Source organism: Bactrocera dorsalis, chromosome 3 (genome assembly GCF_023373825.1).
Source record: "Bactrocera dorsalis isolate Fly_Bdor chromosome 3, ASM2337382v1, whole genome shotgun sequence".
Lineage (NCBI taxonomy): Eukaryota > Metazoa > Arthropoda > Insecta > Diptera > Tephritidae > Bactrocera > Bactrocera dorsalis.
Window position 1 is genome coordinate 46,772,053 of NC_064305.1, and position 576,716 is coordinate 47,348,768.

At 37.6% G+C, this 576,716-nt stretch overlaps 7 protein-coding genes, 6 long non-coding RNA genes and 1 pseudogene across 27 annotated transcripts; 5 read left to right on the forward strand and 9 right to left on the reverse strand.

The window, feature by feature from the left end:
* Positions 1–1,151: 1,151 nt before the first annotated feature.
* On the forward strand, positions 1,152–163,954 carry LOC105226367 (UDP-N-acetylglucosamine--peptide N-acetylglucosaminyltransferase 110 kDa subunit). 3 transcript variants are annotated; one of them, XM_049451231.1, is made up of 10 exons: positions 1,152–1,291; positions 1,439–1,606; positions 35,561–35,771; positions 50,263–50,446; positions 50,503–50,571; positions 91,893–92,089; positions 128,414–128,609; positions 145,194–146,922; positions 155,146–155,326; positions 163,572–163,954. In XM_049451231.1, the coding sequence occupies exons 2-10, from the start codon at positions 1,456–1,458 to the stop codon at positions 163,837–163,839; spliced, it is 3,186 nt and encodes a 1,061-aa protein (XP_049307188.1). In that variant the 5' UTR covers positions 1,152–1,291; positions 1,439–1,455; the 3' UTR covers positions 163,840–163,954. The 3 variants fall into 3 exon arrangements, with proteins under 3 accessions (XP_049307188.1, XP_049307186.1, XP_049307187.1); XM_049451229.1 differs by having other exon boundaries at positions 1,215–1,372; XM_049451230.1 differs by having other exon boundaries at positions 1,242–1,372; positions 1,442–1,606.
* On the reverse strand, positions 140,488–141,115 carry LOC125777233 (uncharacterized). Its single transcript, XR_007422193.1, has 2 exons — positions 140,742–141,115; positions 140,488–140,682 (listed from the first exon to the last, which is right to left on the reverse strand). It is a non-coding gene; the product is annotated as an uncharacterized LOC125777233 (long non-coding RNA).
* Positions 163,955–182,407: 18,453 nt separating the features above from the next.
* On the reverse strand, positions 182,408–188,151 carry LOC125777226 (uncharacterized). Its single transcript, XR_007422186.1, has 2 exons — positions 182,891–188,151; positions 182,408–182,826 (listed from the first exon to the last, which is right to left on the reverse strand). It is a non-coding gene; the product is annotated as an uncharacterized LOC125777226 (long non-coding RNA).
* A 16,569-nt stretch (positions 188,152–204,720) lies between these two features.
* LOC105223935 (CCR4-NOT transcription complex subunit 11) lies at positions 204,721–300,819 on the reverse strand. Of its 5 annotated transcripts, XR_007422140.1 has the most exons (6): positions 300,661–300,816; positions 262,025–262,468; positions 259,560–259,699; positions 209,648–209,813; positions 205,817–205,906; positions 204,721–205,751 (listed from the first exon to the last, which is right to left on the reverse strand). XR_007422140.1 is itself a non-coding variant. In XM_049451379.1 (5 exons), exons 2-5 carry the CDS (start codon positions 262,433–262,435, stop codon positions 207,898–207,900), a joined length of 888 nt encoding a protein of 295 aa, XP_049307336.1. In that variant the 5' UTR covers positions 262,436–262,448; positions 300,661–300,819; the 3' UTR covers positions 207,547–207,897. The 5 variants fall into 5 exon arrangements, 2 of the variants coding, with proteins under 2 accessions (XP_049307336.1, XP_049307335.1); XR_007422139.1 differs by lacking the exons at positions 259,560–259,699; positions 262,025–262,468; positions 300,661–300,816 and adding an exon at positions 224,256–225,795 and having other exon boundaries at positions 204,721–205,395; positions 205,448–205,751; XM_049451379.1 differs by lacking the exons at positions 204,721–205,751; positions 205,817–205,906 and adding an exon at positions 207,547–208,068 and having other exon boundaries at positions 262,025–262,448; positions 300,661–300,819.
* Positions 300,820–306,233: 5,414 nt separating this feature from the next.
* Positions 306,234–311,233, reverse strand: LOC125777145 (putative nuclease HARBI1). Its single transcript, XM_049451393.1, has 3 exons — positions 309,784–311,233; positions 309,304–309,730; positions 306,234–309,239 (listed from the first exon to the last, which is right to left on the reverse strand). Exons 1-3 carry the CDS (start codon positions 309,891–309,893, stop codon positions 308,721–308,723), a joined length of 1,056 nt encoding a protein of 351 aa, XP_049307350.1. The 5' UTR covers positions 309,894–311,233; the 3' UTR covers positions 306,234–308,720.
* A 3,599-nt stretch (positions 311,234–314,832) lies between these two features.
* LOC125777170 (uncharacterized) lies at positions 314,833–315,492 on the reverse strand. Its single transcript, XM_049451436.1, has one exon. It carries the CDS (start codon positions 315,482–315,484, stop codon positions 314,846–314,848), a length of 639 nt encoding a protein of 212 aa, XP_049307393.1. The 5' UTR covers positions 315,485–315,492; the 3' UTR covers positions 314,833–314,845.
* A 33,130-nt stretch (positions 315,493–348,622) lies between these two features.
* Positions 348,623–349,282, reverse strand: LOC125777169 (uncharacterized; annotated as a pseudogene).
* Positions 349,283–350,679: 1,397 nt separating this feature from the next.
* Positions 350,680–378,060, reverse strand: LOC105224604 (uncharacterized). 6 transcript variants are annotated; one of them, XR_007422148.1, is made up of 4 exons: positions 363,460–364,135; positions 362,967–363,148; positions 356,768–362,853; positions 350,680–352,984 (listed from the first exon to the last, which is right to left on the reverse strand). XR_007422148.1 is itself a non-coding variant. In XM_049451474.1 (2 exons), exons 1-2 carry the CDS (start codon positions 377,974–377,976, stop codon positions 355,349–355,351), a joined length of 336 nt encoding a protein of 111 aa, XP_049307431.1. In that variant the 5' UTR covers positions 377,977–378,060; the 3' UTR covers positions 355,222–355,348. The 6 variants fall into 6 exon arrangements, 1 of the variants encoding a protein (XP_049307431.1); XR_007422149.1 differs by lacking the exons at positions 350,680–352,984; positions 356,768–362,853 and adding an exon at positions 355,420–355,491 and having other exon boundaries at positions 363,460–364,116; XR_007422150.1 differs by lacking the exons at positions 350,680–352,984; positions 356,768–362,853; positions 362,967–363,148 and adding an exon at positions 355,222–355,491.
* Positions 378,061–424,695: 46,635 nt separating this feature from the next.
* LOC125777205 (uncharacterized) lies at positions 424,696–426,544 on the reverse strand. The gene is made up of 2 exons (XR_007422159.1): positions 425,251–426,544; positions 424,696–425,071 (listed from the first exon to the last, which is right to left on the reverse strand). It is a non-coding gene; the product is annotated as an uncharacterized LOC125777205 (long non-coding RNA).
* Positions 426,545–436,725: 10,181 nt separating this feature from the next.
* On the forward strand, positions 436,726–443,498 carry LOC125777603 (piggyBac transposable element-derived protein 4-like). Its single transcript, XM_049452689.1, has 2 exons — positions 436,726–437,025; positions 441,975–443,498. The coding sequence occupies exons 1-2, from the start codon at positions 436,726–436,728 to the stop codon at positions 443,496–443,498; spliced, it is 1,824 nt and encodes a 607-aa protein (XP_049308646.1).
* A 43,039-nt stretch (positions 443,499–486,537) lies between these two features.
* Positions 486,538–509,970, forward strand: LOC115066032 (probable protein BRICK1-B). Of its 4 annotated transcripts, none has more exons than XM_049451478.1 (4): positions 486,538–486,556; positions 487,773–487,933; positions 507,431–507,559; positions 509,812–509,970. In XM_049451478.1, the coding sequence occupies exons 2-3, from the start codon at positions 487,813–487,815 to the stop codon at positions 507,538–507,540; spliced, it is 231 nt and encodes a 76-aa protein (XP_049307435.1). In that variant the 5' UTR covers positions 486,538–486,556; positions 487,773–487,812; the 3' UTR covers positions 507,541–507,559; positions 509,812–509,970. The 4 variants fall into 4 exon arrangements, with proteins under 4 accessions (XP_049307435.1, XP_049307436.1, XP_049307434.1 ...); XM_049451479.1 differs by having other exon boundaries at positions 509,817–509,970; XM_049451477.1 differs by having other exon boundaries at positions 507,431–507,549.
* LOC125777236 (uncharacterized) lies at positions 487,940–495,262 on the forward strand. Its single transcript, XR_007422196.1, has 2 exons — positions 487,940–492,577; positions 492,635–495,262. It is a non-coding gene; the product is annotated as an uncharacterized LOC125777236 (long non-coding RNA).
* Positions 509,971–522,751: 12,781 nt separating the features above from the next.
* On the reverse strand, positions 522,752–524,264 carry LOC125777235 (uncharacterized). Its single transcript, XR_007422195.1, has 2 exons — positions 524,127–524,264; positions 522,752–524,026 (listed from the first exon to the last, which is right to left on the reverse strand). It is a non-coding gene; the product is annotated as an uncharacterized LOC125777235 (long non-coding RNA).
* A 45,235-nt stretch (positions 524,265–569,499) lies between these two features.
* LOC115065920 (uncharacterized) lies at positions 569,500–574,299 on the forward strand. Its single transcript, XR_007422183.1, has 3 exons — positions 569,500–573,540; positions 573,627–573,969; positions 574,043–574,299. It is a non-coding gene; the product is annotated as an uncharacterized LOC115065920 (long non-coding RNA).
* Positions 574,300–576,716: the final 2,417 nt, after the last annotated feature.

A 576,716-nucleotide genomic window follows, 5' to 3' on the forward strand; every position in this document is an offset into this window, starting at 1 on the left:
TGGCAGTCATTTAATTGAAAATTATGTGAAGCAGATCACATTTATTACTGGTAAGTACTTAAAATTGATGTACAGAGGAGCAGGAGAGCAGCTGATGTGATATTACCGAGTAACGAAACAATTATCAAGCTTGCTAGATGGATAGTTCGTTACTCGGTAGAACGATAGTCTGTTAATTTTACAAAGACAAAATGCATGTAAGAAAACTACCAAATAACGACTAACGAATTAACAATGCTGGTCTGAATACTAATATGTTTAGAATGTCGATAGTTTTTCTCTATCTTACTTACGTATTATCCCATTTAATTGAAAATTCCAGAAAATGTAACAGTGTTAGTGAACAGCTGAAAATGTTTCAATGTGCTTGTGCAATCTATTACCTCTTTCTTGCAGGGTGCTAATTGCACTTATCATGCCATACAACCACAGAACGCTATAGTGAACGGGGCTTTTGTTGCCGCATCAATCAAATTCATGGTCGAAAAAAGTACGCTAATCTCATTTCAGTTCTAGTTATTACTTTACACATATCGAATTTAAATAAAACATTTAAAAAAAATTAAATAAAATCGACCGAAAATTTAAAAGTATAGATTACATTTAAGCATTTTATAAGCCAACAGTGTTCTCACTGCCGTTAGAAAGATCAAAAAACTGCTGTTATTGTCATTCAAGAATTCACATCGCTTAATATTTATCAACGATTGTCATATAGTATTTTGAAATAAAAGCCGTCTTTTTTCAAATATTTTCCATATAATAGAAATAGTTGATGCATTTTTTCATTTGTTAAGTCGATTTTCAGGTGAAATGAGATTCGTTGCTTTAAAAAAAAATTGTTTGTTTACATTTTTTTCCTTTGTAGTGTCTAAATCAGCCGTGACAATGTAACAGATTTCCAAGGCTGTCAAGTTGATGGCGCGAAATCAGAGTCGCACAGAGAGATCTAGCGTGGATCAGTTTCAAACCATTTCAATGAAGTGATTTGGAACTGTCATATATGTATGGCGAAATCTTGATAAATTTTTAAGATTTGTGGGATAATCCATTTAACAGCCGAAATCGTGTGATCAAGTGTCAGTCTGAACATGGCATTAACCGACTCTCTCCCAACGGTTTTCGTTTTTCTATGAAGAGTCCATTATTGGGCTAAAAATTTTATTTCCGTGTGCCGTATTGAAGATCTAGAGACGGAACTGGGTTTCCCTTTTTGCGATAACTTATTCCAATTTCTAGATGTGTTATCGTTCTATTGTACTAATTCGGCAACCTTATTCAATATAAATAGGTTTGTTGGAAGTGAAATGTTAAATATTTGTATTTGATGATTGAAATTTCGTTAAAGGCTTCTTTTATTTGAAAGTGTTATGTGCGTGAAATTATTTCTGGTTCAGTAATATTTTTTTTACTTGCGCTGTGGTTTATTTGTTTTCAGAAGACTATTTGTCTTTAATGGTTATGATGCTTAATCAGCAACCTCAAGGCCAGGGTCAGCAAACGCTTTCGCAGGTTTCCTCCCAATTAATGCAGCAACCAACAATTTCGCAAAATATCAACTCCAGTGTAGGAAAGATAAGTGATACCCACGGGCTATCGTCTATTGGTAAGTCAACTATTTCCTTCATTAAGTAATCCTTCCTGCACTTGTCATTCTAACTTTATTGAAGAATCGATTATGTGTTTGCAATATAAGTAATTATAATTTTCATTCATTATATCGGTTTCTTTAGAAAATATGTTAATTGGATGATAGTGTAATATCTCAATTTAATCCATAAAATTTCCATAAAACTTTAAAAATTGTGCCAAATTCGAAAAACTACGCAGGCGCCTTGAAAAAAATGCATTTTGCAGTGCACATTATAATAATACTATATAATTTTGAACATTGTATTTTTGATGGCACGATTCCGATTACTTTGGTGGAGGGGTAAAAAAAAACGAATTTCCCTATAAATATGCGGATATGGAAGCTTCTCCAGAGGAGGAATATCCAAAAATAATATAAAAATAACTTATACTTTTTAAAATACTCACGATTAAAAGTTCAAAATTTTCCACTAAAAACACATGATATTTCTCTATGTTTCACTAATTTTTTTTTACATTTTTCACTTGGTATATTTAAATATACACTCTAAACATTGAAATAAGTTCACATTTCACTTTTATTTTGTAATATTTTACCTAAATTTAAAAATCACTTAGCACACCCATCGTTGCAAAGGTTAGATTATTTACAATTAGATAGATAAGTAATTGAGGAATGGAGTCGCAACCGAGTTGTCAAACCGTACGGTCGCATTTTTCTTTTTCTCTCGCGGTCATTCTAGCGGTGTCTGTGTTATAACGCTACTTTACAGTTGTGCACAAATAACTTTTTTACTGTTAATTTCTCGTTGTGTTTATTTCTTATTATTAACTTGTGCTACATTCATACATTTTTGCACACATAAGAAGTAATATTTTCACAATGCCCCCTGGGGCTAACAATCTGGGTGATAATAGGTTTGCCCTATTATCCTCAGCCCAGAAGACTAAAAGAAAAAAGCCTGAACAAACAACGTTGGACCCATTTCCGGAACTCCCCATAACAAAGAAGGATGACCCCAAATACCTCGTCATTAAGTCGCGGGATGCCAGTAAACCTATTACTTCCATCTCCTGCTTCGCGATTTATAAAGGTATTCAATCTATCAGTAAAGATATTAACAACGTCTCGTCACTTCGCGATGGCAGCCTACTCCTCCTTGTAAAAAATCAAAAAATTGCTGATAAATTCCTTTTCACTAAGAATCTACCCGGTGCAGGTGCTGTTGAAGTTGCTCTTCACAGCACCCTTAACTCAGTCAAGGGCACAATTTATGCCCCCTTTATTTGCCAACTTAGCGACGATGAAATAATTGAAGGTCTCAAGGAACAAGGTGTCTCTGCAGTCCACAAGTTTAACAAAATAGTTAAAGGCGTTCGTGTACCTCCTAGTGCCGTATTATTAACATTCAATAAATATACACTTCCTAACAGAATTGATGTAGCCTGGAGAACCCTAGATGTCCGTCCGTTCTACCCTAATCCTATGCGCTGCAAAACTTGTCAGCTATTAGGACACATCGCTAAACACTGCGAAAAAACTCCTTCCTGTGTCATTTGCAACCTTCCTCCTAGCCACTCTCCTCCTTCTGATTGCACCAGAGTTTACTGCGCTAACTGCGCAGTTGAACACCCCTCGTCCTCAAATGCTTGCCCTAAATTTATTCAATCAAAAGAAATATTAAAAATTAAAACTATACACAAATGCACCATGCGTGACGCCATTACCATGTATAAAAATCAACTTCCTTCCACCCCATCCCCCTCCTCCTTCGCCAACGTGGCAAAAATGCAAACTAACAGTGATATAAATACAAATTCAAAAAATCCTAATAACAAAGATAATTCTTCAATATCAAAAAACTCTAACCTCAATAATAACGCAACAACAACAAAAACTAACAACGATTCATCCTCCACCAACAATCCATTGCATCACATAGAACTTCCAGAAACTTCAAAGAACTCCCCTCTTCTATACCCTCCATCCTTGGATTCTTCCCCCTCCCCATCTTTCTCTCCACTTTCCCACATCTCATCGCCCTCCTCACACACCTTATCTCCCCTGGCATCTTTTGCCATCTCCCCTCTTGCTCATAACACCTATCCAACTTCCTCCTCCCTTTCATCTCCCTCACCCTCCTTGATGGAACAATACGAGGGCTGTCCGATAAATAACCGACCTCAACGTGAAGCTAGCGGCACATCTGAAAAAAGAGTTTCTACTTCAAATTGTGCATATTATAATAGCTACTCGCCAAAATTTCAGAAATTTATCTTGCGCAATTATCTGTTGACAGTCGTTTTTGTGAGTCTATTTCGGTGATTTCCCCAAAATGGAAAAAATTGAATATCGAGCTGTAATTAAATTTTTATTTTTGAAAGGCAATACGCCTTCACAAATCAAAGATGAGTTGGACTCTGTGTATGGTGACTGCACCATCGTTTACCACCGTAAAATTTTGGGCAGCTGAATTTAAACGTGGTTGCAGGAGCTTGGAAGATGATGAACGTCCTGGGCGTCCAAAAACTGTAACCACTAACGATAACATCGCTAAAGTGCATCAATTGGTACTAGACGACCGCCGGATTAAAGTTAGGGAAATAGCTGAGATTATGAAGATGTCAAAAGAAACTGTTTGTCACATATTAAACCAAGATTTGGGCATGAGAAAGCTGTCCGCGCGTTGGGTGCCGCGTTTGCTTACGCTAGACCACAAACGTGCGCGCATGAACATTTCCAGCGCTCTGTTGGCTCAGTTTAGAGGCAATAAGACCGACTTTTGGCGCCGATTGATAACTGTAGACGAAACTTGGATTCATCATTATACGCCCGAAACAAAAATCCAATCTAAACAGTGGATTGAAAAGGGGGAACCAGCCCCAAAAAAACCTAAAGCTGTGTATTCGGCTGGGAAAGTGATGGCGAGTGTTTTTTGGGACAGCCATGGAATTATTTTTATCGACTATCTTGAAAAAGGAAAAACTATAACAGGAGCATACTACGCCTCATTATTGGACAAGCTAAAGGAAGAAATTTCGAAAAATCTGCCACATTTGTAAAAAAGAAAATCTTGTTCCACCAAGACAACGCACCATCTCACATCTCAACAGTCGCCATGGCGAAAATCCACGAATTGCGGTTCGAACTGCTTGACCATCCACCTTATTCACCGGATCTAGCACCAAGCGACTTTTTTTTGTTTCCTTAACTTAAAACTGCGCTCGGCGGCCAGAGATTTTCGTCAAATGAGGAGGCAATCTCTTTCGTGAACTCGTATTTTGCAGACAAAGACGCCAAGTACTATTTGGAAGGGTTGCAGAGATGGGTGCATCGCTGGGAGAAGTGTGTGGAGTTACAAGGAGACTATCTAGAAAATTAAAAAAAAAAGTTTTGGAAAAGTCGCGTGAATCATGGTTAGGTCGGTTATTTTTCGGACAGCCCTCGTAAATTCCCATAACCTCACATTATTATTTTTTCTTTATTTTTCTATCCGTGTTATCCATCCTTCAGTGGAATATCAACGGATACTTAAATAATTACATCGAACTCGAACTTTTATAAACTCATCACTATTTGTGCCTATTCCCTTACTACTGAATCTTTCACTTTAAGTTATTTCAAAAGTTCACTAGTTTAACCTCCTTTTTTCCGATTTCTCTCCTCAATTCTCCTCGTGGCAATCTACTATATCCGCAAGATATAGCCTTAGAATTTGCGCTTCAAAATCAGTAAAATTTTATCAGACTTCCCTAATTCCATTGGTCCGGTTCTTCGGGCACGTCAATTTCTTCCTCTAAATCTAAGTTATTACATATTTGTAGGAAACATCATTGTAATACACCCACACTTACCGTTAATAAGATAAATTTAATCTGTATAGATAGTTTTGAGTTCCTAGGCTTAATATTAGACTCTAAGTATTCATTTAAGCAACATTGTCAATATGTAAGAAAAAGACTATTTGTTACCAACATCTCCGATAAAAAAACATATTGTCTTTTTAAAAAGGCAATATGGAAGACAGCTTATATAATCTCTATCAACAATGATGATCCTGCTCAGCTTTTAATGAACCCAACTATTATCCCACCAGTCAGCCGAAAGCCTTTGATGCTAGTGCTGCGTACTATAGTTTATATAATAATTTGTTTATTATGTAAGCTTTAATAAAATAAAAAAAAATTGAGGAATGCACCGCGACCTTAGGTCTATTGTGCCCTCTCCCTAATCACACAATGTTTACAATTATGAGGAAAACGAGCGTTGCCACATCATAAACACCAAGCTTGAAGGATTCTTAACGATTTTTTTTGTTTGTTTTTTTGCGTGATTCTTTTTTCTATATTAATTATAATAAAAAATACACAAATAAGTGAAAATTTATGATAATATTGTAAAATATATATCATATTCGGCCCCGCTTTAAAGAAATAACCCCGGTCCAGCGAATACCCGCGGTGACAGAAGTACTTTCGTGTAGTACTCCTCTCTGCATTAGCGCCCTTCGGCCGCGCTTTAAAAAAAACCCCGGTCGAGCGAATACCCGGGGTGACCGAAGTCCTGCGTTGGCGCCCTTCGGCCGCGCTTTGAAAAATAACCCTGGTCGAGCGAATACTCGGGGTAAACGAAGTACTTTTGCGTAGTACTCCTCTCTGTGTTGGCGGCCTTGGGCGCGCTCTAAAAAATTTTCCTGGTCGAGCCCATACCCGGGGTGACTGAAGTACTTTCTCGTAGTACTCCTTTAAAAAGATAATCCTGATCCAGCCAATACCCGGGGTAACCTAAATATTTTGTTATATATTTAATACTATTATGTAATATTATCTAGTTGTTTATTAAATTTATAGACACACTTGTTTTTATTAGAACTAAAGGCATAATTCCGATTTCTTTGGCGCCGCGATTTGAAGGTAACCATACCGTTGGAAAGAGGAAGTCCTCCTGATTAAAAAATACATGGGGTTATAGGTATCGCAAACGCTTAGTTTACGAGATATTCGACTTCAAAGTTCAAAAATTCCCAAAATTCGAACATTTTAGCAAGCTATTTCACCACATTAAACACTGTTTTCGCACATTTTTCAATTTTTACCTAAGAAATCTTTATTTTAAAAACTATTTTTCACACACGTAGTGAGCATCATTTATGTGTTAACAATTATGAGGAAATGGAGCGCTGTCATATGATAATAAGCAAATATGAGCAATTCGCTAAATTTCTCTATTTCGATATAATTCCGTTTTCTTATTTAGTAATCTTAGTTGTAAAAAAAACAAGTGTGCCTATAAATTATATTTCAAATTAAAATGAGTATAAAGAATCTTTCCATGCATATGGATATTTTATTTTTTCTTATTTAAATTTAATATACAACTAAGTAATATTAAATAATAATTTTACGTAATAAAATACATACTTAGATTTGTTAGGATTGTGTTTTTTGAAGCGCTCCGAAGGCCGCCAACGCAGAAAGGAGTACTTCACTCACTCTGGGTATTGGCTCGACCAATTTTATTTTTTTAAAGCACAGAAAGGATTAATGCTCCTCATAATTATAAGCGATCTAACATTTTCAACGATGAGTGCGCTAAAATATAACAAAATAAAACAGAAATATGAAAATGTAAAAAAATTTTGTGAAACATTGTGAAAAACTAGGTAAAAATTTTTTGAATTTACGGGAATATATGTGTTAGCAACATTATTTTTTTTGCATATCCCTCCTCGGGAGAAGCTCTCCTATCCGTATATACCCCTTTTATACCGAAATTCGTGTTTTTACCGACCGCCAAAGTAACCGGAGTCATGCCTCAAATTAACAGTGCAAACTGCCCTGTGTTTATTTATTGCATTACCAAAAAAGCTCATACAAGTATTAATAAATTTTTGCCGCTTCTAAATTTTGATAAGCTCTATCGGCCTTGTTATATCAACTTACACCTTGTCAAATCATTGATTATTTTAATAGCAAAAAAGTATTTCCTAAACTATTGGTCAAAATCAAAGTCGCAAATATGGGAATTTTTAAGAACCAATGTAGGGAGATAGCAGATAGTTTTAAATTTAAAAACTGCAAGAAAAAACCTACAATGTTTTTCGTACGTAATTGCGAATATCTGAGTGCTAAATTTTAATGTTTTGTTGCGGATAAATTTACCGTAAATATTTAAATTATGTTCAGAAAATAAACTTTTACCATAGCCGGTATTGTTTTATGGTATGAAATTGAGACCGACTTTAGTATACCATCCCACGATTCTAGGGGTAAGAATATATATAATCATTGCCGCCGCAAACTTATAGTTTTCGTGATATAGTATTTGCATTTAAAGTTGAAAATTTTGCAAATTCTATCTTGCAATTTCTCTATTTCTAGTAATTATTTCTTTCATATTATGCACTTTTTATACACTTACACTTCACTGCAATATTTGTACATATTTATTAAATATTTATTACTTAGATATTTGCTTCCAAACGGTTGAAAACAATAAATATAAATAAAAAAAACTCAAATGCAGGAAAAAAATAAACCTGACCGATTCAACACCGGGGTGTGCCAGGTTTTTTTTTTGAGATAAAACTCCTCTTTGCGTAGCATTAGCCTGGAGCATCAGCCCTATCCAACCATACCATTTTTAACCCTGAAATCGTGGGATGGTATACTAAAGTTCCCCCTGAACTTGTGCACAAAATACACGGAATACTTGAAAATAATATTAAAATTAATACAGTACTAAAATTTGTTGGACGCACTCATTCCATGTTATAATATTTGGGTCGGCTTTAGTATACCATCCCACGATTTCAGTGTTAAAAGTGGTATGGTTGAATAGAGCTAATGCTCCAGATTAAGAAAATATATAATTGTTGCCGCCGCAAACTTATAGTTTTCGAGATATTTGCATTTAAAGTTGAAAATTTTGCAAATTTTATCTTGCAATTTCTCGATTTCTAGTAATTATTTATTTCATATTATGCACTTTTTATGCACTTATACTTCATTACATTGTTTCTACATATTTATTTTTTTAGTAATTATTTAGTTATTTGCTTAAAATAAGCATTTTATATTTTGCAAAAATTTCATTCCATGCACAATAACAAAAGTATTCCGTGTTGACAGATAATAAGTGTTGCCATAAATACACATTTATAAAACGAATAAAAAGGAATAAAAAATAAGATTATACCCCAAATACATAAATCATTGCCCCTTTTCTTCATACATCATGATTTTTGATCGGACAGGCCGCCAACGCCAAAAAGGAGTTTTACTCAAAAAAATACCTGACACACCCCGGTGTTGGATCGTCCAGGGTTATTTTTTTTGAAGCGCGGCCGAAGGCCGCCAACGCAAAAAGGAGTTTTACTCAAAAAAAAAAAAATCCGACACATCCCGGTGTTGGATCGGCCAGGGTTATTTTTTTTTGAAGCGCGGCCGAAGGCCGCCAACGCAAAAAGGACTTTTACTCAAAAAAAACATGACGCACCCCGGTGTTGGATCGGCCAGGGTTATTTTTTTCGAAGCGCGGCCGAAGGCCGCCAATGCACAGTTCCCACGACAGCCGGTTCTACGCACCGGAATTGACTCGGATTTCATCCGACCAAGGGCTGTTCTTTCGGCGATCTGACCCCGTTTGGATCGGTAAGCACTAATTTGTGTGTGTCGTCATTGAAGCAACGCCTTGCAGCAGGGTTGCTCCGCATCCTCCTGACTCGTGCTGGCATTGAGTCCAACCCGGGCCCGGAGGAATTTTTCTGCTGCGTCTGCGCAAAAAGGCTCCATCCAAACTCCACCTCGGTCAGGTGTAACACATACAATGGATGGAGCCATCTTAAGACCTGTTCAGGCCTTAAGACCCACAGGGAGTGGACCACGCGTTACGTGGCCCCATGTTGCCCGCGCAATACTGCGATGCAAGCCTCTACGGCTGTGCAATCTGCACATAGTTCGCGCGCCGCACCGCCACTCAATCAGAGTGGCCGACCGAGGACCTCTACGGTCAGGAGCTCAACCAGGCAACATAGCTCCCACTCTGCCTGTCAAATGATCGTAGGGGGATGGAGCTGGCGGAACAGATTGACGACTCGACATTCTGCACAATGAATGACGAAGCCCCCACCAGAGTTATGGGCACTTGTATCAGCTCGCCCGATATTACCATTGCTAGTGGTGGTCTGATAAATGGCATAACCTGACGACCTATGCTAACTCTCGCATCAGACCATCTGCCCATAATTATCTCGATCGAGAAGCCTCCTGATTTCGTTTCTGTGGACAACCGTACCTTCATTAACTTTAACTTTCGGCTTCACAGAATTTACCGAGAGCACCTTCAACGCTCTACCCATTCCTACGTACGTATGCGTTGGCGAGCGTCAATTCCGCAAGGTGATCACAGCAGCTACCGCTCGCTTCATCCCGGCTGGAAGAATAGCGGAAATCCGCCCCAATTTCCCAGCCGAAGCAGCCGTTCTAGCTAACGAGCGCGACACCTTACGCCATGCCGATCCCGGGGATCCCCGAATAAGGGATCTCAATTTGGAGATTCGGCGTATGGTAAATCAACATAAGCGGACGAAATGGATAGAGCACCTGAAGTCCGGCAACCTCTCCACCGGTGTGAGTAAGCTTTGGGCTACTGTCAAAGCTTTGTCTAATCCGAAGAGACACGAGGACCGAGTTGAAGTTCAATTCAATGGTCATGCCTCTTCTGACCCGAAGAAGTGCGCGAGCTATTTTAGCCGGCAGTTTACACTGCACCCTTCGGTAGACAAGGCCGAGAGATGTGTTAACCGACGGCTGCGCAAAATGCCAAACAACTGCGCGCCACCTACTTTCACCGATGAGGAGGTTCAGGGTGTCATCAACAAGGCAAAATCATCCAGATCCATCGGCCCTGATGAAATCAACATGCTAATGTTAAAGCATCTAGGCTCGACGGGAGTAAAATATCTCATCAAGGTCCTCAATCTGTCGCTCACCACTCTTCAAATCCCCGATGTGTGGAAAGTCGGAAGAGTGGTCCCACTACTGAAACCTGGGAAACCCGCCAACAAAGGGGAATATTATCGTCCGATAACTCATTAACTAACTAGTATCGAAGACACTTGAGGCCTTGTTACTCCCGACCTTCACTCACCACCTGAGCCTAGCCAGCCACCAGCATGGATTCCGCAAAGTGCACAGCACCACCACAGCACTTAGCGTCATAAACGCCCAGATAGTTCGTGGCCTCAACCAGAAACCACCCTGCGAAAAAACGATCCTCGTAGCGTTGGACCTGTCAAAAGCTTTTGACACGGTCAATCTAACAACGCTACTGCAGGACATCGAAAAGACCACTCTCCCTCCAGGGCTAAAGAGGTGGACCATGAACTATTTGAACGGTCGTCAGTCATCCGTACTATTTCGAGGTAAAACATCCAAACTAAGAAGAATTAAACAGGGGGTTCCGCTGGGTGGTGTCCTCTCCCCGTTACTGTTTAATTTCTATATCTCGAAACTTCCCCAACCACCAGAGGGAGTTTCCATAACCTCGTACGCAGATGACTGCACGATATTGACGTCGGGCAATGGAATCGATGGCATATGTTCGAAAGTAAACGGCTACCTCTCAGACCTTTCTCGTTTCCTCACTGCACGAAACCTCCAACTTTCACCCACCAAATCCACAGCGACGATATTCACAAACTGGACGAAAGAGTATAGACTTGAACTTAACATTGCAGTCGATGGCGTCAAAATTCCGACTGTCAATAACCCTAAGATTTTAGGCGTAACCCTCGATAGTCTATGCTCCTTCTCTCCCCATACGACCGCGATTATCGCCAAGGTACAGAGCCGCAACAAGATCCTCAAGTCGCTAGCCGGCAGCACATGGGGAAAAGACAAAGAAACGTTGTTGGCAACTTACAAGGCAATCGGCCGGCCGGTCCTCAACTACGCAGCACCGATATGGTCGCCTGGATGCAGTGGCACGCAGATGAGGAAACTACAGACCTGCCAGAACACAGCACTCCGGACTACGACGGGATGTCTCTTGATGTCTCCTATTGAACACCTCCACAGTGAGACGCGCATGCTACCCGTAAAGGAGCATAATCTACTCCTCTCCAGGCAGTTCCTGCTGGGTTGTTTCCGTAGGAATCACCCCTGCAGCCATATGCTTGAAGCGGAACCGCCTCCCAGGAGCATCAAGAGGTCATTCCTCGACTATGTCGACGACATCAAACAATACGCCGACCAGACTTCGGACGCAACAAACTTTCGCCAGGCACTGACCGCCATTCACAGTGGAGCCATCAACACCTTCGCCGACTCCCTTCCCGTGAATGGCGTTCTTGGAGTCAAACCACCTATTGCAGACGAAGAGCTCCAGTTGCCGCGAGAAAAGCGAGTGACCCTAACGCAACTTCGTTCTGGATACTGTAGCAGGTTAAACTCCTACTTATCCAGAATCGACCCCGACATACGTAATGTATGTCCTGCATGCAACGAGTCCCCGCATGACACTGGCCACCTCTTTGCATGCCCCACAAACCCTACCCATCTAACACCTTCCTCCCTTTGGTCCGACCCCGTCGAAACAGCACGTTTCTTGGGCCTACCGTTAGATGACCTCGACGACAACACAAACAACCCTTACCATCCTAACGGGGATTAGCTAACCGCTAACAACAACAACAACAGCCGCCAATGCAGAAAGAAGTGGGAAGCGAATGGACTAATGTTTACCCTGTTTTACCTTTGTTGTATTGCAAATAATTATTATGATCCTTTTATTAAATTGTTAGATTAAACATACTTATAAACCTTAAAACTTTTTTTATTACAATGGAAAATTTATTTCAGATCGTATTTGTTTTCTGCGTTTGAGTTTTTATATCCATTCTTATTCGTTTTATAAATGTGTAATTATGGCAACACTTAATATCTGTCAACACGGAATACCTTTGTTATTGTGCATGGAATGAAATTTTTGCAAAATATAAAATGCTTATTTTAAGCAAATAACTAAATAATTACTAAAAAAAATAAATATGTAGAAACAATGTAATGAAGTATAAGTGCATAAAAAGTGCATAATATGAAATAAATAATTACTAGAAATCGAGAAATTGCAAGATAAAATTTGCAAAATTTTCAACTTTAAATGCAAATATCTCGAAAACTATAAGTTTGCGGCGGCAACAATTATATATTTTCTTAATCTGGAGCATTAGCTCCATCCAACCATACCACTTTTAACCCTGAAATCGTGGGATGGTATACTAAAGTTTCCCCTAATATTTTATTTTTTATTATATTAACTTTTACAATAAGGTTTGATTTTTAACTAAATTAACTTTTGTTCCGTAAGTCTAACTTGTTGTAAGTCATAAAAGTCAAGAGTACTCCTAGAGTTCCTAATAAAGTTCGCAAATGCGAAGTGTCTATTATTATTGGCTTTTATTGCAATTTTTCCACTTGTCAATTTGATGTACTGTGTTGCGGTGACGAATATACTATTTTAATTTTGAATTTTGATTTCTGCAAAAGCATCCCAGCAGGAACTGCCTGCAGAGAAGTTCATTATGCTCCTTAACTGCGAGACCAACAACGTTTCTTTGCCCTTTCTCCATGTGCTGCCGGGCAGCGGCTGGAGGATTTTGTTGCGGCTCTGTTCTTTGGAAATTGGAAATAATCGCGGTCGTATGGGTTATCGACAGTCGGAATCTTAACGCCATCGACTGCAATATTAAGGTTAAGGAGGTAATAAGGCCTCACGTGTCTTCACTACTGGAAGCTATCCGACGATCTATTCCGTTTTCCGATCTGTTTGGAACGGTGAGTAATAAGTGGAGCGTGTCATTCGTTGCCTCTTGGTACCAGAGTCTGCACCCGCAACATCCTTCAATGGTGTCGCCAAACCACTCCCATGTGCGACAACCGCCTCTGCGGGTATTTCTGCTGCAACAACCACCCGTATACAACTCCTTCGCTCCCAAGATCACTACTTACTACAATTGAACTGCAGCGGGATAGCAAGCAAGATGAAAAAGGTGGTTGAGTTTATGAGCTGGAAATGCATATCGATAGCTGCTGTCCGCTCAGATCCTATGAGGTGTGCAAGTTTCAACAAAAAGATCGCGAGCGAGATAGTGGCGATGGCCTAGCCTTGATTTTGCACCACACCTTGCAGTATTTTCTTATCGATAGCGACTTCGACCGCAGGGTTAATACTCTCGAATATCCGGGCATATCTATCCGATCATGCGATGACGAGCTCGAAATATGTAATATACAGTTATGTGAAAAATAATAGAGCACAGTGGCCTGCAGTTAATGAAGTTAATATTCATACAGAAATGTGGGGAAATTAACAGCAAATAACTAATCAAATTTATTGCAAATAAATTAAAAATAAGTTTTATTTTCAGTTTTACCCATATTTTGCTAAGTTTTGTACTTTATTTGTTTTTGTTTTCCAATACACGATATTAACATGTGAAAAATACGGTGCCCTCTCCTAACTCACAGAAACTCACTTAGCTCCAGCATATTGATAAAGTCTAATATGCTGCTGGGTGCTAGTGAGGCGATGTGATCCCTATCCGGAAACATGAATAGGCCCATGTTAAATAAAAGTCTATTCAACTTGCAGTAGCCGATGTAAAATGCGACCAGTAGCCTGAGTTTATCCCTTGGGAGGTTAATTTTCGATTTAAACCTGTTCTGGTTGTACCCCCCAATTAGCAACTTGGCATATCGCATACCACGCACTCGTTGCCAATGCCTTTCCCTGCCCACTCCTTCCTCCTTGCGGAGCAGCTCCTTTAAGGTATGGGGACCCGGTGAATGGTTCGGGCCCTACCATATTGGTGGAGGCTGCGGAGCGGGCTCATTGCCGGCTATACCTCTATGACCAGGCACCCAGAAGGTGCACCTGGTTCCGTTCAGCTAGGCTGTTCAACCGTTCTCCGCTTGACTATTGCTAAGTGTGGTTATTCGCTCATTGCGATAGTTGCGATGGAGGTTTATCTCTATACACCGACTTATGGCAAAGACTTCTGCCTGAAAAATGCTCGGAAAGCTACCCATCGGTATGGAGAGCTTGGTGCGTGGACTCGCGATCCCTGCACCAATTCCCTCTGACGTTTTCGAGCCGTTGGTGTACCACTTCAACGTGCTATCCCTCAGCATTAGCTCAAGTGTGGAGTCGTTCCACTCATTCTTGCTGCCGAGGGTAATCTTAAACTTCTTTGTAAATTTAATTGTTTTGGTAATGCTGTCCTTCGGGAGAAGGGCAATTGGAATATTGCCATTTATCAACTCCATCCTCTGGAACGAGATTATCTTGCCTTTGCCACATCCCTCTGTTGTTATTTGTAGAGGTGAGTGCTTGGCTACTTCACCGAATGAAGCGGTGTGAGTTCCAGCAGGATCTCCAGAGCTGCCGTTGGGCAGGTTCGCATTGCGCCCGTCATGCAGACACATGCTAGCCGCTGCAGCTTCGATAATTGGGTTCCTAACGATAATTGTTTAGCGATTACCCAATCAGATCGGGATGGCCTGTGTTCAATTACGGGTAGGCACTGGTCTACCGATATAGTCTCCGGGAAGTGTGCACGCAGAAGCTCAGTAGCTCTGTAGTAGCTGGTCGTAAATGTCCCGGCGCTTCTTTTTATTGCTAGTACTGTCTCAGTCTTACCTTTAGCCAGCGCCTTGTGCAGCCGTGCCGCTTCTGGTGTGGAGGTGACATTTTCACAGAATCTCCTAAAGCTATATAGGATGAGGTTGCTCCTGTATTCTTCCCAGACCCCGCTTGTACGTTTTGTTCTATTAAATAGACTACGTACCTTCTTCCTGAAGTCTGTAAGCTTCCTTGACGACCAGGGACAGTTGCGCCTGTCTGTGGGCACCTTTAGTGGGCAACTGCCATTGTACGCGTTAACAATAGACCCGTTCAGAGCAGATAACCGACTCTGCATTCCCGGGCCCGTAACGCTTTTGTTAGTCTGCCCTCCCTACTCAATTCCTCACTTATCCTCTCGCTGAAGGCACTCCAATTTGCCCTCTGTGGGTTGTGTCTAGGTGGGAGTTGTCTGACCTCTACCTTCAGCGCGAACCTTACTATTCTGTGGTCTAACAAGGAGGTGTCCGTTGAGACCCTCCATCGTGACCCAACCGTTTGCAGGCTCGTTGCTGAAAGTGATGTCAAGCACTTCGCTCCTGCTTATCGTTATGAAGGTGCGTTCCCATCCCATATTTTCTATTGCTAAGTTATTTCCTAGTACATATTCTAATAGAGACTCACCTCTTGAGTTGCAGTCCGTACTGCCCCATTTCACATGGTGGGCGTTCGCCTCGCAGCCGATAATAAGGGGCAGCCTGTACCTCTTGCAGTACTCCACCAGCCTTTCCGCCACTTCAGGGGGTGCTATTGATGCCTCCCCTGGGAAGTAGGCTGATGTCAGGACGAAGTCCTTGCCTTCAAAGTCCCTAGCTTGTACCGCCACCAGATCCTGCGACAGGAACTCTGAAATACAGAAAAATTCAATATTATTCCTGACGACTATACAAGTTCTAGGTCGCTCGCTAGAGAGATCCCAGATTACCTTGTTGTACTCTGTCTTGAGGCCTTTGACCTCTCCTTGGTAAACCCAAGGCTTTTGCACCAGCAGGATGCCCAGTTTTTCCGTTGTGAACCTGCTCGTTATGACAGCCGAAGCTGCCGCCGCGTGATACAGGTTCAGCTGGGCGACTTTCATGTCGACGGCCACTATAATAATAGTTCGAGGGAGGGCAAGTCCTCATCCCCTCCGTCGTTCGCGCTGCTTTCCACGTGGTCTCTTACTCTCTCGAGGAGTTCCTGAGTGAAGGGTAGCTCTGCTCCTTGGACAACTGGGACGTCAAAGGTCGCGGCAGGGGTAGCCTATTCGGCCCTGCTCACGCTGGGTTGTTTCGCAACCTCATCCACATGCATCCTCTCCACCTCCGAGGCCGCCACAGTCGTAGCCTGTTTCACACTACTCCCAATTGGCTGTACCGCTTACCCGCTTCCTTGCTCCCGGTGGTCGCGGGTTTGTGTGGCCTCATGACCACCGTGCTAAACCTGTAATACAGGCGGAAGCTCGCTGTACGGAAGTACCTATACGAGTCGTCGTCAATGTATAGGTACAGTCACCATCTTCTCAGGTTTCCTTTTTCCTCAACTTTGCTGCTGACGACACGCCAGGCCGAGATGCTGAGGCCCCTGTTCTGGTTCTTAACTAGACCTAGAGCGAACTCATAAATCTTGTCTCCGCACCGGGGGAGGAACATCGTCATGCTGTGCATGACCGGCAGGTCCTCCGTACTTTTTGCACAGAGGACGGGACTCGTCCAACCTTCCAGCTTTGGGGCGAACACCCGCAGCCAGTTGGCGGACGTCTCGTCCATGCAGTCCACCTGCAACATGCCACCTGTGAATTCCACCCCAAGGAAGGACGCCGCGTATTCATTCCCCTTCCATGAGGAGGTCCTGGAGCACGGTAAGCTGCTCCGACTCCAACGACTCCGCCGGGTAGTTTAGAGGCAGTACAGCCATACGGATTCCGTTAACAGCATTCGAATATCTGCGCCGCCCCTCCACCCGGGGGGATGCTGATGGTTGGCCACCGGCTACTCTCGTGCTGCCGCCGCTCATCCTTTTGGAGCTGGGGGGTACCTGCGGCTTGATCTGCCCGCTCTTCCGCTTCTTTTGTGCATAAGTGACTGCCCTTCCATCACCTCGCATTGCAGTCAGTGTTGCACTGAGCTGGCCACGGTCACTTGCCCGGCTGCCTAGCGTACGATCAGACGCGGTCCTGCCACGCTCCTTTGTAGGGGAAGCACTGCTCCTTTTGTTCCAACCCTAAGCTGCAGTTGCTCCGATTACCTTCTCCTTGTCATGTTCCGTAGCCGTAGTCCTTTGTTGCTGCTTAGTCGATTCGTTTGCATATGCGATGGGCATAACACCCTGGATTAGGAGATTGTAGCTCTTGGTTGCCGCCCGCATGCGGTACCCGTCATCCTGCCTGGGCAGTGCTTATTAACACCACCCACTCCGGTTCGGGTATGCCAAGTATGCCTTGCGACTAAGCCCCTGCACCACGACAAAGTGCCTACCTTTCGTAGAGGGTGATTTAAAAAAAAAAAAAAATAAAAAATACAATTTTAAATTAAAAAAAGTAACTAGTTTACATTCAGAAGTAATGATATTAACTCTTTATTAGTTTTATATTTTATTGATAATTCCTCGTTATTTAAAATTGATAAACACCGCTTTGGCATAGAATCAACTAGATTTTGACAGACGGAAACTGGAATAGCATTCCATAAATTTTGAATAAGTTGAAAAAGCTCTTCATTATTACTTGAGCACTTTTTTTTGGATTTTCAATGGATTTTAGATCCGGGGACTGTTGTGGCCACTCCCTTATTAACCCTACACCACTCTTTGGAACACTTAACCGTACTTTTAGGGTCGTTGTATCTGCATATCCACCTAAGTGGCATATTGTCTTCAGCGTACTGTAGCATAAATTCTTGTAGTACGTAGGCTGCTATATATACATATCTCTGACGTAGGCAACACTAAGTGTTGCCAGGTGCAATCTGACATTTCCATTGGAAAGTTTGTCATTTTTTAGCATAACGTCACTCAACGTTTTGTCATTTAATCGTGAATTGTTTTATTTACAGGGAATTAAAAAATTCATCTCGGCCAAAAAATGGAATTAACTCGTGAACATTTTCGTGCGATCATTTTTCACAACTTTCGACGTGAATTATCACGACAAGAGTGCATCGATGAACTAAAATCTTTGTACGGCTATGAAGCACCATCCTATAGCACTGTGAAAAACTGGTACAACAAATTCAATCGTGGCCGACGCTCGCTCAAAGACGAATTCCGTGAAGGTCGTCCAAAAACAGCCGTTGTGCCAGAAAACATCGATGCTGTACGTGAACTGATAATGCAAGACCGTCATGTAACACACCTTCAGATAGAGGCATGCCTATGCATTTCTTCCACCAGCATACATTCGATATTGCATGAACACCTGAGTGGTATACCACCATTTGTTTGCCTGAAGTCTTCGGAGAAATTCGAAAAACGAACAAGAGAAGACGAATCATTGTGCACCATGACAATGCGAGCTCTCACACATCGGCTCAAACCAGCGCCTTTTTGACCGGCCAAAACGTCGAATTGATGAGTCATCCGCCGTACAGCCCTGACTTGGCACCCAATGACTTCTTTTTATTCCCACACATCAAGAAAATAATGCGTGGCCAACGATTTTCGTCGCCAGAAGATGCTGTTGAAGCATTCAAAAACCATGTTTTGGAGGTGTCTCAATCGGAGTGGAAAAAGTGCTTCGAAAATTGGTTTGAGCGCATGCAAACGTGTATAAATCTTGATGGAGAATATTTTAAAAAACAATAAAACCATTTTCGTTGATAAATATTCCTATTTTCATTATTAGGCCAGAAATATATATAGCAACCCTCGTAGTACCATAAAATCGGTTGGCTTCATTGCTATGCAGCGGCCCCAGACCATTGTATGAAAATGACTCCCAAACCATAATGTTCCCGCCAACATGTTTACGGTCTTTATCGTATACTAAGGGTTATAAGTCTTCTTTCATAATGAATACCTCGATCAGAATTAAATAAGTTGACTTTTGTTTCGTCAAACCCGATAATGTTACGTCATTGTTCTTTAGGTCAATGCACATGTTCTTCAGCAAACTTAAGCCTTCGTTGCCCGTTCAACAAAGGTACTTTTCTCGGGCTTCGTCTCTTCAGATTTTCCTTTATAAGTACTTTGCGAATAGTTGATGAGTCAACATCAATATTCAAATCACATTTTATAATACCCGAGACAGACATGTAGTAACAATACCATATATGGTACAAATACCATATGTGTGTCACCAAATACTAGCAATAATACCATATGAGCAATGTAGTATTTTGCTGCTAACAATACTATGATGTTTCATTGTGGTATTTGTATAAACGCAGATAAAAAACAGGTAATAAACTTTGCTAAAAGCTTTTGCGGCTCTTCTAAGTCTTTTGTCAAAATGATTTAAAAAACTAATTAATGAAATGGCAAACCAGACATTTTCACTATTTTTCTTCCGGAAAAGCAAAAAAACCAAATCGATGTTTTGCGATGAAAATAGATTAACTTTAGAGTATTTTAAATAATTGAACTTATTTTCTCCATAACACACAACAACATATTTATTGTTTAACATTTTTTTGACATATTTAATGCCTATGAAACAAAGCTAGTATTTGAGTTTACTACATTGCCATGTTTGTCACCAACGTAGTAAAGAGAATACCATTATACCTTTACTATGGTATTATTACTACATGTTTCAGGTAGCAATGGATTTTTCTTAACACAGAAACTATATTTTTTTTACAAACAATGCTATTTTTGACTTCCTGCCGCGTGTTTCAATCTGGGAAACCCATTTTACTGCTTGTTCAACCAGTGTTTTGGAAATATTCAGTACATTAAGAAGAAAAAACAGGTTTAAATTGATTGATATTAAAACTAAAAGTATTATTCTTGCCTTATCTCTGCAAAAACACATGTTTTAGTAAAACTATTTTCGTTATTGTTTTTAAAGAGCACACTGTCATTATTAAATCGCACAACAGTTTGCATCCCTGTCCTTATTATTTTTAACATAATCTATCTCCAGTTATTTGTTATTTCTGTAGACAACCATACTTACTACGGTGTTTCAAAAAAAAAAATTTTTTTTCTTTTGGTACTCGGAAAAATAGGTTCTTAGACACCTTTAAGAAAACCTCTCCAAATATGAGTTTTTAATTGTAACGGAAAGGTCCTCCTACATACAGTTTTCAATTTTTTCTTATTATCAGATAGAAAAAATTATATCTCGCTTAGCGGCTAAAGTATTTTACCTAGGTGGGTCAAATAAATTGCACCGGATAGGTATTTTGAAGACCTTTCAGGATCTGTATAATTTCCCCCCAAGCCCCCAACGGGGGGCATTACTAGAAGCGAAAAAGAGGTTGCGAGAATATAGGTAAATTTGTATGTACTTTTGGCGGCCATTTGCAAAAAACGTAAATCAAATAATAACGGTAACTATGTGATTCATGTAGCGGCACGTGTGTAGATTAATTAGAGGTATAAATCACTGATAAGGAGTGAACAGGTGCTGAGTTATCACAAAAACAGAGGTAAGTACCTTTTTCACTATGTCCAGTTTGGTGTGCAGAATGCCTGTGTGCCTTCGCTTGCAAGTTGTGGGTATTTAAATGTGTGTATATACTCTTATATATTTGTATAAACCTCTAAGAAACCCTCTCCAAAAACCTATGAGTTTCGTCATTCATAATGATTTTTTTTCATTGAGTTATAAAATTAATAAGAAATAAAAAATTTTCCCAAAAATAATAAAACTTTAACTGTTAATATCTTTTAAACGGTTTGGTTTACGAAAAAATCATAGGAGACCTTTTTTTAGAGCATTCAATTTCCTACAAACTCTAAGAATCTAAGGAACAGGATATTTTTTCAAGGAGTTGGAAGCGAGATATAAATTTTTCTATCTGATAATAAGAAAAAGAGAAAACTGTATGTAGGAGGACCTTCCCGTTACAATTAAGAACTCATGCTTGGAGAGGCTTTCTTAGAGGTGTCTAGGAACCTATTTTTTCGATTGTCAAACGAAATAAATTTTTTTTTTTGAATCACCCTAATACTTACGTTATCCTTAACAAAGCTAAATGAATCGGCTTTACAAAATTCACCGAGAGCATCTTTTCCGCACTACGTGGACGTGTTCGTTCGCGAACGTTCCGCAAGGTGATCGCTGCTGCAACTGCTCGCTTCATTCACGCTGGTAGAATTCAATATGTAAGCGTGACTCTTTACGCTTGATCAGTCTCTGTGCTCCGCATAAGAGATCTCAATTTGGTGATTCGACAACTGGTAGATCAATATATGAAGATGAAATGGATGGAGCACCTTATTAAAAGTTTAGACCCTTAAGAACATTTCAGTTACTTTAGTGACGCAGTAGGTAGGTAGACTCGCTTTTTTAAACGCGTTTTTGTCGAAACTACTTTTTTCCACACGGTACCGGCATTGTCTCAAGTTCTATACAACCGATTTACTTGAAATTTTGTGTGAACCTTCTTTATACGATAAAGAATAATCCTTTATCTTTATATAATCCTTAATCCTTTGTTTTTATACTCTCGCAACAAAGTTGCTAAGGAGAGTATTATAGTTTTGTTCACATAACGGTTGTTTGTAAGTCCTAAAACTAAAAGAGTCAGATATAGGGTTATATATACCAAAGTGATCAGGGTGACGAGTAGAGTTGAAATCCGGATGTCTGTCTGTCCGTCCGTCCGTCTGTCCGTCCGTGCAAGCTGTAACTTGAGTAAAAATAGAGATATCATGATGAAACTTGGTACACGTATTTCTTGGCTCCATAAGAAGCTTAAGTTCGAAGATGGGCAAAATCGGCCCACTGCCACGCCCACAAAATGGCGGAAAACGAAAACCTATAAAGTGTCATAACTAAGCCATAAATAAAGATATTAAAGTGAAATTTGGCAAAAAGGATCGCATTAGGGAGGGGCATATTTGGACGTAATTTTTTTGGAAAAGTGGGCGTGGCACCGCCCCCGACTAAGTTTTTTGTACATATCTCGGAAACTACTATAGCTATGTCAACCAAACTCTATAGAGTCGTTTCCTTTAAGCATTTCCATATACAGTTCAAAAATGGAAGAAATCGGATAATAACCTCGCCCACCTCCCATATAAAGGTTATGTTGAAAATCACTAAAAGTGCGTTAACCGACTAACAAAAAACGTCAGAAACACTAAATTTTACGGAAGTAATGGCAGAAGGAAGCTGCACCCAGGTTTTTTTTTAAAAAATTGAAAATGGGCGTGGCGTCGCCCACTTATGGACCAAAAACCATACCTCAGGAACTACTCGACCGATTTCAATGAAATTCGGTATATAATATTTTCTTAATACCTTGATGACATGTACGAAATATGGGCGAAATCGGTTCACAACCACACCATTTTCCAATATAACGCTATTTTGAATTCCATCTGATGCCTTCTCTGTATAATATATACATTAGGAACCAATGATGATAGCGGAATAAAACTTTACACAAATACGGTATTTGAGCTGAGGTATCCCTTGTGGAAAAATTGTCGTGATCGGACTATAACTTTTCAAGGTCCCTGATATCGAACACGAAGAACTCAGTGCCTAACCTAACCTAACCTAATTTTTCACCGAAAATGTCGGTAAATCTCTCAGAAATTAATTCTAAGTAATTTTACAGCAAAATAAAAAAATGTCGGTAAATCTCTCAGAAATTAATTCTAATTAATTTTACAGCAAAATAAAAAAATTTGTGAATGACGGATAATGAAATCTCGATTATCACTTTATCATCTTCTTCTTCTTAATTGGCGTAGACACCGCTTACGCGATTATAGCCGAGTTAACAACCGCGCGCCAGTCGTTTCTTCTTTTCGCTACGTGGCGCCAATTGGATATTCCAAGCGAAGCCAGGTCCTTCTCCACTTGGTCCTTCCAACGGAGTGGAGGTCTTCCTCTTCCTCTGCTTCCCCCGGCGGGTACTGCGTCGAATACTTTCAGAGCTGGAGTGTTTTCATCCATCCGGACAACATGACCTAGCCAGCGTAGCCGCTGTCTTTTAATTCGCTGAACTATGTCAATGTCGTCGTATATCTCGTACAGCTCATCGTTCCATCGAATGCGATATTCGCCGTGGCCAACGCGCAAAGGACCATAAATCTTTCGCAGAATTTTTCTCTCGAAAACTCGCAACGTCGACTCATCCGCTGTTGACATCGTCCAAGCCTCTGCACCATATAGCAGGACGGGGATTATGAGAGACTTATAGAGTTTGGTTTTTGTCTGTCGAGAGAGGACTTTGCTTCTCAATTGCCTACTCAGTCCGAAGTAGCACCTGTTGGCAAGAGTTATCCTGCGTTGGATTTCTAGGCTGACATTGTTGGTGGTGTTTACGCTGGTTCCAAGATAGACGAAATTATCTACAACTTCAAAGTTATGACTGTCAACAGTGACGTGAGTGCCAAGTCGCGAGTGCGACGACTGTTTGTTTGATGACAGGAGATATTTCGTCTTGCCCTCGTTCACTGCCAGACCCATTCGTTTTGCTTCCTTGTCCAGTCTGGAGAAAGCAGAACTAACGGCGCGGGTGTTGAGGCCGATGATATCAATATCATCGGCATACGCCAGCAGCTGTACACTCTTATAGAAGATTGTACCCGCTCGATTAAGTTCTGCAGCTCGAACTATTTTCTCCAGCAGCAGATTGAAAAAGTCGCACGATAGGGAGTCGCCTTGTCTGAAACCTCGTTTGGTATCGAACGGCTCGGAGAGGTTCATCCCGATTCTGACGGAGCTTCTGGTGTTGCTCAACGTCAGTTTACACAGCCGTATCAGTTTTGCGGGGATACCAAATTCAGACATCGCGGCATAAAGGCAGCCCCTTTTCGTGCTGTCGAAAGCAGCTTTGAAATCGACGAAGAGGTGGTGTGTGTCGATTCTCCTTTCACGGGTCTTTTCCAAGATTTGGCGCATGGTGAATATCTGGTCAGTTGTTGATTTGCCAGGTCTAAAGCCACACTGATAAGGTCCAATCAGTTCGTTGACGGTGGGCTTTAATCTTTCACACAATACGCTCGATAGAACCTTATATGCGATGTTGAGGAGGCTAATCCCACGGTAGTTGGCGCAGATTGTGGGGTCTCCTTTTTTATGAATTGGGCATAGCACACTTAAATTCCAGTCGTTGGGCATGCTTTCGTCCGACCATATTTTACAAAGAAGCTGATGCATGCTCCTTATCAGTTCTTCGCCGCCGTGTTTGAATAGCTCGGCCGGCAATCCATCGGCCCCTGCCGCTTTGTTGTTCTTCAGGCGGGTGATTGCTATTCGAACTTCTTCATGGTCGGGTAATGGAACGTCTGCTCCATCGTCATCGATTGGGGAATCGGGTTCGCCTTCTCCCGGTGTTGTGCTTTCACTGCCATTCAGCAGGCTAGAGAAGTGTTCCCTCCATAATTTAAGTATGCTCTGGGCATCGGTAACTAGATCACCTTTGGGGGTTCTACAAGAGTATGCTCCGGTCTTGAAACCTTCTGTAAGCCGCCGCATCTTTTCGTAGAATTTTCGAGCATTACCCCTGTCGGCCAGCTTATCGAGCTGTTCATACTCACGCATTTCGGCCTCTTTCTTCTTCTGTCTGCAAATGCGTCTCGCTTCCCTCTTCAACTCTCGGTATCTATCCCATCCCGCACGTGTTGTGGTCGATCGTAACGTTGCGAGGTAGGCAGCCTGTTTTCTCTCCGCTGCGACACGGCACTCCTCGTCGTACCAGCTGTTCTTTTGCACTTTCCGAAAACCAATGGTTTCGGTTGCAGCTGTACGTAAGGAGTTTGAAATGCCGTCCCACAGTTCCCTTATACCGAATTGTTGATGAGTGCTCTCAGAGAGCAGGAGTGCAAGCCGAGTAGAAAAACGTTCGGCTGTCTGTTGTGATTGCAGCTTCTCGACGTCGAACCTTCCTTGTGTTTGTTGGCGTGCGTTTTTTGCTGCACAGAGGCGGGTGCGAATTTTGGCTGCAACAATATAGTGGTCCGAGTCGATGTTAGGACCTCGGAGCGCACGCACATCTAAAACACTGGAGACGTGTCTTCCGTCTATCACAACATGATCGATCTGGTTGGTGGTTTTTCGATCCGGAGACAGCCAGGTAGCTTGATGTATCTTCTTATGCTGGAATCTAGTACTACAGATAACCATATTTCGGGCCCCGGCGAAGTCGATCAGCCTCAACCCATTTGGGGATGTTTCGTCGTGGAGGCTGAATTTACCGACCGTAGTGCCAAAGATACCTTCTTTGCCCACCCTGGCGTTAAAGTCGCCAAGCACGATTTTGACATCGTGGCGGGGGCATCTCTCATAAGTGCGCTCCAAGCACTCATAAAAGGCATCTTTGGTCACATCGTCCTTCTCTTCCGTCGGGGCGTGGGCGCAAATCAGCGATATGTTGAAGAACCTCGCTTTGATGCGGATTGTGGCTAGACGTTCATTCACCGCAGTGAATGATAGTACTCGGCGACGGAGTCTCTCTCCCACCACGAATCCAACACCAAACTTGCGCTCCTTTATATGGCCACTGTAGTAAATGTCACAAGGACCTACTCGTCTCTGTCCTTGTCCCGTCCATCGCATTTCTTGGACGGCGGTGATGTCAGCCTTTATTTTCACGAGGACATCAACCAGCTGGGCAGCGGCACCTTCCCAATTAAGGGACCGGACATTCCAGGTGCATGCCCTCAATTCGTAGTCCTTATTTCGTTTGCCATGGTCGTCATCAAAAGGGGGGTCACTCATCCGAGGCTTGTTGTTAATATTCGCTGGGGGTGTTTTTTTACGTGGCGGGTCCCAAACCCAGCGCACAACCCTATGCAGGGGATGTTTCGCCTTCTCACGTTAGCTCGCCTTCAAACGGATGTTCTTAGGCTACCCAGAGGATACTTGGTCAAAGACCGGAAGTCGTGAGCTGCTTGAGTCATATGCAAAAGAATCGTTTCTGGCCACTCCCAAGTGAATGGCGATCAGAGAACTTTCCTCACTTGCGTGAACTTCTACACATGACTCCATCCTCCATCATCACTTTATCATGCGAGAGTATAAAATGTTCGGCGACACCCGAACTTAGCCCTTCCTTACTTGTTAATATTAATATTAAAAAAAAATTCAGGAATTTCAAAAAAAAAGCATAAAAAATGATTTTATTTTCAGGCAGTCGCCATTTTTCAAAAAAAAAAAAAATTCGTGTTCCTTGAGGAAGGGACTATAACAGCATCCTGACTGATTAAGAATTTCTTTTGATATATTTTTCAGACCACCAGGAGAGTCAGGATCAATGTCACGAGGATGCGCCATTTTTTTTACACCTGTCTCTCCCCCCCTCTAATTATTTTAATTTTTAATATATTTTTTGTAAAATTTTTTGTCTGTATTCTTAAGATATCAATAAAAACACCATTAAAAATGGATAGTAAAAATATTTTTTGTTTTTTTTTTTTAATTTTTTTTAATAAAATTCAAAAAACTGCCCAAAATTTGATTTCTAGAGTAGAATACCCCCTTAAGTCATGTAATCTCTTGCTCGAAGCGTGTATGTGTGTTCAATCCCAGGAGAAAGGACGATGATCGTGCCAAAATTCAATTCGACGGTCATGCACCCTGGGACCCTAAGGAGTGCTCGTGTTAGTTTATCCAACAAATTATACTGCACCTTTCGGTTGATACGGCCAACAGAGGTTTTCCGACTAAAAGTTAAGGGAATGTGTTTTATACTGCTATTTCAAGACTTTTCAGCTACTTGTTTATAAATTTCGCAGTGGGCAAAAGAAATTTAGTTTTGGCAGAGTTTAGAACTTTGTCTCTGCCGCTTGTTGCTGGGATTGCTTTTTGTTATCAGTATACTAGTTAGAAAAGCGAAGTAATAGCTTAATTATAAGATGGCCAAAAAATCTTTAAGGAGTTAGGCGTAGTCAGAGGCACTAAAAAATGAGAGTTTTTGTTTGCTACTAAATCATGTTATTTTACAAAAGTAGTAATATGACATTATTATAGGATGTGTTGACTTGAAGTCACGAAAATTTCAAAAAAAAAAAATTTATTTCCAAAGTTATAGTTTTTTGTGTTGACCCTGTTCCAAAAAAGGTACTTGCGGTGACAACCATAAGTCCTTGGAGATTCATCTAAAAACAATCGGACAAAAAAAATTAGTTTTATAAATAGATAATCCCGGGCCTGATCGGAGGATTTTATTTTTATTTTTTAAATTAACAAAATGGCGGCATCAGGAATTTTTTTTTCTAAATCCTTCGATCAGTCCCGAGTTTATTATGTATTCTAAAAGCGGTATAAATTTCATTAAAATGTACTGAGCGGTTTTCGAGTTACAGTTGTCACCGATTCAAAAAACATAGTTTTGAGAAAAACGCATTTAAAGTTTCACACTAGCGCTTTGAAGTGCCCGAGCTCTCTTTCTAATTTCTCAAATAACTCAAAAACTAATTATTGGATTTTCAGGGAATATTTTTAAGATATAACCCCTTAATATCTAGGGATATCCTCGTAATCGAATAACATCTTTTAGTCGGTGAAGCATGGAGTGAATAATTTTTATTGTCATCTGAACTGATATTTTGGCATTCCACTTTTAGCATGATTTTCAGTTGATTTTTATACCCTGAACCGGGTATTTCAGTTTGTCACGAAGCTTGTAACACCCAGAAGGAAGCGTCGGAGACCAATAAAGTATTGTATATAAATGATCAATATGTCGAGCTGAGTCGATTTAGCCATGTCCATCTGTCTGTCTGTATATATACGAACTAGTCCCTCAGTTTTTAAGATATCGTTTTGAAATTTTGCAAACGTCATTTTCTCTTCAAAAAGCTACGCATTTGTCGTAACTGCCGACACTATAACATATAGCTGCCCTATAAACTGAACGATCGGAATCAAGTTCTTGTATGGAAAACTTTCACATTTGGCAAGATATATTCACGAAATTTGGTATAGATATTTTCTAAGGTAACCATGTAATCTCCGAAGAAATTGTTCAGATCGGTTAACTATAGCATATAGCTGCCATACAAACTGAACGATCGGAACCAAGTTCTTGTATGGGAAACTGCCTCATTTGACGATATAACTTCACGAAATTTGTTATGAGTTATTGTTTATAGAAATAATGTAATATCAGAAGAAATTGTGCAGATCGGCTCAATATAGCATATAGCTGCCATACAAACCGAACGATCGGAATCAAGGGCTTGTATGGAAAACTTTCGCATTTGACGTGGTATCTTCACGAAATTTGGCATGGATTACTGCTAAAGGTAACAATATAATCTCCAAAAAATTGTTCAGAACGGATTACTATAGCATATAGCTTCCATACAAACTGAACACATAGTTACTAACAGAAATGCACCTGTGAAGGGTATTTAGCTTCGGTGCAACCGAAGTTAACGTTTTTTCTTGTTTTAAGTAATATGGTTTTTCCTTACGAGTTTATGCAAATGATGTCATAAATGCTCGATGGGATTGATATACATCCATATGTGCTCTATGGAAGTGTTAATAACAAATTGGTTACTTTTTTCTATTAACATTATTACCGCACTTTGTAACAATTTTTTTCATTATTTCTACGACAAAAACAAAGTTGCAAACCAGGGACAGAAAATAACAATTATTGCATAATTTTTGTCTAAAAAAATCATCATGAAGGAAGGTTCGGATATACACACCCCTATCATGCATTTCGATTACGTTCCCCCTCTACGCTCCGCCGGAGTCGAAATTAGGTATCATGCGTTGCAATTGGATTGAAAGAAGAAGAGGAAGAGCTATAACTCTTTCGAAATCAGCTGTTTGCCTTGAAATATGTGAACTAGAACATAACAAACCAAAAATGCACAAATTATTGCTGTTCAAAGAAAATAAATAAAAGTAAAATTTTTATTTTGTTATTATTTTTATTAAACGTAAGTATGGAATCTTTATCCGCGGCGATATTACTGGTTGAGGAGGAGAGCAGCGCATCTCAGAATGCTTGGGTGAGAATTGAAAGGAGAAGATTACGAGATATGTGCGATCCCTTCCAGATGAATGACGGGCTGTAAGTAATTGCACGTGAAGGTAGACAATTTTCTTACAATTTGTTTACTTATTTAGATTCAAAAAAACTTTCGTCTGAATAAGGACGCATTCAAGTATGTCCTAGATACGTTTGCGGAAGAAACGACGGCAAGTAAATTTGATGCTACCTCTTTCCAAAAAGCCTGCACATCTTCTTTAGGACGCTGGTGAAAACCGTTGGCTATATCTAGCTTACTCTCCATCATATCTGCAAATTTTCCATATTGCTCTGGTGTTGTTGTTTTTGACCTGAAAGCATATCAAAAACATCATTAGAGCGCAAAAACTGGAAATATCGTGTGTTTTACAACTTTTAAATACAAGTTTTACTTACATTTTTAGAAAATTAAAACAAAAAATCACGCAAATAATAAAATTTTCGCAGCAAAATAAAAACACGAAAAGTTCTCCGCCAACAAAATTGCAAGTTAGCAGAACGGAGCTACGATCGAAATGCTTGATAGCCAGAATTGTAAATTTCGAAGTTGAACTGAACGGGAACGGAACGCATGATACCAAAGTTGCCAAACGGAGAAAATGTCAATCCAAGTCGAAATGCATCAATTTATTGAACGATTGTACAAAACGTTTAAATATTTCTTTGCTGATGTTAAATAAAATGTTGGACTGTATTAAATGTACTCTTAATAGTCCCTCATATATTTCCATTTTTGTAACTAACGTTGCACTGAACTCACTTACTTCGATGAGTTTATTGCGTATACCTGTACGCGAAAACTCATTCGATCAATTGTTTCGAGTACAGAAGCGAATGTTGGATGTGCACATATTTTGTGGGTAAAAACAAAAGAAATTTATTACATTACATAAATTTGGTGGCTATTCGTTGATGCTATGGGGTTGTATGAATTGGATTGGGGTCGAAAAATGTCACAGGATTCTAGGACGAATGACCGCATCCGATTATATTCATATTTTGGATCAAAACCTCTTAGGAAGCTTCAGTCAATGGGATCTCTCGGTTGAAAATTCTACTTTTCAACAGGATAATGACCCCAAGTATACCGCAAGACTTACGAAAAGTTGGTTCCAAGATAAACAAATTACAGTTCTCGATTGCCACCAGCAATCAGCGGACCTCAATCCTATAGGACACCTTTGGGGAGAGTTCAAAAGGTCCTATGCAAGTAGTGATTCAGTTCCCCGAGACCTCGGCAAACTTTGCCAACAAGTTACAGCGCACTGCTAATAATAGAATCCTGCCGGAAACTAATAAGCTGCATACCTACCAGAATAGAAGCCGTTCTGCAAGCAAAGGGTGGCTATACGAAACATTGAGGTTTTTTTTATTATTTTACAATTTTATCTAGCATATAAAAATAAAATACTAACAACAATTCTAGTCTAATTAATTAGGAGAAATACTGAAATGCTAAATGTTAAGAAACACATTTGCTGCTACTTTTGTCTTACTAGGTCGGAAGGCTTCTTGCGTTTCAACCGGATTTCTCTCCCAGCAGTTTCGATGAGTCTCAAGGCTTTCATTAACGTGCTTTCTAAGCCTCAGTGCGTGAGACTTTGAAATTTTGGAGATTTCATTTACCACTGAATTCACGCCTAGATTACGCTGGAGTATTAACTAAAGTCCTTAGTACCTTACTTTGAAAGCGCTGAATGCTGGCAATACAGCTTTGACTTAAGCAACCCCAAAGTTGGGCTTCGTAAGCCCAAACTAGCTTTAGAACTTGATTTTATACCAAATGCTAAATGTTAAGAAACACACTTGCTGCTACTTTTGTCTTACTAGGTCGGAAGGCTTCTTGCGTTTCAACCGGATTTCTCTCCCAGCAGTTTCGATGAGTCTCAAGGCTTTCATTAACGTGCTTTCTAAGCCTCAGTGCTTGAGACTTTGCAATTTTGGAGATATCATTTACCACTAAATTCACGCCTAGATTATGCTGCAGGTTAGCAGATCTAACGTACCAAGGAGTATTAACTAAAGTCCTTGTCCTTAGTACTTTACTTTGAAAGCGCTGAATGCTGGCAATACAGCTTTGACTTGAGCAACCCCAAAGTTGGGCTTCGTAAGCCCAAACTTGCCTTAGAACTTGATTTTATACCAACAGTTTGTTTTGAATCGGTCGAGTGGATTTCCTGCCAACTAGGTGGTAAAGTTTAGCAAATTGCATATCAAGCTCGTTTTACTTGATGCGCCACTTAGATGCCCACTTCGTAATTGCTGTCTGCACTCGTCGAGTAAATACTGAAGTTGACTCTCCAGCTGCTAACAAAGCTTTGTCATGCGCAAATGTCACTGTCATATAATTAGAGTCATGAGGGAAGGTCACTGGCCCCAACACTCTTCTCTGGAGAACACCCGCTTCTATCGGTTACAAGTTTGAGTATAACTTTGTCAAAAGCTTGAGACACTTCCAAGAAGGCCGCCGTACACACGTTCTTTTTATCAATTGTATTTTCAACGAAATTAACGATTCGGAGTACCTGATCAATTGTTGAATGGTGGTCACGTAAGCCAAATTAATGTGTTGGTATGAGGTGTTTATGAACGATAATTGGTTTGAACCTATTTATGAGTACATTCCCAAAGATTTTGGATAAAGCTGGCAGCAGCGAAATTGGTCTTTATGATGTAACAAACGTCTATTGGCTCACCCGGCTTAGGTATCATTATGCCTTCAGATACTTTCTAAAGCGATGGAACGTATCTTAGGCATAATGCACTGTTTATAATGTTTACAATTTTTTTTTATACAATTCTTTGGTAATTTACATAGTATTTCTCCGGTTATTAAAGCGTACTCAAGTACTTTTTTGAATCTTGTGTTCCCGATAAGATTTTTAATTTCTTTAATAGTAGCAGAAAAACACACATCAGTGGATTCAACCAACTATTGAGACGATTTATCTCATATCCATCGTTAGGAGTACATATGTTTCTCAAACGATTTGCAAATACGGCAGCTTTCTGTTCATTCGTTTTGGCTCATGTGCATTTGTAGTTTCGTTTAGTTTTAATGATGCTACATATTTTATTTGTTTATTCGTATTTCTTGCAGCTTACCAGGGTGAATAGTTAGTGGATTTATCAGCTGTAAATTTAGCCTGATACGTTTTAAAAGAAAAAATTTTAAACTGTTAAATTTGTTTCTTAGTTTCGCTGTACATTTATTAAGCTCAGTTTTGAGAGCAGATGACCTAGTTTGCTGCCATCTCCGTCGAAGCTTGCGCCTTTTATGGATATGTTTTGGGTACCAAATACACTTAGATTCACGCGGGTATTTAGTGTGATCTTCCACGCAGCTTTTTGAATAATTTTTGCGAAATCTTAAACCTCACAGTCCAACTCAATACCAGTCGATATGTGCTTATTCTTTGGATCGGCTTTATTCAGTATACTTTTATATTTACGTCAATTCGTGTGTTTATTACATGACGTTGACTTGGCGGCCTATGCCCCCTAATATGTTTAATCTGCATATCTCCAGCATGAGTATTACAAGAGCTCCTACCGACAGTATGAAAATTGATGAAATCGAAGGATAACTCCGCTCACTCCCCTTATAACGGCACTGTTAAAAACTACTAAAAGCGCGATAAATCAATAACTAAATATGCCAGAGATATTAAATTTTACCACCGAGATGATACACGAAAGCTTTATGAGAGCCGGTGTGAAAATTGGACGATGGGCGTGGCACTGCCCACATTTTGGTGAAATCCCATATCTCGGGTTCCGACCAACCGATTTCGACAAAATTTGGTACGTGGCATTATTTTCATATTTCTATATCACGTTGTGAAAATGAGCGAAATCGGACAACAACCTATATAGCACAATTTTAAATTCCACTTGACTCGTTTATTTTCCAGCACACAAATCATGAAGAAATGAATATAATATAATATAACGATAACATTAAGCTTGTAGGCGCCGTTGCTCAAAAACTTTATTAAAAGGTTGTTATTTATTGGAGCTGTAATATTAAAATGAAAGTTATTAAAATCATTTACATCGTTTATTATAATAGGAAGTGGGCGGTGGGTTTTAGTATCATTGTTGGCCGCCTGTTTTTAATTTTTATTTTTCGAAGGGCTAATAATTGTTGGAGAAGTATCAGCTTTGCGTTTTTTATTTTTTTTGAAGAGCGCTTCTTTTAGAATATCCACTCAGTTTCTTTAGATAGCTCATCTTCATCGGTTTCGTATATGTATTTGATTAACATTCTTCGTTCGACATCGATGTCTCCTACGGCGTACACACCCACGAGTTACCAAAGATTTGATTTTGGTTTTATTTTTTCTTTTATCCTTGAATAAGTTAACACACCGCAATGAATTGATCAATTATTTGAGGAACTGTACATTTATGATATGGAAGTAGAAATTTTTTATTTTTGTTTTGAGGAGTACACAAATATGTATGTCAAAAACTTTTATATATTGATTTTTATTTTTCGCTTACAAAATAAAAGTTATGAAGTAACTTATGAAGTCACTTTTATTTATTGGTCCCAGAATTATAGTTCTGTGGTAAGTTTTAAATAATCCTTATGCATTAAGAGTTGAAGTGTTAACTTTTGGTTTTGTCTTTGCGATTTGAAAGTACGAGGGCTGTCCGATAAATAACCGACCTCAACGTGAAGCTAGCGGCACATCTGAAAAAAGAGTTTCTACTTCAAATTGTGCATATTATAATAGCTACTCGCCGAAATTTCAGAAATTTATCTTGCGCAATTATCTGTTGACAGTCGTTTTTGTGAGTCTATTTCGGTGATTTCCCCAAAATGGAAAAAATTGAATATCGAGCTGTAATTAAATTTTTATTTTTGAAAGGCAATACGCCTTCACAAATCTAAGATGAGTTGGACTCTGTGTATGGTGACTCTGCACCATCGTTTACCACCGTAAAATTTTGGGCAGCTGAATTTAAACGTGATCGCAGGAGCTTGGAAGATGATGAACGTCCTGGGCGTCCAAAAACTATAACCACTAACGATAACATCGCTAAAGTTCATCAATTGGTACTAGACGACCGCCTGATTAAAGTTAGGGAAATAGCTGAGATTATGAAGATGTGAAAAGAAACTGTTTGTCACATATTAAACCAAGATTTGGGCATGAGAAAGCTGTCCGCGCGTTGGGTGCCGCGTTTGCTTACGCTAGACCACAAACGTGCGCGCATGAAAATTTCCAGCGCTCTGTTGGCTCAGTTTAGAGGCAATAAGACCGAGTTTTGGCGCCGATTGATAACTGTAGACGAAACTTGGATTCATCATTATACGCCCGAAACAAAAAACCAATCTAAACAGTGGATTGAAAAGGGGGAACCAGCCCCAAAAAAACCTAAAGCTGTGTATTCGGCTGGGAAAGTGATGGCGAGTGTTTTTTGGGACAGCCATGGAATTATTTTTATCGACTATCTTGAAAAAGGAAAAACTATACCAGGAGCATACTACGCATCATTATTTATAAGCTAATGGAAGAAATTTCGAAAAATCGGCCACATTTGCAAAAAAAGAAAGTCTTGTTCCACCAAGACAACGCACCATCTCACACCTCAACAGTCGCCATGGCGAAAATCCACGAATTGCGGTTCGAACTGCTTGACCATCCACCTTATTCACCGGATAGCACCAAGCGACTTTTTTTTGTTTCCTCAACTTAAAACTGCGCTCGGCGGCCAGAGATTTTCGTCAAATGAGGAGGCAATCTCTTTCGTGAACTCGTATTTTGCAGACAAAGACGCCAAGTGCTATTTGGAAGGGTTGCAGAGATGGGTGCATCGCTGGGAGAAATGTGTGGAGTTACAAGGAGACTATGTAGAAAAATAAAAAAAAAAAATTTGAAAAAGTCGCGTGCATCATGGTTAGGTCGGTTATTTATCGGACAGCCCTCGTAATAACGTGAGAGTTACTACTTCGAGCGTATTAACAATTTTGCTATATTAATTTATTATTTCTAGCAGCCAAATTTTACTATTTTATTTCGATTACGAGCAATGTGGACTATTATATTATTATCATTTCCAATTGTGTGAAATATCTTAATAATAAACTATAAAATGGAAGGGTTTTAAGACTTATGCCACCAAAATAAACTGTTTATTGAATTAAAAAAAAAAACACATTAAATTTAATTTATTTTAGGGTTGCTAGAGTTAGCACATCGAGAATACCAGGCCGTGGATTATGAAAACGCAGAAAAGCACTGTATGCAATTGTGGAGACAGGATAGTACAAATACAGGTGTTCTATTGCTTCTTTCGTCAATTCATTTTCAGTGCCGACGTTTAGATAAATCTGCTCAGTTTTCAACTCTTGCAATAAAACAAAATCCTCTATTGGCCGAAGCTTACAGGTAAGTGGTATATGCTTTGTAAAAATAATAATGACAAGCAAGGTTGATATTATACCATATATGTATATCGGGAAATGTGTAAGATGTTTAGCCAAATTAGTAGAACGTGTTATATTAGAAAAAGTGGGGAATACTACAGTCAACGTCATATTTGTCATATGACAATAGAAAATCAAGTTTGACGGTTGTCATTCACTCAAATACAAAAGGTTCTTCCACCAATAAAAAAGTATAATTCATATGCAAATTGATTGAATATATTATAAAATAAAAATTTTAAATAATGCTATTTGTCAATAAATAAATAAATGATAAACTAAAAAAGTATAAAGTTAGTAAAATTTTTGCGTCATATTTCGGCATACGCTTCATATTTATGTAATCAATATCGATTATTATTATATTATATACTACTAGCAACCCGCCCCGGCTTCGCACGGAAATAAAATATAAGGCCTATGTCACTCACTGAAAAAATGATTAAAATCGATCCCGCAGTTTTGATTTATTCATTACTGTCCGTGGCCCGCACGCGTTACATTTGGAGTAAAACAATTCCCCTTTCTTTATACCATGAAGATTTGCTTGCTATTTTTGGAATATCTAAATTCATACCCTACATTTTTTTTGCATTTTTACATATTTATTTTATTTTTACAACTTGTTGTCTATTGGATGCATTATAACTTGAGTTTATAAATATTTTGTTGCTCTGACGATGAGGAAGACAAATCTACATTCACCCCTGCAATTGTAATATTTAAATTTTCATTGACGGGTTGGGTGCCAAGAGTAACACCTGGTATGCCTTCTATAGTTTGAGAAATAACACACAGACGCACAATAGTTTCTTCGTTTGGAGTGAGCTGATATTTAGCCCTTTCAGACCTGAGAAATTAAAGTTTACAGATTTTAACGCCGCTTCGCATAGTTGCTACTATGACCATCACTTTAAAACTTTGCAAATTGTGACAAAAATATAAGAATGTATATATGTAAGAACCGTTAGAAATAAATCGCACAATCATTGCTCTTGGGTCTTAACACGTAGTAAAGTCTAAAGTCTTTTAGTCTTACCCGCACAATTGTGTATTGAAGGTCTGAAAGGGTTAGAAAATGGCCCACCTCCTGTTGCTCGACTCTCAATTTTGTTGTGAGCTAATTTTCTTTTGATTTCGCTCTTTCACTCAGTTATAACCTATAGAAATAAGTTTGTTTTAATTGCAGTTTAATTTTGACTGAAATTTACTTACCTTTTTCCACCCGTTTACATCTTTGTGTGGACGACCTGCAGCATTAAGCGATTCAGTTAATTCCTGCCATAACGATTCTATTGTCGGTTTATTGCGTTTCGTAAACCCTCTTAAGATATCTGGATTTTTTTCCATAAATTCAATTATGATCGTATTTTGCGTTCTATTCTTATGTTTTCCCCTACAAAAATAAAGTTAATTACTTGGTAAGAATATAATAAATAAATTCCTGAACTTACATTTTCTCAACCGTCTAACAACACACAAAAATATAAACTGAATATTCAAATCTGTTGGCGATTATCTTCTTGTTTTATTTCTGATAGCAAAACCGATAAAATTGGTTTCGATGACACCCAAAACCGATACAAATTCTGTTTCGAACATCAAACCAATAATATCTGAATTCATGACACCTACTGCTTTTTTTGATCGGTTTCAATTCCGATTCCGACAACTATCAGATTCCACAACACCCCCGAATTACATGGAATTCAGTACGGTAATAACGACATGAATTGAAAATACATACATACATATTTACGCCAGAAATTTAATGATGCAAGAGATTCGTACATATGTATGTACTTACATACATGTGTACGTACCGAGTTCTTTCACCACACGATCTAATTCAACACGAATGAGGTGGGGTGAGATTCCCACATAACTTCTGGAGTTTCATTCGGTTGACAGCGAACAAACACACAAACAGTTTTTTTTGGAAAAAGTGCTGCTCTTATTTAAACAATTTTGGTTAAATAAGAAATGAATCAACTATTTTTTTGATGCAGAACGAAAGTAAATATTTGAAAGTTTAACTTCAAGTAAGTTTCATTAATCGGTGGATTCTTTTATGATGTATGGCTGTGTAAACAAAAAATATATGGTTTTTTACCACATTTTGTCCGAGTGCCACGCCCCCTTTATATATTTCTTCAAATTATAATGACATAAACCTTCCTCTTCAAGCAATCTATCTATTAAAAAAAACCGCATCAAAATCAGTTGCTTAGTTTTCAAGATTTAAACATTTAAGGGGACAAAAGGACAGAAAAAGTGACTTTGTTTTACATTACATTTAGTAATTTGTGGGTCCATCATTTAGAGCTACTTTTTTATACCAAAGGGGGAATCTTCTAGATGATGCACAATTCTTACCATACACTCAGTGCACTTCCTTCAGGTCAACGCATTCATATTTCTCAAAACGTCGAACTTGCGCAGCGGTACTTTTACGTACTAAACCCTTAAACTCCGCAAGCTTTGGATTTACCCTGCGGGACTGCCGTTGCTGATATAATGTCTAAGTCTGAACAGGGAAACATCATCTTGGCATATATTTTATGGGTTAACGCTTGCGCCAATACCGGTGCAACATACAATATTAATGATTGAGTATCAGAATGTTGGAAAAGGCCTTTGGTGATAATTGTTTGTCGTGAGCAAGTGGTTTTGATGTTCTCAAATTATTCAAAGAGGGTAGAGAACGCGTTGACCACAAAACTCCTCCAGGAAGGCCATCAATACTGATGATAGCCACATTAATAACAACAAAGAAATTGGTGGTTGAGAATAAACTATTAAAAGTCAGAGATCTTACTGGCATCGTTGGAATATCGGAAGAAGCAGTGAAACCCATTTGGAATGGTCATTTGCGCCTACGAAAAGTGAAAACATGATTGGTTCACAAATATCTACTTGCTTTCGGAAAACAGAGCGACGTTTACGTCTGTTAAACAATGCTTACCAACAACCAGGATGTCATGAAACATATTATTACTGGCGAAGAATCTTTGATCTATGCTTACGACCCGGAAACCGACAATCAATTTCGAACATCGTGGCAAAGGTGAGCCAAGCCAAAAATAGTTTCGTCACAGCAGGTCAAAAATCAAGATTATCAGAAGATTATTGTCAGTTAATTTCGATTATCGTGGTGTGATGCACTGCGAATTTTTTTCGACCGGCCAAACTATCAATAAGGAATTGTCTTTCAGTGTTATACGTCATTATGGAGCGACAAATCTTGGTTTTTACACCGCGGTAATGCATCGTCGCATACTGTATTTAATTCTTCGCCAAATTTTTAACCGCAACTACCGTAATCGCCTGATTTAGCTCCGTGTGACTTCTGGAAATTCACCAAACACAAACCACCGCTCCGGGGAAACCGTTTTGAGTCAATTGAAAACATTAAACGTCAATCGCTTCGAGCATTGAGGGCTGTTCCAGAAATTGATTTTAACAATTGTTTTGAGGATCGGAAAAGACGATGGAACAACAAATTAAAATACGTCTAAATGCTCCCACAAGTACACTACGTCAGGGATGGCAAATTTTTAGCCCGCAAATTTAGCAAAGAGCGAACGAGGGCTAGATGAGGTTACCTATCAGGAAAGGAAAGGCATAAAAAGTTGCGAAAAAATCAATTGCATCCCCCTGAAACTTGATGTTCATCGAAGAACGGCTGCGGCAATACTGACATATTTAGTACACAAATGTAAGAGCAGTCATATCGGAACTTTACAGTTGTGTGAACAAAAAGAGGTAAAAATACTTTGCAGGTTTTAGAGTTTCGCATTAATATTTATTTTTATTTATCTTTGTATGGTGGGAAATTCTAATCACTGTTAGGAAAAAATTATACAAGTTATACTTGTATCTAAAAACAATTATATTTAATAAGAAAACAGCAAATATACATATACATATACATTTGTGATAAAACTGTAATGGTGTTGATGCCACTTGTAAAAATTCAGTTTAATTACAATTGGGAATTCTTTTCTCAAGTTGTGTGCTTTTATACGTACATATGCAAGGCAGTTCTAGATATCTACATACTTATATAAAAAAGAAAAGATACTTGTGACCATAATATATATTTTCCTTAAACATATTGCAGTTCCATTTTATGAAAATGCTGATATACTCTTCTTCTTAATTGGCGTAGACACCGCTTACGCGATTATCTTTTGCACTTTCCGAAAACCAATGGTTTCGGTTGCAGCTGTACGTAAGGAGTTTGAAATGCCGTCCCACAGTTCCCTTATACCGAGTTGTTGACGAGTGCTCCCAGAGAGCAGGAGTGCAAGCCGAGTAGAGAATCGTTCGGCTGTCTGTTGCGATTGCAGCTTCTCGACGTCGAACCTTCCTTGTGTTTGTTGGCGTGCGTTATTTGTTGCACAGAGGCGGGTGCGAATTTTGGCTGCAACAATATAGTGGTCCGAGCCGATGTTAGGACCTCAGAGCGCACGCATATCTAAAATATTGGAGACGTGTCTTCCGTCTATCACAACATGATCGATCTGGTTGGTAGTTTTTCGATCCGGAGACAGCCAGGTAGCTTGATGAATCTTCTTAAGTGCCCTGGAGACGATCAAATAATTGCGTCAAACACTTTAATTGTGTTGGTGTCGTCGGCTCTCGTCGGCTACACGTACGCTACACCGACTTGTTGTCGGCTCTGTTTGATGAAAATCAAAAATTTTTGATATTTCTATTTGACGGACGATAATTTGATCGTCTCCACTCATGTTTGACAAGCATGACTCATTTGCAGTGAAGACTTCAAGCGAAGAGGACATACATACTTGCGGAAAAGTGAAGTGAAGCGAAAAAGAGTGAAGTGAAGAAGAAAAAAGTTAAGTGAAATAAGCGTAAAATTTTAAAATAAATAAAATCAAATCAAATAAATTAAAATAATTAAAGTAAAATCAAATAAAATAAAATAAAATATAATAAAATCAAATCAAATAAATTACAATAATAAAATAATTAAAGTAAAATCAAATAAAATAAAATAAATAAAATAAAATAAATAAAATAAAATAAAATAAAATAAAATAAAATAAAATCAAAACAAATCAAATAAATTAAAATAATAAAATTTTTCTTTTTTTTTTCATAAGAATTGCAGCACATGCCAATAAAAGATAATCATCATCCGACGATGACATGACGACCGTTCGCTACAAGATCAAAAATAAACTGATGTTTGACGTGTTAATTTGAACGTTTGCGGGCAACACACGATTGAACATCACTAACACATATGCACTGTTTGACGCAATTATTTGATCGTCTCCAGGGCACTTTATGCTGGAATCTAGATCAGCCTCAACCCATTTGGGGATGTTTCCTCGTGGAGGCTCAATTTACCGACCGTAGTGCCAAAGATACCTTCTTTGCCCACCCTGGCGTTGAAGTCGCCAATCACGATTTTTATATCGTGGCGGGGGCATCTCACATACTGTTGTGTTCATGGAAATAGTAGTGCAATCGATCCTAACATTTAAAACGCTGTTCTGACATGTAAGAAGTTGCAAGTTGAAAAAGTGTGAAGTATTTTTGTAGAATGCACTTCTAAGAAACGGTAAACCAGGAAATCCCGTTAACTTTGCGTTACTCGTCTTGTTTGTGACGATATTTTGAACGTTGGTCAAAAATATTATGTTCATTGAAATAGTAGTGCTTGATGCGAATGGTTGATAAGTACAAATAAAAATAAAAATCAGCAAACAGTAAGTGTATTTAAGTAAATTCAACATTTTTTGATTAAATTTATTGACATTGCGGTACTACTTCTATTTTAGTGGGTAGAGCAAAACATTGCTCCGTAGAAAAACGCCAAATAATAATTAAGTTAAGAAATGAGGGAAAGACGTACAAGGAAATCGAAGAAATTATAGGATGCACTGCCACAATGATATATAACGCCATAAATTATGAACACAAAGCTGAAAATCGTAGTGGTAAAAGGAAGACTACAGCCTTAGAGGACAAACGCATTATTCGCTACTCTAAGGCCAAGCCCACAGCGTCCGCAAAAGTAATAAAAAATGAATTAAATTTGTCAATCAGTGCTCTGACAGTTCGCAGACGTTTAATAGAAAATAATTTAAAAGCAAGGAGTCCCAGGAAGGTACCGCTCTTAACTAAAAAACATGTCGCTGCAAGAATTCAATTTGCAAATGAGCACTTAAATTGGCCGCCCGCAAAATGGCGCAACGTGTTATGGACCGATGAAAGCAAAATAGTCTTGTTTGGTGGGACAGGATCCAGAAAATATGTCCGTCGCCCACCAAACACAGAATACCACCCCAGGTACACTACTAAAACGGTTAAGCATGGTGGCCTTAGCATTATGGTGTGGGCGTGCTTTTCGTATAGTGGTGTTGGTCCTATCCATTTGATTGATGGCATCATGGACCGAGTAGTATACGTAAATATACTAAGAGACGTTATGTTACCATTTGCTAGCTGGGAAATGCCGATAAAATGGACGTTTCAACAGGACAACGACCCAAAACATACTCTCATCCGAGGCTGTTTACGCTTTTGATATACTATATATATAAATTTTTCAGTTTGGTTATTTTACCAAAATATTCAAAGAATTGTGGTTTTTTTCTATAATTGTTTTATTGAATTTTAAACATCTAAGTTGCCTCTCGAAATGTATTAAAATAATAATACACACATATATTCAAAAAAAAAAAATCACCTAGTAAAAATATATTTTTGCGGTATGGCATTATTAAGGGGGTATTCTCATGTAATCACTTCGAAAAATCGTTTTTTTTATATTTTGACAGTAGAACCTATTGAAAACATGCTGTGAAAAATTCAGACCGAAATTCATAGCATTTGATAAGTTACAGCTCATAGTCGCCGACGTGTCGTAAGCGACTGTCTACCAGGCGCCATGACAAGTCTGCAGCTGCTACGTTTCTCAACGCATTTTTCTCGAATCACTATTTTCTGAAATTGTCATGGTCCTAAAAAAAAAGTATTCAACCGATTGCTTTAAAATTTACATATTCTACTTCTACTCATTTATAGTTATCGTCCCTACCAGAATTGTTTATTTTCGAAAATATTTTCACATTTTTTTTAACGATTTTTAACGAAAAAAACGACGATAGCCGCTATCACCATGACCAGTGAACTACTTTTTTTTGTTGGGGACTACTTTGATTTAAAAAATATATATATTAAAAATGTAAAAAATGAAAAAAAAAAAAATTTTTGTACATTTCAAAATACAAATAAAAATATATTAAAAAATTAAAATGATTGAATTTTGTTGTCGCATAAAAATTGGTAAAATGTATGCGTTCACATGAGAGTACCCCCTTAATTGAGAGTGGCTAAGCACACAAATAGAATACAAGCGCTAATATGTATGTAGGTGTGTGCTGAGCGCTCATTTGTGCATATGTGTTTGAAAACCAGTGGTTCATAAACTGAAGTTATTATAATTTAAATATACAGAAATGTGATCAGCGCGTGAAAACATTATCCAAAATTTAAAAAGAAAAATTAATTCATTAATTTGGAAATAGCTGGAACTTTAACCAAAGAACGTCTTCCGAAATATTTATTATACTTTGTATTGTTTGTCTTTTTATAAATGTATGATAGTTATTACGAAACTTAAAGTTTTAAGGCAATTTTACGATTGTTACCCACAGTGCAACTTTCCATATATGCACGCGTTCTTATTTGTAAACATGGAGTGGTAAAATACGTTGCTCTCACTTCCCTCTTCATGTTTGCTCGGGATGACCCCTCATCCAGCCCTCAAAATGTGCACGCGTCCCCGAACGGTGTAAGATGCCACTGAAGGCTAATATGCCCACCTCTGCACTACGTGACCAAAACTTAAACAAGTAAGGAAGGGCTAAGTTCGAGTGTCATCGAACACTTAACACTCTTTCAACTTGCAAAGATTAAAACTGGGAACTGGGAATACCTTCAGGTACATAATGTTGGTTAGTTAGTTGCCTAGGGGAAATTTTCAACTGACTTTACCCATTTTAGGCTCAAAAATGTATTGTTAGAAGTAAAACACGCTCTCAAAGTTTCATCAATATTACTCACACATTGGCCGATATAAGCACATAAAGTCATCGGAAATCTTTGAATTAGGTATATGGGGGGAAGTATTTGCGGCATTCAAGTCTCTTTTTATACACACACATACTCTGATCACGTAAATTTCAATTATATATCTCACACTCTGACTGATATTTTCGGTAAACTCTCACACCATCTGGGTGGTGAAATTTAATCTTTTGAGGTATTTGTTATTGATTTGTTGCGCTTTTATGTAGTAGTTTTAAACAGTACCATTATATTGGGAGTGGGCGGGGTTATCATCCAATTTGAGCTCGTATCATATTTGCCTTACCCGAATTTGGTGGTTGTATCTTTAGTGGTTTAAGAGAAATAAACATTAAATCTATTAAAGGAGGGCCACGGCCACATTTTCAAGATGTTTAGCCCAAAAGAATATTTTGCTACTGCGATTCTCTGTGCAAAATTACAGTTCTATATCTTAATTTAGTGCTTAGTTATGGCACGTTATAGGTTTTCGTTTAATGGCGTTTTGTGGGTGTAGCAGTATTAAGCCCATCTACGAACTCGTTTTGCCAAGGAACACGTGTGCCAAGTTTTATTATAATATCTCAATTATTACTCAAGTTACATCTTGAACAGACAGATAGACAGGCAGACATCCAGATTTCAATTCGTCTCGTCATCATGATTATTAATATGTATAGAACTCTATATCTATGTCGATTAGCTTTAGGTGATTCAAACAATCGTTATAACGGGTGATTTTTTTGAGGTTAGGATTTTCATGCATTAGTATTTGACAGATCACGTGGGATTTCAGACATGGTGTCAAAGAGAAAGATGCTCAGTATGCTTTGACATTTCATCATGAATAGACTTACTAACGAGCAACGCTTGCAAATCATTGAATTTTATTACCAAAATCAGTGTTCGGTTCGAAATGTGTTTCGCGCGCGTGTTTTGTTCAGCGATGAGGCTCATTTCTGGTTGAATGGCTACGTAAATAGGCAAAATTGCCGCATTTGGGGTGAAGAGCAACCAGAAGCCGTTCAAGAACTGCCCATGCATCCCGAAAAATGCACTGTTTGGTGTGGTTTGTACGCTGGTGGAATCATTGGACCGTATTTTTTCAAAGATGCTGTTGGACGCAACGTTACGGTGAATGGCGATCGCTATCGTTCGATGCTAACAAACTTTTTGTTGCCAAAAATGGAAGAACTGAACTTGGTTGACATGTGGTTTCAACAAGATGGCGCTACATGCCACACAGCTCGCGATTCTATGGCCATTTTGAGGGAAAACTTCGGACAACAATTCATCTCAAGAAATGGACCCGTAAGTTGGCCACCAAGATCATGCGATTTAACGCCTTTAGACTATTTTTTGTGGGGCTACGTCAAGTCTAAAGTCTACAGAAATAAGCCAGCAACTATTCCAGCTTTGGAAGACAACATTTCCGAAGAAATTCGGGCTATTCCGGCCGAAATGCTCGAAAAAGTTGCCCAAAATTGGACTTTCCGAATGGACCACCTAAGACGCAGCCGCGGTCAACATTTAAATGAAATTATCTTCAAAAAGTAAATGTCATGAACCAATCTAACGTTTCAAATAAAGAACCGATGAGATTTTGCAAATTTTATGCGTTTTTTTTTAAAAAAAAGTTATCAAGCTCTTAAAAAATCACCCTATATTAACAAAACTATTGCTATAATTGAGAAATATCAAGTGCCACTACAATCGGGTCTACGTAATCGGAGCGGTCACGGATCTTTATCCGTCAAAGCACTGTCAAACCGGTATAATTTCTGTAAATTACTTCAGGAATATTTTCTGTCGCAAAAAAAAACATCAACAAAATATTCCACTTTTAAATTTTTCCAGACTAAGTTTCGGATATTTTCTACAAATGTACAATATCATATGTGCATCCGCGTCCAATGCTGTGACAAATTGGTTTATCATTCCTAACTAAAAATTATACATTATACATTTTCTTAGCGAAATCATCCTTTCTTACGAATTACTTTTGAAATGAAAGCGAAATTGTCATTGAGTAAAACAAGAAATTAGTATTTTTCTTTTTGATTTATTTCGACGCTTGAGATCTGTTAAAGCCTTAAAATCTTCCGTATAGATTCAGTAAGAAGCTTCCGTTAGATTATATACTCAAGAATAACTCCTTACAAATATTCAAAATATTTTTAAGATCATAGTCATTATAGTGTCGGGGTAACTCTACTGATTTAGTCTTAACCTTAAACATTAAACGCCTTTTCTGGTATGCATTTTTTTGATATTATTGTTTGTCATGAAATTCTACTTACTGAAATTGGCTCTAGTTTTTTGTTTCTAAAAAATAATTAATGTTTTTTCATTAGAAAAACCGAAATTTAAAAAGAATATTTTTAAATACAAACCAGAAAATCATTTTCCCTCCACTTCATCATCAATACATAGTATAAAAGAAAGTCGCTTTTTCTGTCCCTACGTCCCTTTGTATGCTTAAATTTTTAAAACTACGCAACGGATTTTGATGCGGTTTTTTAATAGATAAAGCGATTGAAGAGGAAAGTTTATATGTATAATAAAATCCATTAATTAGTGGAGAGATACTGTTATTTTTGAGTTATTTATCAAAATAATGTACAACACCGGCCCGTGTTGGTGGTGCGTGCCTATAAATAGCGCACCGGAAGCCGCGGTTCTTCCTATAGCACTTTGAATTTAGCAGCTATCGGACGCGTTTTTTATCGGAGCTCTCTTGCGAGGAATATTTGAAGGGAAACGATGAAGTATATGCATACTATTTCAAACTGATCCTTTCAAAAAATTATACAATTGCTAAATATTTGGAATAGTATAATAGAACTGCGACCAAATACAAAATGCAATGGATTATAACTGCCTCAGTAATCAGTCTATGAATATTATACCCAAAAGACTGATGTCATAACATTGCCAGCCGACTTTTTCGTGCTTCCGCGCTTGAAGACCGGTTCATCATGTGCAGTCCACTATAACGTCTGTCGATTGGACTCCAGTGTGAAATGATGGAGGCGTATTTCTATTGTCACACACTAACGTAAAAATTCGGGTTTCTCTAGTTAATAAATTATTTTAAAACAATTAATCGTAAAAGTATTCAATCCAAAATATTCAAAAACTGACCGAATTTCGGGGTGTTTAAATTAGTTAAGCTTCCCCCCACTCTACCCGGGGAAAAACTGGCGCACCCTAACACGTCACACCGCACTTGAGAACATCACCACACCCAGCAAGCGGTCACCACACGACGACATCGCATGCAACTAAATCAATAAAAAGGAATTGGATAATCGCTTACCGCAGAATTCGCACGTTAACCCATCTTTACCCATCGTTGCGCAAGCGCAACATTTCGAATTTGTTTTTTTTTTTATTTCTAAAATAAGGAAATAAATCTATGAAATGTAAGCCAGTCTCAAAAAGAAGAACTAACAGATAGACAACATTTTTTTTTATGGCTTTTCAAATACAAATGCATTTTATTTTTATCATTCAAAAACTGCTAATTGAGTCATCTCGGGATCGATATATTCATCCAATCATAAAAAATATTAATTTAAATAAACCTTTACTTTTTACACTGTACAAAGCTTTAACAATATCTTCTTTGTGATATAAACCCTTTTGGTGGACAAAACTACCTACACGTGTTGTTTATCTTACATTTCTAGGAAACGTTGCGTTTACGCAACCTTGGGAATAACAATAGTCTGTTGTTATTGTTACTCAGCATGCCATTCGTGTTAGAAATGTATTGTCAATAATGGGTTCTCGCTATTCAAGGAGTAGTTCTGTTTTGTTTTTATTATTCAGTTGGTTCTAGAACGTTGAGCTAATAACATAGATAACTTGATACGAGACTCTTTGGTTCGAGAGAGAGCTGTCAAAACTATGCTAATAGTATCACATAGTAATTTCTAAAAAACGTTAAGTGAGTGTATACAAATCAGTAAATAATAAGGCGAAATATTATGGCTTGGCAGCGATTACTATCTTCTCAAGAAATTCTGAGTACCTTAGAAGAGGAAGAGGATTTACAAGATGCCACTCAAATCGATGCCGTGTACATCCCCCCGACGGTTGACAATCTTACAGACGAGGAAGGCCTAGATGTTGACGCGCTAGGTGATTTTGACAATATTGTGTCCACTGATATCGCTGGAACATATGAAATACACACCGATTTACCCTTAGAGCCTGAAAACACGCAAGGTGAGCTCGGTCCTTCAACATCGAAGAAGCCAAGACTGTCAAAGAAGTCCCCAAAATGTGTTCCAGACTGGAAAAAAAAAAACATCCGACCTATATGAATTGTCCTACAAGTGATGAAACAGTAATGACACAAAATATTGAAGAACGTGTAGGTGGAAAAACACCTTTGGAAGTATTTTCACTATTTTTTAGTGATGAAATTTGGGAACAGATTGTATGTTTCTCGGAAAAATATGCTCGTGACCATAACCGTCATTTATTTATCCTCACGGTAGCAGAACTCAAAAGATTTTTTGGTATATTATTATTGTCTGGCTATCATTCTTTACCAGCAACGAAATTGTACTGGTCAAAAGATGAAGACAAAAATGTATCAATTGTAAGAAATTGTATGAGTCGGAACAAATTTTACTCTATAAAGGAAAACATTCATCTATGTGATAATGCGGATCTGGATAAAAATGATAAATTCGCTAAATTGCGTCCTATTTTCGATGTAATGAATCAAAAGAATATGCAGTTTGGGATATTCTCACACAACTTGTCAATTGACGAAGAAATGGTGCCGTATTTTGGACGTCATAGTTGCAAGATGTTCATCAAAGGAAAGCCTGTAAGATTTGGTTTCAAGATATGGTGCTTGTGTAGTTCAAATGGTTATCTGTATCGGTTTATTCCATATGGCGGAAAGGATAGTAACGACAATAGAAATGATTTAGGTCTAGGAGAAAAAACTGTTCTGGACCTATTGTCTGTCATTGAAGATCCTCGCAAACATCGCATTTTTTTTGATAATTTCTTTTCTTCGCACAAATTATTTTGCATTCTGAAAGAGAAAGGCTATTTTGCCACTGGTACTATTCGAGAAAATAGAACAATGAATAAAACCATGATAAATACGAAAACTCTTCAGCTTTGACCAAAAACATGAAGTATTATTAGTTCGATGGAATGACAATTCTGTGGTGACTGTGGCTACTAACAACGCAAAAATCGAACCATTGGTTACGGCAAAACGTTACGATAGAAAAATAAAAAAAATGGTGAATGTGCCACAGCCCCAGGTTATAGCAGATTATAATAAAAATATGGGAGGCGTCGATCTGCATGATAATGGAATTGCCAATTATAGGATTCGAGTAAGAGGGAAAAAGTGGTGGTGGCCACTGTTCATCAATTTGATAGATAGTGTTTTAGTAAACTCGTGGAAGATTTACAATCTGGCAAATGAGCGATCTATGACTCAATTAGAATTTAAATCTTACGTTGCTGTTAGTTTGATGAAAACCGAAGAAGCCCAACTTACAGATAATTCTCACTTTTTGGGTAATTCAAATAGAAATTTAGGAAGACCATCCAAAAACGCATTACCTTCCAATATTCGCTTCGATAATATTGGTCATGTCATAGAAGAGCACGAAAATAAACGTCGAAGAAGATGCAGACAGTGTAAAAGTACAACAATTTATATGTGTAAAAAATGTCAAATACATCTTCATGCTGATTGTTTTAAAATATTTCACTCACGCTATTCGCTATAGTATTAGCGTAAGTGAAATATTTTAAATGTATTTTTATGACTTGCTTGTATAATATAAGTTCAGTAATCCCAACGTTGCGTAGGTGCAACATTTCACGGAATGAAAAATAATTAACCAATATTTTTTTTTTTAATAATTTTCTCTTTTTTTATGTATTTTTAAACGTAAGAAACAATAAAACCATAAAATATGCATTTATTTTTACCCTTGGGAAATAATCGGTTAACATCCGTCTACAAGACATTCGATCCTAACCGGCGCCACGTCAATATCTTCTACAATCACTCAACGGTCCGGTTTGCGAATTATATTCACCCGCTCCGTACACTCTTCTTTCAAATATAACGTTATATTTTTTATACGCATTAAATAAACAATAGTGCTAAAATTATTGTACATTTAAAATATATGAGCATTTTTATTTAACGATCGTGAAAGTGGTATGTTCGTTTGTTTGGGCAGCAAAGTAAACACCGGGCTTAGTTATAATAACTTGGTGTAAAAATACTTAGTTTTATTCTTTGCCGACTAAATGTATAACATTTTAATTTATAAACTCTAACTTTTTTTTAGCAACTTAGGAAATGTGTATAAAGAGCGCGGTCAGCTACCCGAAGCGTTAGAAAATTATAGACGAGCCGTTAGGTTAAAGCCTGATTTTATTGATGGATATATAAACTTAGCAGCTGCGTTGGTTGCGGCACGTGACATGGAATCTGCAGTTCAGGCTTACATTACAGCATTGCAATACAATCCAGTAAGTGAAATAATACATTCAAATTATAAATATAATAAATATAATGTTTTTTTAAGGATCTTTATTGTGTACGCAGCGATTTAGGAAATTTGCTGAAAGCACTGGGCAGATTGGAGGAAGCCAAGGTAAATTTAGCTAAATGTTAACTTAAATTAAAGATTTTAGCTATATACACTTCGTTTTATAGAGCTCATTCTGACATAGTCACTTTGCACTATTTCTTTCTCCCAATAACGTGCCGACCATTGGTTTCAAACAGGTTTGGCAGAATTGTTTTATCGCTTTAGACAAGTGACGTGATACACGAAATAAAAAGTGATTTTTTTATTATTCGATCACCCAGGTTACTGAGTGCGTTCGTAAACAAAAAACAGTAACATCTAAAATACTCGACATAGCTGCAGAGTCATATATCTTCTTCTTCTTTACTGGCGTAGACACCGCTTACGCGATTATAGCCTAGTCAACAACAGCGCGCCAGTCGTTTCTTCTCTTCGCTACGTGGCGCCAATTGGATATTCCAAGCGAAGCCAGGTCCTTCTCCACTTGGTCCATCCAACGGAGTGGAGGTCTTCCTCTGCTTCCCGCGGCGGGTACTGCGTTGAATACTTTCAGAGCTGGAGTGTTTTCATCCATCCGGACAACATGACCTAGCCAGCGTAGCCGCTGTCTTTTAATTCGCTGAACTATGTCAATGTCGTCGTATATCTCGTACAGCTCATCGTTCCATCGAATGCGATATTCGCCGTGGCCAATGCGCAAAGGACCATAAATCTTTCGCAGAACTTTTCTCTCGAAAACTCGCAACGTCGACTCATCGGTTGTTGCCATCGTCCAAGCCTCTGCACCATATAGCAGGACGGGAATTATGAGCGTCTTGTAGAGTTGGCAAGAGTAATCCTGCGTTGGATTTCTAGGCTGACATTGTTGGTGGTGTTAATGCTGGTTCCTAAATAGACGAAATTATCTACAACTTCAAAGTTATGACTGTCAACAGTGACGTGAGAGCTAAGTCGCGGGTGCGACGACTGTTTGTTTGATGACAGGAGATATTTCGTCTTGCCCTCGTTCACTGCCAGACCCATTTGCGTTGCTTCCTTGTTCAGTCTGGTGAAAGCAGAACTAACAGCGCGGTGTTGAGGCCAATGATATCAATATCATCGGCATACGCCAGCAGCTGTACACTCTTATAAAAGATTGTACCTGCTCGATTAAGTTCTGCAGCTCGAATAATTTTCTCCAGCAGCAGATTGAAGAAGTCGCACGATAGGGAATCGCCTTGTCTGAAACCTCGTTTGGTATCGAACGGCTCGGAGAGGTCCTTCCCGATCCTGAGGGAGCTTTTGGTGCTGCTCAACGTCAGTTTATACAGCCGTATTAGTTTTGCGGGGATACCAAATTCAGACATCGCGTCATAAAGGCAGCTCCTTTTCGTGCTGTCGAAAGCAGCTTTGAAATCGACGAAGAGGTGGTGCTTGTCGATTTTCCTTCCACGGGTCTTTTCCAAGATTTGGCGCATGGTGAATATCTGGTCGGTTGTTGATTTACCAGGTCTGAAGCCACACTGATAAGGTCCAATCAGTTTGTTGACGGTGGGCTTTAATCTTTCACACAATACGCTCGACAGAACCTTATATGCGATGTTGAGGAGGCTCATCCCACGGTAGTTGGCGCAGATTGTGGGGTCTCCTTTTTTATGGATTGGGCAGAGCACACTTAGATTCCAATTGTCCGACCATGCGCATGCTTTCGTCCGACCATATTTTACAAAGAAGTTGATGCATGCTCCTTATCAGTTCTTCGCCGCCGTGTTTGAATAGCTCGGCCGGCAATCCATCGGCCCCTGCCGCTTTGTTGTTTTTCAGGCGGGCAATTGCTATTCGAACTTCTTCATGATCGGGCAATGGAACGTCTGCTCCATCGTCATCGATTGGGGAATCGGGTTCGCCTTCTCCCGGTGTTGTGCTATCACTGCCATTCAGCAGGTTGGAGAAGTGTTTCCTCCATAATTTAAGTATGCTCTGGGCATCTTCAACTCTCGGTATCTATCCCATCCCGCACGTGTTGTGGTCGATCGTAACGTTGCGAGGTAGGCAGCCTGTTTTCTCTCCGCTGCGACACGGCACTCCTCGTCGTACCAGCTGTTCTTTTGCACTCTCCGAAAACCAATGGTTTCGGTTGCAGCTGTACGTAAGGAGTTTGAAATGCCGTCCCACAGTTCCCTTATACCGAGTTGGTGACGAGTGCTCTCAGAGAGCAGGAGTGCAAGCCGAGTAGAGAATCGTTCGGCTGTCTGTTGTGATTGCAGCTTCTCGACGTCGAACCTTCCTTGTGTTTGTTGGCGTGCGTTTTTTGGTAGCTTGATGTATCTTCTTATGCTGGAATCTAGTACTACAGAGAGTCATATATATGGGTCTATAAATAATCAGCCGAGTGGAATTCTGGGTGACTGTTCATCCGACCGTCCGTCTGTCTGCGAAAGGAATAACTTAAGTATAAATTACTATAACTTAGCTCAAAATTAAAAAGTGTAATTTGCCCTGTGCCAAATTTTAGTAACGAGACGTAGATGCGGATAAAAATTTTTCAAAAAGTGAGTATAATTCTATCTATAATAGGTTTAACGTACATGCCTTACTAGAGCTAAGTATATCGACTAAATTTACTGAGAATGAATTTTTTACCACCACGCTGTAAAACCAGTTAAATCTTCGACAACCAAGTCCATTCTTTATAAAACGGTTAGTAATGTAGAAAACTACTAAAATACTGATAACTAGGTCGCATTTATTATTCGTCGGAGATAATTAATTTTACGGCTCACAGATGGATTTTAAGTAATTAAACGAAGCGATGTAAAGGCGTATATCGCGGATATATTATATACAATATTATATATTTTATAGAGGTCGAATTTATGCCGTATGTTGGACGATATGTGAGTTTGTATCTCTGTATTAAAAATGTGTTAACAAAACAAAGAACTATATTTCTAATGATGTATTTTCAAAACAAATTAGATCAAAATAATTAATGATAGTGGTTTCATCGCCCTATCTTCTTTTCTATACCACGTGTGCCTTTTTTTTTAATTACAGCCTCACAGTGCTCGGGTATTGATTCCACTTTTTCCAATCCAAGTCCAATGAAATATTGCTCCACTGTCACTTTGTTTCAGATGAGCAATTTTTGATGATTTTTACTTTGCAACTTGCAATAATATGCTCAATAGATTTAAGTCCGGGGATCGCTGAAAACCTTGATTTGGTTTTGCTAAAGCTTTGTGAGATAGTGATTTCGCTGTATATTTCGGATCTTCGTCATGTTTAAACATTTAAAATATTCATATATTTTTTGTTAAAAGTCTTCTTCTTTACTCGCGTAGAAACCGCTTACGCGGTTATAGCCAAGTTAGCAACAGCGCACCAGTCGTTTCTTCTTTTTGCAAGATTCCTTCTCCACCTGGTCTTTCTAACGGAGTGGAGGTCTTCCTCGAATACTTTCAGAGCTGGAGTGTTTTCGTCCATTCGGTCTACATAACCTAGCCAGCGTAGCCGCTGTCTTTTAATTCGAATCGAATGCGGCATTCGCTGTGGCCAACGCGCAAAGGACCATAAATCTTTCGCAGAACCTTTCTCTCCAAAACTCGTAACGTCGACTCATCAGATGTTGTCGTTGACAATAGAAGTCTAAATCGTTGACAAAAAAACGTTCTTATCTTAATTCATATTTTCGCTTAAAACCGAAGGGTGTTGGCAATGCGGGAGGGAACAGTCACTTGATATTCAATTTTTTTCAAAATGTCTGATATGGAGAAAAGGTTAGTATGAATTCTTCAATTTGTAAAGGGGATATTAAATTACTATATAAATATATTTATTGTGTTCATTTGATGATATTAGTACAAAAAATTATAACAGATGTTGTCTGAAATTGATGTCCTTTTGTTGGACAGCGAGGAGTGTACGGGCAACTGCAATGCAAAAACACATTTAATCTAATATTTTCTTTTTCGAGAGTCCTTTATTAATGTAATCTCTTTTGAACTCCATATATAAGACACAAATCTTCAAAATTCACAATACTTGTCCGCTAGTATAGGATCATTTAATCCAATAAATCCACATCGCCCATACACACATTATACATTCTTACAACTTGGGATATGTAGTATCTATAACTCCAAAATTCTTGTTTTCTTTATCCCATCACTGAGGTTTGTCTTTATCAATTGGGAAACGTAGATTGAAAATATTTTTCTGCAATTGGTATATTGGGAAGCAGCTGTCTGGTCCAATTTCGATATCTGGAATACATTTGGCGTACAGAACGACTGCGAAGCCAAGCCATTTTTGATTTAAGAGATCTTAAGATCTGTCTTAAACAATTGGTATGTTGAAAAGCAGGTGTCGAATAATTAATAATATTCAATTTTGATATTTGGAATACATTTGGCGTGCAGAACCGCGGCCTACTGTTTTGACCCATTGTTGATCTAAGGGTGTCGTGGATCCTTGATACATAAGGCCATTTCCACATTTTTCACATAGAAAAACACGTCAATATCCCAAGGGCATGGTTTTTCTTTAACGTTCCTCATAAAAAACTCATCAGTAATATACATATTTGCTAAAAGGAGTGGACATTTTCAACCTCACTTATTTCTGTTTGCTTATATGCTATGCCTCTAAAAATTTCCTGCTGAAAACATTTCCGTCTCTTTGCTGTATAAGAAATTCCACCTTTTTTTCGGTTGTGCCTCACTTGCGTCTGGTGTTGGAGAATTGAGAACATTGCGGTTTCGTGCTCCTCTGAAATAGCCTCGTGTTCAACCACATCAACACTTTTAAATTACACTTGGGGTTAATCATCTCATTTTCATCCAAAGCTTCCTCATCAACGTCAGAATCTTGTTCAAACATTGTAAAAATTTTCATCTACAGTAAGAGCTGTCATATTTTTGAAGAGAAGAAGGATATAACTTCGTTATGCTCAGAAGTTGCCAAGCAATTTTTTCATATAACATTTTGAAAAAAAAAGATGAAAATTTTTAATCGGTCCAATACCGGGGTATTGGAAAAATCGCGAAAACCTCGTTTTGTTTATCGTTCTTTCTATTGTACTTTTGTTAGTTTAAAAAATATTGGTTAGTCGAAAAGGTCTTTTCGTATTTTGTCAACAGATTTCGTTGCAGTCGTATATCTCCAGTGCTACCAGTCACATTGCGTGTTATGTGTGTTAGTGTTGGATGGGTAAGATTTTAAGCTTCATTTAACCAAAAGAATTAAATTCGGGGAAGTTGAAAAAAAGTTACAGCTGTTCCAAAATGAGTAAAAATAATGAAAAAATTCGCTATATTTTGAAAATTTTGTATGAAAAACGGAAGAATGCCACGCAAGCCACCAATGAATGTATCAATTCGTGTAGCAAAACAATGGTTCGCTCGCTTCCGTACTGAAAATTTCGAAATTTCGGTTTACACTGGTGGAATAATATCTCTAGCGCAAAAATGGCAAAAAGTGGTCGACCAAAATGATACATATTTGTTTCTTTATTTATTAGTATAAATATAAAAAAATAAGGTGAAGTTTCGTTATTTTTAAGTAAATAGATTTAAATAATAAGTTAAATATTGAATTAAAACTACTAAAATAAATGTGAACAAACGAATTAGTGAAGTGCTAGTGGATATAAAAGTGTAATATTAGTTTTAAATCGAAAAAATACATACTTGAAATACTTTAAACGCAAATAACTCGAAAACTAATGGATTCCTGCGGCTTTCACTATATGTATTCTTGATCTGGAAAGCTCTATCCGACCATACCCATTTTATTCCCGAAATCCCAGGACGGTATTCTAAAGCCCGGTGGAAGGTCGTCCAGAACGTGGCATGTCTTCAACGATCTCTCGATTGTCTTTGAGGGCTTTGTACCACTCGTCAGTTCAATTACAATTTCCGTTTTTGTCACAATGTATGCATCTCTAAATAACGACATGTGTCAGCCATTTAGATCTGTTTGTCTTTAACATTTCTGTTTTTTATAATTACTTATAAATGCTCATTATTAAATTTCATTTGTTGTTGTGTATTAGGTATACATAGATGTGGAGTAATGTATAAATAAGTGATCAGAATGACGAGACAAATCCGTGTTGATATTGCAGATGGACGGAATCGGATCATTGCACAATGAACGAAATCAATCTGGCACGGATTTATTATTAACTTTACAACGATTGGAACAATCCCCAATTTATTTTTTCCTTTTTGTTTAGTTAAAAAAATAAGGGGAGATTTTTGTTGGACAATACGAAAATATTAAAACAAAAATAATAAAATATTTTTTTTTTGGTTTTCAATTTTATACTTTTTATATCTTGATTAATAATTTATGTTTAATAAGGAAATTAAAATTTCGTTTTGCAAACTTTGATGATATTATGGAAAAGCTACTTCAGTATCATATACGGAGTTTTTTTTTTAATTTTGATGCCACTTTTGGATTAGAACCAACAATCGAAACATTGCAAAGTATTGCTTTTCTCACTGTTGTATTATATATGTAGATTTACCTGGCGGCCACCATTAATTTTTTCCATCTTACAGTGTTTTATTGATGTTATCGGCATCATATATTCGCCAATAAACATACATCACCAAATATAATTGAAATAAGACCATAAATAAAAGCAATTTATTTATAATATTAGAATTTAGGGCTATTTTTATTTGTTTGGCCACCTCAGTGTAAATTACTTATTCACAAATATTTTTCCCGAAAAGGTTTTTGTATAGAATAGAGCCAATTAACTAAAACAAATTAAGAAAATATACATACATTCCATGACATTCACGATTAAATAAAATAAAAAAATGTCAAGTTAGTTTGAAGCAATGAAATCATTTTCACAACTAAGGGGAAATATATACACTTCGCATTACGCTATCCCAATAACGAGCCTCCTTACTTGTTGGGATGTCAGGATAATATTACGTATCGAATTTGGTTGAAATTTAAATTATAATTTCCCCATACTTATTTTTCAAAATTTATATGTAACCCTATATGTAACTTGATTATTTTGGGGTGATACAAGCAACCGTTATGAGAATGAGAACAAATCTGAAAATAAAAGCTAACTTTATATTTGGGAGATTAAAAATGTTAATATTTGCTCCAAAAATTTCAGAGCATTTACATACAAACGCAGGTACATAGATAGGTGGGAGTACAGCCCTGCAGTTGAGCCATTTTGATGCACTAGTCGTAGACCTTTTTGTTTTTGCTATCACGTTTCACCTTCTCGTTGTAACCATTTTGTGGTTTCAATGAAGCTACGATCCGATATGCTTTTTGTAGACATTCATTCAAGGTTTAGTACTTAATGGATTCCAAGTGTTTTTTGTCGGATCTGTGATAGACATTCACAGAGAAAGTGGAAAATTGTTTCCATATTCCCTACTTGTTCGCAGCATCGGCAGATGTTGTTGTAGGGCATACCCATTTTGGACGCATGTTCTCCAAATGGTCGACGCCATGTAGCAGTTAGTCTTAGTTTAGTTATATTGCATTTTGTTGTATTTTCCATATGTTATTTGTTAATTGTTGAAATTGTATATTGAGCTCTTTCCTGATCGATCTTAGTGGACTTGGTATTAACTCTGTCTCGGATTCGTTTAGGAAAGCTGCTGCCTTTGCCAACTCGTCTGCTTTTTCGTTACCGAAAATGTTCCTGTGACCGGGAACCCAGATCAAGTCTGGTTGGAGCTTAGTGCTTTCTTGCAGTTGTGGACTATACTGGAATTTGTCATGGGCGAAGACAAGGCCAGAAGCGCCGCGTGGCTATCCGTAAATATAATTGCTTTATGTATATTCTCGTGGTTTTTCAATAGAACTTCGCAGGCTTTTTCTATGCCCAGTACTTCCGCTTGGAAGATGCTAGCCGAGTTCAGTAGAGGTATAGAGAGAGATATGCCTAGATCAGTGGAGAATACCCCCGTGCCTACTTCGCAATCTATTTTGGACCCGCCGGTATAGACTGAGATGGTATCCTCCTCCTCTATTGAGCCGCTTCTCCATTCTCGTCTAGATGGTATTCTCACCTGGAAGTGTCTATTGAAATCAAGCTTTGGGAGAATGTAGTCTGATTTATTAATGGTGAGCTTGTTTAGGATTACACTATGTCCGTAGTTCGGCTGATTCCAATCACCCACCGCAAATGCTGCTGTTTTGTGAATAAAGATGTCCATGGGTAGTTGATGCAGGACCACGTTGAGCGCGTCAGTCGGACATGACCTGATTGCACCAGTAACACCCGCACATGCTGCTCTTTGTATTCCATTTAATTTTTTAATGTTGTATTGTTTGTTTAGCTCTGACCACCATACCATAGCTCCATATGTAATTATAGGTCTTATGACAACCGTATACATCCACATAATTATACTAGGTTTGAGGCCCCAATTCTTGCTGACGATTCTCCTGCAAGTATAGTAGGCTATATATGCTTTGTTTATTCTTTTATCTATATTTATTTTCGAGGACAGTTTGGTGTCAATCTCCACCCCCAAGTATTTAGGTGTGGGGGATAGAGTGAGTGTTGTACAGTTTAGTACCGGAAGTTGAAACTGAGGGATTTTGGTTCTGCTTGTGAATAGCATCAGTTCTGTTTTGTTCGGGTTAACTCCTAGTCCATTGTTCTTAGCCCGTATGTTTAACCTTCGTAGTGATCTTTCCATAATCTCACTGACTGTTGAAACAAACATGCCTGATACCAACAACACTATATCGTCTGCATATACAACTGCTTTCACTCCTTCACCGTTTAGTTAGAGTAGTATTTCGTTCAGCACTACAACTCATAGAAGCGAGGAGAGGACCCTTCCTTGAGGCGTCCCTCTACTCACATAACTTGTTTGTGTTGCAGCGCCGTTTGATGTTATAATACAAGGTCTGTCGCAAAAGAAACAGAACTTTTTAAATATAACTGTTTCTGGTGGCGCCACCTATTGGTGGGTATATGAAATAAAAAGTTTGATCTCTTGTTGACATTTCGTAAAAATTTTAAGACAATTGGATAACTATAATCAGCTTTTGGTCATCGGTCGTAAAATGCATTTTGAACAAAAGCAAATATTAAATTTTTTTTAACTTGGGAAAACGTTTACTGAAACATTTCAAATGATCCCGTAGTAATGTGCATCAGTGGTATAAGCGATTCCATGAAGGTCGTGAGGACCTCTCTGAAACCGAAAAAAGTCGTCTTCAGAAGTCAAAAATAAAGACAATGCTGATTTGTTTTTACGATTCCGAGGGTATTGTACACCGAGAGTTCGTATCGCCTGGCCAAAAGATTAATGCTGTGTTTTGCCTTGGTGTTATGAAGCGTCTTTTGTCACCCATTCGTCGTGCTCGACCACAATACCGTGAGGCAGGGTCCTGGCGCCGGTGTCACCGGTCGACGCTTGTCACTTATTTAAAAAAAAAAAAAAAACTCCATATTAACCATTAATCACTCACCCTACTCACTTGATCTGGCACCCTGTGATTTTTACCTATTTGGAAAACTTCATTTGCCCATGAAAGGACACTGGTTTCAGGGCATTTCAGCTATCCAAAAGGCGACGACCGATATTCTCAAGAGCGAAAAATGGCCTTACACACTCATTTGAAATGCTAATTGACCGGGCTAAACGCTGTATCGAAGCACAAGGAAACTAATTTGAATAAAAAAGTATAACTTTTGAAAAATATTAATTTTTTGTAGTTTTTTTTTTAACAGTCGTGTTTCTTTTGGGACAGACCTTGAATTTCTATTCTCAAGCATCGATAGTATCCATCTGCGCACAGTGTCACCTTATAATTATATGTAGAATTTACTTTTATATTATTAAAGGCTACCTCTATATCAAGAAATGCAGTCATGGTGTATTGTTTGTAATGTAATGATTTTTCAATTACACTTACCACATCGTGAAGGGTAGTTTCGGTTGATCGGTCCTTAAGGGCGGAGGTAGGGTTTTCAAGGTAAAAAAAAAACTTTTTCTTGTGAATTTGTTTCTCACATCTGGATTGAGTAATTTTATTCGGACCTTTTGTACATTATAGAGCACACTTTTGACATTGCAAGGAATTTTTTTCATGCAGAAATATTGAGGCATAAGCCGGTAACAGTGCCCCCAGTTCCCCAGAACGTCTTGAGAAAAAATACTTTGCGGTGTTCACCATAACTCGGCTGGAAATTATCCAAAAATAAAAAATCAAGAAAAATTAGTTAAACTATAATCAAATCTTCCCCTCAACGTTCTCTGATATTTTTTTTTTGCATTCAAAAATTTTTGGCGGCATCTAAAGTGTAAACTGTTATTTTGTGGGTGGAAAACACCCTTAATGAAACAAAAAAATTATTTAATAAACGTTGGGGCCGGTATTTCATATGTTAAAAATGTGTTCAAAGTTTGAAATGAATCGATCAAGTAGTTTTGAAATGACAGTGAACACGGACTTTGAAAAAGTAGTTTTGAGAAAAACGCGTCGGCAGCTGCACTTCTATCCCGACCGCCCTCAGCTGTTAGAGTTAGAGTGTTAAAGGCCAGGAGACTAATAAGACGATAACTCTAAGAATATTACTTCTATCGACTTAAAATTTGAAGGACATATTCTTAAAATGTAAAACAATAAGATAAGAAAAAAAAATCGATTTTTCGAAAGTAAAAACCCTATCCCCCCCCCTTAATGTATGCATGTTGGGATTTCGATAACATATCCGCCATGGTTGTTCTTACATGTGAGTCCATTAGCTTTTCTAGTACCTTCAGCGCAAAGGGTGTGAGGCTTATATGTCTAAAATCCTTAGCGTTATGGTGTGTTCTTCTGCCTGGTTTTGGTAGGAGCACCACTTTAATTATTTTCCAACTTCTTGGGATGTAAGATAGTTGAATGCTTGCTTTGTATATATTTTCACACTTTTGAATCATTGGTTCTTCCAACTTTTGCAGCATTATAAGCATAATCCCGTCTGGACATGCCGCTTTAAAATGTTTAAAACTATTTATGGCATATTTAATTTTCCTTTAGGCCCCTATTATGAGTTGCATTCGATCTTCGACAACGATCGAAAATGCTGGTCGAACGAATTTGCATTTGGTATTACGACGCTCATTCGATGAAGATTGGCGTTATTGTGAATTGCAATCATTTTGAATGTTCACGATAGTATACATCTGTCAGATAAAACTAACAAATATTTTATAAATAAAGAAAATATAAATATAAGTTAAAATAAAATATGACTAGGACTGAGTTGTGGTTTGGCGATTCTTCAGAGGAGGATGAAAGCTTACTGGAATTGGCTAGAAATAGAAAGAAGCTAAGGGACACTTCCAACCCTTTGGAATTGGATTCCGCTACGTAAGTACAATGCTATTTGTTAGAGGTTTCTACATGTTCAACATTTAGGAAATTTTATTTGTAGATTTATAAAAAACTTCCGTTTGTCGAAAGGGGCGTTTGTTGATTTGCTGTCCGCTACAGAGGAGATGCTGCAGCGATGCACACCAGCGAAATCTATTCCCAATATACTAAAATTGGCAACAGCTTTACGATTTTGTGTTCAGGGATCGTATCAACTTAGTATAGGGAATGAAAACATGCTTGGACTTGCACAGCCCACGGTGTCTGTGGTACTATCTGAGGTACTCGATGCCCTGGAGAATTTCATTTGCCAAAGATGGATAAAATTCAATTATACCGAGGCTGAAATGCAACAAGCAAAATCACATTTTTATAGTAATACCAGATTTCCTGGGGACTTTCGGCCTGCATAAAATTAACAAAAATAGTATAAATTAATTATTTGTTACCATAAAGTAATAAATAAACGCAAAAAACCTACATTTTCACAAATTTCCATTCACTACGCTACGCTGTCGATAGGTAAATTCTGTTCGACAGCCATTTCGATGCTCAACGAAAATTTCCACAGGGTTGCATGGCTCATAATACGAATTTGACATTCGGTTTTCGATTTTCGATAGCCAGCGAATAGCGAAGATCGAATGCAACTCATAATAGGGGCCTTAGTCTACCATCAGGCTTAGGTAGTCAGCTGCGTTTGCCAGTGGTTCTAGGTGAACCTCCGTTGTCGCCGTTTGCTGACTCTCAGGGAAATGCGTTTTAATAAGTACCTCCAGAGACTCTTCTGCAGATCTAGGCATTTCATTTCTCCTTTATGTAAGCCATATTGGTGTGATCTTTGGATACAATTTTACTAAGCCTAGCAGATTCTTTGCAACTTTCTACCGATGTGCAGAAAGATCGCCATGAGTCAGTTTTGGCTTTCCTGACTGCTTTTTTTTTGTATATTTTCATGATATGTATCTGCTGTACTGTAATTTGGACAAAGGATTGCATTTATGTATATTTATTTTTTTTATAAGAAGCATCTTGATTTACCTTTGTTATGCGTGTAAAAAATATTTGGGTTACAGCTGTTTAGCCCCTTCGCCACGTCAAGGCGACTAACTTAAAGGAGACACAAATGCAGAGTGTAGTGCTCCTTTTGTATTCGTATTTAACTTTCAATACACGAACAAAACAGTGCAAAAGGCTGTATCTATTTTAAATGGAAAATACCTCTTTGGATTAATATCGATAATAATATTTGAAATGATAAGGTTGGCGTATTGTTAATTTATTCCATAGCGAATCTGATAAAATGTGATAGTCAATTTGAGATCAATGGAACTATAAAACAGCTTAGGATTATCGATTATTTTCAAACTGCTGTCAACCAACATTTAATACTTTGATAGTTTCTGATTCACCTTATGAAAATTAGCTCTTCATAATTGGAACTGAGTATGCAATGTACCATAGGATAAATTATCACAGCTTATCCTGATAGATAAGGGTAAATTAAAATCATAAGAAAAAACATGTAGTCAAAATTTTTTACCATTGTAATAATTTTCTTTTACCTCCCATGTCTGAATTAAAATCGGAGTTGCTAAAAATATTTAAACACAGATTTGTGTTAGTCATGGCACAGTTCGTCAGTCATACTAATTACTATATTGTTGCCCTTTTCAATAAAATTATTAAATTTTTCTCGAAAGTATTTTGAAAATTTTTTGTTATGTTCTACTCTTGTTTTTCGTTTTCTCATCCGCAGAATCAGCCCAGCAAAATCAACTGAATTTGATTTTTATTAATTTTTCTTTGTTAGTCCTCTTATGCCCGATATATAAAAAGTAAGGAAAGTTCGGGTGCAACCAAAAATTGTATACTCCTACAACTTGCGTAAATCAGAGCCAAGGAAATACTTTAAGGTGTAATACGGCAGCCAGAGGATCGAAATTCAAGCAATTTTATATATACAAATATAGTATATGAAAAAGTCTTTTCGTATTTGGTCAACAGATGTCGTTGCAGTCGTATATCTCCGTATAATTGAAAAAGTTTGAGCTGCAAAATTATTAAAAAAATGTCGAAAGAGCGAGAAAAAATATGACATCGTTAGTTGTCCCTATCGGTCTATTTTTGTAGCGTCATTTTTAAAAAATCCACTTATATGTATAATGCAAAAAACCGCCTGTAAAAAAGAGAACGGGTATTATAAGCAAAAAATAGTAAAATTTTTTAATTAAATTTCGCGCGAAAACCCATTCGCCGAAATATTTTTTTTCCAGGTTAGCATGACTATCAGTTACTTCTGCGCCAAATGTCACGTTAAAATACTCATTAGTGTTTGTATATGCTTGTCTTTCTGAAGTTCATAAAATGCATTCGGCAGGAGGTGTGGTGCACTACGAATTTCTTCCGACCGACTAAACTATCAATAAGGAATACTATTTGGGTGTTATGTGTCGTTTGCCCCCGTTTGCCCCCGTTTTGCACCACGATAATGCACCGTCGCATACAGAATTGATTTTTAATGAGTTTTTCGCCAAATTTTGAACCATACCGTGCCTCAACTACCGTATTTGCCTGATTATCTTCGGTTGAATTCTAAAGACGCTAAACGTGAATTTCTACGCTTATTGAGGGCTATTCCGAAAATTGACTTTAACAACTGTTTCGAGGATTAGGGAAAATATTGGCACACGTGTTTTGAGGCCAAGGGACTTTGAGAAGGACAACATAGATTTTGAAAATAAATTAAAATTTTTAAAATTATGAACATAGTCTTACTATTTTTTTAATAGACGTGTTGTATATAAAGTAACGTTCAAAGAATCTCATTTTTAAAATGTGACGAAAATGTTTATTAAACTATAATATGGTTCCTACTCCAAGAAATTCACCCTGTGCTTCCAATTATTTGATTTAATTTCTGTTTTAAAGGAACATTTTTAAATGGTGAACTTAATCAAAAAAACGGTCAATATTGAGTACAAAGCTATTGATCTCTATTAAGATTAGATATATCTCTATATACAAGCTATAATATGGAGAGCATTGTATACTCAATATTCTTGGCCAGTACACCAAGCAAAAATATCCCAACAGTGGCTTAAAATCAATATTTCTGGTTTCATTATTGGACTACAGTCGAATACCCCACAGAGATTCGTAGTCTCTCAAACATTTCTTGTTCGAGGAGTGTCATCCCTACCAAAAAAAACTTTGCGTGCTGCAATTGATCAATGGCCAAATCATTTGAATACCTTGTGTGAGGGCAAAAGGTGATCATTCTGCATACAATTTTGTACGTCGCCCACATAATATATTCATTATTAAATAATATTAAATTTATTAAAAAATGTATTATATTGCAGTTTTGTTTTTAAAACGCCCTGAACTTCTAACAGAACTTAAGATAAAGCTTGAAGAGTTACACATACATGCATACATGGTTTTCGTATACGTTTCACTACATCCCGGCTTCGCAGCAGCATAGTTGTATGACCAAACCACATTCCATATGCTCCATATCCCCCTGACTCGAGCTGGTGTTTGCGCCAAAAGGCCCCATCCAAACTCCACCTCGGTCGGGTGTAATACATGCAATAGATGGTGCCATAAGATACACTACTGCGTCCTTAGCCAATACGGGTGTCCAACCTGCACCTAGTTCGCGCACTGCGCCGCCACTCGACCCGAGTGGCCAACAGAGGACTTCCACAGTCCAAAGGATCTCAAACAGGCAACATGATGAGAGTCATCTGATCTGTCCTCCTCCCCAACCTTCATCCTCGCACAGTCTGATCCGTGTGGCATAAGCAGCATAGCGCGGTTTAATCGCGTAAATCGAATGATAAAATCTGCACATGAAAATACTAAATTTGCGACTTCGTAAGTGCTTGAGCGTGTGTGTGTTTTGATGCGCAAGCGCGCGAACTTTCTACTCATCTCGCGGTGCGTGTTGTCGACTTTTCCCCAACGCAAATGATACACAATAAATTATATTTAGTTTCACGTTTAGTGTTTGCTGGTGACAATTTAATGTACGCACAACAACAATGCTGTGCGACCTTCATGCAATTCTATGCGTGGAAAGTTTATGGCTTGCAACATTCGATTTGTCATTAATTCATTAATATATTTCAAAGTTTATTTTGCTGCAGTTTCGCTTCACTATTTCATCAAGCGGAATTATCGGGTTATCAGAAATGTTTTTTCTCAATGTTTAAATATATTTTTTTGCGTGATACTTAAGTTTCTTCACAGTTCTTGCACAGGCTAGTGTCATTTCTCGGAGTGTTCCGGCCTGCGCACGACGCGTGAGTGGAGTGTGTCATATGTTGCTCCGTGCTGCAGAAGTCTGCCCCCGCAACACTCAACAGTGGCGTCGCCAACCAACAGCACAGTGCGACAATCGCCTTCGAGTTCTACAGCTGCAACAAACACCACCCCCACGCCACTCCCTCAGTCCCAGGATCATCCACGGACACCCGCGACAAATCCGCATCTTGCAATTTAATTGCAACGGACTCCAGAGCAAGATCGAAGAGATAGTTGCACTCATGAACCGAGAACGCGTAACCGGTATAGCTATCCGGCCAGGCGATGTCGAGCTCGAAATATTTATTATATACATCCTCTCAGTTACATGTTACCCTACAGGATATCACCCGAATATAAGTGTAGATCACCTGCCCATAATAATCTCGATCGAGAAACCTCCCAATTTTGTTCCTGTGGGCAGCCGTACCTTCGTTAACTTTAACAAAGTTAACTATGTCGGCTTCACAGAATTTACTAAAAACACCTTCACCGCTTTAACCATTCCTACAGCCGTCACCGTTGGCGTACATCGATTTCGCAAGGTAATCGCAGCAGCTACCGCTCGCTTCATCCCGGCTGGAAGAATTACGGAACTCTGCCCTAATTTACCAGCCGAAGAAGCTGGTTTAGCTAACGAGCACGACACCTTAGGCCGTGCCGATCCACGTGATCCCCGAATAAGGAATCTGGTTCGTTAAGTTTAAAATTTGTTCTACAAGATTTTAATAGTAAGGATCTAAACTACCTCGAAATGCGAATTGTCATATTAAAATTAACTTCAAAGAGGAGAAAAGAACTGCTAACTGCTCCATTCAGGGCTTTAACCAAGAACATTACACCAAGCAATTACGATTCGTAAGTGTAGGTAGATTTATAAGTTCTAAACGCCTAGTGTATGGAAAGAGACTTAACCTAAAATCCCAACGGAAATGCCCTAAGGAGCTTGTCAGAATTTATTTAGTAACTAGGGTTCCATACAACAGAGCCATACTTCAATATAAGTCTAACCAAAGTTCTAAAAAGTAATTTAGTAACATATCTCGCAATTCTTTAGACCAACGTTTAACAAAACTGAGAACACCTTTTGCTTTCAAGACTATGGTATTATTTCAAAGTCTAAAACTTGCTCTTGTTAATAGTATTTTATTACACCCAGATTTAGGAGAAAAGCACATTGTTTTCCATTTTTTGATATTCAAAGGCAAATAATTTCTATCACACCAAGTAGCCAAAATTTTTAAGTTTGTATGCAACAGACACTTTTCATTAATTGAAGAACAATGAAACCTCTGCTGGCAGACACCTTTAACAAGCGGACATTTCCCATAACCTGACAAAAATTCAGGAACCATGTTTTATTTTGCTTAATTTTTTTCATAACTTTTTATTTTCATTACCTTTCTATACCGGACAAGAAAAAAATGAAATGCCGAACGAATGTCTAAAGAAAACAGTAAAAACATCTGATAAGCGGACGCGACACACTTATTTGTGGACAATGAAGATGTAGGATAACTAAACGGAAAAGCCGAAATCTATATACGAGTTATATGTGTACATACTCGGACGCACTCCATATGTATGTAAAACTGTGAGGACAAGCATTAACGTGTTAAGATGAAACGGGATCTACAAGGTGCGTTCCAAAGTAAACAGGAGTTTTTGAATCTAGCGCCCCCTGGTGGCTTTCATGACATTTCATCTATTGGAAGTGAAGTTATTGCATTTCAAGTGTCAGTATGTTTGTGTTATCGGTGCGGAAATGAGCTTCAAAAAAAGAGCCAACATGAAATATTGTTTTAAAATTGGTAAAACTTTTACCGAAACGTTTCAATTGATGAAACAAGTTTATGGCGATGATTGCCTATCCCGTAGCAAAGTGCACGAGTGATTTCAACGTTTTCAAAGTGGTCGTGAGGATATAAATGACGATCAACATAGGGCCAATCAAAATCCGTGATCACCGGATATTCCATCGAAACTGTGCGTGGATTCATCAAAAATCAGCCGAAATTATCATTGAAATAAATGGAAATGGAATTGAACATCTCTAAAACATCGATATATCGCATTTTGGCCGAACATTTGGGCTTACGAAAGGCGTATGCACCGTTTGTTCCGCACAAATTGACTGACGACCAAAAATTGCTCAGAATCCAGCATTCGATTGACGCTTGTGACCACTTATTTGATCAAAAATCACATTTTAACCATTAACCACTCCCCGTATTCACCTGATATGGCATCGTTCGACTTCTTCTGCTTCTTCTTAATTGGCGTAGATACCGCTTACGCGATTATAGCCGAGTTAACAACAGCGCGCCACTTGTTTCTTCTTTTCGCTACGTGGCGTCAATTGGATATTCTAAGTGTAGCTAGGTCCTTCTCCACGTGGAGGTCTTCCTCTTCCTCTGCCGCCCCCGCCGTTACTGCGTCGAATACTTTCAGAGCTGGAGTGTTTTCGTCCATTCGACCAACATGACCTAGCCAGCGTAGCCGCTGCCTTTTAATTCGCTGAACTATGTCAATGTCATCATATACTTCATACAGCTCATCGTTCCATCGAATGCGATATTCGCCCTGGCCAACGCGCAAAGAACCATACATCTTTCGCAAAACTTTTATCTCGAAAACTCGCAACGACGACTAATCAGTTGTTGTTATCGTCCAAGCCTCTGCACTATATAGCAGGACGGAAATTATGAGTGACTTATAGAGTTTGGTTTTTGTTCGTCGAGAGAGGATTTTACTTTTCAATTGCCTACTCAGTCCGAAGTAGCACCTTTTTGCAAGAGTTATCCTACGTTGGATTTCTAGGCTGACATTGTTGGTGGTGTTTACGCTGGTTCCAAGATAGACGAAATTATCTACGAATTCAAAGTTATGACTGTCAACAGTGACGTGAGAGCCAAGTCGCGAGTGCAACAACTGCTTGTTTGATGGCAGGAGATATTTCGCCTTGCCCTCGTTCACTGCCAGACCCATTTGGTTTGCTTGCTTGTCCAGTCTGGAGAAAGCAGAACTAACGGCGCGGGTGTTGAGGCCGATGATATCAATATTTATGTATATACGCCAGCACCTGTACACTCTTATAAAAGATTGTACCTGCTCGATTAAGTTCTGCGGCTCGGATTATTTAAGCAAGCTGCCAGACAGGTTATTGGGCTACAGACCAGAAGATATTTATTTAAGCGCAAATGGAACTGGACTGTTTTCCGTGCTTTGTCAAATAAGACTCTTGCCTTGAAGATCGAAAAATGCGAAAGAAAGATTGACAGTGCTATTGTGTACCAATATGGCTGAAAATGAAGAAAAACCGTTAGTGATCAGAAAAGCAGCATGCCCACACGCGTTTAAAAAATGCGATCTGAGAAGCCTGCCAGTTGGATAGAAGTCAAATCCGAAAGCTTGGACGTCTCGTGAAATTATTTGTGAGTGGCTAGTAACTTTTGATAAAAAATGGCCTCTCAAAAGAGAAGTTTTATTATTTTTGGACAAGCCAAAACTCATCCTCGAGATACTTATATATATATGTAATATATTTTTTTTGCAATATCTTTTTATTTTATTGAGTCTGCTTTTTGTTTTAAAAGCCTAACAGTAATTTATAAAATCTTAAATCTATTTAAAAACTAGACAAGCTCAAGCAGGTGATTGAGCTGTTTTGGTTACCAAGGTCTTATGGATATTTTCATTACGCATGTACCATGGTAAACACGTGATTGTTCTAAGCATTTTTGATTGGAACCTTTGTATTATATCAATATTAGTTGCACAGGTCGTACTCCACACATTTTATGACCGCATTATATAAAAACAGTTTGTTGTCTAGGCTAAGTATGGAGTTTTTTATTTAAAAGCCAAATTAAATTTGCAGCTCTAATCTTCTTACATGTTATTTTACTAGAGATGTGTTTTCTCCACGTGAGCCTTCTATCTAGATGAATACCAAGATATGTTACTTCGTTCGCTTGGAGTACTAAAATATTGTTTATTTTATCTGCCGGACACATTTTTGGTCTTAGCGAAAGCGTAACATGCTTACGCGTTTGTTCATTCACATTTATACGCCAGTTAGCTAGCCATTCTTCGACAGACGTTAAGTGCTTGGCTAATATTCTTGATGATATTATGTAGCATTTGTTACGGCTCACTAAAGCTGTGTCATCCGCAAAATTATATTATTAGCTGTTGGAAGATCTGCTGTATATATGATGTACTCGTATAGAGCCTAAAACACTGCCCTGTGATACATCAAATATGAAATCTCCCACTTTTACCATGTTTTATGCAATTCTAAAGGCAGAATATTTTTAATCTTATATAAAGTCCCTCATGCCACACCTTATCTAACGCCTGAGCCACGTCTAGAAATATGGCTGAACAGTACTCTCTGTGCTCAAATGCTTTTCTTATTTCGTTAGTAATTCTATTTACTTGCTCTATTGTGCCATGTTTCGCCGGAATCCGAATTCATGTGTTGGTATTGTATTATTTTCGTATTATCTCCACCTACTAGAAATCTATGGCCTAGTGTTCCAAAAAAGCCTTTAAATTGGATGTCTAATTTTAAACCGAGGTGGGCAGTATAAGGCCGTCAGTTTAAGTCCCCGCAGCGATTTTTTATGGTTATTGTTGTAGCTTGTAATTGCGCTGTGGCATAGGATTCTAATGCGTGGTGATTTAACCGTTTTCTAACCAATACCTTATGCTGTTCCTCCATGTGCCTTTCCATCTGGGTGGTTTGTTACACGCAACTTAAATCCCGGTATAAAGAAATAGTTTTTGTTCGTAAGATGAGTTTCTGACAATAGCATTATATCAATATTATTTTCTTCCAGACATCTAATAAGTTCCAATTTATGTTGGTTAACACCGTTAGCATTCCATATACAGATATTTAATAAGCTCATATTTTACTTAATAAATTTTTCAGCATTTGATTTTGTGATTTTATAAAATTTTGGATCATGTTTTGCATGGTAGACATAAATTGTATTACAACTTACACACTGTGTAAGATTTTTCATCATAGTTTCAATACCTCCATTTGAAGGATTTTGCGGCAGTTGCATTTGCGCAGTGTTGCCTTTCACCACATATGCATAGCTTTCCTTGCATATTAAGTATTATTGTTAGAAGTAATAGGATTCGAATTTTTATCTGAGGTTGCTATAATTTCCTTACAGGGTTGGAACGTGCGCCCTATGACAACTTCGATTTCAAATTTTTATATACAGGACAACATCTGAAGTTACCAGTGTGATAACCTCCACAATTGCTGCAATTCCTATTTAATTCGTCTTTTCTAAGGGTGTATTTTGAAGTGGGAGGTAAATCACCACATACCACACAAACACTGCGTAGAATGCAATATGATTTGGTATGCCCATATTATTGGCAGTTAGTACATTGCACTGAACCATTTCTCTTATGTGGGTCTTCAAGAGTTACTCTACGATGCAGCAAATATTTGAGATTATATATAGGATTTTTTTTTTTATTGAAACGTAAGAAGGATGTGGTTTTACATTTCATTCAAATTGCAACTAGTGACTAACTTAAACTAACAAGCAATATTTTTCATAATTTATAAGGTACAACATAAAAGCTCTATTAAAAACTTTATTCAAAAACTAAACTTTGTGTTAAAAACTAAATATTATAATATTTGTATTATATTTGTTACTTGCTTAAAAGGTCACGAAACGTTGTCCTTTTCAGTCTGCGCCTGCTATTTCGAGTTTCTCCCAGTTGTCGGGCTTCAGCGTTTACGTGATTTTGTAACCTTGTAGCATGTTTCGATGCCGTTTCGTGAATGACTTCCCGAACCATTTTTATGCGGAGATCATGATGTAGATCTGAATTGCGTATGTACCACGGGGCATTTACAATTTTCCGCAGGACTTTGTTTTGGAATCTTTGCACCGCTTCGATGTATAACGGTGCAGCGCATCCCCATAGCTGGATACCGTATGTCCAAATAGGCTTTAACGTTTGGTTGTAGACTAGGATTTTATTTGAGGTAGTCAATGGTGATTTCCTGCCGATTAACCAGTTTTTTTTGTTATATTTTAGTTTTAGTTCTGCAACTTTCCTTTGTATATGCTCCCTCCACTTTAATTTTGCATCCAACGTCAAACCAAGATATTTCGCTGAGGTGGAGTACGGGATTACCTCATTACCAATATGTACCTAGCACTTTTGTTAGTGAAGTTTATATGTACAGACTTCAACTCGTTTAGAGTAATGTTCCATTTTTGTGTCCATTCTACAATCTGGTTGATTGAAGACTGCATTCTGTTCGACGACTCGGATTGATTTTTACCGGTAGTAATTATGCACGTATCATCTGTAAATGTGGCGATTGTGCAGTTTGGCGGCGTAGGCATATCGCTGGTAAATAGAATGTATAGAAGGGGTCCCAAGACACTTCCTTGGGGAACGGTTGCTCAGGTAAGAGGCAAGTAGCGCAGTTAGTTGCTGTGGAAAAAGACGTCTTAATTTATAAAGTAAGCTCTGGTGCCATACTCTATCGAACGCCTGAGATACATCAAGAAAAACAGCTGTGCAATTTTCTTTTTTTTCCATCGCATTTTCTATTACATCTGTTATTCGATGAACTTGATCGATTGTGGAATGTTGCGATCTAAATCCAAATTGATGAGTTGGTATGAGGCCATTCTCTTCGATTATGTTATGAAGTCTTCCTACAATTTCGGCTTCAAGTATTTTGGACAAAATAGGCAACAGTGAGATTGGACGATATGACGAGGCCTCCTGGGTGCTTTTTCAGGGTTTTTGTACCATAATGATTTCAGATACCTTCCATTACAATGGGACGTATCTGAGATCTAAGCAAGCGTTTATTATTGATGTAAGTTTTTCTAATGCTTTTCGCGTTTGATTTTTTATTACATCAGCAGTCAACAAGTCGAAGCCGGGAGCTTTTTTGGCTTAAATCTAGTTTTAATGATATTTTCCACTTCTTTAATTGATGCTCGTTGGATTTCTCCTACGTATTGTGATCCTACCAGTTGCGGTAAAGTTCCATGGGTCACAGAGGGACTAAAAGTTTTCGTTAGTTTCTCTGAAAAAACTTCCGATTTTTCTTCGTCAGTTTTGGCCCAGGATCCATTTGGCTTTCTGGGGGTGTATTAGACAATATTGGTTTTCTTGCATTTTTTACTGCATTCCAAAGGGAATAATCGGAATTTTTGTTTGGCGTTAATTTCTTAATATAATTAGAAATATTTTGATTCGTGAATAGCTTTATTTTGGTACTGAGAACCTTGGTTAAATTGTTCAATTCTGTTTTGTATTGAGGAAAACGCGTTATTTGCCATTTTTTACGTAATTTTCTCTTTTTCTTTATGAGATCTAAAATGTCTGATGGATATTTAGTATAAACACTTTTTTGTTTCGGAACAGGAGTACTTTTCCATGCTGATTCTTGTATCGTTTTCGTAAATATATGAACTTCATCTTCTAAAATATCTTGAGTTGTTAGATTTACTTTAACATCAATATTTTTGTCGAGCATTACTTTGAAATACTCCCAATCCGTAAGTCTATTAGAAAAATAAGGCGGTATGTCGATTTCTTTTAGATGGCCATTTAGGGTTAGATATACTGACGGGTGGTCCGAATTTAAGTCCAATCCATTTTCCATGGTAATGCAGGTCTTGGATATTTGTCGAGTGATGAAAAAGTCGATCAAGTCAGGTAATTTTCTTGTGTCGGAAGGCCAGTAAGTCGGCTTGCCAGTAGACATGAAGTCGCATCCAGTGGACATAGCAGCTTTATATAGCTCTCTCCCCTTCGGTGTCGTAACTCTTTAACCCCATTGGGAGTGTTTTGCGTTAAAATCACCTCCCATGATGAACTTCCCATGGTGTTTTAGTATAAGTTCTTTGTACATATCCATTTTAATATTGTGTCTAGATGGGCTATATATTGCGGTAATACTTATTTTTCCGAAACTGGTTTCAACCGAAATGGTCGTGGTTTGAAATTCTGGGATACTTATATTAATTTCTTCGTTGTGGGGAATATTATCTCTGATAATTATGGCACTCCCCCCTCTCGCATTGTTATTTGGGTGGTTCGAGCAATACGTCTTGTAGTTTTTGAATTTGACGAAAATCTCATTTGTAAGATGCGTTTCTGATATAAGACAAATATCAATTTTTTCTACATGGAGTAATGTCTCTAGTTCTTTGCTACGAGTGTAAGCCATTTGCATTCCATGTCATAATTTTTAACGGTTTCATTTTTGCGTAATCCTTTCTTTTTGCTGTCGCTCTAGTAGAGTAAGTCGTTCATGGCTAAGTTTATTTTGCTCTTCTAGCTTATTAAGCTTGTTGAGAATTATCGATAGATTATTGGGAATATCACTAATAGCATTAGAATTGGTTTGGTTTGCAGACATATGTGGTTGTACGCAATTACTACCTTTAGTTATGCTGGCAAATGAGGGTTTTCCAGCTTGCGGACTTACATTAGTAACTTCCTTCTGAGGAGCAGTAGAAGCTGTTGTACTTAGACGTTTTGATTGTTGGTATGCTCTTTATTTTTTTCGGTCACGTTTCTAATTTTTTGAAGTTGTTTTGCCACTTCACATCCCCTATAGTTCGCAGGGTGACTTTGATTGCAGTTACAGCATTTTGGCGGTAGATCAGCAGGTTTTGTGCAATTTAGAGTAGGATGATTTCCGGCGCACTTCACACACCTTGGTGGTTTACAACAACAATTTCTAGTGTGACCGAACGCCTGACAGGACTTACATTGCGGCACTAGATTCGATGGCTTGATGGGCTCGAGTTTGACGACAGAATTTAAAATATGTTTAATTTCGTAAATTTTTTGGATGTTCTCTGTTTTTTCGAAGCATACAATAAACATATTTAACGGATTTTTTGTTTTATATTGTAGTTTGTTTATGACCTTCGTAACTTAAAAACCCTGCTTCTGAAGATCTGTGACAATGCTTTCAGGCTCACATGAGTGATGTAGGTCTTTTATCATTACGCGTATATCACGCGATTGCTTGTCTTCGTACGAGTACCAAGAAATTTGCGATTCATTTAATTTCTTTGTGAGTATTCTGTAGTCTGAACTATCTGAAAGGTTTATTTTGCATGAACTTGGGCCAGTGAGCTTAAGTGTGTGAGTGTTTTTAACTTCCGCGTTTATCAAGGAACGCATCAAAGGTTGATTAAAATTCTCTGATATAATAATTGGCGGAGGGCGACGACTTATTTTTATAGCTTTTTTACCTTCTGCTGTGTTTTCCGGACTCGGAGACTTCAGCGTTACATCCGGTGATGAATCTGCTGTACGTTTTTTACTTTCCCTCTTTTTTTTCTTTTTTAATAACCAATTTGTTTCGTTTTCCAACTCATCTTCGTCTGTTTCTCCGACAAAGGTAGATTTTAATGGAGAAGAAGACGTTTCGTTGGTATATTTGTTTAACGATTTCCTCAAGTTTTCATTTTGGAGTTGTAAGTTTTGCATTTTCATTTTTTAATTCATTGTTTAATGTCTCTATTTTCGTAATGCGTTCGAGCAGCATACCTATTTGGTTACATTGTGTTCCCCCACCAGGAGGCTGAGTTTGTATGTTCATAGCGATCTTGTTAAATTGTGGTTACGTTACGTACAAAAAACTGCCTTACCAACTGCTTTACCGACTGTACGTGCAGATAATGTAGTGTCCCTGGCCACCTACAACTCTGCGTAGACAGCTGGTTTGTCGTGCGACAGAAACAGCTGATAACCACTATATTTGTGAGGAGGAGAATTTTTTTTGCGCAAAAATTAATAAGTGTTTTTTAATTTGGTATTTTTTTTTTTTGTTATTGTTTTAATATTTAAGCGATAAATTAATTATGGTTTTTATATACTTATATAAACAATTTCTATCAAATTGATGTGCCACGGGTTGTCAGCGATGTAAGGACCTCCGGTGAATCTGCCAGCAAATTTCCACAGCCTGGATTGCAGGTAAATTAAGATAATTGAGGAACAAACTTCGCTGCGACCTTTCACTTTGCACTTGACTTGATATACATATATAGGATGCGTCTCATTTTTTAAGTTGATTAGAATTCGGCAACAATTCAATTTAAAACATTGGCTGTGTACTTTGTTAATATTAAATATATTTACAACAGTTTTAATATTAAAACCGCATTCTTCCAATGGTTCTTTGACTTCACTAGAGTCTACGGCGGACTTTATACACTCAATTACAACAACTTGGCCCTTAGAGCTCTTCAGCTGATACGAATAATAGTTATTGTTTTTATTTGACAAGAAATTAACGATTTGTATAAAACTTTTTTCAGTGTAAGACTGAATTTTTGTTTCATCTATATTGCCTTTTTTCAAAGGCACTATATGAAAATTGTTACGCAATTACAATTTCACTTAATTTCGCAAAAAGAGTATTACTGCTACGCTGGCGTAAATATATTGGGTGTGGTTTGACAATAAAGACTATGGTGGTAACCTTCGCTTCGTCGTCTGAACCATTGCTTAGTATCGCAAATCTGTTGCCATTTAAAACTTCCGTTTTATTTTTATTTGGTGTGCCGCCTTGACATTTTTTAGGATTGGCCGCTGACTGAAGGACGTAATTTTCTTTTTATATAAAATTAACGTAGCGGTCAATGCCAGTTTGTACACACGAGCCTTTTTTTATTGGTACATTCTCACCTTGCGGTATGATTTTCTTCGTTGCCCGCAGACTGGTCAGCGCAGACTGGTCAGCGCATTTGTTGTAGCCCGATGGTTGTTTTCTGCTGCTTCTTCTGACTTCGTCCTTTGCCTCGCTTCTTTTTCAGCTGATCCCCGCGATGACTCATCATCGCCGTTACACTTTTTATTGCCAGTAATTGTTATTGTTGTTGTGTCGACAAACCTGAAGTAGGCATTTAAGGAATGCCTACTTCCTTTCTGGTGAGGCTGCGAAGCACTGTTTTTTATCTATTTGGGTTGTGCACTATTTGTTAATATTATTATTAACAATTTGCGTGCACTAATTTTTATTCGATTGTTCGTTTTTTTCTTATTATTTTGATTGTTTAATTTTGCAAAATCTGAATACACGGAGCGAATTACAAAACACGTCCGTACACCTTGAACGCTTGCGGTGGATATTAACTTAATAACATAAGGTTGATCTTTTTACTTGCTAATACAACATTCATTTGTCAGACCCTTGATCAATGCATTATACAGAATTTCAAATGTCACTACAGATGTAATATTATAAAATATTATTTTATTTATTATTTATTTTATTAATACTGCATGGGACAACGTAACGATGGAAACAATTAAAAACTGATTTTCAAAAAGTTTGAACGCAATTTTTGGCTTCGAAGCATGGGATGATATTCCCATATCGACATTACCGACTTTGATAAAGTTTTTAAATGAAAATGACATTGTTATTGTTCAAAATGATACTGAGGAATTATCTGGTAACGCAACCGAAGATCTACGTAAATGAAGTATGCACCCATGATGCGGGTCAAATTATATCATACACTGAAGCACTATCGGCGCATTAAAAAATTCGTTAGTGATGACGTCACTGAATTTTAGTTTCAAAAATGTGGAAAGTCATCTTGAAAACTATTTTATGAAACAGAAACAAGGAAAGTAATGAAAGATGAAAACTCAAACATAAATAAATATGTACAATTTATTATAACTGTGTCAATAAAAATGAAATACGCAAATAAAATGGCCAATCTAATTTATTTAAGAAGTAGTGTGTGTATCAATTTTAGTAAAGTTTTGATCCGTCTACTCCTATAAGTGGACACTCCCCATAAGCGGACAAAAAAATCTTACGTCGCCGGCATATAATAAAATATTTTAGAATTCTATGACAGAAGAGATATCGTTAATAAATAATAAAAACAGAGTCGGGCCAAGATGACTGTGATGGAATTCCTGAAGAGACTTTAATTGAATCTGAAGAAGTATGTTCTATTATTAAACTCATTACTCATTAAAGAAATCTTCGTTGAAAGCCCAGAAAATCGAGTTTATGTACGAGAGTCAAGAGGTTTACTTTATCGAAAGGTTTGCTGAAGTCAGAGTACAAAGTATCCATGTGCCAATGATACATGGTTTACAAATTCAATTAAATTTTTTTGAGTAGATTTGCCTTTACGAAATTCATGCTGAGAAGAAGAAATTAACGGAGACATCGAAAAAGTTATATTGTTGGCAATGATATTGAAAAAGTTTAGGTATAACTGATAGTTTTACACTACTCCAATAGTAGTAGGGGAGCCCGGAGTGCTAAATTTGCAGTTACTGGAGCGTCATGGAGACTTACTAGATTGTCAAGATAACGTTTAAAAAAAAAGATAGTCTAGGTGAAGTTTTCCATTATTTTAGTGGGGAGAAGAGCGGGAAATTGGTGTCAAAAATTAAAAAAAAAACAGTCACATGAAAATACTCAAGCGCGTCAGTCATTTATGGTATATACGCGCATTGTATTTCTGATAGTCGATATATATTAATCTGACAATCAAGTCAGGGTTGAAGGCCGTAATGACAGGTTAAAAAAAAAATAATAAGTTACTCGAGCGCGTCAGATTTTCTAAGCGAATGTTAATGAACCTCTAAAAAGTGTACCATTTAATATTCTGACAATTTCGACGTGAACAAAAGTCTTTTATTGATTTTATAACTTGTAAAAAAAAAGGTGACCTTGAGATACTCGAGCGCGTCAGATTTTTATACAGTGGGATGAACTTGATGTCAGAGTCTTCCCAAAAGATAATCTGACAATTATATAGAGGCATATCGTTAATCTGACAATTTAAAAGTGGAAGAATTCTGTTTACGTATATATGTATAGAAAATTTAATAATTTATTAATATGAAAATAGAAAAAATAAAATACAAAAAAAATATGTCAATTTTCGTCATTCGAGTCATCGTCGAAGTTGGTTTCCACTTTTTGAGCATCCTCGTCATTTTGCATTTCTCTAACCAAGAAAAAATTTGAATTTACAATTTTTTACTTCTTTTATGACAGTATAGTCTTCAAAAAAGTCTTACCAGCATCAGAAGTATCTCCTAAAATATTAGGTGTTATGACAATGTCCTCGTACGCTTCAGGAAGTTGGTTTCCAACAAACCAAGTCGGCTCCAACTTTCCATCCACGTTTTTCCATCCGTAATCTGTTGGCAACAACTCCGTGAGAATACGATTGTGCGCGTTCCTCCACAAACACGCAATATATTTCGTTCGAAAAAAACAAAAACAAAAAAATTGAATAAAAACATTTGTATGGAAAAAATTAACTTTTTGGAATTGTTAAATTTTCCGACTTTTCCTCATGAAAGACATACAGATTCTTTATTTCTAAACCTAAATCCACAACGAACAACCTCTTAAAATTTCATCAATATTGGTTCAGTCGTATGAAAGTTATGAGCGTACATACATTTTGGCGATTCATTGTTATTTATATAGATAGATTGAAAGGAATAATTTTTTTTCAACATCACAATTTAATACAATATAATAAATAATCTATTACATTAACACTTACTCGTCTATTGTATCAACAGCCCTTATTATGAAAGTGCTAGGAGTAGATATCTCGAGACTCTCTCCAGAAAGTTCTGGTACATTAACACGTGCCTGCTCACTTTCTGTACCAATTTGAATTTGTCTTCCAAAATCAGATGGTATTTTAAGCGCTGTAAAAAGCTTATAACACTGGGTATGATAGCCATCGTTCAATGAGGTTTCTTCTGACAGTTCAACAGTAGCATAAACGTTGCTCGATTTCCTGGCAACCGGCTTCGCTTTGCGATACTCCAAAACAGTTATACATTTATTTAAAGTTTGTGGAGTAAACTTTTTGAATTTTCCACAAATTTCTTCGCCACAGAAAACACATTTTACACTAACGTCACTCATTTTTACAATGGATGTTAGAAAGATTGATTATAAAAAAAAAAATAGCGGCACGCTTTGGCGACGACTTTGTTAGCAAAAAAAAAAAAAAAAACGAATTAAAAGCGGACCTTTTGTCGACGATTTTACCTGTATCGCCCCACGGAAATTGTCAGATTATATGATTTTCGTGATTCTGACAGAATTACCTTTAAAATGAAAAAAAATCTATCGCGCTCGAGTATTTCAAGGTGACGTTTTTTTTTTTTACAGATTTGTCACCCTGCTATTTCTCTAAGCCACCCTCAAACTGTCAGAATATTGAAATATACACTCGTCTTCATGCATTTAACATACCATCTCTTAATCTGACGCGCTCGAGTTTCCCGAAGGATCGACTTTTTTTCTCTAATCTGACGATCCCCCCGCAACGCACGCCTCCATATTAAGGGCTCATATTTGGTAGGGGTACATAAAAAGGTGCAATGTTTCTCCCCATATAGTTTTCTGACACGCTTAAGTAACTGCAAAAATCCCCTCTTGGGCTCCCCTACTATAGGTTTCAATGTATGACCTGAATCTACTTTTATGCATTATAAGTAAGACGTATTCTTCTGTGTCGTTTTGTCATAACATCTTAAGTCTAAAAATCGTGTTTGGAGATATTAACGATTTTGTATAAAATCATGTGTGCTGCAGTTTAAAAAAAATGTTTGGCCCAATAAAAAGTTTAACTATTATTAAATTAAAATTAGGCAAGTTTTGAAAAATAGCTTGTTTGAAAGTGTTGTTTTTTGTTGTTTTGTACTTAAGATGTTTTGTAAAACGAAAATAAGTAAGAAACGATGTCTTAATTAGGCTTAAGATTTTGTTACGGAAGAAAGGCTACAGTTTTTAAAATTAAAAAGTGAACATAAGAGCTTCTGTTAAAATTGAAACAAGTAAGTAAAAGGGTGTAGGATGTTTGTTTAATTTTTTTATTCCTTTTCAAAACGATTTAAATTTAAAATTTACAGTCTTCAGTTCTTATATTTTTATTTAAATCGAAAAAAATCCAATAAATAAAAAGCAATGTTTAAGTTTTTCAGTCAAGCTTGTAAATATTTGATTGTACTATATTTAATCGTTTCTTTCATCGTTTTCGGTTAGATCTGGATGACAGTCTAACATATCTTCTGAAGATAAGTTCATATAGAAGCCTTTATAAATTTCATCCACTAGTGGCAGCATATTTATATGATCATTTTTCTTTTTAGTGCTAATTTTTATTGGTGCGACATAACAATTTTTTAAATCTTTTATTTTGACGGAATTGATTCCTCGCTTTGTTATATTAATGCACTTGAAAGGACTTCACTTAATGATGTTTTAAAATATATTTTACCGTATTCCTTAGTAAATCTGAATCATTTAATGCCATGCCAATTGAATTTATCACTGTTGTCCACTTTACGCCAAGTAAATACACTTTTTGATGCAAAGGCAAAATCATATATATTTGATTGATCCATTTCGTTAACTACAAATTTTTTCTTCACTCCCACTGTTCTTATAAATTGGTACCAACAACGGGGATGATGGATTTTTATTGAAGATTTATTTTTCTCTTTCTCTATAGCAGTGTTATCACTACCGCACTTCATGTGTGTGTGTCCAGGGACTATAAATTTATGATTTATAATGCTTAAATTGTTTTCTAGTTGCATGAAAATAGCAAACATAGTTGCAACGAATGAGTTTTTGTTTTGGCCGGGGCAACAATCACTGTAGGAAACAATATGATTTACTTTTGCATTTAATTGCAGTAAATGAGTAAACACGCATGAAGCTATTTCGTTTCCACCTCTTTTATCTATTGCTTCATGCCACATGTAGCATATTGATTGATTTGTTGCACAGTCATGTATGGTAAGGTTAAATGTCCATAAAGGCCTTTTGTAGAATGACAGTGAAGTTCTCAACAGAGGTGTGGGAAGGCACTGTTGAAGATCGAAACAAAACACTTTTAGTTTATTATCATTTAGAGATTTTCCTTTATCGGGTTTTTTAGCATCATAAGCTTATATTGAGATGTTCAGTTTGCTCTATTTTTAGAGATTCAAGTTTCTCAGACTTGGCAACTTGTATTTTACATTGAACCAAATCACATTTGTGGTAAGTGTCAATATTAGGTTTTTTAAATTTTAAATCGAGTGTGCCAAAGAGTTGCGCAAATTTTGAAAGCAACACTGAATGGTTGTATTTATCTTTATAAAGGCGATACAATTCAGCTACCGACAAATCACTCGGTAGATAAGGCTTGGAAGTATCACGGCAAGTGTAGTGCGACTCATATGATGGAAAGCTTTTTATGAAGTCTAAAATTTCTTGCTCTCTTCCCGAAGAAAGCTTTTTAGAGCACGAATGTTTTCCACGCAAATCTCCACTGGAAGTATCACGGCGAGTGTAGTGCGACTCATATGATGGAAAGCTTTTTATGAAGTCTAAAATTTCTTGCTCTCTTCCCGAAGAAAGCTTTTTAGAGCACGAATGTTTTCCACACAAATCTCCACTAACTCCTCCTTCAAGTTTTGACTTCACAACTGTTTTTATGAACTGCTCGGTCTCGGACAATGTGAATCTGAAGCATTTTTTGGAAACAGAAATTCTATAACCATTAACCTCCAAAAAATAGTAGTAGCAATTGGGTCTACTTCGAGAATTTCTTTCGTGTTTTACTCGTTTTACAGTGTTAGTTTCCTGAATTTCAATTAAGCCAGCGACATATGCCTTACGTAAGTTATAGGAGCCTTGTTCCCAGTATTGTTTGTGAATGATTTGCTGTCCCTCGTATGTAATTCTATCAGCGCATCTTTTTCTGCAACACTCCCGCGGGCGCACAATATGAGCAGGAATAATTTTTCCAGATGCTGAAGTATAACTTTCCCCGAGATTCCTTGTTCCTTTTCCCGAGGTTTTCTTTGGAACCACTTTATTTGCAACACTCTGAATTTTCCTAAATTTAAATTTTTATTATTACTATCCAATAAATGAGTTTAGTACTTACAACTTCGCTCTCTAAATCTGAGCTTGGAGCAGTGCAATTACTTACATACATATATCAAAATTTGGATCAAGAACCGAATCAAAAAATTAACATTACTCACATTGCTTATGCCTAATAAGCTAACTAAATTTTCACTTTCCATTTTAATAAGCAAATACTCTTAAGAGCTCGACAATATTTCACCAACTGAACAGCTTAAGTAGGAAAAGAAACGGAATGAATACACACAAAAATAACCTTATGTTGATTTAAAATGCCGTTATCGGTATACTTAAGATGTTTTTTAATACGATGTATTTCGCCTCCTTTATCATAAGCACTTACATATATCAATTTAAGTTATGAAAATCTGAAAATCTATTTTTAACATAACGGTTTAAGTAAACATACCATTTCTTATTATATTAAATTTGTTGAATATTTTCTAGTAAATAATTAGTTTATGTTGACAAAAAATAAAAAAATTCTTAACAACCGCTACGGCATCTCAAAAACTATGTTTTACGTAAGATATTATCGAGCCTTTACCGCCATTTTAGCGTAAGCGACAAAAACCAAACTTTACAGGAGAAGGTTTTTTTTTAAATACTTTTAACCATTAATGTGGTAGTAATTTAAAATTTCTCATACATTAATGCTTTTCAGACATTTACATATATAATTGAAAAAAAAAATAAAATTAATAAGTATTTATGCTATTTATGGCGCTTACATTATTTTTGCTGTTCCAATCTAAGGTTATTTTGGCGTTTACGATAAAAATATCTATTAAAGTAACTATGTCTAAGGAACTGTATTTGGTAAATAAATACGTATTTTTGAAGGTTTTTAATGAAATAGTCATAATTATAACTGAAAAATATATTTATTTATATTAAATATTTGAAATATTTGTTAAACTTATGCTGTGTATATACAAAATAAAGTTTTTCTTTAACTTAACACCGCGTATTATTCCATCATAGTTGTTAAACAAAATATTATGTGTAAATGAAACATATTTATATTAAAAACTCGTAATCAGATGTACTAGGTACATATATAAAATGAAGTAATTTGTTTTTAATGCTCCTTATCAGAATCATCATCATCCGTTTCAGCTAAAGCATTGCGTATGGTTCCATCATGCCTCATATTTAAATATTCTTGATGGTATCTGCTTGGTATTATATTTTTATTGCATAGCTCTTTTAAATCTTTGTATTTAGCAGCTGAAATTTTGAGCTCTTCAACGTATAAAGATGTGGGTCCTTTTTGGACAGTAGCTCTGTTTGCTCTCGATCTGATGATGGAATCCATATTAATTTCGTAATTGTCACTATCTTCAAAAAACCCGTATTTAAATCTAACAATAGGATTGTTTTTATTAAATTGAACAACCCTTAATAATTTAAAATTAATTTTTAATTTAGCTGGTAATAAAGCATGTGAATAGGACTTCCAATCCATGAAGTCTTCATACTTTAAAACATTTACAATGTAGCTTTTAAGATTATATCTAGCATTAGTAATAATAGTTGCCCACTCAGAAGGAGTGTGAATAGAGTCCACAGGCATCATGGTGTGCCCAGGTAAAAGATAAGTTATCTTTACTTGTGTGATTTTTATTGCGGTTTTCAAGAAATGAATTAACATTGATATCATCGCATGGTTTCGATTTTGCCCAGCACAGCTATCAGAATATAAATTAACAACGCTATGGGTACCGTTTTGCTCTAACATATTCAAATACTTAAAAAGATGAATTTCTCACAAAAAGCACATTTATCTTTCTTAGGCAAGTGGAATCCAATATTAAAATTTGTTTTGAAAATATTACTAAATACTCTTTTTGATAATACTGATGACAAAAACGATATGTTTTGAAATTCTTCAGGTAAATATACTTTAGTGCTTTTAGTGCGGCAATTGTGGGATGGAACAGCAGGCAACATCTCAATGAACAATTTTAACTGTGCCACTTTTACTTCGTCAGATTTATTATGAGGACGAAGATTTTCCTGCCTGCGCGAGTGGTATTCAGAGTATTATTGGCATTTTCGATGGTATATCTTAAAGACATTTGGGGTCTTCAGCAAAAATTGTTGGCATACTTTAATATTCTGTCTATTGTAGCTTATAAAATATTCGTATGATCTTTTGCGAACATTACTACTAGCTCTTTTTCTACCAATCGGTCTTTCTTTCACACATGAAAGCAGGAAATCTTTTTGCCTTTTATCACAACCTAATCCCCAATAATTTTCTAAAATATTAATCCGATCATCTTCAGTAAATTTATTTGCACATGAGTTACCACATCTTTTACTCATACAAGGATTAGGTTGCACAGATTTCCTCACAGCAGCATTATGATTTTTTTTTGATAAAAGGCGTTTCGGTAAAGGTTTTATTTTCCTGTATCTTCTTTTACCAACACTCGTTTCTTCTTCCATTTTTTTGAGCTGACACAATTTCATCTGAATCACTGGAAGATGTTATGTCTACATATGACACTTTGTTTTGGTTATCTGAATCCATTAAAGTATAAGAATTATCAGTATCAGAATCACTGTAATCAACAAGTTTGTTTAGAGGTAATGGTACATGTTGGTTGGTGTTTTGTTCAAAATTTAAATCGGTATTACAAAACAAATCAATCAAAGATGCTGATGTATCAGTTAATATTGGATCAATGTCAATATCGTTGATGCTGTCTGTTAGTAAGAATTGATTTATTACTAACGTATTTTGCTGTATGTTCTCGGGAAAGGCACTTTCAGCATTACTCTCTTCTGTTAAGAGGAGTGGTGATATTAACTGCATAGTTTCCTTTATTCGGGAGTATAAAAAACAATAACATACAAAAACAAATATCGCATAAATAATGTAAATGAGAGAATATTATATGCAATAAAATTTCAATAACCAAAATTAAAATATAAAACATACCTTAGCTGCTGGAGTCGACATTGTTGATTTATTTGATAACTGTCGTGTTTACTATCTACAGTACGATTATAACTCAATTAACACAAAATTTGATTAGGCGTCAAACTATTTTGAAACAATAATCCAATGAGAACGATGTTTGTTTCATCAAACCTTTCATGGAAATTAACATGTGACGACAGGTACAAGAATGGTTTGCATATACGAGTAGTAAACACCGTTAGGTCAAGCACTCATGTCGGTTGCGATAACAAGTATTGTCGCTTGCACGACATGAAATTGTGCGCAAGGCACTTAAGATAAAAACGCTAGGTGTCGCTTACGTTAAGGTTTTAAAAATGTATGTATTTAACGAAATTACAAAACAATTTTGGATTACGTACAATATTAATTTTTACATTATTTAAGTAAATTTAGTAACATTTTTTGTTTTGGTCCGAATACTGTAGACGCAGTGCATAATATTTAGAATAGGCGACAAATGAACCAGTTCTTTTAAAATGTTTAAAAGCTCTATGATTTCTGTTTTTTAATTTAAATAAATCTTTCGAGAATTTTTGTAATTTTACTTTTATTAGTTATGGGAACATACTTCAGACACTCAATTCAATACCTCCATAATAATCAGAGCAATTTACAGTAGAAAGTTCACTATTCAACTTTTCATTCCGAATTAAATTAATTTGGTTCATACCCAACTCGGACATTTTTTCCAAAAATTCGTTAAATTATGACCGATTGCAAATCAGAACACATAAACATCAAAACCTTTCCATTTCCATGAGGCACATGGTAAATTGAAGTCACCCAAAAGGATTATCAAATCTGAATTATATGCCATTGAGATAGCACTTTCGATTAAAGATGTGTTGAATATATACGGATAAGTCCGATGGGGAGGTATAAAAGACAGGTTTAATTAATCAAATATAAACATAAACAGGAACTTACGAAATCTTCACAAAGAATCGAAGAATGTACGGCAAATAGAACATCTCCCAGAAAAATTTGCGATTTTAACCATGTTTCTTTAAATCCAACTATATGAAAATTACAATGAGTACTGTTTAAGTGGAAATCAGTTAATTTGGTATATAGACCTCTAACATTGTGATAATAAATATTCAGCGAATTTTTAGTACTGTTTTTTTTTATTTCCGTGGATACTTTTTTCTAAGTTTCGGCACAAATTCATGTGGCCAGAATGAACTATCTTAACTATTTTTTTCTAGAGAAACGTTTTTGCTTTAAACGATTATATACTTTTGTCGTAATTGAAGTTAAACTTACGAATATGGATATCATCAATTGTTAAATGCGACAAAAAATAAGATTTGTCTACAATCGAGGTATCTTTGGCAAATCTATATATAAATATGGATTTTTTTGGTGGTATTACCACCGAATTTCTAACATCTCTTACATTTTTTGGGGGAGCGTCTTGTTCTTGTTGAGATGCATTTTACGGTTAGATAGAGTTGCCCAAAAAACTGAATTCTTTGGAAGTTGACGGTTCATCACCTTGAAGGAAAGGTGAAAAAATATTTATAAGGTCAATTGTAGGAGAAGTACTCTTCTGTACAAAAGAACTATGTATTACTTCATCAGAAGGACGTTTACACTTAGGGGCGGGCTTGGAGGAATCATTAGAATCCTTTAGACACTTAAAAGATTTGAACAATTGTTCACTAGGCTTTGTTCATTGTACCTAAATTTTTCTGTGGGAGTTACAAGATCCCGTCCGATTTCATTAAAGCCATTGCGTGTCTGCTTATAAACTTTAAATAGATCAATTTCAATCGATCTACAATTTAAACAGGACCAATCCAATCCCTTGCCGTCAATAATAGAATATAAATGTAAGAGACACGATACTTATTTCTTCTGCGCAATCAAATCATTTAATAAATAATTAATTAAACGTATTAAAATTGAAAAATCGCACAAAACTTCACAGTAAAAAAAAATCACAGTTTGAAGTTTTGACCCCGATTTATCAGGTTATATGTCCTTCGTGAAATGAGTCCCCGCACTGTCTGAGCACCTTTTTGAATGCCCAATGAGTCCCACTCTTTTAACACTTCTCAATACTTCGACTCAGCCGAAATATCACGAAATATCCTAGATCATCAAGTGACTTCGATGACAATCTGCGTGAACCCTACCACCTAAATGGGGGTCAGATACCCCTTACAACAACAATAAAATTTTGCAGTTGTTAATTGACATGTCGCAAAAGTTTTTATTTACCTGACGTCAATATCATTTTGTTCGGTTACAGCGTGAATTTTAGGTATTTATTATTATGCCTAAAAACTGTTGAAATTATAATATAAAATGTTATTTAAAGTAAAACTGAAGAGTTTACTTGCCTTTGAATTTCTTTTTCTTTATTTTGTTACATAAAATTAAAAAGAATGTGCGAATATATCAAATTCTTGCCGCTCTCAATTTTTATTTCACAGTTTCAATTATACATACATATGTACGTAGTTAGATTTACGCTCATTTATCAGATTCCCATTCAGGCTTATTTTTGGTTAGTATGGAAAGCAAACAAGAAATTATGAAATTCTAACCGAACAAATCTTAAAATTAACGTTGGTTCCAACCAAACTATCAAAGGCAAATGAACCTACCAACTTTGGTTCAATCAGGTCGAAATGGCAACTCTTGTCAGGACTATACGGATGACTCATGAAATAGATGTTTGGAGTGCCCAATAATTAACTTATTTCAGTCGATGATTGAAAGCTCGCATTGTCGTGATAAAGAGTAATCCGTCTTGCGCAGTTGGTCTTTCTGATTTCTTTCTTGAAAGACAAATTGCAAAAGATGGTTGCGCACCTTCCAAAATCTACTGTTCTACGTTTTTCTAGTGGCATGATAGCGACAATTTCAGTGTTTCTACATTAAAAAATAACAATTTGTTTCGAAGTGCTTTGTGCGCAAACAGCTTTTGTGGAAACACTCAAATAGTCGACTGTTTCTTTTCGGGCTTATACGTTTTTTTAACATTTCTCTCGACCAATCGACACGAGGCTTTTTTTTAAGTAATCGGCAAATTGTGTTGAATCCAACGTGAAAACTAAATGTAAATCAAGTGTTCATGCAATATTAAATATAAATATGTTTGCCTCTCAATCTTCCGATAGGCCACTTGACGATCTTGCACCATCAGTTTGAGCACAGCATCAATAGTTTCCGGAACAACAACTGAACTGATCAAAAATGTCAAACTTTAAGATAAAGTTGTAAGTTGCCAGATTGCAACACTAGGGTTGCCAAATCTCGAGTACTAATGTATAGATGTAATTTTGTACTCACAAAATGTTGCACAAAATATGAAATTTTTGTTCAGTTATCGTTTGTCAGATCCGTAGGTAATTGCAAAGCTGATGAGCGAGCAAGAAAAGGCACCTTAGAGTCACTATCGGTAGAATGGGAGCGGGTCGGTGTTCCCGTATCCTCTTGTATTCTACTACTGGATAGCTGGGTTTCGCGGAAGCTTTGCAAGTGCTGTGCCACCATCGGTAATTGCGCAGTCATAAAAGCCTTCTGACCCAAGATTGATCGCATGAGATCTAGTGATCTCTTTGCACCTCAGTAACGCTAGCCTCTCTCTAGTTGTGGCGCTTTTAACAGGCCATTGTCCAATTGGCGTCCATGCTGTATGGTTGGGAATCTCACCAGACGCCGTTTGCAGAAGCTATTTGGAAGAAGATGAGGTAAAAATAACTCAAAACTTATTTTATGACTGTCCCGCGGTTGGGAGATCAAGTCTTTAACACTTAGTAGCGCATATCTTCAGACATCCCATCGAACTGGTGGGAGTAGAAATTAAGCGTCTTTGCAAATTTGTATTGGCTACTAAGCGTTTTGCCAATTTGTATGTCCAAACACCGGAGTTCTTATTTTCTATGGCTACATATACCAGTCCACGTGCGATCATCGATCAGCCCTCTACCCTAACCTAACTTATCGTTTGTCTGTAAAACGTTTATATTTTCGAGATGGATAAAGAGTAATAAAGATCCGACTGTCATGATAAATTGAATTTCGTATGTTGGTCCGTCTATCCTCGCAGGCAGGAACTTGTTTACCTTTGCAAAAATAGAAGTATTATCTCACATATAAAGCGACTCAATTAACAAAAACAATATGGAATAAAATAACTGAGTAAGATATTATGCTGCAAAACTTGTATACAAAGGATCATAGCAGGGAGAATAATTTTTGGTTTTCTGAAAAAGGAATGTGGGTGTCAAAAAGTTTAACGTTAATATCACAAAAAAAAAATAATGAAGCTACATTGATGGTCTTATAATTAAAAACGATATGCTAGAAAAAATCAAATCACTGTATACTTTTTTTAAGAAGTGCACTGTAAATTATAAGCCCCATTATTCGTAGTGCAGACTATGAACGTTATTGTTAAATAAACACGTGACTATTTGCTGATTGGTTATTGAAAACATTAAAATTATTTCCTGGTTTGAGTAATAATTGGGAATAATTGGGAACGCGCAGTTCTTTATTTTGATTCTCGTATTTTTTTGAACTTAGCGATGAAGTAAGTATACATCAATTAAAAACGTTTTAATTGTTAGAATGGGCAAAAAACAGTCATGTACTCCCAAAACGAAAGAGTTAATTGTAAGGTACTGTCAAAAGGAGGAATTGTCAATGTCAGCTATCGCACAAAGGTTTGTTTGCTCCAAAAACATGGTATTAAGAGCTATTCATTTGTATAATAAAACAAAGAAATTTGAAACCCCTACCAGGAAGAGCAGACCTCAAAAGACCACTCCAGCAGAAGACCGAATAATTTGTAGGACGAGCAAACACAACCCATCCTGACTTAGCGTGGAAGTTGGACAAGAAATTAATGTAGAAATCTTAGCTCGGACGATAACAAGGCGTTTACAGGAGTCGGGACTTTATGGGTGCATTTCGGAAAAAAATTAGTTTGTATCAAAAAAATATTAAGAAGCGATTGCGATTTGCAAGGGAAATGCTGAAGAAAAATACCCAATACTGGAATAGAGTTCTCTGGATTGACGAAAAAAATTGCGAAAAATTTACGAGTTGTTTCAAATGGTTCAACGAAGTTGGAACAGCATATCAGTGCAAACATGCCAACAATTAATCCAAACTTTACCACGATGGCTAGCCAATGTTGTTAAAATTTGGGGGATCCAACTAAATACTCAAAAAATTTAATAAATTTTTTTAATTTTATATAAATATTTTTAAGTTGTTACTGTCGTTTGTAATTATATGACCAAACTGATTTTGGTATTCTTTGTGTTTACCTCATTTTCATAAAAATAGAATTACGTTTTTGATTTTTTTTATGTAAAACTCAAATAAAATGTGATACTTTGTTGATTCCATGTATAGTATAGTTTTTATGAGGCAATCTAAATTTTTAAAATATGCAGCAAAGTCGTTTCTAATTATAAGACCACCACCGTATATGAATCAATCCTAGCTGCAACATTTCTCACCAACAGTTGTGCTTAGTTGTACCCAAACTAAATCATTCCTTACTTCTTTTATTTATTTATAACTGATATATCGTGCATCAATAAAAATATACTACAACTCGCATCTTAAAACTGTCGATTCATGATTATTAAAATAGAGCTGATGCTCTTTTGGAACCACTTTTTTTCAATGTTTTTGATAACTTATACTGGATTATCTTAACTTATGATAACTTATATTACATTATCTGAATTATAATGTTTAAACTTTGGTTGAAAAATATTTACAAAACTGATATTAAAATATTTTCAGGCTTGCTATTTGAAAGCGATTGAGACATGTCCGGGTTTTGCTGTAGCTTGGAGCAATTTAGGTTGTGTTTTCAACGCTCAAGGAGAAATTTGGTTGGCAATTCATCATTTTGAAAAAGCTGTAACTCTGGATCCGAACTTTCTGGATGCGTACATAAATTTGGGAAACGTTTTGAAGGAGGCAAGAATTTTTGACAGGTAGGTTTCATTTTTTCTTTGGAAAACATTGATAAATAACTAAAATAAACAGTCAGCCAGCATCCCAATCAACGTCATACCATATAATAAAAGATCATCTTTCTCTGGTAATAATATGTTGTGATGTCAAAAATTGATAAAATGGTGATAGTACTAACTCTAACCGAAAATTTTAAACTTCCGGTTGGCTTTGCATATATCGGTTATGTGTGAGATGACTCAGCAGAATTAAGGGAACTTTTTATTCTGGATATACTATAGTTTACGACCCGGAAAATTATGAAATCGGTTCACGAATTACCCCTGCTCCCATATACTACGGTGAAACATGTTTTCGAGTATACTTGAATAATACTCAGCAAACTTCCATCAACGCTAATATACCCTTTATAGGGATTTCGTACTTTCCACCTGACCCTAAACTGTTTATGTCGGTCAATATGTTTTATATTTTGATGAAATTAAGTGGACAAGTCGTTTTTCTTTTATTAATAAATATCACATACATATCGTCACCTGAAATGCAAAATAACGTATCATCAAAAAAAAATCGAAATTGAGTGTCTTATTGATTACGCTGTACTACTTCAAATTATATACTTACATAATATTACATATGTTCAACATTTTCTGGTCCTGCGGTCATATATAAACCAGTCTTATTCAATATTAATATTTTGTTTCACTCATGTTCGATTTTATTTCGTGTTTCATTCATGCCACTGTAAATTTCTGAAAATGTTGGTACGTTATTTTGCATTTCAGGTGACGATATACTCATTTAAGTTAATTTGCTTGATCATTATATATGTGACCTGGTCTACGAAAAGGGAGCTAACGTGCGAAAACTAGTTTTCTGGGAAACAGCTGTTAAAAATAAACAACTCGTTTCGTCAGTTTCTCGTTATCTCATTTGATTTTTTGACACCTAAGCCCCTTTTTCGTAGACCAGGTCACATATAGTAAATATCTCAGACATAATTCAAAATATAAAAATTAAGCTAAGTGAGTTTACGACCTAAAGTACACTATAAGTTAATAAAATACAAAATATGATAGTAACAAAATTCATGCATAAATTCGCAGAATAGCGAAAATGAAATATTTCGTAAAGTCTTGTTTGATTTTTGCCAGTACTTGAAAATATGCCTAGGACTTTAGCCTTTGAAAATTGCGAGAATATAAAATCTTCGGTTATACCCGCAATTAGTTGTCATTTAAAAGATAGCTAAAAAATCGATTTGCCATTCATTGTTAAATGTACAGTATCGTCATCATGTATACTGCGTACTAGTTGGTGCTCGCATGTGGTCTAATTAACGATAGCGGAACGATGTCTTGTGTACCTATAATAATGTACTATTTTTTGTTCAGGTAGTATATCAACGACATTTAATAAAATCACATTAATTTCGGTTGCACCGAAGTTATAATGCCTTTCACAAGTAAAAACAAGTTATCATACAGGAAATTGGCGTTACACAACTATCCCCGCCAGCTTTAGGGGAGATATCCAATAAAATGAAAACTAAGAACTTGACTTTGATCGCTCAATTTGTATGGCAGCTGTCAGGTATATAAATCAAGAATAATATGAATTAATATAACAAGATAAAACTTTACACGAATCCTGCCTTATGACTACCGCAGATTTCGACCAATATGTGACTTTCCTTAATAAAATTGAGAGAGCGTGTTTTTCTAACAACGGTGCATTTTTGTGCTTGGAATGAAAACAATCGCGCGAAAACTTGCCGTAGTCCTTATATTAGGTTGTCAAAAAAGTCTTGCGGTATTTTCGCTAGTTGGCGCTGAAAGCGCGTAGTTCTAGTTTTATTCGTCGCATCGGGTCATGCTATACCTTTTTCGAAAGCTCATTTCACGCGCTAACACGTGTTTGATTGATTGTCGTTTCTTTTAAGTCGTTCGTGAGTTATAACGTCGCAAACATGGAGCAAAATAAAGAGAAAATACGGCATATTTTACAGTACTACTACGATAAAGGCAAAAATGCATCTCAAGCCGCCAATACAATTTGTGCAGTTTATGGACCCGATACAGTTTCCATTTCCACCGCACAACGATGGTTTCAACGTTTTCGTTCTGGTGTAGAGGTGGTCGAAGATGCGCCACGCTCCGGAAGGCCTGTCGTCGAAAATTGCGATAAAATCGCTGAATTGGTCGAAAGAGACCGGCATAGAGCAGCCGTAGCATCGGTCAAGAGCTGGGCATGAGTCATCAAAAATTCATTTCAATTTCAATAAAAATACCGCAAGACTTTTTTGACAACCAATATAACTAACAAGCCTTATGTATCTGAAGGTATTTCCCCTGCTTTATTACGTGCAAATTGCAAGAGTGTGAAATGTTCGATTATACCCGAACTTAGCCCTTCCTTACTTTTTTTTTAATCATTCATTGGTCTGCATTAATGCTGTCGTGTTCAAAAAATCCCTCATTTGTTCTGTGCATATGCCAGCGTTTTGACAAATCGTTGATACACTTTTCAAACTCGGTTCTCATACTCTTACAACATGTTTATAAAGATTATAATAGTTTTTTTCACATAGTGGTATTACATTTATATATAATATAAACTATAGTTACTGTCCACGTTTCATTGTTAGTCCAGTCATTATAGTAAGTTCTCCTCGGAATTCGAAATACCCAGCTGTAAGTCTGTAAATACTTGTATATTGACACCCTAAAAGTTGTCTCAACACCTACATATGGTAGGGTGTACGCAACTATTAAATTTCAAGGTCAAAGGTCACAAAAATCGGGTTTTTGCGTTTTTCTGTAAATATCAATATTGTAGAATACAAAATTCTCTACAAATTTTGTTTGAAAAAATTTTTCATACGGTCAACCGTTTTCGAGATAGAGGGCGGAGAGCGCGCGGTCACAGCATCACTTCAAGTCGACCGGTGCCTCCGGTCAAAACGCGCCATATATAGTTGATGAACTATCGATAAATCAATGATTATAAATATTTGTCAATTTTTATTAACTATTATATTATATTTTATCATTTTTTCCTAACCTACCCACTTTATTCAGTATTAATTTAATTGTTAATGAAAATATAGGAATTATATTTGTATTTAAACCTAATTAATATTAATAACTTCTTACATGATAAAAAAAAAACAAATAAATTATGAATTTATCTTTTTATTAAAAAATATCATTCAATAAATTTATTTTTATTAAAAGTAAAAAAAGGAAATAAAGGGTACAAAAACTACAATTTATAATTTTAATTATCTTCTTCCTCTTCATCGTCGTATGGGAGCCATAATTGCATGGCTCATTGAAGTACATTATGTTTTTAAATGATCAATTTGTCTTCCTGTTTTTGACGATGACTTCTTCTAAGAAGTGCAATAAAGTTTTTGGAATTTCTTGACTAACATTATCCAACATTTTACTAGGAGGTGGATAAGATATAGTTTCAACTATGGATGTTCGGATATCTTCTCTAATAATTGCTGCTGCAGCTTCTACAATTCTTAGCCTTTCTGCTTCAGGATCTATTTTTTTACTTTCGTACCAAGCTTTTGATAGAATATTAGCTTGTGCATCACGGAAAGAAATGATTGTGAAAGCTCCAACTTTCTTTGTAATTACGATATCGGTTAAGTACTTCTGTTGTAGTCTTGTAGTGATAGTTTTATCATCTGGCATATACCCTGTCAAGATATCTTTAAGCTCTTTTAGTGTGAATTGAGAATCATTATTATTTTCGATGTAATTGAAAATCTCTAACATAGCTTCTGTAACTTGATTATCTTGACGAGGTTTCTCAAGAGGCGATGATGATGAAAATTTATTTGAAAAGCAGCATGGTACTTCGTTTCAGCAGCGATCAAATCATACCGTAAAATTATTCGACTTTTCACCAATTCTCCGAAATCATTCCCACGTTCTTCTGCTTTTTTGATAACAGTTTTTTTTATCTTCCGCCTGTATTTTTCTCTTTTCTTTTTCTCTGCAGCCTCATCAGCAATATAAACATTGATTCTTAATATCAAACACTTCACCTCGTTTTTTACGGAGTACTAACGGAGAAGTTATAGTTTCTCCTTCTTCTTGTTCCCGTTTTGCTGTTTGGATACAGTTTTTACTAATGTAAACTCTTCGGCACTTTTCATGCACTTTAACAAAGATTACTGATTTTAAATTATCAATTTTTCCGTAGTTTCGTTCGACACTTGCAGTTCGTAGAGATTTCATACCGCGCACTACTTCAGTAAGCGATTCACTTCCCGAAACTGACTTATTACACAAATCAGCCAAAGTTTTTGAAATTGTACGTCCGTAGTTTACCAAGATACGATTCAAACTGAAACAAAGAGAAGACGGTCGTAGCTGTACATCTTGAACATATGTCCCTACTGGCTATAGAAAAGTCCGTAGTGTATAACAGGGGCCCGTATAATTCCCAGGTAGAATTTTTGACGTAGTGGAAGGATTTTAAAATTTACAGATTTTAAAGACGATGCACTTAATTATTTTCTATTTAAAATGTCATTAGTGTTAATGGGAATATTATATTATGATTTAAGTTTTTCCCTTAGTTATTTTTTAATTTTAGGAAACGGTGATCAGTATTATTGAATAGATATAGATTTAAGGCTTAAAGAAAATGATAAAATATAATATAATAGTTAATAAAAATTTACAAATATTTATAATCATTGATTTATCGATAGTTCATCAACTATATATGGCGCGTTTTTGACCGGAGGCACCGGTTGACCTGAAGTGATGCTGTGACCGCGCAGTGCACGCCCTCTATCTCGAAAACGGTTCACCGTATGAAAAAATTTTTTCAAACAAAATTTGTAGATAATAAATACAAATAGCAAAAAACCCATAGGAAATGAGATATTTACAAAAAAGCGCAAAAAACCGATTATTGTGACCTTTGACCTTGAAATTTAATAGTTGCGTATACCTTACCATATATAGGTTTTGAGACAACTTTTAGGGTGTCAATATACAAGTATTTACAGACTTACAGCAGGGTATTTTGAATTCGGAAATTCTTACCTAATTTAAGCTTAAATGACTGGACAATGTGGCTGATACATACATAGGTAGTACTACTAATACCATCTATATGATTTCTATTAGTTAGATTATAACTATTAGTTAAGGTGATGTAGCATTTTTGGTGAAGCAACTTGTGTTAGTTTATAAAAAAATTAATCTAAAAGCATTTCGTGTGTTAATAAAGCATGGCTTTTTGGATCTTTTGAGATGCACGTGGTATGTTATTCATCGAATGACTACAGAGCCAGTTTTAATTCATTGCACTGCGTATTTGGTTGCAGTTCTATTCTACCATTCCCAATATTTACCAATTTTATTATATTTTAGAAAGCATCAGTTTGAAATTGTACGCATATAATTCATCGTTCTCGTTTAAGTATTGCACTGCTCTGTGCAATGCTTTGAAAAGATTTCTGTATAACTTAAATTATAATAGACCTTTTTACCTACACCAGTTATTCCGTTATATTTTTATGCTAGATATCGCGTTTAGTTTATTATGAATGCATTTGCGTCCTTCGCCCAAAATCTGACAAAGTATCCGCGATAATAAAGTAAGAAAAAACCGTTAACTTCGGCTGCACCGAAGCTAATATACCCTTCACAGGTGCATTTCTTTTAGTAACTATGTGTTCAGTTTGTACGGAGCTATATGCTATAGTAATCCGATCTTTTCGGACATTATATTATTACCTTAAGCAGTAATCCATGTAAATTTCGTGAAGATACCACGTCAAATGCGAAAGTTTCCCTTGATTCCGACCGTATGGTTTGTATCGCAGCTATATGCTGTAGTGAGCCGATCTGAACAATTTCTTTCGATATTACATTATTTCTATGAACAATAACTCATACCAAATTTCGAGAAAATATATCGTCAAATGAGGAAGTTTCTCATGCAAGCATTTGATTCCGATCATTCAGTGTGTATGGCAGCTATATATTATGTATATGTAATTAACTGATCTCAACAATTTATTCGGAGATTACATTGCCTTAGGAAATAATCTATACCAAATTTAGTGAATATATCTTGTCAAATGCAAAAGTTTTCCATACCAGCAAAAAATTCCGATTGTTCAGTTTGAAGGCAGCTATATGCTATAGTAAGCCGATCTGAACAATTTCTTCGTATATTACATTATTATCTTAAAAAATAACCTGTGCCAACTTTTGTGAAGATGCATTGTCAAATGTGAAAGTTTTCCATACAAGAACTTGATTCCGATCGTTCGGTTTGTATGACAGCTATTGCCTTGTTCAGGGGCAAAATCAGTATAACCCATATACTAAGCATGTATGAATATGAAAATTTTTACTTATTTCTTTCTATTTTTGAATTATAATACTAAAATTTCCAGATGATTATTGCATGATTTTGAACAATGCTTGTGATTTGAAATATAATTTTTGCATTTAAGAATTGTATTGACTTTTAACATAAAGATATAAAAAGTATCCTACGTCCTTACCCTCCAAATCGGTTCTGTCGTTCTTGATATATAAGTGGTGTAACTAACACAACTTTTTTATGTATAGGATGACGAAACTGGTTGAAATCCGGCCCCCTCCTCCAATAGGTTTAGTGTACATATTTTCTAAACCACTAAAGCTACAACATTCATAATCGCCTATATATACGAGCTTATACCGACAGTGTGAAAATGGATTGAATTGGATGGCAACCCGACTTACTCCCCATATAACTGTACGACTAAAAGCGCGATAAATCACTACATATTATAAAACAAAGTCACTTTTTCTGTCCTCATGTCCCCTTAAATGTTTAAATCTTGAAAACTAAGCAACTGATTTTGATGCGGTTTTTTTTAATAGATAGATTGTCTGAAGAGGAAGGTTTATGTCATTATAATGTGAAGAAATATATAAAGGGGGCGTGGCACTCGGACAAAATGTGGTAAAAAACCATACATTTTTTGTTTACACAGCCATACATCATAAAAGAATCCGCCGATTAAAATGAAACTTACTTGAAGTTAAACTATGAAATATTTACTTTCGTTCTGCATCAAAAAAAATAGTTGATTCATTTCTTATTTAACCAAAATTGTTTAAACAAGAGCAGCACTTTTTCCAAAAAAAACTGTTTGTGTGTTTGTTCGCTGTCAACCGAATGAAACATTTGAAGTTATGTGGGAAGCTCACCCCACCTCATTCGTGTTGAATTAGATTGTATGGTGAAAGAACTCGGTACATATGTACGAATCTCTCGCATCATTAAATTTCGGACGTATGTATGTATTTTCAATTCATGTCGTTATTACCGTACTGAATTCCATGTAATTCGGGGGTGTTGTGTTTGAACTCATTTCAAATTTTATTCAAATTGCATTCACAATATTGGTCACATTAGTAAACAGCTGATTCGAATATTGGTTTTGTATATGTTCGAAAAGACGAAAATCCAATCAGATTCTGTGACACCATTTAAAATCGGAATTGGTTTTCAATTCTGACAGCTAGGCAATTCTGTCTTGAATTTCACAACACCCCTGATTATATGTACATTAAATTTTTTCAGCGAAATAAACCGCTCTGTTCACGTTCAATAATTAAAATACAGTTTTTGAATAGTTTTAAATTTTCTATCGATTCCAACGACTACACCCACAATAACATTTTTTGTCATTTACTTTTTACGACAACTAATAGCTTATTTTCGAAGCCTTAAATACATTGTTGATTTAATATGAATATTTGTGAAGATATTAATCAGAAATTTTCTTATGTTTCTAAATGGTAAGTATTTACATATTTTTTACTGCGGCGCATAATAATATGGCAATTTGAGTATAGTTAATAATACATATAGAACTGAGTAAATTTTGTACTGAAATTATAAAGTCATGTCTGGAAGACGTCGTCGTTCGGACATACATAGGTCGAAGTACAGTGAACGCCAGAAGACTACGTTCAGCAAGAGATGAAGAATCGTCAACGGAACGTGAGGCTCGCCTTAGTCAGGCTCGGGATAGATATAGAGCTGAGATAGAGAGAGAATCTTCAGTAGAGCGTGAGGTTCGCCACAGCCGGGATAGGGATAGACATCGAATACAGAGAGCCAGAGAATCATCAGCACGAGTTACGAATCATCACAAAATGGTGTTGAAAGTAGGTTGTCCTGTTATTTTATTAAGAAACCTGAATCCACCTAAACTTTGCAATGGCACGCGTTTGCTGGTAAAATTACTGAAAACTTTCATAATAGAGTGCACAATACTCACAGGATGTGGTACCGGAGAAGATGTATTGATTCCCCGAATCTCTATGATACCATCGGATTTACCATTCCAATTTAAACGTTTACAATTTCCGGTAAAGACATCTTTTGTAATGACCATTAATAAATCGCAGGGTTAAACCTTCAACGTTGCAGGCTTAGATTTGAGCGTTGACTGTTTTTCACATGGCCAACTGTATGTCGCTCTTTCAAGAGTTATCTCAAGAGAAAACATGTTTGTATTGTCTAATGACAAGAAAGCTGTAAACGTTGTATATAAAGACATTCTGTAATATATTAATTGTTGTTGTAAAAATAAAATAAATATGTAAAAATGCAAAAAAAATGTAGGGTATGAATTTAGATATTCCAAAGATAGCAAGAAAATCTTCATGGTATAAAGAAAGGGGAATTGTTTTACTCCAAATGTAACGCGTGCGGGCCACGGGCAGTAATGAATAGATCAAAACTATGGCATCGATTTTAATCATTTTTTCAGTGAGTGACATAGGCCTTATATTTTATTTCCGTGCGAAGCCGGGCGGGTTGCTAGTTATAACTAAATACGCCAGAGATGTTAAAGTTTACCCGCGTTTGTATGAGAGCGCTTTGTAGGACCAGGTGTCAAAATTGGGCAATGAGTGCGCCACCGCATCCTTTTAGGTGAAATGGCATATCTTGGGACATCCTCTACCGATTTAAACCCAATTCGGTACGTCACATTATTTCACATTCCTATGTTACAGTGTGAAAGCGAGCGAAATCTTTCCATATAACACAATTTTAAATATTATTTGATTCTTTCCATTTTCAGTATACAAATCTATAAACAAGGAATATATAAAGTTTTGCACGAATAGTGCCTTTGAAGTATGCCACCTTATAGTTAACTTTTTACAGAAAATATCAGTCAGAGTGTGAGAATCTTTACCTGATAAGAGTATGTCTGTGTGTCAAATCTGACTTCAATCATCTTTTAGTCCCCATATGCCCCATTTAAAGATTTTTGAACTTTCGGGTGACTATACATACATATATCAATGAAAATGAGAGAGTAGGGTTCACTCTTAGCAGTATATTCTTGGGCGTAAAATGGATAAAATCGGGTTAAAATTTCCCCTAGACAACTAACTAACAAACATTATGTACCTAAAGGTATTACCCCGGCTTAAGCCTTGGTAAGTTGCAAGAGTATGAAATGTTCAATTATACCTGAACTTAATCCTTCCTTTCTTTTTTATATTAGTATGAGAACCCATTTGCTTCAATTTTTATAGCTCATGGGTGGAGTGCACCAATTACATTAGTACTAATTGCAGAAAAAATGTAAACAACTTCAAATGAATAACTTATTTGTAATTTGGACCAGATAACCCACTTTCATATGGCTCCTCCATATTCCCCTTTGAGGGAAGAGAAAGTTCCCACTTGACATTTGCAAACATGGAAACTAACTCGATGTATTATTGTTGCTTTTACAGAAGCCTAAAAAAGTTGTAGAATCGAATCGAAAATGTTGAATTGAGGTAAAATTCTGTATGCACAATATAAAAGAATTATGATATTGCCACCAAAAGTTGATTTCACGGTTTTCTGTGTTGAAATTAAGTGAGAACATAACATTTATTTTACATATTATAGGGGTTTTACATATACGAGGTGTGTTCAAAAAGTATCGCGAATTTTGTGTTTTTTTCAAAAATTATTTATTTATTCATGAATATCTATTTTGTCCCCTTCAAAGTAATCCCCATGAGATATTATACACTTGTGCCAACGGTTTTTCCAATCTTCGAAGCACTTCAAAAAATCATTTTTTTTGTATCGTCTTCGTCGTCCTTTCATGGGCCTCTTCAGTTTAGGGAACAAGAAAAGGTCGCAGGAGGCCAGATCTGGGGAATACGGTGGCTGCGGCATCATTAGTGTGTTGTTTTTGGCCAAAAAGTCGCGCACAAGCAACGATGTGTGGGCAGGGCGTTATCGTGGTGCAAAAGCCAATTTTTGTTCTTCCACAAATCCGGGCGTTTCTGGCGGATTGCTTCGCGCAAATTGCGCATAACTTGCAGGTAATATTCCTTATTGACCGTTCTTCCCTGTGGCAAGAACTCATGATGCACCACGCCCCTGCAATCGAAGAAAACTGTCAGTTACGATTCGCGATACTTTTTGAGCACACCTCGTAGGTTAGGTTAGGTTAGATGACTGATCAGAAATCGCTAATGGACTGATAAATCTAGTCCTATGTGAAGCCATTGAAAATAAAAAATTCTGTGTTCGGACTTACAGATTGGAAAAACGCTTACTAGCTAATACACATTTTCAAAGACGCTTAATTTCAACAACTTCTACAGACGGTGTCTGCTAAGATTCCCAATCTTACAGCATGTACGCCAATTGTTCAATGGCAGGTTAAAAGCCCCACAACTAGGGAGATGCTAGCCTTACTGAAAAAATCACTAGATCTCCTGCGATCAATTTAGGATCTAAAGTCTTTTGCGAATGCGCAAGTATCGATAGTGACCCTGCGTTGGCCAAGAATCCGCGAGGCCCAGCTATCCATTTATAGAGGATACTGGAGCAGCGACACGTTCCCGTACCCCTGACTCGTCTCCAGGCCCCCGGGATGTAACCTAGTCTGATGCAGTTCGTATAGGTACCAACCAGTCGCATGACACCTTAACAGTCTGCTTCAGCTGGGCTGGTATGTTGCCGTCTGGCCACGGGAACTTAAACGGTTTGAACGAATTGATCGCCCATGTCAAGTGTCGCTCATTCAGATGGTCGACAAAAACCGTGTAGTCATCATGCAACATTCTGGGAGATACCCCCATAGAGGACGTGTTGCTCGGGATGTGAGCATCAAGGAGCAACTGAAGAGTTTCTTCACTGCTCAGGGTCCACTTCCCATTTGCATCCTTGAGATAACCTTCGTGAAACCTAGAGGACTCATGACAGCCTTCCACTTTTTCGCAACAGCTTTTCTATGAGGTCCTCTTTGCCTCTCTTACCTCGGACTTGTATATTGCAAGTTCCGTTTTATACAATGCCCACTCCTGAGCGCACTGTTAAATAAACTTCTGTGTCCAATGTGTCCACCGCCAGTCCGCGTTGGAGAGTATGTCAAAGTGTCCTGTGGTACGCTTCCCAGGATTTCTAAACGACTTTCTAGGCGGACCTTCTCCGACTATACTAACCCCGATATACCTGTGATCAGATAAGGAGTGATCATCGAGGATCCTCCAGTTTGAGATCAGCGTGGCAATCCCCTGTAAGACTAGGGTGAAGTCAAGAACCTCCTCCCTGCCTGCAGTTACAAAGGTAGGAGGGTTTCCCCTAATACAGGTGCAAAGATTTTCGCTAACAATAAAATCAAAAAGCGACTCACCTCTATTATTGGTGTTCGAGCTACCCCAGATTGCGTGTTGCGAGTTGGTGTCGGGACCGATGATGACGCCGGTACCTTTCCGTGACGCTTCAATCAAGGTCTTCCTCAACAGTAAGGCAGGTGACTCCACCTCATCGTCGTGTGGCATATACGCGGAAATTAGCTAGACATCTCCGGCGTCACACCTTAGTTTTGCTGTCACAACGTCTGCGCTGCTGAAATTAGGTAAAAGAAATACCGTTAATTCATTTCTGACCAACATACAGCCTATTTCTACCTGCATCCTTGGTCGCCAGCAGCTTATGGCTCTTCGTCCTCAATCCAGAGGTCCCGTTACTAGTCAGCCACGGTTCCTGGATCAGAAAGACATCGTCTTGTTTCAGGTGAAGCAGTAAATTGGCGGAGGCCGCCTTTGCGTATTGGATGTTGATCTGGAGAAATTTCCATCAACCTGCACCTCCTCAATCCTCCTCACAATTGTTCGAGGCTGAATACAGAGTCGCCGATTGATGAGCCGCCCCCAGAACTCGCTGCGTCCGAGAGATTCGGGTCGTTATCCATGGTCGTTTGCCCATCACCAAGGCCATCTGCCATATCCACCGCAACCGCAACATGGGTGCCATCAGCTCTGGCATCCGTAAAGAGTACTTTAAGCATGACTATTTTGAACACAGCGCTTATGGCTCTCTTGATTTTGCTGAGAGGACCGACGGACTTCGCAATTATCTTTTATCGGCACATCTTGTTAACTTATGCAGCCTATGGTGCCATCTGGCACTCACACATTTTGGCGATGGCCCAAGGTTTCTTTTGACCACCTTATGGAAGACTGAAGAGATGGCCGCCGCTACTCTCTTCCATTCTGCGTGGAAGATGGCACCATCCTTCTTACTGCGATCAAGCACACCAAGTTCTATCACGCCAACGTTTTTATCTATTTCATTAAAGGTTGGCGCAGCCCTCGTTCGCGGTTTTTTACCCCAGGGAGATTCCCCCTCTATCCGCTGGTTCTGGTCTGTTCGCGTCCGGTCCTGCGCTATTGCTCTCGCTCAGCACCTTCTTGGTCGACTCGAGTGTATTAGCATCCTGCTCAGATACCTGACCAGCATGCTTATTACCGTAGCTTTCCACGATTTTGACCGCCAATCGGCAGTCTCACTTCAGCTTCCTCGATAGAGCTGCTTTGCTTCTGCCCCCTATAGGTCTCTTCATAATTCAAGCAGAGGATCCTCTGGTAGTGGGAGCGATTCCGCCGCATATGAAGCCTCCAACATTCGTCACGCCTCCTGCCGGTGGGTTTGCACCGCCTTCCCCCATCCCACAGCCTAATGAGGAGACTTCTATTGGGGTCTAGGTCTTGTTTCTGCAGTTGCCTAGCGACGGGTACTGGTTCGTCCCCTTTCCCTCGATGTTTGTATTTTTGTTGTTCTTGCTCTTGTCCATGTAAAAAGGATCCCCACGCAGAGCCGCTATCCGTCCTCCGGAAAGATAGTCGCCTTTTATGGCCCCAAGGTTATCTCAGTGACGAGGCCACGGTGAGGGTTGACGTACGGCTTTATGAGGTAGTACATTCAGAGCCGACTAGCGTAAAAAAGGAGTCGTCTCAGCTTATACCTACCACGCCAATTTATAGACGACGGGATGAAGTACTCTGAGGTCTGCCAGGGTTTTAACGGGGCGGGTGCGGTTTCGACATTAACCCGTCAGCCATTTTTGATGAGTATCACCTCATCATACTCAGGTGCCAGAATGCCAAGGGTTCTACCAAATCCTAATAGTTTCTTTTACTCAAAAAACCAGTTCCAAAGCCAAAAGTCGTTCAGGAGTTGTAAAGCCGTGAAACGCCGCAGGCCATTTAGCGATTCCCAAGATGCACCAGCTTGGAGGCGACCTGCACTACATCACGGTTTTACGTGTGAAATTGCAAATTTTTTTCAATAACGATAATAAACATAAAAAAATTGAAAATTTGTTCTTCGAAAAACAAAAAATTAATGCATTTTACATCTTGTTGCTCAAAAATATGTAAATCCAAAAACAATGTACTATAACTATAATTTATTCCACAAACTATATCTATTTAGTTATGAAAGAACATTTTTTTAATTCACTTGACGTAATACAAAAAAGGTGTGTCATCTTCTGGAATAAAGAATAAGGATTACATATGATATAATAACCGCATGAGTGTATTTAGACATTCTGAACTATCACAGAGTGACTGTTTTGGAAAAATAAATTTAAATCCAAGCCGACTTGAAGCAATCCCTCTGAAGACAAGCAACAATCCCTAATGCCATTGTTGGTGCTATGCTTAGTGCACCACAGAAATCAATCTTTGAACCCGTTCCATATTTTTAGCGAGGGTGGTTTTCCCCGAACGCTCTTCACCAAGCAATCCCATTAAGGACTATTGTTTTACGGGTTAGCTGTGTCTAAGAGGTTTAAAACAAGGTATTTGTACGATTTCTTTAGTATAAACAAGTAAATATTTCAAAAATATAATATGGCATATCAAAGGTACATATTTGAATAATTGTTCAATTCACAACCTGTCGTAAAGCATCGTAAAATCGTAAAATTATAAATTTTTACACTTGTTTTTTTAACACTTAATCGTATATATAAAAATTTCAGGAGACATTTGTTCAATTCACAAACTATCGTAAAGCATCGTAAAATTATAAATTTTTACACTTGTTTTTTTATAATTTTACGATTTTACGATGCTTTACGATAGGTTGTGAATTGAACAAATGTCTCTTGAAATTTTTATATACACGATTAAGTGTTGAAAATTCAGCCGTTGCGATCTCATCTCCCTGTTTCTTACACAAATACAGTGTTCTCGTCGTGGACGGCATAACTTATTATTGGTTTATCTAAAATTAAAAAAACAAAAAATATTCCGTTAGTATATATAATATCGTGCTTGAACGAAAGAAAAAAAATTAAATTTTCATTTACTCTCAGACTTTGAATAAACAATCTAATTTTTTGGTCAAATTTTCGCCATATATTAGCTTTAAAAATGTGGTGGTTATGGTGTGATGCGCACGGGGTGGCTGTCAGCAGGAGAAGAGAGCTGCTCATATGATGCGTAGTCCTATATAGTAATAACCGCGGGCGTCCTCAAGCCTAACGGTTAACTATGTATTCCTTGTTTCGTTTTGTGTCGTATTCGTTTCAGCGTTGCTTGTAAGCCAGGCGCAGCTGACTTGCTGACATGATGTTGCCATGTTGTATTAAACGTTGACATGTAATATTATAATATATTGTGGCTCGTCCTACAAGTACTCCCCTTCTTGGAGAACGTTATCAAAATTATTGATAATTTAGGAAGATGATTAAAAGTTCAGCGGAATCTAACGCGTCTCTTGGGTGACGATGTAGATAAGTTGGAATCGGATTCAGATGGGCGGTATGATGGCGACGAAAATCGAGATGTCCCAGGTCCAGATGACTCTGGTGAAGTTAATGTAGTAAGCGTGGTATTGTTGTCATCGTCGTTGTGCTGCTCATTCTCGTTGAGCTTATCGTCGGGAAGTACATAAACAGGCTTTAGTCGGTCGATCGAAACTGTAGTGTTTTCGCCTTTGACGTTTACGATGAAATATTTCTCATGCTTTGAAATGACTCGGTGAGGTCCTTCTTAAGGTGAAGTGAATGCGTGGTGTGGAGCGTCGCGACGAATAAAAACATGTGAACATGTAGATAGTTCTTTGAAAATAAATGTTTTCCTCTGACCATGTCGGACGATGGGTTGTGGTGCAACGTCTGCGAAGTAATTTCTCAAGCGTAATGCCAAATTGGATGGTGGTAAACCAGATCGTGACGAAGGCGCTAGGAATTCACCTGGTAAACGAATTGGCTCTCCGTAAACAAGATCGGCAGGAGTTGCGCCAAGATCTTCCTTCCAAGCGGCGCGAATTCCAAGGAGAACGATGGGTAGCATGTCGACCCATGAGCTGTTTTCGTGACAACGAATGGCATCCTTCAAGTGACGGTGAAGACGTTCCACCATTCCATTCGACTGCGGATGGAAAGTGGTGGTATTTATATGTTTACTGCCGAGGAGACGAGCGAAAGCGTTAAAGAGTTGGCTCTTAAACTGTGTTCCTTGGTCGGTTGTGATTTGTAATGGTACACCGTAGCGGCATATCCATCCAGCAAAAAGTGTGCGGGCAACACATTCGGCGTCGATACTTTCGATGGGAAATGCCTCTAGAAACCTGGTGAAGCGATCGATGATTGTCAAGCAGTAGCGATACCCTTTTGAAGGTACGTATGGACCAATGATGTCCACATGGATATGTTCGAAACGTCTTGTGCGACTGGGAAAGTTTTGGATTGGTGATAAAACGTGGCGAGATACTTTATTTCGTTGGCAAGCTAGGCATGTTCGGGCCCACAAACGGCAGTCGCGGTTAATCCTGGGCCAAACGTATCGTTGCGTTAACAATTTGGCGGAAGCTCGTGCTCCGGGATGACTAATGCTGTGAAGAGCGTCGAATATTTTCTTCCTCAGTGCGATGGGAACGTATGGACGAATAATATCGGTCGAAGCGTCGCAGTATATCGGTTTATTGCAGCCTGGAATGTTGACAGGTCGCAAGTTAAGTGAATCGTGTTGTTCCCTTTGTATTCTTTGCTGAAGTTCCTCGTCCTCAGCTTGTGCTTGTGCAAGTTCGTTTGAAGATACTGCCATTGAAATTTCTTCGATGCGGGAAAGAGCATCTGCGACGATGTTGTCTTGTCCGGCTATATGTTGGATATCGGTTGTAAACTGGCTGATGAAATCTAGGCGGTGGAATTGCCAGGGTGTCGCTCGATCGGGGTCCTGAGAAAAAGCATGTAACGATCCATGAATATCGTGATGTGTCGTGCTTCGAAAATATAACGAAATTTTCGTAAAGCTGCGGAGATAGCGTGAAGTTCACGGTCGTACGGACAGTGTTTTCTAAGAGCAGGTTGAAGCTTTTGGCTGAAGAAGGCCAATGGTTCCCAGTGTTGTCCTCGCGGTTGTTGGAGGACGGCGCCGATAGCATATTCTGAGGCATCAGTAAATATTGCCCAAGGGAGCGTTGTATCAGGGTATGCTAATATTGTTGCTTTACGAAGCTCTTCTTTGCATTGAACGAACGCTGCATCTCCTTCTGGTGTCCAGGGGACCGGATGAGAACCTTTTATTGAAGTTCCTTGAATGTACTCGTGCAGGGGTGTCTGTAACTTAGCAGCGTTTTTAAGAAATTTACGATAAAAATGCCAAGAAACTCACGCAGTTTTCGGATCGTTTTTGGTCGTGGAAAGTTAACTATCGCGTCTACTTTACCAGAAAGAGGTAAGATTCCTTTCGCTGAAATACGGTGTCCCAAAAAGTCCACTTCGGACTGACCAAAACGGAACTTAGCGGTGTTAATTACAACACCATACTTAGTGAGTCGTTCGAAAAGTAAGCGAAGATGAGTGCGGTGTTGCGTAACATCCTTGGAAGCGATTAGGATGTCGTCTATGTATGGAAATAAGAAGTCGTCTAGTCCCCGTGTTACCTCGTCGATAAATCGTTGAAATGTTTGTGCGGCATTCCGAAGTCCGAACGTCATGAACGGAAATTCGAAAAGACCAAACGGCGTTATAATAGCAGTTTTGTCGACATCTTCTTTGGAAACAGGTATTTGATTAAAAACGCGTACTAAATCAATTGTTGAAAATACTGTTTTGCCGGTTAGATTGGCAGTAAAGTCTTCGAGAACACGAACAGGATATCGGTCTGGCAATGTACGGGCGTTAAGTCGTCGATAATCTCCACAAGGTCGCCATTCGCCAGACTTCTTTGGAACCAGGTAGAGCGGAGATGACCAGGAGCTCTTCGAACGTTGAGCGATTCCTAGTTGTAACATTTTCTCGAACTCTGCCTTGGCAATTTTAAGTTTGTCGGGAACAAGTCTTCAAGCTTTACAGGAAACTGGAGGGCCTGGTGTAGTAGATATGTGGTGCTGCGTCGTATGTTTTGTTGGCTGACAGATTCCTTCGGGCTTTGTCAGGTTAGGAAACTCCTTTAGTGCATCTGCCCATATAGGATCGACGGGCTGTACTTTAATTTCCGAAATGATTTTTGATGGAGATAACTTACGTGCGGCTTTTAGTCCAGTTATCGAGTCGATAAGGCAGCTATTCTTGAGGTCGGGTAAGATGCCGAAATGAGCTAAAAAATCTGCGCCAATAATAGGTTTCGTTATGTCTGCCACCACGAAGCGCCATGTAAAATTTCGTCTCAGGCCAAGGTTTAGTGTGAGAGTTATGCAACCGTAGGTATTAATCGTAGGTCCATTTGCTGCTGGAAAATTATAGTTGATTCCTTCGGACGGCCACTGTGCGAGAGATTTAGGAAAAGTGCAGTGATCGGCGCCAGTAACCACCAGGAATTGGATTTTGGTTGCGCGATCTGTTATGAAAAGGCGGTTTGATTCGCGTGAGGAGCCGTTAACCGCCACTAACGGTCCGACGGTAGGTTTCCCTGAAATGAGCACGGCGATCGGCAACGTTTTGCTTTATTGCCGAAATTTTGGTGGTACCAGCATGTGTCGTTGTTCAATGCTGGTGAAGATGTGCGCGAACGTAAGCGCTGGCGAAAGCGGGTACGAGATATGCTCTGCCGCTTAAAACTGGAAGCTAGCTCGTTAATCGAAGCTTCGAGACGGGAAATGCGTGATTCGACTGTTGATGTTGTTGTTGATTCTTAGAGCGAATTAATTTCTGCTGGTAGTGCGATGTCGTGTATTTTGTCTGCCAGAGACGCGAGTTTCTCAAGATTCATGTCCGCTGGGGATGCAAGTATAGATTGCGTTGACATCGGAAGTCTGCTTAGCCACTTAGTTCGAAGAATGTTGTCCGGAGCGGTGTTGTCGAGGCTTCTGAGATGGCGTAGAAATTGCGACGGTTTTCTATCACCCAAGGTCTCTCGATCGAGAAGTTGTTGTAGCCATGCTTCTCGAGAGAGCGTAAGGCGTTCGATCAGTGTCCCTTTTAGGCGAGTGTAGGGCGTTTCTGTGGGAACGTTCAAAAGAAGGTCTTCCACTTCTGCGCGGGCTTGGCGTCAAGGTGTGAGGAAGCGTAGTGGTATTGCGTAATTTCATCGAAAATCTGGCGAGATGAAATTGTCCCTCGAGTTGGGCGAACCACAAGGCTGGTCGTTCGGAATTGAAGAGCGGACATCGTATAGAAACTCGTTGGAGTGGCGTTATACTGTCTGCCACTTGCACGTTTGCGCTATCTGGCATAGCGATTTAGCGAAAAAATGATGAGTTGAAAAGTTGTATGTGCTGCTCTCGAGGTTGCACTAATCAGCACTGCGGGAAAACTCCAGTTGTCTTCCAATCGGTCGTATGCGTGAGCAGCCACGTGCGCAGATGAGCACAAAAACCACTACACAAAGTGCACTGTAGTCGAAAAGTGTTTGCATAGTTTTAATTAATAAACGAGATGTACTGCAGCCGAAATAGTTATCGAATTTAAAAAATACAATATATTAATGAATCGCGGTATAACTATCGATTACGTCGGGCTATCAATCACGTCGGGGTCACCAGTTGTGGTGGTTATGGTGTGATGCGCACGCGGTGGCTGTCAGCAGGAGAAGGGAGCTGCTCGTATGATGCGTAGTCCTATATAGTAATAACCGCGGGCGTCCTCAAGCCTAACGGTTAACTATGTATTCCTTGTTTCGTTTTGTGTCGTATTCGTTTCAGCGTTGCTTGTAAGCCAGGCGCAGCTGACTTGCTGACATGATGTTGCCATGTTGTATTAAACGTTGACATGTAATATTATAATATATTGTGGCTCGTCCCACAAAAAAATAATTTATAATGAAAAAATCCTTCGTTCAATAACTAGATAGTGTTATTTTAAAGATGTGGCACAATTCGAACTAAATCGGTCCACAACTTTTCGAGAAATCGTGTCCACCGACTTCAAAAATGAAGTTTTGAGATAAACGCGTTTAAGTGCGAAGCACTGTACTGACTGATATTGCGATTTTTCGATATCTGTGATTTCAGTGATTGCTATTTTTAAATCACTATGATTTTATAAGTATTGCTATTGCGATCGCAACTAAGTCGACGATCAAACGGAGACCTTTTGTTGTTGTTGTAGCGGCAGATTCTACCAATTTGACAGTGCTTGGCCGAATAAAAGTCCGGGTTCGTTCGGCTTACGTAGATCCGACTGTTCTCTTTTGGCTCCTGTAACTCGAATCAAGTTTTTCCGCCTTTCCTTTCACAAGATTTTCGCAAATGTTGGAGTGGTTCGTCTACCTGACACTTCAAGACCAAATTAATAACGGGAGTTTCCTAATTTTTGGGAAAATATTAAAAACCCGTAATTTTTTTATTCCATAATTTTTTCTGAAATTAAATTAAATTATATTCGGTTAAACAAAATAATTATAAGAGCTTCTTAATAAAAGAATAAATAAATATACAACAGTAAAAGTAACTCCATCTTTATTAAAATTCATATAATTTATTACTAAGTTTTATTAAAAACTTAAATTAAATATTTATGAATATTGCAACCATGAAAAGAGTTTCAATTTGTACTCTAAACTAATTTTTTAAATTCATCACAAAAGCTTTGAAATTTGGCTTTAACAATAAGTAAAATTAAAAATTTAATTAAATTATTATAAATTAAAATATTCCATAAGCAGTTGAAACTTCTGGTTGTTTCTAAAAATGACTAAAGATATATAATTACGACATGTTTTTAACATTCGTATTTAAAAATATTAGCATTTTAGCCTTTTCATCGTCTAAACGCGTTCGCCTTTCACTTATTATCATTCCAGCTGTAGAAAATAACCTTTAACAAGGCACTGATGATGCTAAGCATCCTAATTTTTCCAATTGGTGACAGATATGGGTACTTGTAACTGTTTGTTTTCCACCATTGTAACGAATTTTCTGTTCGGCCGATGACTTCGTCTTCCAAATACCTCTGAATTTCTATAATAGCTCTCGAGGTACTAGTACCTTTAGGTCTGTTTGTGGCAATATTTGTATCCAATTTACTCCATACTGAGAGTTTCGAGACAGAAGGTACAGGGATTGTAAATTGCTCATTTTGCTGGTTTTGGATTTCTCGACTTACCTGGGCAGTAATGCGGTTTTTTACAATATCTGCTACTGTACACTCAGAAAAGGCAAATGTTTTAAATTTCGGATTCAAAAACGTAGCCATTGTTAGCGTATTGTTCTTTTCCGTGTTTCCCAGTCGTTCGGTTAAGCTTCTTAACAACGCAGATATAACCGTTTTTATAAAATCCGGATATTTATCATCATTCGATAAATCAGTCAAAACTTGCAAAAGCCCATTTACTATGGGAACCACCATAGAAGCAGTGCAATATTTGTGACCGCTTATTTCAATTGTTGCAGATTCGAACTTTAGGATAGTGACCAGATGTTTCAGGAGTAATTAGTAGCAAGTCTTTTTCAATAAGTGCAATTGTACTTTTAACAGCATCTTCGACTCGCACGAAACACTCAATTATATTAAGAATAGAATTCCATTTGGTTTCCACACTTTGAATAAGTTTCATTGGCTGTTCTGCAGCATTGCGTTGAAATGTTAAAAATTTCTCATTTGCAACTACACTTTTCTTAAAGTAGCCAACGATTTTTTTTACTTTTGTTATACACACTTACTCGTTACTTAACGCATTTTTTACTATCAGATTGAGCGTATGTGTAAAACATCCAAGATACTGCCACTTTAAATCGTTCTGAATCGCATTTTTAATATTGGAGGCATTGTCAGAGACCGCTAGCAAAATTTTACTAGTAATCCCCCATTCCTCAGTAACTCTCATTAATTCAGCTGCCAAATTTTTTGAAGTATGCGATTCAGTTATTGGACAGCATTCCAATAGTATACTGCACATATCATATTTTGCATTGAGAAAATGAGCTGTGATGGAGTGCGTCATCGATTGCCTTTTTTGTATTCGTAGACATTTTGTCCTGTCAAAACCCGCCGTTATTTTTCTTTGTCTTAAACAAGTTGTAGCTAAAAATATAAGAGATTATTAGTAATTTTTAAACTTATAACGAGCTCAAACTTACTTTCAACTATTCACTCTGCCACCGTAACAATTTGTCTCGAAGTTCCTGGCTCATTATCAATATCTATTGGAGCTTCCGAGTTACAGTAGTTGTAATATGATTTGCTTGTTTCTATTAGTAAAGCAAAAGTTAATAATGTTATATTAAAAAATGTTAAATTATAATATTACATATATACCTTTTGAGCTGGTAGTTCCACTGTTATTCTGGACATGTTTTCTTAAATTTTTTAAAGATGTTTTATAAGAATTTTTTTATTTGCAAATATTGCATTTTGCATATACATATTTCATCAAACACTTCAAACATCTGCCATAATTCACTTCTTCTCCTTGATAAATTACCTGCCATTATTACAAATTATAAGAACGTTACACTTAAAACTTCAAACCGCTATGACGGAAAATAGCATATACGAATATATGTATATATACTTACCCTGAAGAAAGTTGTTACTTTTCTGCTATTTGCTGTTGTGATCGCATGTGCTGTACTATTAAAAAATCACAGTTTCACAAGTTTATTGTGAACTGCTATCGCAATTCACAGGTTCGAACAGCTATCGCAAATCACAGTTTCGAACAGCGATCGCAAATCACAGTTTCGAACTAGTATCGCAATTCACAGGTTCGAACTGCGATCGCAATTCAGAGGGTCGAACTGCGATCGCAAATCACAGTTTCGAACTGCTATCGCAATCGCAATTCATAGAAGCGAACTGCTATTTATAAAATGTGATGGCAGTTGCGATTTTTCAATCACAGTGAAAAAATCACTGTTAGTGAAATATCGCTCATCACTACTTGATATGAGGAACTTCCGAAGGGTTTAAGTCTTGAAATTTTAATCGAATCGATTTAAAATTTTAGTATAATATTTTAAACATATTGTACTATTTAATAAAATAAAAAAAAGAAATCGTTTTTTTGAAAGTTTCAAACCCTCCTATCCCCTTAACTCATGTGTGCTTCAGGTTTGATATCGGCAGCACTTAATAGCTTTTGTTTTGACATATGTATGTGTCATTTGTAGACTTGTGAGCCACCTATTCCAACTCCAAACCCCTGCAATGTGGTCGTGTTATCCATTCATCACATCATTTCATGAGAAATACAACCAGACTCTTCCTTAAACTCATTCGTACAAGTTCTGATGAATGGTCAAGCTTCAGAGTAATTAAAAGTTTATACTTTCAGTTTTTTTTTTTATTATACCTCCTTACTTTGGCTCAAGTCTTCCCTCATTTCCCACGCATTTCAGGACATTATACATTCCGTGTTACAGAAAACATTGCTCACAACTCCCTGCATTTATTTACCTAATTTATTATTTTAGTGCAGTGTGGCATTTTAAAAATTTAGGTTATGTGTATTGCGTCGCTGCTGAAGGAACAGATGAAATGTAAGCGAAAAGTAATATCCAATATTTGAGGTGGTAAATCACTTGGAACTACATATGATTTTAGTTTTTTTTTTTCAGAATATAGGAGTTTCAACACAGTGTTGGCACATACCTTTGTCAGAAATAGGTGCGATTTCAGAACACCGGGTCAAAAATAGTTTAACTTAACTTAAAACTTACCGATTTAACAGGGTTAGATCGCTGAAATAACAGCCCTTGGCCGAATAAAATCCGGGTCAATTCCGGTAAGGTCGAACTGGTTGTCGTGGATTAATTGAGTTTTTACGACAAGGTTCCACATATTACAACATTAATATGTTGCACTTATAAGGTATGCTTTCTACTGTTTTTTTATACTTTTGCAACATGTTGCTACAGAGTAACTGTAAGGGTTTTGTTCTCCTAACGGTTACACGTATGTATCTCCTAAAACTAGACGAGATAGAAAAGGTGAGAAGAGTAAAAATCCTGACTGTCTTTCTGTCCGTCCGTGAGTTTAATTTTACATAAAGTAAAAAATTAATCAAAGGATATATTTTTGAGATGCACCGAGATGTCCCCTCTTTATTAATACTCTTAAGACTAACTTGTTACATGCATCTTAATGCTATTTATACTAACTATTATGTTTACTTATTACTAGTTGATAGTTTGTTTACATATTATATGTATATTGATTGCTTCTACGGATATTCCTATGTTACAGTGTGACTGTGAGTTTAATCGGACCCCAGCCACGCCTACTTCCCACATAACACAATTTAAAGTTTTTACCGAAGATATCCGTCAATGTATGAGATATGTATATAATTAAAATTCAGAGATAATCCTTTCCTGATAGTAGTATACTAGACTGTGGCTGATACATAGATAATACTACTACTACTACCATAATTATTAGTTAATGAGATATAGCATTTCTGTGAAGCAACTTGTGTTTGTTTACAAAAAAATGGATCATAGAGTATTTCGTGTGTTAATAAATCATTGCTTTTTGGAGGAAAATACTGTCGATTTTGGGCTCAGGGAAATCCACCGATGAAAAGATATTTGCTAAGCTTAAAGAGTCGAAAGCTCTGTGCAAAGTGGGTGCCTCGCAAGTTCATAATCCAACAAAAACAGCGAATAACTGATTCTGAGAAGTGTTTGAGTGCTCTTTAGTCGTAATAAAACCGAATTTTTGCGTCGGTGTGTGACAGTAGAAACATAGCTTCATCATTTCTCACTGAAGTCCAATCGAGAGTCATTCTAGTGGACTGCACATGATAAACCGGTTCCTAGGCGTGGAAAGACAAAAAGGTCGGCTACAAAAGTTATGACATCAGTAATTTGGGATGCACGTGGTATAATACATATTCAATGACTGAATACCGAGCCAGTTATAATCTATTTCACTGCATTTTTCTACTATTCCAAATACTTAGCAATTTCATTATTTTTGACGAAAAATATGTTTAAAATTTACGCATATATTCAAATGATTCCTACAAACATAAATTTTGAAATTATTATTTTTTTAGCCAAATCGGTTTAGCCGTTCTTGAGTTATAAATGGTGTAACTAACAACAACTTTCTTTTATATATGTATACTAGAGAACCCGTCCACGCTTCACTGTGGCTGATACATAGATAATACTACTACCATCTATATGATTTCTATTAGTTGGATTATAACTATTAGTTAATGAGATATAATATTTTGTGAAGCAACTTGTGTTAGTTTACAAAAAAATGGATTATAAATCATTTCGTGTGTTAATAAAGCATTTGGCTTTTTGGGGAAAATACTGTTGAATTTGGGCTCAGGGAAATCCACCGTTGAAAAGATATTTGCTAACCTGGAAACAGGCGAAATGAGCAAAGTAGGTGCCTCGCAAGTTCATAATCCAACAAAAACGACGAATAACTGATTCTGAGAAGTGTTTAAGTGCTCTCTAAAGAATAAAGCCGAAATTTTTCGTCAGTGATAGAAACATAGCCCCATCATTTCCCACTGGAGTCCAATCGACAGTCATTGTAGTGGACTGCACATGATGAACCGGTTCTCAGGCGAGCAAAAACGAAAAAGACGGCGGGAAAGGTTATGACATCAGCCCTTTGGGAAGCACGTGCTATAATACATACTTAACGACTGATTACTGAGCCAGTTATAATCTATTATACTGCGTATTTGGTTGCAGTTCTTTTCTTCTATTCCAAATATTTAGCAATTGTATTATTTTTGAGAAGACTGTTTAAAATTGTACGATAAATTTAAATGATTCCTACAAACATAAATTTTGAACAAATGCTTATGATTTAAAATATAATTTTTGTATTTATGAGTTGTATTAAATTTTGACATAAAGAGATAAAAGGTATCCTATGTCCTTACCCTGATTCTAAGCTACCTCTCCACCAATTTTGAGCCAAATCGGTTCAGCCGTTCTTGAGTTATAAATGGTGTAACTAACATCAACTTTCTTTTATATATATAGATAGATGTGAGGTTGTTTTTATTATTAATATTTTTTTTTTTTTGAAGAAATGAAATATTCAAATGATTCCTACAAACGTGAATTTTGAACAAATGCTTATGATTTGAAATATAATTTTTGTATTTATGAGCTGTATTAAATTTTAACATAAAGAGATAAAATGTATCCTATGTCCTTACCCTGGTTCTATGCTACCTCCCCACCAATTTTCAGCCAAATCGGTTCAGCCGTTCTTGAATTATAAATGGTGTAACTAACAACAGCTTTCTTTTATATACATATGTATATAGAATATAGATATGTGTGCTACAAATCGTTTGAATCGGGTTAACATGGAAATGTGTTTGATTGTTTGTTTGCATTTAATAGGCTCCGAAACTACTTGACCGATTTGTTGGGTAGCTACACTATCTGTGGTGAAGCGGCTTGATGAACAAAATATTAGAAATATACAAGCTCTCAGTAGGGAGTCGAGCTCTGAGTGTTCCCAACGCCTTCATGATCAGAGAGAAAGACAATGGACATCAAGAGCTAGAGGTCATAATCAATTTTTAGCTAATAGTAACAGATTGGATCTACAGATTGATTATGCTCAACAGCAAAAAAATGGGCCGATGAACCAAATAGTATGTGCTGTGCTTCTAAAAAAGTCAATCTCCCCAATATGCAGGAACCACTACAGCCAATCAAAAATTTATTTACAAATAATCACACACATTCTGTACATTTTTAAACAACATACGTAGGTACAATAACCTTTTTCAAATGACGCCGTTTAGCGCAAAGAAATAAGGGAATATAATTTTATGCCTACACTTGTATCATCTAATAGGTAGCCCTCTACCATCATAAGGCCAAAGTCTGCAATTCTTGCAAATCTATTTTATTTCAGACGCAGCTCAGCTAACGTTAGGGTCAAACATAGCTCCAATGCTAAAAATTTATTTAATTAACGAACTGAAAACCGCACTGAATAGCAACAATATATACAGTCAGAGTCATAAGTCTACAAGCAGTCAATATAAAAATGTTTGTTTCAAAATATTTACAAAATTTATTTATTTTTTGAATTCAAGTTATATTTTTCTTATACTGAACTGAATGTAGAATGCTGGCGCCAAGTTTCTTTGCACGTGTTCGCAAGACAGACGAGTTAACGGCACTTTTCTCTTCCGAGGTAACAATACAAGCGATCAAAAGTCTACAAGCACTAAATATATGAAGGCGTTACATTGTAAAATTAAAATTTTTTTTTGTTTTTTAATAACGAGTTGGGTATCCACGTCGCTTTAGGACCTCTGCTAACCGTTTTTTCATCGAACCTACAAGTTTGCTGGTCTCCTGAGGTGTTATTTTAGACCACTCTTCTAATATAACGTTTTTGAGCTGATGTATGCTTGATATTGAGTGATTACGTATCTTTCTTTCCAAAAGTGCCCATAAATTCTCGATTGGGTTTAAGTCTGGTGACTGTGGAGGTGTGCATAGTTGTTTAGGGGCGTTGTAGAGCAGCCAAAGCCGTACGATTTCTGCAGTGTGCTTGGGATCATTATCTTGTTGGAAGTAAAACCGGTTTGTCAATCCTAATTTTTCAGCACTCGATCGCATATTACGCTTTAAAATGTCTAAATAAATAAACCTATTCATTGTAGTCTCCACAAATTCCAGGTTGCCGGGGCCGCTGGCTGACATACAACCCCAGAGCATCACCCCACCACCTCCATGTTTCACAGTGGGATAAAGATTGCATTGGTTGAAAGCTTCACCTCGCTTACGCCACACTAATTTGCGTCCTTTTATACCGAATACACAATACTTCGTTTCGTCGAGGAAAAGCACATTGTTCCAGAACTCATCTGGCATGTTTATATATTTGTTTGCGAAAGCAATTCGCTTTATTCTATTAATCCGTGAAACAAAAGGTTTTTTTCGTGCTACCCTACTATGAATCTCAGCCCGTCTCAAAATTCTTCGCGCAGTAACGACCGAAATATTTTTTGCGAATCTTTCCTGCACATCACATGCAATTGTTGATGCAGTTATTCTCGGATTTTTCTTCACCACATTCAGGATTGAGCGACATTCACGGACCGAGAGTTTCGGTGGGCGACCAGATCTAGGCTTTGACGTGATGATTCCCGTACTTTTGAAGTTTTTTATTACAGTATAGACCGAACAGTGCGATCTTCCAACCAAATGTCCAATTTCCCTATTTGATTTTCCTTCCTTCCACAACTTAATGATAACAGTTCTTTCGCCGGTACTGATTTCTTTTCGATTAGACACCATCGTTAATATTTAAATCGAGTTTATAAAAACAAAAGATTTTACTTCACTTTTCTGATAAATGAACTCAAACACAATAAAATGTAATTAAAATTTACGCAAATTAACATGTAACACGCACTAATGCCCCGATATTATTAAGTGCTTGTAGACTTTTGATCGCTTGTATTGTTACCTAGAAAGAGAAAAGTGCCGTTAACTCGTCTGTTTTGCGAACACGTGCAAAGAAACTTGGCGCCAGCATTCTACATTCAATTCAGTGTAAGAAAAATACAACTTGAATTGAAAAAATAAATAAATTTTGTAAATATTTTGAAACAAACATTTTTATATTGACTGCTTGTAGACTTATGACTCTGACTGTATGTACATAAGATGTTTTAAACAAAACTTAGATCATAATTCTCCAGACAATTTAAGGTTAACCAAATAAATTTGATGTCATCGTTTACAAGAAAGATCTGACTCAATAAATTATTTTTCAGGAACAGAGAAAGTAAAATATATAGTAAAAGCCTTTTCACGAAAATTAAAAAAATAATAATACAAAAAAAAAATACTTTTATGTTCGAATTTCATTCATTCTACTCAATTTAATGACCCCACGCGAAAACGAGTAAGCATGCGTGAGGAGTGTGTACAAAATTATAACTTTAGAAATGATTGTTGAATACCCGTGCAAAGCCGGGCGGGCTGCTAGTACTTAATATAAAGATTTTCGAACTTCTAGGTGACTTTATACCGCATACATATATCGGTCAATATCTGTTATATACAGTTAGAAGGCCGAATAAAGCAAATCTAGAATTTTTTCTGAGAAAACTTTTACTGGTATTCCTTTACTGTAATATTGTATAAGACTTAGTAATAGTAAAAATGTTTATTTGGAAAGGAACTACAGCTGATCTCCGAGAGCTCCTCTCAAAAGAGACCACTTCATCTCTGAACTGAAACCTTTGTAATTAAACAAGTAAGAAAGAACTAAGTTCGGGAGCAACCGAACATTCTCTCTTGCAACTTGCAGGAATAAAAGCCAGGCAAATACCGTAAGGGGCCATCCATGAATTACGTCACACCTTGAAGGGGGGGGAGGGTATCATTCAGAAGTGACATTGTGTGACAAGGGGCAGGGAGGGGTCAAAAGCTTTGTGACATCACATTTCAAAATTTAGAGCAATATTGTTCCCCGCTCAGCTGCGCTCCTGGGTGCTAGACGACTGGCTGCTCTGTTCTGCCGGCGGTGACGTGCTTGTTGTTGTTTGGTCTGCTTGTCTGATTTCTTCGTATCCGTGCATACACAGCGGTAAAACCACGCCACACAAACTCTGTTGTAATGTTTGTGTGGCGTGGTTTTACCGCTGTGTATGCACGGATGCTTGTTGTTGTTTGGTCTGCTTGTCTGATTTCTTCGTATCCGTGCATACACAGCGGTAAAACCACGCCACACAAACTCTGTTGTAATGTTTGTGTGGCGTGGTTTTACCGCTGTGTATGCACGGATGCTTGTTGTTGTTTGGTCTGCTTGTCTGATTTCTTCGTATCCGTGAATACACAGCGGTAAAACCACGCCACACAAACATTACAACAGAGTTTGTGTGGCGTGGTTTTACCGCTGCGTATGCATGCTTGTTGTTGGTTGCAAGACTGACAAGTGCCATCGCACATGCTTCGCGACGCTTCTATTCGTTTCCATTGTTTACTTGACAATTGTCTTCTGCCGTATAACAGCCGCTGCGTATGCATGCTTGTTGTTGTTTCGTCTGCTTGTCTGATTTCTTCGTATCCGTGGTTATCCCGTTGTATTGTTTGTGTGGCGTGGTTTTACTGCTGCGTATGCATGCTTGTTGTTGGTTGCAAGACTGACAAGTGCACATGCTCCGCGACGCTTCTATTCGTTTCCATTGTTTACTTGACAATTGTCTTCTGCCGTGTAACAATCATAAATTTCGAAGTCATAGTATTCTGTAGTATTTTCAATTGGTTAAGTGCTTACAAAATGAACAAAAAAATTGATTTAGGTAACCTGTACCGAAGATTATTTGATGCCTACAGTGCAGCTTATGCTGATAAGAAAAAAACAAATTATAGAAGACGAGGTTAACATCTTATGGAAAAATTTAAAAAGTGGTGATAATATTGAAGATGAAACGGAAACAAAAATCAAAGAACTGCAAATAAAATTGACGAAAAAAAAGCGACTCTCTTGAGTTTTTTTTTCAAAAAATTCTTCGTCAAAATCATTGGCAGTAGTAAAGCCACAGGAAAGTAAAGTAAGTTTAAAATTTATTATTAAAATAACTAAACTCAATCAGTGTGACATGTACATATAACTTAGTTAGTTATAAATTAAACGATTACCACATCTTTTGTGTTTGTTTTTTCGAGGTCTTGTTCTTGGTTAATTTTTATGTATTGAGTAAAAACACGTCAAGGGGACCATTTTCCACCCACTTGGTCATCGAAAAAATCAATGTTTATTGCAAAATACTGAAAAAAAAATTTATGTTTTGAGGGAGAAGTCATTAAAATGTTCATTTGTTAATTTAAAAGTTAATAAAAATAATTAAAATTCATGCATATTTTCTGAAAATACAAGTATTGAACTATAACTCCTGAAAATTGTATCAAAAAATCATCAATAGTTTTTTAATTGTTAATTTTTTAACTAAAAGCAGTAAAAATTTTCAAAAAAAAAAAATTGTTGTTAAAATTAAAATTAAAAAAAAACTGGACGGGGGATTATTTGTTCATGGTGATTACTTTATGAAAAAATAATCACATTCAAATTCGATGACCAAATGGAAAATGGGGGGTCCACTTGACGTGTTTTTACTCATTATATGTTAACTTTTAATTTTAGGAGGTTATCGAAGAGAGTGAATCAGAAAAATCTAAATATGTTATGGTTGAATTAAAAGGATGTCAATCTCTTCAAACAGTTTCTAAACCTACACAGAGTCAATACGCTTCTAAGAATATGATTATTGTACTTGAATCTGAGCTTAATAGTTTAGTACTTGCACGCGATGCCGGTATAGGAACAGATGATGCTACGAAAAAAATAATGTCATTAAAAAAAGATATTGAAGCAGAAAAAACTGCATTGAAGAGAAAAATTGGTGCAGCGGAACGCCAAAAAAAAAGCCGTGATTCTAGAAAAGAAAAACTTTTAGAATTGAGTAAATGTAATCCTGAATTAGGAACTGCTTTAAAACTTCGAAATACTGTTGGTCGGCCTAGAGTAGAAGAAAATCAATCCGGTTTACTTGACGTAATAAAATCAATTGCACTCTTTGGTGGTGCAGCTGATGATCGACGTCGCACTGAAGTTATAAGATGTTGTAAAACACTAGATGACTTACAAGCTGAACTATCTAAGCAAGGTTATACTATTAGTCGGTCAGGATTATATTTGAGACTTCTTCCCAAGAGAGCTAATACAGAGGAAGATAAAAGACACGTCGTCACGATTCCAGTCAAGTTGTGTAAGCCAGACTCTACACTGCACTCAAAGTATAAGGATGGAAAATTTTGTACAGCTACTATACGAAATCTCGAATCTGTGGCTTCAATTTTAGGTCCAGACCAAGTATTTTTTTTATCAATGGATGATAAGGCACGTGTACCTTTAGGCATTACAGCAGCAAATGCTCAAGCGCCAATATTAATGCACCTTGATTACCGTGTTCAATTGCCAGATCATGATTTTGTCGTCGCTGAAAAACATAAGCTTATTCCATCGGTGTATGCGGGAATTCTAATTAAAAAAGATGGTGAAGGGTCACCTGAAGCTGTAACATACTCGGGGCCTACATATGTAGCTATTCGTAGTGGAAAACATTCATCTTCCAATGCAGAGACTCATGCCACTGACGTTCACAAGCTTACTGAATTACCGATCTTTGAAAACATGATCCGAACTAGAGAAGGTTTTGTAAAACCGGTTTTTATTTTTACATGCGATGGTGGACCGGATGAAAATCCACGGTACGAGCGGGTTATATGTAGTTTCAGCTTTACAACATTTTAAAGATTTTCATTTAGATGCAATTTATATAGCTACAAATGCCCCAGGAAGGAGTGCATTTAACAGAGTTGAACGACGCATGGCACCTCTCAGTCGCGAACTTACTGGTGTATTATTAAAACATGATGCTTTTGGGTCACATCTTGATTCAATTAATCGAACTACTGATTTAGATCTAGAAAAACGAAACTTCGAAAGTGCGGGCAATGTGTTGGCTGAGATTTGGAGCAAGTTAGTCATTGATAATTTTCCAGTCGTTGCTGAATATGTTGCACCAACTGTTCAAAATGTGACAACTTGTGACAAGGAGGGGGGGAGGGGTTAAAAAGTCCTTAAATTCGTGTGACGTAATTTATGGATGGCCCCTAAGTTGTAAAATGTCAACCAGAGGATCGGAATCAAAGCAATTTTATATACAAATACTTATATAGGGTGATTTTTTAAGAGCTTGATAACTTTATTAAAAAAAAAAAACGCATAAAATTTGCAAAATCTCATCGGTTCTTTATTTGAAACGTTAGATTGGTTCATGACATTTACTTTTTGAAGATAATTTCATTTAAATGTTGACCGCGGCTGCGTCTTAGGTGGTCCATTCGGAAAGTCCAATTTTGGGCAACTTTTTCGAGCATTTCGGCCGGAATAGCCCGAATTTCTTCGGAAATGTTGTCTTCCAAAGCTGGAATAGTTGCTGGCTTATTTCTGTAGACTTTAGACTTGACGTAGCCCCACAAAAAATAGTCTAAAGGCGTTAAATCGCATGATCTTGGTGGCCAACTTACGGGTCCATTTCTTGAGATGAATTGTTGTCCGAAGTTTTCCCTCAAAATGGCCATAGAATCGCGAGCTGTGTGGCATGTAGCGCCATCTTGTTGAAACCACATGTCAACCAAGTTCAGTTCTTCCATTTTTGGCAACAAAAAGTTTGTTAGCATCGAACGATAGCGATCGCCATTCACCGTAACGTTGCGTCCAACAGCATCTTTGAAAAAATACGGTCCAATGATTCCACCAGCGTACAAACCACACCAAACAGTGCATTTTTCGGGATGCATGGGCAGTTCTTGAACGGCTTCTGGTTGCTCTTCACCCCAAATGCGGCAATTTTGCTTATTTACGTAGCCATTCAACCCGAAATGAGCCTCATCGCTGAACAAAATTTGTCGGACGTAAAGCGCGAAACACATTTCGAACCGAACACTGATTTTGGTAATAAAATTCAATGATTTGCAAGCGTTGCTCGTTAGTAAGTCTATTCATGATGAAATGTCAAAGCATACTGAGCATCTTTCTCTTTGACACCATGTCTGAAATCCCACGTGATCTGTCAAATACTAATGCATGAAAATCCTAACCTCAAAAAAATCACCCGTTAATATACAGTGGACCAAAAAAGTTTACATACACCTATTTCTATTAAATTACGACACGTTTATTTGTTTTAAAATGAATAAATTTTGTGGTTTTTTAACATTAAATATAGCATACCAAAATATTTTTTTTACACAAATAAAAAAAATAATTCTAAAGCTTAAAATGCGCCTAATTTATATCAAAAAAGTTTACGTACACCAATGATTATTTATATAAATCAAAAGTAATTACAATAGTTCTAGCGGTTTTTGTCGTACATTTTGTTGCTATTATTGTCCCTAGATGTCGACGCATGCTCCCCACTCGAATTCTAGTATTATTTCCGGATATTTTGACCCACTTATTCCATGATCCAGTTCTTTGGCCTTATTTTGATGAAATTCGATGTCTTCGAATACGATTTGCCAAATAGTTCCAGATATTTTGAATAGGATTAATGTCTAGTAATTGCGGGACCTATGGAGTTATTTTTATTTCCATAATAACCCTGCACGTATACGTACTAATCCAAAAAATCTGTAATTTTGGTTTGTTTACATTTTCATCTGTCAATATGAGGTTTCTCGCTATTGCCAATTACATTTTTTGGTAAAAACCTCGCTATTGTGAATGAAAAAAAGAGGATGAACAGGCAATGCCTCTAGTTGAATATACAAGCTATGATAGCTTATGACAAGCCAACATAATTATGTTGGCTAAGTCTTCAATACAAAATAAGCTAATAGCTTAAGGGGTTAGGGGTAGTCAGAGGCACGAAAAAATGAGTATGAGTTCATTAACCTTAGAACCGTGACATAGCTATACAACTTGATCTCGTGACTTGGGCACTCAGTGCCCAGTAATGTATTTTGTATGGAAATTTAGGCTTTTAAGACATATTTTTCATATAATCGACAATATTACGCTTGTTAATACAAATAATTTAAAGAAACTTGTGTTTATTGTTAGAAACCAAGGTAGCTTTATTTATGAATATGAAAATCAAATAAATTTTTAATTAGGAAGTGCTCAAATTGGTGAAATTCTTCACTGCCTTTTTGATTGGGTGTAGACTTTGTTGGAGTATTGTCCGATCTTCATCAATGTCTGAGTCCGTATTAACCACCGGCACTATATTTTGCAAAATAGCACTTTTCACACGTCCTTATATAGTTTTTGGAGCACGTCCGAATAAGGCAATGATCACAAACTGATCTATTATCGATCTTAGCAGTTTTGCAGGTTTCACATGGCCGTTTCAAAATGTTGATCTGTGGCAAAAAAAGAAAATGGTGAAAAATATTTGAAAATGAACTAGTTTTGAAAGAAATTGAATTTTGAAAACCTACCTGTATTGCTGGACGTGATTTAGCTACTGCATGAAACCGTTTGAAATTTATTAAGTCCATTGCAATTTAAGCTGTCGAATTAATTTTTGCTTTGCATCGGTGTTCTAATTAATTTTGCGCTAGCTCCATAGAGATATCTTTCAAAAATATTCTTCGATTTTCAAACGTATTGGTGTTCCACATAGGGTGACTACGATCAAACATGCTAAACGCAAGTTCAACAATATCCAGGATATTATAAAGTAATGCTATAAGCCAGCGGTTTGTTTTTGTTTTACCACAGAATCCACCTAGTATTTTGTCAAAAGTATCAACACCACCTTTATGAGTATTATAAGCATGTATGACCTGTTTTTTTGTTACAGGATTTACATCTTCCCTGTCATGAGTAATTGAAAGCACTAGCACGTTTTGCTTCGAATGTGTTGTTAATTTCTTCACAGGATGTAAATAGTTTTGGCAGTTGTGTCTTGCCAATATCTTATTTTTTGGAACTGTTTGATGCATATTTGCCTATATTATTCTTTTAGCTTTCCTATTCGTCTCAAGAGCAATATCTTCAACAATAGACGCTGGGAAGACGGGTATGAAGGTATTGCTTTTAGATCCAAAGCTTTCCATGAATGATGACGTTGATTTTCTACGCATTACCAATGTCAATTCAGATCGCCGTTTTTCACTTTGCCTTGGCTTTGACCACCATACAGTGTGATTGTTTCCTTCCCAAACCGCAATACTTTTCTCCACAATTACCTTCAATAACCGTATTTGACAAATCAAATCTGTTTTCGTCAGGGTCCAGTTCTACAACAGCCTCTACGCTGATATTGGGTTGTCAAAAAAGTCTTGCGGTATTTTTATTCAATCAATTCGTGTGGCACCCATACATCGAGCTTCTTAGTGACTCCAAGCTTCTTCAAATGGTTTATAACGGTTTGATGACTACTATGCCGGTCTCTTTCGACCAATTCAGCGATTTTATCGCAATTTTCGACGACAGACCTTCCGGAGCGTGGCGCATCTTCGACCACCTCTACACCAGAACGAAAACGTTGAAACCATCGTTGTGCGGTGGAAATGGAAACTGTATCGTGTCCATAAACTGCACAAATTGTATTGGCGGCTTGAGATGCATTTTTGCCTTTATCGTAGTAGTACTGTAAAATATGCCGTATTTTCTCTTTATTTTGCTCCATGTTTGCGACGCTATAACTCACGAACGACTTAAAAGAAACGACAATCAATCAAACACGTGTTAACGCGTGAAATGAGCTTTCCAAAAAGGTATAGCATGACCCGATGCGACGAGAACTAGAACTACGCGCTTTCAGCGCCAACTAGCGAAAATACCGCAAGACTTTTTTGACAACCCAATATATAGATTTGGGTGATACAAACAACCGTTAGGTGAAAAACACTATTATACTCTGTAGAAACATGTTGCAAGAAAATAAAAATTGCCAAATTATACTTTTGCTCTGAAACAGAGGTCGTTTAATGTGTATTTTTAAGTTCCCTTGTACAAACATAGCTTAGAACTGCACTGTAGACTTTATTTGGCGTCTGTAAATTAATTAATCATATCATAAATCTATACATTATATCTCGCCTTTTATTTTTAGAGCAGTAGCAGCATATCTTCGTGCGCTGAGTTTGTCGCCTAATAATGCGGTCGTTCATGGGAACTTAGCGTGTGTCTATTATGAACAGGGGTTAATTGATTTGGCTATAGACACTTACAAACGAGCAATTGAGCTTCAGCCCAACTTTCCAGATGCATATTGCAATTTGGCTAATGCACTTAAGGAAAAAGGCCAGGTAATTCTTATTATATTACATTATTCTAAATGCTTGATATTTTTCTAATAGTACTTTTTTAACTGTAATATCTATATTAATAAAAGTACCTAATATTATTTGTAGAATAGGTTGGCTTAACGAGGATTTATTTATTATTGAGTTTTATTCCAGCAGTTAAGTGTATAAATTAGCTTAATAATATACAAGTATGTTATTATGAGAGGATAAATGTCCACCCATTCTTCTTCTTCTTTTTAACTGGCGTAGACACCGCTTACGCGATTATAGCAGAGTTAACAACCGTGCACCAGTCGTTTCTTCTTTTTGCTACCTGGCGCCAATTGGATATTCCAAGCGAAGCCAGGTCCTTTTCCACTTGGTCCTTCCAACGGAGTGGAGGTCTTGCTCTTCCTCTGCTTCCCCCGGCGGCTACTGCGACGAATACTTTCAGGGCTGGAGTGTTTTCGTCCATCCGGACAACATGACCTAGGCAGCGTAGCCGCTGTCTTTTAATTCGCTGAACTATGTCAATGTCGTCGTAGATCTCGTACAGCTCATCGTTTCATCGAATACGATATTCGCCGTGGCCAACGCGCAAAGGACCATAAATCTTTTGCAGAACTTTTCTCTCGAAAACTCGCAACGCCGACTAATCCGTTGTTGACATCGTCCAAGCCTCTACACCATATAGCAGGACGGGAATTATGAGCGACTTATAGAGAGTTTGTCGAGAGAGGACTTTACTTCACAATTGCCTACTCAGTCCGAAGTAGCACCTGTTGGCAAGAGTTATCCTACATTGGATTTCCAGGCTGACACTGTTGGTGGTGTTTACGCTGGTTCCAAGATAGACGAAATTATCTACGACTTCAAAGTTATGGTCAACAGTGACGTGAGAGCCAAGTCGCGAGTGCAACGACTGCTTGTTTGATGGCAGGAGATATTTCGCCTTGCCCTCGTTCACCGCCAGACCATTTGTTTTCTTGCTTGTCCAGCCTGGAGAAAGCAGAACTAACGGCGCGGGTGTTGAGGCCGATGATATCGATATCATGGGCATACGCCAGCAGCTGTACACTCTTATAGAAGATGGTACCTTCTCTATTTAGTCTGCAGCTCGAACTATTTTCACCAGAAGCAGGTTGAAAAAGTCGCACGATAGGGAATCGCCTTGTCTGAAACCTCGTTTGGTATCGAACAGCTCGGAGAGGTCCTTCCCAATCCTGACGGAGCTTTTTGTGCTGCTCAACGTCAGTTTACACAGCCGTATTAGGTTTGCGGGGATATCAAATTCAGACATCGCGGCAGCTCCTTTTCGTGCTGTCGAAAGCAGCTTTGAAATCGACGAAGAGGTGGTGTGTGCCGATTCTCCTTTCACGGATCTTTTTCCAATTGTTTGAATAGCTCGGCCGGCAATCCGTCGGCCCCTGCCGCTCTGTTGTTCTTCAGGCGAGCAATTGCTATTCGAACTTCTTCATGGTCGGGTTATGGAACGTCTGCTCCATCGTCATCAATTGGGGAATCGGGTTCGCCTTCTCCTTGCGTTGTGCATTCACTGTCATTCAACAGGCTGGAGAAGTGTTCCCTCCATAATTTAAGTATGCTCTGGGCATCGGTGACTAGATCACCTTTGGGGGTTCTACAAGAGTATGCTCCGGTCTTGAAACCTTCTGTAAGCCGCCGCATGTAGAATTTTCGAGCTTTACCGGCGAAGCGCTTTCAGCAATACTATAAAAGTACAAAGTTTATATATTAATAAGTATAAAGGGTGCATTCTTTTAGAAAATTACATATACGAGTACTAACAATATTTGCGTAAGATTGTGCATTTAGCAATGTTTGGTATTTATTGAACAGAATGGGCATGATGGTGTAACATATTTTTTCATGTATTTATTTGAAGTTTGAGTATTTTTGATTTTTTACAGTCTGCAACTTCCATTTCATAATTGTGTCGGCTAAAAATTATTTGAAAACATTTTGGTCTTGAGCCTCGTTAAGGGGTTAGGGGTAGTCAGAGGCACGAAAATTTGAGAATTGTCAGTATTTGGTCAGTTTTCAGTTAATTGGTCTTAAAAAATCAAAATTTTTGATAAACAAAAAATCCTTCGATCATGCCCGAGTTTATTATGTACTCTAAAAGCTGTATAAATTTCATTAAAATCTACTGAGCGGTTTTCGAGTTACAGTTGTCACCAGTTCAAAAAACATACATAGTCTTGAGAAAAACGCTTTAACACTTTAAAACTTAAGTTTCACACTAGCGCTTTGAAGTGCCCGGGCTCTCTTTGTTATTTGTCGAATAACTCAGAAACTAATTATCGGATCAACGTTTTCAGAGAATATTTTTAAGATATTACACTTAACGAAAATGCAAAAAAATAGACTTTTTTCTAGAATGGTATGACTGTCAGTGACATCATGTCAAATATAACATCAAAATAGTGTTTAGTTTCCGCTTGTCTCTCTGAAATACATGAAGTGCATTCGACGATTTTTACGATGAGTGTAATTATTCAATACAGAAGTTTTATAAAATTTTGTGTGCGAAATAAAATTTCTGGTGCCGAATCGTTCAGAATGTTGGAAAAGGCTGATAATTGTTTATCGCGAGCAAGTGGTTCTGATGGTCACAAATTATTCAAAGCGAGTCAAGAACGTGTTGACGACGAACCATGTCCAGGACGCCCATCAACGCTGATGATCAACACGTTAACAAAATAAAGGAATTGGTGCTTGAAAAACCACGATTAGCAGTCAGAGACCTTACCGGCGTTAACGTCTGCGAAGCAATGCTTTCCAACTGACAGGATGTCATGAAATCGGCCGAATATCGTTGCAAAAGTGAAAGAAAGCCGAAAAAACTTCGTTTCCTTCGATTGTCGAGTTGTGGTACACTCCGAATCCTTCCGACTGGCCAAATTATCAACAAGGAATACTATTTGAGCGTTATGCGTCGTTTGCGCGAAACTATTCATAAAAAGAAGTCGCAATTATGGACCGACAACTATTCAGTTTTTGCACCATGATAATGCACCGACCCATATTGCATTGATTCTTCTTGAGTTTTTCGCCAAATTTTCAACCATATCGTGCCGCAACCACCGTATTCGCCTGGTTTAGCTCCGTGTGAATTCTGGCTAATCAGCAAACTGAAACGACCGCTCCGAGGAAACTCAAAAACACTAAACCTGAATCGCTACGTTTATTGAAGTCTATTCCGAAAATTAACTTTAACAACTGTTTTGAGGATTGGAAAAAACGTTGGCACACGTGTATTGGGGTCAGGTGGGAACACATAGATTTCGAACAATAAATTAAGAATTTTAAAATTATTAAAGACTTTCATTTTTTCATTACCATTCATGTAACGGAGAGGGAAAGAGCGGAAAGTAAGAATATGTATTCATGCGCATAGCAGGGTGGAAGACCTGGAAATGTCAGGGAATTTGAAATTTCTGGAATAGTCAGTGAAAAGTCAGGGAACTTTAACTAGGGTCAGGAAATGTATAATTTATTTTTTTATTATGTCTACAGCATTTTAAAAATTTTTCAATTCGAAAATGAGATGACGTTTTAAATTCTCGCGTTATTTAAACCACTGCTGCCAAACAGCTGACTAGGAACTAAAAACACGACGCTCTCATGAAAATTCGTTGAAAACCGGGTATTATTTGTATGTATACATACTTCGTAAATGTATGCAAAGTAAATAGACAGATTGAAGTGGTTATATTAGATAGTTTAATTTAATTGTTTTCTTTTGATTATTTTATTTATTAAACTATCTTTATTCGTCGATTTAGTAATAATTTTTTATGTAGAGGTAAAATATACTTTATTGCTAGTCAATCGTAGCGTAGACAATGCTTAATATTATTTGATGTTATTTAATTTCTTAATTTATGTTTCTTCTTTTTTGTGATCAATAATATGGAAAAAACTGACCGTATGGAAAATTAATAATAAAAAAGAAGTTTAACTTCTAACTAATTGATAATAATAGTAATTATTGGATTTTCAAAAGTTATAAACATTTGATCGAAACTGATCTTTTATGGATAGTTGGAAATCTGGGAAAAAGTACCAAATAATTGATAGTTCTAAATTCTTACTCAATTCCGGGTATTAGGTGTAAATTACAGCAAACAAAAATTATTTTTAAAATAAATAATTTACAATTATAACGAATTTTTTAACATTTCGTTTTCTGATGTTATGGTTGGTATTTATTGTGGATGGGATGTTGTTTTTACTGCTGTATAAGATTTACTTAGGAGGACCCAGGTGAGTTTGATCGTTTGCAAGGAGAGAAAAAATGGAAAAGATCTATGTTGACAATATTCGATTGTGTTTTTTAAGTTACTATTACTGATATTATTATTGTTTTCATCATTTGTTGCGTTTGGGTTTGGGAAACTGGGCATCGCAAGCTGGTCTGAAGTTGAACCTGGAGAAAACGGATCTGCTGGTGTTTAAAAGGAAATACAAAATTTCTTTATGGACGTTCCCTTTTGCAAATGGTTCACAATGCTCTCTCAAGAACCGCACCAAGTAGCTTTTGGGGTAGGCTTGGATAGCACGCTGTCGTGGAACCACAACGTGAAAGAAAGAGTGAGGAAAGCCAGCAATGCTTTATATGCGTGTAGGCAGATGCTCGGCACAACCTGGGGGCTCCCTCATGCACTAGCGCTACACAGCTATTGTTAGACCTATTCTGCTCTACGGTGCAGTAGCATAGTAGCACAAATTCACCTTCTTCTTCCTTACTGGCGTAGAAATAGCTTATGCGGTTATAGCCGCGTTAACAACAGCGCACCAGTCGTTTCTTCTTTTCGCAGGGGGCGCCAATTGGAGATTCCAAGCGAATCAAGGTCCTTCACTTGGTCTTTCCAACGAAGTGGAGATCTTCCTCTACTTTCCTCGGCGAGTACTGCGTCGAATACCTTCAGAGCTGGAGTGTTTTCGTCCATCCGGACAACACGACCTAGCCAGCGTAGCCGCTGTCTTTTAATTCACTGAACTATGTCATGTCGTCGCATATCTCTTACAACTCATCGTCCCATCTAATGTGATATTCACCGTGGCCATCGCGCAAAAGACCATAAATCTTTCGCTGAACTCTTGTCTCGAAAACTCGCAACGTCGACTCATTAGATGTTGGCATCGTCCATGCTTCTGCATTATATAGGAATAAAGAGTGGCTTATAGAGTTTAGTTTTTGTTCGTCGAGAGAGAACTTTATTTCTAAATTGTCTACTTCGTCCGAAGTAGCACCTGTTGGTAAAAGATATTCTGCGTTGGATTTCGGGGCTGACGTTGTTGTGGATGTTGATTCTGGTTCCAAAATAGGCGTCTGTCTGTTTGATGACAGGAGATATTTCGTCTTTGTCCAACCTGGAGAATGCAGAACTAACGTCGCGGGTGTTGAGGTCAATGAAGCCAACAGCTGTACACTCTTAAAAAAAATTGTATCTGCTCGATAAGTTCTGCAGCTCAATTTATTTTCTCCAGAAGTAGGTTAAAAAAGTCACACGAAAGGGAGTCGCCTTATCTGAAATTTATTTTTGTAATCCAACGGCTCGGAGAGGTCCTTCCCGATCCTAACGGAGCTTTTGGTGTTGCTCACCGTCAGTTTACACAGCCGTATTAGTTTTGCTGGGATACCAAATTCAGACATCACCGCATAAAGACAGCTTCTTTTCGTGGCGTCAAAAGCAGCTTTGAAATCGATATTTTCCTATACTTGGCGCATGGTGAATTTCTGGTCAATTGCTGACTTGCCAGGTTTAAAGCCACACTGATAAGGCCCAATCAGTTTGTTGACGGTGGGCTTTAATCTTTCACACAATACGTTCTATAGAACCTTATGCGCTATATTGAGGACTCTTATCCCACGGTAGTTGGCGCAGATAGTGGAGTCACACTTAAATTTCAATCGTCGGGCATGCTTTCGACGGATTAGATTCTACAAAGATGCTGATGCATGCTCCTAATCAGTTCTTCGCCGCCGTGTTTGAATAGCTCGGCTAGTAATCCATCCACCGCTTTGTTGTTCTTCAGGCGGGTAATTGCTACTCGAACTTCTTCATGGTCGATTCGATTAAGGAATCGGGTTCAACATCTTCTGGTGTTATGCCTTCACTGCCATTCAGCTGGCTGGTGTTGGTATGGATTTAGTATGCTCTTTGAATCGATTATTAGATTACCTTTAGGTGTTCTACAAGGGTAGAGAATTTTCCAGAATTATCCCTGTCGGCCAGCTTGATTCGGTTACGAGTGCGAATCTTGGCTGCAGAAAGATAGTTGTCCTCGTTGATGTTGGGACCTCGAACCGTACGCCGTCTAAAACACAAGAGACGTGTCTTCCGTCTACCACAACATGATCGATCTGATTGGTAGTGTTTCGATCCGGAGTAGCTTGATGAATTTACTATGCTGGAATCTAGTACTATAGATAACCATATTTCGGGCCCCGGCGAAGTCGATCAGCTTCAAACCATTTGGGGATGTTTCCTCGAGGAGGCTGAATTTGGTGACTGTTGTGCCATAGATACCTTCCTTTCCCACCCTGGCATTAAATTCGCCAAGCTCGATTTTTGACATCGTGACAGGGGCAACTCTATAGGTGGGCCCAAATCAGCGATATGTTGAAAAACTTCGTTTTGATGCGGATTGTGGCTAGACGTTCATCCACCGGGGTGAATGACAGTACTCGGTGACGGAGTCTCTCTCCCACCACGAATCCCACACCAAATTTGCGCTCCTTTATATGGCCACTGTAGTAAATGTAACAAGTACCTTCGCGCCTCAGTCCTTATCCCGAACATCGCATTTCTTGCATGTGGTGATGTCAGCCTTCACTCTAACGAGGACATCAACGAACTGGGCAGCGACACCTTCCCAATAAAGCGACCGGACATTCCAGGTGCATGCCGATACGATTTGCGTAATCCATAATTCGTTTGCCATGGTCGTCCTCAAATCCGTGGCTGATTAATATTTTTCATTGGGTGCGTTTTTTTTACTTGGCGGGTCCCAAACCCAGCCCACAACCCTGCGGATGAGATGTTTCATCTTCTCACTTTAGCTCGCTTTCAAACGGATGGCGACCGAGAGGATACTTCGGCTAGGACCGGAAGTCGCGAGATGCATGAGTCATATGTAAAAGAATCAATCCTGGCCATTCACGAGTGAACGGCGATCAGAGAACTTTCCTCACGTGTGTGAACTTCTACACATGACTCCATCCTCCAATTAAGTTTCCCATCAGTATATATATTTTTTTTTTAATTTATATACTTAGACCACTCTATTTCGTGGGTGAGCATGCGGGTGCCTTTCACTTAGTTGAGTGATGTATGTAGCATGGCTGATATGGGACGCCATCTTACCAATTGTTTAAATTTTAGGAATTTATGTTTTGTTATTTTTCACAAGAAATAAAAATTATCGTCTCGTATCAAGTATGGCGAAGCGATTCTCTATGATATTGAATGCTCTCGGAGCTATCGTACATATGTACATATGTATATAATTACTTTAGTAACAGAAGTAATCAGGAAAACACTCAGTTAATGAAAAACAAAACAAGAGATAGTCGATGAATGCGTCGTCTAAGATTATAGATGGTATTTAGGTTTTTTCTTTTACCAAATGCCCACGTACTCCGCTTCGGAAATCCCTCGACAGCCGCATTCTTTCAATTCTTTGAAAACTTATTCTCCATCAGGTTCTAGAAAAAAGGAGATAGCACCACGGGGGGAATGTGGCTTAATCTAACACAATTTCTGCAGTTGAGCCAATAAACGAAAGTCTCGTTTACTACTCCCTGAAGCTGTACAGATACATTTGATACCGTTTGTTCTCGTGACCTATAAGCTATAAATAAAATCACAAGCAATGTGGGACGGCGGTCCTCCAGGAAGTCTCCAGGAATGCTGTGCAGCCTTCCCAAACTCACCAAGGGATGCCTGTTCTGTACATTAGTTTCGTGTAAAGTAAGCGCTCATGAATAACTTTTGCCACTCTGATGAAGTGAAAAACTTCTTCGCCTCCTGCAATGACAACAAACAAACTCTAATTTTACCTGCACTGCTGACCTTTATAAGATTTTGTGCTTTATCTGGATGTACTGTTCAGCCACGGCTCTTGGATTAGAACTTCGGTTTCGTCTCTTTCCCGACGAATTAGGAGATTGGCGGACGTGCTGGAGATAATTCTATAGAATTTTTATCCTCCAATACTTAAGGATGTAAAGCAAATGTTACTCTTATTTTCAATTAACTACTTTTCATAGGCACATTAATGAATATACTCTCTCTTTCTAATGTTAAGTTTGACAAGTATTCACCTTCGGTCTTGCGGAACTTAATTACAGTTTTTTCAGATTTTTTTCGTTATAATGTTATTTCTTCCAAAGTAAACAACATTGTATTGCCTTATTATAATTATATTCTATAATTCTTTTGGTTTAGAGAATAAAATACACAATATACAGTGTCGGTGTTCGTCAAACTGCCCTCCATCTAAATCTGACTGGCCCAATTAGACATATTTGCAGTACGAAACACAACATTTATGTCTCTTATCTCGTTTTTGAGTATGCTGTTAACTTCCTTAGCCGTCCTTCTCTCCACACATGAACTGTTCTGCAACTATTTTACTACTCGTCGTACATTTGTTCACCTCCACTTCATACGTTAGACCTTGCAAAACTGGATTTTCTTGGAAAGGCTCATCCACTTCATCTTTAACTTTATTTTGCTTAACCGATTTTGAGGACCCTTATACTCGTATATGCGCTTTATGTTCAGCCGATAGTAAAAGCCCTTGTACTCGTATATACGCTTCCTGCTCTTGCAACTATGGAGACTGTGTACAATAGGGTGATTCAAAAAAAAAAATTTTTGTTTTTTTTTATTGGTACTCAGAAAAATGGGTTCCTAGACACCTCTAAGAAATCCTCTCCAAATATGAGTTTTTAATTGTAACGGGAAGGTCCTCCGCCTAACGGTTTTCTATTTTTTCTTATTATCAGATAGAAAAATTTATATCTCGCTTCCAACTACTTGAAAAAATATCTTGTTAATTAGGTTTTGTAGGAAATTGAATGCTCTAGAATATGGTCTCTTATGATTTTTTCGTAAACCCAACCGTTTAAAAGATATTAACGGTTGAAATTTGACTATTTTTGGAAAAATTCTTTATTTCTTATTAATTTTATAACTCAATGAAAAAAAATTATTATGAATAGGTTTTTGGAGAGGATTTCTTAGAGGTGTCTAGGAACCTATTTTTCACAGAACCAAACGAAAAGAAAAAATTTTTTTTTGATCCACCCTAATATGCATTGATGTTTGACGATGAATATCTCGTAAACGCTTAACTTAATCGAAAAATCATAGTAGACCATTTTTATAGAGCAGTAAATTTCCTACAAAACTATGTGTTTCATCATTCATAATAATTTTTTTTCATTGAGTTATAAAATTAATAAGAAATAAAGAATTTTTCCAAAAATAGTCAAATTTCAACCGTTAATATCTTTTAAACGGTTGGGTTTACGAAAAAATCATAAGAGACTATATTTTAGAGCATTCAATTTCCTACAAAACCTAATTAACAAGATATTTTTTCAAGTAGTTGGAAGCGAGATATAAATTTTTCTATCTGATAATAAGAAAAAATAGAAAACCGTTAGGCGGAGGACCTTCCCGTTACAATTAAAAACTCATATTTGGAGATGATTTCTTAGAGGTGTCTAGGAACCCATTTTTCCGAGTACCAATAAAAAAAAACAAAAAATTTTTTTTTTGAATCACCCTAGTGTACAAGCTTCTTGTTTTTCTGATCGATCTTCCTGGATTGATATTTAAGCCTCATACGCCTCCAACTGAGCTGATATGTTTTAAACTGTGCTAACAGACGCTCCAAATGCGCTTCCAACTCTGCTTACACATGTTCACAGAGACAGGTGTAAAAAAAAAATGGCGCATCCTGCTGACATTGATCCTGAATCTCCTGGTGGTCTGAAAAAAAAAATCAACAGAAATTCTTAATCAGTAAGGATGCTGCTGTTATAGTCCCTACCTCAGGGAACACGAATTTTTTTTTTTTTGGAAAATGGCGACTGCTTGAAAATAAAATCATTTTTCATGCTTTTTCCTTTTGAAATTCCTGAATTTTTTAAAATATTAAAAACAAAGGATTAAAGATTATGTAAAGATAAAGGATAAAGGATTATATAAAGAAGGTTCACATAAAATTTCAAGTAAATCGGTTGTATAGAACTTGAGATAATGCCGGTACCGTGTGGAAAAAAGTAGTTTCGAGAAAAACGCGTTTAAAAAAGTGAGTCTACCTACCTACCGGCCTAGGTACTGCGCCACTAAAGTAATTGTAGCTCTTAAAATAATTTTAATTTTTAAAAATTTTGATGATATGTTCTTAAGGGTCTAAACTTTAAATATATGAAAAAAAATCGAATTTTTCAAAAATCTAGAGTAGAATACCCCCTTAAGGGCTATGCACTTATCATTTCTTATTCAAACAACTTAACGCTTTCTATTACTCGTAATTCGAGTTTACAACTTTTTTATTATAGCTCTTTACTTAGCAACACTCTAACTAGTATTGTGCCTGCTGCACAATCTGGCAGCTCTTATATACAAGACTGTTAAGAAAACTTGAGCATTCTGACAACTACGAATACCGCTGACTACTTAATTCTGTCCATTTATTCTCTATTTTGCTCTAACAGTAAATAGGTGGCTTCGATTCGTCAAACGCTGCTCTCCAGGGAACCGAGCAATCTTTACCAGATGCTTAAACAAACGAACAGCACTTATGGTGCAAACCTATATTACTGTTTTCTATATATATGTATAATAATTTTCCGTAGTAGAAAAAGTATAAATTTATTTTAAATTCAGCTAAATTATATTTTTATTATTTACTTCATGTCAAGTGCATACGATTCATAAATATTACAAAAGCAAAGGTAAAATATATATTATATTTAATTAGGCTTCGAAAAGTGTTCTGTAGAACAGAGTTCCAAGCCTTCTCTACTTTTTCAGTTAAACGGGCCCAATATTTTCCTTAGCAAGTTTTCCATAAGTTTTCGATTAGATTCAGATCTGATGATTGTGCTGGGAAAGGCACCACCTTAACACCATGATCTTAAAAACCATTTGTTTGCAAAATCCGAAGTATGTTTCGGGCCGCTATTTTGTTGGAATTGTCAAAATGCAAGGCTGAATTCTATTCAGCATAGCGGAGTATGACCCTATACAAAATTTTAACGTATATAAACCACTTCAATGAGGTATCCGCGTACTCTCCAGTATGTATTCAACTTAATCAGGGGTGTTGTGGAATCCAAGACAGAATTGCTTAGCTGTCAGAATTGCAAACCAATTCTGATTTTCAATGGTGTCACAGAATCTGATTGGATTTTGTCTTTTCGAACATACGCAAAACCAATATTCGAATCAGCTGTCTACTAATGTGACGAAACTAGTAAATGAATACATTTGGAAGCAATCATACTAAAGTTTGTAATGAGTTCCGAATTAAAGAAAGATTTTAATAGATAACATTTATCAAATGAATAAAAACGAATTTGGGTGTTAAATTACGTTTTGTAAATCTTCTTTAAGGGGGAGCCTGCTTTAAAAGCAGATATATGTATGAGCGCAGGATAGACGTCGTATGGAATTGGGGCAAAGTTTATTATCTTAACCAAAAAAAACTAAGAAAAGTTAAGTTTGAACCTATGTTTAAACAACATAATGTTAAATTTGTTTGGTCAAAAACCATTTTTTTTCAAATTTTAAATTTTTTTAGAATAATACACTTTTTTTTGGAAATTTTCTTAGTTTAACTACATAAAACATAAGTTATTAACAAAAAGTAATCTTTTTGAATTTTTTTCCAATAGAAATTGTGTTCTGCATACTGCCCGTCGTCCGACAAATGCCCCAAAAAATCGATTTCAAGCCTCTAATGCAGGCTCCCCACTTAAATATCTGCATTTTTTTTCAAAAATTCAATAATTGAGACATTCTGTGTTTTATGCTTATGTTTTCCCCTATAGAAGTAAAGATAAATTAATTCCAAATAATAAAATAATTTGATTTCTTAACTTACATTTCAAATCTGTGTGCGACTATCTTCTTGATTTGTTTCTGACAGCAAAACCGATAAATTTGGTTTCCGTGACACCCAAAACCGATACAAATTCTGTTTCGAATATCAAACCAATAATATCTGAATTCATGACACCTACTGCTTTTTTTGATCGGTTTCAATTCTGATTCCGACAACTATCAGATTCCACAACACCCCTGAATAATATATATTATTTTAGACTGGTGAGTAAAAGCGAGCAGAGAAATTACAAATCGATCTTGTTCAATTGTAATAAATATAATATTATATATCAGAAAAAGTGGAGTGAAATATGTACTTTAGAGCCAAACTGAATTTTGTTGAAGGAAGTATGTAAGTCAAGGTGTGTTCCAAAGTAAACAGGACTTAAAAAAACAAGCAGAACAAATGTTTTTTCCGGCAAAATCAATTTATTGTATTCAAAATAGTCTCCTGCTTCAATGCAACTTTTTGTACGGTCCAAAAGCATGTCGAACGAGTGCTTTAGCTCGTTGGCCGGTATGGCCGCCAGTATGTCGGTGCAAGCCTTTTGAATGGCCTCTACGTCTGCATAACGCTTTCCTTTCATAGGCAAATGTATTTCTCCGAAAAGGAAGAATAATCGGTTACAAGCGTCGATCGATGAGATGGCGCATTATCGAGTAACAAACTCCAACGTCAATTTGTGCGGAACAAACCGTGCACACACCTTTCGTAAACCCAAATGTTCGGTCAAAATTCGATGAATTGATGTTTTGGAGATGTTCAATTCCATTTCCATGAATTTCAATGATGATTTCGGATGATTTTTGAATTCCGGTGTTCACGGATTTTGATTGACCCACATGTTGATCGTCATTTATGTCCTCACGACCACTATGAAAACGTTGAAACGACTCGTGCAGTCTGCTACAGGATAGGCAATCATCGCCATAAACTTGTTTCATCAACTGAAACGTTTCGGTAAAACTTTTACCAATTTTAAAACAAAATTTAATATTGGTTCTTTGTTGGACTCTCATTTTCGCACCGATAACACAAATACACTGACACTTAAAACGCAATAACTTCACTTCCAATCTATGAAATGTCATGAAATTGTCACTGGACAATCGATAAAGATAGCAGATTCTAACGCACCAGTCGACATATAGATGGCGCCACCAGGGGCGCTAGAAAAACTCCTGTTTACTTTGGAACCAACCTTATATTTCGTCACCAGCACCAACCTTGAATTCATTCAATATCACGTTTAAAAGTGAGTAGGTGGTCGAATTTTCAGAACACAATACATTATGTGCTTCTTATGATGTTTGGGAGGATCCTAGTTTTGTGATTAATCTAAAATGTAAATAAATTTATTAATTAACTTTTGAAAGTATATGTTTGCTTATAGATGTATCTTCTTCTTCTTCTGAGTTTAAAACAGCGTGCCGATCGTTCTTCCTTTTCGATGTTTTACACCAGTTGGATATTCCAAGTGTAGCCACGTCCTTCTCCACCCGGTCGTTCTAACAGAGTTGAGGATTTTTTTTCTGAGAGACTTGTAGAGTTTGGTCTTTGTTAGCTCTCAATTACCTACTAGACAAAATTATCTACAACTTCAAAGTTATGACTGTCAACAGTGACGTGGGAGGCAGACCCACTGGCTTCGACTCCTTATACAGTCTGGAGAAAGCGGAACTAACGGCGCGATTGTTGAGGTCATTGATATCAATATCATCGGCGTACGCCAGCAATTGTGCACTCTTATAGAAGATTGTACCTTGTTTTTTTCTCCAGGAGTAGATTGAAAAAGTCGTTCGATAGGGGTTGCCTTGTCCGAAACCTCGTTTGGTATTGAGCGGCTCGGAGAGGTCCTTCCTGATCCCGACTTAGCTCCTTTTCGTGCTGTCAAAAACAGCTTTGAAATCAACGAAGAGATGGTGTATGTAGATCCTCTTTTCAAAGGTCTTTCCCAAGATTTAGTGCTTGGTGAATAACTGGTCAGTTGTTGATTTTCCAGGCCTAAAGCCACATTTACGAGGGCTGTCCGATAAATAGCCGACCTAACCATGATGCACGCGACTTTTTCCAATTTTTTTTATTTTTTATTTTTCTACATAGTCTCCTTGTAACTCCACACACTTCTCCCAGCGATGCTCTCATCTCTGCAACCCTTCCAAATAGTACTTGGCGTCTTTGTCTGCAAAATACGAGTTCACGAAAGAGATTGCCTCCTCATTTGACGAAAATCTCTGGCCGCCGAGCGCAGTTTTAAGTTGAGTAAACAAAAAAAAGTCGCTTGGTGCTAGATCCGGTGAATATGGTGGATGGTCAAGCAGTTCGAACCGCAATTCGTGGATTTTCGCCATGGCGACTGTTGAGGTATGAGATGGTGCGTTGTCTTGGTGGAACAAGACTTTCTTTTTTTGCAAATGTGGCCGATTTTTCGAAATTTCTTCCTTTAGCTTGTCCAATAATGATGCGTAGTATGCTCCTGTTATAGTTTTTCCTTTTTCAAGATAGTCGATAAAAATAATTCCATGGCTGTCCCAAAAAACACTCGCCATCACTTTCCCAGCCGAATACACAGCTTTAGGTTTTTTTGGGGCTGGTTCCCCCTTTTCAATCCTCTGTTTTTTTGTTTCGGGCGTATAATGATGAATCCAAGTTTCGTCTACAGTTATCAATCGGCGCCAAAACTCGGTCTTATTGCCTCTAAACTGAGCCAACAGAGCGCTGGAAATGTTCATGCGCACACGTTTGTGGTCTAGCGTAAGCAAACGCGGCACCCAACGCGCGGACAGCTTTCTCATGCCCAAATCTTGGTTTAATATGTGACAAACAGTTTCTTTTGACATCTTCATAATCTCAGCTATTTCCCTAACTTTAATCCGGCGGTCGTCTAGTACCAATTGATAAACTTTAGCGATGTTATCGTTAGTGGTTACAGTTTTTGGACGCCCAGGACGTTCATCATCTTCCAAGCTCCTGCGACCACGTTTAAATTCAGCTGCCCAAAATTTTACGGTGGTAAACGATGGTGCAGAGTCACCATACACAGAGTCCAACTCATCTTTGATTTGTGAAGGCGTATTGCCTTTCAAAAATAAAAATTTAATTACAGCTCGATATTCAATTTTTTCCATTTTGGGGAAATCACCGAATAGACTCACAAAAACGACTGTCAACAGATAATTGCGCAAGATAAATTTCTGAAATTTCGGCGAGTAGCTATTATAATATGCACAATTTGAAGTAGAAACTTTTTTTTCAGATGTGCCGCTAGCTTCACGTTGAGGTCGGTTATTTATCGGACAGCCCTCGTATAAGGTCCAATCAGTTTGTTGATGGTGGTCTTTTATCTTTCAATCAATACGCTCGATAGAATCATATATGCGATGTTGAGGAGGCTTATCCCACGGTAGTTGACGCAGATTGTGGGGTCTCCCGTTTTGTGGAGCGGTCAGAGCACTTGTCACTTAAATTACGATCGTGGGTATGCTCTCGTCCGACCATATTCTATAAAGCCGATGCATGCCCTTTATTAGTTATTCACCGCCGTATTTGAATAGCTCGGCCGACAATCCATCGGCCCCGGTGAAGAAGCTGAAGGCCATCCCGAAAAGTGTTTCGAGGACTAGAAAAATCGTTGGCATAAATAAATTTTATAATTAAATTTTAAATTATGTAGGGACTAGCGACAAAATTAATATTGATGAATAATTAAATATTTTGCGTTTTCTTTACAACTTTTGGGTACATAGTCACAAAACAAAAACTGAATCAAAATAAACATGTCGATAATAATGATTAAACCTTTTATAATTGAGGCATAGTAAAAGAGAGTGTGGAGTGTAGGTTTATATCCTGTACGAAATATGTACTAAGCAAGAGATGCCTACCGGTGCGATTGTTGCTCCATTTGCTCACTCCAGACAACAAAAGTTCTGTTGGGGATAGTTAAGCAAATTTCGAAGTGTCTGTGTAGTTTCTATTATACAAGTATGTTCGTTACTACTTTAGTGACGAGTTCATCGAACTTGCACTGGGGTGACTAAAGCAGCAGCATCAATCAAAAAACTACATACTATTAAATAATTTCCGTTAATATGGTATTGAAAAGGAAACTAATTAAAATTTAACTTTGGCGCATTTATCTGACTCGAAGCAATTTATTTGATTATTATTATTTTTTTTTATTTTGCTTTTACTTCGTTGAAACTAATCTTTGTGTAGTATAAAATTTTCTTAGCATTGTTTGAAGAAACGAATAAATGTCATATAGTCGTAGGAAGTCCAAACATTTTACAAGATAGCAATAATTTCAAAATAATATATTGTTATGTTGTAATTTATTCCCCACACTATTTCCATTTTCTATTTCTATTTAGAACTTATTATACTTAACTATAATATGAAAAATTTGTATTGTTTCTCAAGTTTAAAAAAAAATTATTATTTTTGCAGGTTAAGGATGCCGAAGATTGTTACAATACTGCTTTACGCTTGTGCCCAAATCATGCTGATTCCCTTAATAATTTAGCGAATATCAAGCGAGAGCAAGGATATATTGAAGAAGCCACTCGCTTGTATCTTAAAGCGCTTGAAGTATTTCCAGACTTTGCCGCTGCTCACTCCAATTTGGCTTCGGTATTGCAGCAACAAGGAAAATTAAAAGAGGCTCTAATGCATTATAAAGAAGCTATTCGTATCCAGCCAACTTTTGCGGATGCTTATTCTAATATGGGTAACACACTAAAAGAGCTGCAGGATATTAATGGGGCGCTTCAATGTTATACACGTGCGATTCAAATAAATCCCGCATTTGCTGATGCTCATAGCAACCTTGCAAGTATACACAAAGATTCAGGCAATATTCCTGATGCTATACAGTCATATAGAACCGCCTTGAAATTAAAACCAGATTTTCCCGACGCCTATTGCAATTTAGCTCATTGTTTACAAATTGTATGTGACTGGACGGATTATGACGCTCGAATGAAGAAACTTATCAGCATTGTAGCAGATCAATTAGAAAAAAATCGTTTACCTTCTGTACATCCACATCATTCAATGTTATATCCATTGTCACACGATTTCCGCAAGGCTATAGCAACGCGACATGCAAACCTTTGCTTAGAAAAGATTCATGTCCTCCACAAACCCGCATACAAATTTTCACGGGAGTTGCCCACTGATGGTAGATTGCGCATTGGATATGTAAGCTCAGATTTCGGCAACCATCCTACCTCTCATTTAATGCAATCAATCCCAGGACTTCATGATAAATCCTGTGTTGAGATTTTCTGTTATGCTTTAAGTTCAGATGATGGAACAACGTTTAGATATAAGATCATACGCGAGGCTGAACATTTCGTAGATTTGTCTCAAATTCAATGCAATGGTAAAGCTGCTGACCGCATTTATTCGGATGGAATTCATATATTAGTTAATATGAATGGATATACTAAAGGAGCTCGCAACGAAATATTTGCGTTACGCCCCGCTCCAGTACAAGTTATGTGGCTAGGATACCCGGGTACTAGTGGTGCAAGTTTTATGGATTATATCATTACCGATTGTGTTACCAGTCCTCCGGAACTTGCTTCACAATACAGTGAAAAGCTGGCATATATGCCTAATACATATTTCATAGGTGATCATAAGCAAATGTTTCCCCATCTCAAAGAACGTATTATAGTTTGCGATAAACAACAAACATGTGTAGCTGATAATATTGCCGTCATAAATGCAGCAGATTTATCACCGTTAGTAGAAAGTACCGACGTCAAAGAAGTGCGAGAGATAGTAAATGCCCAGAAACCTTTAGAAATTACACATAAAGTTGCAGAATTACCAAGTACTACCCAAATTGTATCTATGATTGCCTCCGGTCAAGTTCAAACGTCTCTTAATGGGATTCTTGTTCAGAATGGGTTAGCTACTACCCAAACAAATAACAAAGCTGCTACTGGGGAAGAAGTACCACAAAACATTGTCATTACAACTCGCCGACAATATTTATTACCTGACGAAGCAATAGTATATTGCAATTTCAATCAGTTGTACAAGATAGACCCACAAACTTTACAATCTTGGGTATCGATTTTGAAAAATGTGCCAAATTCAGTGCTATGGCTGTTGAGATTCCCTGCAGTTGGAGAACAGAATATTAAAAAATCTGTCGAAGCATATGGTGAGTTGGAAACATACATGCAGTTATTTTATTGATGTTATGAAAAAATGTTTTACCCAGCGACCGTAACTGTTATGAGGAAATGGGTAAAAAAGTTTAAAATTATTTATACAAGTATATTTTCCTCAGAAAATAATCGTTATAAATCGAGATTTATTTTTTGCTTACAGAACAAGAGTTATTTAATAACAGCTATTTATTGCTTTTATAATAATAATAATTCACCGCATAACTGTTATTCTGTTAGCAATAACTAACTGTTGTCAAATTACTATTATTTTCTAAGCGAAAAATAAAAATTATAATTAAACGATTATTTTGTGAAGAAAGAATAAAACTCAAATTTTAAACGGTTTCTGTTTCTTCATCATATATATATCCGACCTTTCCTTCATAATGATTTTTATTAGTCAAAATATCTTATTTTATGCCCCTGGTTTTATTAGTAAATTTCAATAGGTGTTTAAATTATTGGATTTTTAAATAAGAGTTTAGATTGTGCTTAACATTAGAAACAAATTAAATTCCAAACCAAAACAACCGCACCAAAGCCGCTCAAAAATCAAGGTGATGCTACTTGTTTATATCCGTTCTTCATAGTTTGGTGCATCATTAATTTGTTTCGGAGGGACAGACGGTCAACATTTGCATTATGGTTTGCATTATTAAATATTTTGCGTTTTATTTAAAATTTCCGGGTACCTTTTTATACACAATGTATAACCATACACTAACCAGAAATAGTTGACATTTCCTAATTTTGCAAAGTAATTCATTAATAGATTAATACTAATAATTTCCTTAGGCTTCGGAAACGAACCAAATATTAATTTATTAACAACTAATTTAAATCGACACAAAATAAAATTCTTAGTTTATTACATTAATTCTTAATCGAATTCAACTCGGGTAGAAACTGAAATGCAACTCTGGGGGTTATTGTCCGCGCTGTAAATTTGGCTCTATTTATTTATAAAATAGCCATCAGCTGCTGTCTTCGGTACGGTTAAACGAGTAATCGGCTGTGTGAAAGGTAACAACTGGTTTCTCAATTATAATGTACTAATTAAATTTTTCTGTATGAAATGGCTATTAGACTCAATAACAATTTATTTAACGCGAAAATGGCAAGCCAAGTGGAAGTTCAGGAAAACCTTACTAAAATTTTTCAAAAACAATCGCAATGGTATCTTAAGAAAATTGCCAAACAGGTACGTAACCCTAAAATCACTTCTCGCGTTATTAACCGCTTTAAGGAAGATGTGCGTATTGTTAGCAAGAACGGTTCTGGTAAAAAGAATAGGCCACATAATGTGAGAAGGCGAAGAACGTTGTGACCATTCTCAAGAAAGCCCCAAGCATTTCGGGCGAGGAAGGCTGGCTCCTCAGAATCTTTCGTACACATGACGAAGAAGAAAGCTGGGCTAACGACATACAAGGTACTGAAAGTTCCGGATAGAAACGACGTAACGAAACCGCAAAACAACGAGCTAAGAAGCCAGCGGATGATTTGGTAAGAAATTCGATTGATGCATAATGGACGACAATAATTACGTTTTAACTGACTTAACTCAGCTAACTGGACACAAATTCCATAGGAAATATTATTGAATCAAATTTAAGAAGTTACAAAATGCAAAAAAATTCTTGTGTGGCAGGCAATTTGCAATTGTGTCAAGAGGAGCAGCTCATTCGTTATATCGGGTACAATCAGCAGCGAAATATATGTGGAGGAATATTTACAAAACAGATTGCTCACATTTTTAAGGCAACAGGAAGTACCCATGTTTCTTGGCCCAACTTCGCTTCTTGTCACTGTAGCAAAACAATCTCAGAACGGTTCCAACAAAATGGAGAAATTTTAGGTAGTACCTAAAAAAGCGAATCCACATAACTCTCTAGTACTAAGGCCGATTCAGAGATACTGAGCTTTAGTAAAAAGAGAGATGAAAGGGACCAATGACCTTCAAGACTTTAAAAGAAAGTGGTATTTAGCAACTATGAAAATATCGGGCACTACCTTGAAAAGGCTAGTTGACGCGGTTCCGGAAAATTTAAAACATTTTATTCTTCATCTTAATTTGCGTAGACACCGCTTACGTGATTATAGCCGAGTTAACAACCGCGCGCCAGTGGTTTCTTCTTTTCGCTACGTGGCGCCAATTGGATATTCCAAGCGAAGCCAAGTCCTTCTCTACTTGGTCCTTCCAACGGAGTAAAGGTCTTGCTCTTCCTCTGCTTCCCCCGGCGGGTACTGCGTCGAATACTTTCAGAGCTGGAGTGTTTTCGTCCATCCGGACAACATGACCTATCCAGCGTAGTCGCTGTCTTTTAATTCGCTGAAATATGTCAATGTCATCGTATATCTCGTACAGCTCATCGTTCCATCGAATACGATATTCGCCGTGGCCAACGCTCAAAGGACCATAAATCTTTCGCAAAAATTTTCTCTCGAAAACTCGCAACGTCGGCTCATCCGTTATTAACATCGTCCAAGCCCCTGGACCATATAGCAGGACGGGAATTATGAGTGACTTATAGAGTTTTGTTTTTGTTTGTCGAGAGAGGACTTTGCTTCTCAATGTCCGAAGTAGCACCTGTTTGCAAGAGTTATCCTACGTTGGATTTCCATGCTGACACTGTTGGTGGTGTTTACGCTGGTTCCAAGATAGATGAAATTATCTACGACTTCAAAGTGATGACTGTCAACGGTGACGTGAGAGCCAAGTCGTGAGTACGACGACTGTTTGTTCGATGACAGGAGATATTTCGTCTTGCCCTCGTTCACTGCCAGACACTCGCTACTCGTTCCTTCGTCGCTACTCGTTGTCTGTTACAGTCAGTGTTGCATGTCACCGTCCGTACGCTCGTTGTCTATTGTAGTCAGTGTTGCATGTCACCGTCCATACGCTCGCCCACTTCTGGGCTGTCTGTTATGCGTTCCCACATACATAGGTCCTTGTGGCATTTACTACAGTGGCCATATAAAGGAGCGCCAATTCGGTGTGTCATTCACCCCGGTGGATGAACGTCTAGCCACAATCCGCATCAAAGTGAAGTTCTTCAACATATCGCTGATTTGCGTCCACGCCCTGACGAAAGAAAAGGACCATGAGACCAAAAATGCCTTATATGAGCGCCTGGAGCGCACCTGTGAGATCTGCCCCCTCCACGATGTCAAAATCGAGCTTGGCGACTTTAACGCCAAGGTGGGCAAGGAAGGTATCTTTCGCACAACAGTCAGTAAATTCAGCCTCCTCGAGAAACATTCCCAAATAGGTTGCGGCTGATCGACGTCGCCGGGACCCGAAATATTGTTATCTATAGTACTAGATTCCCCCATAAGAAGATTCATCAAACTACCTTGCTATCTCCGGATCGAAAAGCCACCAACCAGATTCATCATGTTGTGATAGACGGAAGACACATCTCCAGTGTCTTAGACGTGTGAAGGCTCCGAGGTCGTAATATCGACTAGGACCACTACCTTGTCGCAGCCAAGATACGCACCCGACTCTGTGCAACAAAAAAGCGCACATCAACAAACACAAGGGAGGTTTGATGTCGAGAAGCTGCAATCAGAATAGACAGCCGAATGATTTTGTACAAGACTTGCACACGTGCTCTCTGAGAGCACTCACTCTAAGGTAACTGTGGGACGGCATTTGAAGTTCCTTACGTACAGCAGCAACTGAAACCATTGGTTTTCGGAAAAGGCAAAAGAACAGTTGGTATGGCAAGGAGTGCCGCGTCGCAGCGGAGAGAAAACGGACCGCCTACCTGGCAACGTTTCAATCGACCACAACACGTGCGGGATGGAATAGATACCGAGAGTTGAAGAGGGAAGCGAGACGCATTTATAGACAAAAAAAGAGAGAGCCCGAAATTCGTGAGTGTAAAGATCTTGACAAGCTGGCCGACAGAGGTAATTCTCAAAAATTCTACGAAAAGATGCGTCGACTAACAGAATCTTATACAGTTTTTTAAAACTAATATAAAATTTTCAAATAAAATATTTTACTTTACAATTATAATCGAAATACTAATTTTTGCATTTTTCCCTGTGGCACTCCAGCATTCATGCATCTAATGTCAGATGTCATATATCTTTACATAAAGTCACCGATTTGTTGCATTGAACTTAAAAATTAGATATATTTGAGAGGAGTCTATTATTTTTATTTATACGAGGTTTGTTTAAAAAGTGTCACGAATTTATTTATTTATGAATTTATATATCCTTACGAAAGGTGTGTGTACGGTTTATTCCGCACAAGTTGACTTACGACCAAAAATTGCTCAGAATCCAACATTCGAAGGTCGATTATTTGATCAAAAATCACATTTTAACCATTAACCACTCCCCGTATTCACCTGATATGGCACCGTGTGACTTCTTGCTTTTCGAAAAAATGCAATTGCCCACGAAAGGAAAGCGTTATGCAGACGTAGAGGCCATCCAAAGCGCTTGCGCCGGCATACTGGCGGCCATACCAGCCAACGAGCTAAAACACTCTTTCGCCATGCTTTTGGACCGTGCAAAAACCTGTATGGAAGCAGAAGGAGACTATTTTGAATAAAATAAATTGATTTTGCTGAAAAAACCATTTGTTCTGCTTTTTTAAGTCCTGCTTACTTTGGAACGCACCTTGTATTTTTCAAATAATATTTATCTTCATAATTTTTGTTGTGAAATATTGTTGTAAAAACTTACAATGTTCATGCATATATTAATATTAATACTAGCCGTTGTCCTGCGTGAAATTATGTGCTTTGAAATGAAAAGAAATTTGAAATGAAATTTCATATTGTGTTGATAATCATTTAATTGAGATTTTTCTACATTTTTTTCAATGTAACGCAGCTTGATAAACAACATTTTTTGGTTTCTGTCCCGGTGCGTTAATGTACAGAGAAGATGGTTTTCCAAATCGTGTGCACGCCACTTATATCTGGCCGTGTGAAAAACATAGCATTTCCAAATTTATGCCACCCACTATGCGACTATCCTGTTGATCGTCATCTCAAATTCAATTTTCACTGGAAACGGAATACATTTGAGCTGAAATGGCAAATCGTTAGAACTCAAAGGAATTCGTACAATCAAGCATTCTGTGCCCTTGTTTTCGATGGGTGCTTCACAATCAGTCGGGTTTCATTACACAGTTTCGGTGCATGAAGATTGCGAAACATAATAATGACAGGTCCAACTTTGAGACGAACAGGATGCGGTGGCATACCAAGCCTCTTCAAAGAATTTAGAAATTTCACTGGATAATTGACGGCGTCGTCGTCATTGTCAAGATGATCGATCGATTTGTATGAACGCAAGTCTCCCGGAATTTGACTTTGAATCTTCCAGTTTAAGTCATCAACATCGGTATTTTTGGCAGCTAACATTGCGCGTGCACTTAAGGAATCGTAGTTACGATAATTTGGCCAATGTCCGAACATTCGTGATGAGTTCATCTTTCGTGAATTGATAAGCGGCGAATGGAATTGATATCAAACCATCGGAAGTATCAACCAGAATTGACCCATTTCTAATTTGTAGGGAAGACGATGTAAAACGTCTTCAGCAATGTCGATGTTTATATCGAAAAGTGTGCGAACTTCATTTTCATTCCAGTGATTAATATGTTCCAGCAATTGTTATTGCTGGCTTACTTCTCCAAAACTTGCACACACCGAACCATTCACAGTACGCAATGACTCAAATGAAGTTGAACCGCGTACATTTATCAATAGCAACCGAAGGTAGAAACAATCGTCGTTTTTCGGGTGGATTATGTAAATTCGTCCTAATGCATTAGTTAATAAGACACCTGGATGTCAATCTACTGGTTGGCCTTGCTTTCTGCGTAACTATTTCTTCGACGATGCATTCCATGTATAATATCAAAGTATTTCCGAATGTCCTTGCAAATGGATCATTGACGAAAGTTGTGCTTCCTTTTTTCACGTACTCCCAAACGTATTTTATCGATTTCACCAAACTGCAATACTAAACACTGATATGAGTTTTGAATGTGAATTAGACAATAATGGTGAATTCAGTACGATCCATGTGTCAACTTCGATATTCACTCTTCTAAGTTGAATGCTGAACGTTCTGTTATCGGGTGGGCGACGCCGATAGAGTTGATATCCACCATTTCTAGTTTGTGCTTCCGAAAGAGAAGCACGTGGATAGTGTTTCGTGCATTTATTGTCAGACATACAAACCGAAGTGGGATTGTAATGTCCGCAAGGTCCATGAATCATATTGGTTTCCTCTACTTCCTATAATACTGGATCTTTATCTACATCAGGAATTTCCGCAGAAATTTTTTCATCAATTTGATCTGGTGTAACCATCATCCAAAGAAGGATGTGTGCATGCAAAATAGAGGTTTTTGCCACTCAACAAAGTACATCTCATCCAACAGCACCACATATACGTTGCTTAAAGATAAAGACAATCAAACATCGTAACTGTTGTAGGAAAAGTCGTGCTGTAACATCGTGACGATCACTTGCTGATTGACCGCGAATTATAATTCCGAACGTATGTCTCCGCATCCTGGGAGTACTTCTTGCCTTGCCTTGCCTTGGCCTGCCATACTTTGTTGGCAAAAAGAACACCTACCGATATTAGGTCGACCTCTTGGTGGCTTCGTAACAAATTTCAATCTGCAATTGACCTCTTTGTGTGAAACACATGTAAAGTTTTCACTGAATAATTTTCAATAATTTTTCTTTTGAATAGACGAAATAAAAAAGCAAGCGACTGAAATTGAACGAATCAAATAATTTACAAATCAAAATATTGAAAAACAAAACAAACAAAAATTGAAAAAAATGTGTATGGAAAAAATTTACTTTTTAGAATTGTCCAATTTTTCGACTTTTCCTCATAATGATATACATATATCCACAGATATCGCCTTTTACTTTGGCATCGTTTTGTTTCATACGTTTATGTCAATTTAAGGTTTGTTTATTGGATACTGCGATGGTAGCGCCATCTATCGATCAAACATTCCAAAATTAAAAATTGATTAAAAATGAAAAAATAATTTAAAAAACATTTTCCAGTGGACCAAATTGTAAATATAAACCTTTCCCGAATCTCCTTGAACGTACACACAAAATTTCTTCAAAATCGGCCCATCCGTTTAGGAGCAGTTCCTAGGCAAACACACGGTCAGAAGATTTATATATATAAAGATTGTATGATTAAACAGTATACAATTTAAATAATTCTGCATTAAATATTAGGGGTATTCTCTTGCTCTTGCAAAACCCGGTGCACGGTGCAAGCATTGCAAATTTACAACGGCACAACAACAAACACACGCAGAAAAATATTTGCAAGGGCTGTGAAATATGTCAGACCAAAACCCATGTATATTAGCGTGCAATGTCACGCAAAAATAAAATTGCAACCCTGTTGTAGTTGCCATTTTACATAAAGACATATTATGTCGTTAAACTGTTGAGAAAGGTAAATTTTAATTAGATTTTATAATTTCTATTTAAATTATAAAGTTTTGTTACAGTTTTTTTGTTAAAACTGCATGCAGAAGGTGCGCCAATTCACAATAGCCATGCACAATAGTCATTTACAATAAATTGACTGAATCAGTCGCTCATATGTATATCACTAGATTCTGCAATGGGTGCTCGTGCCCTTGTATATTTCGGTGTAGTATTTTTGCAATCTGCAATCTTGCAAGAGCAAGAGAATACCCCTATTATAAATTCCTATACGCTAAGCTAGACATATTAAAGAGTTGTTTCATGCAGATACGGCAGTAAAGTATTAATAACATCGGCTGCTAAAATTTTATATGTTTACATGTGTAAATCAGAGGCTACATCAGGGCCGCTGAAATTTTGAAAAATTATCACAAATACAAGGCGGAATAGTTACATCTTACATCTCAACGTTCTATTTATTAAAATAATCTATAAGGATATTTGTATGAGTAAGATATTATTGACGAAAATAATGATGAAAATAATTTATTTGAACTGATTTTCCAATTATGCTAGGCCCACTAATAATTTACATTGACAAAGTGAAATAATTATTAGTACTTATTATGAGCCTTAGTCCTGATTGAGATAAAATAAAAATTTATTTAAGAGATACTTAAAAAAGCTGGAGGTAGAAATAAGTATTACCCATATTTTTGTTTGTTTTGTTAAAAGTATCTATATATTTTTTCTATTTTCTAGGGTTGTCTGGTGATCGCGTAATTTTTTCAAACGTAGCAGCGAAAGAGGAACATGTCCGTCGGGGCCAATTAGCAGATATCTGTCTTGATACACCGCTTTGTAATGGGCATACTACTTCTATGGACGTTTTATGGACGGGAACGCCTGTGGTGACTTTACCAGGAGAGACATTAGCTTCAAGGTATATGTTTTATAGTGGTCGGTAAATTAAAGGCATGCTTGTTGTTCTAGATTTTGTATAATATGTTGGAACATATGTCTGTATAAAATATTTATTCTACGCATGTACTTGTGTACATAGTAGATAACGGCCAACGTTAATAGAAAACAAGATTATTGCAACATGTTGCTACAAATTATAATAGTTCTAATCGAAAACCTTTAAAAGGCTCCACAGTAAAGTGCAAGACTATTATTTAGCCCAACGAACTGTATTAAGAATCGGCATCGACTGATCGATAATTTTTCAAAAAGGGTGCGCGCCCTTGCCCTTGAATAACTTTATTGTACATACTATGCACTTAGCAGCAAACCAGTGCATACAGACGTAATTCAGTAGCATAAAAATTCGATAAAAATGTCATCCTTGTGTTTATTTAAGCCTTATATTATATTTCCGCGCTAAATTAAATTATTGTACTCCAAATTATCTATAATTATCGGTAAATGTCTCGTTTGTTGAGCAATTGGTATAACTCCGAATTATTTTGATGTTCCGTTAAGTAGATTTTTTAGTTTTCAGAATTATAATACAGGGTAGGCCATTTAAAGTTGACCCATCTGGCAACGCTGTAACTTTTAACAGCGCTGACAAATCGGCTAATGTCATACCGCGTTAGAAGCGTCATTCGAAGACAATTTATACCATGGAACAGTACACTCCAAAAGAACGCGCTGAAATTGTTCAGCTTTATATTCAAAATAACTTTTCAATTGTGTTAACTCAACGTGCGTTTCGCAAAAAAAATAAAGTGAAAAGTGCTCCAGTTAAGAACACAATTAAGTCTTTATACGCAAAATTTGTGAACACCGGTAATCTCAGTAATGCCAGTCATGCATCCAGACAACGCACAAGACGTTCTGATGAAAATATCGAAGCTGTACGAGCCAGTATTGAGGAGACTCCATCGACATCGAGTTATCGCCGCTCTCAGGAATTAGACATCTCTCGCACCACTCTCCGACGCATAATTCATAAAGATTTGAAGATGTTTCCATATAAAATTCAAATGGCACAAAAACTAAACCCAGCTGATTATCCGCGACGCCTTAATTTTGGCAAATGGGCCATCGAAATGGCTGAGGCGATTGATATCGAAAAATGGTGATGTTGACTGGCCACCGAGATCACCAGATTTGACGCCACCAGACTTTTATTTGTGGGGTTATTTGAAATCCAAGGTATACGCTAATAAGCCAAAGACCTTAGCTCAACTGAAAGCCAACATTCGACGTGAAACAGCCGCCATATCATCCGAAACATTGGCCAAAGTCATGGAAAATGTCGAAAAAAGAGTGCATTTAGCTGTCAAAGCTAAAGGTGCCCATTTACGCGATCTAATTTTTAAATATTAGCTGAAACAAATCCCCTTGGACCAAAATAAATTATTTTTGAAATGAACAAAAAACATTGTTTTCTTTTGTTCTTTTTTTTTAGAAACAAATGGGTCAACTTTAAATGGCCTACCCTATATATGATAATGCATGCAAAGGGGCAAAAAATTGACATTAGATAGAGAAAAATTATTATAAAGAAGGAAAAACTTTCTGAGAAATAAGAGCGTCTGTTGGCTTAACACATTCCTCAGTACAACGAGTAATTTCAAACTTAAAGGAAAAAAAAGTTTACCGGCCGACCATTTTTACTCACATGTGGCGATGTTTTGCAGTAAGTTCAATGAAATCTTAAGCTGACAACTAGACAGTTTTCGGAAAATATTAAGCAATTGTTTTCTGTCTGTTTAGCACTACTGTTCAATGAAGTTTAAAATAATCGAATTTCCTCAGCCGTGTTACACGAAGAAAACCTTTGATATCATTGGTTAATCGACAGAAGCGCCTTACCTATGCAAAGGAATATCTAAATAATTCCATTGAATTCTGGAAAAAGTACTTTTTACGAACAAAAGTAAGCCCTGCAACTGTAAAACATCGTGCAGGTGGAGCTATGGTTTGGGATTGTACACATTTAGTCGAAAACAAATTTTTTGGCACCTACTCGACTTATTTTAACCAAATTCAGTAAAAAACACGCTTACTTCTCATACTACTGTGTTCAAATTTGAAGATGACTTTTTAATTTATGCTTCGCGTGTTTTTCGAATCGGTAAATTTTTTTCTGTAAGTTGGTAGTACTGTTAGTGACATTATGCTAAATTTCACCTCAAAATATTCATTGGTATTTGAGATACACATTGTTTTGTGAGGCTCTAAAAGGGAATTTTTCAATTTTTACTATGTCTGAATTTTTTGTACAAAGAAGTGCGATAATTCACCATCTCATACTGCATTGGTTATTCGTGGTCGTTTCGCCACATTTTCAACTAATAATGTGCCGCAACCACCGCATTCGCTGATTTACATGTGTGTAACTCCTGCCTATTCAGAAATTTCACACAACCACTCCAAGGACTCAGTTAGTACTAAATTGAGGATATAAAAGGCGAAGGTTGTGAATCGAAGAAGGCTCTGATGGCCATCACGACGGAGGATTTTTCCAAGATAAGATATTTATAATATACCTAGGTAATTTCAAAAACTTGTGCAATAGGGCTCCGCCCAGCTCTCAATATATCTTAGATAGCGACTTCCCACCTGCCTTTTTACCGTGTAGGTTGGTCAACATGTGTGATAAGGACTGCGTCGAATAAAATTGTCCGTTACATTTTTTTCCATATCGTGCAATTAAAAATTTTAAATAAACATTTTTTTATCTTAGTAGCTCTGAAATAAATGCCAAAAAATATTATGCATCCGTTAGAGTCAATAAAAATTTATTTAACGCGAAAACGGCGAGCGAAGTGAAAGTGCGTGAAAAAATTGTTAAATTTTTTCAAAAGAAACCGCAGTGCTCGTTTAAGAAAATTGCCAAAGTGGTAGGGACTAACCCTAAAACCATTTCTCGCGTTATTAAACGCTTTAAGGAAGATGTCCGTATTACAAGAAGAAAGGCTCTGGTAAAAAGACGGGGTCACATGATCGGGAGAAGGCGAAGAACGTTGTTACCATTCTCAAGAAAGTCCCAAGCATTTCGGGCAGGAAATTGGCGAAATTGGCGAAGGCTGGCTGCTTAGAATCTTTCGTACGCAGGACGAAGAAAGAAGCTGGGCTGAAGACGTACAAGGTACAGAAAGTTCCGGATAGAAACGCCTTCAAGAACGAAACCGCAAAACAACGAGCTAAGAAGCTGAGGAAAGATTTTGTCAATAAATTCGAATGCTGCATAATGGATGACGAGACCTACGTTTTAGCGGACTTTTCTCAGCTACCTGGACACGAATTTTATTCAGCCGATTTTCGAGGAAATGTTGCTGAAAAATTCAAAGCCAAAAAGGTGACAAAATTTCCAAAGAAATTTCTTGTGTGGCACGCAATTTGCAGTTGTGGCAAAAGGAGCAGCTCATTCGTTACATCGGGTACAATCAACAGCGAAATATATGTGAAGGAATGTTTACAAAAGAGATTGCTCTCGTTTTTAAGCCAACATAAAGTGTCCACGTCTTTTTGGTCTGACCTCGCTTCATGTCACTATAGCAAAACAGCCTTAGAGTGGTTCCAACGGAATGGAGTGATTTATGTACCGAGAAAAGCAAATCCACCTAACTGTCCAGAACTAAGGCCGATTGAGGGATACTGGGCTTTAGTAAAAAGGGAGATGAAGGCAACTAAAAAAGTGACCAAAGACCTTCAAATTTTTAAAAGAAAGTGGTCTTCAGCAGCTATGAGAGTATCGGACACTACCATAAAATCACTAATGAACGGGGTTCCGGAGAAAATAAAAATATTTATAAATAACACATAATTCTTGGTTTATTCTCTAGTTTTTCAAATTTAAAATAAATGTTTTTAATATTATAAAATATTTTAGTTTATAAAAATCGGACAACTGGTTTAACAAATTTTTTCATTTTTGTAACGGACAATTTTATTCGACGCAGTCCTTATTTTAATGTAATTAAGGGGAGAAACTTTGTTATGTGGTTTAGCGCTTAATAAGAATGGAATTAGTTTAGCTCTTAATATGAATGAAATTGAGTTAGACCTTAAACTAAGCTTCATATCCCTAATGTAATAAATTCAGATCCTTTGGTAGACGTTTTGTACATCTTCTCAGTATATTAAATTAAGCCACTTTGATTGAGTTTAGGTCAAATATGTCTTATTTGAGGATGGTTCTAATATAATGAAATATTATGAGACTAATTTAGTCTAAGAACTACATATAAGACACATTAAGATAGACTTCAACAGAAATACATATGTATGTATGTGAACCCCACCCAATATGAATTGGATGTTTTTTTCGAATTCATATACCTTAAAATGATTAGAGCAGATTCTGGAATTTTTGCTAAACTCTTCATCACAAGAGATGTAGCATATATGCTTTAAATCCTCATTTTTTAAGAATCTCAAACGTATATAACCTACATATCGTTACCTGAAATGCAAAATAACGTATCATCAAAAAATTCGAAATTGAGTGTCTTATTGATTACGCTTCACTACGAGGGCTGTCCGATAAATAACCGACCTAACCATGATGCACGCGACTTTTTCAAAATTTTTTTTTTTTATTTTTCTACATAGCCTCCTTGTAACTCCACACACTTCTCCCAGCGATGCTCCCATCTCTGCAACCCTTCCAAATAGTACTTGGCGTCTTTGTCTGCAAAATACGAGTTCACGAAAGAGATTGCCTCCTCATTTGACGAAAATCTCTGGCCGCCGAGCGCAGTTTTAAGTTGAAACAAAAAAAAAGTCGCTTGGTGCTAGATCCGGTGAATAAGGTGGATGGTCAAGCAGTTCGAACCGCAATTCGTGGATTTTCGCCATGGCGACTGTTGAGGTGTGAGATGGTGCGTTGTCTTGGTGGAACAAGACTTTCTTTTTTTGCAAATGTGGCCGATTTTTCGAAATTTCTTCCATTAGCTTATAAATAATGATGCGTAGTATGCTCCTGGTATAGTTTTTCCTTTTTCAAGATAGTCGATAAAAATAATTCCATGGCTGTCCCAAAAAACACTCGCCATCACTTTCCCAGCCGAATACACAGCTTTAGGTTTTTTTGGGGCTGGTTCCCCCTTTTCAATCCACTGTTTAGATTGGATTTTTGTTTCGGGCGTATAATGATGAATCCAAGTTTCGTCTACAGTTATCAATCGGCGCCAAAACTCGGTCTTATTGCCTCTAAACTGAGCCAACAGAGCGCTGGAAATGTTCATGCGCGCACGTTTGTGGTCTAGCGTAAGCAAACGCGGCACCCAACCCGCGGACAGCTTTCTCATGCCCAAATCTTGGTTTAATATGTGACAAACAGTTTCTTTTGACATCTTCATAATCTCAGCTATTTCCCTAACTTTAATCCATTTTATTTCGTGTTTCATTCATGCCACTGTAAATTTCTAGAAATGTTGTTACGTTATTTTGCATTTGTGGTGACGATATATCGCTCATTTGCTGCAAGACCGGCATAAGTCAAAAAAATCGATTCTCCAGAAAACTGACTACAACCTTACACGGTGACTCCAACCTTACACATCTTTTCAAGCGGAGCATATAAGAGGTATTCATATGAATTTTTCACTCAACATGAAGTATCATATAACGAACAATTCTGCAGCATTAACTCAAAAATCACGTTTTTTGATTTATGCCGGTCTTGCAGCAAATGAGCGATATGTATACACTAAGACGGAAATTTGTGTTCTATAAAATCGCGTTTGCGGGAAATGTTCTACGGTTCATTATGGACAACTTTGCTTAAGTCTAAAACCTGTTTCGAGCCAGCGGTTTTTAAGTCAAGTTTAATTTTTCGAGATTATAAAAATTTTTTGTTCGTTTGTTTTTGGATATATGAATGAAATTTAATACATCGGTGAAGGTTGTGATTATTTCGATCATTTGTTGGATTGGAGAAAATCAGAGAACTATAACATATATCTTCGAGTTTAATTTACGAATGCGGGATCAACTTTAAAAATGTTTAATAAAATACACTTAAAACCTATTTAATGTTGTTCATAGTTGTCCAATTTTCTTTACGTTAGTTGACGACAAAAGTGAAGATTCACTTTTACATTATATGTATATGTATATATGTATGTGGAAGTCGCAAATGTTTTTCTTCGTGTTTTGTTAGTAACGCTGAATATTTGAACCAAACATTCATCATTTGAACATCATATTAAAAGTGCATCTACAGTTTTCTGGACTTAACAACAAATATATGCGACTTGAATCTTCAAATAGTCACTCCGTTTTTGTGTCCAGAAATTATAGATATTAATTTGGAAATATCTAGCAGAGAGGCCATCATTAGAGGAATACCTATCAAAAGTGTTGTTCTGCAATGTACCAATCTATGCTTAAAAGTTTCTGCTTTGTGTTCATAATAAACTCAAACCAAATTCACCTTTTGTTGGAAACAATCTATGGCGAGATCATAGTCCGTTCTGCTATTTTGAACCTACTGCGCGATTTTCATGTATGTCACAAAGTACTATCTACTTGTGTGTAAATTAGTTACTTAATGATGATATAATGTGCGGTGCGTCCCATAGCCTTGGTGTAGGCGACTAAATAAGGACTTACTAGCAATGCATACTTTACATTTTATTACGTAATATTAATATAAAATATAACTTTTTAATTAAGTTTAAGTAAGAAAATATGCATATGCATGGATTGAGAAACCTGCAAGTTTCTGCTAGTGCAATTAACAGCATATTATATTATATATTTCAATCATTTGCTTTGATTTTGTTTATTTTCACTGTTTAATTTTCGAGTGTTGATATGAAATGATTGTTAAAAATAACGTTTCCATTTTTTCTTGCTGGTTTCAGCCAGTTTTTTTTTTTGTTTATTTTTCGTTATTTGCTCTTTGTGAGAGTAACTTCAGTTATGTGCTGAGCACATAGAGAGCGACACGACAGTAAACTGTAAATGGCGGCGTGAAGCCTGCTACAAGAACATTTGTAGGACGGCATATCAAACACAACCACAACACGAAACAACACAGCTGTCCATTTTGTATGTACACAATTTCGTTGTTGCCATACTAATACCTTTCATTTCAATGATAATTTAATACATATTTTGTTCAACGTGAAATTTTGTATGCTAAAAACACGTAAATAGATAAATTTATTTGTTTTATTATAAATTATCAATTGTTATTACAAATGAGATAATAGAGCTATTTTATGCTTCTCTTTGTAAAATAACGTTAGGTTTGTTAGAGCTTTGAATAATTTTACACATAAGTGGCATCACTCCTCTCTACTGTCGTTGGCAAAATTAGAAATAATTTTAATTTAGAGAGAGCGATAACCGAAAGCCTGCTGTCGTGTAGTCGGTCAGTTGTCTATATAACTGTGTCCATAATAACGTGTGTATTTTAATACTTGGCCGATGTGGTTTGCAGTCTCGAGTAATCCACTTCTTCATTAGCTTTTGGGTGCTCATGAGTCATTTGCATTATTTCTATTTTATACAAGTACGTTATATACGTATGTATAATATACTCGTATGTGTATATTCCTAAAGAAGCAAGAAGTTATAAGCTTAGTACGCAGCTCTCAAGAAACGTAAAAACTTCATATAAAAAAACGCTTAAGAAACGGTCCAGAAACGTTCCTGCGATAAAGTTACTTGTGCTAGTACGCAGCTCTCAAGAAATCTAGTACTAATTTTTAATACTTTTTTTCAATAAAATGTGAATATGGCAAACCTGGTTTTGCGAAGAAACATCAAATCAACAATTGTTTCTTGAAGGAAATTCGAAATAATCGTCAAATTCATCCTAAATTAGTTGAAATCATTATTATAAAGTATATTCCATTTTGAAATGTTGTATAAACCAACCAATCATCAACAACATTCCTTAAATCTCAATGAAAATATTTGTGTTACCATACACATACATACATACATACGCACAAAGTTTGTTTACTTTGTTTATTCTCTCTTGCTCTTCTAATGTGGATCATTCACAATGCGTAACGAGCTGTCAAAATTACTTGAGAAATAATGTATTTTTGTTCTTGAGCAATTACTTGAGAGCTGCGTACCAACCTATACATACGAATACATATGTACTTTAATACATGTCTATACACTATACACTTCTGTATGAGAAATTAATTTGAAGATTTTGTTTATTATAAGAAGCGTACTATTTTATAATATTATTTTATTTACAGAGTTGCTGCATCGCAATTAGCTACATTGGGATGTCCGGAACTTATAGCACACACAAGACAAGAATACGAAGACATTGCGATTCGTTTGGGTACTGATAGGGAGTATCTGAAAGGGATGCGAGCAAAAGTGTGGAAAGCACGAGTGGAAAGTCCTTTGTTTGATTGCGCCCAATATGCTAGGGGTTTAGAAATGGTTTTTAAGCTAATGTGGGATCGGTTTGCAGCCAATGAACTCCCAGACCATATTTCTGCTGTTTCGGACAAGTGAATTTTCTATACACTTATTTTAAATATTTATTATTTCACTTATATGAAATTAGAAACTGAATGTTGTTTATAGAGCGGCTTAAGGTTATTAAATAGAGTCACTTGTATATTTTGAATTTTTGTTAATATTCTAATGAGTACTATCCACGCATTTTCAATACCGAGCACAATGTGCAGAATAATGTAGATTTGTTAATCTTGCGGTTATTAGATATAGCACTAAAAATCTTACAAATATTACGGCTGTAATTTCGGCTATAATTAAGAAAAATTAAAACATACCATTATTATAATTATCCGTTTTGATGTTCGGATCTTTCGGTAATCCTTCTAGGTGCATATCTGTATCCTTTTATTCTAATTATCGGAGGCGCTATTGAACTTATTTATTATTGAGTCTATATTCGTGCGGATTGCAAGGACATGGCGTAACTTGACCATTAATTTTTTAAGAAAACCACTCTCGAAGGACACGATGTTTTGGTGGAAGTATACACATAGTGAACATGCTCTAATGATTTAAAAGCGGTGATTTTGGCTTGGAAAACGAAGAACCCAATTAAAAGCTTTGAATGTGAGGAACTGGAAGTATTCCATAATGATTGTTGAAGAAATTTTGGAAGTCACTCAAGCAGACATTTCAAAACGTTTAAACGCAACTGGAATGAACGACAATTCCGAAGGACTATTTCGAAAACTGTGGCTGTGCAGTTTTAGCATCACTCGCTTCATTTTCCACACATTGCCCCTTCTTACCACAATTTGTACTGATCAATGCAACGGGTATCAAAAACAAGGCTTAATTCGTTCTTGGCCGCCAAAACGGCGCAGTTCTTACAGATGAAAGTTAAGTTTCGACATTTTTCGTGGTCCATCCCAATGTCAGAATTTTACCCACCTTAAGGGCTAAACAAATTTTAACAACTTAAACAGATATACATAGAATTATAATAATACATAAACTATAGTGCACAACTAAGTTCCCGTTGTTTGTCAACAGATGGCTCCAGCATTTAGGGGTGTAAACACATTTCTCCTTGTTAAATCAATTAACTACCACATGCACTGATTTTTTTATAACAATTCATTTTTAATTTTACTTTAATTACATTCGTAAAAAATAAGCAATTTCTACGACACAAAAGTATTTTCACACCCGATTTGTTAATTAAATATTCAATCTGGCCACTCATTTATTAACAGTTATTCAAATTGTGAATCATTTTGGCCTTGTGAAATTCATTTTTGTGTTCAATAACGTGAAAAACTAATTTTTCTTATAAAAATGTCTTCCAAACAAAAGGAAACCACTAAATCTTAGCAAGTTGTTTGCTGAAATAGGTGAAATGATTGGCAGAAGCCAGTTCACAATTCGCAACATCATTAATTTGGAAATGTTATTCATGTCATGACCGTTACAAATGTACTACATGCGGCTGGCTATGATTCGCCGAAAACATCCGTTGATATCTTCACGTAACCAGAAGAGCGCCTTAACTACGCATACGAGTATATCAAAAAACCAAACTCATTCTGGGACCAAGTACTTTTCTCAGCTGAGTGTAAGTACAATAGCTTTCTCGGCGATGGTCGTACTATGTCGTGGAAAAAGCCAAACAATGAATTTGAAAAACAAAATCTTGCTCCAACAGCTAAATACGGCGGTGGTCGTGTAATGGTGTGGATATGCATGGCTGCTGCGAGTGTGGGTGAGCTGGTATTTGTCCATCAGACAAAACGATTTATTTAAATATTTTGAAGGATAATTTGAAAAACGTGCCCAAAAACTAAATTTACCAATCCGGGTCATTATCTTGCTGAAATATGCATGATCAGCAAGGCAATGCCCCGAGACATGCGTCGAATTGTAAGAATGTGGTTTACCTATAACACCGCATACGCTTTGTCCCATTCTTCACAATCTCCTGACATCAACCCAATATTTGTGTGTAATAGTTGGAAAGGCGGATGAGAAAGCGGACCGTTTGCTATCAAACGAGAGTTTGTGGAATGGCACAAATAACCCAGCAAACGACTCAAAAATTAGTTTATTCCATGCCAAGGAGTCTGGAAGCTGTCATCAATGGTCTTCTTCTTCTTTACTGGCGTAGACACCGCACCGACACCGATTATAGCCGAGTTAAGAACAGCGCGCAAGTCGTTTCTTCTCTTCGCTACGTGGCGTCAATTGGATATTCCAAGAGAAGTCAGGTCCTTCTCCACTTGGTCCTTTCAACGGAGTGGAGGTCTTGCTCTTTCTCTGCTTCCCCCGGCGGGTACTGCGTCGAATACTTTCAGAGCTGCAGTGTTTTCGTCCATCCGGACAACATGACCTAGCCAGCGTAGCCGCTGTCTTTTAATTCGCTGAACTTTGTCAATGTTGTCGTATATCTCGTACAGCTCATCGTTTCATCGAATGCGATATTCGCCGTGGCCAACGCGCAAAGGACCACAAATCTTTTGCAGAACTTTTCTCTCGAAAACTCTCAACGCCGACTAATCAGTTGTTGTTATCGTCCTAGCCTCTGCATCATAGAGTTATCCGGAGCTTCATTTCCAGGCTGACATTGTTGGTGGTTTTTACGCTGGTTCCAAGATAGACGAAATTATCTACGACTTCAAAGATATGACTCTCAACAGTGACGTGGGACCCAGGTCGCAAGTACGACGACTGTTTGTTTGATGACAGGAGATATTTCGTCTTGCCCTTGTTCACTGCCAGACCCATTTGCTTTGCTTCCTTCTCCAGTCTGAAAAAAACAGAACTAACAGCGAGGGTGTTGAGGCTAATGATATAAATATCATCGGCGTACGCCAGCAGCTGTACACTCTTATAAAAGATTGTACCTGCTCGATAAAGTTCTGCAGCTCGAATTATTTTTCCAGCAGCAGATTGAAGAAGTCGCACGATAGGGAGTCGCCTTGTCTGAAACCTCGTTTGGTATCGAACCGCTCGGAGAGGTCCTTCCCGATCCTAGCGGAGGTTTTCGTTTGCTCAACGTCAGTTTACACAGCCGTATTAGTTTTGCGGGGATACCAAACTCAGACATCGCGGCGTAAAGGCAGCTCCTTTTCTTGCTGTCGAAAGCAGCTTTGAAATCGACGAAGAGGTGGTGTGTGTCGACTCTCCTTTCACGGGTCTTTTGCAATATTTGGCGCATGGGGAATATATGGTCGGTTGTTGATTTGCCAGGTCTAAAGCCACACTGATAAGGTCCAATCAGTTTATTGATGGTGGGCTTTAATCTTTCACACAATACGCCCGATAGAACCTTATACGCGATGTAGATGATGCTTATCCCACGGTAGTTGGCGCAGATTATGGTGTCTCCCTTTAAATTCCAATTGTTGGACATGCTTTCGTCCAACCATATTTTACATGCTTCTTATCAGTTCTTCGCCGCCGTAGCTCGGCCGGCAATCCATCGGCTGCTTTGTTGTTCTTCAGGAGGGTAATTGCCATTCGAACTCCTTCATGGTCGGACAATGAAACGTCTGCTCCATCGTCATCGATTGGGGAATCGGGTTCGCCTTATCCTGGCGTTGTACGTTCACTGCCATTCAGCAGGCTGGAGAAATGATCCGTCCATAATTTAAGTATGCTCAGGGCATCGGTGACAAGATAACCTTTGGGGGTTCTACAAGAGTACGCTCCGGTCTTGAAGTCTTCTGTAAGCCGCCGCATTTTTTTTTTTTGTAGAATTTTCGAGCGTTACCCCTGTCGGCCAGCTTATCAAGCTCTTCATACTCACGCATTTCGGCCTCTTTCTTTTTCTGTCTGCAAATGCGTCTCGCTTCCCTCTTCACCTCTCGGTATCTATCCCATCCCGCACGTGTTGTGGTCGATCGTGACATACCGTAACGAATGAGCATAGACTATCAAAGGTTACACCTAAAATCTTAGGGTTATTGACAGTCGGAGTTTTGACGCCACGACTGCAATATTAAGTTCAAGTCTATACTCCTTCGTCCAGTTCGCAAAAATCGTCGCTGTGGATTTGGTGTGGGAAAGTGTGAGGTTCCGTGCAGTGAGGAAACGAGAAAGGTCGGAGAGGCAGTGTTTACTTTCAAACACATGTCATCGATTCCATTTCCCGACGTCAATATCGTGCAATCGTGCGCGTACGAGGTTATGGAAACCCCCTTCGGTGGCTGCGAGTGTTTCGAGATGTAAAAGTTAATCAGTAACGGGGAGAGGGCACCACCCTGCGGAACAACCCCCTGTTTAATTCTTCTCAGTTTCACCTTGAAATAGTACGGATGATTGACGACCGCCCAGGTAGTTCATGGTCTACCTCTCCAGTCCTGGAGGAAACGTAGTTTTCTCAATGTCCTGCAGTAGCGTTGTATGGTTGACTGTGTCGAAATAAATCCAACGCTACTAGGATCGCTCTCTCACAGGGTGGTTTCTGGTTGAGGCCACGAATTATCTAAGCATTTATGACGCTAAGTGCTGTGGTGGTGCTGTGCACTTTTCGGAATCCATGCTGGTGGCTGGCTAGACTAAGGTTGTGAGTGAAGGTCGGGAGTAGCAAGGCCTCAGGCTATGTTGCCTGTTTGAGCTCCTGGGGACCGTGGAAGTCCTCTGTCGGCACTTGATTGCAAAACCGTAGAAGCTAGTGTCGCAGTATTGCGTAGACAACATGGTGTTACGTAACTCGTTCTAATAAAGATCTCCCTGGTCAGATACCAGTGGAGGCGTGACAATAATATAAAATCAACATTGTGTATAGCAAAATGTATTAAAATTGCTGGACTCCCAGGTCGGATACCAGTGGAGGTTGTACGGATAAAATTATACAGAGGCACACTCGGAATTAATGGTGATGATCTCCAGATGTTGGAACAATGGTTGAGCTGCGTGCTGAAGTTAACAGATGTTGAAAACGGTGTGGCGAAATATATCAAGAAATGAACGTCCGCCGATGTTTACTGCTCGAAGTTCGTGGTCGAAAGGAGACGTTCACTTCCAGGACGAAGCTTTTTGCTCGTTGGGCGGTGGTGGATTAGTAGCTGGGTGTATTGGTGTGTGTGTGGTATTTTCTGCTGCTTCCAATGGTTGTGTGGTGTGTGGGGAAACTCACTCGTCAATAATTCGGTATAAGTAACTGTGGGACGGTATTTCAATCTCCTTACCTACAGCAGCAACCGAAACCATTGGTTTTCGAGAAATGCAAATGCAACAGCTGGTACGACGAGAAGTGCCGTGTCGCAGCCGAGAGACAACAGACTGCCAACGCATTTCCAGACAGAAAAGGAGAGGCCGAAAAGTGTGAGTATGAACAGCTTGACAAACTGGCCGACAGAGTAATGCTTGAAAATTCTACGAAAAAATGAGGCAATCCATTGCCCTACCATGAAGATGTTCGAATAGCATTTACCCGTCTGAAGAACAACAAAGCTGCGGGGGCCGATGAATTGCCTGCCGAGCCATTCAAACTCGGCGGCGAAGATGATAAGGGGCATGCATCGACTTCTTTATAAAATATAGTCAGACGAAAGCATGCCCACTATTGGAATTTAAGTGTGGTTTGCACAATCTACAAAAAGGGAGACCCTACAATCTCCACCAACTACCGTGGGATAAGCCTCCTCAACATCGCAAATAAGGTTCTATCCGAGCGTATTGTGTGAAAGACTAAAGCCTACCGTCAGCAAACTGCTTAAGGCCCGGCAACTCAACAACTGAACAGATATTCACCATGCGTCAAATCTTGGAAAAGGTCCGTGAAAAGAAGGTCTCTCTCTTTATCACTTTTTAAAACTGAGCCCGCATCGCGGCACACGTTAACGAGCGAAATTCAAATATTTTTTTGTTTTCGGATCCTTGTACTCGCTATCGAATACGCTCTTTCGAAATTTGAAATTTCCTCGATCGATAACGTGTTCTCGTTTGTACGAAAGAATCGAGATCTCGCTCGTTAGCTATTTGAGAAACGTTATAGTACAAATTAAAAAAAGAGTTTTGAATATATCAGTTAAAAATAATCGGAGGTAAAATGTTAGTCATTTTTCTTTTATTGAGTTTATTTAACATGTATTATAATTATAACTAATGATTTAAGAACAAATGTAAGCAAAATAAATATGCGTCAAAAAATGTGATGAGTAATTTTATGCTACAGCATCAGAACTTAGCAAAAAATATTTTGCCTAATTGTGGGCAAGGCAAAGTTGCATTAAATAAGCTATGGGATGCATTGACGCTAAAACTTAGCTCTGCCGCGCCGATGAAAGGTGCTAAATTTTGACGAAAAGTAAGATCAATACAAGTAAATAATATTAGATAAATAAATAAAATAATAGATGACTAAAATAATAATAAAATACAAAAGTAGGTATTTACTGATCAAAAGCACAATATAAAAAAGAAAAGTTCTTTCAACAAAGCCTCGAAACAATAGACTGGTGATGGTCAGTACGAGGAAAAGCTTTTAACTGTAGCAGAAGAGCAACTCCTCCAAGCTACGGGGATAGATGTTGCAGTAGAAGAAAAATCTTGAGAAACTAATTGCTTTAAAGAAGAGATCGCTGCAAATAAAAGAAGAGGTACATAAAGCAGATATGCAAAGCAAAGCTGTAGAGTTGCAGATTAACAATATATACGACATGTTGATTCCAAGTTCCTGTTTTTATTGAAAATATATTTATTAAAAGAAAATATGAATTCAAATGTTGTTTGAACGTTTAACTCAATTATTATCTAAGTACAGCATAATATGATATTTAATTTTATGATCAATTTAGTTAATTAAGTCTCATTTCCCGTATCTATTTCTGTATTATTGTTTTCATTTACAAAATATTTGAAATATGTTGGATTTTTAAACTGTATGCAGATGTTATGCAACGCTACACATACATTGCCGAACTTTGCCACCTTTTCAGGACTATACAGACTTCTTTTATCATTACTAAAAATTTTCCACTGGCCCACCGGCTGATTGAAGCATTGGTGGTACTGCGGTTGATAAATGCCCTTTAAATTTTATTTCCGATGCGATGAAAGTAAATGCGTCTTTAGTCAGTCTAAACCGCTTCCTGAATCTGCAAATGATTTAAAATAATAAGATCTATACTAAGTTAAACGGTATAATTAAAAATTTTCTTAGGATTCAGGTAAAGCCATGGGATTACTTTTATTACGAATCCTGAACCTTAAGGTCATTTGGTGATATTTTTCATCTGAATCGGATGAACTTGTATAAAAAACACGTTAGGGTTCATTTTATTGAATGCAAAAAAAAATTTAGTAAATTTATATACACTTTATTACACATATTGTAATATAAACGTATGTATATTGAATATTTACGTTCAATTCCAATTCAAATACTTTTTTATTTTGTTTTGTTTCGTATTTCAATATATTTGAAAATCTCATTTAAAGCTACACCAGGGGAGTTATTTCATAAAATTTCTATTCATTTCGTATCGTGTGCGGATCACTCGACACGTTACGAAATTTTACTCGATACGATTACTTGCTCGCTCACGACTGCCGCGATTCGGGCCCTGGTTTTAACAGCACGAAAAGGATCTGTTTAATGCCGCGATGTCTGAATTTGCAATCCCCGCAAAATTAATACTTCTGTGTAAACTTACGTTGATCTGATGAGTGGACGCTATTAGTTTTCAAGAGAAAAGTTCTGCGAAAGATTTATGCTCCTATGCGCATTGGCGACGGCGAATATCGCATTAGATGGAACGATTCGAGTTATAAGACTACATTGACATAGCGCACCAAATTTAGAAACAGCAGCTGCCCTGGCTAGGTTATGCCGTATGGATGAAAAGACTCCTGCTCTGAAAGTGTTCGACGCAGTACCTGCAGGTGGAAGCAGAGGAAGACCTCCATTCCTTTGAAGAGATCAGGTGGAGAAGGCTGCACTTGGGGCCTCGAATTGGCGCCAAATTGCTAAAGATAGAAACGATTGGCGACCTGTTGTTAACGCGGCTATAACCGCGTAAACAGTGTCTGCGCCATTAAAGCTTAGAATCTAGCTCTCAAGAAATGTAAAAACTTCATATAAAAAAAACGCTTAAGAAATGGTAAAGAAAATTTTCCGCAGGAAATTTTCTTGTGCTACATAAAGTATGTAGCTCTAAAGTATAGTATGCAGCTCTAAAGAAATCTAGTACCAATTTTTAATACTTTTTTTTCAATAAAATGCGTGTTTGCCAGTGCTGGTTTTGCAAAGAAACAATTAATCACCAATTGTTTATTGAGAGAAATTCGAAGTTAAATTCATCCTAAATTAGTTAAAATAATTATTATGAAGTTTAGTTAATTTTGAAATGTTGAACAAAACTTACCAATCATCAACAACATTCCTTATACAATGTTCAGACCGATAATTTTAAGGGATTAGATTACATATAAGCCCTTCAGTAATCAGCCCGTTCTCACCGCCGTTAGAAAGATAAAAAAACAGCTGTTTTTTCAATTAAGAATTCACATCGCTTAATAAAGTTTTTTGAAATAAAAGCCGTGTTCTTTTAAATATTTTCCATATAATGGATATTATGGACGCATTTCTTTATTTGGGAAGTCGATTTTCAGATGAAATTAGATTCATCGCTTGTTTGTTTACATTTTTTTCTGTTTGTAGTGTCTAAATCAGCTGTGATAATGTAATAGATTTACAATGCTGACGAATAGATGGCGCAAAATCGGAGTCGCATGGAGAGATTTAGAGTGGATCAGTTTCAAATCACTACTATGAACTGTCATTTCAACAATTGCTTCTTGAAGGAAATTCAAAGTAATCTTTAAATTTATCCTAAATTAGTTAAAATCGTTATTATGAAGTATATTTCATTTTGAAATGTTGTATAAAACTTACCTATCGTCAACAACATTCCTTAAAACGCAATGAAAATATTTATGTTACTACACACATATTACGTACAAAGTTTTGTGGCGAATGAGACACCACAATTATATATATATTTAAAACTATTTATTGTATGAATACTTGTAACCTCGTTGGCGTCTGGATAAAGAGTGACGCTTCTTAAGACTAAAAATTAAGAATTCAGTTTAAGCTGAAATTCCAAGAATGTACGGAGAATTTATAACTGACAAAAATAGCGTTGCCATATGTGAGTGCCCACAATACTCCCCCAAATAAAGACTTGCTGGACTTTTTGAGGTTGAGTTTAAATATCAGATCCTAGCGCGGGTGCAAATGTTTCAGGTCCTTTGGTACATAGGTGAGAATACGACTATGTGGCGTGCTGTCGAATACTTCATCATTGGCCAAATGAGCTGGTTTTAGGCGCTCGATACTTACATTTATAACCTTGCCGTTAACCTCGATGGCAAAAACACGTTCATCAAGTCTTTTGATCACTTTGTGTGGGCCTGAATATGGCTGATCAAGTGGTCGTTTATGGGTGCATGTTGACAGTTCTTTGAAACAGAACGTTTTCTGACGGCAATGGTGGGTTGAAGGAACTGGGCCCTATTCCACAAAACAGCTTATCAACTTTTCACTTTGTACTTTGCAAATTTTTCGTCAATTTGCAAAGCTTTCTGTTCCACGGAACTATGAAATTTGACTCTATTTTTGCAAAGCAAAATTTGATAAGTTTTTCAAAAATTTGCTTTGCAAATTCATATTATCATAACTACTAGTCAAGCTTTCAAAATGTTAAGACGTGAGTTTTTGTTCGACACTAGTTAAGACGCGGTTAAAGCAAGAAATTATAGAGATCGATAGATTCGGGACCACAAAATTTCAATTTTAAGGAGTGCTTCCGTTTAAATCCAATCCAGGTGGATTTTCTTTTAAATAATGTTGAACAAAAATTAGAGCACAATACACAGCGCAATCATGCTTTGTCGGCTGAAAATCAACTGCTACTGTGCCTACATTGGCTCGGAAATGGTTGCCAGTACCATGGAGTTGCAGCTTTGCATGGTGTTGCAAAATCCACAGTTTGCAGAACCATCCATAGAGTTGTCGACATTATAATAGACGTTTTATTTCAAAAAACAGTGCGATAGCCCGATGATGTCAGTGATTCCCTTCTGTGTGTGGTTGCGTTGATTGCACAATCATTAAAATTGATAATCCTGCTGAAGAAGTTTTCAATCGTTGCCACAAAAAAACACGCCTTATAATTGAAAATAGTTTTGGCATTCTTAAAGAAAGATTACCGTGTCTAAATTATTTGCGACTGAGGCCTGAGTTTGCAGGAAAGACAGTCATAGTTTGTTCCATCTTACTCAATATTGCCTGTAGCATCGGAAGGAGTAGTGAAAATATGCAACCCAGTGAAGACACTGACAATGAAAGCGAGGAATTGGATGAAAATGCTGAAGAAGAAAATGATGCCCTTAATAATATAGATCAAGAGAGTGGAATGGAAAGGGTTACTTCCCTGCTACAATACTTTACCTAATGCCAACTATTATAGTATTGTTTTAAAATAAAAGTGGTGTTTTGGCGATGACCTTTTTCCACTGCAAAAGCATTGTATCTTTTTGGGGCATTTTTTGGGTTTGAGATTAAGGTCTCAGAGAATAAATAATAAAGGAAGTATTTTTGTACTTATTTACATCATTTTATTAATTTCAGAGCTTTTTGCTTTTATCACAAATCATTTCAAAATAAAATGTTTAGAAATCAAATATGCACAAATGAAAAATTAGCCTTTGGTAATCAAACCTCCTCAAATAACAGACGCGATACATTTTCTGTTTCTGACGTTGCAATTCCCAGTGTGATAGCAGAGGGTGGAAGTAGCAGCTCCCTCTGCAGTTTTAGGCATTGAAGTTTCCGGTAGTAAACCTCAACCTCAAGGAGCTCCATCCGGCATTTTTTCTCTCTATCCAAAGTTTCACTTGGATACTTGGTAGAGCGCTTCCTCTTTCTTGGGTTTAGAGGTGGATTGGCAATTGTTTCTTCTGAAATAGATATTCTGGAATCATTCTCAGCTGACGGTAGATTTTCTGATTTCCCATAACTTTCTGGCAAATTCAAACCATCTACCACAGCTCAGTCTGATTCCAGACTATCGATGATGGCCAAGTCAGCTTCATCCATTACCTTGTCCTTCCCACCTCCTTATCCAGTATTTCGGGCGTTATCCCTTTTACTCTGCAAATTAACAAAATTAAATTCACAAAAATACAAAAAGTTTCTCGTTAAAAACCGGAAGCTCGATTTTGATTTTAAAGCCATGGTTTCTTGGGCAAATTTTCTTAGAATTCATCGTAGCTTACGATTTTGATAATCGCTTCGTCGAAAAAAAAATTGACCCACTCTAGTACACATAGCAATGAGTAATATTTTGGTTAAACCGATTGTTATCAGCAAGAGTTGTTGATTGAGTGCACTGTTAACTCACAACAACAATATCTATGATGACGTTTTGTTTTGTTGTTGTCAACAACATGCTTGTTAGTTATTAGCAATGCACAATATAAGAATTCCAACAACAACAAATGATGCAAATATAATTATTTGCTATGTGTAATCAATAAATTGTTGTACTTACCATTGTCCGGCTCTTCCAGAGCCCAAACAAACTGTCCCTTGCATAGGTCCATGTTTTTTGTCCTGACGCCAGTTGTAGGGATTGGGCTTTTTTTAACACATCCTCCCATGCTGCCTGTTTATCTAATTTGTTAACCTTCACAAAGAAATGTATACTTAAATATGCTTGAAATTTACAATTATTTATTTAAAAAATACTTACTCTGTTGTTTTGATAACTAGCAAATAAAATGCTTTTTTTTCTTTTATTACATTTAAAACAGCAAGTTTTTTTTTCAATTTGTATTTTGAGGCTCATTTTAACAACTCATATGTGACAAAGTGAAAATGCAAACTTGATAAAACGCTTTGTGGAACACTTTGCACACTCACTTTGCAAGAGAGTGCAAAGACTTTGCCAATAAAGCGCAAAGACTTTGCCAATAAAGCGCAAAGACTTTGCACTGAGCGGAAAGAGCGTAAAGTCTTTGCCAAAATATGCTCAACGCAAAGTGAGATTTGCAAAGAATATTTTGGAACAGAAACGCTTTTCACTTTGCAGTACAATATCAATTGATAAGTGCAAAGTGAAAAGTTGATAAGTTGTTTTGTGGAATAGGGCCCTGGTCTGATTTTCCTCATATATGAGCGAAAACCTTCAAGGAAAAATTGGGAATCTCCCGGTGGATGTCCATCTGAGAAAAATTCGCCAGGAACCCGGAGTGTTGTCCCATACAAATATTCTGCGGGAAATGCCTTTAAGTCTTCCTTGTAGCAAGTTCTCAATCCCAATAATACTGTTGGTAGAACCTAAGTCCACTGAGAGATTTGATGACACATGATGGCGGCTTTGAGCGTGCGGTGCCACCTTTCTACCAGACCGTTGGCTGCTGGGTGGTATGCCGTAGTGCGAATACGTTTGCCGCCGATTAACCGTGCTAGAGCTGTAAAAAGCGCTTTTTCGAATTGGGTACCTTGATCGGTAGTGAGCAACTTGAGGCATCCGTAGCGGGCGATCCAATGGGAGTAGAACGTGTTGGCAACCGTGCTTGCCATTTCGTAAATCGGTCGACCATAGTACTTGAATCCGTGAGAGTCCGGCAATGATCAGACTAGGTCCAAATGGACATGATCGAATCTCTCGTCCGGAATATGGCGGGTGCTGTGTGTACATGGCGACCTATTTTGGAACGTTGACATGGGACACATTCTCGAGCCCATTGCGTAACATCTTTGTTCATTGATGGCCACACGTATCTTTGAGTGATGAGTTTCACTGTCACTCTGCCGCTGGGATGTGCGAGGTTGTGTAAAGTTTGGAAGATTTTCTGACGTAGCGGTGCTGGTACGAATGGTCTGATGTTATTTGTTGAAACGTCACAATAAATAGTCTGCCCGTTGGGATCAAATGTAAGCGTTTGGAACCTTGATGAGGTTTCGTTATTTGCAAGAAGTTGTTGCAGCTCATCGTCCGAGGCCTGCGCTCGGGACAGCGTCAATAACAACTGCTGGTAGATGCGTCGTTTCAACGCGTGAAAAGGTGTCAGCGACGTTGTTGTCTGAACCGGAGATGTATTCAATGTTAGTCGTAAATTGGCTGATGAATCCTAGCTGTCTGATCTGGCGAGGTGAAGATTTATCCGATTGTTGATGGAACGCAAAAGTCAATGGCTTGTGATCTGTCCTGACAACAAACTCACGACCTTCAACCCAGTGCCTAAAGTACTTGATGGCTTCGTATACGGCTGTCAATTCCCTATCATTTGTGCTGTAGTTAATCTTTGCGGGTGACAACTTTTTCGAGAAAAATCCAAGTGGCCTCCAAACGTTTTTATGTTTCTGCTCTAGCACCGCTCCCAGCGCAGTACAAGATTCGTCACACGTAATCCGAAGTTCGGCGGCTGGTAATGGATGAGCTAGGAGGGTTGCGGCTGCTAGTTGTTCCTTGATGTAGATGAAAGCTTGTTCTAATTCTGCTGTCCAAGGTACTTGTCTGCGATCGTTTTTCTTCTTTGAATCTTTTAAGAACTTGTTGAGAGGTGCTTGGGCAGCGGCAGCGTTTCTGATGTGTCGTCGGTAGAAGTTTATTGTGCCGAGGAATCTTCTTAGCTCTAAAATTGTTTTAGGTTTTGGGAAACTCCGTAGCGCCTGGACTCGGCTTGGAAGTGGTGCGGAACCGAGTTTCGAAATTCTATATCCCAAGAAGTCGACTTCAGAAGCACCCAAAATACATTTTTCCGCGTTAATGCACAGGCCGTATTGGCCAAGTCGCTGGAATACTAATCGTAGGTGTTGTATGTGTTGTTGTTCACTGGAAGATGCTATCAGCAGTTCGTCGATGTAAGCATAAACGCAATCGAGGCCCGTGAGTGCTTCGTTGATAAAGCGCTGAAAAGACTGTGCCGCGTTTCGGAGCCCGAATAGCATGCTGATGAACTCGAATAACCTGAACGGGGTTATTGTGGCGTTTTTTGGTATGTCTTCCTCGGCCACCGGAATATGATAAAACGCACGCTTGAGGTCGAATGTAGAAAATATGTTCTTTCCTGCTAATATTGTGGCATAATCATGAAGAAGCGAGATTGGGTACCGGTCGGGAGTGGTTCTTTAGTTGAGTCTACGATAGTCTCCGCATGGTCGCTAGTCTCCATTTTTCTTCTTGGCCATGTGTAAGGGACTAGCCCAGGGGCTATTTGACGGTCTGGCATGACCCAAATCGATTAGGAGCTCAAACTCCTTTTTGGCCACTTTGAGGCGTTCAGGACATAGCGGTCGAACACGTTGCATGCACGGTGGTCCGGTAGTAGGGATGAAATGTTTGACCGAGTGTTTGATGGCTGTGCGGTTCGAGGGGTTTCCCAATAGTTCTGGAAAATCTTTGAGGATAGCCGTAAATTTGTTGCTCTCGGTTAGGGCCGTGACCGCTGTAATGGGGGCGGTTGCATAATGGCCTACACTGTGCGAGTCTGAATTAGGGTCTACCAAGCGACCACGTTTGAGGTCCACAACTAATCCAAATTTATGGATGAGATCTGCGCCGATGATTGGATACGGTACGTTAGCTATGCAGAATATCCAATGGATCGGATGCCGTAACCCTATGTTGAGGGTGAGTGCCTTATCCCCTTAGGTTTCGATTTCGCTACCGTTTGCAGCTTGCAGTCGAAAAGATGTTGGCATTTTTTTGTTTTTACCGGAAAGTGGAGTTACCGAAATATCCGCGCCAGTGTCGACGAGGAATTTCGTACCTGATATGCGGTCGTAAATGAATAGTCGGCGATGTGTTATGTTGCCACCAGCATACGCCGTGTCTACTGGGGGCCGTTTGTGTTTCCCTGAAACGTGCAGGGCTGTGTGCACTTTTTGGCACGTTGACCAAATTGAGCTTGTAGCATTGTCCTGTGACGTGTATTTTTATTGCGATTGCTTTCGTTGAATGATGCTTTGTCGAGCCTCTGAGCCAGCTTTTCGACTTGCCGTGCCAACTCGTCAAGCTGTTTTTTGATGTCACTGCCAGCAGCGAATTTGTGGGTCACAACCATTATACCGGGATTTTCATGTCCTCGCTGAACTTCCATGAGGCGATCTCCTGTTTGCGCTTGAATAGTGTTGTTTTCTTTACCAGTGGCAGCAAGTGTTAGTTGTATTTGTAGAAGAAGACGGTCAAACCAAATGGTGCGCACAAATGCTACGTCTAAACGATTTCCTCCCAGGCGGTGGATTTCTGCCAGCAGTTCAGACGGCCGTCGATCACGTAGTTCGACGCCGGATAGCAACATTTTGAATCGGCGTTCCTGAGGAATGGCATAATGATTAAGCAGTGCATCCTTAAGTGTGATATACTTATCTGTTTCGGGCGGATTAGAAATAATGTTTTCAACCACGATAAGTGTTTCTTGATCCAAGCGAGCTGTTACTGCATAATATTTCGTGCGTCCGTTGTTATTTTTCTGAGTTGGAACTGTGCTTCGACGGCAGCAAACCACAATTGAACCTGCTGGTTCCAAAACGGCGGTAGTTCGATTCGTTCGAATCGGTCGATGTGCATAGCTTGTAGTGGTGGGAGCTGGGAAGTTGTGTTTGTATCAAAAAATTCCTCGGTGGGGTTCTCGTCTTGCGAATCTGGACACCAATCGCTCGATTTGGTTGCACAATTTTGTTGTTGGTTCATTTAACGTGTACTGTTCAATTGTAGGGGTCACCAATTATGTGGCGAATGAAACACCACAATTATATATTACAAAAAGTAGTATTAAGTTGTATTTGTATTGCTATATGCATCCCTTATTATGAACAATAGCTGTAGGTATATGGAATAGCATTTGTCTTGTTGTAGACATCTGGCGCCGCGGCGGTCTGCTTGTCGAAACAATAGACATCTGGCGCCGCACTGTCTGCTTGTCTACTTAAACAATTGCTGAGTCTGGCGCCGCGGCTGTCTGCTTGCGTCTGGCGCCGTATAGCATTATGTTCTGGTAATTTCCAGACGCAATATTCTAGAAGGACACGTCGGCATCAGCGAGAAGTGCGTGGCAGTGCCAACGTAATCAATCAGTGCTAAGAGTAAACTGCTATAGTGTAGACGAGTTGTGAAATAAAGAGTTGTTGAATTAAATTAAACAGTTTTGGTTTTATTTGTCAATCCAGAGATACGAACCTAACAAAGTGAACTAGCAAGCAGTAAATTCGTAGCAATATATTTAAAACTATTTATTGTATGAATACTTGTAACCTCGTTGGCGTCTGGATAAAGAGTGAGGCTTCTTAAGACTAAAAATTAAGAATTCAGTTTAAGCTGAAATTCCAAGAATGTACGGAGAATTACTAACTGACAAAAATAGTGTTGTCATATGTGAGTGCCCACAGTTTATTTTCTTTGTTTATTCTCTCTTGTTCTTCTAGTGTAGATCATTCACAATGCGTAACCAGCTGTCAAAATTACTTGAAGGAATAATGTATTTTTTATTCTTGAGCAATTACTTGAGAGTTGGATACGGAAGAAGAAAAAGAAGTTTTTAAAAGTTTTTTGTAATTTCTCTTTAAATTATAAAGCTGCGCTAATTCACAATAGTCACAATAAATTGACCGAATCAGCTATCCATATATCACTAGATTCTGCAATTGGTGTTGTTTTTCTTTTTTCTTATTGAATACATTACCAAAATTAACCTAAATAAAAACGTTCGTCCTTAAAAAGTTTTTGAATTTTTGAATATTTGTTTTTGCATTTTTTTGTTGCGAAATATGTTTTAAAATTTAACAAGGACTGTCCATGCAAGCACACATGATTAGTGTAACAATTTTGCTTAAACATTGTATTCTTTTAGATTGATAGCTAGTAAATAAATTTTAAAATTCTAAAAAAATGTTAATATTTAACTTGAAAAGTCAAAGCACAAAATTTAGTAATTTCACGACAAATAAACAAACAACACCAAAACCAGCTGTGTAAGTTTTTAATGTTTGTTGTTTAATTATATTATGAGTTTTTTTGTAATTTAAGGGGCTATACCAGGTGTGACGCATGAAAAGTTAGACGATTTTCATGAATTGTTTTAAGAGAAAGTACGCTGTTGAATATTTCGAACTTCTTTGAACGTAATAAGGTATATTTTAAGATTTTTTTTACAAAAATGTTGAGAAATAACGGAGTTAGGGGCTGTCTTCGGAGGTGCCAAAAAAAAAGTGCCCCAACTGCTGACATGAAAGTTTATTAAACTTAAAGTTATTTTCTATACAATGAACTACGATCTTTGAAAAATATCAAAAATTAAGAAAATTGCGTATTTTTGAAAAAAAAAAAATCGTTTTTTTTTTTGGAAAAAAATTGTCGTTTTTTTAATGCGAAATTGACAATTTTCAACCAATTAAAAAGATCGTAATGTATTCAACTATACCCAGTTTTAATTTGAAGTCGATCGGTCAATTTCTGGTTGAGTTATGATGCCAGCAATTTTGAAAAATGTCGTTTCGAGAAAAAAGGCGTTTAAAGTTTCTCTTATATATGTATGTTTTCACCTCCGAGCGGTCGCTCTTTAGAACGCTGCCATCCAAAAACTGTTCAAGAAACGACCTTCCCGATTTCACAGCATATTTACGGAAATATATTCTATCGGAAAAGCTAATAAAAAAAAATTTTTTTTTGAAAGTGTCACACTGGTGTAGCCCCTTAATAGGATTAGCAGAAAGACATTTGACTATAAAACTATTCACAATTAAGAAATTGGGGTTTTTCGGTAATGTATTAAGGGTTATATACACTTGTGTGGTTTGGAAATATCGATATTTTTTATTGCATTTTCTTAAGGTATATCCTTTTAATATTATTTCTTCCAAATTTCATAGAGATCTGAGCACTAAAACTAAAGTTACAGCTGTCAACAACGCGCTTCCAAGTACGTGACGTACTTTGAACGCGATTATATCAAAACCGATGATTTTTAAAAAGGACAGTTGCGGTGAGCAAGATTTCTCAAGAACTATGTCACCTGTCGATCTAATTATCTAATTTTTATCTCATACTCAAACGAAGGATTTTTTATTTGAAACAAGTGTGAAAACTGAATTTTTTTACCCGCAAAAATAATCATCGCCACATTTCGCCAAATCCTTTCCTCAAGTACGGTGTTATGATATATGTAAACTAAAGAAAACTGTTGTTTTTGTAGATGAACCATCGTGCTCCCGCAAAGCGTGTAAGAAAAAAAATGTATCAGCACAACTGCTGCAGTGCTATAATTATAATTCACAAAAATTGTTAAAATCAAGTAAATTGTTAAAAACGTATGCATTACATGCATTGATTGTTTGATAGTCGATTCCTACTAACACATTTCCAGGATTCTCATGAAAAAATTAAATCTACGAGTATGGAAAGCTTTCGAATATAAAAGACTTAGGCCCCTATTATGAGTTGCATTCGATCTTCGCTATTCGCTGGCTATCGAAAATCGAAAATCGAATGTCAAATTCGTATTATGAGCTATGCAACCCTGTCGAAATTTTCGTTGAGCATCGAAATGGCTGTCGAACAGAATTTACCTATCGACAGCGTAGCGTAGTGAATGGAAATTTGTGAAAATGTAGGTTTTTTGCGTTTATTTATTGCTTTATGGTAACAAATAATTAATTTATACTATTTTTGTTAATTTTATGCAGGCCGAAAGTCCCCAGAAAATCTGGTATTACTATAAAAATGTGATTTTGCTTCTTGCATTTCAGCCTCGGTATAATTGAATTTTATCCATCTTTGGCAAATGAAATTCTCCAGGGCATCGAGTACCTCAGATAGTACCACAGACACCGTGGGCTGTGCAAGTCCAAGCATGTTTTCATTCCCTATACTAAGTTGATACGATCCCTGAGCACAAAATCGTAAAGCTGTTGCCAATTTTAGTATATTGGGAATAGATTTCGCTCGTGTGCATCGCTGCAGCATCTCCTCTGTAGCGGACAGCAAATCAACAAACGCCTCTTTCGACAAACGGAAGTTTTTTATAAATCTACAAATTAAATTTCCTAAATGTTGAACATGTAGAAACCTCTAACAAATAGCATTGTACTTACGTAGCGGAATCCAATTCCAAAGGATTGGAAGTGTCCCTTAGCTTCTTTCTATTTCTAGCCAATTCCAGTAAGCTTTCATCCTCCTCTGAAGAATCGGCAAACCACAACTCAGACCTAGTCATATTTTATTTTAACTTATATTTATATTTTCTTTATTTATAAAATATTTGTTAGTTTTATCTGACAGATGTATGCTATCGTGAACATTCAAAATGATTGCAATTCACAATAACGCTAATCTTCAACGAATGAGCGTCGTAATACCAAATGCAAATTCGTTCGACCAGCATTTTCGATCGTTGTCGAAGGTCGAATGCAACTCATAATAGGGCCCTTACTTTAAGCCCGATGTGTAGATTTCCGACTTTAGATCTTGTTTTATTATGTTGGTTCTTATTCGGTAAAGTCCAATGTTGATATTTTATTTAATAAGCAAGTCTTCGATAAGTTTTTAATTTTTTTAGTAAAAGAACTAATTCAACACTTTAAAATTTATTGTTGTTTTATTTTATATATTAACTAAATTTGTTTCATTTATATATATCTGGTTAGGGTCTAGCCCTAAACTGCTAAAGTACTTATGTACATATGTGTAGTGAGCCAAAAACCAACTTGTACGGAGAGATGTTTTAATTTTGAATTAACAGTTCTCTTAAAATATTTCCATTACTTAAGTCTGTTATTATTTCTAAAGAAAATATGGTGAACAAATATATCAATAATATCTCAAGATTTGCAAGGTCTAGTAGCCAATAATGGCAAGAAAATAAAATTACTCGTGAGATAGGCAATATTGAGAAATACACCACACTCTACTGTGCAGTGCATTATTGCTGCTTGAGATCATTTACTGCAGTTTTTAGTTAATTTTCTAATAATGTTAAGTTTAACCTGGTAATACTGTTTTACTTCAGCTTTCTATTTTTAATTTAGTTATCTTTGTCTATTCATATTTTAAAGTTATGGTATTTTACATTTTCTTGTACTCCTATAAATATCGGAGGACATGTAGTAAGTCCCTCTTCACTGATTATCAGTAGATTGTATTCATTTCTGGTTTGGTTTCAAACAAACCATTCACAATCGTATAAACCCAATAAAGCATTGAGAACTCTATCCACCGGTAAATTAATTATTAAACACTTTGGTGCCTTTTGTGAGGACAATTTTTTTTTAATTTCTTTTCTAATTGTGGACGAATTTATTTCATGGCGGAGCTCAATTGGCACTCATCGGCGGTGAAAGCGATAAAGTGCATACATGCACGTGTTTCGGAAGGTGTCATGCAGAGAGCTGCAACGAGTACGATTAAATCAGAACAAACAATCACGCTAAAAACACAATCAAATCAATTCAGTTCATCATAGACAACATTGTTGATCAAATCGAGTACCCGCCAGCGTCAACTGATTTGATGCAGCACGGACAATCTGTTCCTCGGCAATCACGATCGAGTAAACGGTATGGCTGGCTTCGGTTCAAATCGTATCATGTCAGTTCATAGCGTTGCAACGGTCGTTTGAATCGATGTGAAACTACGAGTTTTTCTGCTGGATTGATTTGAATCATGTGGCAAAAAATTTATCAGCGTTGAACATCTGCGTATGTTACAAATTTTCGATGAGTAAACAATGGAAATTCCACCGAGTACGTACAAATTAATTTTTTGTTTTGAGTCTCGTGGGCAACTGTGGGCAACTGCCTCGTTTTCTTTATTACGTTTTCTTAAATACAATATTTTGCTTAAGCCTAGATACAAATATTAATCTTACATTCTAGGAAATATATCTACAATTCACTTGAGACAGACGATATGTTACAAGTGGAAAGATTCATCTTATTATCTATGAATTACATTTTGGGACCACTTAAGGCGGACCATGTTAGCAAAGTACAATGTTTTCATATGGACCATATGGGTCGTTAGCGTCATGTTACATACATATTTATGACAAATAAAAGATATGTTCATGTAATATGAACTGGTGGTATTAACTTACATACACATATACATACGTTTTTTGTATATATGTACTCGATGGAATTCCCATTATACATATAATATATGCGTACACATACATAAGTATGTATTTGAAATAGAACAGAAGAAGAATCTGCCTTTTTTTAAGCCTAACAATAAAATCTTAAATCTATTTAAAAACTTGACAGGCTCAAGCAAGTGATTGAGCTGTTTTGGTGATACCTTGCTCTTTAATACGCAGGCATGTCTCTTCTTTAACCTTCCTATACCCGCGCACATGTCTGTGAGACCGACGAAACAGTTTTTCGTACATATTTTTTTTTGGAAAGTTTTGGAAAGACTGATAGTCATTAAAGTAATACATAATTTACGCTAACAACTGATATTTTTTGTTTTTTTACATCATTTAGTTCCTATAAAATAAAAAAAATATAAACGGTTTTATAGAAAAATAAAAAGGTAAGAGGAGTCAAAGTCTCGGTCTGTCACACCGTGCGCGGGTATAGGTGTTAAAACATTTGGCGCGGGTATAGGAAGGTTAAAGGCGTGTTTAATCGCAGGAATGCACCAAAGCATTAGCCAAAAGGTTTGGGTGATCTCGGAGTTTAGGTCTTTATGGCTATTTTCGTTACGCATGTACCACGGTGAACACGTAATTGTTCTAAGCATTTTCGATTGGAACCTTTGTAATATATCAATATTAGTTGCACTGGTCGTACCCCACAGTTGAACGCCATACATCCAAATCGGCTTTATGATCGCATTATATAAAAGCACTTTATTGTCTAGGCTAAGTTAAGAGTTTTCATTTAAAAGCCAATTTAAATTTGCAGCTCTAATCTTCATACATGTTATTTTACTAGAGATGTGTTTTCTCCACGTAAGCCTTCTATCTTAGTGAATACCAAGATATGTTACTTCGTTCACTTGGGGTACTAAAATATTGTTTATTTTTACTGCCGGGCACATTTTTAGTCTAAGCGAAAATGTAACATGTTTACACTTCTGTTCATTCACATTTATTCGCCAGTTAGCTAGCCATTCTTCGACAGAACTTGAATGCTCCGCTAATATTCTTGATGCTAAAATGTGGCATTTGTTACGGCTCACTAAAGCTGTGCCGTCCGCAAAAGTTGAAGTTAATACATTGTTAGCTGTTGGAAGATCTGCTGTATATATGATGTATAGTGTTGGACCTAGAACACTGCCCTGGGGTACACCAGCCCTTATCTATCTTTCATCCGATATGAAATCTCCTACTTTCACCATAAATTGTCTATTGCTTAAATAAAACTCCAATGTTTTATGCAATTCTAAAGGTAAGATTTTTTTAATCTTATATAAAAGACCTTAGTGCAACACCTTATCAAACGCCTGAGCTACATCTAAAAATATTGCTGAACAGTACTCCCTGTGCTCAAATGCTTTCCTTATTTCGTTAGAAATTCTATTTACTTGCTCTATTGTGCCATGTTTCGCACGAAATCCAAATTGATGCATTGGTATTGTATTATTTTCGTGGAGGAAAGGAGACATCTTTGATAGTAATACGTTTTCAAATACTTTAGAAAGACAAGGTAGAAGACTGATTGGTCTGTATGAAGACGCCTGTCTTAAGTCTTTCTCCGGTTTATCTATCAAGATAATCTGCTACTATTTCCATGAAATTGGATAGTATCCGAAACTAAGAATGGCACTGAAGAGCAAAGAGAGCACCTCTACAGCAATAATTGGTAACTCAATTAGCATTTTTTGGATTAAATTCTTTGATGATTCCAATAACTTCAGAAGGTGAAGTCTTAAAAGACTCGAGAAACTCTTTAGCTGTGTTAGGTAAGATTGACAGCTTAAAGGTGTTCTTTGACAAATTGGGTTGAAATACCTTTTCTAGGTGATTTGCAAAACAATTTGCCTTTTCCTCGTCACTTCGAGCCCAATTTCCACCCAAGTCTCGTATAGGCATGTTGGAGTCAGTTGGTGGCTTCATGGACTTTTGGGCTTTCCAAAGGGAGTTTTACTTGTTGGAATTTGGACACAGCTTCTTTATATACATTTCGCTGTTCAATTCTTCCTCACGTTTAAGCGCTCATTTTAATGTACTTGCAGCAGATTTCAATTGAAGCTGAGTGGAAGGTGAGCTATTTATCTGCCATTCACGTCTTGCACGCCTTTTTTCATTTACAAGCCTTTTTATTTCCATATTTGTGAGTTTTCTAGGCCCAAGCGGCTTATAGTTTTTGTTTGGTGTTTCTAAGACAGCTGCGCTGGTTATTATATAATTGACTTCTCTTATGATTTCGTCAATATCTCTTCCTGTATATATTTTTTCTCAATAAAATGTGGCTACTGACGTATTTTTTATATTTTAGCCAATTCGTTTTATTAGAAGTTAGACTCACTCTTGGATTAACGAATATGGGTTGTTCACATAACTTTATTAGTACAGGAGAGTGATCAGAAGATAAATCAGTACATGTATCAGCTGCTATGTGCGATTTATCTATATTTTTGATTACAGCAAAGTTAATTAAATCTGGTATTTTCTTACAATTGCTAAGCCAATATGTCGGCTTACCAGGAGATATTATTTCAAGGTTGTTGTGCCTATTTATAACAGTTTGATACAGCTGTCGTCCTTTCGGACTAATTAGTCGTGAGCCTCAATATGTGTGTTTTGCATTGTAATCTCCACCTGCTAGATATCTATGGCCTAGTGTTCCAAAAAAGTCTTTAAATTAGATGTCTGTAATTTTAAATCGAGGTTGGCAGTATATGGCTGTCAGGTTTAAGTCCCCGCAGCAATTTTTTATAGTTATTGTTGTAGCTTGTAATTGCCCTGTGGCATAAGATTCTAATGTGTGGTGATTTAACCGTTTTCTAACTAACACTGCTGTTCCTCCATGTGGCTTTCCATCTGGGTGGGTTGTAACATAGAGCCTAAATCCCGATATGAAGAAATTGTTTTTGTTCGTAAGATGAGTTTTTGACAATAGCATAACATCAATATTATTTTCATCCAGAAATCTAATAAGTTCCAGTTTATGTTGGTTAACACCGCTAGCATTCCATAAAGAAATGTTCAATACACTCATTTTTTACTTAAAAAAGTTTGCAACATTTGGTTTTGTGATTTGATTATCTCTTGAATCATATTTTGCATTAAAGCCATAAATTGTGTCATACATTGGATAAGGTTGAAAATCATTGTTTCAACGCTTCCATTTGGTTGGTTTTGGGGCAATTGCATTTGTGCAGTATTGCCTTTCACCACGTTTGCATAGCTCCATTGTGTAGCGTTGTCTTTAGGATTAACTGGTTTTGAAATATGGACGGGGATTTAAATATTTTCATTAGGAGGAATATTCAACATTTGGTTACGACGTTCTTGAATGTCCTGTGACAACTTCCATTTCCAATCTTTATATACAGGGCAACTCTTGTAGTTACCAGTGTGATTTCCGCCACAATTGCTGAATTTTTTATTTAAATCCTTCTTTTAAAGGGTACATTTTGAAGTAGGATGTAGATCAATACACACCACACAGACACTGCATAGAGTGCAATATGCTTTCGTGTGTCCATACTCTTGGCAGTTTGTACATTGTACTGGACCATTTCTCTTATGTCGTTCCTCAACGGTGATTCAGCGATGGAGCAGATATTTTATATTGTAAATCGGGTGTATTTCATTTTTCTTTAGTTGGTTACAATTTGGCATCAGTTCTATTTTGAACATTGGTTGTGGGACTTTTTTCCTGTTAAAAATATTTACTACTGATTTAATGCTAAAACCCCCTTCTTCCAGTGCTTCTTTCACATCGTTAGAGTCTACCGAAGACTCTATACCTTTTATGACAGTAACTAGGCCTTTTGAGCTCTTCAGTTGGTATGAATAGTAATTCTTGTTTTATTTGACAAAAATTTAACGATTTCGATGAAACTTTTTCAGTGTAGGACTGAATTTTTGTTTCATCTATATTGCCTTTTTTCAAAGACACTAAATGGAAATTGTTAGTATCAACAATTCCACTTAATTTCGCAACAAGAGTGTTACTGCTACGCTCGCGCAGATATATTGGAGGTGGTTTGGCATTAACGACTGTGGTGGTACCCTTCGCATCGTCGTCTGAACCATAGTATGGCAAATCTGTTGCCATTTATGATTTCTGGCTTTTTACCATTTGGCGTGCCTGATTGCAATTTTTTGGTATTGACCGCTGATTTAACTGGACTTTTACGTTAATATAGCGATCAATACCTATCTGAACAGACGGCCCTTTTTTGCTTGGTACATTCTCACCTTGCATTTTGTTTTCCTTCGCTCTCCGCGTGCTTGCTGGTACCTGCATACTGGTTGCTGTCAGCGCATTTGTTGTTGCGCTTTTGCTGTTCTCTGCTGCTTCTGCTGGCTGCGCTTGCTTACTTGCTCTTTCAGCTGATCGCTGCGATGATGAGTCATCGCCGTTAATTTTGTTTTTGTCAGGAGTTACTGTTGTTGGCTCGACAAAGCTAAAGTAGGCATTTAAAGAATGCCTACGGCCTTGATGTTGAGGCTGAGTAGCACTCATTTTTGTTTGTGATTATTTTTTCTTTTTTTATTTTTACTTTTTATTTTGTGTACAATTTATATTTAATTATAACAACTGGTGTGCATTGTTTGCTATTTATTTATTTTCCATTTAATCACTTTTTGTTTTGTTAATTTTTGCTGGTTTGCGTTTTAATCACAGAATTCACGGAGCGAATTAAAAACACGTCCGTACACATTGAACACTGTAGTGTTTCTACCTACCAGCACTGGAGTCCCACTGAAAGATGTTCAACTGGTAGGTCTAATAGCACAGCCAGTGAAAACGTAAAATCGTGGACCGAGTCAGCTGGCACGACCTGTCTTGTATTTTTAATAGTTTGTTTTCAGTTTTGATATTTTATATTGTAAAAAATTGTTATAGAAAACAAATATGTGCTCAAAACTATATATGCGCATTGAGCAATGGCAACAATGTTCAAATGAAAATAAACAAAGATGGCTGATTTGTGCGTTTCTACCACGTTTTTTCACTGTTCACACATTTTGCCGATGAGGAAGGAAGGCAGTAGCATTTTTCACTGGTTGTGCTATAACGGTTCAGGATTCGTTGACTAGTATACTAGTTAACACAACACTTGTTACTCAAGCATCAACTTACAACTTCCGGCACGTGTGACCGAAATGCACCAGAAAGTGCATGGTCAGCGGCTGCACTACCTGTTGTGCAGCATAAGATTCGTGGAAGCGAATCACGCCACTTATAATTATTTAAGTTAGAATTAAGTATAAATATTTTAATTTTGGTTAAGCAATTTTCAGTTCTAATTACTCAATAAAGCTACGCGGTAACGCTGCCCCAATGCAGCGCTGCGAAAAAAATATTTTTTTTAGTTATTCAATAGCTAAAAACCTTAACTGGCGCCCGAGCTAAAAAGCTATAAACAATAGAGGAAGAAAGGCCCCCTAGTAGCGAAAAGCAAACGGGAAGCACTAGTTGCTAGCCAACTCTATTCGCGAGTGTTTAAATCACTGAAAAACCACTATTCTATGGTGAAAAAAAAGAAAAGTTAAATTAAAAAAATAAAATAAAAACAAATACAACTTGCTTATGTTAAAGTTTATTGTGCCATAGCGTTAAAAGCGAAAAGCAAAAGACACACAAAGTGTTATCTGTTAATTAAGAAATCTATGACAATACCCCAAATGTGTATAAAAAACGTGGAGATATATGAATAAAATTTGAAGCAAAACTAAAAACGACAAGTGTAACAAATACCAAAAACAAGTGAAGAAAAGCGTGCTCAAGTGAAAGAATGAACAAAGCAATAATACAAACCTAACGATGTGTGAAAACTAAAAAAAAATCGAAAAGATTTTATAAGAAACTAAATCTGCAAGCAGAATTAAGAAAAAAAACGCTACAGAAAGCAAATAAACATGTGGAAAAAGCATTAAACAATAGGAAAATTATTTTTTAACTAATGCAGTGTAGTGAAAAGACAAGCAAGAATTTTGCGGAAAACAAGAGAAAGGCAAAAAACGCCACAGAAAGCAAGTTGATAATTTGAAAAAATAAAATAAAAAGCAAAGGCTACAACAACAATAGGAGTAGCAGCAACAACAAGCATTAATACAACAACAACGCCCCCAGCAATAAACACATACAGCTCAGCAAGTGGATGACGATTCTATATCCAGCTAATAGAAATGCTATCAGAAGTGCAGCAAAGACAACAGAATAACCAGCAATCCTGTAAGTGGAAGCAGACTACAATAACTATACTTAGACATTATATCCATTTAAGAATTATATTGTATTAAGAATATTAATATATTATTAATAATATTGTACTGAGAATATTAAAAAATATACAAATAGCGAACCCCAATAATTTAATCCGTCCTCCAATCCTTCCTCCTAATTCGGCACCTAATACCCCTCAGACATCTCCAAATACACAATTAAGCATCGACGACCTGTCCAGGCTCATAGCTAGTATAGCTTCAGACATAGTAAAGACACAGGGACCGCAAGTGGTACATGCGGCATTACACCCAAATGCAATTGCAACCGACATTACGGACCAAACAATAGACATAGAACATAGAAACAACTTAGGCGAATTGGATAGGATACCTGACTTCGTCAAATATCTAAAGGAATTCTCTGGCAATCCAGGAGAATTCAACTCATGGAAAAAAAGTGTAGATCGGGTTTTATCTATATATGAACCTCAAAACGGGACACCGAAGTATTACGGAATTTTAAGCGTAATACGGAACAAGATAATAGGCAATGCCGATGCGGCATTAGAAGCATACAATACGCCACTTGATTGGCCATCAATTTCCAAATGTTTAATTATGCACTACGGTGACAAGCGCGACTTGTCAACATTAGAATATCAAATGACCACATTGGTCCAAGCAAATAGAACAGTTTCAGATTTCTATCAACAGGTGTATAGCCACCTCTCATTGATACTAAATAAACTAGGTTGTCTCGATATGGGCAACGAATCTCTTCGCATGCTGACTCAAGCATATAGAGACAAAGCATTAGATACTTTTATAAGAGGGCTTAACGGGGATTTACCTAGACTATTAGGAATACGAGAGCCGGCAGACCTGCCGCAGGCTCTTCATCTCTGTTTAAAACTGCAGAACCAAAACTTTCGTATGAACCATGCGTACAATGCAAAACCAGTACAGCCTCCAGCCTTACCTCCAAGAAGGAATTTCCACAGCCACAAAGGAATTTTCCGCAGCCACATAGGCACCAATTTTACCCCCAGCTAGCGCATTTACCCCAACCACAGCGGACAACTTGGCAACCAAGGCAACAACAATATAACAATTTTCACCACGATAATAATCCCACAAGGCCTCCGAAACCGCAGCCACATCCAGAGCCCATGGACGTCGCGTTAACTATATGAACAGACCCCAAGGAAGTGAGCACTTTGGCAAGAGACCGCAACAATTTCCGAATCAACAACGAGGGAAGGAGCAACGAACATTTCACATTGACACAGCTCCACAGGAATACGAACAATTTGGTGAACCAAGCGAAATCCATTTTTTAGGATAATGAGCTCTTCGCTCCCCTTCTTCGAAGTAAAGGCGGAGAGCGGCAGAATTTTAAAATTTTTAGTGGATACAGGTTCCAGTAAAAATAATTATGTTAAGCCAGAGCTGGCAAAAAAAAAGAATCAAAAATGACAATCCCTTTTTTGCAAAATCTATTGCGGGAAATTTAAAAATCAGCGAACACACTTATGTTCAACTTTTTAACTTTAAGGATAAAATTAAATTCTATCTAATGCCACTTCTCAAAACATTTGACGGTATTTTAGGGAATGATACCCTTCGGCAATTTAAAGCCATTATATACACTGGTGAAAGTTACATGACTTTAAGTAACGGCTTTAAAGTTCTCCTCAAACAGCTCCCCTCACAGCGAGTGAATGCAATTAATATAGATGAGGGAAGCCTCTCAAAAAATCAAATGAACACGGTGGAAAATATCGTAAATAAATACCCAAATCTTTTTTCCGAACCCGACGAAAAGCTAACGTATACAACAAAAGTTGTCGGACAAATTCGGACAACATCCGATTCCCCCGTTTACACGAAATTTTATCCATATCCTGCAGCATTGAAACAGGAGGTGGAATCTCAGGTAGAAAAGCTTTTTAGTGATGGTATAATTAGACCATCTAGATCACCGTACAACTCCCCAGTGTGGATTGCACCAAAGAAGCCAGACGAGGCAGGAAATAAACAATACCGTATGGTCATTGATTATAGGAAATTAAATAAAGTAACGATCGGTGATAGATACCCCATTCCGGAAATCACAGAAGTAATTTCTCAACTAGGTAATAGCAATTTCTTCTCAGTTCTCGACCTTAAAAGTGGTTTTCCCAGATTCCACTAAAAAAATCTGATATAGAGAAAACTGCTTTCTCTATCAACAATGGGAAGTACGAGTTTACTCGACTACCATTTGGTCTAAAAAGTGCGCCAGCTATTTTCCAACGCGCATTAGATGATATATTAAGAGAACACATAGGGAAATGTTGCTACGTGTATATTGATGTTATAATCGTTTTTAGCAAAACAGAAGAGGAACACTTCGAACATTAGAAAACGCTAATATGAAAGTTCACTTAGGAAAATGTAAATTTTTAAAAAAAGAAGTAGAGTTCTTAGGATATGTAATCACACCGGTGGGCATAAGAACCAACTCAAAAAAAGTTGAAGCCATTTCAAACTTTCCACAACCACAAAATTTAAAACAACTTCGCAGCTTCCTCGGTATGTCAGGGTACTACCGGCGTTTTATAAGAGACTACGCTAAACTTGCAAAACCCCTAACAACTCTTTCAAGAGGGGAAGACGGGCGTACGTCAAAAAATAAATCCACTCATATAAAAATAAATTTAAATAAGGAAGCAATAGAAGCTTTCAGGAAAATAAAAAAACTCCCTCACCTCAGAGGATATCATCCTCACGTATCCCGATTACAGCAAAGAGTTTGAGCTGACCGCGGATGCGTCCAACTTCGCTATAGGCGCAGTATTGTCTCAGTCAGATAGACCAATAGCATTTTTATCTAGGACATTAAGCAAAGCGGAAGAGCACTATGCCGCAAATGAAAAAGAAATGCTAGCCATCATTTGGGCATTGAATTCATTTCGAAATTATCTGTATGGATCGGCCAAAGTAAAAATATTCACCGATCACCAACCATTAACTTATGCGTTAAGCAACAAGAATGCTAATAGCAAGATGAAACGCTGGAAAGCAATATTAGAAGAATATAGTTATGAAATGCACTATAAGCTAGGTAGAACAAACGTCGTGGCCGACGCACTGTCAAGAATTCCACACCAAGAATCAGATTTGCATACGCTATCAATAGCGACAAATTCGGATGATAGCTCATCCCACAATTTAATATACTGCGTAGAAGCACCGATTAACGCGTTTAAAAATCAAATATTTTTAAATAGGGATGTAACATCGACATATCAATTTAAAATCATATTTCCCACCTACCACCGTCATATAACTAGTAACCGAACCTGATTACTGCGAACAAAATTTGATTTCTATTTTAAAAAGATATTTAAATCCGTCCGTAATAAATTGCATCAAAACGGAGGAGCACATTATGGGAAAGATTCAAGAAATCTACCCCTTACACTTTGACAAATATAAGATTAGGTTTTCGTAATTCCAAGTGGAAGACATAACAAACGAAGAAGAGCAAGAAAATATTATTATAAATGAACATAAGAGGGCGCATAGAAATTGCAAAGAGAATAAGATACAAATTTTAGAAAAATTCTATTTTCCAAGTATGGCGAATAAAATAAAGAAGATAATAAAAAAATGCGTTACTTGTAAGGAGAACAAGTACGATCGCCACCCATCAAAGCCGCAGCTACAAGCCACACCCATACCTAATTTCCCTGGACAAATAATCCACGTAGATATATTATTGATTGGCAAAAAACTAGTTCTGACAGCAATGGACAAATTCTCAAAATATGCTATAGCAAAACCCATTAAATCCAAGGCAACAGAGGGTATCAGGCAACCTTTAAGGGACATTCTTTTCTTCCTTGTACCGGAAACGTTGGTAATAGATAATGAAAGATCCTTTAACTCCGAGTCCATTAACTTTATGATAGAAAACGAATTTGGCACCAAAATATATCGCACCCCCCCTTACACAAGCTGCTCGAACGGTCAGGTTGAGCGCTTCCATTCTACTCTACAGGAGATTATGCGTTGTCTGCAAACAGAGAAAACCCACCGATCGTTCCAAGAACTTTTGGAACAATCAACCAAAGAATATAACTACACTATTCATTCAACAACGGGGAAAAAACCAATTGAAATCTTCTTCGAAAGACGTGTCAGTAGCGACCATAGGCTAATAGAAGAGAAAAGAGAAGAAACGAAAAAAAGGCTTCAGGATAAGCAATTGGCAGATCTTTCCTACCACAATAAAAACCGAACCCCACCCAAACAATATTTTGAAGGAGATGAAATTTTTGTTAAGATAGATAAAAGATTAGGAACTAAGTTATCACCTAGATTTAGGAAAGAAATTGTCGCGCAGAATTACAATACCACCGTTAAAACTAAAACTGGCAGGATTGTTCACAAAAACAACATAAAACAATGTTAAGAAGAAAAATTACTTGCAGGTGGAAAAACCTTAAAATGGAGAACCTACAAATTCACCTCATACCCCAATATTCCAAAAGCACCCTATCCCAATTCCAAATTGAATCCCTTCCCAATATAAACAATAAATCATTAGTTTTAGACAAATACAATGTATTAGTAGATGAAGATAATAATATGTACAATGTAGAAATTAAGGAAAATTTGGAAAAAAATTTAATTAAAGAGAAGAATCAATGTTTAACAAATACATATATTAAAATTTAAGGCAGCAGCTTGTAAGCTCAGTATTTGTAATGAGCAATCTGTGAAAGAAGTGTTACCAGGCACACTAATATTTAAAAATTTCCAATCAAAAATTACACAAAATTGTAATAAACAAAATATAAAACAAAGAAGAACTTTTTTAATAAAATTTAAAAATTGTGAAATTAATGTATTTAACAGATCATATACTAATATAAAAAAGGAAGTATATGAATCTTATATATCTTATATTACCAAATGTCATAACTAAAATTAAAGAAAATATAAGTTTTGCTATCAAAGAATTAAGACTGGAAACGTTGTATGTGAAACAACTCCAGCATGAAAACAATATTGAATTTTTGATAAATAAAAGCGACAGGTCCTCAATAATTAGCTTAAGTTCCGATATAATAATAATTGTAATAGTTGTAATCGTTATAGCATTTTTGTATAAAAATCGTCAAAAGGTATATTTGTCTCCCGAACCTAGTGCAGAGGACGTACTAAAGGTGCGAAAAGGTCCTTTTCTGCAAATAACAACGACTCACCCTACGTACGATCAACACCGATTGGGGACAATCGATTTAAGAGGGGAAGAGTTAACACAACACTTGTTACTCAAGCATCAACTTACAACTTCCGGCACGTGTGACCGAAATGCACCAGAAAGTGCATGGTCAGCGGCTGCACTACCTGTTGTGCAGCATAAGATTCGTGGAAGCGAATCACTCCACTTATAATTATTTAAGTTAGAATTAAGTATAAATATTGTAATTTTGGTTAAGCAATTTTCAGTTCTAATTACTCAATAAAGCTGCGCGGTTACGCTGCCCCAATGCAGCGCTGCGAAAAAAATATTTTTTTTAGTTGTTTAATAGCTAAAAACTTTAACTTACTCTTAGATTTGCTTCCCCACTGAGTGGCGATAATTGCTGACGTAGAGAAAATGTTCAGGCAAGCACCTGAGCATCCCGACAATCAACAAATTATATGGCGTGAGTCGCCTGCAGACGATATTAGAGTGCATTGCCTGAAGACCATCACATATGGTATGGCATGCAGTCCTTACAAGTTCGTACGAACCCTACAACAATATGCTTATGAGAATTCCGTTGTGATTCCTGACAACAAGCGTCTTTTTAACAAGTTATCAAAGCGTTACCGTTGCAGTGGATCTGAACCGTTTCTTTCTAGTTATATTTTCCATTCTGGTGACTCTTCCGAATTGAGCTTAAGATGGGACGCACTGTCGAATCAGTTATTCTTTTGCTTCGATCTATATCAAAGCGGAGATATACCCACAAAGCACCATATACTCAGCGAGGTAGCAAAACTCTATGATCCTACTTTATTGTTATCGTAACTTGACTGCGACTGTGGTCTGCCGATCTATATTGGGACTCACCATTACCTGACGATCTTTTTTATATTAACTTTACTATTATTTATTGAATTTGAAACCTAACAATAAGTTTGTGCATCTTAAATTACTCACTTAATTTTCACCCTACATAGGTGATTATTTTTTAAACTGGGCTTAAAATATATTACGTCTGGGCTGGTAAGTCGTTTCTACGTATTCTTGAACTCCTGTGCACACGCAATAACGGTCTTGCTAGTTGTTTGGGTGAATCGAAGTTTCAATGCATATTTCGCGCTTCGTTGCTCCAGTTCAATTCGTACGTCTGGAATTCTTAAGTTACGTTGGATGTTCTCATTTCGGATATACCATGGTGCTCCGGTGATTGTACGAAGAATTTTTGATTGCGCACGGCGAAGAATTTCGATATTGCTACTACACGTTGCCCCACAGCTGACATCCATAGGTCCAGATTGGTTTTAAAACTGTGTTGTATATAATGACTTTATACTCCAGAGTCAGGGCTGACCGAGAGTTAATAAGCCAGCGCAAAGAACCTGCCTTTAACTTAAGGTAAGCCCTTTAGCCTCTATATGGTTTCGCCAAGTAAGTCGCCTATCCAGATGGACCCCTAGGTAAGTAACATGATTGCTTTGTGGTATTTCTACGTTGTTCAGTGTCAAAGGCGAACAGCTGCCCTTGTTTATGGTAAATGTAACGTGCTTACATTTTTGCTCGTTAACCTTTATCCTCCAGTTTTCGAGCCAGTTGGCCACAGCTTCAATATGATTTCCTAGAAGCGCATTTGCATGAATTGGGCACTTGGAGCGGATGATTATTGCAGTGTCATCGGCAAAAGTAGACATAGTCAGGCGGCCGTTTACTAGGATATCTGAAGTGAATAAAACATATAACATTGGGCCAAGAATATTACCTTGTGGTACACCAGCTTCAATCGTTTGGGCTTCAAATGTAGTGGTGTTACATCGAACTAAAAAATTTCGATCATAAAGGTAGAACTTAAACAGTTCGTGGGTGTATTGTGGGAGTAGCGTTTTTATTTTGTACGTAAGACCATCTTACCATACTCGATCAAAAGCCTGCGCAACATCAAGAAATATTGCAGAGCAATATTCCCGCTTTTCAAAAGCTGTTCGAATTTCAGATGTGATCCTATCTACTTACCCGATCGATCCATGCTTTTCCCTGAAGCCAAATTGGTGAGATGGTATTATGTTGTGGGTTAACTTAAGTGTAGTTAACTTTTCCCATTGTTGAGGAAAGTGAGCTTGTTTTGTGATTGCATTGAAAAACATACAGATGCAGATTATAGCACAGTTTGGTTGCTCAATAATCATTTTTAGAGTAATTAAGTCGTGCCCAGGAGCTTTTCTTGGTTTCCATTTCTCCATAATTATCTTTGATATCTTTTCAGGTACAAATTCCCTCAAATAGGGTACGGTTGGAAGTGTAAAGTCATTTGTTTCTGGGTTTGGCTGGAAGACATTTTTTAGATGAGCAGCGAACGTTGCTGGTTTTTCCGCATCACTCCTAGCCCATTTGCCATTATTGTCACGTATCGGCATTTCACACTCTATTGGTTCACTTAGAGTTTGATGTGCTTTCCACAACGGGTGCTTTGTGCTAGTCGGGCTCTCGTCAGTCCATGTGTGGCCGCTTTCAACAGCTGTTTCAATACTGGTGATCTATGAACTTGCCACTCCCTTCGCAGGCGTCGTTTTTGTAATACAAGTATTTCAATTTCCCTAATAGTTAAGCTATGCTTTTTGTTTTCTATATAACATTTTGAGGAGTTGAAATTTTGGCGGTTGTTGTGATGGTTGATTCGAATGCTGCGATGGTATTTTCAATATCGACCGGTGTATCTAAATTTGGTTCGAGTTCTACGTGTGTGCTGATAAATTTTTTGTACTTTGACCAGTTTGTAGCTTTTGAGGGCTATAGGGATATAGGGTAACTCTCTATAGTGTGACTGATGCCGCAAAGTGAAGAGAACTGGTGAGTGGTCTGATGAGAGGATTATAAGACTGTTGTTTCTGCAGTAATAAGGCTGTGAGGAATTTTCCTAGTTACTGCGAAGTCAGTTAAATCTGGCAGGGTCTACCGGCCAATATGTAGGCTTCCCAGGAGACACGTAGTCCAGTTTGATTCTTTTACAAATAAGGGTGTTATATAATTGCTTGACTTTAGGATTACATAACCGGGAGCCCCAGTGAGGGTGTTTCGCAATAAAATCACCTGCAGCGCTATAAATTGCTTTTCTGTAATCGTGAAACGTGGGGGACAATAAATGGCGGACAAAGTAATGTCACCTTGCTTCGTCTGTACGCATATTGATGTTGCTTGCAGATAATTCTCAGCAGTTTCAGATAAAGAATGGTGTTTAATGCGACTCCTGATTAAAATTCCAGTTCCACCATGCGCCTTTCCATCAGGATGATTCATACAATAGAATGTATATTCCGATACACTAAAGTTGTATTTATTAGTTAGGTGAGTTTCTGCAAGAAGCATTATATCAATTTCCTTGTCGTTAAGAAATTTTGACAGCTCTAGTTTATGACAAGGTATATCATTTGCATTTCATAAAACAATTCTAAGCCGGCTCATTATTTTGAACTTTGGTTAGCAAGCAGTTACAGCAGTGTGTTTTGATTTCGCATGAGTTCTTGCATTGTGTTCTGCATGAATGTTATGAAGTTCCTCATGCTATGTTGCATTGACGCTATCATTGCTTCGATATTCGATTGACTACCGGATTGAACGTGGGGCTCAATAAGACTCGCCGTTTCTGTAATTGTGGGGTTTCCTCGGCCTGATTTTAGGTCGTTTGCAAACGATACGCCCTTGACGGTTTTTGATGGAGCTATCAGCGGACTCATATTGGAGGATACAACGTTCGGTACATTATGATTGCGTTAGGAGACTACACGTTGGTTGATCCGATTTTTTATATCTCTGTAGACTGGACAACCTCTGTAGTTTGCTATGTGGTTTCCACCGCAGTTTCCACACTATTTTGCATTTGGGTCTTTTTTATTTGACGTGCAAGTGGTAGAATCATGCAACTCTCCACAAGCTACACACACTGCGTGAAGCAATTGGTGCATTATACAGAGACATTTCTTTTATGCGGTTCCTCCACAGTGATCCTACGATGTAGCAAATATTGAAATTTGTAAATGGGGTGCACACAATTTTTCCAAGTTGTTTGTTTTCTGGTTCAAGCTCAACTTTGAACATAGGCTGTGGGATTTTGTTTTTATCGAAAATATTTGCAACATTTTGTGACTTTAAGTGCTTCGCGGATTTCCATGGGTTCAACACTTGGCTCAATACCTTTAATAGCAACTTGCAGTCCTCTCGCACTTTTAAGTTGATAAGTACAGAATTTAATCTTTTTCTCATTTATGTATTTGGACCATGTACGAAAGTTCTGTTCGGAGTATATTTGCACTTTCGTTTCTCGAAGGTTTCCCTTCGACAGCGGAACTATATGAAATTTGTATTTCCGATAAGTTGATTTTTTTTTTGTATTTTAACGAGAGCGCCAGAGTTTTCCTCTTTTACGTATATTGGCCGTGGTTTGGTGTTAGTGACTTTTGTAAGACTTTCAGGAGTTTTGTTACTCTCATCGTCAACGTTGACACTTAAAAGCGCAAATCGATTTGTGCTTAATGGCTCAGTTGCGTTTCGTCGGTTTATTTTTTGCTTAGCGTTTGTTGAGTTTTGCGGACTAAGCTTACACTTGATGGTAATGTACCGATCCATTCCGGTCTGTATAGCCACTTTTTGAGGTGTTTGGGTTTTCTTACCTTGCTCTTTGCTTTTGTTCCCGGTATCAGAGCAAGCACCGACCTCAACTTGTACAACATGAGGCATAACGAGCTCTGCCGTTGGAATCGTTAACATTGAACAAGATCGGACTTTTAAATTTTGAGGGGTTTGAAGGATGGACGATGAGTTTGACTTTACCCTTTCACTGTCACTCTGGGACCTGACCGAAAAGTATTCATTGTTGCGCTGGACGGAGAGCCGGCGTACATCTTGTTCGCGTTGTCTCTGGGCACGGATATCGCTTTGGCTCATAGTTTTATTTTGTTTATTTTATTTTTTTATTTCATTTTTATTTTATTTTATTTAATTTTTTATTTTTATATACAAGGTCTGTCGCAAAAGAAACAGGACTGTTAAAAAGAACAACAAAAAATTAATATTTTTCAAAAGTTATATGTTTTTATTCAAAGTAGTTTCCTTGAGAATATCGGTCGTCGCCTTTTGGATAGCTGAAATGTCCTGAAACCAGTGTCTTTCATGGGCAAATGAAGTTTTCCAAATAGGTAAAAATTACAGGGTACCTGATCAGGTGAGTGATTAATATCGAGTTTTTTGTCAAAAAATCAGTGACAAACGTCGACCGATGACACGGCGCATTATCGTGCAACAGGCGCTAGGACCCTGACTCACGGTATTGTGATCGAGCACGACGAATACGTGACAAAAGACGCTTCATAACACCAAGGTAAAACACAGCATTAATCGTTTGACCAGGTGACACGAACTCTCGGTGTACAATACCCTCGGAATCGTAAAAACAAATCAGCATTGTCTTTATTTTTGACTTCTGAAGACGACTTTTTTCTGTTTCACAGAGGTTCTCACGACCTTCTAGGAATCGCTTAAACCACTCATGCACATTACTACGGGATAGGCACTGATCACCATAAACTTTTTTCATCATTTGAAATGTTTCAGTAAACGTTTTAACAAGTTTAAAACAAAATTTAATATTTGCTCTTTGTTCAAAATGCATTTTACGACGTATGACCAAAAGCTGCTGTCACCTTTTGATCGATAACATCGATTGTAGTTATCCAATTGTCTTAAAATTTTTACGAAATATCAACAGGAGATCAAACTTTTTATTTCATATACCCACTAATAGGTGGCGCCACCAGAAACAGTTATATTTAAAAAGTTCTTTTTCTTTTGCGACAGACCTTGTATTTTTTTTATATTTTTATTTTAAGAAACACTTACGTACAGTGTTCACAGGTTACGTTAAGTTATATGAACTGCCTTAACAACTGCTTTACCGACTGTAAGTGTAAATAATGAAATGATCCTGACTTCTTACAACTCTGCGTAGACGGATGGTTTGCCGTGTGGCAGAAACAGCTGATAACCACTTCAGATATGCGAAGGAGATTTTTTCCGCGAAAATTAATTGAGTGTTTTTTATTAAATTTTTTTGTTTTATAATTTTATGTTTTTATAATCAACTATTTATGGATTTTAAACACAGGCTGTTATGTATTTCATTCTTCTAACGGAACGTACCAGGGTGCCACCGCGCCTGCAGCTTCCAGAACGTTCGGGATTTTTTGGCTCCAGTTGACGTTCCCTACGGACAGACTCAGCGATCATATTGTGTTGGCAGAGGAAGGATCCGTTCTTATTAAATTGGGCTCGTAGAATAATGAACTGACATCTCTTGCGCGATGGCATCGCATTCGTACTTCTCATAACCCAGCTAATTGTGCCAGTAGAGGCAGCTGGCGAGCTATTTGTACATCGACCTTGGTGGCATGGACCTAAGAAGGCAGAGATGATCTATTTTCGATTCAGTAGAATCACTCGATTTTTGCAAACGTTGGCTATTATCCTACCTTGGTTAAGGAAGCTTTGACACCTTCGCCAATCGGTGATTGGTACTCAAGAACTGGACGACGGCCTATGTTCTATAATTTGTTTAGAGCAAGAGGAACATTTTGTAGATGAAATCCGACAATTGAAGTCTAGTTCGGGTTTAGCATCACCCAGTCGAATAATGCCATTAAATCTATTTATAGGCAAGAACCGAACAAGGCCTAACTAGGACATTATCAATGATTTCCTATTATTTAGCCGAAATCAACGCCGTTGGTCAAGCTCTTACTATTATATATCAAGCACTTGAAGTTACACTGCATGGAAGAGCGCAACATATGCTGCGCACTCTTCGTCGCCGCTTCTGGGCCCGAATCGCAGCACACGTTAACGAACGAAATTCATGTATTTTTTTTTTGTTTTCGGATCGTTGTACTCGCTATCGAATACGCACTTTCGAAATTTGAAATTTCCTCATTCGATACCGTGTTCTCGTTAGCTATTTGAGAAACGTCATTAAATTAAAAAAAAATTTAATATATCAGATAAAAATAATCCGAGGGACAAAATGTAAGTTATTTTTCATTTATTATATAATTATAACTAATGATTTAAGGATAAATGTAAACAAAATAAATATGCGTCAAAAAAATTTGATGAGTGATTTTATGCTACAGCATCAAGACTTGGCAAAAAATATTTTGCCTAATTGTGGGCAAGGCAAAGTTGCAGCAAAAAAGCAATGGGAGACATTGACGTTAAAACTTAACGCTGCCGGGCCACCGATGAAAGATTCTAAATCTTGGCGAAAAGAAAGATAAAGAAAATAATCAACAAAGCCTCGAAACAGAGGACTGGTGGTGGTCCGTACGAGGAAAAGCTATTAACTGTAGCAGAAGAGCAACTCTTCCAAGCTACGGGGATAGCTGTTGCTGTAGAAGGGTTGACCGTAGTTAAATCTTTTGGAAATGTAGAGCCCGATGAAGGATTAAATTAGTGGGTAGAGATGATTGCTAATAACGAGGAAGATCCGGCACCATCCACCAGTCGCAATGCGACAAAATCATCTAAAGCAAAGCTGTCGAAAGCGAAAAGCTTTCTCTTTTAAAATACAATTTACGCGCGTTTGAAGTAACGCAAGCGCAAATCAATAAAAATCTTGAGAAACTAATTGCTCTAAAGGTGAGATCTCTCCAAATAAAACAAGAGGCACATACGGGTACAGCAGATATAAAAATAAAAGTTGCAGATTAAAACTCATGAGCTTGATATTTTAAAGAGAAAAATTCTGAAATAAATACCAATATATACGATATGTTAATTCCAAAATATATTTATTAAAACAAACTATGAATTCAAATGTTATTGGAACGTTTAATTCAATTATTATCTGAAGACAACATAATATGATCTCTAATTTTATTACTAATTTTAGTTATTATAATTGAGTCTAATTTCCCGTATCTATTTTTGTATCACTGTTTTCATTTAGAAAATATCTGCAATATGTTGAATTTTTAAATTATATACAGATGTTATGCAACGCTGCACATACACTGCCGAACTTTGACATCTTTTCAGGACTATACCGACTTCTTTTATCATTACTATGAATTTTCCACCGGCCTTTCAGTATACCAATGGTTCGTTCAACAATACAGCGTGCTTTTGCATGAATTGCATTAAACCGTGCTTGGCACGAGCCAAGTTCGGGGTTTTTAAATGGTGTCTGAAAAATCTCAAGCTTTTTTGAGAAAACTGATTAATTGGGAATGCGTGAACCGAATATATAAAATTGCCTGTGCCGAGAAAATAAAATAGCGACCGCTCGCGAATGTTCTTCTTACACAATTGAATTCTTTATTTCAGGAATTTTATGACTTAGCCTAAACCTTAACCTAACGGCTTAAACTAACGGGACGCGTAAATATGTATTTATAAAAAAGGGGTAAGTAGAATTCAATTCGTTACATTATGGTAGAAAATTATGGTGAGTATATAAACAGTATTATTAGGGTGAGTATAATATAATATAAATTTTAACATTTTAATTTAAATATTTAATATAAAATTAATTCATATACATTCGTTTAGTATTATGTTTAAAAATAGTATTTATTTTTAAAGGATGTCGCTTGACGCAACAGTGTCAAACACCATGGTTCTAAAGGATATCCAGAATCTTCTGTTACTTGAGAAAATACGTAGATATGTATTTCTGTAAATATATTTTGCAGCTGTATAAGTGCATATATTACCCAAAAGCCACACATTTCTCATATTGTTTTGATTATATGCTTCCTCCAAAAACATCCTCTCCGCAGAATGCTTCCATACAAATCCAAATATATATGTAAATGCATATGCTATGTATTTATGAGTACATCCATGCGTATATGCGACTTACTATCATTGAATGATAACTGTGGTATCATTTTTATTGAAAAACTTATGTTCATTCACAGTTGGTTTTTGAAGACCAAAATGTGTACCATCAATACATCCGATAACTATACATTTGTATATTTATTTTTAGCATCTATATTTAGTCGACAAACATACCTCCTGGAACTTTATATTTCTCAACAAAGTATTCTGTGCCCTTAGATAAACGGTTTGGCGAAAACTTAATGAAATGTGGACAAGGTTTTGTTTCCATTTCATTAACTACGTCCCCTACAATTTTACATACTGTGCTTGGATACATTCCAATTAAAAAGTCGTTTCCAACTGAGTGTTGATAGCCTCCACTCGCCAAAAGGGACAAAGTCGCTGCTAATTGCAGAATTGGTGGTACAGCCCGTTAAATTCTATTTCCGATAGGATGAAAGTAAATGCTTCTTTGGTCAGTCTAAACTTTCCGAATCTGTAAATGATTTAAAATAATAAGATCTATACCAAGTTAAATGGTATAATTAAAAATCTTCTTACGCTGCTTCAGGTAAAGCCATGGGATTACTTTAAGCACGAATCCTGGACCTTGTTGCTATTTGGTGATGTTTTTCATCTGAATCAGATGAACTTGAATAAAAAAGCACGTTAGGGTTCATTTTACTGCCGGCAAAAACTAAATTTAGTAAATTTATATATAAACGTATAATAAATTTGAATATTTATGTTCAATTTCAATTCAAATACTCTTTCTTTTGTTTTGTTTCGTTATTCGAAAATGTCATTTAGAGCTACACCAGGGAAGTTATTTCATAAAATTTCTATTCGTTTCGCATCGAGAGCGACGATCCGCACACTCGACACGTAATGAAATTTCAATCGATTCGATTACTTGCTCGCTCACTGCCGCGATTCAGGCCCTGGAACTGTGTCAAACTGTGTTGACTAACAACGTCATGAGGGAAAGTCCTGAGGCAGAAAATGGCTTCCGTACCCGTGCAGAGGAGTAGTGCCACTAGGCCTTTTATCTCATCTAGTGTCGATTACTGTGAATATTTCGCACTACGATTCGAAACGAAACGCTCTCGAACGTATCTTGCAATTTTCTTTTGTATGGTCACCAAGGCTAAGTACTATTTGGCATGCCGCGTAGGTGCGCAGGTCATGACGTAATTAATTCCCGTTTTATTACACCACTTTACGACGATCCTGAGGAAAAACTTGCATTAGCATCTGGGGATTTTCTCATTGGGTTGCCACTACTGGCGGTCCCTTAAGCAGATATCAAACATATTCCTAGCAACCGACGAAAGCAAATGCAATGGATACGTCTAATACAAGGATTTTGGGAGCGATAGAGTGAGGAGTATATTATCATTCTGCAGAGTAAAACAAATGCCTTCGGAGCACGAGGAATACAAGGGTGGATGATATTGTCCTAGTCAAACAAGAGAACCTGCCTTCAACCCACTGGTGCTGGGGTCAAGTGAAAATAGTACGTTCTAGAGGATACATGAAACTAGCTTTCCTGAAACTATGTCTATTGCTAGAGAAAAGGGATTTCCTGAAACTATGCCTATTGCTAGAGAAAAGGGATTTCGAGTCTATGTTAGGTTTAAGTTCCGGGTAGGATGTTTAAGATTATTTATTTTAGTTTTAAGTTCATTTTCTAATAATGTGAAGTCTTATCTTCTGTTTTATCTCAGCTTTCTATTTTTAATCTCTCTTTTAGAATACATTTCATTTCCGTTTGTTATTATTTTTGTTCATTCTTACTTTAAAGTTACGGTACTTTAGATTCCATTGTACTCCTATATACTTATATCGGGGGACATGTATGTGCAAGCCTCTTCTCTAATTATAACCCAGTGCTGATTGTACTCATCTCTGATTTGGTGTTAAACAAACTGTTCACAATCGTACAACCCCAATAGAGCATTGAGAACTATACCTGCTCTTAAATTGGTTATGTAACTATTGCTAAATTCAAAAAGACTGTTAAGGATGAAAGACTAGATGAAGTAGAGTAGAGGCCCAAAAAAATGTTGCGGGCCCTAAGCTAAAATTAAAGACACTTATCGATGAGACATATTGTAAAACCTTTACTACATTCCAAAGAGTAATATTTTTTACAGATGATTCCAAATTTAATTTAATGTGATGGTCGTCGATGTATTTGACGTAAAGAAGCCTAACCGCTGACCGATAAATAACAATTCAATTTCAATAGTGTCTACTGCACATACAAAGGAGCCATTTTCCTGAAAGAATTTCGTTTTATGAAAACTGTACAAGTTTATTTGGTCTTTGAAAATGGAATTAAATGTTATGGATTTTTTTTTTAATTTTTCAAACACACTGGATTTTCAATAATAAATTTCAATTAAATTACAAAAATAAATGAAGCGACTTTTACACACTCTTCAATGAAACTAAAAAGTTCTTATAGTTTAGGAGATAAGTCAGTTCAAAGTCAAACCATCTTCCTGTAGAAGTTTTGTTTTTGTTTTGTACACTGTATACTATATAAGTACCATATGTACTTATATGCAAAGAAACCCCTTTTTTTACTTCTATAGCATCTCAAAACAATTTACTTTACTCGTAAAATATTAATAAAATTATTTTGGAGATATAGTTTCATTTTTGTTCGTAGAATACGCTAAAGTTCCGTTGTTGGTACTAGAGCCATGTTCTCCAAGTTCCAAATTCTTTAGAAGCCTGTATAAACCTACAGCTTCTTTTATTCGGCTGAAGCCTACGCAGAAAGCTTCGATTTCAATTAATAATTCCTGCAAATAGAATAAAAAAATATATTGGACGTATTTGAAATTAATGTATTTGTCGGAGCGGTAGTACTTGCATTTTGTATGTCAGTGTACATGCGTATGTCGGAGTGCTATAGTTTGTAGGTAACTGTATGTGGCACAGCGTCGTTTGAACTAGGCGACGCATTGGCGGCGTATATTACGGTATAATAGAATGTAAATGCGAACAGAGTGAAAAGAGGCAGGCAGCTACTTTTAGAGCAATGAAGGGGTGTGTATATAATTAGGCGCTATGTCCTCGCAGAATCAGTTCAAGAAGTGATCTGATAGGAGCAGAACTTGCTGTGCTCGTGTAGTGAAAATAAAAAGTGAAGTTATTGAGTAATAGTAAAGTGTGAAGTGCATGTTGGAAATGTTGGATTAATAATCAAGTTACGCCATCCTTGGCAAACCGCAACGACTAATTAAGACTTATAAAGATTAGTAGTATAGAAATAAATTCTTCCTTCCACAAAAAACATAAAGGAATTTTTAAGATCTTAACTTATGTATATCGGGCCTAATCCAAACTGTAAGTGTGATAAACGCTTTTGTGCAGTTAACTTAACATAAGTGGCCAATTTTTAAATAACCTAAGTATTATAAGATTGCATACTGCTACAGAGGTGAGATGAATTATACAGCCATCGATTCTATAATTTTAAATAGGTATTTTTACACTTCATTAAAGTATAGCTCCATCAGTTCAATCGACTCATTCATCTAATGTTGATTGCCACACCTAAACTTACATGATCACAATAACGATTGAAATCCGGATGACCTTGTGTCTATCTTTACGTCTGGGCAACTGAGATATTTTGATAAAACTTGGATGTGTACCATAAGAAGGTAGGTATTGCAGATGGGTAGAATTGAACCATTCACACGATAAGAAAACGCCAATAATTTAAAACATATTAAATGCTATAACTAAGCTCTACAATAATGTACGAGACTGTTATTTGATACAACGACTCGAGTTAGAGAGGGGCATCTGCTGTTTGAGATACTCTTAAAGAAGGGAGTATCGCCGCCACTTAATATGTTTAACCACTTAAATCAAACTATCATGCTTAGGACAAATCTTTTTGTGAAATCAGACTATAACCCCGGATCATTCCCCATATGACGGTTATTTTGAAAATTGGTAAAAGTGCGATAAAAGTTCGAACGACAACCACGCCTACTTCCTGTATAATATAACTTTAAATTCCATTTTTCCGACTTTCATCTTGCAGTATATGAATCATGAACTAATGAATATATCATAATATAACTTGGGGTAAATAGTGCTTTTAAGGAGCTCTTTCTTATGACCAAAACTTGTAAAACTCAAGTACCTAGATACCGACTACGTGAACCCATAACTATTGTTAATTTTTCCCATAAATAATAATGTCATGTCTGTGAGTCAAAAATTCGTTCTGTCAATGATTTTTAGACAAAACTGGACGCACTTATATTCTAGACCACTTTTTCGTCAGATTTATCAATATACATAAATATATAGATATAATGAGAATTTATGAAATTTAAAAGAAATATATTTGCGGCAACTTACCTTGACATTAATTATTTTGTTCCTTATAAGTGACTGCAAAAAAACACAAACTAAACGCACCAGACGTGACTGCATATATTTGTCCTTAACCGTTTCACATGTAGAAATGCAATTGCTGATATATAAATGTATAAACTCTGTAGGTAGATTCACTGAAGTAGTAAGCCTGAAAATTTAAAAATAAGCAAAAAGGTAATATATACATATGTATGAATACATACATATATACTCCACCAAGAGATTCAACATTACTAAACCGATAAGAATTAACTACAAAACAATATACATATCTACAAATAATCATCTCGTAATATAAATCATACATTTTATGTATAAGGCGTCTAATTTCGTCCCCTGGCCCTAATATTTAGTTATAACCCTGTTAAACCTACTCATGATATTTAATTTTTTTTTTACGCATTTTCAGGTGTTGCAAATTTTTTATTTTAAAAACTGTTAGGAAAGAATTTAACCTTTATTATTCAAAGAAGTAGTGAAGTGATCACAATGATGTTTAGAATTCATAAACTTATATTTTTTGTCGTAGCCTTTTTACTATATTTATATACATACCAGCTGACCCCGCAGCCGTTGTCCTGCGTGAATTTATGTATTTTGAAATGAAAAGAAAGTTAAATTTATCATTTCATTTATGTTTTTTTTTTATGTAACGCAGCTTTATAAACAACATTTTTTGGTTTCTGTTCCGGTGTACAGAAAAGATGGGTTTCCAACGAAAAACATAGCATTTCCAAATTTATGCCTCACTCTATGCGGCTATCTTTAGGTCCTTTCGATTGGCATCTCAAATGCAATTTTCACTGGAAACGGAATACGTTTGAACTGAAATGAGAAATCGTTAGAACTCAAAGGAATTCGTAGAATCAAGCATTCTCTCCCTTGTATTCGATAGGTGCGTCACAGTCGGATTCCATTACACAGTTTCGGCGCATGAAGATTGCGAAACATAATAACGACGGATCCTACTTTAAGACGCAAATGAAGCGGTAGCATACCAAGCCCCTCCAAAGACTTTAGAAATTCTACTTGATAATTCACGGCGTCGTCTTCATTGTCAAGACGATCGATCCATTTGTATGAGCGCAAGTCTCCCGAAATTTGACTTTGAATCTTCCAGTTAAAGTCAACAACATCGGTATTTTTGGCAGCTAACATTTCGCGTGCGCTTAAGGTATGGTAGTTGCGATAATTTGGCAAATGCCCGAACATTTGTGATGAGTTCATCTTTCGTGAATTGATAAAGGGAAGATGGAATTGATATCGAACCACCGGAAGCATCAACCGAAATTGTACCATTTCTAATTTTTAGCGAAGACGATGTAAAATGTCTTTGGCAATGTCGATGGTTATATCATTTTCATTCCAGTGATTAACGTGTTTCAGCAATTGTAATTGCTGGCTTACTATACTTCTCCAAAACTTGCACATATCGAACCATTCACAGTACGCAATGAATCAAATAAAGTTGAACCGCGTACATTAATCAATAGCAACCGAAGGTAGAAACAATCGTCGTTTTTCGGGTGGATTGTGTAAATTCGTCCTAATGCATTAGTTGATAAGACACCTGGATGTCAATCTACTGGTTGGCCTTGCTTGCTGCGTAACTATTTCGTCGACGATGCATTCCATGTATAATATCAAGGTATTTCCGAATAAAGCAATGTTCTCACAAACGGATCACTGACGAAAGTTGAGAAAAAACTCGTCAATGTTAATTTTGTTGCTGGCGATGTTTCCACTGGCTGTACTGTATTTCCTGGGTCGAAATACACTCTTCGCTCATTCTCCAAATTAACTGCGAGACGCGCAATAGTCGGCAAACGTTCATGAATTGCAAAAGTAAATATCATTCAAGACCAATAATCGCCATGTTGCTTCCTTTGGTCACGTACTTACAAACGTATTTTATCGATTTCACCAAACTGCAATATTAAACACTGATATGAGTTTTGAATGTGAATTAGACAATAATGATGAATACAGTACGATCCATGTGTTGTCAACTTCGATATTCACTCTTCTAAGTTGAATGCTGAATGTTCTGTTATCTGGTGAGCGACGCCGATAGAGTTGATATCCACCATTTCTAGTTTGTGTTTCCGAAAGAAAAGCACGTGATTAGTGTTTCGTGCATTTATTGTCAGACATACAAAGCAAAAAGGGATTGTAATGTCCGCAAGGTCCATGAATCATATTGGTTTCCACCACTTCCTATAATACTGGATCTTTCTTTGCATCAGGAATTGCCGAATGATTGAATGATTTCATCAATTAGATCTGGTGTAACCACCTTCCACCATCCAAAGAAGAATGTGTGCGTGCGGCAAACCTCTCTTTTGCCACTCAACAGAGTACATCTAGCATCTAACAGCACCATATATGCGTTGCTTCAAGATAATGTCCATCGAAGCTGTTGCTTGAAACGTCTTGCTGTGACATCGTGACGATCGACCCATAATACCGCACATATGTGAGTACTCGTTCATGTGCCTTGGGCTGCTAATGTATGTTGATGCCAAAAAGAACGCCGACCGATATTAGCGCGACCTCTTCATGGCATCGTGACAAATTTCAATCTGTAATTGATCACTTTGTTTGAAAAACACATTCCATTTGCACTGAATAATTTTCAAAAAATTTTGAAGCAAACGCCAAATTTAAAAGATTTAAATAATTGGAAACCAAAACAAAAAAATTGAATACAAAAATTTGTATGGAAAAAATTTATTTTTTGGAATTGTTCAATTTTCCGACTTTTCCTCATGAAGGACATACAGGTTTTTTATTTCTAAACCTTTCCCGATCCACAACAAACAACCTCTTAAAATTTCATCAGTATTGGTTCAGCCGTTCTCTTAGCCTTACTAACGAACAAACATTCATTCGTTTGTATGAGAAAAAGAAAAGCGCTGTCTTTAGGGGGTTTCCGGCAATTATTCGAATTTTTTTCTCCGCATAAACCATCCTCAACGAACCTTTTAGAAAAAGAATTAGCAAATTTGGATCTGTCGTATGAAAGTTATGAGCGTACATACATTTTGGCGATTCATTTTTATTTATATAGATTTATATCCGCGATATTTACAAGTGGTGGCGCCATCTATATGTCGACTGGTCCGATAGAATCTATCTTTATCGATTGTCCAGTGAGTCCATGACATTTCATAGATTGGAAGTGAAGTTATTGCGTTTTAGGTGTCAGTATGTTTGTGTTAATGGGTGCGAAAATGAGCTTCGAACAAAGTACCAACATTAAATTTAGTTTTAGAATTGGTAAAACTTTTACCGAAACGTTTTAATTAATGAAACAAGTTTATGGCGATGATTGCCTATTCCGTAGCAGATTGCACAGATGGTTTAACGTTTTCAAAGCGGTCGTGATGACATAAATGACGATCAATTAAAACCCGTGATCACTGGAAATTCCATCGAAACTGTGCAGGTATTTATCAAAAATCAGCATAAATCATCATTGAAATTCGTGGAAATGGAATTGAGCATCTCCAAAACATCGATTTATCGCATTTTTACCGAGCATTTGGCCTTACAAAAGATGTGTGCACGGTTTGTTCCGCACAAATTGACTAATTTTTGGTCGTCAAAATTGCTCAGAATCCAACATTCGAAGGACGATTATTTGACCAAAAATCACATTTTAACCATTAACCACCCCCCTAAAACATCTGATATGGCACCGTGCGACTTCTTCCTTTTCGGAAAATGCATTTGCCCATGAAGGGAAAGCGTTATGCATACGTAGAGGCCATTCAAAAGGCTTGCACCGCCATACTGGCCAACGAGCTAAAACACTCGTTCGACATGCTTTTGGACCGTGCGAAAAGCTGCATTGAAGCAGAAGTAGACTATTTTGAATTGATTTTGCCGAAAAAACCATTTGTTCTGTTTGTTTTTTTAAGTCTTGTTTACTTTGGAACACCCCTTGTATATTAAAATCAACCTAGTTAACTCAAATGCTATGTATGTTATATAAACTCAACCAAATTTAATATATTATGTGCAGACAAATAAGAGAAAAATCAACCAGTGAAATTGAATTCATTATATTATGGATAAGGTATTTAGGCCAATCTTCAGTCCGATTTTTTTTCATACTCAGCGCTAAACCACATGTTTATGAAAACATACCCACATATTTACATATGTATTTCATTAAAATAAAACATACTTAATCATATTGTAATATATTACAATGCATATTGCAAGGCTAGATCCGTAAACAAACGTGTCGTTATTTTTATACTCTACAGAGTATACTTAGTCTGTTCACCTGAAACTTTTCAAGATACATATAAAGTTATGGATATATAAACGATCAGGGTGATTAGATGATTTTAATTTACTGTCTGTACGTCCTTCCACCTATTTGTGCAAACGATGATTCGAGTAAATATTTAGATATATCGGTAAAACTAGCTTACTTATGTTTCTTGCCACCCAAAAAAGGTTGGCACTGCAGATGTAATCGGACCACTGACACACCCATCAAACGCCTTTAAACGAATTCTTATTAATAACACTAAATTTAGACACAAAACTGTAATTTTGTACAGTGGGTCGCAGTAGGGAGGAACATTTCCATATTGCGAAAACGGCATCAACCAAACGTGCAGAGAAGCCTCTTAGCATGGGTAACATCATATAATCCATTTGTAGTATCAAAATTTACAACCAAGATGGCAATGTGCTCTATGTTCGAGTGCAAAAAAGAAACTACTTGAACGTGTGAAGTTTCAGACAGAATTCTATTTAACACTTTGTCAATTTGCGAAATCGGATTATAACCATATAAAAAATTTTTAAACACAATTCCTGCTTTGATTTTAAACATAAAAATCAAACGACAGTGATATTATCAGAACAAAACAAACACAAATATGTAGGTATTTCAGCTCATGTCCCAAAATTGTCGAAACCGACCAGTACAAAAAGATGACTTTTACTGCAAATATCGGTCGATCTGTGAGGTTTAGTATTGAAATCCGGGGAGAATATTTTTGATTTTTTTGATCGGGTCAATACTTCCCTTATGCTATGTTCGGACCGATATCACAACCTGTTTTCGTAGGACAAATTGGGTTTCGCCCTAAAACTTACTTACACATCCGTGTAAAATATGTCGAAATCACATTGAAAACCACTTGAAAACTAACTGATAATTCGGGTGGTGGAGCACGGTGCTCGCTCGTTCCGTTGATGTGGTTGGCCGTGGGGAAACGGTCGGCGCAAATGTATCCACAAATATTAAATTAAAAACCAAAAGTTTCATATAATAAATATGTTTAATTTTAAACAAATTGGACAAACACTTACCACGTCTGTATCGCTAGAATGTCGCAAAAGAAGAGAGCGCGCAAGTTTTTAGTTAGAGTTTAGTTGCGCGCGAATTAAACTTCGAGAAACTTCGAAAAAGAAGAAAAGAAAAGATTGCTCTGTCGATACAGACGTGGCAAAAGAAATTAGGCGGGGGCGACGTCAACATTCTCCCCGCCTCGCAGTATTAATGCAAATGCAGTTTACAATAAATTACTTAAAACTAACTTAACTAACTGGCTCCTGCATTTCCTCTTCCATGTCTTCTTTGCAGATGGGGTGGCCGACGAGACGAATCGAGTCTGGTTCGGTCCGGGAAACGCCGCTGAGATGAATCGAGTCTCAGTCGGTCATTGCCATGCCGCCAATTTGCATAGAAGTCACCACCTTCCGAGGTCGGCGAGACGACTCGAGTCTAACTCGATCCTGGGTAGGTGGTAAATGTGAGAGGCGTTGGCAGCCAGTGCACTTTATTGTGCCGATTTCATACGACGCTTCAAGTCTTTGCTGCCAAGATAGTGTTGCGTGTCTTTCCTTGATTATACGGCATCTTCTTGAGGTCGAGCGTCTCGTCCACGCCTTCGCTTCGGATGGGGGTGGCCGTCGAGACGAATCGAGTCTGGTTCGGTGACGTCCGTTGACACGGTTGTTGATGTTGCTGTGTGACGTGTGTCAACGCGTGCGCCATTGCTGCAGGTTGCTGCTGCTGTGTTGTTGTTGCTGCTTGTGATGTGTATGTTGCGTGGTGGTGGCTGTCGACTGCGTTGCTTGTCTGTTGCTGCGCGCTGCATGTTGATTTACTGTTGTTGTTGTGGCCGCCGCATGTTGGTATTGTGTAGACGGCTGTTGGTCTTCTTGCTGCGATTGCGACGGCGGCGCCTGCTGTTGCTGGTGATAATAGGCGGTGTGCAGTTGATAACGCTGCTCGTATTGTTGTTGTAGCTGTAGCTGCATCTGCTGGTGGTGAAAGGCATCCGACAATGGCGCCACTGCGTTGCTCGTGGCATAGTTTTGCTGGTGTGGTGGTGAAAAGTACGCTGTTGCTGATGAGGCCGCCACAGCTGATGATGGCGGCAACGTTTGTGATGGGGGTTGTAGTGGTGCCGTTGCTGCGACAGCATGTCGGCGGCGCCCGTGTAATAATCGAAATTGTTGGTATTTGTCGCTTCAGCGCTGCTCGGCGGTGTGCTGCCTACGGATGTTGCTGACAGAAATAACGCTGCTGCAGGCAGTGTCGGCCCACCGATGCCACAATGCGTATCGGTGTGATTCGATGAGCCGGGCGCATCATTTGTTTCGCCATCATCGTTAGTTTGATCCTGTTGTAGCTGGTGCTGCTGTTGATGCTTCTGATGTTGTTTCTGTTGTATAAATATATAGCTAGTATCTATTTTACTACAAAAATTGGTTTGTGTTTGTTGTTGAATTATTGTTGAATTTTGTTTGTCGCCTTTGCCATTTACCTTCCTTTCTTCGGAGGGAACGGAACCTGTTATAATCCAACCGAACACTGTACGTTGTGCAGCGAGGGATCCGGAAATTTTCGATTTTACCCCATTTAGTATAATTTTCGGGTAAAGATCTTTTTGACTCGTATAGAAATTATTATCCGCTAAGGGGATGTTGGGTAACCTTTTTACAATCGAAGAGTTAATTGACCTGGATGGAAGCAGTCCAGTCAATTTTGGCAGTACCAACGCTTCCGCTTCTAGTCTTAAGCTTTTGTTACGGGCCGAGCCAATTGTGATCGAGCATACCGATTGAACTCGTCCTGATACGGTATTATTCAATCCTGAAACTCGCGCGCTGACCTTTTTGCTTGTCAGATTTAAGCGTTTCTGAAGACTGTTGCTTACGAAGGTTGCTTCAGATCCCGAATCAATCAGGGCTCTGACAGTGAAGGTGCTCTCGTTGTAACATATGGTTACTAGTTAAATTGTTGCAAATTCAAAAGGAATTACCGACCACTTTCCCAATTATTAAATAAAAAATACTTTATTTAAAATGTATAGCAACTTTATTTTAAGGTTCATTTCGCGCAAGTATTAAATACAAAGTTATGTATGTTGGAAGCTCAATTTTACGGAGCGGGGTAGATATATGTAGTTCCCAAACCAAGCGATAGCAGGAGATATCGACGTGGCGTCGCGTACGATAGATACGTTGTAGCGCGGGAGATCAGTCGAGGACGAATTAAAAAAGGCTAATGTTGATGTGTCGATGGTCGAACTGCAAGTTTCGAATTATGTAAACGAATGTGTGAGCTTCCCCTGTGTCCATTCCTTTTGTTGGTTGGGTTGGTATAGGTGTAGGGAGTTATTGGTGTTGCGTTGCAGTAGCATCCTGTGGTGCATTGCGCTGTTTTATTAGGATGCACCAGTTTTACCGGGTAGAGGGGGTAGATGCTTAACTCATTTAAACAGTTACCATGGCTGTACCTAAGAGCATGCTTTGACTGGTAGGCACAGCTTGTATATTTAAGTTTAAAGTCGTCAATTGAGCTTGTGTCAGAAGGATCCACTTTTGGCAAACACAACTCGTATTCTGACTTTACCTCTGCCCACAGAGATTTCAGTTCAGCTTGTTGTACTTCAAGAGAGTAGGCACTTTGGTTGTTTGCTGTTGGAGTAAAAGACTCCTCAAACTCCAGTAGAGCGTCTGCAGCTGTGATAAAGGCTCTGATGGATTCCATTGTTTTCAAAAATTGAACCGGCACTGCAAAAATGTTGCACAAAATCGGATCTGTTATCCGGCTCGAAGGACCAATGATAATTCCGGTGGTGGAGCACGGAGCTCGCTCCTTCCGTTGATGTGGTTGGCCGTGGAGAAACGATCGGTGCAAATGATTCCACAAAATGTTAAATAAAACAAAATGTTTCTTATAATACTTATATTTAATTAAAATTTGGAAATGCACTTACCACGTCTGTATCGCTAGGATGTCGCAAAAGGAGAGAGTCTTTAGTTAGAGTTTAATTGCGCGCGAATTAAACTTCGAAAAAACTTCGAAAAAGGAGAAAAGAAAAGATCGCTCTGTCGATACAGACGTGGCAAAAGAAATTGGGCGGGGGTGACGTCAACACTAACATTCCGTTAATTCTAATCTGTGCCTACTCTGCTTTAGTCCACATGATTGGGAGACATATTTTGCCATATCTAAGTTATCACTTGTTATTTGTTTACATTCCGTATACAAACACAGTACCTCCAAATATGACCCTAGTTAATTGATTTCCCCTGCTTAATTTAATAACTTGACGCTGAACTGAAGCCGGTTAATTGGGTTCCCCACATATCTATATACTTATATAAAAATGAAACCCGTTTTCCGTTGTCACGGCATCACGTGTGAATGGCTGGACCGATTTCACTAATTCTTTTTTTGTTGTATTTGTTATTATTAGGAGAAGGTTCTTATGTAAAAAAAAAACCTTTTATTTTGTATAACATATGTATGTACGTAAGTAAAAATTAATGTTTGTTTGTTAGTAACGCTAAGGCTTGAGAACGGCGAAACCAATCTTCATGAAATTTTCAGAAGTTGTTCGCTGTGGATCTGGAAAGGTTCAGAAATAAAAAAAAAAACTTTTCATAAGAAAAAGTCGAAAAATTGGAAATTTCCAAAAATTGACATTTTTCATACAATTATTTTTTTCTTTTGTTTTTCAATATTTTGATTTATAAATTATTTGAATCGTTCAATTTCGTCGCTTGCTCTTTTATTCCGCCTATTTAAAAAAAAATTTGAAAATTATTCAGTGAAAATTACAGATTGAAATTTGTTACGAAGCCACGAAGAGGTCCCGCTAATATCGGTCAGTGTTCTTTTTGCCATCAACGCCAAGGCACATGACCGAGTACTCCCAGGATGCGATGACATACGTGTGGAATTACGGATAGGGGTCAATCAGCAAGCGATCGTCACGTTGTCACAGCACGACTTTTCAAACAACAGTTACGATGTTCTTCTTTGGATGGTGGATAGTGGTTCCATCAGATCAAATTGATGAAATTTCTACGGAAATTCCTGGTGCAGAGAAAGATCCAGTATTAAACGAAGTTATGAAAACCAATATTATTCATGGACCTTGCGGATACCACAATCCCACTTCGGTTTGTATGTCTAACAATAAATGCACGAAACAGTATCCACTTGCTTTTCTTTCGGAATTGCAAACTGGAAATGATGGATATCCACTCTATCGTTGTAGCTCATCAGACGACCATACAACTTAGAGTAGTGAATATCGAAGTTGACAACATATGGATCGTACTATATTCTCCACTGTTGTCTAATTCACATTCAAAACTCATACCAACGTTTAGTATTGCAGTTTGGTGCAATTATAAAATACGTTTGTAAGTACGTCACCAAAGGAACCAATATGGCGGTTATTGGTCTTGAACGATACGGTCGATACGTGAACTGCAATAAAGAGCTTTGTAGGGTATTTACTTTTGCAATTCATGAACGTTTTTCGACTGTTGTGCGTCTCGCAGTTCATTTGGAGAATGGCTAAAGAGTGTTTTTCAACCCAGAGAATACAGTACAGCCAGCGGAAACACTTCCAACAACATTGACATTGACATTGACGAATTTTTTCTCAACTTGCGTCAGTTATTCGTTTGCGTAAACATTGCTCTATTCGGAAATGCCTTGATATTATATATGGAATGCATCGTCGAAGAAATAGTTACGCAGAAAGCAAGGCCAACCAGTAGATTGACATCCAGGTGTGTTCTCAACTAATTCCTTAGGACGAATTTACATAATCCACCCGAAAAACGACGATTGCTAATACCTTCGGTTGCTATTAATAAATGTACGTGGTTCAATTTCATTTGCGTCATTCGCACTGTGAATGGTAGTGTGTGTAACATTTTGAGAAGCATGCAAGCAATTACAATTGCTGGAACGTGATAATAAATGTAATCAAACGATGGACGATTCGATAGCTACTTCGCATGCCACTGAAGTTCGCACGCTTTTCGCGATGGTTATTTGGACATATCAGCCTTCAAATCCGCGTCAATTTTGGAATACGAACAAAATTACATTGCCGAAGACATTTTACATCCTATTCGATAAGAATTGGAAATAGGCAAATTTCGGTTCCAGTGGTTTGATATCAATTCCACCAGCCTTTTGTTAATTCACTTCAACGAAATATGAACTCATCACGAATGTTTATGCCAAATTTGCCAAATTATCGTAACTACGATTGCATGAGTGCGTGCTAGTTATACGTGGCGTGTTCCCGAGTTGGAAAACCATCTTCTCTGTACATTTACGCTCCGGAATAGAAACCAAAAAAAGTTTTTTATCAAACTACGTTACATTGAAAAAAATTTAGAAAAATCGAAAATAAAAGATTTTTTACACAACGCTAATTCAACTTTCTTTTAATTTCAAAACACATTATTTCACGAAGGACAACGTATGCGGGGTCAGCTAGTTTAGTTGTAAATATATTTGTTAATAAAAAAATACCTTTAATTCCCCCCGGTTAATTGGAGAAGCTAAAAAAATAATTTCTGGCATAATCATTTGAAACATATGTATGTTCATATGTCTATTGATGAATATATTTTGGAAGAAGCTGATGTTCAGGAGCAATAGAAAAAAAAATTATCCGGAAAAACTTTAGAATACCGTCCCATAATTTTCAAGATAAAATAGGTATAGGCAGATAGAGGAGGTTCTCCAGATCCAGAATATAAATGTAAAATGTATTTGCCTTTTATATACTCTAACATTTCAGAATTCGTTTGTATACATTTAACTCACATTACATAGTACAAAAATAGCTACTATTCGATATTTAATTGTTTTCTTCATTTCTATTTCTTTCTACCATAACAAAACGGTTGAAAACTGCAACCTTCTTTTGCAAATGAACTGAAGAAAATAAAGACATCAGATTATACCCCAATGACAGGAAATAAATAAAACGTATTTTTTTCGTGTGGAAATCCTTTGGCGGATAACCTTGGTTGGACCAACAGAGAGGTGTTCGCAATTTTTTTTTCGGGTAGAACTCTTTTTTGCGTTGACGGCAACAGGACGGAATTAAAAAAATTTGCCTTTGTCGGACCAAAACCAGAGTGTTCTCACTTTTTTACATAAGTAGGACGCCTTTTTGCTTTGGCGGACTTTGGCCGCGCTACAAAAACAAAAAGCTAACCTTAGTCGGATCAACAACGGTATATCGCAAAAGAATGGAAATAGTTATTTTTTTATTGTCCATCACCGATTATGGTTCCTTTTTTCTTTTTGGTCGTTTTCAAAATTAGTAATGGTAACACTGGTTATTTGTCAGTTTGCAACCGTTTGTGTGAATAAATATAATTGAAGAATAAGTTATATATTGAATTAAAGTTATTTGTGCACTATATTACATGAAATCGATTGTATAAAAGGAAACAATCTAAATTCGTATCTTGAATAGTTTTTGAATGGCAGCGTTCTAAACAGCGATCGCTCAGAGGTGAAAACATATATAAGTGAAACTTTAAACACATTTGTCTCAAAACGACATTTTTCAAAATTGCTGACATCGTAACTCAACGAGAAACTGACAGATCGACTTCAAATTAAAACTGGGTATAGTTGAATATATATGCTATACAATGAACCACGATCTTTTTGATTGGTTGAAAATTGTCAATTTCGCATTAAAAAAACTACCATTTTTTCGGAAAAAAAAACGATTTTTTTCCAAAATTACGCAATTTTCTTAATTTTTGATATTTTTCAAAGATCGTAGTTCATTGTATAGAAAATATATTTAAGTTTAATAAACATTTTGAATTTTTTTGTTTCAGCTACTCATTTGATCGGAATCATGCCAGCAGTTGAGGCACTTTTTTTTCGGCACTTCCGAAGACAGCACATAACTCCGTTATTTTTCAATATTTTTGTAAAAAAAAAATTTTAATATACACAGCTAAAAATATACTTTATTACGTCCATAGAACGTCGAAACATTCAATTTAGTACTTTCTTTAAAAAAAAAATCACGAAAATTGCCTAATTTTTCATGCATCACACTGGTATTTAGTAAAATTTCTGTAATTGAAGGCATTGTTCAATTAAACAAGTTTATCGTTACTCTAAATGTAAACAAACAAAAAAAATGTGATTCCTTATCGAAAACGGATCTAAAACATATAATGTCGGTCAGAACAACTTTGATTACATAGTTCACAAATTCTTGTTTCAAGATCGGTCCGAACTTAGCATAAGCCCCCACACACTTAATATAATTAAAGGACATCCATTTCGAGGTTCCTTACTTTTTTCAAAGAAAAAACACAGAAACTTCAAATTTAAGGGCAATGTTTAATATTATTCAAAAGAACATTCTTTGTCATTTATTTGTTGAATATATCCCTTTCAAATGTTGGTCACGACTGCGTTTCAGATGGTCCTTTCACTGAGTCCTATTTTCGATAACTCGTTCGAGCAATTTGACTGGTAACTAGCGAATGACTATATAATTTTGTACAATTTTTTCTTCGCGGAGTGTCACTTATGATGGAAATAATTTATAACTGTTAAATTTTGGGGGGGAACTTTATACCGCAACTGAATGAAATTGAGAAATAATATCTTTCTAATAACTGTGAAAGGGATAAATGCCAAACAACATAGAACAAAAATTATATGACACCTTGACACGACTCACGTGTGATCTGTAAAAAGGCTATTGAAAAAATCACCTCTATTTGGATCATCAGTTATTTTCGAACTTTCGGTAAAATGCGGTATATCTTAATGAAATTGATCAAAGCCGAACCTTATTTGCGCGATTGAAGCAAATTAGACGCAACAGATGCAATCAGCTTCTTTAGTAGCGCGTGATTATGAAAAAAAATTCACTGTTGAAGAAATTTTTAATAAGCAAAACGATAAAATTGACGTAAAAATCTCCAAAGACTTCAAAACTGTTATATCAAGAGTTCAATGTGCGGTCACCATCCAGCTGATGGTTTGCGAGGCTAAAACTGTCCAAACGAATATCAGCAGGTTGTTTTAGAAGGAATGGTAAAGCAGTTCTCTTCGATAAAGAGCATTGTATTTTCTAGTAAGATTCCGATCCAGCACGCAAAAGGAAAAAATTAAGGTAGTAAGCGGGAAATCATTATATCTGGTGTATAAGTGCTAGACAAAGGTCTGGACTGATAACGTTAGCGTGTGACATTACTCAAGTACATTCGAAAACGATATGTTTCCACCCATTTTTAGAAGATAGCACTGAGGAACGCATGCGGCTTAAAGTCTGCTAGAATAATGAAAATCGGTGTATTTATTACGAGTATATGGATAGCGAGTGTAAGGCATACCTTAAAGGTACTATTTGGGCAAAGTTGTACTGTACATCAGTATCATAAATTGACACTTGGTTACTTGATTTGCCTGCCTATTTGAACAACCTAATCCGTCAAAAATAAGTTGTGTACAAAATAAGTGTATTTTTTTTTTTAATTGAACCAGGTTAATTGGTTGAAAATATGTGTTATTGAAAAAATATACCTTTAATATGCCCGTTTAATTGCACAAAAAACTCTAGTTAAGGAAATTAATCTTTGGCATTAATTAGTTTATTTGTGAAGAATTTTAGATAGTGCTGATATTGAGGAGCAGTTCTCGAAGTTTTAAAATACATACCAGAACTTATTTTTATTTATAAATGAAGTTTTCGCGAGAATTAGAATTATGGAATCGCATGTTACCTCACATACGAGTATATTAAACAATAAACAAGAAATTTACAAAATTTTTTAATTAGCGTTTTAAAATGTAAACAATACGAATTTTTTTAATCCTTTTTTCTGTTAAAGTTAAACATATTAATTAATAACATTCCAAACAATGACTAATATTCGCTGCAAGCTCCTAGATTCAGACCTAGCATCTGTCACTTTTTTGAGCAATAAAGTTCAATTATTTTAGACCAATTTTTTTCCAACGCGTGACATGCATCATATCGACGAGTTTCAGAAAAACTTTCAAGTGATTTGTAACTTGTATGCTGCACTAATATGAATACTACGCATAAGATGTCTTCATATATTAACAGAATTATTAAGTTTCTGCAAAGTAGAAAAAAGTCAACTTGTTGCGTCAAGTGACTTATGTCCACAGCTAAGACATTTTAATTAAGTTAAATTTAAGTATGTAATAATATTATATTTGAATTAAAAAGTTTTCTTTTCATTTACTTACTCTAATAATATGAAACATGCTTACCTTAATCTATTCTTCTTCTTAATTGGCGTAGACACCGCTTACGCGATTATAGCCGAGTTAACAACCCCGTGCCGGGGGAAACAGAGGAAGAGGAAGACCTCCACTCCGTTGGAAGGACCAAGTGGAGAAGGACCTGGCTTCGCTTGGAATATCCTTAATCTATTACTATAAAAAATTAATTACTCACCTCTTTTTGTACATACCTGTATACTTCCATTCCAACTGTTTTATTCCGTTAGTTTTAAGATTTAGGCTAAGCAACTAGATGAACTAGAATAAAGAAATAATTGTAATTAGGCCGCATTCGAATCCGCACGCGTTTTCCTTTCTCGCTAATCTCGCCGTCGCAATTTTCCGCAAATCAAGTGTCCGGTACAAGCAATTGGTAAAAGTTCATCAAGTGAACATTTTAAAAATATTGAATAACACGCATCCCGGAACAATTTTAATTCTCAAAAACGCTTGAGAAATTTCATGGCGCGCGAGCAGGGAACTCTGTTGTACCGGAAGCGCCTCGAAAGTGGGGCAGACAGTTAAAGGATGCTCCTTTGACTTGCATTTTTGACAAGTTGGCTGCTTTGCCTCTGCAGCAACTAAAGCTGATTTTGTCCTGTCCATGTGTGGCTGCTTCATGTGGCTCATGCTGGTTGTGGCTCCGGATTTCGTCCTCGAACAAGATGCTCCTTCCGCTGCTAACTGCTGAAATCTTCTATTTAAAGTTGCTTCGCAATCCTTCCATAATGGTAAGTGATCGTAGTCAAGTTGCTCTTCCCACTTGGATCGGGTGGCAGAGTCAACTTTTGTCATAACTATATGTATTATAATGGCGTTTGTTATTTGCTTCTCATCGCCCAGAGATAGCAAAGAGTCATAACCAGCAGACACTTCATCAATCATTGATCGCAATGAAGGCGCGGATGGCTTTGGAATGGTTGGCAGCTCAAAAAGTTTAGATATTGTATTGAAAAATATCAAGCACTTATTATCGTAAACTTTTTTGAGACTTGCCAACGCTTTCGGATAATTTTCATCCGACATCTGAAACGCTTTAACTGTTCCCAGAGCCTCTCCAGATAGACAATTTACCAAATGGTTAAAATTTTCTATATCTGGGATATTTGGATCATTATGAACCAAGCTCTCAAACAAACTCATAAAGTTATAAAATTCTGAATATTCTCCCTTGAATTTCGTCAAATTCATTTTAGGGAGTCTTGAGCTGTAAGAAGCTACGAAAGATGTTTCGGCAATTGACGTTCTATTTTTGGCTAAAATATTTGTAATTATTGATTTCGTTTCAACAATTATGTCCTCTAACTCCCCTCGGGCCATGTCGTCTTCATCAATCTCTTCAATTTTAGATTGGCATTTCATTAGCTTTTCGCTATGTGAATTTAATATGTCGAGCCGACATTCCAATTCAATTGGATCTAACGACATGGTTTTTTCTAAAAGGCCCGTCTTTATTCGCAAAATACTATTTTTTGCCACCGTCCTTTGACGCTTTAATGACTTTAAGTCGATTAACTCCTTACTTGGAGAGAGGTTGGCGATAGTTGGCTTTGGCTTGCTCATTTTGCGTGTTTAAATTGAATTTCCGAAAAAAAGACTACAAAGGTTGGCAACAGATATATTAAGAATCGATAAGGAAAACGAAAAAAATATATATATGGGCCATTCCATCAATTGGCGACATGGTTTTGTACCCGTGGTTCTCCGATTTTGACGAAACTTTAGAATATCATAATATAGACTAAAATAAGAATATCTGTAAACTTTTTAGTGGCCAAAGTTGCTCCATTGATTTTTGGCGCGCACTTCAAATTGAGATCAAACAAAAAAATGACTTTTTCTTTTATTTTTTAACGACCTCAAAATTGAGTGAAAAAAATTTTGAAGTTATCCATTTTTATGTAAAAAAATCTCAGCTTTCTGATAAAAATATTTTCAGAATCCAAAAAAAATTTCAAAATCCAAAAAAACCATGTTTTTTCCAAAAATCCCGCTTTTTGTGCTCTTCCCCCACTTTTTTTTCAAAATTGACATTTTTATTCGATTCCTCGTTAAATTTTACATAAGAATCAGTGTTCAAAAATATGGGACTCTGATCGCATCAACAGCAAAAAAAAATTCAAAGTTGACGCTCAAAATCCAAAAAAAAAACATTATTTTCCAAAAAATCCGGTTTTTTGTGCTTTTCCACCAACTTTTTTTCAAAATTGACTTTTTTATTCGATTCCTCGTTAAATTTTACATAAGAATCAGTGTTCAAAAATATGGGACTCTGATCCCATCAACAGCAAAAGAAATGCAAAGTTGTCGCTATACGGCGTAGTCTGTTCGCTTAGAAGGTTGTGTGAAGGAGGTAAATTGTATTCTTAGAATTTAGTTAATAAAGAAATCAGTATTCTCATTCATAAAAATATGATGTTAGTTTATATTGATATAATTTATGTCTTCATTCATTTTTTGTGCTTGGTACGATTTGTTATTTCAATGAACGGTGTGCTCTTAAATTTTACCACTACTCTAAAAGCTGTATTGTTATTTCTTATGTTAAGACTCGGAATACATCTAATTTAACGATACTTAAGGGAGGTTGGCTTTTTGAACGGATTACAACAAATTTTCTTTTTGGTATGTGGTAAATTCATGTTCCCTATACAAGCGTCAAACAAATTTCACAATACCTCAAATAATACAGATGCAATTATGCGATCGATTTTTGAGATCACAATAGTGCTTATTCTATTCACATAATGGTAAGACCGGCAAAGTGTTGTATATTAAATAGCAAACAATAACAAATCTTCAATACTTGCACAATGCAGGAATAAAAGTGGCAGGCAGTATATACAAGACTGTCTATTTCGCTCTGAACGCCATCTGTACGTATCTCATTCCACTAAACAGCTTTTAGAGTAGCGGTAAAATTTAAGAGCACCGTTCATTGAAATAACAAATCGTACCAAGCACAAAGAATGAATGAAGACATAAATTATATCAGTATAAACTAACATCATATTTTTATGAATGAGAATACTGATTTCTTTATTAACTAAATTCTAAGAATACAATTTACACATTTACCTCCTTCACACAACCTTCTAAGCGAACAGACTACGCCGTATAGCGACAACTTTGCATTTCTTTTGCTGTTGATGGGATCAGAGTCCCATATTTTTGAACACTGATTCTTATGTAAAATTTAACGAGGAATCGAATAAAAATGTCAATTTTGAAAAAAAAAGTGGGGGAAGAGCACAAAAAGCGGGATTTTTGGAAAAAACATGGTTCTTTTGGATTTTAAATTTTTTTTGGATTCTGAAAATATTTTTATCAGAAAACTGAGATTTTTTTACATAAAAATGGATAACTTCAAAATTTTTTTCACTCAACTTTGAGGTCGTTAAAAAATAAAAGAAAAAGTCATTTTTTTGTTTGATCTCAATTTGAAGTGCGCGCCAAAAATCAATGGAGCAACTTTGGCCACTAAAAAGTTTACAGATATTCTTATTTTAGTCTTATTTTAGTCTATATTCTAAAGTTTCGTCAAAATCGGAGAACCACGGGTACAAAACCATGTCGCCAATTGATGGAATAGCCCATATATATCGTATCCCAAATATGGGAAAGCCAAACCAATAGCAATAAAGGTTGGCAACAAATATATTTGGAATCGGTTACGAAAACGAGAAAAAATAATATCGATTTCCAAGTATACGTAAACCGATAAGTTATGCATATGAGCAATAGCAAGCACAATTGAAAATGTAACGCGAAAATATTGTCCACGAATTAAATTTGCGAAAACACGAAATAATATGCGAAAAAACTGACCGAATTAAAATTTTAAAATTATGCGATTTACAAAAAGGTCGCACCTTAATGTAGGCAAATCCGCAATCCCAAAATCCCTTCACATTCACTTCAATATGGAATATGTATACGAGAGCTGTCTAATAAATAACCGACCTAACCATGATGCACGCGACTTTTTCAAATTTTTTTTTTTTATTTTTCTACATACTCTCCTTGTAACTCCACACACTTCTCCCAGCGATGCTCCCATCTCTGCAACCCTTCCAAACAGAGCGCTGGAAATGTTCATGCGCGTACGTTTGTGGTCTAGCGTAAGCAAAGCGGCACCCAACGCGCGGACAGCTTTCTCATGCCCAAATCTTGGTTTAATATGTGACAAACACGTTCTTTTGACATCTTCATAATCTCAGCTATTTCCCTAACTTTAATCCGGCGGTCGTCTAGTACCAATTGATGAAATTTAGCGATGTTATCGTTAGTGGTTACAGTTTTTGGACGCCCAGGACGTTCATCATCTTCTAAGCTCCTGCGACCACGTCGTTTCCATTTTGGGGAAATCACCGAATAGACTCACAAAAACGACTGTCAACAGATAATTGCGCAAGATAAATTTCTGAAATTTTGGCGAGTAGAGTAATATGCACAATTTGAAGTAGAAACTTTTTTTTTAGATGTGCCGCTAGCTTCACGTTGAGGTCGGTTATTTATCAGACAGCCCTCGTATATACAAGTGTGTATAACCATATGTAATACGAGTATAAGTATGTATAAATAAGCGTATAATGTGAAAAGGGAGAGCCAAAACCTGAAAGTGTGCGTTTGCAATTTTATTATTATTTTTTTTGTTTGCAATACTTTCAATAATTCGCACTCGTTACCTGGTGCGTCGGCTGTTGCCGGCGCTTACGTCCCTCTGGCACAGGATGCAGCGGCAGCTTATTCCCACGACGACTTAAGCAGCAGCGGATAGACGGCAGCGAAGTGATGGCAGTAGTACTGGAGTGATGGCAGCAGCAAGTGATGGTAGCAGCGACTGATGGCAGCAGCAAGTGATGGCAGCAGCGAATGATGGCAGCAGCGACTTGATGGCAGCAGCGTATTGATAGCAGCAGCGGCTTGATGGTAGCGACGTTGTGTCAGCAGCGTATTGATGGCAGCGGCGATTACCAACAGCGACGGTAGTTAGTGACTATAGCAGCGCCTTCATACCAGCAGCGACGGGATGGCAGCAGCGGTATGATGATAGCAACGATGTGATGGCAGCAGCAGCGGAGTGATAACAGCAGCGGCGATACCAACAGCGATGGGGTGGCAGCAGCGCTGTGACGATAGCAGCGGCTTAATACCAGCAGCAACGGATGGCAGCAACGGTGATGACAGCAACGGTTTTAAGGACAACGGTTTTGAGCTTACCGGTTTCTTCACTGTGCGGCACTTTAGACAGTTTATAAAACTGTTTTTTTTCTTTAATTGCAACGTAATTATTCTTATTAATTTTTGCTTGAGCTTTTATTTGCGCCCACCACTGTACCGCATAAATAATTCACCTTGCACTGTACCACCTTTTATTTTAATTCGTTATTCTTCGCTTTGGTGAATTTTTCACTTTTCACTATGCACACACTCCACAATTTTTCTCCGTTTTTTTTCTTTTGATTTTTTGTTATAGGCTGATAGTAGGAGACCGTCACCCATCGTATTACGGGATGAAAATAGTTCTTATATACAATTTATTACATTAAAATATTAATTTCGAGGAGGTTGACTGGAAATTGTGATGCTAAGTGTAATTAATTAATAATTAAAAAAATATTTTTTTTTTAACATTACACCCACTCTCTTACGCAATAAGCTGTAGACTAATCGAAAGTATAGCTTATAGAATATGCAAACACTGGGTTGTCTTCTTTTTCCCGGTGCAATTATTAGGTAGGCAGCTACATACAGGTAACTTAGAAATAGTGACTTGCACCTATCCAATTACGCGATAAACCTTATACCAAAATAAAGATAATTTTATTGCGAGTATAATGATATAAGGTTGGCTGCGAAAAATTGGTGCTGAATCCCGGTTGTCGCGCTTCCCTCCCAGTGCAAACATATGTACATATAATCATTTATATAGTATCCGCCAATATCTTACTCTACACTGGGTACTGGCAATTATTAAAAAAAAATTATTTATTAATGATCTTAAAATTCTGAGTCACTTACACAAAACAGCGGTAAAGTGAAATAAAAAGATATGTATATCTATATAGAAAATACTTTAAATTAATATTGCGGTTTGAAAACAAAGCATATAAAATAAAATTTAAATAAAAACTAAATAAATTAAAACAAATAACCCGTAAAAAAAAAACAAAAAAAACGTTTATATACTTAAAATTAGTATTCAGTTCATGCTGAGAAACCTTTATTTCATTTTAAAAATAATTCTACATACATACAACCAAAATAATGAATAATAAAAAAAATCAAAGTACACCTGGAGCTACCCGCTCAAAACAGGTTGCTAGATTCATTTCACACAATGACAGTACATTAAGATACTGCTCTAGATTTGCCTCGTCACCGATTCACGAAAACTCGGAATCGTTATTAGAAATAAAAAGCCAAAATCTTAAAAATTTTTGGACTCGTCTCCAAGCGACTCATGACGCCATATTAGAATCTGACGATTCAGATTTGCCATGTAATTTTATCCTCGGCTTACGCAATATAAGAAAACTGCTTAGACCAGTACGAAGAAACAAAAGCGATGATCTCCGATCAACTGAAGCTAATTAAAGCAATTGCATCTACTCCCCACAGTAGAGTAGAGCTGCCACAAATAGACAGTCAAAAGGGAAGATCAGGCATCCACCTCGAGGTGCCCGCATGTGATACAGAAACGCTTTACGGAGGTTATGAAGAATGACCGTCCTTCCGGACATGTTCACGGCCGTGTACATAAACCATCCTCAATTATCACAAGCGCAAAAATTGTATCACCTCAGATACAAAACGAAAGGTCAAGCAGGCATAATAGTGAAACAGTTCGCTCTTAATGACGATAATTTCAATTTGGATTGGGAAGCTCTAAAAGCTAGATATGAAAACGAAAGAATACTGGTCGATAAGCAAGTAACGACACTATTAAACTTGCCTAAATTAAAGAAAGAAACAAGTGAAGAATTTGTAAGACTACAATCCACTGTTTCTAATTGTTTGTCGGTTCTATCGACACTAAATATCCCCACAGACAGCTGGGACCCAATTCTGGTAAACATTTGCACCGCCCATTACCAGGAAAATCGTTATTTTTTTGGGAGCAATCGCTTTCATCACGAAAGAAGTGCCCAACGTGGTAACAAATGAAAGATTTTCTGACTACGCAATATGAAATTACGGAAAGGGTCGAAGAAAAAATAGTCAAAAGTCGCTGTACAGCGAAACGCAAAGTGGACTAGTTACAGAACTAGTTACCATACCAACTCAAGTTGAGAAAAAATCAAATCAATACCTTAATTCACCATTAAGGAAATTTCAAGAAATAGGGAAACTTCCCCGAATTAAACAAAACTCTAGAAGATCAGTATTGTAAGGGCTACTCGAAAGCCACAACTACTCAATCAAATAATGGCCGGTACGTCGTACGACTACCATTAGAGGCACAATTTTCCAATACTCCACAAATTGGTATAAAAAACAAAGTCAGAGTTTCCTCTGACAGTCCAAGTTATTAATTAAAGTACGAAATATTTCGTTTTTCAAAAATCGACAACCGGGATTCAGCACCAATTTTTCGCAGCCAACCTTATATCATTATACTCGCAATAAAAGTATCTTTATTTTGGTATAAGGTTTATAGCGTAATTGGATAGGTGCAAGTCACTATTTCTAAGTTACCTGTATGTAGCTGCCTACCTAATAATTGCACCGGGAAAAAGAAGACAACCCAGTGTTTGCATATTCTATAAGCTATACACTTTCGATTAGTCTACAGCTTATTGCGTAAGAGAGTGGGTGTAATGTTAAAAAAAAAATATTTTTTTTATTATTAATTACACTTAGCATCACAATTTTCAGTCAACCTCCTCGAAATTAATATGTTAATGTAATAAATTTTATATAAAAATTATTTTCATCCCGTAATACGATGGGTGATAGTCGTACTATGGTGGGATCTTAGACTATGAGGTAAGTATATGAGTAAGTATTTCCGCACTCGATTTTACACTGTATGTACATATGTATATATATATATTTTTTTTTCACAGATTTCCGCTTCACGTACATTATATATGTATGTAAATGTATACTTTGTTATTTTTTTTATAGGTTCCATTGCACGCACTATATATGTATGTGTATGTTTCCACTGCACGCACTTTGCATATATGTATATATATATATATTTGGATTTTTAATCCCCCTTTTTTTTAAACTTAGTTTTCTTAACTAGTTTTTTCTTTCGATCACTTTCACGTAACCGTGCAAACCGAAAATCCGAAAATGATAACCTTGGCAATTGGTTGAGACAGAAATTTTGTGCACTTCTTTATACACCTTTTGGTATGTACACTTTTGTAAGTTAAGTACTAAAAATTTTTTGATCACGCATTTGTCCCTGCTCGGGCGCCATGAAATTTCTCAAGCGTTTTTGAGAATTAGAATTGTTCCGGGATGCGTGTTGTTCAATAATTTTAAAATGTTCACTTGATGAACATTTACCAATTGCCTTGGCGACCGTGACAGGAAATATTATATTTGAATTAAAAAGTTTTCTTTTTATTTACTTACTCTAATAATATGAAACATACTTAACTTAATCTATTACTATATAAAAAGAGGTGAGTAATTCATTTTGTATAGTAATGGATTAAGGTAAGTACAGGTAAGCCGCCTTGACAGGATCAGGATCCTTCAACTTCCATGGGCAGTAATGCGAGTTTGTGAAACCGGTGCCCTTATGCATAAATTGCTTGCGTAAGGGGCATACGGTATCTAAGTGCAGAGCGGATCGATGTCGTGCATGCAATCGATCGCATCACACACTGTTGCACCAATATCCAGTCTCTTTCCCCGCTGCCCCTCATCCGCAACCATCCACCACACATGCCATGCATACAGCCAGTATGCCGGATCGGGTAATGTTGGCGACAGCTGTTATTCAAGTGAGGACCAGTTAGGGTGAATACCTGCCTGCGAGAGCGTTACTGGACTCAGGCTCCTAAGTCAACTTTATGACGGAGGACTTGGCACAAAAGTTGCGGATTCGTCGCCAACACAAAGCGTTGAACATAATAGGAATTGGAAATTCCAACACGGAAGTGGGGACAAAACTAACCTCGTTTGTAAAGTCGCGGGTAAATAATTACGAATTTTCGGCGGAATTCTGGATAATGCATTGCATTTCGGAAAACCATCTAGACCATAACATAAATGTTAATGGCTGGAAAATTCCGCACAATATTAAATTGGCAAATCCAGAATTTCATAAATCAAAAAAGATCGATATCTTATTGGGTGCAGAAACCTTTTTCGATTTGTTAGCGGTTAGTCAAATTAAAAGTGGCCCTAATCAACCAACGCTACAGAAAACCCTTTTAGGGTGGGTTCTGTCTGGCAAATATGCCAGCAATCTAAATCCTCCTCCCTGTGCAAGTAGCACATTATGCCAATCTGAAGATGACTTAACGTCAATTAATTCGGTGGTCCAAAAGTTCTGGGATTTAGAAGAATTACCTTCAGAAAGAAATGGCATCAAATTCACACAAGAGCAAAAAGAGTGTGAAAAATTTTTCGTGAAAACAACTCAAGTATTGCCTTCAAGACGGCTTCAAGTCAGAATGCCATTGAAAGCTGACCGTAAGTTACTCGGTCACTCTTATGAAACCGCAGTTCGGCGGTTTCAGGCCCTGGAGAGAAGGACATTAAAAGATCCAGAACTTCGCAAAATGTATCTGGACTTTATGAATGAATATAAAGCGTTGGGTCACATGAGCCCAACGAACAATAAGATCCCGAGTGAGCCACACTATTTCATTCAATGCGTTTTAAGACCCAAAAGCACAACAACCAAATTACGTGTTGTTTTTGACGCTTCGAGTCGTACTTCATCTCAAATTTCATTGAACGAACTTTTGATGGTAGGCCCAACCATCCAAGAAGAATTGTACTCAAGTTTTCTTCGTTTTCGTCTACACAAGTACGCTTTAATTGCAGACATTACTAAAATGTACCGCCAAATAATGGTGCACGAAGAAGACAGAAATTGTCAGCTTATAGTGTGGAGAGAGCATCCCTCAGAGCATACTCAAATTTTTCGACTTAACACCGTCACTTACGGCACTGCGCCTGCACCATTTCTCGCAACACGGTGTTTACAAATGCTCAGCGATGCTAATGCAACTAAATACCCACTCGGTTCATTGGCCATTAAAAGAAACTTTTATGTCGATGAATTATTGACAGGATCTGAAAATTTTGAGTCTCTAGATCTTATAAGAAGTGAAGTAATTAAAATATTAAACTCGGCAGGATTCACTTTAACAAAGTGGTTTTCGAACCACCCTAAATTTTTCGACAGTGATTGCACGAGTCATTAAGCTTCAATTACAAAAGTTCCACTAAAAGTTAGGAATCCATTGGTTGCCGAAAGAGGATTTGTTTCGATTTGTTTTGGATGCCAACTTTAGTGATCTGCGAGCCACTAAACGGAACATATTGTCAGTCTCCGCACGCCTTTTCGATCCTCTTGGATTATTAGCCCCACTAGATACCAAAGCAAAAATCTTATTGCAAGAGCTTTGGATTCAAAAACTAGATTGGGATGAGTCGATTCCATTGCGCTTCAACACTAGCTGGCAGAATTTCAAAGCCAACCTACTGCAGCACTCGTCAATTAGCATTCCTCTGTATGTAAACCTAGACTCGACTGCTACATGCCAAATCCATGGCTTCTCTGACGCTTCAATAAGAGCGTACGGATGCTGCATATACATACGAAGCCAATCTGCTAGTGGCGTCAAATGTATGCTGCTTCCTGCAAAGTCTAGAGTGGCTCCGCTGAATACCAAGTCTCTTCCGCGTCTCGAGCTCTTGGCAGCACATCTTCTTGCCAAATTATGGTCACGAGTTGCAACAATGTTGAATCGACGATTCGAGAAAATTACATTTTGGACAGACTCTGAAATTGTATTGCACTGGGTAAAAACGCATCCATCTTCATTACAAACCTTTGTCGCAAATAGAGTGTCCGAAATCCAAGAATTGACTGACAATGTACATTGGCGACATCTGCTAACAAAAACAAATCCTGGGGATCAAGTGTCTCGGGGTTGTAACGTGGACGAATTGAATAATTCTATATGGTTTGGCGGTCCACAGTTCCTCCTAGAAGACCCTGCTTTATGGACAATTAACGCTCACTTCCAACTCTCCCCAGAAAACGAAGCCTTAGAGAAGAAGAAAAACACTGTCACATTTTCTGCAAATGTGAAGGATAACACTATAATGAAACAGATTGAAAAATTCTCTTCTCATCAAAAGTTGCTTCGTGTGGTCGCATATTTATTACGATGGATCAGACGACCAAAAATGCCTACTGTCGGAAGAGCTCTGACTGCAGACGAATTAAACTTGAGTTTTTTGAAAATTGTCCAGGTGATTCAACATTCTGAGTTTGCGAGCGAAATTCAAAAACTGACTAAAGGCACGACGCAACCCGCCAACTTGCAAAAACTCAACCCGTTCTTGCATGAGTACTCGGATACGTCGCTTTCTTTTAAATTAATCCGAGTAGGAGGTCGCCTATTAAATGCACCTCTCCCATACGATGCCACATTCCCATAATTACTGAATAAAAATTCGCATTTCGTTATCACTTACTTACGGTTCCTGCACTTTGGAAATCACCACGCTGGGGCAAAAGCGTTGGTTGCGCTTCTTTGACAACGCATATGGCTAATTAATGCCAGAGAAGCTTGCAGTAGAACCGTAAGAAATTGTACACACTGCTTTCATTACAAGCCGAAGTTGAAAACCCAAATAATGGGAAATTTGCCAGTTGAAGGACTTCGAGCTTTACGACCCTTTCTGATATGTGGCGTAGATTTTTGTGGTCCCATATATACAACGTTAAAAATACGTGGTCGACCACCCGTAAAGACTTATATAGCAGTTTTCTTTTGCTTCACTTCAAAAGCAGTACATTTAAAACTCGTCTCGGACCTATCTACTAATTCTTTTATTTTCGCCCTCAAAAGGTTTATTGGTCGCCGAGGGATGCCACAGAAAGTATTCAGCGACAACGCAACCAACTTTGTCGGCGCCGACCGCAAGCTGCGCGAGCTGAAGGAGGCGTTCTTAGTGCAAGCCCCAGAACTAATGGGGTTCGCGGCCAAAGAAGGATTCAGCTTCGGCTTTATACCACCCAGGGCGCCGCACTTCGGCGGATTATGGGAGGCGGCCGTGAAGTCCGCCAAGCATCTGATCGTTCGCGCATTCGGCAACGCTCTACTCACGACGGAGGAGCTCTCAGCACTACTAGCCGAAGTGGAGGCCATTTTGAACTCGCGTCCCCTAACACCGTTGAGCCAGGACCCCAACGACGGAGAAGCACTAACTCCAGCGCACCTTCTAATCGGTTGCCCTCTGCGAGCACTGCCACCAGCACAAGTGCCAACGGACACAATTCGCGAGAGATGGCAACTTGTTGACGGGCCTTCAGGAACGCAACAATTGGCTGCTCCCCACACGCAATCTACAGCTCAACGACCTCGCCCTCGTCCACGAGGACAACGTGCCGCCACAGCAGTAGGTACTCGGACGCGTCGTCGCAACCGTCGAAGGCCAAGACGGCAAGGTACGAGTGGCAGACGTGGCAACCAAGGCGGGCACCATTAAGCGCCCAATTCACAAACTCGCAATTGGTAAAAGTTCATCAAGTGAACATTTTAAAAATATTGAACAACACGCATCCCGGAACAATTTTAATTCTCAAAAACGCTTGAGAAATTTCACAACTGTTTCGGTTACAAATTGAGTTGCACAGGTTCCTGGAATGGGCAGCACAAGGAAAATAATCTACCACTGTATTAATCAGTTTGATTCCTGACTGCACTCCTGAATATAAGTCTGACATATTGCATGCCTTATGATAACAGTGAATACGACAGGTTATTATAGTATATCTAAACCATGGGCTTCAAGGGATTTTTTTATTATCTAGCAAGGGTGAGAAGCCGGTGATAATGCCAGAAATCACTCAACATTTTCACCGTTATCACGTACATATTTTATAATTATCGTAAGTTAATCGACGCGCAATGTCAGAGGAAGGGGTGTTATGGAATCCAACAATCTTAGCTGTCAGAATTGCAAAACAAATCCTGATTTTCATTGGTGTCACAGAATCTATTCAGATTTTCGTCTTTTCGAACATACGAAAAACCAATATTTGAATCAGTTGTTTACTAATGTGATAAAACTTGCAAATGAATAGATTAAAGTTTTTAATGAGTTCCGATTTAAAAAAAGATTTTAAGAATGGGATGTAGTTCAGGTCGCCTCCACGCTGGTGCATCCTGGGTAACGCTAAAATGCCATCGAACTGGTTTTTAGAATAGGAAAACTTATTTGGATCTGATAGAACCCTTGGCTGGTGGTGGCGTCATTCTGGCATCTGAGTATGATGGGGTGACACCCATCAGAAATGGTTGTCGGGCTAATGTCGAAACTGCCTCCGGCCCGTTAAAACCCTGGCAGGCCTCAGAGTACGTTCCCCCCATCGTCGTTAAGTTGGCGTGGTAAGTGTAAGTGTAGACGACTCCTTCTTTACGCTGGTCGGCTCTGAACGTACTGCTTCATAAGGGCGTACGTCAACCCTCGTCTTGGCCTCATCACTGAGATAACCTTGGGACCATAAAAGGCGACTAACTTTCCGAGGGACGGATAGCGGCTCTGAGTGGGGACCCTTATAGCATGGACGCATCTACAAATACGGGCGAGAAGGTGACGAAAGGAGGTGAAAGGGCGTCGAAATCGATACCCAGATCTGTCTCGGGCGGGGCTACTGCTCCCGGGGCGACGAAACCGTCGCTAGGTAGCTGCAGCATCAGAACTAAGACCCTGGTAGGAGTCTCCGCATCAGGCGCCAGGATGGGGAAACCGGCGCAAACTCACCGGCAAAAGACGTAGTGAAGGGTGGAGCCTTCATACACGGCGGAGTCGCCAGCGCAAGCAGAGGAACTTCTGCTAGAATTATGAACGGGTCCACAGGGGGCATTAGCAAGGGGGCTTTAGCTAGGAAGCTGAAGTCGAACCATGGATTAGCGGCAAAGATAGTGGAACGCTACGGTGGTGAGCCAAGAAGGTAATAATTGAGAGCGAGACCGATAGGTCACGACTCGAAGCAAAGAGACCTGAACCAGCGGTTAAGCGGCAGAGGTCGCACGAGGTAGAAATCTCCCTTGGCAAAAAACAGCGAACGGAGGCTGCGCCAACCTTCAGCGAAATCGCTAAAGGTGCTGGTGCAAGAGTACTTGGTGTGCCAAGTACCGCAGCAGGGAGGACGGGGCTACCTCCCATGAGGAGTGGAAGAGAGTAGCGGCAGCTTTTTCTTCGGTATTCCTCAAGGTGGTCAAGGAAAACCCTGGGGCCACCCCCAAAATGTGTTAGTGCCGGCTGGCACCATGGGCTGCACAAACTGACTAGATGTACCGATGAAAGATCGGCCATCTTATATAAGAAGGCAGTCTCTCTGGTAGGGGAGGTTTGGAAGGGGGCCAGACTGGAGGCCGTGGACAAAGAGGATCTTCCTTTTCGCCCTAGGGCTCGCGTCTGGTTGCCGACCGAACCGTCCACAGCGAAGGAGATAGAGGAAATCCTCAGGTACCGCAACTCCTCACTCCCCGCGCATGACTGGAGGGTTATAAGGCTGGAGAGAACCGATGAACCATATCGGCAAGCGCTGATAATGCTTAACGCGGAGTCCATCGGTCCTTTCAGCAAAACCAAGGGAGCCATCAGCCTCGAACAATTGTTTGAGGAGGTGAGGCTCAATCATGACTTAAGCGCTGAACTGGCACTCCTAGAGGATAGTCCGAAGGATGAGATTCCTCCAGATTAACTTCCATCACGAAAAGGCGGCCTCCGCCAATCTACTGCTTTGTCTGGAACAAGACAAAGCCGATGTGGTCCTGATCCAGTAACCGTGGCTAACTGGCAACGGAATATCTGGACTAAGGACGAAGAGCCACAAGCTGCTGGCGACCAAGGATGCAGGTAGAAATAGAGGCTGTATGCTGGTCTTCTTTTACCTAATTTCAGCAACGCTGACGTAGTTACAGCAAAACTAGAATACTCCCGGTGTCGCACTCTAGTTTTGCTGGCTAGTCGCTGCGTATATGCCTCACAACGATGAGGTGGAGCCACCTCCCGCATTACTAAGGAGGGCCTTGGATGAAGCGTCCCGGAATGGTGCTGATGTCATCATCGGTTCGGACGCCAACTCGCGACATTTGATCTGGGGGAGCTCGGATACCAACACTAGAGGTGAGTCGCTTTTTGATTTTATTGTTAGCGAAAATCTTTGCATCTGCAATAGGGGAAATTCTCCTACTTTTGCGACCGCAGGCAGGGAGGAGGTTCTCGACCTCACCCTAGCCTCACACAGGATTGCCCCGCTGATCTCGAACTGGAGGGTTCTCGATGACCACTCCTTTTCTGATCATAGACATATCGGGTTTAGTCTTGACGGAGAAGGTCCTCCTAGGAAATCTTTCAGAAATCCCCGAAACACGGACTGGGAAGGTTACCGCAGAAGGCTTCGGAAAACTCGCCCACGCGCACTAGGGGTGGGCGCGCTGGCCACCGCCGATGTGGTGGATGGGTGGGTCGAAGCCTTCAGCTCGGCGTGCAACACTGCACTGGATAGCTCCTGTCCACTGAAAACACCGAATGGCAGAGGTAAACCTCAATGGTGGACTTTGGAGCTCTCGGAAATTAGGGCGTCCTGTAGACGTTTATTCAACAAGGCCCGTAGTAGTGGGCTACCCGATGATTGGGTCCTGTATAAAACAGGACTTTCGATATACAAGTCCGAGCTAAGAAAAACTAAGAGGATCTCGTGGAAGAGCTTCTGCGAAAAAGTGGAGGGCTTTCGCGAGTGCTCTAGATTCAGGTGAATTCTCGCGAAAAACCCTGTGTCCCTGGGGTATCTCAAGGATGTAAATGGGAAGTGGGCGCTGAGCAGTGAAGAGACACTTCAGATGCTCCTTGATGCTCACTTCCCTAGTAACACGGAGGTATCTCTCCGAGCGTTGAATGCTGATCGCACGGCCTTTGTCGACCTTCTGGATGAGCGTCACTTGACTTGGGCGATTAATTCGTTCAAACCATTCAAGTCCCCGGGACCGGACGGCATCATACCAGCGCAGCTGCAGCAGGCTGTTAAGGTATCATGCGGCTGGTTGGCACCGATCTATGTGAACTGAATCAGATTGGGTTACATCCTGAGGGCCTGGAGACGTGTCAGAGTTACGTTCATCCCGAAGGCTGACAGGGGCTCCCACGTCACGGCCAAGGATTTCCGGCCCATCAGTCGCGGCGGAGTGGAGTAGGGGAGCCCCTTGGGGGGATGGGGGTTAGGCTGTGGTTCTTTCTCCTCTTCTATGGATCCTAGTCGTTAACGACCTTCTAAAAAAACTAGAGGATCTTGGCTGTCAGGTGATTGCCTATGCAGACGATGTAGCACTTATGGTGAAAGGAAAGTTTCTAAGCACCGTGTATGAGTTGACACAGGGATATCTCAGCGTTGTAACAAAATGGACGGTCGGACACCATAGTCAAGCCCATAATGTTCTATGGAGTCTTCACGACTATTGCAGTGTTTTCCAGGCTGAGGTTGCAGCCATCAAGGTAGCAGCAGATATGCTGCTCAAGGGAGTGTCTACCTTCAGAGAAGTGACCATTCACTCACATAGCAGACCGGCGATACTAGCCTTGAACTCATTCACAGTGCGTTCATGGCTGGTCGAAGAGTGTCTGGCGTCACTGTCTCTTGCGGCGAGAGCTTTTATTATAAGACTTGTGTGGGTGCCGGGCCACAGCGGAATCGCAGGTAACTGCAAAGCTGATGAGCTGGCAAGGAAGGGCACCCTAGAATCGCTCCTGCATCCTCTTGTGTTCTATTACTGGATAGGTGGGCCTCGCGGATGCTTGGTCAGCGATGGACCCTATTGGCATACATGCTGTAAGACTGGGAATCTTACCGGACGCCGCATGCAGAAGCTGCTTGGAGGAAGATGCAGTAGAAACTAGCCAGGACTTCCATCTTGACTGCCCTGCTTTTGGGAGATCAAGACTTAGGCACTTGGGAGCATATACCTTCAGACATCCCACCGATCTGGCGGGCATAGAAATTAAGCGCCTTTGCAAATTTGTATTGGCTACTAAGCGGTTTCCCGATCTCTAAGTCCGATTACGGGAGTTCGATTTTCGAAGGCTTTACAAAGGACTACATCTATTGGTCCATGTGGTATCTCTGATCAGCCATCTAACCTAACCTAACCCTATAGATGGGAATTCGAAATATTGTCGAAGTTAGAAGGGAAATAGGGACCGAGCGTATAGCAGATAGTACAATATATATGTATGAGCGCTTGGGCAGAAAGCAAAAACTTTGACGCGCGATTTCTCAGTTTTTCATTTTTACGATTTTTTTTAATTGGCGGGCAGGATAGAAAAAAAGACTAACCGTCCTATGGAATTGGCGCAAAGTTTATTATCTTTGGCATTAAATTATCTTCTATTCAAATTAAAAAAACTAAGAAAAGTTAAGTTTGAACATATGTTTAAACATAAAATATGCATACTGCCCGCTTTCCAACAAATGTATATGCGAGGTACATCGGGCAATTGCTTCCCAAAGGCAGAATATCAAAGATTTTGTATCCAGAAAAATTTCAGATGATGTTTAAATATATAACTATAAACCTTACAAATTTCGCTTTAATTAATTATTTCTTTTCCACACAAAAAAACTCAAAAAAATCGATTTTTTGAAGCCTATAAAGCAGGCTCACCCCTAAAATATCCGCATTTTTTTTCAAAGCTCAGCAATGATTTCGTGTTTTATTTTTATGTTTTCTCCAAAAGAAATAAAGATGAATTAATTCGTAACAAAAAATAAATTGATTTCTCAATTTACATTTCAAATCTGTCAGCGACTATATTCTTGCTTTGTTTTTGATAGAAAACCCGGCAGAATTGGTTACCGTGACACCCAAAACCGATACATATTCTGTTTCGAACATCAATCCAATAATATCTGTATTCATGTCACCTACTACTTTTTTTATCGGTTTCAATTCCGATTCCGACAACTATCAGATTCCACAACACCACTGACTAATGTGATTTCTTCATAGATTGTTTCAGATTAGTTCGCCTTTATTTAACGTAAACATGTTTAACACACCCACTCTCTCCACAACTTATTCTCAATCGTAATCGTGCACAATACTCTCACTCCGATTAAGTTGCTGAGATGACGTTCACACAATTAAAACAAATGTTGTGATCTAATGAACATAATATTTTTGTTTTGGCATTTTTCCGTTTTACAAAAATTGAATTGGGATCGATAGGATGTGCATGCAGAACGTTCCAACTACAGTACGGACGCATAAAAATTATTTCTGCCGAAGGTCATAACTGAGGCCTTGTTTACAAAATCACTGTGGCTTTTATAATTATATTTTATGATCATCTTTACTGGCGTAGACACCGCTTACGCGGTTGTAGCCGAGTTAACAGCGCACCAGTAGTTTCTTCTTTTTGCCAGGTCCTTCTCTACCTAGTCTTTCCAACGGAGTTGAGGTCTTCCTCTTCCTCTGCTTCCCCGGCGGGTACTGCGCCGAATACTTTCAAAGCTGGAGTGTTTTCGTCCATTCGGACGATATGGCCTAGTCAGCGTAGCCGCTGTCTTTTAATTCGCTTAACTATGTCATGGCCAATGCGCAAAGAACCTTAAACTTTCACAGAGAAGATGGTGTGTGTCGATTCTCTTGTCACGGGTCTTTTCCAAAATTTGACACATGGTGAATATCTGGTCGGTTGTTGATTTTTCAGGTCTAAAGCCACACTGATAAGGTTCAATCAGTTGGGCTTGACGAGGCTAATCCCAAGGTATTTTGCGGAGATGGTGGGGTCTCGCTTTTTGTGGCTTGGGCAGAGCACACTTAAATTCCAATCGTTAGGCTGCTTTCCTCCGACTATATTCTACAAAGAAGCTGATGCACGCTCCTTATCAGTCCTTTGCCGCCATCGGTCCCCGCCGCTTTGTTGCTCTTCAGACGGGTAATTACTATTTGAACTTCTGCTCCATCGTTATCGATTAGGGAATCGGGTTCGCATTCTTCTGGCGTTATACTTTCACTGTCATTCAGCAGGCCGGAGAAGTTCCTTCCATAATTTTAGTATGCTCTGGTCATCAGTCACTAGATCACCTCTGAGGTTTCTGCAAGAGTTCAATGTTTTGGACTGATATTTTTCTGCTAATTTCTGCTGGTTTACAGTTTATTTACTTTTTCGCTATTTCAGTTTTAATTTCTAAAAAAAATGCATCAAAAAGTTCCTAATACTACGTAAACCAATATTTCACTGACAATTAAATGACTTTTATGAGAGGGGTTAGGGTTTCAAGGTAAAAAAAAATCTTTTTTTGCGAATTTGTTTCTTAAATATGGGTTGAGTAATTTTATTCGGACCTTTTGTACATTATTGAACACACTTTGACAATATTCATAAAATTTAGACGCGTTTTTCTTAAAACTATTTTTTCAAATTCCATGCTCACTGTCATTTCAAAACGTCTTGACCAATTCATTTTAAACCTTGTACACATTTTTGACATATAAAATACCGCTCCCCAACGTTTAGTACTTTTTTACATTAAGGGTTTCCACCCAAAAAATGGCGTAATTTTTAGTGAAAATAACAGTTTACTATTTAAATGGCCGCCAAAAAAATAAGAAATTTTAAATAAGAAAAATGATCACAGAACGTTGGGGGGAAAATTTTATTATAATTTGACTAATTTTTCTTGGTTTTCTACTTTCAGATAATTTTCGGCGGAGTTATGGTGAACACCGCAAATTGCTTTGTTTTAAGACGTTCGGAGGAAGCTTTGTTAGCTAATGCTTCAATATTTCTGCAATCCTTATTTAAGAAATAAAGTCGCAAAAGTCTTTTTTACCTTCAAACCCTAACCCCTCCTTTAAATAATGTTTGTTGCAGATTCATCAAAAATGTAGTTTAAATAATTTTAGTGTTGGGTTGGCGAAGACTACGATATCTATGGTTGTTTGAGAAATTATTATGAACACCGTGCTTGTGCACAGAGAATTAAAACACAAAAAAATGCAATAATTTTATTTTACTCAAAAATAAGAATAAACAAGTAAGGAAGGGCTAAGTTCGGGTGTCACCGAACATTTTATACTCTCGCATGATAAAGTGATAATCGAGATTTCATTATCCGTCATTTACATATTTTTTTAAACGTGATACCTCAGCTCAAATACCGTATTTGTGTAAAGTTTTATTCCGCTATCATCATTGGTTCCTTATGTATATATTATACAGAGAAGACATCAGATGGAATTCAAAATAGCGTTTTATTGGAAGAAGGCATGGTTGTGAACCGATTTCACCCATATTTCGTACATGTCATCAGGGTGCTAAGAAAATATTATATACCAAATTTCATTGAAATCGGTGGAGTAGTTCCTGAGATATGGTTTTTGGTCCATAAGTGGGCGACGCCACGCCCATTTTCAATTTTTATTAAAAGCCTGAGTGCAGCTTCTTTCTCCCATTTCTTCCGTAAAATTTTGTGTTTCTGACGTTTTTTGTTAGTCGGTTAACGCACTTTTAGTGATTTTTAACATAACCTTTGTATGGGAGGTGGGCGTGGTTATTATCCGATTTCTTCAATTTTTGAACTGTATATGGAAATGTCTGAAGGAAACGACTCTATAGAGTTTGGTTGACATAGCTATAGTAGTTTCCGAGATATGTACAAAAAACTTAGTAGGGGACGGGGCCACGCCCACTTTTCCAAAAAAGCTAGTTCCAAATATGCCCCTCCCTAATGCGATCCTTTGTGCCAAATTTCACTTTAATATCTTTATTTATGGCTTAGTTATGACACTTTATAGGATTTCGGTTTCCGCCATTTTGTGGGCGTGGCAGTGGGCCGATTTTGCCCATCTTCGAGCTTAACCTTCGTATGGGGCCAGGAAATACGTGTACCAAGTTTCATCATGATATCTCAATTTTTACTCAAGTTACAGCTTGCACGGACAGACGGACGGACGGACAGACGGACGGACGGACAGACATCCGGATTTCAACTCTACTCCTCACCCTGATCACTTTGGTATATATAACCCTATATCTGACTCTTTTAGTTTTAGGACTTACAAACAACCGTTATGTGAACAAAACTATAATACTCTCTTTAGCAACTTTGTTGCGAGAGTATAAAAATATTGTACCCAGTTTTTATGTTTGTAACAATTCCCATGGTTCCTTAATTTAATTTTTACTGTTTCTTAATTGTAGTAACCGACATCAAGATTCTTCTAGAGAGACTCAAATATTTCACCTTTCGATGTATTTGTAGAAAATAACTTTTTATTAATATATTTCCTAAATAAATCCATTAATACATTATGCTTGGAAACTTTTGCAAAGTAATATTAGACGATTATAATTAATTAATGTTAAAATGGAGTAGTGTTTTCGGCGATGGTAATGTTAAATACTAAGAACACTCAAAACGGCGTCTTAAAAGTAATTTATGTTTTTAATTTTTAAACAAATTGAATCGAAACATTAATCGTCGAAAGAGTAAGAAAGTATACATCTCTATGTAATCTTCAGCTCTTTATTAAGTATCTTACTACCAATACAGAATGAAAAAATCAGAGCAGGTGGAATGATTGAATTTTTTTAGTACATCCACAATTATTTTATTATTTCTTAATCTTTTGGATGTTATCATATTTAACAGAGGATGATGCACAATTTGCATGAGTAATGCTTTGTACTTGTACTTCTGCAACACCCATCCTCAACGATTTCGAAGCCGTAATTTCATTGGAAACATAAAACTTCGAAGAAAAACCTATTTGTTAAATTTTTGTTTCCCTGGTATAAATCACTACACCAAATCACAAATGCCAATGAAATAGATAAGGAAACGGAAATCGCGGATTTACACAAAAATTATTTATTACAAACGACAAATAGCTCATGAAAGGAGCATAATTGATTGGAGTTTACATAGATTAAAAAAAGTTTTAATTAATTAGCACGGAAAAGGGGCATCGGAAAATAAAATAATATAAAAGCATGCGAATTGCGACAAACTAAATGGACAGCATGCCGGACGTATAAAATCTACATTTTCCAAAGATACTGTACTAGCCGTACCATGCAAAATTTACTAAGTAATTTATTTACTAAATAATTTATAATTATTAATTCTTTGGATCCGTCGGAAATATCACAGTATGAAGTAGAAAAGGAGATATTTTAAACTGTGCTTATTTCCACCCAAAACATTCCTCCTATTTAATGGTGTAGGGGCTATAACCATGTTTGGTGTAAGACAGCTTATTATTAAAGAAGAATCTGTGAACGCGCGTAAAAAATCTTTTTTTTTTTGAGGATGAGTCAGTATACTAATAATGTACACAGTGCTTGATTTCTCCTAGACTCATTGTTTTAATATAAAAGAACTGTTCAAGACTCACGCTGCTTAGCGTGTTGAAACAAATTGTTTTTTAGTATTAGTATCATCATTTTTAGCAGTCCACTATAAGTTCTCTTTGTTTAGCTAAGTATTCGTTTCCACCAGACACCTCCCATACTAGTCTACAACAACTACTATATTTTAAAAGTCAGTATATTTTCTGTCATACTGGTCTGTCGTTGTCCTGGTGGAACACTACACCCTTGCTGCTGGTCAATTCTGGACGCTTTTAGTCGATCGCCTGGCCATATTGGAGCAGCTCATAGTGGATGATTCCCTTCTAATTCCTCCAAATACACAGAAAAACCTTCCTGGACGTCAATCCCGGCTTGGCCACTGTTTGGGAGGATTCACCGGCCTTCGTTTGTGATCCATTTTTCGTCGCCAGTCACCATCCGCTTCAAAAATGGGTCGAGTTTCGTTCATTTTAGTTGCGTTTCAGCAGCATATCGCAGGTGTTGATTCGGTCCAGAAGGCTTTTTGCGTCAAATCATGCGGCACCTAAACATCAAGCTTTTTTGTGTATCCAGCCTTCTGCAGATGGTTTAAAATGGTTTGGTAACTAACTCCCATCTTTTAGCCGAAGTCACGAGATGTCACATGCCGGTCTAACTAGATGTTTTCCATGATTTGATCGGTATTTGTCGTCACACGTCTTCCACCGGCTGGCTTATCGGTGGTGTCGTTTTCACCCGCTCTAGAAGTACCATCCCCAAAAACACCATTAATCTCACGGAACATTTCTCTAGCGGATTTGCCTTTAACGAAGGAAAACTTTAAAATAGCGCGAATTTCGGCGTTAGTGAACTCCATGTTTACACGTCTATAACTGTTAAACGCAATATCCAAAATAATCATGCATAGCGTTTTGTAGGTTATGTCAAGAGCTCTGTAGCGCTTTATAAGCCACGAAATTTAAAAGACAAAATGAGGGAAGGGAGATATTTGACAACCTAATATAATATTGGATGTTTCCATATTGTGCCTTGCCTCGTCCAGCTTCGGGATTTTTCTCTAGAGGTTCAACAAATTCGCACCTTTCTATGTATTTGTGCAAAAAAATTATTAAAATTAAAATAGTTTAAAATTATAAATATTTTTTGTTTTAACCATTTCCATTAATATTTCTATTAATATTCTACCAAAATAAATAAAGTAATGTTTAACAACCACTGCTTTGTAGTAGTTGAAATTTGTTTATACTCCAGTCAATCCCATTGGCATAGAGTTGAAACCCGTACCACCATGAAAAATTCAAGTTTGACAAGACTTTAACCGAACCTTTTTTTATGGGTTGAGTTGATATCGATAATACCGAATTTCAAAATTTATTAAATAGGGGCCATAATTATTAAACAACTAGCTGGCCCGCAGCCGTTTTCCTGCGTGAAATTATGTGTTTTGAAATGAAAGGAAAGTTAAATTTTTCATTTCTTTTCTTTCAATGTAACGCAGCTTGATAATTTAATTTCTGTTCTGGTGCGTAAATGTACAGAGGAGGTAGTTTTCGAACTCGTGAGCACGCCACGTATTTTTGGCCGTGTGAAAAACATAGCCGTTCCAAATTTATGCCACAAATTTCTAGCGACTATCCTTGTGTCTTGATGATGTTCTTCTCAAATGCAATTTTTACTGGAAACGGAATCCGTTTGAACTGAAATGGCAAATCGATAGAAGTCAAAGGAACTTGAAAAATCAAGCATTCTGCCCCCTTTTATTAGATAGGTGCGTCACAATCAGTCGGGTTCCATTACACAGTTTCGGCGCATGAAGATTGCGAAACATAATAACAACAGATCCAATTTTGAGACGCAAATGATGTGGTGGCATACCAAGCCTCTCCAAAGAATTTAGAAATTCCACTGGATAATTCACGGCGTCGTCTTCATTGTCAAGACGATCGATCGATTTATATGAGCGCAAGTCTTTCGGAATTTAACTTTGAATCTTCCAGTTTAAATCATCAACGTCGATATTTTTGGAAGCTATCATTGCACGTGCACTCAAGGAATCATAGTTACAATAATTTGGCCAATGTTCGGATAAACATTCGTGATGAGTTCATCTTTCGTGAATTGATAAACAACAGATGGAATTGATATCGAACCACCGAAAGCATCAACCGGTCATTTCCAATTTTTTGCGAAGACGATGTAAAATGTCTTCGGCAATGTCATTTTTGTTCGAATCTCATAATAGACGCGGATTTGAAGTCCGATATGTCGAAATGATTAACGCGAAAAGTGTGCGAACTTCATTTGCATTCCAGTGATTAGCATTTTCTAGCAATTGTAACTGCTGGCTTGTTTCTCAAAAATTTGCACGCACCGTATCATTCACAGTACGCAATGACTCAAATGAAGTTGAACCGCGTACATTTATCAATAGCAACCGAAGGTAGAAACAATCGTCGTTTTTCGGGTGAATTGTGTAAATTTGTCCTAATGCATTAGTTGATAATACACCTGGATGCCCATCTACTGGTTGGCCTTGCTTTCTGCGTAATTATTTCTTCGACGATGCATTCCATGTATACGAGTAATATCAAGGTATTTCCGAATGTTCTCGCAAACGCATCACTGACGAAAGTTGAGCAAAAACTCGTAAATGTTAATTTTGTTGCTGGCGGTGTTTCCACTGGCTGTACTGTATTCCCTGGGTTGAAATACACTCTTTGGCCATTCTCCAAATTAACTTCAGGTCACACAACAGTCGGAAAACGTTCATGAATTGCAAAAGTAAATGTCCTATAAAGCGCTTTAGTTCACGTATCGACCGTATCGTTCAAGACCAATAACCGCCATGTTGCTTCCTTTCGTGACGTACTTAGAAACGTATTTTATCGATTACACCAAACTGCAATACTCAACATTGATATGAGTTTTGAATGTGAATTAGACAATAATGGTGAATATAGTACGATCCATGTGTTGTCAACTTCGATATTCACTCTTCTAAATTGAATGCTGGAATGGAATAATCCACTGCGACAACCACCTCCGCATCTCAACAATAACACACAAGCGATAACAGATATCGAATTACAACAAATAAGTTGCAAGCAGATAACAACAGCCGCATTCCACAAGTAGTATAAATAGCACTAAGATTATAAAATGTAGTTAGTAAGAAATTATGAATAAAAAAGGCAACACGATAGTAAGTGTACTGCCCAAATAAATATAATTTCTTTTACTCACGACAAACAACAGTTTGTTAACTCGCGCAATGGATGGATGAATTACTTACGCCTCCTTTACACTACTCGCGAAGTTAAACGTATTTCTCAAAGCAAAACAATGTCGGAAGTAAAAAAGAAAAGACGGCAATACTGTGCGGAATACATTCAATTCGGATTCATTGCAAATCCCACAAACCCATCCTTGCCTTTGTGTCTTCTATGTCTAAAAACATTTTCGAATGAAGCAATGAAGCCTTCAAGACTGCAAGATCATTTGAATAAAATGCATCCAGATAAGAGAGACAAGAATGTAGCATATTTCCAAGACCTAGAGAAGAAGCATAATACTCAGCCAAGTGTAGCAAAACTATTTTCGGCGGCTGCTAAGCAAGATGACGACGGACTTCGAGCTTCGTACAATATCTCTTTGTTAATTACTCAAAAAGGCAAACCACATAACATTGGAGAAGAGTTAATATTGCCAGCAATAAATGAAGTAATAACTACCGTGCTTCATAAACCGGCCGCAGATATTATCCGAAAAATTCCTTTGAGTAATAATTCTGTGCAAAAAAGAATTGATGAAATGGCTGAAAACATTGAAGAGCGCGATGAGTCCACTTTACCAACTAATGAAGCATTGTTGTTGTCTTACGTGAGGTTTATTAAAGATGAGAAAATATGTGAAGAACTATTATTTGCAAGAAATTTAGAGACCGATACAAAAGGCGAAACCATTTTCAATATATTGGAAAAGTTTTGCGATGAGAAAGAGATTCCTTTGAAAAATATTATTTCAATTACTACGGATGGCGCTCCGACTATGATAGGGTGTCATAAAGGTTTAATAGCGCACTTAAAAAATAAAACTCTAGATGTCCTTGGTGTATTGCGTTATTCATAGACAGCATTTAGTTGCTAGAAACTTAAGTGAAAAACTATTTCAATCACTGTAATATGCCATCAAAGCAGTCAATAAAATCCGCAACAGCTCTTTGAATGATAGATTATTTCATCAGCTTTGTGTTACTAATGACGAGGATTTCAATCGTTTGTTGTTTCATACTGAAGTTCGTTGGCTATCAAGAAGCAATTGTCTGACTCGATTCTATAACCTGTTTGACTCTGTTATAGAGTTCTTGGAAACTAAAGATACAGAATTTCAAGACAAGCTCATAACATCAAAGAATGATATAGCTTACATGACAGTAAGCTGTATAAATTGTTCAACGACATGAATCTCCAACTGCAAGGCGATAAACTAAATTTAATTAAAACTGATTAATTTACTGCCAAATTTGCAAATAAAAGTACTAATCACTTTCACGATGATTAAATAAAAACGCTTACGTATTTAAAGTGTAAAATAATTTAACTCTTATTTAGAACCGAAAAATACAATGTTTTATTTGAAATCCGAACACACGTAAGTATACGGAGCGGGGAGGATGTCAACCGGACCGCTGAGTGATCGGAGGAGCTGATGCATTCAACAATTCCAGTGCGCAATAGTTGTAGAAAAACGTTGAGTTTTAGCGAATTTGGACACTGGACGAAAGCTGTTCAAAGAGCGGAAATGTGCATATACATATGTAGAACGAACGTTGACGGTCGAATCTGCGTAACGAATTTTAATGCGCGAAAGCTGATGTGCGGCTCGAATTGTTTAGTACGAATAGTAGATGACGAATGTGGTCAAAATAAAAGCGAAGATCCAATCCTTTTGACATCTGAGGTGGTGAAATCCAATGTGTTCCCAGGTGTGGTGTATTGGTGGTGTAGTGTGCTGATGTTGTGTCTAGCTAGGGTGCGCCAGTTTTTCCCGGGTAGAGTGGGTCGAGGCTTAATTCATTTAAACAAAAACAAAAAACGTCGTTGCTACTTTCGCAGCCAAACTGCTTCTACACAAAAAGAATCTGAGCAGACGTGAGTTTCACAATTTTCCGAATTCATCAGTATCATGCAGCAACGCCGAATTGTTTGCCTACTGCCAACATTTGGAAAACCTCCACATTGACTTCACCGAACGATACCAGGACATTTTGAACTTGGAAATACCAGACTGGGTGTTGGATCTGTTTTCAAATGTCAACACAGCAATTTCACCTCAGCTGGAGGAAGAACTTATAGAATTGACAACAAACGAGGAAATAAAAATCAAGTTCAAAAATGGTTACCAAAAATTTTGGCTACAAAAACCGATCTCGCAATTGAACCCTGGATTGTGGTCAATCGTTCAACGATTCTTGATAGCATTCACATCGTCATATTTGTATGAACGCGGATTTAGTGCTGTGACAACACTGCTTACTAAAAATAGAAATGGTTTGCTTGTTACCGAACGTGGCGACTTGCGACTGTTCTTGAGTAAATTGGAACCTGATATTAACAAACTTATTAAACAGCATCAGATTCATCCTTCACATTAGTTTTTATATATGAATCGATTATTTTAGTTTTATTTTTAATAAAAGATTCTCTGTTTTAATACTATAAAGTTGTGTTTCAATAATCATTCTTATTGGAAGGGGCTCCACCTAAGAGTTAACTTGAGACCTAAGCGCCGTTGTATGTTACCTACTGCGCTCAGGTTTCAAGTTGCTGGTTATAGTAAAAGTTTCGTATAGAATTCTCTGTTAATATACTTGTGACAAAGCGACTCGCTTGGGCACAGAAGAATATTGATAGAAATTTTGAAAATGTCATTTTTACTGATGAATGTTCTATACGGGCACGTTCTGTCATCATGCGAATTATATGTTTTATGAAAGGAAAGATCATAAGTTTTTTATTTTTAAAAATAATTTTTTTTTTTAAATAAAATTGTATGTCTTTATTCTTTCAGGTTGGTCTTAAGATTAATTTTACAATAATTTCATTCTTAAAATGAAACCTTCAATATTGATTAAAATAAGTAAATGTAAACAAAATTATATATGTAATCTTATAATACTTTCCCTAGTATTAAATTCGGTGCATTGACATTTAAGTATGTGGCTTAAGTAATTTTTTAAGTGGACGTACAAATAATTCCTACTTAATTGGTTATTACTTTGACTTTTGCTTATGAAAGTAAAAGTAATAACGTTTCATGCACTTTGTATTTACCTCTTTACTGACAACGTAAATGCCAAGAAAATTATAACAATCTACTGCTATCTGCCAAACGATGGTTCATCAGAAAAATGAAGATTGGATTCTGCAGGAGGACAACGATCCTAAACACCGCAGCAAGCTCTGTACTCAGTAGAAAACTCAATCTGGCATCGTTACATTGGATTAGCCGTCGCAGTCGCCCGATGCAAACCCTATATTAAACAGAAGCTTCGTGGAAGACGCACATACACTTTGGAGCAGTTGTCTTACGAAATTCGTCGGATCTGGAGATCCTTGCCACTAGAATACGCCGTCAAATTAGCATGCGTTGGAGATGCCAGGCAATTATCGACGCCGGAGGTGACTGGACATTAGGGCGATTAAAAAAAAAAAATGTTTTCTTTTGTATTCGGAAAAATAGGTCCTAGACACCTCTAAGAAAGCCTCTTCAAATATGAGTTCTTAATTGTAACGGGAATCACCCTACTGGACAAATTGCATCATTATTTGTAATGTGTGCAATGTATATATAAATATAAAAGTTTCATAAAATATTTTTTTTTATAAATTTACACGACCGCGCTCTTACTTGATATACTGTAGTATTTGGTTTGGTGATTTGGTAATTTCCAGCTATTTTTTATTGGAATTTTAATTCTACAATAAAACTTTTTTCACATATCATGAGGTATATCGTGGAGTGTATAAGCAAATTTATTCGGAATTTTTTTATGACATCTGTCGGAGAAATGGCTGGGTGAATGAGATGCGCTTTTTCACTGGCGGACACGATTTCTCATGTTTGGATCATCTGACACACAAAAACCCAATTTATTCTTAAGAAGTACGTGAATGGTTATCGCCCCTACTAAAGTCTTGAAAAAATACTGATAAAAAAAATTAATTAACGTTTTTTGTTTTTCTTTTTTAATTTTTCCCCATCTGTTTTTACACAAATTTTGTCATAACATTGTCAATAAATTATAATTATAATAAATTATATTAGTTTTAGGCCTTTTTCGAAACCTTACAATGGCAAAAAGGGTTTCTACATTAATTCTAACGGTATAAAGGAACATAAAATGCAAAAAAAAAAAAATATAAAAGATTTCCCTACTGACCCCTTAAGTGCGTATGCATTAATTTGGCAAGTATGAGCGCACCATATAGCTCAAGATTTGTTCAGATTATGTTTTGTTTCATTATTGGTGAAAGCCATGTTATTAAATTGTTTATGTATGTTTTATTTTTACGTTAATACAGGTATTATTATAATATACATATTGCCTTAACATACCAAAAAAACTTAATATATTACAATACTAATTTATATATGGTAAATACTGTCTTTTTATATTTAAATCTTATTTAATAAATTACTATTATCTCATTAGTTTCTGTTGAGTTTTAATGAACCAGACAGCACCGCAAGAGAATTTGTTCACTGTGGCCATAATACGTTCTAAAAAACAAACGTTTATCAGACATATTATAAAGATAATGTTCGTATCGGGTGACTGGAACGTTCTTATGCCCGGATATAGGAATTGGTTTTGTCTGAAAATATTTAGAGTGTTGTGGAATCTAATACTCGTAGTTGTCGAAATCAGAATTGAAACCGATCACAAAAAGTAGTAGGTGTCATGAAATCAGATATTATAGGTTTGATATTCGAAATAGAATTTGTATCGGTTTTGAGTTTCACGGAAACCAATTTTATTGGTTTTGCTATAAGAAACAAAGCAAGAAGATAGTCACTCACAGATTTGAAATGTAAGTTAAGAAATTAAGTTGTTTTATTATTTCGAATTAATTTATCTTTATTTCTATAGCGGAAAACATAAGTAAAAAAACGCAATGTCTTAATTATTGAGTTTTTGGAAAAAAAATACGGATACATATTTAAAGATATTAGATTTACAAAACTTAATCAACGTAATTTAACACAGAAACGCGTCTTTATTCATTCGATAAATGTTATCTCTTATAATCTTTTTTTAAATCGGAACTCATTAAAATCCTTAATCTATTAATTTGCAAGTTTTGTCACATTAGTACACAGTTGATTCGATTATTGGTTTTACGTTCAGGTTCGAAAAGATGAAAATCCGAACAGATTCTGTGACACCAATGAAAATCAGAATTGGTTTGCAATTCTGTCTTGGATTCCACAACACCAGATTAGCTGTGCTTTATTTAAACATCATCAGCTAATAGCTAAATCATGGACAAATAAAACGCACTTAGCTTATTTCATATATTTGCTTAAAACTTAATTGTGTTGGCAATGCGGACAATGATATTCTGATGTATATTCATTTTGCACTCCACGCAGTGTTTGTGTGGTATGTGGAGATTTACTTCCCACTTCTAAATGCACCCAGAGAAAAGTCGAATTAAATAAGAAATGCAGCAATTGTGAAGGTATTCACACTGCTAACTACAGGAATTTTCCTGTATATAAAGATTTGAAATCGAAGTTGTCACAGTGCATTTAAGCACGTCATAACCAAATGTTACAAACACCCCGTAATGAAATTATAGCAACCTCAGATAAAGTTCGAAAGTACTTCTAACAATAATAATATGCAAGGAAGCTATGTAAATGTGGGGAAAGGCAACACTGTGCAAATGCAACTGCCGCAAAATCCTCCAAATGGAGGTATTGATTATAAATCTTACACAGTGTATGACACAATTTATAACTACCATGCAAAACATGATCCAAAATTTAATAAAATCACGAAATCAAATGCTGCAAAATTTATTAAGTAAAGAATGAGCTTACTAAATATCTGCATATTGTATATGGAATATTTAAAATTACCGATAACGAATTTAAAGACATTTTTGGAACATTAGGTCAAAAATTTCTAGCAGGTGGAGATTACAACGCAAAACACACGTACTGGAGCTCACGCCTTATTAATCTGAAAGAACGGCAGCTGTACTACACTATTATGAATAAGCATAATAAGCTGGATTTAATATCTCCTGGTAAGCCGACATATTGGCCTAGTGATCGCAACAAAATACCAGATTTAATAGATTTTGCTGTACTCAAAAATATAAATAAATCGAACATAAAACAGTAGATACATGTACTGATTTATCTTCTGATCACAAAAAAAATTACAGGAAGAGATATTGACGAAAGCTTACTAGAACTCAATGATATAATAACTAACGCAGCTGTCTTAGCAACACCAAACAAAAGCTATAAGCCCCGCTTGGTTACAGAAAAATATCTAATAGAGAAGTAGAAAAGCTTCTAAATGAAAAAAGGCGTGCACGACGAGAATGACAGCTTCAATTAAAATCAGCTGTACGTAAATTAAAAAAGCGCTACAACATAAGAAAGAATTCAATACTGAAATGTATATAAAGAAGCTGCATCCAAATTCAGTAAGCAAAATTCAATTTGGAAAGCCCGAAAGTCCCCGAACCCATCAACTGACTCCAATATGCCTATACGATACATGGGTGGGAATTGGGTTCGAAGTGTCGAGGAAAAGGCTAATTGTTTTGCAAATCACCTAGAAAAGGTATTTCAACCTAATTCTCCAAAGAACAACTTTGGCTGTCTAGCTTACTCAACATAGTTAACAGTAACTCGAATCTTTTAAGACTTCACCTTATGAAATTATTAAAATAATAAAAGAATTTAACCCAAAAAAGTCAGCAGGACATGATAATATTACTCCAAAAATGTAATTCAATTAGTTACCAAAAATTGAAGTAGAAGTACTCTCTTTGCTGTGCAATGCAATTCTTTATATCGGATACTATCCTAATTCATGGAAAAAGTCGCAGATTATCTTGATAGATAAACCTGGGAAGGACTTAACACAACCGTCTTCATACAGACCAATAAGTCTTCTGCCTTGTCTTTCTAAAATATTTGGAAAAGTGTTACTATCAAAGATAACTCCTTTCCTCCACGAAAATAATATTCATGAATTCCACCAATTCGGGTTTCGTGAAAAACATAGCACGATAGAGCAAGTAAATAGAATTACTACCGAGATAAGAAAAGCATTTGAGCACAGAAAGTACTGTTCAGCTATATTTCTAGACGTGGCTCAGGCGTTTGATAAGGTGTGGCATGAGGGCCTTTTATATAAGATTAAAAATATTCTACCTTTAGATTTGTATAAAACATTGGAGTCTTATTTAAAAAAATAAACAATTTATGGTAAAAGTGGGAGATTTCATATCTGATGTACGACAGATAAGGGCTGGTGTATCGCAGGGCAGTGTTTTAGACCCTACTCTATACATAATATATACTACATCGAATTTTTCAGATGACACAGCTTTAGTGAGTTGTAACAAATGCCACATAATAGCATCAAGAATATTAGGCAAGTACTTAAGAAGAATGGCTAGCAAACTGGCGTATAAATGTGAATGAACAGAAGTGTAAGCATGTTGCATTTTCGCTAAGACCAAAAAAATGTGCCCGGCAGTAAAAATAAACAATATTTTAGTGCCTTAAGCGAACGAAGTAACATATCTTGGTATTCACTTAGATAGAAGGCTTACGTGGAGAAAACGCATCTCTAGTAAAATAACATGTATGAATATTAGAGCTGGAAATTTAAATTGGCTTTTAAATAAAAACTCCAAAATTAGCCTAGACAACAAAGTGCTTTTATATAATGCGATCATAAAGCCGATTTGGATGTATGGCATTCAACTGTGTGGTATGACCTGTGCAACTAATATTGATATAATACAAATGTTCTAATCAAAAATGCTTAGAACAACGTGTTCACCATGGTACTTGCGTAATGAAAATATCCATAAGACCTTGGTGTTCCTATGGTAAAGAAAGAAGTAGAAGATAGCAGAATTAAATATATATCTAAACTCCGAGATCACCCAAACCCTTTGGCTAATGCGTTGGTACATTCCGGCGATCTAGCACGCTTTAAAAGAAGAGATATGCTTGCGTGTTAAAAAGCAACGTATCACCAAAACAGCTCAATCACTTTCTTGAGCTTGTTTAGTTTTTAAATAGATTTAAGATTTTATAACTTAAAATAAAGCAGATCCAATAAATAAAATAATAAAAAAAAAACAAAATTTGCCATAGTGATTAAGGACGATGCAACCAATTTGGCAAATAACATTTTTTTAATTATCATTAACCCGGAGAATTTAATTACAATTTTTCGGTCCCTTTTTGTCTTAAATTATATATGCGTATGACATTATCATGCAAATGAAGCATACGAAAGCCTCCATACTTGTATGCGACATACGATATCGATGCAGATCCAAAGGCTACGTAGTGATAGTTGGGGAACCGTAGGGCACAGTTCGGATTTTCTACCAACAACAAACACAATGTTGTGATGCTTTGTCGTCGCGTCAGTCCTTCGACAGATTTTTTGGTTGTCCGTTGTCCGCATGGTCTTTTCAGATGTTAACAAAAATATTTAAATATTTTATTTATGAAACCTATTTAATTAAATAATTAGGTAATAAACGAATATGTAAGTATACATTGGAATTAGCATTATTTTTCTCATTTAACAATGAAACTCGGCTATAATCGCGTAAGCGGTGTCTACGCCAATTAAGAAGAAGAAGAACAACGAAAATGCTCAATTATGTTATTCTCCCGTCGACTGATTTTAACGCTCATTCAAAACAGTACTCCTCCGAAAAATTAAATATTTTGATAATGATTCCATTGTGAACCCTCTCTAGGATATACGTTCTCTGACATAATGTTTTGTGTGAATTTCTGACAGCACTTGTGCGCGCAATTTACACATATAATCGGACAACACTAATTTTTTGTCTGCACATCAGTAGAGTATCAGTATCATAGAAGCGTCAAGTGCTACTGTACTGCCCGGACGCACTCATATTATATTTTACATAAACCTTTATATCTCTCTAATGTACATACTTGTATGTATGTATGGTTAACTCTACATCTTTCTCGATAAGTTTTACTGTAAGAATTACTGCATGCAATTTAGGAAAGCCATAATACCCCCAATTTTAACCTATACATGAGACACGTACATATATCTTTTTACCTGAATAATTTTCCGAAGCAATTAGGTCCCTTTTCGTAGAAGAGACTGATAAAAAACATTAGGTAAAATAATTTATAGGTTGCTAATTAATCGTGTTCAGTTAGCGCTCTTAGCGCTCGCAGTCAGCTCAGATAAACTCGAATTTGATTAAATAATATTTCAGAATGTGACGCAGTTTCCTATTACAATACACATCTTTCATTGTGTTCGTAAATAGTTGTTTACTATGCTTGATATTCTATATTTTTTTAATATTCAAAATTTAATAAACAAACAACAATATGTTTTATATATCAGTATTATACAACCAAAAGTGGTTCAGTTGAAATATTTTTTACCTGTTAACAACCTCCATTGAATGTAGTGTTATGTCCATTTGTACCAAAACATTAAAATATTCCGTTATTTCGACCGTTTTCATAAGCCTCAGCAAAATTTCTATTGATATAAGTGGATTATTTTCTACTAATTGGGGCAACTGAAAAATAAAGCAATAGTGTACATTAGAGTGGGTCAATTTGTATGGAGCAAAAAAAATGCACCAAGCGGTTATCAAAATCGTAAACTACGATGAATTCTAAGAAAATTTGCCCAAGAAACCATGGCTCTAAAATCAAAACGGAGCCTCCGGTTATTAACGAGAAACTTTTCATTTTGTTTTTTTTTTTTTCAATAAATGAAATGGAAAATAGTAACAACTACTGGAGCCGAAAACATCAAGCTGTGACCGTACAGGTGCTGCTACACCTTCTAAGCAGCGTTCTTTTTGTGATGCATATCAAGTTGATCTTAAGATCTCTATATACTTGCAATTTTGAGAAAGTGCTCTACACAAATTTAAAACATTCAAAAATGTTATTGAATCTTTTAAGAAAACTAACAGTAGTGGTTATGTCTGGATTTGTTCGAAATGAAATTCCAACAGCTTTAGAAGCTGTATAGATAACGGTCTAATTTTGATGCTTAGCTTAATGTTAAAAAAGTTTTTTATGAAATTGGCCATTAAATCATCAATACACAAGAAATGTAAAAGCTCATGGGTTTTGTAATTTTAAGAAATAAAACGTTGTGACCCTTAAAAATAAATTAGATATTTATAAAATAATAGTATTTAGATCGGGTTTTAAAAAGCTTCGGTGATCGGACGAGAACCGATGTATTCAGCGTGGTATGGTCGTTGGCCGCCGTGGTCGGTGTGTGTATATGTTACCTATCCACCCATAAAAATTAAAATAATAATAAATAAAATTCAAACTTTAATAGCTTTCATCTTCCGCGAAATCGTATTGCAGTTAACAATATCATTTTTTTTTATCATTTCTGGCTGCAATACAACACCGAATACCAAACTCAAGATGTTTCCCTTCAACAGTTATTAAAATTTCCGATCTTTAGTGTTTTCAAAAATTACCGTTATATGGTAGGTGGGCGTGGTTATTATCCGATTTCGATCATTTTCCAGATATCACTTAAGTAGGCATTGTGTAATATGTATACCAAATTTGAACGAAATCGGTAGGGTGGTTCCAGAGATATGCATATGAACTCATAAGTGGGCAGTGCCACGCCCCCTATAAAAAATTTCTGTACTGTCGAATTTTCTGCTTAAATACAACATCACATACCAAATTTGAGCAAATTAGCTTCGATAGCTACAAAACAAGCAAACAATCGACAGTGGAATAGGAATTAGATTTTTTTTTTTACAAAATACAATATACGAAATTTTCTCGCTAAAAACCGGAGGCTCGATTTTCATTTTAGACCCATGGTTTCTTGGGCAAATTTTCTTATAATTCATCGTAGTTTACGATTTTGATAACCGCTTTGTCAAGAAAAAAATTGACCAACTCTAGTGTACATATTTATTGAATATCATTTTTAAGAACTCTTACTAAATTTTTGTTAAAATTTACTCCCTTTAGTTTTTTTATATAGTTTCTTAAGCCTATGAACATTTATTTAGACTATTAGAAAATTAATAAATTAGAATAATAAAATTACAATTAAAAAAAAAATAGATAACTAAAAAACAGAATTAAGGGTGTTAATGAAGGAAACAGGAAATGTCGTTGATAAACAGCACTAAGAGAAGAGGACCTTAAACGTTTCCTTGTAGCACCCCCGATGACGCAATGAATGAATCGAATGGCACCCCATCTACAATAACAACACAACGACTATTGTGCAAATATGACTTAATCCACTGCAAAAGGTAGAGCGAAAACCAAAAGAGAATAATTTTTTAATTAGAATACCAGGGCTACTATATATATTTCTGGCCTAGGCAACACTAAGTGTTGCCAGGTGCAATCTGACATTTCGATTGGAAAGTTTGACATTTTTTAGCATAACATCACTCAGAACGTTTTGTCATTTAATCGGAGTGGAAAAAGTGCTTCGAAAATTGGTTTGAGCGCATGCAAAAGTGTATAAATCTTGATGGAGAATATTTCGAAAAACAATAAAACCATTTTCGTTGATAAATATTCCTATTTTCATTATTAGGCCTGAAATATATATAGCAGCCTTCGTATTGGGCGAAACTTTATCAAAGACTTAACTCAAAAAATTTGGAAATAGTAGGAGTAATTGTATTGGAGACTACATCCTTTCTAAAACCTTTAAGGATATATTCAATTTCCAGCTTTTTCAATCCCAGGGAAAAAATCATCGGTAGTGAAATATCGCTCATCAATATAAAGAAGACGATGCAAAAGTATTAATCTGCTGATTCTAAGTCACTTAATGTGTAATTTTTGTAATATTTCATTAATTATATAATAATGCAAACACACAATACCTTAGATGGAGTTAATCCTATTTGATAAATAAAGTTTGTATGCTTCATAACATCTTCCAATAATGTTTTTTGTTCATGAGGTGTTAAAGGCTGGCAAAAAGCAAGAGTTAAAAGGTGTTTAGAGTATGCATCAATGCAGTTCGAGTTATCATATGACACAATCTCGTTACTGTCCCCTCTATTTTCAAACCAAATAAGTTCATCTTCGAAATCCATAAGCGGTGGAGCCAAAGACAAAACTTCAGGAGTAATTGTTTTTTTACTGCACAGAGTTCGACCAATTATTGTGGATAAATTATCTGTTCTTGCCGGTAGCCAATGAAAATTAGTTGATGGTGTTACACAGCTTATAACACTCGATATTACGTTAATAGGAAGTTCGTTGGTATCATCGAAGTCTACTCTTTTCATGGTGGTTAAGAGCCTAAAAATAAACCGCAATAACTATATAAGAAAATTACCATTTTAAGCTATATATATATTTAGTAAGTAAAACAAAAGTATATAATCTAAGTTTATAGGAACAGATTAGGTTTCTTTGGATACATAATCAACTTATAGTAGTAGTAGTGGGGTGTAATAGGGTATAGTCATGCCACAGAGTAAGCAGTTACAGTCGTAACTCCTACTCTTGTGTCCTTGTTGTTGTAAAGAGTACCTAATCCCTGTTAGGATGGTAAGGTGCTAAGATGTCGTTGATGTCATCCAACTCATCCAACGGTAGGCTCAATAAACGTGCAGTTTCGATGGGGCCGACCAAGGGAGAGGGGTGTCAGAAGGGTGGGGTTAGTGGGGCATGCAAAGAGGTGGCCACTGTCATGCGGAGACTCATTGCACGTAGAATATATATTAGATATGTAGGGGTTTATTCTAGATAGTTAGGAGTTTAATCTGCTAGAGTATCCTTCGTATCTCTTCGTGGGTAGTGGTTTGACTCCAAGTACGCCATTTACTGAAAGAGAATCACTGTAAATGGCGGTCAGTGCTTGTCGAAAGTGATTAGTGATTTTTGGAAAGCGCTGCTTAGAGAGTAGTTCATTATGCTCCTTAACTGAGAGCATAAGGGCTTCAGTATGCAGGTGTTTGAATGGAGTCATCAAGTGGCATTCTGTCGTAGTCCGGAGTGCAGTGTTCTGACAAGTCTGGAGCTTCCCCGTCTGCGTTTCACTGCATCCCGGCGACCATATTAGTGCGGCGTAGTTAAGGACCGGCCGCACAGTGAATCGTATGGATCATAATAGGCGGACAAAAGTTAATGTAAACAATCAAATAATTGACAGTACTCTGATTATAACAACCCCTGATATGTCACAATTTTAAGTAGGAATTGCGCAAAATATTCTAATACCGTAAACTACAACAAGTTAAATCGAAGTGATATGGTGTTATCATTTTCATATCTCCAATTTGAATAATAAATACAATATAAGTAAATAGTAATTTAACAAGGTTGGCAGAGAAAAACACGACTGTTGATGAAATGGACTTTACTTTAGAAGGTATGTATGTATATTTTATGCAATTTAATACTTGGTTTGTGTTTAGCTAATACGTTGTACGGGGTTTTGAAAACACATATACAAATTTTTTTATTCTTTTTATTTTCAAATTTTTAACATATGCAACTCAATGTAGACGTTGCTACTTCGATTAGAGAAAGTTTGAAATCTACAGAAAATAATAAGTCTGGTAATACTACATGCGATGGTAGGCTATTGACAAGTGATGAGGCATTAGCTATTATAAACAGACGCGAAAATGGCCTTTATAGGCGGGACATAAAATTTTTCCATCCTATATTAGTTTACGTAAGTCTAAAAATTTGTATTATTCTGCAGATAAGCATATCTTGGTAACTTCAAGTCATTTTGGATAAAGCCGCTAAACGTTTAATTGAAGCGCAAAGTGAAGTCTTCAAAGAAAATATATCTTCTGATTCGTCATTCACACTATGGGGATGTGACGGGAGCCCCGGCCATAGCGCTTATAAACAGAAATTTGAGATCTGCGATGCTACTGATGAATAGCTGTAGGTTTTTGATATTGTTCCATTGAGGTTGAGTGACGATGCCAGCCAAAATATTTTATGGCAAATGTAATGGACTTACAAACAGATTTCTATGCATTCCAACCAATGAAAAACGCGATGATTAGTAAGGGATTTTCTACGAACACACCTATTATTGTTATTGTAATTTTCTCTATTTTATACGTTCAAGTAAAAGTTATTGTATGTTCTGAAATTTAAAAAAAAAAAATAATTAAATATATTTCTTTCACAATTTTTTGTTTTATATTCGTAAATCTAAGAAAATATATTAATTTATTATATGAAATAATTAATCAACACGACCAAAACAATTAAATTTTAAACTAAAATATTTTTGTCCCCCTAGCTGGTATTAAACTGTGGGCCGGCCTGTTGCCTTGTAAGTTGCCAACAACGTTTCTTTATCCTTTCCCCATGTGCTGCCGACTAGCGACGTGAGGATTTTATTGCGATTTCGCCTTATTAAAGACACTCTGAACCTCCCCATCGATGAAAGTGATGCGCAGTTTTTTGGCATTTTGCGCAGCCGTCGGGTAACACATCGTTTGGCTTTGTCTAATGGTGTAGTGTAAATTGCCAGCTTAAATAGCTCGCGCACTTCTACGGGTCCGAAGAGGCATGGCGATTGAATTGAATTTCAACTGGGTCATCATATATTTTTGGATTAGACAAAACCTTAACAGTTTTTCCAAAGCTTACTTACACCGGTGGAGAGGTTACAGGATTTCAAGTGCTCTATCCATTTCATCCGCTTTATTGGCTTACCATTTACCCAATCTGCAAATTTAGATTCCTTCTCCGGGGATCACAGGGATTGGAATGGCGTAAGGTGTCGCGCTTGCTACATAAAACAGCTTCTTCCGCTAGGAAATTACTGCGGAGTTCCGCGATTCTTCCAGCCGGGATGAAGCGAGCGGCTGCTGCTGCGATTACCTTGCGGAATTGACGTTCGCTTACGATTACGTCTGTAGTAGTGGATAAAGCGGTGATGGCGCTCTGAGTAAATTATGTGGAGCCGACCCAGTTAGCTTTGTCAAAGTTAACAAATGTTCAGTTGTCCACAGAAGTGGGAGGGAGGTTTCCTGATTGAGATAATCATTGGCAGATGGTCTGTTGCGAGAGTTAGTATAGGGAGCTATGATAACCTATTTATCACATCACCGGTAGCAATAGTAATCTCGGTCGAGCTATTACTGGTGCCCACAACTCTATCATAACTCGTCATTCATTGTGCAGAATGTCGATTCGTCAATTTGCTCCGCCAGCTCCATCTCCCTACGATCATTTGACAGGCAGGAATGCCAAAGATCGTGGTGCGTGTTAAAGTCGCCTAGTACCAAACGGTTTTCACCACGAAGTAGCGCACTTATAATCGGGTGATATCATGTAAGGCAATATGTAACTGGGGAATGTATATATTGAATATTTAGAGCCCGACATTACTTGGCCGGATAGCTATACCCTGACATTTTGATCAGAATGGGAATCATGTTGTCTATTAGATCTCTTATGGACCGTGGAGATCCTCTGTTGGCCACTCAGGTAGAGTGGCGGCGCAGTCCGCGAACTAGGCGCAGGTTGCACAGCCATAGACGCTAAGCTTTTGACAATTACTACAGCGGTCATATAAAAGAGCGCAAATTCGACGTGGGATTCGTAGTGGGAGAAAGATTCTGTCGTTGAATCCTGGCATTCACTCCGGTGGTTGAGCCACAACCTGCCTCAGAGCAAAATTTTTCAACATAATACTGATTTACGCCACCGCTCCGGCGAAAGAGAAGGCCGATATGACCAAAGATGCCTTTTTCTAAACGGCTAGAACGTCATAAGCTGCCCCCGCCACGTTGTAAAAATTGTGCTTGGCGATTTGACCTCAAGGATGTCATCTTTTGCTCAACTGTCGGAACATTCAGCCTACAAGGCGAAACCTCTCTAGATGGGTTGAAACTGATCGACCTCACAGGGGCCTGAAATATAGTTGTCTGTAGTACTAAATTCAAGAACCAGAAAATTCATCAAGCTACTTGGCTACCTCTTGAAATGTTCGTAACCAAATCGATCATGTTGTGATAGATGAACGACACTCTTCCAGTGTTCTTGGCGTGGGTACGCTCCGAGGACCTAACATTGACTGGGACCACTATCTTGTTGTAGCGAAGATAAAAACACAGGGAAGGTACGATGTCGAGAAGCTAATAATAACTGTCAGCGAAACGATTTTCTGCTCCACTTGCACTTCTGCTTTGTGAGAGCACTTATCAGCAATTCGGTATAAGGGAACTGTGATACGACATTTCAAGCTCCTTACGTACAGCTGCAAATGAAACCATTGGTTTTCGTAAAGGTCGAAAGAACAGATGGTAGGATGAGAACTCTCGTGTCGCAGTGGCAATGTTGCGGTGACCACAACATGAGGATAGATATCGAGATTTAAAGAGGGAAGCGAGATTCATATGTAGATAAAAAAAGAGGCCTAAATACGTAAGTATAAGCTTGAGATTCTCGCCGACCGGGGTACTGCTCGAAAATTTCTACGAAAAGATGCGGTGACTAACGGAAGGTTTCAAGACTGCAGCATACTCTTGTAGGACCCAAAGTGGTGATCTAGTGGCTGATGTTCAGCGCATGCTAAAGCAAGGAAATATTTCTGCAGATTGCTGAACGGCAGTGAATATGTAACATCTGGAAATGGCGAACCCGATCGCCCAATCGATAACAATGGAATAGAAGTTACATTGCCAGACTATGATTAGGCAATTAACCGCCTGACCGACCAGGTTTTTTTTTGTTTCTTTGAAGCGCGGTGAATGGTAAATTAAGTACCCATCACAACAACAACCAACGCAAAAAGAAATGTTATTTATTTCTTACTTAACCGCCTGACCGCCCAGGTTTTTTTTTGTTTCTTTGAGGCGCGGTGAATGGTGAAATTAGGTACCCATCACAACAACAAACAACGCAAAAAGAAATGTTATTTATTTCTTGACTACGACGTGTAATTTTTATCCATTTTAAGCACAAAGGTACACTGTTATGAGTAAAACAAACGTATCAAATTTTCTTGAAGATAACTGACATATTGGCCGATATATGCGGCATAAAATCACCTGGTAGTTCGACGAGAAAATCTTTATATTAGATACACATATGGGGGCTCAAGGAAGCATTGACCTGACCCATTTTCAATTTCGATCCAAGTCAATTATAGATACTGGGGTCACATATTCAGTACTTAGGCGCTTGAACAGTTTGGGTTGGAGTTGAACAATTTTAAGTCACAAGGCGGCAAGGTTTTATCTCGTTATATTCATAGCTTCTTGATTTGTTTACTGGAAAGTGAAAGATACAAACGGAATTTAAAATTGTTCTATATGGGAAGTAGCATCTTGGCACACCCCAGTGGCGGGAAATATAAAGATTTTTTGCGAGAGACAACTGCAAAAGCTCTCTCTTTTTGGTATAATCTATTTCCTTTATTTCTTTTATTTCATTTGCAAAGGATGTCGATAAGGTAGCACTGATTATTTGAGAGATTGCAGCACTTTAGTTGTTGTTAAATAAATGGAATTGAGCAATAAGTTTAATATTGATATAAAACTCTTGTTGCACTATATAATGTAAAATAAATGAGTACAAATGAATTAGTGAAGCGTTAGTAGATATAAAAGTGCAAAATATAAGTGCAAAATTACAATAAGCTAGTACTCCTATCTCCGTTGTTGGCATTCGTCAGCGCTCTAAACAAATAACACTGACCGAGCCAATACCCTGGGTAACTGAAGTACTTTCGGGTAGTACTTATTTCTGAGGTTGGAGCCCTTCGGCCGCGCTCTAACAGAAAATATACCCCTGCTCGAGCCAACACTCGAAATGACTGGGGTACATTTGCGTAGTATTCCTTTACAAAATATAATCCTGATCGAACCAATATTGGGTAACCTAAGTATTTTATTATTTCATTAAGTAACATTATATAATAATAATATATTAAATAATAATGCCCGGTTTCACAGTCCATACTTAAGTTGTGCAGACTGAGTAGTCGTTTGCATTTCACAGTCAATGCTTAATTTCTATAAAATTTTATTGTGATAGGAGGTATGACAATTAAGTAATGAGACTGATTCCATAAAAACCGTATATTTGAAAATTATTCTACAACTCTGCCATCCCCTTCAAAGTAGTCCCCTTGGGCAGCTATACAGCGATTCCAGCGCGTTTTCCATGCTTCGTAACATTTCTGGAATGCTTCGACTGGGATGTCCGCGAGTACCCTCGTCCCACGGCCGCCTGGATGTCCGTAATCGACTCAAAATGGGTTCCTTTGACCACCGATTTTGTTTTAGGAAACAAAAAAAACGTCACAGGGTGACATGTCGGGCGAATAAGGCGTCTGTTGCAACACGGCGATCCCTTTGGAGGCCAAATACTGCGACACGCTGGAGGCGCTGTGGCACGGCGCGTTGTCGTGATGAAGGATCCATTTACGAGCGCAATCTTTCGAGTACTTGGCAATAGTAGACTTGATTCACAGTTGAGGAAGGTGGTACGAATTCTTTGTGGACGATTCCACGGCTATCAAAAAAAACAACAATCATCGTTTTCACTTTCGATTTGCTCATGCGAGCTTTTTTCGGGCGGGGGGCGCGCGGAGGCAACCATTGTGAGCTTTGGCGTTTGGTTTCCGGGTTTAAGAACACTATCACCATACACTCTTACAATTTTAGCGTACGTTTCCGAAGTGTTTCGCCCAATCTGCCGCAAAATTTTATCTCGACGCATTGCTCTTGATTTCGTTTTTCCCATTTTCGTGACAAGCACTAAAAACACACGTCTACTCAACTTGACGCAACAGGCGAACTAAACAAGCTAGAGCGATGGTAGATATATCAATGGAGAGGGGAACGATGCCGGAAAAAGAGAAAAGGAATTTCAGGTCACAGGTTTACCACAAGCGCGGCAATAAAATCAGTCTCATTACTTAATTGTCAAACCTCGTATATGGCAACGTTATGGGCAACATATGTTTTACAAATGTCACCCATAAAAATACGTTTGAAATATTTAATTTATAACAGACAATACATAAATTTGCGAGGAAAATTGTATCGAAAATTATTGAAACCAACAAAATAGCCCCGAATTTCCGATCCCCGATTTCATATTTTTTTACAAAAAGTAATTTCTTATACTTTTGACAAATAACTGAAAATTCAAAACAAAAATCAGCTGTTACTTAAGCGCTGCTTAAGTATCCCATTTTCAATACTTAAGCATAACTTAAGTATATACAAAATTTGTGCAGTGAATATATCACTGAAAATAAAAGGATAAAGTAGCGAATATAAACTTAAGTAGTCTTAAAGTAATTCGCGTACATAATTACATATATATAGAACACATTTTAATTTACAGCAAAATTGCCGAAAACTCTCATGTTAAAAAAAAGCATTGTGGGCTACAGCGAGTGAAATACGATTTTTAGATTTCCAAACGGGGAACGGATCTCGAACGGCAAATAATTTAAATAGACTAAAAGTAGTGCAAAAAGTGAGTAAATAAGAAATAATAAAAATTCGGTGTTAAAATTTTTTTAAGAAACAGGAAGGTGTAAAAAAATATCGATACATTTCGATATTTTGAAAATAAATTTCTTAAATATATAAATGTAGCATTAAGACGGGTTCATTTAAATATTTTCAATGTGAAATTGATAGTAATATTTAAATAATATTTAATTGTGTAATTTAAATAATTAAACTCAACTAAGGTGGATAAAAAAGAATAAAAAAAATTGATAAATTTAGATATTTTGAAATTTAATATATATTTAATTTAATATTTAAATGCAACGAATACAGGGGTTAATTTGAATAGATAAGTTTATAGTGTGTTTGGGTATTTTTGCACTATATACATATTGTTACAAAAGTAGTATTAAGTTGTATTTGTATTACTATATGCATCCCTGATTATGAACAATAGCTGTAGGTATATGGAATAGCATTTGTCTTGTTGTAGACATCTGGCGCCACGGCTGTCTGCTTGTCGAAACAATAGACATCTGGCGCCGCACTGTCTGCTTGTCTAGGTAAACAATTGCTGAGTCTGGCGCCGCGACTGTCTGCTTGCGTCTGGCGCCGTATAGCCGTATGTTCTGGTAATTTCCAGACGCGATATTCTAGAAGGACACGTCGGCATCAGCGAGAAGTGCGTGGCTATATAAGCCGTGGCAGCGCCAACGTAATCAATCAGTGTTAAGAGTAAACTCCTATAGTGTAGACGAGTTGTGAAATAAAGAGTTGTTGAATTAAATTAAACAGTGTTGATTTTATTTGTCAATCCAGAGATACGAACCTAACAAAGTAAACTAGCAAGAGTAAATTCATAACAATTGGTGTCAGAAGTGGGATTGTCAAATAATCCAAAATCAAGATGGTTAAATTCGGAGAATTGAGAATTCAGCAATTAAAAAAGGAACTGGAGGAGCGTAATTTGCCGATAAGCGGGCAAAAGGCGGATCTGCAGGCACGATTACGTGAAGCCATGGAAGCGGATGGAATTAATGTGGACGAGTTCGAATTTGTTGGGCCAGAAACTTCTACAAAGGTAGAAGAAAAAGTAGAAGAACAACGAACATCATCGAGTGTGGACATGAACATGCTGTTAGTGGCTATACAGAAAATAGCTGAAAATACAGAAAATGCAGTGCAAACAGGAAATCGTCTGGCACAGCAAATAGCTGAAAATGCAGAAAAGGCAGTGCAAACAGAAAATCGTCTGGCACAGCAAATAGCTGAAAATACATCACAAATAGCAGACAATGCAGTGCAAACCGAAAATCGTCTGGCACAGCAAATAGCTGAAAATACATCACAGTTAGAGTCTCGCCTTACACAACAACATCGTTTGGTACAACAGATTACGGAAAATACTACACAACTACAAAAACAAGTGCAAGAGAAATTTTCAAAATTTGAAGACGAATTAAGCACTTTAAAAAATGACGAAGAAAATTTAAAAGCAGAAGTTCTTCAATTAAGTAATCGTGTGCGAGAACTGCAATTGCATGGCCCTGCACCATCGACAAATAATCAAAGATTGAAGGCACCCACATTCGATGGAAGTATTCCATTTCAAATTTTCAAACTTCAGTTTGAAAAGACAGCAATGGCCAATAACTGGAATGCAGCGGACAAAGTAGCGTCCTTGTTTGTATCATTGAAAGGACCTGCGGCAGAAATCCTTCAGACTATTCCAGACTGTGAACGGGACAACTATGAGGCATTGATGAGTGCGATAGAAAGACGATATGGTAGTGAGCACCGGAAACAAATATACCAGATCGAACTGCAAAATAGGGGTCAGAAGATGAACGAGTCATTGCAAGAGTTCGCAACTGAAATAGAACGGCTGGCTCATTTGGCAAATGCAGATGCACCTGTGGATTACATTGAGAGGGTAAAAATTCAAAGCTTCATAAATGGAATTCGTGATGTGGACACCAAACGCGCCACATATGCATTGCCAAAAAGAACGTTTGCTGAAACGGTTTCGCACGCCCTCACACAGGAAACAGCTTCTCTACTAAGTAAACCAGCACACAAAGTACAAAGGGTTGAAATGGAACAACCGGCGCTGATGGAAGAAATATTGAAGACTCTGAAGCCAATTGCTGCACCGCGAGTAAATACAACAGGAAGATGTTTCAACTGTGGAAAAGCGGGTCACTTTGCCCGAAATTGCAATATAAAAGTAAACCCATCAAAACGGAAACAACCAACTGATAACGAGGACGGAGCATCCACATCTCACAAGTCGTTAAACTAAAACGGAACAGTTCAAAGGGGCGTGAGCTGGTTCCCACAACTATTTGCCCCGCCATCTCGATATCACAAATAGGTCGCCATGACAACAATCTTACTATCAACGGCATCGTAAATGGACGACTGTCAACGCTTACTTTGGATACTGGTGCCACACATTCAATTATCCGACCGGATGTAGTAAGAGGAACGGTTGAACCATTAGTCGGTTGCAAGCTTCGAACGGCCACCGGAGAGGAAGCAGCTGTCGCGGGAAAAGTGTTTTGCGAAGTAATGATTGGTACCCTGGAAGTTAATCACACCTTCATCGTAGCAGAAATCACGGATGAAATTATAATGGGAGTAGATTTCATGATTGATCACGGGGTTACTTTGGATTTAAACAAGCAAATGCTGTTTTGCCAGAACATGGAGATGCCTATAAACACCGGATATGTGACCAACGTTGAAAGTAAGAGGGTGATTGTTGATGATAATCAGAGTATTCCACCAAAATCTGAGGCGATTGTATGGGCTAAAGTGAATGGAGGAGGTGGGACTGAAGAATTGTGGATTGTGGAACCAACAAAAATAGATACACCCATATTGGTAGGAAGAACGCTTGTGAAAATTAGAGAAGACGCCACCATTCCGGTCAGAGTAGTGAATGAATTCAACACGCCTATAAGGCTGAAGAAAGGAGCAGTAATTGGACAGTGCCAGAATATAAGTGCAATAGCACGATGCGAACGGTCAGAACAGAAGCCTACTATTGAGCCACAGCAGATAAGTCCTACACTCCTAAACAATTTGCTGAATGAGGTGCATGGAAATGAAAAATTTAAAGCAGAAAAACTATTAGAAAAATACGCATCCATATTTGCAAACGCAGGAAACAACACAGGAAGAACGAGCATTGTCAAACATCGCATAAATACCGGAGACGCTAAACCAATCCGGCAAGCTCCGCGTAGGGTTCCACTAGCAAAACGTGAAGATGCTAACAAAATTATTGAAGACATGCACAAAAACGGCGTAATCGAACCTTCAATAAGTCCATGGAGCTCACCTATCGTCTTAGTTAAAAAGAAAGATGGTAGCACCCGTTTCTGCGTAGATTATAGGAAGTTGAATGATGTCACAAAGAAAGACAGTTATCCTCTACCGAGAATCGACGATACATTAGACACCTTGTCTGGAGCGAAATGGTTTTCTACATTAGATCTACAAAGTGGATATTGGCAAGTCGAGATTGATGAACGTGACCGTGAAAAGACCGCTTTCAGTATGGGCGACGGGTTATGGGAATTCTCTGTGATGCCATTTGGGTTATGTAATGCGCCTGCAACGTTCGAGCGACTGATGGAACATGTGTTAAAAGGACTCAACTGGAAGACATGTTTGGTGTATCTTGATGACATTATCATCATGGGAAAAAGTTTTGATGATCATCTGAAAAATCTAGAGGAAGTCTTTCAGCGAATAGCATCAGCCGGATTACGCTTGAATCCCAAAAAGTGTTCATTATGGAAGAAGCAGGTCACATATCTCGGACATAAAGTGTCAACTGAGGGATTGACACCGAGGAGGGAAAAATAAAAGCAGTTAAAGATTGGCCTCAACCCACCAACATACATGAACTCCGCAGCTTCCTCGGCTTATGCACGTATTACCGCCGTTTTGTACCTGGATTTGCGAACGTGGCTAGAAGTTTACATGATTTAACAAAGAAGAATCGCCCGTTTGTATGGCAGTTGGAACAAGAAAAAGCGTTTGAGCAGCTGAAAGAACTACTTTGTACGGCACCGATGTTAGCTTATCCAATACCTGGAAAGAAATTCATCCTGGATACAGATGCGAGCGCTTATGGAATTGGAGGTGTCCTGTCTCAGCTCATCGACGGACAAGAAAGAGTAATTGGGTATTACAGCAGAGTACTCGGGAAACCAGAGAAAAACTACTGTGTGACGCGAAAAGAACTACTAGCTGTGGTGGAATGTGTAAAACATTTCCACAAGTATTTGTATGGACAACGATTCTTGCTGAGGACTGATCATGCAGCATTAAAATGGTTATTACAGTTTAAGAATCCGGAAGGCCAAATTGCACGATGGATCGAAAGATTACAGAATTACGACTTCGAAACGGAACATCGAAAGGGGATTCACCACAAAAATGCGGATGCATTATCACGTCGCCCTTGTCCACTGGAATGTAAACATTGCTCCAAATCAGAAGGAAAAGAAGGTATAATCGACGTGCGATTACTGAATATAGAACCGGAAGATGATTGGACTCCTCACCGCATCAGAATCAATCAGCTGAAGGACCCTGATCTTGCAAAGCTGGTAATGGCCAAAGAAAATGGGGTACGACCACCAAAGGAACAAATAAGTAGCGAGAGTCCAATTGCAAAAGCATATTGGGCCCAATGGAACAGCATAAACCTCGTTAACGGATACCTTCATCGTACCTGGGAAAGCGAAGATGGCAAACAGTCTCGTCTGCTGATCATAGTACCGAAGTCCATGATCCCGAAAGTATTGAAAGAATATCACAATGGACCTAGTGGAGGGCACCTTGGAATTACAAAAACTATATAGAAGATTAAACAACGGTTCTACTGGATCGGTTGTCGAGATTCCATAGCAGAATGGATAAGTAATTGCGTAGAGTGCATGGCAGCTAAAGGTCCTAAAGCCAAAAGTCGCGGTAGGCTACAACAGTACAACGTGGGATCACCATTTGAACGAGTCGCAATGGATGTTGCAGGTCCGTTCCCAACCAGTACGGCCGGAAACAAATATCTACTGGTTGTCATGGATTATTTCAGTAAATGGCCAGAAGTATATGCCTTACCAAACCAAGAAGCAAAGACAGTAGCCGAAGCGTTTGTAGAAAATTGGATAACAAGGTTCGGAGTGCCCGTCGAATTACACTCAGATCAAGGCAGGAATTTCGAATCTTCCATTTTCCAAGAAGTCTGTACATTATTGGGCATCCACAAGACACGGACAACAGCGTTACACCCACAATCAGATGGGATGGTAGAGAGATTCAACCGAACGCTCGAAGAACATCTGCGGAAAATCGTTGATAAAGATCAACGGAATTGGGACAAGTGCATCCAGATGTTCCTGCTGGCGTATCGTTCAGCGAAGCACGAGACAACTGGTTACACGCCAGCAAAGATTATTTTCGGATCTGATCTGCGACTCCCTGCTGATCTTAAGTTTGGAACGAATCCTACAGCTGTAAGAAATGATGGAGATTATTGTTCTGCCTTAAAGGAAGAAATGAATGAATTGCATCTAATGGTAAGACAGCATACGCATCTGATGAGCAATAAGATGAAGGACCGGTTCGATCAAGCGGCAAATTCAAAAGGTTTTGAAGAAGGTGATCTGGTCCTGTTGTACAATCCACTTCGAAAGAAAGGCTTGTCCCCGAAACTGCAGACAGCCTGGGAAGGACCCTATATGGTGATGAAACGACTTAATGACGTGGTATACCGCATACAAAGAAATGGAAAAGCACGATGTAAAATGAAAGTAGTACATTTGGAGAGGCTCGCCCCATTTGGTTCAAGAGGATTTGTGCCTAATCGGGACGATTAGGCTTTAGTGGAGGGCAGTGTTACAAAAGTAGTATTAAGTTGTATTTGTATTACTATATGCATCCCTGATTATGAACAATAGCTGTAGGTATATGGAATAGCATTTGTCTTGTTGTAGACATCTGGCGCCACGGCTGTCTGCTTGTCGAAACAATAGACATCTGGCGCCGCACTGTCTGCTTGTCTAGGTAAACAATTGCTGAGTCTGGCGCCGCGACTGTCTGCTTGCGTCTGGCGCCGTATAGCCGTATGTTCTGGTAATTTCCAGACGCGATATTCTAGAAGGACACGTCGGCATCAGCGAGAAGTGCGTGGCTATATAAGCCGTGGCAGCGCCAACGTAATCAATCAGTGTTAAGAGTAAACTCCTATAGTGTAGACGAGTTGTGAAATAAAGAGTTGTTGAATTAAATTAAACAGTGTTGATTTTATTTGTCAATCCAGAGATACGAACCTAACAAAGTAAACTAGCAAGAGTAAATTCATAACAATATAATACATGTGGCTATTTTTGCTGGTATTGTTACTGACGTAACGAAGATAATTATGTTGAAAGGACAACAACCAAGTTACTTAGGCAGCGACGGTTCATCAGGGATCACTCCAATCTCATGGAACTTTCTTCAGTATTGTAAGTATCTATTGCTATAAAAGTGAATAAACAAATATCACGTCACATAAGTTTTTATAAACAGATTTAAAGAAAACTTTCGGTCAAGCAAGGATGCATTTATGTATGTGCTAGACAGCGTAAAGGAAAAATGTCCGATTAACCTATCGTCGTCAATGTCGTCGATGTTAAAATTGTGCTGCGTCCTCAGATTTTTGGCTCATGGGAGCTATCAGCAAACAGTGGGAAATGATTTTCAACTAGGTATTGCGCAGCCCACTGTTTCGTTGATTTTTTAGGAAATTCTCCTAATATTGGAATCCACTCTTTGCAGATTCTTGATCAAAACGGACATAACTGAAGAGCAAAAACGAATAACAAGAAGGAAATTTTTCACCAGATCAGGAATTTCAAATGTAGTTGGTTGCGTTGATGGAACCCACGTTGCAATTATTGCTCCATGTGAAAACAAACACGTATATCTAAATCGAAAACGATTTTACAGCATAAATGCGATGATTGTAAGTAGCAACTAAATAAATAAATTATTACTTATATTATTTCGTCTTAAAACAAATTTTTATCAGGCGTGCGATCAGGATATGGTAATACGGTGTGTTGATGCAAGATATGGAGGATCTAGCCACGACTCATTTGTATGGAATAATAGCTTATTAAAAACATATCAGGAGCAAACATACCAAAGAGGAGATCATAATTAGGTTTAGTTAGGTAACTACAATTTAGAAGTATGTGTATGTACATTAGAGTGTGCCATTCTGAGGCAACCTTTTTTTTCAACTGAAAAACAGGCTCAAATCTTTCGAAAATGTGTAAAAAAAAGTCACTCAAAAGATGAGCTCTTAATATTAATATTAAGAGGTGCCTATTTCAAATTTTCTGTTTTCCATATAAATTACATGGAAAAAAAATATTTTTTTTTTGTGGTGGTTATTTTGCGGAGGTTTTATATGTGCCCCGATGGCTGCCAGTAGGGATGGTAAACTCGATCCCGATTCTACTCGAGAATCGAGTTTTCTCGTAAAATAATCGATTTTTCGAATGTCAAGAACCGATTCTTAATCCACTTCGACTACTGAAAATCGATTCCAAAAAATCGATTATTTTACGAGAAAACTCGATTTTCGAGTATAATCCGAATCGAGTTTACCATCCCTACTGGCAGCTATCGGGGCACATATAAAACCTCCGCACAATAACCACCACAAAAAAAAATGATTTTTTTTCCATGTAATTTATATGGAAAACAGAAAATTTGAAATAGGCACCTCTTAATATTAATATTAAGAGCTCATCTTTTGAGTGACTTTTTTTTTACACATTTTCGAAAGTTTTGAGCCTGTTTTTCAGTTGAAAAAAAGGTTGCCTCAGAATGGCACACCCTAATGTACATAGATAAATACTATAATTAAATATCTTTTAGGTGATTCTGGTTGTCCACTACACGAGTATCTATGGACGCCTTTCCGAAACGCTTTAGCAGGAACAGCGAAATCAAATTTTAATAAAACAAATAAGGAAGGGCTAAGTTCGGGTGTCACCGAACATTTTATCCTCTCGCATAATAAAGTGATAATCGAGATTTCATGATCCGTCATTTACATATTTTTTTTATTTTGCTGGAAAATTAATTAGATTAGTAGTTCCTGAGATATGGTTTTTGGTCCATAGGTGGGCGACGCCACGCCCATTTTCAATTTTTTAAAAAAGCCTGGGTGCAGCTTCCTTCTGCCATTTCTTCCGTAAAATTTAGTGTTCCTTACGTTTTTTGTTAGTCGGTTAACGCACTTTTAGTGATTTTCAACATAACTTTTGTATGGGAGGTGGGTTATTATCCTACTTCTTCCATTTTTGAACTGTATATGGAAATGCCTGAAGGAAACGAAGGAAACGAGATATGTTCAAAAAAACTTAGTAGGGGGCGGGTCCACGCCCACTTTTCCAAAAAAATTACGTCCAAATATGCCCCTGCCTAATGCGATCCTTTGTGCCAAATTTCACTTTAATATCTTTATTTATGGCTTAGTTAAGACACTTTATAGGTTTTCGGTTTGGTTTTCGCCATTTTGTGGGCGTGGCAGTGGGCCGATTTTGGCCATCTTCGCACTTAACCTTCTTATGGAGCCAAGAAATACGTGTACCAAGTTTCATCATGATATCTCAATTTTTACTCAAGTTACAGCTTGCACGGACGGACGGACAGACAGACGACCGGATTTCAACTCTACTCGTCACCCTGACGCTATGTTAACAAAACTATAATACTCTCCTTAGCAATTTTGTTGCGAAAGTATAAAAACATGCAAAGGCAAGGAACGTAGTTGAAAGGAAAATTGGAGTGCTGAAATGAAGTTTTCGTTGTATACTAGGTGAACGTAAACTACGATATTCTCCTAGTAAAGCAACTGTGATATCATTATACGAGTCACTATAATTGCGTGCGGTCAACATCCAAGTGTCCTCCGCAATTGCGACAATTTGCTAATAAACCAATCTGTGGTAATTCGTGGGTGTGTGCGCCGTAGGAGGCATCGATGTTGTCATCACGTTTCACATCGGTTTCCTTGGATTAGTGGTAGCAATTGATAAAACTCATTCAAAACAAATCAAATATTAAATCGAAGTTTTTTTTTTAACAATAACAAATCAAATAAACACTCAAATAATTAATTTTCGCGGGGGAAAAAAAGTGCACATCAGCTGTTTCTTTTACATGTTATTTCTGCGTATATTAAATCAGCCGTTCTGTTCTAACAATTTCCAATTGCAATCAGCGCTGCCATACTGGCCAAATAAAAACAAAAAAAAAACTTTTGATTCAAACTGCATTATCGACCAAACGACAGGTTTCTAATGCCCAGTAGAGAAATAAAGAGAATATAAAAATGGCTGAACCTCTTCATGAGGTGACGATGAAAAACAGTCTCAGCTCATTTAGAGTAAATAAAATAAGATAATTAGAAAAAACTAACCCACTTATAAATGAGAAGCTTAGAACTTTGGAAGCGATGTGCAATCAGTTATAAAAAGATAACATAGAATTAGAAAGAGAAAACGTAGAACTAAAATGTAGTAAAAGCAAGCATGTGAGTGTTGAAGCGAAACCTTCTAGTATGAATGTATATCAAATATACGAAACCGATGAAGATGAGCTAGCTAAAGAAACTGAGTGGATACTCAAACAGAAGCGCTCTTCAAAAAAACGCAAAGCTGATACTTCTCCAACAATTGTCAGCCCTTCGAAAAATGAAAATAAAGAGCAGGCGGCCAACAATGATACTAAAACACACCGCCCACCTTCTATTATATTAAACGACGTAAAGGATTTTAATAAATTACATTCTAATATTGCAGATCTATTAAATAACAACTTTTTAATAAAGCTTTTGAGCTACGACGTCTACAAACTTAAGGGGATATACCAGTGTGACACTTTCAAGAAAATTTTTTTTGTTTTGCTTCGATAGTATATATGTATATTCAAAAATATTCTGTGAAATCGGCAAGGTCGTATCTTGAATAATTTTTGAATGGCAGCGTTCTAAACAGCGACCGCTCAGAGGTGCAAGCATATATAAGTGAAACTTTAAACGCGTTTTTCTCAAAACGAAATTTGTCAAAATTGCTGACATCATAACTCAACAAGAATATGACCGATCGACTTCAAATTAAAACTGGGTATAGTTGAATACATTTTCTATACAATGAACTACGATGTTTTTGATTGGTTGAACATTGTCAATTTCGCATTCGCATTAAAAAAAAGCCCTTTTTTTTCTAAATTTCAAAATTACGACATTTTCTTAATTTTTGATATCTTTCAAAGATCTACTTCTTTGTATAGAAAATATATTTAAGTTTAATAAACATTTTGAATTTTTTTGTTTCATCTACTCATTCCACCGGAATCATGCCAGCAGTTGAGGCACTTTTTTTCGGCACTTCCGCAGATAGCACATAACTTCAATATTTTTGTAAGAAAAAAATTTTTTAGTATAGCTAAAAATTTACTTAATTACGTCCATAGAACGTCGAAACATTCAATCAAATACTTTCTTTTAAAAAAATTCACGAAAATCGCCTAATTTCTCATGCGTCACACTGGTATAGCCCCTTAGTCTTCGATGCAAACAATTATCGCACAATAACAAAATACTTACATATCTAATGAAAATATATGTATCTTGGTTTAGCTACGAGAATAAACATAACAGGCCAATAAAGGTAATGATAAAAAAATTTACACCACTCATGCGAAACACAATCCATTTTAAATGATCTAAAATCTCAATGTTTTAAGGTCATAAATGCAATTAATAAGCTTAAATGGAAGACTAAGGAACCGCTAGATATGGTTTTAGTAGTATTTGATGCTACCGAAGGCATTAAGAAAATTCACCAGATCAAAACCATTCTTAGTACCGTTGTCAAAGTTGAGCCTATTAAAGCATCTAAACTAATTCCACAGTGCAAAAACTGTCAAGCTTTTGGACATACAAAAAACGTCTGTGGCAAACCATCGAGGTGTGTGAAATGTGGAGCCAAACATCCTACTATTGAATGCAGAAAAGCTGAAAAAGACCCTGCTAAATGTTGCAACTCCAACGATTCTCAGCCTGCAAGCTACCGTGGTTATGTCGTCGCAAAAGAACTGCGCAAATAGCTAACAAGGCCATACAAATACAATTCAAAAAAGTGTCCGTTATGCCAAATCTTGGATAAACTAAATGATCAAGAGAAACTATTGAAGTCCTTTAATCAGCGGCTCAACGCTCTTGAGTACCATCTACAATTTATTGATGAACAGTAACTCTTTGAGAATAATGCTATGGAACGCTAATGGTCTTTCCAAAAGTAAAAATGAATTAGAAGTTAATCTACACTACAGAAATATTGATATACTTATGTCTATTATCTGGAACACATTTTACGAACCAATCATTTCTAAAATTTAAAAATTATGAATTATATCACACACCGCACCGGGCAAACTCAACACGAGGAGGGAGCGCTATATGTATCAAAAGCAATATTGAAAACTGCGACAGCCGGTTCAACGCACCGGAATTGACTCGGATTTTATCCGACCAAGGGCTGTTCTTTCGGCGATCTAACCCCGTTTGGATCGGTGAGTATTAATCTGTGTTTGTCGTCCTTAGAGCAACGCCTTGCAGCAGGGTTGCTCCGTATCCTCCTGACTCGTGCTGGCATTGAGTCCAACCCGGGACCGGAGGAATTTTTCTGCTGCGTCTGCGCTAAAAGGCTCCATCCAAACTCCACCTCGGTCAGGTGCAATACATGCAATGGATGGAGCCATCTTAAGACCTGCTCAGGCCTTAAGACCCACAGGGAGTGGACCACGCGTTACATGGCCCCGTGTTGTCTGCGCAATACTGCGATACAAGCCTCTACGTCTGTGCAACCTGCACACTGTTCGCGCGCCGCACCGCCACTCAATCAGAGTGGCCAACAAAGGACCTCTACGGTCAGGAGCTCAAACAGGCAACACAGCTCCCACTCTGACTTGTCCCCCCCCAACCTTCATCCCGCTCCAATCCTCGTGCGAGAACCAATCAGCAACTCTTGGTTCCTCGCACAGTCTGTTCCGTGTGTCAGACCGTCATACGTCGGAACGTCGCATCAGTTAAGTGCAATTCCTGCACTGGCTGGTGCCACTTCCCGACGTGTTCCGGCCTGCGCACTACACGTGAGTGGAGTGTCACCTACGTTGCCCCATGCTGCAGGAGTCTGCCCTCGCAACTCACAACAGTGGCGTCGCCAACCAACACCCCAGTGCGACAACCGCCCCCGCGGGTTCTGCAGCTGCAACAACCACCACCAACACGTCACTCCCTCACCCCCAGGATCATTCACGGACACCCGCGACAAACGAGACTACTTCAATTCAACTGCAACGGACTCCAGAGCAAGATCGAGGAGATAGTTGCACTCATGAATCGGGAACGTATATCGATAGCTGCGGTCCAAGAAACCAAGCTCAACAGCCGCTCAGACCTTCTGAGTTGTGCAGGTTTCAACATCATTCGTAAAGATCGCGAGCGAGATAATGGTGGTGGCCTAGCCTTCATATTGCACAACACCGTGCAGTATCGTCAAATCGATGAAGACATCGACCCCAGGGATACTACCCTAGAATGTCAGGGCATAGCTATCCGGTCAGGCGATGTCGAGCTCGAAATATTCAATATATACATTCCCCCAGTTACATGTTGCCCTACAGGATATCACCCGAATATAGGCGCGCTACTTCGTGGTGAAAACCGTTTGGTACTAGGCGACTTTAACGCGCACCACGATCTTTGGCATTCCTGCCTGTCAAACGATCGTAGGGGAATGGAGCTGGCGGAACAGATTGACGATTCGACATTCTGCACAATGAATGACGAAGCCCCCTCCAGAGTTATGGGCACCTGTAATAGCTCGCCGGATATTACCATTGCTAGCGGTGGCCTGATAAACAGCATAACCTGGCGACCTATGCTAACTCTTGCATCAGACCATCTGCCCATAATTATCTCGATCGAGAAGCCTCCCGATTTCGTTTCTGTGGACAACCGTACCTTCATTAACTGCAAAAAAGCTAATTGGGTCGGCTTCACAGAATTCACTGAGAGCACCTTCAACGCTCTACCCATTCCTACGGACGTATGCGTTGGCGAACGTCAATTCCGCAAGGTGATCGCAGCAGCTACTGCTCGCTTCATCCCGGCTGGAAGAATAGCGGAAATCCGCCCCAATTTCCCAGCCGAAGCAGCTGTCTTAGCTAATGAGCGCGACACCTTACGCCATGCCGATCCCGGGGATCCCCGAATAAGGGATCTCAATTTGGAGATTCGGCGAATGGTAAATCAACATAAGCGGACGAAATGGATAGAGCACCTGAAGTCCTGCAACCTCTCCACCGGTGTGAGTAAGCTTTGGGCTACTGTCAAAGCTTTGTCTAATCCGAAGAGACACGACGACCGAGTTGAAGTTCAATTCAATGGTCATGCCTCTTCGGACCCGAAGAAGTGCGCGAGCTATTTTAGCCGGCAGTTTACACTGCACCCTTCGGTAGACAAGGCCGAGAGATGTGTTTGGCTGCGCAAAATGCCAAACAACTGCGCGCCACTTACTTTCACCGATGAGGAGGTTCAGGGTGTCATCAACAAGGCAAAATCCTCCAGATCCATCGGCCCAGACGGAAACAACATGCTAATGTTAAAGCATCTAGGCTCGACGGGAGTAAAATATCTCACCAAGGTCCTCAACCTGTCGCTCACCACTCTTCAAATACCCGATGTGTGGAAAGTCGGAAGAGTGGTCCCACTACTGAAACCTGGGAAACCCGCCAACAAAGGGGAATCTTATCGACCGATAACTCTCCTCTCCCCAGTAGTGAAGACACTAGAGGCCTTGTTACTCCCGATCTTCATTCACCACTTGAGCCTAGCCAGCCACCAGCATGGTTTCCGCAAAGTGCACAGCACCACCACAGCACTTAGCGTCATAAACGCCCAGATAGTTCGTAGCCTCAACCAGAAACCACCCTGCGAAAGACCGATCCTCGTAGCGTTGGACCTGTCAAAAGCTTTTGACACGGTCAACCACACAACGCTACTGCAGGACATTGAAAAAACCACTCTCCCTCGAGGGCTTAAGAGGTGGACCATGAACTATCTGAACGGTCGTCAGTCATCCGTACTATTTCGAGGTAAAACATCCAAACTAAGAAGAATTAAACAGGGGGTTCCGCTGGGTGGTGTCCTCTCCCCGTTACTGTTTAATTTCTATATCTCGAAACTTCCCCAACCACCAGAGGGAGTTTCCATAACATCGTACGCAGATGACTGCACGATATTGACGTCGGGCAATGGAATCGATGGCATATGTTCGAAAGTAAACGGCTACCTCTCAGACCTTTCTCGTTTCCTCACTGCACGAAACCTCCAACTTTTCCACAGCGACGATATTCACAAACTGGAAGAAAGAGTATAGACTTGAACTTAATATTGCAGTCGATGGCGTCAAAATTCCGACTGTCAATAACCCTAAGATTTTAGGCGTAACCCTCGATAGTCTATGCTCCTTCTCTCCCCATACGACCGCGATTATCGCCAAGGTACAGAGCCGCAACAAGATCCTCAAGTCGCTAGCCGGCAGCACATGGGGAAAAGACAAAGAAACGTTGTTGGCAACTTACAAGGCAATCGGCCGGCCGGTCCTCAACTACGCAGCACCGATATGGTCGCCTGGATGCAGTGGCACGCAGATGAGGAAACTACAGACCTGCCAGAACACAGCACTCCGGACTACGACGGGATGTCTCTTGATGTCTCCTATTGAACACTTCCATAGTGAGACGCGCATGCTTCCTGTAAAGGAGCATAATGAACTCCTCTCCAGGCAGTTCCTGCTGGGATGTTTCCTAGGAACCACCCTTGCAGCCATCTGCTTGGAGCGGAGCCGCCTCCTAGGAGCATCAAGAGGTCATTCCTCGACTACGTCGACGACATCGTACAGTACGCTGACCGCCATTCACAGTGGAGCCATTAACACCTTCACCGACACCCTTCCCGTGAATGGCGTTCTTGGAGTCAAAGCACCACCTATTGCAGATGAAGAGCTCCAGTTGCCGCGAGAAACGCGAGTGACCCTAACGCAACTTCGTTCTGGGTACTGTAGCAGGTTAAACTTCTACTTATCCAGAATTGACCCCGACATATCCAATATATGTCCTGCGTGCAACGAGTCTCCGCATGACACTGGCCACCTCTTTGCATGCCCCACAAACCCAACCCATCTAACACCTTCCTCCCTTTGGTCCGACCCCGTCGAAACAGCGCGTTTCCTGGGCCTACCGTTAGATGACCTCGACGACAACACAGATAACCCTTACCATCCTAACGGAGATTAGCATATCCGTTAAAACAACAACAACAACTGCGAGGAAGATCCAATTAAGACGGAAGAAATTCAAGCTACAACAATTTCAGTTAAATTGCACAATCACCCATTTTATCTTATTGCTCTGTATAGTCCACATAGACATAATATAAAAATAGATATGAATTTATTAAAAAGTTATGACGGAAAGTACATCATTGGTTGCGATTTAACGCAAAACACACTCATTGGGGATCTCGTTTAACTACAACCAAAGGTCGAGAACTTCTCAAAGCTATACAAGCAGTTGGATGCAATTTTGTTTCTACAGGAAGACCCACTTATTGGTTTACAGATAGTCAGAAATTGCCACACCTTCTGGACTTCTTTATAATCAATAAAATACCGAAACTCAATTTATGTATAAAATATTGCTCAGACCTAAGATCTGACCATTCTCCCGTGCTATTACCTCTGTATGAAAAGCCGATTATTTCGGCCGCCAAGCCAACGTTATGTAATAAACACACTAATTGGTATAAATTTAAAAATATATTGAATAAAGTCGACCCAAAGCTTAAGCACATACCGACTAGTATTGAGTTGGATTGTGAGGTTGAAGATTTCACAAAAATAATTCAAAACGCTGCGTGGAAGAGTACACCATATACCCGCGTGAATCTAAGTGGTACCAAATACACAAAACACATCTTAGAAAGTATCCATAAAACGCGCAAGCTTCGACGGGGATGGCAGCATACTAGGTGCTCTCAAAACTGAGCTTAATAAATGTAAGGCGAAATTAAGAGCACAAATTAAAAAGTTTAAAAATTTTTCATTCAAAACTTATCTGGCTAAACTCACAGCTGATAAATCCATCGACTATTCACTCTGGAAAGCTGCAAGAAATAATAATAAACAAATAAAAGTGTAGCACCATTAAAACTAAACGAAACTGCATGGGCCAAACCAAATGAACAGAAAGCTGCCGTATTTGCAAATCATTTGAGGAACACATTTACGCCTAACGATGGGTATGAGATAAACTGTGAAAATAGTTGGATGGATCCACACATTAGCATTTCTCCTGTTACTATTAAAGAAATTAAAAATCTTATCGGGAACGCAAGACTCAAAAAAGCACCTGGGTACGATTTAATAACTGGAGAAATAATACGGAATTTACCAAAGAATTGTATAAAAAAAACTTGTAAACATTATAAACAGTGCTTTATGCCTGTTTGATTTGCTTTATCAAACATGGACCTCAAAAAAGAATTTGTCATTCCTTACCACTGGTGGGGGAAATGAAAAGTCTTATATCGAGGGAGAATATATTCATTCTGTTTTTATTTTGTATTTTCCTTGCTTATATATAAATTTTAAAACTATCTTAAATAACTAAATATATTTATGTGTGTGTGTGTGTCTTTTATGTTATCTGATCTGTAACATGACTTGTGTCCCCATGCATTTTTATTATTATTAGATGTGCATTGCATGCAAATTCATTATGTATATATGTATGTATATAAATATATTAATATATATTTATATTTAGTAGAATTTCGGCTTTGCTGATAAGTAAGCATGTTCAATGATATTTGAACAATGCCTAAGATACGTGCCATGGCTTTGGAAAGTATCTGAAGTTATAATGATACCCAAGCCAGGTAAGCCAGTACACACTGTTACATCATATAGACCAATTTCGCTGCTGCCAGCCTGATCTAAAATCTTTGAGAATGTACTCATAAATAGGCTCAAACTAATAATCGCTCATCAAAATCTAATACCAACACATCAATTTGGCTACCGTGACCACCATACAACAATTGACCAGGTATACCGAATCGTTAATTTCGTTGAAAATACAATCGATGAAAAGAACGTTTGTACGACGGTCTTTTTGGACGTGTCTCAAGCTTTTGACAAAGTTTGCCATACGGGTCTACTGCTCAAATTGAAATACATGCTACCCAAACAATTTTGTGAAATAATTGCTTCGTACTTAAAAGATAGATACTTCTACATTAAACAAGGGGATGCATATTCAAACTTGCAACCGATAGAAGCCGGTGTTCCCCAGGGAAGCGTGTTGGGGCCAATGCTTTATTTGCTTTTTACCATTGCGAATGCATTGTCATAGTGTAGTTGCATCCCTAAAATATATGTAACATACAATAAAATAACTGAAATTAATTTTGAATTGCAGGAAATACGTTTTTTTATTTTGAGTATTTAAGTTTTTTTAATTCCAATTCCTTTAATTTTATTTCAATTTTTTCTTTATGTCGCCTATTTTTTTCAATATTTTCTTCCTTCTTTCTTTCTTCTTACATTTACATAAATAGCGCCAATTTTTCTTTTTTTAATTCGTAAATTTTTCTGTTATATCTTGAAATTTCATTGCACAATATTATTTTTCATTATACCGACAAGGCTTTCTTGCATTTCTGCTTGCTTCTCCAAAGCCATCATACGCAAGTTTCTGCGCTCCTCCACCCTGTTTGTAGGTGCCTGCCTAGACGTAATGCTAACGTTTCCAATTTCTTCCGCCTGTTCAGGCTGAACCTCGACATCTTCCAGATGTGTGCTGATTTCTTCCCCTAAATATGCTGGTGCAGGTGCCGTGATTCCAAATGCGGGTCCGCTTGGATTCACTGCCTGCAGCAAGCTGAGCAACTCGTCCACGACCTGCTCTAAAGGCGTTAAGCTGCGTTGGGTGTAAGATCCTCCACATGTGGTTCCGATTTTCTGAAATTTTTCTTTTTAATTTCAATTTGTAGTCCAACCAAACCTAATACAAATACAAATACACAAATTAATACAAATATGCAATCAAAATTGTTTATTCTTACCTTATTCCATTCGCTGCCACTACGTATTGGAGGGCCGATATTTTTTTAACTCAGCCGCAATACCTTCCCACAACTCTATCCTATTTTTTTTGTGGAGCCAAATGGCGCCATTTCTCTGGCTAACTCAGGATTTCTTTCCAGTAAGTTCACCTTTACCTCAATTGGTTCTGAGTAGTTCGTTTTATTCTAAAAATAATTAAATTTGTAATAAATTAAATACAATAAATAAATTTTCAAAATTTTACTAACGCTTCCTGCATTTTAAATTACGAATAAACGTTCGCCAATTTTTGGCGAAACGAATTTTATAAATTCGCAAGTGGCAATACCAAATATTAATTTTCGCTAGTTCTTTCGCCGCCAGAGGATTTTGTTGCATTTGTGAAAATTTTTGGAAGAATTCGATTGATAGATAGGAATACGATTCATGAGATAGGAACAAGAGAAATTCTTTTTAATAAATTCAAAATTGTTATAACTCTTTTTATTGGTATAAGAATATTTTTAGAGGATGTTCTTCAGATCAGGAATATATATAGTTATAGCCGCATAAACCAATAGTTGGGTCGGCTTTAGTATACCATCCCACGATTTCAGGGATAAAAGTGGTATGGTTGGATAGGGATAGAGCTGATGCTCCAGATTAAGAATATATATAATTATTGCCGCCGCAAACTTATAGTTTTCGAGATATTTACATTTAAAGCTGAAAATTTTGCAACTTTTATCTTGCAATTTTTCGATTTCTAGTAATCATTTCTTTCATATTATGCGTTCATTAAAAAAAAAACTTGACACACCCCGGTGTTGGATCGGCCAGAGTTATTTTTTTTTTTTGAAGCGCGGCCGAAGGCCGCCATCGCGAAAACGAGTTTTACTCGAAAAAACCTGACACACCCTGGTGTTGGATCCAGAGTTATTTTGTTTGAAGCGCGGTCAAAGGCCGCCAATGCAAAAAGGAGTTTTACTCAAAAAAAAAAAAAAAGAAAACCTGAGACCATGGTTTGAGTTTTTTTTTTAATTTTTATTGTTTTCAATCGTTTGGGATATGGTAACACTTATTATTTGGCAACACGGAATACTTATGTTATTGTGCATGTAGTGAAATTTGTGTAAAAAATAAAATGCTTGTGCAAATATCTAAGTAATAAATATAAAATAAATATGTACAAATATTGCAGTGAAGTGTAAGTGTATAAAATGTGCATAATATGAAAAAAAAGTTACCATAAATCGAGAAATTGCGGAATTAAATTTGCGATATTTTCAACTTTAAATGCAAATACCTCGAAAACTATAAGTTTGCGGCGGCAATAATTATATATTTTCTTAATCTGGAGCATCAGTCCTATCCAACCATACCACCTGAAATTGTGGGATGGTATACTAAAGCCGACCCTTAATTAATCATAATTCAACAATAATTTAAATGTATATTAAAAGCTATTTTTGCACTATATTATATAAAATAAATGTGTACAAATGAATAAGTGATGTGTTAATGCATATAAAATTGAAAAATATAAGTGCAAAATTAATTTTATATATAGAAAATACGTAATTAAAATATTGCAAATTTTCAACTTTAAACCCGAATATCTCGAAAACTATAAGCAGTGGCTATAACCATTTTTTTATTTATTTATAAAAGCTTATACAATGTTAATAACATATGTACAACCTAAAAAAAAAGCAGCACTAGCTACAGAGGCTATCGGCTGTCAGTTGAATAAATGTGTTGGCTTAAATTCTCCTTAATAGATCACATTCTTTAAGGTACTTAACAATATTTGAGTTTTTAGTAATTCTATATCTAATAAAGGGTGATTTTTTAAGAGCTTGATAACTTTTTTTAAAAAAAAAAACGCATAAAATTTGCAAAATCTCATCGGTTCTTTATTTGAAACGTTAGATTGGTTCATGACATTTACTTTTTGAAGATAATTTCATTTAAATGTTGACCGCGGCTGCGTCTTAGGTGGTCCATTCGGAAAGTCCAATTTTGGGCAACTTTTTCGAGCATTTCGGCCGGAATAGCCCGAATTTCTTCGGAAATGTTGTCTTCCAAAGCTGGAATAGTTGCTGGCTTATTTCTGTAGACTTTAGACTTGACGTAGCCCCACAAAAAATAGTCTAAAGGCGTTAAATCGCATGATCTTGGTGGCCAACTTACGGGTCCATTTCTTGAGATGAATTGTTGTCCGAAGTTTTCCCTCAAAATGGCCATAGAATCGCGAGCTGTGTGGCATGTAGCGCCATCTTGTTGAAACCACATGTCAACCAAGTTCAGTTCTTCCATTTTTGGCAACAAAAAGTTTGTTAGCATCGAACGATAGCGATCGCCATTCACCGTAACGTTGCGTCCAACAGCATCTTTGAAAAAATACGGTCCAATGATTCCACCAGCGTACAAACCACACCAAACAGTGCATTTTTCGGGTTGCATGGGCAGTTCTTGAACGGCTTCTGGTTGCTCTTCACCCCAAATGCGGCAATTTTGCTTATTTACGTAGCCATTCAACCAGAAATGAGCCTCATCGCTGAACAAAATTTGTCGATAAAAAAGCGGATTTTCACATTTCGAACCGAACACTGATTTTGGTAATAAAATTCAATGATTTGCAAGCGTTGCTCGTTAGTAAGTCTATTCATGATGAAATGTCAAAGCATACTGAGCATCTTTCTCTTTGACACCATGTCTGAAATCCCACGTGATCTGTCAAATACTAATGCATGAAAATCCTAACCTCAAAAAAATCACCCGTTATATTGACAATGTTGTTTGAATGCATATTTACTATCTAGAATTAATCCAAGAAACTTAAGTGTAGGAGAACATGAAATATTTACATTGTTGAATGAAAATCGGTGGAAAATGGCAATTATGTTTATTACAAATGTGGAGTAAACCGGATTTTAAGTGCGATATTGATGCGCCTGCGGAAAGGGACCATAGGGATAGTTGAGAAAGGATTTAACTAAGAAAGGATAGAACTAAGGTCAGAAGATTTTGAAAATAGAAGGAGATCATCAGCATATAATTGATGCTGAATATTAGGGAAGGAAGAAAGGATAGAACTGAATACATCAAATGCTATGGTGAACAGAATAACTGATAGCGGTGATCCCTGAGGAGTGCCGTTATCCAAAGGAAGAGTCGGTGAAGATGTGCCGGAAATAAGAACTTTGATTTTACGTTTAGAGAGAAAGGATTTAACAAAACTAAATATACGGGGCCCAACCTCCATTTGATTAAATGTCTTAAAGCTACATGTAAAAATTTGGCGAATTCTAAAGCTATATCCTGTGGATATAGTAGATTGCCTTGAGAGGAGTTGAGTGAGTATGCGGTATACTTCTCTTAATCAGGATTGCAATACCTTGTTTGCTTGGTGTGACGGAAGGAAGGATATACAAATGACCAGTATAGGCTTTTGGAGTATGAGCTGATATATTGTTTGCAATATGTGTTTCGTTTAATAATATTCAAAGTAGATATTAATGTATTTGTTAATATTCCATTGAAGAAAAGTTAACATAGAAAAAATAAAGAAAATTAAAGTATATATGTATGAAAAATGTAAGTTTTAATTGGAATTAATATCTAGAATTATGTATCTATGGGTACTTGGGTATGTGATTGTGGATGGGAAGAGGGTACAGGTGAAGTTGTGGAACGGGTTGTAGTGGTAGGAAAAGTAGTTGTGGAAAGGTGAGAAGAGTGGAGAAGGAGAATTGTATAGGGAAGAAACGGAGGGAGAAGGGGTTTCGGGGCAATCATTATGGATTGAATGTATGTTGGTAGGAGATGAAGCATTATTTTTTGAAGTTGTAGGTTTAATGTTGTCATTAGAATCATTAGTGTTTGAAGTTTTTTTCGATGTTGATGTATTTTTTGAGTAGGTATTGTTGTTGGAAGCTGTTACATTAGCATAAGAGAATGGTGAGGGAGTAAAGGCATTTGAGATTTGTATAAATTGATGGCTTCACGCATCGAACACTTGTGGATAGTTTTAATTTTAAGTATCTCTTTAGACTGGACATATTTTGAACAGGCGTTAAAGGAAGAAGGGTGTTCACCATCGCAGTTAGCACATTTACTCTAGAGCATGCAGTGGAAGGGGTATGATTTGGGGGTAGGTTGCAGATAGCACAAGATGGGGTCTTATTACATCGCTTAGCAGTATGAAACTGACAATTCTTGCAGTGCATGGGATTAGGATAGTACGGACGGACATCCAGGGTACACCAGGCAACTTCAATTCGACTAGGTAAAGTATATTTATCAAAAGTTAATAATAAAGCACCAGTAGGTACACGATCACCATTGTTTATCTTGGTAAATTTATAAACATCAGATACTTCTTGATCTTTTAGACCATCAATTATTTCGTCATCAGCAAGCTGGCAGATAAATGGAGCGTAAATAGTACCCTTTACTGAGTTCAGAGAGTTGTGAAGAGATATCTCAACAGCACGAGCTCCGGGAAGATGTTTGGTTTGTAAAAATTTATCAGCGATTTTTTGGTTCTTGACCAAAAGTAGTAGGCTGCCGTCACGAAGCGATGTGATTTCGTTAATGTCTTTGCTTATAGCCTGGATACCTTTATGAACTGCAAAGCAAGAAGTGGATGCGATAGGTTTTCTGGCGTCCTGTGATTTGATTACGAGGTACTTGGCATCATCCTTCTTAGTAATATGTAATTCCGGGAAGAATTCCAGCGTTGAATTTTCTGGCTTTTTTCTCTTGTTTTTTGGACCCGGGGATAATAGTGCAAACCTATTATCCCCCTGCCTTTTGGCCCCAGGGGGCATTGCGAAAAGAATTTACGTTCTTACCCGATTAAATTGTAGATTTAACTTTATAACTTTATAATGAAAAGTATAAAACACGCGGAAAGTATAACGAGTTGAAGCTCAAAATGTCAAAGCTAGGTTAAATTACGCGTACACCAAGTAACGAGAAGTTATGCAGCGAGTACGTACAGTGGCGGACAAAAGTCTACATACACCCCCTGTTTTCTTCGATGTGAGAGTACAAAAACTTTTTAGAAAAATGTGTTGATACAGTTTTATTCTAATCTTCTTTCTAATAACAACAAACTCAAAAAATCCGTTAATTAATATAAAACTACAAATTTATGGAATAAAAACTCAAATATTGTGTTGACAAAAGTCTACATACAGTACAAAAATACCTTAGTTCAGTGCGAAAAACTTTACAAAATGCTAGTTATTAAGACGTTTTAGTATTTAGTTGGCATCTATAACTGCTTGAAGATGCCGTGGCATTGATTCTGCTAAATTTGTCAACGCTGCAGATGTAATGCTGTTCCAAGGTCCCAATATGCGCTCTTAGAGTATAGAAGAGCTAGAAACTTGGTGCTTTCTAATTCTACGCACCAAAATCTCCTGGACATGTTCAATAATATTCATATTTAGACTTTGAGGTGGTGTATTTAATTGCCTTGGAGTATAATAAAGCAACCAGTCCTTACCAATTTGCGCCGCATGCATCGGATCGTTATCTTGTTGAAATATCCAACTGGAACCGTGCCCTGAATTATCCACCAAAGGCTTCAAATTATGTTCCAACAGAGACTTATACTTATAATCGTCCATTTCACCTTCAATAAAGTTCGAATTTCTAACTCCAGAGGCCGCAACAGCTCCCCAAACCATTACGCTGCCGCCACCGAGCTTCACAATTGATACTACGTTCTTCGGTTCAAGCGTGGCGTTAGTTTTCCTTCAAATTTTAGCCCTTTCTTCACTACCAAAAAGGGTGAATTTAGAATCATCTGTAAATGAAACTTTTTTCCAAAAATCCATTTCCTTTTCTTTGTGTTTCTTGGCGAACTTTAAACGAAGTTTTCGATTTTTTCAGAAATAAAAGGTTTCTTCCATTGTGTTCTACTGTGGAATCCGTTATCGTTTAGAGTTTTTTTATTGTTCTTGGTTGGATACTTATTTGTGACGTACTTACTATGCGTTCGGCTATATTTGGAGCATTTACTTTTGGATTTTGGTCTACTTCGTTGAGAATCAGGCTGACGTCTCTACGAGATTGTTTTTTTGGGCGTCCACTGCGCGGTTTATTTTCGTTGGAACCATTATTTTTAAAGTTATTTAGAATTGTCTGTACTGTTGCTCGACTCAAGTTTAAAATTTTAGAAATTACTTTTATCACCAAATTTCTTACATCAATTGATATTTCATTTCGCGGAGCCATTATAGCTATTGAAGAGCTTAAACCACAACTAAATTCAATAAATATCAAACAATAAACATATTGAAATAAAAGAAAAAGGCTAACGTTACCTTACTGTTAATATAACAATGTACAAAGTATGAGATTTGAACTGTATGTAGACTTTTGTCAAAGCAATTTTTGAGTTTTTCTTGCATAAATTTGTTGTTTTATGTTAAATAATGAATTTTTTTAGTTAACTGTTATTATAATAAATATTAGAATAAAACTGTATAAATACATTTTTCTAAAAACTTTTTGTACTCTCATATCAATGGAAATAGGGGGTGTATGTAGACTTTTGTCCGCCACTGTATATGTGCGCACGATATGAATAAAATCAACCTACACAGCCACGAACGACGAACGAATGTGGGCTATAACCATATATATTCGTGATCTGGAGAATCTCCTCTATTCGACCATACCCATTTTATTCCCGAAATCCGGGGCGGGCACGATTCCGATTACTTTGGCGGAGGGGTAAAAAAACCGAATTTCCGTATAAATGGGGTATGTAAGGATAGGGGAGCTTCTCCAGAGGAGGTATATCCAAAAATAATGTAAAAATAACTAATATTTTTTAAAATATTCACGTTTAAAAATTCAAAAATTTGCTTTAGGAAGACATGATATTTCTCTATGTTTCACTAATTTTTTTTTCACGTTTTTTACTATGTATATTCAAATATACACTCTTAAGCATTGAAATAAGCTAACATTTCACATTTATTTTGTAATTTTTCAACTAAATTTAGTAATTTAAAAATCACTTGTCAAATGGCTGAAAAGTTTAGAGTGCTTATATTTACGAGGAAAACCAGCATTGCCACACCTTAAAAACCATGAGTGAAGGATTTTTCAGGATTTCACAGCATTTGCTTTGTTTGTACCTTCCAGTAAAATTGAATACACTTTTCCATATACATATTATATGTACATATGTATATGAATATATGAATAATATGTGATTTATATTTAATAAACACAGATAAGTAAAATCGTATTATAATATTACGAACCGATACCCGGGGTGACTGAAGTACTTTTGCGTAGTACTCCTTTCTGCGTTGGCGGCCTTCTGCCGCGCTCTAAAAAAATAACCCTGGCCGAACAAATACCCGTGGTGACTGAAGTACTTTTGCGTAGTACTCCTTTCTGCGTTAAAAATAAAAAAATATATTGACTTTTTGTTATAAAGTGGTTATAATTTTTGATTATTATGCACTCATATTGAAACAAAATTTAAGTTTTCGTTATAAAATGGATACATTTTGGTTATTATATCTTTCAGTGATTTCCATTTATTTTTGATGACACATTGGTTTGTATTTTAGTTGACGATACATATATTATTATATTTAAAATTTGAGTTTTGGATATAAAATAGTTATCATATCAGTTTTGGTTACCATGTACTCATATTGAAACAAAATATGAGTTTTCGGGCACGATTACGATTTTTCCGACGCCGCGATTTGATGGTACTAATGGATAGAGGAGGTCCTCAGGATTAAATAATGTATACACATATACCGTCCTCAGACTCATAGTTTCCGAGATATTTCACTTTAAAGTTCCACAATTTTACATGCAATTTAGCCCTATTTTGTTTTGTTTTATTTTTCTTCACACGTCATTACAAGTACCAGTGTTGCCACATAATGTGTTTTAAAGAAACTATGAAAAATCTTTCTATTTAACATTTATAAAGAAAATGGTACAAATGGTTTTTGTATCTTATGTTAATTGATAAATAAAGATAAAAAATAACATTCCTTTGTGTCGAACTACTTTCTGCACTGGCGGCCTTTGGCCGCGCTTCAAAAAAAAATAACCCTCATCGATCGAACACCGGGGTATTCATAGTTCCTTTGTGTCGAACTACTTTCTGCACTGGCGGCCTTCGGCCGCGCTTCAAAAAAAATAACCCTCATCGATCGAACACCGGGGTATTGATAGTTCCTTTGTGTCGAACTACTTTCTGCACTGGCGGCCTTCGGCCGCGCTTCAAAAAAATAACCCTCATCGATCGAACACCGGGGTATTCATAGTTCCTTTGTGTCGAACTACTTTCTGCACTGGCGGCCTTCGGCCGCGCTTCAAAAAAAATAACCCTCATCGATCGAACACCTATTTTAATCAAAAAGAGAGAAAAACTGAAAAACTTTCCATTCTATAATACGTTTTTTCTATTTAATATATAATATACACATTTTTGATTATATTTTCAGGACACAAAGTATGGCAACACTGCTATTTGTCATAAATGTAAGCACGCAAATCACTTGAAACTTTGAACAGGAATAAAGGGATGTCCAACTTATTCCAGTGTGAGAGCGCTTCAAAATAAGCGTTTTTTATAACATTTTCCATTATGGCCAGACTGGACAAAATACAAATATTTGGACATTTAAATTAAAACACCCAACATTTAGTAAGAATAAAAATTACTATTTAGTGGTTATTTAATACATAGAGAATCTATTTAAACCTTTGTATGGCATGTTAAAACAACTGACTTTTGAGTTTTCAATACCCAATAAAAGGTTTTAAGCTTTTTAGCTCTTAATCAATAAATGTTTTTAATAATTTGCCATTGACAATAATACTATGATGCTTGACATTACAAAATGTTTCATCAAATACATTTAGATTTCATAAATTTATTTAATTTTCATTGTTTTACATATTTTGTAAGTGCAACCAATCTCTCCGTTTACACATTTTTTTGGTAAGATTTCAATCTGGCCATCGCTCGTTTCCAATTGCTAAACGTCAAAACCTACTGAACTCGATTAGCTGTCAAAGTTCAGTAGGTTTTGACGTTTAGCAATTGCTCGCTCACTTCCAGTGAGAGAGGAGTTGGACATCTCTTTATCTCTGCTTTGAATGTGCAAAATAATTTTCAAAGTATATTTATTTTCTTAAAAAATATACAATTAGTGTAAATTTTTGATAAATACGAATGTGTACAGTGTAATTAAATATTTATTAATTAAAAAATATGTGAAACGTGGGTTAAACATAGTGAAATAACGAGCATTGTTTTTACAAATATTTGAACTTTAAAGTGAAATATCTCGAAAACTATGGGTCTGAGGACCGTATATGTGTATACATTTTTTAATGCTGAGGACCTCCTCTATCCATCCGTACCATCAAATCGCGGCGCCGGAAAAATCGTAATATTGCCAGTTTTCGTACTGTACTTGTATACTTTACACTTTATTACGTAATATTATTATATATTATACTAGCTGACCCGGCGAACTTCGCCCCGCCCAATTTTTATTTTTTTTTGGAAGTCATAGACTCGTATAACTTTACCACAAATAATATAAACTTCAAACAACGCATTTTCATTTAATGTTTTTAATGTTTGTAGCGCCATCACAATGTGACACGTGATTTTTATATATTACTAGCTGACCCGGCGAACTTCGCCCCGCCCAATTTTTATTTTTTTTTTTGGACGTCATAGACTCGTATAACTTTACCACAAATAATATAAACTTCAAACAACGCATTTTCATTTAATGTTTTTAATGTTTGTAGCGCCATCTACTGTAACATACCGCACTCAATACCGCTCTTAGCGCCACCAACTGGTGGATAACTCTTTGCTAATAATAAACAAATAATTTGCAATAAATAAATAATGCGACTATACGGAGAGTTATAAACTATCCTATCTTTCAAGTAGGACCAAACTGCACACAGTGTTAAAAATTTCATTAAAATCGGTTCAGTAGTTTAAGAGTCCATCGCAAACAAACAATGTGACACGTGATTTTTATATATTAAGATTATTATATGTATATGTAATATTGTTATATAATATTACTAATACATGTATATAATATTACTTATTTGCTTAATAAATTTAAAAAAGAAAATATGCATATGCATTAAGAGGAATATTTGCGAAAAAGAGGAATTTCAGCGAATGCCTTACCACCACATGGCAGCGCTCCATTTCGTCGTAATTTTTGGTAAACAAATGAGGTTCAAACGATTGTAAAATGTAATTTTTAAAATAAAGATTTTTTAGGTAAAAAACCAGCTAAAAGTGTAAAATGTGGATTTATTTAAAAGATTATAGTGTAATTTAATTAATTTGAAGAAAAAAATGTGAATAAAGCGTGTTTATCGTGGTGAAATAGCTTCTTGAAATGTTCACATTTTGCGAATTTTTGATCTTTAAGGTTGAGTATCTCGTAAACTAAGCGTTTGCGGACCCTATAACCTTATGTTTTTTAATCAGGAGGACTTCCTCTTTCCAACGGTACCTTCAAATCGCGGCGCCAAAGAAATCGGAATTGTGCCCACTTTAACCCCGAAATGCGGGGATGCTATTCTAAAATTTACCCCCAGGGTAAAATTTAGAATAGCATCCCCGGATTTCGGGCATAAAATAGGTATCACTGGAAAGGTGACGTTCTCCAGATCACGAAAATATATATATATAGTTGCCGCTGACTTATAGTTTTCGAGATATTCGCATTTAAAGTTGAAAAATTGACAACTTTTACATTGATAATTTGTGTATTGTGAGTAGCTTTTTCTCTTATATTATGCACTTTTCACTTACTAACACTTCACTATAACGTTTCTGCATATTCATTTTTTTAATATTTGTTGTAAATAAAGCTTTATTTTAATTATTTTATTTTAGTTTTAATTCTCTGCATTTGCACAATGAGAAAAGTGCTGCCATGGTTATTTTTTTTTTCCGCGACGCGCTTCTGAATTTGGTATCCCCGCAAAACTAATACGGCTCTGTAAACTGACGTTGAGCAACACGAAAAGCTCCGTCAGGATCGGGAAGGACCTCTCCGAGCCGTTCGATACCAAACGAGGTTTCAGACAAGGCGATTCCCTATCGTGCGACTTTTTCAACCTGCTTCTGGAGAAAATAGTTCGATCTGCAGAACTCAACAGAGAAGGTACCATCTTCTACAAGAGTGTACAACTACTGGCGTATGCCGATGATATTGATATCATCGGCCTCAACACCCGCGCCGTTAGTTCTGCTTTCTCCAGACTGGACAAGGAAGCAAAAGAAATGGGTCTGGCAGTGAACGAGGGCAACACGAAATATCTCCTGTCATCAAACAAACAGTCGTCGCACTCGCGACTTGGCACTCACGTCACTGTTGACAGTCATAACTTTGAAGTTGTAGATAATTTCGTCTATATTGGAACCAGCGTAAACACCACCAACAATGTCAGCCTAGAAATCCAACGCAGGATAACTCTTGCCAACAGGTGCTACTTCGGACTAAGTAGGCAATTGAGAAGCAAAGTCCTCTCTCGACAAACAAAAACCAAACTCTATAAGTCACTCATAATTCCCGTCCTGCTGTATGGTGCAGAGGCTTGGACGATGTCAACAACGGATGAGTCGACGTTGAGAGTTTTCGAGAGAAAAGTTCTGCGAAAGATTTATGGTCCTTTGCGTGTTGGCCACGGCGAAAATCGCATTCGATGGAACGATGAGCTGTACGAGATATACGACGACAATGACATAGTTCAGCGAATTAAAAGACAGCGGCTACGCTGGCTAGGTCATGTTGTCCGGATGGATGAAAACACTCCAGCTCTGAAAGTATTCGACGCAGTACCCGCCGGGGGAAGCAGAGGAAGAGAAAGACCTCCACTCCCTTGGAAGGACCAAGTGGAGAAGGACCTGGCTTCGCTTGGAATATCCAATTGGCGCCACGTAGCGAAAAGAAGAAACGACTGGCGCGCGGCGCGGAAAAAAAAACCATGGCAGCACTTTTCTCATTGTGCAAATGCACATAAAATAATGTGCAAATGCTAAAATAAAATAATTAAAATAAAGCTTTATTTACAACAAATATTAAAAAAAATGAATATGCAGAAACGTTATAGTGAAGTGTTAGTAAGTGAAAAGTGCATAATATAAGAGAAAAAGCTACTCACAATACACAAATTATCAATGTAAAAGTTGTCAATTTTTCAACTTTAAATGCGAATAACTCGGAAACTATAAGTCAGCGGCAACTATATATATATATTTTCGTGATCTGGAGAACGTCACCTTTCCATTGATACCCATTTTATTCCCGAAATCCGGGGATGCTATTCTAAATCCCAGCCTACCCCCATATTTTTGTATATTCCACCTCTAGAGAAGCTTCCCTATCCGCACATACCCCGTTTATACGGAAACCCGTTTTTTTTTACCCCTCCGACAAAGTAATTGGAATCGTGCCAATGCTGGGTCCGATGTCGGCGAATCCGAGAAATGAGCAATGTTTGGTGAACAATTGTCGTATGGAAAATTTCTGGTCGATATCTTAAAAATTGAGGGACTAGTTTGCATATATTCAGCCGGGCAGACTCAGATCATCACGATGACCAATTATATACAATATATGTATACTCAGTATGATCTCTGTTTCTTTTACGTGTTATAAATTTCGTAGTAAACTAATGCACTCCCTTAGAGTATAATAACTTGGTACTGAAAATTTATTGAAATACAATTATAAACTAAACTAAACTTACGAAGCAACTCGACTGGCAACAGATGTTGACTAAAAATACTTTATATTTGTTAATAATAACGAAGCTGACTGCAAAATGTTTACTTAGAATTATTTCCCTAAAAAATTGTTGAAGTAACGTAGCATCTGGACAGGCAATTAAAGTTGTCCAGAAAAAAGAATTTCTGAAAAGATTGTCAATCGTGACTGAATGGTGCATATGTTTAGAAATATTTGACTAAATAATTATGTTTACAACTATTGCTGGCAATAAATTGACGTATTGCGGGCAAGTACACACATAGTTAAAATAATAAGTACAAGCGCCCTTGTAACATTCAATGACTAATAAGTTCTCTTTTATTCATGTTTAAACCGAAATAATATCATATTTCGTTTCATATGTGGCTTAAATTACAAAAATTAAGATATTTGTAATAATATTTGAAATAGCTGCTTAAATTTCTAACAACTAATAAAAATACTAAAAAAATCATTGGACAAAATAATAAGTAAATAAGGTATCTGTGAATAAAAAAATGTATTGGTTTGAGTTTTCCTATTTTATTTTTACTTACTTCTTTCATCAGTATCTAGTATTTCCACCATTATTTTCAATTCCTTTTGAGATTCGATTCGGCATACTGGATATAAGTTTGTGGCACGTATCAACTGGAATCTCATACCAGGTTTTTTCAACAAAATTCTATAACTGATCCTTATTTTGGAACGATTGCTTCCCAATCCGTTACTTAAGCTCCCTTCAAAGGATTTCAATTTGATTCAAGTCGGGAGGTTGATATGGTCATTTAACAGATCTCACAATATTGTCCTGAAACCAATATTTTATCAACCTTCGAGTATGCTTAGGATCATTATTCTGCTGAAATTTCCATGTTAGTGGCATACTTTCCTCAGCATATGGCAGCAACTTGTTTTTCAAGATATCTTTTTGTTAGAACCTATTTATGGTGGCTGAAATACGAAGTATTGGTCCTACACCATATCACGAAAAGCAGTCCTATACCATTATGTTGCCGCCACCGCGTTTAACGGTCATTTTTGTAGACTGTGAATGCAATTCTTTAACTTTGGGATGACGAAGATTCCGTCAAACATCATTTCCAAACTCATTAATTTTTGTTTCGTCGCTCCACAAGATATTGCTTGGGCGGGACCAATTTGCACAATTTTCGCGTAATGTAATCTTATCTTAAATTTTTTTTGGAATTATGGTATTTTACTGCCTATCCGTCGGGCCATTCGGGAAGATGTTATGCTACCAATATCGGCTGATATTATCCTTGAAAATATAAATGGGTCCTTTTTACCAAGAGTGACGATACAGTTATCCGTTGCTGTTGATGTCTTTTTTGGACGACCGCGAGTTTCAACATTCTTTTTAAACCTTAGGCCATTCTGCTCGAAATACAATGAAGCGATATTCCTCAGACTTCGGCTTTTATTTCTGAAGCTTAAGACGATTTGCATTCCTTCCCCTTCAATGCTATTTTTTACCCAACTATAAGATGTTTTAGTTCTTAATGCGTTTTAAACGTGCAGCTATATTTATTAGTAGCATTTTGATCACCCAGAAAACAAACATCAACAATCAATTGCCATGCCCACTACTAAAGTGGGGATTCAGCATTTTCTTCGTGAACTTCACCAAACATTCAAAATTCAATCATGCCTGCAGCCTAAAGGAATGTTCATAATATTTTGACCATATGTGTAGTTACCTTTCTCTCACACAATTTGGAGAGCCATTGTACCATTGCTTACCGCTGGAAAATATTATATACCAATAAAAGTGGCCATACACGACACACATGTGCGTTTGATTTGTATGAAATCGTTTCGCCATACACGACATACAAATTCATGTTGCGTTCGTTCTTCAAACAGTGAATATGTGCGGCAAGCAAGCGGAAAATTGTTCGTCCCAGTAAATCCCAATTGAACACATACCGATCGAACGTACATGTGTGTCGTGTATGGCAACTAAAACAGGGTTGCAGTTTTATTTTTGCGTGACATTGCACGCAAATATACATGGGTTTTGGTCTGACATATTTTACAGCCATTGCAAATAATTTTCTGCGTATGTTTGTTGTTGTGCCGTTGTAAATCTGCAATTCTTGCACCGTGCACCTGGTTTTGCAAGAGCAAGAGAATACCCCTATTTTAAATATTGTTACAAAAAGTAGTATTAAGTTGTATTTGTATTACTATATGCATCCCTGATTATGAACAATAGCTGTAGGTATATGGAATAGCATTTGTCTTGTTGTAGACATCTGGCGCCGCACTGTCTGCTTGTCTAGTTAAACAATTGCTGAGTCTGGCGCCGCGACTGTCTGCTTGCGTCTGGCGCCGTATAGCCGTATGTTCTGGTAATTTCCAGACGCGATATTCTAGAAGGACACGTCGGCATCAGCGAGAAGTGCGTGGCTATAGCCGTATGTTCTGGTAATTTCCAGACGCGATATTCTAAAAGGACACGTCGGCATCAGCGAGAAGTGCGTGGCTATATAAGCCGTGGCAGCGCCAACGTAATCAATCAGTGCTAAGAATAAACTGCCATAGTTTAGACGAGTTGTGAAATAAAGAGTTGTTGAATTAAATGAAACAGTGTTGATTTTATTTGTCAATCCAGAGATACGAACCAAACAAAGTAAACTAGCAAGCAGTAAATTCGTAACAATTGGTGTCAGAAGTGGGATTGTCAAATAATCCAAATTCAAGATGGTTAAATTCGGAGAATTGAGAATTCAGCAATTAAAAAAGGAACTGGAGGAGCGTAATTTGCCGATAAGCGGGCAAAAGGCGGATCTGCAGGCACGATTACGTGAAGCAATGGAAGCGGATGGAATTAATGTGGACGAGTTCGAATTTGTTGGGCCAGAAACTTCTACAAAGGTAGAAGAAAAAGTAGAAGAACAACGAACATCATCGAGTGTGGACATGAACATGCTGTTAGTGGCTATACAGAAAATAGCTGAAAATACAGAAAATGCAGTGCAAACAGGAAATCGTCTGGCACAGCAAATAGCTGAAAATGCAGAAAAGGCAGTGCAAACAGAAAATCGTCTGGCACAGCAAATAGCCGAGAATGTAGTGCAAACAGAAAATCGTCTGGCACAGCAAATAACGCAAATAGTTGAAAATACATCACAGTTAGAGTCTCGCCTTACACAACAAATTACTGAAAATAATACGCAGTTAGAAAAGCGTTTGGTACAACAGATTACAGAAAATAATACACAAGTGCAAGAGAAATTTTCAAAATTTGAAGACGAATTAAGCACAATAAAAAATGACGAAGAAAATTTAAGATCAGAATTTCTTCAACTGAGTAATCGTATGCGAGAACTGCAACTGCATGGCCCTGCACCATCAACAAATAATCCAAGACTGAAGGCACCCACATTCGATGGAAGTATTCCGTTTCAAATTTTCAAACTTCAGTTTGAAAAGACAGCAGTGGCCAATAACTGGAATGCAGTGGACAAAGTGGCGTCCTTGTTTGTATCATTGAAAGGACCTGCGGCAGAAATCCTTCAGACTATTCCAGACTGTGAACGGGACAACTATGAGGCATTGATGAGTGCGATAGAAAGACGTTATGGTAGTGAGCACCGGAAACAAATATACCAGATCGAACTGCAAAATAGGGGTCAGAAGATGAACGAGTCATTGCAAGAGTTCGCAACTGAAATCGAACGACTGGCTCATTTGGCAAATGCAGATGCACCTGTGGATTACATTGAGAGGGTAAAAATTCAATGTTTCATAAATGGAATTCGTGATGTGGACACCAAACGCGCCACATATGCATTGCCAAAAAGAACGTTTGCTGAAACGGTTTCGCACGCCCTCACACAGGAAACAGCTTCCCAACTAAGTAAACCAGCACACAAAGTACAAAGAGTCGAAATGAAACAACCGGCGCTGATGGAAGAAATATTGAAGACTCTGAAGACAATTGCTGCACAGCGAGTAAATACAACAGGCAGATGTTTCAACTGTAGAAAAGCGGGTCACTTTGCCCGAAATTGCAAGATAAAAGTAAACCCATCAAAATGGAAACAACCAACAGAACACCGAAAGAGGATTCACCACAAAAATGCGGATGCATTATCACATCGCCCTTGTCCACTGGAATTTAAACATTGCTCCAAATCAGAAGGAAAAGAAGGTATAATCGACGTGCGATCACTGAATATAGAACCTGAAGATGATTGGACTCCTCACCGCATCAGAATTAATCAGCTGGAGGACCCTGATCTTGCAAAGCTGATAATAGCCAAAGAAAATGGGGTACGACCACCAAAGGAACAAATAAGTAGCGAGAGTCCAACTGCAAAAGCATATTGGGCCCAATGGAACAGCATAAACCTCGTTAATGGATACCTTCATCGTACCTGGGAAAGCGAAGATGGCAAACATTCTCGTCTGCTGATCATAGTACCGAAGTCCATGATCCCAAAAGTATTGAAAGAATATCACAATGGACCTAGTGGAGGGCACCTTGGAATAACAAAAACTATAGAGAAGATTAAACAACGGTTCTACTGGATCGGTTGTCGAGATTCCATAGCAGAATGGATAAGTAATTGCGTAGAGTGCATGGCAGCTAAAGGTCCTAAAGCCAAAAGTCGCGGTAGGCTACAACAGTACAACGTGGGATCACCATTTGAACGAGTCGCAATGGATATTGCAGGTCCGTTCCCAACCAGTACGGCCGGAAACAAATATCTACTGGTTGTCATGGACTATTTCAGTAAATGGCCAGAAGTATATGCCTTACCAAACCAGGAAGCGAAGACAGTAGCCGAAGCGTTTGTAGAAAATTGGATAACAAGATTCGGAGTGCCCGTCGAATTACACTCAGATCAAGGCAGGAATTTCGAATCTTCCATTTTCCAAGAAGTCTGTACATTATTGGGCATCCACAAGACACGGACAACAGCGTTACACCCACAATCAGATGGGATGGTAGAGAGATTCAACCGAACGCTCGAAGAACATCTGCGGAAAATCGTTGATAAAGACCAACGGAATTGGGACAAGTGCATCCAGATGTTCCTGCTGGCGTATCGTTCAGCGAAGCACGAGACAACTGGTTACACGCCAGCAAAGATTATTTTCGGATCTGATCTGCGACTCCCTGCTGATCTTAAGTTTGGTACGAATCCTACAGCTGTAAGAAATGATGGAGATTATTGTTCTGCCTTAAAGGAAGAAATGAATGAATTGCATCTAATGGTAAGACAGCATACGCATCTGATGAGCAATAAGATGAAGGACCGGTTCGATCAAGCGGCAAATTCAAAAGGTTTTGAAGAAGGTGATCTGGTCCTGTTGTACAATCCACTTCGAAAGAAAGGCTTGTCCCCGAAATTGCAGACAGCCTGGGAAGGACCCTATATGGTGATGAAACGACTTAATGACGTGGTATACCGCATACAAAGAAATGGGAAAGCACGATGTAAAATGAAAGTAGTACATTTGGAGAGGCTCGCCCCATTTGGTTCAAGAGGATTTGTGCCTAATCGGGACGATTAGGCTTTAGTGGAGGGCAGTGTTACAAAAAGTAGTATTAAGTTGTATTTGTATTACTATATGCATCCCTGATTATGAACAATAGCTGTAGGTATATGGAATAGCATTTGTCTTGTTGTAGACATCTGGCGCCGCACTGTCTGCTTGTCTAGTTAAACAATTGCTGAGTCTGGCGCCGCGACTGTCTGCTTGCGTCTGGCGCCGTATAGCCGTATGTTCTGGTAATTTCCAGACGCGATATTCTAAAAGAACACGTCGGCATCAGCGAGAAGTGCGTGGCTATATAAGCCGTGGCAGCGCCAACGTAATCAATCAGTGCTAAGAATAAACTGCCATAGTGTAGACGAGTTGTGAAATAAAGAGTTGTTGAATTAAATGAAACAGTGTTGATTTTATTTGTCAATCCAGAGATACGAACCTAACAAAGTAAACTAGCAAGCAGTAAATTCGTAACAATATTTTTCCTTCGTTTTTATAGAAATTATTTTAGATTAGCTATTCAATATTCAGATTTATACATAAGTATATAGATTAAAGAATATTTTTTTTTCTTTTTAAAATAGTTTTTGGCTAACATTTATATATACTGTATACTATATTTTCAATATTTTATTTTAAGCTTAAAATACATGGTTTAAAGATAGGGTTAGTTCGTAAACGCAGTAATTTTGTGCAACCCTGCTGCATTCTTGCCGGCTGTGGTTGCTACTGCACAATCATTGCGATTCTACTGCATTGCCATTGCGATTGTGCTGCGAAGAATTTTTTCGCATTTACGAACGCCAGAGAAATGGAATTTTTAATTAACGTAATTATTGATAACCAGGGAACTCAGAGTGAGAATATTTTATTGAATTACAATAAAAAAAGGATTAAACAAGTAAAGAGAAGAAATCTTTTACTAAAAAGTGATTTAAAAAATTCGTGGGATCTAAATGTAAATAAGGCCTATTATTATTATATAATCATATTAATAATTAAAGACATATGTAGAATTAGAAATCATTTTACTCACTCTTCCATTTCGCCTTTGGTTCTACGCAGTTTCAAAAAAAATTACTGCAATGGCTGCGACAATTTGCCGAAGTGCTGCAAACTGCATGCATTAAAAAACTTTTGACGAAGAGCAGTATTGCCGCAGGTTTTTTTGACGAACGCGTTGCCCCTGCAAATATGCAGTGCAACCAAGTTACTGCGTTTACGAACTAACCCATAATTAATATTATTTGTAAAACTTTTAAAAATTTACACTAGTCGTACTAATTCTTAATATTCGGACATTCGGCCCTGTCGTAAAATCCGATTTTCTCGGTATCGCATTTCAATCCGACAGTTTTTTTCGAAGGGTGTCGCACAATCCGATCTTATAGATTTTCATGTTCGAAACGCATTTTTATAGGTTTAAGGTGTCGCAAATTCCGGGTTTGTAGGTTTTCTTATCAGAAACAAAACGGTCAGACGATCGCTAACGTTTTTATTTTATGTGCCATATTTACACGATGTAGCTACTATTTTTTATAAAATGTAAGTACATACATATATTTTGTCCAAAGTGTAAAATGTAATTCACATTTGAATATTAACATACCGTTGATACTATTTCAACATTTCCAGGGGAAAACATAAAAATAGAGGACAAAATGATGTACTGTTGCAGTTTATGGAGAAGTATCCCGACATCGCCAGAGGGTTTATCAAACGAGAAAAGGCGCTTGTGGACTCCTTTGGCAACAATTAGCAGAGTCGCTTAACAGCGCAGGCCCGCCAATAAAGGATGTGAACGGTTGGAAGAAGGTAATCAACAATGCTTTCATACTCATGCTAGTGGAAATCCTGTTCCATTTTCTAATTCTTTTCTCATATTTTTAGATATGGACGGACTGGAAAAGCGAAGTGAAAAAGAAGTTGGCGCAGAATAAAATCGAAGCTCGAGCCTCTGGTGGAGGACCATTTTCTAAGTATACATTGAACCAAACGGAGGAAACCATTGTACGCATTTGTGGAATGGCTCAGAGTGTTGGAGGGGTTTCGGGACTATCATTTGGTCTCCAGGAAGAATATTTAATATCAAGCGATGACGATATCCCTTCAACCTCTGCGAAACGTCCTCGTCTTGACACCTCTATCGCCCAAAAACCTACGCCATAAGAAACAACAAATGAGCGGCTAAAAAAGTTTCTTGAGTACGACAAAGAATGGAAGCAGGACATATCTAACAAAATGGATGCTATCCTCGAATTTCAAAAAATTAGGAGGGAGACAGACAAGGTTTTAGTCAGCGCGGTTAATAACCTAACACAGGAATTCAAAAAATCCAGCAAAAAAATGCTTGAAGTATTACGCAAACATGAGGAGGAGGAGTATGATCCCTTGGAAGAGTATGACTGATTTAAAATACGTTAAAATAAAACTATTTACATATGTACAATGAATTCTATAATTTAATTAATTTAAGGATTTACGTATTTAAATAAACCATTTCATGTTGTAAGCCTTAACAAAAGAATAATAGATTTAAAGAGCGTTTGCTATTTCGTTTCGGATCCGTTGGCCCTCATTTTGCATTCTATTATGTGATAAAATTTCAGAATTTTCCTCGTAAACTTCTATGGAAACGGTGATAGTTTCTATATTGGGGCATTCAATGTTATAGCACCGACAGATGTTGTGCAGTGCGCAACAAACATTGACAATTTTAACCACCTTTTGTGGGCTATATTGCAATGTACCTTGTAAGCTTCGAAAGCGACTTTTTAAAAGGCCTATCGTTCTTTCAATCACATTGCGTGCCGAAGAATGAGCCCTGTTAAAAGTATTATGCAGTGAGCCGTACTCAGGATCTCTGTATGGAGTTAACAAGAACGGTTCAATACCATATCTACTGTCTCCTAGTAACCTGGAAGTTCGATCGCCAATTTCGAACTCCCTAGGAAAGTGCTGTCGAACGGTGCTTATGCTCCAAACAAACGCATCATGCCTGGATCCAGGATACCTTGCATCTACTGCACGAATCGTCATATTACTGTCGCAAACCTTTGAAAGTAAACACATATACATTTAATAGTAATTTGGTGCATAAACTTGTTCTATTTCTTACAATCATAGCGTTCATACTGAAGAATCCTTTTCTATTAAAGTAGAGGTCTTCATCAGTGGAAGGCTTTATAACTTTAATATGTGTTCCATCGATGCAGCCAATGATGCCAGGAATTCTATATTTGTTATAAAAATAGTCTTTGGAGTGTTGTTTTTCACTGGCTCCCATTGCAAGTTGTATCCATTGATGACATATAGAATGCTTTAATGTTTTTATCACTCGTGTTAGCACTTCAGATATAGTGCTTCTTGCCATACTTATGTTTGCATCATTTCCCACTGATCGCTGATATGGGCCTTCGGCCACAAAACGAAGCGTTGCAGCAAGTTGAAGCACTGCGGGAATCGTCGATGAACGTAAGCGTGGCTGAATTTTGTCCAATACCATAACAAAAGCTTCTTTGTTTAAGCGATATTGAGCAATAAATCTGCAAATAAGTGAGTTATAAACACATAGCCATTGAAGTAAAGTTTTGTATACGTTGACTCCGGCAGCTCGAGAGGGTTGCTCTTATCTCGTAATATTCGCCGCTTTAAACTGTGTTGCTGCTCCTCCTCCATCATAAGTAATATGGCAATATCAGCTGCCATAATATATTTCAGTTATTTTCTTTGAATTTTCTCAAAACAGTTCAAATATTATAAAAATGCTCTATTGTTTACAAATAAGCGTAAATTTAATTTAACACATCAATGGAACAACTGATTCGAATATCGGTTTTGCTCATGTCCGAAAAAAGCTTATTCCGATAGAATTTTGCGACACCAAATGAAACCGATATCGGTTTTCATTTCCGGTAAAAACCAATTCCAAGTCGGATTCTACGACAGGGCCGATTATGTATACATATGTATGTAAGCTAACTAAACAATATTATCTTAAATTAATTAATTTTGTACTAACAAGTAACTTAAATTTTATAATTTGAGACTTAAAGTGGTGATATTGAATTCCAGCTTTAGAACTTTCCTTCGAAAATTGCAAATATCTTAAATGAAGAAGAATTAACAATTATTTTTTTATATTTTTTAAAGTAATCTTGTAGCGGGATTCTGTAACCAGTCTCTAGTCTCTATTTGAGACATTTTGAGGCAAAGTCTCAATTTGAGACTAGTTACTATTCACTAAACACTCTCTAGCGTTAGTCTCAAAATATTGAGACCTGGTAGTTAGCCGGTCACAAAACTAAAAAGAGCTCTTGTCTGCCATTTTGAATATACAGAATAGAGATCATCATAGATATTAATCGATTGTCGTATTTTTATAATTTGTAAGCAACTCAGGTTGGAGGATGGAGTCATGTGTAGAAGTTCACGCAAGTAAGGAAAGTTCTCTGATTGCCATTCACTTGGGAGTGGCTAGAAACGATTCCTTTACATGTGACTCAAGCAGCTCACGACTTCCGGTCTTTGACCAAGTATCCTCTGGGTAGCCTAAGAACATCCGTTTGAAGGCGAGCTAAAGTGAGAAGGCGAAACATCCCCTGCATAGGGTTGTGCGCCGGGTTTGGGATCCGCCACGTAAAAAAACACCCCCAATGAAAAAGTGTAAACAGCCTCGGATGAGAGACCAGCCTTTTGATGACGACCACGCCAACAAACACAAGGAAGGTTCGACGTCGAGAAGCTGCAATCACAACAGACAGCCGAACGATTTTCTACTCGGCTTGCACTCCTGCTCTCTGAGAGCACTCGTCAACATCTCAGTATAAGGGAACTGTTGGACGGCATTTCCAACTCCTTACGTACAGCTGCAACCGAAACCATTGGTTTTCCGAAAGTGCAAAAGCACAGCTGGTACGACGAGGAGTGTCGCAGCGAAGAGAAAACAGGCTGCCTACCTCGCAACGTTACGATCGACCACAACACGTGCGGGATGGGATAGATACCGAGAGTTGAAGAGGGAAGCGAGACGCATTTGCAGACAGAAGAAGAAAGAGGTACGAACAGCTTGATAAGCTGGCCGACAGGGGTAACGCTCGAAAATTCTACGAAAAAATGCGGCGGCTTACAGAAGGTTTCAAGACCGGAGCATACTCCTGTAGAACCCCCAAAGGTGATCTAGCCACCGATGCCCAGAGCATACTTAGATTATGGAGGGAACACTTCTCCAGCCTGCTGAATGGCAGTGAACGCATAACACCAGAAAAAGGCGAACCCGATTCCCCAATCGATGACGATGAAGCAGACGTTCCATTACCCGGCCAAGAAGAAGTTCGAATAGCAATTGCCCGCCTGAAGAACAACAAAGCGGCAGGGGCCGACGGATTGCCGGCCGAGCTATTCAAACACGGCGGCGAAGAACTGATAAGGAGCATGCATCAGCTTCTTTCTAAAATATGGTCGGACGAAAGCATGCCCAACGATTGGAATCTAAGTGTGCTCTGCCCAATCCATAAAAAAGGAGACCCCACAATCTGCGCCAACTACCGTGGGATAAGCCTCCTCAACATCGCGTATAAGGTTCTATCGAGCGTATTGTGTGAAAGATTAAAGCCCACCGTCAACAAACTGATTGCACCTTATCAGTTTGGGTTCAGACCTGGTAAATCAACAACCGACCAGATATTCACCATGCGTCAAATCTTGGAAAAGACCCGTGAAAGAAGAATCGACACTCACCACCTATTCGTCGATTTGAAAGCTGCTTTCGACAGCACGAAAAGGAGCTGCCTTTATGCCGCGATGTCTGAATTTGGTATCCCCGCAAAACTAATACGGCTCTGTAAACTGACGTTGAGCAACACGAAAAGCTCCGTCAGGATCGGGAAGGACCTCTCCGAGCCGTTCGATACCAAACGAGGTTTCAGACAAGGCGATTCCCTATCGTGCGACTTTTTCAACCTGCTTCTGGAGAAAATAGTTCGATCTGCAGAACTCAACAGAGAAGGTACCATCTTCTACAAGAGTGTACAACTACTGGCGTATGCCGATGATATTGATATCATCGGCCTCAACACCCGCGCCGTTAGTTCTGCTTTCTCCAGACTGGACAAGGAAGCAAAAGAAATGGGTCTGGCAGTGAACGAGGGCAACACGAAATATCTCCTGTCATCAAACAAACAGTCGTCGCACTCGCGACTTGGCACTCACGTCACTGTTGACAGTCATAACTTTGAAGTTGTAGATAATTTCGTCTATCTTGGAACCAGCGTAAACACCACCAACAATGTCAGCCTAGAAATCCAACGCAGGATAACTCTTGCCAACAGGTGCTACTTCGGACTAAGTAGGCAATTGAGAAGCAAAGTCCTCTCTCGACAAACAAAAACCAAACTCTATAAGTCACTCATAATTCCCGTCCTGCTGTATGGTGCAGAGGCTTGGACGATGTCAACAACGGATGAGTCGACGTTGAGAGTTTTCGAGAGAAAAGTTCTGTGAAAGATTTATGGTCCTTTGCGTGTTGGCCACGGCGAATATCGCATTCGATGGAACGATGAGCTGTACGAGATATACGACGACAATGACATAGTTCAGCGAATTAAAAGACAGCGGCTACGCTGGCTAGGTCATGTTGTCCGGATGGATGAAAACACTCCAGCTCTGAAAGTATTCGACGCAGTACCCGCCGGGGGAAGCAGAGGAAGAGAAAGACCTCCACTCCCTTGGAAGGACCAAGTGGAGAAGGACCTGGCTTCGCTTGGAATATCCAATTGGCGCCACGTAGCGAAAAGAAGAAACGACTGGCGCGCGGTTGTTAACTCGGCTATAATCGCGTAAGCGGTGTCTACGCCAATTAAGAAGAAGAAGAAGCAACTCAAACACGAAAAAGTTAAAAATAAATAAATTTGACATAAATTTCGTAAATATTATGAAACAAAGTCAACATATATTTTCATTTTTATTGATAACTATGTTTTCTGACGATGTTATAGAAAATTTAATATTTGTTATCGACATATTTATTTCCATTCAAGTGTAAAAACATCTCTGAATGATGAAATGTAATAGATTTTGTGACTGTCACTCATGTCTCAAAAATTGTCCCTAACTTAAAATCTCAAATTTAGAGACTTGAGACTGTCTCACGTTACAAAATTGCACGGTTAATATATGTATATATTTTAAATATAAATGAATGCAAGTTTGTAACATACATCTTAATATATAAAAATCACGTGTCACATTGTTTGTTTGCGATGGACTCTTAAACTACTGAACCGATTTTAATGAAATTTTTAACACTGTGTGCAGTTTGGTCCAACTTGAAAGATAGGATAGTTTATAACTCTCTAAAGAAACGTAAAACCGAAACCGCAATAATAAATCAATAAATCGTTAAAACATATAACCGCTTACCAAATCGAAACCTCGAATAACATTAATGACACAAAGACTTAACATAAATGTCTGATAAAAAAAGACATCCTATTCATGCCACATATCGTGGCACAAACGTCCATATTATTGTAAATTTCACAATACATTTCTAATATCATAATTTCTCTCACAGAGTAACATGGACGTGGATATGGCATCATCGTCAACGCCAACCATGCGTTCGGCAATTTCCGCCCCTCGCGCTGAAGCTGCCCCAATAGCAGCACCCCGGACCAACACTGCACCGGCAGCGCCTCGAACAACAACAGGCTCCACCGCGACAACGGCTCCGCGTCAAAGCACGCCAGCATTACCAGCGGATTTGCAACTAATTCGCTGCCCATTATGCCGCCGCCCTCATCGGCTATCGCACTGCGGTATCTTCAAAGGCATGCCGCCGATGCAACGCCAGCAGGTGGCACAGGCGCACGGGTATTGCCTGAATTGTCTGGCAACTTCCCACGCAACTCAGGAGTGCCCATCACCTAACCGTTGCCAAATCTGTGTGCGGGCTCATCATACGATGCTGCACCGCATTCCCAGACGCGACTCCCGGCGCCCACCGGCTCCTCGCACCAGTGGTAACGTCAGGCGTTCCCAAAGGACTCCTGTGACGGCATACCGCCGCCGCGGACCCTCTGCAGCAGAATCCCGTCCTTGGCGCCATAACCGGGCAACATCAACAAGACGCCATCAGCTTAGGCCGCAATCCCGGTCCTTCGAGCCGCATGTACCAAACCTCACCTTATAGGCCACTCACACTTTTAGTTAAAAGGAAATGCACTAATTTCAAAGATCGTTACAAGTTTTATTTTCTGCGAATTTCACTTCACAATTATTGGGTTTAATTGAATTGAAGTATGGATAGTTAAATATATATACAAATGTAAAAAATGTAAACTGAACAACTATATATTGGAACCAGTAGGTATTAGGTTACATATATATTAGATATATACACTCGGGTAAGCGGATCGAAACCGGGATGCTGCGGAAAGCGTAGATGTTGGCTATTCGACGTCGTATCAACGAAAGGTGCGCGAGCTGCTTTCTCTATTCCTTTTGTTATAATTAGACTGCAGAATGTCATCGCGTTTGGGTGCATGTGCGTGTATGTGTGTTAATGAGTGGTGTTCGCTCGCGTGATGAGGTGATTAGTCGATTCGATGTGATGTGACGTCGCTACTCATTTAGCCATCCCGGCCCCCCTAGGCGAGTATTTAGCCTAGAAGCCGCTGTAGCTGCTGGAGCGTTGCTACCACGCTGCTGAGACCTGTTGACCGGCGGGATTGCGGCCTAAGCTGATGGCGTCTTGTTGATGTTGCCCGGTTATGGCGCCAAGGACGGGATTCTGCTGCAGAGGGTCCGCGGCGGCGGTATGCCGTCACAGGAGTCCTTTGGGAACGCCTGACGTTACCACTGGTGCGAGGAGCCGGTGGGCGCCGGGAGTCGCGTCTGGGAATGCGGTGCAGCATCGTATGATGAGCCCGCACACAGATTTGGCAACGGTTAGGTGATGGGCACTCCTGAGTTGCGTGGGAAGTTGCCAGACAATTCAGGCAATACCCGTGCGCCTGTGCCACCTGCTGGCGTTGCATCGGCGGCATGCCTTTGAAGATACCGCAGTGCGATAGCCGATGAGGGCGGCGGCATAATGGGCAGCGAATTAGTTGCAAATCCGCTGGTAATGCTGGCGTGCTTTGACGCGGAGCCGTTGTCGCGGTGGAGCCTGTTGTTGTTCGAGGCGCTGCCGGTGCAGTGTTGGTCCGGGGTGCTGCTATTGGGGCAGCTTCAGCGCGAGGGGCGGAAATTGCCGAACGCATGGTTGGCGTTGACGATGATGCCATATCCACGTCCATGTTACTCTGTGAGAGAAATTATGATATTAGAAATGTATTGTGAAATTTACAATAATATGGACGTTTGTGCCACGATATGTGGCATGAATAGGATGTCTTTTTTTATCAGACATTTATGTTAAGTCTTTGTGTCATTAATGTTATTCGAGGTTTCGATTTGGTAAGCGGTTATATGTTTTAACGATTTATTGATTTATTATTGCGGTTTCGGTTTTACGTTTCTTTATCTTCGGCGGTTGGTAGAAAGCATAATTTTACGAGCGGTCTGGTTAGTGTTCCGGTTTGAGTGCGGAGATCAACTACTCGAACATGACCGTCGGAACCGTAATGAAGTTGTTTTATGCGGCCGAGTCGCCATTCCGTAGGAGGGAGACAATCATCTTGTATAAGGACGCAGTCTCCAAGCTTTGGTGCCTTTTCTTGAGTTTTCCACCGGTATCTCTTGTGAAGGTCCTTTATGTAGTCTTCCTTCCATCGGCGGCTGAAATCATGATGGAGGATTTTAATTCGCTCCCATCTGTTCGATAAGGATAGCGACTCCACGCCTGGCTCAGGTATGGCCAGAATGGGTGCTCCTTTGAGAAAATGCCCTGGGGTTAAGGCTGTGAAGTCGGAGGGATCTTGCGAGAGTGGTGAGATAGGTCTAGAGTTTAGTACGGCTTCGATACGAGTGAGTAATGTAGTAAACTCCTCATAATTGAATTTATGGTCACCAGCCGTTTTCTTTAAATGGGACTTGAAGCTCTTTACTGCTGATTCCCAGAGTCCGCCCATGTGTGGAGAACATGGGGGTATGAATTGCCAATCGATTCCTTGGGGTGCATATTTTCTGACAATTTCGGGGGATACTTCTTTCATGAAGTGTAAAAACTCCTTTTCCGTGGCTCTTTGAGCTCCGACAAAGTTTTTTCCATTGTCGCTCATAATTTTTAAAGGAAATCCGCGCCGTCCGACAAAGCGGGCAAATGCTGCAAGAAAAGCCGCAGTAGTCAGATCCGAACATAGCTCGAGGTGTACTGCCTTTGTTGTAAAACATACAAAGACAGCCACATACCCTTTTCTAAATGAGGAAGACCTTAGCATTGAGGCCTTTATCTGGAAAGGTCCAGCAAAATCAACCCCAGTGATGGTAAAGGGTAAAGCGTAGTTGCAGCGTTCAGGTGGTAGGGCTGCCATGATCTGCGTACGCATCTTGTGCTTGTACATAGTACACTGTTTACACATGAAAATGGTTCTCTTTATTTGTGGCTTTAGTCGCGGTACATAAAACTCTTGCCGGACCATTTGTTGCATCAAGCGATGCTCACCATGCATTGTAAGCTGGTGGAGATATATTAGAAATAAGTAGGCAAAACGGGATTTCTCTGGGATAATGATGGGATGTCGTTCATTGTAACTAAGGCTGGAGTTGGCTAGTCTTCCATTTGCCCGTAGTAATCCCTTAGCGTCCAGGAATGGGTTTAACACGAGAAGTGAGCTTCCCTTTTCGAGAGGTCGCTTTTCAAGCAACTTTGATTTCTCTTTGCTGAAATAGCGAGTTTGTGTATACAAGATTAGACTGACCTTGGCATGTTGCAAGTCGGAATATGTTAGTTGTATGTCAGGATCGTTTAATATCCTTTTCACCTTTTGTTTAAGTTTATGGATGAATTTGTGCATATAAGCGACTACCCTTAGTGCTCGAGGAAATGAGGAAAATCTTTGGAGAATATCATCCTCTTCTGGAGTGATATGAAAATTTTCTATTTTCCGACTTTCCGGAGGTATGATATTCCGAGCTGGAGACTTTGGCCAGAATTCTTGTGATTCTGTCAGCCATGTGGGACCGTTCCACCAGAGTGTAGTGCTGGTGAGGTGAAGTGGTTTGCAACCTCTTGTCCCCAGATCCGCCGGGTTATCTGCACTTGCAACATGTTGCCATTTTGCTGAGCCAACTAAGTCTAAGATTTGTGATATGCGATTCGATACATATGTCTTCCAAGTATAGGGTGGTTTTTCCAACCATGCTAGAACTATTTCTGAGTCTGACCAGAGATACATTTTGTGATCGTTTAATTTTAGATGGGTTTGAACTATTGAAATTAATTTTGCTAACAGAAGAGCACCATTTAGTTCAAGCCGTGGCAGGCTTAGTGTCTTCAAAGGTGCAACTTTGGCTTTGGCTACCAAAAGATGTGAAGTTATTTTGCTATCATACTGAGTGCGTATGTAGACTGTTGCGCAATAAGCCTTTTCAGAGGCATCACAGAAACCGTGTAATTCTGTGTTAATGTTAGGGGTGAAATTTACCCATCGAGGGATTCGAATTTCTGATATAGTATGTAGATTATTAGCAAATTGAACCCATTTTGTTAAACGTAAAGGTTTTACCTGTTCATCCCATTCAGTGCCATCTTGCCACAATTCTTGAATGAGAATTTTAGCTTGAATCATTATTGGCGAAAGCCATCCTGCGGGGTCGAACAGTTTTGCCACCGAGGAAAGGATTTGTCGTTTTGTAATGGCGGACATTGCAGATATTGACTCAATTGTATATGAGAATTGATCTGTTATCGCATTCCATTGAATCCCTAGTGTTTTTGTTGTACTAGCTTTTTCGAATTTGAGGAAGTCAGTATCTAATAAGTCTTCCTTTCTTATATCTTTGATTATTTCGGGATGATTTGAGGTTATTTTCTTTAGGGGAAAACCTGCTGAATTTAGTGCTTTGATCACTTGAGATAATGATTCGCACGCTATTGGTATACTGTGGCTACCTGATAAAATGTCATCCACATATGTTTGAGTTTGCAACACAGAAGTTGCTAAAGGTAAATTTGTTTCACAAGTTTTTGCAACTTCATGTAACGTCCTAATGGCTAAATAGGGTGCGCAGTTGATGCCAAAGGTAACTGTTTTAAGTTTGTAGTCGCTAATTGGACTATTAATTGAATTGCGGAAGACTATGCGTTGGAAATCCTGGTCATCTTCATGCACCAGAATTTGCCTATACATTTTCTCAACATCCCCGTTAAAAACGTATTTAGACATGCGCCAATTTAGTATTAGCAACATGAGATCAGGTTGTAATGTTGGCCCTGTGTATAATACATCATTGAGTGATTTGCCTGAGCTCGTACACTTTGATGCATTGAACACCACTCGAACTTTTGTTGTGATTTTTTCCGGTCTTATTACCCCATGATGTGGAAGGTAAAAAGATAAATATCTACCTTTGGATATCTTTTCATATGGTACGGTTTCTTCCATATGATTGAGGTCAAGATATTCCTCCATCACATTATCATATGCTGATTTTAGCTCATTTTTCTTCGTCAGGCTTTTTTCCATGCTTAGGAATTGCTGGACTGCTGAGATTCTAGAGTGGCCTAGAGCTATAGTTTCTGGAAAGGTGGATTTGAATGGCAGTCGCACAACATAACGACCATGTTCGTTTCTTGTTGTTGTGGACTGGTAATAGGCTTCGCATGCCTGGTCTTCTTCTGAAAGTTTGGTAATCTGGGGTACTTCTTCCACTTCCCAGAATTTTTTAAGTTCATTATTTAAGTATTCGTTTGTTATATCTTCCACTTGTGTTGTGAAAGAATTTATTTTTTCAGTGACTTGGCCACTTATAATCCACCCAAAGATTGTATTTTGGGCTAACAATTTATTGGAGATTTTCTCTATACCTTCAAGAATTATTTGAGGTATTAAGTCACTGCCTAATAAGATGTCGATTTGTGATGGGGTATGACAGTTGGGATCTGCTAACTTGAGATGTGAGCATTTTTCCCAATGTATTTTATTTACTTCATAGCTTGGAAGCAAATTTGTAAGTTGCGGTAGAACGATGGCTTGTGCATCTATTCGTATATCCGCATTTGGAGAAACTATGGTGATTGGGCATATTTTATTAGAATTTTGAATAATTCTTCCGCCCATTCCCGAAATTTGAAAATTGGAATGTTTTATTGGCAATTTTAGCCGATTTTGAACCTTTGATGATATGAAGGATCTTTGAGAGCCTTGATCTATTAACGCTCTTAGTTTGAATAAATCACCTTTATGTTCAATGGTGATGACCGCAGTGGGTAAAAGAATTTTGCTTTCATTTTCTGAATGAAGCGCTTGAATTTTTGCTGCTTTAGAGCAACATGGTTGTTCTTCCCTTTTTTCGGGATTTGAGGTTTCGTGATTACTTGATGTAGTTGTAGCGACTAACCCCGTGGTTTTTTGAAATGGATTTTTCTTCGCATTTTGAAAATTGGTAACATGAAGCAATGAGTGATGTCTTCGTTGACAGTATACACAATTGAATTTGCTTTCACAGTCTTTTGTCATATGAGAATTCGACAGACAGTTTATGCAAAGTTTGTGTTGACGGACCAGATTGTTTCTATCTGAAACGGATAGTTTTTTGAATCTCTCGCAAGATCTTAATTTATGACCTCCCTTACAGAGTTCACACAATGATTGCCATTGACTACTTTGATTTGACACGAATGTGTGACTTTTATTGACGTGTCTATTATATTGTATGTTATTACTGGCTTGGGGTTTGAACACGTTTTTATTTGAGTCATTTTGATGACTTTTTGGCTTTATAGTTTTTTTGTCTATTCGCTCAGCTATCTCGTATTGAGCAGTGAGGAATGTTTTCATCTGTTGCCAGGTGGGCATTATTTTTCTTTCCACTAGTGATTGTTCCCATCGTAGTAGAGCAGCATCAGGCAGTGTTTCTGCGCAAATGGTTACTATAATAGGGTCCCACGATTCTGTGGAGACATTTTGTGTTTTTAACACTGATAGACAATTTGTCACTGTGGAGTGTAAGTTTTGAAATTCCTGGCTAGTTTCTTGTTGGATTTTTGGCAAATGCAATAAAGTTTTTATTGGGTTTTCTATCATAACCCTTTCATTTTCGTACCTTTCAACAAGTGCTTCCCAAGCCAGTTTAAAATTTTCGTCATTTAAAGCGAATTGCTTGACGATACTGCCTGCTTCCCCTTTTGTTTTATACCTGAGATGGTATAGCTTTTGTGCTTGTGAAAGTTTAGGATGGTTTATATAAACAGCAGTGAACATGTCCCGGAAGGACGGCCACTGGTCATAACATCCATTGAAAACTTCAGTATCACAAGCTGGTACCTTTAGGTACATGCCTTTATCTAGGTCTTCTTTTTGTGTTGTAACTACTCTGGGAGGGGGAGTAGTGGCTCTACTTGGCCTTACTAAACTTATTTGTTCAGTTATCATTCCCTTTGTCAACTCGTACTGATCTCGGCAGTTATCACACTTGGCTGTCGCCGAAGCTTTTGTGTTTTCTGGGAGTTCTGCGTCGTCAGTATCTAGTACTGTATCGTACGCTGCCAGAAGGCGTGCCCATAGACTGTTAACACTTTCTAATTTTATATTTAAAACTGATTCCGTAATGTCAGTAATAGGGGAAGCTTGAAACCGTGTGCAATATCTTATAAAGCTATCACTTTCAGTGATAAATTTCGATATTATATGATCTTTTGATCTCTTTTGCTTCGCACCGTGCTTAGAGCGTGTAGCTTCTGCAGGTGTGCTTTGTTTATCGTCGTCAGCCATTTTTGGAATGGTAAGAAACTGACCTGATTTAGATTCTTTTGAATCTGTGCTCATTTAGAATAAATAAGAATTTAGAATTAAAATTTGATGAGATATTTCTGATAAATACCGAAAACCGAAAACTCTTTTAAGTAAATAAGAGTTGTTATTCCCGTAAATTTACTAAAATACGCGTAAATTGTTTTTGTTAACCGCACTATTGTATTTAAATTGTATTTAAATAGTTGCGATTTTATATTTATTTTTATATATTTTATATTACGGATTTATCCGTATGTCCTTGTATATAAGTACTCGTACAGACGGTATACGAGGTCAATAACCTTTGTACATATATGTGCCCGCTATGTGCGTATTGACGTGCATATGCTGTACTAAATTTCAATAAATATTTAATCCCGCTTGTTTTTGTAATACAAAGAACAAGGAGATATTGTTAAATTATATTTGCCTATACGGGCTTAGAGTACGTACTATATAAGTATGTACTAATTTATTTGTCGTTAATAAGACTTTATTATTTATTATTTTTTTTGTTAAAATTCCGCACCGCTTATTTTTTGTAATTAGCTATTATCGCAGCTTCTAATAATTTAAGATTTGTTATAGTTTTTTTTTGTTTCGGATATACCCCCTAAATCAGGGTATGTAGCGTATGCAAAATGAATACCAATTATATGTATACAGTACGTATATCATATAAGTATATACATATGTGCTTATATTTGCGCGATCAGAATTTAGCGCGAAAAGAAAATGAACAATGTGCAGGTCATTAACCTCTGCACTTGCGGATTAGCAGGTATATGCTTCAATATATTAATGTTAATATATATTAATATTAATATTAATTTGTTTGTATGAGTTTGTAAGTACAGATTTATGTTTGTTGCATTTATGTATTTTAAGTATGCTTTGGGTAAGTGCATATGTAAATATGTATGTTTGTATTTATTCTCGCATTGGAAATTTTGCTTTTATGCCTTTCGCTTACCTATTTTATGCAATCCTGTTTACTGTTTGAAGAAACAGAAGGGGTATTGCTAGGAAGATTTGCAAGTAAATGCTTGAATATAATATGTTTGTTTTGTTGTAGTGGGTGTGTTTGTATACACAAGGGTAAGCTCCGAAGGCAGTAAATGATTTCCTTTGTATTTATAAAAATATATGGATGATATATTTTTTCAACTGTATTTTGTTTCCGTTTAGAAATTGATCAAACGGATTATATACATAGGTTTTATATTTGATATATGGGCATAAAAAATGGAACGACTTACTTTGTCTCGCCTCAAGGGGGTTTTGGGGAGAATATAGTACATATATGTATGTATTTCTTAATTTTAGGAATGTTATCCGCTTTCGGTTTCCGCCTGTGTTTAGTGTTCTCCTATTTCCTCCTGTGTTTAATGTTCCTTTCCTAGTTTCCTCCTTTGTTTAGTGTCCTCTTGCTCCCGTTTCCTCCTTTGTTGAGTATGTATGCATGTAGGTATGCGTTCGTTGTTATGTTGGTTTTTTTTTTTTTTTTTTATTATATCGCGCCCGATCTGAGTTATAATTTTGCTTTTTTTTTTTTTTGTTAGACCGCGCCCGATTTGTTTTATAATTATTAGTATTTTTATAGTTAGAGCGCGCCCGATTTATGGTTTTTATGAATTTTTAATATTTATATTTATTATTATTAAAATTTTGTTTTTCTCAGCACTGTATGTAAATGTTAGTTTAGTTAGGTCTTTTTTTTTTTTTGTTTTATATGTGTGCACTATTCCCACATTAAGTATATTTGTTTTGTTTTATATGTGATGGCCTAGAAGCAATTTATGTTTGTGAATTTTTTATTTTGTAATTATATATGTATATGTACGTATGTTTTTTGCACAGCACTTTTATTTATTTATATTTTTATCTTTTTTTTTTTTTTTTTATGTTTTGGAATATATATACACTTTTGTACCACAGTAATCGTAAATATAATATAGTTACATATACATATCTGTATATGTATAAACTATATTTTAGTTTATTTATTCACTGCACTTGCTGTATCCAAAACCGGTTTTTGGTACATATGTTCTTTGTTGTTTTTTTATTTATTACCTTTTCGGTTTTTATAGCTGCACTTTCTCACACGGTAAGATTTTTAGTAACTTTTTTTTTTTTTCAAATCTTAATTTTATTGACTTTATTTAGCCACAGTGCCTTTCTTTACGGCTCGAAGGACCATGTACCAAACCTCACCTTATAGGCCACTCACACTTTTAGTTAAAAGGAAATGCACTAATTTCAAAGATCGTTACAAGTTTTATTTTCTGCGAATTTCACTTCACAATTATTGGGTTTAATTGAATTGAAGTATGGATAGTTAAATATATATACAAATGTAAAAAATGTAAACTGAACAACTATATATTGGAACCAGTAGGTATTAGGTTACATATATATTAGATATATACACTCGGGTAAGCGGATCGAAACCGGGATGCTGCGGAAAGCGTAGATGTTGGCTATTCGACGTCGTATCAACGAAAGGGGCGCGAGCTGCTTTCTCTATTCCTTTTGTTATAATTAGACTGCAGAATGTCATCGCGTTTGGGTGCATGTGCGTGTATGTGTGTTAATGAGTGGTGTTCGCTCGCGTGATGAGGTGATTAGTCGATTCGATGTGATGTGACGTCGCTACTCATTTAGCCACTCTCCTTATAGTCGCATTATTTATTTATTGCAAATTATTTCTTTATTATTAGCAAAGAGCTATCCACCAGTTGGTGGCGCTAAGAGCGGTATTGAGTGCGGTATGTTACAGTAGATGACGCTACAAACATTAAAAACATTAAATGAAAATGCGTTGTTTGAAGTTTATATTATTTGTGGTAAAGTTATACGAGTCTATGACTTCCAAAAAAAAATAAAAATTGGGCGGGGCGAAGTTCGCCGGGTCAGCTAGTCTCATATAAAAATTTGAGGGCTACAATATTTAAAAAGTCTTCCAGTTTCAATTCTTAATAACAATTCCAATGAATATATATGTAAGTAAGCATATATTTTTCGCATAGAAATATACAATACTGGCCAGTTATCATTAAAATATTTATAATTACAGTAGAATCCCGATTATCCGGATTAAATAAAACCAAGGGTATTCCGTAAAATCGAAAATCCGGATAATCGATTTCAAAGCAAATCAAACAGTATTTAAATTACATATAATAAAATTTTATTATGTAATAAGTTTTACAAGTGCAGTTTAGATAATATGTACGATATATAAGAACCGAGCTATAACGACAAATAATGTATGACATAATGCCTATGTAATTTAAAATTTTGGTTGGAAATAACTTTTTATTGGTCGTTAACGTAAAGAATCACATTGTTTCATTGCCGCCAAGCCCCTGATGCGTTTCAGTTGTAACAACTGAATGGGATTCGATTGACGATTAGAGCCGAGACGAATGGGTCCGGATAATCGGATATTCGGATAATCGATGTTCGGATAATCGGGATTCTACTGTATTTAATATTTGATCTTAATTATATATAATGACTGCAAGAGATATGTAATGTATATACATATGTAATTTACTTACTTGTACTCAGTATGCTGTCATTAAGTCACAGCAATGACGGTAGCTGAGGTATATTAATTTTCTTCTCAACCGATTTACGCACAGCCCCTATGCTCAACACTTGGAATATGTCATAAATATTGTTCGACGATATACGAACTGACTCCAAACCGCATTCGGAGAGTACTTTAATCATTGAAGTACCGTTAGACGCGGCACCCCCATTCCTTCGTTATTTGACGACTAAAATTAAATGAATAAGTAGTTAATTTAAGCATTGTGAAGCCATGCTTACCTCTGTAGCAGGTTTACCAAAATTCTGCAAAGACAGAATGCCTACCATTTCGCCAAGGTTTCCTAATGTCTGGTGAAAACGCGTATCACCAATAAAGTATTCGAACGCCTTGGCCAAGAGAAGGAACTTTCCCCTTACATTTCGTGCAAAGCGTGGAGACTACGAAACACTGAAACTGAAGATGGGCATTCTCTTAGCCTCTTTCGAAAGATTTTCGTTTTCCACCATGATGAAGCTGCAAGGTATAGCGTACGCCGTTAATTACACGCAAACAGATCTGTGAGAATGCGCTTGCAAACTGCAAAGTAATACAACAGTGTGGCAATACAATATGAGCAAGTCGAAGGTGAAAACGATGATTATTGCCTTTTTTGATAGTCGTGGAATCGTCCACAAACAATTCGTTCCACCGGGGAAAACTGTGAATGAAGTCTACTATTGCCGAGTACTCGAAAGATTGCGAAAACGAGTCAACAGGGTGCGCCCAGGCATCGCTCTTAACTGGATTCTTCATCACGACAACGCGCCGTGTCACACCGCCCTCAGCGTGTCCCAGTATTTGGCCTCTAAAGGGATCGCGACATGTCATCCTGTGACTTTTTTTGTTTCCTAAAACAAAATCGGTGGTCAAAAGAACCCATTTTGGACATCCAGGCGGCCGTGACGAGGGTACTCGCGGACATCCCAGTCGAAGCGTTCCAGAAATGTTAAGAAGCATACAAAATGCGCTGGAATCGCTGTATAACTGCCATAGGGGACTATTTTGAAGGGGATGGCAGAATTGTAGAATAATTTTCAAATATACGGTATAACAATAAAGAAACATTAATCTTAAAAACAACGTTAATTTTAAGTACTTACCTTCGTTAAACGTAGAAACGCTTTTTGATCTTATAAAACAAAATAAATTAATATTATATGCCAAGTACTTATTTTCTTTATGAACGTCTTTTTATCATAAATGGTGATACATCCTGATGTTTCCTACTTTTTTAAAGAAAAAACCCAGAAAAGTAAACTTTAATGGGAACTTTTATTGTCATTTCAAAGCACATTCTTAGGAATTTATTTTTTAAAGATTATGTCTTTCAAATGTTGGCCGCGGCTACGTCTCAGATGGTCCCTCTGTTGAGCCCAAGTTTCGATCACCCATTCAAGCATTTCGACTAGTACTTAACTGGCGGATGACACGCATGAGATTTTAATCCATGGCCTGAATCGAAACGTTATTGTCCGCCTAGACTTTAGGTTTTACATATCCCCACAGAAAAAAAATTTCGCGATTTCAGGAATAAAATAGTCGGTTATCATGGCGCTATAGCGGTCATTGGCGGATATGTTCGCTTCGGCATCATTTTTGAAGAAACCACCAATGTTGAATAAAATTTGACTCGAAATCGTTGAATCTTCCTGGAATTTTCAAGAGCCCACAAAGCAAAGCGATGTTGCTGGTAAAGCTCGAGCGGCTTCAGTTCTGGCAAAAGTTGTATTTTGTACGCTTTTAATTTAAGATCTCGACTTAAAATGCGCCAAGTCGTCCCATACGTCAGCCCATGTTGTAGCGAACGTCGCCGAATCGACTCTGCACGGGTTCGTGTACACTCTAAGCTACGGATGCTATATCTTCTTCACTGCGTGCTGGACGTAGTCTATTTGGTCGAATATTAATCCAATATCGTTATGCCAATTAATTTGAGCGAAGCTTGCGATACACATTCTTTACAGAACGTGAATTTTTGTAAGAACGTTGAACGATTTGTAAACGTCGTTCAGGCGTAAGTCTTTTCATTACGAAATGGATTCAGTTGAAGAAATATTTAAGAAGATAAAAGCTTGTCGCTGTGACCCTTCAATGGATATACTAGTAAGTACGATTAAAATCAACCAAATTTTCAATTTGGCGCTCAAAGAATGTGCCCTATATAATCATAAATACGAAATTGAAAATATCTAATATTTATTTTAGGTACTGATGCTGCTAATAAGCTCTAGGCTTTGTGATCTAAAATGGAGAACATGTCCCTACTTTCAACATTAAACTCCTAAACGGAAATGTCTGAATATACGGTATAGCGCACCACTTTTTAAAGAGCTTCGGAAAGAAAATAAATTTGTCGACTTCGTTGAATTACCATTTACTTGCAAGAATCAAAGCCAGGGATATAATTTAAGGTGTAAAACCAATCATACAGAGTAAAGTCAGCCGGATGTTCGAAAATCCTGATACCGGTTATATAGAAGCTAGGCAAAGCTTTGGCTAAAATTTATTTATTTTAGGCACAAAGAGACACTGTTATGAATAAAATACGCTCTCTTATTTCCATTGTGATAACTCACATATTGGCCGATATACATGGAACAAAGTCACCCAAGTTCGAAAATCTCTATATTAAGTATATGGGCGCTAAGTGAAGTATTGGTCCGATTCAGTATTATTTTTGACATACCATTATGAGAGAAGGATTATCCCTTAATTTCGGTTATACATATACAAGTATAATATACGAGTATCATACATTGACCGAGATTTTCGAACAAAAGTCAACAATAGGTACAGGAGTTTAAATATTCGGTAACTAGGGACTTGAACAGTTTTTATTGGATTTAAAAAATTGTTGATCATAACGTGGCACACATTCAAGACATTATTCGTAGAAAGTTTTATCCCATTACAATAATTTCTTCTTGATTTGTGTACTGGAAACTAAGCGAATTAAGTGAATTTGAAAATTCCGTTCTATGGGAAGTAGGCGGGGTTGTTGTTCGATTTCGTTATTTATGTGACAAAAGAATGTAAGGAGAATAACATGTACAGGGTGGCTGATGAATTTTGCTACATTAAGAAACTCAAATAATTTTTTTTCAGTGTATGGAATTCATTTTTCTTTTATTCATGTTAAAGCTCATTCAATTTTATTACATATAGCTCAATTAGTTTTAAAAATAATGGAATTTAAATGCATCTTACCAAAAAGTTGTTCATTACTGCTTGGAGAGTTGAGACAGGAATATCCGCAATTTGTTTCTCGAATGGATTGCCTTAGTTCATTCAAATTTGTTGGTTTTGCCACTTTGTAGACTTCCTGTTTGCAATAACCCCACAAGAAACAGTCAGGTGAAGTCAGGCGACCTGGGTGGCCAACGGAATGTGGAGTTTCTGGATATCAGTTTATTGGGAAATTTTCGTCACAATTCTGTCATAACAGGTTGGGCTATGTGAGGAGCTGCACCATCGTGCTGAAACCACACAGAGTTGAAAGAAATTCTCATTCGGCGTAATTCTGGATAGAAAAACTCTCTCAGCATGCTCAAGTAACGGTCTCCAGTAACCGTAACGGTGTGACCGTTTTCTTCGAAGAAGTAGGGCCCGACAATGCAGCGTGATGAAACTGCACACCACACTGTGACACGAAGTGGATGCAATTCCGTCTCATGGAGTATCTGTGGGTTGGAAGTACTCCATATTCGACAATTTTGTTTGTTTATGTTGCCGTTTAAATCAACATGTTTCCATCCTCTTCCACCATTTGAAGCATCTTCTGGCAAAATTCCAAGCGAATCGGCAAGTCTGCAGCGTTCAGTTTGTTGGCTATTTGAACTTTATATGGGAATAAGTCCAAATCTTTGTCAATATTTGTATGTAATGACTGTCTGCTTACACCCATTTGAGCATATAAGCTTATTGTCGAAACACGTGGATTGTTTTGTATGGCAGCAGCTACAGCAGCGATTGTTTCCTCCGTTCGAACTGAAGGGCTTCGATGGTAAGGTCTTCTGTTGACTGTCCCATGCTCGGCAAAATTGTTTACAAGTCTTATTATGGTCCATCTGCTTGGAGGATTGCCGCCAAACGTGCGTCTATACTCTCTTTGAACCGAAACTACGGACTCCAGTGCGTGATAGCGGCGGACAATCCAAATTCTTGTTTCAGTGTCCCAGTTATCCGTTTTTGTTAAATGTAAAAATCAATCTGCAAAATAAAAAAAAAATTAACCAGATTCATTAAATAGAAAAAAAGTTATTTAATTTTTCTTTGGTAGCGGCTTTCATCAGCCACCCTGTACTACAATTTATAGAAATCGGTTGGTCGGACGGATCGGTTGGGGTTTTAGCAAAAAATGGGCGGTGCAACGCACACGCGCAGTGAAAACGGGATATTTTGCAGTGCATAAGGTAACTTAAAAAGCATTTTTTTACAGAAAACATAATCGAGATCGAAGATAAAAGTAATAGAAATTACGGAGAAAAATTAAATTTTATTTACTAAATACAATAGAAAACGACAGTTGGTAAAATAGCAAAACAAGACAGAAATCCAGTTAAATAATCTTATCAAATAGCATGAACCTCAAAGTATTTTAATGGCGGAGTTCATATATAAGCGTATATTTGGTTTCCACACAAAAACGTTAAGTATCTCACAACAAAAGATAAATTTTAAACTTAACGACACCTAGCCAGAGTAGCCGCTGTTTTCTAATTCGCTGAACTATTTCAATGTCTTCGTATATCTCATACAGCTCATCGTTCCATCGAATGCGATATTCGCCGTGGCCAATGCGCAAAAGGCTATAAATCTTTCGCAGACTCTCGAAAACTCGCAACTTCGACTCATCAGTTGTTGTCATCGTCCAAGCCTCTGCACAATATAGCAGGACGGGTGTTATGAGCGACTTATAGAGTTTGCTGGTTCCCATACATATATAGGAAACTATCTGAAACTTTAAAGTTATGACTGTCAACAGTGATGTGAGAGCCAAGTCGCGAGTGCGGCGACTGCTTGTTTGATGACAGTCTTGCCCTCGGTTAGTGCCAGACCCACTTTCTTTGCTTCCCTGTACAGTCTAGAGAAAGCAGAACTAACGAGCGGGTGTTGATGCCGATGATATCAATACCATCAGTTGTACACTCTTTTAACAGATTGTACCTGTTCGATTAAGTTCTGGAGCTCGAATTATTTTCTCCAACAGCAGATTGAAGAAGTCGCACGATACCTCGTTTGGTATCGAAAGGCTCGGAAAGGTCCTTCCCGATCCTGACGGAGCGTTTCGTGTTGCTTAACGTCAGTTTGCTCAGTCGCATTCTTTCACAGGTCTTTTCTAAGATGTGGTGCATTGTGAATATCTGGTATCAGAGCAAACTTAATTCTAATCGTTGGGCATACTTTCGTCCGACCATATTTTACAAAGAAACTGATATATGCTCCTTATCAGTTTTTCACCGCCGTGTTTGAATAGCTCGGCCGGCAATCCATCGGCTCCTCCGGTTTATTGTTGTCAGGTGGGTAATTGCTATTTGAACTTCTTCATGGTCGGGCAATGAAACGTCTGCTCCGTCGTCATCGGTTGGGGAATCGGGTTCGGGCTCTCCTAGCGTTATACTTTCACTGCCATTCAGCAGGCTGGAGAAGTGTTCCCTCCATAATTTTAGTATTCTCTGGCCACTAGATCAGCTTTGGGGGTTCTACAGGAGTATGCTCCGGTCTTGAAACCTTGTGTTAGCAGCCGCATTTTTTCGTAGAATTTTCGAGCATTACGTCTGTTGGCCTCTCTCTTTTTTTTCGACCTCTCTCTTTTTCTGTTTGTAAATGCCTTTCGCTTCCCTCTTCAACTTTCGGTATTCATCCCATTCCTCACGTGTTGTGGTCGATTTTAACTTGAGAGGTAGGCAGCCTGCTTTCTTTCCTCTGCGACACGGCACTCCTCATCGTATCAGTTCTTCATTTGGATCAGAAACAGGAGTGGAAGTCGAGTAGAAAATCGTTCGGCAGTATGTTGTGACTGCCGCTTCTCGGCGTCGAAGTTTCCTTGTGTCTGTTGACGTTCGTTTATTGCTGCAGGGTGCGTATCTTGGCAGGCTAGCTGGTAGTGGTCCGAGTCTATATTAGGATTTCGGAACATATGCACGTCTAAAACACTGGAGACGCGTCTTCCGTCTATCACAACATGATCGATGGGGTTGATGGCTTTCCGATTCGGAGACAGTCAGGTAGCTATGCTGGAATCTAGTACTACAGATAACCATATTTCGGGCCCCGGCGAAGTCGATCAGCCTCAACCCAGTTTCCTCGTGGAGGCTAAATTTACCGACTGTTGCGCCAAAGGTACCTTCCTTGCCCACCATGGCTTTGAAGTCGCCAAGCACGATTTTGACATCGTGACGGGTCAGTTCTCATAGGTGCGCTTTAAGCGCTCATAGAAGACATCTTTAGGCACATCGTCCTTCTTTTTCGTCGAAGCGTGGGCGCAAATAAGCGATATGTTGAAGAACCTCGCTTTGATGCGGATTGTGGGTAAACGTTCATCCACCGGGGTGAGTGCCAGGATTCGGCGACGGAGTCTCTCTCTCACCACGAATCCCACACAAAACTTGCGCTTCTTTATATGGCCACTGTAATAAATGTCACAAGGACCTACTCGCCTCTGTCCTTGTCACGTCCATCGCATTTCTTGGACGACGGTGATGTCAGCCTTTGTTTTCACGAGGACATCAACCAGCTGGGCAGTGGCACCTTCCCAAATAAGGGACCGCACATTCCAGGTGCATGCCCTCAATTCGTAGTCTTTATTTCGTTTGCCATGGTCGTCATCAAAAGGGGGGTCTCTCATCCGAGGCTGTTTACGCTTTTGATATACTATATATATAAATTTTTCAGTTTTGTTATTTTACCAAAATTTCCAAAGAATTGAGGTTTTTTTCTAGAATTGTTTTATTGAATTTTAAACATCTAAGTTACCTCTCGAAATGTATTAAAAAAATATATAATATATATATATATAAATATATTCAAAAAAATAAAAAATCATCTAAAAGAATCGTTTCTGGCCACTCCCAAGTGAATGGCAATCAGAGAACTTTCTTCACTTGCGTGTCCACCAGTATCAACGACAGGAATTTGACAGTTTAAGAGTAACGTATAAAACTTTAGGCAACGCTGTAATTGCACTGCGCAAAAAGATTTGGAAGAGGAAAAGAGTGCGACATATATAATCAACTTATGGCACAAAACGGAAAACTCTGATAAAAAACGTCAACGTGAGAATTATAAAACCAGATATAAGCAATAAGACAGATAATTTAAGCTTTTCAAAAAATTGAGCAGATAGAATGACGGAATCCATTCAACAAAAAGAACGTGGCCCATTGCCTCTATAATTATAAAAATTATGACAACGAATCGATTCAGATTTTATCTAGAAAATACGAAGAAGAAAAAGTTAAAAAATTACTCGTCTGAAGAACAACAAAGCGGAGGTGGCTGATGGATTGCCGGCCGAGCTATTCAAACACGGCTGCGAGGAACTGATAAGCAGCATGCTTCAGATTCTTTGTATAATATGGTCGGACGAAAGCATGCCCAACGATTGAAATTTAAGTGTGCTCTGCCTAATCCACAAAAAGCGGACCCCACAGTCTGCGCCAACCTCGTAGGATAAGTTTTCTGAACATCGCGTATAAGGTTCTATCGAGCGTATTATGTGAAAAATTAAAGCCCACCGTTAAAAAACTGATTGGACCTTATCAGTGTGGCCTTAAGCAAGAAAAATCCACAACTGACCAGATTTTTACTATGCACCAGATCTTGGAAAAGACTTGCGAAAAGAGAATCGGCATTCACACCTCTTAGTTGATTTCAAAGCTGTCTTTGATAGCACGAAAAGGAGTTGCCTTTATGCCGCGATGTCTGAATTTGGTATCCTCGCAAACGGGGTTTCAGAAAATGCGTCTCCCTATCGTGCGACTTCTTCAATCTGCTGCTGGAAAAAATAATTCGATCTGTAGAACTAAACCGAGAAGGTAGAATCGTTTATATGAATGTACAGCTGCTGCCCCGATGATATTGATATCATTGGCCTCAACCTCGCATCGTTAGTTCTGCTTTCTCCAGAATGGATAAGCGAAGCAAGTGACTCTGGTAGTGAACGAGGGCAAGACATCAAACAAACTAGTCGCCACTTTGCTCCCACGTTACTGTTGACAGTCATAACATTGAAGTCATAGATAATTTTGTTTCTCTTGGAACCAGTATCAACATCAACAATAACATCAGCCTGGAAATCCAACGCAGAATAGCTCTTGCCAACAGGTCATTACTCATTACTCATTATTCCCGTCCTGCTAAAAAAAATTTCATCGATTTATCTCCAGTTTATGAGAAAATAATTTTACAATTCAATATTCACTTCTTACACTTCAATATTTGGAGATGTATTTACACTTGAATGAAAATAAATATGTCGATAACAAATATTAAATTTTCTATAACATAGTCAAAAAGCATACTTACCAATTGTTCACGGGTGACACTAGTATACTTTCTCGATAATAAAAAAGCGCTGATTACGACGCAAACACTCTGTATAAACCTTTTATTGAATTAATATAAAATAACTTAACTTTGTTGCGTAACACACTGCGCGACACTGCTGTCAAATTTTGGGATTATGTTACTCCGCCACTTGAACCTCCTGGTTCGTAAAAAGCAAATATAAAAACAGCCTTTGCGATTTACTAAACGGTATTCGATGGTTATTGCGGTCGAACTTCTTAGTTCACGGATGAAACTATAAGAAGAAGGATCCCGTTCTGATCTATCCCTTTTGATAGTTAGGGTGGTGAATTTTAGACGATTAGGTGTGGTTGTTGCGGTGTTAAGTGCTGTGTTTGATGCGTGTATGATGAGGTGTTGTGACGTGACGTGATGTGATGCTATGTGGGATGTTGTGGAACGCTCACATGTCATGTGAATACCAATAAAAATAAAAATTTATGTTGTCTTAGTTTCAGAATATTTACGAAATTCATATGAAATTGACTTTAACTTTTTATTGTTTGAGTTGCTTACAAAATATAAAAAAATGGCAATCAATTGTCAGTACGAGTATATTCAAAATGGCAAACAAGAGTTCTTTTTAGTATTTTGACCTGCTTACTATGAGGTGACAAATCTGAGATAATATTTTGCGACTAAAGACTACAGACTGTGTTGTGAATAGTAACTTGTCACAAATTGAGACTTTATTTCAAACTGTCTCACTAGAGAATGCTTACTGAATTGCGCTATAAGTATTAACATAACGTAACAAAAAAATCGAAAAACAAATACACGCAACAAACCTCGTAACTATGTACAATAATTTATCATTTAAGAGTTAGAGCATTATTGTTAGTGTTTAAGTAGAACTGTAGAAGTAGAGCTGTTAGAAAAGGGAGAAGAGCATTGCTGGAGTTACACAATTTCCACCTAAAACAGATGATAACATTGCAAGTTCAGAGGGGGAATGAAATAACAAACGAGAATATTAAGAGTAAGAGTCCTTTGATCTATAGCTTTTCTTTTGAATTGATTATTTTAACACCAAATTGCCTAAGCAAGTCATTTTGACTGGTTTCAAATTTCAATAAAAAAATAGTGATTTAAATGTATGTTTAATTTATATAAAAAAGTTTACAATAATAAATAAAAATCAATGACAATAAAAGCAGTTGTTCTATTTAGTTACCTTTCACTAGTATGGTCCAATAATAACCAAACGAAATTTGGTTGGTGGTGCATTGTATCAAAGGTGGTACATGACCTAAGACATCGGCAGACAATGTAACTATGTTTCCCATTCCATCTTTCTATTAAATTTATTAAGACGTGCGAAATTGTTAACAATTGTACAAACAATCCGTTCATAATTTTACTATGCGCTGGGCATCGATTACTAGATCGCCTCTGGAGGTTCTACGTAATATGCTACGGTCTTGAAACCTTCTGTTAGTCGCAGCGTTTTTCATAAAAAAATACTCACGCATTTCGGCCTCTCTCTTTTTCTGTCTGCAAATGCGTTTCGCTTCCCTTGTCAACTCTCGGTATCTATCCCATCCCGCACGTGTTGCGAGGTAGGCAGCCTGTTTTCGCTCCTCTGCGCCACGGCACTCCCCATCGTACCAGTTCTGCTTTTGCAACAGAAGACAGGAATGCAAGTCGAGTAGAAAATCGTACGGCAGTATGTTGTGATTGCCCCTTCTCGGGCCTTCCTTGTGTCTGCTGACTTTCATTTTTTGCTGCAGGGTGCGTTTCTTGGCAGGCTGGCTGATAGTGGTCCGAGTCGATATTAGGATCTCGGAGCGTATGCACGTCTAAACCACGACGTGTCTTCCGTCTATCACAACATGATCGATGTGGTGGGTGGCCTTTCGATTCGGAGACAGCCTGGTATGTAGCTTGATGAATTTTTCTATGCTGGAATCTAGTGCTACATATAACCATATTTTGAGCCCCGGTGAAGTCAATCAGCCTCAACCCATTTGAGGATGTTTCCTCGAAGGGTCTAAATTTACTGATTGTTGCACCAAAGATACCTTCCTTGCTTACCATGGTGTTAAAGTCCCCAAGCACGACAGTCCGCGTGTTTCTATTGCCTCACTTCTCTCGCTTTTCGTAGCGTATATCGCGGCAGCTCCTTTTCGTGCTGTTAAAATCAGCATATATCTGGTCGGTTGTTGATTTGCCAGGTTCGTTGGCGGTGGGCTTTAATCCTTCACACAATACGCTCGATAGAACCTTATACGCGATGTTAAGGAGGCTTATCCCACGGCAGTTGGCGCAGATTGTGGGGTCTCCATGCATGGTGGTGGTGCATGCTTTCGTTTGACCATATTACAAAGAAGCTGATGCATGCTGCTTATCAGTTCTTTCTCGCCGTGTTTGAATAGCTCGGCCGGCCCCGCTGCTTTATTCTTCTTCAGGCGGGTAATTGCTATTCGAACTTCCTCATGGTTGGGCAATTGAATGTCTGCTCCATCGTCATCTATTGGGGAACCGGAGGGAACTGGAGAAGTGTTCCCTCCATAATTTTAGCATGCTCTGGGCATCGGTAACCAGATCACCTTTGGGCACCGCAGTTTTTCGTAGAATTTTCGAGCTGTCGGCCAGCTTGTGAAGCTCTTCATACTAACGCATTTCGGCCTCTTTCTTTTTCTGTATGCAAATGCGTCTCGTTTCCCCCTTCAACTCTCGGTATCTATCCCATCCCGCACGTGTTGTGGTCGATCGTAACGTTGCGAGGCAATCTGTTTTCTCTCCGTTGCGACACGGCACTCCATGTCGTACCAGCTGTTCTTTTTTATTTTCCGAAAACCAATGGTTTCGGTTGCAGCTGTACGCAAGGTGCTTGAAAATGTATTTACCGTTAGTTTATTGTTTTTTTAAGAAATAGCTTTGATACAAACAGTGGTTTATTTCAAACTTTTATTTTTTTATTTATGGCCTATGAAATCGACAAGTGTGCGAGGGGTTGCAAACCGCTGCAAAAATCGACGCAGTTCAGTTTAGTGATTCGAACCACTGAGAAAAAAATTGGACCTGTTCAAGAACCGGTTTATGAGTACCCCTGAACCGCGGTTCCGTTCGGTGAAATGTTTAAATTTTTTTATGCTAATTGATATTAAAATCCCATACCCCGAAAATCCCGAAAATAAAATGCTTATTCAGAGCAAATTCATGTTTAATATTTATTAAAATTTGCGCCGTTAATTACTAAAATGAACATCATTAACATCTAGTGTGAAATATACCAATGGTTTTTAAAATATTTGCATATGTAGCATGTTAGTTTTAAAGGTGGAAATGCTCTTTCTACCGACATTTGAGATGCAGGAGCCGGTAGGACAATTTTAGCTCAACTCTTTAACTCTAACTCAGGATAATTTTGGCATTATTTTGCCATTCGAGTTCAGCATCTGAGCTTAAATTAGATTGTGGGGACTCCACCGAAGTCTCTAAACAATGGATTTTAGTTTTGAATTCGAAAGTTTTAATCTAATGTTTTTTTACTGAATCTTTCTCTGAGTTTCTGAAAATCTGATACCTGGGATCTAAATAAATGACAGCTAAACTCGTTAATTATAATATTAAATTATATCTTACCGATTAACAGCCGGTTTCACGAAACTGATTTAAGTGAAAATTAATTTATTTCAGTTTCACCATTTGACTTAATTTGTATTTAAATGGTCACCCTTTGCCATTTAAATATTAATTAAATACTGTCATATGCAACTGTGTTAACGTTTTCCAATCAGCTGATTTGCAAGTAGCAGAAGATAAATACTTATATTGTAAAAAATGGAATCTGACGACGAAAGTGATATGGAGTGCGAGGTTTTAATAAATATATTTATAAATCGTCGCTCTCGTATAATGAGGGAAAGAAAAAATGCACTAGGCTTAGCAAAGTAGAAATATCACTTGATGAAAAATTCTTGCTTCGAGCTACACTCTCCATTTTTATTAATCAGTACAATTTATTTGTTTACATAAATCAGCTGTTATTCTTACTAACATCCCTGCTTTGTCATTTTTGGGTTGCCAATTATGAATAATGGTGAAACGCTGCAAACTTAAGTGCAAAGTTAAATAAAAATCAAAATTAAAATTAAATGAAACTTAATTTTCAATTAGAAAATTTCGTGAAACCGGCTGTAAGAAGCTTCGTTTTATGCCAAATTTAAAATGGAAAATATAAAAAAAATATATTATTATGTTATATAATACTCTGGTATGGTGACGTATACATATACATACTTGTACATATATTTATCCGCGAAATGTTTGCCTTGTGACGATTCATCCTGATCTCTGAAGAGATTAGTTCCCTTCGGATAGTAGGCTACACCTTAGAGCTCAGTCCTTCTAAAATATACGTTTGTATCTCCTCACAGAGACTTTTTCTTATCTGGTTCTTCTCCTTTGCAGTTGGGCTTTAGGACCTTCCCCGAGATTCGATAAACATTTTTGGCGGAACACTACATATACAAGGTTCCATAGTAAACAGTACAAGCCCCTTCGATATTCTATCGAATCTGTGCGTGAATTCATCAAAAATCAGCCGAAATCATCATTAAAATTAATGGAAATGGAGTTAAACATCTCCAAAACATCGCTTTATTGCATTTTGACTGAACATTTGGGCTTACGAAAGTTGTGTACACCGTTTGTTCCACACAAATTGACTGACGACCACAAAATGCTCAGAATCCAACATTCGAAAGACATTAAAGAGGTCAAAAAGGACAAAACGAAACGTGGTGTTTCCAATATGATCCCGAAACGAATCGCCAGAGTGCTGAATGGAAGGTACCAGACGAAACTCAAAAAAACGCGCATGGAGAAGTCAAAAGTGAAGACAATGCTGTTTTGTTTTTATGATTCCAAGGGTATTATCCACAAAGAATTTGTTCCACCTAGCCAAAACGTTAATGCGGTATTCTACTTTGGAATTTTGAAGCGTTTGGTGTGCCGTATTCGACGTGTTCAGCCCGAATATTGCGAAGATGAAAGCTGGCGTTTATTGCACGATAATGCGCCGTCTCATCGATCGACCCTTGTGACCTATTATTTGCCCAAAATCACATTTTAACCATTAAGCACTCCTCGTATTCACCCGATATGGCACCGTGCTACTTCTTCCTTTTCGGAAAAATGCATTTGTCCATGAAAGGAAAGCATTATACAGACGCAGAAGCCATTCAAAAGGCTTGCGCCGTCATACTGGTGGCCATACCGGTCAACGAACTAAAACACTCGTTGGACATGCTTTTGGACCATGCAAAAAGCTGTATTGAAGCAGAAGGAGACTATTTTGTTATTTGTTTCTTACTGCATCCTTTTGCGGCATGCCCCTTTTCTCCACTTCGATAGCAATGGCCGGTGAGCTCTTTGCTGTTTTTACAGTTCCGCGTTATATGGATAAACTCAACGCATTTGAAACATCGCACAGGTCTTGTAAGTTCCCGGACCATACAATAACCCATCCTATTATTATCTTATTTGCACCGAAGAGTTTGGTTGAGATTGGCAAAAGGAACTAATAAAGGCATTTGTTTATTTATTTTTTTTTTTATTTTTAAGAAATTTGTACAATAATAAATTATTTAACAAATAAATATTTAGCAGCGCTAGCAACAAGGGCCTTCGGGTGTCCGTGATCTAATATAACGTTAATTGTTAAGGTGTTAGTAGAGCTAACTACGATTTATTCTTAATATTAAATATGCTTTAACAAGTCAGTCTCTTTCAACAATTTGTACATCTTTAGAACGTTTGTGATGTTAGCCTCTCTCAAAAGGTCGAAGGGATCCGTTGTACTCAGGATCTCTTTTCGGGTTGAGTCGATAATTGGACAATGTAGTAAATGCCGAATTGATGCCGGCTCTTCACAAAATGGACACTTACTGGGTGGGGTACGTTGTAGAAGATGTGCGTGCGTGATAATTGTGTGCCCCAGGCGTAGGCGAATAAATGGCTTAATTGTTGAGAGAGCTAAGTCGGCAGCTATAGTTCCTTTCTTTCTGCTAGGATTGATAGCGGAGAAGTGATGAGCATAGGTGTTCCAATCGCTGATTTGAGTCTGGCGTCTTTCGTTTGCGACTTCAGTCAAAATGTCTTTTTTAGACATATAGTTAAACATTATGGATGGTGTTTTTGCAACGTTTTTTGCAGCGGCGTCAGCGTTTTCGTTGCCAATGATTCCTGTGTGGCCTGGTATCCACATTAGTTTGATTTTTCGAGGTGTGGCTATTAAAGTGTTGCGTATCGCGACTACCTCATTTTGACCATTGGAGGGGCATTCGATGGCGTCAAGGCATGAGTTACTGTCGGTGCAAATAATGAACTTGCCTCGGTGAAGCTTAGCATATGTGATGGCTTCGAGAATAGCGGAGACTTCAGCGGTAAACACGGAGCAAATTGGGTGGAGTAGGCCGTGCCGAATAATTTCTCCATTTTCTTTTGTTACTGCAAATGATGTGTTGTCGCGGGATTTAGAGCCATCCGTAAATAAGAAGCTCCATCCATTTTGGCTGTAAAAGTGCTTTTCTTTCGCATAAATTGCTCTGTATTTCTCTTGTGGTGTATTTGTTTTTGGAAATTGGAGCGTTTTAATTGTGTGAGGAATGTTGTTAATCAACCACTGTGGGCGGATAGTGGATACTCTAGGCCTTGAAGTATGCGGTATCTGAAGGTGTTTAAGGAATTTCAGTGATCGACTGATTGCTGGCAAGAATCTTGGCTCCCGTTTTCTTGACATCGCGTTTTTTACGTCTCTTTTTAAAAGATTGTTTGGGGTAAATAGCAGTTTAGGGAATAAACGACGGCAGCTATCGATTGTTCTTTCAGCGATTGTAGGCAAGCCAGTTTCAGCAAAGAGGTTTTTTAGGGGTGTCGTAGGGAATGCTCTTATGCTTCTCCGTATTGCTACGTGATAAGGCGTGGATATTTTGTTGATTGCAGATGCTGGACAGTTTCCATAGAGTGGTAGTGCGTATTCAACCTTGGAGAGTATTAAGGCTCTGGTAGCGTTGACAAGAGTGGCCGGGTGAATATGGCTTTTCTTAGATGTTAGATATTTTATTATATTTAATCTTGTCACAAGACAGTCTCTAACATATTTACAATGTGATTTAAAGCTATATTTAGAGTCTATTATTAATCCTAAAACTTTAAGCTCATTAACAATGCTAATATTAAGGTTAGTACAGAAGTTAGTTAGATTAGAGCAGTTCACTTTTTTGCAAACGTGTAAAATTTTTGTTTTTTCTATTGATATTGTGGTACCAGCAGTCAGGGACCATGAAGTTAACTCTGCTAGGACATTTTCGAAAATTTGAGTGACTTGAGCTAGATTGTTACACTTTGTGTAGAAGACTACATCATCGGCGTAGAGCTGACATTGGATGCCGCGGATATTTGTTGTTCGTAGAACAATTTCATCAAACGCGATTATGAAAAGAAATGCAGATAAGGGTGAACCTTGCGGGGTGCCATTATCTAAAGGAACACTGTTGGACAGAAATCCGTTTATTTTGACTCTACACTTTCTATGCTGGAGAAAATTTTTAACAAATTTTTTGATTTTTTGGCCTACTTTCCAAGCGTCAAGTTGTTTCAAAACTATGTGTATGCCGATTCTATCGAATGCTTTTTGAAAGTCTATCGCTAATAAAGACACGTGGTTTTTGGAGGATAAAGCGTGTGAAATAAAGTAGTCTAGATGTAGGAGTGCATCCATGGAGCCAAATCCCTTTCTGTATGCAACTTGATTAGGGCTTATAAGGTTTTTCACTTCAGCATACCACGCTAAGCGATTGACAATAATTTTTTCTAATAATTTTCCAAGACATGATAGGAGCGAAATTGGTCTATAACTGTTTACATCTGAAGGGGGTTTGTGGGGTTTTAGTATTGGAACAATACATGCAGTTTTCCAAAATTGTGGGTAGGGTCCACTATCAAAAATGCAATTGTAAAGCTGGAGTAGTCTACTCCTGACTGAGTTTGGCAGGTTTTGAATTATGGGATATGTAATCTTGTCCAGGCCTGGTGAACTTCCTTTGGCTGAGGAGAGGGCAAATTCGAGTTCTGATGGGAGGATTTTGGACTCAAGTTGCTTGGCTGCGATTGATAAAGGGTAAGAGATTGGTGGTTCCTGGTTTAGTCGTCTTGCTTTTAAGTTGCGGAAAGTGTTTGAAAAGGATGTATCGGAGGAGGAAAGGGAGAACTGAGAAGCAAAATTTTTGGCAATAGCATGTGGGTCAGAGAGTGGTCCATTAGCGGAATTAATGTACGTAAAGGACATTTGTCTTGAGGAGCGAGTAAGTATTCGTATGTCATTCCATATTTTTTTAGGTTTTGTTGATGGGTTTATGCTGGAGGTGAGTTCTTCAAATGCTTTGCGCTTTGCTAATTTGGCGTTTCGCTTAAATTGTGCGTTTGCTTTTTTGTATCTCAATAGATTTTCTGTTGAGCGAACGGTTTTGTATTGGTGCCACAAGTTCTGCTTGGAAACTTGGAGTGTGGATAGTTCGGAGCTCCACCAAGGAACGGTTTTATTGGATCTATTTAGTTTAGTTTGTGGTATGGTGAGGTGAGCTGCTGATCGTATAACTCTTAAGATTTTGGCTGCTTCTTGGTTTGTGTTATTAGCAATTGGAGAGGCTGCACTGATTTCTTCGCACATTTGACCGAATTTCTTCCAGTCGGCTTGGTTAGTTTTAAATCTGGGTGTGAATTTTACTAAGGATTGATTGCAGACTAAGGTTATTTGGGTAAGGATAGGGAAGTGGTCGCTTCCATGCAATGAGTCAAGGACTTTCCACTGGCAGTTTGAGGCTAGAGTTGCGGAGCAAAGTGTAATGTCAACTGTAGAAAAGGTGTGGTGAGTCGAAAAGTGGGTGGGAGCACCATTATTTAGTGATATAAAACTGGATGAGATTAACGCGCATTGCGTACTGAATTGGTTCAGAAGTAGTGAAATATCAAATGTAGAAAAAGTATCTTTGGGAGGAATGTACATGCAAACAGCCACTATCTTGGTTGTTGTATTGATGTCGATCGCTAGTGCTGAGAAACTTGTTTGAATAGGTGATAGCTTGTGTTGAATATTACTTTTGACTAATATTGCAATTCCTTGCTTTTTACTAGTGATCTGAGGTAGATTGTAGAAATGCCCTATGTAATTTTTGGGAGTGTAGGCAGTTTGGTTTTGGGGTAAGTGAGTTTTGGTTAAAAGAATGATGGATGGGGAATAGTATTTAATCAGAATTTCAAGTTCGTGATAATTATTGAGGTAACCATTCATGTTCCATTGCAAAATTGATAACATGATGAATAGCAAATGATATGGAGGTAAACCGAAAAGTTGTGGGAGAACGAATATATGCATACACACACGCATGTAACTGCTTTTGACACTCTGCGAGCAGAGCGCCGGTAGCCACATGCAGTGAGAGATGCATTACATTTCGAAGTCACTGTTATGATCAGCAACGCTCTTTGGCTCAGCTTGTACTGAGTCGGAGAGCATTAGACCATCACAGTCGTTATTTCTGGGCGAGGGGAAGATATAATTTTTACTTGAGGTGGGGTTGATTGTTGAAGAATTGGTGTGAGAGAAGGGTTTGGTCAAAGTAGAATTAAAAGGTGAATTGGTGATTGAAGTTTTGTTGTTTGTTGGCGTGGTCGTGCTAGAAGCCCATGAATGGGCGATAGATTTGTTGGAGTTTGATAAGCTAGTGTTATTTGAAGAGGTGGAAATTTTTTTTGAAGCATGAGGTGAATTTTTTGTTTTGTCGTTTTCGGAAGGTTTTGATGTTGTGGAGGCTGAAGTGGGAATGTTTGGAGTGGTTATTTGTGCAGGTAGAGAAATTATTGTTGAAAAGGGTGTAAAAGAAGAGGTGGAGGAGTGCTGAGATCTGTATTTAGTTGCTGCTTCACGCATGCTGCATTTGTCGATGGTTTTTATTTTTAAAATTTCTTTAGCCTGTATAAACTTGGGACAAGTGTTTGCGGAGGAAGGGTGTTCGCCTGAGCAATTCACACACATGGTTCTTGAGCATTCGCTGTCATTGTGAGGGGGGAGACTGCAGTTGACGCATGTAGGAAGGCCTTTGCATTTTTTTATTGTGTGTCCGAGCTTTTGACAGGTTTTGCAGCGCATCGGATTGGGATAGTAGGGACGGACCGACATTTTTCGCCAGGCTACATCAATTTCCTCAGGTAGCTTGTAGGCATCAAAAGTGAGGAGCATTGCACCTGTTGGGACTATGATACCTTCAAGCTTCTTCTGGAATTTATACACTGCACTAACTCCATAATCTTCAAGGCCTTCAATAATTTCTTTTTCAGGCAAATGGTTAAGAAATGGCGCGAAAATCGTGCCTTTTACGGAGTTAAGGTGTTCATGGTAATTGGCTGAAATTTTGCGGATGTTCGAAAGTGTTGTCGTGTTTGTGGATTTTTCAGCAGTTTTTTTATTTTCCACTAGCAAGAGAAGACTTCCGTCGCGCAATTCAGAAATGGATTTAACATCTTTGCTTATGCCTAAAATGGGTTTATGCACCGCAAAGCATGAAAAACGTGACAGTGGTTTATTGTCTTCTAATGATTTAAGAACTATGTATTTTGGGTCGTCGTTTTTAGAGATGTTAATGGGGGGGAGCTCAGGGAAAGTCTCTTGAGATTTGTTGGCTTTTTTTCGTTTTGTATGAGGACTAGAGGAAAGTAGGGCGAACCTATTTTCCCCTGGATTGTAGGCCCCAGGGGGCATTATGAACACACCTTACACAACCACTTATAACTATTTATGCACTTTTTTTTTTCTAAAGAGATCAATTGATACGCAGAGAGCGTCACAGAGTAACGAAACGGTATACCGAAAACAGACAAATAAGCGAATACTGATAACACACGAAAAGAGTGAACGTCCGCACGCGTCAGAGGTTAGTCGGTGACTGCTAATAAGGGCAATTTGTGTTTCGTCATTCAATCGTCGCATAGAATTGATAGCACTACGTTCTATAGTGTGGTGGTGCATACTTCTTCGGCTGTCGTTTCCTTGGCTAGGTCTCTAAATTTAAGCGTAACTGCTTGCGCTAGGACTTTGACTTGTGACATATCTTTTCAGAATTTTATTGCGCGTTCTTTGAGTTTTAGCAGAAGTGATGATTTTATTTTCTTCAGTATATTTGGCGTAAGTATCAGGCGAAACAAACTATTTGTTTTGTTGGCCCACGCTAATGCATATGATAAGAATTTCCCTAACGTTTAAATTAGATCAGAATGCATACAGTGTGGTAAATTTTATTGAAATCGGTTCAATAACGTATGAGAACACGTAACTTATATATGTACATATGTATATGTTGCAGCAAGATTGTCGTTTCGAGACATCGTAGTAACGCAGCGAGTTTCGGCTTTTCAGTTTGTTTACTTTGTTCACTTTGTACACTGCGCTCACTAAGTTCTAAAACACAACTGAAGAAGGAATCTTTCTGTGCTTGCCACCGAACCACACTCGGCGACAGCGTCACCACGCTGGCGCCCCGCTAAAACGGTACTTCCCAAAGCGACAACATGCAGACAACAAATCGCAGCACAATCAACGGCTGATGCAATAATAAAGAACTTAGTCTTCTAATGAAGTTCCCTAAACTGCATACACATACACTCACACACGCATACCAACATCCACACACTATTAGGGTGCGCCGACACGGCCATCCTGACCAATACACGACCTCTTGCAATTTTACCAAAGATGCTTTGTTACCAATTAACCAACTTATAAAGTTTATTCAAAAATAACTTCTAATTTTCCATCTAAAAACTTATCATTTCCATTACAACTTACTATACATTTACATTTCCATTTCCTTTTTTATTTATTTTTTTTTTTTACTAATACAAATTGTTTTCTTTGACACAGCTCATTTTTACATTCTCGTTAACCATTCAGGTTTCACATTTTGTTATCTAATGCGCCACACGCCATTATCAAAACAATTGTTTTGCACTCGTGCTTACATTATAATTACAGATTTCATTATTATTACAAATTTCATTATTAGCCCTTAAGGCACCTGTGCTGTCTCTTTCAACAGTTTCTTTTTACATGCTTTCATTACTGTCTCTTTCAACAGTTTCATTTTACATGCTTTCATTACTGTCTGTTTCAACAGTGTCTTTTTCAACTATTTCATTACTCAAATCCTTATCACAACTTTGAAAGTCAACTGGTATTTGTCTATTTGGCATTTTTCTTTTGTCCTCATGAGCATATTTATATTTTCTATTATTTGTCAAAGACCTGAGCATATATCTATTCCCCTCTAACAATTCGGTTATTTGAAACGACCCTTTAAACTTGGGACTTAATTTTGTTTGATGCCTCTCTTCATTTCTTAATAATACGAAATCTCCAACCCTGCAATTTTAGCCTTGTTTTTATTAATTTGCTCCTTGTTTTATGCTGCTGCAGCTGAAATATTTTGCCCTACTCGTGCTCTCACCTCTGCCAAGTCGATCTCTTCTACTATATCGCAGGGTGGAAGCAACCCTAACGGGCGGGCAACTTTGCCGATAAACAATTCTAAGGGGCTTGTCTTTTTCACTCGACTAGCCGTACAGTTCAAAGCTAATTGGACTTCTCCTAATGCATCTTGCCAAGATCGATTGCAAGTTTCAACGGCAGTTAATAAGTTCTTTAAGGTGCTCATAACGCGTTCAACCGTTAGCCCGTTTGCTCTACTTGCACCTGTCGCATCAAATGCAAATTAATTTTTTGTTATGAACAAAACTCACTAAATCTAGTGTTGGCGAAACATCTGCCCTGATCCGCTATCACGCGATCCGGTACTCCAAACAGAGAAATAGCAAACGTGACAGCATTTATGCAATTTTCAGCATCAATTTTAAGCGTATGGGTTAAATAAACAAATTTGGTAAAGGCGTCCATCTGAGCAATGATATACTCCTTCTGATCAGACTTGCCACTCAGCTTTTCAGTTATGTCGATGTGAATGGTGTGCCAAGGTGTATTTACTTTTGGTATTGGATGAAGACTTACTTGAACTTTACCCGAAGAAGACTTTGACATTTTACACGTAATGCAGTTCTCAACAAACTTTCGAATATACTTGGACATGTTATCAAACTAGTAATAGTCGTAGGCCTTATCTAAGGTCTTCTCCCATCCCAAATGCATGATGGACTCATGGATCCGATTTATTACGGACCATCTAAATGGTCGATGAACAATGGTAAAGATCGAGGAGTTCTACCATTTCGCTGAATTTTTCGATATAATATTCCTGCTCTCAGCTCGTAAGTTTTAGCAATATCCTCAGCAAGAGAATTTTCTTTTACTTTATTTTTCAATATTAACTATTTCAGAATCTTGACGCTGTTCGACCAAAAGTCAATTGTCAGATATTTCTGCCAAATTAACTCGTTTTTCTGGAATTTTGCAAGTCAACTCTGCTGAAGGCAGATTCCTTGAAAATAAGTCAACATGAGACATTCGTTTACCTTCTTTATATTGTATGTCAAATGTAAAAGACTGTAAATACGCCCACCATCTTTGTACCCTGGGACATAGATCCTGTTTAGTTCTTGATGCTTTAAGTGAGTTACAATCAGTGAAGACAACAAAATTGCTACCTAATAAATAATGGCGAAAATGTTTTATAGACAAAACAACAGCAAGAGTTTCCAACTCATAAGAATGATACCGTGATTCAGCAGGAGAAGCTGCTTTACTAAAATATTCGATGACATGCGACTTGTTGTTGATTTTGTGTAACAAAATGACACCGTATCCCCGAGAACTTGCATCGGTATGCAACTCAATAGGGTGGTTCGGATCAAAAATTACTAAGACTAGTTTTTGCGTAAGGATAGAAATAACTTTTTGTCTAATTTCTTCATGTTCCGATCTCCGACCGAAATCATTCTTCTCCGAGGTTAAAAGATATAACGGTTTCATAAAACAGGAGAATCCTTTCATAAATTGCCTGAAATAAGACGGCAATCCAATAAATTGGCGTAAAGCAGAGACTGACTGAGGAGGTGGGAAAGTAGTTGACGCAGTAACTTTACGCGAATTCGGGCGGATTTCACCTGCACTCACTTCTTATCCTAGATATTGAACTGTTGACTTGAGAAAAGAACATTTTTCTATATTGAATGAGAATCCAGCATTCGTGAGACAATCAAGAGTGATTTGTATCCTTTCCAAAGCCTCACTTTTTGTTGCAGCAGCCACCATTACATCATCCATATAAACGACAACAAACGTATTTGCAAGACCTCCAAGTGTCGGCATAACTGTGCGTTGAAATATTGAAGGGGAATTCCTGAGCCCAAAAGGCATTGCCAAAAATTCATATTGCCCATCTGGAGTGACAAATGCTGTACACTCTACCGATTCTTCGTGCATGGGAATTTGATAATACCCACTTGCCATATCTAAACATGTAAAATATTTCGCTCCATAAAGTCTGGCTATCTGGTTTAATATAAGGGACAGGGGATATCTATCTGCGACTGTATTAGAATTTAACTCACGGTAATCAACACACAAACGATGAGGGTCGTCTTTTTTATTAACCAAGGTGAGCAACTTGGCCTTATAATTTTACATTGCAATAATTCATTAATCTTGTCTCTTTCATTTGGGCTAAGCCTACATGGTCTTCTTTGAACAGTTTTTCTTGGGTCTACTAATTTAATTTTCATTTCACCCGAAATAACTCTACTCGAAGGTATTCCCTTAATAAAAGATTTTGAATATTTTTCCAATAAATTTTGTAATTTAACTCTATCTTCCCCAACAAGATCAGTATTTAATTCACAAAATTTCTCATCATTTGAACAAAAAATTAAAGTTTTTGATCTAATAATTTCGAATTTGTCTGGTGATATTAAACATTAAATCCAAGGGACAGTACTTCTTGACCAATAACAATATAATTTTTCAAATATTCATTGTCCACAACATGAAACAAAACTTCAATATAGTGTTGACTAATATTTACGTTGCTAAGTATCTGTAATGTGCTACATATGCCGTCACCACCAATACCCTTTAACATTGTTAATTCTCTTACCAACTAATTTGATACTTATCTTTTGTTTTATTAATGAACATTCCGCTTCAGAGTCGAATGTTGTTATAAACGTCTGACCATGATGAATCATCTCTCCTTTGGGCTCAACAACTTCGCATAGCTCCACTCTTTTCGTCTGGCGTGTATCCTTGACCTTACCCATTTTGAACTTACTGCAATGTGTTGAAATATGACCAAGTTCACCAGACTTAAAGCAGGTTACATTCTCTTTTTGCTGGTGGCCAAATGCACTCCTTCCGCTACTATTCATAACACGAGACGAGGACATTCCATCATCTTGTGGCCTAATTTTCCACAGAAATGACATTTGATTGTTGAAAGTTTCGGACGCCTTATTTCAGGTGAAGCCATTTCTTCTTGCTGATTTTTCTTTCTTTTGTTGAACGTGAATGCTTTAAGCTCGGTTTGTAATTCACTTCTGGTGCGCATATTTGAAGTAAAGGTTAGGCGCTGCAATCTGTTATCAACATGCGCCATCTTCGCAAGCATCACAGAAACTGCAATTTCCTCCACGTCCATGTCGCGCCATTTCATGATAAGTGACGTCATCATACGACTAGCATAATTGGAGAGGCACTCGCCATCGGTCAGACAATTAGCTAACATTGACAGAAACATAGCCCCTGGCGTCTCTACACTACCACAACGCTGCATGAAAAGCTCTTTAAATTCGTCTCAAGTTATGTCAGGATAACATATTTGAGAAAGCCACTGCTACGCACTGCCTTCCAACGATGCACTCAAGGCCATCACCAACGCGCTGCCTTTTACGGTATTTTCCGTCAAAATTATACTTGCTGTGGAACACCACGCCGACACGTCGCCGCCATCAAGATCTGCGTTAAATTTTGGTAGCGTAATTGTTTTTTTTATTCGTTGTTTCGGGTGTCGATGATTGAACGACATCGTAGTAACGCAGCGAGTTTCGTCTTTTCAGTTTGTTTACATTGTTCACTTTGTACACTTCGCTCACTAAGTTCTAAAACACAACTGAAGAAGGAATCTTTCTGTGCTTGCCACCGAACCACACTCGGCGACAGCGTCACCACGCTGGCGCCCCGCTAAAACGGTACTTCCCAAAGCGACAACATGCAGACAACCAATCGCAGCACAATCAACGGCTGATGCAATAATAAAGAACTTAGTCTTCTAATGAAATTCCCTAAACTGTATACACATACATTCACACACGCATACCAACATCCACACACTATTAGGGTGCGCCGACATGTATCTTTAAATAGATAAGATGAATGTTTAAATAGTTAAGTATTATTCGTATGTACGTACCTTACGTTTATTTGTTATGATTTCATACATGTTTTTAAAATATGTTTTCAAGTGAAAAATTAAACAAAGAATTTATTCTTATTTAGCATGATAATTTATTTTGTGTGGGTTTTAAATAGCTATAACGGCAAAAATACAGCTACATCAAAAAAGGTTTTTTATACCATAAATGTAATATTTGATTTTAACAATTATGCTTTAAATATTTTGATATTTCTTTACAAGCATTGCCCGAACATCTGGATATCTAGCTTGTAAAAAAATTGTTAATTTTTTAGCATTTTGAGCCTGTTGTGGCGAACAATTACGACAGTTTTGTAAAATACAATGGCGGACAAAAGTCTACAAACACCCCCTGTTTTCACCGATGTGAGAGTACCAAAACTTTTTAGAAAAATGTGTTGATACAGTTTTATTCTAATCTTCTTTCTAATAACAACAAACTTAGAAAATCCGTTAATTAATATAAAACAACAAATTTGTGGAATAAAAACTCAAATATTGTGTTGACAAAAGTCTACATACAGTACAAAAATATCTTAGTTCAGTGCGAAAAACTTTACAAAATGCTAGTTAATAAGACGTTTTAGTATTTAGTTGGGTCCCCATTGGCATCTATAACTGCTTGAAGACGCCGTGGCATTGATTCTGCTAAATTTGTCAACGCTGCAGATGTAATGCTGTTCCAAGGTCCCAATATGCGCTCTTAGAGTATAGCAGAGCAAGAAACTTGGTGCTTTCTAATTCTACGCACCAAAATCTCCTAGACATGTTCAATAATATTCATATTTAGACTTTGAGGTGGTGTATTTAATTGCCTTGGAGTATAATAAAGCAACCAGTCCTTACCAATTTGCGCCGCATGCATCGGATCGTTATCTTGTTGAAATATCCAACTGAGCCCTGAATTATCCACCAAAGGCTTCAAATTATGTTCCAACAGAGACTTATACTTATAACCGTCCATTTCACCTTCAATAAAGTCCGAATTTCTAACTCCAGAGGCCCCGCAACAGCTCCCCAAACCATTACGCTGCCGCCACCGAGCTTCACAATTGATACTACGTTCTTCGGTTCAAGCGTGGCGTTAGTTTTCCTTCAAATTTTAGCCCTTTCTTCACTACCAAAAAGGGTGAATTTAGAATCATCTGTAAATGAAACTTTTTTCCAAAAATCCATTTCCTTTTCTTTGTGTTTCTTGGCGAACTTTAAACGAAGTTTCCGATTTTTTCAGAAATAAAAGGTTTCTTCCGTGGTGTTCTACTGTGGAATCCGTTATCGTTTGGAGTTTTTTTTTATTGTTCTTGGTTGGATACTTATTTGTGACGTACTTACTATGCGTTCGGCTATATTTGGAGCATTTACTTTTGGATTTTGGTCTACTTCGTTGAGAATCAGGCTGACGTCTCTACGAGATTGTTTTTTTGGGCGTCCACTGCGCGGTTTATTTTCGTTGGAACCAGTTTTTTAGAATTGTCTGTACTGTTGCTCGACTCAAGTTTAAAATTTTAGAAATTACTTTTATCACCAAATTTCTTACATCAATTGATATTTCATTTCGCGGAGCCATTATAGCTATTGAAATGTTTAAACCACAACTAAATTCAATAAATATCAAACAATAAACACACTGAAATAAAAAAAGGCTAACGTTACCAGTAAGTTAATATTACAATGTACATAGAATGAGATTTGAACTGTATGTAGACTTTTGTCAAAGCAATTTTTGAGTGTTTCTTCCATAAATTTGTTGTTTTATGTTAAATAAAGAATTTTTTTAGTTAATTGTTATTATAATAAATATTAGAATAAAACTGTATAAATACATTTTTCTAAAAACTTTTTGTGCACTCATATCAATGGAAATAGGGGGTGTATGTAGATTTTTGTTCGCCACTGTAAATTCCGGGAAAGCAGCTGAAATGAAAAATGTGTTTCTTTTATAGATATTTTTAAACAAAATTGGAATATATATAGCTACTTTTTTATATATGAAAAACTCAAGACGTTTTTATACTTTCGGTTAATTTAGAAAAAGTATAACAAATATAATATATGTATATAAACTGGTCCATAACGACAATGCAAATTTTCATTATTCATGCCCTTGCCAAAAGCTCAAGCTTACTACCATATCAAAAATTTGTGTATCACTCTTACAAGGTGCGTTCCAAAGTAAACAGGACTTTTTAAATCTACCGCTCCCTGGTGTCTCTGCTATCTTTATCGATTGTCAGCGAGAGTTTCATGACGTTTGATTGATTGGAAATGAAGATATTGTGTTTCAAGGGACAGTATATTTGTGTTATCGGTGCGAAAATGATCTTCGAACAAAGATCTAAAATTAAAATATGTTTTAAAATTGGTAAAACTTTTTTCGAAACGTTTCAATTGATGAAACAGTATATTTGGGTTATCGGTGCGAAAATGATCTTCGACCAAAGAGCTAACATTAAAATATGTTTTAAAATTGGTAAAACTTTTACCGGAACGTTTCAATTGATGAAATAAGTTTATGGCGATGATTGCCTTTCCCATAGCAGAGTGCACGAGTGGTTTCAACGTTTTCAAAGTGGTCGTGGGGACATAAATGAAGATCAACATGTGAGCCAATCAAAATCCGTGATCACCGGAAATTCCATTGAAACTGTGCGTGAATTCATCAAAAATTAGCCGAAATCATTATTGAAATTAATGGAAATGGAATTGAACATATCCAAAACATCGCTTTATTGCATTTTGACCGAACATTTAGGCTTACGAAAGGTGTTAGCACCGTTTGTTCTACACAAATTGACCGACGACCAAAAAATGCTCAGAATACAACATTCGAAAGACATCTTCAAAGCGGTCAAAATGGACAAAAACTTCCTTTACAATATTGTGACCGGCGACGAAACGTGGTGTTTCCAATATGATCCCGAAACGTATCGCCAGAGTGTTGAATAGAGAGTGAGAAGTAAAAAGTGAAGACAATGCTGATTTGTTTTTATGATTCCAAGGGTATTGTCCACAAAGAATTTGTTCCACCCGGTCAAAACGTTAATGCGGTATTCTACCTTGGAATTTTGAAGCGTTTGGTGTGCCGTATTCGACATGTTCGGCCCGAATATTGCGAAGAGGAAAGTTGGCGTTTATTGCACGATAATGCGCCGTCTCATCGATCGACACTTGTGGCCGATTATTTGACCAAAAATCACATTTTAACCATTAAACACTCCCCATATTCAGCTGATTGCACCGTGCGACTTCTTCCTATTCGGAAAAATGCATTTGTTTATGAAAGGAAAGCGTTATGCAGATTACTTTGTAAAGCACCTTGTATAATATCGAAGTTGTTTAAGTCTATGTATTTTGATTTTAAATGTTGATTTAAACATATCAATCATAAAGAAAATTCTGAAGTAAATAATATCTAAACACAAAGACTCCTTTAATGAATATTTTCATTGATTAATATGAAAAATATATGTTTTTTTGACATTAGCTGCTATTTTATACTCATGTACATATGTATTTATCTATTTTTTTTAGCAAACTTTACTTTTATTCAAACTGATTTTAATACTTACAGCCGGTTTCACGAAACTGATTTAAGTGAAAATTAATTTATTTCAGTTTCACCATTTGACTTAATTTGTATTTAAATGGTCACCCTTTGCCATTTAAATATTAATTAAATACTGTCATATGCAACTATGTTAACGTTTTCCAATCAGCTGATTTGCAAGTAGCAGAAGATAAATACTTATATTGTAAAAAATGGAATCTGACGACGAAAGTGATATGGAGTGCGAGGTTTTAATAAATATATTTATAAATCGTCGCTCTCGTATAATGAGGGAAAGAAAAAATGCACTAGGCTTAGCAAAGTAGAAATGTCACTTGATGAAAAATTCTTGCTTCGAGCTACACTCTCCATTTTTATTAATCAGTACAATTTATTTGTTTACATAAATCAGCTGTTATTCTTACTAACATCCCTGCTTTGTCATTTTTGGGTTGCCAATTATGAATAATGGTGAAACGCTGCAAACTTAAGTGCAAAGTTAAATAAAAATCAAAATTAAAATTAAATGAAACTTAATTTTCAATTAGAAAATTTCGTGAAACCGGCTGTTAGTGTTTTATCTAAAACAACACAGAGTTTCTGAACATACCCTCTACAAGATTCCGTCCTCTAGACCCACATATACGGATGCGGTTCCACATTTCGTCGTTGCAATTTTTGACGTGTAATCAGAAATTCTTCGGTGTTGAAATACATATAACGTCCCAAAGTTCTTTCCTCATAAATTTAAGTTACCTTTTAATTCGACTTCCAAATATTACCAACACCTTCCAGGGTCATGCGACTTTAAATCACATTTGATGTGAGCGTTATGTTCCCTTTTCGTCACTCATGAATATATGACTTTGCTCCAATCAGTCATAGTACAATTTTGATTTTTTTTTGTCAAAGTTAAAACACAAAACTTTATATTTGTTTTTCCCCCTGTTTTAATTCATGTATTGACGTATATTTAATACTTTGCTAAATGAAAAGCATAGGTTTTGTGCAAATTACCAATGAGGCACCCTAAGCCGCTATGTTTCTGAAACAATAAATTTTGATATACCCGACAATTATGGCCGATTGGGAACCCTCAATATATATGTAATTATATAAGCTTAGTATCGAAATTGGGTATTCCGTTCAGGCGAGTTGCTTCACTAATCTTATATCTTATATATAGGTGGGCTTCTTGATCTATCTCTTTTTTTCATTAAAATTCGGTAAGCTTTTCCCCAAGGGTATTTTTCTATCTCTGAAACAAGGTGGTTTATAGCAGTTTTTGCTGTTGTCTATGGCTTTATGTTTCTTACTGCATCCTTTTGCGGCATGCCCCTTTTCTCCACATCGATAGCAAGGGCCGGTGAGATCTCTGCTGTTTTTACAGTTCCGCGTTATATGGACAAACTCAACGCATTTGAAACATCGTCCCATCCTATTATTATCTTATTTGCACCGAAGAGTTTGGTTGCCGAAAGGAAACTAATAAGGGCAATTTATGTTTCGTCATTCAATCGTCGCATAGAATTGATAGCACTACATTCTATAGTGTGGTGGTGCATACTTCTTCGGCTGTCGTTTCCTTGGCTAGGTCTCTAAATTTAAGCGTAACTGCTTGCGCTAGGACTTTGACTTGTGACATATCTTTTCAGAATTTTATTGCGCGTTCTTTGAGTTTTAGCAGAAGTGATGATTTTATTTTCTTCAGTATATTTGGCGTAAGTATCAGGCGAAACAAACTATTTGTTTTGTTGGCCCACCCTAATGCATATGATAAGAATTTCTCTAACGTTTAAATTAGATCAGAATACATACAGTGTGGTAAATTTTACTGAAATCGGTTCAATAATGTATGGGAACACGTAATTTATATATTTATTTAAATAGATAAGATGAATATTTAAATAGTTATGTATTATTTGTATGTACGTACCTTACGTTTTTTTTATGATTTCATACATGTTTTTAAAACATGTTTTCAAGTGAAAAATTAAACAAAGAATTTATTCTTATTTAGCATGATAATTTATTTTGTATGGGTTTTAAATAGCTATAACGGCAAAAATACAGCTACATCAAAAAAGGTTTTTTATACCATAAATGTAATATTCGATTTTAACAATTATGCTTTAAATATTTTGATATTTCTTTAGAAGCATTGCCCAAACATCTGGATATCTAGCTTGTAAAAAATTTGTTAATTTTTGAGCATTTTGAGCTTGTTGTGGCGAACAATTACGACAGTTTCGTAAAATAACTTCCGGGAGAGCAGCTGAAATGAAAAATATGTGTTTCTTTTATAGATATTTTTAAACAAAATTGGAATATATATAGCTACTTTTTTATATATGAAAAACTCCAGACGTTTTCATACTTTCGGTTAATTTAGAATAAATATAACAGGTATAATATATGTATATAAACTGGTCCATAATGACAATGCAAATTTTCATTATTCATGCCCTTGCCAAAGCTCAAGTTCAAAGTAAACAGAACTTTATAAATCTACCGCTCCCTGGTGCCTCTGCTATCTTTATCGATTGTCAGCGAGAGTTTCATGACGTTTGATTGATTGGAAGTGAAGTTATTGTGTTTTAAGGGACAGTATATTTTGTTATCGGTGCGAAAATGATCTTCGAACAAAGAGCTAACATTAAAATATGTTTTCAAATTGGTATAACTTTTACCGAAACGTTTCAATTGATGAAATAAGTTTATGGCGATGATTGCCTTTCCCATAGCAGAGTGCACGAGTGGTTTCAACGTTTTCAAAGTGGTCGTGAGGACATAAATGACGATCAACATGTGAGCCAATCAAAATCCGTGATCACCGGAAATTCCATTGAAACTGTGCGTGAATTCATCAAAAATCAGCCCAAATCATTATTGAAATTAATGGAAATGGAATTGAACATATCCAAAACATCGCTTTATTGCATTTTGACCGAACATTTAGGCTTACGAAAGGTGTTAGCACCGTTTGTTCTGCACAAATTGACCGACGACCAAAAAATGCTCAGAATACAACATTCGAAAGATATCTTCAAAGCGGTCAAAATAGACAAAAACTTCCTTTACAATATTGTGACCGGCGACGAAACGTGGTGTTTCCAATATGATCCCGAAACGTATCGCCAGAGTGCTGAATGGAAGGCACCAGACGAAACCCAAAATAACGCGCATGGAGAAGTAAAAAGTGAAGACAATGCTGATTTGTTTTTATGATTCCAAGGGTATTGTCCACAAAGAATTTGTTCCACCCGGTCAAAACGTTAATGCGGTATTCTACCTTGGAATTTTGAAGCGTTTGGTGTGCCGTATTCGACATGTTCGGCCCGAATATTGCGAAGAGGAAAGTTGGCGTTTATTGCACGATAATGCGCCGTCTCATCGATCGACACTTGTGGCCGATTATTTGACCAAAAATCACATTTTAACCATTAAACACTCCCCATATTCAGCTGATTGCACCGTGCGACTTCTTCCTATTCGGAAAAATGCATTTGTTTATGAAAGGAAAGCGGTATGCAGATTACTTTGTAAAGCACCTTGTATAATATCGAAGTTGTTTAAGTCTATATATTTTGATTTTAAATGTTGATTTAAATATATCAATCATAAAGAAAATTCTGAAGTAAATAATATCTAAACACAAAGACTCCTTTAATGAATATTTTCATTGATTAATATGAAAAATACATGTTTTTTTGACATTAGCTGCTATTTTATACTCATGTACATATGTATTTATCTATTTTTTTAGCAAACTTTACTTTTATTCAAACTGATTTTAATACTTAGTGTTTTATCTAAAACAACAGAGAGTTTCTGAACATACCCTCCACAAGATTCCGTCCTCTAGACCCACATATACGGATGCGGTTCCACATTTCGTCGTTGCAATTTTTGACGTGTAATCAGAAATTCTTCGGTGTTGAAATACATATAACGTCCCAAAGTTCTTTCCTCATAAATTTAAGTTACCTTTTAATTCGACTTCCAAATATTTACCAACACCTTCCAGGGTCATGCGACTTTAAATCACATTTAATGTGAGCGTTATGTTCCCTTTTCGTCACTCATGAATATATGACTTTGCTCCAATCAGTCATAGTACAATTTTGATTTTTTTTGTCAAAGTTAAAACGTAAAATTTTATATTTGACGCAATGTTTCTTAAACAATAAATTTTGATATATCCGTCAATTATGACCAACGTTTATTTACTCAATACAATATTCGAAATTAATTAGAACAGATTAATTTCTGTGAGTAGCAAAAAGTTTACAAATAAAACGCGAAAGTGACACGGATGTCTACTAATTTATCAATTGAGTGAAAGCGAAAGGCGAAACAAAACTGAAGCCATAATAGTTGAAACGAGGAAATTTCAGTGTAAACGATGGATACCTACTCAAAGTTCTCCATTTTGAAAGGTTTAACATTTTTGTTAAAAAAAGGTATACATTCAACTATCCACCATAGGAATATAAAAAGTGAATCTAACACCTAGAACTATGACAATATATACACAAATTGTACAACTACACAAAAATGTTAATATCGACATTTGACCATACCTTAAAAAATTGAAACCGGCCTTTCAAAGCAATTGCCCGCAAGTGAGGAAAGTCTCTGATCGCCCTGATCGTCATTCACTTGAGAGTGGCCAGAAATGATTATTTTAAATATGGCTTAAGCCCGCTCACGACATCCGGTCTTTGACCAAGTATCCTCTGGGTAGCCCAAGAACATCCGTTTAAAGGCGAGCTAAAGTAAGAAGGCGAAACATCCCCTACATAGGGTTGTGCGCTGGGTTCGGGACACGCCACGTAAAAAAAACACCCCCAATGAAAAATATTAATCTGCCTCGGATAAGAGATCCCCCTTTTGAGGACGACCATGGCAAACGAGTTATGAATTACGATTTGAGGGCATGCACCTGGAATGTCCGGACCCTTAATTGGGAAGGTGCCGCTCCCCAGCTGGTTGATGTCCTCACGAAAATAAAGGCTGAGATCACTGCAGTCCAAGAAATGCGATGAATGGGACAAGAACTGAGACAAGTAGTCCTTGCGGCATTTACTACAGTGGCGAATATCGCATTCGATGGAACGATGAGCTGTATGAGATGTATGACGACATTGACATAGTTCAGGGAATTAAAATACAGCGGCTACGCTGGCTAGGTCATGTTGTCCGAATGGACGAAAACACTCCAGCTCTGAAAGTATTCGACACAGTATCCGCCAGGGGGAAGCAGAGGAAGAGAAAGACCTCCACTCCGTTGGAACGACCAAGTGGAGAAGGACCTGGCTTCGCTTGGAATATCCAATTGACGCCACGTAGCGAAAAGAAGAAACGAATGGCGGGCTGTTGTTAACTCGGCTATAATCGCGTAGAAGAAGACGAAAGTAAGGATCAAAATGAGCAGAATCCAACAAAAGTTGTTCGCGCGCAAACACTTTCAAGCAAATGTTTTCTTGTTTTTTATTTATTTTTTTTAAACTGAACATATCGCACCCATGAAAAAACTGTATTTTATATGTAATCTACCGTAAAGTCTTGACTTGGCATCAAATGATATCTTAGTTAGAGTAGCAAAAGTGTGTCAAAAAGTTCAAATGCAAGTTAAGGGTTTTTCAATAAGAGCGTTAGAAAAGATTTTTTTGTTTCATAAAATAAGAACGGTTTGGAATATCAATGAAATTTTTTCTTCGTATGAAAGTACATTCGATGCCATTATGTATGAAGTTCGATTCTTTTGCGTGGTCACCATGGGCGCGCTTGCAGAAATGCAGACGATCAATCCAATTTTCGACGGTTTTTAAGCATAAATCGGCCGATAATGCTGAGATTTCACGTTTGAAATTCTTACGAAGTTCATCAATCGTCGCTGGTTTGTTGGCATAGACCATAGATTTGACGAAGCCCCACAAGAAATAATCTAACGGCGTCAAAATGCACGACCCTGGCGGCCAACTAGACCATTTTGGGATTCGCCGCGGGAGAGAGACTCCGTCGCCGAATACTATCATTCACTCCGGTGAATGAACGTCTAGCCGCAGTCTGCATCAAAGCGAGGTTCTTCAACATATTGCTGATTTGCGTCCACGGCCCGACGGAAGAGAAGGATGATGGGACCAAAGATGCCTTCTATGAGCGCTTAGAGCGAAACTATGAGAGCTGCCCCTGTCACGATGTCAAAATCGTGCTATTTAAAGCTCCTCACGTACAGCTGCAACCGAAACCATTGGTTTTCGGAAAATGGAAACAGCTGGTACGACGAGGAATGCCGTGTTGCAGCGGAGAGAAAAGAGATTGTTTACCTCGCAACGTTACGATCGACCACAACACGTGCAGGATGGGAGAGAGAGAGAGAGCTTAAAGCTGGCCGACAAGGATAATGCTCGAAAATTTTACAAAAGGATGTGGCGACCAACAGCAGGTGAATTGGTAACGGATGCTGAGAGCATACTAAAATTATGGAGGAAACACTTCTCCAGCCTGCTGAATGGCACTGAAAGTACAACACGAGAAGAAAGCGAGCCCGATTCCCCAATCGATGAGGATGGAGCAGGCGTTTCATTGCCCGACCATGAAGAAGCAATTACCTGTCTGAAGAAGAACAAAGCAGGGGGGGCCGATGGATTGCCGGCCGAGCTTTACAAGCACGGCGGCAAAGAACTGATAAGGAGTATGCATCAGCTTCTTTGTAAAATATGGTTGGACGAAAGTTGGAATTTGAGTTATCTCTGCTCAATCCACATAAAGGACGACCCAACAATCTACGCCAACTACACTGAGAAAAGCCTCGTCAACATCGCAAATAGGAAAGATCTCTGCGAACTGTTCGACACTAAACAAGGTGCATACTATATGCACGATAATGGTAAAAATACGAGGTATGACAATTAAGTAATGAGACTGATTCCATAAAAATCGCGTATTTGAAAATTATTCTACAACTCTGTCATCCTCTTCAAAGTAGTCCCCTTGGGCAGCTAAACAGCGATTCCAGCGCGTTTACCATGCTTCATAACATTTCTAGAACGCTTCGACTGGGATGTTCGCGAGTACACTCGTCACGACCGCCTGGATGACATGTCGGGCGAATAAGGCGGCTGTTGCAACACGGCGATCCCTTTAGAAGCCAAACACGCTGAGGGCGGTGTGGCATGGCGCGTTGTCGTGATGAAGAGTTAAGTTAAGAGCGATGTCTAGTCGCACCCTGTTGACTCATTTTCGCAATATTTCGAGTATTTGGCAATAGTAGACTTGATTCACAGTTGAGGAAGGTGGTACGAATTCTTTGTGGACTATTCCACCATTATTAAAAAAGACAATAATCATCGTTTTCACCTTCGACTAGCTCATGCGAACTTTTTCCGGGCGGGGGGCGCGCGACAACCATTGTGAGCTTTGGCGATTAGTTTTCGTTTCTAAGAGAACTATCAAACTAATCAAACTACAAACACACGTCTACTCAACTTGAAGCAGCAGACGAACTAAACAAGCTAGAGCGATGGTGCATATATCAATGGAGAGGGGAGGGATGTCGAAAAAAGAGAAAGGGAATTTCAGGTCACAGGTTTACCACAAGCGCGGCAATAAAATCAGTCTCATTACTTAATTGTCAAAAGAGCATTGTTAAAATGCGTACAATTTTATAATTTGTTATAAGCTCTTGGAATTTGTCTATTAGTTAACTTCTTTTATTTCTCTTCTCAAAGTTGACTCACTAATTTTTATACTCTTGGATCAAGTTGCTACAGAGTGTTATAGTTTTGTTCACCTTACGGTTGTACGTATCACCTAAACCTAAAAGATAGATATAGGGTTATATTTATAAGTGTAACTTGAGTAAAAATTGAGATATCTCGATGAAACTTGGTAATGTGGACACCTTAGTACAAAAAAAATCGAGTACGTAGATGGGCGTAATCGGATCACTGCCACGCCCACAAATCGTCTTTAACCGAAAGTATATAAAGCGTCATAACTAAGCATTAAATTAAGATATGAAACTGTAATTAGGTACAGAGGATTGCATTGGCTAAGCGCACATGAGAAAGATTTTTTTAAAAAGTGGGAGTGGCCTCGCCAACCACCACCAAACCACTTAAGCTACAATAATCAAATTTGGTGGGTACTAATCTTATAAGAACTTCTACCGACAGTCTTAAAACGGATGAAATCGGAGGATGACCCTGCTCTCTCCTCATAAAACGGTACTGTTAAAAACCACAAAAAGCGATAATTTAATATGCCAGAAACATTGAATTTTTCCACCGAGATGAAAGTTTTACTGGAGCCGGTTTGAAAAATGGACGATGGGGGTGGCACCGCCCAATTTTTGGTGAAATCCAATATATCGAGACCCGACCAATCGATTTTGACATAATTTAGTATGTAGTATTCTGTTGACATTTCTATGTCACATTGTGAAAATGCTACGCCTACTTCCCATATAGCAGAATTTTAAATTTCACTTGATTCGTTTACTTTCCAGTACACAAATCAAGAAGAAATTAACACAACGAGATAAAACTTTGCACAATTAAAATCTTTACTGTGTGCAACCTTATGATCAAAAATTATAAACTTAAAGTAAGGTACTATATACTTTATGTACAAATTTTCGAACTTCGGGGTGACTTTGTACCGCATGTATCGGCCAATATGTGAGTTATCCCAGTGCAGTTACAGTGCATCTTTGTGCCTAATATCAGAATTTTAGAACATTCAACTGAGTTTACTATATTTCATTGGTTTTACACCTTAAAGTATTTTCCTGGCTTTGATTCTTGCAAGTTGCAAGAGTATAAAATGTTCAGTTGCACCCGAATTTAGCCCTTCCTTACTTGTTTATATTGTACATGTGCTGCCATACTGTACAATACAATATCGTATGCTTTAACTCGCAAATACAAATTTTACCATGAAAAAAAAAATTGTGCAGAGAAGTGTTTAGACATTTATGCTTTTCTCTTATAGCCCTGACAGACGACAGCGCTAATATGCATTAGCGGGCTTAATATACATTTACTTGCGCATTTGACCCATGTTACTGAAAATTTGTAATGCACAAGAATTTCGTGCATTTAGCTGAATTTACCAAATTTGAGTAGGCCACACCGTTCAAAAATTGCCGATTTTTGCTATTTTTTGACAGATGTCGGTTGAAATCTGTCGCCTCCTTTGTGTTTACAGCATCAGAGGTAAGCAGTTTTGTATTACTAACTAAATTATATGTAAGTATATCATCGAAAACAAATTTTAATATTTTTAGATGGCAGAAAATAAACAACGCAGTTTACTACCCATTTTTCCAATATTCTTAACTTTTTCGCACACTTATTCCGCATTACAATTAATTCTTGCTTTTAATTTCACTCTATTATCTTTGAACGTTGTTAATAATAAACCTTAAATTTATATTGACTTACCAAAAATACCAAAATTTCTATTAGTAATTTCTCTTATTTATTTTTATTTCACTTTTTTTTAATAAATAAAAAAAATTCACAATCAGCTGTCTAAATGCACAAGCCTGCCGTCTGTCACCATAAAATTTCAATGCGTATTAATTTTGCTCGTCTGTCAGGGCTATCAAGCTATTTCAGCTTTCAAGCTGCAACCAAGAGTAATAATATGAGAATCTTATATATTTTTTGTATTTCCATAAAATTTTGTTAAATAATAAAATATCTCGTTTATGATCAGCAAAAAAACGTGAACACTTACCTTGGCAACAATATTTAAAATTTAATTTAGTTTTAAATGCAGTTATAAAGTAAGTACCGCAGTTTTTGTCCGGTATTAGTTGTTTATGGCCATCTTTATATATAAAAATTACGTTTCACGTTGTGTGAACCAATTTTAGTAAAATTTAGCACCCTGTGTCCAGTTCGAACCCACTTAGAATCCTATGGTTTAAACAATTCATAAATAAAAATATACAGTGGAAGCTCTATTATATGGACGCTCTATTAAGCGGACAACTCTATTAATTAGACAGAAAGGTTGGTAACCAGAGATTGAGAAAGCATCCTTAAATTCGTTATTTTTTCTAATGAAATTTATTTGTACGAACACATTCAAAATTAAACCAATTTCTTTTGTGCGGTTGTCGTTATTGAACAAAAAATGGTGAATAAACCAACATTTCTGGTAGTCAAATATTGGCAAGAGAGCACAGTACTTTCGAACTAGAATATATTTGCAAGAAAACACTTACTATTGTTCAGTACATTTTAACAAGCTATTTAACACATGACTCACTTCAAATTCATTTAATTAAACTATAAGCATTTAAACAAATTCACAATTTACACTTTTGCAGGTTTTATAAGTTCTATTTTAAAAATCACTTTTTACACTCGTAATGAGCATCATTTATGTGCTAACAATTATGAGGGAGAGGAGCGCTGCCATATGATTATAAGCAAATATGAGCAATTCGGTGAAATTTCTCTTTGTCGCTATAATTTCTTTATTTAGCAATCTTAGTTCTAATAAAAACAAGCGTGTCTATAAATTATATTTCAAATTAAAATGAATACAAACAATCTTTCCATGCATAAGGATTTTTTCTTATATAAATTTAATAAGCAACTAAGTAATATTATATAATAATATTACATAATAAAATAATAATTACTTACCCCGGATTTTGTCTCGCCCGGGGTTATTTTTTTAAAGAGTGGGGGAAGGCCGTTAGCGATGAAATGACTACTTACATACTTAATTTAGCTTAAAAAATGTTGAAAAGAGTTAATAAAGAATAATCACACGAAAATACAAACAAAGAAAACGCTATCGTTAAACAATCCTTCGTATTTGGAGTTTAAGATGTGGCACCGCTAGTTCTCCTCATAATTGTAAACAATTTAACCTTTTCAACAATGAGTGTGGTAAGTGGATTTTAAATTCATAAATTTAGCTGAAAACACTGGCAAAAAAAAGTGAAATGTGAACTTATTTTAATGTTTAGAGTGAAAAAGTGAAAAATGTGAAAAAGCTTAGTGAAACATTGAGAAATACTTTGTGCTATTGAAACAAATTTTTGAATTTTTAATCGGGAATATTTTAAAAAATATGAGTGGTAACAGAATTATTTTGCATATTCCTACTCTGGAGAAGCATCCCTATCAGCACATACATTACATGCACCCTTTATACCGAAATTCGTGTTTTTTACCCGACCGCCAAAGCAATCGGAATCGTACCGAATTGGAAGACTTGGTGATAGTGAAACGCCCAAAAATATATCTATGCCCCGGCTAAAAGTAAAGGAGCTTGTAGTATTAAGGAACACCCAAAAATTCACGTTGTCGTTAAAACCAAAGAGTTTCGAAGAAGCTGGCAATGCAAAACTCCACATAAATTTGTTCTGAACTTCTTGTTTTCAGTCGATTTTTTATCGATGAGTAAATTTACTCAGATTTGATGGGCGTCAATTTGCATGGCGTAAGGAGCGCCAAACGCTAAAAACATACAAATTTAAACGCGACTGTCAGCATGGAGGAAACAGGATTGTCTGGTATGTGGTGCAATGGAAGCGACATGGCTGCAGTGGGAGCAAATGGCTTCGATAACCTTCTTTGATAATCACCCAAAGCATTCTGGAGACGATGTCACGAGAGCATAATACGAGGTGTGTTCAAAAAGTATCACGAATTTTGTGTTTTTTCAAAAATTATTTATTTATTCATGAATATCTATTTTGTCCCCTTCAAAGTAATCCCCATGAGATATTATACACTTGTGCCAACGGTTTTTCCAATCTTCAAAGCACTTCAAAAAATCATTTTTTTATCTTCTTCAGCTCCTCCTTCGATGCCGTCTTTATCTCGTCAAGAGAAACGTAATGTCGTCCTTTCATAGGCCTCTTCAGTTTAGGGAACAAGAAAAAGTCACAGGGGGCCAGATCTGGGGAATACGGTGGCTGCGGCATCATTAGTGTGTTGTTTTTGGCCAAAAATGAATGATGTGTGAGCAGGGGCGTTATCGTGGTGCAAAAGCCAATTTTTGTTCTTCCACAAATCCGGGCGTTTCTGGAGGATTGCTTCGCGCAAATTGCGCATAACTTGCAGGTAATATTCCTTATTGACCGTTCTTCCCTGTGGCAAGAACTCATGATGCACCACGCCCCTGCAATCGAAGAAAACTGTCAGCAAAACTTTCGCGATACTTTTTGAACACACCTCGTACTTTACGCTTTACTTTAAATATGGAATTAAAGTTAGCAACTAGTTCTGGATTAACTAAATATTCTATACTCTTCCATGAAACAAGTCTACCAAGTTTTATTCATATATTAATTTTTACTGAATAATACAGTCACTTAGATTTCAACTCTTCGGGTCATCCTGATCTTTTAAATATATAAAACCCTATATCTAATTCGATTATTTTTAGGTGAAAAATGTTATAATTTGTAAGAAACCTTGTCTATTTCATATCATTAATATTGGGTAAATTTTAGAATAACATCCCCCGATTTCGGGGTTAAAGTGGGTATTACGGATAGAGAAGGTCCTCCAGATCAAGAATATATGTATATATATATAAATGCCGCTTACTTAGGGTTTTAGAGGTTTTTGCAATTAAAGTTCAAAAATGCAGCTATTTTACACCCAAATTTTTAAATTTATATCCACTAAGACTTCACAAATTCGCTTCTAACCATTTATTATTATATTGCAAAAATAACTTGTATTCAATATTTAACTTTTGTTCAATTATTTTCGTTCAAACAATAACAAAGGGTTGCATTCTAACTAATAACACTGTGATAGCTTTTTTCAAAAAAACAAAAAGACAAGACCAAATTCGACGGTTTCCCTCTATTTCGGGTCCCATGAATCGAACTGCATCATTACTTTTTTGAGTTACAATCATGGTTTCATACAAAAAATTTTGTTGAAGTTTTTCATCAAAGTGGCCCATTGTAAGAGAAAGGCACATTTTTCTTCGGTCTCTAACTTTTTTAATGTTGACTTTTTTGGTAAACTTTCTTTGGCAAAGCTTCTCAGAATAAGTCCGTCCCCCCAAACCAATGTTTTTTGTGTCCTTATAGCCAATATGTGGAAAAAAACTGAAATTTAATCCATTATTTAATGTTTTTTCCTCCCGTTTCGTCAATATTTTAATTTAGCCTTTGATACTTATACATTAAGTGACATCTTGTAATAGTAAGAAACTTAAGCAAAGACAACGGTTTGAGCAAACTTAACAAAATTTGTATTTTTTAAAAAAGCTACACTAACTATGTTTGTGTGCTGTTTTATTTTTTTTTTTATCTTATAAGTGTTATCAATAAGTATCATAAATTTGTACACAATATTTAAAGTAAATTTAATAAGACTCATCTATCAATGTGCAACATCGTAGGACCCGAAATAGGGGGAAACCGTCGAATTTGGTCTTGTCTTTTTTTTTGACTATCACGGTGTAATCAATGTTACCTTATGTACATACAAATTATACCTCAAAGACAGTTCTTTCGCGTTGAACTCCTTTTTGCGTTGTTGCCCTGCCGATCCAACAAAGATAATGAAAATTCTGAAAGATTTAAGATTACTCATCACCCGATAATGAATTTTATATATATGTATAAATGAGCATCCTCCCCCGACCTCAACGCACACACCTCATTAGCACACCACATATGTACACTCAAACTCATACCACTGACACGCAACCTTCGTCACGCTCACCACATTACGCTTACAACCCACATTCTACACGAGAGCAGCACACCGACACCTACACACATGTACATCAATCACAGTCACACCATCCTATTCCGCGCCAACGGGGATAAAGAAGGACCTATGATCAGATTCAGTTCAGTTCGTTCTACGATACTATCAGCGATCGGACATACGTTTGCTCATCCCGCAACTATCCGCCACCATCCCTTTGCGTTCTTTAATAGTTGGAGTTGAGATCCAAAAACCGTTATTTAATATTTTTCTATTCAATATTTTAAATAAAACATCTGTTTGAGACAAACCCTGTTTTCGGTATTGCACTTTTTTGATTTGTGGTGAAGTGGGAAAAATATATAAAAGTTGAGTGCACTTTTCTAAAAATGGAAATAAAGTTATTTTTGCTCTATTTAATATAAAATAAATGGTTATAAACGAAAATTTAAAAATATTACTGTAAAATTCATTATAAAACAGAGACACACGCATTTTAAATAGTTTAATTTTTGAACTTTAAATACAAATATTTCAAAAACCATAAGTAAGCGGCAACTGTATGTATATATTTTCTTGATCTGGAGGATCTCCTCTATCCGTACATACCCATTTTAATCACAAAATCGGGGGATGCTATTCTAAATCCCAGCCTTAGTATTACATATTGTGAGTAACCTATGTGGTTTAAAGTCAGTTGGAAAGGGAAATCGCTATACATTGTGTATCCATGCTAGTCACATAAGGCTATGAAAACATAATTTCAAGAAGATTTAATAAACATTACTCACATACTGACCGACATATTCGACATATAAGTAGTTTGTTAGAATAACGAAAATAATTATATATAGTATAACCAATTTCAGATATTTTTGGCATTAAGCTATAATACATATGTATATATTTAATAATATACGATCTATTATTTTTTTTAAGATATCTGTTCAAAGAGATTCGAGAATGGTTTAGATTTACAATTTGGTCCACTGGAAAATGTTTTTTAAATTATTTTTTCATTTTTAATCAATTGTTAATTTTGGAATGTTTGACCGATAGATGGCGCTACCATCCAATATTCAAACCTTAAATTGGCGTAAAAGTGCATTAAACAAAAGAATGCCAAAGTGAAAGGCGACATCTGTGGATCAAGTTTTTATATTGTGAACAGAGTTCGTTCTTAAGTAATAAATTGGGTGATTCAATACATCATGGGTAGCTATAACATTTTTTTCTGCTAACTATTGGAGGGGATATCTTGACAGGCAATTTAAAATTGCAAAAGGTTTGGCATAAAAAAATAGCGGCATAACTGAAGTGTTGATAAAAAATTTGAGATATACGGAGATCTTTTCGAAGCATTGCACAGAGCAATACAATATTTAAACAGGAACGATGAATACAAATGTATATGCGTACAATTTCAAACTGATCCTTCCTGAAAAATAATAAAAATGCTAAATATTGGGAATGGTAGAATAGAATTGGAATCAAATACACAATGCAATGAATTACAACTGGCTCATTTATCATTCGATGAATAATATACCACGGGCATCCCAAAAGACTGATGCCATAACCTTGCCAGCCGATTTTTTTGCCTTTCCACGCTTGAGAACCGTTTCTTAATATGCAGTCCACCAGGCTGACAATCGATTGGACTCGATTGATTTCACTGACGCACAGCCCAAATTCAATAGTATTTTTACCCCAAAAACCAATTCTTTCTTAACGCACGAAATGCTTTTTGATTCATTTTTGTTGCTTCATCAAAAATACGATTATTCCTTAACTAATAGAAATCATATAGATGGTATTAGTAGTACTACCTATGTATCAGCCACAGTAGAATATAGGCGGGTCCTCTAGTATTGATCTATTATACGAGATTGTTGTATTCTTGGCATGATTTCCAACATCCAAATTTATCCAGCTCAAAAATAATATGAATAACCTCGCTCCCTTCCCATATAACGAAATGGTTAAAAACTACTAAAAGCACGATAAATCAATAACTAAATACGCGAAAGACGTTAAAATTTGCCTCCGAGATGGTATAAAAAGGGTTTATGGAAGTGGGAGTAAAAATTAGACGATGAAGATAACACATACAACATTTATCGATATACAAGTAGTATGCGGCAAGAGATCATCTGGTACCTCGAAAATTTACCAATATTTTACCATTATATTCATTGGAAACATCAGATGGAATTTAAAACTGTGTTACACGTTAAGTAGGCGTGGCTGTAGTTTGACTTCGCACATTTTCATATTTTGGCCGGAGTGAATTTGGTTAATATAGCATTGACGGTTTAGGAGATATGCGAATTAGAATGCAGGGCCACGCCTACTTTTTCAAGATTTTTAAAACAGCAGAATTCTCTCCCTAATGCAATTCCCTATACTAAATAGCGGCACAAGTTACAGCTTGCATAGGAGGACAGACTGATGGATAGACAATGACCCAGATTTCACTCGTCTCTTTATTCTGATAATTTATAGATATAAAACCCTATATCACGATCGGTTAGTTTTAGGTGATAGAAAAGCTATTATACTCTCTAGCAACATGTTGCAAGAGTTAGAAATAATGTTATGGCTGCTTTTCAGGAAATATGGCCAAATATACCTATTGAACTTGTCGAAAATTTGGTGTATTCTATAAATAAATATAGTTTAAAAAAACTAAAAAACATGCTTTTAAAGCATATCAAACTAAAAAGTGAAAAATATTTCTTTGTAGAAACTAACAATAATAATGAAGGAAAAATTGCTGCATTATTGTGAAAATAGCGTGGAATGCTCGATATATGAAAAATGTTTATTTATTTATTATTACTCACGCCAATCGGCTGTATACAAGGAAGCAAAACAAAAACAAAAAAGAAGACATATCCATGACTATCTTTAATCACAAATCACACATTAATGATACTGTTACAAAAGTAGTACTAAGTTTGGTATTTGTATTGCTGTATGCATCCCTTATTATAAACATTGGGCGCCGCGTTTGTCTACTTAAACAATAGCTGCATTTGGCGACGTATAGCATTATTTTCATATAAGTGCCAGACGCAATATTCTAGAAGGACACTTCGGCATCAGCAAGGAGTGCGTGGCTATATAAGCCGTGGCAGCGCCAACGTAATCATCCAGTGCTAAGAGTAAATTGTTATAGTGAAGAGAAATTGCAAAATAAAGAGTTGTTGAATTGAATTAAACAGTTTTTGGTTTCATTTGTCAATCCAGAAATACGAACCTAGCAAAGTAAACTAGCAAGTAGTAAAACCGCTACAATTGGTGTCAGAAGTGGAATTCAGCAGTTAAAAAAGGAACTGGAGGAGCGTAATTTGCCGATAAGCGGGCAAAAGGCGGATCTGCAGGCACGACTACGTGAAGCAATGGAAGCGGATGGAATTAATGTGGACGAGTTCGAATTTGATGGGCCAGGAACTTCTACAAAGGTAGAAGAAAAAGTAGAAGAACAACGAACATCATCAAGTGTAGACACGAACATGCTGTTAGTGGCTATTAAGCAAATAGCAGAAAATGCAGTGCAAACAGAAAATCGTCTGGCACAGCAAATAGCTGAAAATACATCACAGTTAAAGTCTTGCCATACACAACAAATGACTGAAAATAATACGCAGTAAGAAAAGCGTTTGGTACAACAGATTACAGAAAATACTACATAAGTACAAAAACAAGTGCAAGAGAAATTTTCAAAATTTGAAGAGGAATTAAGCACGTTAAAAAATGAAGAAGAAAATTTAAAATCAGAAGTTCTTCAATTGAGTAATCGTATGCGAGAACTGCAACTGCATGGCCCTGCACCATCAACAAATAACCCAAGATTGAAGGCACCCACATTCGATGGAAGTATTCCATTTCAAATTTTCAAACTTCAGTTTGAAAAGACAGCAATGGCCAATAACTTGAATGCAGCGGACAAAGTAGCGTCCTTGTTTGTATCATTGAAAGGACCTGCGGCAGAAATCCTTCAGACTTTTCCAGATTGTGAACGAGACAACTATGAGGCATTGATGAGTGCGATAGAAAGACGATATGGTAGTGAGCACCGGAAACAAATATACCAGATCGAACTGCAAAATAGGGGTCAGAAGATGAACGAGTCATTGCAAGAGTTCGCAACTGAAATAGAACGACTCGTTCATTTGCCAAATGCAGATGAATCTGTGGATTACATTGAGAGGGTAAAAATTTAAAGTTTCATAAATGGAATTCGTGATGTGGACACCAAACTCGCCACATATGCATTGCCAAAAAGAACGTTTGCTGAAACGGTTTCGCACGCCCTCACTCAGGAAACAGCTTCTCTTTTAAGTAAACCAGCACACAAAGTACAAAGAGTTGAAATGGAACAACCGGCGCTGATGGAAGAAATATTGAAGACTCTGAAGACGATTGCTGCACCGCGAGTAAATACAACAGGCAGATGTTTCGACTGTGGAAAAGCGGGTCACTTTGCCCGAAATTGCAATATAAAAGTAAACCCATCAAAACGGAAACAACCAACAGATAACGAGGACAGAGTATCCACATCTCACAAGTCGTTAAACTAAAACGGAACAGATCAAAGGGGCGTGAACTGGTTCCCACAACTATTTGCCCCGTCATCTCGATATCACAAATAGGTCGCCGTGACAACAATCTTACTATCAACGGTATCGTAAATGGACGACTGTCAACGCTTACTTTGGATACTGGTGCCACACATTCAATTATCCGACCGGATGTGGTAAGAGGAACGGTTGAACCATTAGTCGGTTACAAGCTTCGAACGGCCACCGGAGAGGAAGCAGCGGTTGCGGGAAAAGTGTTTTGCGAAGTGATGATTGGTACCCTGATAGTTAATCACACCTTCATCGTAGCAGAAATCACGGATGAAATTATAATGGGAGTAGATTTCATGATTAATCACGGGGTTACTTTGGATTTAAACAAGCAAATGCTGTTTTGTCAGAACATGGAGATGCCTATAAACACCGGATATATGACCAACGTTGAAAGTAAGAGGGGCTGAGGCGATTGTATGGGCTAAAGTGAATGGAGGAGGTGAAGAATTGTGGATTGTGGAACCAACAAAAATAGACACACCCATATTTGTAGGAAGAACGCTTGTGAAAACTAGAGAAGGCGCTACCATTCCGGTCAGAGTAGTGAATGAATTCGACACGCCTATAAGTCTGAAGAAAGGAGCAGTAATTGGACAGTGCCAGAATATAAGTGCAATAGCACGATGCGAACGGTCACAACAGAAGCCTACTATTGAGCCACAGCAGAAACACAAAGAAAGATAGTTATCCTCTACCGAGAATCGACGATACATTAGACACCTTGTCTGGAGCGAAATGGTTTTCTACATTACATCTACAAAGTGGATATTGGCAAGTCGAGATTGATGAAAATGACCGTGAAAAGACCGCTTTCAGTATGGGCAACGGGTTATGGGAATTCTCTGTGATGCCATTTGGGTTATGTAATGCGCCTGCAACATTCGAGCGACAATGTTCATTATGGAAGGAGCAGGTCACATATCTCGGACATAAAGTGTCAACTGAGGGGATTCACACCGAGGAGGGAAAAATAAAAGCAGTTAAAGATTGGCCTCGACCCACCAACATACATGAACTCCGCAGCTTTCTCGGCTTATGCACGTATTACCGCCGTTTTGTACCTGGACTTGCGAACGTGGCTAGAAGTTTATATGATTTAACAAAGAAGTCGCCCGTTTGTATGGCAGTTGGAACAAGAAAAAGCGTTTGAGCAGCTTAAAGAACTACTTTGTACGGCGCCGATGTTAGCTTATCCAATATCTGGAAAGAAATTCATTCTGGATACAGATGCGAGCGCTTATGGAATTGGAGGTGTCCTGTCTCAGCTCATCGACGGGCAAGAAAGAGTAATTGGGTATTACAGCAGAGTGCTCGGGAAACCAGAGAAAAACTACTGTGTGACGCGAAAAGAACTACTAGCTGTGGTGGAATGTGTAAAACATTTCCACTAGTATTTGTATGGACAGCGACTCTTGCTGAGGACTGATCATGCAGCATTAAAATGGTTATTACAGTTTAAGAATCCGGAAGGCCAAATTGCACGATGGATCGAAAGATTACAGAATTACGACTTCGAAACAGAACACCGAAAGGGGATTCACCACAAAAATGCGGATGCATTATCACGTCGCCCTTGTCCACTGGAATGTAAACCTTGCTCCAAATCAGAAGGAAAAGAAGGTATAATCGACGTGTGATTACTGAATATAGAACCTGAAGATGATTGGACTCCTCACCGCATCAGAATCAATCAGCTGGAGGGCCCTGATCTTGCAAAGCTGATAATAGCCAAAGAAAATGGGGTACGACCACGACCACAAGGAACAAATAAGTAGCGAGAGTCCAACCGCAAAAGCATATTGGGCCCAATGGAACAGCATAAACCTCATTAATGGATACCTTCATCGTACCTGGGAAAGCGAAGATGGCAAACAGTCTCGTCTGCTGATCATAGTACCAAAGTCCATGATCCCGAAAGTATTGAAAGAATATCACAATGGACCTAGTGGAGGGCCCCTTTGAATTACAAAAACTATAGAGAAGATTAAACAACGGTTCTGCTGGATTGCTTGTCGAGATTCTTTAGCAGAATGGATAAGTAACTGTGTAAAGTGCATGGCAGCTAAAGATCCTAAAGTCAAAAGCCGCGGTAGGCTGCAACAGTACAACTTGGGATCACCATTTGAATCAGTCGCAATGGATGTTGCAGGTCCGTTCCCAACCAGTACGGCCGGAAACAAATATCTACTGGTTGTCATGGACTATTTCAGTAAATGGCCAGAAGTGTATCCCTTACCAAACCAAGAAGCGAAGACAGTAGCCGAAGCGTTTGTAGAAAATTGGATAACGAGGTTCGGAGTGCCCGTCGAATTACACTCAGATCAAGTCAGGAATTTCGAATCTTCCATTTTCCAAGAAGTCTGTACATTATTGGGCATCCACAAGACACGGACAGCAGCGTTACATCCACAATCAGATGGGATGGTAGAGAGATTCAACCGAACGCTCGAAGAACATCTGCGGAAAATCGTTGATAAAGATCAACGGAATTGGGACAAGTGCATCCAGATGTTCCTGCTGGCATATCGTTCAGCGAAGCACGAGACAACTGGTTACACGCCAGCGAAGATTATTTTCGGATCTGATCTGCGACTCCCTGCTGATCTTAAGTTTGGAACGAATCCTGCAGCTGTAAGAAATGATGAAGATTATTGCTCTGCCTTAAAGGAAAAAATGAATGAATTGCATCTAATGGTAAGGCAGCACACGCATCTGATGAGCAATAAGATGAAGGATCGGTTTGATCAAGCGGCAAATTCAAAAGGTTTTGAAGAAGGTGATCTGGTCCTGCTGTACAATCCACTTCGAAAGAAAGGCTTGTCCCCGAAATTGCAGACAGCCTGGGAAGGGCCCTATATGGTGATGAAACGACTTAATGACGTGGTATACCGCATACAAAGAAATGGAAAAGCACGATGTAAAATGAAAGTAGTACATTTGGAGAGGCTCGCCCCATTTGGTTCAAGAGGATTTGTGCCTAATCGGGACGATTAGGCTTAAGTGGAGGGCAGTGTTACAAAAGCAGTACTAAGTTTGGTATTTGTATTGTTGTATGCCTCCCTTATTATAAACATTGGGCGCCGCGTTTGTCTACTTAAACAATAGCTGCATTTGGCGCCGCGGGTCTCCGCTTGTTCAAACAATAGCCGCATTTGGCGCCGTATAGCATTATGTTCTTATAATTTCCAGACGCAATATTCTAGAAGGACACTTCGGCATCAGCAAGGAGTGCGTGGCTTAATAAGCCGTGGCAGCGCCAACGTAATCATCCAGTGCTAAGAGTAAACTGTTATAGTGAAGACAAATTGCGAAATTCATTTCATTTGTCAATCCAGAGATACGAACCTAGCAAAGTAAACTAGCAAGTAGTACAATACATTATTAATACATTAGTAGCAACAATACATTGTTAACCCTGGTTAGCAGGTCACAAAACTAAAAAGAACTCTTGTCTGCCATTTTGAATATACTGAATAGAGATCATCATAGATATTAATGGATTATCGTTTCTTTATATTTTGTAAGCAACTCAAACACGAAAAGGTTAAAAATAAATCAATTTTACATGATTTGATAATTATGTTTTTTGACTATGTTATAGGAAATTTAATATTTGCTATCGACATATTTATTCTCACTCAAGTGCAAAAACATCTCTGAATAATGAAATGTAATCGATTTTGTGACTGTCACTTACAGAATAGCAAAATCGTCTCAAATCTCAAAAATTGTCTCTAACTTAAAATTTCAAATTTAGAGAATTGAGACTGTATCATAGTACAGAATCGCACGGTAAGGCAAGATTTAAGTGGTATGAAACCTAGAATATTTGAGCGACACTGTAGGAAGGCGATAGTAAGTTTAAGCAGCTCACCAAAAAGATGCGCTTAAAAGTATATTTTATATGGATATATGTATATTTAACCGCGCACTAGAAGAAATAATATCAAATAAAGCAAAACATGTGACTTTTAGGTAATAAAAAAATTAATACTTATAATAGAATTTTTGTTGTAAAAAAATTCAGATATTAGTTTTCTAGAGTTTTCAAAACGCCTCCGAGAAGCAACTGTTATAGAAAACACCTTTTTTTTAAACTTTGTGTCACGTCGATGTGAGCTTTTCAAAAATTGTCACCGAATCTAATGGCGGAGAATACGATTTAAGTTATATTTGTTTATATTTCACAATATTGGTAAATCTCGTATTAGAAAAAATTGATCATTTCAATATAAAATAAGAATTCGTAAAAATTTAAAACAAATATTTATTCTACCTACCTAATATTTGAACCACTCTATCTGAAAAATGCAAAATGAGACAACTCACCTACCTAGTTTACCTAGTTTCCGGGTCGACCACTTCAATTATAAGTGTTAGTCAAGAACAATAGATATGGATTAATAGCGGGATTCTGTAACCAGTCTCTGGTCTCTATTTGAGACATTTTGAGGTAAGGTCTTAATTTGTGACTAGTTACTATTCACTAAACAGTCTCTAGCGTTAGTCTCAAAATATTGACTCAAATACAGAATAGAAAAATCGTCTAAAGACTCAAAAATTGTCTCTGTAAATGTAAAATCTCAAATTAAGAGGCTTGAGACTGTATCACAGTACAGATTCGCATGGTGAGCCAAGTTACGTTTTTCGTTCCCGCGGGACATCATAAATGTCATTATCGTTTAATTATCGATTTACTTAATCAATACTACATGTCATAGTTCATATTTTAACAAATTTGGGATTTCTCACATCAAACTAAAAAATTAAATATAAATATAGTTTAAAATAACGCTTTTAAAGCATATCAAACTGAAAAGCGAAAAATAATTCTTTGTATAAACTACTGCATTATTGTGATTAATTATTCGAGAGATTGCTGAAAGATTAAATTTGTCTATGGCGACCGTTCAAGGCTATGTTGTCTGTTTGGTAGAATTTTAAAGGGATCGTTTATTTTGAGCTTTTGACCGACAATGCCACGATTAATTCAAACAGTAGAAGCGAACCACTGAACAATAGAAAAGGTGTAGTGTTCCATCAAGATAATGCGAGTCCTCATACAACTTTGATGCTTCGCCAAAAGCTTTTTCAAATTAAATGGAATGTATTAACTTGGCACCTTCGGACTATTACGTGTGCCAGTTTCAGCAAATTTTTTTGGGTGGAAGAAAAACTGATGTTCAAAATTTTTTTGTTGCAGGAATTTTTTTGTGTTCCTTGAGGCAAAATATTATAGACGTATTTATTTTTTATTTCCTTTCAATATGAAAAACGAATTTAAACAAGTAAGGAGGGGCTAATTTTGAATGCAACGGCACGTTTTAAAATCTTTCAACTTTGAGGAACCAATGCCAGGAAAATGTCTTAAGGCTTAAACAGTTAATTGTACAAGAATCAAGTTGAATTTAAAATTGTCTTATATGGGCGGTAGGCGTGGTTGTCGTTCGATTTCACACTATAACATAAAAATACGAGAAGAATGCTACATACTAAATTTTGTCGATACCAATCAGTCCTGAGATGTGTGATTTCAACAAAAAATGGGTGGTGCCACTACCATCGTCCAAATGGATTGACCTTTTTTATATTTCGTAGGGTCTGCGGCGTTTTCGGGTGTGAGTTACACACTTCGTTGCCACCGTAATATACCCTGTTCAGGGTATGAATGTGCGAATGACCTCAGTGCCTTTGGGTAACTTAATTAGGATAATATCATTCAATATGTAAAATATTTTAAAACAATAAAGTTTAAAACAATAAACTTACTAAATTTATTACAATACCATTATTTAGAATGAAAGGGAGAAAATATATGTAACTACCTGATACTAACGAAGAATCTACTAACCTTTGACAACATCAATAAAACAATTTAGTTGCAGAAATAAAATGGAAACAACTCAGTTGTTAATATTTAATATTATTTGAATAAAATTAATGAACATAACTATCTTTCCCCTTAAAAAGAAATTAACACGCTTTAAAAGCTTAAATTTCTGACGCAGTATATTTTATATCTTAGCAGTCTTTTCTTTTCTTAATCTCTGGGATATATTCTCACTTCTTATGTTAACTGAAACTTATTTTACCTATGCATATATTATAACATATATATATATGTATATATATATATGTATTAATCAATATATATAGAACATTTTAATAATTCAAATATCTATCGTATTGACCGAACTTTGAAGTAAACTCACCTTTCAACTGCCTACCGAGTTGGTCACAAGGGCTTTTTTCCAAAACACACATGATTTGTCTGCTCACAATAACTTGATTATTAAGAAGTTTGTTTATATTTTTGTCATCTGAGTCAGTTTCACAAGTACATATAACCAATAGCAAAAATATACATTTAAATCCAATATCTTTTGTCACGTTAGTAATTTTCATTGCAAAATAAAATTTTTCAATAATGAAGAGCTATTCTTTATTCTATACAGTATACAGTATACACAATTACATGCATATGAGGAAGTATATAACCCTGTTTGGTCTTACATACCTGTGCGCATGTGTTTCCTTCAGATATATTGAATAATTCCCAGGTATTCGGTACTTAGTAAGCAAAATTGTTTTCACTTCAACGTGACTTAATTTGTTCGTTGTTCTCACAGTTTATTCTTCATGTGTCGGAATTTGGGCAATTCGGTCCATGTGCATTTTTATAATGTTATATCATACAATATTTTTTCATTTAAAAATATACATAATATAATGTTAAAACTAATCCCCCATGTAGTTCAATCATCCTCGTTTGAACTTGAATCCCTAATTTGATTTAGTCAATGGATTGCTGATTACTACTGTTTGTTTTCCCACTTTATTTATTTTTCTATCAACATTACTTCTTTTGTCTTATTAAAGAAAGAATTTGTTTAATAATGTGTGGTCCGGATAAACGTTGCAGAATCTCTAGTAATGGTTTGCTTAATTTCTTTTCTTCGTTGTAAAATGTTTTTTATTTACCAATATTAATTTTCTAAATTAAATCTTAAAAAAAGTCCTCCTTGAATTTATTAAGAAACATTATTTTTAACTTCAATATTAATTCCTGTAATATTTATGTATTTTTCTTTAATTATTTATCAATTTCGTTTTAAGAATCACTACACTTCTAAATTTTTTTTTTTAATTTTCATAGTTCTAATTACATCATTTCTTTATTTTTAGGTTATTAACTATGCTTCTTTATGTTACATTATTGCAAAACATTATGTATGTATGTTATTTGAAAATATTGTAGAATATTGAATAAAGTAGTTGTTGGATTATGTCAACGAATGTGACCGATTCCGTTTTAAAGGGAGAAGTTTTTTGCTGCTCAAACCACGTTGCTAATTGTTTTATTTTATGGGTCTAATTTAAAGTTTAGTTTACTTATAAATATAGTAACCTGTTGTGGTTTTATATTATTCATTATATCAGGTATTAATGTTGAGTGCATCCATTTATCAATGTTGTTTTTCTTTCGTGTTTTATTGTGTTATGTATTTTTACCTTTTATCAGTTTCTATACTTTTATTTTTTGTGTTCTTTGCTTTCCCAAGAACTACCCAGTAAATTGAGCTCTTTGTTGTTGTTGTTTATACTATTTAGTTGTGTTTTTATTTGTGTTACTAAAGGAAAAAAAGAAGTGTTAGTTTGTATATGGTCAAGCGTTTCGAAAGGTGAATTTTGTTTATTTCATCTCCTTCAAAGTATTCCCCTCCCGCTCTGTTGCGAAAAATCCTCCATCGTGATGGCCATCAGAGCTTTCTTCGATTCAGCTTTTGTATCCTCAATTGAGTCAAAACGGTGTTCTCGGAGTGTGAATTTGCTGTTTGCAGTCTCTTTGATTGTCTTGTTATGTTATGTGTTGGAAAAGTCAAGTATTTATACTTTCACCAAGAAAAGCGGTAGCAAGAATCTGGTAAAAATGTCAATAGTTAATTAATACAATATCCGTTTGTGAATTATTTTCGTTTGAAAGTTAAAACAGTACAATTGATATTTTCATAAATTATCTTTTTACTGTATGGCTTACTTTACATAGTTCTTAATTTCTTCTTTTTCTTATGCCGATATATATGTTTCTATTGCTTAATCTTATCGTAGTATTCGACATTATTGTTTTGTTTCTATGCAAATTTTTCAATTTAGATAAAAAATATACTTTCCACTTCCCTATAAGTTTGTCTTTATATTAGTGTAAACATCTATTTCTAACCTATCTGTTGTGTCAAGCGACTTTATAAATCTGAAAATATTTTTTTAGAAATAAATTTGTAAAATTAATTAAATAATTTTTATATATCTATCTATATAAATAAAAATGAATCGCCAAACTGTATGTACGCTCATAACTTTCATACGACTGAACGAAATTTGATAATTCTTTTTTAATGTGTTCGTTATTGTCAGGACAAGGTTTGCATGTTTGAAAATTATAAAAAAAAATCAAACAGTGAAGTATTAAAAAACGCGTTCAGGACAAATTAATGTGTAAATGAGACAGAAGATAGTGTGGGAGGACTCCTTAATATATTGACAGATTGACCATTCACAGTAGAAACCTACCTCCCAAAGTGTACGTTCACAATAAAACCATCATGGCCGCCTCTGGTGAATCATGGTGAGTCAGGGTGACGAGAGGTCGAAACGGGTTGCAAAAAGCATAAAATGCTGTAATAATTATTTAAAACAATTTTCAATTTTGGCTATGGAATGTTGTTTAATGCTGTTAATAAAAAATTATGTTATACCATTTTGATATGAATAAATATGCGGTATATTTTTACGCGTTTTAATTAACTTATTCATGGACAAACTCGAAAGTTCAATTTTACTAAGAGGGTACTGGAAGAAATATATATTATAACATAATTTGATATTATAGGTTATAATAATTCGTTTGAAATATAAACAAAATTTAACATTGTAAGATGGAGTCATGTCTAGAGGTTCACGCAAGTGAGGAAAGTTCTCTGATCGCCATTCACTTGGGAGTGGCCAGAAACGATTCTTTTACATATGACTCAAGCAGCTCACGACTTCCGGTCTTTGACCAAGTATCCTCTGGGTAGCCTAAGAACATCCGTTTGAAGGCGAGCTAAAGTGAGAAGGCGAAACATCCCCTGCATAGGGTTGTGCGCTGGGTTTGGGACCCGCTACGTAAAAAAACACCCCCAATGAAAAGTAAAAAAACAGCCTCGGATGAGAGACCCCCCTTTTGATGACGACCATGGCAAACGAAATAAGGACTATGATTTGAGAGCATGCACCTGGAATGTCCGATCGCTTAATTGGGAAGGTGCCGCTGCCCAGCTGGTAGATGTCCTCGTAAAGATAAAGGCTGACATCACCGCCGTCCAAGAAATGCGATGGACGGGACAAGGACAGAGACGAGTAGGTCCTTGTGACATTTACTACAGTGGCCATATGAAGGAGCACAAGTTTGGTGTTGGATTCGTGGTGGGAGAGAGACTCCGTGGTCGAGTACTATCATTCACTCCGGAGAATGAACGTCTAGCCACAATCCGCATCAAAGGGAGGTTCTTCAACATATCGCTGATTTGCGCCCACGCCCCGACAGAAGAGAAGGACGATGCCACCAAAGATGTCTTTTATGAGTGCTTGGAGTGCACTTATGGGAGATGACCCCGCCACGATGTCAAAATCGTGCTTGGCGACTTCAACGCCAGGGTGGGCAAAGAAGGTATCTTTGGCACTACGGTCGGTAAATTCTGCCTCCACGAGGAAACATCCCCAAATGGGTTGAGGCTGATCGACTTCGACGGGGCCCGAAATATGGTTATTTGTAGTACTAGATTCCAGCATAAGAAGATACATCAAGCTACCTGGCTGTCTCCGGATCGAAAAACCACCAACCAGATCGATCATGTTGCGGTAGACGGAAGACACGTCTCCAGTGTTTTAGATGTGCGTGCGCTCCGGTATAAGGGAACTGTGGGACGGCATTTCAAACTCCTTACGTACAGCTGCAACCAAAACCATTGGTGTTCGGAAAGTGCAAAAGAACAGTTGGTACGACGAGGAGTGCCGTGTCGCAGCGGAGAGAAAACAGGCTGCCTACCTCGCAACGTTACGATCGACCACAACACGTGCGGGATAGGATAGATACCGAGAGTTGAAAGGGGAAGCGAGACGCATTTGTAGACAGAAAAAGAAAGAGGCCGAAAGGCGTGAGTACGAAGAGCTTGATAAGCTGGCCGACAGGGGTAATGCTCGAAAATTCTACGAAAATATGCGGCGGCTTACAGAAGGTTTCAAGACCGGAGCATACTCTTATAGAACCCCCCCAAGGTGATCTAGCCACCAATGCCCAGAGCATACTTAAATTATGGAGGGAACACTTCTCCAGCCTGCTGAATGGCAGTGTACGCACAACACCAGGACAAGGCGAACCCGATACCCCAATCGATGACGATGGAGCAGACGTTCCATTGCCCGACCATGAAGAAGTTTGAATAGAAATTGCCCGCCTGAAAAACAACAAAGCGGCAGGGGCCGATGGATTGCCGGCCGAGCTATTCAAACACGGCGGCGAAGAGCGGATAAGGTGCATGCATTAGCTTCTTTGCAAAATATGGTCGGACGAAAGTATGCCCAACAATTGGAAGTGTGCTATGCTCAATCCATAAAAAAGGAGACCCCACAATCTGCGCCCACTACCGTGGGATTAGTCTCCTCAACATCGCATATAAGGTTCTGTCGAGCGTATTGTGTGAAAGATTAAAGGCCACCGTCAACAACCGTCAACTTTAGACCTGGTAAATCAACAACCGACCAGATATTCACCATGCGCCAAATCTTGGAAAAGACCCGTCAAAGGAGAATCGACACACACCACCTCTTCGTCGATTTCAAAGCTGCTTTCGACAGCACAAAAGGAACTGCCTCTATGCCGCGATGTTTGAATTTGGGATCCCCGCAAAACTAATACGGCTGTGTAAACTGATGTTGAGCAGCACAACAAGCTCCGTCAGGATCGGGAAGGACCTCTCCGAGCCGTTTGATACCGAACGAGGTTTCAGACAAGGCGACTCCCTATCGTGCGACTTCTTCAATCTGCTGCTGGAGAAAATTATTTGAGCTGCAGAACTTAATCGAGCAGGTACAATCTTTTATAAGAGTGTACAGCTGCTGGCGTATGCGGATGATATTGATATCATTGGCCTCAACACCCGCGCCGTTAGTTCTGCTTTCTCCAGACTGAACAAGGAAGCAACGCAAATGGGTCTGGCAGTGAACAAGGGCAAGACAAAATATCTCCTGTCATCAAACAAACAGTCGTCGCACTCGCGACTTTGCCCTTACGTCACTGTTAAAAGTCATAACTTTGAAGTTGTAGATAATTTCGTCTATCTTGGAACCAGCATTAACACCTCCAACAATGTCAGCCTGGAAATCCAACGCAGGATTACTCTTGCCAACGGGTGCTGCCTTGAATTGAAAAGTAAAGTCCTTTCTCGACGAATAAAAGCCAAACTCTATAAGTCGCTCATAATTCCCGTCTTGCTATATGGTGCAGAGGCTTGGACGATGACAACAACCGATGAGTCGGCGTTGCGAGTTTTCGAGAGAAAACTTCTGCGAAAGATTTATGGTCCTTTGCGCGTTGGCCACGGCGAATATCGCATTCGATGGAACGATGAGCTGTACGAGATATACGACGACATTGACATAGTTCAGCGAATTAAAAGACAGCGGCTACGCTGGATAGGTCATGTTGTCCGGATGGATGAAAACACTCCAGCTCTGAAAGTATTCGACGCAGTACCCGCCGCGGGAAGCAGAGGAAGAGGAAGACCTCCACTCTGTTGGAAGGACCAAGTGGAAAAGGACCTGGCTTCGCTTGGAATATCCAATTGGCGCCACGTAGCGAAGAGAAGAAACAACTGGGGCGCTCGGCTTTAATCGCGTAAGCGGTGTCTACGCCAGTAAAGAAGAAGAAGAAGATATATTAAGAGAAAATTTTAGAGCCGATGTTTCCTATAATTTATGTACATATACATTTTTTTAATCAGAAATATTCTTTACGTTTTATATTTCAGCGTCAACGTAAATATTTACAATATATCATTAACAACTCTTTTCATAAAATAAATTACCAGATTATATTATTATATACATATGTAGTTCTAGGGTTCGTTTTTAAATATAGACGGTATACTTCTAAAACAAAATATTTGTTGAATATTCATAGGTCTAACCGTTTTATACGGTAGCAGTCTCAATATTTCAGCATTTAGCGATGCAAATATGCACAATATTTTATTTACAACTCTTTACATAGAAAAATTACTATATTATTATATAGTTTTAGGTTTAGATTTTAAATATGTAGACTTCTTAAATAAAGTATTTGGTTAATTTGCCATATCTTTATATATAGACTAGCTGACCCGGCGAACTTCGCCCCGCCCAATTTTTATTTTTTTTTGGAAGTCATAGACTCGTATAACTTTACCACAAATAATATAAACTTCAAACAACGCATTTTCATTTAATGTTTTTAATGTTTGTAGCGCCATCTACTGTAACATACCGCACTCAATACCGCTCTTAGCGCCACCAACTGGTGGATAGCTCTTTGCTAATAATAAACAAATAATTTGCAATAAATAAATAATGCGACTAGTTATAGTTTAAGAGTCCATCGCAAACAAACAATGTGACACGTGATTTTTATATATTAAGATATATTTTTTTCCTAATAAGTGGTTTAAAATTAGCGTCGACAACACTGTTACGCAATACGCAATAGCAATATTTTGAAACGGACAGACGCATGAATTTTTGTTATTTATTATTACTTTATACACTCTACTCATTGATTTAATTTAAATTCAGGTTTTTGCAGTTTTCTCACGAGCACATTTATAACTTTGTCTCCCGTTTCGTTGAATAAGCACTTTCTGGATCCCGTTATTTGGCACACTTACTTATTTCTGTGGTGAACATTTATTAATTTACCACAGTTAAAAACTTAAAATTTAATTATTTTTATATTTTCTAATAACACTCGCGCCTTTAATAATATGTATCAATAAAGAATGATTTTATTTTGAAAAAATATTAAAGTTTTACATATAATCAATATTTTTGGGACAACTTTCCCAAAAGTTTTAAGAAAATAACACAATGCAATCATTTTCCGGTCAAGAGTCGGCCATCTTGGATGCCAATAGAAACTCAACCCCAGACTCCCCTTGACAGTTCTCCATGGGTACCTCTCAGCTGTTGCTTTGTTTACATCCAATCAGCTGATACTCTCCTTACTCCTTCTCTACGATGGTCTTGACATTCATCATTTACTTATCGTTATTTTTCGTAACAGTAAAGTGTGTTTTATGTGAATTACCCCCTTAATGTGTGTTTAGAGGTTTATCGTGGTGTTATTTATAAGAAAACTATTTACATTATTTACTTACAGTTTTTTTGCAACAGCAAAATAGTGTACTTTGTGTTTTGGAGGTTAATTGTCGTGTTATTTATTTAAAAGAAAATGCCACAAGTAAAGCGTCACAATATCGGTTGGCGTACGCGTAATGCAAGTCGAGTGCATAATCTTCGGAACAATGAGACCGATGAACAGCGTAGGCAGCGTTTGGAGGCAAACAGAGTGCGAATTTCAGAAGTGAGATCTACAGCAACTACGGAAGAACCTATACCATCGACTTCAGGCAGGAGGCTACAAAGCAGACGATCAACCGATACAATTAATTATGAACGTTTGGAGTTTAGATATGAACCAAAAGTCGATTACTTCTATTTGTCAATATTCCAATGCATTAAGCTTCCACTAGAACCGTCAGGATTATGTTGTGCGAATGGAAAGGTCAAATTACCACAACTAACAACACTACCTGAACCACTGAATTCATTACATTTAGGACACGAACCTTTATTCAAGCATATCTTGCAAAATATTCAAAAGTATACGAGTAACAGTGTGTTTAAAATGACATCATTTGGTGCGAACATAATTGAGGAAAGGGGATTTAATCCAACTTTTAAGGTATTTATTTTCTTCTGTCACACACATCACATACAAACCTACATAACCATAGATGGGCAAAATCTATTGAGGCTTAAGCATACAATTTAAAAGATTTATTTCATTTGCAGTACACCTATGTATAAGTAGATATGTATGTAGAATAATGCTGTTAGTTTGAGTCATATCTTGCACGTTAAATTTGATCTACTTTCCGTTATCCAAACAACCTATAAGTTGGCATACATATACATATGTATGAGAGTCAGGTAATAATACTGTATTATTGCACCAACGCGCTGGTTTGATTACGGCGATTGAAAGTAGAGCACTCTTAAACTGCACAATATGTTAAATAAACTACTACTACTAATAAAACTTATTTTAAAAATGTTCAATATTAGAGATTCAAGGACAAATTCACCACCGTGCAGGAGTATTGTTGCCATCAGTTGATGGCGAATATAAATATCTTCCGATTTATTTCCTTGGAAATTCTGAAACTGAAGTAAATCAGCGCTGTGGCATTAATCGAGCAACTAGGCGAGAGATCATTGTGCAACTGCAACAACTATTACATGAACATAACCTATTGATTCAATTATTTAAAACAGCCTTAGAAATGATGCCATCAGATGATCATAAAATAGTAATCAGAGCAGACAAAAGACCTGCAGGTGAACATGAAAGACGCTTCAATGCACCTGTGTTAAACGAAGTTGCTATTGTGGTGGTTGGAGAGAATATGGACTCTCGAGACATTGTAATTCAATGGCGTGATGGTGGCAACCTTCAGCGCATTAGTGAAAGACATCGTTCATATGATACATTACAATACCTTCTATTATTTTGTAGAAGAGAGGATGGATATCATTTTTTAATCAATATGACTTAATTGAGCGACTGGTATGTATCAACGCAATAACAAATATCAAATAGATACCTGCAAGTTTACTAAAAAAAATCCCTCATGTTAATAACTGAATGAATGTTTCAACACATGGTAGCTCATGGCAGAAATAACCCTCAATATGCATACCGTTTCATGATTCGTCTGAACGAGGATAACCACATTTTGAAGTGCTGCTGATTATTTCATCAGTTTGCTGTTGATATGTACCAGAGAGCTGCAACGGGTATATCATTTTCGTGCACACTCGAATGTCCATTCTGATTTTGTTTGATCAAACTTTTCAGTATGAATACATGTATTGATCGCTAGGAGATATGTTCAAAACGAACGAGCCTTTCGCGACACTCGAACCACAAGCATATCTGTTTGTTTTAATAGAGTGCCGAGTTGACACTCGTTTGTGAACGAGCTGAAACTCTAACCCGATCGTATTGAATGTGATCGAGTTACACACGAGTGTGCACAAAATTTGACAATATGTATGTGTGTAATAGGCAGTCATGCTATTATTGCGTAGTGATTGTCAACGGTTAGTGGTTTTGTTTGTTTTGTTTACTTTTTATAATTCATAATGACAACAATAGAAAATTCGGTTTGTGAGAACATTTCCAATGGCACCTACACCTTGCCTAGTAGGCGCAAAGGCCGAAGTTTCGTCTGGAACGTTCAGTCGGAAATATTAAAGCCAGATGAAACTGTAGTAGAAGGTTTCGTGTACTGTCGCTCTTGTTTAAAAGTGTTAAAATATTGCAAAGGTCAGACATCTAATCTGGTTCGTCACCCATGCTGTAAAAAAATAAAAGAGGGTCAACAGTTAAAAACTGTCACAGCGTCAGATAAAAACGAGGCCATTGAGAGATGTACATCGTGGATTATTGAAGACTGCCGGCCATTTTCGGCAGTGCAAGGTTCTGGCTTCTCGAAACTGGTAAAATTCTTTATTAAGATCGGTGCAACTTATGGCGAGAACGTTGATGTAGATAATTTGCTACCTAACGCAACAACAATTTCCCGCAAAGTGCAAAAGTACGCAAGTGAAAAAAAAGAACTTAAAGATGAAATAAATAGCATTGTGACCAGCGGTGGAGCTTCAGCTACAATCGACATGTGGACGGACAACTACGTAAAGCGGAACTTCTTAGGCGTCACCTTCCACTACCAAAAAGACCTAAAATTTTATGATATGGTGCTGGGTATGAAGTCCATGGATTTTCAGAGATCTACGGGTGATTATATCTTTAAGAAGCTTGATGATTTGTTTAAGGAATATGGAGTTCAGAATATGGACACAGTTAAATTTACTACTGACAGGGGAAGTAATATGTTAAAAGCATTGCAAAAAAAATATACGCATAAACTGCAGCAGTCATCTATTTTCCAATGTTTTGGATAAGTCGTTCGCGGACACAAAAGAGCTGACATATGTCTGAGAGTCTTGCAAAAAAATTGTAAAATATTTTAAAAAAGCAAATTTACAGCATTTACTACCCACTTCATTGAAAGCCCAATGTCCAACTCGGTGGAATTCCCACTACGGAATGATTAAATCCATAATTGACAATTGGTTTGAAATTAACAACGTTCTAATTGATAACGGAGAAAGCCAACGATTGCTACACGTTAGTATACCGATTTTAAAAGTCTTGTTTGAATTGTGCAAGGATTTTGAAACTGTGTTCAAGAAATTACAACTTTGTAGTTCTCCAACGCTGTGTTATGTTTTTCCTATTTTTTTTTAAATAAAAAATATTTTCGAACCGAATAGTGATGACATAGCTGCAATATCGATGTTAAAAGCGAATATTAAACAAAAAATTGAGGAAGTATGGGTCGCCAATTTAAGTATATGGCATAAAGCTGCATGCTTTTTGTACCCGCCTGCTATAAACATGCAGCCAGATGACTTACATTGTATAAAGAATTTTTGCATTTCTCAAATTCAATATAATACACCAACTTCTACACAATCATCGTCTGTGTTATTGACGGAAAACGACTCCGTAAGCCCAACCACTCCCGTTTCTGCTTCGACATCACGTTTTTCTTTTAATGAAAGTGACTTAGAACAAAGTCATTCAAGTTTCCCAGCTACGAATTCCAATAAAAGCAATGATGCATTCTTTTTCTCAAATTTGCTTGAGCCATCTGTCTCAAATACCACAGAAAACCCTGAAGACGAAGTAGAAAGATATAGCAAGAAAGTAGTTGAGATGACTAAAGCTTTCAATTTGATGGAGTGGTGGCAAATAAATCAGAAGAAATACCCTCATTTATCAAAACTTGCATGTCAGATTCATTCAATGCCAGCTAGCAGTGCAGCGGCCGAGAGATCTTTTTCTTTAGCTGGCAACATAATATCAGAAAAAAGAAATAGACTGGGACCCGGATCGGTAGACAGCTTGTTGTTCTTAAATTCGTACTATAAAAACTATACTGATTAAAAATTATAAAACTTAACATGATCTCATATGTTTTTTAACTAATAATATAATGTATTTCTATTATTTATTATTTTTTTCTTGAAATTTATGTTTTAAAAAAATCAAAATATTTAAGTGCAATGAAATGTTTGTTTTTTATTTAAAATGTGTTAATTAATAAATGAAATAAGTTTTGAGTGAATTCTATTCTTTAATTGAATTATTATTATTTAATATGTAATATGTACATACATACGTCTAATTCAACAAACGAAGCTAAGACAGAACGCGACATCCCGACGCCAACAAACATACATATGTGTGTACGTATGTTTATCTATTATTCTTTGGTCTTCGAGTGCCACTCGAGTGTGTTGATCACAATCAACACGTGCACGACACACCCGAAAATATAATATACACAAAATCCGAGTTTGCTGCTTGAACCCGAAGCTGCTCTCTGGTGGACACTCGCTTGTGATCGTTTTGAAGAGAGTATGATCAAACAGACTCGAACACACAGAAAGCAGCTGCCGGGTGTGCCACTCGATCGAACCCATTGCTGCCGAGTGTGGCGCTCGCTCGTGATCGATTTTTAATGAGGGTGATCGAACAGGTTCGAACACACCCAATGCAGCTCTCTGATATGTACATATGTTAAAGTTGAAACGGAACGTCAGACATATACGAGTATACGATTAAACCAAACAAAATTACGTTCAGAAGAATAAGAATTTGCGTGACGCCATGAACAGAGATGGAACTGGAAATAATATCGGTCGACTTACGATTTTACCAGCAACGTATACGCGAGTTATAGACAGTTACACATGTATTTGGTTATATGTACATGTTTACAGATACATTGTTTACAACCTAAGTGCAGCTGAGAAAACATAAATATTTATATATAGTTATACGAGTAAGTACTATGTCGGTATTCTGCGCAAATAGAGTATACTACTTTACAGTATACTACTATACTGTAACTGCCAGAATACCAAAATGAGACTCCTGACTAACAGAATCACTAAATTACTATAGTCACTATTAGAGACATGAGACAATCGTCTCACGCAGAATACCGATACTAGTTATAGATAGTCACACATGTGTACAAATACTTATGATTATCAGTAAAAATCAGAACAATAGAATGTAAATACAAATAGCAGAGAACGTATATTTATAGAGAAGGTCCAACAACGGACAAGCGTGTGAACTGTCACAAGCTAACAAAATGCGATGAGTGCATTTCAGCACAGCTAGCTAAGAAGGAGAAACTTTAACAGTGGCGCGTGAACAGAGCAGAGCATTCAATGAAAATTATGCTCGGAAATATACATTCCTATTGCAGACGTATGTTGGCTCTTTTGGCTTATATTTTTATACGTTTACATGCCATCATATTAATTGATATGATTATCATTTTGCGAATTTTTATGAATACATGCAAAACTGATAACATTTTAAGTAAATTATGCTATTTTCAAAACTATATTTGTAGTTAATGTGCGAATAAGAGTTATTTATTAAATATTTATAATGTTTGACAATATTATATAATTTCGTATAAATATGTATGAATATGGTTGTATATACATATGTATATATGTATATGAGATACCCTAAAGCACTTAATATTATATAATACAACAATATTATATGTAAATCACATTTCATCATTTAAATTTTCATATGCATCAAGATATTAGCACATAGTTACATAAAAACATACTTATGTAGGTAGAATTCAAATTCAAATCGTAATATGTGACCTGGTCTACGGAAATGGGGCTTAGGTGTCAAAATCAATTTTCAATTTTTAGTAAAAAGTGTTCGCGCACTGCCCTATATGTATGTATTTACATAAATTTTTTTTTTTTTTTTTTTTTTTTTTTTTTTAGTAGGAGGAAGCATCGAAAGCCGGAGTGCGGGACTTTAATCCGCTAAACCTAACCTACTCCCACCTTATGTCTCTTATGTCTCTCCCACGGGACCACTGGACAAAGTATTACTTCATGGGAGAGAAGAAGACGTTTAAGTCTCCTCTATTGCACGGACTGACTGACGCCTAATCTGTTCTAATTGTCTCAATTTTGTCATAATTTGATTTGCCGCTTCACTGACAGCTTTCCACTTTACAGAGGACTCGCACATAAGTGCTGTCAAATTTTCCACCGTGATACTACCTCCAAGGGTGGTTTTCAGCTTTTCCCTTATGCTTGAAAACCGAGGGCAATAAAAGAACACGTGTTCAGAGTCTTCTCTACACTCTGAACACGTCGGACAGTATGGACTAAAGTCATGACTATATTTGAAAAGGTAGCTTCTGAAGCAACCATGCCCACTGAGTATTTGGGTAAGATGGAAATCCAGATCCCCATGTTGTCTACCTATCCACGAGTGTATGTCCGAAATCAGTCGGTAGGTCCACCGTCCTTTGCATGAAGTTTGCCACCGTTGCTGCCACATTGCAATGCTTTTATTTCTCTCTTCTCTTTTTGCTGTGGTAGACGTGTCTGATAAAATATATATTCGCGCGAATTCGTCTCCCTGGATGTCAATCGGTGCCATACTGGCTAATACCTCGGCGGCGTCACTTGAAATAGTTCGGAAAGCACTTATGACTCGTATTGCTGAAAGCCTATGCACTGTGTTAATTTGTCTACCATATGATTTTGTTTCTAGCGCCTGTATCCATATTGGAGCCGCATACAGGATCACTGAACTTATTGCCTTAGCTATTAAACATCGTCGGCTGGAACGCACACAGCCTTTATTAGCCATCATTCTAGATAACGCATTATATATTTTATTCCCCTTACGTGTCGCATTCTCCAAGTGTTCCTTGAACTTGAGCCTTGAGTCCACTATTACCCCAAGATACTTCAGCTGTGGCTGTGAAGTAATCTCACATTCTCCTATGGTTAACGATATGTTCTCTTCAATTTTCCTAGAGCTTATGAGCAAGACTTCTGTTTTCTGCTCAGCCAGCTCTAGACTCATGGTAGGAAACCATCGGCGCAAGCCATTTATGCTATCATTGCATTTGACCCGGAGGTCATCCAGATGTTTGGCTACAGCTACCACTATGAGGTCATCCGCATATGCGATTGTTTTCACATTTTTTGGTTGCGGTATTCTTAACACCCCGTCGTACATCAGGTTCCATAGCAGCGGGCCTAAAACCGAGCCTTGCGGTACTCCACTGGAGATAGTGTAGCTCTGAGTGCCCTCGTCCGTCTCGAATAGCAATCTCCTATTTTGAAAGTAACTCATTATGATATTTATCAGATAATGAGGAGCATGTATATCGTGCAGAGCTGTTATTATATTTGCCCATTTTGCGGAGTTGAACGCATTCTTCACATCCAGGGTTATTAGCGCGCAGTATTTTTTTGTGCCACCTTTCCATCTTTTTCCACTTATTGCACATTTCGCAGTATCAACTACTTCCCTTAGTGCGTCAATAGTGGACCTCTTTTTAATAAAGCCGTATTGTCTCTCTGATAATCCGCCGGCTTTTTGGATTGCTAACTCCAAGCGGTTTCTTACAATGCTTTCGTACACTTTTCCAATTGTGTCGAGCATGCAAAGAGGTCGATAAGATGAAGGTTCTTCTGGTGGCTTTTTTGGCTTTGGCAGTAGAACCAGACGCTGTATCTTCCACGGATCGGGGAATACCTCTTCTAATATACACGCATTGTACATGTTAACAAATAAACTGGGCCTTAGGGTTATGGCTTCTTTAAGGGCTCTATTTGGTATACCATCTATTCCTGGCGCTTTGGAGTTTTTGATCTTTTTCGCAATAGCCAATAGTTCGTCTTCTGTGACTAGTAGGGGTGGCTCCGTAGCTTCGTTTCGTCTAATATAGGAAATGGGGGCATGTGTCGGGAATAACGCTTCGACAACGTTTTTCATAAATAATGCATTCTTGGGTTGCTGCGACTTATTTTTGAACTTTGACATACAAATTTTGTATGCCGTTCCCCAGGGGTCTATGTTGGCTTCTTCGCAGAGCTTTTCGAAACAGGATCTCTTACTACGGATAATGGCTGACTTCAGGAGCTTTTTTTTGGCATTTAAATGCTTCTCTAAGGCTGAATTCGTTATCACTTCCCAGGTTACGCTGTAGGCGGCGTCTAGCTGAGTGACAGAGCTTCCTCAGCTTGGCAATTTCGTCGTTCCACCAGTATACCGGCTTTCGATTGTTATAGTATCTCGTCCTGCGCATAGTTGCATCGCAAGCTGCAACTAGTTCTTTCCGCACAGCGGATACTAAGTGGGCTGCGTTTTCGCCTGATGCATTTGCCGTACTCCAGACGCTCTGGAAAACGTCGGTCTCAAATTCCTTTTGACGCCAACTTCGTTTTCGAGAGGTATTTCTCGGACAGCGTTCCGTTTCCTGGGAGAACGAAACTTCAGCAATTATCGCCATATGGTCACTATTTGTGTACATATCTGACACCTTCCACTTAGTATGCCTGCTAAGTGCGTCGTTAGCAAACATTAAGTCTATTATTGAACCTTTATTTCCCTTTTGAAAGGTATTTTGTGTGCCACTGTTTAAAATTGTAAGGTTTGTTTGACTCAAAAATTCTAAAATGAGGCGACCACGATGATTAGTAATTCTGCTACCCCAAGCAGTAGACCATGCGTTAAAATCTCCCGCTATTATTATTGGCGATTTGCTTCTGATTTCTAGAGATAACTCTAGGAGAAAATCTTCAAACTCGCTAATTGTTGCGCTAGGACGAGCATAACAGCTTACAAAATAAATTCCTTCTATATTCGCCCATGTAAAGCCATTATGGGATTCGTTGGAACGTGATGTGAAGGCTTGACCTTTGCATGCCCATATTGCCGCCTTGCCACTTATATCTTTACTCCAAGTGCTTTCCGAACGTTGAGAGTATTGTTCGCTTAATAGGGCGACATCTATGTTTTCATCCAGCACCGTCTGTTTTAGAAGGTCTTGTGCTGCAGCGCAATGGTTCAGATTTAGTTGCAATATCTTCATTTTTTCGTTGTCTTCAACATATCTGCGTATTTAGGACAGACCGTACTTAAAACGGAGTGCTCTCCTTTGCATAGCATACAACATGGGGAATTTGTGCATGTCTTTGCCACGTGACCTGGGGTTCCGCAACGTGTACAAAGGGAAGACCTATCAATGGGGCTGCAATATTTGTGCGCTATATGTCCTAGTTGGAAGCACCTAAAACAACGAGTAATAGGTGAAAATTCTCGGAGGCGGCATATAGACCACCCGATCTTTACTTTGCCACACTTGAGTAAAATTTTGGCATCCTCAGCTCGTAGGCATATAAGAGCTATTTGTGTGCCACTTCGAGTTTTCCGCAAACTTTTTATATTTTGCTTCCCCAGGTTTTGGATTCCACACTCCTTTTGTAATGCCCCACAGATTTCTTCAGGGGTGGTTATCTCATCCAAGTCTTTGCACATAATGGTAATATTTATTATGAGTTTTTGGCTGTATTACGGCCATCTCACCAATAACTCCTTCTAGGGCGCTTTCGAATATGTATGTACATACATATGCATATGTATGTGTATGACATTGCCGAACAAATAATGTATATACACACCAACATACAAATATGCGTACACATGTAAATATGTGCGTATGGCATTCCCACACAAATAATGCATACACAACATACATACTTATAAGCGTTCACATGTAGATATGTCACCCGTAAAAAGTACAAATATTATTCTACAAAAACAACAATCGTCTATTATAGCATCAGCAGCGTCACCAGTCAATATGGCAGCCAAATAGTCGATGCTCAAATTTGTAGAAAAACACACAACAACAATATTTTCATTCAAGAACGCAAGCGCACTTTCATTAGGCAAACTCGCTTCATTCATAAAAGTAGACACCATTACATCTCTCCGAGCACGCCTGAGCCAAAAAGCGTCTCTTCGCGACGATGGCAAAAGCTAAAAATCATAAATTTAACAATTTCTGATATTTGTATGAGAAAAAAAAACGACAACCCCGCAAATATAACTACTCAAATAGATTAGAATAAAATTGACAGCATAGTTCATTTGTCGATTTTCAAGTCAATTCGGATTTCGTTACTTGAATGTTTATTGCAAAATACTGAAAAAAATAATTTTTTTTTGAGGGAGAAGTCATTAAAACGTTCATTTGTTAACTTAAAAGTGCTTAAACAATATGAAAAAATAAAAATAATTAAAATTCATGCATATTTTCTGAAAGTAAAAGTATTGAACTATAACTCCTAAAATTTTATCAAAAAAACACCAATAGTTTTTTAATTATTAATTTAAAAAAAAGTAGTAAAAAATCTCAATTAAAAAAAATTTTTGTTATAATTAAAATTTAAAAAAAGTGGGCGGGGGATTATTTGTTCATGGTGACTACTTTATGAAAAAATGCTCACATTCAAATTCGATGATCAAGTGGAAAATAACATATTTCATAACATTTTCCATTATAGCCAGGTCGAACAAAATAATAATTTTTGGAAATTTAAATTAAAACACACAACATTTATTACGATTGCAAATTGTTATATATTGGACTTTTAATATATGGCAAAACTACTTATATAAATACTTTTTATGATTTTATGGTATATTAAAACAAGTAACTTTTGATCTTTCAATACTTAATAAGGTGAACTAAGCCTATTAGTTCTCAATTAATAAATGTTTTTAACGACATGACCTAGCCAGCGATATTCTGCGTTGGATTTCGAGGTTGACGTTGTTGTTGGTGTTGGCTGTTTCCAAGATAGACGAAATTATCTACAACTTCGAAGTTATGACTGTCAACAGTGACGTGGGTGCCTAGTGGCGAGTGCGATGACTGTTTGTTTGATGACAGGAGATATTTCGTCTTTCCCTCGTTCACCACCAGACCTTTTGCTTCGCTGCCTTATCCATTCTGGAGAAAGCGGAACTAACGGCGCAGTTGTTTAGGTCAATGATATCAATAACAACAGCATACGCCAGCAGCTGTACACTCTTATAAAAGATTGTACCTTCACGGTTTAGTTCTGCAGCTCGAATTATTTTCTCCTGAAGAAGGTTGAAGGAGCCACACGAAAGAGAGTCGCCTTGTCTAGACCTCCTTTGGTATCAAACGGCTCGGAGAAGTCCTTCCCGATCCTGACGGTGGTTTGATGTTACTCATCGTTAGCTTTCATAGCCGTATTAGTTCGCCGGGGATACCAAATTCAGACATCGCGGCATAAAGGCAGCTCCTTTTCTTGCTGTCGAAAGCAGCTTTGAAATCGACGAAGAGGGGGTGTGTGTCGATTCTCTTTTTACGGGTCTTTTCTAAAATTTGGCGCATGGTGAATATCTGGTGGGTTGTTGGCGCAGATTATGGGCGTCTTCCTTTTTGTGGATTTGGCAGAGCACACTTAAATTCCAATTGTTGGTCGTCGGACGAAAGCGTGCCCGACCATATTTTACAAAGAAGCTGATGCATGCTCCTTATTAGTTCTTTGAACCGTATTTGAATACTTCGGCCGGTAATCCACCGGCCCCCGCCGCTTTGTTGTTCTTAAGACGGGCAATTCGAACTTTTTCATGGTCGGGCAATGGACCGTCTGCTCTATCGTCATCGATTTTGGAAGCAGGCTGGAGAAGTGTTCCCTGCATAGTTTTAGTATGATCTGGGCATTGGTTACCAGATCACCTCCTTGGGTGCTACAAGGGTATGCTCCGGTCTTGAAACCTTATTTTAGTCGCCGCATGTTTCCGTAAATTTATTATTATTATTTGTTTAAATTAAAAGGAAAAGGTGAAAGTTTGGCAAGTAGTAAGTGGCGAAAAGGTGAAGTAAACAGAGAACTAAACATTTGTGGAAACCCTTTTCCACATGCGGAAGAACGAACAACCCGTGGCAACAATATATCTACGGTAATAGATGCACCATCGGTCATGGGCGAGGAAGTGATAAATGCAGCCGAAGGTTTCGAAGTTAAAAACACCGGGTTTAGAAGGAATCCGCAACCTTAAAAGAGCTCTTTCCCGCGACTGGAGAAGTATGTGGAGCAATAATGTCCAGGAGTCGCCGAAAATCAGTTGTGTTTTCGAAAGCACAGATCAAGCAAGGCTATCAGAACCACGAGATGTGTGGTACATTTAAATACTTCGCAGTCTTTTGAAGAAACTAACCGTTCGCTCTGCATACTGAACACGATGGGAAAAATTCTGGAACGAATAATATGTGTACGACTGGAGAAGTATCTGGAGCAATAACGTCCAGAAGTCGCCGAAAATCAGTTGTGTTTTCAAAAGCACAGATCAAGCCAGGCAAAAAACACGAGATGTGTGGTACAATTAAATACTTCGCAGTCTTAACGTTTGACGTTAAAAAAATCGTTCAAGTCTGCTTATTGGCCATATATAAAGAGCGCTCTCGAATGCAAAAAAACAACAAAGTATTCATTGAGAATTATGTCCAAATACCTGTTGAATAGGCTGTTACTTTCTGATACCGACGAGGTACCTAAAGAGTACAGGGTGACAGGAGAGGTACCATAAGGCTCAGTTCTGGGTCCATCGCTTTGGAACGTGCTATATGACGGAGTGCTACGAATCCCATTAAAAAGGGGGTCCAAATTGTCGGGTACGCTAATGATATTGCGGTAACGGTCGTAGGAAAGGAAATCAGTCAGGTAGAAAGCCTATGTGAAGACACCGCTTTAAGGATAAAGGGCTAGGTGCTAATTGCAAGCAGGAAAAAATTATAAAGTGCTATATTTATTTATATACTACTCAGCAAGCGTTGAAATACGTAGGCGTTATTTAGGTATAAGATAAGCGGCTCAACTATACAGGGTTTGCCAGGAAAGTAATAGGACACAATATATAGGTCATAATGTCATGAACCACATATTTTGATAAATTTAACATCTGGACAATTAAACGAATACTTAGTCGACGGTCTGAGTTCAAAACTTTGCGCACACGAGTCACATTATCGCTGTTTCTCGAAGTCAGGTCTCCCAGCTCGGTCTCCCAGCACGGTCGTAAGATCAAGAATATATATTGTTATAGCCGCAGGAAGCTTATAGTTTTCGAGATATTCGCGTTTAAAGTTGAAAATTACCACTATTTTAAGTACGTATTTTCTCTATATAAAATTAATTTTGCACTACTAGCACTTCACTAATTCGTTTTTACACATTTATTTTATATAATATAGTGCAAAAATAGCTTTTATTATACATTTAACTTATTGTTGAATTCTGATTATTTAAGAATAACAAATGAGTTACAAACTGTCAAATAATGAGTGTTACCAAACTAATAAAGGGTGATTTTTTAAGAGCTTGATAACTTTTTTAAAAAAAAAAACGCATAAAATTTGCAAAATCTCATCGGTTCTTTATTTGAAACGTTAGATTGGTTCATGACATTTACTTTTTGAAGATAATTTCATTTAAATGTTGACCGCGGCTGCGTCTTAGGTGGTCCATTCGGAAAGTCCAATTTTGGGCAACTTTTTCGAGCATTTCGGCCGGAATAGCCCGAATTTCTTCGGAAATGTTGTCTTCCAAAGCTGGAATAGTTGCTGGCTTATTTCTGTAGACTTTAGACTTGACGTAGCCCCACAAAAAATAGTCTAAAGGCGTTAAATCGCATGATCTTGGTGGCCAACTTACGGGTCCATTTCTTGAGATGAATTGTTGTCCGAAGTTTTCCCTCAAAATGGCCATAGAATCGCGAGCTGTGTGGCATGTAGCGCCATCTTGTTGAAACCACATGTCAACCAAGTTCAGTTCTTCCATTTTTGGCAACAAAAAGTTTGTTAGCATCGAACGATAGCGATCGCCATTCACCGTAACGTTGCGTCCAACAGCATCTTTGAAAAAATACGGTCCAATGATTCCACCAGCGTACAAACCACACCAAACAGTGCATTTTTCGGGATGCATGGGCAGTTCTTGAACGGCTTCTGGTTGCTCTTCACCCCAAATGCGGCAATTTTGCTTATTTACGTAGCCATTCAACCAGAAATGAGCCTCATCGCTGAACAAAATTTGTCGATAAAAAATTTTCGAACCGAACACTGATTTTGGTAATAAAATTCAATGATTTGCAAGCGTTGCTCGTTAGTAAGTCTATTCATGATGAAATGTCAAAGCATACTGAGCATCTTTCTCTTTGACACCATGTCTGAAATCCCACGTGATCTGTCAAATACTAATGCATGAAAATCCTAACCTCAAAAAAATCACCCGTTATAAGCAAAAATAAGTTTAACGTGCAAAGGCCGAAGGCTGCCCACGCAAAAAGGAGTTCTACGCGAAATACCTAAGATTAGGTCGAAACTAATTGCAATAAATCGCTCCATATTCTAAATTATAAGTAGATTGATATTTCAGTACTTTTTGAATGCAAATCAAATGTTACAATTAACTACAACCCTAAGGCCGCCCACGCTCACGAGTTGGAGAATTATCTTTTCTGTACACCGGAACAGAAACCAAAAAATGTTGTTTATCAAGCTGCGTTACATTGAAAAAAAATTAAATGGTAAATTTAACTTTCTCTTCATTTCAAAACACATAATTTCGCGCAGGACAAGGGCGGCGGGGTCAGCTAGTGTTAAATAAATGTGTACAAACGAATTAGGGAAGTCCTGGTGGATATAAAAGTGTAAAACTAAAGCATGTGAAAAAGCGACAGGAATAATAGTGATCCCATCTGGGATGATGGCTAAAATTGGAGGACCAAGCCAGGTGAAACATGGTACAAAAAGGAAGGTGGACCACAAACTAGTCGAAAAGGTGCAAGCATGGGTGGAGAGAAAGCACGTCGAGACTGATTACTACCTGACGTAATTCTTGACCGGACACGAATGCTTCTTACAATCTTTATATATAAAAAGTACGTGTCACGTTGTTTGTCCACGATGGACTCCTAAACTACTGAACCAGTTTTATTAAAATTAAGCACACTGTGTCCAGTTCGAACCAACTTAGATAGACAGGATAGCAAAAACAATTCATAAATAAAGAATATAGTGAAAGCTCTATTTAATAGACGCCCTATTAACGGGACATTCCATTAATCATGCACATTGTTGATGTTTATTAAGCTCAACCTATTAAGCGGACAAGTCTATTAACTGGACAGAAAGACTGGTAACCAAAAATTGAGAATGCAGCCTTAAATTCGTTATTTTTTTCCAATGATATTTAAATCTCAAGTACAATCCCAAAGGACGGACAACAACATTATATTTAAATCTTTTATATATTTGACAATGTTAACTATAGTAAAATCATACAGTCCACTACTATTAGATATCTACAGTGGCGTGCAAAATTGAGTGCATGTTCAGACGCAGACTTTCGTCACCCATAAAATTATAATCACACAAGCAAATTCAAAAATCTTTTTTGTATTACTTTTATTATTTAATTCTTAATGAATTCTAAGCAAAAACAATGATGATAGAAATGAATTCGAAGAGACTTAAAGTAAAAACGAAAAATAACCGCATAAACTCAATTTTGCACGTTTCAAAAAGTATATATAATTAATATTTCGTCCAAAGACCTTTATTTGAAATGACTTCCTGTACGCGGTCTGGCATGCTCTCTGCCAAATTTTCAATTATGTCCTTAGGAATACGATTCCATTCTGCTTCAACACGCTCCCAAAGGTTGCCCATGTTTGATGAAGCTGCTTCGTACTGCCCGAGCCGTCTTTTCACGATTGACCAAAGATTTTCAATCGGATTGAGGTCGGGACTTTGTGCTGGCCACTCCATCAATTTAAAATTTTGCTTTCCAATCCATTCTTTAAGAATTTTGGCAGTGTGCTTCGGATCCCCATCTTGTTGAAAAACAATTTCTGTTTCCGGGTAAGCACATTTTTCAATAAAATTGGGAAGATTGGTTTGCAAAATTTGGAGGTAGTCCTCATAATACCGTCTATTAAGTGCAGAGGGCCAACATGCCACCATGTGAAGCATCCCCAAACCATTATATTTCCACCACCATGTCTGACAGTTTGTTTTACGTGGTGTCTCTGGATTCGTTCTCCGGGTCTACGCCAGCAGTATTGTTTTCCGTCAGACTGAAAACGGTTAAATTTTGACTCGTCAGACCAGACAACACGTTTCCAATCGCCAACAGTCCAATTTTTGTGTGCCCTTGCAAATTTCAATCACGCTTTAACATTTTTGTCGGATAATGCAGGTTTGTTTTTTTTTTACACTTGAAATATATCCGATGTCTCGCAGCGCTCTTCTGGCAGTCCATTCGCTAACATTCTTGTTAATAGCCAAAGATGCACCTTTTGGTGTTAGAAGCTTGTTCCTTCTCATCTCAGACATCATTAGTCGAGCATCTGACTCCTTCAATAATTTTTTACGGCCTGCGACTTGCGCTTTGGGAGTTACATTCCGTCTCTTTTGAACTGCGATTACCGCCGATTGGCTTATACCAAGCCTCTTGGAAATTGCACGTGAAGTACAACCATTCTCGGTCAAGTTTACAACATTATTTTCAATTGCTTCAGATATTTTTTTCATTTTTATGCTCGCAAATTTTAAAAAAAAATATTTATAATTACAAAAACACTTTGCTTAGTCCGAAATACGTGTTAATCTGCGCTACGAATATCAAAAATAATGCAAAAACAAATATAACGGTGAATCTTGCCGATTTATGCTGAGAAGAGAAGTAAGAAAGCGAAAATAGGTGGAAAAGTGCCAACGTGCAAAATTGAGTTTATGCGGTTATTTTTCGTTTTTACTTTAAGTCTCTTCGAATTCATCTCTATCATCATTGTTTTTGCTTAGAATTCATTAAGAATTAAATAATAAAAGTAATACAAAAAAGATTTTTGAATTTGCTTGTGTGATTATAATTTTATGGGTGACGAAAGTCTGCATCGTGAACATGCACTCAATTTTGCTCGCCACTGTATGTTCAAATATATTGAACATACGTACACATAAAAATATATGCATTGATATGCAGCATACAAACATATATGAGGCACGTATGCATTAATATGTGATACGCATGCACTCAAGAAATACATTATAAACATATTTACTTAGGTTTGGGCAATTGATTACAAATGCACATGTGCACTTGAAAACAACTCAAACCAAGCAACATAAATTACACTGCAAGAAACTGCTGATCGTTTCACTAATACACGCACATTTTTTATGTCAGAGCTGACGTAAAATGACACTCAAATGACTGTCAATGCTTATGTTAAAAAGAGAAACCTATGAATGATATTGCTTATATATGTAAGAATGAAATAGCTTAATTATTCAACACTGTAATCATTGACAGTAAAATGAAATTTAAAACGACTGTCAATGTTGATTTTTTTTTTAAATAAACACTTTTCAACACTAAACATCGTTTATCAACACTGATCTGTTTGCAGAAAAGCAACCCTGTAAAAAGAGATACATACAATTCCATATACATATGTACGTTTATAAAATGTTGCGCAAAAAAATGTTTACTGTTATTCTTGCCACAAACGAGAAGTGTTGCGCGTTAATTCAGTTAATTCTAAATCGAATTACAGTGGTACTCCAATATAACGAATGATATAATGTTGGGACCGTTCGTTAAACTGAAATATTCGTTATATCGAAAAAGGAAAACTATATTAATGTTGGTACATCTTATATATAAAAATGAATCGCAAAATGTGTTGGTAAGCGCATAACTCAAAAACGCCTGGACCAATTTTGCCAATTCTTTTTTTAAAATGTTCGTTGAGGTTCAAGGATGGTTTTTACGGCAAGAAAAGTTCGAATAATTGCCGGAAAACCCCTAAAACCAGCCCTCTTCTTTTTCCCATACAAACGAATGAAATGCTGAGAAAACGACTGAACCAATCTTGATGAAATTTTCAGGTACTGTTCTGTGGGAATCGGGGAAGGTTAAGAAATAAAAAAACCTGTATGCCTTTCATGAGGAAAAGTCGGAAAATTGGACAATTCCAAAAAGTTAATTTTTTTCAATACAATTTTTTTTTTCAATTTTTTTTGTATTGTTTTTCAATTATTTGAATCGTTCAAAATTGTCGTTTGCTTCAAAAATTTTTGAAAATTATTCACTGAAAATGTTATATGTGTTGCACACAAAGTGATCAATTACAGATTGTAAACGATGCCACGAAGAGGTCGCGCTAATATCGGTCGACTTTCTTTTTGGCATCAACATACATTAGCAGCCCAAGGCACATGACCGAGTACTCCCAGGATGCGATGACATACGTGCGGTATTATGGATCGCGGTCAATCAACAAGCGATCGTCACGATGACACAGCAAGACTTTTCAAGCAACAGCTTCGATGGACCTTATCTTGAAGCAACGTACATATGTATGTGCTGTTAGATGCTAGATGTACTCTGTTGAGTGGCAAAAGAAAGATTTGCGCACGCACACATTCCTTTCTGGATTGTGGATGGTGGTCACACCAGATCAAATTGATGAAATCATTCAATCATGCGGAAATTCCTGATGCAAAGAAAGATCCAGTATTATACGAAGTGATAAAAACCAATAAGGTTGATGGACCTTGCGGACACCACAATCCCACTTCGGTTTGCGTGTCTGACAATAAATGCGAGAAACAGTATACACGTGCTTTTCTTTCGGAAACACAAACTAGAAATGATGGATGTCCACTCTAGCGGCGTCGCTCACCAGACGACAATAACACAACATTCAGCATTCAATTTAGAAGAGTGAATATCGAAGTTGACAACACATGGATCGTACTATATTCACCATTATTGTCTAATTCACATTGAAAACTCATATCAATGTTTAGGATTGTAGTTTGGTAGAATCGATAAAATACGTTTGTAAGTACGTCACCAAAGCAAGCAACATGGCGGTTACTGGTCTTGAACGATACGGTCGATACGTGAACTGCCATAAAGCGCTTCGTAGGATATTTAGTTTTGCAATTCATGAACGTTTTCGGACTGTTGTGCGTCTCGCAGTTAATTTGGAGAATGGCCAAAGAGTGTAATTCAACCCAGGGAATACAGTACAGCTAGTGGAAACACCGCCAGCAGCAAAATTGTTCAACTTTCGTCAATGATCCGTTTTCGAGGACATTTGGAAATACCTTCATATTATACATAGATTGCATCGTCAAAGAAATGTTTACACTGAAAGCAAGGCCAACCAGTAGGTGAACATCCAGGTGTGTTATCAACTAATGCATTAGGACGAATTTACACAATCCTACCGAAAAACGACGATTGTTTTTACCTATTGCTATTGATAAATGTACACGGTTCAATTTCATTTCCAAATATGCGCTGCAAATGAAGTTCGCACACTTTTCGCGATAATCATTTCGACACCTCAGCCTTCAAATCCGCGTCTATTATGCCATACGAACACACATGAAATTGCCGAAGACATTTTACATCGTCTTCGCTAAAAATTGGAAATGGATCAATTCCGGGTGATACTTCCGGTAGTTTGATATCAATTACATCTGCCGTTTATCAACTCACGAAAGATAACTCATCACAAATGTTCGGACATTGGCCAAATTATCGTAACTACGATTCCTTAAGTGTACGCGCAATGTTAGCTGCCAAAAATGCCGATATTGTTGACTTAAACTGGAAGATTCAAATTCCGGGAGACTTGCGCTCATACAAATCGATGGTTCGTCTTGACAATGAAGACGACGCCGTGAATTATCCAGTGGTATTTCTAAATTCTTTGGAGAGGCTTGGTATGCCACCGCATAATTTGCGTCTCAAAATTGGATCTGTCGTTATTATGTTTCACAATCTTCATGCGCCGAAACTGTGTAATGGAACCTGACTGATTGTGACGCACCTATCGAATACAAGGGGCAGAATACTTTATTCTAATAATTCCTTTGAGTTCTAACGATTTGCCATTTCAGTTCAAACGTATTCCGTTTACAGTGAAAATTGCATTTGAGATGACAATCAACAGGAAACAAGGATAGTCGCATAATGTGTAGCATAAATTTGGAAATGCTCTGTTTTTAACACGGTCAGATATACGTGGCGTACTCACGAGTTGGAAAACCATCTTTTCTGTATACCGGAACAAAAACCAAAAAATTTAGTTTATCAAGCTACGTTACATTGAAAAAAAAATGCAACGGTAAATTTAACTTTCTTTTCATTTCAAAACACATAATTTCACGCAGGACAACGGCTGCGGGGTCAGCTAGTATATGTTTAAAAATAACTACTATTTATTCATGAATTCATAAGCATTGGTTGAAATAAACACATATATAATGGAAAATGCATACAATAAAATTAATAAAAGTTGAATTTCATAACAAAAATATGAGCATTATTCAACTGAAAAGAAATTTGTTATGCTCATTTGCTCTTGTGGGCGACAAATTTTGAGATCCTGTGCCTTTTGATGTAGGCTTATCAATAAAAATATTTTTCATGTTCCACGTTGTTTTCTTCATACCATTTGATACACTTCTCAAATCAGTCGATGGCACCAGGATGCTTTATTGGCGGCACAGCTACAACTGCAGCGGTATCACCTTCCTCCTCCTCCGAAATTTCTATAGCTAGTTGATTTTCAGCACTGGGCTCTCTTCTACAAGTACATTGTCTAGTTGGATAAGAGAAAGTATGCTCTCCATAACAGAAAGGTCTTCTCTGAATCGCAGATCTTTTTTTTTTTTTTTTTTGTTTTGATTTTGGAGGGGGAATCTTCGAAAGATACCGTCATTTTTCCGGACGGTATGCACGATTCGTATTGGACGCTAATGCAGATACCAATACGCCTACGTACTAAACCCTTAACTCCATTGTCTTTGCTTGTTTATTTGCCCCACGGAACTGCCGTTAAGCATTGCATCGTGGGGCCAAGCTTAGCCATTCGGCTCGTCCGTCACGTCAATTAAGACCTACCCCTCATTCATCCTTCTGATTTCACTGCGTTGCCACTCTTTCATTCTTAGTTCTTTCAGAACTATAGCACACCATGCTCTCACACTATCCCACACTTGTTTTGACTCAATCATAAACCGCACTATATTATCCGGTGTCACTTGTTCCGTTGTCAGTTTCTCTAGATCGGCTTTCTCCTTTTCATATCGTCGGCAGAAAAAGAAGATGTGCCGCGCGTTTTCCCCGCTGCTGTCGCAGAAGGACATATTTATATATTTATATAAATATTTATAGAGATACTCTCTAAAACACCCGTGTCCCGTCAAAAATTGCGTCAGGTAAAAATCTGTTTCCCCGTGTTTCCTTTCTACCCATGCTTGTACATTTCTAATTAGCATGTGGGTCCATCTCCCCGTCGTAGCTGCATCCCACCGTCCTTGCCACTCATTGAGGCTTGTTTGCCTCTCTTCCTTACGCTCTTCAGCTGTTAGTCGCCTACCCAGTCTTGTAGACCTGTCATATACTCTTTTGAGCTCCATGGCCAGTATCTCAGGCGGCATGATGCCTGCTAAAACCCCAACCGCTTCGTGGGATACGGTGCGAAATGCACACGTGACCCTTATGGAACTGAGCCGCATTGAAAATTTCGCTTTTTTAGCATATGTCTTTTGTTGTAGTGCTGGTCCCCATATGGGCGCCGCGTACATCATAACTGATTGGCTCACCTTGGCCAATAGCGCTCGCCTCTTTTGGCTTGGTCCACCAATGTTGGCCATTATTCTTGATAGGGCGGCCGTTACACGTGCTGCTTTCTCACATACCTTTTCGATGTGCGTCTTGTAGCTAAGTCTATTGTCAATAAGCACTCCTAGGTACTTTAGTGCCTTCTGGGTCATTATGCTGTGGCCGTCAATATTCAATCTTATGTCTTCGATCTTTTTCCTACTTGTGATCAGGACAGCTTTTTTGTCCAGCGAGTTGAAGTTTTGTTGCCGTGAGCCACTCTTTGATCGTTAACGCCGCTCGATTGCAGAGGTACTCAAGTTGTCCCAGTTCTTTTGCTACTACTGTTATGGCAATATCATCCGCGTACCCGATTATCTGTACCTGCTTCGGGAGAGGGAGACGCAGCACCCCGTCGTACAAAACGTTCCACAACAATGGGCCAAGCACGGAACCTTGTGGAACTCCGCCCGTTACCCTATATGTTTTTTGTCCATCATCCGTATCGTACAGTAACAACCGGTCAGACAAGTAGCTGGATATGATCCTAACTAAGTAAGCCGGAGTTTTGTTACGTTCTAATGCACTTATAATATGTGGCCAGTATGCCGAGTTGAACGCGTTTTTAACGTCAAACGTGACGACTGCGCAGTATTCCTTAGTACCATACAGCCATCTTTTACCCTCTATTGCCTTCTTAGCTATGTCGGTAAGCTTTTTAATCGCGTCAGTGGTGGATCTTTTTTTGCGGAATCCATATTGGTTGTCAGACAGACCTTTTTCTCCTTCCTTTTCTAGATGCAGCTCTAGTCGAGCGCAGATTATCCGCTCTAGTATCTTGCCGGTCGTATCCAGCATACAGAGCGGTCGATATGAATTGGGCTCTCCTGCTGGTTTATTTGGCTTCTGCAATAATACCAGTCTTTGCTTTTTCCAGATTTTCGGGAAGACACCTTTTTGTAAGCACCGCGTAAACAATTCAGCAAAGGGTTTCGCATTGTGCTTAATAGCAATCTTTAAAGCCTTATTTGGGATACCATCCACACCTGGTGCCTTGGCATTGCCAAATCTCTCTGCCCTTTCTATTAACTCCACATCAGTGACTATTGTCCATTCCGTATTAGCAGGTTCTTGCACTCGCGCCGTTCGATTCTCCAGAGGCTGTGTGGGGAATAGAGTTTCCACTACGGCTTTCAGTAGCGCTGGGCACGTCGGTGCTTGTCCTTTGTCACCTCTGATCTTCGTCATTACTAGCTTGTAGGCATCACCCCATGGGTTTTCGTCGATTTTTCCGCAGAGTTCTTTAAAGCAGTAGGATTTACTTTTTTTGATTGCTTTTTTGAGATCGCTACGTTTTCTCTTAAAGTATTCGCGTAATTGCGTAATCTCTGCAAGTCCGCGACTCCTTTGACACCTCCTCCTCGCTTTGTGGCATTCCTTCCTTAATGTGTCGATCTGCTCATTCCACCAGTAAACAGGTTTTCTATGAGCGCCGTTTTTCTTCCTACTCATAGAAGCGTCGCATGCTTTAATGACGTGCCGCACTAGGGTCTCCGCCTGTCGATTTATGTCTTCCTCAAATGTTATATGACCATCTAACATGAGTTTGAAGAGTTCAACGTCCATGGTTTCCATTTTCCATCCTTTTCTCTGTATTTTCTTAGTGGACATATTCCTTCGATTGTGCACCGAGTGTTCGATTTCGAACATAATAGCATTATGGTCACTGTGTGTATATATGTCACACACCTGCCACCTTGTTTTCCGTGCTAGAGAACTGCTAGCGAAGGTAATGTCAATAACCGATCCCCGACCGTTCTTCTCGAACGTATTTTTATTTCCGGTATTTAGTAACACCATATCTAACGACGAGAAGGCCTTTAGCAGAGCATCTCCACGCCTGTTTGTGCAGATGCTACCCCACTCCACCGCCCATGCATTAAAGTCGCCTGCTATTACGTTTCTTGTAGTAGACAGAATTTCTCTCACTAGTTCGTCCAGGATTTTCTCAAAATCAATTTGAGATATGCTTGGCGGTATGTAGCAGCTATAAAAATTGATCCCACAGATTTCCGCTCGTGTGTAAAAAGATTTCCCTGATAGCGGTTTGTCCTGAAACATTTCCCCTCCGCATGCCCATATGGCAGCTTTGTTTGTGTTGTCAGAGATCCATGTCGCTCCGCTTATACTTTTGTACTGTTCACAAAGTATAGCCACATCGACCTTTTCCTCGTAAACCGTCTGCTTAAGAAGCTCTTGTGCGGCCTCACAGTGGTTTAGATTGAGTTGCATGACTCTCATTTTTTGATGTTCTTACACGCCTCTTGATAGAGAGGACACTTTTTGCTTCCTATTTGATGGTCGATGTTTTCCCTGCCCTTTTTCCTACATGCACTGCATGACGGGTTTTTATTACATGACTTCGCAAAGTGTCCAGTTTCTCCACACTTGACACAGCACTCACTCCTGTCATCTGGATTGTTGCATGCTTTCGCCAGATGTCCGTATTCAAGGCATCTGAGCACCTCCTGAGGTTTTGCTTCGCCCTTATTCTGCACACTACCCAGCCTATTTTTAACTTGTGTGCATCAAGAAGTACTCTTGCTTCCAACGCGGGTAGACTTACCACGGCAGTTTGGGTCCCAAGGTATGCCGTTCTGATGCTCTTAATCGAGTTTATATCAAAATCGCTCAGCTCGTTTACTTGCAGGCGTATTGCCTCAGTAATGTCCTCTTTCGTTGTGATTTCATCAAGATCACGTATTTCTACCAGAACCTCGTGTGTTAGAGCTTTTATTTGCGCATTTTCTCCTAATAATTTACTTATTTCGGTCTTAAAGACCCCCGTGCTCTTCATCTGGGCCTCTTTCAGCTCTAACAGAATCTGGCCTTTTGCCGTCTTTCTTATCTTGGTCACATTTTCCCCAAGTTTTTGCAACGTATCATTATTCCTGACAGTCCTGAGGATTTCGCTATATGACATATCCCCGGTTTTTTCTATTACTATTGCATCGGGTCGGGGTGGCGGCTTATGTGGTGTCTTCCTTGGTTGTTTATGTTTAACCGTGATCCAGCCATCTTGTTTTCCCATTACTGTCTCCTTGCTTCCGACTGGGTTGTCGAATTTTGCTTCCTTGCTCAGGGGAACTTCCATTTTGTTTGTCCATTCCTTATGGAAAGTTTTATTTTTCTTAGGCGGTGTTCTTCTCTTTGGCTGTATTTCGTCTCGAGGCCTTTTGGGTGTATTCTCTGTGGTGGTTGTCTTTACTAGAAAACTACAACGTGCTTCTTTATTTGCCATGTGCTCCTCCTGAGCACTTGCGTGCAGCTTAGCTATCACACTGAGAAGGTCTCTCATGGTGTTATTGATAGACCGGTGTGGTGGGTGCATTGCTTTGGTCAACTTCTTAATCGCTTCCCCTAGTTCATCCATACAATCTCCACTAGGTTGCATCGCTTTTGCCAAGGGAGTGGTGTCACCCAACGCTGGTGGTGATGCACTCGCTCTTAAAGGTTTGTCAACACCAAGGTTTTTAATCGGGGACCTACCCAATTTTGGTGCCCTCTTAAAGGGATCTGCTTCCGTAATAGTCGTACTTCTGGGGGAGTTTTGCACTTTATTTCCGTCCTCGCTCAGGCTTCCAGTGCTGCTGCCTCCTATAATCCCAAAAATGTTGCTGCTGTTGTTGTTAGTGTTTTTGTTTCTTGTATTATTCTCCATATATTTCATATACCAGCGCATCGTGTGCAGGGGGGACACTGCCCCTACCCCAGTTCCCTGAGGCCTGTCCTTCGCTTTACCAGTCCCGGAAAAAACGGACGGACCGGCGCTCGCCCGGGGCAACGTAGGCTACTACTCCTGCGTCCAATGCACACTCCTTGACCAGGGCCCGAAGGGGCTGGTTCCTGATACACACCACAGCAGACACATCGGCAGAGCATGCTCACATCACCCTCTCCATCCCACCAGCTAAGAAATCGCTGTTGACACTTTGAGGGACTCCCAGTGCGCCGCGGTGTGTACCGGTCGCAGATCTGCTAGAGATATATTGTCCTCATCATCTTCATCGTCAGGTGTGGTTTTATTAATTAAAATGTTTTTCCAATACTTCTGAAGAACAACTTCTGAAATCCCAAGCTGCAGCAATAAGTTGAACTGCATTGAAAAGGGTGAGGTCCTTTAACGTTGTGTTTATATTTTCTTTTTGGTGAGGCGAATCGCGTTGTGGTCCATCGGTTGAATTAGAGCCGTTACATTCGGTGGCATAAACACTGTCCATATTTTTCCATCTGGAGTCACCAAATCTTCTTGTGGTGGATGACTAGGAGCGTTATCCAGGAGTAATATTGCTCGTTGCTCGCTTTGGTAGATTTAGACTTTCAAGAAAATCTTCAACCTATAATTAAAAGTATTATTAAGGAGTTTTGAAGTGAAAATTGTTGTAATATACAAACCTGAAGCACGAATTTACTAAAAAAACAGTTTTTAAAAATTTCGATATTCATCCACGCGGATTTTGAGTGCGCATAGTCCACGGCAAGTGTTTTGTTTTTAAAGGAACGAGGGTTTTTTGATTTTCCTATTACAAGAGACTTTAATTTCATTGTTCCCGTTGCATTTGAGCAGGCAAGAGTTGTAACTCGTTCCTTGGATATCTTTCGGCCAGGTGCTCTGTCTTCATTAGCGTGAACTAGAGTTTAGTGGTTCGGCAACATCTTCCAGTAAAGTCCAGTTTCATAAACGTTGAAAACTGCATCAAGACTTATGTCATTTTTTACGATAATTTCATTTAATTTTTCTTTGAACGGTGCCACTAAATCAGCTTGGGAGGACAGCTTTTCGCCAGATTCTTTTAAAATTCGGATCCCAAACCGTTTTTCACAACTGATATTTCGCGCAATGAAGCGTGAATAAAATAATAAATAGAATTCTTTAAAAAAAAAATAGCTCAATATTAACAAGAACTAACGGGTATTTAACCGCCTGCATGGTTTTTTGTTGTAATACAACTAAAACCAAATACAAACGCCATACATTCGTAATATCGAGTTCATCGAATTTCCAGCTTTCGTTATATAAAGTCATCAATGTATTGAAAAACAGCGTTCGTTATATTGAACATTCGTTATATCGGCGTTCGTTATACTGGAGCACCACTGTATTATATTTCGTGCGTTGCTTAAGTGATTTATGTTTTGTGATTAAATCTACAGTTTACTATATTATCAAGAAAATATAAGTAAAAATGAAAAAACGACATTTCAAAATCATTTAAGTAAAGAAAAAAGGATTTTCAAATCCAAAATAATAAAATATAAAAATTTGGTGGAATGTGCGGGGAAGTTAAATAGTGCGCAGAATAGTGAACTCATAAATACGATGAAATAAAATGACGAAAATAGTGATGTTGTGAATTGCGAAAATGAAACTTTTAGACATTTAGCAATAGATACTTCAGTTTCCTTAAGAGATTCTTTGTCCCAAGATAGCAAGTTAGAAATTGAGAAGAAAGCAAATGAGATTAGATTGTGGGCTATTAGAAATAATATCTCTCAAAAGTCTTTAGAGGACTTATTAAAAACTTTGCGTAAGATAGGAGTTAATGATTTACCCCTTTCTGCAAAAACCCTTTTGAACACAGGCAGGCAAAGAGCTAACATTAAAACTATGTCTAATGGAGAATTCTTCTATATTGGCATACAAAACTTTTTTCTTTCTAACACCGCAAATATTTTTGAGAATTTGGAAGAAATATTAATTGATATAGGTATTGATGGTTTAAAACTTTTTAAAAGTTCTAACCGAGTTTTATGCCCCATAATTGGTGCTATTTCAAACTTACCAAATGTGACACCATTTCTGATTGCTTGCTTTTCTGGTTTTAAAAACCTGATAATATCAATTCGTTTACGGCAGATTTTTGTTCAGAAGTAAAGCTGTTAAGGGAAAAGGGAATGAAAGTTGGTCAAAACTGCACTTTAAAAAAATTTAATGTTCGCTTATTTTCATGTGATACACCAGCTAGGGCTTTTGTTACAAGTGTTATTTCACATAATGGTAAAAATGGTTGCCCAAAATGTTGTCAGAAGGGTATATACAAAGACAGACGAGTATGTTTCTCAAAAAAAGTTGGTTCACCTCGGACAGATTTAACTTATGCCTTAAGAACTAGTCCATCTAATCATCTCGATGAATTTAAAACAAAAAAAAGTATTGTGGAGGAATCGGGGTTCGGAATGGTGTCACAATTTCCTTTAGACTCCATGCATTTAGTTGATCTATGAGTCACTAAAAAACTTTTAAAGTTACTATTAAAAAAAAGTGATACAAAAAGGATTAATGAAAAAATTAACTATATCACTCAATTTATCCCCTCGGAATTTGGCGTATAGTTGGAAGCTTAGACGGAATTACTCATTGGAAATCAACTGAGTTTCGGCAATTTTTATTATACACTGGAATTTATCTCCTAAAAGATTGTGTTGATGGCGATTCATACTATCATTTTTTACTGTTGCATGGTGCCATAAGACTCCTCTCAAGTGAAAAATCTAATAGAGTTGAAGCAGATGTAGCTCAAGAAGTATTAAATGATTTTGTAAATTATTTTGAGACCATTTGTCTGAGTGTGTAAAACAGTTTGGTCCATTAGATTCCTTTTCAGCATATAAGTTTGAAAATTATATGCAATTTCTTAAAAGAATAGTTAATAAGCTAAACAAAATTTTGCAACAAATATTCTTACGCCTCAATGAAAGGCATATATTCAGCGGGGATTTTAATATGGGCTCAGAAGTAAGATCATTTGAAATTAATCCAAATAAAGGAAAGGATTCTTTTTGTTTTAGCAAAAAATTTGGACCAATGAAAGTAATAAACATTAAAACGTCATCCAATGTAAATAAATATATATGTAACGCTTTTAAGAAGTTAGAAAACTATTTTGAGACTCCTTTTGAGTCTGCCAATAGTCTTGGAATTGTTTTGGCTAGTCAGTTAAGTGCTGACGTTATTGAAATTTCAAGAGAAAATATTGATTATAAATATTTTTGCATTCCTCACGTCGAACAGTTTCTTCTCATTCCTCTTTTGCATCATCTCTTTCACGATTTTTCGCAACAACCCGCACATTCTGCTTAAATGATTTTAATAACATAAATTTAATAAAAATTTTAATTTTACATGAGCTCTACAAGCAATATGTTTGGCGAATCAATCTTTGAAAGCCAAGAAGAAAATGGTAAGAAAACAGAAATACATATAAGGCAGTCGTATTCCATTAATCTATATAAATAAAAATGAATCGCCAAAATGTATGTACACTCATAACTTTCATACGACAGAACCAAAATTGATAATTCTTTTTTTAAAATGTTCGTTGAGGTTCAGGGATGGTTTCTGCGGAGAAAAAAATTCGAATAATTGCCGAAAAACCCCTAAAAACAGCCCTTTTCTTTTTCTCATACAAACGAATGAATGTTTGTTCGTTAGTAACGCTAAGAGAACGGCTGAACCAATATTGATGATATTTTCAAGAGAATGTTCTGTGTGAATCGGGGAAGGTTTAGAAATAAAAAAAATCTGTATGCTTTTCGTGAGGAAAAGTCGAAAAATTGGATTATTCCAAAAAGTTAATTTTTTCAATACACATTTTTTTTTCAATTTTTTGTTTTGTTTTTCAATTATTTGAATCGTTCAAATTTGTCGTTTGCTTCAAAATTTTTTGAAAATTATTCAGTGAAAATGTTATGTGTGTTGCATATAAAGTGATCAATTACAAATTGAAATTTGTTACGATGCCAAGAAGAGGTCGCGCTAATATCGGTCGGCGTTCTTTTTGGCAGCTCAAGGCACTTGACCGAGTACTCCCAGGATGCGATGACATACGTGCGGTATTATGGATCGCGGTCAATCAGCAAGCGATCGTCACGATGTCACAGCAAGACTTTTCAAGCAACAGTTTCGATGGACTTTATCTTGAAGCAACGTACATATATATGGTGCTGTTAGATGCTAGATGTACTCTGTTGAGTGGCAAAAGAAAGGTTTGCGCACGCACACATTCTTCTTTGGATTGTGGATGGTGGATGGTGGTTACACCAGATCAAATTGATGAAATCATTCAATCATGCGGAAATTCCTGATGCAAAGAAAGATGCAGTATTATACGAAGTGATAAAAACCAATAAGGTTGATGGACCTTGCGGACACCACAATCCCATTTCGGTTTGTATATCTCACAATAAATGCAAACAGTATCGTGCTTTTCTTTCGGAAACACAAACTACAAATGATGGATATCCACTCTACCGGCGTTGCTCACCAGACGACAATGGCAGAGCATTCAGCATCCAATTTAGAAGAGTGAATTTCGAAGTTGACAACACATGGATTGTACTACATTCACAATTAATGTCTAATTCACATTCTAAACTCATATCAATGTTGAGTATTGCAGTTTGGTGTAATCCAGGGATGGGCACATTAGCCCTCAGTGGCATTTTGCCCGTTCGGGCACGAGTGCACATTTTGAGGGCTAGGTGAGGGGATCATCGCGGGCAAACATGAAGAGGGAATTGAGAGCAACGTTTTACCACTCCACATTTACAAATGAGAGCAACGTATTTTCCACCACCATTGACTGATCTATCACATGTACAGTGGTGTGAACAAAATGGAAACAACCATAAGGTGTTGTGAAGTTTTAAAATATGCTGTTTTCTTATTAAATAAAATTGTTTTTAGATATATAACATAACATATATATATTTTTTCCTAACAGTGATTAAAATTTCCCACCATGCAAAGGTAAATAAAAACAAATTTTAATGCGAAACTCTAAACCCTGCAAATTATGTTTACCCCTTTTTGTTCACACAACTGTACAATTCCGATATGAAGTAAACTTCCACCCTTAAATTTGTGTACAATGTGAGTATTGCCGCAACCACTCTGCGATGAACATCAAGTTACGGAGGAATGTAATTCATTTTTTTCGCAATTTTTCTCAACTTGTTATGCCCTTCTCTCCGTAAACTGATATTCCCCTCATCTAGCCCCCGTGCGCACTTTGCTAACTTTGCGGGCTAAAAATGTGCCCATCCCTGGTGTAATCGATAAAATACGTTTGTAAATACGTCACCAAAAGAAGGTACATGGCGGTTATTGGTCTTGAACGATACCGTCGATAAGTGAACTGCAATAAAGCGCTTTGTAATTTTGCAATTCATGAACGTTTTCCGACTGTTGTGCGTATCGCAGTTAATTTGGAGAATGGCCAAAGAGTGTATTTTAACCCAATTAACATTTATGAGTTATTGCTCAACTTTCGTCAGTGATCCGTTTGCGAGGACACTCGGAAATACCTTGATATTATACATAGAATGAAGAAATAATTACGCAAAAAGCAAGGGCAAGCAGCAGGTTTGTTACCAATTATTGCATTAGGACGAATTTACACAATCCAACATTGTCATACTGTGAATGATACGGTGTGTGCAACTTTTTGAGAAGCAAGCCAGCAATTACAATTGCTGGAAAATGATAATCACTGTATCGAATACAAAGGGGCAGAATGCTTGATTCTACGAGTTCCTTTGAGTTCCAACGATTTGCCATTTCAGTCAAACATATTCAGTTTCCAGGGAAAATTTTATTTGCATTACAATCAACAGGACAGGATAGTCGCTAGAGGTGTATGGCATAAATATGGAAATGCTATGTTTTTCACACGGCCAAAAATACGTGGCGTGCTCACGAATAGGAAAATTATCTTCTCTGTACATTTAAGCATCGGAACAGAAACCAAAAAATGTTGTTTATATAGCTGCGTTACTTTGGAAAAAAAAGCTGACTCCGCAGCCGTTGTCCTGCGCGAAATTATGTGTTTTGAAATGAAAAGAAAGTTAAATTTATCATTTCATTTTTGTTTATTTTTTTTTCAATGTAACGCAGCTTGATAAGCAACATTTTTTGATTTCTGTTCCGGTGAGTAAATGTACAGAGAAGATGGTTTTCCAACCCGTGAGCACGCAACGTATATCTGGCCGCGTGAAACACAAATTTATGCCACCCACTATGCGACTATCGTGTTTATCGTCATCTCAAATTCTGGGGATGTTCGAGTCTCAATCACTGCGGCAGTATCGCAATATAAGTTTAAGCTAAGTATCTGCAGAAAAACAACACTGTCACAATATTGCTGCAGTTATTTGCTTGCTCGAACATCCCCTCTGTTTTCACTGTCAAGCATTCTGCCCCTTTTATTTGATAGGTGCGTTACAATTAGATTGCGAAACATCATAACGACAGATCCAACTTTGAGACGCAAATGATGCGGTGGCATACCAAGCCACTCCAAAGAATTAAGAAACTCCACTGGATAATTCACGGCGTCGTCTTCATTGTCAAGACGATCGATCGATTTGTATGAGCGCAAGTCTCCCGGAATTTGAATCTTCCAGTTTAAGTCAACAACATCGGTATTTTTGGCAGCTAACAATACGGGTGTACTCAAGGAAACGTAGTTACGATAATTTGGCTAATGTTCGTATAAACATCCGTTATGAGTCCATCTTTCGTGAATTGATAAACGGCATATGGAATTAATATTAAACCACCGGAAGTATCAACCGGTATTGACCCATTTCCAATTCTTAACGTATACGATGTAAAATGTCTTCGGCAATGTTATTTTTGTTCGTATCCCATAATAGACGCGGATTTGAAGGTTGATATGTCGAAATGATCTTCCCGAAAAGTGTACGAACTTCATTTGCATTACAGTGATTGACATTTTCCAGCAATTGTAATTGCTGGCTTGTTTCTCAAAAAGTTGCACACACCGTACTATTCACAGTACGCAATGACTTAAATGAAGTTGAACATTTATCAATAGCAACAGAAGGTAGAAACAATCGTCGTTTTTTCGTCGGGTGGATTGTGTATATTCGTGCTAATGCATTAGTTGAGAACACTCCTGGATGTGCTGGATCTACTGGTTGGCCTTGTTTTCTGCGTAACCATTTCTTCGACGATGCATTCCAAGTCTAAAATCAAGGCATTTCCGAATAGAGCAATGTTCTCGCAAATGGATCATGAATTGCAAAATTAAATATCCTACAAAGCGCTTTATTGCAGTTCACGTATCGACCGTATCGTTTAAGACCAATAACCGCCGTGTTGCTTCCTTTGGTGACTTATTTACAAATGTATTTTATCGATTACACCAAATTGAAATACTCAACATTAATATGAGTTTGAATGTGAATTAGACAATAATGGTGAATATAGTACGATCCACGTGTTGTCAACTTCTATATTCACTCTTCTAAATTGGATGCTGAATGTTATGCCATTGTCATCTGGTGAGCAACGCCGATAGAGTGAATATCCATCATTTCTAATTTGTGTTTCCGAAAGAAAATCACGCGGAAAGTGTTTCGTGCATTTATTGTTAGCCGAAGTGGGATTGTGGTGTTCGCAAGGTCCATTAACCTTATTAGTTTTTATAATACTGGGTCTTTCTTTGCATCAGGAGTTTCCGCATGATTAAATGATTTCATCAATTTGATCTGGGGTAACCACCATCCAGAAAGAAGAATGTGTACGTGTGGGAAACTTCTCTTTTACCACTTAACAGAGTACATCTAGCATCTAACAGCACCATATATATGTACGTTACTTCAAGATAAAGTCCATCGAAGATATTGCTTGAAAAGTCTTGCTGTGACATCGTGACGATCGCTTGCTGATTGACCGCGATCCATAATACCGCACGTATGCCTCGGGCTGCTAATGTATGTTGATGCCAAAAAGAACGCCGACCGATATTAGCGCGACATCTTCGTGGCATCGTAACAAATTTCAATCTGTAATTGATCACTTTGTGTGCAACACACATAACATTTTCACTGAACAATTTTCAAACATTTTTGAAGCAAACGACAAATTTGAACTATTCAAATAACTGAAAAACAAAACAAAAAAATTTAAAAGAAAAATTGTATTGAAAAATTTAACTTTTTGGAATAATCCAATTTTCCGACTTTTCCTCACAAAAAGCATACAGTTTTTTTGTTTCTAAACCTTCCCCGATTCACACAGAACATTCTCTGAAAATTTCATTAAGATTGGTTCAGTCGTTCCCTTAGCGTTACTAATAAACAAACTTTCATTCGTTTGTATGAGAAATAGAAAAGGGCTATTTTTAAGGGTTTTCCGGCAATTATTCGAATTTTTCTTCCCGTAAAAACCATCCTTGAGCCTCAGCAAACATTTAAAAAAAAGAATTAGCAAAATTGGTCCAGGTGTTTTTGAGTTATGCGCTTACCAACACATTTTGCGATTCATTTTTATATATAAGATAAAGATATAATTACAAATAAAATAATTTATTTGTATTTTCAGAGTCTATAGATAGATCGGAAATGCTAGCACAGAGTTCCCTGATTAGGGAATGTAAGGTGCATTTAAAAAAAATTGAGCGATCGGTGTGCCTCATGACCGGAGAGGAAAAAAACGAGGCTCTCGACCAGGTAGCAAGCCTTTTACCTATTCAAAACTTTGAGGGATGTTTGGAAGTGGAAGAAATTTTAGAGAAACCTGAGTTCGTACAATCTATGGTAAAAAACATTATATCAACATCCTAAAAATTACTATTTACATTTATATATTATTACAGTCACCGACTGATACTCATCGCGTGCGGTTGTCGAACAGCGTATTATAGTGATAACAGCGTGATACAGTGATAGTGATTTGCTTTTTTCTCTTTCTTTTCTCTCTTCTTTATTGAGACATAAATAAAACAATTTCTATATTTAATAAAAAAAAAATCAAAATGCCCCTTGAGGGACCCACGCTTGGAGATAACAGGTTTGCCCTGTTATCCACAAGCCTAAAACCCAAGGGTAAAAAACCTCAAAACGTAACCAAAGATTATTTTCCGGCATTGCCAACTATCAAAAAAGACAATCCCAAATACCTCGTGGTCAGTGCGACTAATTCAAATAAACACCTAACCCAATATTCGTGCTTTGCAGTACATAAGGGATTAAAAAATATTTCATCTGAAAAAATGGAAATTTCAAATTTAAAAGACGGCAGCCTGCTGCTTTTAGTTAAAAACAATCACATAGCAAAAAAATTTTTGTCTACAATATATTTAATCGGCGTGTGTGATGTAAAAATAGAGCTACACCATAACCTTAACCATTCAAGGGGCACTATTTTCGCACCGTGCCTTAATGATATACCTGAGACAGAAATAATTGAAAATTTGGCTGACCAGGGCGTCGTCTCTGTTTATAAATTTATCAAACACATCGACGGAAAGGCTATCCCTAGTGGCGTAGTACTCCTCACATTTGATTTGTACCAAATACCCACAAAATTAGAAATATCTTGGTACACTACTAAAGTCAAGCCTTATTATCCTAACCCCAAGAGGTGCAGAAATTGCCAAATGCTTGGCCACACAACAAAACGCTGTAATAAACCGGCAGCTTGCGACTCATGTGCTCTCCCACCCCACTCTCCCACTCCGTGCTCTCGTACTTTTTGTACAAATTGTTCAGGTAGCCACGCTGCTTCTAATAAGACATGCCCGAAATTTGCACAAATGAAACAAATAATTGTGATTAAAACAGACAAAAAATGTACAATGCGTGAAGCATTAACAACATACAAAGCACAGGTGCCCCCAGCTCTCAATGAGTCTTCGATCCCCTTCTCTCATATTATAAAAAATAGACCCAATTCACAACGTAACAATAACAACACAAACACAGATATTTCTCAAGAAAACCAAGCATTAGTTAACAACAACAACACAGATATCCAAGTGACAAACGACGCACCAAAACAAAATAAACAAAATACAACAAATACAATACAAACCCAACCGGTTCCTACTCCAACAACAGACATTAATAACTCTTTTGGCAACAACAACGCAAACAACAATCACAATAACTCAGCAAACAATAACATACACGAAACTAATTATAACACCGAAAACTTTATTGACACACAAATCACAAATACCTTAATTTCTTCCTTAATTTCTCACCTTTCTACTGGCATCCCTCTTTCCTCCATTCCACCATACCCCTCTGATACTACACCACAATGATACAAATACTACAATGGAACATAAACGGACTTTTGAACAATTACGTAGATTTGAATATTCTTCTTCTTCTTAACTGGCGTAGACACCGCTTACGCGATTATAGCCGAGTCAACAACAGCGCGCCAGTCGTTTCTTCTCTTCGCTACGTGGCGCCAATTGGATATTCAAAGCGAGGCCAGGTCCTTCTCCACTTGGTCCTTCCAACGGAGTGGAGGTCTTCCTCTTCCTCTGCTTCCCGCGGCGGGTACTGCGTCGAACACTTTCAGAGCTGGAGTGTTTTCATCCATCCGGACAACACGACCTAGCCAGCGTAGCCGCTGTCTTTTAATTCGCTGAACTATGTCAATGTCGTCGTATATCTCGTACAGCTCATCGTTCCATCGAATGCGATATTCGCCGTGGCCAACGCGCAAAGGACCATAAATCTTTCGCAGAACTTTTCTCTCGAAAACTCGCAACGTCGACTCATCGGTTGTTGTCATCGTCCAAGCCTCTGCACCATATAGCAGGACGGGAATTATGAGCGTCTTATAGAGTTTGGCTTTTGTTCGTCGAGAGAGGACTTTACTTTTCAATTGCCTACTCAGTCCGAAGTAGCACCTGTTGGCAAGAGTAATCCTGCGTTGGATTTCCAGGCTGACATTGTTGGTGGTGTTAACGCTGGTTCCTAAATAGACGAAATTATCTACAACTTCAAAGTTATGACTGTCAACAGTGACGTGGGGGCCAAGACGTGAGTGCGATGACTGTTTGTTTGATGACAGAAGATATTTCGTCTTGCCCTCGTTCACTGCCAGACCCATTTGCGTTGCTTCCTTGTTCAGTCTGAAGAAAGCAGAACTAACGGCGCGGGTGTTGAGACCGATGATATCAATATCATCGGCATACGCCAGCAGCTGTACACTCTTATAAAAGATTGTACCTGCTCGATTCAGTTCTGCAGCTCGAATTATTTTCTCCAGCAGCAGATTGAAAAAGTCGCACGATAGGGAGTCGCCTTGTCTGAAACCTCGTTTGGTATCGAACGGCTCGGAGAGGTCCTTCCCGATCCTGACGGAGCTTTTCGTGTTGGTCAGCGTCAGTTTACACAGCCGTATTAGTTTTGCGGGGATACCAAATTCAGACATCGCGGCATAAAGGCAGCTCCTTTTCGTGCTGTCGAAAGCAGCTTTGAAATCGACGAATAGGTGGTGAGTGTCGATTCTCCTTTCACGGGTCTTTTCCAAGATTTGGCGCATGGTGAATATCTGGTCGGTTGTTGATTTACCAGGTCTGAAGCCACACTGATAAGGTCCAATCAGTTTGTTGACGGTGGGCTTTAATCTTTCACACAACACGCTCGATAGAACCTTATATACAATGTTGAGGAGGCTAATCCCACGGTAGTTGGCGCAGATTGTGGGGTCTCCTTTTTTATGGATTGGGCATAGCACACTTAGATTCCAATCGTGGGGCATGCTTTTGTCCGACCATATTTTACAAAGAAGCTGATGCATGCTCCTTATCAGCTCTTCGCCGCCGTGTTTGAATAGCTCGGTCGGCAATCCGTCAGCCCCTGCCGCTTTGTTGTTCTTCAGGCGGGCAATTGCTATTCGAACTTCTTCATGGCCGGGTAATGGAACGTCTGCTCCATCGTCATCGATTGGGGAATCGGGTTCGCCTTCTCCTGGTGTTATGCGTTCACTGCCATTCAGCAGGCTGGAGAAGTGTTCCCTCCATAATCTAAGTATGCTCTGGGCATCGGTAACTAGATCACCTTTGGGGGTTCTTCTTTGAATATTCTAATAAATGAATTTAACTCCGAAATTATTGCGTTACAAGAAACGCATATTCCATCCAACAAAACAGCATACCCACCCAATAAATATCATAGTTTTTTTTCATAATAAACCCTTTATTGGCTCCTGCAAACAAGGAATCGTTTTTTTTATAAAAAAAATCCATAAATCATAAACTAGTCCCTGTTACATCAAATATTTCCTGTTTGGCAATTGAAATCGACGTTGAGCAAAAAATCACACAAATTAATTGGAATGTAGCAACCAACCAAAAATTTAACAATAAAGATATAATTGATTTGTGTAATACATTCTCTACTCCCATCATAATCCTAGGAGATTTTAATTGGTGGAGCCCATTGTGGGGCTCCAAATGTGTTAATAAAAGAGGGAAAATTATTGAAGACGTTATCCTTTCCCAAAACCTTATTGTTCTAAATGATGGTTTACCCACGCATTTTTCAACCCATAAAACCTTTACCCATCTTAATATTATCCTTGCCTCAGCATCTATTGCCCCAAACTCTCCTCACGCACACTGGATGAACTCCACAATAGTGATAATTTCCCACTCCTAACAACCATGTCCCTTCCTAATTGGTATCATGTCAAACCTCAACCAAAATTCCTGGTAGAAAAGGCAGATTGGCAGAGATTTCAATCTGCTGCCATATCTGCATCAAATAACAAACCGGTTTCAAAAAATATCAACGCCGAAGCCTCTAAAATTAAACAAATAATTCGCCTATCATCCCATGCGACAATACCACAAACAAACTCAAAAAAATTTATTGCCAAATTGCCTTACTGGTCCAACTTGCTTACCACCTTACGAAAAAATAAACAAGCACTTTGGCATAAATACAAACAACACATGAGTGATACAAATCTTATTAACTATAAAAAAGCAAATGCTATGTTCAGAAAAGAACTAAAATCAGCCAAAAGACAATCCTTTGAAAAACTCACCTCCAAAATAAATCCCTCCTCCAATCCAAAACAAATATGGTCAGATATAAGAATGCTCACAGCTTCCACTTCCCGCACTCGTATCTCATTTATATACAGCGATCAAGGACCACTCCATGAACCACATGATATTTCGGAACAATTCGGCAAAACATGGTCCACTCCAACTTCCCTCCCACCTTCAATGTCCTAAAAAATCAAATCATTCAAGAAGATTATTCCAATCCATCCCCTTCAGCCTCAGCATTCCTTATAGAAGTCCCGATAACTTTATCTGAATTTGAATCCACAATTTCAAGAATGACAGGGAAAACACCTGGTGTGGACAAAATTTCCTATCCCATCCTAAAAAATTTACCCTCTACTTTCAAAATCAGACTCATTAACCTTTACAATAATATCATAGACTCCGGAGTCTGGCCCCAAGAATGGAAAACCGCTTTAACCATCCCTATTCCAAAGCCAAATAAATCCTCCACGCTCATATCAAGTTTCAGACCAACATCCCTTCTACCATGCATGTCTAAAGTCCTGGAAAAAATTATCGCAGCGAGAATAATGTGGTACGCTAAGACGAACAATCTCCTTAGTCCCCATCAATTTGATTTCCAAAAAGGTATCGGTGTCACTGAACCACTCTTATATTTCGAGCATTTTGCTTCCACAGCATTAGCCAACAGTAACCATGTGTCAGTTCTCAATTTAGACTTCGAGAAATCGTTCGATAGAATCGGAGCACATATCGTACTACGCCAATTAAAGCGATGGAAAATTGGAAACAAAATTTATAAATTTGTAAAATCGTTTTTAACCAATCGGAAACTGGCAGCCTGTATTAATAATTATAAGTCCCAAATATACAGTCTTCATAATGGCATTCCACAAGGATCGCCACTTTCAGTAACATTGTTCGTAATTGCGTTCAATGAAATCAACTCAATCATTTCCTCCAACTCGAAAGTAGAACATTTCACTTATGCCGATGACGTTTAAATTTTTTCTAATTTAAATGATCTCAATGACATTAATTACACCTTCTTAAACATCCTACAAAATATAAGTAAATGGGCAGAAACATCAGGTGCCAATATATCAGCAAGTAAATGTTCTACTTTCCACATCTGTAGAAAACGCAGATGTTTTTCCCCTTCATTATCTCACTCCAATATCCATATCCCGCACACTAATGTACTAAAAATTTTAGGCTTAACTTTTGATCATAAGCTAACGTATAAAGAACATTGTAAAGCTATTAGAGCTAGTTTATTATTAAGACTTAACATAATTAAATTTCTGTCATCCAAATATTGTCAAATTCACCCACATACACTTGTAAATATCACAAAAGCATTAATGTTATCAAAAATTGACTTTGGACTTTACATCTACGGACACTGTTCAAAAGCTAATCTGAAGCTGTGAAATGCACCGTACCACACCGCTGCGCGTAGAAGTATCCGCACATTCCCAACGTCGCCAACAAAAGTTATCCGGACAGAAGCTGGATTACCAGAAATCACGTCCAGAGTAAAACGTAATACAATGATGCTGATTCCTAAACTTCTCCACTGTAAAAACCAAGTTTTATTCGAACAAGTCTCTGCGTCTCTAAAACAATCAAAGAAAACGAAATGTAAATTTTCCACCATAGAACGATGCATAAATCTGTCAAATCAAATTAACATTATTACAAGAGCCACAAGAACACCAATTCCTGTTTGTCCACCATCTGTGAATCTCAAACCAATTTTCATCACCAAATTACTGCAGTATTCTAAAGGACTTACCTCACCGGATGAATACCAGCAACAATTTAACAAAATCACAGCACCACTCAAAAACGACTGGGAATTTATTTATACAGATGGGTCCAAATCTGATACCAGTACAATGTTTGCAGCCACAAACCAACTTGGTGTCACTATTGCCGTCGGTGCACTACCATCGTATAGCTCGGTATTTACAGCCGAAGCAGCTGCTTTACTTGAAGCGGTACTTTTTGCTTCCCAAAATGGAAACAAATCTGTCATATACAGCGATAGTAAATCTACTTTGGACGCCCTCATGAATTATGCAAATATCCGTAACGCTATATTTTCAAATAGAAATAATATAAAAATCATGTGGGTGCCAGGCCATGCAGGAATCCGCGGAATTGAATTAGCCGACAGCAGAGCGAAAGAGGCCACTTTTGAGCCCTTACATCTAAGTAACTACTTCGTGGACAAAGATTTACGCAAGCTTGTGCATAGCTTTCTACACGAAAGCTACTTAACTGAATGGAACAGCTATCAACACCACTATAAATCGCACAACCCTACAGGAATTAGACCATCGCTCTCGTCAAATATGTCTTGTCAAAGCATAAGAAGATTCACACTAGGGATGGCAAAATTGGTTACAGAATCGATTCTCGATTCTGACTATTTTTCTATATTTTTCGATTCTAAGAATCGATTATCCGGAGCCAAAAATCGATTCTTTCGATTCTAATCGATTTTAAATTAAAAGGACAAAAATTTATTTATTAAATCACAAGGCATAAATTGAATGAATAATTCAAATCGATTAAATAAAACACAAAAATAGTTATAAACAATTATATTGTTTTGTTTATAAATAAGCTACAGGGAACATTACATTTCATTTCACAAAAATAGTTAAAAACAATTATATTGTTTTGTTTATAAATAAGGTACAGGGAACATTACATTTCATTTAAATTTTTTTTAAATAATTCAAGTTGTTTAAAGAAGTTTAATAAAATAAATTTTTAAATAAATTTAAAATAAGTAAAAGAACAATAAGCTAATTGTCAGTTTAAGAAAACCATACATTTTCCGGGACAGATCTTAAAAACAGAAGCATATTTAAATGATCTGGCGTTAACCGGCTGATTCGCAGTTAGCCCAGTATGCGAAAATAAACGTTCACAAGGTGTTGAAGTCGCAACAATTGATAAGTATTTTCTTGCAATCCTCGATACGTGAGGATACTCATTTTCGATACTTTTCCAAACAAGTAATGGATCTGGTGTACTACCTCTATCTACTATCGGCCGATTAATAAATTGCCTTAATTCAATTGGTACTCCACCCGCTTCATCATTGTCGTTGTACTGATTACTCGATTCTACAGCTTGATCCAAAAAATCCCAGAAATTTTTGTCTTTGTTTGATGACTGTTGATCTCCAACAGCTAGCCGCTATCACACTCAATAGCTAAGTTTTTTGACACTTTCACCTCCTCTTTTACCAGTGAACCTATACGTATAAAATTCCAATAACATATTAATATTTAAAGTATTATAATAATAAAAAAAATTAATTTTTCTCTATAGTTTAATAAATTTTCCATGTCAATGACGTACCCACAGTCTCTATAGCACGTGAACAACTAAGGATACTCTGGAAACCAATTTTTTTGTATCGAGGATCAAGAAGCGTTGCGATGTGATACACTTTCACAGACTCAATGTTGGAAAATTTTTGCTTTAATTCAGCCATTAACCTTTTCTTTAATTCTTTACCAACTGTCGTGATGGGATTAAGCTGATTTGTTTTCTGCAAAAAAAATAAAATAAAAATTATACAGTTAAATACAATTAATCTTTTATGATAGTATTCTTTTCATCTATTATTTTTTCATGATAGTAATTACTTTTAAAAATCAGATCACCTCACTTTAAATAAATAATAAACGATAAATAGTAAAAACAAAAAAATTACGTACTTCTTGAAGTCCTTTTACCAGTGGAATACATTTACTCAAAGTCACGTGCACTAGCTTCATGTGTAGCAAACCACAAAGGATGCAAAACATCCTTTATTTCAATAAGCGTATCAAGATCATCACCTGATAAAACATCTGGTGGCTTTGATCGTGAAGTTTTATCTCTTTGAATTTTAAGAAGAGCTTGATTCACGTAATCAGCGAGATTAATAAAACGGTCCAACATCTCATAGCATGAGTTCCAGCGAGTTCTAACTTCTTGTATTAATTTTAACGATGGGTTTCCAGATTTTTCTTGTAAAATTTTCAATTCTCGAGAAGCATTTTCACTACATCTAAAAAATTTAACTATTTTTTTAACCTTGACGAGTAAATTTCTTAGTTGTGATTTCTGATTATGATCCGAGATATTTTCTGTATCACTATCATTTTCATCGAGGGATTTAAGCATCTCACTTTGATCAGATTCAAATGCCGGCTGTGTAATATCAACTTCAATAAGACTTTGTCCAACATTATTGAGAGTGTGACCAATACATGAAACATGTTTTGCTTCACCAAAGTGTTTTTTGATAGCTCCTTTTATGTTGGCTCCTCCGTCTGACAGCACCGCACTGATTTTATTTTTATCAATCCCCCACTCTTTACAGATTTCATTTAATCTTTCTATTAAATATGGAATTGTTTTTCGTTCGGTTAAATAGTACGCACCAAGTTCACAAGTTGTCATTTCATAATCTGAAAAAACGGGGTATAATTAATTAACAATAACAGCAATCATATGTATAATTTAAGAATAAAATTTACCTTTCAAATAATGAGCAGTTATACCAAGGTAACTGCACATTGTGTGCTGATGAGTCCAAATGTCTGTGATAAGACATATAGAATCTTGTTGCATCCTTATTACGATGACCACCCGCTGCAAAAATATAGATAAATGTTAACATATAAAAATTTTCGTTCGATTAAACTTTACCTGAGAAGGAACTTGCATTATTTATACAGCGATCAATAGGTCCTTGGAAAGTTGGTCTTTCTGACTGTTTTTTAATTAATAGTAAAGTCGAATGTCAAGAATCGATTCTTAATCGACTCCGAATACTGAAGATCGATTCCGAAAACTCGAGTATTTTACGAGAAAACTCGATTCTCGAGTAGAATCGGAATCGAGTTTGCCATCCCTAATTCACACGTCTACGGATTGGTCACACGTTAGCTACTCATGCACACTTATTAAAAGGATCAGTGAAGCCTAATTGCCCTTTTTGTGGTGCAAATGACCTATCTACAATACATCTTCTCGATAGCTGTCAAGAACTGGATACACTTAGATCCTCAATATTTGCAGAAACAAAACCATCTGACATGCTACGAAATACAGACGACAAGTCCATACAGAAAATTTGTGATTTCATACTAACAGCTAAAATAAACGTATAGTCAATTTCAGTATATTAAATTTAGCATTCTAAGATATAAAAAAATACTTACACACAAGTCACACTAATCTCCTAACATCTTCCCATAACCACTCCACCACCTACTGTAAATAAATACTCCGAACTTATACGAGTATATATATGTATATATTTTGTGCAATATATAATAATTTAGATCTTAGTTATTCTTTTACAAGCCGAAGGCCTTGGCAGCCAGTGGTTTAGTTATTAAGTGGAATAATTATTTATAATTATTACTCTTGTAAATAAATAAAAAAATAAAAATATATTATTATTTTACAGATCAGTTATGTCCACAAAACTCCTTCAAATATATATTTGCAGACAGCCTACTAGAGTATTTCAATTTTGATGGAAGAGGAGAAAAACAAGCATTATGTAAGCTAAAAATCTTCGAAGAAGTTTTAAGAGGTAAATAAGTTTAATGTAAAAGCAATAGAAAACTATTTTTAATTAATTTCAATTTTATAGTCGTTTACCAGCCACAAGGATCTTTCAATTTGGAAAAGAGTATACGGAGGTCTTTTGAACAGGGTCACCACCGAAATAACCAAAAAAAAATATGTTAATAGGAAAAGAAACAATTAATATAATTTTTCAATAATTTAATTTTATTTTATTACCATTATGATTTTAAAACATGAATTATATGATTTAAAATTAATGAATTATTGTGATTTAATAATAAGATATGTAAATATGTAAATTTTGAAACATGAATTATTGTGATTTGAAATATGAATTATTATGATTTAATATATTATAATGTAAAATAGATTTAAAAAGAAATTTTATAAGATATCGAATTTAATTCTGAAGTAATTAATTTTATTATATAGAGTTATATTAATTTTTTACAACATTTTTGACATAAATGTTATTTTAATATATTATCTTTATAAATGAATAAAGATAAAACTAATTTGAACAAAAAAAAATGTGTCATCATTGAAAGATTTACAGTCATAAATGACAAATTGCAGCTATGTTAGCTTTTCAGTCATTATTGACAATTTTCAGCTTTAACAGATTTGTGGTCAGCAATGAACCATGAAAAAGCATGAGAGTAAGCAGTAGAGATATATACTGATTTAATTCCGAATACCAGTGTGTTAAAGAGAGATGCAAGCTCAAACGCATGCGTGTGTTTACATCAGTTTTTTCACTAGGCCCTTAAGAAAATGATAAAAACTTTGTTCTGCGCGCTGACTGAATTCTTTCAGCTCTGACAGTCAAATGTACGTTCAGCTGACTGTCAGTGTTCTTGTAGGGTATACTTGTATGACAGCACATACACACACATGTATTGTATTGTATAGTTGAAAACAACCCCATGTGGTGTGCTGTAAATATATATATATTTAATTAGATAAGTTAGACTTCTAAAATAGTATATAAGGTTTACAAATTTAAAATAAAATCAGAATGAAATATTCTCAGCTCGACTAAAGACTTTTTTGAAATCGCCCCACCAGCGGTAAGGTAGACAAAAATCTTTGTTGAGTTATAAACATTTGGTCCTTCGAGTCTAAAAAAGACCTCAGCCAAGTTAAAAAAAGCCCTGCTATTTATGAAAATACAGGCAAAATAAAAAAAATATATAAATCATTGAAAAGAAATTGTAAGACGGGTTCATATTCCCGCGTGTTTATGTAATCACATAAGCCGTTTTAGTACGAAACTAAACGCTGTGTTAAAGACTGTTATTCAAAAAACATATTCAGCGGCTGTGAATCGAGGCACAGCAAGGTCAACCGGGCGACCAAAACAATTACCTCCAACGATTTTTTTTGAAGCATAAGAACAGTTTAGTAAATAAAATAATAATTAAAAATGTCGAACATGTTGAAACGCCAACAAGTGCTGCAAAGTGAAATTTCAGCACGGTGCGATCAAAATGAATTAGAAGATATTGAGGTACTATGGACCGAATTCCACAACAACCATGTAAACTTAGCAGGGAAAGTAGCGTCGAATCATGATTACTTTGCCAACAATGTACTTAAATGAAAAATTGCGACAGAAATGCGAAGCAGCACATAAAAAAAATGATGAACAGCTCAAAATGGAACGCACAACCTAAGAGATGGAGATAGGAGCAAGGGCAATAAGCCCAACGGATAAAATGATAGATTGTATAGAGCAGGCAATTGAAAGAAGATCGGAAAGAATAAGATCTACAATTGCAGATGCAAAGATAAATATAAATTCTAGAGACGAAACTGACATCGAATTTCTCGAAAACCGTCTCAAGAATTTATGGAGCTGCATGGAGAAAGATATCGACGAATTGTCGATAAAGTACAACAAGCCATCGTATACTCGTATTTACGAATTTGTAGATCTTTCCTTTGAAGTCAGCGATACTTTGCGGTTATTAAAAAAACAAAAACAAATCGACTTAAAAAAACGGAAAAGACGGAAAAATTGGAATTACCAAACATAGAATTGCCAAAATTCTCAGGCGAATTTCGAGAATGGCAACCATTTAAGGAGCTCTTCGAGGAGTATGTCCATAATGATAAGGACATTAGTGACTCCAAAAAGATGAGCTATTTGAAATCTTGTCTTCAAGGAGATGCTAGATTAATGGCTAGTCACCTGATAACGGGATCAGGTGCAAATTACAACACTGCTTGGGAATTACTGACATGCAAGAGTCACTAAGATATTTATCTCTAGGAGTAAACTCACAACAACAAAACAAATTTTACAATTCCGCAACCGAAAAAAATAAATCATTAGGAAAGACAAGTTTTCGTCAAAGTTGCCAAATGCAAGGGCATGACATACTTCGATGCGATAAATTCCAAAAATTAAATGTCGGACGGCGATTAGAAGTAGTGCGCAAAAATCAATTATGCTTTAGATGCTTAGGACAACACACAACAAAAAGTTGTTTCAGGACTTGGAAATGTATGGTATGCGACAAATCACACAATACCTTACTCCATGAAGACAAACCAATTCAAAAAATATCATCAAATATGGCTAAACAGAAAGGAGAAGAAACATTTTTCGCAACAGCAATAATAAAAGTGGTACCGCCAAAAGGAGAATTGGAATTAAGAGCCTTGATTGATAGTGGTTCTCAGAAAATTCTAATTTCTGAGGAAGGAGTTCAGATGTTAGGGTTACCGAAAATAAAAGTAACCACCGAAATAAGCGGCGTCTCAGCGAAATGCGTGGAAGTTTCACGGCATAAAGTACGACTCGAAATAAAACCCAGATTTAATAGCAAGTTTCTAACAGAAACCGAAGCTCTGGTGTTATCTAAACTGCATAAAGCACTTCCAATAAAAAAATTTGAAAAGAAGGCGTACATATGGAAGAATAAACTATTAGCGGATCCAAATTTCAACAAACCAAGTCGCATTGATGTAGTAATTGGAGCTGATTTTTACCGAAAAATAATGAAAAAAGGTATAATTAAAGCTGATGGATTACTAGGACAAGCCACAATGCTGGGTTGAATTGTGTCTGGTAGTATTGAAAGATCCAGAAGCAATGAAATAGTAGCAGCTATGACAACCCTTAAACTGGATGATTTAGAAAGATTCTGGGAAATGGAAAAGGATGAAGAGGAGCCTACTCCAGAAGATACCATATGTGAACAAAATTATATTCAAACGACAACACGTGATTCAACAGATGGCAGATTTATAGTAGCCATTCCGTTTAATAAGGAGAAAGAGCTTGGGGAATCTAGGAAGCCAGCAGTTGATGAGTATGGAAAGGAAATTTGAAGCAAGAAAGGATCTAAAAGACGACTACACAAAGTTCATGCGGGAATATCAAAAGATGGGACATATGAAGGAAGTTGAAAAGATGGGTCAAGGTAAATATTACTTACCCCATCAAGCTGTAATTAAAAAAGAAAGCACCACAACAAAACTAATGGTAGTCTTTGACGCATCGGCAAAAACTACAAATGGTCACAGTTTGAATGACGTAATGCTAATCGGGCCAAGATTACAGAAAGATATTGTAGATATCATTGTAAAGTGGCGTATGTGGCGTTATGTAATGAGTGCTGATGTCGAAAGATGTATCGGCAAATAAAAGTCAGAGAGGAAGATAAGGAATATCAGTATATTCTATGGAGAGAAAATCCTCAAGAGAAAATAAAAGAATTAATAAAAGAATTCAAATTTACAACAGTGACATATGGTACAGCAGCAGCACCATTGTTAGCAGTGAGAACGTTACAAGAGATTGGTAACATTTACTGTAAAGATAATAAAAACGTGCATGACATCATTAATAATGATTTTTATATGGATGATCTCATGACAGGCATACCACTCAAGAATGTAAAGAATTACGTAAGAAATTGATGCAAGCTTTACAGAGTGCAGGATTTCATCTAAGAAAATCGTATCAAATACAGTACTTGTCCAATAAATTACGAACGAAGTAAAAAATAGTTCTAACTTTAATCATTAATAAAAACATAAATATTTGGCTAATTTTAGAAAAAAATTATTTTTTATACGCTATATACATTAAACTTAAATTATTATATTTTTGTATTGAATCATATTCAATATTTTGTCGCCATGTATATATATATATATTTTTGTTTTTTTGCTCTCGTTCGTAATTTATTGGACAAGTACTGTAGTTCCGAAATAATTGATGATCTTACACGGGCAGATAATGAAATTATTCAAATCGAAAAAACGGATTCAGTGAAAACATTGGGGTTACAATGGGAACCAAAACGTGACCTATTTAAGTTTAAAGCAGCAGTTCAACAGATAGAAAAAATTACAAAACGGACAATACTATCACAATTGGCAAAAATATTTGATCCGCTTGGTTGGCTTGCACCAGTAACAATTGTTGGTAGATGTTTCATACAAAAACATTGGTCAACAGGTGGATCTTGGGACGAGCTGTTAAACAAAGAGTTGGAAGAAGAATGGCTGAAATTCGCTAAGCAATTAAATATATTAGATAAATTTACTATTCCACGCTGGATCGGTACAAATAATAACACTAGTTTGGAATTGCATGCGTTTGGAGACGCATCTGACAAAGCATATGCAGCAGTAATTTATGCAAAAGTGGGACAACAAGTAACACTGTTGTTTGCCAAAAGCAAAGTAAACCCTATTAAAAATAGGAAAACAATATCCAAATTGGAACTTTCCGGTGCACATCTATTGGCTAATATATTAAAAAGAGTCAAGAATATATTGAATTTACAGTGCAAAATTACGCATGGAGTGATTCGATGGTTACATTGGCATGGATTCAAAACAAAAACAACAAAGAGAAGTTTGTACGCACCAGGGTAAACAATATCAATGAGATGATTCCGGAAGCTGAATGGAGGTACATACATGAAATCAAGTGAAAATCCAGCAGATATTGCATCAAGAGGGACATCACCTGAAAATATACTACAACACAGTTTATGGTGGCAAGAACCATCATGGCTTCAATTAAATACAGATCATTGGCCGAAAAGAGTAGAAGAAAAAATAGTTACTATAACCACAATAACGGAAGAGAAAGGCTTTTTCTCAATACTACAAAAATTTTCCGACCTTGGAAAACTAATTAGAGTGATGGCATACGTGATGCGATTCACAAATAAACTTCGAAGAAAAACGATAACAACAGATTATTTAACAGTAGACGAGCTGCAATTGGCAAAAAAGAAAGTAATTAAAAAACAACAAAATTTTGATTTTTTTGATGGATAGAAAAAACAAATTATCAACATTATATCCTTTCGTTGATGAAGATGGCATTTTAAGAGTAAGAGGAAGACTGCAAAATTCAGAAATCGCTTATAACACTAAACATCCAATCATACTGACAAATTGTGATTTATCAAAGTTAATCATCCAGGAAGCACACAAAACAACATTACATGGTGGCATTAAATTAATGAGAACACACATCAGAAATGAATACTGGATCATTCGTATAAGGAGTCAACTAAAACAGTATGTGAGAAAGTGTGTACGTTGTGCTCGATATAACCAAGAAGTGATGACACAACTAATGGGAAATTTACCACCATACCGAGTTATACCCAGCCATCCATTTAATAATGTCGGAGCGGATTATGCGGACCGTTTCAAATACGCTGATCAAAAGGTAAATGTCAAAAATCATACAAAGGATATATTGCTGTCTTTGTATGCATGACGACAAAAGCAATTTATCTTGAAGCCGTAAGCGATTTATCCACGGAAGCTTTTTAGCTGCGTTGCGGCGTTTCTTTGCAAGAAGAGGAAAAAGTACCAATATATATTCAGATAATGGTACAAACTTTGTTGGAGCAGCAAAATCTTTGGAAAAAGATTTATAATTGGCTATTACTAATAACAGAGTTATTGCTCCAATAATGGAAAAAGAAGGCATTAAGTGGCACTTTATTCCGCCGGCAAGTCCTCATTTTGGAGGAATTTGGGAAGCAGGTGTTAATTCTATGAAACATCATCTTAAGCGTATTATAGGAGATAACACTCTCATATATGAAGAGTTAACTACACTGTTAACACAAATTGAAGCAGTTTTAAATTCACGCCCACTTTATACAACTGGAGAAGATTACGAAAACGACAGTATACTTACTCCAGGGCATTTTTTAATTGGAAGACCTTTATTGAGTGCGCCAGAACCATCTCAAGAAAGAAATTTGACGACATTAGATAGATGCAATCTTCTTCAAAAAATGAAATGCCAATTTTGGAAGATTTGGAAAGAGGAATATCTACATATATTACAATAAAGATATAAATGGAAGCAACCGATGAACAACATCAAAGAAGGACAAATTGTTTTGATAAGAAACTTGCATGCTTTTATTAATGCAAACAGCAATGGCAACGATGACTAGTGGAGATATTCAAATAAATGCAATACCAAGCAAAAGCGCAATATATCTCGAAAAAAATGGTATGATCGATATAGAGATGTCAACGTGGAATTTGGTGGAGTATTACAACATGGAACTTTATTTCAACCAGATAAAAGGAATAGCTGATTATATTGGGAGACTGAAAAAACAGTGTCACCTCCTCACCAACTTCGAATCAAGCTGTGAAATGATGAAAAACGGTTCAAGGCATTAGAGATGGATAATGACCACTTACTACAACCAAAAAGAACATGTCGAGCACATTTTGAATTTGTAGAAACTATTCATCACATTCTTTTTGGAACGATGGATGCAGATGATCGAAAGGAGTTAGGAAAAGGCCTAACTAATTTATTAGACAACGAGAAGAACTTAAAACAATTGATACAGAAGCAAACGTCTGTCATTGATTCATCGTTGAACATTATGAAGAAATCCCAAGAAGAAGTGCGAGAAACTTTTGTAAAGATGAATGGACAGTTGAATTTATTCTATTCAGAATTAATAAAAAATCTTAACGCCGAAAGGATGGCATTAATTTATCAAATGATGGTAACACAACTCAGTGTGACGTTGACAGAATGTGAAAATATACAATCGTCAATTATCAATCTGTTAATTGACATTAACCATGGACATTTAAATCTACAACTTTTACGACCATCTCAAATACGCGAAGAAATATATAAAATTAAAAAAGAGCTATCACCAAAGTTGACTCTTTTAGGAGACCAAACAAGTGAAATAATCTTATGAGAGGAAAAGGAACTATAATGAATATTAAGGTAGTGATCAAAACAACCATTCCATTATTCGCACGTGAAACGTCAACATTATATAGAGTAATTACAATACCGTTTCAACATAATGAAGAAATGATGATACCAATTATTAGAGGAAGCTATCCAATTTACAATTTCGGTTTAGATGCATACAATATAATGCAACAAACAGAATTGGATAAATGTGATACGAGTCTGGAGAACCATTACACATGTAAAGAAAGCTGGCCATGGAAACCATCCTGAGACCAGTCATGCGAAATCTCGGTATTACGTGGCATGCCAACAATGAACTGTCTTTTCAAAAAGGGTCATTGGACTAGCTATTGGATAAAGCTTCAAAGTGGTAATAGTTGACTTTATAACAAATCCAAAGAATTTTTCAACATACCATCGAAAGGAATAATGGATTTAGGAGAAGGATGTACTGGACGTTACAAAGGAGTTATTCTAGCGGCTCCACAACAATATCACACGCGAAAGTTAATTGAGGCACCTGTGAATAAACCAATAATGGAAATAAATGAAGTACCTATGCCTCAAGTAATTGCTCAACCAGAAACCTTAACTACAAGTTTAAAAGACATCAAAGAATTGCAAGTCATAGTGAAGCAACACAAGAAAGGAAACATAAAATTAAAAGAAATAAAAATACATCATGCTACCGGACACATATCATTGCTATTCTTTATAGTCGGCGTGCTAGTAGCAATCTTCATTTACTATCGGTTGAAAACCAGGCGACGACTACAAGCTGCAATCAATTTCCCAGCAGTCACTTTTGTCGCCCGGGAGAATGTTCAAAATTGAACATGTTCGTTGCTACCAAAGGACGGACAACAGCATTAAATTTAAATCTTTTATATATTTCATAATGTTAAAAAAGATAAGAAATATTCTAACTATTGTAAAATCATACAGTCCACTACTATTAGATATCTATGTTCAAACATACGTACACATAAAAATATATGCATGGATGTGCAGCATACAATCATATATAAGGCACGTATGCATTAATATGTGATACGCATGCACTCAAGAAATACATAATAAACATATTTACTTAGGTTTGGGCAATTGATTACAAATGCACTTGAAAACAACCCAAACCAAGCAACATAAATTATACTTGTATGACAGCACATACACACACACACACATGTATTGTATTGTATAGTTGAAAACAACCCCATGTGGTGTGCTGTAAATATATATATATTTAATTAGATAAGTTAGACTTCTAAAATAGTATATAAGGTTTATAAATTTAAAATAAAATCAGAATAAAATATTCACAGCTCGACTAAAGACTTTTTTGAAATCCCCCACCAGCGGTAAGGTAGACAAAAATCTTTGTTGAGTTATAAACAATGCTGGAAGAGGACAGGCAAAGCTGCTAGTGACAGCGATAGTGCGAAGTGCTTGCAATAAACCTTGACGATAGTACCAGAAGGGTATATTCACGGTGGATTCCGAAAGACGTACCATAATCATCAAGACCAAACGAAAAGAAAAGGCAATTAAAAAGAAAAAAGCATCCTGCTTCAATAAGCTTGGAGACAAATTAGATCATACTCCCTGGGGTGGAGCATATAAACTCGTCATGGTTAAAATTCGAAGTCCTAAAGTACAAGCGAAACATCTCCTGTCATCAAACAAAAAGTCATAACTTTGGAGTAGTTGATAATTTCGTCTATCTGGGAACAAGTATCAACATCACCAACCATGCCAGACTGGAAATCCAACGCAGAATAACTCTTGCCAATAGGTGCTACTTCGGACTGAGTAGGCAATTGAAAAGTAAAGTCCTCTCTCGACAAACAAATACCAAACTTTATAACTCACTCATTGTTCTCGTCCTGCTGTATGGTACAGAGGCATGGATGATGACAACATCTGATGAGTCGACGTTACAAGCTCTCGAGAGAAAGATTATGCGAAGGATTTATGGTCCTTTGCGCGTTGGTTGGAATATAGCATTCGATGGAACGATGAACTGTATGAGATATACAACGACATTTTCATAGTTCAGGGAATTAAAAGACAGCGGCTACGATGGCTAGGTCATGTTGTCCAAATGGCCGACAATTCGACAAAGTACTCGCCGGGTGAAGCAGAGGAAGAGGAATACCTCCACTCCGTTGGAAAGACCAGGTGGAGAATCTCCAATTGGCGTCACCTTGCGAAAAAAAGAAACGACTGGCGCGGAAATGCCAACCTCCTTAAGAATGTAGTTGACACACTCTTTCCTCCTCAATAATACTGCTGCACCAAATTGTGTTCTGAAGATCGCAATACAGCGCAACCAAAAATATGAAAATAACGTTTAGTCTGCAGAAACCAAATAAAACAGTTGGAGATCCAAACGCATATTAATCACTCTGTATGATAGATACAATTGGTCTCGAATAACGAATGGTTAGATATATATGAAGTTTCGGCTAGCGGGATAAAAAACCGAAACGGCCTTATTAAAAGCAGGAAAAAGTAAAGATTATTAATGTGTACCTTGACGAATATACAAGTATTCGCCGTGACCAACGCGCAAAAGACCATAAATCTTACGCAAGACTTTTCTCTCGAAAACTCATAATGTCGACTCATCAGATGTTGTCATCGTCCATGCCTCTACACCGTATAGCAGGACGGAAATAATCAGTGACTTATAAAGTTTGGTTTTTGTTCGTCGAGAGAGGACTTAACTTCTTAATAGCCTACTTAGTCTGAAGTAGCACGTGTTGGCAAGAGATATTCTGCTTTTGGAGATTGTACTTTGTTTTTACACCACACTTATTTTTTGGTTAGGGAGTGATTTCCTACATCAACTATGATAGGGAAATGGTCGCGTATCATGTACCTGTCACTCTGTCGATCGAGCTAGAGATTTGTTTGCAAATGTTTATTTGCAATTTTTTATTATTATTTTCAAAGTTTGTCAACCACCTTCGCAGTACAACATCTAGTAAACGGAAGGCTTTGAATAAAGTCATATTCTACTTCTCCTTCTTCATTGTAAGGCCCACGCATTGAAGTTTCCTATTTTAATATTTGGGTTAATCACCAATAATTTATTCAAAAGTAGGCTGAGAAACACTGGGTGGCAATTAACAGTTATAATTGTATACTCCGCATATTTTTGTTCTCGTTTATTGTGTTTTTTGTATTGCATCGTTTTGTCACCACAGGCACATATTGTTTACAGATAATTACGACATCTAGTCTCTTTTCGTACACCGTTTGCCTTAAAAGTTCTTGGGCGCTTTCGCAATGGTTTTGATATATGCTATTAGGACATCTTCGTCTGCCCATTTGTTGATCCCCCAGCGGGCAGGCAGGTATGTATGCCGTAAGATCCAACATGCACTATGTCTGTTATTTGGCTTACATCGAAATATCAGCATAGTCTTGTCATAAATAGTGCTATAATACTATCCTGGAAATGATAATATAGACTATGAATGAGATTCCTGCTTTCCTTCTAATGAAAAAACATTTGAAATTCAAGCGGCAAATGTCAACAGTCATTAAGTTTTATACGTGCTCAACTGGTAGTAGCAAAAGCTACAAGGTCTAACCGGAGACTTAAATCTGGTTCCCCAGTGAGCAGTTAGCCCTTGGAGTTCGCTCCAACATACTTATTGAGTTTGGACCTTTGGGGATTTTCGTAAAGGCAGATAGAATTGAAAGTTCAGTTCAGTGTGGAGTCGCACAGCTCACCCGGTCGCTATAAAATACAGTACGACAGAGGTCTTAGGTCGCCCTACAACTCCACCAAGGTGGAAAAGGTGTCCCTTCCACCTGACCAATTGGAACCAAATAATATTTACAAAAATCTTGTATTATTTGGAACACTGAAAAACGCGTTGTTTTGAGCTATAAGCTGTTAAGCACCGTACCGTAACCGTCAGCAGGTACTCACGTAAACACGCAACACGGCGTTGCCCATTTGGTGTTTCGGGTTCGCTCTTTCCTTTCTTATAGTAGGGTATCATTCTTTGGCATGGTGTCTATCTACTTCTCATTTCATGGAATATTTGCCGGTCTCCTGGTTCGTACATGACTGTGCTACATGCCCAAAACATCGGTAGCATTTTTCCAAACTTGATTTTTCTTGCATTCTGTATACGGCACAAAACTCTATCTAGTATTCTTCATACACATAGGTATACAGCCAACCAAAAATTTTAAGCTCTTATATTAAGTATATGGGGCCCAAAGGAGTAGGAGTATTGATCCTGATTGATTGTGCTTAGCGATTTTATCTCCAGAGTGAGCAAAGACGGCATTTTTGGTAAAATAGTTGGAAAATTCAGCCTCCATGGCGAAACCTCTACAAATGGGTTGAGGGTGGTTGACGTCGCAGGGGCCCGAAATATTGTTGTCTGCAATACTAGATTCCAATACAAAAAAATCATCAAGCTCCTTGGCTGTCTCCGGATCGAAAAGCTCAAAACTAGATGGATCATATTGTGATAAATGAACAATATGTCTGCTGTCTCGTGCGTATGCTCGGAGCATCTAACAACGACTCGGACTACTATCTTGTTGTATTGAAAATAAACGCCCGCCTCCGAGAAGCTGCTACCACAAACCGACCGACGTGCACTCCTGCTCATCAGCAACTCGGTAGAAGGGAACTGTATAAGGGTACTTCGCAATGGTGCGATATACCATAACACGAGCGGTGTGGGATACCGATTGTTGAAGAGGGAAACGAGAGTTTCAAGACCGGAGTGATTTAGTGGCTGATGTTCGGAGTAGAATGTAGTTATGGATGGAACACTTCTCCAACGTGCGACAGTGATAGTATAACATCTGGAAATGGTGAACCCGATTCCCCAATCGATGGAATAAATGTTCTATTGCCCGACTATCCCTAGAACACACATAAAATACCACGTAAACACACACCCGGGATACGTTTGTACCCGGGACCTTATTTTGCGGTTTTTTTAATTCTTATTCAACCGATTTGCGGTTGTTAACTCGGCTATAATCGCGTAAGCGGTGTCTACGCCAATTAAGAAGATTCAACCGATTTCTATGATTTTTTTTAATGTATATTTTAATATATAACAAGTATTTTGTCTTTTGTTTCATTCGATTATTCCTACTGGTTCCAGCGATATGGGCAAATAAAGTCAGGACATGCAACAGTGGATTTTGTTTTTGTTGTTGTCCTGATAAATGCAAAACAAAATAATATAATTTATAATAATATACTTGTAGAGTAACAACGAATACACATTTTGGTTTTTATTTCATTGAAATATTCTACCTGGTTCAAAAGAAATGTGCAAAAAAGTCGCGCAAGGTATGGGTACGTAGGTAGCAAATACACTGGTATAACTGGTTTTTGTATTTTATATGCAGCTGTAAGGGTTGTTTTCACAGGAGGTGTTGTCATAAATGCTGCCTGTTGATATTTTCATTATTGTTTTGGTGCTCAAAAGTGTAAGAAGTGAAAATATAAGTGAAAATAAATATAACTGAAACTATAAATAACTGGATACGAAATGACTTCAAGAAGAAACGAATATTTATCGAGTGCAGCATATAGAAGGTAAAAAATGTAAAATAAGCAACAATGTAAACATATACTAATTTTTTTTATTATGCAGGCTAACTGAGAAACAGCGAGAATCATACAGTATTTATTTGATGAAATTTGTGACGATGACGCTCCCTATGACTTTGACTCAGAAGATGAAGAAGAAATTCAAATCAATGACATTGAAATTGCTGATGACGATGCTGAAGTTTCGCAAAGTGCCGCAGAAGTATTACCTGATTATGCGGACTATGAGAATGATGAAGAAGACAATGAAGAAGAAGAAGTAGAAGAAAATAATGAATTACCTGCTAGTGCCGAAAAATTTGTTGCACGTGATGGTACTGAGTGGATGAAAGAACCAAATGTAAGTCGTCAGGTACTCAGACAAAATATTATAAGAGAACGTTCTGGACCAGCTAGATGCACTAAAATGTTGTCAATAGAGCAAACATTCAAATGTTTTATAAACGTTGAAATGGCTGATATAATTATGCGCTACACAAATAAGTTAGCAAAAGAAACTTATAATGCTTACAACAATGCGCATCCAAACACAACTCCTAAGTCATGGACGCCTGTGTCAATAACAGAGCTGTATGCATTTTTTGGCATACTTATTATGACTGGTGCGAACCATAGCAATGGAGAACATGTTCGAGATTTATGGAGCGTCAAAAACTATCCTTTATATCGCGCCACAATGGGAGTCAACCGTTTCTGTTCGATATTGCGGTTCCTAAGATTTGACGATAAAAACACTCGTGCAACACGCTTACTAACTGATAAAGCAGCACCGATCAGTGAGTTGTGGATGATGATGAACAATAATCTTGCTGCACATTACAAGCCCAGTTCATGCTTGGCGATTGATGAACAATTATTTCCTTACCGTGGACGCACACGGTTTACGCAGTACATACCGTCAAATCCTGCTAAATATGGTGTCAAGGTTTGGTGGATTTGCGCTGCCACAAATGCATATCCACTGCATGGACAAATATATACTGGCCAAGCAGAAACTGGTAGGGAAACGAACCAAGGCGAACGAGTGGTGAAGGATTTGTCTGCCAAATACCAAGGAAGTGGCCGAAACATTACAATGGACAATTTGTTTACGACCTTGCCAGTTGCAGAACTGCTTCTCACCTGGAAACTCACGATCGTTGGAACTTTGCGCAAAAACAAATCATATATTCCCCAAAAAATTAAGCAGAACAAAAACAGGACAATTGGTTCAACGACATTTGGCTTCAAAAATAATGTGACAATGTGCTCTTATGTTCCCAAAAAAAATAAAGCAGTAATTTTGCTTTCGATCATGCATAATGATGCTAAAATAGCTGACAGTGGGAAACCTGAAATAATTGAATATTATAATCGTACCAAAGGTGGTGTTGATCGAATGGACCAAATGTTTGCGGAATATCCAACACAAAGACAAACAAAACAATGGCCACTAGCGATGTTCTTCAACATGTTGGACATTACAGCTCTTGCAGCCTACATTGTCTACGATTTGAATAACCCTATGTTGCCTTCGAGAACAAACAACAAGCGTAAGCAGATCCTGCGCAGCTGGCTGAAGCATTGTGTATACCCATTATTGAAGCCAGAGCCATAAATCGTCAAGTGACGCGAAATTTTTCGACTAAAATTGCTATTGAAGCATATTTCAACCGACCGGTGGAATCAATGGTGTCAACAGCAGCATCAACATCTGCCGCAGCGCGCACGCCAAAACCTGTGTCCGGATCTTGCTATTTATGTTACGCACAAGAGGAAAAGCGCCATAGAAAACCCAGAAAGCTGTGCGCCAAATGTAAGAAGCCAATGTGTCTTGAACATTCGGTCACATCAACAAATTGCTCTATTTGCCATGATTTTCCTTATATATAAGATGCATTTTTATAATTGTTATAATAAAAGACAATAATATAATGTGTGAAATGAATATTTTTAATTTTTCAAATAAAAAAATAATATACTCGTAATTGATTATTATGAGGATTTTTACTATTGGGGTACAAACGTATCCCGGGTGTGTGTTTACATATATAATGTGTTTGGAAGGCTGTAGCTCCTGAACCAATGGTCCGATCTGGTATAGCGGTTCAAAAGTTACAACACTTCGAAGTTGAAAGTGGATACATTTGTACCCGGGTGTGTGTTCTGGGGCTATATGCGCAGTGCCACGCCAATTAACCAATTTTTTTATTGGCTCCTATTAAGTTCAATCGTGCCATATTATGTGTGGAATGTAATGTCTCTGACATATTTAGTTAATGAGTTATCACACTTTCAGTAGTTTTAATAAAAGACGTTATATGGGAGTGGGCGCTATTATCATCTGATTTCATTTATTATTACCCTGTCGTAAGCGGTGAGGAAGGGATTTGTACCGGACAGATTTGGGTGATATATCTTTCATGGTTAGCCAGATACTATATATAAAATAAACCTATTAGGGACCACCCCCACTTTTTAAAGAATTTCAAACAACAGGTGGATGCGCTCAAAGTTTACATGTATCTCATAAACAGATATCTTTCCTTATTATATGTTAATTATAGCTTGCATCGCCGGGCGAACGATCAGACAGACAATCAGCCGGATTTTATCTTGTCGTGTCATCCTGATCATTTTTGTATTTATAATTTTACATTTATTAGGGTGAGTCAAAAAAGTAATGTTTTTTTCGATCGGTAATCTGAAAGATAGGGTCTTAGACACCTCTACAAATATCACTCTATTATACAATATATTATAATTATAACACAATTATTATTTTTTCTTATTGTCATACAGAAAAATTTATACTTGATTCTAATTAATGGACAATAGATAGTTTAAGTTTTGTCTCAGAATCCGTAATTTATTTTAATTATCGATGATTTATGGCTTAACTAGACATACCAATCTATATACTTATCTACATAAATAAAAGAAAGCAGTGTTAGTTAGGCTACTAGCTGACACTCTGTGTTCACACATACATAAGTCACTTTGTACTGCGAAACAATTTCTTATTCTGATGGGAAATGCGTTGAAAATGAATTCGTAGATAGTGTAAGGTTAACTTTGTACATAACTTTTTGAATTAAAATACGATACATAAAATGGTGGCCATTTCGTACATACACTCTTCGACCAATATTGATGAGTAAGTAGACATGTTCAGATCGCCTGTCGTGAAGTAGGGATGACGTTTCGAGCAGGTCGATATGTAAGTAGTCACGAAGCGGCACAGAGAATACTCGGTTTTTCCTTACATGAAAGACACTCAACAGTGACTCATCTTGCTATCCACCTCCCAAACGGCCAGAGCGTGTATTTTGCAGTGGCAAACCTGCGAGACTGAGTTACAAGACCAAATATTAACATCCTCACCGCATTTTTCTGACCTGTGTCAAGAAGGCGAGTTTGCTCGGGCATTGTTCTATGTAGAAGTGCCAAGAAATTAGACGTGTTGCGTCACGAAAATAATGCGGTCTGGGCGCTCCCGTAGATGATTGGCGCGGTGTGAAAGCCTTGGATACTCTGAATAGTATTATATTAAGTATCATACACATAACACACTTATTATTGTTGGTGCCGATTAGAATCCGAGGACCCACCAGTTTTCAAGCGCCCAAAAAAATTAAATGTGGAGGAAAAGGCCACTTTCCGAGAAAAAAAAACAAAGGGTAACACAAGCCAACGATGACATTATTCCTAAAAAAGTACTAAAACTTATTGAGGATATATTTTTTTGCGATGTTTGGAAAATTTCTGCCCGACAAAGATCGGAAGAGCTGTCGACCAATTCGGTCACAGAGCTTGGGTCTGATACTGTGACCTTGGGAATTCATGTCAACCAAACAGAGCCCCAGTTACTACCGCAGCTAAAGGCTAATTTTTAATTAAATAATAAACTGCGTAACTAGCGAACATAGGGACATATTTTTCTTGAACGCACCTCCCGGCAAAAATTGTTTGCTAAACTTGCTGCTGGCATAGTTGCGCAAAGACAAAGTGGTTGCGTCATCTGGAATAACCCCAACCTCGCTAAATGGAGGCAGAACCGCACACTCAGTATTTAAGCTATTATTGAACCTTGAAAGTAAATAATCGCTTATTTGCAACATCATCAAAAGTAGCAGTCGCGGTGCTCTATTGCAATGTTGCAAATTGATCGTGTTGGACGAATGTACAATGTCGCAGAAGCGAGCGATTGAAGCACTGCATCGCAGTTTGCAAGACATTCGTATCCATCGAATCTTGATTGGTGGAGTGGTCGTGTTGCTGGCAGGTGATTTCCGGCCGATGGTTCTGATTATCGAGCCACGTACCGTGTCAGACGAAATAAATGCATGCCTCAAGGCTTCGCCTTTGTAGACTTAGGTAGAGCGGATACAACTGAGCACTAACATGAGAGTCCAACTCTTCAATGACCAGTAGTTTGGACTCTTCGAACAAACGTTTCTCGAGGTCAGCAAAGGTCGCAAGCCGATGAATATAATCGCTCAAATAACCTTTCACAGCCTATTTAGCAATATTCTTAGGGAGAGAACCTTACGAATGAGGTTTTTCCAAGTTTGGAAGAAAAACTGGCTAAAGAGGAGAGTGCGTAAGGGCGTCCAAAAACGAATTGGTAATAATGGAATATTAGATCAAGTTCCGAAAGAGTTGAGGGCCTAAATCTCAATAGTCACGATTATGACATTGACGACACAACTATATACCCTGCTCTTAAATTCTTGGATCAGTCAGGGGTACCTTCCCAAAATTTGAAATTTAATGTTGGTGTGCCTTTCATATTGATGCGTAATCTGGATACGCTGAGACTGTATAATGATACTAGGTTACGTACCACGGAGCTGAGACGGCACATCGTCTAGACCATTATTCTAACTGAAGAGGTCAAAGGAGAGACGGTATAGATATCCAGAATTCCTATAATACTCACAAATTTACCTTTCGAGTTCAAACGCTTACGGTTTTCTTTAAGAGTGGATTATTCTATAACAAACAATGAAAGTCAAGAACATGCTCTAAAAGTAGCCGGCTTTCCCCTGGGCACCCCTTGTTTCTCCTACAGACAACTGCACGTGAGTTGCTTGCGGGTGTCGAGAGCAAGAAACACCTTTATATGCGCAGAAAATAATAATTGCCACAATGTTGTTTACCACGATGTGCTACAATAAAATGATTTCTTGCTCTCCACCACCCAATATGAAAAACAATTACATAAGTATAATCAACTCTCCTGTTTTGTCAGTCATCAAATTTTACAAACTGATCTTTCCCATGCTCGAATTTAAATTATTTTGCTTCTGAAAATGTGAATAGTCATTATTTTTACCGATAAAGGTTGGTACGCAGCTCTCAAGTAATTGCTCAAGAAAAAAAAATACATTATTTCTCAAGTAATTTTGACAGCTGGTTACGCATTGTGAATGATCCACATTAGAAGAGCAAGAGAGAATAAACAAAGTAAACAAACTTTGTGCGTATTATGTATGTATGTATGTATGTGTATGGTGACATAAATATTTTCATTGAGATTTAAGGAATGTTGTTGATGATTGGTAGGTTTTATACAACATTTCAAAATGGAATATACTTCATAATAATGATTTAAACTAATTTAAGGTTGGTACGCAGCTCTCAAGTAATTGCTCAAGAATAAAAATACATTATTTCTCAATTACGCATTGTGAATGATCCACATTAGAAGAGCAAGAGAGAATAAACAAAGTGAACAAACTTTGTGCGTATGTATGTATGTATGTATGTGTCTGGTAACACAAACATTTCCATTGAGATTTAAGGAATGTTGTTGATAATTGGTTGGTTTTATACAACATTTCAAAATGGAATATACTTTATAATAATGATTTCAACTAACTTAGGATGAATTTGACGATTACTTCGAATTTCCTTCAAGGAACAATTGTTGATTTGATGTTTCTTCGCAAAACCAGGTTTGCCATATTCACATTTTATTGAAAAAAAGTATTAAAAATTAGTACTAGATTTCTTGAGAGCTGCGTACTAGCACAAGTAACTTTATCGCAGGAACGTTTCTGGACCGTTTCTTAAGCGTTTTTTTATATGAAGTTTTTACGTTTCTTGAGAGCTGCGTACTAAGCTTAACACACAATTTATTTTCCTTAATAATAAAGGTGCGTTTCCAGCTCTTAAGTAAATGCTCGAGAAAAAAAAATTCCTTATTTATTGAGTTGTAGTCAAGTAATTTTGACAGCAGGTTACGCATTGTGAATAATGCACATTAGAAGAGCAAGAGAGAATAAACAAAGAAAATGAACTTTGTGTGTAATACGAGTATGTATGTATATATGTATGTGTGTAGTAACGTACATACATACATACATATTTTCATTGCGGTTTAAGGAATGTTGTTGATGATTGGTAACTTCTACACAACATTTCAAAATGATTATCATTATTATGAAGTAATAATGATTTTAACTATTTTAGGATGAATTTAAGGATTACTTTGAATTTCTCTTAAGAAACAATTATTGATTAATTGTTTCTTCGCAAAACCAGAATTGCCATATACGCATTTTATTGAAAAAATTTATTAAAAATTAGTACAAGGAAATTTTACGCAGGAAATTTTCTTGACTATTTTTTAAGCGTTTTTTATATGAAGTTTTTGCATTTCTTGAGAGCTGGAAACTACCCTTAAACCGCGTTAAATCCGACCAATCGTTATACTTCTAGATTTTCTTTAAAGGTGGATTTCTCTATTACAAAAAATAAGAGTCAATGACATGCTTTAAAAGTAGCCGGCATTCACCTGGGCAGCCCTTGTTTCTCCCACGCACAAATGTTCGTGTGTTGTTCGTATGTGTCGAGAGCAAGAAATCTCTTCATATACGCAGAAAATAATGAGTCCCATAATGTCGTTTACTTTGATGTGCTACAGCAGTGTTTCCCAAAGTGGGCGATAACGCCCCCTTGTGAGCGCTGCAGGTGTCAAGGGGGGCGGTAAGAGACCCAGAAAGAAAGTGGGGCGTTGTGTAGAGGCTTGGGCAGTTATTTGTAATTTTATTTAGCTAGGAGGCCTCTTAGACAACGACTACATGAGCTATCGTCTCTCAACAACAACTTGTGGACATCAACTAATATGAATTAAAAGATTGCTCAAACTCGGTTCTATATTTCTCTCCGCGTATTTCATATATCTGTCCTATTTTATTGAATATAGAAAAAATGAAAACCATGTCAATCGGTCACTCCGTTTCATAACGGGGCATTTCTACAGGATAGAATTTATAGAATACTAACTGTCAAACGTATTTCTATTGCCATTGCCAAATCTGTATGTGAGCATTTGCTATCATAATGTAATCATAAGATAAAGATCCTTTTTTTACAAATGTATTTCTAGGAAAAATAAGAATTCATATTTTTTGACTACTATATAATAATTGAGCTTAAGCATTCCTATATAAACAATGTAATATTTATTTTATATTCATTTGTGGTTTTACCCGCAATAGATGAGCATTACTTACGCCTCCTTTACATTACTCGCGAAGTTAAACGTATTTCTCAAAGCAAAACAATGTCGGAAGTAAAAAAGAAGAGACGGCAATACTGTGCCGAATACATTAAATTCGGATTCATTGAAAATCCCACAAACTCATCCTCGCCTTTGTGTCTTCTATGTCTAAAAACATTTTCGAATGAAGCAATGAAGTCTTCAAGACTGCAAGATCATTTGAATAAAATGCATCCAGATAAGAGAGAAAAGAATGTAGCACATTTTCAAGACCTAGAGAAGAAGCATAATACTCAGCCAAGTGTAGAAAAACTATTTTCGGCGGCTGCTAAGGAAGATGACGACGGAATTCGACCTTCGTACAATATCTCTTTGTTAATTGCTCAAAAAGGCAAACCACATAACATCGGAGAAGAGTTAACATTACCAGCAGTAATAACTACCGTGCTTCATAAACCGGCCGCAGATATTATCCGAAAAATTCCTTTGAGTAATAATTTTGTGCAAAGACGAATTGATGAAATGGCTGAAAACATTGAAGAATCATTGTGCGATCACCTGCGGACAAGCCAATTCTTAATTCAGCTCGATGAGTCCACTTTACCAACTAATGAAGCATTGTTGTTGTCTTACGTGAGGTTTATTAAAGATGAGAAAATATGTGAAGAACTATTATTTGCTAGAAATTTAGAGACCGATACAAAAGGAGAAACCATATTCAATATATTGGAAAAGTTTTGCGATGAGAAAGAGATTCCTTTGAAAAATATTATTTCAATTGCTACGGATGGCGCTCCGGCTATGATAGGGTACCATAAAGGCTTAATAGCGCACTTAAAAAATAAAATTCCAGATGTCCTTGGTGTACATTGCGTTATTCATAGACAACATTTAGTTGCTAGAAACTTAAGTGAAAAACTATTTCAATCACTGCAATATGTCATCAAAGCAGTCAATAAAATCCGCAACAGCTCTTTGAATGATAGATTATTTCATCAGCTTTGCGTTACTAATGACGAGGATTTCAATCGTTTGTTGTTTCATACTGAAGTTCGTTGGCTATGAAGAGGCAATTGTCTGACGCGATTCTACAACCTGTTTGACTCTGTTATAGAGTTCTTGGAAACTAAAGATACAGAATTTCAAGGCAAGTTCATAACATCAAAGAATTATATAGCTTACATGACAGACCTGTATAAATCATATCGTTGAATCTCCAACTGCTAGGCGATAAACTAAATTTAATTAAAACAAAAAACGTCGTTGCTGCTTTCGCAGCCAAACTGCTTCTACACAAAAAGAATCTGGGCAGACGTGAGTTTCACAATTTTCCGAATTTATCAGTATCTCGCAGTACCGACGAATTGTTTGCCTACTGCCAATATTTGGAAAACCTCCACATTGATTTCACCGAACGATACCAGGACATTTTGAACTTGGAAATACCAGACTGGGTGTTGGATCCGTTTTCAAATGTCAACACAGCAATGTCACCTCAGCTGGAAGAAGAACTTATAGAATTGACAACAAACGAGGGAATAAAAATCAAGTTCAAAAATGGTTACCAAGAATTTTGGCTACAAAACCGATCTCGCAATTGTACCCTGGATTGTGGTCAATCGTTCAACGATTCTTGATAGCATTCCCATCGTCATATTTGTGTAAACGTGGATTTAGTGCTGTGACAACACTGCTTACTAAAAATAGAAATCGTTTGCTTGTTACCGAACGTGGCGACTTGCTACTGTTCTTGAGTAAATCAGCATCAGATTCATCACATTAGTTTTTATATACGGATCGATTATTTTAGTTTTATTTTTAATAAAAGATTCTCTGTTTTAATACTATGAAGTTGTGTTTCAATAATCATTGGCAGGTGGAGCCCGTAAGAGTTAACTTGAGACCTAAGAGCCGTTGTATGTTACCTACTGCGCTCAGGTTTCAAGTTGCTGGTTATAGTAAAAGTTTCGTTTAGAATTCTCCGTTAATATGCATATGAGCATATAGGTCATAATAATTCATTTGAAGTTATATTGGTTTTTAAATAGGTGAAAAAGGGGGGCGTTAAAAAAATATGTATTCTCAAAGTGGGCGGTAGACAAAATAAGTTTGGGAACCACTGTGCTACAGTAATATAATTTCGAGCTTTCTATGACCCGAGATGAAAAAAAATAACATAGCATAATTTGTAAATTGATCTTTCTAATTCTCAAAGTTAAATTATTTTGCTTCTGAAAATAAGACTATTTTTTACTGCAAATAAGTAATGTCGATACGGGCATCTTGCAATCCAAAATTCGTTATGATCAGGTTAATAAGGACAGACCATTAGCTAGGGCAAAGTTGCGTACTGCAACTAGAAAAGTTACTTAAGTCCTCGGAGAAGTAACGTGCTTGATCGTAATTGAAAAAAAGCCGTGATACACAAATTTGTAGTTTCAGATATCGTCGCGCGTAAGAGGAAAGACACCGCTAGTCATTGCCGGTGACTTTAATGCATGGGCAGTTGAGTGGTGGAGTATGATCACAAACGCGAGGGGCACAGCTCTACTATCATCACTTGCAAATGTTGATCTTGTACTCCTTAACAACGGATACAAGCCTTTACTTTTAACTTTTATCAAAGGAAGAGCGTCATCGTATATTGACCTCACCTTCGTAAGCTTGTCGATTGCAGCATAGTGATCACCAAGCTATAATTTTTGATATCAGTAATCAGCAAAACTCTATACTTTCGCACCCACAAGCGTAATAAGACGCTGGAAAACAAAGGTGTGTGATGCAGAAATGCTCGAATACGCCATTAGCCAAAAAAAAGAGGATAAACAAGGGAACGCTCAGAACCGGATACAACACATAAGAAAATCACTAGTAACGGTAGCCGATGCCACGACGCCACGAAGAAAAGACGGAGGAAACAAAGCCCCATTATACTGGTGGTCTGAAGAAATTGCTCAACTGAGAGCTGAATGTCTCAAGTTCCTACGTAGACAACAACGTGCTAGAGGAAGAGAGGATTTCGCGGAACTCCTAATGAACTTCCGGAAAGAAGGAAAGAACATAAGGCCATGCCAAAAGCAAAAGAAACGCCTTTAACCAACTTATCTCAGAGGTAAATAACGACCCTTGGGAAAAGCCTACCGAATCGTAATGCAGAAAATAGGTAGATCAAGAAGCCTACCTATATCTCCCGCAATCCTACGTAAGATAGTCCATAGTTTATTTCCAAGATGCGAACCTATGCAAGTGTCAATTTTGCCCTAATTCTGGAAGCGTCAACTCCTCGTTCTTCTCCCCAAAGGTGATAAACCTCCAGTAGAACGCTCGTCATATCGGCCCATATGTGTGCTTGACACGGCTGGAATCGTTTTTGAGACAATTATCTGCAAGCGACTCGAGAAATATACGGAAGGAGACGCCGGGTCGAATCCAAGGCAATTCGGTTTCAGGAAAGAACGAAGCACAGTGGATGCGATAAATGCGGTTACCAAAACAACGGCAAAAGCATTGTAAGAGAGTAGATGGCGCTGGGGTGAGAAACAATACTGTGTTGTGATTACCCTGGATATCAAAAACGCCTTCAACTTAGCGAACTGGACTCTAATCATTAGAGCTCTGACAGAATTAAAGGTTCTGGACTACCTTATCCGAATTGTGGCAAGCTACTTTGAAAACAGAGTATTAGTATACGAAACAGAATCTGGACTTGAAACACATAAAGTTACAGGCGGTGTTCCACAAGGGTCAGTTCTCGGCACTGTACTCTGGAACGTGATGTACAATGGTGTTCTGAGAGTCGCGATGCCATATGCGGTAAACATAGTAGGTTGTGCGGACGACATTGCGGTCGTAGTAGTAGCGAAAACTCTGGACGAGGCGAAGAACAAGTGCAGTGAAAGCATCAGCAATATTAAAAGATGGCTCGAGACCGCTGGCTCACAATCAGCTCTCGTTCAGGGGATGTGCCATAAACTGAGTATTCGGAAAACCCGTACAACTGCACACTGTATCCGCGGTGGGATGGTATGGTACAACGACTCATTCGAACTTTGGAAAAACATTTGAGAACAATTGGGGACAAGTATCAAACAAATTGAGATACCCATATATCCTTGTTCCAGATGGCTTATCGGTTTGCTATACATGAAACACGGGGCATACTCCAGCATGGGTAATTTTTGGTAACGATCTTCGGTTACCAACTGCTTTGAAGTTTGGAAATAACGTCACGTGAAGCAGAAATGCAAAGAACTCAGCGGAATTCTAGTAGAATGAGGGAAATAAATGCTATGATTTAACAGCGTATCAAAATTATGCGTTATATAGTAAAATTAAAGCAAAATACGACAAGACAATCTACTCTGAATGTTTTAAAGCAGAAGAAGGCCTAGGAACAAAGTGAAGACAACTAATCTGGAACGGATTGCAGCAGTGTGGCGAAAGCGAATGCTAGAACTAAAAAGTCAGCGATATTCGTTTGTTGCCAGAGAGTTCGAGTGAAGAAGTTTTGCTAATGGTCTACTGCCGGGATAATAGAAAATGAGATATATTTAAGAAGTTGTTAATTCGCATAATGAGTCTTCTTTTTCTTTACTGGCGTAAACAGCGTTTATGCAGTTATAGCCCACTTAACAACAGCACGCTAGTCGTTTCTCTCTTTTGCAATGTGGTGCCAATTGGATATTCCGAGCGATTCGTAACGTCGACTCTTCCGATGTCGTCATTGAGGGCACGATTCCGATTACTTTGGCGGAGGGGTAAAAAAACCGAATTTCTGTATAAATGAGGAATGTGCGGATACTGGTGCTTCTCCAGAGGTGGAATATCCAAAAATAATATAAAAATAACTAATATTTTTTAAAATATTTACGTTTAAAATTTCAAAAATTTGCACTAAGAACACTTGTTATTTCTCTGCGTTTCACTAAAATTTTTCACTTTTTTTACTCTGTATATTCAAATATACACTGTAAGCATTGAAATAAACTCACATTTCACATTTATTTTGTAATTTTTCAGCTAAATTTAGTAATTTAAAAATCACTTATAAAATTTATCGCTGAAACGTTTAGAGTGTTTATATTTACGAGGAAAACCAGCTTTGCCACACCTTAAAAACAAAAGTGAAGGATTTTTCATCGGTTCACACCGTTTTCTTTGTTTGTACCTTCGAGTGATTTTTGAAGTAAAACTTCTTTAAGCGCGCTTGGCTTGGGGAGTAAACTGGTGAAAAGTGTGATTCGCCTAAGTGTGATTCGCCTAAGTGTAATCAAGCGAAGTGAACGCAGAGAACGTATAATATAGACAGAAAACGTTTAATATAGAGAAGGTTCACGGCGCGGAGATCGTAAAAATATTTTTGGCTAACTCGGTCGAGATGGTCCAGTTTCACCACAGACAAATTATAGGCGTGTTTCACCACGAATATAGCAGAATTGAGCATTTTCACTGTTAAATGAGAAAAATAATGCGAATTCCAATGTAAAGTAATGTATGCGTACAGATTCGCTTATTTACTATGCTCAAACGACTCTGCTTATAATTTATAGATCGGTATACATACATATGTATATTTGTTATGAAAACACATAAGTGTGTATTTGTATACCATAAAATCTTTGCAAGTATTACTACCTAAATATACATTTTATATGGGTTTGACAGGTCATATATGTATTTACTATATACAAAAATATGTATATGTACATACATATATTTCCTTTAATTATTAAAAGTTTCGATATCATGTTAAAAGACCAAGCGGTCGCACATGTGCTCATATATAAATATGTGTGCATGTAAACAAATATGCTAGACCATAGGGATAATGTTTGTAAATTTGTCTAGATGCAGTACATATGTATGTACACTCAATGCTTCATGCGAAATCTCCGTTGAGACGGACAACCAATGGCGAAGCTCGCGTTTTTTGCTTCCATGTCAACGAGTCAATCTGTCGACACAGCATTGTGTTGTTGGTAGAAAATCCTAGCTGTGCCGAAACAATAAGCGAACGATTGTCTATTGTTACCGCTTCCCTTGCCGCGCTAACAGCTTCGCCCACAAACTTGCGTAAATATGTATGAATATATATAAATGAGCTTGCATACATATCGACGCAGATTTTTGCAAGCCGCGTAAAATACAGTCAATCCCGGTTATGTGGCACAATCAAAGATACAGATTTTTGTGGTTTGTCAAAAATAAAAATATAATATGGTACATAAGCGACTGCGGATACTTAACCGAGTCGTACATACTGAAAACAATAGTTTGAATGTATTTCAAACAACAAACCGTGAGATGCAGCAAGATATAGGCAGTTAAGAGGGATGACTTTCATTTAAGCGGAGTACTACTTAACCGGGATTGACTGTGCACATGAATAAGAGGAATATTGAACATTTTCACATGTACATATTAAAAGACCAAGCGGTCGCGCATATTCACGTACATACATATGTAATTATGTGTGCATGTAAACAAATTTGCAAGAACCAGAGAACTTAAAAGTATAGAAAGAGAACATAGAATTTGTTAACATTGTATGTAAGGTCGGAATTCGCCACGCAATTTTAACATTGTTTACAATTCTCTCACATATTCTAACCGAGAATATGAAGAGACAGAAATATATGTATTTACGGCATATGATGACAAGGCATATATGCCGAAGAAGAGAATATGAAGAGACTCCCAACGAAGAATTTCGTTTTGCTTGTTTATATTTTGTTTCATTTTGACACCGAAAATGTGTACAAAATACATTATGTCTCTGTCTCACATACGCAAGAATATGAAGAGACATAAATATATGTATGCATGAATATGAATATGAAGACATAAACACATGCATGCATGCTCCTTATGCAAGTTCATACATATGAATACATATTTACACACGTTGGACGGCGAAGCTGTTACAGCGGCAAGGGAAGCGGTAACAATCGGCGATCGTTTGTTAGTTTCTTTCGCGTCTCGTCGCGTCAACGCTTCGACAGATTGATGTGCTGAACACATAGAACGCGACAGAGTGCAAGCGCCATCTGAATCTGATATTGAAATACACACATTCTTAAGGACACAGTTATTTAGACAGCTGCACAACTACATAACTGTATCCATAAGAACGTGTGTATTTTAATATTTGACAGATGTCGTTTGCAGCCTGCCCCGCTCTATGTGTTCCGGGCGTGACTCTTTGAGTTTCGGCACGCACAGTGATTGGACTTAAATAGAAACTTTTGCGTATGAGCTGATAATGACCGTAATGAGCCAACTACAAGACATGGAACAACAATCGATGCAGTTTTTTCTACATTTCTGTCTAATTTTAATTCTAAAATATATGTATCGTATTTCTCGTATCATAAGCCTATTGTCTCGGTTTTACAATCAACCAGAGTAATTACTGATGTACCCAATAATGAAAATAACGAATAAAACAATGCAAAAAAATAAAAGATCTGTGCAAAAATATTAATTTACTAATGAAAACATAAACTAAATTTAAATATTTGTAGGAAATAAATATATGTATATGTGCATACATATATATATTGCACACACACATTTATATATATATACATATACATAGAGAGAAAGAAGTTTTACTTCAGTCGTGCGGTCATAAGCACACTCTCTTTTTTTTTCTTTATTAACTACTAGAGGACTCGTCCACGCTTCACTGTGGCTGATATATAGATAATACTACTACTACCATCTGTACGATTGCTATTAGTTGGATTATAACTATTAGCTAATTATTTTTGTGAAGCAACTTGTGTTAGTTTACAAAAAAATTGATCATAAAACATTTCGTGTGTTAATAAAGCATTTGGCTTTTTGGGGAAAATACTGTTGAATTTGGGCTCAAGGAAATCAACCGTTGAAAAGATATTTGCTGATCTGGAAACAGGCGAAATTAGCAAAGTAGGTGCTTCGTTCATAATCCAACAAAAGCAACGAATAACTGGTTCTGAGAAGTATTTAAGTGCTCTCTAATCGAAATAAAGCCGAAATTTTTCGTCGGTGATAGAAACATAACTCCATCATTTCCCACTGGAGTCCAATTGACAGTCATTCTAGTGGACTGCACATTATGAACCGGTTTTTAGTCGTGTAAAAATGAAAAAGTCGGCTGGAAAGGTTATGACATCAGTCTTTTAGGATGCACGTGGTATAATACATACTCAACGACTGATTACAGAGCCAGTTATAACCTATTTCACTGCGTATTTGGTTGTCTTTTCATCTATTCCAAGTATTTAGCAATTGTATTATTTTTGAGAAGACTCTGTTTAAAATTGTACGCATATATTCAAATGATTGCAAAAAATATGAATTTTGAAATTATTATTTTTTTAGCCAAATCGGTTCAGCCGTTCTTGAGTTATAAATGGTGTAACTAACAACAACTTTTTTTTATATATATAGATGTGAGGTTTTTTTTTTGGAAGAAATTAAATATTCAAATGATTCCTACAAACATGAATTTTGAACAAATGCTTATGACTTAAAATGTAATTTTTGTATTTATGAGTTGTATTAAACTTTGACATAAAGAGATAAAAGGTATCCTATGTCCTTACCCTGGTTCTTAGCTATCTCTCCACCAATTTTCAGCCAAATCGGATCAGCCGCTCTTGAGTTATAAATGGTGTAACTAACAACAACTTTATTTTATAGTATATACATAGAAAAAAAAACTATAAAGAAGATTTTTGAAGCTATATTTGAATATGTGAACACTTTTCCATATACGACGGCTGCTATATATATCTCTGGCCTGATAATGAAAATAGGCATATTTATCAACGAAAATGTTTTTTTTTTTCGTTGGATTTGGCTCGTCTTGGAAGACCCACACGGTCGATTGCTGTTTTGTTTCGGGCTCATACGCATAGATCCATGATTCGTCACCTGTGACGATCTTATAAACGTCTTTTGAAGCACCGCGATCGTATTTGTTCAGCATTTCTTTACACCAATCCACACGAGCCTTTTTTTTGAGCGATTGTCAAATTGTGCGGGATCCAACGAGAACAAACCTTTTTTACAGCCAGGTGTTCATGCAATATCGAATGTATGCTAGTGGGAGAAATGCATAGGCATGCCTCTATCTGAAGGTGTGTTACATGACGGTCTTGCATTATCAGTTCACGTACGGCATCGATGTTTTCTGGCACAACAGCTATTTTTGGACAACCTTCACGGAATTCGTCTTTGAGCCAGCGTCGGCCACGATTGAATTCGTTGTACCAGTTTTTCACAGTGCTATAGGAAGGTGCTTCATAGCCATACAAAGATTTTAGTTCGTCGATGCACTCTTGTCGTGATAATCCACGTCGAAAGTTGTGAAAAATGATGGCACGAAAATGTTCACGAGTTAATTCCATTTTTTGGCCGAGATGAATTTTTTAATTCCCTGTAAATAAAACAATTCACGATTAAATGACAAAACGTTCTGAGTGATGTTATGCTAAAAAATGTCAAACTTTCCAATGGAAATGTCAGATTGCACCTGGCAAGACTTAGTGTTGCCTAGTCCAGAAATATATATAGTAGCCTATGTGCATATAGGAATAATAGGTGATTTGTATTTAATAAACACAGATAAGTAAAATCGTGTGATAATATTATAATATTTCGAGCGAATACCCGGGGTGACAGAAGCATTTTCGCGTAGCACTCTTTCTGCGTTGGCGGCCTTCGGCCGCGCTTTAAAAAAATAACCCTGGCCGAGCGAATACCCGGGGTGACTGAAGTACTTTCGCGTAGTACTCCTTTCTGCGTTAAAAATAAAAAAAATATATATTAGGGGTATTCGCTTGCTCTTGCAAGATTGCAGATTGCAAAAATACTATACCGAAATATACAAGGACACAAGAGCACCCATTGCAGAATCTAGTGATATATGAACGGCTGATTCGGTCAATTTATTATGAATGGCTATTATGCATGGCTATTGTGAAGTGGCGCACTTTCTGCATATATTTTGACCAAAAAAACTGTAACAAATCTTTATAATTTAAATAGAAATTATGAAATCTATTTAAAACTTATAATTAGGCTGTTCACGGTAAGGTGGTTATCGGGTTATGTGATTATTAGATTAAAAATAACCTCTAAGCACCCTATGTTGTATGGTTATTTGCTTATTTTTACACAAACAGCTGTTCATTGTTTACAATTTTAGTTCAATGAAATTCCAACTATATATTTTTTGGTTATCATGCCCTCATATTGAAACCAAATTTGAGTTTTCGTTATAAAATGGATAAATTTTGGTTATTATATCTGTCAGCGATATCCATTTATTTTTGATGATACATTGTTTTGTATTTTAGCTGACGATATATATATTTTTATATTGAAAATTTGAGTTTTCGCACTGTACTCATATACTTAACACTAATATTATTATATAATATTACTAATACATATATATAATATTACTTATTTGCTTAATCAATTTAAAAAAAGAAAATATCCATATGCATGAATAGGGGAATTTTTGCGAAAAGGAGAAATTTCAGCGTGAGATGCAGCAAGATATAGGCAGTTAAGAGGGATGACTTTCATTTAAGCGGAGTACTACTTAACCGGGATTGACTGTGCACATGAATAAGAGGAATATTGAACATTTTCACATGTACATATTAAAAGACCAAGCGGTCGCGCATATTCACGTACATACATATGTAATTATGTGTGCATGTAAACAAATTTGCAAGAACCAGAGAACTTAAAAGTATAGAAAGAGAACATAGAATTTGTTAACATTGTATGTAAGGTCGGAATTCGCCACGCAATTTTAACATTGTTTACAATTCTCTCACATATTCTAACCGAGAATATGAAGAGACAGAAATATATGTATTTACGGCATATGATGACAAGGCATATATGCCGAAGAAGAGAATATGAAGAGACTCCCAACGAAGAATTTCGTTTTGCTTGTTTATATTTTGTTTCATTTTGACACCGAAAATGTGTACAAAATACATTATGTCTCTGTCTCACATACGCAAGAATATGAAGAGACATAAATATATGTATGCATGAATATGAATATGAAGACATAAACACATGCATGCATGCTCCTTATGCAAGTTCATACATATGAATACATATTTACACACGTTGGACGGCGAAGCTGTTACAGCGGCAAGGGAAGCGGTAACAATCGGCGATCGTTTGTTAGTTTCTTTCGCGTCTCGTCGCGTCAACGCTTCGACAGATTGATGTGCTGAACACATAGAACGCGACAGAGTGCAAGCGCCATCTGAATCTGATATTGAAATACACACATTCTTAAGGACACAGTTATTTAGACAGCTGCACAACTACATAACTGTATCCATAAGAACGTGTGTATTTTAATATTTGACAGATGTCGTTTGCAGCCTGCCCCGCTCTATGTGTTCCGGGCGTGACTCTTTGAGTTTCGGCACGCACAGTGATTGGACTTAAATAGAAACTTTTGCGTATGAGCTGATAATGACCGTAATGAGCCAACTACAAGACATGGAACAACAATCGATGCAGTTTTTTCTACATTTCTGTCTAATTTTAATTCTAAAATATATGTATCGTATTTCTCGTATCATAAGCCTATTGTCTCGGTTTTACAATCAACCAGAGTAATTACTGATGTACCCAATAATGAAAATAACGAATAAAACAATGCAAAAAAATAAAAGATCTGTGCAAAAATATTAATTTACTAATGAAAACATAAACTAAATTTAAATATTTGTAGGAAATAAATATATGTATATGTGCATACATATATATATTGCACACACACATTTATATATATATACATATACATAGAGAGAAAGAAGTTTTACTTCAGTCGTGCGGTCATAAGCACACTCTCTTTTTTTTTCTTTATTAACTACTAGAGGACTCGTCCACGCTTCACTGTGGCTGATATATAGATAATACTACTACTGCCATCTGTACGATTGCTATTAGTTGGATTATAACTATTAGCTAATTATTTTTGTGAAGCAACTTGTGTTAGTTTACAAAAAAATTGATCATAAAACATTTCGTGTGTTAATAAAGCATTTGGCTTTTTGGGGAAAATACTGTTGAATTTGGGCTCAAGGAAATCAACCGTTGAAAAGATATTTGCTGATCTGGAAACAGGCGAAATTAGCAAAGTAGGTGCTTCGTTCATAATCCAACAAAAGCAACGAATAACTGGTTCTGAGAAGTATTTAAGTGCTCTCTAATCGAAATAAAGCCGAAATTTTTCGTCGGTGATAGAAACATAACTCCATCATTTCCCACTGGAGTCCAATTGACAGTCATTCTAGTGGACTGCACATTATGAACCGGTTTTTAGTCGTGTAAAAATGAAAAAGTCGGCTGGAAAGGTTATGACAACAGTCTTTTAGGATGCACGTGGTATAATACATACTCAACGACTGATTACAGAGCCAGTTATAACCTATTTCACTGCGTATTTGGTTGTCTTTTCATCTATTCCAAGTATTTAGCAATTGTATTATTTTTGAGAAGACTCTGTTTAAAATTGTACGCATATATTCAAATGATTGCAAAAAATATGAATTTTGAAATTATTATTTTTTTAGCCAAATCGGTTCAGCCGTTCTTGAGTTATAAATGGTGTAACTAACAACAACTTTTTTTTATATATATAGATGTGAGGTTTTTTTTATTGTTTTTTTTTTTTGGAAGAAATTAAATATTCAAATGATTCCTACAAACATGAATTTTGAACAAATGCTTGTGACTTAAAATGTAATTTTTGTATTTATGAGTTGTATTAAACTTTGACATAAAAAGATAAAAGGTATCCTATGTCCTTACCCTGGTTCTTAGCTATCTCTCCACCAATTTTCAGCCAAATCGGATCAGCCGCTCTTGAGTTATAAATGGTGTAACTAACAACAACTTTATTTTATAGTATATACATAGAAAAAAAAACTATAAAGAAGATTTTTGAAGCTATATTTGAATATGTGAACACTTTTCCATATACGACGGCTGCTATATATATCTCTGGCCTGATAATGAAAATAGGCATATTTATCAACGAAAATGTTTTTTTTTTTTCGTTGGATTTGGCTCGTCTTGGAAGACCCACACGGTCGATTGCTGTTTTGTTTCGGGCTCATACGCATAGATCCATGATTCGTCACCTGTGACGATCTTATAAACGTCTTTTGAAGCACCGCGATCGTATTTGTTCAGCATTTCTTTACACCAATCCACACGAGCCTTTTTTTTGAGCGATTGTCAAATTGTGCGGGATCCAACGAGAACAAACCTTTTTTACAGCCAGGTGTTCATGCAATATCGAATGTATGCTAGTGGGAGAAATGCATAGGCATGCCTCTATCTGAAGGTGTGTTACATGACGGTCTTGCATTATCAGTTCACGTACGGCATCGATGTTTTCTGGCACAACAGCTATTTTTGGACAACCTTCACGGAATTCGTCTTTGAGCCAGCGTCGGCCACGATTGAATTCGTTGTACCAGTTTTTCACAGTGCTATAGGAAGGTGCTTCATAGCCATACAAAGATTTTAGTTCGTCGATGCACTCTTGTCGTGATAATCCACGTCGAAAGTTGTGAAAAATGATGGCACGAAAATGTTCACGAGTTAATTCCATTTTTTGGCCGAGATGAATTTTTTAATTCCCTGTAAATAAAACAATTCACGATTAAATGACAAAACGTTCTGAGTGATGTTATGCTAAAAAATGTCAAACTTTCCAATGGAAATGTCAGATTGCACCTGGCAAGACTTAGTGTTGCCTAGTCCAGAAATATATATAGTAGCCTATGTGCATATATGAATAATAGGTGATTTGTATTTAATAAACACAGATAAGTAAAATCGTGTGATAATATTATAATATTTCGAGCGAATACCCGGGGTGACAGAAGCATTTTCGCGTAGCACTCTTTCTGCGTTGGCGGCCTTCGGCCGCGCTTTAAAAAAATAACCCTGGCCGAGCGAATACCCGGGGTGACTGAAGTACTTTCGCGTAGTACTCCTTTCTGCGTTAAAAATAAAAAAAATATATATTAGGGGTATTCGCTTGCTCTTGCAAGATTGCAGATTGCAAAAATACTATACCGAAATATACAAGAACACAAGAGCACCCATTGCAGAATCTAGTGATATATGAACGGCTGATTCGGTCAATTTATTATGAATGGCTATTATGCAGGGCTATTGTGAAGTGGCGCACTTTCTGCATATATTTTGACCAAAAAAACTGTAACAAATCTTTATAATTTAAATAGAAATTATGAAATCTATTTAAAACTTATAATTAGGCTGTTCACGGTAAGGTGGTTATCGGGTTATGTGATTATTAGATTAAAAATAACCTCTAAGCACCCTATGTTGTATGGTTATTTGCTTATTTTTACACAAACAGCTGTTCATTGTTTACAATTTTAGTTCAATGAAATTCCAACTATATATTTTTTGGTTATCATGCCCTCATATTGAAACCAAATTTGAGTTTTCGTTTTAAAATGGATAAATTTTGGTTATTATATCTGTCAGCGATATCCATTTATTTTTGATGATACATTGTTTTGTATTTTAGCTGACGATATATATATTTTTATATTGAAAATTTGAGTTTTCGCACTGTACTCATATACTTAACACTAATATTATTATATAATATTACTAATACATATATATAATATTACTTATTTGCTTAATCAATTTAAAAAAAGAAAATATCCATATGCATGAATAGGGGAATTTTTGCGAAAAGGAGAAATTTCAGCGTGAGATGCAGCAAGATATAGGCAGTTAAGAGGGATGACTTTCATTTAAGCGGAGTACTACTTAACCGGGATTGACTGTGCACATGAATAAGAGGAATATTGAACATTTTCGCATGTACATATTAAAAGACCAAGCGGTCGCGCATATTCACGTACATACATATGTAATTATGTGTGCATGTAAACAAATTTGCAAGAACCAGAGAACTTAAAAGTATAGAAAGAGAACATAGAATTTGTTAACATTGTATGTAAGGTCGGAATTCGCCACGCAATTTTAACATTGTTTACAATTCTCTCACATATTCTAACCGAGAATATGAAGAGACAGAAATATATGTATTTACGGCATATGATGACAAGGCATATATGCCGAAGAAGAGAATATGAAGAGACTCCCAACGAAGAATTTCGTTTTGCTTGTTTATATTTTGTTTCATTTTGACACCGAAAATGTGTACAAAATACATTATGTCTCTGTCTCACATACGCAAGAATATGAAGAGACATAAATATATGTATGCATGAATATGAATATGAAGACATAAACACATGCATGCATGCTCCTTATGCAAGTTCATACATATGAATACATATTTACACACGTTGGACGGCGAAGCTGTTACAGCGGCAAGGGAAGCGGTAACAATCGGCGATCGTTTGTTAGTTTCTTTCGCGTCTCGTCGCGTCAACGCTTCGACAGATTGATGTGCTGAACACATAGAACGCGACAGAGTGCAAGCGCCATCTGAATCTGATATTGAAATACACACATTCTTAAGGACACAGTTATTTAGACAGCTGCACAACTACATAACTGTATCCATAAGAACGTGTGTATTTTAATATTTGACAGATGTCGTTTGCAGCCTGCCCCGCTCTATGTGTTCCGGGCGTGACTCTTTGAGTTTCGGCACGCACAGTGATTGGACTTAAATAGAAACTTTTGCGTATGAGCTGATAATGACCGTAATGAGCCAACTACAAGACATGGAACAACAATCGATGCAGTTTTTTCTACATTTCTGTCTAATTTTAATTCTAAAATATATGTATCGTATTTCTCGTATCATAAGCCTATTGTCTCGGTTTTACAATCAACCAGAGTAATTACTGATGTACCCAATAATGAAAATAACGAATAAAACAATGCAAAAAAATAAAAGATCTGTGCAAAAATATTGTTACAAAAAGTAGTATTAAGTTGTATTTGTATTACTATATGCATCCCTGATTATGAACAATAGCTGTAGGTATATGGAATAGCATTTGTCTTGTTGTAGACATCTGGCGCCACACTGTCTGCTCGTCTAGTTAAACAATTGCTGAGTCTAGCGCCGCGACTGTCTGCTTGCGTCTGGCGCCGTATAGCCGTATGTTCTGGTAATTTCCAGACGCGATATTCTAGAAGGACACGTCGGCATCAGCGAGAAGTGCGTGGCTATAGCCGTATGTTCTGGTAATTTCCAGACGCGATATTCTAGAAGGACACGTCGGCATCAGCGAGAAGTGCGTGGCTATATAAGCCGTGGCAGTGCCAACGTAATCAATCAGTGCTAAGAGTAAACTGCTATAGTGTAGACGAGTTGTGAAATAAAGAGTTGTTGAATTAAATTAAACAGTGTTGATTTTATTTGTCAATCCAGAGATACGAACCTAACAAAGTAAACTAGCAAGAGTAAATTCGTAACAATTGGTGTCAGAAGTGGGATTGTCAAATAATCCAAATTCAAAATGGTTAAATTCGGAGAATTGAGAATTCAGCAATTAAAAAAGGAACTGGAGGAGCGTAATTTGCCGATAAGCGGACAAAAGGCGGATCTGCAGGCACGATTACGTGAAGCAATGGAAGCGGATGGAATTAATGTGGACGAGTTCGAATTTGTTGGGCCAGAAACTTCTACAAAGGTAGAAGAAAAAGTAGAAGAACAACGAACATCATCAAGTGCAGACACGAACATGCTGTTAGTGGCTTTTAAGCAAATAATAGCTGAAAATATATCACAAATAACAGAGAATGCAGTGCAAACAGAAAATCGTCTGGCACAGCAAATGACGCAAATAGCTGAAAATGCAGAAAATGCAGTGCAAACAGGAAATCGTCTGGCACAGCAAATGACGCAAATAGCTGAAAATACATCACAGTTAGAGTCTCGCCTTACACAACAAATGACTGAAAATAATACACAGTTAGAAAAGCGTTTGGTACAACAGATTACAGAAAGTAATACACAAGTGCAACAGAAAGTTTCAAAATTGGAAGACGAATTAAGCACGTTAAAAAATGACGAAGAAAATTTGAAATCAGAAGTTCTTCATTTGAGTAATCGGATGCGAGAACTGCAACTGCATGGCCCTGCACCATCAACAAATAATCCAAGACTGAAGGCACCCACATTCGATGGAAGTATTCCATTTCAAATTTTCAAACTTCAGTTTGAAAAGACAGCATTGGCCAATAACTGGAATGCAGCGGACAAAGTGGCGTCCTTGTTTGTATCATTGAAAGGACCTGCGGCAGAAATCCTTCAGACTATTCCAGACTGTGAACGGGACAACTATGAGGCATTGATGAGTGCGATAGAAAGACGATATGGTAGTGAGCACCGGAAACAAATATACCAGATCGAACTGCAAAATAGGGGTCAGAAAATGAACGAGTCATTGCAAGAGTTCGCAACTGAAATAGAACGACTGGCTCATTTGGCAAATGCAGATGCACCTGTGGATTACATTGAGAGGGTAAAAATTCAATGTTTCATAAATGGAATTCGTGATGTGGACACCAAACGCGCCACATATGCATTGCCAAAAAGAACGTTTGCTGAAACGGTTTCGCACGCCCTCACACAGGAAACAGCTTCCCTACTAAGTAAACCAGCACACAAGGTACAAAGGGTTGAAATGGAACAACCGGCGCTGATGGAAGAAATATTGAAGACTCTGAAGACAATTGCTGCACCGCGAGTAAATACAACAGGCAGATGTTTCAACTGTGGAAAAGCGGGTCACTTTGCCCGAAATTGCAATATAAAAGTAAACCCATCAAAACGGAAACAACCAACAGATAACGAGGACGAAGCATCCACATCTCACAGGTCGTTAAACTAAAACGGAACAGTTCAAAGGGGCGTGAGCTGGTTCCCACAACTATTTGCCCCGCCATCTCGATATCACAAATAGGTCGCCATGACAACAATCTTACTATCAACGGCATCGTAAATGGACGACTGTCAACGCTTACTTTGGATACTGGTGCCACACATTCAATTATCCGACCGGATGTGGTAAGAGGGACGGTTGAACCATTAGTCGGTTGCAAGCTTCGAACGGCCACCGGGGAGGAAGCAGCTGTCGCGGGAAAAGTGTTTTGCGAAGTGATGATTGGTACCCTGGAAGTTAATCACACCTTCATCGTAGCAGAAATCACGGATGAAATTATAATGGGAGTAGATTTCATGATTGATCACGGGGTTACTTTGGATTTAAACAAGCAAATGCTGTTTTGCCAGAACATGGAGATGCCTATAAACACCGGATATGTGACCAACGTTGAAAGTAAGAGGGTGATTGTTGATGATAATCAGAGCATTCCACCAAAATCTGAGGCGATTGTATGGGCTAAAGTGAATGGAGGAGGTGGGACTGAAGAGTTGTGGATTGTGGAACCAACAAAAATAGATACACCCATATTGGTAGGAAGAACGCTTGTGAAAACTAGAGAAGACGCCACCATTCCGGTGAGAGTAGTGAATGAATTCAACACGCCTATAAGTCTGAAGAAAGGAGCAGTAATTGGACAGTGCCAGAATATAAGTGCAATAGCACGATGCGAACGGTCACAACAGAAGCCTACGATTGAGCCTCAGCAGATAAGTCCTACACTCCTAAATAATTTGCTGAACGAACTGCATGGAAATGAAAAATTAAAAGCAGAAAAACTATTAGAAAAATACGCATCCATATTTGCAAACGAAGGAAACACAGGAAGAACCGGCATTGTCAAACATCGCATAAATACTGGAGACGCTAAACCAATCCGACAAGCTCCGCGTAGGGTTCCACTAGCAAAACGAGAGGATGCTAACAAAATTATTGAAGACATGCACAAAAACGGTGTAATCGAACCTTCAATAAGTCCATGGAGCTCACCTATCGTCTTAGTTAAAAAGAAAGATGGTAGCACCCGTTTCTGCGTAGATTATAGGAAGTTGAATGATGTCACAAAGAAAGACAGTTATCCTCTACCAAGAATCGACGATACATTAGACACCTTGTCTGGAGCGAAATGGTTTTCTACATTAGATCTACAAAGTGGATATTGGCAAGTCGAGATTGATGAATGTGACCGTGAAAAGACCGCTTTCAGTATGGGCGACGGGTTATGGGAATTCTCTGTGATGCCATTTGGGTTATGTAATGCACCTGCAACGTTCGAGCGACTGATGGAACATGTGTTAAAAGGACTCAACTGGAAGACATGTTTGGTGTATCTTGATGACATTATCATCATGGGAAAAAGTTTTGATGATCATCTGAAAAATCTAGAGGAAGTCTTTCAGCGAATAGCATCAGCCGGATTACGCTTGAATCCCAAAAAGTGTTCATTATGGAAGAAGCAGGTCACATATCTCGGACATAAAGTGTCAACTGAGGGGATTCACACCGAGGAAGGAAAAATAAAAGCAGTCAAAGATTGGCCTCGACCCACCAACATACATGAACTCCGCAGCTTCCTTGGCTTATGCACGTATTACCGCCGTTTTGTACCTGGATTTGCGAACGTGGCTAGAAGTTTACATGATTTAACCAAGAAGAATCGCCCATTTGTATGGCAGTTGGAACAAGAAAAAGCATTTGAGCAGCTGAAAGAACTACTTTGTACGGCGCCGATGTTAGCTTATCCAATACCTGGAAAGAAATTCATCCTGGATACAGATGCGAGCGCTTATGGAATTGGAGGTGTCCTGTCTCAGTTCATCGACGGACAAGAAAGAGTAATTGGGTATTACAGCAGAGTGCTCGGGAAACCAGAGAAAAACTACTGTGTGACGCGAAAAGAACTACTAGCTGTGGTGGAATGTGTAAAACATTTCCACAAGTATTTGTATGGACAACGATTCTTGCTGAGGACTGATCATGCAGCATTAAAATGGTTATTACAGTTTAAGAATCCGGAAGGCCAAATTGCACGATGGATCGAAAGATTACAGAATTACGACTTCGAAACGGAACATCGAAAGGGGATTCACCACAAAAATGCGGATGCATTATCACGTCGCCCTTGTCCACTGGAATGTAAACATTGCTCCAAATCAGAAGGAAAAGAAGGTATAATCGACGTGCGATTACTGAATATAGAACCTGAAGATGATTGGACTCCTCACCGCATCAGAATCAATCAGCTGGAGGACCCTAATCTTGCAAAGCTGGTAATGGCCAAAGAAAATGGGGTACGACCACCAAAGGAACAAATAAGTAGCGAGAGTCCAACTGCAAAAGCATATTGGGCCCAATGGAACAGCATAAACCTCGTTAATGGATACCTTCATCGTACCTGGGAAAGCGAAGATGGCAAACATTCTCGTCTGCTGATCATAGTACCGAAGTCCATGATCCCAAAAGTATTGAAAGAATATCACAATGGACCTAGTGGAGGGCACCTTGGAATAACAAAAACTATAGAGAAGATTAAACAACGGTTCTACTGGATCGGTTGTCGAGATTCCATAGCAGAATGGATAAGTAATTGCGTAGAGTGCATGGCAGCTAAAGGTCCTAAAGCCAAAAGTCGCGGTAGGCTACAACAGTACAACGTGGGATCACCATTTGAACGAGTCGCAATGGATATTGCAGGTCCGTTCCCAACCAGTACGGCCGGAAACAAATATCTACTGGTTGTCATGGACTATTTCAGTAAATGGCCAGAAGTATATGCCTTACCAAACCAGGAAGCGAAGACAGTAGCCGAAGCGTTTGTAGAAAATTGGATAACAAGGTTCGGAGTGCCCGTCGAATTACACTCAGATCAAGGCAGGAATTTCGAATCTTCCATTTTCCAAGAAGTCTGTACATTATTGGGCATCCACAAGACACGGACAACAGCGTTACACCCACAATCAGATGGGATGGTAGAGAGATTCAACCGAACGCTCGAAGAACATCTGCGGAAAATCGTTGATAAAGACCAACGGAATTGGGACAAGTGCATCCAGATGTTCCTGCTGGCGTATCGTTCAGCGAAGCACGAGACAACTGGTTACACGCCAGCAAAGATTATTTTCGGATCTGATCTGCGACTCCCTGCTGATCTTAAGTTTGGTACGAATCCTACAGCTGTAAGAAATGATGGAGATTATTGTTCTGCCTTAAAGGAAGAAATGAATGAATTGCATCTAATGGTAAGACAGCATACGCATCTGATGAGCAATAAGATGAAGGACCGGTTCGATCAAGCGGCAAATTCAAAAGGTTTTGAAGAAGGTGATCTGGTCCTGTTGTACAATCCACTTCGAAAGAAAGGCTTGTCCCCGAAATTGCAGACAGCCTGGGAAGGACCCTATATGGTGATGAAACGACTTAATGACGTGGTATACCGCATACAAAGAAATGGGAAAGCACGATGTAAAATGAAAGTAGTACATTTGGAGAGGCTCGCCCCATTTGGTTCAAGAGGATTTGTGCCTAATCGGGACGATTAGGCTTTAGTGGAGGGCAGTGTTACAAAAAGTAGTATTAAGTTGTATTTGTATTACTATATGCATCCCTGATTATGAACAATAGCTGTAGGTATATGGAATAGCATTTGTCTTGTTGTAGACATCTGGCGCCACACTGTCTGCTCGTCTAGTTAAACAATTGCTGAGTCTGGCGCCGCGACTGTCTGCTTGCGTCTGGCGCCGTATAGCCGTATGTTCTGGTAATTTCCAGACGCGATATTCTAGAAGGACACGTCGGCATCAGCGAGAAGTGCGTGGCTATAGCCGTATGTTCTGGTAATTTCCAGACGCGATATTCTAGAAGGACACGTCGGCATCAGCGAGAAGTGCGTGGCTATATAAGCCGTGGCAGTGCCAACGTAATCAATCAGTGCTAAGAGTAAACTGCTATAGTGTAGACGAGTTGTGAAATAAAGAGTTGTTGAATTAAATTAAACAGTGTTGATTTTATTTGTCAATCCAGAGATACGAACCTAACAAAGTAAACTAGCAAGAGTAAATTCGTAACAATTGGTGTCAGAAGTGGGATTGTCAAATAATCCAAATTCAAAATGGTTAAATTCGGAGAATTGAGAATTCAGCAATTAAAAAAGGAACTGGAGGAGCGTAATTTGCCGATAAGCGGACAAAAGGCGGATCTGCAGGCACGATTACGTGAAGCAATGGAAGCGGATGGAATTAATGTGGACGAGTTCGAATTTGTTGGGCCAGAAACTTCTACAAAGGTAGAAGAAAAAGTAGAAGAACAACGAACATCATCAAGTGCAGACACGAACATGCTGTTAGTGGCTTTTAAGCAAATAATAGCTGAAAATATATCACAAATAACAGAGAATGCAGTGCAAACAGAAAATCGTCTGGCACAGCAAATGACGCAAATAGCTGAAAATGCAGAAAATGCAGTGCAAACAGGAAATCGTCTGGCACAGCAAATGACGCAAATAGCTGAAAATACATCACAGTTAGAGTCTCGCCTTACACAACAAATGACTGAAAATAATACACAGTTAGAAAAGCGTTTGGTACAACAGATTACAGAAAGTAATACACAAGTGCAACAGAAAGTTTCAAAATTGGAAGACGAATTAAGCACGTTAAAAAATGACGAAGAAAATTTGAAATCAGAAGTTCTTCATTTGAGTAATCGGATGCGAGAACTGCAACTGCATGGCCCTGCACCATCAACAAATAATCCAAGACTGAAGGCACCCACATTCGATGGAAGTATTCCATTTCAAATTTTCAAACTTCAGTTTGAAAAGACAGCATTGGCCAATAACTGGAATGCAGCGGACAAAGTGGCGTCCTTGTTTGTATCATTGAAAGGACCTGCGGCAGAAATCCTTCAGACTATTCCAGACTGTGAACGGGACAACTATGAGGCATTGATGAGTGCGATAGAAAGACGATATGGTAGTGAGCACCGGAAACAAATATACCAGATCGAACTGCAAAATAGGGGTCAGAAAATGAACGAGTCATTGCAAGAGTTCGCAACTGAAATAGAACGACTGGCTCATTTGGCAAATGCAGATGCACCTGTGGATTACATTGAGAGGGTAAAAATTCAATGTTTCATAAATGGAATTCGTGATGTGGACACCAAACGCGCCACATATGCATTGCCAAAAAGAACGTTTGCTGAAACGGTTTCGCACGCCCTCACACAGGAAACAGCTTCCCTACTAAGTAAACCAGCACACAAGGTACAAAGGGTTGAAATGGAACAACCGGCGCTGATGGAAGAAATATTGAAGACTCTGAAGACAATTGCTGCACCGCGAGTAAATACAACAGGCAGATGTTTCAACTGTGGAAAAGCGGTCACTTTGCCCGAAATTGCAATATAAAAGTAAACCCATCAAAACGGAAACAACCAACAGATAACGAGGACGAAGCATCCACATCTCACAGGTCGTTAAACTAAAACGGAACAGTTCAAAGGGGCGTGAGCTGGTTCCCACAACTATTTGCCCCGCCATCTCGATATCACAAATAGGTCGCCATGACAACAATCTTACTATCAACGGCATCGTAAATGGACGACTGTCAACGCTTACTTTGGATACTGGTGCCACACATTCAATTATCCGACCGGATGTGGTAAGAGGGACGGTTGAACCATTAGTCGGTTGCAAGCTTCGAACGGCCACCGGGGAGGAAGCAGCTGTCGCGGGAAAAGTGTTTTGCGAAGTGATGATTGGTACCCTGGAAGTTAATCACACCTTCATCGTAGCAGAAATCACGGATGAAATTATAATGGGAGTAGATTTCATGATTGATCACGGGGTTACTTTGGATTTAAACAAGCAAATGCTGTTTTGCCAGAACATGGAGATGCCTATAAACACCGGATATGTGACCAACGTTGAAAGTAAGAGGGTGATTGTTGATGATAATCAGAGCATTCCACCAAAATCTGAGGCGATTGTATGGGCTAAAGTGAATGGAGGAGGTGGGACTGAAGAGTTGTGGATTGTGGAACCAACAAAAATAGATACACCCATATTGGTAGGAAGAACGCTTGTGAAAACTAGAGAAGACGCCACCATTCCGGTGAGAGTAGTGAATGAATTCAACACGCCTATAAGTCTGAAGAAAGGAGCAGTAATTGGACAGTGCCAGAATATAAGTGCAATAGCACGATGCGAACGGTCACAACAGAAGCCTACGATTGAGCCTCAGCAGATAAGTCCTACACTCCTAAATAATTTGCTGAACGAACTGCATGGAAATGAAAAATTAAAAGCAGAAAAACTATTAGAAAAATACGCATCCATATTTGCAAACGAAGGAAACACAGGAAGAACCGGCATTGTCAAACATCGCATAAATACTGGAGACGCTAAACCAATCCGACAAGCTCCGCGTAGGGTTCCACTAGCAAAACGAGAGGATGCTAACAAAATTATTGAAGACATGCACAAAAACGGTGTAATCGAACCTTCAATAAGTCCATGGAGCTCACCTATCGTCTTAGTTAAAAAGAAAGATGGTAGCACCCGTTTCTGCGTAGATTATAGGAAGTTGAATGATGTCACAAAGAAAGACAGTTATCCTCTACCAAGAATCGACGATACATTAGACACCTTGTCTGGAGCGAAATGGTTTTCTACATTAGATCTACAAAGTGGATATTGGCAAGTCGAGATTGATGAATGTGACCGTGAAAAGACCGCTTTCAGTATGGGCGACGGGTTATGGGAATTCTCTGTGATGCCATTTGGGTTATGTAATGCACCTGCAACGTTCGAGCGACTGATGGAACATGTGTTAAAAGGACTCAACTGGAAGACATGTTTGGTGTATCTTGATGACATTATCATCATGGGAAAAAGTTTTGATGATCATCTGAAAAATCTAGAGGAAGTCTTTCAGCGAATAGCATCAGCCGGATTACGCTTGAATCCCAAAAAGTGTTCATTATGGAAGAAGCAGGTCACATATCTCGGACATAAAGTGTCAACTGAGGGGATTCACACCGAGGAAGGAAAAATAAAAGCAGTCAAAGATTGGCCTCGACCCACCAACATACATGAACTCCGCAGCTTCCTTGGCTTATGCACGTATTACCGCCGTTTTGTACCTGGATTTGCGAACGTGGCTAGAAGTTTACATGATTTAACCAAGAAGAATCGCCCATTTGTATGGCAGTTGGAACAAGAAAAAGCATTTGAGCAGCTGAAAGAACTACTTTGTACGGCGCCGATGTTAGCTTATCCAATACCTGGAAAGAAATTCATCCTGGATACAGATGCGAGCGCTTATGGAATTGGAGGTGTCCTGTCTCAGTTCATCGACGGACAAGAAAGAGTAATTGGGTATTACAGCAGAGTGCTCGGGAAACCAGAGAAAAACTACTGTGTGACGCGAAAAGAACTACTAGCTGTGGTGGAATGTGTAAAACATTTCCACAAGTATTTGTATGGACAACGATTCTTGCTGAGGACTGATCATGCAGCATTAAAATGGTTATTACAGTTTAAGAATCCGGAAGGCCAAATTGCACGATGGATCGAAAGATTACAGAATTACGACTTCGAAACGGAACATCGAAAGGGGATTCACCACAAAAATGCGGATGCATTATCACGTCGCCCTTGTCCACTGGAATGTAAACATTGCTCCAAATCAGAAGGAAAAGAAGGTATAATCGACGTGCGATTACTGAATATAGAACCTGAAGATGATTGGACTCCTCACCGCATCAGAATCAATCAGCTGGAGGACCCTAATCTTGCAAAGCTGGTAATGGCCAAAGAAAATGGGGTACGACCACCAAAGGAACAAATAAGTAGCGAGAGTCCAACTGCAAAAGCATATTGGGCCCAATGGAACAGCATAAACCTCGTTAATGGATACCTTCATCGTACCTGGGAAAGCGAAGATGGCAAACATTCTCGTCTGCTGATCATAGTACCGAAGTCCATGATCCCAAAAGTATTGAAAGAATATCACAATGGACCTAGTGGAGGGCACCTTGGAATAACAAAAACTATAGAGAAGATTAAACAACGGTTCTACTGGATCGGTTGTCGAGATTCCATAGCAGAATGGATAAGTAATTGCGTAGAGTGCATGGCAGCTAAAGGTCCTAAAGCCAAAAGTCGCGGTAGGCTACAACAGTACAACGTGGGATCACCATTTGAACGAGTCGCAATGGATATTGCAGGTCCGTTCCCAACCAGTACGGCCGGAAACAAATATCTACTGGTTGTCATGGACTATTTCAGTAAATGGCCAGAAGTATATGCCTTACCAAACCAGGAAGCGAAGACAGTAGCCGAAGCGTTTGTAGAAAATTGGATAACAAGGTTCGGAGTGCCCGTCGAATTACACTCAGATCAAGGCAGGAATTTCGAATCTTCCATTTTCCAAGAAGTCTGTACATTATTGGGCATCCACAAGACACGGACAACAGCGTTACACCCACAATCAGATGGGATGGTAGAGAGATTCAACCGAACGCTCGAAGAACATCTGCGGAAAATCGTTGATAAAGACCAACGGAATTGGGACAAGTGCATCCAGATGTTCCTGCTGGCGTATCGTTCAGCGAAGCACGAGACAACTGGTTACACGCCAGCAAAGATTATTTTCGGATCTGATCTGCGACTCCCTGCTGATCTTAAGTTTGGTACGAATCCTACAGCTGTAAGAAATGATGGAGATTATTGTTCTGCCTTAAAGGAAGAAATGAATGAATTGCATCTAATGGTAAGACAGCATACGCATCTGATGAGCAATAAGATGAAGGACCGGTTCGATCAAGCGGCAAATTCAAAAGGTTTTGAAGAAGGTGATCTGGTCCTGTTGTACAATCCACTTCGAAAGAAAGGCTTGTCCCCGAAATTGCAGACAGCCTGGGAAGGACCCTATATGGTGATGAAACGACTTAATGACGTGGTATACCGCATACAAAGAAATGGGAAAGCACGATGTAAAATGAAAGTAGTACATTTGGAGAGGCTCGCCCCATTTGGTTCAAGAGGATTTGTGCCTAATCGGGACGATTAGGCTTTAGTGGAGGGCAGTGTTACAAAAAGTAGTATTAAGTTGTATTTGTATTACTATATGCATCCCTGATTATGAACAATAGCTGTAGGTATATGGAATAGCATTTGTCTTGTTGTAGACATCTGGCGCCACACTGTCTGCTCGTCTAGTTAAACAATTGCTGAGTCTGGCGCCGCGACTGTCTGCTTGCGTCTGGCGCCGTATAGCCGTATGTTCTGGTAATTTCCAGACGCGATATTCTAGAAGGACACGTCGGCATCAGCGAGAAGTGCGTGGCTATAGCCGTATGTTCTGGTAATTTCCAGACGCGATATTCTAGAAGGACACGTCGGCATCAGCGAGAAGTGCGTGGCTATATAAGCCGTGGCAGTGCCAACGTAATCAATCAGTGCTAAGAGTAAACTGCTATAGTGTAGACGAGTTGTGAAATAAAGAGTTGTTGAATTAAATTAAACAGTGTTGATTTTATTTGTCAATCCAGAGATACGAACCTAACAAAGTAAACTAGCAAGAGTAAATTCGTAACAATATTAATTTACTAATGAAAACATAAACTAAATTTAAATATTTGTAGGAAATAAATATATGTATATGTGCATACATATATATATTGCACACACACATTTATATATATATACATATACATAGAGAGAAAGAAGTTTTACTTCAGTCGTGCGGTCATAAGCACACTCTCTTTTTTTTTCTTTATTAACTACTAGAGGACTCGTCCACGCTTCACTGTGGCTGATATATAGATAATACTACTACTACCATCTGTACGATTGCTATTAGTTGGATTATAACTATTAGCTAATTATTTTTGTGAAGCAACTTGTGTTAGTTTACAAAAAAATTGATCATAAAACATTTCGTGTGTTAATAAAGCATTTGGCTTTTTGGGGAAAATACTGTTGAATTTGGGCTCAAGGAAATCAACCGTTGAAAAGATATTTGCTGATCTGGAAACAGGCGAAATTAGCAAAGTAGGTGCTTCGTTCATAATCCAACAAAAGCAACGAATAACTGGTTCTGAGAAGTATTTAAGTGCTCTCTAATCGGAATAAAGCCGAAATTTTTCGTCGGTGATAGAAACATAACTCCATCATTTCCCACTGGAGTCCAATTGACAGTCATTCTAGTGGACTGCACATTATGAACCGGTTTTTAGTCGTGTAAAAATGAAAAAGTCGGCTGGAAAGGTTATGACATCAGTCTTTTAGGATGCACGTGGTATAATACATACTCAACGACTGATTACAGAGCCAGTTATAACCTATTTCACTGCGTATTTGGTTGTCTTTTCATCTATTCCAAGTATTTAGCAATTGTATTATTTTTGAGAAGACTCTGTTTAAAATTGTACGCATATATTCAAATGATTGCAAAAAATATGAATTTTGAAATTATTATTTTTTTAGCCAAATCGGTTCAGCCGTTCTTGAGTTATAAATGGTGTAACTAACAACAACTTTTTTTTATATATATAGATGTGAGGTTTTTTTTATTGTTTTTTTTTTTTGGAAGAAATTAAATATTCAAATGATTCCTACAAACATGAATTTTGAACAAATGCTTGTGACTTAAAATGTAATTTTTGTATTTATGAGTTGTATTAAACTTTGACATAAAAAGATAAAAGGTATCCTATGTCCTTACCCTGGTTCTTAGCTATCTCTCCACCAATTTTCAGCCAAATCGGATCAGCCGCTCTTGAGTTATAAATGGTGTAACTAACAACAACTTTATTTTATAGTATATACATAGAAAAAAAAACTATAAAGAAGATTTTTGAAGCTATATTTGAATATGTGAACACTTTTCCATATACGACGGCTGCTATATATATCTCTGGCCTGATAATGAAAATAGGCATATTTATCAACGAAAATGTTTTTTTTTTTCGTTGGATTTGGCTCGTCTTGGAAGACCCACACGGTCGATTGCTGTTTTGTTTCGGGCTCATACGCATAGATCCATGATTCGTCACCTGTGACGATCTTATAAACGTCTTTTGAAGCACCGCGATCGTATTTGTTCAGCATTTCTTTACACCAATCCACACGAGCCTTTTTTTTGAGCGATTGTCAAATTGTGCGGGATCCAACGAGAACAAACCTTTTTTACAGCCAGGTGTTCATGCAATATCGAATGTATGCTAGTGGGAGAAATGCATAGGCATGCCTCTATCTGAAGGTGTGTTACATGACGGTCTTGCATTATCAGTTCACGTACGGCATCGATGTTTTCTGGCACAACAGCTATTTTTGGACAACCTTCACGGAATTCGTCTTTGAGCCAGCGTCGGCCACGATTGAATTCGTTGTACCAGTTTTTCACAGTGCTATAGGAAGGTGCTTCATAGCCATACAAAGATTTTAGTTCGTCGATGCACTCTTGTCGTGATAATCCACGTCGAAAGTTGTGAAAAATGATGGCACGAAAATGTTCACGAGTTAATTCCATTTTTTGGCCGAGATGAATTTTTTAATTCCCTGTAAATAAAACAATTCACGATTAAATGACAAAACGTTCTGAGTGATGTTATGCTAAAAAATGTCAAACTTTCCAATGGAAATGTCAGATTGCACCTGGCAAGACTTAGTGTTGCCTAGTCCAGAAATATATATAGTAGCCTATGTGCATATATGAATATATGAATAATAGGTGATTTGTATTTAATAAACACAGATAAGTAAAATCGTGTGATAATATTATAATATTTCGAGCGAATACCCGGGGTGACAGAAGCATTTTCGCGTAGCACTCTTTCTGCGTTGGCGGCCTTCGGCCGCGCTTTAAAAAAATAACCCTGGCCGAGCGAATACCCGGGGTGACTGAAGTACTTTCGCGTAGTACTCCTTTCTGCGTTAAAAATAAAAAAAATATATATTAGGGGTATTCGCTTGCTCTTGCAAGATTGCAGATTGCAAAAATACTATACCGAAATATACAAGAACACAAGAGCACCCATTGCAGAATCTAGTGATATATGAACGGCTGATTCGGTCAATTTATTATGAATGGCTATTATGCAGGGCTATTGTGAAGTGGCGCACTTTCTGCATATATTTTGACCAAAAAAACTGTAACAAATCTTTATAATTTAAATAGAAATTATGAAATCTATTTAAAACTTATAATTAGGCTGTTCACGGTAAGGTGGTTATCGGGTTATGTGATTATTAGATTAAAAATAACCTCTAAGCACCCTATGTTGTATGGTTATTTGCTTATTTTTACACAAACAGCTGTTCATTGTTTACAATTTTAGTTCAATGAAATTCCAACTATATATTTTTTGGTTATCATGCCCTCATATTGAAACCAAATTTGAGTTTTCGTTTTAAAATGGATAAATTTTGGTTATTATATCTGTCAGCGATATCCATTTATTTTTGATGATACATTGTTTTGTATTTTAACTGACGATATATATATTTTTATATTGAAAATTTGAGTTTTCGCACTGTACTCATATACTTAACACTAATATTATTATATAATATTACTAATACATATATATAATATTACTTATTTGCTTAATCAATTTAAAAAAAGAAAATATCCATATGCATGAATAGGGGAATTTTTGCGAAAAGGAGAAATTTCAGCGAATTGCCTTATCATCATATGGCAGCGCTCCATTTCGTCGTAATTTTTGGTAAACAAATGAGGTTCAAACGAGTGTAAAATGCAATTTTTAAAATTAAGATTTTTTAGGTAAAAGACCTGCGAAAAGTGTAAAATGTGGATTTATTTAAAAGTTTATAGTGTAATTTAATTAATTTGAAGTGAAAAATGTGAATAAAGTGTGTTTAATGTGGTGAAATAGCTTCTTGAAATGTTCGAATTTTTGAACTTTGTCGAATATCTCAAACAGAGGGACTTCCTCTTTCCAACGGTACCTTTTAATCGCGGCGCCAAAGAAATCGGAATTGTGCCTCATTGTCCATATCAGAAATAAAGAGATGTCCAACTTATTCCGATGTGAGAGCGCCTTAAAATTAGCGCGTTCTATGACATTTTCCTTGTAGCCAGATCAGAAGAAAATCTATTTTTTGGGCATTTTATATAAAACCCCCAATTCGCATTTTCCATGCCACCTATGAGGTATGCAAAAAAACGCGTTTTTCTTCTTCTTAATTGGCGTAGACACCGCTTACGCGATTATAGCCGAGTTAACAACCACTCGCCAGTCGTTTCTTCTTTTCGCTACGTGACGCCAATTGGATATTCCAAGCGAAGCCAGGTCCTTTTCCACTTGGTCCTTCCAACAGAGTGGAGGTCGTCCTCTTCCTCTGCTTCGCTGCTGGCTACTGCGTCGAAAACTTTCAGAGTTGGAGTGTTTTCGCCTATCCGGACAACATGACCTAGCCAGAGTAGCCGCTGTCTTTTAATTCGCTGAACTATGTCAATGTCGTCGCATATCTCGTACAGCTCATCGTTCCATCGAATGCGATATTCGCCGTGGACAACGCGCAAAGGACCATAAATCTTTCGCAGAACTTTTCGTCCAAGCCTCTGGACCATATAGCAAGACGGGAATTATGAGCGACTTATAGAGTTTGGTTTTTGTTTGTCGAGAGAAGACTTTACTTCTCAATTGCCTACTCAGTCCGAAGTAGCACCTGTTGGCAAGAGTAATCCTGCGTTGGATTTCCAGGTTGGCATTGTTGGTGGTGTTAATACTGGTTCCTAAATAGACGAAATTATCAACAACTTCAAAGTTATAACTGTCAACAGTGACGGGAGTGTCAAGTTGATGACAGGAGATATTTCGTCTCGCCCTCGTTCACTGCCAGATCCATTTGCTTTGCTTTCTTGTCCAGTATAGAGAAAGCAGAACTAACGGCGCGGGTGTTGAGGCCGATGATATCAATATTATCGGCATACGCCAGCAGTTGTACTCTCTTATAGAAGATGGTATTTTCTCTATTTAGTTCTGCAGCTCGAACTATTTTCTCTAGAAGTAGGTTGAAGAAGTCGCACGATAGGGAATCGCCTTGTCTGAAACCTCGTTTGGTATCAAACGGCTCGGAGAGGTCCTTCCTGATTCTGACGGAGCTTGTGGTATTGCTCAACGTCAGCTTACACATTCCATTCCATTCTCCTTTCACTGGTCTTTTTCAAGATTTGGCGCATGGTGAATATCTGGTCGGTTATTGATTTTCCAGGTCTAAAGCCACACTGATAAGGTCCAATCAATTTGTTGACGGTGGGCTTTAATCTTTCACACAATACGCTCGATAGAACCTTATACGCGATGTTGAGGAAGCTTATCCCACGGTAGTTGGAGCAGATTGTGGGGTCTCCTTTTTTATGGATTAGGCATTGCACATTCAAATTCCAATCGCGGGGTATGCTTTCATCCGACCATATTTTACAATGAAGCTGATGCATGCTCCTTATCAGTTCTTCGCTCGGCCGGCAATCCGTCGGCTCCTGCCGCTATGTTGTTCTTCAGGCGGGCAATTGCTATTCGAACTTCTTCATGGTCGGGTAATAGAATGTCTGTTCCATCGTCATCGATTGGGGAATCGGATTCACCTTCTCCTAGCATTGTGCGTTCACTGCCATTCAGCAGACTGGAGAAGTGTTCCCTCCATAATTTAAGTATGCTCTGGGCATCGGTGATTAGATCACCTTAAGGGGTTCTACAAGAGTATGCTCCGGTCTTGAAACCTTCTGTAAGCGGCCGCATGTTTTCGTAGAATTTTCGAGCATTACTCCTGTCGGCCAGCTTATCAAGCTCTTCGTACTCACGCATTTCGGCCTCTTCCTTTTTCTGTCTGCAAATGCGTCTCGCTTCTCTCTTCAACTCTCGGTATCTGTCCCATCCCGCACGTGTTGTGGTCAATCGTAACGTTGTGAGGTAGGCAGCCTGTTTTCTCTCCGCTGCGACATGGCACTCCTCGTCGTACCAGTTGTTCTTTTGCATTTTCCGTACAAGCCGAGTAGAAAATCGTTCGGCTGTCCGTTGTGTTTGCAGCTTCTCGACCTCGAACCTTCCTTGTGTTTGTTGACGTGCGTTTTTTGCTGCACAGAGACGGGTGCGAATCTTAGCTGCAACAGGATAGTGGTCCGAGTCGATGTTAGGACCTCGGAGCGCACGCACATCTAAAACACTGGAGACTTGTCTTCCGTCTATCACATCACGATCGATCTGGTTGGTAGTTTTTCGATCCGGAGACAGCCAGGTTGCTTGATGAATCTTCTTATGCTGGAATCTAGTACTACAGATAACCATATTTCGAGCCCCGGCGAAGTCGATCAGCCTCAACCCATTTGGGGATGATTCCTCGCGGAGGCTGAATTTACCGACCGTAGTGCCAAAGATACCTTCTTTGCCCACCCTGGCGTCGAAGTCGCCTAGCACGATTTTGACATCTTGGCGGGGGCATCTCTCATAAGTGCGCTCCAAGCACTCATAAAAGGGATATTTGGTCACATCGTCCTTCTCTTCCGTCGGGGCGTGGACGCAAATCAGCGATATGTTGAAGAACCTCGCTTTGATGCGGATTGCGGCTTCTGGTTTGCGGACCTTTATATGGCCACTGTAGTAAATGCCACAAGGACCTACTCGTTTCTGTCCTTGTCCCGTCCATTGCATTTTTTGGACGGCGGTGATGTCAGCCTCTATTTCACGAGGACATCAACCAGCTGGGCAGCGGCACCTTTCCAATTAAGGGACCAGACATTCCAGGTGCATGCAATCAAATCATAGTCCTTTATTCGTTTGCCAAGGTCGCTCTCTCATTCGAGGCTGCTGTTGATTTTTCTTTGGGAGTGTTTTGTTACGTGGCGGGTCCCAAACCCAGAGCACAACCCTATGCAGGGAATGTTTCGCCTTCTCACTTCAGCTCGCCTTCAAACGGATGTTCTTAGGCAACCCAGAGGATACTTAGACAAAGACCGGAAGTCGTGAGCTGCTTGAGTCATATGTAAAAGAATCGTTTCTGGCCACTCCCAAGTGAATGGAACGGAATGACACAACTTTCGCATGCTGAATATATGGTCGGTTGTTGATTTTCCTGGTCTAAAGCCATACTGATCAAGTCCAATCAGTTTCTTGACGTTCGGCTTTAATCTTTCATACAATACGCTCGATAGAACCTTATACGCGATGTTGAGGAAGCTTATCCCACGGTAGTTGGAGCAGTTGGGTCTCCTTTTTTTTGGATTGAGCAAAGCATACTTATGTCGTTAGAATTAGAAATAAAGACAAGTGTATAGTCATGAAATTGGGACTTCTATTTAACAATTCCATGCTCAATCTCAAGAGTGAGTTACAAGTTAAACGATTTATCGGCAAATCCCTAACGGGGCATCTCGACAGGATAAAATCTTTTAAATCTTTTATGAGGAAAATAAAAAAAGGATTACACTCCTTTTCTTTCGAATGTATTTCTGCGAAACATAAGATAATAAGAAAGGAGAAAGATCCTTCTTTTACAATTGTATTTCTGGGAAAAATAAGAATTCATATTTGTCATATTACTGTATAATAATTGTGGCATAAAATTTATATACCAACTAGCTGACCCCGCAGCCGTTGTTCTGCGTGAAATTATGTGTTTTGAAATGAAAAGACAAAAATTCGTATTGTGTTGATAATCATTTATTTGCGATTTTTTTAAATATTTTTTTAAATATTTTTTTCAATGTAACGCAGCTTGATAAACAACTTTTTTGGTTTCTGTTCCGGTGCGTAAATGTACATAGAAGATGGTTTTCCAACTCATGAGCACGCGACGTATATCCCGCTGTGTGAAAAAACATAGCATTTCCAAACTTATGTCACCCACTATACGACTATCCTGTTGATCATCATCTCAAATTCAATTTTCACTGAAAATGGAATACGTTTGAACTGAAACGGCAAATCAGTAGAACTCAAAGAAATCCGTAGAATCAAGCATTGTGCCCCTTATATTTGATAGGTGCGTCACAATCAGATTGCGAAACATCATAACGACAGATCCAACTTTGAGACGCAAATGATGCAGTTCCATACTACCAAGCCTCTCCAAGAAATTAAGAAATTCCACTGAATAATTCACGGTGTCGTCTTCATTGTCAAGATGATCAATCGATTTGTATGGCCGCAAGACTCCCGGATTTTGACTTTGAATCTTCCAGTTTGAGTCAACAACATTTGTGGCAGCTAACATTGCTCGGGCACTCAAGGAATCGTACTTTCGATAATTTGGCCAATAATAATATAAACATTCGTGGTAAGTCCATCTTTCGAGAATTGATAAACGGCATATGGAATTGATAACAAACCACCGGAAGTATCAACCGGTATTGGCCCATTTCCAATTCTTAGCGTATACGATGTAAAATGTCTTCGGCAATGTAATTTTTGGCCGTATCCTATAATTGACGCTAATTTGAAGGCTGATCATCGCGAAAAGTGTGCGAACTTCAGTGGCATTCGAAGTATCTATCGCATCGTCCATCGTTTAATTCCAGTGATTATCATGTTCTAACAATTGTAAATGCTGGCATGATTCTCAAAAAGTTGCATACACCGTACCATTCACACTAGGCAATGACTGAAATTAATTTGAACCGCGTATATTAATCAATAGCAACTGAAGGTAGAAGCAATTTTCGTTTTTCGGGTGAATTGTGTAAATTCGTCCTAATGCATTAGTTGAGAACACACCTGGATGCCCATCTAATGGTTGGCCTTGCTTTCGGCGTAAACATTTCTTCGACGATACATTCTATGTATAATATCGAGGCATTTCCGAATAGAACAATGTTCTCGCATACGAATCACTGACGCAAGTTAAGAAAAAACTCGTCAATGGCAATGTCAATGTTGTTGGAAGTGTTTCCGCTGGCTGTACTGTATTCTCTGGGTTGAAAAACACTCTTTAGCCATTCTCCAAATGAACTGCGAGACGCACAACAGTCGGAAAACGGTCATGAATTGCCAGATTTCCAAGATACTCGAAAACGACCAAAGAAAATGATGCCGGGAGAAAAAGCGAAAGATGAATCTCCATCTATAAGTGCCCAAACTCATTTCAAAGCAGGATTGATCCAAGTTCTTGATCTTATGATTGCCCGGTTCATCGCTTTAAATGAAGTTGCCGATGATTTCGCATTTTTGAGCGGTCAAGCAATTGTGAACACCAGTGTTACTGAACTCACCAAAATAGCGGCAGATCTCGCTATCAAATATCCTGATGACTTGGATCCGCAATGAATTTTCATCAGAAATTGAGAGTTTCAAATTTCAAGCAACGACGCTGATGAGTGAAGCCACAGACATGAACCATTTGAATGTATTAGAAAAAATATTCGATCTGTCGCTCGAGGATGTATATCCGAACATAACAACAGCACTGAGAATATTCTTATGCATGCCTGTTACGACGGCTACTTGCGAGCGTTCTTTTAGTGAGCTAAAACTCATCAAATCTTATCTTCGTTTCTCTTTAGGCCAGGAACGGTTGGCGAATATCTCTATTTTGTCGATTGAGAAGGATACTACAACACGTCTCAATTTCGATAAAATAATCGATTTATTTGCAGAGGCGAAATCCAGAAAAGTATTATTCTGAACGATATAAGCGATCCTTGTATAAATTATTATTGAAAATAAGATGTACGTTCTTTCACTTGTAAATATATGATTTTTGATTTGGACAACATCGGTTTCCATTATACTATATGGTAAGGGCGCAAGCAAGGTTGTTGCCACAGGCGCTGAAGCAGCTAGTTCCGGCTCTGAAAAATGTTATTTCGAAAATGTACTTTATTTTCATAATATAACGTCTTAATACTCGCTCTACCAAATTTCATATTACAGAAATGCCGTCGGCATATGTGCAAATGGAATATGTTGCCTCTCCGAAATTTTCATAGAAATGAAAACTGCGCTGTCAAACTGCTGAAGTTACAGCTTATTGCTTACAATATATGGAATACTAAATAGTTTGCCATATATTGTAAGCAATAAGCAATATAAAGTCAGGATAGGGAATTGGCACGGCGATACAGTTAGTAAGATATTGATTTTATCCTGTCGAGATGCCCCGTTAAAATATCTATGAAAAGAAAAATCATCGATTCCTGGTTAATCGATGTATATTGATCATCATTAGTGATTTAGTTATTTACTTGTTTAGTGATGGGCGATGTTGTGACTTTTAAGGAACACTGCTACTTGTGACTGTGACTTTGTAGTAGCAGTGATTTTAAACTGTGACTGTGACTAGAATAAAAATTGTAACAGACATAGGCCAATAAAGTAGAACAAAATTGTTTCCTTTTTTCATTTAGGTACAATGTACATATGTACATATTTATTAGAATAAACAGAAATTAACATAGTAAATTCATTTTTAGAAAATCACCAAATACAAAGTATATACATAAAAGATTAAATTAAATAGTGTTAAAAATATTTACATTAAATAGAAAAGAAGGGCAAAATATCACATTTTGCGAAAACAACATCCACTTCTTTAAAAAATTACCACACATAACTCATTTTGGTTCTTTTTGACACAGACATCTTTAATTTTTATTAAGTATAAGTTAACTGATTTGTAACAGTTTCGTACAAAAATTAATGTAAATGATTCGTTATTTTTTAAGACGCACATTTTTAAAGTCGCACTAAATATATTCTCTGAAGGTTTTTTTCAATATAAGTATACTCAATAGAAGTTAAAGTAAACGAAAAATTAATGTAAATGATTCGTTATTTTTTAAGACGCACATTTTTAAAGTCGCACTAAATATATTCTCTGAAGGTTTTTTTTCAATATAAGTATACTCAATAGAAGTTAAAGTAAACGAAAACATACTTTTAAAAATATTTCGTTACTTATAAAATACTTTTTATAAGTTTTTTTAAATTACTATATAAATTGATGCAATTTTAAGATTAAAAGTTTTATAATTGGCTTTACTACAGCATTGAAGTTTCTGTAATCAATTTAATTTGCACATGAATATTACCCGTTTAAAGATAAATTAACTTTTTATATGTTAACCAATTTATACTTATCTAAAATTGAAGAAAATTCATAGCATTAATGAATATGAAGTCATCACAGTCGCAATTTTTTATATTCCACGGCGAATGCTATTTTGTCACAGTCGCAATTTTTCATATGATACTGTGACTGTTACTTTGTCACAGTCGCAATTTTTCATATGATACTGTGAATGCTATTTTGTCACAGTCGCAATTTTTCATGTGATACTGTGACTGCTACTTTGTGCGTTCCTGTCACTGCTACTTTAGGAAACTTGTCACAGCTTTGACCAGTGATTTTTAAGTAGCAGTGACAAAGTCACAGGTACTCAAATATTTGCCATCTCTAACTTGTTGAGAAAAACTTTGTATGTCCGAGAGTTAAGATAATGAGTTCAATGCATAGAGAGGGTGTTCAAAAACAAATACATCAAGACTGGGCGAATCGTGAATATATCGAAGTGATAACAGCAAGTATTAAACGGATAACGGATTTCCTTAATTCATTTGGTTAGATACTAATGATTGTTCTTTTTTTTTAACTTGATTGACATATATTTCGTGATTTTTGTTAGTGCTCATACGATGCTTTGCATAAAAGTATTATTCGGGATAATTATAGAATAGCTATGATAGAGGACGTCCTCCAGATCAAGAAAAAATATGGGTTGAGTTTAGTATCGCACCGGTTAATTTTGGCTCACTGAAAATTTTAAACACGCATGTATGCTTAAATTATCGAACTTTATTTTAAAACATATTTTATAAAAATCGGTTCACAAATTTTCCACAAATTCACTTTAAAAAATGCTATTTTTTTTTTTTTTTTGCAATTTTCTAAATATATGCTGGCGTATTTTCATAAATAAATAGACCCAATTAGCAATAAATGTATGAAGTGAACGCGAAAAGGTGTACAATGCTGCGGATGGCGTAGCCGGTGTTGGACCGGCCGGGATTATTTTTTTAAAGCGCGGACGAAGGCCGCCAACGCAGAAAGGAGTACTACACGAAAGTACTTCGGTCACCCCGGATCCCTTTGTATCATTAATAGATGCAATTAAATATGTATATACATTGCACTGAAACATTTTGGTTTTCTTTATTTTGATTTCGTGTCCATACAAAAATGTTGGCTGGGTTGCATTGGTTTCAGTTTGTATGGAAAAATAAGCAAAAACACTGATTTTTGGTCATTTTCAAAGGGCTCCCTACAGGTCTATATGGACTCTTGATATGGATAGAAAAAAAAACCACAAAATTTATTAATTTTAAAACAAACGCGTCGTAAAAATGAGCGCTCAGCACACCTATTGTATTGTATTCTATTTGTGTGCTTAGACACTCCCAATTAATAATACCATACCGCGAAAGTATATTTTTATTTGATAATTTTATATTTTTTTGGAAAATATGTGTTCCCTTTCTACAAGGAGCGTTCCCAAGTAAACAGGAATTGGAAAACAAAAATCAACAAATGTTTTTTCGACAAAATCATTATATTTTATTCAAAATAGTCTTCTGCTTCAATATAGCTTTTTCACGGTCCAAAAGCATGTCGAACAAGTGTTTTAGCTCGTTGGCCGGTATGCCGGTGCAATACTTTTGAATGGCCGTCTGCATAACGCTTTGCTTTCATGGACAAATGCATTTTCAAGCGTTCTTCGAATGTTGGATTCTGAGCAATGTTTGGTCGTCAGTCAATTTGTGCGGAACAAACCGTGCACACACTTTTCGTTAGCCCAAATGTTCGGTCAAAATTAGATAAATCGACGTTTTGGAGATTTTCAATTCCATTTTCATAAATTTCAATGATGATTTCGGCTGATTTTTGATGAATTCACGCACAGTTTCGATGGAATTTTCGGTGTTCTCGGATTTTGATTGGCCTAGATATTGATCGTCATTTATGTCATCATGACAACTTTGGAAACGTTGAAATCACTCGTGCACTCTGATACGAGATAGGCAATCATCGCCAAAAACTTGTTTCATCAATTGAAACGTTTCGGTAAAAGTTTTACCAATATGTAATGTTGGCTTTTTGTTCGAAGGTCATTTTCGCACCGATAACACAAAAATACTGGCACTTAAAACGCAATAACTTCGCTTCCAATCAATGAAATGTCATGAAATTCTCACTGGATAATCGATAAAGATAGCAGATTCTAACGCACCAAATGGCCACCAGAGGGAGCTAGATTCAGAAAGTCCTTTGGAACGCTTCTTGTATAGTGCGTATTAATATTTTAATAAATAAACAGCGGCAACTTAGATCTTTAAAATTAATAAAAACAATTCTAGAAAAAAAAAAAAACTCAATTCGATTTTGGAAAAATAACCAAACTGAAAAATGTTACAAATTATATATTTATATAAACATTTTCATTAAATGGAACTGCAATATCTTTAAAGAAAATATTTATTATGGTGACAAGTATCTTTTCTTTTTTATATATGTAGATACATATATAAAGCTTCCTTGCATATGTACGTATAAAAGCCCACAACTTGAGAAAAATTTTCCTAATTGTAACTAAACTGAATTTTTACAACTGTCATCACCACCATTAGCTGTTTCACACATATACAGTGGTGTGAACAAAATAGGAACAACCATAAGGTATTGCGAATATTTAAAATGTGTTGTGTTCTTGTTAAATAAATCTGTTTTTAATACGCTTTTATTAGCTTCACTTGTATGTATGTATGTATGGATGTATGTATGTAACTTTTTTAAGTGGTACTGAAACGTAGAATATTTGAGCGACACTGTAGGAAGCCGATAGTAAGTTTAAGCAGCTCACCAAAAAGATGCGCTTAAAAGTATGCAACATCTATATAAAACTAGTTTAGCATACTGATTTGGGCGTCGACCGTTAATAAGATGCAAGGTTGTACAGTAGAACAAGTAGTAATTTATCTGGGCTCTCGGGTTTGCTGTTGGATAAGCTTATGTAGCACTTAGTCGTTGTAGATCTTTGGACTGTATTCGAATTGAAGAACTTGACTGTTCAAAGTTGACAGGTAACAGTGAAGCTTTAGAAGAAATGATTCGATTAAGGAGTAATAATTCGTAAAGTCGTCAATAGAACTTAGTCGCAAACAATGTAACAATTAGTCAATGAAAGGTTACGAGTAGATATTAAATGCTGCCTAAGTATCGATTTACTTAACCAATACTACATGTCATAGTTCATATGTTAACAAATTTTGGGGTTACTCACATCAAACTAAAAAATTAAAAATAAACATAGTTTAAAAAAACTAAAAACACGCTTTTAAAGCATATCAAACTAAAAAGTGAAAAATAATTCTTTGTATAAACTGACAATAATAATGAATTAAAAATTCCTACATTACTGTGAGAAAAGCGTGGGGTGCTTTGTGACATTTTTTTCATATGTAAATATTTTTTTAGACATAGCCTCATCACCAAAGGCTTTCTGCACTATCCTCAACGTATCCGCAGCAGAAAATTGATTCCGTAAACAAAATTTAATGCAAATTGTTTGCTCAACAAATTTCGACATCGCAAAAAACGAAAAACTCACTTTTAGCAGCTCACAAAACGACACGTATCTCAAACACTAATGAATATTTTGACATGAAATTTGACATAAAAGTTTTTTAGCACTTTAGAGAAATCTTGGTATATTTTAAGGTGTAAAACGTCAAAACGTTTGTTTTGCAGCTATATGTTATAGTGGTCCGATATCCGCAGTTCCGACAAATGAGCAGCTTCTTGAAGAGAAAATGGCGTTTGCGAAATTTCAAAACGATATCTTTAAAACTGAGAGACTAGTTCGTATATATACAGACGGACATGGCTAAATCGACCCTGCTCAACATACTGATAATTTATAAATATGTATATTCCTTCTGGGTGTTATAAACTTCGTGGCGAACTTAATATACCCTGTTCAGGGTATAAAAACGAAAATCCTTATATGTTGTAAAGGGTGATTTTTTAAGAGCTTGATAACTTTTTTTTAAAAAAAAACGCATAAAATTTGCAAAATCTCATCGGTTCTTTATTTGAAACGTTAGATTGGTTCATGACATTTACTTTTTGAAGATAATTTCATTTAAATGTTGACCGCGGCTGCGTCTTAGGTGGTCCATTCGGAAAGTCCAATTTTGGGCAACTTTTTCGAGCATTTCGGCCGGAATAGCCCGAATTTCTTCGGAAATGTTGTCTTCCAAAGCTGGAATAGTTGCTGGCTTATTTCTGTAGACTTTAGACTTGACGTAGCCCCACAAAAAATAGTTTAAAGGCGTTAAATCGCATGATCTTGGTGGCCAACTTACGGGTCCATTTCTTGAGATGAATTGTTGTCCGAAGTTTTCCCTCAAAATGGCCATAGAATCGCGAGCTGTGTGGCATGTAGCGCCATCTTGTTGAAACCACATGTCAACCAAGTTCAGTTCTTCCATTTTTGGCAACAAAAAGTTTGTTAGCATCGAACGATAGCGATCGCCATTCACCGTAACGTTGCGTCCAACAGCATCTTTGAAAAAATACGGTCCAATGATTCCACCAGCGTACAAACCACACCAAACAGTGCATTTTTCGGGATGCATGGGCAGTTCTTGAACGGCTTCTGGTTGCTCTTCACCCCAAATGCGGCAATTTTGCTTATTTACGTAGCCATTCAACCAGAAATGAGCCTCATCGCTGAACAAAATTTGTCCGAAAAAAAAAAAACCGAACACTGATTTTGGTAATAAAATTCAATGATTTGCAAGCGTTGCTCGTTAGTAAGTCTATTCATGATGAAATGTCAAAGCATACTGAGCATCTTTCTCTTTGACACCATGTCTGAAATCCCACGTGATCTGTCAAATACTAATGCATGAAAATCCTAACCTCAAAAAAATCACCCGTTATATGTGAGTCGGTATAATTCGTTGACCACTTTTCGGCATAAAGGGCGTTTTAACTTAGATAGCCCGAAAACATCCTATTTTTCTAGATTTTTTTCTCTAGGAAATCATAATATATAAAAGGCTGAAATTTTCACACATTTAACTGAAGAAGTATTTTGAAGAAATACACATGTTTTAGGGACCCAGTAAGGGGGAAGAGGGGGTTACCGAATAATGGCGGAAAATCGGCGGCGATTCGTCTTCATAGTGGAAGTCTTAGCATTCGTAAATATAATCTGAAACGTATACGAAAAATATTTTCTTAATCTGTATACTTTTCAGCACCCGTGGCACTAGAACCAAAGAGAAAACTTAACAAGTGCAATAATTATAAGCTTTTATTGATTTTTCTCTTGATCGTAAGTAAAATAATATTTTTTTTGTGGAATTATACTATTAATCTTAAAAGCTTTATTTTAACACTTAAGTCAATTTTGATGTACACTTGCGTAGAAAACAATAATCTCAGCTTGATGAAATTTTGAGTCACTATTAGGCCTTAAATTGCGCGTTGGGTTTGGGACCCGCCGCGTAAAGCCAACACTACCAAAGAAAAGAAAAAAAGACGCTTTGGATCCCTAATCGATAACAATGGAGCAGACGCTCCATTGCCCGACCATGAAGAAGTTCGAATAGTAATCCCGTCTGAAGAACAACAAAACGAACTGATAAGGAGCATTCATCAGCTTCTTTGTTGAATATGGTCGGACGAAAGCATGCCCAACGATTGGAATGTAAGGGTGCTCTGCCTAATCCACAAGAAAGGAGACAATCTGCGCCAACTACCTAAACACCGCATGTAAGGTTCTATCGAGCGTATTGTATGAAAGGTTAAAGGTTTAGGCCTGGCAAATCAACAACAGACCAGATATTTACCATGCGGCAAATCTTGGAAAAGGTCTGTGAAGAGGAGATCGCCAGCCACCACCACCTCGTAGATTTTAAAGCTGCTTTTGACAGCACCAAAGGGAGCCGCCTCTATGCCGCTATGTCTGAATTTGGTATCCCCGCAAAACTAATACGGCTGTGTGAACTGACTTTAACCCATCTTCGGCCGCTACATGAAATCACAGTAAGTTTTTTATTTCCTTTCGAAGGGGTGGTTTTATGATCATAATCAAGAATGATAAAAAAAAAATTTTTTTTGACCAACCGTTTTCTTGATATGAACTGGTCGAAAAATCGACCGCTGGCCAAAAACCGTCAAGTATGAATGTTTAAATGAGTTAAGCATCCACCCCTCTACCCGGTAAAACTGGCGCATCCTAATGCGCCTGTGCAATTCACCACAGATGATGATTACAACACAACTAAACACATTTGTCAACAAAAAGGATGGGCAACGGGAAGGCAGGCGCAATTCGTTAAAAACAATTCGAACAAAACATTCGGCCACACACTGCGCCGCGAAAGCACTCTCTTCGTTACACACCCCCGTGCTGAGACTTTCGATTCGTCTGCAGACCTAAGCGCATAAGTTATCCCCTTTTTGCGAGGTAGAGCTCAAACGCTTCTCCGTAACTTTGGATACGCCGTGATCCTGAACTACATATTTCGACATCGCTTCGTACTACATCGATCCCGCATTTGTTTCACTATTAGTATAAGTTTCCATTTATTGTAACCGGAGTTTATATTAAAAATAAATTAACACTTATTTCCTATCCACTAAAAAATGTCTTTTAATTAGAAATATTAATCGCGAGTGTTAGTGACTCCTACAACTTAAATACAGTGGTGTGATTCTCACTTAGCTGGGCACCCATTTATTCATGGTCCTTCGAGCCATAGTGACAGGCACTATGGATTGTTTAAACAAGATAAAATAAATCAAAATTAAGCGGTGAAGAGCAGTGGCAAACAATTAAAACAAAAAAAAAAAACAGTGTGCAGTGGGAAAACAAAAACAAAAAAAAAACAGTGCAATGACCCAGCCAAAAAACAAAAAATTATAAATAAACAACATACCCTTGTACTTATATACATACATAATAAACAAAAAAGGAATCAACGGAAGGTGCATTTCAAAGACTAAGCTACTCAGCAGTTAACAAAACAAAAAAAAAACAAAAAAAAACACGGTGAAGTGACTAAAAAATTAAAAATAAATGTTCACACATAAGACACAAAACAAAAATCAAGAGTGGTGACTCGGCGAAAATATATGCATACATGAAGTTACGAAAACTGCGGTAATAAAACATAAACTTACAGAAACAAAATATACAAAAATTTTACAAACACAAAAAACATACATTGGGCGCGAAAAGTTAAAGCACCTAAACAATAACACAAACAAAACAAGGAACAAACGCGCGCGATCAGTAAAACAAAACCACACATATGTAAATAGCAAAAAGTAATGTAAAAGAAACAGAAAAAAACACACAGAAAATCGCGCGCGAAACGTTAAAACAAGACATAAATAAAAACAAAAAAACGGGTGCGAATTTAAATTAAACTAGAATAAACAAAAAAGCAGCAACAACATACATACATACTGAACAACCAACTGGAAGCGGAGGAGAAGGGGTTAGCATCAACGGCCCGAATACCTGCAGACACATATATACAACCGCATTATCCCCAAAAACCCTTGTTGGAAAACAAAGTGAGCGTATTTATTTCATTTCATTGAATCTATTTTAAAGCACATATATATGGATGTATATACGATTTATATGCTCTTATAAAATCCGTTTTAACAGCGGAAAAACGGTTACCAAACTGCTCTTTTGAGTTTACTTTGCGGGAAAAACCGACCACAGTTTGGTATAACGTATATATCAATATATACATGTACATATGCTAAACAAATAATATTAATTTATTGCCCATGTAATAATTTACCTTCGCGTATTCAGACACATTTACTAACAAAAAAAAAAAAAAAAAAACAAAACACAAAAATTAAGGAAATCAAGCAGTTACTTGCGAAATTCCCTCAAACCCCTTCTGTTTAACAAAGCAGTAACCAGAATTACATATATACGGGCAAAGGCAAAATTAGTATTAAATAGCATAGAAAACAAAACAAAAAAAAACTCAAACATCCATACATACATACATATATTCATAACATATATGCTATAAACATATGTGTAACAAATATAAATTGCAAAAAGCACAAATATTGATTTATTATCAACAAAAATACATTATACTCGTATACACATATGCAAATCTTCTTACCTTTCTATACTAAATTTTAATATACATACATACATACATATATTTGTAACTATTTACATTCCATTTTAAATCTCGCTCTCACTTTTTCAAAAAAAAAAAAAATATATATATATCGTCACCTGAAATGCAAAATAACGTATCATCAAAAAATTCGAAATTGAGTGTCTTATTGATTACGCTTCACCACTTCAAATTAAAAAGATAATATTACATATGTTCAACATTTTCAGGTTCTGCACTCAGATATAAACCAGTCTTAACCAATATTAAATTTTGTTTTCACTCCTATTCTGTTTTATTGCGTGTTTCATTCATGCCACTTTAAATTTCTGAAAATGTTGTTACGTTATTTTGCATTTCAGGTGACGATATATAATAACTTACATACAAACATACGGCAAAATCTGCCTGTGACGAAAAACACAAAATCGCAAAAAAACCAAAAGTTCAAAGTCCACATTTGCAATTATCCAGCATACTACTTTATTAAAATTATAAATTTTTATTAATTTTCCAAAAGAAAGTGTAATTATCGTAATTTTCCGTAAATAACTAAACGGAACGGTAAAATAATACTCAGAGAATACGTCTATTGAAACAAATACCAAAAATCAGTTCAACAAAATTTACATAATTTGTGAACACTGTATATGCAAACAAACATACATACTTATATTAAAAGATATAAATCTTCAAAGTCCACATTGGCCTTTATTCGGCAATACCTCTTGTTCTTTGGCAAACAAAAGCAAGCAGGATTGTGGACAAAAAGCTAATTGATCTCTCTAGCGAGCTCTCAATTGCTTACGAACAAAGCATAACAAACAATTCGTGCATACTTAGAATTAGAATTAGAATTAGAATGAAAGTTGAGGAATGCACTGCGACCTTAGGTCTATTGTGCCCTCTCCTGGCTCACATTGACTCACTCAGCCCCAGCGCATGAATAAAATCCAACAACTTGCCGGGTGCTAGTGAGGCAATGTGATCCCTATCCGGACATGTTAGTCCAAGGGCCTTTGTCCTGCGTCTCCAGACTGCTGTGCAGTCGATCAGCAGGTGCTCCGGGGTTTCAGGCTCCCTATCGCAGAACCGGCAACTTGCACTAGAGGATAGGCCCATGCTATGTAGGTGCCTGTTTAGTTTGCAGTGGCCGGTGTACTATGCGACCAGTAACCTGAGCTTGTTCCTTGGGAGGTTTATCACAGTTTTGAACCTTTTCAGGTTGTAACCCCCCATTAGCAGCTTGGCATGTCTCATACCGCGAGTTTGGTGCCAATGCTGCTCCCTGCCCTCTACCTCTTCCTTACGGAGCAGCTCTTTCATGGCGTGGGGACCCACCCCCATGAAGGGTTCGGGTCCTACTACCTTGGTGGAGGCTGCGGAGCGGGCGAGCTCGTCTGCCAGTTCATTACCGGCTATTCCTTTGTGACCAGGCACCCAGATTAGGTGTACCTGGTTCTGTTCTGCAAGGCTATTCAGCCTTTCCCTGCACTCCTGCACTAGTAGCGATTTGATCTCATAAGAAGAGATCGCCTTTAGCGCCGCTTGACTATCGCTGAGGATCGCTATTCGCTCATTACGATAGTTGCGATGGAGGTTAATATCGATACACTGGCTTATTGCGAAAACTTCCGCCTGAAAAATGCTCGGGAACTCTCCCATGGGTATGGAGAGTTTAGTGCGTGGGCCCACAATCCCTGCGCCGATTCCCTCAGACATTTTAGAGCCATCGGTGTACCACCTTAGCGTGCTATTCCTCAGCATCAGTTCGAAGTTGGAATCATCCCATTCGTCTTTACTGCCAAGGGTGACCTTGAATCTTTTCCTGAAGTTGACCGTTTTTGTAATGCTATCCCTCGGGAGGAGGACCAATGGTAAGCAGCCACTTATCATCTCCATCCTCCGAGATGAGATTACTTTGCCAATTCCGCACCCCTCCGCCGTTATTTGCAGAAGTGTGTGCTTGGCTGCCTGACCGATAACCAAATGAAGCGGTGTCAGTTCCAGCAAAGCCTCCAGTGCCGCAGTTGGACAGGTTCGCATTGCACCCGTCATACAGACACAGGCTAAACGCTGTAGCTTCAACAGTCTTGTCTTAACAGAAGTTTGAGACGCTATTGAGGCCCATGCCACCGCCCCATATGTGATTATCGGTCGCACTATCATGGTGTACAACCACCTAACGATCCTTGGCTTACAGCCCCAGGACTTTCCCGCCAGTCGATTGCACACCATCAAAGCCTCGTGCATACTTAGGCACAAAGCGAATTGATCTCTCTAACGAGCTCTCAATTGCCTAAGAACAAAACCATAATCATTAGCACACTAACAATTCGTATACTTATATACATAGCGCATTGATCTCCTCAGCGAGCTCTCAAAAGCACAAAACATACTAAGTACCTTCATAAGCACATACATACTTACATACACACAAGTCCAAGTATTAGGGTGCACCTAAATACTAACATAAGGACGTAAAAGGTGGTAATAAATTAAAAGTGCGGATATTTTCAAACTTAAAGCTAAAATAAAATAAATAAATAATATTATTTCGCAAAAATGGTTAATAACGGAAAAAATCATAATATACCTGCAGCAGCTATACGCTCAAAACAGGCTATTAAATTCATTTCAGAAAGTGACAGTTTAACAAGATACTGCACTAGATTTGCCTCTTCACCGTTTCACGAACACTCGGAATCGTTATTAGAAGTAAAAGGTCAAAATCTTAAACATTTTTGGACTCGCCTCCAAACGGCTCATGACGCCATTGTGGATTCTGATGATTCAGATCTGCCACAAAATTTTAAATTATCTGCTTACGCCATATACGAAAACTGCTTAGACCAGTTCGAAGAAACAAAAGCTATATCTCCGATCAAATAAAGCTCATTAAAGCAACTGCACCTACTCCCCACAGTAGAGTAGAGCTGCCACAAATAGATAGTCAAAAGGCAAGTTCCGGCATCCACCTCGAGCTGCCGCCATGTGACACAGAAACATTCTATGGAGGTTATGAAGAATGACCGTCCTTCTGGGACATGTTTACAGCTGTTTACATCAACCATCCTCAACTATCAAAGGCGCAAATACTGTATCACCTCCGATACAAAACAAAAGGTCAAGCAGGCGAAATAGTTAAACAGTTCGCATTAAATGACGACAATTTCAATTTGGCTTGGGAAGCTCTAAAAGCTAGATTTGAAAACGAAAGAATACTGGTCGATAAGCAAGTAACGACACTATTAAACTTGCCTAAAATTAAGAAAGAAACAAGTGTAGAATTCATTAAACTAGAATCCACTGTTTCTAATTGTTTGTCGGTTCTATCGACACTTAATATCCCCACAGACAGCTGGGATCCTATTCTGGTAAACATTTGCACCGCCGCATTACCAGAAAAGTCGTTTTTTCTATGGGAGCAATCGCTCTCATCACGAAGAAAGTGCCCAACGTGGCAACAAATGAAAGATTTTCTCACCACCCAATATGAAATTGCGGAAAGGTTAGAAGAAAACAGACTCAAAACTAAGAACAAACAGCTTAAATAGACCCCAAGTTAGAAGCAACAAAAATTTAAACAAAAGCTTTTACAAAACGCAAACGTTCATATCAGAACAAAGAAAACAAACGTCATGCGAACTATGCACAAGAGGGCATAAACTGATATCTTGCGAGAACTTTAAAAAACTAAAAATTAATGAAAGAAACAATTTCGTGAGATCAAAAAAATTATGCACAAATTGCTTGTCACATGCGCACACATATAAAAATTGCAAAAGCAAATTCAATTGCATATATTGTCATAAAAGACATCACTCAATGCTTCATTACAGCACATATAACATCCCACCTTATAAAAGCCCTAATAAATCAAGAATCCCGAAAACCAAAATTTTAAAAATAGCCAAGAGACACCATGTTGCTCAAAGGCACAAAAAGTTCAAACGCTGCACAGCGAAACACAAAGTGGACTAGTTACAGAACTAGTTACCACCATGCCAACTAAAGTTGAATATAAAACAAACAAATACCTTAATTCACAATTAAGGAAATTTCGAATGTTAGGGAAACTTCCCACTATAACAAACAAAACTCCAGAAGATCAGTATTGTGAAGAATTATCTAAAGCCACAACTACTCGATCAAATAATGGCCGGTACGTCGTACGACAACCAATAGAGCCACAATTTTCTAATACTCCACAAATTGGTATAAAAAACAAAGTCAGAGTTACCTCTGACAGTCCAAATTATTAAAAGCACATACAACTTTTTGGCCCCGCAGGATGGCTTTCGCCAATAATGAAAAAATAATTCTGAACAAATCCTAGAGCGGAGGCGGGCTACTAAACGCCAAAAATAAAATATACACAATAGTATCAAAAAGTCGAAAAATCGACATTTTCATACATTTTCAAAATACATACAACAGTCAAGGGATCACCATACTGCTAATGCGATACATTGAATTGAAACAATTCGAACAAAACATTCGGCCACACACTGCGCCGCGAAAGCACTCTCTTCGTTACACACCCCCGTGCTGAGACTTTCGATTCGTCTGCAGACCTAAGCGCATAAGTTATCCCCTTTTTGCGAGGTAGAGCTCAAACGCTTCTCCGTAACTTTGGATACGCCGTGATCCTGAACTACATATTTCGACATCGCTTCGTACTACATCGATCCCGCATTTGTTTCACTATTAGTATAAGTTTCCATTTATTGTAACCGGAGTTTATATTAAAAATAAATTAACACTTATTTCCTATCCACTAAAAAATGTCTTTTAATTAGAAATATTAATCGCGAGTGTTAGTGACTCCTACAACTTAAATACAGTGGTGTGATTCTCACTTAGCTGGGCACCCATTTATTCAATGAAAAAATAAATGTTTTTTTTGTTTTATTTTCTTCAAGAAAAATTTAATGATTTTAGTTCAAATTATTTGCTTTTATTTAAAAGATATGTATTTTTTTTTATATAATATATGTATATTGTACAGACGTAAATTTAAAAATGTTGATGATATTCATCAAAACATTTAGTGTGATATTCATTAAAACATTTAGTATGTAAATAAACGTTACACTTTTTGCAAGTAAAAATAGTATGCTTCTTGCATAACTTAACTCGCCGATATTTATTTTCAAAACTTCTCATGACGTCGTGTACCTTTTCGTTGATCCGAGAGAAGTTCGAGGGATGTCCAGAGTCCTCATCTTCATCTCCATTCTCGTAATCTTCCTTATTGTCGTAAGTCAACAAATGGTTTGTGACTTCAGATCGAAAATCAATTTGTGAAAGTGGTTTCGTCTTTTGAAATTTTGCTAACATAAAATGCAACTTCCATGCATTGACCATTGCGTTACCAAGAGCATTAATCCATATTGACCACCACCATTTTTTTCCTCGTATACATATCCGATAGTTGGCCACAGCATTGTCATGAAGATCCACTTCACCCATACCGTTATTATATTCTTGTATTACTTTGGGCTGTGGAATGGTGATAGTTTTCTTTTGCTTCCGACAATATCTTTTAGCATATACCATTGGTTCGGCTGTGGAGTTATTAGTAATAACATTGTCGACAGCGTTATCGTTCCACCGTACAGTCAATATTTCTTGTTGACCATCGAGTAGCTGGTCAAATGCCGCGCGTTTCTCTTTTTTTAAATTCCTCAAGGGCGATTTTGCCATCCTATTTTCACATATAATACCGGTTGCAAAAAATCGACGCTCATTCAATAGGCACATAAGATGACAGGATGAAAAAAAATTGTCAAAGAAAATAATATGGCAGTCGGGGTCAGTTACGTTAGCAAGCAAATCTAAAACAGTTTGTGCTCCTAGACCGATATTCTTATCGTGAGGGGTTGCTGCACCCCCATATAGTATACTAGAAAATAAATATTCACATTCTGAACATAAGCACCACGACTTAAATCCGAAACGAATCGGTTTTCCTTTGACAAACATTTTGCATGAGTGTCGACCAAAGTATGGAATCATCTGTTCGTCTACGGAAAGAATATGGCTAAAAACTCCGAACTGCATAAATTTTTTATTGAGAGCATCAATAAGTGGGGGAACCTTGGCAAAACGATCTGCTGTATTTAAATCGGTGTTATCATCGAGATGTAAGAACCGTTTTATTATTTTAAACCGATTACGACTCAACGCTCGTTTTACAATTGGAATTCCCATGTCGGGCCGAACAGACCAATAATGGTCAATATGAGGCAAGGTGTGATACCCCGAAATGTACAAAATACCAACGAATGGCAGCATTGTGTTGATTCGCATATTCGTTTGTGTGAAATCAGATTTCCTTTTAAATCCGCCAGTTATCATAACATTTCCATGTGCATTAGATGTTGATGAATTTTCAGTTTCACTGAGTTCATTACCTACATCCTGAATGTTTTCTCCTTCCAATGAGTACTGTAGCTCAACATGACCAGCGATTTCATTTAAAAATCATCATTGTTGTCATTCTTCATCTTCTTCATCTGTCATACACTCCACATGATGTGGTGGAATGTATACGTCGTCGACATCTGTTGCATTCAATACAACTTGATCCTCCTCGTCATCTGAAGATGGCTCATTTAAAATGGCCATGATTTCACTAATTTTTATTGCTTTACGAATCGGCATTATCTTCACCAATTGATTTTATTGTACTACGCAAGTTCGAAATCTTTCTTTTTGCAATAACAAAAGCAAACAGAATCAACTCGGGGAACTCCCTTTTTAAATTTTACGTTACGATAGTCAGAGGGAGACAAATATATGAGACGAAAAGGTTACATGCGGACAGGTGATGCCAGTCTTAAAACGATAAAAGTATAAACTCCGAAAAAACTAAAGCAAGGGCCATTAAATATTTGATATTTTGAAGATATATACTTGCCTTTTACTTAATAATAACAAAAATCATGCTTGAAAAAATTTTGTCCTACTTGACGATTTCTGGCCACCAAAGAGTATGTAGTTTTAAAAGTTAAAAAACTTGTAATATTGAGGTGAGTTTCTTTTGATTGTTAAAAGTTGATCTCATGTCTTCGTATACAATTAAAAATAAAAACATTTTTTTTTGTTTTCCCAATTTTTTTAAATTTGATAAACAATTTGTTTAGCCACCGCTAACTCTATGAAGTCATCCGCATATGCGATTGTTTTCACTTTGATGGTGTAACTTTGAATGTCCGTGCCAAATAACATGCTCATGTGAAAGGTCTTCGCTTGCAAGACTATATTGCTGTCTTGTCAGTTCTGTCTGCGATCCAATTGCTTTCTGAACGTTGGTTGTTCTTGTTATTGTAGCGGCAGAAATCTGCCGATCCCACAGTCCTTGGCCGGATAAAAATCCGGATCCGGTCGGTTTACGCAGACTCGACTGTTGTGGGAACGTTGGTAGTACTGCACGCTTAATAGCGCAACATCAACGTATTTTTCCAAAAACGATTGTTTGAGCTGGTCTTCTACTGTAACGCAAATATTCTGGGATGTTCCATTTGTAGGTGAAATTGTAAATCTGCTCCTTCTAACCAACTGCGATTTTTGTTTAAAAAACGTTCAATCATCATATTTGCTTCAGTCCATTTTTTCGAAAATTTTGACGAAACACTCGAAATTTTTAACTATATCTGCTTCTGTGTATCAGGCGTTACATCTGTAGCACTAAATTTTGTGAAAACATAATTAAATAATCAGGAATTTCGTTCTATTTCACATTTTCGCCATTATTCAAACAACTCCATTTTTGAAATAGAGCAAACTCGATCTGGAAAAAAAATAATTAAAAATTATTGGGGAAAGATGTGGTACTCGATCAAAGATCATCGTATAGCTTAAGGTTGCCGTTATACAATATTCAAACATTAGCTTGGATATATGTGGATAAAAAAAGTTGCATACGTTTAAAACTTGAAAATAAAAAGAACACAAACATTTTTATATGAGTTTTCAAAACCCCGTACAACGTATTAGCTAAACGCAAACCAAGTATTAAATGGCATAAAATAAGCATACATACCTTCTAAATTAAATTCCATTTCATCAACATTCGTGTTTTCCTCTCGAAACCTTTTTAAATCACTATTTATATTGTTTTTTTTTTTATATAAATTGAAAACATAAAAATGATAACACCGTATCACTTCGATTAAACTTGTTGTAGTTAATCGTATTAGAATATTTTGCGCAATTCTTACTTAAAATTGTGACATATCAAGGGTTGTTATAATCAGAGTACTGTCAATTATTTGATTGTTTACATTGACTTTTGTCCGCCTACAATGATCCAGGCGAATCATTGTGCGGTACCGGCATTATCTCAAGTTCTATACAACCGATTTTCTTGAAATTTTGTGTGAACCTTCTTTATATAATCCTTAATCCTTTGTTTTTAATATTTTAAAAAAATTCAGAAATTTCAAGAAAAAAGCGAAAAAAATGATTTTTATTTTCAGGCAGTCGTCATTTTTCAAAATAAAAAAAAAAAATTTTCGTGTTCCCTGAGGTAGGGACTATAACAGCATCCTTACTGATTAAGAATTTCTTTTGATTTTGTTTTTAGACCACCAGGAGAGTTAGGATCAATGTCACCAGGATGCGCCATTTTTTTTTACACCTGTCTCTACCAAGTGCTATCCTATCTTCTACAGAGTCCAGATCTCAATCCCATTGAATACCTGTGGGACCATGTGTAGACGAGGTCGCGAGAGCGCAAATTTAATAACAAAAATTAGGTTAAGGCTGCTCTTAAGAAATTATGGGCAAATATACATTCCGATCTTGCACAAAACTTGGTTCATTCTATAAATAAATAAATATAGTTTAAAAAATACGCTTTTCACATCAAACTAAAAAGTAACAAATAATTCTTAGTATAAGCTAACAATAATAATCAATAATAATTCGTGTATTATACGAGTATGTCACAAAGCATAGCATAGCATTGCAATATAGTGTCGCTCAAATATTCAGTTTCAGTACAACTAAAGAAAGTTACAAACAAACAAGCAAGCAAACATACAAGTGAAACTAATGAAAGCATATTAAAAACTAAACTATGATAGATGTATAGATAGCAAAATACCGTTCCCACAACATTCTAAATCATAAAAAGGGCCAATGAGTGTCATACCGGCAGCATGCATACATACAAGTTACTTCAGGAATGTTTTCTGCAGCTGAACAACTACAGATGGCAAAGGTACACATACAGCCATGGACACATAAATAGCACACATCTGAATCCCATCTTAATTCTAATTTTTTTTAATCCTAAAGTAGCTGAACAATAAAAATTTGGTATGTATCTACTTGTCACTGTTATGAGGTTCATTTCCCTGCATAAAAATACTGTTTATTTTCTATTAAATTTTGTACGCGACAATTTTATTGCGTATAGTGTTGATTTGAGGTGGACACATAAATAGCACATTTTTAAGTTCGTACTTTTTTTTAATTTTGTGTGAGGTTCTCGCATATTTTTAATTTAATTCTGCGAATATATAATTATTTCATCGATATTTCGTTAAAATGAGAAGGAAAAAACATTCCACGCCGGAAAAGGGAGTCCTTATATCCAATATGAGCAAAAAAGGAAAAGATCCTGTCAAAATTGCTAAAATAATATATTGCTCTCCAAAAATGTTATAAAATGCTCTTTATGCAACAAAACAGATCCACCTTGTGTCAATAAAAAGATACCAAGAAAACCAGGACCACGTAAATCCGATATTAGTGTTGACAAATACATAGTACGGAAGAGCAAAGCGGATCCTTTTAAGTCAACCAGAGAAATTATGATCGAAATTAATGACGAATATGGTGTGGACGTGTCCAGAAAGCTTGTAGGAAGACGACTCAACTTATCTCAACTTTTTGGACAAATTACCAGCAAGAAACCACTCCTGTCAAAACGCCACATCAAAATTCGACTGGCATTTGGAAAGGCCCACGGAGACAAACCAGCACAATTTTGGAAGAACGTGTTTTTGAACGACAAAACCAAGATAAATAGGAAGGTTCCAGTTGAAAAATCATTTTTACGTCGTCCACAAGGTCAATCCCTTAAACCTAGGTATACCAAAAAAACCATTAAGCACGGCGGTGGAAGTATCATGGTCTGGAGCGTGTTTTCATGGCATGGCATCGTGCCAATTGTTCGAATAAATGGTAAAATGAACCAGTTTTAGTATTAGGATATACTGAAAAATAAAATGTATTTCAATCCACGCCCATAAACTGGACATTTATGCAAGACAATGATCCAAAACACACCGCAAAGGTAGTAAAGTATGGTCTCGGCAATAAAAAATTTAAAATTTATGAGTGGCCTGCGCAAAACCCAAACCTGAAACCAATAGAAAATTTATGAATTGATATAAAGTTCAAAATAGCAAGCAAAAAATTCAAAAATTTTGATAATTTATGGGCTGGAATTGAGGAGCCTTGGTATTCAATCCCAAAGGAACGATATCAAGAACTGGTGGACAGCATGCAGAAAAGATGTGAGCGGATGCTTAAAAATGATGGATATAGTACAAAATACTAACGAAATGAACGATCTTTTGCAATTTTTTAATAATTTTTATACATTTTTGTACCTTTTTTTTAACCTTTTTTCAGATTGTGCTATTTATGTGTCCAAGCTGTCATATAGGATATTGATGTTTTCGTCTTTTTTTGGCGATAATAAAATATTTATTGTTTCAGTGTTATAGTTATATTAAAGTAAATAATTTTTAAAATAAAACGCATTCCTCTTTAAATCCGTAAGTGATAAACCTAAGGAATAAATAAATGTTTTCTTATTTGATGACCAAGTGTGCTATTTATGTGTCCATGGCTGTATAAAGTATTAATTTTTCTTAAATAGTGTTAAAGTCTCATTTTATGCAATCTGAACAAGTTTTTTTGTGTCTTCGAAAATGAAATTCTTTTGAATTTTGTAATGTTTTTGAAAACTGAATTTTTAAAAATTAATTTCATTACGTTATAGAAATTAATAAAACGGCCTTTCTCACATTTTGCGGTGCAACACAAAAGTTTTAATATTATAGTTTAGGAGTGGAAGTTTTTTTTCGTCTTTGTTTAAATTTTTTCTATGTTTTTGTACATGCATGTTAAAAGGTAGATTTCGATGTTGCTATCTTAGACATAATATTTAGCTACCACTTCATTGTTTGTTCCTTTGTTGCAAAATGTAAGTGTCCCCATAATATTTCATAGAAAATAATTTATATAGTATACACGTTATCATTGGTTATTTGTTCACCATTGGGGACATAGTTGTAAAAGGAAGCGTTTTTTTTTTAATTTTGTAAAATAATTTTTTTAGTTTAAAATGGATTGTCTGATTGGCGACTTCATAAATAAAGAAAAAGCTGGAATATAGTACTTGATTAACATAAGAATACCATCGAAGGTCGTTCCAAACGGCACATCAAACGCTAAGCTGTGTATACGGGTATGAACAGTGATGAAATTATGGTGTCGCAAGATGTTGTATTTAGCGACGAAAATAAATTTATGTTAGACGCAGCTGAAAGTTTTTAACTTAAGAAATATCCCATTACTGGATAGGCCAGTAAAAAGGCCAGATCTACACCCCATCGAAGACCTCTGGGGTAAACTTTCCGTAAAAAAGATTGGTACACTTTCTCAATAATTGTCCTTTTAATAGGATAATGATAGTCGAAACAATCATTTCCTGAGCCTGTCGTTAGAAGACCCGCTTATTGTATTATCGTTTCTGGAGCTGCTATATGTAACTATATGTAAATTCGGATTCAAAATTATATTAAAATTAGTTTAACTTGCATTCATTGTTATTTTAATAAATATATATTTAAATTTCAGATATGTCTTGCCGGTCACGTCTTGCTGTTTTGAATGAAAAGTTGTCCACGCTGGAACGACGAATTGATTATCTGGAAGCATGTGTAACTCAAGGAGAAACCCTTACATGAGTTCAGAGTGTAAGATACGGTACTATATTAATAAATACAGTTTAACTTTCATAACTCGAATCCTTGAATTGGCAATAGAAGGCAAATTTCCTTCCATAACTCGGAAGTCTCTCTAGCCTGGAATTTTCTTTGTGGATTATGGTGATTCGAGATAGGAAAGTTCAACTTTATTTCTATTGAAGTAAATCGGGTTTAAATAAAATGTGAAGTACATTAGAAATATTTGGATCATAACTATAATGAAATTTTGTTACTAATGATCGACTACCCTTTGAGCTGTTTTGCAGTGATCTGGCATTCGATCAAAACTAATAATGTCAATTCATCACATATTTGGATAATATCTAAAACAGGAGTTTGTGATTAATCATCGAATACTCGTAGAAATCATTACACGCGAATATATATTTTAGAACGGTTTAAAACAAACGTTTTTTCACAAAATCACAGCATTCAAAGTATGTGCTGGTTAAGTAATTTTCCAAAATGAAATGTAATTGGGAAGTTAAAGGAGGACCGTAGAGTCGGGATTTACGTCGCCGTCGTTGCAACTCGAATCGCTGCTGTTGTCGACCTCACTAACAAACCCCAACATACGCATTGTCTGATCTGCATAAAATCAACCAAAGCATATTTAAACACTCGCCAAGTAACACAATACTTACCAAATTTCACATTTTTACAATTCTCTTTCCTACGGTACACATAGGAGCATTTGGTTTCAAAAACTGGACAAAATTATTTAAAGTGATTTTATGAATGAAAATTAATAAAAATGCATGACTGAATATAATAATGCAATATGTTAAAATAAAACAAGTAAGGAAGGACTAAGTTCCGGTGCAACCGAACATTTTATATTGAATATATTTGAGAAGGGGGTAGTGCCGACCAGATTTTATCTATTGTAGCTCATCCCACATACTACTAATATACCACATACTCAAAAAAATGCTCCTTCGGTTTCATTTAGGTACCTTACATCTTCTTAATTGCTTATGGGATTATAGCCGAGTTAACAGCCGCGCGCCAGTTGTTTCATCTTTTCGCTACGTGGCGCCAATTGGATATTCCAAACGATGCCAGGTCCTTCTCCACTTGGTCCTTCCAACGGAGTGGAGGTCTTCCTCTTCCTCCATTTCCTCATTTTTGTCCGGGTGTTGAAGGAAAATGCTCCTATGTGCGGTGGTTATGTTTAAACACAACAATGCTCTATTTTATTAAATTAACTAGAGGACCCGCCCACGCTTTACTGTGGGTGACCTATAGATAATACTACTACTACAATCTATATGATTTCTGTTAGTTAGATTATAACTATTAGTTAATGAGATATAGCATTTTTGTGAACCAAGTTTTGAACGAGATTTGCTAAGTTGAAATGACCACCGATGATAACGAAGGCAGTGGACTCTCTGAAGAGGCGAAAACTCTGTGCAAAGTGGGTGCCTCGCAAATTCATAATCCTAACAAAAACAACGAATTGCTGATTCTGAGGAGGGTTTGAGTGCTCTTTAATCGTAATAAAACCGAATTTTTACATCGGTGTGTGACAATAGAAATACGGTTCCATCATTTCACACTGGAGTTCAAGCGACAAACAATATAGTGGACTGCATATGATGAATTGGTCTTCAAGCATGGAAAGACGAAAAAGTTTGCTGGTAAGGTTATGACATCAGCCTTTTGAGATGCACGTGGTATTCATCTATTGATTACTGAGCCAGTTATATTCCATTGGTTGCATCAGTACAGCATGCAATGCTGTATTGGTTAAAATCGCTTAGCCATTATTTGTCGTAAAAAGGAAATTACAAAAAAATGTTATTGTGGGACATCCATAAGAGATATACACATATCATCGCGAAGTTTTCTGTAGACCTCTTGTAATGTGTACAACTTAGTACATTATTTTGATAAATCTCGTAAGATTCATCTTGCGTTTGCAACATAAGCGGAAAAAATTTAATTATTTACGACATGACTTTATAAAACTCTAAAACCTGTAAACCTTTCAAACGTGTTTTTCTCTGTATTAAATTTTTTAAACTGGTGCTCACAATTTTTCAAAAGTAGTTCCATTGATTGCTTTACAATTTTAATGGTAGATTCATCACACTTCTGTGTGATCGCCCTAATTAAAAATTAGTGAACATTTTTTCATAAAGAACCAGTCTGGAAAAATCATGCTGTTCTGGGTTTTAATGTTATAAAGCATTTAAAAAATGGAATTTTCAAGATTTGTAATTTGTTTTTTTTTTTTTATCTTAGGTTAGCCAGTCTGATGGAATCATGGACGCCGTTTTTTTCTACATGGGTGTAATTGGAGCAATAAATTTCACAACTAACACAATATTTTTGGTTCCAAAAATTACAAATTACAACTAAACCGATAAATATTAATAAATATATATTTAGTAAAAATTTGAAGGTGTGTGTTTTTTCATTTCCTTATTACAAATGCTCTGGAATCTAGAAAGGCACACAGAACTTGCAAGTTAACTAAAATCTACCATACTCAAAAATTATAAAGCTCAATTGATGAGAGGATTGTTTACAAAATCGCGTTTGGCCGTTAGGCATTTAGATGGCGCATTGTAATCACCGGGACAAAAGTCCCCTCATTCTATTGGTTCCTTTCTGAACCATGCCACTTTTGCTTCTGATGAAGTTCATCAGTACGAAAACCTTTATATATGCAACCTCCGAAACGTCGTTAAAAACTCTCGACCGATAGTTTCGATTCTTTACATTGCAAAGAAGTTGTATGATAGTCTTCTACCTTATGAAATCTGCAATAATCGTTATCTGGGGTTCCTAGTCCACTGGCACATCTGCCAATGACATAAGATCTGTTAGTACTCCCACCAATGTTCTTATATCATCCCTTTTAATTTTTATTAGTCGACATGTGCTATCCATATTCCATTCATGCACATTATCCTGCTTGGGCGAGTCGGAAACTAATTCCATCGACACTCAAATTTGTTTATAACATGCGTGTCGATTAAATATCTGCAAGTAGCCAGAGGCGTATAAATTTCCCCTTTTTCAAGTACTAGATATTGGGTGGTGTCTGTTCTTCTCGGTAGCTCAGTTAGCAGGGATATCAAAATTTCCGAGAACCCATTTAATACCTTGTCGACACTAAACGGCTTTAGTGATTTCAAAGCAGTTTATCTATGTGGATATACATATATTGTGACAAAAAAGTACCCGGAAATTATAAATAAAACGCAAAATATTTAATTGTTCATTAATATTTATGTAATCCCCACCTGATTTAATCAGGGGTATTGTGTAATCTGATAGTTGTCGGAATCAGAATTGAAACCGATCAAAAAAAGCAGTAGGTGTATGAATTCAGACATTATTGGTTTGATATTCGAAACAGAATTTGTATCGGTTTTGGGTGTCACGGAAACCAATTTTATCGGTTTTGCTGTCAGAAACAAGACACAGATTTGAAATGTAAGTTAAGAAATCAAGTTTTTTTTGATACGATTTGATTTATCTTTATTTTATAGGAGAAAACATAAGAATAAAATGAAACGAAATGTTTTAATTATTGAGTTTTGGAAAAAAGGCGGATATTTAAAGAGGGAGCCTGCTTTAGAGGCATAAAATAACGATTTTTTGATGTTTTTTGGGGAGGGAAAGAAATAATTGATTAAAGTGAAATTTCTAGGGTTTATAGTTATCACCAAAATAATGTTACTTTATGTTTAAACATATGTTCAAACTTAACTTTTCTTAGTTTGTTTAAGTTTGAATAGAAGATAATTTAATGCCAAAGATAATAAACTTTAGCAAAATTCCATACGTTTAGTTTTTTCAATCCTGCCCGCCAATTAAAAAAAGTCGTAAAAATGAAAAACCGAATCAAAGTTTTCGCTTTCTGACCAAGCGCTCATATTTGTATCTGCCAGACGCTCGGTCACTATTTCCCTTCTAGCTTCGAGAATATTTTAAATTCCCATCTATAACTTTAGGCACATATCCTTAAACAATTTTTAAAGATATGAATTATTTTTTGCTTAACAATTCAATTTTTTGAAGCTTCTAAACCAGGCTCCCCCCCTTAAAGAAGATTTACAAAACGTAACTTAACACCCAAATGCGTCTTTATTCATTCGACAAATATCATATCTTAAAATCTTTCTTTAATTCGGAACTCATTAAAAACTTTAATAGGATTGCTTCCAAATGTATACATTTGCAAGCTTTGTCACATTTGTTCAAATATCATTGAATATGCATACTTATCAGCAAAGCCGAAATACAATTAAAAATAAATATCTATTTTTAAACATACATACATACATACGTATGTACATAAACAACCACATGCATTTAAATGCAATGTGCATCTAAATAATAATAGAAATATATGGGACACAAGTCATAAATTTACAGAAGAGATAACATTAAACACACACGCATAATACAATACTGTATTGTATTGTACAGTTCACAACAACCCCATGTGGTGTGCCGTAAATATACATATGTCTAATTAGATAACTAAAAACTCAAAAATAGTATATAAGATTTACATTTAAAATCAGAATGAATATATTCTCCCTCAATGTAAGAGGTTTCATTTCCCCCCACCAGTGGTAAGGAATGGCAAGTTCTTTTTTGAGGTCAATGTTTGACAACATAAATCAAACAACATTAGTAAACAGCTGGTTCGAATATCCAATCAGATTCTGTGACACCATTGATAATCAGAATTGGTTTGCAATTTGCAGCTAAGCAATTCTGTCTTGGATTCCGCAACACCCCTGAATATTTTTATGGCAACGATTTTTCTAGTCCTCGAAACACTTTTCATAAGCACTGTTTGGGATGACCTTCAGCGAATTTTGTTTCGTCTTTTCGATAGACTTAAGAATAAAAACACTGCCTGGAGCGGCAATTCCACTTTGAGGAAAAATAAAAAATCACACGGAACCAAATCTAGTGAATACGATGGTTGATCGATGTTATTCATTACGTTTTTGCTTTTAAATTCGGTGACAATCGTACTCTTTTTCAAATTCAGCTTTATCACCAGGTTTTAGCATGAACGCTTTTCATACCCAAAATATCCACCAAAATCATTGGAACGGATTCGCGCGAGATGTCAAGCTCTCTAACGCTTGCCTGACGATATTCAAGCACCATATCCTTCACTTTTTTTAATATTTTCATCAGTTGAAGAGGTCGTCCAGAACGAGGTACGTCTTCAACGATATCTCGGTCGTCTTTGAAGGATTTGTACCACTCGTAGGGTTGTGTTTTTGATAAAGCTGCATCACCGAAGTCTTTTTCCAACATTCGCAAAGATTCCGTACACGAAATTTGGTGAGATATAAAAAATTTTAGACAAGTTCTTTGTTCAATATTTTTAACCATTGTAAAAACCGCATCCCACTACTGAAGTGTACTCACTTAAGCAACTGTTGTAAATAACTGGTTGATCGCGCTCATATTTGGCATAGTAATTAAAGACAGTCCTATCAACTTAGCAAAATAAAATTTTTTGAAATATCATTTACCCGGGGAATTTAATTACAATTTTCGGGTGCTGGGTTGATATATTCTTCTTTGGAAACACACTCCTTCTCAGAAAAAGAAGTATTTCTGTAATTGCAGCTATTTCCGTAGGAAGACATTACAGAGGTCTGGTAGACAGAAGACGATTTTGGCATACAGTTTTTCTTTTCTAGTTTGGACACATCCTTATAGGTGCTTATTAGGCCAGGTCGATTTGTATGGGTGGAAAAAAACCAACAAAGCGGCTAGCAAAAACGAAAACTACAGAAAATTCTAAGAAAATTTTGTCAAGAAACCATGGGTCTAAAATTAATTCCCAGTTCGCGCAGAACGACTTTAGAGTTTAAGGTCATACTTATTAAATTGTACTCAAAAATCGATACTTTCATAAGAAGCGATCCGGAAAATTGTGCTTGGTTTCTTCGATTATAACGAAAGTTTGTGCTTCTATGTAATCAGCACACAGATATTCCCATATTTTTTTAAAAAATTCTAAAATTGTGGAAAATACGGTGGATCGAAAATAAAATTTTATTATTGTAATTAAGTTTTCAAAAAATTAGATGTTTTTGTGGTGCAAGTTACAGATATTGGTTTTTTTGCTGATGACTGGGAATCTTTTCTAGTTTTAGTTTTTAGGTTTTAAAGTTTATTTGGATTCCATGCGTGGTGTTGTAGTACGACTTTCTATAGTTACGGCCATGATATCGTCTCTATTGTTTGCAATAGTGCGCCGGGAAACTGTTGTCAGAAGCTGTACACAACGCTCAGTTGCTTGGGTATGACATGGAATCCCTGGTTCAGGAAGCGGCGGATCATCAGACTCAATAAACTGCAACAAGTGTTCGCATGGAATGTTTGCTGAGAATGGAGGCTCAGACAAAACACTGTCATCATCTAGGTCAACCAGATCAAAGTGGTCTGAGCATTCAAAATTTATTGCGTGCTTTTTATCATAAACCCTTAGATTAGTCGCATCACAAATTTTATCACAATAATGTAGTATCTTTTTTATGGCTCTTTCGCGAACATCTTTTCTCTTATAATAATGCATTGCCAGTAAGATATTTTCAGGATGAGCGAAGTATGAATTATTTTGGATTACAGTGTTAACAATTTCTCGCAGCGTTGGTGGTTAGGGTGGGTCGATTCCGGAATTTTTTCGATTCGGTATTTCTAATAGTGCGGAAAAGTTGCCTTAGTACTTCCTGATTCCAATGCAACTTTTTGTTTTGAGATCGGATTGCATCTTCAACCCGAACCTCGGCCTTGAAATTTCGGAAATTCGCCTAAAATCGTGAAATTGTCTACCTAGCACCTGAAATACGCATCTCATGGCAAAATGTATAAAACAAAGGTTATTTGTCACGTCATTTGCTACCGAAATGGTATATCTGATCATGGCCGTAGGACGAACCGTTCCCGAGATACGAGCGAAAAGGCGGCCCGACTTTGACACTTGTTGCCTAGATTTCAGTGTAGAGCGTATAAAACGATCACGAGATTGGGGGCCGATAACTTTAGAAGATGCCTCTGTCACCAGTTTGACGATTCTCTCGACTGCCACGGTGTGAGAGGGGAATTCAATAATTTTCCATACCTCTGGAGTGTCTCCCGACAGCCCTTTTATGAGTTCTTCGTTAGAAACTGAACAAAGAACTGGTGGAACAGTCAAGGTTATAGTCTTCCAGTTAATCATATCGTAATAATTATTTGCTTTGAAATTCAGCTTTGGCACTTTATAACGTTTAACCCTTCCATTTACAGTGTCAGACTCTGCTTCTCTGGCTGCCAGAAGACGGTCAAGGGCCAAATTTCTGACTTCTATCCGTTCGTCAGTCATCATACTAAGGAGAATGTTTTCTGAAAGAGCAAAGAAAGCATTCTGATGAATGGATGAATCGACAACCTTGCGCAGTTTAGCAGGTAAGTATCTCGACCTTTGAATTGCAGCATAGAGATGGCGCGAGCCATCTTTGATTGAACTGTTGAATCTTAGTCAGAACCACAAAGGTGAGTAAACTGTAAGAATGTACTTGACCAAAATCTTTATTTCCTTTGATGGTTTGTCAGTAGAAATGTATAATCTCAGAATTCTATTTGCACAGGTGAGCCAGCGAGATTTGCACATGTTACGTGGATGCATCGACGCTAAATCTGAGGGACATTGGCCGGAAATAACAGCTCCTGATATTTTATAGAGATAAGCTTGGTCTGTGCTAAGTTGGGTCGGATTAATAACCTCAGAAGGTAATTGGCAGTATGGAAAACTTTCAAATTTGACAACAGGCAACTTCTCACAATCAGGGAGCAGTTTACCTATGTCGCCAGAGAATGTATTTGGACTCTTTGAGACACCATCTATGTGTTCGAAAAGAGCACGAAATGGAAGTTCGTTGAAATATAGAAAACAAACAACCCACTGTAATGCCCTACCTATTCTTACTTTTAGTTTCCGAATGATTCCACCTTTCCAACCTGTGTTCGTGTTGGTGCCATCAGCACCGACAACTTCTAGATGTTCCACATCAACTGAATTGTCTTGTAAATGTTGCCATATAGCTTGCGTCTCATCCTCAGCTGACCCGGAAGGAGAGGTGACGTGGCTAAAGTAATGACAACCAGGTTCTGCTATAAGAGAAATATGTTCCTCTTTGACAGTGTCGCGGTAGTACTTTTCACCTTCGCTGACTTGTGTAAGTGTATTGCCTTTGCGGCCGTCAAAATACAGCCCATATACAGAGTCAATACTTTCGGTGTTTTGGAGCTTAACTCCAACACTTTTTTTTTGCCCGACTAATCTTGCATTTGTCAGTGACAAAGCTAGCCTGATCCTCTGTTATCAAACCTGCTTTTTTGGCATCCAGAAAAGCAGATGAAACAATCAAGGCCGCTGCTCTATCACTTACTCCTAATCTTTGGGCAGCTGAAGCAGTGTGTTCTAATACTAGTGTGTTTTGTTTGGTTTTAGAAGATGGAAGAGAAAATTCATCAACAGCATCGTTTTTGGAAGAATCCATGTGCGACGCACCTACAATGTTGTCGTCTGTATGAGAGTCTGGCTGATCTGAATGGTCACGTGTTCTAGCTGATACTTTTCTGGTAAGTGTTGATGTTGAATGACGTTTTGAAAGCTTTTCTTTACGATCATTTTTCTTTGTTTGTTCTTTTTTGTTTCAGGTAGATCGACACTTCCAATGCGCCCAATTCTTCTGGTTCTCTGGTCCAAGAGAAATGGTTGTTCATTGATAGGAACTTTCCTTTCCTTTGGACAAGTGCAAGAAGAAAAATAAATGCACTTACAAGCAGCGATGTCAAATAATTTTCCGGCAGAAGAGACAAAGTCGTCTCTTTTAGAGCTCAAAAATAGTGGGTTCCTTAAAAACATTTGTTTAAGAGTCAGAAATTTCTTATGGTATGTGGTGAGCATTTGTACAACTCTGGTGTGTGAAACTATCGGAATAGATGACTTTTTGAAAGTATTTTCAACCTTTTTTGCAACTATTTCTGTAACCTCTTTACTCCTAGTAACCTCTTTACTCCAATGGTGGTAAATATTGCGTGGACTGTATAAATTTAAAAAACAAGAGACTGCTGTATACAACTGAGTTGTAGAACTTAATGTTAAACTACATCGGTACATAAACTTTCATTATGTAAGTAGCCAAAGTTTTTAAATTCGCTGATGGTGAACTAGTTGTCACGTATAAACGTAAGAGTCTGCTTGCCTTTGTTAGCCATCGATAGTGCACGATTTGTCCCGGTTTTATACTGGCTAAATTTTCGGGGCAGAAACCATAACAAACTACATTTGCCATTCGATACAAGTACTGAACGTCAGTCAAGAGCGTTTTTTCATGAATGGGTGGAGGCATATCTCCCAACGAAATGGCCTCAAAGCCGGGTACAGCCTACAGAAAAATTTTATATAATAATCAAAATATACATGCCAGGCTCTTTAAAACAGTTGTTTGCTTACCGCCATCTGCTCGCATGTTTCGATTTGCTTTGTTATTATCCCACTAGCTGTGCGCGGTCCGCTTGTAGTGGACTTTTGCAATGCGGAGAACAAGTAACGAAGTGGAAGTTCATTAAAGTGTAATAAACAAACAAACCAGTGCAATGGCCTATTCAACATGAGTTCGAATCTCCTTAAAATTAAATTTTCAGAACCTGTGTTTGTTGCTTCTCCATCACAGCAAATACCAATCAGTCTCTCTTGGGACATATTTTTTTCTATAATGAACTCACACAATTACCTCTGTTTTGATTTAGCGTCCTCGGCGTCGACTTTTACGTAACTCAACAATTCGTCAGAGAGTTAGCTTTTCTGCCATCAAAGGAGAAGGCTACCAGATCACAGTCATTGCGTTGCTTTCTTCGGAGAGAATCCCTACATTTCTTTCTTTTACGTGAAACTTTAGATTTGTCCATAGTTATTGGTTACCCATTTTCATCTTTAAAGTCAATATCTTTGAAAAGCGAATGTGGCCAAAAAAGAAGCAACCCTATTACCGATTCCAAACCTATCGCACGCCATAGCGAAATGAGGTATATCGTATTTTGGTATTAATTATTATTTTTTCAACGAACTTGGCTCTCTTGCAGTTGGCATGGCTAACATCACATCTGATTCAACATCTCTATTTGTTGAGCCAGGAAAAAAAGTTGGATCAAGACTAGTTTGCGCCAGTGTTGATTGTTGGTCAACAGCAATCGCCTCGAATTCGGGAATGGTTAGCTTCCGCTTACTGTGCTGATCAATCATAAACTCTTGGAGTTCAATGGGTATTAAACCACAGCAGCAAGGCAATGTTTTTGCGCACTGACATTTTTCAATATATGTAAAACACTTGATCAATTGTTTTCAGAAACGTTGAAGACTTACTTGGTCTACTTTTTTATTTTATTTTATTATGATATTTATTTAGCAATGTTTTCAGTTTTTTCGAGGCAGTTTTTTAATTGATTAACGGAATGTTTAGTTTATTCCAAATTTTTTTGCCACTTGTGTGTTAAGATTACCGTACGATTGCTTTTTTTGTAAACACGTAAAAATAAATAGCAATTTAATACGTCACGATTACTTGGTAGATTTAGATCACTTAAATCTCTTGGCAAGCCAATATTCAGACTGGGAAGAACACAAGACCCAGAGTTCATTGAAATTGTATCAATTTCTGAATTGGTGGAGTCAACTGACATTGCAGACGTATCCATAATAATTTATTAATCAAAACTATTTAAAACTTGAAAAAAATTATTTAGAACACACTATTGTTTATACAACGCAGACCACTTGTGTGGTAAGAGTACCGTACGATTGCTTTTTTTGTTGTTTTTTCTCAGCCACGTGAAAAAACAAATAAGTTACAAAAGCCTGCTATTATTGCATTAATTGCATGGCATGCTGTAATTTTTAAAACTATAGGTTTTTGAGAACAATTTAATAGGTATGACCTCAAAATCTAAAGTCGCTCTGCGCGAACTGGGAATTAATTTTAGACCCATGGTTTCTTGGCAAAACTTTCTTAGAATTTTCTGTAGATTTCGCTTTTGCTAGCCGCTTTATGCGAAAAAAATTCGACACACCTTTCGTAAGCCCAAATGCTCGGTGAAAATGCGATGAATCGATTTTTTGGAGATGTTCAATTCCATTTTCATGAATTTCAATGATGATTTCTGTTGATTTTTGATGAATTCAGGCACAGTTCCGATAGAATTTCCGGTGATCACGGATTTTAATTGGCCCACATGCTGATCATCATTTATGTCCTCACGAACACTTTGAAAACGTTGAAACTATTCGTGCACTCTTCTACGGGATAGGCAATCATCGCCATAAACTTGTTTCAGCATTGAAGCGTTTCGGTAAAAGTTTCACCAATTTAAAAAATAAAATGTAATGTTGGCTCTTTGTTCGAAGCTTATTTTCGCACCGATAACACAAACATAGTGACACTTAAAACGCAATTAATTCCCTTCCAATCAATGAAATGTCATGAAATTCTCACTGAACAATCGATAAAGATTCTAACGCACCAGTCGCCATATAGATGGCGTCACCAGGGGGCGCTAGATTCAAAAAAGTCCTGTTTACTTTGGAACGCACTTTGTATACAGTAACTCACAGCTTTAATGCAGTTATAACTTTTTTGTAAAATGTTCTATATTTCTTAAAGTTTTGCAAAGATGAAAAAACTGAGTATGCAGACATCTTATCTGTTTTGTTTCATTTAATTTTTCAATAAAACATTATAAAAAATTTTCAATTTATTAAGTTTTAAAATAAAAATAGTTTTTGAAAATTCACGTCACAGCTTAAATGAGGCAAGTCAAAAAAAAACAAGTATTCGTAAAAAAAAATAGTACTTAGTAGGGTACTTTTAATTATCAATTACAGCTTGAAGTCTATTTGGAATGGAGTTTTCCAATTTTTTGGCGTATTTCGATCTAGTTTGGTTCCACTCCTCCATTATAGCTTTTTTAAGATCGGATTTGTTCTGGATGTCATGTTTTTTAATCTTTGTCTTCAAAATAGACCACAAATTTTTGATGACGTTGAAATCCGGTGATTGTGCAGGAGTCTCAACAATGTGTTGACATTTATATATTAACCATGTTTGCACTATATGTCACTTGTGCTTACGGTCGTTATCTTGGTAAAAGTCATCTTCAATTTGCAATTTTCTAGCACTTTGAAGCAAACATTCTTGCAGAACTTTTAAATACACATCTGGTCCAAATAAGTTAATCTGAACCTCATCTGCAAAAAGTACAGTCCTCCAAAATGCTGGTGTCTTATTTGAACTTACAAACGGCTTATTACGGGCTATTCTGCCATTTAAATTTGCTTCCCTTAATACTCTTAAGATTGTTTAGGGATGGAAATTCTGGATGGAGCACTTGTTGCTGGATTTTTCTTCACTTGACGGACTAACCTCTTACAATCATTCGCTGTGAAATATTATTTTATTTTTTTATTTACCACACGATTTCATGTGCAAAACGTTCAATAATGTGCTGAGCTGTGGACGAACTCAAACTCACTAGTTCAGCTATGTATTTTACGTTGCGACATTCCCTTTTTAAACTGCTTCAACACCAACTCTTGTTTTCCTAGTAATGTGCGCGGTCCCATGGTTAACAAATGCAAGTTTACGTAAATTTAAATATCGCTTTATATCCAATTCTTTCTACAATTATTCCATTTGTTGCAAATCGCGACGAAAAATAGCGGTACTTTTAAGCTGTGGCATGCTATTGTCCGTATTTTATTGTTTTTTTATTACAATGAAATGACTGGACAGTTTTTGTATTTTTTTGTTGTGGAACTAAATAGAACAAAACAAATAACATATCTGCATACTCAGTTTTTTCGTTTTTGCAAAATTTGAAGAACATTTTACAAAAAAAAATCGATCTGCATCAAATAAACTGTGAGTGACTGTATATACATACACTTATAATTGTGTTTGCCTTTGCTTTTTCTTACTTATTTGAGGCAATCCTGCTTATTTCTTGACCCAGTATATGGGTTTTCTTTTTTTTTTAAGTACGAGGAAGCATTAAAAGCCGAAGTGCAGAACTTTAATCCGCTAAACCTAACCTACTCTCAACTCCAGACTCTCCCACGGGATCATCTGATTAGGTATTACTTAGTGGGAGTGAGTATAACCGGACTTTTTTTTTCTTTTTTTATGTTTGGGGATATTTTGTGTTTTGATAAGTGAAGGTAGGATTACAATCTTTATATCGTCACCTGAAATGCAAATTAACGTAACATTAACAAATTCGAAATTGGTTTTTTCATTGATTACGATTCTTCTTCTTCTTCCTTACTGGCGTAGACACCGCTTACGCGATTAAAGCCGAGTTAGCAACAGCGCGCCAGTCGTTTCTTCTCTTCGCTACGTGGCGCCAATTGGATATTCCAAGCGAAGCCAGGCTCTTCTCCACTTGCTCCTTCCAACGGAGTGGAGGTCTTCCTCTTCCTCTGCTTCACGCGGCGGCTACTGCGTCGAATACTTTCAGAGCTGGAGTGTTTTCATCCATCCGGACAACATGACCTAGCCAGCGTAGCCGCTGTCTTTTAATTCGCTGAACTATGTCGATGTCGTCGTATATCTCGTACAGCTCATCGTTCCATCGAATGCGATATTCGCCGTGGCCAATACGCAAAGGACCATAAATCTTTCGCAGAATCTTTCTCTCGAAAACTCGTAACGTCGACTCATCGGTTGTTGTCATCGTCCAAGACTCTGCATCATATAGCAGGATGGGAATTATGAGCGACTTATAGAGTTTGGATTTTGTTTATCGAGAGAGGACTTTACTTTTCAATTGCCTACTCAGTCCGAAGTAGCACCCGTTGGCAAGAGTAATCCTGCGTTGGATTTCCAGGCTGACATTGTTGGTGGTGTTAATGCTGGTTCCTAAATAGACGAAATTATCTACAACTTCAAAGTTATGACTGTCAACGGTGACATGAGGGCCAAGTCGCGAGTACGACGACTGTTTGTTTGATGACAGGAGATATTTCGTCTTGCACTCGTTCACTGCCAGACCCATTTCTTTTGCTTCCTTGTTCAGTCTGAAGAAAGCAGAACTAACGGCACGGGTATTGAGGCCGATGATATCAATATCATCGGCATACGCCAGCACTGTACAATCTTATAACAGATTGTACCTGTTCGATTAAGTTCTGCAGCTTGAACAATTTTCTCCAGGAGCAGATTGAAGAAGTCGCACGATAGGGAGTCGCTTTGTCTGAAACCTCGTTTGGTATCGAACGGCGCGGAGAGGTCCTTCCCGATCCTGACGAAATTTTGGTGCTGCTCAACGTCAGTTTACACAGCCGTGTCAGTTTTGCGGGGATACCAAATTCAGACATCGCGGCATAAAGGCAACTCCTTTTCGTGCAGTCGAAAGCAGCTTTGAAATCGACGAATAGGTGATGTGTGAGGATTCTCCTTTCACGGGTCTTTTCCAAAATTTGGCGCATGGTGAATATCTGGTCGGTTGTTGGTTTCCCAGGTCTAAAGCCACACTGATAAGGTCCAATCAGTTTGTTGACGGTGGGCTTTAATATTTCACACAATACGCTCGATAGAACCTTATACGCGATGTTGAGGAGGCTTATCCCACGGTAGTTGGCGCAGATTGTGAGGTCTCCTTTTTTATGGATTGGGCATAGCACACTTAAATTCCAATCGTTGGTCATACTTTCGTCCGACCATATTTTGCAAAGAAGCTGATGCATTCTCCTTATCAGTTCTTCGTCGCCGTGTTTGAATAGCTCGGCCGGCAATCCATCGGCCCCCGCCGCTTTGTTGTTCTTCAGGCGGGTAATTGCTATTCGAACTTCTTCGTGTTCGGGCAATGGAACGTCTGCTCCATCGTCATCGATTGGGGAATCGGGCTTGTCTTCTCCTGGCGTTGTACGTTCACTGCCATTCAACAGGCTGGAGAGTGTTCCCTCCATAATTTAAGTATACTCTGGGCATCGGTGACTAGATCACCTTTGGGGGTTCTACAAGAGTCTTGAAACCTTCTGTAAGCCGCCGCATCTTTTCGTAGAATTTTCGAGCATTACCCCTGTCGGCCAGCTTATCAACCTCTTCGTATTCACGCATTTCGGCCTCTTCCTTTTTCTGTCTACAAATGCGTCTCGCTTCCCTCTTCAACTCTTGGTATCTATCCCATCCCGCACGTGTTGTGGTCGATCGTAACGTTGCGATTTAGGCAGCCTGTTTTCTCTCCGCTGCGACACGGCACTCCTCGTCGTACCAGCTGTTCTTTTGCACTTTCCGAAAACCAATGGTTTCGGTTGCAGCTGTCCGTAAGGAGTTTGAAATGCCGTCCCGCAGTTCCCTTATATCGAGATGTTGACGAGTGCTCTCAGAGAGTAGGAGTGCAAGCCGAGTAGAAAATCTTTCGGCTGTCTGTTGTGATTGCAGCTTCTCGACGTCGAACCCAATCACCGTTCAATAATCCTATTCAAAATATCTATAACTTTTTGGAAAATCGTATTCGGAGACAGCGAATTTCATCAAAATAAAGCCAAAAAGCTGGATCATGGACTTAGTGGGTCAAGATATCCGGAAATAATACTAGAAATTGAGTGGGCAGCATACACCGATGTCTAGGGACAATAATAGCAATAAAATGTAGGCCAAAAACCGCTGAAACTAATGTAATTACTTTTGATTTATATAAATAATCATTAGTGTACGTAAACTTTTTTAATATAAATTATGCCCATTTTAAGCTTAAGCATTAATTTTTTTATTTGTGTAAAAAAAAATATTTTGATTTGCTAAATGTAATGTTAAGTATACATCTTTTGAAATGGTTAGAAAAACACCACAAAATATATTCATGTTATAACAGATAAAAGTGACGTAATTTAATAGAACTAGGTGTATGTAAACTTTATTGGTCCACTGTACATTTATGTAAATAAAAAGATTGAATATTTTGTAATCAAGTATCAATTTATTGTCTTATTTAATTTTCTTTTTTTGCTATACCTATGTTCAATTAAGTTTTTATTTAAGGAACGAATCCTAAAATACATTCTAGTTCTAAAAAACAATTCTTTTACTTTCGAGCTACAATTTACAAAATTACTTAAATATAAGTGCTTCTGGACGTAATTTGTACATACACATATGAAAATCAATACCATTTACGTCGTCAAATACTGCTTGCTATGTCTTCTTCTTTCAATTCCGCCGTTTGATTCCATATGTGAACTTTAATATATTTTGCAACATACCCTGCCAACCATCAGCGGGTAAAAAACTAGATAATCAGTGGGTAACATGGGGGTAAACGTGTGGATAAACATATAGAGTGTGTCTTAGGCCGAGTGAATATTTAACCCACTCACGTACGTATACATGTGATCATACAACAAAAAATAACCCGAAAATGTGCGTTGCTGTTAGTGCATAGAGAAAAAATGTGTAGTTGTATTGAAATATTTGTCACAAGCGGGTAGCCGTGGTTGGCTGGGTACTTTTTAGAATTTGGGCACTTACCTGGCCGTTGGTGAAAATGCAGCTAAGTTGTTGCTCCAAATTATTTCTGTGGAGTTCCGCGGTTTTAATGGAAATCCTAAGGAGTTTAATTTCTGCTAACTGCTCGTTTTTGTTCAAAGTTCTAACAACATATTCAGCCTTTGTCTAAAAATTTGATGACCGACTTCTAACTAGTGATGAGCGATATTTCACTACCGGTGATTTTTTCACTGTGATTGAAAAATCGCAAATCGCAACTGCGATCACTTTTTATAAAAAGCAGTTCGAAACTGTGATCGCAGTTCGAACCAGTGAATTGCGATCGCAGTTCGAAACTATGATCGCAGTTCGAACCAGTGATTGCGATCGCAGTTCGAACCTGTGATTTACGATAGCAGTTCGAACCTGTGAATTACGATCACAATAGCAAATAGCAGAAAAGTAACAACTTTTTTCAGGGTAAGTATATATATATATATGCGTATAAGTTAACACCGGTAAACACGTATCCGGTCAACACTCCACTCCCACCGATATCGCTGACGCTGCGTCGGCAGGTTTGAGCGAAGTGTCAACTAGGTAGCGCGTGACAGCAACAACACCGGAAAAGGTAATAGGAGCAAGAGGTAAATTGCCGAATTGCACTTTTGCAAATCACACGGCTAAGCAACTAAGAAGTCAGGTATTTAGGCGTAATCGCCGCAATATTTTAAAAATCAAATTTAGTTGTAATAACTCTACCGGTGAAAACGGCTGCTCTTGCGTAAGCAAGAGAAAAAAATAAAGAACATAAAAAACATAACTAAGTTTTTTATTAATTGGCGCCCAACGTGGGGCCATAGTGCAGTTCTTGTGTTATCCTTATAAAGGACAAATCCTGTGCGTGGCCGTGGTTCGAATCCACCCGACAGTCGCGGAAAAACATTTAACTTAATTAACACTACATAAATAGTGAGAGTTATAAACAATTTTCTATTTTGAAAAATTTTACCCGCAAAATTAAATACTACCTAACAGTCGCGGAAAAACAGTTAACTTAATTAACACTACATAAATAGTGAGAGTTACAAACAATTTTCTATTTTGAAAAATTTTAACTGCAAATTAAACACTACCTATCGTGGGAGAAAGTGTGGAGCCAATGCGCTAAGAAATAAAGCATCCTAATCATCGTAATCCTGTCTTCCTGCTGCTGGATCACAACCCCAGGAATCATCGTGCTGCTGCCTTATCATACCTTATTTAGTGACATAGCTTATCGAGATATGGAAAAATTCATGTGAGTAGAGTAATTTAGCAGCTAACTTTGTTTAAAAAAAAAAATAAATAATAAAAAAACACAATTTTTTTTTTACTATCCTTAAGTAATAAATTAAATTCGTAAAGGTGGGTAAAGGTTAGAAAGGGAAATCCCTGTATCTACTTAACACTTGACTGACTTAGGAAAAATTAAAAATGGACGCACAAACTCTAGAAGCTCTCCTTAATACTGCCATTCGTGCTGCGACCGAGCATTCCCGGCGGGAATTTCAGTCTCGGGTTGACGAACTGACAAACAGGTTAGCACGAATCGAAACACCAGTTCGTGTTACCCAATACGAACCGGTGACTATTCAACCAGGATTATCATGTGACGAGTCCTTGGACCTTGTAAAAACCTTACCGGAGTTCAAAGGCGACGCGACCCGTTATGTGTCTTGGAGACAAGCAGCTCATACTGCTTATAAGGTGTTCGAAGCCTATCAGGGGAGCTCAAGGCACTACCAAGCGGTAGGCATAATACGAAATAAAGTAGTAGGAGCCGCGGATAGCGTTTTATCCTCTTTTAATACAGTTTTAAATTTTCACGCCATCATTTCTCGACTAGACTTTGCCTACGCGGACAAAAGGCCTATTTATTTAATCGAACAAGAATTGTCGACCCTTAGGCAAGGAAAATCATCAGTGGTGGAGTTTTATGATGCAGTGGAGAGAAAGTTGACTCTGATTGTCAATAAAACAATCATGACCCATGGTGAGAACACCACGCTGATAGGATCACTTAACAAGAAATATCGAGATGATGCCCTTCGTGTGTTCATCTCGGGACTCAACCGCCCTTTGTGCGATGTTCTCTTCTCCTCTAGACCCGCTGATCTTCCGTCAGCACTTGCCCTAGCGCAGGAACTGGAAGCGAATCAAGCCAGATCAACATTTGCAAGCTCCTTTAACAGGCAGGCATCCCATAACTTAGACCCTTATTATTATTCACCCCATTACCGTAGAGTACCTCAAGACCAACGAGGACAAACTCGAACTCAGGAAACCCCAGTACCAATGGACATAGACCCATCATATTCCCGATTCAGACAGAACAGATCCCAGCAACTCCGTGGTAATGACGATAGGTACCGTATTCAAAGAGCCTACCCTAAATTAAACCGTCCAGATAACGGAAATACGGCCGGCACATTCAATCGCCAACAGCCCATGTCAACAGGCTTGAATAAAGAAAAAGCTGCGAAAAGGCAGCATGGTAGTGATCAGCTGCCAATACAAAAAGTTCAGCGTATCAACAATCTCACCCAGGACCAATATGAACCAGAAAGTGAATATTGGAGTGATACCGGCTATGATGACTATTATCATGACGAAGAACTTAAGAGCGCTGAGTATGACCAGGATGAACCGAAAGACGACGTTAATTTTTTAGGACTAAGTCCCTCTTGCCCTATGTCGAAAGGACGCTTGGGGGAAGAGGAATAAGATTTTTAATCGACACCGGTGCTGCAAAGAGCTATGTAAAACATCTTAACGCTCTAAAGGGAATAAAACCTGTGGATAACCCTTTCACTGTTAAATCCATCCACGGCACCGATATAATAAACAAAAAATGTACAATAAATATATTAAATAAGAATGTTGAATTCTTTGTCCTACCCAGTTTGGAAACTTTTGACGGCATTATAGGATTCGACTTACTAAAAGAGGTAAATGGTCGTATTGACCTGAAGAGTGGTACGTTGAGTTATGACGGTGGAAAGGAAAAATTCTTGTACCACTACTGTTCGGACGTTAACAAGTTAGCAGAAAGTAAATCGAAAACAAGCGAGGACAATATTGATATCTCTACACTGCTAAAGCGTCATGCTAAAGTTTTCGCTGATCCAGATGAAGCACTACCCTATAATACCAACATCGTAGGTACAATAAGGACCGTGGACGATTTACCTGTCTACTCAAAAAGTTACCCGTACCCCATTGCTTCTGCGGAATTTGTCAATAGAGAGATATCAGATCTGTTGCGTGACGGAATCATTAGACCATCCCGTTCCCCTTATAACAATCCAATTTGGGTTGTAGATAAGAAAGGTTTAGACGAAAGGGGCAACAAGCGATCACGACTCGTAATTGACTTTAGAAAGCTAAACGCTAAGACAATAAACGATAAATACCCAATTCCGGACACCTCTGTAATCTTAGCAAACATGCGAAGTGCTGAATTTTTCTCGACAATAGATCTTAAATCAGGATTTCACCAAATCCAACTTGCGGAAAAGGATAGGGAGAAAACGGCTTTCTCAGTTAATAATGGAAAGTACGAGTTTTGCCGGCTCCCCTTTGGCCTGAAAAATGCCCCTAGCATTTTCCAGAGGGCGATTGACGATGTCCTTAGAGAAGAAATTGGGAAAACGTGCCACGTTTACATAGACGACGTTATAATTTTCTCTCAAACTGCCGAACAACACAGTAAGGACATTGAGCAAATCCTGACAAAACTTTTCAATGCCAATATGCGCGTTTCCCTTGAGAAATCCAAGTTTTTTCAGGCAAGTGTTGAATTTCTAGGCTTTACCGTATCAAAGGAGGGAATCAAAACATGCCCCGACAAAGTCAAACACATTTTAGAATTTTCTATCCCAAAATCGTTAAGAGCTTTGCGTTCATTCCTAGGATTAGCAGGATATTACCGACGGTTCATAAAGGACTATGCCTCAATTGCAAGACCTCTAACGAAGTACCTAAGGGGGGAAAACGGAAATATAGGCGCTAATCAGTCGAAGAAAATTCAAATTACTCTTGATGAAGAGGCACTTAATGCATTTAATAAGATTAAGAAAATCCTTGCATCAGAAGACGTATTGCTTCTTTATCCTGAGTACAAGCAAACATTTGATCTGACTACAGATGCCTCTTCTTATGCTATAGGCGCCGTTCTGTCACAGAATGGAAGACCTATCACGATGATTTCCAGGACCCTCTCTTCAACCGAAGAGAACTACGCTACCAACGAGAGAGAACTGCTGGCAATAGTATGGGCTCTACAAAAGCTGCGTAATTATTTGTATGGCGTAAAGAATTTGAATATTTACACCGACCACCAACCCCTCACATTCGCCTTATCCGACAAAAATCCGAACGCGAAAATGAAAAGATGGCGTGCCTTTGTTGAAGAATTTTCACCGCAGTTTCATTACAAGCCTGGTAAGGAAAACTTCGTCGCAGACGCCCTCTCCCGACAACATATAAATGCATTAGACCACGACATGGACTCGGCAAGCATGGCTACGAATAGCGAAGAGTCGCTGTCTCAAACAATCCCCACTGTAAAGAACCCCATAAATTGTTTTCGGAACCAAATAGTCCTTGAAGAAGGAAATTCCACCACGCTTAACTCGAAAATTATATTTAAATCCCGAATGAGGCACCGAATATCGTTCAATAACGTAGAGGAACTGATGAAAACTATAAAACAATGCGTCAACCCAAATGTTGTGAACGGCTTGCAGTGTGAATTGCCCATCTTGGCAAGGATTCAAGATGAGCTGGTCACGGCATATCCGGCCGCCAAATTCCGTCATACCACCAAACAGGTAATAGATGTCTTCAACAAAGATGACCAGCGCGAGATACTTCAAACTGAACATAACCGAGCTCATCGGTCACTCCGCGAAAACCAGGAACAAGTCCTTGAAAGTTACTATTTCCCCGAAATACGACAAATTTTGAGGGAAATAATTTCTAATTGCAAGATATGCCACGAGGCCAAATACCAACGGCATCCCCCAAACCCAGAAATAGGATCGACTCCTTTACCTGAATATCCAGGAGAAATCCTTCATGTAGACATTTATTCCACCGATAAGACACATTTCCTAACATCAATAGACAAGTTCTCAAAGTTTGCAATAGTATTTCCAATCAAATCTAGAGCCATAGTTGATGTTAAAGAAGCCATATACGAACTTCTCAACTTTTACAGAAATACTAAGGTGTTGGTCTGTGACAATGAGAGATCTTTGAATTCAGAAACCATTAAATCTATACTCAAAAATCACTTTGACGTCGAAATCTACAACACCCCACCCGCCCATAGTACGACGAACGGTCAGGTAGAAAGATTCCACAGTACCCTCACAGAAATCGCCCGCTGTCAGAAGCTTGAGACTGGTATCGCTAACACAACTGAGCTAATTCTGCTAGCCACAGCTAAGTACAACCGCACAATTCATTCAGTAACGAACAAAAAACCAATAGACGTAATACATTCAACACCGGACGAATTAATAAGGGAAATAAAAACTAGACTTACACTTATTCAGCAGAAAGATTTACAAAAACATAACGAAAATAGACAAACACGACAGTATAATCCAGGGGATAAAGTTTATGTGAAATCTAATAAAAGAATAGGAAACAAATTTTCAAAACTTTACACCGAAAAAGTAATCCAAAAGGATCTTGGGACATTTGTTATAATTGACGAACGAAAAGTGCACAAAAGTAATTTGAGACACTGACCGCTCTCCCTTCTGTCGCCCTTAGGATCATGCTGCTTTCGTTAAGCTTTCGAGCTAACGCGGGAATACTCGACTATACCAACTCTTATTACATTCCAATTACATCCGGAGCTGTAGCTGTTTATGAGCAGCATGACTTTCTACTTCATAGAACTAACTTATCAACATTCGAAGCAATAGCTGAGGAGACAAACGAACTACTGATCCAATTCCCACAATCACATATTAAACGACTATTAGAGAATGACGCTAATGAAATATTGCAACTATTGGACGCAATAAAAATAAACCATCGGTACGCTAGAGGTATAAATATTCTGGGGACTGCCTTGAAATACATAACAGGGACTCCAGACTCCGACGACTTTGAAATGCTCGAGACCAGAACCAATGCCCTATTAGAAACAAACGAACAACAAATAGCAATAAACTCAGCTACACAAAAGAAAATAAACGAATTGACAGTGACAGTAAACAAATTACTACAAAATGCAAAAACACTCAAATAGATACGGGATATCTCTTTTCTCTAGCCTCCGCCAGAAATAGAGCAGTTATAATGGAATTGAAAACCATTTTAACGTCAATCACTCTGGGCAGGTTAAATATCGTCAACCCTATCCTGCTAAATGGTATGGAGATCAATGAGTTGTTAGCTGCTGAACACTCTGCAAATATTAGCATAAGTGATTTATTGTCCATTTCTAAAATTAAGATATTTCAAGATACGAATTGCATTTACTTTGTTATTAAATTCCCAAAAATAGACAGATTCTGTAATAATGTAAAGTTGCTGCCAGTGATCCATGACGGCAAAATTATCTCTCTAGAAACAGATGTTATTGCTGAATGTAATGGTAGATACATTCCACTCTACAACTGCAAAGAAGCTATAGCGGCAAACTTTTGTCAGCCTCTGAAAGAAAGCCCCTGTACGCTACAACTACTTAACCAACACTCCGCAAAATGTAAGTCAAAATCCGCCGATAACGTCCCCGCTATTGAGGAAGTTGATAATGGCATCCTGGTAATCAACGATCAACCAGCGTCTATACAATCTCAGAACTTGACGAAACTAACGAGGGGAACTTTCCTTGTAACATTTGATTCAGAGATAATGGTAAACACTACGACCTACATCAACTGGTCTAAAACTGTTCGATCGCATCCCGAAGCTGCTCGCGCACAATATGTAAATTTCACCGAACACATTAATTTGCTATCGTTACCATACTTACAGAAAGTAAATATGAGGAACATTAAACACATAGCGAGGCTACATGATCTCGTTAACGCCCGTTCATTACAATCAGGGGGCGCACTTCTTTTGCTCCTATTTGTCATGTCTGTAATTGGAGCAATCTTAGTGAAACGAAGACGAACTAGCATGGTGATATTGAATAAAGTCATCAAAGAAGCCGAGGACGCCTTCATTTCAAGAGGGGGGGTAGTTAACACCGGTAAACACGTATCCGGTCAACACTCCACTCCCACCGATATCGCTGACGCTGCGTCGGCAGGTTTGAGCGAAGTGTCAACTAGGTAGCGCGTGACAGCAACAACACCGGAAAAGGTAATAGGAGCAAGAGGTAAATTGCCGAATTGCACTTTTGCAAATCACACGGCTAAGCAACTAAGAAGTCAGGTATTTAGGCGTAATCGCCGCAATATTTTAAAAATCAAATTTAGTTGTAATAACTCTACCGGTGAAAACGGCTGCTCTTGCGTAAGCAAGAGAAAAAAATAAAGAACATAAAAAACATAACTAAGTTTTTTATTAATTTATATATGCTATTTTTCATCATAGCGGTTTGAAGTTTTAAGTGCAACGTTCTAATAATTTGTAATAATGGCAGGAAATTTAGCAAGGAAAAGAAGTGAATTATGGCAGATGTTTGAAGTGTTAGATAAAATATATGCAAATTAAAACTCTTTTCATGGTTGCAATATTCATAAATATTTAATTTAAGTTTTTAATAACACTTATTAATAAATTATATGAATTTTAATAAAAATGGAGTTACTTTCACTGTTGTATATTTATTTATTCTTTTATTAAGAAGCTCTTATAATTATTTCGTTTAACCGAATATAATTTAATTTAAAACAAGAATTGTAATTAATTAATTTCAGAAAAAATTATGGAATAAAAAAATTACGGGTTTTTAATATTTTCCAAAAATTAGGAAATTCCCGTTATTAATTTGGTCTTGAAAATATTATTAGCGGGTATTCAAAAAATTCTGATGGATTATGGAATTCCCATCATTAGTTTTTCTTTGAAAATATTAAAAGCGGGTATTCTAAACAAACAAATGATCAACCACACTAACGGTAATCCCTTCTAAAAAATGTATGAAACCATCATACCAACATACAAATGAACTATACAATGCACTCTACGGGTCAGGTAGCCGAACCGCTCCAACATTTGCGAAAATGTTGTGCAAGTAAAAGCGGAAAAACTTGACTCGAGTTACAGGAGCTAAAAGAAAATTTACCGCCAATAACGACAAAATGTTTCCGTCGTTCCCACGATAGTCGGGTCTAGGTAAGTGGAACGAACCCGGACGATCTGCCGCTACAACAACAACAACAAAGGGTCTCCGTTTGAACGTCGACTTAGTTGCGATCGCAATAGCAATATAAAATCACAGTGATTTAAAAATAGCAATCACTGAAATCACAGTGATTTAAAAATCGGAATATCGCTCATCTCTACTTCTAACTCTCAAGTACTAAACACATAACGACGACCAGACGACAAACGACAAACGAGAGTACGAAAGTGAAATGAAAACAAAACAACGCATGTACACAAACAACGCAGCTGTCCATTTTGCATGTACACAATTTCGTTGTGGCCATAGTAATATCTTACACTTCAATGAAATTTTAATATTTTGTTCAAAGTTAAATTTTTTATGGAAAAAATAAGTAAATAGGTATATATTTTTGTTTTAAATTATCAATTGTTATTACAAATGATAAAATAGAGCTATTTTATGCTTTTATTTGTAAAATAACATCAAGTTTGTAAGAGCTGTGAATAATTTTACATTTTACATATTAGTGGCATCACCACTCTTCCTCATCTCTCTTCTTCATTCTACTGTCGTTCTACTCTCGTTGGCAAATAGGAATTAGCGAGAATGACAACTGTCGGCCTACAGTCGTGTTTTCGTGTCGTTGTCAAAATAAGTGTCCATAAGAACGTGTGTAATATTTGACAGATGTCGTTGTCGACCTGTCGTCGTTTTGTGTTTACAGCTTCACTCCTTTTGCTCATCGCAGTCGGAGCAACCCACGCTATGTCATTTTAATGTTGTCCCTTTTCCTATTTTTCCCTTTCTGCCAGGGATGCCATCCCACATACATATACTTATGTAAGAAAAAGATACTTCATCAATATCAATTAAGACTAACATTTTTGTTTCCAAATGCAGTATTTCCTCGTCTTTCTCATCGATGATCTCCTCTCCTGCAGTTTGAGGTGCCTCTCCAACCAGAGAACTTAAAGCATAGAGAAGGTGCAAATTGAATTCTGTATGATGGTTCGATTGGGCGGCTAACAGAGCTGATAGAAGTGTAGTAAGGAATTCACCATTCTCGCTGCTCTTTAGCAGAGATGAGCACGATCAATGGCAAAAATATAAGTATGTAAAACGACTAATCTCACGCGAGGTAAAAATTTTAATTTTTTTTACAAAATCGGAAAAAATGAAATAAAAAATAATTTAAATTAAATTATTATTTCAAATAAATTATATTTATTTTGAGTAATACAAAATGAAGATATGCCAAATGAACTTCATTTCTTCAAAAAAATTAATGACCTTCATGAAATATGAATATTCGCATTATTTCGTTATCAACTACTACTAAACTAACAACTACTAACTAACAAACGATCGTCGATTGTTACCGAACAGCTTCGCCAACAAGCCAGCGTATATATAACATGTATGTATGTTTTTGTATGAGCTTGCATACATATCGACGCTGATTTTTGTAAGCCACGGGAAAATATTTTAGAATTGATAAATATTGTAAATCGACAAGAGCAGCATCAGAAAGTTGTTCAATTTATGATTTTTAGCTTTCGCCATCGGCGCGAAAAGACGCTTGTAGGTAAAGGCATGATCGAGGAGATGTTATGGCGTCTGTTTTTATGAATGAAGCGAGGTCGCTTGTGAAATTTGCGCCTGCGTTTATGAATGAAATCGTTTTTGTTGTAAAGTTTACTACATTTGGGCTTCGCCAATTCCGCTGCCTAATTGACTTGCCATGATTATGTTATTTGAGCAAATGTTGTTTCTGTAGAACAATGTTTCAAGTTTTTGTTGGTGACATACCCAGCAAAACCTGGGTGACCGAAACTCCAACACATTTACACAATTTTTACATGTCACTAACACACCCTCACAATTCTGTCAAGTGAGTAAGAGACCAATCAATTGTGTCTTTTGCTTGTTTTATATTACACGCTCTTCACTCAACAGATGTTAAGAAAAATAAAACAAAAGAAGACAAACTGATGTTTTAGCTGTCATTGCTTATTGAAAACAATGGATGTGAAAGCGTACGGCATGATACCGTGAATTTGACGTTTGCTTGTTCGTTGAGACTAATTGAATTCAAAGAAAAACGATTTCTTTTATGAACGCGTCGCGATAAAAAGTTTTCATTTTGTGGAATTAAATAAGTTTGCTTGTTATACAATTTGTATATAACATTTGATTAAAGAATTTTTAAGTGGTTACTACAAACGTGTGTGAGAAAAGGGTAAGTAGCAAACATAACAATTAAAATGAAAAAAAAAATACATTCAGTACTTATATGAGCCGAGAAAAAAAGGCCTTTATTCTTAGTGCTTATCAGTTTATGAACTTTTCTGAAAAAGATATAAATTCTGAATTTGATCCTATTGTGGAGGGGTGCAGTTTAGAAAGCTCCCTTGATTTTTCGCTAAGCAGTGATAGTGATATTAGTGATAGTGATAGTGATCGTCAACTGGTTTAGGTATTTTGTTGGCAAATAAATTAGATGCACAATTGTTTAAAATCGAAAAAGATGATATAGTTTATAAATATTTTTGTATTCCACATGAAGGAAAGTTTCTTCTTATACCAATTTTACATCATCTATTCCATGAATTTTCAAATTAGTACTATTTAAAGTAATTGTGGTATTTTCCGAATGTATTTTATTTCATGTTATGAATTATTTAAAAGAATTTTGATACTGCCAATTTTTTATTTTACGAACAGATGGATTCACCAGCGCTCTTTGATGCAATTGATTTTGAAGAATTCCCAACAACGTCTTCAACTCCTGTAAAAGCTGTGGAGGAATCGAACGAATCCAAATAGATAATAATTTAAAAAAAATGTTGTAGGATTTAAGAATGTCCATATAAACAAAAATGAATTTTAATAGTGTAACTATAATAGCTTTAATATGAATGTTTATTTTAAAAATCTATATCTTACTATGTAATTAAATTTTTCTTAAAAATATTTATAAAAATGAATTTTAATAGTGTAACTATAATAATTTTAATATGAATGTTTATTTTAAAAATCTATATCTTACTATGTAATTAAATTTTTCTTAAAAATATTTATAAAAATGAATTTAAAGTAATCTAATGTAATTAGAAAAATATAATATTATGGATTATTTTCAGTTTCTTAAATTCAAAAAATTTTAATGTAAAAAATATTAATGAAATTAATAAAAACATTTTAATTAAAAAAAAAAAAAATTTCGGGTTTCGAACTCTAGACTGAGGGAATGGTAAGCGAGTGGCTTACCCACTAGGCTATTGCAGAATGCACCTTCACGCTTTCCTGAAAGAAGTTTTGTCGATTTGTCCCAAATTTAATGAAAGTGTGAGAAAGAAGGATATAGTTTTATTACAGCAGAAAATATGCGAGTGAGAAGGTGATAAAAGATCACATGTATACAAAAGTTTTGGGAGCTTTTTTGATTCGCCCTTAAGAACGTGATAGGAAAAAGTGACAATTAAACTGGCACGCGTTACCGGCATGTCACTAAGTAACGTTACCGTCACTGTTCTAGCTGGGTATTCACATGTGTACGCTTATGTACATATATTTGTGTGCTTGTGCATTATTTGTTCGGAAGAGTATACAAATATATGTACATATAAGTATATATGAATGTATGAACATGCAGATCAATGCGCGCACATGTAAAATATTGATAAGTGATAAAATCATGATTTGAATTTCTGAACGCGCACATGCGTATACATATGTACATTCATATGAGCATGTGCAGAGACATAAGATTAATATGAAAGAAAATGCACATATGTACATACATTGTTGTGATAAATTTAATTTCTATTAGAAAGAAATATAATACAAAAATATTTACGGTATACTTATTATGTAAAAATCAAATAAAATTATTAAATATGCAAGTCCAAATTGACTATAAACATTACTATGCATGCATTCATACAAAATTATACTCATATCATAATAATGTTTACAAGTCAATATTGAATTGCTGAGGGCAAAACGCAAAAGCATACATATGTACATACATAAGTATATGCATACATTCAAGCGATTCCCTGGTTGAAAGCAAAAATTTAAGCATGAAAATATCACAATGCTGTTGTTGGGAGTATCATTAGGAGCAGTGTTACCAACTATCAAAAATATTTATCCCTAAATTTGTGTCAAAAACCCCTAAAATCGCCTTAATTATTGAGTTGTCCCCCTAAAAAATATTTACAGTAGACGCTCTATAAAGTTACGCTTTCGGGAGTAGCGTAACTTTTAAAAACGAACTTTTAGAGGTTTGGTTAAGAGATTTGTAACCAATAGCCAATGATAATGTGCATTTCCTCTCAATTCCTAAACAGGCTATAAAATAACCGCCAGTGGTGCCAGTATTGCCGCCAGTCACCATAGAGTGGTTGTTGAATTACGAACTAGATGTCGTTATGAATCGGTAGGTCGAGAAATAAATATTCACCCCTATCATGCATTTCGATTACGTTCCCGCTCTACGCTCCGCCGGAGTCGAAATTAGGTATCATGCGTTGCGATTGGATTGAAAGAAGAAGAGGAAGAGCTATAACTCTTTCGAAATCAGCTGTTTGCTTTGAAATATGTGAAACTGGAACATAACAAAGCAAAAATACACAAATTACTGCTGTTCAAAGAAAATAAATAAAAGTAAAAATTTTTATATTGTTATTATTTTTATTAAACGTAACTATGGAATCTTTATCCGCAGCGATATTACTGGTTGAGGAGGAGAGCAGCGCATCTCAGAATGCTGGGGTGAGAATTGAAAGGATTACGAGATATGTGCGATCCCTTCCAGATGAATGACGGGCTGTAAGTAATTGCACGTGAAAGTATACATTTTTCTTACAATTTGTTTACTTATTTAGATTCAAAAAAACTTTCGTCTGAATAAGGACGCATTCAAGTATGTCCTAGATACGTTTGCGGAAGAAACGACGGCAAGTAAATTTGATGCTACCTCTTTCCAAAAAGCCTGCACATCTTCCTTAGGACGCTGGTGGAAACCGTTGGCTATATCTAGCTTACTCTCCATCATATCTGCCAATTTTCCATATTGCTCTGGTGTTGTTGTTTTTGACCTGAAAGCATATCAAAAAACATCACTAAAACTGGAAATATCGTGTGTTTTATAACTTTTAAATACAAGTTTTACTTACATTTTTAAAAAATTAAAAAAAAATCACGCAAATAATAAAATTTTCGCAGCAAAATAAAAACAAAAAAAGTTCTCCGCCAACAAATTTGCAACTTAGCAAAACGGAGCTACGATCGAAATGCATGATAGGCAGAATTGTAAATTTCGAAGTTGAACTGAACGGGAACGGAACGCATGATACCAAAGTCGCCAAACGGAGAAAATTTCAATCCAAGTCGAAATGCGTGATAGGGGTGATTAATGTCTCTGTTGGCTACATTGGTTTACACCACAGCCATTTGTATATTTTTATATATATAAATCTTCTGACCGCGTGTTTACATTTGAACTGCTCCTAAACGGATAGACCGACTTTGATGAAATTTTGTGTGTATGTTCAAGGAGATTCGAGAATGGTTTAGATTTACAATTTGGTCCACTGGAAAATGTTTTTAAAATTATTTTTTCATTTTTAATCAATTGTTAATTTTTGAATGTTTGACCGATAGATGGCGCCACCATCGCAGTATCCAATATTCAAACCTTGAATTGGCGTAAACGTGCATTAAACAAAACGATGCCAAAGTAAAGGGCGACATCTGTGGATCAAGTTTTTATATTGTGGACAGAGTTCGTTCTTAATACCATGTTCAGACCGAAAATTTAAAAGGTTAGATTACATTTAAGCATTTCATAACCCAACAGTGTTCTCACTGCCGTTAGAAAAATCAAAAAAACAGCTGTTATTGTCATTCAAGAATTCACATCGCTTAATATTTATCAAAAGAAAAGATTGTCATACAGTATTTTGAAATAAAAGCCGTCTTTTTTCAAATATTTTCCATATAATAGAAATAGTGGTTCCTTTTTTACATTTGTTAAGTCGATTTTCAGGTGAAATTAGATTCATTGCTTTAAAAAAAAAATGTTTGTTTACTTTTTTTCCTCTTGTAGTGTCTAAATCAGCTGTGATAATGTAACAGATTTCCAATGCTGACAAGTAGGTGGCGCAAAATCAGAGTCGCACAGAGAGATTTAGCGTGGATCAGTTTCAAACCATTTCAATGAAGTGATTTGGAAATGTCATTTTTGTATGGCGAAATCTTGATAAGTTTTTAAGATTAGTGGGATAATCCATTCAAAACCCGAAATCGTGTTATTAAGTGTCGGTCTGAACATGGTATAAATAATAAATTGGGAGATTCAATACATCTATGGGTAGCTATAACATTTTTTTCATACCTGCTAACTATTGGAGGGGGTATCTTGACAGGTAATTTAAAATTGCAAAAGGTCTGGCATAAAAAAATAGCGGCATAACTGAAGTGTTGATAAAAAATTTGAGATATACGGAGATCTTTTCGAAGCATTGCACAGAGCAATACAATATTTAAACAAGAACGATGAATACAAATGTATATGCGTACAATTTCAAACTGATCCTTCCTGAAAAATAATAAAAATGCTAAATATTGGGAATGGTAGAATAGAATTGGAATCAAATACACAATGCAATGAATTACAACTGGCTCATTTATCATTCGATGAATAATATACCACGGGCATCCCAAAAGACTGATGCCATAACCTTGCCAGCCGATTTTTTTGTCTTTCCACGCTGGAGAACCGTTTCTTAATATGAAGTCCACCAGGCTGACAATCGATTGGGCTCGATTGATTTCACTGATGCACAGCCCAAATTCAATAGTATTTTTACCCCAAAAACCAATTCTTTCTTAACGCACGAAATGCTTTTTGATTCATTTTTGTTGCTTCATCAAAAATCCGATTATTCCTTAACTAATACTTATAATCTAACTAACAGAAATCATATAGATGTTATTAGTAGTACTACCTATCTATCAGCCACAGTAAAACGTAGGCGGGTCCTCTAGTTTTTAATATAAAAATTTGTAAACACACTTACCACGTCTGGATCGGTTGAGCTGTCGCAGAAGAAGAAGAATACAATCATGATTATATGACTTATAGCTTTGCGATTCATAGTGAATACTCCTCTGTATCGTTAGCACAATATAAGCATTAGAGAGAAGTGGATTTCAGAATTTAATAAGCAAGAAGAAGTTCCTTTTGTTGCATCTGCTGAAGATGGCTTTGACCGTAGAGCGTGTACAATTCCAAAACTGTGAGAGTGGAGTTTGAACAAAGATGTTCCCCGCATGTACATGATGTATTGGCTTTAAAATGCTCCCGGGATCAACCTTCAGAATCCTCAGACATTCTCTCATGTCATTATTTTCATCGACGATTGTATTTCTACATAAGATTCGGTTAGAGACTTAGAAAATTATTTAGTTTTAAAATCAAATCTTACCACAGAAGACATTTCAAATTCAATTAATTTGAACACTACCTGTCTGGTAGTAGAATAAATATGTATTTTGATGACTATTTGTTAGCTCTGGATTCAAGCCTATCAAAACCCATATTTTTCTATAAAGAATATTACAGGATCGTTTTATAAACCCTTACAAATATCCAATATAAACTGGATGCATAGGCTTACTTCACTTATATAATTAATTATATTAATAAATTTAATAGAAAAACTTCCAGGCTCTTAAATCAATCTATGTATATCCGAAGTAAATGCTGGAAACTGTATAGTTGAGCAAAAACTAAAACATATAGGTCAGAAGCTTAAATCAGGCACAGAAATATCTGCACAAGAAGCAGTATATTGCGGCATTGGGCTCCATCTTTCGGAAGCAAGTTGTGCAGAAATATTTATAAATACGTCTCGACCTGATGAACTTGTTCGAATGGTAAAACTTAGAGCGGAACTTCAGAACCTCCCTACAGGTTCGACAAAAATATTCGTAGCAGGTATTTTAGACCGTTATGTTCAAAGACCCGATCAGTTTAAAACTCTTTGTTTGGCTGATTTTGTATCTGTGTATAAATATTTTAAATCCCTTAGAAGAGCATAAGACACTGATCATGAGGGAGAAAGTGGGGTTGTCATATCTCTTAAAGACGATATAAAGGAATGGTAATGTTTTACTATCTATGGTGGAATGAAAACAAATCTCTTTGAAAACAATAATGAGCAGACCTGCATAACATATCGTATTCTAATTGAGGAAAGTCGAAGAAAAAATTATGTTTTTGAACAAAAAAAAAAACTGTAAAATGTTCTAGAAATAATTGGTATCAGTAAGTGAAAATTATATTATTTTGGAAAGAATTAATCTTTTCAAAACTTCTGAAACGCAGGGACAGCCTTATAAGTTGACACTGAAAGCCACCCCCAAATATATGATTACATTGAATATAAACACGTGTGATGGCCTAATTAATGGGTAACTGGACAACTTCTCCAAATTGATTTCCATTATTCTTTTCCATCAACTTTATGGAATAAATTCTTGGTACCTTCTTTTGGTTTGATAGTAGCACGTTCAAAAAAGCCTCATCCTCTAGAAAGTACACGGACATCAATTGAAAAAGTAATGAAATCTTTTCAATTGAAAAGAAATAAAAAAATTTCAATTGAAAGAAATCAATTTCGAGTTGTTCCGATCTTACTAGACCCAGTATGCCTAGAGCTTCGATATAAGTTGCTTGCAGTCGAGCTACTTCTGCAGAAGGTCTCTTAATTATAGGAAATTTTATTAATCCTACCAAGTTTTCGGAATCAGATCCCGTATTTAAAGAACTGATTGAATTGAACACAAAGCTCTAACAACAAGTTTCAATTTTATGATTTCCCGAACATCAGGACATCAAATTTTATTCCATAATGTTCAGAATATCCACGCTCACATTAATGCTATAAAAGGCGGATGTCTGATGCTATCTTCAAATATTGAAATGTTTTGTTAAAACTTGAAGTTATCCCTGTAAAAATTTTGATATACCAGGATTTACTTCAATTAACGAGCTGAGAATAGATAGCACGGAGGCAAGCAACAGGAATAAACGGGGCATTATATTTAGTATACTCGTAAAATATGTAAAGCATAATATTTGTATTGCCACCTCTATAGAACCAAAAGCTGCAAAGAAAATTTATTATAGCCGCAAAGTTTTAGAAGCAGTTTTGTTTAAATGTTTCAGTATTAATATTCTGGTTCCATTCAGTACAGTTCATTTTTTCTGTCAAACATTTAATTGCAGAACTTTAGGAAGTTCTTATTTCTGAGTTATGTAATCAAAATGTCCTAATTATCTTAATATATAAAAATCACGTGTCACGTTGTTTGATTTCGATGGACTCCTAAACTACTGAACTGATTTTAATGAAATTTTTAACACTGTGTGCAGTTTGGTCCAACTTGAAAGATAGGATAGTTTATAACTCTCCTTATAGTCGCATTATTTAGTTATTGCAAATTATTTGTTTATTATTACCAAAGAGCTTTCCACCAGTTGGTGGCGCTAACAGCGGTATTGAGCAAGTGCGGAATGTTACAATAGATGGCGCTACATTTCTAGCAGCTGGCGGTGTTTTATCAATTTCAATAGTAAATTTTCATGGATTTATAGCGGGATTCTGTAACCAGTCTCTAGTCTCTATTTGAGACATTTTGAGGCAAAGTCTCAATTTGAGACTAGTTACTATTCGCTAAACACTCTCTAGCGTTAGTCTCCAAATATTGAGTCCTGGTAGTTAGCCGGTCACAAAACTAAAAAGAGCTATTGTCTGCCATTTTGAATATACTGAATAGAGATCATCATAGATATTAATCGATTGTCGTATTTTTATATTTTGTAAGCAACTCAAACACGAAAAAGTTAAAAATAAATAAATTTTACATAAATTTCGTAAATATTATGAAACAAAGTCAACATATATTTTCATTTTTATGGATAACTATGTTTTTTGACGATGTTATAGAAAATTTAATATTTGTTATCGACATATTTATTTCCATTCAAGTGTAAAAACATCTCTGAATGATGAAATGTAATAGATTTTGTGACTGTCACTTGTAGAACAGCAAAATCGTCTCAAGTCTCAAAAATTGTCTCTAACTTAAAATCTCAAATTTAGAGACTTGAGACTGTCTCACGTTACAGAATCCCACGGTTAGGCTGTCATAACAAAAGCTGCCACTTGCTAAAAACATTAAATGAAAATGCGTTGTTTGAAGTTTATATTATTTGTGGTAAATTTATACGAGTCTATGACTTCCAAAAAAAAAATAAAAATTGGGCGGGGCGAAGTTCCCCGGGTCAGCTAGTTTATCTTATAAAACAAAAAAATAATAATGTTATCAATTTAAAAATATTAAAGAGTCAAAAAATCCCTGAAAATAGCCCTAAAAATTTTAAACCCCTAAAAAATCCCATCTCACTTATTTCCCCCTTAATCTGGGGGAAAACCCCTAAGTTGGGAACACTGATTGGGAGCATTCATACGAGGCGTGACAATTAAGTAATGAGACTGATTTCATAAAAACCGTTTATTTGAAAATTATTCTACTACCAGATAACTTTTATCATGTCCAGAGAACGTTTATCATACAGAAGGTTCACGGCGCGGAGAACGTAAAAATATTTTTGGCTAACTCAGTCGAGATGGAAGAGTTTACCACTGCCTGCTCGGCAGGAGAAATTTTAACAGTTGCGCTTGAACAGAGCTGAGCATTGAATACAAATTATGCTCAGAACCTATATATTGCCGTTACATACGTATGTTAGTTCTTTTGCTTATGTTTTTATACGCTTATATGCAAGCATATGTAGTCGTATGAATTCTTTTTGTGCATATTAATGAATACATGTGCAATTGAATACATTTGAATTAAATTACTTTTTCAAAGCAATATTCGTAGTTAATGTGAAAATAAAGCCAACTTTTTCAATTATTTCTTGTATTTGATATATTTATTTGTATATATACATTTGTATATATAACAGACTATCGTACTATATTAAAAAAAATTTAATATATTGGGTTGTCAAAAAAGTCTTGCGGTATTTTTTATTGAATCAATTCGTGTTGCACCCATACATCGAGCTTCTTAGTGACTCCAAGCTTCTTCAAATGGTTTATAACGTGTTAGCGGGTGAAATGAGCTTTCCAAAAAGGTAGAGCGACGAATAAAACTAGAACTACGCGCTTTCAGCGCCAACCAGGGAAAATACCGCAAGACTTTTTGACAACCAATATTACAAAACTTATATTCACATGTATCATGACCATATGTGTTTATGTTCGCTTTCGCGAATTCAATCATATTATCACTTATCAATAATACATGTGCGCGCTGCTCATATGTATGTACATACATAAATATGTGCGTATGACATTGGCACACAAATAACGCATACACAACATACATACTTATATGCGTTCACATGTAGATATGTCACCTGCAAAAATTCCAAATATTGTTCTACAAAAACAAGAATCGTTTGAAATAGAATAATCAATATGGCAGCCAAACAGTCGATGCCCAAATTTGTAGAAAAACTCCTAGCAACAATATTTTCATTCATGAACGCAAGCGCCCTTTCGACAGGCAAACTTGCTTCATTCATAAAAACAAACACCATTACATCTCCCAGAGCATGCCTTTGCCTATAAGCGTCTTTTCCCGACGCTGGCAAAAGCTAAAAATCATAAATGGAACAATTTCTGATATTTGTAAGAGAAGGAAAAAGCGACAACCCCGCAAATATAAGTATAGAATAAAATTGACAACGTAGTTTATTTGTCGATTTTCAAGTCAAGAAATGTATTAAATAAAATATTCATTATTCCTCTGAGTTATGTGTACAGTGAGTCCCAGTTAAGTAGTACTCCCGTTGGGAGGTCTTGGATCCTACGAGATCAGGCATCCCAGCTGAGCTCTAAGCTACCGGGGGGTCAGCAGGTCGCGGATAGCCAGATGGCCTGTAGTAGCAGGTTAGTTGCGAAATAAGTTACAACGAATAAGCAATCCCCGACGATGAGCGGCAGGAGTGGAGGATGCGGTATAAAAGCCAGCCAAGCCGATGAAACTCCTGTGACAGAGGCGAATAGTTACCGCCTCTCTAATATATGTGACCGATTGAAACCCAGGCGCGACGGACTCACAATGAGCGGCTTCCTAGTCAGCGTCTGTTCACCATGTTAGGTGTGGCTGCGAATATGACCCGTCCATACCGGGGCGCACTGGGAGTCCCACGAAGCACCATCAGCTGTTTCCCACTGATGGTGTGAAAAGGATGATGTAAGCTTGTGTCAGCCACGATGTGTATCAGTAACCAGCCCCTTCGAGCCTTGGTCAGGAAGTGTCCATTGGGCGCAGAAGTAGTAGTCTGCGTTGCTCTGGGCGAGCACCGGTTCGTCCGCGTATTCCGGGACCGGTAAAGCGAAGGACAGGCCTCAGGGAACTGGGGTAGGGGCATCGTCCCCGAGGGTACACTCGTTCCTGTCTATTTCGGCCCGCCCCCCTGCACACGATGCGCTGGTAAAACTGATTTATGGAGAAAATAATGGAAAAAATTAACAACGACAACAACAATAGCAGCAACAAAAATGTGGAGTACCCAGAGATGGATCCCTTTAAGAAGGCTTCGCGATTGACCAGATCGCCTGTAAAAGTGCTATCGGTGGATAGACCTGCGCGAGCCAAATCTTCACCACCGGCGCTGCAGGAAAATACGCCGTCATTAATGGGAGGACTAGGCAAACGAGATCACATGACGGAGTTAGGAGAAATGATACAGAAGTTAGCTGTTATGATGCACCCACCACAGCACTCCATCAACAGCCCCATGCGGGAGCTACTTAGTTCTATCGCAAAGCTCCACGCATGTGCCAAGGAGGAGCACGCCCGACTGGGTGAATTAAAGCGTAATGTGCCTAGCCATACAAAGGTTGTTGAAATAACACCCAAAAGGCCACGTGACGGCAAGCAAATGGGGAGAAGAACGCGCCCAACTGGGTGAAAAAAACCAAAACCGCCCATGAAGTGCTATCGATGAGAACGGTAGTCGATCTGATAAGTGAGGACAAAGGTAGCTATCCTAAAGATGCTAGAGCGAAACCATCTACAGACGAAGAGTGGGTCACGGTCCAGAGTAGGACACAGAAAGAAAAGGTTAAGAAGAATGCAAACACGACACAACGTCTCCGACCTGATGCTATCGTGATTGCAAAAGTTGGTCAAAACAAATGGGACACTGCAAGAACTTAGAAAAAATGTGTCGAGAGTAAAAAAGACAGCCAAAGTAGAGATTCTACTTGAACTAAAGAAGGCGCAAACAGGAACTGAAGGATACAAAGAAGAGATAAGCAGAATATTGGGCGACCAGACACAAATCAAAACATTAAAACAAGAAACCACAGTGGAGTTGCGGGACCTGGACGACATTAGCACAAAAGATGACATAGCGGAAGCAATACGATCAGAAATTAAAGAACTTGGCCTCTTCAATGTATCAGCAATAAAAACCATCAGAGCGGCCTACGCGGGCACCCAGATAGCAGTGATAAGTCTTCCTGCGCAAGAAGCAAAATATTTGCTACAGGCCCAGAAGATTAAGATCGGCTGGACAGTGCTTTAGGTGTCTCGAATATGGACATGTGGCGAAGGCGTGCAGCAACTTGGAAGACAGGAGCAAGTGCTGTTTTAAGTGCGGAGAAGAGGGTCACTTTGCAAAATCCTGCACTAATAACCCTTTCTGCATTACGTGAAAAAAGAATGGAAAAGCGAACACCGAACACCAAATAGGGAGCCGAAAATGTCCCATTTACATAGCAGCGTGCAGTAAAAACATAAGGTGAAAATCCTACAAATAAACCTGAACCACTGTGAGGCGGTTCAGGAGCTATTAACGCAAACGGTACACGAATACAGTATTGACGTAGCAATAATTTGGGAGCAATACAAAAATAAAACGACTGACAAGTGGAACTCAGATACCACAAAAAAGGTAGCAATATGGGAATGTGGAGACAAAACGTTCCAGCACAAACCATTAACTGAAAGGGCCTACTACGCAAGAGCGAAAATATATGGCAACTCCAAAGCACCAGGCGTGGATGGAATCTCGAACAAGGTCCTAAAGCTCGCAGTGAGATATAAATCAAAACCATTTGTGGAGCTAAAACCAGTACACGATGCCTACGTGACAACAATGAAGTGTGTTTTACGTAGGATCCTATTGTCAAACAGCTTAATTCTACGGTGCTCAGAAGCAATGCGTTGATCAGCGCCCTGAAAACTGGGTAAACATTTTCAGTACCAATCGGCAGTATGGCATGGACACACTAACCACCTTGGTAGGGTTGGTAGGTATTGTCAAACAGCTTAATTCTACGGTGCTCAGAAGCAATGCGTTGATCAGCGCCCTGAAAACTGGGTAAACATTTTCAGTACCAATCGGCAGTATGGCATGGACACACTAACCACCTTGGTAGGGTTCGAGGCCCATCTAAAACCTCTACCGTGCTATGTGCACGGCGACAGGTTGCAATGCAACTCCACATTAGAACTGACAAAGTCAGTTCTTCCCAGAACGGAATCGATCTTCAGAAGTCGAAGTCGATTAAGAATCGGTTCTTGACATTCGAAAAATCGATTATTTAACGAGAAAACCATCCCTACTGGCAGCTATCGCGTGCACATATAAAACCTCCGCACAATAACCACCACAAAAAATTGATTTTTTCCATGTTATTTATATGGAAAACAGAAAATTTGAAATAGGCACCTCTTAATATTAATATTAAGAACTCATCTTTTGAGTGACTTTGTTTTTTTACACATTTTCGAAAGTTTTGAGCCTGTTTTTCAGTTGAAAAAAAAGGTTGCCTCAGAATGACACACCCTAATACATACGTATATATATGAAATATTCCAAGTGTTAGGTATAGAGGTTGTGCGTAAATCAGAGAAGAGAAATAAATGCAGTATCTAGCTTTATAGTAGTAGTAGTATATACACATTTTGTGAAAGAATAAAGCCCACCGTCAACAAACTGATTGGGCCTTATCAGTGTGGCTTTAGGCATGGCAAATCAACAACTGACCAGAAATTCACCATGCGACAAATTTTGAAAAAGACCGTGAAAGGAGAATCGACACACACCACCTTTCGTTGATTTCAAAGGAATTGCTTTTATGCCGCGATGTCTGAATTTGGTACCCCCGCAAAACTAATACGTCTGTGTTGTTGAGCACCAAAAGCTCCGTCACGATTGGGAAAGACCTTTCCGAGCCTTTCGATACCAAACGAGGTTTCAGACAAGGCGACCGCAGAGTAACCAACAGGTACTACATCGGACTGATTAGGCAATTGAGAGGTAAAATCCTCTCTCGGCTAACCAAAAAAACTCTATAAGTCACTTATTATTCCAGTCCTTTTATATGGTGTAGAGGCATGTACGATGACAACATCTGATGAGTCGACGTAACGATTTTTAAAGAGAAAGGTTCTTCAGAAGATGTATGGTCCTTTTCAGTGTGTCGCATTGGACACGGTGAATACCGCATTCGATGGGACGATGAGCTAAAGGACAACATTGGCATAGTTCAGGGAATTAAAAGACTGCGGCTACGCTGGCTGGGCCATGGATGAAAGCACTCCAGCTGAAAGTATTCAACACAGTACTCGCCGGGGGAAGCAGAGAAAGACGTCCACCCTGTTTGAGAGGACAGGTGGAGAAGAACCTGGCTTCGTTTGGAGCAAGCAATGAAAAGGAAGAACGACTGGGGCGCTGTTGTAAACTCAGCTATAACAGCGTAAGCGGTGTGTACGCCAATAAAGAAAAAAACGAAATTTTCTGTGCGGAATAAAATTTCTGTTGCGAAACCTTAATAGTGTTGGAAAAGGTATTGGGTGAACATTTTTGTCGCGAGCAAGTGGTTTTGGTTGATACAAATTATTCAAAGATGGTCGAGAACGCGTTGATGACGAATCACGTCAAGGACGGCCATCAACATCAACACGTTAATAAAATAAACGAGTTGGTGCTTGAAATTCGACTATCGTCAATTCTGAAAAATTATTTTAGACTAAGAAAAGTGAAACACGTTTGGTGTCAAAATCACTAAATTTTTTCGAAAAAATAACGTCGCGTTAACGTCTGTGAAACAATTGCTTCATAGTAGTGTATTTAATGTTATTACGACTGCAGCACTCTAACTAGAACTGTGTCTGTTGCATAATCCCGAAGCCCTTATACAGTAGAATGTTACGAACACATCACCACTCGAACATTCTGGCAACTACGTACTTCGCTGTCTAGTGGATTCTCTTATTGAACGTATATCATAGAGAAGGTTCACGATTCAGGTATCGTAACTTTTCGCAGGGATGCTTGGCAGATATGAGAGAGTTTCACCACAGAGAAATTATAAGCATGTTTCACCAGAATTTCGCATTTTAAAAAGATAGCAGATTTTCAGTGATAAATGAGAAAAATAATGATAATTCCAATAACAAAGATTGTACCCTTACGGATTTATTCATTTACTATGCGGTATACTATATTTGTTATGAAAGCACATAAATATATGTATATTGGGTAGTCGAAAAAGTATCTTAGTATTTCTAAACAAACTTCAACTTAATTTTTTTATACTTACAATATAATGAACTTTAATGAACCAAATATGTACCATTTTGGTCGACCACATTATTCCATCAGTGTAAAACTGGGTTCTAGTCGAAAAACTGCGACAAGTAATATGTTATACGGTGGATGCATCGAAACTTCCCAGCCAAGCTGTCCCAGTTTTTGCCGAGTCATCAAAGATGTGTGTGGTCTAGCGTTGTTCTGATGGAAGACAAAGCCCTTTCTGTTGATCAGTTCTGGCCTTTTTTTCGATTGCTTGCTTCAGTCTCATCAGTTGTTGACAGTAAAATGTAGAATCAATCGTTCGACCAGGCTGGAGCAGCTCATAGTGGATGATTCCTTTCTAATCCTACCAAACAGTCAGCATAACCATCCGAGGCGTCAATCCTGGCTTTGCGAACCCGCTTGGACCTTGTTTTTCGCACATTATTGTCATATTTGATTCACTTTTCGTGTCCTGTTACCATTCACTTTAGAAATGGTTCGATTTCATTTCGTTTCAGCTAGGAATCGCAGATGTTAATTCGGTCCATAAAATTTTTCACAGACAAGTCATGTGGTACCCAAACATCAAGCTTCGTTTTGTAGCCAGCCTTTTTTTAAATGGTTCAAAACCGTTTGATGATGAATGTTAAGTTCCTTAGCGATGTCATGCCTTCTTATATGACCTGTCAATCTTTTCCATAATTTCATCAACTTTTTTTACGATATGTCGACCAGAGCGAGGTGCATCTTTCACATCGAAATTTCCATAACGAAAGCGAGCGAACCATTGTTGTGTTAAACGAACAGATACAGCATCGTCTCCGTAAACATCACAAATTTCCATTTTCACGGACAACAAATACTCGAAGCTCACTCAAGTCAATGCGTCGAAGGACCGGCGCGACGACAAATCGTCACAACATTGTGTTTTTGGTAGAAATACTGAGCTGTGCAAAATAAATAAGCGAACGATCGCCGACTGTCACCGCTTCCCTTGCCGTTTTAACAGCTTCGTCTACAAACTAGCGTAAATATGTATCTTTATGTAGGAGCTTTCATCCATACATTTCGACGCATCAATAACTATGTTGCCACCTTTGTCACTTCTTTCTGTATTTTGCGAGGTTGACCGTTTTCCCTTCATCAGAAAGTTGTTCAAATTATGATTTTTAGCTTTTGCCATGATCGCGAAAAGAGACTTATTGGCAAAGGCATGATCGCAGATGTGACGGCGGTTGCTTTTAGGAATGAAGCGAGTTTGCTTGTTGATAGTGCGCTTGCTTACATAAATGAAAATGTTGTTGTTGTGTGACTTACTATAAATTTAAATTTCGGCTTTTTGTCTGCTATATTGACTTGTGATGCTGCTGATGCTTGTACTTTTGTGGGTGACTTATTTACAAGTTTCTTTTTTTTACGAGGAGGCATGGGTCGACGTTGGGGATGAGTCGGAATATCCACTGCCCGTTTCCGCTTTCCTCCCAGATTTTTTGCCATCCATCCATTGTCTCTGCCCTTGCTATTTCTTTTGATGACTTGTGCGGTACCCTGTCATTTGTACAGCTTTGAATCTCCTTGCCCAGGAGGTCTAAAGGGTGTAAGCCCGCAATAACTAGGGCAGTATCTTCCGATACTGTGCGGAACGCAGAGCATATTCTTAGCGCGCAAGTGTCATATATCGAAAAAAGGCCACGGCGATATGATTTGCTATGGTCGTCATCAAAAGGGGGGTCTCTCATCCGAGGCTGGTTGTGACTATTCACTGGGGGTGTTTTTTTTACGTGGCGGGTCCCAAACCCAGCGCACAACCCTATGCAGGGGATGTTTCGCCTTCTCACGTTAGCTTGCCTTCAAACGGATGTTCTTAGGCTACCCAGAGGATACTTGGTCAAAGACCGGAAGTCGTGAGCTGCTTGAGTCACATGTAAAAGAATCATTTCTGGCCATTCCCAAGTGAATGGCAATCAGAGAACTTTCCTCACTTGCGTGAATTTCTATACATGACTCCATCCTTACTATCTTGTTGCAGCTAAGATTCGCACCCGCCTCTATGCAGCAAAAAACGCACGCCAACAAACACAAGGAAGGTTCGACGTCGAGAAGCTGCAATCACAACAGACAGCCGAACGATTCTCTACTCAGCTTGCACTCCTGCTCTCTGAGAGCACTCGTCAACAACTCGGTATAAGGGAACTGTGGGACGGCATTTCCAACTCCTTACGTACAGCTGCAACCGAAACCATTGGTTTTCGGAAAGTGCAAAAGAACAGCTGGTAATACGAGGAGAGATGTGTCGCAGCGGAGAGAAAACAGGCTGCCTACCTCGCAACGTTACGATCGACCACAACACGTTCGGGATGGGATAGATACCGAGAGTTGAAGAGGGAAGCGAGATGCATTTGCAAACAGAAGAAGAAAGAGGCCGAAATGCGTGAGTACGAACAGCTTGATAAGCTGGCCGACAGGGGTAATGCTCGAAAATTCTACGAAAAAATGCGGCGGCTTACAGAAGGTTTCAAGACCGGAGCATACTCCTGTAGAACCCCCCAAGGTGATCTAGCCACCGATGCCCAGAGCATACTTAAATTATGGAGGGAACACTTCTCCAGCCTGCTGAATGACAGTGAACGCACAACACCAGGAGAAGGCGAACCCGATACCCCAATCGATGACGATGGAGCAGACGTTCCATTGCCCGATCATGAAGAAGTTCGAATAGCAATTAAGAACTGATAAGGAGCATGCATCAACTTCTTTGTAAAATATGGTCGGACGAAAGTATGCCCAACGATTGGAATCTAAGTGTGCTCTGCCCAATCCATAAAAATGTAGACCCCACAATCTGCGCCAACTACCGTGGGATAAGCCTCCTCAACATCGCATATAAGGTTCTGTCGAGCGTATTGTGTGAACGATTAAAGCCTACCGTCAACAAATTGATTGGACCTTATCAGTGTGGCTTCAGACCTGGTAAATCAACAACCGACCAGATATTCACCATGCGCCAAATCTTGGAAATGACCCGTGAAAGGAAAATCGACACTCACCACCTATTCGTCGAAGCTGCTTTCGACAGCACGAAAAAGAGCTGCCTTTATGCCGCGATGTCTGAATTTGGTATCGCGCAAAACTAATACGGCTGTGTAAACTGACGTTGAACAACACGATAAGCTCCGTCAGGATCGGGAAGGACCTCTCCGAGCCGTTCAATACCAAACGAGGTTTCTGACAAGGCGATTCCCTATCGTGCGACTATTTCAACCTGCTTCTGGAGAAAATAGTTCGAGCTGCAGAACTCAACAGAGAAGGTACCATCTTCTGTAAGAGTGTACAACTGCGGGCGTATGCGGATGATATTGATATCATCGGCGTCAACACCAGCTGCTTTCTCCAGACTGGACAAGAAAGCAAAAGAAATGGGTCTGGCAGTGAACGAGGGCAAGACGAAATATCTCCTGTCATCAAACAAACAGTAGTCGCACTCGCGACTTGGCATACACGTCACTGTTGACAGTCATAACTTTGAAGTTGTAGATAATTTCGTCTATCTTGGAACCAGCATAAACACCACCAACAATGTCAGCCTGGAAATCCAACGCAGGATTACTATTGCCAACAGGTGCTACTTCGGACTGAGTAGGCAATTGAAAAGCAAAGTCCTTTCTCGACGAACAAAAACCAAACTCTATAAGTCGCTCATAATTCCCGTCCTGCTATATGGTGCAGAGGCTTGGACGATGACAACAACCGATGAGTCGACGTTGCGAGTTTTCGAGAGAAAAGTTCTGCGAAAGATTTATGGTCCTTTGCGCGTTGGCCACGGCGAATATCGCATTCGATAGAACGATGAGCTGTACGAGATATACGACGACATTGACATAGTTCAGCGAATTAAAAGACAGCGGCTACGCTGGCTAGGTCATGTTGTCCGGATGGATGAAAACACTCCAGCTGTGAAAGTATTCGACGCAGTACTCGCCGCGGGAAGCAGAGGAAGAGGAAGACCTCCACTCCGGTGGAAGGACCAAGTGGAGAAGGACCTGGCCTCGCTTGGAATATCCAATTGGCGCCACGTAGCGAAGAGAAGAAACGACTGGCGCGCTGTTGTTGACTCGGCTATAATCGCGTAAGCGGTGTCTACGCCAGTAAAGAAGAAGAAGATATGATTTTACTTTTAGGGCTTTTCCCCATATCTGGACGCTGAATAGCGCGACTGACTTTAGTAGACCAGCTAATAGTCGTCTTCTATTTCGCTTTGGCCCGCGGGTATTGAGCATTAACCGGGTCAAGGCTCTCCACACTTTTGTAGCTTTTTCGCATGTGTACGCTAAATGTTTCTTAAAGGACAGCCTTGCATCAAGGATAATTCCCAAGTATTTAATTGCCGGTTGTGTCGTGATGCTTACACCCTTTGTATTGAACGTGGCAACTTCGCGGACTTTTCTTCCAGTGATTAGTACCGCTTCGGTCTTGCTCTTCGCTAGGTTCAGTCCGTTAGTTTCAACCCAATCGCTTATTAACGGTATTGTGCTGTTGGTTATCGAAACTATATCGTGTATGTGTTTTGCTATAACCACAACAGCGATATCGTCTGCGAAGCCAATAATATGAACGTTTTCGGGTACTTCCAGTCGCAGTACTCCATCGTACATGACGTTCAATAGTAGCGGCCCAAGTACAGATCCTTGGGGTACTCCACCAGAGACTTTTATTTTTTAGAGCCTTCGCAAGTGTTGTAGCACAAATTTCTTTCCTCGAAATAGCTTACTGTTATGTTGTAAAGGTAAAGAGGCACAAAGGAGTTTTTTAGTGCACTCAATATACTGTGCCAGGATGTCGAGTTAAATGCATTCTTTACTTCCAAGGTCACAACTAGAAGCATCTTTCCATCTTTTCCCGCTTTTAGCCCGTTCAGCCAGGGTCTTTACTAGGTTTACAGCTGCAATTGTGGATCTTGCCTCTCTGAATCCGAATTGGTTGGGTGATAACCTACCGGCGTCGTCGATTGCCTTGGTATATGATCCGCTCCGGAACCTTTCCAGCGGAGTCTACCATGCAAAGGAGCCGGAAGTAAGATGGTTCTGTCATTGGTTTGTTAGGTTTCGGCAATAATATTAAGGCAACACCTTTTCCATATGATGGGAAAGCGTCTTTCCTGGATGCACGTATTATACATAGTTCGAAAGGGGCCTATGTTTCTAGCAATCGCTGTTTTTAGCGCTATATTCGGAATTCCATCTGGTCTCGGGACTTTAGATGGGTTTAACCGTTTGCATGCTTCTCGGACTTCTTCATTCGACACAGCCGGAATAACCTGGCTTTGTGGTACTCTCACGATCTCCTGATGGAGTGGGGGTCGGATAGGGAAAAGGACCGAGACTATTCTCTCAATTGTTTAGGGGGAGGTTGGCATTTGCCCGCCAGTGCGAAGTTTTCCCATTACTGTTTTATAACCGAGTCACCAAGCGTTGTTTTCAACATCGTCGCACAGTTTAAGAAAGTATTCCTGTTTGCTTTTTTTAATTGACTATTTTAGCGATTTTCTTTTGTCCTTAAAGTGTTTTTGGAGAGTGTTATATTCAGGTGTACCACGTGACCTTTGGTATAAGCGCCTTGCTTGCTGGCATTCTTTCCGTAATCTGGCGATTGTCTCGTTCCACCAATACACGGGGGGGTGGCGTTTGTTATTAAACTCTCAAGGCCATTTTATTACACGGCTCTTACTTCTATTTATACTAACTAGTATGTTTACTTATTACTAGTTAATAGTTTGTTTAGATACTGATTTGTATTACATTATTTGTTTTGGTTTGTTTACATATGTATTGTGTGCTTAGATACATTTTCTTTGTTTTAAGATAAGGTTGTTGTGGTATTCAAACTCAAGGTTGTTTTGATGCATTTTCTTTTATGTTGTTTCAATACATTTTGTTTATATCATGAGGAATACGTTTCTTAACTCGCATATTTTATTACTGATAAGTGATAATATGATTTGAATTCGCGAAAGTCATCATGGTACATGTGAAAATAAGTTTTGAATAATCATTTTTATTATATTACGATAGTTTGTTATATGCATATGTTATGAAGTATACACATAAGTATACATACACATATACAATATATGTCAAATATAGGAAACAATTAAAAATGTATGCAATTGCACCTGTATTCATAAATATGTACAAAACGAATTCATATGAATACAGATGTTTGCATATAGACGTATAAAAATATAAGTAAAAGAGCTAACATACGTCTGTAATAGCAATACATATGTATGTATGTATGTATATATAGTGATGAGCAAAAGTGTTGGCACAGCAAGATACTTTGCTTTTAGCACTGGTTTTTTACCACTTACATATATACTATAAATCAGCGTTGTCCACGGCCTATGCGCACAATAGCGCACGGACAGTGCCAGACACCTCACACCAACATGTCGCGACAAATGTCTGTGAAAGCCCGATTGTGCTACTGTATTCAACTTCTTAGGCAAACAAAGCAGAAGTTTGCGATCAGTTGACGCTAGAATAACCAACCAAAGCATAACGTGCACACAGTCACGTTGGACAACACTGCTATAAATACTGCGGGTACTGCGTCAAATACTTTCAGAGCTGGAGTGTTTTAATGTTTGTTTGATGCCAGAAGATATTTAGTCTTGCCTTTGTTCACTACCAAATCCAGTTTGAATCTATCTAATACGCGTTTGGGATTACTAAATAAAACTACATATATGCTAATCCAAATGTAAATTTAATAATTTTTTAATACTTTATTTACAACCCTGATCCGGACACACATATGCTCTCTGCATAAGCGCTTTTAAATTACGACTAAAACGAAAAAATTTAAACTAATGAAAAAAATTAATAAAAAAAATAGAAGGAAAATGCAAGAAGCTGAAGGAGTACAACAAGTGTGCAAATTTGAAAAGACAAAGTTTTATTTTTTTTTCATATTTCGATCGTTTTAGTTTAGTTTCTTTTAAAAATAACATACTAAATATTTTTATTTATTTAGAAGAGAAATAAATATAAATAGTTATTCCACTTATATATAGAAGAAGAAGTCGCACGGCGCCAGATCAGGTGAATACGGTGGTTGCGGAACGATATGGTTTGAGTTTTTGGGGAAATGATCACGAATTACGAGGGCAGTATGGGATGGTGCATTATCGTGGTGTAAAAACCATGAATTGTCTTTCCACAATTCCGGCCTTTTTAGGCGGATAGCGTTACGCAAACGACGCATAACATTTAAATAATATTCCTTGTTGACTTTTTGACCGGTTGGAAGGAATTCATAATGCACAACAATCGAAGAAAACAGTCAACATGACCTTGATTTTTGAGCGACTTTGGCGCAATTTTTTTGATCTCGGCTCTCTTTTGGCGACATTCGCTCGTTTGATCGGTTGTTTCGGGGTTGTAAGCATAGATCCAAGTCTCATCGCCAGTTATAATGCATTTCATGATACCCTGGTAGTCCGAAAGCATCGTTTCACACACTTTAACGCGACGCTTTTTTCCCAAAAAATTCAATGTTTTCGGTACCAGTCGAGATTTGACACGCTTGAGGCCCAAAACATCCTTCAAAATGGTATTGACTGAGCCTTTCGATATGCCAACTTCATCAGCAAGGTCTCTAATTGTTAATCGACGGTTTTTCAACACCAAATCTTTGATTTGTTGAACGTGAGCTTCGTCGGTTGAGGTTGATGGTCATCCTGGACTCTCTTCGTCTTCGACACGTTTACGGCCGGCTTGGAACTCACTATACCTCTTGTAAACATTTTTTTTAGACATAGCCTCATCACTAAAGGCTTTCTGCACCATCCTCAACGTATCCGCTGCAGAAAATTAATTCCGTAAACAAAATTTAATGCTAATTGTTTGCTCAACAAATTTCGACATCGCAAAAAACGAAAAACTCACTTTTAGCAGCTCACAAAACGACACGTATCTCAAACACTAATGAATATTTTGACATGAAATTTGACATAAAAGTGACTGACAGTACAACCAACCTAAAAAAAAAATAATTCTCCAAATCCTTCGACGCGCGCAGTTTAAATTCAAGAACTTATTTTTTGGGCACAGTAGTATAAACTAGGGATGTCGGAAATGGAATAAAGTATTTTATTTAAAAATATCGATGTATAGGTATGATATGGAAAAAAAATATTTGGCCTAATCTACTTTAATTAATCATCTTACCTTACTAGATAAATACTAACCAATAGACATAATTTTTAATAAATCAAGAACAACAATTAAAACATTAATTATTTATTAATCAAACCAATATTTATCTGATACAGACATAAGAAAAACTCTTTGATTTACATGCTCTGCTGTAAGCCAACTTCTGTTATTGGGTACTGCGAGATTCACAGCAGATGCCACTCTCTCCGAGGAAACCGAGGACGCAGGCGATATAAAATATTTTAGAGCTATGTCGAAAAGGACTGAGGTAAAATGACGACAATCAAACCAGAATTTTGTTGGATTCTCTTTTTTGGGTATTATAGGCTGATCTAGATATTGCTTTAGATCGCTAGGCATACCATCACTGGTTGAAGTTGAAAGTAAAAAGTTTGTTGAAGCTGCAGCAATATCTATCATAATTTTTTCATGTCCGGACCACAACGACGGCGAAGATTTTTCGGAATTTGAAATTATGGTAGTGGGTCTGAGTTCAGGCGAAAGTTGTCCTCTACGCCTATGTTCTAAACGTATTTCTTTTGACAGTTCGGTCATTGCAGTGGAAACAGCTAGCGCTGAACTAATATGAATACGCTTAAAGCGTGGGTCTAAAATTGTTGCTTTGGTCAGATGTAAATGCCGCTCTAGTGGTTCTAGTTTTGCAATAACTAAATTCTTCTGAACAGCAATACCAAATTCGGTGAAAGGTTTTACTTGTTCAAGGCCTGTCTGAAGTAAGTTTGCAATGGGAATCACCAAACTTGAAATCACGTACTGATCGCCGCTAATTTCTTCAGTAGCTTGCTTAAATGGGGTAAGCAATATTATCAGATTTCGTATGACAACTAACTCTGAAGAACAGTGTGCCCCCAATCCTTTTGTAAAAAACGCAGGAAAAGATGTTTTCCTTTTCTCCTTTTTCGCCTGTTGAGTGAAGTTGGGGCGGTTGATATTCCTCTGCATTACGCTTCTATTATTTTATGTAATTTGTGGGAGTAATGCAGAGGAGTATTTGTTTGGATTAAACAGTTAGTATAAAAACGGATTTAGAATTTTTTGATCATAAAAATATCGTTTTATACCTTTTCAATACTTATAATATTATATCGATACCTCGATATATCGAAACAATAAATATAGCTCAAAAATATTGTTACATTAAAAAAATTATATCGATGTATCGATATTTTTTCGACAACCCTAGTATAAACTCCCAATTATCTCTACAAGGTTGAATAGTTTCTTTGTTTCAGTGTTTAAAAAACCGCAGTCGAAGTAGCAGAAGTCGCAGGGTGTCGACTAAGTCAGGAAGTACTAGAGAATATACTGCTGGTCAAATTGAATCCAAGCTTTTTGGACTCAGCGATTGATAACTTATCTCTTTTTCAAGATGACGAAGATTTTGAAAGTTTATTTTGAATAATATTGTACTTTATGAAAAAAATGAATTAAAAAAAAACAAATTATCAAACTGTTTGATTTATTAGAATACAGGGGGAGCAACAAACAGCATAAGCAGCAAAGTAAATCTCGACAGCAGTAGCGACTGCGACATGCAGCGACTTGCAGAATCGAAAGCAGCAGCAAAGCAAAATCAAAAATTTTCAAACACTGGCGACTTGCAGAAGTCGAGCAGTTGCTGCTGCTTCGACTTGCGTTGCTTAGCGAAAGTAGCAGCAAAGAAAAATTAAAACTTTTTACGCGGCGTCTGCTGCTGCTGATTCGCTTTTCTCGGCGATCGTTTTCTGCTTTTGTTTTGACCGTGCCTTCTGTTTTTTTTCAGAAGCAGAAGCAGAAGCAAAATCACATGAAATGAAACTTACTGCAGTTTTTTAAACCCTGTTTCTTTATATAGCTGAACATATTCCGTGTTACTGGTAAATTGCTTGCGATATTGTTGTGGATGGAAGGCGGAATTATTGAAAGTTCAACCACTATAGGGCTCGTAATTATTAGGATGGGTCGATTCCGGACTTTTTTCGATCCGAGATTTCTAATAGTGCGGAAAAGTTGCCTTAGTACTTCCAGATTCCAATGCAACTTTTTGTTTTGAGATCGGATTGCATCTTTAACCCCAACTCTGTCCTTGAAATTTCGGAAATTCGCCTAAAATCGTGAAATTGTCTACCTAGCGCCTGAAATACGCATCTCATGGCAAAATGTATAAAACAAAAGTTATTTGTCACGTCATTTGCTACCGAAAATGTGATCATGGCCGTAGGACGAACCGTTCCCGAGATACGAGCGAAAATGCGGCGCGCCACAGCGCAAGGTGAAAATCGGCTTGCGGCCACACTTCTTGACGTTGATTTCGCCGAGTGCTGTCACTTATATTCTCTCAACAGAACACAGAACTCAAAATGTCTGTATCTAAATATAAATTTAGACAGAAATGTCCTGTGTTTGGCATATATTCGTACAATCTCTCTGAGTCCCAGTTAATTACTTACCAGGATGTTCTTTTGTGTTATCAGTTTGAAAGATTTCGTATAGGGCGACTCCAAGGCGACAAATATGAACCTAGGAGGAAAGAGGTTACAGAAATAGTTGCAAAAAAGGTTGAAAATACTTTCAAAAAGTCATCTATTCCGATAGTTTCACACACCAGAGTTATACAAATGCTCACCACATACCATAAGAAATTTCTGACTCTTAAACAAATGTTTTTAAGGAACCCACTATTTTTGAGCTCTAAAAGAGACGACCTTGTCTCTTCTGCCGAAAAATTATTTGACATCGCTGCTTGTAAGTGCATTTGTTTTTCTTCTTGCACTTGTCCAAAGGAAAGGAAAGTTCCTATCAATGAACAACCATTTCTCTTGGACCAGAGAACCAGAAGAATTGGGCGCATTGGAAGTGTCGATCTACCTGAAACAAAAAAGAACAAACAAAGAAAAATGAACGTAAAGAAAAGCTTTCAAAACGTCATTCAACATCAACACTTACCAGAAAAGTATCAGCTAGAACACGTGACCATTCAGATCACCCAGACTCTCATACAGACGACAACATTGTAGGTGCGTCGCACATGGATTCTTCCAAAAACGATGCTGTTGATGAATTTTCTCTTCCATCTTCTAAAACCAAACAAAACACACTAGTATTAGAACACACTGCTTCAGCTGCCCAAAGATTAGGAGTAAGTGATAGAGCAGCGGCCTTGATTGTTTCATCTGCTTTTCTGGATGCCAAGAAAGCAGGTTTGATAACAGAGGATCAGGCTAGCTTTGTCACTGACAAATGCAAGATTAGTCGGGCAAAAAAAAAGTGTTGGAGTTAAGCTCCAAAACAACGAAAGTATTGACTCTGTATATGGGCTGTATTTTGACGGCCGCAAAGACAATACACTTACACAAGTCAGCGAAGGTGAAAAGTACTACCGCGACACTGTCAAAGAGGAACATATTTCTCTTATAGCAGAACCTGGTTGTCATTACTTTAGCCACGTCACTTCTCCTTCCGGGTCAGCTGAGGATGAGACGCAAGCTATATGGCAACATTTACAAGACAATTCAGTTGATGTGGAACATCTAGAAGTTGTCGGTGCTGATGGCACCAACACGAACACAGGTTGGAAAGGTGGAATCATTCGGAAACTAGAAGTAAGAATAGGTAGGGCATTACAGTGGGTTATTTGTTTTCTATATTTCAACGAACTTCCATTTCGTGCTCTTTTCGAACACATAGATGGTGTCTCAAAGAGTCCAAATACATTCTCTGGCGACATAGGTAAACTGCTCCCTGATTGTGAGAAGTTGCCTGTTGTCAAATTTGAAAGTTTTCCATACTGCCAATTACCTTCTGAGGTTATTAATCCGACCCAACTTAGCACAGACCAAGCTTATCTCTATAAAATATCAGGAGCTGTTATTTCCGGCCAATGTCCCTCAGATTTAGCGTCGATGCATCCACGTAACATGTGCAAATCTCGCTGGCTCACCTGTGCAAATAGAATTCTGAGATTATACATTTCTACTGACAAACCAACAAAGGAAATAAAGATTTTGGTCAAGTACATTCTTACAGTTTACTCACCTTTGTGATTCTGACTAAGATTCAACAGTTCAATCAAAGATGGCTCGCGCCATCTCTATGCTGCAATTCAAAGGTCGAGATACTTACCTGCTAAACTGCGCAAGGTTGTCGATTCATCCATTCAACAGAATGCTTTCTTTGCTCTTTCAGAAAACATTTTGCTTAGTATGATGACTGACGAACGGATAGAAGTCAGAAAGTTGGCCCTTGAACGTCTTCTGGCAGCCAGAGAAGCAGAGTCTGACACTGTAAATGGAAGGGTTAAACGTTATAAAGTGCCAAAGCTGAATTTCAAAGCAAATAATTATTACGATATGATTAACTGGAAGACTATAACCTTGACTGTTCCACCAGTTCTTTGTTCAGTTTCTAACGAAGAACTCATAAAAGGGCTGTCGGGAGACACTGCAGAGGTATGGAAATTTATTGAATTCCCCTCTCACACCATGGCAGTCGAGAGAACCGTCAAACTGGTGACAGAGGCATCTTCTAAAGTTATCGGCCCCCAATCTCGTGATCGTTTTATACGCTCTGCACTGAAATCTAGGCAACAAGTGCCAAAGTCGCGCCGCCTTTTCGCTCGTATCTCGGGAACGGTTCGTCCTACGGCCATGATCACATATACCATTTCGGTAGCAAATAACGTGACAAATAACTTTTTTTTTATACATTTTGCCATGAGATGCGTATTTCAGGCGCTAGGTAGACAATTTCACGATTTTAGGCGAATTTCCGTAATTTCAAGGCCGGAGTTGGGTTTGAAGATGTAATCCGATCTCAAAACAAAAAGTTACATTGGAATCAGGAAGTATTAAGGCAACTTTTCCGCACTATTAGAAATCCCGAATCGAAAAAAGTCCGGAGTCGACCCACCCTAATAGTTTACAGAACCTCCGGTGGAGTGGAAGATCCGCTTCGTCCAAGTCCCCAAGGCTCCTTTACATACCTCTCACACCCAAAACCTTATAGAGAGTTGTCAATCGTTCATTGACGTTAGTTCGTAACGTAATTTTTGGTTCAGACGCCAATACATTCAATCTCGGGCAGTTCAGATATTTATCATAAAGGCACTATTCAAATATATTGTTGTTGTTGTCAGAAGCTGAAAAACAATAAACCCGCGGGGCCGATGGATTGCCGGCCGAGCTATTCAAACACGGCGGCGAAGAACTGATAACGAGCATACATCTGCTTCTTTGTAAAATATGATCGATTAAAATTTAAGTGCGCTATGCCCAATCCATAAAAATGGAGACCCCACAATTTGCGCCAACTACCGTGGGATAAACCTCCTCAACATCGCATGAGCGTATTGTGTGAAAGATTTAAGCCCACCGTCAACAAATTGATTGGACCTTATCAGTGTGGCTTTAGACCTGGTAAATCAACAACCGACCCGATATTCACCATCCGCCAAATCTTGGAAAATACCCGTGAAAGGAGAATCGACAAACACCACCTCTTCGTTGAGTTCAAAGCTGTTTTCGACAGCACGAAAAGGACCTGCCTTTATGCCGTGATGTCTGAATTTGGTATCCCCGCAGAAGTAATACGGCTGTGTGAACTGACGTTGAGCAACACCAAAAGCTCCGTTAGGATCGGGAAGGATCTCTCCGAGCCGTTCGATACCAAACGAGGTTTCAGACAACGCGACTCCCTGTCGTGCGACTTCTTCAACCTGCTGCTGGAGAAAATAATTCGAGCTGCAGAACTAAATCAAGCAGGTACAATCTTTTATAACAGTGTACAGCTGCTGGCGTATGCCGATGATATCAATATCCAGCCGTTAGTTCTGCTTTCTCCAGACAAGGAAGCAAAATAAATGAGTCTGGAAGTGAACGAGGGCAAGACGAAATATCTCCTGTCATCAAACAAACAATCGTTAGCTCGGGACATAGCTCTCACGTCACTGTTGACAGTTATAACTTTGAAGTTGTAGATAGTTTCGTATATTTGGGAACCAGCATAAACACCACTAACAATGTCAGCCTGGAAATCCAACGCAGGATAACTCTTGCTAACAGGTGCTACTTCGGACTGAGTATGCAATTGAGAAGTAAAGTCCTCTCTCGATGAACAAAAGCCAAACTCTATAGGTCGCTCATAATTCGCGTCCTGATATATAGTGCAGAGACATGGACAATGAAAACAACTGAAAGATTTATGGTCCTTTGCGCATTGCCCAGGGCGAATATCACATTCGATGGAACGATGAGCTGTACGAGATATACGACGACATTGATAAAGTTCAGCGAATTAAAAGACAGCGGCTCCGCTGGCTAGGTCATGTTGTACGAAGGGACGAAAACACTCCAGCTCTGAAAGTATTCGACGCAGTACCCGCCGGGGAAGCAGAGGAAGTGGAACACCGCCACTCCGTTGGAAGGATCAATTGTGGAAGGACCTGGCCTCGCTTGGAATATCCAATTAGCGCCACGTAGCGAAAAGAAGAAACTACTGTCGCGCTGTTGTTAATTCGACTATCATCGCGTAAGCGGCGTCTACGCATGTAAAGAAGAGGAAGATATATCCATTGAGCTAAAAATGGGAATGATCGCTGAAATAAGTTTGTCTTGAAAAGTCGGATTTTCTTTGAGCTTTTCAAGAGTCCATAAAGCGAAGCGATGTCGCTTGGGACGGTCGAGTAGCTTCAGTTCTTGCACAATCTGTGCTTTGAACGCCAAGTCGTTTCATACGTCATACATTCCACGGTCTTCGCGTACACTCTCAGCTACGGCTACTATATTTTCTTCTCTACGTGCTGGACGTGGTCTATTCGATCTAATACTATCCAATAATGAATGCTGGTTCTCAAGATGGGTGATAGTGTTTCGAATAGTACGATCAGTATGCCGATTATATGTACCAAAAGTTGATCGAACAGAGCAAATCACATTCTTTACAGAACGTGAATTTATGTAATAAAGTTGACGATTTTTTAAAGGTGTTCAGGAGTGTGTCTTCCATGATGAAATACCAAATAATACTGAACAAAAATGATATGACAGCTTGACACGACTCTTACGTGATCTGTCAAAAAAGACTATAGAAAAAAGTACTTCTACTTGAATCACCCTTTATATGTTATCTACGGTAACTGCCTTGGCTTTCATATCAATAAACGTCAAAAATATTGAAATTTTCACACACAATCTCTTGTTTGGTTACCGTAACATTTGTTTGCACCATCAGTTGATTACATTTTAAAGCATTTTCTTATACCCGAGACAGACATGTAGTAACAATACCATATATGTATGGTACAAATACCATATGTGTGTCACCATATTAGCAATGTAGTATTTTGCTGGTAAAAATACTATGATGTTTCATTGTCGTATTTGTATAAACACAGCTAAAAACAGGTAACAAACTTTGCTGAAAGCTTTTACACAAAAACTCTTCGAAATATGAGCAATGTAGTATTTTGCTGTTAAAAATACTATGATGTTTCATTGTGGTATTTGTATAAACACAGCTAAAAAAACAGGTAACAAACTTTGCTAAAAGCTTTTACACAAAAGCTCTTCGAAATATTTTGTCAAAATGACTTAAAAAATTAATTAATGAAATGGAAAAAAAAACATTTTTCCCAATTTTTCTTCCGGAAAAGCAGGAAGTGCCTTATTTTATGTGAGGATTTAGAGAAACTTTAACCAAATCGCATTTTTGCGTTGAAAATAGATTAACTTTAGAGTATTTTAAATAATAGAACCTATTTTTTTCATTACACACATCAACATATTTATTGTTTACAATTTTTTTTAAATATTTAATGCCTATGAAACAAAGCTAGTATTTGAGTTTACTACATTGTCATGTGTGTCACCAACGTAGTAAACAGAATACCATAATATCTTTACTATGGTATTGTTACTACATGTCTGTCTCAGGTATAAGAAATATTTTGGTATCCTGTGGCAATCTTGATAAAAGTAAAATCTTCAGTTCGCAAAGCTTTTCCCCACACGTGTGGTGAAAAAATAATGTAAATAGAAACAGTTCATTTCTATTCAAATTATATTTATTCGTTGTTGCGTCAAGCGACTTATACGAATATATGTTCAATTTAAAATGAAAATAAAATATGAAATTAGAATTAATTACTTTTTTTGAAATGCATTTTATATTCGAATTATACTTTCGTTGTACTTACCCTAATAATATTAAATATACTTACCTTAATCTATTTCTTTAAGTTAACGAAATGAATTATACTTACCTCCTTTTTGTACATACATATATACTAACATTCCAACTGTTTTTTCCCGTTAGCTTTAAGATTTAGGCTAAGTCATCTAGTTGCTGAAATAAAGAGATGAATTGTAATTAGACCGCAATCGAATCCGCACGCGTTTTCCTTTCTCGCTAATTTCGCCGTCGCTGTTTTCGGAAAAATATAATATTCGAGATACAGGCAATTGGTTGATTGTGAAGTGAAATATTTAAAATACATAATTATACAAACACGCATCCCAAAATTAAAAAAAAATAAAAATTTTATTCTCAAAAACTCTTGAGAAATTTCATGGCGCCCGAGCAGGGACAAATGCGTGATTAAAAAATTTTTAGTACTTAGTTTAAAGTGTATAAACAAGTGAACTAAATTCCTGTCGCAACCAATTGCCAAGGTTATCATTTTCGGTTTTCGAATTTTCGGTTTGCACGGTTACGTGAAAGTGATCGAAAAAACAAAAAAAAAAAACTAGTCAAGAAAACTAAGTTAAAAAAAGGGGGATTAAAAATCCAAATATACATATATACATATGAGTATATGCAAAGTGCGTGCAGTGAAAACCTATAAAACAAACATATATACATATCTACATACACAGTGCGTGCAGTGAAATCTGTAAAAACAAAAAATTTATACTTACATACATACATATTTGTAAAGTGGAGTGCTAAAAGACATACTTACCCATATACTTACCTCAGCCTAAAAAAAAAGGAAGTATTGTGGAGAGCGTGCACATTCATATATACATACATACGGTAATAAATACATAGAGTGGGTTGCTAAAAGAAGTTCGTGAGAAAAAGTAAGAAGAAAAGGTGGTACAGTGCAAGGTGAATTTTTCATGCGGTACAGTGGTGGGCGCAAATAAAAGCTCAAACGGTTTTGCCCTAAAACAAAAATAATAATAATAATTGCATTACAGTTGAAAGAAAATTGTGTTACAGTTTCAAAAAAAACTGTTTAAAGTGCCGCATAGTGAAAAAACCGGTAAACTTAAAACCGTGGTGCGATAAACCGTTGCTATCATCCGTTGCTGCGGTAATTACTTCGCTGCCATCACTTTGCGATCATCGCTCCGCTGCTACCATCCCGTCGCTGCTGCTATAACTCCGTCGCTGCTGCTGTCGTCGCTTCGCTGCTGCCATCCCGTCGCTGCTGCTATAACTCTGTCGTTGCCATCACGTCGCTGCTGCTGTCATCGCTCCGCTGTTCCTATAATTCCGCTGGTGCCATCACTTCGTTGCTGCCGTCTATCCGCTGCTGCTTAAGTCGTCGTGGGAATGAGCTGCCGCTGCATCCTGTGCCAGAGGGACGTAAGCGCCGGCAAACAGCCGACGCACCAGGTAACGAGTGCGAATTATTGAAAGTGGTGTAAACAAAAAACAATAATAATAATACTGCAAACGCAAACTTTCAGTTTTTGGCTCTCCCTTTTTCACATTACACGCCTATTTATACATACATATATATATCGTTTTCTACATATTATATATATACATATACGTTTTATATACATATATTGAAGTGAATGTGAAGGGATTTTGGGATTGCGGATTTGCCTACATTAAGGTGCGACCTTTTTGTAAATCGCACCATTTTAAAATTTTAATTCGGTCAGTTTTTTCGCATATTATCTCGTGTGTTCGCAAATTTAATTCTTGGACAATATTTTTTCGCGTTAAATTTTCGACTGTGCTAATGCTCATTTTGCATAACTCATCGGTTTGGCTTTCGTATACTTGGGAATCGATATTATTATTTTTTCGTTTTGGTAACCGATTCCAAATATATTTGTTGCCAACCTTCATTGCTATTGGTTTGGCTTTCGTATATTTGGGAATCATTATATATATATTTTCGTTTTCGTTATCGATTCTTAATATATCTGTTGCCAACCCTTGTAGTCTTTTTTTTCGGAAATTTAATTTCAACACGCAAAATGAGCAAGCCAAAGCCAACTTTCTCCAAGTAAGGAGCTAATCGACTTAAAGTCATTAAAGCGTCAAAGGACGGTGGCAAAAAATAGTATTTTGCGAATAAAGACGGGCCTTTTAGAAAAAACTACATATGTCGTTAGATCCAATTGAATTGGAATGTCGGCTCGACATACTAAATTCGCATAGCGAAAAATTAATGAAATGCCAATCTAAAATTGAAGAGATTGATGAAGACGACATGGCCCGAGGGGAGTTAGAGGATATAATTGTTGAAACGAAATCAATAATTATTGATAATAATAATTAATAAATAATAATATTAATTAATTATAATTAAAAATATTTTAGCCAAAAATCGAACGTCAATTGCCGAAACATCTTTCGTAGCTTCTCACAGCTCAAGGCTCCCTAAAATGAATTTGCTGAAATTCAAGGGAGAATATTCAGAATTTAAAAATTTTATGAGTTTGTTTGAGAGCTTGGTTCATAATGATCCAAATATCCCAGATATAGAAAAATTTAACCACTTGGTAAATTGTCTATCTGGAGAGGCTCTGGGAACAGTTAAAGCGTTTCAGATGTCGGATGAAAATTACCCGAAAGCGTTGGCAAGTCTCAAAAAAGTTTATGATAATAAATGTTTGATATTTTTCAGTACAATATCTAAACTTTTTGAGCTGCCAACAATCCCAAAGCCTTCTGCGCCTTCCCTGTGTTCAATGATTGACGAAGTGTCTGCGGTATATGATTCATTGATATCGCTGGGTGATGAAAAACAAATAACGAACGCAATAATCATACACATTTGTGATGACAAAGGTTGACCCTGCCATCCGATCCAAATGGGAAGAAGCGCTTGACTATGACAAATTGCCACTGTGGAAGGACTGTGAAGCCACCCTAAATAGGAGATACCAGCAACTATCAGCGGAAGGAGCATCACACTCTCGAACGAAGCCCATACCAACAAGCAGTGCGAGTCATGGGAAACACCCACATATGGATAGGACCAAATCGGCGCTAGTTGCTGAAAATAAGAGGCAGCCTCTTTGCCAACAGTGCAAATCTAAAGACCACCATTTGACTGCCTGCCCCACCTTCAAGGCTCTTCCGGTGCAACAGAGGTTCGAGTTCGTCAAATCGGTACCCTTATGCATAAATTGCTTGCGTAAGGGACATACCGTTTCCAAATTCAGAGCGGATCGATGTCGTGTGTGCAATCGATCGCATCACACACTGTTGCACCAATATCCAGTCTCTTTCCCCGCTGCACCTCATCTGCAACCATCCACCACACATGCCATGCATACAGCCAGTATGCCGGATCGGGTCATGTTGGCAACAGCAGCAATTCTAGTGAGGACCAGCTGCGGAGATTACCTGCCTGCGAGAGCCTTGCTGGACTCAGGCTCCGAGGTCAACTTTATGACGGAGGACTTGGCACAAAAGTTGCGGATTCGACGTCAGCACAAAACATTAAGTGTAAGAGGAATTGGCAATTCCAATACAAAAGTGGGGTCAAAACTAAGCGCGTTTGTCAAGTCGCGGTTAAATAATTTTGAATTTTCGACGGAATTCTGGGTAATGCGATGCATTTCGGCAAATCATCCAGACCATAACATCAATGTTAATGGCTGGAAAATTCCGCACAATATTGAATTGGCGAATCCAGAATTCCAAAAATCTAAAAAAGTGGAGATCCTATTGGGTGCTGAAACATTTTTCGACCTTTTGGCGGTTGGCCAAATTAAAAGTGGCCCTAATCAACCAATGCTACAGAAAACCCTTTTAGGGTGGGTTGTGTCTGGCAAATATGCCAGCAATCTAAGTCCTCCTCCTTCTGCAACTAGCACATTATGCCAATCTGAAGATGACTTAACGTCAATTAATTCGGTGGTCCAAAAGTTCTGGGTTTTAGAAGAATTACATTCAGAAACAAATGGCATCAAATTCACACAAGAGCAAAAAGAGTGTGAAAAATTTTTCGTGAAAACAACTCAAGTATTGTCTTCAGGGCGGCTTTAAGTCAGAATGCCATTTAAAGCTGACCGTAAGTTACTCGGTCACTCTTATGAAACCGCAGTTCGGCGGTTTCAGGCCCTGGAGAGAAGAACCTTGAAAGATCCAGAACTTCGTAAAATGTATCTGGCCTTTATGAATGAATACAGAGCGCTGGGTCACATGAGCCCAACAAACAATAAGATCCCGAGGGAGCCACACTATTTCATTCAATGCGTTTTAAGACCCGAAAGCACAACAACCAAATTACGTTTTGTTTTTGACGCATCGAGTCGTACTTCATCTCAAATTTCATTGAATGAACTTTTGACGGTAGGCCCAACCATCCAAGAAGAATTGTACTCAACTCTTCTTCGTTTTCGTCTACACAAGTACGCTTTAACGGCAGACATTACTAAAATGTACCGCCAAATAATAATGCACGAAGAAGACAGAAATTGTCAGCTTATTGTGTGGAGAGAGCATCCTTCTGAGCACATTCAAATTTTTCGTCTTAACACCGTAACATACGGCACTGCGCCTGCTCCATTTCTCGCAACACGGTGTTTGCAAATGCTCAGTGATGCCAATACAACTTAATACCCACTCGGTTCATTGGCCATTAAAAGAGACTTTTATGTCGATGTCTTATTGACAGGATCTGAAAATTTTGAGTCTCTAGATCTTATAAGAAGTGAAGTAGTTAAAATATTAAACTCGGCAGGATTCACTTTAACAAAGTGGTTTTCGAACCACCCTAAATTTTTTGACAGTGATTGCACTGAAAAGTCATTAAGTTTCAATGACAAAAATTCAACTAAAACACTAGGAATCCACTGGTTGCCGAAAGAAGATTTGTTTCGATTTGTTTTGGATGTCAACTTTAATGATCTGCGAGCCACTAAACAGAACATATTGTAAGTCTCCGCTCACCTTTTCGATCCTCTTGGATTATTAGCCCCACTAGTTACCAAAGCAAAAATCTTATTGCAAGAGCTTTGGATTCAAAAACTAGATTGGGATGAGTCGATTCCATTGCGCCTCAACACTAGCTGGCAGAATTTCGAAGCCAACCCACTGCAGCTCTCGCCAATTAGCATTCCTCGGTATGTAAACCTAGAGTCGACTGCTACATGCCAAATCCATGGCTTCTCCGACGCTTCAATAAGAGCGTACGGATGCTGCATATACATACGAAGCCAATCTGCTAGTGGTGTCAAATGTATGCTGCTTACTGCAAAGTCTAGAAAGGCTCAGCTGAAGACCAAGTCTCTTCCGCGTCTCGAGCTCTCGGCAGCACATCTTCTTGCCCAATTATGGTCACGAGTTGCACCAATGTTGAGTCGACGATTCGAGAAAATTACATTTTGAACAGAGTCTGAAATTGTATTGCACTGGGTAAAAACGCATCCATCTTCATTAGAAACCTTTGTCGTAAATAGAGTGTCCGAAATCCAAGAGTTGACTGACAATGTACATTGGCGACATCTGCCAACAAAAACAAAATCCTGGGGATCAAGTGTCTCGGGGTTGTAACGTGGACGAATTGAATAATTCTATGTGGTTTGGCGGTCCACAGTTCCTCCTAGAAGACCCTGCTTTATGGACAATTAACGCTCACTTCCAACTCTCCCCAGAAAACGAAGCCTTAGAGAAGAAGAAAAACGCTGTCACATTTTCTGCAAATGTAAAGGATAACACTATAATGGAACAGATTGAAAAACTCTCTTCTCATCAAAAGTTGCTTCGTGTGGTCGCATATTTATTACGATGGATCAGACGACCAAAAATGCCTACTGTGGGAAGAGCTCTGACTGCAGACGAATTAAACTTGAGTTTTTTAAAAATTGTCCAGGTGACTCAACATTCTGAGTTTGCGAGCGAAATTCAAAAACTGACTAAAGGCACGACGCTACCCGCCAACTTGCAAAAACTCAACCCGTTCTTGCATGAGTACTCGGATACGTCGCTTTCTTTAAATTAATCCGAGTAGGAGGTCGCCTATTAAATGCACCTCTCCCATACGATACCAAATTCCCATTATTACTGAATAAAAATTCACATTTCGTTATCACTTATTTACGGTTCCTGCACTTTCGAAATCACCACGCTGGGGCAAAAGCGTTGGTTGCGTTTCTTTGAGAACGCATATGGCTAATTAATGCCAGAGAAGCTTGCAGTAGAACCGTAAGAAATTGTACACACTTGTTTCATTACAAGCCGAAGTTGCAAACCTAAATAATGGGAAATTTGCCAGTTGAAAGACTTCGAGCTTTACGACGCTTTCTGATATGTGGCGTAGATTTTTGTGGTCCCATATATACAACGTTAAAAATACGTGGTCAACCACCCGTAAAGACTTATATAGCAGTTTTCGTTTGCTTCGCTTCAAAAGCAGTACATTTAGAACTAGTCTCGGACCTGTCTACTAGTTCTTTTATTTTCGCCCTCAAAAGGTTCATTGGTCGCCGAGGGATGCCACAGAAAGTACTCAGCGACAACGCAACAACTTTGTCGGCGCCGACCGCAAGCTGCGCGATCTGAAGAAGGCGTTTCTAGCGCAAGCCCCAGAACTAATGGGGTTCGCAGCCGAAGAAGGATTCAGCTTCGGCTTTATACCACCCAGGGCACCGCACTTCGGCGGATTATGGGAGGCGGCCGTGAAGTCTGCCAAGCATCTGATCGTTCGCGCATGCGGCAACGCTCTACTAACGACGGAAGAGCTCTCACCGCTACTGGCCGAAGTGGAGGCCATTTTGAACTCGCGTCCCCTAACACCGTTGAGCCAGGACCCCAACGACGGAGAAGCACTAACTCCAGCGCAGCTTTTAATCGGTTGTCCTCTGCGAGCACTGCTACCAGCACAAGTGCCAACGGACCCAATTCGTTGCTGCGAGAGATGGCAACTTGTTTGCTGTCTCAAGCAACAGTTTTGGCAACAGTGGTCCAAAATATATCTAACGAGCCTTCAGGAGCGCAACAAATGGCTCCACCCCAAACGCAACCTGCAGCCAGGCGATCTCGTCCTCGTTCACGAAGACAACGTGCCGCCGCAGCAGTGGGTAATCGGCCGCGTCGGCGCAACCGTCGAAGGCCAAGACGGCAAGGTACGAGTGGCAGACGTGGCAACCAAGGCGGGCACCATTAAGCGCCCAATTCATAAACTTGCACTACTGCCCATGGATGTTGAAGGATCCTGATCCTGTCAAGGTGGCCGGTGTTGCGTCAAGCGACTTATACGAATATATGTTCAATTTAAAATGAAAATAAAATATGAAATTAGAATTAATTACTTTTTTTGAAATGCATTTTATATTCCAATTATACTTTCATTGTACTTACCCTAATAATATTAAATATACTTACCTTATTCTATTTCTTTAAGTTAACGAAATGAATTATACTTACCTCCTTTTTGTACATACATACATACTAACACTCCAACTGTTTTTTCCCGTTAGCTTTAAGATTTAGGCTAAGTCATCTAGTTGCTGAAATAAAGAGATGAATTGTAATTAGACCGCAATCGAATCCGCACGCGTTTTCCTTTCTCGCTAATTTCGCCGTCGCTGTTTTCGGAAAAATATAATATTCGAGATACAGGCAATTGGTTGATTGTGAAGTGAAATATTTAAAATACATAATTATACAAACACGCATCCCAAAATTACAAAAAAAAAATAAAAATTTTATTCTCAAAAACTCTTGAGAAATTTCATTCGTTAAAATGAACGCTTCTGCAACATTCATATATACAAGTATATCAGTTAATTAATAACAAAATTTATAATTTAACTTTTTTTATAGTAAACCAATCCGCGATCGAGATACTCACGAGTAGCTGAGGCTTATGTTTCATTTTGCCAAGCACACCCAGAAATGGGTACTAGGAAAAATTGCCCAAAAACGCCTCAACAAATGAGGAAATTATGGCAACAGCTGGCAGATGAACTGAATTCTTGTAGAGGACGAATACGAAGTGCTCCAAAATGGAAAGAGGTAAAATTTTAGTTTATGTTGAAACATATGTATGTACATACATATATTCGTTTATTTATTATATCGCGTTAATTTGTAAATGTTAGGCGTTTGGAAAAGCCAACTTCGCACTCGTGCAAGGCAAATAAAAATGAGTCAACCGCTCACAGGTGGAGGTCCAAGCTTCAAGCCGATTACCGAATTTGAAGAAAAGGATTTATCCACATTTGGTTCGGCTGCTGTGGATGGTATAAAAGATGTCCAAAGCCTTGGTTTAACGCCAACAGAGCTGTTGACCGTTAAATACGTAAAATCAACAAATGCATCAACCACGGGTAGTCCTCTGCAAATATGCAGTCCCGTACCAACAACCCCAAATTCCGAACAAACAGCATTTATATCAGAACCATCGACACCATCTACATACCCATTCTTAGTTTGGAAAACCAGGTGAGTCTTCATTATGATATCATTACAAAATATTTCCATTTTTTTGCAATTTGTTATTATGTTTTTTTTTAAGGATGCTTCAACTTCGCTTTTATCACGAAATGCACGTAAAAAACTTATCAGCACTTTGATAGCTGATACATCCAAAAGGTAATGCTGCTGAAGAGGAGAGGCGACGGGGACATCGTAAAATGGTGCAGGCCATCCAAGGCCTAACTAATTCCATAACGGAATTAATAAAATCTAATAGTAATAATGTAAAATAATAATAATTTCTAAAGTTTGATTAAAATAATAATAACTTGTGTGCAATATTTTTAAATTAATATTTATTGAATTTAATAAGTTTTTTTTTTGTTTTAGATAAAAAAAATGGAATACAAATTTCAATGTGTTTTCTTCTAACGAAAAGATAAATAAATAAACATACACTGCAAGTAAGTACTGTAGTTCGAAAGTCGAATAATGAGAATATTTTCTAAAAAATCTGGAATATATTTCAAACAAATTAGCTTAAATTAGTATATTATTATTTGTACTGCAATACTTGCCCCGTTTTCATAAAAGTTTCTTTCTCTGTTGAATTGGGAAACTTTATTTCTCCTCCTTTCACCTTCACAATAAGTTTTGCTACGGCCGCACACTGACTCATGGGCAAATTGGGTTGTTATCAACACATTTCTGGTTTGAGCCATGTCCAAAGAAGTTCAAAGCTGCTAGAACCCTTGCAGTTAAAGGTAGTGACGGTTTCTGATTATCGTGTGGGGTCAGTTCATCAATTAGGCGACGGTAAATTTCACGAGTTAATCGAAAATTTTGCACAAAGGTATTATCGCTCAAAGAAAATGCATTGCTATGGTTGCGAAAACTTTTTAAATTCCGCGCGAGTTATGGTTTTTGAAGAAAAAAAGCTTCGGCCTTTTTTGCAACCTCCATTGCTTGTTAGTTTTCTTACTCCTAATCATAAGGTTAGCTGTACTAACATTCTTTGTCAGTTCGCTTAATTCTAATATTAAGATTAACCGTATGGACATTATTTGTATGTATGTTTATAGTTGAGTTGACGTTGACATAGCAGGAATACGCTCACTCTCAACTCAACTTAGCTGAATTTGGAACCCAAATCCTATGTTCATATACGAGTACATATTAGTACGATATTAAGCATTTACTATCAGGCATGTTCTGGAAATCGCACGATTTAAATTCGGCACCGAATTTGCAAATCGCGTGAATTTGGTAACAGTGTTCCACAATTCGCGCGAATTGGCTTAAATTCGAAATGAACTACGAAAGTATGAATGATTAAGTATTGGCGAATAAAATTTGTTTCAAAGAATTTTACAAAATGAGCTTATTTACCATTGCTGCATATTTATTGACAAAAAATGAATGGGAAAAAAATGAGAAAGTTCGGCGGCGAATTTTACAAATATGAAATTTGTTGGTGATATTAATTCAGTTCTTTTACAGTGCTTTGTACAACATTTGTCGCCATTATAACCTGGATGCCTTTGCTTTAGATGTAGTGAACGATTTTCTGGACGAAGAAGTTGCTGATTATAGCAGCCATCTACAAACTGACGCTGTATCCATTCGAGATGAATCGCAAATAACTTAACTAGTATAGTTTAATTTTCATATTTTTTTATTCAATGAAAACATCACATTTAAGTTAAACTTTTTGACTATGAGATCATTTAATAATATTATTAATTAGTAAAATTTATTACTCGATATTTTTAGTATTTGGTTTGTGTCTTCATGCCGTCGTTTTCGTGGTGTGGACTTTGGTCCGCCGCTGGCAATTTCATCAATACTTGATAGCATGGCATCCAAAGAATCGTTGGCGACTTCAACAAAATTAACGTTAACTCCAATTGAAGAGCTATTTGCGATGCCTTCCACGGCCGTATATATTCCACAAATTTCAGCTATTTCTTCCTCACTGGATGTCAGGGAAAATTTGTTGAATTGCCCTCCTCCAGTAGCTTTGCTTCTGCAGCCTTTCCAATCGGACCATACCTACATATTAAAAAAATGTTAATGCAGTTCACATATACTATCGCGTGATATTTTTCTCACTTTTTTCCAGCCGTTAACATGGGGTTAGTTCGTAAACGCAGTAACTTGGTTGCACTGCATATTTGTAGGGGCAACGCGTTCGTCAAAAAAACCTGCGGCAATACTGCTCTTCGTCAAAAGTTTTTTAATGCATGCAGTTTGCAGCACTTCGGCAAATTGTCGCAGCCATTGCAGTAATTTTTTTGAAACTGCGTAGAACCAAAGGCGAAATGGAAGAGCGAGTAAAATGATTTCTAATTCTACATATGTATGTCTTTAATTATTAATATGATTATATAATAATAATAGGCCTTATTTACATTTAGATCCCACGAATTTTTTAAATCACTTTTTAGTAAAAGATTTCTTCTCTTTACTTGTTTAATCCTTTTTTTTATTGTAATTCAATAAAATATTCTCACTCTGAGTTTCCTGGTTATCAATAATTACGTTAATTAAAAATTCCATTTCTCTGGCGTTCGTAAATGCGAAAAAATTCTTCGCAGCACAATCGCAATGGCAAGGCAGTAGAATCGCAATGATTGTGCAGTAGCAACCACAGCCGGCAAGAATGCAGCAGGGTTGCACAAAATTACTGCGTTTACGAACTAACCCATGTTTTTGCGGTGGACCTTCGCTATTTGGCATTTTAGCAAGGTCTGCCCACAAAGCCTCCGCAACGA

Bases quoted from the DNA above. Each gene is read 5' to 3' on its own strand.
- LOC105224604 (XM_049451474.1), bottom strand. From the start codon at position 377,976: ATGAAAATTACTAACGTGACAAAAGATATTGGATTTAAATGTATATTT. The intron at 355,492-377,783 runs GTGAGTTTACTT...TTTTCATTTCAG, and splicing joins ACTCGGTAGGCAGTTGAAAG to CTGCTCTCCCGGAAGTTATT.
- LOC115066032 (XM_049451478.1), top strand. From the start codon at position 487,813: ATGAGTTCAATGCATAGAGAGGGTGTTCAAAAACAAATACATCAAGAC. The intron at 487,934-507,430 runs GTTAGATACTAA...TTTAAATTTCAG, and splicing joins GGATTTCCTTAATTCATTTG to ATATGTCTTGCCGGTCACGT.
- LOC105226367 (XM_049451231.1), top strand. From the start codon at position 1,456: ATGGTTATGATGCTTAATCAGCAACCTCAAGGCCAGGGTCAGCAAACG. The intron at 35,772-50,262 runs GTAAGTGGTATA...ACTTTTTTTTAG, and splicing joins CTATTGGCCGAAGCTTACAG to CAACTTAGGAAATGTGTATA. The intron at 128,610-145,193 runs GTAATTCTTATT...TTATTTTTGCAG, and splicing joins CACTTAAGGAAAAAGGCCAG to GTTAAGGATGCCGAAGATTG.
- LOC125777170 (XM_049451436.1), bottom strand. From the start codon at position 315,484: ATGGACGTGGATATGGCATCATCGTCAACGCCAACCATGCGTTCGGCA.
- LOC105223935 (XM_049451379.1), bottom strand. From the start codon at position 262,435: ATGAAAAGAGTAGACTTCGATGATACCAACGAACTTCCTATTAACGTA. The intron at 259,700-262,024 runs GTATTGTGTGTT...TTTATTTTTCAG, and splicing joins TAGGATTAACTCCATCTAAG to TTGCCCCAATTAGTAGAAAA. The intron at 208,069-209,647 runs GTAAGTTGCCGC...TTCTATTTGCAG, and splicing joins ACAAAATAATTAATGTCAAG to GAATTATTAATTGAAATCGA.
- LOC125777145 (XM_049451393.1), bottom strand. From the start codon at position 309,893: ATGGCAGCTGATATTGCCATATTACTTATGATGGAGGAGGAGCAGCAA. The intron at 309,731-309,783 runs GTATACAAAACT...ACTTATTTGCAG, and splicing joins CTCGAGCTGCCGGAGTCAAC to ATTTATTGCTCAATATCGCT. The intron at 309,240-309,303 runs GTAAGAAATAGA...TTACTTTCAAAG, and splicing joins TCAGTATGAACGCTATGATT to GTTTGCGACAGTAATATGAC.
- LOC125777603 (XM_049452689.1), top strand. From the start codon at position 436,726: ATGGATTTAGGAGAAGGATGTACTGGACGTTACAAAGGAGTTATTCTA. The intron at 437,026-441,974 runs GTAGCAATCTTC...AGAATCATACAG, and splicing joins TCTTTATAGTCGGCGTGCTA to TATTTATTTGATGAAATTTG.